General features: G+C 40.9%; 1 protein-coding gene and 1 long non-coding RNA gene across 3 annotated transcripts; one reads left to right on the top strand and one right to left on the bottom strand.

Annotated features, from left to right (window-relative positions):
* The first annotated feature begins 162,217 nt into the window (after positions 1–162,217).
* KCNB2 (potassium voltage-gated channel subfamily B member 2) lies at positions 162,218–556,696 on the top strand. 2 transcript variants are annotated; one of them, XM_067712073.1, is made up of 4 exons: positions 162,218–162,751; positions 165,330–165,404; positions 189,226–189,896; positions 552,880–556,696. In XM_067712073.1, exons 3-4 carry the CDS (start codon positions 189,318–189,320, stop codon positions 555,037–555,039), a joined length of 2,739 nt encoding a protein of 912 aa, XP_067568174.1. In that variant the 5' UTR covers positions 162,218–162,751; positions 165,330–165,404; positions 189,226–189,317; the 3' UTR covers positions 555,040–556,696. The 2 variants fall into 2 exon arrangements, with proteins under 2 accessions (XP_067568174.1, XP_067568173.1); XM_067712072.1 differs by lacking the exon at positions 165,330–165,404.
* On the bottom strand, positions 408,943–446,592 carry LOC137210336 (uncharacterized). The gene is made up of 3 exons (XR_010936467.1): positions 446,447–446,592; positions 413,007–413,064; positions 408,943–409,082 (listed from the first exon to the last, which is right to left on the bottom strand). It is a non-coding gene; the product is annotated as an uncharacterized lncRNA (long non-coding RNA).
* Positions 556,697–576,716: the final 20,020 nt, after the last annotated feature.

Here is a 576,716-nt window from a genome sequence, read left to right as displayed (position 1 = left end):
TTCTTGAACATGTGCCACGATTCAGCTACTGAGGCCAGCATGCTAGCACAAATACTCAGACACAGACATGGCCCTCAAGGAGCTCACAGTCTCTTCATAGAAACAGACAAATGCAAAGAGCTATAAAATGAAGTCATATATGTTATAATAGAGAAAAGTGCAAGACATAGAAATAATATAGGGGAGTAAACTGGAATGGGGGATTGTTTAGGAAAAGGTGTAACAACCATTTTATATTTTCTCATGAAAAACGTCCATCATGAGTGGTGGTATTCCACACAGGATTAGTTGTTAGTTCTCTAAAACTGCTCTGCACCATTATCCAACACAACTGAATTTCACATGGGGACATCTCTGAAATGCAGTTTCAATATATTTTTTAAAATTTAGTGTCTTTTAAACCATCAGTGAGTGGACTGGAGAGGGTCAAGGGCAGGTGTGAAATGACCAGGAATGAGAAAATTCCAGCCATCCAGGCAAGAGAAGATGGCCACTTGCACAGGCCACCTGGTAAGCCAAGTGGACCAAATGTGGGACTGACTGGGTGTGAGGGGTGAGAAAAGGGAAAGGAGACGACGAGGAGGACGTCTTGCACAGGCAGATGAATGGGGCTGGCTTCAATGAAATAAGACAGTCTGGAGAAGGATGGCGCTGTTTCACTCTCCCCCTGTAGGGGATGTCGGGAGGAAGTGAAACAGGAGGAGCGGAGCTCATGAGTGTGTTTTGCATGAGTGTGTTTTGAACATGTGGAATCTGAGGTACACTGAAGACATACCAGGGAAGATGTCAAGTAGACAGTTGGATACAGGGGCCTGAAACTCAAGGAGCTCTAGGCAGGAGAATCAACTGCTGAGTTTTCTGTGTTTCAGTAGGGACTGCAACGGTGGGTACGAGTGAAATCAAATAGGGAAACAGTTTAGAGTAGAAGCAAGCCTAGGTTCATACTGAGATCGACTTTATCATTTTATGACTACACAATGGAAAATTAACCTATGAAGAACTCAGAAACAATTAGCATCCAGTACTCTCAACTCTTAGTATCCTCCCTTTTCCATTATAATGCAATGACCTTGCTTAGTCTTTGACAGTTTGTATGTTCTCTATAATGTACACTCTCCTTGTGTGTGTATATATGTACCTGTGTATATGTACATGTGTGTTCTAGACATATACACACCTGCACACATATGTCAGTGACATGTGACTAGGAAACACAAGTGAAGTATACCTACACCGTAAGAAAAGATCCTTAAGGGTATGGCTGGCCCACCCCCCGATCTGCTCTCACAGTGGTGTGGTATATATTTAACACAGAGACTGTGGACGAGCCACTTGGAAGACAGGACTACATGTCTCCTCCCCATTGATCATTACCAGGCGCCCTTGGGGATAACACGATGAATGAATGTCAAGCTCTATCATTATTTATGTCGATCTTTGTCACATGTACTTACTAACAGCCCTTCACCATATCTGGGTCTGTTGGGATACACGACGGTGGATTTCTGATCGACTTTGTGTAGGAACCAGAGCGGCAGCTTCTTTTCCAGGCTGGTATGAAGTTCCACCTAAAGTGCATTGGGGATTTATTGAAAGGAGTCATTGACAAGCACCTGGAATCCGTACACTGCGGGGAAGCAGTCGTTAGCACAGTGCCCTGGAGACTGACTCCAGTGCCCTGGCCTGTGCAGAGGCAGCCGGGCTGGCCCAGTTTCCTCCACCCTGAGTTCGAGCTCGCTGCTACCTGCCCCTACCTCTCACTTCATTCACTGACAAGACAGGGGCAGCCGTCTGCCATCGGGGCCAGCTGTTTAAAGAAGGGATTCCATTTAAGTCAGCAGACGTTTACTGTTCAGGGACCGTGACCAACACTGGGCATATCAAGAAGAAGAAGACTTAAGCCATACTCTCGGGGCGTCACACTCCACAACGTGCACAACCGTGAGGTGTGGGTGGTACGGATGTGCACCTACGACAGGGCAGAGGGAGGAGTGCTGAAATGGAGGGATACAAAGGTCAGCAGGGAAAGAATGAGAATCTAAGCACATCCAAGAGGACCTGATAAACCTTTCATGCTGTGCTATCAGATACCAAATGGTTTATCCATGACATACCTTGAGGATGATGTCTGGTTTCAGAGATACAAACATTTGTTTAATGTTTTCACCTTGACTTATTACTGAATTTAATTCTCATATTTTCCACTTTTCTTTTTGTTTGCATTTGCCAAATTTATCTTTGATTCTCTTCTTAGAGCCCTTTGTGTCCGTTGTTTAGCTACATTTAATATAATGACCGTATAAGTGAGATTTTTCTTTCTAAGACCATATGCTTTTTTAATATATGGGCATCTAAGTTGTTGATATTCCTAAATGGTGTGATGGTAAGAACTGTCCTGACCACACTGTATAAAACTGCAGCCCCCCTCCCACATAACACACTCCCTGACTTGCTTCCCTGGTATTTTTATAGCACTATCGTCACTTAACATACTTTATGTTAGTTCCAGTTTCAAGAAAAGCTATATTTTCGTATATCTTTTTAACAATTCCAATTAGATGTTTTGAGTAATATAATATATAATTTTCAGGGATTCCTCTTCCCCTGGGTCTTTAGGGCAATATTCCTTCTCCTTGCCATACACATTTTCAGAGGTCACATGCACTGACTCCAGCTCGACTGAGAAGGATTTATTCAACCCTCGTGTTTGCCAACAGATAAAGCACGTGGTGTGTCTTAACCTTGTTCGTTCTCTGTGTAGGAGCTGCCAGACTACCTCTCTCAAATACGGTCCTAGCGAGGCTGGAAGGCAGAGCCCGAAGTCTAATCTTGGTGGGTCCAGGGGGACGCAGCCAGCATAGCTCCTCTGCCTAAGGGAGCATCACACCTCTACTCACTGGTGGGTCTTCCATGTTGAAGGGTAAGTAGCACTCCGTGGGTTTCCTTTTGTAATATGCAGCATGTATTTAAATGTTTGTGGATGTCTACGGCTCCCAGCCTGCTCTGGGAAATGGGGAAACTAGTGTTAAAAACTAACCAAACAGCTCCAAGCCCCTCAAGATACTCACGACTCCTGTACTTGAGGAACTGACACTTCACTTCGTGCATGCGTCTCCCAGCAGCGCTGTCTCAGTGACCTTTCTGGCCTCACTTGTGTTTGAGATGATTTTGTGGGAAGACTAAGTATCCCTGTAGGAACTGCACTGCTGCCCATCCTCTTTTGCCACCGGTTCTGATGTGGGCTTAAGCTTCGGCTGTTAAGTCTGATGTGGAGAGTTGTACATGGATAGAGAGTTGCTTAAAAAAAAACTCAGGGAAGAAAGGAGAACGGCTTCCTGGTTTTCTAGTCAATACTATTATTGACCCAAAACAAGAAACAGATAACATGGGGGTACTTGCTTTGCTTCCTTCCTTGGTGGTCTCTGCGCTGTTTGCTTTCGGGAAGCATATCAAATCTCATATGGCACGGTGCCTTCCAAATCAACGGCACTGACGCTGTACCTTAGCATGCTTCCTCCAGGCAGTTTGCCTAGTGCCCTTGTTCATACTGTTCTTTTTATTTATTTCCCCTGGTATTTTCAGGAGTCATCAGTTATGAAATATGGCTGACATGCCAGCCGAGAGCTTAAACATCCCTTCTCCTCTCCTGTCCACCTACCTGGAGTCCTACACTCCCTCTTTGTTATGGAAATAACCGGTCAGTAGCTCTTCCTTCCTCCAGTCTTTCCCCACTAAACCAAGAGAGGAACAGATCCTCTTAAATGCCACTTTCATTTTGTTCCCATTCTTTGGAAGGGCTGATAATAACTCTCTAGTCACTAACAAAATAACTTGAAGCACTTCATCATTTACTGCCCTTTCTTTCCAAGCTAAGGTTTTTCTTTGTTTGCTGTTTTTGAGTAAAGCCCTCTGTCATCTGGAGCAGCCTTATCATCCTCTAAGGAGCCATCCCTCCAAGCCAGGAGGCCCCATCACACCTCCTTAGCCATTTCCCCTGTTTTGCCTTCGGCCCTTTGCTCCTGCTGGGTGCCCCCTTTCTGGACCGGCCTCGCAGGCCTTCTAAATCCCATCATCTTTCAATGCCCAGCTCACATCCCGATTCTTCCATGCAGCATTTCCTTAGTTATTTTTACACTGATTTTCTGTACCTGACACTCTAACCATTTAATTCATGTTCTTTAATGTTCCAAGCTCTCTGCATGATATACAGCTTAGTCACAGAGTTTAGAGTTGAAGGATGGTTCTAAGTTGACTTTGATAATTTTATACTCTGAATGTTTAGTTCGTGTGCTGATTAGATTGTTTTGCTTAGTAAAGTCAAAGATCACATCCCTTTAATTCCTCTGGGTTCTCATGCTAAGTTGTACTGTGCTTTGTACATCCCATGTACTGGAGTAATTTTTTAAGATAAATATTTACTAACATATAGCTGAATAAGTAACGAGCAGCGTGACCAAGAAAAGTGAAGAGTGAGGAGAAAGTTATATCTTAGCATGATTTTTTTTTTCCTTTTGAACTGGCCTAAGTTCCTAAATATATATATTCAACTGGTCATCAGATAGTTCTGAAACATCAAATATTCCCATTCAGATCTGAAATTGAAAGGCAATGCAATAAGAGCACAGAAATAGCTTTCTGTCCTGTAACAGGAAACTACCTCCCAAGATCCAGTAGCCAAGGATCTATCCAGGAACCTTGACTCTAGGGAATTTTACATCAAATTGTCTAAAAAGACGATTTCTAGGGAGCAAAATGTCACGCATGCAGTTAACACTTCAATATAGCACACGCTGGGAGGACCGTGTAATTCTGTGCCCAGAATATTAAGTGCTCCTTTGAACAGTTTGGCTGTGAGGAGACAGAATGCTTCACACCTGTGATGCTCTTGGTCTGGCCCCTAACTACCTGGTTGGCCACATGCTGACATAAAAAGAGGCTCAGAGAAATTTCCCAATTTCTCTGCTGAGATTGCTGTGGGAAATCTTCTTCACGACGGTTGATTCTCTGACCACAGCAGGGACATCACAGAACGTGCATGACCTGCACGGTGTGGTGCTTCTCAGGACTGAGACAGTACCCATATTCAATAACTGTGTTCTCAGAAACCAGCAGTTATACATTTGAATAATGAGGGTGGTGCTAATTTCAGCAAGTTCTAATTAAATATAACGCCTACCTGCATGGCAGTCCTCTTCAACAATGCAGGCTTCCGGACCTCAGCAATGTCACCAACTGCCAAACCAATACGAAGGACAACACGGCAGTGGATCACTCTTGGTTTAAGGGCTCATCTCAAAATACACTGGTGGTCTCTCTGGCTACAGTCAGGGAGTGGGTATGATGTTCACCAGCAGTGGCCTCAAAACACTGTGCTTGGGCTTCCCTGGTGGCGCAGTGGTTGAGAGTCCGCCTGCCAATGCAGGGGACGCGGGTTCACGCCCCGGTCCGGGAGGATCCCACATGCTGCGGAGCGGCTGGGCCCGTGAGCCATGGCCGCTGAGCCTGCGCGTCCGGAGCCTGTGCTCCGCAACGGGAGAGGCCGCAGCAGTGAGAGGCCCGCGTACCGCAAAAAAAAAAAGAAAGAAAGAAAAAATTCACAGAGCAGTAGTTGAGGCGATATGGACTACACACTAGAACTTCCCTGAACTACTTATTTAAAAATCAATGGGAAAAAATAAGGGAATTTCATTAATATTCACACTAAAATTATTTCTCAATATTCCTTTCAGCTTTACAAATATGTGACCAAATAATACATTTGTGTGAATTTTTTCCAAAGCTATTTCTTAAGCAAATAGCTCATCACATGGACCAAAAGCAAAATGTTCTACAAGACAGTAGCTTTTCATAGAACCCACTGGAAAATGACTACTTTCTGAAAATGTGAAAACCTCCCCCAAACAAATGATCCAAGTTCTTGCTTTAATTCTGCCCTTGACTGGGACTGGTCACATTTGATACATGATAATATATGTGTCCCAAACCCTAATTTGTTATTTTAAAGATAACCGGAATGTTTCTATTAAAATTAAAAGCTATCATGAAATAAAATGAAGTCTTAAAGTACTTAATGTATTTTCAAATAGCTAATAAAAAATTGAGCATATTAGAATTCATTCAGTAAATATCAGGTTGAAATAAAACAAACTCTCCTACAATTCTGAACATTGGATTTTGCTCTGTTATCACAGAATAGTACCTAAGAAATCACTCTTCAGTGATAGTCCCTTAAATAGAGATGTGTCACTTTTCAACCACAAAATTCTGTATAACCTATATACAGCTTTAGCTAATACAGGTTTTAACAGTGTGTTTCCAACCATTTCCAAATTTACGCATAGTCAGTAATAGATTTAAAATGAGCTTCTCACAGAAAGAGGCTCTTTCTCAGTGTCTCACCCTATCAAAGGAAGTGTTTACCTAAATCCATTTGGAAGTATTGGAGCACTTGAATTTGACATGTTCTTCCAGTGACAATAAAGGGGTTCTATCGTCTACCCGACAGTGCCAGAAAGAGCAATTTATGTGTCTGCTCAGTGATGTGCCGTCAACACAAACCCAATTATACACTCTTGACAGCAAAGACTGGGTTCAGAGGCTCACAAGGCGCTGCTGAGTTCATAATGACAACAGAGCATCTAAATATTTTATACAAGCTCATCAGGTGTGCTAAGCAGTCTGAATTCAGTTCATGACTTTTAAAAATTTTTTATTTATTTTATTTTTTGCCGCACTGGGTCTTTGTTGCTGCGTGCGGGCTTTCTCTAGTTGCGGTGAGTGGGGGCTACTCTTCGTTGCGGTGCGTGGGCTTCTCATTGCGGTGGCTTCTCTTGTTGAGGAGCACGGGCTCTAGGCGTGCGGGCTCAGTAGTTGTGGCACGCGGGCTCAGTAGTTGTGGCTCGCGGGCTCTAGAGCGCAGGCTCAGTAGTTGTGGTGCACGGGCTTAGCTGCTCCGCGGCATGTGGGATCTTCCTGGACCAGGGCTCGAACCTGTGTTCCCTGCATTGGCAGGCGGATTCTTAACCACCACGCCAGCAGGGAAGCCCTCATGATATGTTAAGCTAGGCTTTGAAGAGATTTCTTTAAAGAAAGTTCTGAAAGTAATTCAAGGATGTCACATAGACAGGTTATCTATCCAGTCAATATAGTTTTCTACTGTCATGAGGTCACTTCAGATTCTTTCGGATTCTGAACTATATGACTAGATACAGAACATAACAGACTAGATCACGTTTACAGAAGCTAATTCTGAGCCCTTTAAATTGGAGATATCAAATACATCTGTTTTAGGTTGCTTTAATGAAATACGTATGATGGGTAACAGGGCAAAAAGGAGGGAAACTATATATTACAATGAGAGATTTTGACAAATGAGAGATTATAAGTATGAGAAATTATAACAAGTGAAAGACCAAATGCTAAAGTGTTAACTCCCTTGAAAGAAAGTCATTGGAAAAGCTTACAGGCATCAGTCAGATGGCTCATTTTCCACATTTCTAATCCTGTCAGGTTTCTGCCATCCTTCGATTTTGTCAGTATTCCTGAGATAGTGTGTGTGCTGGGGAAAATATGATAATTCCTTCTTAATGAGGAAATCCTTAGAGTTCAGAACTCTTCAGAGTGTTATATGTATTGATTTGTAACTAGTCTCACAGCTGAGATTTCTACAGGATGATCTGGAGTTAAGTAATAAAATAATATATATAAATCCCTCAATCTACAAGCTCGACTGTGGTTTCTAAAAGCCTTAAATAACATAAATGTCTCGACTGGACTTAGGCAAGAAAACTAAATAAAGACAAACAAAAACATGATGAAAAATAAGTTTGAGACTTTGTGTTGCAGAATTCCTTCACTAATATCTCCAGAAAACAAAACCCACATCGGTAAGCAAAGAAAGTATTTCCAGCATGATTTTGAAAACTTAAAAATTTCTTCCTGTCCCTTAATATTAATTCCAAAGACACTCTCCTAGCTTTTGATATTCATTTGTAACCTCAGTTCTTTTTTTTTTTTTTTGGCGGTACGCGGGCCTTTCACTGCTGTGGCCTCTCCCGTTGCGGAGCACAGGCTCCGGACGCGCAGGCTCAGCGGCCATGGCTCACGGGCCCAGCCGCTCCGCGGCATGTGGGATCTTCCCGGACCGGGGCACAAACCCATGACCCGGACTCTCAACCACTGCGCCACCAGGGAAGCCTCCTCAGTTCTTTTTATTAAACCAAAAGACCATAGTTAATAGTTAATAGACTAACATTAGTTAATAGTCTATTAACCATAGTTAATAGACTAACATTAAGGCGGAGGACAGTGTTTAATCTGGACGTGCAAATAGACTCACCTTGGGAGGCCTGTGTTTGTTGCTTTATGGGATTTACTACACATGCCTTGCTCACACATGATTAAAAACACTGTCAATTCATGTAACCTATTTAGAGGGCAATGTGGCGATTTCTACCAAAATTAAAGCTGTACATAACTCTTGATCTTACTAGGACTTTAACATACTCACTAAGGTACTGTCGACAGACAGAGGAAGCCACTTCTACACTCACTGACGCTCAACCACATGTATAATAGCGAAACAAAACGAACACCACCTAAGTATACACGTGCAGGACTGGTAAAATGAATCATGACACATTCATACAAGGGAATATTATAAAGCTGCTGTAAAGCGTGAGGTACATCTCCAGGTGCTGATTTTAAAAGTATTCCAAAATATATTTCATGAGTAAATCAAAGTGCAAATTTCTGTGGCTTCATACTTTGTAAATAAAAAAAGATATATCAACGTGTGTGTATCTGTATGAGCCATTTTTCCCTCCTGGAAAGTACGTAAGGAAATGTTAACATGGTTCCACCGTGTAGAGAGATTTGTGCTGGGGGTTAGAGAGAAATTTTAATTCTATTTTAACGTTTAAAAAGAGATTCTTCCTCCTGCTGACAACGTGAGGAAATCCAGGGCCGAGCGTTCTGAGTGTCCACAGCCTCCGCCCTCGGATCGCGCCATCAGGCGGCAGGGGACGCTGGTGCCGCCTTTTGGGCAGAGCGCCCGGGAATCGCAAAAGAAACAGAAGCCCCATCCTAGCCCTTGGGACCTCCGAAAGACCACCTACCCAGTTTCGAAGTGTCTCCTCCCCCAAAGCCCCTTCCGACTGCCCCACCCCTGGAGGAGCCCGCGGGCCCTGCCATTCCCTGCAGCACTTCACTGGTAAGTGCTGGTTTCTCTGTTTCACTCCACGAGACAAGCATATGCTTCTGAACCCCCAAACACCTCGTGAATAGCTAGCTCTCCAACTGCCAAATACAGCCATCTAGCTGTTTGGTTCTAAATAAAATCCATAAAAAGGTCAAGCGGAACAGCACACGCTCAAAAATTGTCCTGATTTTAGGCAATTGCCTGATTCTGCCGAATGCTAAGGATACTTTGGGGCTAGGTCTCCCCAGACTGCAGCTGCCCATCACGATTAAGAGCAGGGTGAACAAGCAAACAGAAAGGACAAAGCAGGCACCGGGCGGGCGCCTTTTAATAACTCGGTCCATCACCCCACCCCCCGCCCCCTTCCTGAGAAGGTCCTGTCTTGAAAGGCACGCACACCCCGAAGCAGGCAGCCCTTACCTCGCCCGGTCCTCCCATCCCGGGGCTGCGGGCTAGGAAACTTCGAGTCGAGGAGGGCAAAGTTATGAAGAGCCGACCCCCGCCCGGACTTCGCGTCCCGACCGCCGACGGCCCGGGTACCTTAAAGTCCTTGGAGTCGTCCACGTGGTCCTCCACGCCCAGGTAGACGACGCCCCGGGGCTCCTTCTTCGCACCTGGGCGCAGTATCTTCCTCAGGCTGCGCCTCACTGACCACACCCCGGACGCCCCTGCGGCAGCTGCTCCCCACGGGCGCGGGCACCTGGGGCGAGAAAGCGCGGGAGCGGTGAGCGGGCGCCGGGCGCGGAGGCGGCCGTGGGGTCGCGCGCGGGCGCGCGCGCCGCCGGGTCCGAGTACGGGTCCCGACCCGGGTAAGCGCCCGAGCTCTGAGCTCTTCTGTGCCCGGCGGTCCCCGGGAGCAAAGAGGTTTTCTTTGCGTGAGGCCGAGAGAACTTCTGGCAGGCGTCGTCCGGCTCAGGCTGCTTGTAGGGCGGGAAGCAGGAGCGGTGCAGGGAGGGGTGGGGACGCGGACATCGTGTCCACGCGCGGCCACCGGGCGGCTGCGCCACCTGTGTCCTGGGACTCGCAGCTTTGGGCGGACAGCGCGACTTGCCCGTCCAGACTGCAGCTGCGGAGCGCACCCTTGAGTCCCCTGAGTCTAGGGGTCAGGTCAGGATGGGTCGCGCGAATATGGAATCTTTTATGATAAAAACCCTAAGAGCCCCCGTCCTGTCGCGCAGTCAGAGAGAAAGAAAGGCGCCGGCCACGGGAACGAGGGAGAGAATGGGTACGCTGGAAAGATTTTTATTAAAGAAAAATTTTTTTCCAGCTAAAAGCCACTGGGCCTCAGTTTCCCGTGTCCGCATCATTGTAGAAGGCTCTTGGATTTGGAGATAAGGTTTTTAGAAAAACTTATCTTTCCAAAAGAAAAGGGGAGTGATTAAATCTTAGCAGCGGGTCGAGAGATTAGATGAAGTCCCTTTGAACCTCTGGTCCCATTTCCTGTGCATAACAATACTAATCCCCTCAGGGATTGGTGTTTCAGCAGGGCTAATAAAATGACTGTTAGATTAAACAAAGAGTCGTGACTGGCGTCTGCTTGTTTACCCTCGGCTCTGTTTGAAAGGCTTGTCTTCGTGGGCCAGTGCTGAGTTTATTAATCAACAGCATTAGTGTAATTGTGGAGTGGAAGGCGTCTTCTCGCTGAGAGGCGTCTCTCTCTGAGAGTGGCTAGTTCCACATCTACCTACAGATAATAGAGCCTCTGTGTTGCCACTATGTTTCTGCCACAAGGTTAGAAAGCTTAAAAAACTTCATTCTGATGCGTATAAAATGGATGACTAATAAGAACCTGCTGTATAAAAAAATAAATAAAATTAAATTAAAAAAAAACATTCAGAAGCTGATTACTCTGCATAGGCTGGAATTTAGCTGTGACAGTCTTTTGACAGTCTGTGTGCTCTTTTAAGGTTCCGGATTGTCCTAGTAACCTGTAATCTCCAGCATCTGACCCAAGAACCTCTGGATCCACGACCTGGCAGAGATCAGGCACTAAAGAAAGGTTTGTGGACTGCCTGCTCTATGGGTTACACTGGACTGAACTTAAGGGCAGGTGAAGTAGCATGATGATATTGTAGAACGATGGAAAGGTTCTCCCCAAATCTTCAGTAGTGATGGCAGGTTGCCATCAGTTCTACCCTTTGAATGGAATTCCTTGGAAGGGTAATATTGAAGAAGTTGTCACTGGTCATTGACCTGTGAATGTGGACTTTTGAAAGACTGGTGAAGGATAGAGCATTCAACTTCACCACCTGCACAGTTTTCCCATCAGCATCTGTGTTCAGGGAGTACAGAACTGGGGTCAGCTGCATACCTTAGTGTCATTTAGTTGAAGGTGGTAATGTATTGGGGAAAACCAATAAAGAAAAGAATCAGGAACGGGGAAAGAGAATAACCTTGAGTCACTGCTGTCTGCCTGACATTTTACATACATGAAGCCCTCATTTTTAAAAGGAAATGCCTTATAGGGATATTGACTTTTTATTTGTGATAATATAGTCAGTTACGTTGATCAATTGCTTTTCTCCTTACTCTTAGCTGAAAGGGATCACTAAGACAGAAAGAGAATTCAGAGGAGGGTGTTTCAGGGTCATTTTGGAAGCTGGGCAGAGGGTATGTTGTGGTGGTAAGCGTCAGCCGGCTGAGCTGACCTTAGAGACGGATGTGGGCCCAGGGAACTCCAGCATCAGTGGAGGTGCTGGCAGCAGGGTCACAGGAGGCTAACACTCCCCCTTTCCCGCCCTGCCGCCTCCTCCCACAGCGTGCTCCCCTCTCCCTCCTGCACCGCGCTGCCCATCGTAGGCAAGTCTTCCAGCTTCTGGGACAGACCCCTCTGATGCCAGGGGAAGAACTATAGTAGCCTGGCCCTTACTCCACCTGCCCGCTCTCCATCCTTAACCCTGTGCCCAGCTCTCAGCTCTTGCTGTCTGTTTGGAAGCCCAGTGCCCGCAGATTCCCTACTCCAGCACCTAGAAGACCTTCCTGGATTATGGCCTTAATGTTGGTCCTGAACCCTGGCTCTTGAGAGAGACCCGGGAGAAGAGGAGTCCCTCTTCTACTGAGAAACACATCGAAATGTTGGACACTGGGGACTTGAGTGGCAATGCAGTGCGAGAGGGACCTGGAGACATCCCAGGGGAGATTCTGGCTCCCACGGAGCTGGGAACAGGAGCTGGATCCTCTCAGGAACAGAGCTGCCTGGAGTACTGAGACCTGGAGAGGAAGCCACGCCAGCATTCAGAGCAAAAAGCAGGGGTTCAAACCCTGGGGGTGTGGGAGCAGAGGTGGGGTTCCGGAGCTGCATGGGAGACTGGAGTCAGCTCAGTGTGCATTGTCTGAAGACTTCATCCACGTCCCAGCCACCGAGCTGAGCCAATGGCCACCAGCAGCTTTAGACTGAAAGCAGGAAGCTAGAGCAAGCGGGGGAGCTTAGAGCCCGTACAGAGTAACTCAGAAAGGTGACAGCACTTGTCCAGGGCCACACAGCTGGAGGAGGCAGAGCCAGGGCGAGATCCAGTCCTCTGAACTCCAGGGAACGCCTTTTCTGTTAAAACCTCCACCTCACCTGCGACATCCAGGTCCATTCTGACCTTGGGTTGAAAGGGACGCTGAAATCGCCCCAGGCAACCATACAGGAAAATAAAATGGGATTCCAGAGGTATTTGAGCTACGTATTAACAACAACAACAAAAAAAAGTCACTGGCTTTAGCTGCCAGCTCAGCATCTCTGCATTCTTGCGTCTGTGCCCCATTTTTATCCCCCAAATCATGGCCCCCATCATAGAGGACAAATTCTTTTAATTTGTCCTCTAGTGTTTAAACACTGAAAAATAACGATGGCTGGTGGTAAAGATCTGCTTTTTTTCCCCCGGCTTTCTGCTTGTGAAAACAAAGAGATTGTAATATTATTTAATTTTTCCTTTTATCTTTGGCCGGACTTGTCCATTTCAGACACCTTTTAGGCAGTGTCCTCTCAAGACCTCTCATTCCCATCAGTGTTTCTTAATAATAGTTAAATTATTTCCTACCCAACAGTAGTATCGTTTTCTCAGGCAGGGCTTCCTTTTTAAAGATTCTACAAATCGTGGTTTTAAAATGCATAATGTAGACAGGAACAAGATGGTATCTAGCCATTTACAATTAAGATCTCGTTCCCTTTGAAGTTTAATTACTGCTGTTTGGTAATGAAATGTAATATTTTTACACCAATTTTAATTTCAAAATAGGGATGATCAGTAGAAAAAATAAACTTTTGTAGAAATTTCCAGAAGGTAATTTTTATTATCAAATTACATTTTGATGTTACACAGGACTTTAAGAAAATGAAAAATGATAATAAAGAGGATTTTATTTAAATTCTCAGGGGAAAATATAGTTGTATACATATATCATCTCAGTAACTTTTTACAAAACAATCTCGATGATCAAAAATTACCTTTAGGCATTTTTTCTTACATTTAAAAATTGTTTCTGTTTATTTGTTCACAAATTAATTACAAAAATATTTATTTTTTTAAAAAGATCATTAATCCAAATATATTATTTGTAGAACCTATAACTGAAGGTAAAACTGTTTGGTTACCTTACCTTAAGTGCCTTAACTCAATAATATAATGAAAAGGGGTCCAACAAACCCACTAAGGAACAGAAAAGTTGTCTTGCATCTTTTTAAAAACTTTTCATAAAATTCACTCATGCTAAGTGTACAGCTTGATGGTTTTTAGTCCATTTACACACTTTTACAACTATTTCCACAATCCAGTTTTATACTACTTCCATCAATTCAAAATATTTCCATGTGCCCTAAAAGCAGTCAGTCTTCTCTCCCACCCTCCGCCCTAAACAACCTTTGATCTGTTTTCTGTCTTTATTGTTTGGCCTTTTCTAGAAATTTAAGATACATGGAGTCATACCCTGTATAGTCTTTGGTATCTGGCTTCCTTTGCTTAGCATAATGCACTTTGAGAATAATCCATGTTGGAGTGTGTATTAATAGTTTCTTCCTTTTTGTTGCTGTTGTATGAATTCACAGCCGTCCATATCCACGCATTCAGCATCCCTGGATCCAACCAATCCCAGATTTCTAGTTTTTCCCTATCGTAAATAATGCAGCTATGAACTTTTTCATACACATCTTCTTGTGGACACATATTTTCATTTCTCTTGGTTAAATACTTAGTTGCTGAGTCATATGGTAAGCATGTATTTAGCTTTGTACAAAACCTCCAAACTGTTTTCAAAAGTGGTTGCACCATTTTACATGCCCGGCAACACTGTATGAGATGTCTGCTGAGCTCAGCGTGTGTCCAATCTAAATAAGAATATGAAGCTCTAAGTCACCCTGGAAGTAGGAGGAACTCAGGGATTTTGTCATATCAACCTCCAAGATCCTTCTCTTCCAGTCCATAGGGTGGTTAACTGGGTTCCTAGGGCTGGACGGAATCTAAATTTTAACCCTGGCACAGTCTCAAGGGTTTGATCTTGACCTGACATATACAGTTGAAACGCATAGTAGTCCTAAAAAGAGACACTTCTCTCTAAGTATAAAAGAAAACGCTGCCACACTTATGCAATTCTGGTTGCTTTTTCGTTACTGAAATATAAACTGTTCTTTCATGTTCCCTTTCTCTTGGACTTGAGAAATTGACACAAATATCATGCGAATAAAATGATTACTTTTGGTCCTACGAAGAGCTTGATTTCAACTTGAAACCATCACATAACTATATGCTATTGAAAAGAGGTAAGAGTAAGCACTTAATTTAAAAGGATTTGATAGTTTTAAAACTTTTCAGTGGAGGGGATTAGCTGCCATTCTTTCACACGTTGCTTGATCAGTGTGACAGATTCTGCTAGTTGCCTCTCAAATACATCCTCCCCCTCTTGCTTTGTAATTAGACCCCAGTATTAACTTGGCGCAGATAAATGACACATTCCATGCCTCCCCGGCAGCAAGGGACGGCCATGTTACTAAGTTTTGGCAAAGGAATCAAATACAGAAGTGTCATGTGCCATTTTGAGGAAATTTCTTTAATAAGACAGGTCATACTCTTCTTCACTTCTCTTCTTCCTTCCTTCTGTTTTGAATGTGGATTTTATATGATGGCCAGAGCTCGAGAATCCATCGTGTGCCATGAGGATGAGGATTGGTAGAGCAAATAACAGAAAGAAGGCTGGACCTTGGATGATTATGTAGCTACTAAAGCAGCTGTGCTACAGATGTCTGAATTTCTTTTTCATAAAAGAAAAATTGACTTTCTTCTTGCTCAAGCCATTGTTCGTTTGTTTAATCATATGGATTAAATGTAATCCTAAATCATGCAATAATTTAATAATCAATGGTATCTTTAAGAGCTTACTCTGTACAGCAAAGGAAACCATCAACAAAATGAAAAGACAACTCTCAGCATGGGAGAAAATATTTGCAAACAGTGTGGCCAACAAGGGATTAATCTCCAAAATATACAAACAGCTCATGCAGCTCTATGTCAAAAAACCAAACAACCCAATCATAAAATGGGCAGAAGATCTAAATAGACATTTCTCCGAAGAAGATTATGGCAATGGCCAAAAAGCACATGAAAAGATGCTCAATATCACTAATTATCAGAGAAATGCAAATCAAAACTGCAATGAGGTATCATCTCACACTGGTCAGAATGGCCATCGTCAAAGAGTCTACAAACAATAAATGCTGGAGAGGGTGTGGAGAGAAGGGAACCCTCCTGCACTGTTGGTGAGAATGTTAACTGGTACAGCCACTATACAGAACAGTATGGAGGTTCCTTAAAAAACTAAAAATAGAACTACCATATGATCCAGCACTCCCACTCCTGGGCATATATCCAGAGCCAACCATAATCTGAAAGGATACGGGCACCCCAATGTTCCTTGCAGCACTATTTACAATAGCCAAGACATGGAAGCCACCTAAATGTCCATTGAGATGTGAATGGATAAAAAAGATGTGCTACATATATACAATGGAATATTACTCAGCCATAAAAAAATGAAATAATGCCATTTGCAGCCACATGGATGGACCTAGAGATTATCATGCTAAATAAAGTAAGTCAGAAAGAGAAAGACAAATATCATACTATATCACTTACATGCGGAATTTAAAATATGACACAAATGAACTTATTTACGAAACAGAAACAGACTCAGAGACATAGGAAACAAACTTATGGTCACCAAAGGGGTATCGTAGCGGGGAGGGATAAATCAGGAGCTTGGGATGAACACACACACACTACTATATATAAGATAGATAATCAACAAGAACCTACTGTATAGCACAGGGAACTCCACCTAATATTCTGTGATAACCTATATGAAAAAAGGATCTAAAAAAGAGTGAATATATGTATATGTATAACTGAAGCACTTTGCCGTACACTTGAAACTAACTCAACATTGTAAATCAACTGTAATCCAGTAAAATTAAAATATTTTTAAAAAAGAACTTACTGAGGGCTTCCCTGGTGGCGCAGTGGTTGAGAGTCCGCCTGCCGATGCAGGGGACACGGGTTCGTGCCCTGGTCCGGGAAGATCCCACATGCCACAGAGCGGCTGGGCCCGTGAACCATGGCCGCTGGGCCTGCGCATCCGGAGCCCGTGCTCCGCAACGGGAGGGGCCACAACAGTGAGAGGCCCGCGTACCGCAAAAAAAAAAAAAAAAAAAAAAAAGAACGTACTGAAAATATTATATTTGGTAAAAGCAACTGTACTCTACAAATTGGGAATTTATACCTTTTTTCTCTAGTATTGAGAGGTCTACCTCACGCACTCTTTCCCTTGGTAAGAAAACAGCTGATCTTACTGGTGAGTTTAGGGAAAGAACACAGCATTCACTGGTCTTTTTTTCAGGAGAGGCTGCTCCCAGCTCCTCCAGTGGTCAGTGGTTGGCTCCGCCCATAGCAGCAGAACATTATAGTCACTGAGGGAAAGTCAACCTTGTGAGGAAATTATTCAGCGGCCTAATACAGCCTTGTATTTCCCATCTAGCTTTATCAATATGTAAACTGCTGTTTTTCATCTCCACTATTTTGTTTCTCAGTTGGCTTTGATTTGGGGCAGGGGGGCTGGCACATATACAGGAATGCTTATTTATCTCCCTCAAACCCCAAGAATAAAGGTCAGTAGGAGGATGAGGACTTGCCCATCAGGTTTTGCTAAGATATTTTAGTAGTTCAACTTTTATGAATGATATCATGCAGCAAAGATAACATAACTGCTCTTGGATTACTTCTGGGAGATAACTGACAAAAAGAAAATTCGTATTTGAAATTCTTTCTTCATTTTTAAGTAAACTCTGTTCCATCAGTGTTTATATAATTTCTTTTTTTTTCTGTTCTGGAAAATATTTGCCAGATTTTAGAAGGATGCCTTTATAGAAACATTGCTTCGTTCCGGAATCATACAGACACAGGTTACAGGAAAGGAATTACAAAGTTTGAACTCATCTAGACCCTATTGTGGAAGAACCACAACCTGGCAAAATAATTGTTTGCATAAATATCCTGCAAGCCACAATATGGGGTCTTTACTACATAACTGTAGACAACTTGGATTTCAAAACATTTTACCACATTCTCTTTTCAGGATACAAAGTTGAAACCATTGGCTCTTTCACTAAAAATGGAAAAAAAATGATAAATTTATCAAAGTCCATACTTGAAGCTTTTTATTATATTTAAGGGCCATTATCCTATTAAAAGAAAATTTCTTACAAATGGTCATTTAATTTAATCAAACGTCATTATTATAAAATTGAAAAATGTGTATAATTTTTTCCTTCAAGTTTGAGATACTGCATATTAATGACTTTCCAGATATTGAATCTTCCCTGTTTTCTTCAAATAAGTCATTTATGATCAAGGCATATTATTTAAAATATATGGTTGCATTTATTAGCCAATATTCTATGTGGGATTTCCATATGTACATTCTTAATTGAAATATGTCTTTCGTTTTGGTTTTAGTTTGGGGGCTAAGAATAGGTTTTTGGTTCAAGTATTATGTTTGCTTTGTTAAGCTGAATTGTGAACCATACCACTTGCTATGTTCTGAAACAATTTAATGGTACATAAATTTTCTTTGAAATATGTAAATAATTCACTTGTAAAAATCTAAAGTATTGTATGTAGACTGATAAGTGTTTAAATTTGATCCTTGGCGATTAGTCCACTCATATTAAATACTTCATACTGAAGCAATTTGGTATTGCATACCATTGGGCCTGGTACTTTGTAATAGTAGTAACTTTCTTTATGTATTTATCATGTTCTCTTTGTTTTACCATTTGTTTCGCCTCTAGTTAGATTTTCCAAAGTTTGTTTACTCTTTCTCCCAAAGAACCATATTTCATTATTTTCTAAATATTCGGCTCCTAGATTAATTAATCCCATAATTTTCCATTACAGTACTTCTTCTGAAATAACTATAAATGTCTGTATTTATATAAGTAGCAGATGTTTAAAGAAAGTTTTCTATAATGTGTAAAAGACACAGTATTTTATGTAATATTGTTTCTGTTTGGAGTCTCTAATGAATCATTAAACTCTCAAACCTCCTCTTTACTATAAAGCAATTCTCAGTCTGAAAGGGAAGAGAGACATACAAACAAAAAACTATAACACAGACACAGATAACAGATAATTAGCATATTCGCTAATAAGTATGTTCCAGAGAGATACAGAGGGGATTACAGAAACTCAGATCTGAGTTCAGTTATCCATCTAGGACTGGGGGAGTCAGGGAAACACTCTTGGAGGAAAGTGATATTTGAGCTTGGTGCTAAAGAATGTGTAGGAAATTCAAGCAAAGCTGGGAAAGGGGAAGGGTTAAGGCATTCCAGGGAGAGAAGAGGAAAGGAACAAAAGCATAGAAATGAGAAAAGGCATCGTGTGTGCTGGGAACCATTGCCTGCCATTGGGGCCTGCTAGTGAGAGATAAGGTCAGGCAGAGAGGAAGCCCTCCGATGCCCTGCTCAGGAGTTGAACTCTATCCTAAGTGACAAAGGTTTAACCACAAAGGAGATTTGAAGTTGGGCAAATTTCCCTTCGGGCTGTATGGAGGATGTATTTGAGAGACAAGAGAATGGGAAACAGATGAGGTAGAGTGGAAGAGTGATTGAGAGACGAGAAAGTAGAGATTAGAATTTTTTGAAAAATTTGTATTGGGGTATAGTTGATTTACAATGTTGTGTACAGCAAAGTGAATCAGTTATACATATATCTACTCTTTTATTTTTATTAGGTTCTTTTCCCATATAGGCCATTACAGAGTACTGAGTAGAGATCCCTGTGCTACACAGCAGGTTCTAGAGATTAGAAAGTATTGATCGTGGCTTCAAGAAGTTTGGGGATTATAAGGAGAGAAGCAAATTGGATGGTGGCTGGTGGGAGCAAAGGTCAAAAAAAGGTTTGGAGGATTTTGTTTTTTAGGAATGGAAATATATTTCTCTTCTTACATGCTGAGGAGAAGGAACTGATGGAAAAGGGGAGTTAGAAAAGAAAGAGTTGTTCTTCCCAGATGGCCTCTTCTAGAGTGGAAAGTGGTCCATCCTCTTATCTCCTGTTTCTACGGTGCTTATTCATCCGTGCCCCTACCCCGTGCTCAAGCCTTTGGAGCTGGTGCTGTATGTAAGCTTTCTGTATGTTATGTTTAAAATCAGTCACTCCCACGATGAAAGCAGATTTCTTCTGAAGCCATAGATATTTAGATTGTGCTTCTGGCTTGGTGTCATAAAGAGAAATGGTTAGTTAAGGCTGATCACAAATGAGTCTGTTTCAATCGGAGTCATAAAGAGCATGCTCGCTTTAGCTGCAGCACTGCTGTCACCTGCTGGACGCCTTCAGAACAACAGCTTTTCAGCGCTCTTCCACTTGTTTTCCTTCTGTACTTCTTGAGCAGCAAGACCCATTATTTAAAGTCACACGCGCACACTCACAAAAATACAATTAGACATTTATAGTTCCCTGTTTGTTAATCAGGCGGTAACTATCTACGGGCAGTGCACCACACAGCCGCATGCTTGGGTCATCCAGACCAGCCAGCATCCTCAACTTGGGCAGCATCTGCTGGGTAATGGTTTGATTATTAAAAGAAGTATCAATGCCATAGCAAAGAAGCTATTTAGTGAATTCCTAACTTCATCCTCTAAGCCATTACCATAATAGATATTAATTTCATTTGAATTGTTATTACTAATGTTTGCTTCTCAGAAGCTAGCATTACTACTCTCCAATACAGAGGATAATTTATAAAGAAACACAAATTGAAGAAGATATTTTTAATTTTTAACCTACTTCCCCCACCCCCAGTGGAATAGTATGTGGGGGCTCTCTGACCTCTCACTTTATAATTTTGAACAATTTAAACAGTTAGGTCATTGGTTTGAATTAGAGATAGTGAAAGATTTTTCTTTTTCTAAAAGCAAAGTAGCCTTGATACACAAAAGGCATTTACTGTTTTATGTCATTTAGCAGATTTTGAGAATGGAAATGCCAGCTTCAACTGCTTAGACTTGGTTCAGTTTTCCTAATCACCCAAATGATGGCAGCATATCCAAATTTTATTGAATTGGAACACAAAAGGGAAAAGAATTCACCTCCACTTGTTCAGTACTGCTAAATACTACTTTTCTAAACTTAGCTCCATGTAATTTCAGTCTTCAAAGGTTTGTAATCTTAATACTATAATGTTTTATATTGTGAACAAAGGACTACATAATCACCATAACCGCATCTGCAATTTTCCTGCTAGTAAATGGCATTTTGATTAGCACATGGCTCCTTCCTTGGGCATTAAGAGACCACGTAGTCATTTCTAGATCAGTACCATCCAGTAGAACTTTCTACCATGGCGGTAATGTTATATATGCTGTCCAAAACAGTAGCCACTGGCCACATGTGGTTAATGAGCCCTTCAATGTTCTAGTGCAATTAGAGCTACTAGCATGTAGCACTAATACTAAGTGTGGTAGTGCTGCTGAGGGACTCCTTTTTTTTTTTTTTTTTTTTGCGGTACGCGGGCCTCTCACTGCTGTGGCCTCTCCCGTTGCGGAGCACAGGCTCCGGACGCACAGGCTCAGCGGCCATGGCTCACGGGCCCAGCCGCTCTGCGGCATGTGGGATCCTCCCGAACCGGGGCACGAACCCGCGTCCCCTGCATCGGCAGGCGGACTCTCAACCACTGCGACACCAGGGAAGCCCAGGGACTCCATTTTTAATTTGATTTACTTTGAATTAATTTAATCAGAGAGAGCCAGCTGTGGTAGTAGTTACCATACTGGAGAATACAGTTCTAGTTCTAGATGATACAAATAACTTGGTCAATGGGTCAAAATTTTTCTCCTAACATCCAACTGATCAATGTTACTTTGTAGATTAAAGCTTGCTCAGCTATTTTAAGTGCATTTACTCAGAAAATGTTGTCTCAGAATTAAACCTTTTTTGTTGCCATATTTTTTTTTAATCCAAGTATAGTTGATTCACAATGTTGTGTTAGTTTCAGGGGTACAGCACAGTGATTCAGTTGTACAGAGATATTCTTTTTCAGATTCTTTAGGTTATTACAAATTCTATAGGTTATTACAAAATATTGAGTATAGTTCCCTGTGCTATACAGTAGGTCCTTGTTAGTTATCTGTTCTATATATAGCAGTGTATATATATTAATCCCAAATTCCTAATTTATCCCTCCCCCCTGCTTCCCCTTTGGTAACCATAAGTTTGTTTTCTATGTCTGCGAGTCTATTTCTGTTTTGTAAATAATTCATTTGTATCATTTTTTTAGACTCCACATATAAGCGTTATCATATGGTACTTATCTTTCTCTGTCTGACTCACTTCACTTAGTATGATCATCTCTAGGTCCATCCGTGTTGCTGCAAATGGCATTATTTCATTCTTTTTTATGTCTGAGTAATATTTCATTGTAAACATGTACCACATCTTCTTTATCCATTCATCTGTGGATATTTAGGTTGCTTCCATGTCTTGGCTATTGTAAATAGTGCTGCAATGAACACTGGGGTGCATGTACCTTTTCAAATTAGAGTTGTCTCCAGATATATGCCCAGGAATCCCTCTGGGTCTTTCTAAAGCTCACCACTGGCACCCCCAACCCATGCCTTCCTACCTCTTTATACTGATGATTCTTTGTTGCTTTTGTTGCTCTTTGGTCGTCCCATCCATTTGCTGCTTTTGCCCATTGACCTCTGTGTTCTACACATCCTCCCCGAATTATCCCATTCACCTCATGGCTTTAATTCCCATTTCTCTGCTGTTGATTTTTTAATCTGTAGCAGTAGCCCTGACCTGGCTATGGCCCTTAGCACATATCCAGCTGCCTAGTGGATATCTCCACTTGGGGGCCTCCAACAAAATACTCAAAACTGACTTTGTGTTCTTCTAAGTGGGCTCTTTGAACAGGCTATATTACAGCCAATTAGTTTCCACGGCAGGTACGGAGCTCCTTCACTGTCTCCCGTGTAATCCATCACCACATTCTATTAATTTTAGCTCCTGATAATTCTCAAATCCATCTCCTTTTTCTCCATCTTTGTGATTACTGCCCTGTTCAATCTTTCATCATCTGTCTCCCAGGGCAGCAGCCTTCTCAATGGTTTCCTTACTTTGTCTGCCTCAAATCCTTTCTCCACACAGCCATGTCTTTTTAAAGACAGCTTCTCCATTTAACACCCTCCGATGGCTCCTGAGTCGCCTAAGGATCAAGTCCAAGCCTCTTGCACTGTGTCTTGCAGTGTTTCCATGACCTGCTCCACCAACTAACCAGCCCTGACCCTTAGCCGTCTGGCCTCATGCTTTGTCCTGCCATGATTGCAACTGCTTGTAACTCCCTGGAAACCTCAGTGCATTTCTTTTCTTTCTTTTTGAACCTCTAAGGGTTTATTCATTCGGCTCTCACCCTTGGAACTTTTGTCTGCCGTCCGCATCCCAAGGCACATGCCCCATTTCCTGGCTATTTTCTCCCTATTCAGGCGCAACTCAGACAGCCTTTCCTCTAAGAAGCCTTCTTTCAATTCCCAGGCTAGACAACATCACCCTACTCGGGCTTTTTGCATGTCTTATTTTTGCAATTATAGTGTTGGTTTTCTCACTCAGCTACTTGAAAGCAAGGATTTTCTCTTATCCAATGATTGCACCCAGTAGATGGTCAAAATTTTTATTCAACTTTTAAATGAAACTCATGATCCCATTGTAAGAACTGGTTCTCTCATCATAGTAAGTGTGTAGGAAGTGGAGGGTGAGGTTTTTTTTTTTTTTTTTTTGCGGTACGCGGGCCTCTCACTGTTGTGGCCTCTCCCGTTGCGGAGCACAGGCTCCGGACGCGCAGGCTCAGCGGCCATGGCTCACGGGCCCAGCCGCTCCACGGCACGTGGGATCTTCCCGGACCGGGTCACGAACCCGCGTCCCCTGCATCGGCAGGCGGACTCTCAACCACTGCGCCACCAGGGAAGCCATCGAAAAGATCAGTTTACATTTTTAACCCTACTTGAGTAGAAACTAAGATTTCACATACATACTTTTAATGATCAAATCTTCAAACCTAAAATTGAGTTCTTTTTATACATCATGGTAGGAAGGATATGTATGTGTAGATGTAGGATAAAATTAGAACAAAATTATATACTTTTAGGTAACAGAACCTAGAGATGAATAAAAACAATAGGACGGGCAGATAGTCTCTTGAACTGACACCACTGTATGAGGGTATTAAGGTCCCATAGGAACAGTCAGCAAAGGCACTAGCTTTAAGAAAGGCTATCAGTAAGCAACTGAGCAACTTATTCATTCTTTGGATGTCAGCTAAACTCTTCCCAAGCCACCCCGGTGTTTGCTTAATGGTCCCACTTACAAACACTTATGGGGCAGAGATGGAGGATACGCAGAGGCTCGAGAACAGGGGTCCCCCGCACCAGAGCTGGTTCCCCCACCACTGTTGACTGCCCAGCTTGCTAGTAGCAGAGACCAATACCAATGTCACCTGACGGCTGATTACCATAGACCCCTTCTACCTTACAGGGAAAAATTACATGCCCTCACTAGAGTAGATGCTTATTCCGGATATAGGTTTGCCTTTTTGCCTACTATACTTGTCCTGACACCTTCACGTGTGGTACCTTATTTACCTTCCCGTTCTCCCATATAGCGTGGCTTCGAACAAAGAAACTCATTTTATGGAAAGAGAAGAGAAGCGATCATACCACAGCCAAATAGTTTATTGTTCTTACCATCTACCTAGGTAGAATTGGCCTATTGAAACCTCAGCTATAGAGCTAATTCTCTGTAAAGTTTCTCTGCAGTGTCCAACAGGATGTGGTGTGTGCATAAAGTCAGCAACAACCATTTGATTCTGTTTCTCCCACAGTCAGAATATGTGAGTCCAGGATCAAGCACGAAAATAGGAAGGGCTTATCTATTATACCTAATAGATCATTCACAAAATTTTTACTTCCCATCATCATACCTTTGAACTCTGGTACATTCCCACAGGAAGTAACAATTATTTCCCAACTGGAAACTAGGATGGCCACTTGGTCATTTGAGTGTCATCATTTTATAGAACAAATAGACAAAGAAGGAGATCACAGTGCTAGCTAATGTTATTGATCCCAAATAGCAAGATGAAATTTCGTTGCCACTATGTAGGGACAGAAAGGGAGGGGTGTGCCTGGAGCCTAGAGGATTCTATGGGATACCCCCTGATATTTCCATGTCAATTAAAGAAGACAGTGGCAACTCAATTAAGGTAGCATTGCTGAGAACGTAGATCCTTTAGGAATGAAAGTTTGGGGTATTTAGGTAAAATATCCTAACCAGCTAAAGTGCTAATTGGATGCAAAGATAATGGGAAAAGGAAATTATAAATGTAAACTGAAGTTATAAATGTAACTTTTCAGACTTTGCTCACCCACCCTGTCTCAGGTTATCTACCCACCTCATCGCTCTTCAGCCACTGGGCCTGCTTTACTTTTCCTCCTAGCCCTTATCTCTCCCTGAAATCATATTCTGTCTATATACTCTTATTTTTTTTACCATCTTTGTGTCACTGGGTGTAAACTCCACGAGGCCAAGGTATCTGTCTTTGTTTACTGCCTTCTATCTCATGCCAAGAACAGTGAGTGCTCAGCGCTTAGTGAGTCTCAGAAAACATTTCTTAAATCAATGCACTGGTTCATATCTTTTCCTTTTTATGTCTTCCATATTTTAATCTCTGCAGTTTTTAGGTTTGACATAGAACAAAACGGCTGACCCTCTCCCAAACAAGAGAGAGTTCTTCCTGCCTGACCGCCTTTCAGCTGGAGACATTTTTCTTCCTGCCTTCGGACTTGCACTTAAACATCAGGTCTTCTTGGGTCCTAAGCCTGCCAGCCTTTGACTGGAACTTCACTTTTGGCTCACCTGGGTCCCCAGCTTGCTAACTGCAGACCCGTGATCATCGTGTGAGGCAATTCTTACAATACATATATACATGTATTATATGTATATATACACATATATATAAGCAAACAAAACCCCAGACATATTCTACTGATTCTGTTTCTCTGGAAAACCCTGACTAATACACAGAGGTTGTCAATTTTTCCTGTAAATGACGCAGAGATAAACATTATGCATGTCAGACTATCTCACAAGCGAATTCCATTGGTCAATTTCCTCAGGAGGATGATTACAGATGGTTTCATTCTAGTTACCACTGCTGTTAGACACAGACAGACCTCAAGGATCCTACAGATCTTGGCTCACTAAGTTCATTCAAAGGTGCAAACAGAGATCAACACCCTCAAGTTAAATGGAATAGCATTTCAGTAGTACTTTGCAAACCAAGTACCTTCTGACCTGCATCCCCATTTGATAGAGACTGTCTCAGTGCAAAGCCTGTCAACGCTAAGGGTCCCTTTCCTCACACACCTTCCTGTTGTGATTACAGTGTGTGTCACCCCATCTTTGAACTGTGTTTTCTAACAATGCGTTCATTTGCTTTGATGAGTTGGTTTCAATAATGAATAAATTTCTCTCTAACGTTTGAAACTACTTAAATCAAGTTTTTTTTTTCTCCCGCTCAGAGATTTCCAGGCAGTGCGTACATTTTAAATTCCAAAACATTTTTGATGATATTTAAAGGAATTTCATTTGTAGGATATTGAGAAACTGACACTTGAAATACAGGAATCAATTTTGTGGGATTTTGTTTTGTTTTCTTATACCTAAGAGGAGTCTAAAATATGTATCTTTTTCTCTGTGCTAATTAGATGTTTATTGGAATATAAGAGAATAAATTATAACTCAGTCTCCTCCAGTTGCACTGTATTTTATTTATACAGTTTTATTGATCGTAAGTCAGAATTTCAGAGACAGAAAGAGAGAAACCCAACAAAGTTGTACGTCAATTAAAAGTTCTTTTTGTTCTGCCTTTGCCACTCTTCTTTGGCATCTCTCTGTACCTATTTTCTTTGGATAATAGAGACTAATCTCAGCCCTTTTTACATCGTCAGTGTCTGCTGGCACAAAGTAAGTGCTAAATAATGATTTTTGATGATCACAATTACTTTTTACTTAAGTGATAGTAGAATTACACGTCAATGCCTTATACAAAGGTAATCAATCAAACACTGGTATGGGTTTGACTTCTGCCAAAATTTATACTCTTTTGAGTAATTCTCCTTGCTTTGTGCCTGGAGATTTTGGTGGCTTTTGTTTGTGTGTTTGCCAAAAAGGCACACTGTCCTCCCTCTCTTAGTTAGATACTTGTATTTTTACACTAATATTTTTATCTCATTGGGAGTTTATTTGTCAGTGTGTGGGCTCATCCTTGTGACTCCCCTGCAGAAAAAGATATGGTAGATCGTTTTCTAAAGGTTTTTGAGACAAACATCTTTATCTCCTCTTTTTAAAATTTTCTTAACTACTTCCATTAGGCTTGAATTGGTATTCCATATAACATACAATCTCCAGGCTCTCAAAGACAGGCCTGTCACGTGTCCTGTTTCTGTCTAAGCTTCATTACGTGAGTGTGGGCACCAGTGGCAGGCAGGGCTCCTCCCTAAAGTTGATTCAGTGGAACCATCAGTTCAAGCAGGTGGGTGTCTTCTGCTTTCACAATTTAGAGAGGAAACATATTATAAAGGAATAGAAAGATCTATTAGGTTGAATAATTAAATGTGAAAGATAACATTTATCATTGTAAAATTTCTGATTAATGTCAAGAGAGTCTTTTGCTAGGTACTGTAACCAATTAAAGATCAAGGAACAAAAATATTTGAGACAGGAAGCTGTTGATTAAAGAAAGATATGAAACTCACAGAAAAAAAAAAATCACAGAGAGAACCAATGTAAAGAAGATACTAACACAATTGTTACCAGTAGCAGGAAAGTCATGCTGAGGACAATGCCAAAATATTTAAAAGTCACCTGGCTAACTTAGACCAGTCAGATGTTAAATCATTCAGACGAAATATCCACTTCAGTATTTTAAATTTCAGGCTGTAGTCTCCCAAGGACAGAACCAGAAATTTCATTGCTAACAATTTTAATATGGACAGGAAAGTGATCAGATGTTGTGCAATACAAAAAGAATTCCTGAAATCACAAAGTGCTTTCTATGAGACAGGTTTTAATGGCATTTCAAAATTTCCCCCAAAAAGCAGTTAAAGATGTTCTTTCAAAACAAGTCAAGCATGTCACAAGAAGAATAAACTCACCCCAAAAGGAATGGCGCTACAGACCGTTTAGTAAATTTTACTTCCTCTGGTCCAGTCATGTGAAGGGTTCTCTCTCCCATCTCATCCACAAGGAAGGCAGAGATTTGGAAGTAGAGTTGGATGTGTGATCTGCTGGCAAGAACCATCTAAAGTGCAAAGGACTTTGAAGATAGAAGGGATGCTGACACCATCCCTCTGACAAGAGATTAGAGCAAAGACTCTCTCTGTCAAACTCAAAGGTATGTTCCTAATTATGCCAGTCAACACACTCTCAAGCATGCAGTGATTAGATAAACATTATTTTTGCTCATTTATAATTCTTGACCCTGTCAGGTGCCAGGTAGTTGGAGACTGTGTATAGAAATCATATGCATTTATGAGTGCTCATTGACCTAATCCTTTAAAAATCAAGCTCGTATTTCTATAGTACATCCACTAGTTCAAACTAAAGCAGTGCAGAAAAGATAAATAAATAAAGATATTAACAAGAATTGCATATGCATCCAAGCATTTATATATTAAACAGTTTTAAGAACCATAAAAATGGTTGAACCTCGGGTTAGAATTATGGGAAAACATAGAAGAAAGACTAATGATGTATTAAAAGAGCTATCCAATGAGCAGCAAGACCAAAATGAACCTGCATGAACTTCTCTGCGTCTTCCCTAGAGAACCCTGAAAAACAAGAAAAATTGGAAATAGGAAGAGTGAAACTAATCATCTAGAATTTCCAGGTAAGAGTAATCATCTAACTGTAATAAATGTGGAAGGATAGAAAAGAGATATCTTGTATAACCATGAGCACAGCAATGCAAGGATAAAACATGCCAAACGATTATAATATCTGTATATATTGATCAAGATTTGTTGGAATGGTTAATGTTTTAAAGGACTTAGTTTTTACTAGTTTTTATTATAATTCAGTATCATAGAGGATTTAATTTTTGGTGTTGGATTATAAAAATTTGATTATGATTATAATATTAGTTATTTGGGGGAATGGTCTTCCTTTTATTTAATGAAATATGATATTCTCCCACTGGATGGCAGCAATGGCTCAAAAACCAGAGGAGTTTTGAGACGAGCACCTTGCAGTGTTGAAAGTCCCACTTAAAGGATAAGTACAAACCAAACATAAGAACAGATAACTACTAAACTGCAATCATCTAGTTCAGTTACTCATGACACAAAGAATATAATTTTATGAAACTATAGTGCAGAGAAATGAGCAATTTTTAAAAAACGGCTTTTGTCTTAACGTTTTATTGGCAATACTGATTATGGTTTCTTACGTTAGAATAAGAAAACCAGTTCAAATGGCATCATACTTACAAATAGATTAACTTCCATCAGACACACAAGTAAGCTCCAAAGAAATGTCAAGGCACTTCTCTTATCCAGAACAAATTTTAAAATTAATAATTTACTTTGAATTATTTTCAAGTAGGAATAATGTCATAACTATCTCAGTGTCCCCTACACCCAAAACATTGGCTGGTACCTATAGATATTCAAAAAAAATTTATTGAACAGAAAGAAAATGAAGATATATCCAATTTTATATGGATATGCAAATGATGTAAAATTCCCTTCCAACCATCCCTGGCTTTCCATCTTTGCAAATGTTGTAAAGGAATGTCAGCATTTATTTATTCACTCTACAGAAGTATTGAGGACTTACCATATATCAGTCACTTGTTAGGTGCTGAGCGTTTAAATATAAATAACACCAGGTTCTTGCCCTCAGGAAATTAATACTCTTATGGAGTAGATACTTGTAAACAAATAATTTTAGAAGCCTCTGGAAATACTTATAGATACACACATATACAAACTGCTGTGCGAGAAGAGAGAAAGGAGCAATACTTTCTAATAATAGATGGGTCTTAAAAGTCTTCAAAAAAGAAACATTGAGGTTTTTTGCAAGCTGTTCACCTAACCATCAAAATATATAAATCTGTCATGGGTCAGCAGCATAAAATATCAGAACCATGGTACCTTCCAGAGAAAATGTAGAATTATAAGTCTTATAGCTCCTGTTAAAATTCAGGCTAATATAAGGGAGATTCAAAGAAGAGATTCTATAGATAAAGAAAATGTGGTACATGTATATATATATATATGCAATGAAATACTACTCAGCCATAAAAAAGAACGAAATAATGCCATTTGCAGCAACATGAATGGAACTAGAGATGAGCATACTAAGTGAAGGTAAGTCAGAAAGAGAAAAACAAATACCATATGGTATCACTTATATGTGGAATCTAAAATATGACACCAATCAACCTATCTGTGAAACACAGTCTCACAGACCTGGAGAACAGACTTGTGGTTGCCAAGGGAGAGGGGGTGGTGGTGGGGGATGGAGTAGCAGGTTGAGGTTAGCAGATGCAAACTATTATATATAGAATGGATAAGCCACAAGGTCCTACTGTATAGCACAGGAAACTGTACTCAATATCCTAAGATAAACCATAATGGAAAAGAATATATATATATATATATATATATTATATATATATATAACTGAGTCACTTTGCTGTAAAGCAGAAATTAACACAGCATTGTAAAACAGCTATACTTCAATTAAAAAACAAAAGAAAAACAAAGCAGAGATTCTAAGTGTATGAAAGACATTATCTATCAACTTATTTAGAAAATAGGACAGGTTTGGGCCAGATACAGAATGTGATTTTGCCTCTCCATGTCCCTCTGAATCTTGGTCAAATACTGCAGGAATAGGGGGCTCCGCATCCGCAAAGCGTCATTAGGAAGAGCCCCACAGAGCCCTTGTGGAAGGTGCTCCTTCTTGGGGTCCCTCTGCTTCTAACCCCTCCTCCGTTCCCCTCCTGCATCCAGGCTTCTACTGAAGAGACCTTGCAGATCAGCATCCCCTCATGACTTGTGCCAGCAGCCAGGAGATGCCTCTAAACTCCCTTTGACGTGGTTTACGTAGAATTGAATGGTAGGGAGAGTTCTGTGGTCTTTACTTCTTCTCAAATTCATTTCCATTTTCTCACACAGCAGATTTCAGTGGCTTGACTTTTGTGAGTACAATTTCCTGTCAGATATTTATTTTGTTTATTTAGTTCTATTTAGTAAATACAGGAAACACTCTCATAGTCATCCCCCAGAACTAGAACCATCAGCTACTAGGAGCTAAAAGTAAGAGGGACTCATAGGCATTTCAACAAATACTGACATTTACACAGAATCTGTCTTCCTTTATTCTAAGAATCCAAAAATAAGGCCCAGGCAATTATTTTTCACATACTTAAGTACACTTCAGCTAAAAATAATGCTATGTTTTAATATCTGTAAGTTAGAATTCTCATCCAAGCAAAAATATTCTGACTCCTTGGGGCTCCATAAACATGGGATGATAAACATCCCTTAGGGAGATTGATCCAATAAAATCGCTCAGCCCCTCAGTGATTTTCCCCTCTCCAATGAAAGTCCTTATTAGGAAACGTAAGAAGAGAACTGACCTAGTTTGGTCTCTGTTAGGTTATGGTTGTCTGATAAGCAATTTCTACACACTCCCTCCTTCAGGCCCAATAACGGTCCTCTTAGGGAGACATTATTATCTCTATTTCCCCTAGGAGAAAATAGATTCAAGGGATTAAATAACATTTCAAAGATCACTTAGCCAGAAACGTGTCAATGCTGGGATTTGAGCCATGGTTGATCTTATTTTAAATGACTACTTCCAGATTTGTGAGATTTAATCTGTTCTTGACACATGTATGGAAGAGTAGACTCTCTTCCTCTAGCCCTGGTTTTGGAGGAAAGGATTGGAGTAATGAGATCATTTTCTACAACGTACAAGATCATGTACATCCAACATCACATTAATAATTAAATATGGTTTAATCGTACATGTGGTTATGTTTGGGTGCAGGTGAGATTCACAATTCAATAGCAACAAAGAGAATGACTTGGTATTTAGATTATAATATCTAGCCTGTACATCATATCTTCTTTACTCTCTTTGAATATATTGAAACAAAACCACTTTAATGTAAAATGGCTTAACAGTGAAGTAATAGAATGTCCTTGGTTTTTGGTGTGTGTTTGGGTCTTCCTGGTGTTCCAACTATATTCTTGGTCAGGAGATTAGAGCTCCTTCCCAAGACCCTATAGGTTGATATTATTGCCTTCTCTTATCTTTTAAGTTACCTGCCAATCAAGAAGATGGACAATGGCCTTTGTTTTTCATATAGGAGGGCAGAACATTCCAGGCCTTTCCTGGCTCAACAACTTCTCTGAGTTGGTCTTGGGGCTTTAGCATCTCTGTCTCACTTGGTGAGGACGTTGTTGTGGCTTAAGGTGACTCTTTGAGATGCAAGAAAGTAACCCTCACCTCCAAGTTCTGACTCCATTTGTATTTCTCAACTCTCTGCTCCTGTCATGGCTCGTCTGATATCTTAATTTTGGTACCAGTTTAGTCCTTTCATAAGACCCAGCCTAAAAGCAGGCACTGTTCTTCATTTTAAATTTGCTCTTATATTTGTGTTAAACTCCTCTGATTTTCTTCCTAGGGAAGCCTACATAAATTTAACTACAAAAGTCCCTTTTGACCTCTATATGTCATTGGTGCTCAAAATATGTTATCAGTAAAATAGTTTTTGCTGCAAGTAATAAACACCTGGATTCCAATGGTGATATCATCAAGGATCCAGGCGCTATCCATCTCTTCTCTGCCATTCTCTGGTTTGGTTCCATCTTTAGGCTGGTAGCAATATAGCTGCAGTGATTCTAGTTTTCTCATTCTGGTACAATATCTAGAAAAGAGGAGACTATCCTTTCCTTGAAGCTCTCTCTTTGGAGCCAGGAAAGTATTCCCTGGAAGCCCCTGCAGACCTCTCCTCATGTCTCATTGGTCATTTGCCCATTCTGGATCCACTCACTGGCAAGAGGTATGGACCTGCCATGACTGGCTTAGGCCAGTTACATGGGTAGAATGAATGTTGGAGAATCAACTACAATATTCATGTGTAGAGAATTTTTTCCAAACATTATAGATAATGGTGATGTTACTGTACTAGTTGGTTGTGGGCTTAGTGTCTTGACACTAGAGTCTATTGAAAACAGAGAAATATTTTATATAGTCTAATGTTACCATTGGTTGCAAAACTGTAAAGTATGTTTAATGCAATGTTCCTGTTGTATTTATAGGTCCTACCACATGCTGGAGCTCTCTCATATAATGCCAAGAAATGTATCCAAGACTAAAATGTGAATGAATTGTATTATCTACTTCATCCTTTTAGGACAAACATGCAGCCTTAAAAATGTAGGCGGATAAGTGATGCTTTCTACTGTTGCCTAGTTGTAGCGGAGGTCCAGGGGCTGAAAAAAATTCACAGGGATCAGTCTGGTTCTGCAGACATGCTAAGAGATTGTGATACTGATTTTACCAGCATTAGTAGATCATCCACCTCCATAACATTAAGAAAGAAATTGAAGGCAACAGTAGATATCTTTGATGAGGTTTATCAGTGCGTGTGTGTTCCCTTCCCTTGCTATGAGGGAGTGGAGAGGGGAGCTTATGCTATGTGAGAGGAGCTGCAGGAGTACGACTCAGGGAGCTTGGCATATGCTTATCAGTATTTGGAGGAGATGGAGACTGGTGCCAGATGGACACCTGAGAAGGTTTAAGAGGAAGCTACTGGCCAACCATTCTGAAGGCAGAGCAAGGGGAGATTAAAACAATAAGACGGAGCGACTTCTCCACTAAGAGCAAGGATGAGATGTGCGTTTCCCACAGTGATCAAAACTCACAGGAGGACGGCAGGCTTGAGACCTCTCAAAGGTGATTGGGTAGTTTTAAACCATAGAGCTATGAAGAAGCAAGGCGAGTGGGATGTGGTGGAAGCCAAAGGAAGAGAGTGGGCAGCAACAGCAAACATTTCTAAGATATTGAGTGACCATTGGATTTATTTATTTTTAAAATTTTATTCATTTATTTTTGGCTGCATTGGGTCTTCATTGCTGCACACGGGCTTTCTCTAGTTGTGGCGAGCGGAGGCTACTCTTTGTTGTGGTGCACGGGCTTCTCATTGCTATGGCTTCTCTTGTTGCAGAGCGCGGGCTCTACGCACACAGGCTTCAGTAACTGTGGCACGCGGGCTCAGTAGTTTTAGAGCACAGGCTCAGTAGTTGTGGCGCACGGGCTCAGTTGCTCCGCGGCATGTGGGATCTTCCCAGACCGGGGCTCAAACCCCTGTCCCCTACATTGGCAAGTGTATTCTTAACCACTGCGCCACCAGGGAAGCCCCACTGGATTTAGTATAAAGCTCATTGGCACCTTTGCTGGTGAGGGAACAAGCCAGGCTATAGCAGGTTGCATTTTCATGGTGATCAATTATAGTTTTGATAGAGAGCAAGGGAGGACATTTTTAATCTGTATGTGTTATTTATTTTATTTATTGCTACATAGCAAATTACCCCCAAAACGTAGCCACTTAAAACAGCGCACATTAATTATTTGACAGTATCCATAGTCCGGGATTGGTTCTCTGCTTTAGGGCTTCTTAGAAGGCAGTAATCAAGGTGTCAGCCAAGAGTGGAATCTCATCTGAATGCTTGACTGGGAAGAAACTCTTCCCAGGTACATGTAGTCATTGGTAGGATTTAGTTCCCCCAGAACTGTTGGACAAAAGGGCCCAGTTCCTAGTTGGCTATTGACAAGAGGATGCCATCAGTTTCTTGCCACAGGGGCAGATCTGGGGGAAAATTCACTTCCAAGATTATTCAGGCTGTTGGAAGGACTTCGTGGTTGCAGGACTGAGGTCTGTGTTCCCTTGCTGGCCATCACTTGGAGGCTGGTCTTCATTCCTAGAAGCTGCCTGGATTCTTCATCATGTGGTCCCCTCCATCTACAAAGCCAGCAATGGCATGGTGAATCCATCTCATGTTTCAGGTCTCTCTTACTTCCTCTTTTACCACTAGCCAGAGAAAGCTCGTTGTTTTTAAGGACTGATGTGATTAGACCCACCCAGATCATCACCATATCTTGAGGTCAGGTGTGCTATGTAACATAACATAATCATGAGAGTCATATCATATTATATTCATAGGTTCTGGGGATTAGAACTCAACGTCTTTGGGGGCCCAGTTTAGAAATTCTGCCACCACAGGCAGTTTGATTCATTAAAGTGTGGGAGCCAAGAAAGCAATACAGACTGCCAGCAAGATGCAAGTCACAATGGTGTGTGAACAGCAGGAGGTGGTGATCATTGGGGCCCATCATAACATGGTCTGCCAGCCACACCATCTAATGTTCTTATTTTCTCTGCAAAGTAGGAGGCTGAGAGTAAGCAGGAGTCACTATGACCAGAAGTTTAGGAAGAGAGGGGAAATTTTCAAATAGTCACAGTGGAGAACGATGAAGCACACAGACTAGGGAAGCGCAGAAGGATTGCTGGACAGTTCCTGATGATGCCTTGAGGTTGGAGGTTAGGAATTTCACTTCCAGTTTTCAAAAATCTCAGTCTAATTTATGTAACATAGATACAAGATGGCATTTATAGACTTCTGAATGATCTGAGAGACTTTGATTAATTCAGTTATAGCAAACAGGCCATTCTTTGCAAGACCATCTGACGGACAGCCATGGCCCCAAGGAGATATTCCACCCAAAGTCCACAGGTTTACACTGTTTATTTTAGGGGAAAATAACCAAAATTTTAGTCAATATGATAGTACAATTAAAATTTGAAATTACCACTAAGAAACGCAAGGCATAATTGGATAAATGTTTAGTGTTAAAACAATTGAGCTGACAACATTGAGTTAGCAACTGCGTTATTAGATCTCAAAGTTTTGTTAGGATTCTCCAGTCTCGCACAATTTGAACAACTGTGCATAGAACAAAGCTATTGAATGAAAATAGCATTCAATAGCTCTTATGTATGTTGCTGGGCGGCAGAATACTCTTCTGAACTTAGACAAGTTACTTAACTTTTCTGAGCCTTAGTTTCTTTATCTGAAAAACTGGAACAATAATATATCTCTCACGGATGAATTATAAGTACTAAATGAGACCACATATGTGATTAGAACAGAGTAAACAATATATATATTGCATTTACTTATTATAAATGTGTTTTATTGCTCAATTTACTCAAAAAAGAATTATTAATCCAAATGTTGTCATGCTAACCTAAATCATTGTAAAACCAAATCGATGCCCAAGGCCATTTCAAGACCCAAAAGGAACTGAAAGCAAATCTTGGAAATTTTTTTCTTGCTGGGAGGGAAATATGAAAACAAATGCAACCCCCTTTTCCATAATAGACACTTTATCTTAATTTTCTACTTGTTCAAAAGGCTGATTTACCATCACTTATTACATTCTGATGTTGGCAAAGAACCCAATTAATTCTCTAATGGAATTGACCTATAAATGTTCATATTTCAAAAGGCTTAGTAAATAAATATTAATCAGAGAATCTCTCAAGAACTATGAATGAAAAACGTGTATGAGTTCAAGAAAGAGATGAATGTAATCAGACTGCTACTCGATTTTGAAATTGGAGAAGAGAGTAAACGGCTAATTTCATGACAAATGGGAATTACTCATTGCCAAAATACAATGGATGGTTTGTTGTAGGCTCAAAAAAAATGTACTATATTAATTGAATTTTAATTATATTGGCCTTTCCTGTGGTCTTTTCTGTTCATATAAAACTTGAACTTTGCAATTCAATTTAACTGAAATTGGGCAGTGAAGTGTATTTTAATTTAATATCTGCTCTTTTGAAATTAAACCATCACTGATAATCATGAAATATGTCATGGACACATGTGCTATTTTTATACCACAAGCCAAATTTACATTTTATATCACAAGCCTCATTCAAACTACTTCAATGGTACACACACAAAATTAAAGGCTGGAGTGATTCTTTGAAATTTCCAATCAGTTTTGACAGCTTGATTCTACTTTTCTCAGGAAGCAACATTTGCTGTAATATAATTCTCACAATTAATTTATTTGGATGAATTAGAACCATCCGATATAACATGGAACTACAAAGACCAACACCGAACTCAAGATCACACACACGCACACACACACACACCCCCCACATACAAACACCTTGACTATGGTACGTACATGTTTAAGGTAATACTCACTCATTAATTCAATGAGAGAACAAAATTGAGCTCCACATCTTGGTGTCAGGCATTGACCTTTGTTTTATAGACAGAGTATTAAACAAGAAATAGTTGCTGACCTTAAAAACCTCACAGATCAGTCAGAGAATGAAACAGGCAACTGCAATGTCCTGTCATAAGTGTTCCAGATAGAAGGTATATAGGCTCATAGAGGAAAGCCAACTCCTATTCTCCTATCCCAGCCAAGAGACGACTTTTAGGAGGAGACAAAAAATATGGCTGACTCCATACATTGGCATAGATGCCCCTAGAAAATCTAGTCAATCCATATGTCCTACTGACTATGGGCTTCTAGTCTTCATATATTTGAATTACAATACATTTCTTTTTCAGACATCTAGTTTGCTCTATGAACATCCAGTTTCACCCATTCTCTTCTCATGTAGCTAAACTGAACAAATGAACAGAAAATATAATTTTTGATGTTTAAATATATCCTGAAAAAACTTAAGATAGGGTAAAGGGGTTAAAAAAATATGGGAAGATAAACTCCAATGACAAAGAAAGAGAGTTAGTTCAGAGAAGAGTTCTCTACAGAGGTGATGATAAGGATGATGGTGGAGATGGTAATGACATGATGACAATAGGGAGGGAGACAAATGAGGTGGCCAAAGCTTAAGCCAAAAGTTGCCGGGCGCTAAATGCAGCTCTGTAATGTCTCCACTACATAGTGCTGATTCCCCAGAACAAGTTGTGTCTTGTAACTGATTTGTTAGATGCTTAAATGAAAGACTGTAAAACTGTGAGAATAGCACCATTAGTACTGTTCCTGGTTCTGTTACATTTTGTTCTTTTCCCAAATTGCTTGTTTACTCTTTTAAAAATCTTATTTATACTTTCTAGGACAGATCACAATGTATTTTAAGTAAGATCATCACCATCACTATTTCTTGTTGAATAGAAAATTTCACAGTTCTCAAGGCAAGTAAACAATAAATTCTCATTTTAATGAAGATTTTGACCTAAAGCAAATTAAACATGTCTAATCTTTTTTCAGCAATCGGATAAGTTCCCAGCAAGAGACCAGTGAAAGAAATACCAAGTAATGATTTTCCTTGACATTAATGTTATTATTTCTTTATCTGGGTAGTTAGTCCTGTTCCTACCCTCACTCCTATCCACGCGCCCCCCCCCCCAAAAAAAAAGCTTTTAATGATGTGAATCCTTTTCACTATAACCCTGATACGTCCAGGCAAAGAGCAGAGCATATATCTGAAGTAAGCAATTCTCTTAATTCAAGAATAATATAATTTTCACTTCTATTGTAAGTCATGTTATACATCAAGATTAAAGAGAAAAACACCATTGCAAACCTACTCAATTCTTCTTCTTAAATCCTTTCTACATCCAATAATTCCAACCATCTTTCTCCTCTTTATTTATACCCAAAATAGACACAATGATAAGGATTTTTCTCTAACCAATAATCATTTTCATGACACTCAAAAATTTATGTTCATTTTAAAAGGTATACTTCCTAGAAGTAAGTTAACTATTTACTGGTCTATACTAATGTTTTTCGGTATTAAAGTTGTGGTGTTATCCTTCTGGATAATGAAGAAAAACATATATAGATGATTGTTTTGACTTTATTGTGCAAAGCCATGGGGTAGACAACGAGCAACCCCAGAAAGTTTTTTGTTTTACATTTGCTTTTATATGTCTAGGTATCTGAAAGTTACAATTAAATGATCAAAATATCGACAAGCAAGGTAGACCATGGGTAGCATGAGATTATTTCAATGATTTTAGTGCAACATATATGAATCTGGCGTATATTGCATAGCTAATGCAAAAGAAAAGATAGGAAATAAAAGTGATGTCCTTCTTAAAATGTGAACTATAAAATATATCGCAATGTATTCCCATTTGTTTATAAACATTGCAAGATAATACCTTCAAATATTAATCTTTTTTCTTTTCTGTACTCCTTAAAAGGTACCTCTTCCATTGACAGTCAGAAGCATGCAAGTGCCTAGGGAAGGCATAGAATATTTTTCACAGTGGACTGAAAAAAGAAAGAGTTGATGTTTATATTTTAAAATAAACTTATATGTTAAATCAATGAGCCCCTATTCTTGAAAAGTCAGAAACCCTGGAAAGTCTACGATCACAATTACAATTTTTCTATCAGGAATTCATTGCCTAAATGGAAAGAGCACTATGAAGCTAATAATGGGATTTGCATGAGAAATGCAGCATAATTTGTGTAAAAACAATGCTTTTTCACAGATAGGGGTTTCCAGCCTTTGGAAATAAGTTGTCCTCACAATACTTTTTTGGCTCATTAAAAAGTATATATGGGGGCTTCCCTGGTGGCACAGTGGTTAAGAATCCACCTGCCAAGGCAGGGGACACGGGTTCGAGCCCTGGTCCAGGAAGATCCCACATGCTGCAGAACAGCTAAGCCCCTGCACCACAACTACTGAGCCTGTGCTCTAGAGCCTGTGAGCCACAACTATTGAAGCCCGTGTGCCACAACTACTGAAGCCCACGTGCTACAACTACTGAAACCCACGCGCCTAGAGCCCATGCTCCACAACAAGAGAAGCCACCGCAATGAGAAGCCAATGCACCACATCGAAGAGTAGCCCCCGCTCGCCACAACTAGAGGAAGCCCGAGCGTAGCAACAAGACCCAATGCAGCCAAAAATAAATAAATAAATTTATTTTTTAAAAAAGACTAGCCTATAGCCCATGACTTTGTTTTCTTTATCTTATTACATCTAAAATCGACAGTTATGATGAAACCAGTTTAAATTATAGGCTTTCAATGAAAGATTCACCAGGGACTCTGTTCCACTCCCTTTATTTTTGTTATCAATTGTATTGTGTCCCTCAAGAAGGTATGTTTAAGTCCTAAAGCCATAGTACCTGTGAATGTGACATTATTTTGAAATACGGCCTTTGCATATTTAATTAAGGTGAGGTCATTAGGGTGGGGCTTAATCCAGTATAACTGGTGTTCTTATAAAAAGAGGGCTATGTGAAAAGGCACAGAGAGGGAAGATGCTATGTGAAGATGGAGTCAGAGATTGCAAGCCAAGGAACACCAGAGATCGCAGGCAACCACCAGAAGCCATGAGGAGGTGTGGAACAGATTCTCCCTCAGGGTACTTGGAAGGAACCAACCCTGTTGACACCTTGATTTGGGATTTCTAGCCTGTAGAACTATGAAATAATGAATTTCTGTTGTTTTTAAGCCACCTGGTTTATGGTACTTTGTTGCAGCAGCCCTAGGAAACTAACAGAGCCTTAGAAATCACTTCGCTGTGCATTCCATTTTCCCCTCATCTTCAGATCTCACGGGGCTCAGATGACAGCAACACACCTTTCTGACTATGTTGCAGTTCATCCCCTTGCTGTTTACTCAATTCTTCCCTGGATCACTTCAGATCATCACCGAGGGAGAAGGATGCCATCGTGTGCCCTTGTCTCTGACTGCATTACATTTATTCTAGGCCATAACACAACCCTTTCTGGTCATTTCCCTTCTTTGAAAAAAGAATGGCTTCCACATGAAGTCTTATATCAATCTTTCATTACTTTATCCTTTTAGATGGCAAGGAGACTTTCAAAATGTCATTATCAACTTCCAAAATTCTTGGTAGTCTATTACAAAAAACAAAGACACCTGTGTCCAAAGAGAGAAAATGGTCCGTTAGATGAACCTTTTACATTTTAATTCTGCCCTTTAACATTGGTTTTTTTAAATTCTGCCCTTTGACATTGGTTTCCTGTGTCAAGAAGTGGGGCAAATCATTTAATGTTTCAGTATCTCAGTTTAATAATGTTGACTTACCTTACAGGGGTTTCCTGAAGATTAAGTAAGGTTGCACTGAAAAACAGTTGAGAATTATAAGGATAAATGTAAAGGTTAAAAAAGAATGACCCTTCTTGACCAGAGAGGAAAGTTCAGGTCTTGATTAATTTACTTTACTCTCCAGCCACACACCATTCTCAAGGGATTCTTCTTACAAAAGAAACCAGACTGCTCATTATATTTGGAGCAATAGAAAGTCACCTTGCAAGGTAGGATTGATATATCTTTTGCTGATTTCAAGTTATTCACATTTCAGTCACTGTATTAACGATAATAGCAGGGTAGAACAACGTTCCTGCTTTCACGCGTTGCATATTCACACTACTTACTTCCACAGTATTTCTTAGAGGAAGAACCACCAGAATTCATCATGATCTTGTCATAATATATTACAGCTCCTAAAGTCATAGACAGACTCTATGTTTATAGTAGCCAAGGTATCTCCTATGGTTGAATTTTGTGGATATTAAATCATTTGGAGAGGAGGGTGGGTCGTTACAATTCATTTGACATTCTCATTTAAATGTCTTTAAATTGTTTACCTTCAAGAGTATATAGATCGGGCTATCAAGATCCTGCCCAGATAATGGAAGCTATAAGCCAAGTTCTTTTGTTATTTTGTTATATGAGTGGTTTCTTCTCTGCTCCTCCATTTTGTGCCCTGGTTGGGTGAACACAGTTGCTTTATTGTATTGAAACTCTGAGATTAATTTTATGTGTTAACTTATTTTATTGGCTAATTTATACAAATGTATTATTGTCAGATTTCTCTTTCAAGGACCTGGGGCCCAGGACACTGAGGAATGGTAAATCTAGCTGGCATTCCATTCTCCCAGTCGTCAAGGAGAGAAGGCTGTAATACTCTTTGCAGGGTTAAGGAAGAACAGAGCAGAACCTAGTTCAGTCATGGGCATGGAATAAATCTCTGGAACACTGATGCCTGGTTACTCCTTTGATTGAGCTTCCGTACTTCCTATTGGCTTAATGTAAAGGCTGTCTCTAGATTCCTGTGCCTTTTTATGGGTTGCCCCTTAGAGAGTGTAGTTTGTTAAGTTCTACATGAGCTGTGTGCTTTGGCCCCTCCCTGTAGGAGAAGAGCAAGTTTGGTCGTCCGTCAGGACTCAGGACCTCTTCTGGAAGCAATCTGACTGGAGGTGCAAGACCAGCCTGTCCCAACCTTGGAGCCACAGATGGACTCCCCACCTCACAACGTCTTCTATCCCCACATCTGAGAACAAGCTCCCTGTGAGACTCTGCTATTTCCTGAAAATATGCCCCTTTCTCTCTTATACTTTCTAAACTTTGCTAACAGAGAATTTGAGGCCTCTTTCAGATCTCTAATCAGTGTGAGTTTATGGTAAACAGCCCCAGAAGTCAATCATTTTAATAGAGAGTGGTTATGCTTTCTCTTCAGTAATGTTCATCTATACGACTTGTTGAACCAGCCTTTTGGATCCAAACACATAAGTGGAATCTCTTCTTCGTTTCTTTAAATTTATGGTCAAAAATTTAAGAGGAGAGATCCAACCACTACCAAACATTAACTAGATTGGGTCTCAAAAGGTAGTGCACTTAAGAATTTTTAGGGGTACTCGTTCAAAATGTAGAGTTCCTGACCTGACCCAGGGAATACTGATAGCAGGTGAACCTTATGCGGGTGTGTGGTAGCTTGCCTCCAAGATGGCTATCCACAAGTGGAATTGCTGGATCATATGGTAGTTCTATTTTTAATTTTTTTGAGGAAACTCCTTACTGTTTTTCATAGTGGCTGCACCAATTTACATTCCCACTGATAGTACATGAGGGTTCCCTTTTCTCCACACTCTCATTAACACTTATTTGTTGCCTTTTTGATAATAGCCATTCTGACACGTGTGAGGTGATATCTCATTGTGGTTTTGATTTGCATTTTCCTGATGATTAGTGATGTTGAGCATCTTTTCATGTGCCTGTTGGCCATCTGTATGTCTTGTTTAGAAAAATGTCTATTCAGGTCCTCTGCACGTTTTTAAAATCAAGTAATTTGTGGTCTTTTTATGTTAATCAAAAAGTGATGTTAATCACCTTTCTTACTTGGTAGTTACTCTGTTTTCTTTTGATGTGTTTGGCTGTTGCTTTATAAATAAATACACTGTTTAAGTATTCATATGCAAAATTAATAACAGAAACCTCAATTAAATAGAGTTAGGAGAGCAGAAGGGGGAGCTCTTATGCCCTACGAAGAGAGCAGAGCCCACCAGGCAGAAGAAAGACTCCTCTTCTTTCCTGGCAAGGACTCAGCCAATGAAAAACCATGGACTCTTCAGCCCTCCCAACTTCTTTTCCCCTCTATAAAAGCGTTCCCCTTCCCTTGGTGAGGGGGAAACTTGCACATGGCTCACCATGGTTGCAGACCCAGAATTGCAATTCTCTGCTGATCCCAAATAAACCCATCTTTACTGAAGAAATATCTGGTAGTCGATTTTTTTTAGGTCCACACATATGACTGTAAGTAGAAAGTAAATCCGTGATACTTAGAAAATGGATAAATCCCATATAGAAAAATAATCAACTTCAATATAAAGTAATTCTGTATCAAATATGTACCCAAAGAATTAATTTTACTAGTACCTGGAACTTCTAAAAGCATTCTTTCCAGAGGCAAAAACATGCTTTGTAAGGCATTCTCTTTGAAGACAGACAAATGCCTATGGTTTTACCAAAGCCCAAAGATGAAAACCAAACCAAACCAAAATGTGTCAGAGAAACATCATTTTAGGTGTAGTATAAGGAATAAAAAGTATCTCATTACTGAATTAAACAGTGACCTTGCTCTCCAGTACTTCTAGTTGTTAGTCCATGAACAATGTGAATAGAAAATGAATAGTGTATAAATTGAGGGAAAAGAGTGGGTAAAAAAGGAAAGCAGATTTACCTCAATATGTATTTTAAATCTTGGCGTCCTTAGATGCGGTAAAGATCTTCTCTGGAGGAAAGTTCACAAGTAATGCTCGGAAAGTCTTCCCAGAACACTTGGCCTTAACTCCCTTCTCTGCTGACATTTGCTGTTATCTGATCTATCCTTTGAAGGTAATTTTTCTTCTTTTTCCCCATGTACATGTGATTTCTTTATCTGTTAGTTTGAACCATATGAAGTTGCTATATTTAGCCATTTTGACCTACAAAAACCAACAATTTCATATATCACAACCTAGTAATTTATCAGGAACAGTGTAACATGTATATTTCTAAACTTATTTCTTTCGATTTAAATTCTTGCAGAAGGGTTGCCTGTAAATTGCATTATAATTTTTAATAAATAAACAAATGTATTTATATTATTTAGGATCCAGTTAACTGACTAGGCAGACTCACTGAATTCACATTCTATTCTAACCAAATTGCCACTAGGGAGAGTGAGAACGTTCTAAATACCCATACAAATGCCTGCATAATGATCTGTTGTTGGTCTATTCCAAGTTTGTTACAGTACATCTTATTTACATGACTTCAGTTAGAAGAAAAGTTATAAGAAGCACACTGAACTTGATAATGATATACTTTCATACAATCTGGATTCTGTAATTTGACATACGTTAAATACTTTTCGGAATGAAAATTTCTTAATAATAATGTTATTATTTGCAACATGATTCTACATGCATATCCTGCCTCATGTATATTAAAAGAACTCTGATTATTCCCAGCTTCTCTGGTTAAAAGGAAATTGAATCTCTGGCTCAGTGGTTCCCAGCCAGGGGTGATTTTACCCTACTCTGTGCCCCCCTCTTCTCTCTCTTCTGTGCCACCCAAGGACATTTGGCAGTGACTGGAGATCTATTTGGGTGTCACTACCGGAATCTGATGCATACGGGTCAGGGGTGCAACTAAACATCCTACCGTGCACAGTGTAGCAAACGCTCCCCTCCCCACAAAAGAGAAACCAAAAAATTTTCCTCCCCAAGTTATCAATACTGCTGAGGTTGAGAAACCCTGCTCTCAGTTTTACTATAGACTGTTCCCTTCACATGTTATTTTTCCTCTGTCTCCATACCTCACTTTAAAAAGTTTAAGCCCACTGGTTTATCCAACCATCGTTTATTTACACCCCTCTAAAAACCATAGTTAAGATACTGTGGGGCATACAAAGATATCCTATAAAATAGGATATCTGGTCTTTTATTTATATCTGAGTGCAAGAACCTACCTTACATCTAACTGGAGAATTACTCGGCTTTCCAAAAAGGATGAGTGACCAATTAAAACATTCCTTTTGGTGATGATACCAGGACATCTTTTGTGCACTCTGTTCATCACTCCGATTCTGTCTACCTTGAGGTGAATGCCATTTTGCACAGTAGAAGTCTGGTTCTGAATTCTCTGGAAGATAAAAATGCAGTTCTATTGTTCAAATTGCATTAAAGGCAGAACTGCGTGGGGATGAGAAGGACAGGAAAATATGACCCTTTGTAATCATAATGTGAGGGAAATGTTGGGCTTAATAACAGGTTACAAAATTGATTTCTTAATCTAAAATGATAAAATCTTCTGAACAGGGGCAAGCTGATAACTCAGATCATGAACTAATAAGGCAATATTTATTCACATTGCTTACCTTGGGATAGATCAAACCAGTAACCCTTTCTTGTCTGCCGTTCATGTTTACTCTTTGACAATAGACAGATCTTCCTCATTTGCACCAAAATGGCAATGAGTCAAATCAAGGAGAGAAAATAACATCAGAATTGTGTAATAAATCCCTAACTGAACAGTCAAATATAGGTGTTGTTTGACTGCATTTGACTAAGAAAATATAGGGACACAGAAAAGCTAAGTATGAACAAAGCAAGGTTACTGTGTTTTTCCATCAATCACGACACACATACACTACGTGTGTGTGTGTGTGTGTGTGTGTGTGTGTGTGTGTGTGTACACACATATATTCTGTATTATCCAGAAACACCCATGTAATGAAGAGGTACCCTGCCTGTCTTTTCTTGAAAAAGCTGATTAAGTGGTTCACAGTAGAGCAGTGTGCTATTTGCTCTTATCCTCAATTTTCCTCATGATTCACCTAGAATATGTCTATCTGTCTTGAAACAGCTAAAATTAACAGAACAATTTAGAAAACCCACTGAGCTGAAGTTGCACAGTGCAGGCTACAAGAAGGGAGGAAGGTGGGTGACTCAGGGGATTCTTAATGGAATTTTAAACCTTTCGTTTTCATGCTCCCTCAATTTATGGATGAGGCGTTGTTCTCTTGGATACTTTCAAAGTGCTTTTTGGTAACTCATTACTTCAAATTGGGAAAGGCAGTTAGCAGGTGTGGTGTTTCAGGAGTCTTTCTGGTGTTTAGAGACTTGCTTTATGGGGAAAACCATCCGTGACTAAGGGGCTGGTGGTACAGCATTTGCTGCCACTCTGCTCACCCTGGGGGACCTGCTCCAGTATTGACAAGCTCCTCGCTGAATCAGCTCCAAGGTCTGAAGGAGGTTCTGAGAATCCACTGAAGGACCCAGTGACTCCTCCATGAGCAGCTTGCACCCCTAGGAGAAGGGAAGTGGCTGGAACATCCCCCGCAGTCACGCAGGAGAATCTTCCAGACTGGGAACTAACCCAGCATAGGGGCCATTATTTGCTCTGAGCTCCCCACCTCCAAACAGCTCTCCAATTTAGATCACAGCATTTGAGTGGTCACAAGATCTGGAATGGTTCAAAGATTTCAAAATCTGCAACAGGGATACTGGGTAGTTTTCCTAAAATAGATAATCATAAGAATTGGTGCAAAGCCTCCCCCAAAGCCCATACTCATCTCAGGGTCTCCTAGTATCTGCCAACTGAAAATTGGTACTTGCCATCTGCCTCTACAAGAATTAAGTCACTAGCTACTGCTGCCACTCACCTTCAACACCCCCTGAAAGGAGTTCAGGCTGGAGATCAGGAATAAGGCACTCTGTGCTCTGGGAAAAACTGGCAGATCAGGCCTTCAGATAGATTTTTTTCAGGAGGAGATTTTATGAGCCCGAATTCTTGCATCTCCTCATATCTAGAAATGCACTAAAATCATTAGCGGTGACATCTATCCGTCGTGACTAGCGGCCAGCTCTGCCAACATGTGTGCTTGACTGCACGTGCCCCCCATTCACTAAAGTCATATATAACACTGCCCTTCCCCCCTGCCTCTTTGGAGCCAGTACCTCAGAGCTCTCTGAAATGCTGTCTCCCTGGCTATAGTCCTCATTTTGCAGCCAATAAAACTTAACTCGCAACTCTCACTTTGTGCATTTTTGTCAGTCGACATATCCCAGAGAAAAGATGATGCTTCCAATTTAGTCTTGTTATTATGGGGGAAAATTCTCCCTTTAATTCATGACCATGGACCTCAAGTGGGCCCAGGAGCCAAAATAAGACCAGGGAAGAGGAGGTTCTGGAGAGATCTACGAGAAGCTATGGCCCCTGTGTAGTCGTCCCCTCTGTAGGATCCACAGCCAATACCTGGTGGTGAGTCTGGGGTCTCTGTTGGACAACAGGGCCACAGTCAGGAAGACGGGCTAGACGCAGTGTAGAGGAGAGGAAAAGCAAGCTGCCCTGATCTATCACCACACCTCAGAGCAACGACTCTGAAGAGAGTAGCCACAGTCTTCCTCGTTCAGTTAACTCTAACCTGAACCAAACAGAGAAGGGAATTTAGGAAAGGAAGCTCCCAGCTTAACCGAGTGAACAATAGAACACTCCAGCAAGAAACAATAGTCAAGCTAGAGAAAGACTGAAAATGAATCATCGGATAAAGCAATGGTGACCACGGCAAGAGCTAATTTGGTGGCAGAACGGGAACGAGAGATTTCTCTAGCCTCGGCTCCTAAGAGATCCGTTGAAAAGATTTTGAGAAGTTTTACTGCAGAGAGCAGCGAAGACATGTGGTAGCAGCTGGGTGAGAAGCCTGGCCAAGGGGAGATTTTTTTTAAGTTGAAAGAATAACAATGTATTTGTATGCTCATGAGACCGATCCAGTAGAGAGTATGCATTTAATGTTGCAAAGTAAGAGAATTGCTGGAGCAATGCATTTGGATACAAAAGAAGAGAAAGAAGCCAGCACAGCAGAGGCATTGACTCTAGAAAAGAGAGGGATTTTGGCCCTGCTCGCAAACTCCACCTCCACTGCCCCCAGCCTGTCCAAGCCATCAGGGTCTCCACCTGGGTGCCTGCAATTGCTCCTAAGTAGTTCCTTGCTTCCGCCCCTTATCGACCTATAAACTATTCTCAGCACAGCATTCAGAGTGATCCATTGATGGATTGATTTTGGCGCGCAGCAAGGCATGCGGGATCTTAGTTCCCCCGCCATGGATGGAACCTGCGCGCCCTGCAGTGGAAGCGCGGCGGAGTCTTAACCACTGGACCGCCAGGTTAGATCAGGCCAGCCCTGAGCTCCAAACCCTGCAATGGACCTCACTTCACCAGGAGAAAAGTTGCAAGGTACCTGGGGAATCTGGCTCTCTATTATGTCTATAATCCTCTCTCTCTCTCTCTCTCTCTTCTCTAAACCTCTTGACTTTTCTTGGAATTCCTAGGAGCCCTCCCCGCCCCCCCTCCCCCCCCCCCCCCCTGCCGCCGCCGCAGGCCTTTGCTCTAGCTCTTGCCCCTGCCTGGGACACTCCTGTCCCAGACATCCCCCTCTCTTCCTTTAAGTTTTTTTTTTGTTTTTTTTTTTGCGGTACGCGGGCCTTTCACCGTTGTGGCCTCTCCCATTGCGGAGCACAGGCTCCGGACGCACAGGCTCAGCGGCCATGGCTCACGGGCCCAGCCGCTCCGCGGCATGTGGGATCTTCCCGGACCGGGGAACGAACTTGTGTCCCCTGCATCGGCAGGCGGACTCTCAACCACTGCGCGACCAGGGAAGCCCTCCTTTAAGTTTTTGTTAACATCTCAATTTCTCCCTGACGACTTAAAATTGCAAACTTTGTCCCACCTTCTTATCCCCTTTTTGCGCTCTCCTTTTTCTTTTTTTCCCACAAATATTTACTACCTTCTAAAGATGATGTAATTGACTGTTTCCTTCTATTTACAGGATGTTGCCTCTCCCCCTGGATAGAGTGTGTTTTCCATGAAAGTCATATTCATTAGTGTATCTCCAGCTCCTAGAACCAGGCCTGGAATATAGCAGCCAAGAGATACTTGTAGGATGAATTAACGGAATTAGCTAACAGAAAAACCCTGGTGAACTCTTCGAAGATTTATGAATGAGAAATCAGAAACTGCCTCTCTGTGCCAGGTAAATATATTCTTCTTTGGAAATCTCATCAGGGTGTGTCTGCTAAGCTGCAACAAATTAATTTGAAAGCAAAAGGAAGTGTATGATATTTTTATCTGCCTCTTTTGCATTCAATGCAAAGCGCATTCATCAAGTACATATTTATAATAACCTTCACAGGTGCTTAGCAGTTACAGATTTATCATTTCATTCAGTTAAACCTCACCAACAACATTGTGAGATGGGCATTATCATCCTCATTTAACTGGTAAAGAAAATGAAAATCAGAAGATTTAAGTGGTTTGCTCAAATTCTTACAAAACTAGTAAATGGGAGGGGGGCAGGTCTTAATTACAGCCTTTCTTTACATTCCATTGGAGATGCTTCTTAGCTTAGCTGTATTACATGGAGAAATATCACACGTAGCACCAAATGTGGTTATTTTAATATTGAAGAAATTTTAAAATTTCATATTGGTAGTTTGAGAGGCCTCATATCAATTTTTAACTAAATATTTGTATCTATATGCATCCATCTATCTTTCTAGCCGTATATATATGTTTATATTTACTGAGTATTTATTGTGCCAGGCATGATGTTAAGAGCTATGCAAATATTATCTCATTTTTATACTGTCCCAAACACAGCAATCAAGGTGTCTCATTTTACAGATGGAAAAACTGAGGCACAGAGAGGTCCACTAAGTTGCCCCAGGTTGACAGGAGGCTGAGCCACACTGTGAATCTGGAAAGTCTAAGAGCACAGTCAATGTCCTAACCATCACAACATACATTTTCCTTCCTCCATTAATGAGAATAAGTTTGATTATCTTAACCAGATAACATTTAGAGTAAAATACTTTCTGAACTCCTTTGCCTCACCCCTGAAGAAAGATGCTTGTTTCTTAAAGTGCCTTTGACTGATGTTCTGTTCTGGGCCTGGTATTGACCAGGACTGCTGTCCCGCATGGAGCTGATGCAACATTTCCACAGCATTGCAATTAGTGAGGCCACCCTGACCCAGCCCCATGTCTGCTGTAAGTGCTCTGTCTTCACACATACCCCTCACTGGCTCTCCAGACTGGCCACCATCAACCCAAATCCTGGAGGCTGAGCCTAGCATACCAGCATGATAGGTTAAAAGATGGATGTTTTCATAAGAACCTTCTTATTCTAAAATATGGTTAACGTGTCTTCATTGGTTAAAACATTTTCTGGAATGAGACGGTGCGAAGAGACCATGCTATAATTTTAGGTTCAGCATGCAGGTATGTTCGTGTGAAGAGACGGGCATCTAGGAAAGCAACCCACATGCCCGTAAGCTCACTTTAGCTACACTCCAGAAATGTCTCCATGCTCTGAACCAGACCAGAATGTCATAGCTTAGGATTTAAGCTTCTGTGGCCCTCAAAGAGCTAGGCAATACTTTTCACTGTTTCTCTTTAGAGAACAGAGGAAAACAATACTCTTATTTTTAAGAGGTCAAAAATGTTACATGGAACCATGTTTCTGGGGGCTTTTCCATCAATTTGTGATATAGGCATTCTGCATTTATCAAAATATATCAATAATAAGAAAGGCAGGTTTCCCTCATTTAACGTAATGAAATTAAGTTGGATAGGACTAACCTAACAATTAGCCTAAAACCAGTACAAACCCATCCCCTAAAGTGATTAACTGCATAGTTTCTTTCTGAATGATGTCTGATTTTTACTAGGCCTACTCCACTAAATTTCCATTAGGCTCATGTTGATATCTTTTAAACGCTGATCATTTATTCATTTAACAAACATTTTATTGAACTTCTATGTGTTAGAAACTGCTCTAGGCATCAGGGAGAAAGACAAATTCGGTCCAGTTCCCACCCTGCCAGCACTCACTGTCTCATTACCAAAGAATTACCTGAATAGGTAGTTATACTCTAACGTGATAACCACAGTGATAGAGATAGTTACACAAGACACTGTGCCTTGTAGGATTGTTTTAAACCAGATCATTTCTTCTGCATCCACAAGCAAATCAGAAGTAGAAACTGCCACGCTATTGCGTGCAAAATTGTTTAGCAAATATACAATGCATACAGCCATGCCAGGGTTATCTCAATAACAGAAAAGTTAAAAATCTAATAGTTATGACTCTAAAAAAGCATCAAATCATGATATACAGGGTAGTGGGCTACTTCATTAGCCTAGCCATACTTGAAAAAATAGCACTTTACAAATGTGCTTTGTTATTTTTTAAATTTCTTTTTTATTAAAATATAGTTGATTTACAATATGTGCTAGTTTCAGTGTACAGCAAAGTGATTCAGCTATACATATATATGTATATATATGTATATATTCTTTTTTCCATTATTTTCCATTACAGTTTATTATAAGATCTTGAATATAGTTCCCTGTGCTATACAGTAGGACCTTGTTGTTTATCCACATTTTACATAGTAGTGTGTACCTGTTAATCCCATACTTCCAATCTATCCCTCTCCTCTCCTTTCTCCTTTTGTAACCGTAAGTTTCTTTTCTATGTCTATGATTCTGTTTCTGTTTTGTAAATAAGTTCATTTGTACTATTTTTTAAATTCCACATATAAGTGATATCATAATATTTGTCTTTCTCTGCCTGACTTCACTTAGTGTGGTAATCTCTAGGTCCATCCATGTTGCTTCAAATGGCATTATTTCATTCTTTTTTATGGCTGAGTAATATTCCATTGTATATATGTACCACATCTTCTTTATCCATTCATCTGTCAATGGATATTTAGGTTGCTTCCATGTCTTGGCTACTGTAAACAGTGCTGCAGTGAACATTGGGGTGCATGTATCTTTTTGAATTATGGTTTTCTCTGGATATATGCCCAGGAGAGGGATTGCTGGTTCATATGGTAGTTCTATTTTTAGTTTTTTAAGGAAACTCCATATTGTTTTCCATAGTGGCTGCACCAGTTTAGTCCCACCAACAGCGTAGGAGGGTTCCCTTTTCTCCCCACCCTCTCCAGCATTTATTATTTGTAGACTTTTTATTCTTAATAACCAAGTTTTAATCAACGTTGCATCTCTGTTTCTTCTGAATCACAATAGATTTTTGTCTTCCTCTTCCTGACTGGCTATATATTTTAAAATTTGTATTTATACTTATTTACTCAGAATGTAGGTTTGTTTCTGTCTGCCTCATTTTTAAGTGCTCAACTATTATACTCATGAATGCCTTTCCCTGTTATTGAATGGCAAAAAGGTCAAATCCTAAAACTGCAGAGTAATGAGCTAATTCTAGTTCTCCTTGCCATGAGCATGGTGCATTGGTATTAGCCGACCAGACCGGGGCCAAGGTGCTACTTAAACCCAGACTGACTAACATCCCTTCTTCTCTCTGTTGGGGGGAGTATGACTTATATCACCAGGAAAATAAATTCTTGTACTTCTCCATTTTACTTACAGAGACTGCTAGGGGAGATGGAAGGGGCGAAATTTCACATCTTGGCAAGGATGGGACCCCATGTAAATTTGCTTGGGGGATCTTCTTGATTTACTCATATCATCTTTAGATGTATATAGTCAGCATATAGGTGTGCATTTCTTCGCATAATCAAGTAGAGACTTGAAATTCCTAATGCTCCTTGGAGGAAAGTTTGTGAGACTGATGTAAAAGGAGAGTAGAGGGGAAAGAAAACAAGCCAGTGGTAGGCAGAAGGCCTGGACAGAAAGACAGCCTCGGGAAATGAACAGTGGTGGGTTCGATAAAGGATTTTAAAGAACAAAGATGCCATTAATATGCACTTTGTAGTTTGGGGCCATGCTGTAACTGCTGCAGAAACCCACAAGCTTTCAATAAAACTCTGCTACATAAAGCAACTTTGTATTTGAGGTTGTATAGGGAACACGAGGTAAAAGGATCCATAATGCACGTTAAGGTCATCTTGGGCCAGAGAAGGGACCAGCTACTTGAAGAGAAACTCAGATTTCAATGGAAAAAGAAAATTAAAGCAAGAATTGACAGGAGAAAGGTGATCCCGAGATTTCCCAGGGTTGATATCCCTGGGTGCATCTGTAAGTGTGTGCACGTGTGCATTCAGGTGTGTTTTAGAAGGTAGTAGAAGATTTCTCATTACATGTGGAATGGAACCTGAAACACTGAAATTTAAAAACTGCAGAATTAAGTTAACCCATAATGCTTAAAGCATCTGGGGATTCCGAGGCGGGTAACACTCGGATTACACAACAAACATGTTTCACATCAAATGGTGGTTCTACCTATAAACCACACTAGAAATGAGAGATATTTACTGTTTGTGCTTGTTTTATAAATTGGGTAGCTCAGACGGTTTAAGCCTGCTAATGAGGCCAAACTCAAGAATTTACATCTCACTCCAGGTATTTCCTATTGTGCAGAGGAAATTCTGTGACCAAGGCGGGGCCCCTCCAGGGTTGTTGATGCAGGGCAGTGCAAAGGCCATCTTCCTCCAGGCCCTTGCACATGCTGCCCCTCCTGCCTGAACTATCTCTCTGCCGCCCCACCCCAGACACAGTTCACTCTCACTCACATTGTCAGGTTTAGCAGGGTTGCTTCTCTGTAAATCTGTTTTTTCTTTTTTGAAGTATAGCTGATTTACAATATTGTATTAGTTTCAGGTGTACAACATAGTGATTCAATAGTTTTATAGATTATACTCCATTTACAGTCACTACAAAATAATGGCTATATTTCCCTGTGCTGTACAATATGTCCTTGCTGCTTATCTATTTTATACATAGTAATTTGTATCTCCCCTCCCCATATCTTGCCCATGCCCCCTTCCCTCTCTCCACTGGTAACCACCTGTTTGTTCTCTATACTTGTGAGTCTTTCTCTGTTTCATTATATACAGTCGTTTTTTTTTTTTTTAGATTCCACATGTAAATGATAACATAGAGTATTTGTCTTTCTCTGTCTGACTTATTTCACTAAGCATAATACTTTCTAGGTCCATCCATGTTGTTGCAAATGGCAGAATTTCATCCTTTTATGGCTGAGTAGTATTCCACTGTATATATTTACCATATCTTCTTTATCCATTCATCTGTAGATGGACACTTAGGTTGCTTCCATATACTGGTTATTGTAAATAAAGCTGCTATGGACGTTGAGGTGCATGTATCTTTGAGCCTGTTGGCCATCTGCGTGTCTTCCTTGGAAAAATGTCAATTCAGGGCTTCTGTGCATTTTTTTGATTGAGTCATTTGTTTTATTGATAGAGTTGTATGAACTGTTTATATATTTTGGATATTAATCGCTTATTGGTCATATCACTTGCAAATATTTTCTCCCTTTCAGTAGGTTGTCTTTTCATTTCGTCAATGGTTTCCTTTGTTGTGCAAAAGCTTTTGAGTTTAATTAGGTCCCATTTGTTTATTTTCGCTTTTGTCTTTTTTGCCTTAGAAGACAGATCAAAAAAATATTGCTATGATTTATGTCAAAGAGTGTTCGTCTATGTTCTCTTCTAGGATTTTTATGGTTTCAGATCTTACATTTAGGTCTTTGATCCATTTTGAGTTTATTTTTGTATATAGTGTGAGGAAATGTTCTAATTTCATTCTTTTACATATAGCTGTCCAGTTTTCCCAGCCCCACTTATTGAAGAGACTTTCTTTTCCCCACTGCTTATTCTTGCCTCCTTGTCATATTAAATGACCATAAGTGTGTAGGTTTATTTCTGGGCTCTCTTTTCTGTTCCATTGATCTATGTGTCTATTTTTGTGCGTCTATTATGCTGTTTTGGTCACTGTAGCTTTGTAGTATTGTCTGAAGTCAGGGAGCATGATACCTCCAGCTTTGTTCTTGTTTCTCAAGATTGCTTTGGCAATTTGGGATCTTTTGTGGTTCCATGTAGATTTTAGGATTATTTGTTCTAGTTCTGTGAAAAATGTCATCGGTATTTTGATAGGCATTGCATTAAATCTGTAGATTGCTTTGGGTACTATGGACATTTAAACAATATTCATTCTTCTAATCCAAGGACACAGGATATCTTTCAATTTCTTTGTATCATCTTCAATTTCCTTCATCAAAGTTTTATCATTTTCAGAGAATAGGTCTTTCACCTCCTTGATTAAGTTTATTCCTAGGTATTTTAATCATTTTGATGCAATTTTAAACAGGATTATTTTCCTGCTCTCTCTTTCTAATAGTTTGTTATTAGTGTATAGAAAAGCAACAGACGTCTGTATTTTAATCTTGTATCCTACAACTTTACTGAATTTATTTACTAGTGCTAATAGTTTTGGGGGAGACTTCAGGGTTCTCTATATAAAGTATCATGTCATCTGCAAAGAGTGACAGGTTTAATTCTTCCCTTCCAATTTGCCTTTTGTTTATTTTTCTTGTCTTATTGTTGTGTCTAGGACATCCAATACTGTGTTAAATAGAAGCGGTGAGAGTGGGCATCCTTGTCTTGTTCCTGATTTTAGAGGAAAGACTTTCAGATTTTCACCATTGAGTATGTTGTTAGCTGTGGATTTGTCATAAATGGCCTTTATTATGTTGAGATATGTTCCCTCTATATGCACTTTGGTGAGGGTTTTTATCATGAATGGATGTTTAATTTTGTCAAAGGCATTTTCTGCATCTATGAGATAATCATGTGATTTTTATCCTTCCTTTTGTTAATGTGGTGTATCACATTGATTGATTTGTGAATATCAAACTATCATTGCATCCTCTCCATAAATCTTTTTATACTCCCCACTCAGGAAGAGTGTCCTCTCCCTCACTTTCCTGCTGTCCTGTTGTGCTCCATTTGGACCTTTTCAGTCACAGCTCATGGAACCTTGTGGAGAAAGTCAGCCACAGTACATGAATAATGCTAGGGTAACTATTAAGGAGTTTTAAGAAGAAAGATGCTTTTGACATTTAATTAATTAAATGTTAATTAATTAACATTCTGTAATAGTGTATTGCATTGCATCATTTCATTTGTATCATATGTCAGGCTCTCTGTATTATAGTGTGAATCATGCCAGGTATAGGGACCTAACCTTCTCATCCTATCCTTGAATCCTAGGTTCTTCCATAACAGGTGGTTACTAACAAATGTGTGTTACACGAATAAATTAATAAATAGGTAGATGGATGAATGGATTGTTGGATGAAAAGATAGATAAATTTCTTGCCCCTTGTCATCTGTACTATTTCCCCAAAAGATGCAAGTCTTTTTCTTGTTGTTGTTGCTGTGGTTATATTTTGCTTTTTTAAAAAGTCACTGGGTGGAGAATAAAATATTTAACTGAGAACTAAGATAAAACTGAAAAGCAACTGCTTAGGACCAACCTTGTCCATAATTATACAATGCAACTTATATAAACATGTCATAGCTGGTATTAAAGAAGAAAAAGAAAGAGATTGTGAAATTCTCCTGCAAAGCAATAGGAAATGACATTTTCTACCCTCCGGAGGATCCTTTTCAAGTCTGAGTGTTAATTACAGCTGCTTCCTTCTGGGCCTACTCAGAACACTGATTCCTCTGCCCCCTCAGTAGTAACCAGTGAATGCTGAGAGCTTTCTATGTGACATTTGGGTACCAGGTTCTGTTTTTTGTATTCCTTAATCAATTCAATTGTTCTATCACATGTGACTGACTCTGATTGTAGTCCAATCAAATCGGCTCTGAAAAATTAGCTTTATTTTTGTAGCATTTCTCGATTGCTAGAAACTCGCTCTAATCTGCTGCTTTAATTCAGTGATTACCACAACCAACCCGATAGTCACTGACTCATTTTTACTTGATGGCTATGGTATACCAGGTACTATACTAGACACCTGCACCTCCATTATTTAAAAGCTAGAAATACTTGGACAGATAAAGTAGAATCTTATTATAGTGAGCTCAAATTATTTACATGTATCATTAAAACATCATATATTAAGGTTATTGGAACTCTAGAAATCACACAAATTGCTATTGTGCAAAGCTCTCTTCTTTGCATGGTACTGGGGTGTGCGAGGGGAGTTGAGGTCTAAGATACAGCTTTTCCTCATTTGCTTCTGTGGTGTATTCCTGTGGCCTCTGCATTTTGATCATTCTTTACCATTTACATTCTTCTTTCAACTGATAAGCAGGTGAACTGATATAAGTCCCTTGAATAAATACTTACATAAGTGGGACTGATTTACTAGGACTTAGTAAAATCATACCTCCTAAGGGCTCTCACAGCTAAATTTTCTTCAGAAACATCATCATTAATGTTGATTATACCACTTCACCCTGGAATCTGTAGCGCATGAAAATTTTGGTTTAATTTTATTTTAAATCTACCTGTTTCCTTATAAGCTATTTAGAGTAAACCAACACAGACCAAGATAGAATAAATAACTGCAGAATATATCCACTTTTCTTTCCAATTGACTTCAAAAGGTCAACTCAAGGTACTAAGTGACACATCCCAGGGCTCAGTTCCCAAAGAGGAAAGCTGGAGGCACTAGATAAAGAGTAGGCAACGTAATTTCTTAGAAGAGTGGCAGTGTCTTCTATAAGAGAAAAACATAACTGCTTCTTGATGCCAGCGGGGGATGGGTTGGGGGAAGGTGGGTGGGAGGGAAAGGCGGTGAAGGGTGAGCAGAATATAGATGTGTGGTCAAAGAGAACTAGAAGAAATAACAGATTTGGACTTTACAAATATCTTTGAGTGGGTTCCACATATGTGCTATTTACAAGCTAAGCCATATTGAAATATGCTGAAAATAAGGGAGATTGACTTAGAGACAGAAAGTATGGGGTAGAGATAAATGGAGAGAATAAAAATGCTAGATTAGATCTTAACTGAGTGAGATGATATGGTACTATCTCTCAATTCATAGATATGTCAGTTAGAAGGCTTTGGTTCTGAAACACAGAAGGCTCAATCCAAACTGGCTAAAACACAGTGGTTATTGGCTTACTCAACTGGAGGTCCAAAGGTAAATTGGGCTTCAAGATAAAGTAACTAAGCAACTTCAGGTTCACTTGGCTGCCGTTTTCTTACTTTTCCTCTCTTCTAGATGTCAGATTCATCCTCAGGCTGGGAATAAGATGGTAGCAGCTGCTCTGGGTCTTCTGCGTACACAGCTTCCCCCATAAAGGGTCAGAGGGTCATTTCTTAAAGTTCTTGAAGAACAGTACCAAAAAAACCCACCATTCCTATAAACCTCTTCTTGAATCTCATTGGCCCATATTGGGTCATATGTCCAGTTATGAACCAATCATAGGCACAAGAGATGATCTTCCCTCTCTCTAGACCAGAAGGTTCATCTCTGAATCTGGGGTTTGGTTAACTTGAGGACCCATTGGGCCGGTATGAGCACCCTACCAACCACCTAATACTGGGCTGTTTTTTCACTGCTGGCAATAATTATATTTGAGAATATTTGAGTAGCATATTTTGCAGTGAAGCTCTCTCCATTTTAAGAAAAAACTTCTCTTACAATGCACTTTATTGTTTTTTATTATGGAAACGATATTACTCTCTTTAGAGAACTGTAAATACAGAAAAGCATAAAGAAGAAAATAAAAGATATGTGCAATTTCTCACCACCATTAAATTCTGAGAATCTCTTGCTACTCTGTTTTCTATGCATATTTGTTTATCCCATATGTTATTGGGTGTTAATGACAGAGCCCATTTCAAATGGATTTAAACAAAAGTGAGAATTTATGTAAAGTACACTGGGCTTAATCCAGGGAACTACAAGTCAGCAGAACCATATGGGAACAAACACTGGAAAGTGAGAAGCAAGTGGGCACCTAGAAAGTAGAGGCTCTATCCTTCTCAAGAAGGCCTGGCCTTCTTGGCTTTGGTGTACAGACAGTCAAATATGGTCCCCTGTAGGTCCCAACTCTACACCTTATTCTTTCTACCATTTATTAAAAACAAGCCTGGGTTCCTAGAAGAGTCAGTCACTTTCCCCAAGCTTGTGCCAAGAGTCCATCCTTTGTCCAATTAACTGAGGGAAGGGAGTGCTCACATAAGACAACATGGCTGCTGAGGGCCCATGTATGTGGGTAGAGGATCATTTGTCAGTGAAAGAGAACCACTGTCCCCTGGACTATGCCCCCAAAGTTTACTACTATACTACCACCCCTACTGCTACTACTGCGACATAAAACATACCTACAAAAACAGGCAAGTGTCACTGAGATCATCCTGAACATGAAATTGTATAACCTGCCTTTAAAAAAACTCCCAAGCATTCTAACATGAACTCTCTCTTACATGACTAAAATTGCTCACAAGACATCATCTTCAGTGGCTGTTTAATATCCCTTCTAATGGATATACCACAACTTAGTTGTACCATGTCTTAGTTGGAGAATAAATGTTTACATTTTTCCCAATTTCCTGTTATCCTAAACAATACTGGAATAGACATTTTACTGGAAGGTGTTTGCCTTCATATTGGTTTACTCCCATAAAATGGGGTCAATAGTGGAAAATATGGGGGCACAAAACTTACTAACACTTGATGTGCATTGCTAAATTGTTTTCCAGAAAGATTGTACTAAATTACATTTCTTGCAGCAATGTCTGAAGGTTCTCATTTTGTAGAGTGTATCTCTGATAATATATCTAATTATCCAGAAAATTCTCTTTAATGAACTGTCATCATATCAGAACAATTTTATAGGTGCTTACAATTTATGTTATGAAAGTAGAATTCGCAAACATTGCCTGCTTCTTACATCCTGCCTAGCAGTTAGGAACTCTGGGTCCCACTCTCTGTCTCCCGAAAGCCTGGGGCCACCACGCATTGCCGACTAGCTGGGTGTTGTCTGTCCAGCCTTAGAACAGGGTGTGGTTGAGAGGAAGTCTCTTCCGTTTTGACATGTGTACCTGGGGAGTGATGATCGGGAATTGAGTCCTCAGTGAATGTCAGGTCAGACTGAGAGTAAATTCTTCCAAACTATCAATCAAGAGGAAGTCAAGGTAGGAAGCCAAAAAGAAGGTGGATACAAGGGCATTGGAAGAAGATTGGAGGCAGGATCTCAAATGGCTGAAGGGACCAGGCAGGTACAAGGGTGGAGCAGATTAGGATGTAAGCTGAAGCTGTCTGGAAAGCCCACGTCTTACTGGAACTGACCACTCCTCAGCCCCAGCAATTACTACCCATGAAGATAGCTTAGAGTTCTGGGATTCAAAATCTTTTTGAAAGAAAACAGAAATATAGAACTCCTAGTTTTGTTTTTTTTTTTTTTTTACATCTTTTTTGGGGTATAATTGCTTTACAATGGTGTGTTAGTTTCTGCTTTATAACAAAGTGAATCAGTTATACATATGTTCCCACATCTCTTCCCTCTTGCGTCTCCCTCCCTCCCACCCTCCCTATCCCACCCCTCGGTCACAAAGCACCGAGTTGATCTCCCTGTGCTATGCGGCTGCTTCCCACTAGCTATCTATTTTACGTTTGGTAGTGTATATATGTCCATGCCTCTCTCTCGCTTTGTCACAGCTTACCCTTCCCCCTCCCCATATCCTCAAGTCCATTCTCTAATAGGTCTGTGTCTTTATTCTTGTCTTACCCCTAGATTCTTCATGACATTTTTTCCCCTTAAATTCCATATATATGTGTTAGCATACGGTATTTGTCTTTCTCTTTCTGACTTATGTCACTCTGTATGACAGTCTCTAGGTCTATCCACCTCATTACAAATAGCTCAATTTCGTTTCTTTCGATTTGCATATATTGAAGAATCCTTGCATTCCTGGAATAAACCCCACTTGATCATGGTGTATGATCTGTTTAGTGTGCTGTTGGATTCTGTTTGCTAGTATTTTGTTGAGGATTTTTGCATCTATGTTCATCAGTGATATTGGCCTGTAGTTTTCTTTCTTTGTGACAGCCTTGTCTAGTTTTGGTATCAGGGTGATGGTGGCCTCGTAGAATGAGTTTGGGAGTGTTCCTCCCTCTGCTATATTTTGGAAGAGTTTGAGAAGGATAGGTGTTAGCTCTTTAAATGTTTGATAGAATTCGCCTGTGAAGCCATCTGGTCCTGGGCTTTTGTTTGTTGGAAGATTTTTAATCACAGTTTCAATTTCAGTGCTTGTGATTGGTCTGTTCATATTTTCTATTTCTTCGTGATTCAGTCTTGGCAGGTTGTGCATTTCTAAGAATTTGTCCATTTCTTCCAGGTTGTCCATTTTATTGGCATAGAGTTGCTTGTAGTAAGCTCTCATGATCTTTTGTATTTCTGCAGTGTCAGTTGTTACTTCTCCTTTTTCATTTCTAAATCCATTGATTTGAGTCTTCTCCCTTTTTTTGTTGATGAGTCTGGCTAATGGTTTATCAATTTTATTTATCTTCTCAAAGAACCAGCTTTTAGTTTTATTGATCTTTGCTATCGTTTCCTTCATTTCTTTTATTTCTGATCTGATTATTATGATTTCTTTCCTTCTGCTAACTTTGGGGTTTTTTTGTTCTTCTTTCTCTAATTGCTTTAGGTGCAAGGTTAGGTTGTTTATTCGAGATGTTTCCTGTTTCGTAAGGTAGGATTGTATTGTTATAAACGTCCCTCTTAGAACTGCTTTTGCTGCATCCCATAGATTTGGGGTTGTCATGTCTCCATTGTCATTTGTTTCTAGGTATTTTTTAATTTCCTCTTTGATTTCTTCAGTGATTACTTTGTTATTAAGTAGTGTATTGTTTAGCCTCCATGTGTTTGTATTTTTTACAGATCTTTTCCTGTAATTGATATCTAGTCTCATAGCGTTGTGGTCGGAAAAGATACTTGATACAATTTCAATTTTCTTAAGTTTACCAAGGCTTGATTTGTGACCCAAGATATGATCTATCCTGGAGAATGTTCCATGAGCACTTGAGAAAAATGTGTATTCTGTTGTTTTTGGATGGAATGTCCTATAAATATCAATTAAGTCCATCTTGTTTCATGTATCATTTAAAGCTTGTGTCTCCTTATTTATTTTCATTTTGTATGATCTGTCCATTGGTGAAAGTGGGGTGTTAAAGTCCCCTACTATGAATGTGTTACTGTTGATTTCCCCTTTTATGGCTGTTAGTATTTGCCTTATGTATTGAGGTGCTCCTATGTTGGGTGCATAAATATTTACAATTGTTATATCTTCTTCTTGGATCGATCCCTTGATCATTATGTAGTGTCCTTCTTTTTCTCTTCTAATAGTCTTTATTTTAAAGTCTATTTTGTCTGATATGAGAATTGCTACTCCAGCTTTCTTTTGGTTTCCATTTGCATGAAATATCTTTTTCCATCCCCTCACTTTCAGTCTGTATGTGTCTCTAGGTCTGAAGTGGGTCTCTTGTAGACAGCAAATATATCGGTCTTGTTTTTGTATCCATTCAGCCAATCTGTGTCTTTTGGTGGGAGCATTTAGTCCATTTACATTTAAGGTAATTATCGATATGTATGTTCCTATTCCCATTTTCTTAATTGTTTTGGGTTCGTTACTGTAGGTCTTTTCGTTCTCTTGTGTTTCTTGCCTAGAGAAGTTCCTTTAGCAGTTGTTGTAAAGCTGGTTTGGTGGTGCTGAACTCTCTCAGGTTTTGCTTGTCTGTAAAGGTTTTAATTTCTCCATCAAATCTGAATGAGATCCTTGCTGGGTAGAGTAATCTTGGTTGCAGGTTTTTCTCCTTCATCACCTTATGTCCTGCCAGTCCTTTCTGGCTTGCAGAGTTTCTGCTGAAAGATCAGCTGTTAACCTTATGGGGATTCCCTTGTGTGTTATTTGTTGTTTTTCCCTTGCTGCTTTTAATATGTTTTCTTTGTATTTAATTTTTGACAGTTTGATTAATATGTGTCTTGGTGTGTTTCTCCTTGGATTTATCCTGTATGGGACTCTCTGTGCTTCCTGGACTTGATTAACTATTTCCTTTCCCATATTAGGGAAGTTTTCAACTATAATCTCTTCAAATATTTTCTCAGTCCCTTTCTTTTTCTCTTCTTCTGGAACCCCTATAATTTGAATGTTGGTGTGTTTGATGTTGTCCCAGAGGTCTCTGAGACTGTCCTCAGTTCTTTTCATTCTTTTTTCTTTATTCTGCTCTGCAGTAGTTATTTCCACTATTTTATCTTCCAGGTCACTTATCCGTTCTTCTGCCTCAGTTATTCTGCTATTGATCCCATCTAGAGTATTTTTAATTTCATTTATTGTGTTGTTCATCATTGTTTGTTTCATCTTTAGTTCTTCTAGGTCCTTGTTAGATGTTTCTTGCATTTTGTCTATTCTATTTCCAAGATTTTGGATCATCTTTACTATCATTATTCTGAATTCTTTTTCTGGTAGACTGCCTATTTCCTCTTCATTTGTTAGGTCTGGTCGGTTTTTATCTTGCTCCTTTATCTGCTGTGTGTTTTTCTGTCTTCTCATTCTGCTTATCTTACTGTGTTTTGGGTCTCCTTTTTGCAGGCTGCAGGTTTGTAGTTCCCATTGTTTTTGGTGTCTGTCCCCAGTGGCTAAGGTTGGTTCAGTGGGTTGTGTAGGCTTCCTGGTGGAGGGGACTAGTGCCTGTGTTCTGGTGGATGAGGTTGGACCTTGTCTTTCTGGTGGGCAGGTCCACGTCTGGTGGTGTGTTTTGGGGTGTTGTGGACTTATTATGATTTTAGGCAGCCTCTCTGCTAATGGGTGGGGTTGTGTTCCTGTCTTGCTAGTTGTTTGGCATAGGATGTCCAGCACTGTAGCTTGCTGGTCATTGAGTGAAGCTGGGTGCTGGGGTTGAGATGGAGATCTCTGGGAGATTTTCACCGTTTGATATTATGTGGAGCTGGGACGTCTCTTGTGGACCAGTGTCCTGAAGTTGGCTCTCCCTCCTCCGAAGCACAGCACTGACTCCTGGCTGCTGCACCAAGAGCCTTTCATCCACACGGCTCAGAATAAAAGGGAGAAAAAGTAGAAGGAAAGAATTAGTAGAAGTAGAAAGAGAGAAAGAAAGAAAGAAAGGAGGGAGGGAGGGAGGGAGGAAGGAGGGAAGGAGGGACGGAAGGAAAAAAAGAAAGGAGATAAAAATAAAATAAAGTAAGATAAAATATAATAAAGTTAATAAAATAAAAAATAATTATTAAGAGAAAAGAAAAAAATTTTTAAAAACAAACCAAAAAAACGGACGGATAGAACCCTAGGACAAATGGTGGAAGCAAACCTGTACAGACAAAATCTCACACAGAAGCATACACATACACAAAAAGAGGAAAAGGGGAAAAAAATCATAAATCTTGCTCTCAAAGCCCACCTCCTCAATTTGGGATGATTCGTTGTCTATTCATGTATTCCACAGATGCAGGTACATCAAGTTGGTTGTGGAGATTTAATCCGCTGCTTCTGAGGCTGCTGGGAGAGATTTCCCTTTCTCTTCTTTGTTCGCACAGCTCCCAGGGGCTCAGCTTTGGATTTGGCCCCGCCTCTGCGTGTAGGTCGCTGGAGGGCGTCTGTTCGTTGCACAGACAGGACGGGGTTAAAGGAGCAGCTGATTCGGGGGCTCTGGCTCACTGAAGCCAGCGGGAGGGAGGGGCACGGAGTGCGGGGCAGGCCTGCGGTGGCAGAGGCCCGCGTGACGTTGCACCAGCCTGAGGTGCGCCGTGCGTTCTTCCGGGGGAGTTCTCCCTGGATCACGGGACCCTGGCGGTGGCGGGCTGCACAGGCTCCCCGGAAGGGGGGTGTGGATAGTGACCTGTGCTCGCACACAGGCTTCTTGGTGGCGGCAGCAGCAGCCTTTGCGTCTCATGCCCGTCTCTGGGGTTCCCGCTTTTAGCCGCGGCTCGCGTCCGTCTCTGGAGCTCCTTTAAGCAGCGCTCTTAATCCCCTCTCCTCGCGCAGCAGGAAACAAAGAGGTAAGAAAAAGTCTCTTGCCTCTTCGGCAGCTCCAGACTTTTCCCCGGACTCCCTCCCGGCTAACCGTGGCGCACTAACCCCCTGCAGGCTGTGTTCACGCCGCCAACCCCAGTCCTCTCCCGGCTCCGACTGAAGCCCGAGCCTCAGCTCCCAGCCCCGCCCGCCCCGGCGGGTGAGCAGACAAGCCTCTCGGGCTGGTGAGTGCCGGTCGGCCCTGATCCTCTGTGCGGGAATCTCTCCGCTTTGCCCTCCGCACCCCTGTTGCTGTGCTCTCCTCCGCGGCTCTGAAGCTTTCCCCCTCCGCCACCCTCAGTCTCCGCCCGCGAAGGGGCTTCCTAGTGTGTGGAGATCTTGCCTCCTTCACAGCTCCCTCCCACTGGTGCAGGTCCAGTCCCTATTCTTTTGTCTCTGTTTATTCCTTTTTTCTTTTGCCCTACCCAGGTACGTGGGGGGGTTTCTTGCCTTTTGGGAGGTCTGAGGTCTTCTGCCAGCCTTCAGTAGGTGTTCTGAAGGAGTTGTTCCACGTGTAGATGTATTTCTGGTGTATCTGTGGGGAGGAAGGTTATCTCCGCGTCTTACTCTTCCGCCATGTTCCCGGAAGCCTCCTAGAGTTCCTAGTTTTTAAACATTGTCTCAATTAAAAAAAAACAAACCATGTGTTGGACAAATGTGTCTAAATATGGACACAGTTTGTGACCTTTGACCTAGAGTAATAACAAAGCTGGACTATAGTCACCTGCTGTGGCCTTTTTTCTTGAAGTATAGTTGATTTACAATGTTGTGTTAATTGCTGCTGCACAGCAAAGTGACTCATTTATGCATATGTATGCATTCTTTTCTATATTCTTTTCCATTATGGTTTATCCCAGGACATTGAATATAGCTGTGCTACACAGTAGGATCTTGTTGTCCATCCATTCTACACGTAATAGTTTGCATCTACTAACCCCAAACTCCCACTCCATCCTTCCCCCATCCCTCCTCCCCCTTGGCAACCACAAGTCTGTTCTCTGTGTCTGTGAGTCTGTTTCTGCTTTGTAGATAGGTTCACTTGTGTCATATTTTAGATTCTACATGTAAGTGATATCATATGATATTTTTCTCTGCCTGACTTACTTCACTTGGTATTATAATCTCTAGTTGCAGCCACGCTACTGCAAATGGCATTATTTTGTCCTCTTTTATGGCTGAGTAGTATTCCATTGTATATATGTACCACATCTTTATCCATTCACCTGTCGATGGACATTTAGTTTTCATAACCACAGATGCAGAATGGCTTGAAACATTTAAAAGTTTCAAGAAGGGGTGATTAAAAGACAGGCAAATATGAAGGTGGTTGGAAGTTCCAAATGGGAAAAGTTCTTGTCCATAAGTAGCAAGACCACTAGAAAGAACAAGTGGAATCTCCATTTTATAACAGAGAAGATAACTTTACCTTGTGAGGCCACATTACTCAGATGGTGAGTAATGTCACATTCCTATGCAAAGGACACATCCTCTGTCAATAGGCCTCTGAAATAATGCACTCAGGTAGTTGGTTTCACTGCCTAGCACCAGCACGCCTGGATTCTGTGACTCTTTTATCATGTACCACTTCAGCATGGAGATGAGTTCCAGATAAGACATCAATTTGTGATGCTCAGGTCTGAAAACAGAGCCAAGGTTTAGTCAACCTTGCCCTTTAGCTTCAATTTCCTTTCAGCATTGCTGGCAGCCAAGTCCCTGAGATTGTCATAAATCTGGTCACAAAAACAAGAGCCTGTGTTTAGGAAAGAAAATTGACTTTGTGTTGGAAATTGGTGGACATGGCTGTTTTGACTGGCTTGCTTTCCTCGGTAAACCTTAGCTATGACGTCTATCATGGCAGCGATAACGTGCATTACGTAGGAAGCCTTTGGATTCATAGCCTTCCAAGGTCTTTCATTGTGAATCAGTTCCCTAAACTGATTCAAGGGCAAGCGGAGCCCTTCTGGCCTTGCCTCTTGCATCGCTCACACCAGTGAATGCTTGCCCTCCGCCTGGCACTCTAGCCAGCTAGGGATGTGCAGCAGTCTGTCCCTGGTGAGGGAGGGATCACGCTGGCAGGTAAACCTACGTTGAACACTCAAGACAGGCGCACGCATTTCAAACTTTATTGCTCTCGGAAGCTAGTAGTGGTTTAGCAGAGCAGTCAACATGCAGGTTTTTCAAATAGACACATAACTGGAGATTCACAAACCAGCTATTGGTGTGGGAGCTACTGCTTGCCTTTTGCAATGTTTCGTGCTGTGTGGGTCTGCATGCTGCGTAAGATGTGCAGTAATCTGACATCATGCCCACGGTCCCGAATTAGATGCCCAGATGAATTCTAAGAAAAACGTTGAAGGGAGGGTGGTTTAGGATGAGGGGTCCTTTTTTATTCTCTAGACATGAAAGATTCCATTACCAAAATCTGCTGCTGGGGCCTTTGTCTCCAAATTCTCAGATGCTCACGACTGGTCATAATTAGAAGAGCTCTCAATGATTATGATACTTAATGAGATATTACAAAGCACAGAAACAGCTGTTATTTATTGAACTCTCACTGTGTTCCAGGGAGAGTGCTTCCTGTGCATTTCCTTATTTAATTTTAATATGAGCCTAGGAAGGGACGTAGCATAATAGTTAAGCACAAAGCTTCTGGAATTAGACTGCTTGGGTTCAGATCCCAGCACACTCCTGTTATTAACCATGTGAGGCTGGACAGTTAACCACCCTGAGCTTCAGTGTCTGTATCTGTAAGTGGCCAAATATTGTATTAATGTCTGTGTCATAGAATTGCTAAAAAGATTAAATAAAATAAATCAGACAATGGTCTTAGCTCAGTGTTTGGCACGTAACAAATGCTCAATAAATGTTAACTAATATATATTGTAATTAGTCTAATGTTGGGAAGCAAGGGTCAGATAATTTAAGAAAATGGGCCAAGATCTCATAGCGACAATTTGACCACATCTATCAGGGGCCAAAGTCCCTGCTTTCAACCCCCCTTGGTATTCATTTCCATGACAGATAAATAGATGTTCTTGAACTATCTTGCCTGCTGTGTGGATAAGTGGACTCAAGGTGTTGAGTAGGGCACTTGATTTACCAAGTCACTGGTCCACCAAAGATGGTCCAGCTGTCTTCGTCCCCAGCCTAGTGTCCCCAGCCACTTTTGTTTGAGAGGCCAACAGCAGTAGCAGTCCTCAAAGTGACCATGCATCTTAAAGTCACAGACCAGGAAGGGCTGGAGCTTTTATTCCAGGTAGGATCCTATCACAGGGGGCTTTCACTGGAGAAAGATTAAGCCTTACCATTTTGGGAAGATCACAGAGAAAACTTTCTTCACACTCACGTAATACAATGCCAGAAAGTTGCTACCACAGAAAAACAGTGCTTCCTGGGATATGTAAGTTCTTTTTAAAATTGTAATTGGTAAACAAATTTATTGTTTACAAAGCACTATCACATATACCATCTCAGATGATCCTAATGACAACATTTTAGATCAAGCACTATTACCATCATGTTAGAATTGGGGAAACCAGCCCTCAGAGTGGTAAAGTCATTTATCCAAAATCCGACAGCTGGTAGGTAGGAAGGCAGGAGTCTAACCACTTCTAACTCCAAAACCTTGTTCCCCTTTTCCTCTTCCCACTGCCTTTTATGTGCATTTAACCTTAAATTCCACCTAGAATTGCAAAGTCTTATAATGTAAAAGGTAGAAAACATTTTAGAACCATGCTGGTTCCAAGGCTTTTATTTCACAGATGAAGAAAACAAGGACCAAAGAGGAAATTGACTCAGTTACAAAGCTAGACACCAGCAAGCACGAGACTGCATTAACTTACTGGGGAACAGCAACCTGTAGTGAACAGCTCAGAGGCTTTTAGTTCAAGTTATGAATTTAGTCACATAGTAACTTTATGTCCTATTCCAAGTTCCTGTTTCTGCTAATTATAAAAAGAAATAACAGTTCTAAAGCACCCACTTATGTGATAGATACTATTTTACACGTGTGGAAAATTGAGTTGCAAAGAAGTTAAGTTACTTTCTCAAAAGCAGAGGTGGAAATGTAAAATAGATAGCTAGTGGGAAGCAGCCGCATAGCACAGGGAGATCAGCTCGGTGCTTTGCGACCACCTAGAGGGGTGGGATAGGGAGGATGGGAGGGAGACGCAAGAGGGAGGAGATATGGGGACATAAGTATATGTATAGCTGATTCACTTTGTTATAAAGCAGAAACTAACACACCATTATACAGCAATTATACTCTAATAAAGCTGTTAAAAAAAAGAGCAGAGGTGGGAGGTGGCAGAGCTGACATTCTGAACCCAGGCATTCAGCTCCGTGAACCATGACCCTAACCATGTGCAGGGCTTCTTCTCCAGACTTGGGTTCTTCCCTTGTATAATTGAGGGTTATAGTACACACCCTGCTGCGTTATAAGATGGTATTTATAAAGACATAGTCCATAATCACCAAATGTCATTTTTTTCTCCTTTATCCTGATTGAACAGGAGCAAAGGGAGATTTTTTTCTACCAAGGACACCACAACCTGTGAGGTGGTCGTGGACTAAATTCACAAACCCACCAAAAGTTAAAGCTCTAAGCCGTGGAACAGACTAACTGTTGAGGTCAATAGTCAAAAGAAAAAGACAAGTACATGAAAGAAAACAAAACAGAGTTTAAGAAAAGAAAGACACAACTGCTAGAATGCTATATAATCCTTTCACTGTACAACAGCCCATCATGGCCCATCAACGAGGTTCTTCCTGACTGTTACAGATCATAAATGCCCCAGGCTCAGACTGCTTTTTCCTCAATTCAGGCTCATTTAACAGGATCCACTTTAGATACTTTATTAATGAAAGTCATGAAAATGAATGAGAATAAGACATATAGCTGCATGAATTGTGTCTCTTCCTTATTAGACTAGTAACTCCTTGACATCAAGGACAATGTCTTATTCATTGTTGTAATCCCAAGGTGTCTTACCTGAATTGTATGTGCAGTGGCCCTGTTCAAGCCCTTACATATGAACAGATGCCCAACAAATATTAAAGACATGAACGACCTCAGGAATATTTCCAAGGATCATGCTTCCTTGCTAATTTATTCTACCCCATACTACTCCTGAAGGCAGAATTGGCAATGGTCTTTAGACTCCGCCTTGCCTTTGCTCCACAAAGAGTGAGTACCTCAGAAAAACAATCTTACTCCTCAGATTTCCTTTTTTAAGACGTCATGTAATATAATACATTTCTGTCATGGGAATATTTCGAAATTAATTAGTTTGATATGTTGGTATGAGCATAGAAAAAAATCTGAATAAATATATACCAAGTTGTTAACAGGTTATCTCTAAGAGAACACGAAACATTTACTTGCTAATTTGATATATTTTTGTAAAACATGATTTTCTTTGACAATGAACATGTACTATTTCAGTAAATGAGGAAAACACTTCAGATTTTTGAAATAATTAGGTTTAATTTGTTTACACTCATTTTATATGAATTCACTGATCTCTTCTTTGATGATATTTAGGAGCTACTTTTTTTTTTTTTTTTGCGGTACGCGGGCCTCTCACTGTTGTGGCCTCTCCCGTTGCGGAGCACAGGCTCCGGACGCGCAGGCTCAGCGGCCATGGCTTACGGGCCCAGCCGCTCCGCGGCATGTGGGATCTTCCCGGACCGGGGTGCGAACCCGCGTCCCCTGCATTGGCAGGCGGACTCTTAACCACTGCGCCACCAGGGAAGCCCTAGGAGCTACTTTTAACTCATCAGCAAAATCTTTATCCATCAAATGGTTTATCTCTGAGGTAACGTGTCAGGCATTTGCACTGATTTGTATTAGATTTTTTTAGAGGATTATATCTTCTGAGCTTCTAGGGATGCATAATATTGAGGGTCTTCAGTTGCACGTGACCCTAATGCATTGGCGATGCCCCAGGAAACTTGAAGAGGAGAGTAACATAGGTTCATAATGGCACAGAGTTGAAAGGCCTTTAGAAGTAATGTAATCCAATCTTCCTTTCCCTGATGGTCTCTCCTGCACCACCCTCTTTGGAAAAATTCCTGGAAGGGGGATCTTGGAGACATGAGGGAGCATTCTCTATGTCTGTGCAGTTGTGTTGAGAAAACATCCCTTATGCATTCAGCTGCAACTTGCCCTGCTGTAGCATCCATCTATCCATCCCCACTCTACCCTCTGGAGCTACAGATAGGGGAATGTGTCCAGCCCCGTGGCTCTCTCCATCTTTAGGACCTGACAAGAGCTGTTTGCTAGTTTGGTGATGTAAGTAGGATAACACTAGTTGGAAGGAGCTGACATGAGAACATTTTGAAGAATAAGTGGGATGGGGCACAAAATGCTTTTCAAAATGAATCTTCATTAGTTTCACACAATCTTAAAACACAAAAGACTTTTTATTTCCTTTACAGGGTCAAGGGAAAAGGTAAACCAGCTTTAGATGAGGGGAAAAAAGTGTTTAGTCTTATTGAGATATATAGTTTCTAAAGGAAAGACCAAAATATTTAGTAGATAACCTAGGTTGTAGTCCACATCCAGGTAGGAAAGCAAAAAAATCTTGGTAGCCTCCACTAATTCTGCTCACAAGTCCAGAGTGTGGGGCCTTTCCTGAGGTGACTACCCTGTGGTGTTCTAACAGCTCTCCGCTCTTGGACGGAGCCTAGAGTTGAATGACCTTGCAGTGCAGAGGACTATGGTAAGAGCACAAAGCACCATCACCCTGTGTCGCATTGCTGTGGGTTTAGTGCCCTCACTGGGCAGTTAGCTTCTCTTGATTCCATTACAACTACTTGGCAGGCTTCTGATCATGAAAATGACTGAACGATGAACTGGAATGGTGGAGAGGTGCTGGGGAACTTTCTGCACAAATCTATCCCAGCCAGAGATTTCTCTCCAGGTTGACTTGAGTCATTAATCAGCATCCTTAGGGCTGAGTTCAGCAAGGACAAGTCTTGTACTATCATCTAAAGTCCATGTTTCTCCTTCTGAGCCACTGGGATATAGTGAAGACTTTGCCAAAAGGTCTTGCCAAGAATCAGGTGTCGGGCCTCCATGGTTCTCCCCAGTGTCACCATTCCAATTCCTTTCATAAGCATATGACCTTTTGACCTTTGCATTGTGTCAGTTCTGAGCTTAGTAACAGAACAAAAATGACTAATAATTCCTCCACTCAGAAAATGGACCAGTCTTTCTGTTCATTTTGTGCTGCATAAGCTCCTTAGCTCTCTCTTGCATGATTTAGACGACAATGGGAATGTTTCCCAGAAAATTTGTTAAAAAGCGGAAAAGTGAAATTCATAAAGATCTAGTAGGAGCTTTTGAAAGAGAAGGAAATACAGTTCCCCATATAGGCTGAGGAGGGGGAATATTATACAAATGACTTTTGAAGAAAAGAGAAGATGGTTGATAAAATAAGGTCTACAGTTGGAGAGATCACCTTGAAGGTGAGAAAGAAATCATGTTCTTCAGACTTAGGAAAGGAAAAAGGGAGCTTTGGATATATGGAAGTGTTAGAGTGGTGTGTTAGTTTTCTCTGCATGCTGTGAAAAATGACCACAAACTTAACGGCTTAAAACAACACAGATTTATTCCCTTATAGTTATGTAGCTGAGAAGTCTGATCCAGGTGTCACTGGGCTAACAGCAAGATGTTGGCGGGGCTGCATTTCTTTCTGAAGGCTTTAGGAGAAAATATGTCTCCTTGCCTTTTCCACCTTCTAGAAGTGCCCACATTCTTTGGCTCGTGGCCCCCTCCCTCCATTTTCAAAGCCACAGCAACCAGTTGAGTTGTTCTCACATCACATCACTCTGACCTTTTTCTGCCTCCTTCTTCCATATTTAAGGACCCTTGTTATTACCTGGACCTCACCTGATAAATCCAGGATAATTTTCCTAAAGTCATTATTCGCAACCTTAACTCCATCTTCAACCTTAACTTCCTCTTGCTGTGTAAAGTAACTTATTCACAGACATGGACATCTTTGGGAGATCATTATTCTGCCTACCACAGACAGGAAACTGAGGAAACTTGTGTAGAGTGACTTGTTTTTAATGAATGAAATTGAAGGTTTAATCATTTTCTCAAAGTGAGAAAAAAAGGAATAAGTCTGGGAATATTTTCATTTTCAAGAAGCTAAAAAAAGCACACACCACCTGCAGCAGCTTTGGCGTGCGTTCACTGTCTACCCTGATATACCAGCATTAACTTTACACCCTAGGATAAAGATCGCTTTGCTTACCTGTGATGGTTTAGTTCCTTATTTATACTTTCTTGTTTAATGTCTGTTTCTCCCTTAGAGTGTAAACAACATGGTATGGGGTGCAGGGGACTATGTCTGTTTTGTTCACAGCTGTATCCCCTGCACCTAGCATCCATAACAGGCTCTAAATGAGCATTTACTGACAAATTTCAATAAATCCTACCAGACAGTCTGACCTTTCCACACTCATAAAATTGAAATGGTTTTACCGGTAATGAAACCCAAAAGCTTCCACAGTCAGCTTGCAGCAGGGTTTCCAAACCATATGGTTTAAAGGCTCTCCTAAGCCCACCAAGCCCATGTTCTACCTCCCACTCACTCCCTTGGTCAGCATATGCTGTTCCACATTAGTCTTGGGGACCTACAGACTTGTTAAGGTGGGGTTTATCTTGGCGTCTGGTGGCTCAATTTCCTGACCAGCATCCAAAGCCCCGATTTCAAAGTCCTTCCTTCTGAAAGCATCCAACAGCTTGCCTCCAAGACAGACAGAGATTTTTTAACAGCTTTACTGAGGTTATAACTGAAATACAAAACACTGCATATCAGTTGTTTAAAGTATATCATACGATGAGTTTTGACATATGTGTACACACTTGATTGGGTAATAAACATACCCATCACCTCCAAAGTCTTCTCCTGTCCCTTTGGTTTTTTTCTGGTTGTTTTTTATTTGTTTTTATTGTGATAAGACACTTAATATGAGACCTACCCCCTTACCATATTTTTAAATGTACGCGACAATATTGCTAACTATAGGCACAATATTCTGCCTGTTGCAGATTTGGTAGTGGTGTCTCAAAGAGTGATGCTTTTCTTCTTCCAGAGTCCATAAATTGAGCCATGAACCACGAGGTGCTCATTGCAGGGTTTCTGGAGCAGCATGGTCCGCAGGCCCTTCTATCTCTCCTCTCTGGTTGAAGTCATTCTTGACGGGTTGAGGTCGCCCTGACTCCAGAGTGGCTCTTGGGAACAATGTTTAATCAACAACAGCCATTACTTCATGTTAAATTCCATCCCCAGTGCTATGTACAATCTGGCCATGACCCTCACAATACAAATTACAGCAAACTTGGATTACATCAGTCTGGGCTACATAGTTCCTTCAGACATGAAGTTGGCTGTCCTGACACATTGAGATCAGGGAACTTTCTAAGGGTTATTTTTCTACTTGGAATGATAGATTTGTGCTGATCTGTCCAGTTCTTTTTGTGCTTATCTAGAAAAATGAGACCGTGGACTTGGGTCAGGAGTGGTCAGTGATGATCCAAAGTCATAAAGGTAAATCAATCTTTTGATTTAACCCTTAATCGTATAAGAAATCTAAAGAATTTAAGTTGTTTAAAATATTAAATACACAGTGTTCATTTAATTTTGCTCATTAGAACTCCAAGGCAACTCCATTCAGAACCCCATGGATTCTGACAAGAGAGTCACAAGAGAGCCTGTGAGTCTTAAAAGGAACAAATTCATCAACCATTGAGGAGAACAATGGTTTAGAATCTCATCTCACTCCCCGCAACAGAGCAAATTCTAAATAGATTGAAGAGCTAAACATAAAATTTAAGAACATAGAAAAATGGAAGCTAATATTCATCAAGCGTTTAGGAGAAGAAATGTGTCTGCTTGTGGACACAACAGGAGGTATTACAAAAGAAAAGATTGAAAGACTTATATCTACATAAAACATTTAAATACCTCTAATTTAAAAATATAATAGAAATGCAGAGTCAAACAGCACATTGGAAGAAAGCATTTGTTATACCAGAAAGGATGATTAATTTTTTCATCTAAAGAGTTAACATTTTTTTTTTTTTTTTGCGGTACGCGGGCCTCTCACTGTTGTGGCCTCTCCCGTTGCGGAGCACAGGCTCCAGACGCGCAGGCTCAGCGGCCATGGCTCATGGGCCCAGCTGCTCCACGGCATGTGGGATCTTCCTGGACCAGGGCACGAACCCGTGTCCCCTGCATCGGCAGGCGGGCTCTCAACCACTGTGCCACCACAGTGCCCGAGGGGTTAACATATTTTGTTTAAAAAAAAAAAAAGTAAGATCTGATAGGAAAGTGAGCAAAAGATGAGAATACCCTTAACTAACAAAGAGAAAACACAACCGGTTGATAAAACTATAGAAAAATGTTCTACCTTGTAGTCATCAATGAACATTAAAAAAATTGAGATACCATTTCCACTCCTTTAGTTATTTACTTATTCAGTATGTGATTCACTCAACCAGTCTTTAGTCAACAAGAACAGGCAAGGTGGTGAGGATTAGTGATTAGACACCAGAGTTCTGCCCTTGGTAACACTTCAGCCCCATGGAGAGAGAAAGGCTCAAACACCAAAAAGAGATGAGAAAAATAGAAGGAGTGGTGAAATATACACGATGTAGGAAATAGTCTTGGAAATATTTCACATTATTAATAGTACCACTGCTGATAAGAATTTGGTGCAAACAGGCCTTCTTATACACTGCAAATAGGAGTCGAAATTGTTACCACTCTTTTTTCCAGACCAGAATGCTCATTTATTAATTTACCTTGAGAAATATCTGGACCTGTCAGGAGGTCCAGATATTATTCTGACTTAGCACATCCTCCCTTTTAGGCCTTGGGTTGTCTAGATTGTTACCACCTTTTGGGGCAGAAATTTGACAAATTATTTTAAGAACTCTAATGCATGAATTCTAAATTCATACTCTTTGATGATCCTGTTATTATTTTTCTGGGCACCGAGTCAAAAGAAAAGATTCTATGTCCAGAAAAAATTTACAGACAAAGATTTTCATAACACCATTAGTGATCATTATGAGCAAAAGATTGGAAGAAACTTAAATAGCCAAATTACAGAGAAATTTTGGTTCCTCATCTTCATGAAATATTATACAGCCATGAAAGATGTTTTTCATGAAAAGTATTCTATCGAGCAAATATTTGAAATCTAAAGCATAGATATACTAAAATTAAAACTGTGGTAAATTAGCCCTAACTAAAAATACTCCTGAAGGAAAGCTTTAGCAGAAGTGGTGCTTGGATCTAGCAATTGTGGTAATATTATTGTTCTTAATAATTCACTTTCTTCATAATTGTAAGAGGGTTATACCTCCCCACGCCCCTGGTTCTGGGCTTAGTTACGTGACTTGCTTTGGCCAGTGAAATGTGAATAGACGTGCATGCCCTCTATCCCAGGAGAAGCTTTAATGCAACTGTACAATTGGAGTCAGCTTTTTGCCCTTCACCCTCTGCCATGAGAACGGCACGTCTGGAATAGAGACTGTTCCCTCAGCCTGCATCTCAAAATGAACAGGTCACCCCGAGACCCCCTACAGTGTGATAGGGAAATGGTATAACTATGAGTAGCTGAAGCTTTGGAATTGTTTGATTCTTCAGCAAAGGCTGATTAATACAGAAACTGTGTATTTATTTTGCCAAACACTGTATTTTCAGAAATTTCTTAGTAAACATTTAATGATTTTCAGCATTTCAAATATAAACAAGTGCCTCTGCCTGAAACCTAAGAACCGCCCTGGAGGGAATGAAAATTGTTATTTTCCAACAAGATGGAGGATCATGTCTGGGTACCATGGGAAATCATCATGACTTGTCCTGAGGATTAAAAAAAAATTTTCAATTAAATTCAATAACTTCTTTTTTCACTCTTAAACTTAGTGCACTTTTTATTTTTCTTGAAAACAAAGGGGAAAGCCATTTGGGACAGAGAAACAGGAACAAATAATGAAGATCCAGATTCAGACACAGTACATATCCTTCTAAAGTGCAATCTTTCCCTTCCTAGCTTGATCTTATTCTTTCCAATTAATGTTCTCCTAACTATTTCAGAATAATAGGAATCAGCTCTGCCACTGCTGTGCTAGCAATGAGTGTAGCGGCTCTGCCTGTTGGCAGGCGTGACAGTAAAGACCCCTAATATTTAAAGTACAGAATGGGCCCCTAATAACTAGCAGCAAATAATATTCAAAATGTTCACTGGAGACAGTATTTTTCTTGTTCCAGCAATGAGAATAAGAATCTATCAGTAAACTCACTATTGCCAATTACATATCTAAAATTGTGTACGGGAGATTTTTATCTTAGGGGAAATAAAGAGATGTCCTTTCATGAAGGACAACCCGAGAGTCATAATTTGGTATTGGATCTAGAAAAGACAATGAGAAGTGGACCACGCGTTCCTTGGCAAGCATAAAAATGTACAATCATTTCATCACGAGTTGATGCTAATGAATATTGGAATGTATGTATTTATTCAACAAAATGTTATTTAGCATCTACTGAATCTCACGCATTCTACAAAGTAGCAGGTGAAGGAGTTAGATTCTGCTTTTCCATACCCTTCAGAGGCTAATATGACCCTAGCCTTCATCAGCCATATAATCCAGTAAAAAGACATTAATTAACTAGAAAAAAAAAATGTTGCTATGGGAAAACAGCAGAATCAACTCAACTAGAGTAAGAAAGAGGCAAGGAAGTCTTCTTAGAGGAAATAAAGACTAAGCCCATTTTCAGAGGATCCATTAGGCGTGATCCAGGACAGTAGGAGGATGGGGACCCTGTGATGGAGAATGGTCCAGGGACAACGAACGGCACATTAGAAACTGAGACAGAAGCTGTGCCTTAGGGGAAATTAGACAGGTTCAGTGTCAGTGAGGGATGATCAAGAGAGAAGCCTGGATGGCTGGCAGGGTCTGGATCACTCTGGGGCTTCACTCCTGTAAAGGGCCTGGGGCCTTGTCATAAAAAGAATGGGATGCCAATCAAAGAATTCCAGGCAGAAACGTTATATGATCGGATTTGTGTCTCAGTGAGTTCACTCCAATTAATATGGTAGTCAGTGGACCATCACAGTAGAGTCTAGAAAAGAAATGATGTATCCAGAAGTGTAGTGAGGGCAGGGAAGATGAAGAGTAGATGGATTCGGGCTTCCCTGGTGGCGCAGTGGTTGAGAGTCCACCTGCCGATCCAGCGAACACGGGTTCGTGCCCCGCTCCGGGAAGATCCCACATGCTGCGGAGCGGCTGGGCCCGTGAGCCATGGCCGCTGAGCCTGTGCGTCCGGAGCCTGTGCTCCGCAACGGGAGAGGCCACAGTGGTGAGAGGCCTGCGTACCGCAAAAAAAAAAAAAAAGAGTAGATGGATTCAAAACATATGTAGGGGGCAGAATCAATTGGAATTATTGGAATCAGCCAGGTCACTCCTCTTGCTTTGTCGTCACACTCCCCATCATCATGTTAAAATTTGGCTTCCTAGATATTTTTCTTTCTGGGAGAAATGAGCCTTGCCCAGCTGACTGTTATATTTAGACAACTAGATTTCTTATTCCTTGTTAATAAGTTATATTTCTAGATAGACACTTCAGATTCTTGGGTGCTTATTTAGTAAATTTGAATCCAGATTCCCAAGTCTGATAAACTCTAGGACTCCACCAAGATAATCTGGCTCTGTAAGACCAAAAGCGTATTCCTCTTACAGGAAATTCACCAAAGTCAGGCCATCCTGTGACTCCTCCTGGTAGGGTACCTCCCTTAAACTTCAGTCTCTTGGAGGCCTCGAGCCATTAATTAGTGCTGGTCCCATATAGTTGAGAGAGTAAGAGTAGCACCAGTAGATAAGCTGAATGTAAGTGAAAACTTTATTAAGGTAGACCAACAAGGAACTGGTGTTCCCGGAAATCTTGAATACTTCCATTCGTGGTTCCGTAACCGTCAAGACTGCTGAGAAGTGTCAGCCACAAGCTGGGTCTAGAGAGGGGAAAGGATCACTAGGGCAGGTGCACAAGCTATCTTAAAAGAGAAGATTTATGCTATCCCAAAGCCTCAATGCAAACGGCTTCGTAAGTATAACTCATCACGCCTCAGTGCATTTACCGTTTTGATTTTGCAGGTAGCAATGTCATTTGAGATAATCAGTAAATAATTGTTCAAGACTTGCTTTCAGTCATGTGCTGTTACATGTATTTCCTCATGACTGGCCGAGTGGCTCAAAATACAAATCCATCTAAATTAGTGACTCCCATTATACTCTTAATGCATTATGAATATTTCCTTCATACTATTTTTATCATGTTCAGTAATATATTTGTCAAATAATTTTCTTTAACATTCATTTATTCCACTAAGCTAGCTTTGCTCACCACCATCTCAGTGTCCAGTACCTACCTGGTAAGCGTTCAATAAATCTATATTGGTTAGTTGGTTGGGTGATTGATTGCATGAGTTAGGAAGTTAGATTACATGACTATAAAAGTCTGTGGTTTTATGATAGCCCATATTTCTTCAGATAAGGATTTCTGTGCAGTCTAGATGATCCTGACGGATTTCATCCTGCTTCCCCACAGTGAGAAATATACTGTGAATAAAGCTAAATCTCTGAGAAGTTCAATAGTTTTCTGCAGATCACACCATCATGGTTCATCAGCTCTGGGGCTGGACTAGCTCCATGGCTTGTTAAGTGTGTGACCATGGACAAGTCCCCTAAAGTCTCTGAGTGCCAGGTTTCTCATTCATCAATTGGGGATAATAGAAGTTCCTACCTTATGGGACTGTTCCAGGTTTTAAAGCCCTTAGGAGAGCGTTTGGCACATAGAAAGTGCTACATGTGTGTGAGTTACTATTATTACATAGTTGAAAATTATCTAGCCTTTCTGATTCCTAGGATCATGAGTCCAACTTTCTATTCAACATGTGTACCGGACACTCTCTGTACTAGCCAGGAGTCTAGGTCTTGAAGATGCAAACGCAGTTTAGACTGAATTGAAGAGCATGAGGTACAGGAAGGACAAATAAGCCAGAGGACAGATATCACCATAAGATTATGATAAATATTGCTGCTGAACTAAACATTCAAGTGCTCCAGGAGTATAGATGGCAAAATAGCCAATCCTGCTTAAGGCCAGATGAAGACTATTTAATGGAAAAGCTGCCATCTCGGTTGGGCCATGAAGGATGAATATGAGTTAGATAGTTATGGGCAGACTCACATTTATGACACCCTCTCTTCTCTAAAGAGAGAAACTTATTTTTTCAAGAACCTCACCAAGACCCCTGATCTTAAGGCAAATAGGTCTCTACCCTAGTCCTGTGGGCTATGTCGGGATTGGTTTAAACCAGTCCTAGTACTCTCTGTCCTTTTAGCCATCAGATGGTTCAGTCTGTCAAATTAGATGCATGGAAAGGCAACCCTTTCTAAGTTAAGGAGACAAAGCCTTAAAATCAGAAGACCACTGTTTGCTTTTCCCTTCCTCCATCTCCTTGGCACATAGATGCAATGCTTGGAAGGAGATGCAGCAGAGGAGAAGGCCAGTGGGCCTCAGAGGAGGGAGCAGGGAGATAGAAGGAGCCCATGTCCCTGATCCTGTGGTTGAATCAGCAGAGCAGCCTGGAACGCCCTGTCTTTAGTCTTGCTGAGGGAGAAAAATACACCCTGATTTGTTGAAACCACTGTGGTCAAGTTTTCTGTTACTTAACAGCTGAAAGCTGTTCCTGACACGAAGCAGAAGTGGGGATGTCTTTCAAACAGAGCAGTGTCTGTGCAGAGGGTCTACTTTGCCTACAGATAGGTCAGCAGCTTAGAATGGTGGATCGTAGAAGGAAGAGAAAAGAGATCGAGACACAGCAGGAAATGAGGCAAGAAGGTAAAGTCCCTGAATGCTCTATGTTTGGATTTGGATTTGTGTTGTATCGATAATTACAAGCCAACAGAGAAATGTAGGCAGTTAAGTGACATGCTCAATATTGCTTATCTAGGAAAATAACCCAGTTGATTGTGTACAACACACTGGAAGCCGGTTAATGGGTATAGTAGTTTAAGAAAGAGGATGAACTAAAACATCAATATGGGGTGAAGGAGAAGAGAGTCAGCCACAGGAGGTCTTCCTGAGGATCATACTTACGGCACCAGCAGGCTCACTTACTGTAGTTGTGGTTCAGAAGCCGGGATACTTACGGAAGGAGTTAAGAAGTGAATTTGGCCTCTGGAGTCGGACTGCCAGTGTGGAGTCACAGCTCCTTCACCTGGCACCTGCGTAAGCTTCCGCAGGACCCTCAACCTCGCAAAGCCACGATGTTCTCACCTGTACAGCGTGCTCAGTAATGCAATTATTTTAGTTTATTTAACAGGCAGTTATATATTAATACCACTTACTATATGCCAGGAACTTCCTAAGTGCATTACAAATATTGCTAGATTTAATCTTCATAACAAACCTATAAGTACTATTACTATCCCTGTTTTATAGTATTGCCTCGTTTATTATACTGTTGTGGGAATTAATTGAAAACAATACTTGGAAAATGCTTAACACAGTAACTGACATGTTGAAAGCCCCCAGTAAGCACTAGCTTCTGCTACTGCTTCTTTTTTTCTATTGAAATTGTTACCGTGAAACTTCTTTTTTTTAAAATGTCTTACCCTTTGCATGGTAAAGAGTAGTACAGAAACATGGCATTTCTTTTATTTCTCTCCTCTGTCTCTCTCTCTGTGAGATGGGATAGTCGGGTTTATTGCAGGATAAATTACGTACAGTAAATTTCACCCTTTAAATGATTGCTGAGTTTAGACAGATGTGTAGGTCTCCATCACCACTTTGGAACACTTTGTCACCTACTTCTACCACCCCAAAAAGTTCCCTCTTGTTTTTCTGCAAATCAGTACTCTCTCCGCAATCTCAGCCCCAGGAACTACCGATCTGATTTCCTTCCCCTTTTTAGTTTTTCCTTTTACCAAGTGTTATATAAATGGAATCATACAGTGTGGATTATCTCGTTCTGACTTTTTTCACTTAGCAGAATGCTTTTGAGGTCGTGATGTGTTATCTGCAGTTCATTCTTTTTATGGCTAGTACTATTTTAATGTATAAATGTACAAGTCCGTTATCAAATAAATCATTTGCAAATATTTTCTCCCAGTCTGTAGCTAATCTTACCCTCTCTTCAGAATGTCTTTCAAAGAGCAGCAATTTTAAATGTTGATAGTTTGTGCTTTTTGTACCTTACGTCTTTTAACTCTAGGTCACAAAGATTTTCTTCTATGTTTTCTTCTAGAAGGTTATGGCTTTATGGTATACATCCATGATTGTGATCAATTTTGAGCTGTATTTTTATAGGCATGAGACATGGGTTAAAATTTATTATTTTGCATATGGATGTCAAATCATTTAAGCGTCATTTCTTTAGTTAGACTATCTTTCCCCTATTGAATTACCTCTGTACCTTTGTTGGAAGTTAATTGTCTGTACACGTGTAAGTTAATTTCTGACCTCTATTCAGTTTCATGGATTTATATGTTTTTCCAGTCTGTCTTAATTAATACTATATAGCTTTAACATAAGTTTCAAAGTCAGGTAGTGGGAGGGTCCTCAACTTTATCTTTTCCCCCAAATTTGGCTACTGTAGGTCTTTTGATTTTCCATGTAAATCTTATAAAGAGCTTGTCAATTTTTAGAAAAGAACATGCTGGTGTTTTGATTGGGATTGTAATGACATATATAAATCTATAGATCAATTAGGGGAGAATTGACTTTTTTTTTTTAAATAGATCTTTATTGGAGCATAACTGCTTCACAATACTGCACCAGCCCCTGTCGCACAACAAAGTATATCAGCCACATGCACACATACATCCCCATATCCCCTCCCTCCCGAGCCTCCCTCCCACCCTCCCGACGCCCCCCCAGGCCATCGCAAAGCACTGAGCCGTCCTCCCCGTGCCATGCAGCTGCCCCCCACCAGCTAAACATTCTACATTTGGTAGTGTATACATGTCGATGCCCCAGCTTCCGCCTCCCCGCCATGTCCTCAGATCCATTCTCTATATCCATGTCTCCATTCCTGCCCTGCCACTAGGTTCATCAGTACCATTTTAGATTCCATATATATGCGTTAGCATACAGTATTTGTTTTTCTCTTTCTGACTTCCTTCACTCTGTATGAGAGGCTCTAGGTCCATCCACCTCACTACAAATAACTCAATTTCATTTCTTTTTATGGCTGAGTAATATTCCCTTGTATATATGTGCCACATCTTCTTTATCCATTCATCTGTCGATGGACACTTAGGTTGCTTCCATGTCCTGGCTATTGTAAATAGTGCTGCGATGAACATTGTGGTAAAAAACTAAAAATAGAACTACCGTATGAGAATTGACATGTAAACAAATTTAAGTTTTCTGGCATGTGAGATGGCATGTTTCTCCAATTATTTAGAACTTATTTAGTTTTACTTAGGAACATTTGTTTTATTAATATTTTATGTCTTACACACTTAACATTGGTAAGTTTCTCCCTAAATAGAAATTAAGCCATTTCCTGGCTTTATGCTACTATAAATGGTATAGATTTTTAATTTTAATTTTTAATTGCTTGTTGCTACTATATAGGCAAACCATTGATTTTAATATTTATCTTCTGTGAATTTGTTAAACTCATTTATTAATTCTAGAGGCACTTTTGTAGATGCTTTGGATTGTTTATATAGATGATCATATCATGTGCAAATGAAGACATGTTTCTTTATTTCTAGTGTGTATCCTTTCATTTATTTCCTCTTGCTTTACTTCACTGACTAGGACCTCCAAAGCAATATGAATAGAAGTTATGAGGATAGATACCCTTGCCTTGTTCCTTGTCTGAGAGGAGAAGCATTCAGACTTCCACCATTAAGTCTGATGTTAGCTGTCAGTTTTCACAGATGAGCTTTATTAGCTTCCAGAAGTTTCCTACTATTTCTGGTTTAGTGAGAACTTTTATGATGAATGACTGTTGAATCTTGTCAAATTATTTTTCTGTGTCTCTGGAGCTGAGCCCATGGTTTGGCTTTTATAGTCAGTTAAAATGGTGAATTATAGAGACCTGGGGATGTTGAAACAACCTCACAATCCTTGGATCAACCCCGGTTGTTAATGGGGCACTATCCTTTTTTTTAGAGGCTGAGGCCAGGGCTTCCTTTCATTATTTTTCTTATTTATTTATTTATTTATTTTTGGCTGTGTTGGGTCTTCGTTTCTGTGCGAGGGCTTTCTCTAGTTGCGGCACGTGGGGGCCACTCTTCATTGCGGCACACGGGCCTCTCACTATCGCGGCCTCTCTTGTTGCGGAGCACAGGTTCCAGTCGCGCAGGCTCAGTAGTTGTGGCTCACAGGCCTAGTTGCTCCGCGGCATGTGGGATCTTCCCAGACCAGGGCTCGCACCCGTGTCCCCTGCATCAGCAGGCAGATTCTCAACCACTGCGCCACCAGGGAAGCCTGGCACTGTCCTTTTTATAGCTAGCAGGATTCAGTCTGCTAGCATTTTGTTAAGGCTTTTTTTTTTTTTTTCATCTGTGTTCTGTTTTCTGGAAGAGTTTGTGTAGCATATGTATTATTTCTTCCTTAAGCATTTGGTAGAATTCACCAGTGAAGCCATCTGGGCCTGAAATTTTCATTATAGGAAGGTTTTTAACTACAAATTCAATTATTTCAGTAGATATAATGCTATTCAGGTTATCTGTTACTGCTTGAGTGAGCTTTGGAAGTTTGTGTCTTTCCAGGAATTTGTGCATTTCATGTATCAAATGTATTGGCATATTTGCTATCCTTTGATGTAAACAGAATCTCTAGTGATGGTCCCTCTTTGTTCCTAATCTAGTGATTTGGTCTCCTCCCTCTTCTTAATCAGTCTGACTAGATGTTTATCAAATGAGTTGCTCTTTTAAAAATAACCAGCTTTTTTTTTTTTTTTTTTTTGTGGTATGCGGGCCTCTCACTGTTGTGGCCTCTCCCGTTGCGGAGCACAGGCTCTGGACGCACAGGCTCAGCGGCCATGGCTCACGGGCCCAGCCGCTCCGCGGCATGTGGGATCTTCCTGGACCGGGGCACAAACCCGTGTCCCCTGCATCGGCAGGCAAACTCTCAACCACTGAGCCACAAGGGAAGCCCTAAAAATAACCAGCTTTTGACTTCATTGCTTTTTATTCATCGTTTTACTGCTTTTTTATTTCACTGATTTTTGCTCTAACATTTTAATATTCTTCCTTCTTGTTTTGTTTATCTTCTAGTTTTGAAGGTGAATGCTTATTCATTAATTTAACACGTTTCTTATTTTCTAGTATAAACTTTTGATGCCATTCATTTCCCTCTAAGCACTGCTTTAGCAGCATCTCAAATTTGATATTATTTTTTTTTCATTTTGATTAAATTCCAACTAATTTCTAAGTATCTTTGGGTTTCTTCTTTGATCCTTGGGTTATTAGAAGTGTGTTTAATTTCAAATACTTTGGAATTTTTTCCAGGTAGCTTTCTGTTCTAATTTAATTTCATTATGGTCAGAAAACAAATATTTTATGATTTCAATCATTTTAATTTGCTGAAGTTTGTTTCATGATCCAGAAATTTGGTAAATGTTCCATGTACATTTTAAAAGAACATGTTTGTTGAGTGGTGAAGTAGTCTATAAATGAGATTGATTGAGAGTGATGTTTAGATTTTCCATATATTTGCTGATTTTTTTTAAACTCTTTTTCTGTCATTTGCTGAGAGCTGTGAAGTCACCAAGCGAATTGTTGGTTTACCTGTTTCTCTTTTCACTCTGAGTTTTTGCTTTATGCCTTTCGAAGTTCTGTTACGAAGTACAAACACATTAAGCTGGTTATGTCTTCTTGATGAATTGATATAGCGTAATGTCTCTTTTCATCCTGGCTATAGCCTGTGTTCTGAAGTCTAGTTTTTCTCATAGTAATAGAGTTACTTCAGCTTTTTCGTGATTGGTTTTTCCTTGCTATGTATATTTTCTATCTTTCTTCTTTTCTAATAGATCTACATGTATCTATTTAAATCGGATTTCCCTGTAGCTCACCTATCATTGAGGCTTGCATTTTGATTCAATTTGATAATCTTTATATTTTAATCAGGATGTTTAGACCACCTAAATTTAGTGTAATGATTAATATGATTGGATTTAAATCCATCCTCTTCACAGTCGTTTTCTGTTTGTCTCATCTATTCTTTGTTCCTTTTTCCCTTTGTTTCCTGCCTTCTTTTGAACTATTTCTTATGCCATTTCATTTTCACTCTGGCTTATTAGTTATACTTTCTTTTTTGGTGGTAGATTTAGGGCAGTGATTCTCAAATAGGGGCAATTTTTCCCTCCAGGGAATATATGGAGGGGAAAAATGTCTGGAGACATTTTTGATTTTCATGACTCAATGGAGGTGTTGCTGGCATGTAGCTGGTAGAGGTCAAGGATTCTGCTAAACACCACAACAAACAATGATCACATCAAAAGTGCCAGTTGTTTGTCTGGGAGGCGCCCTATGACTTCACACTTCTTATTTCTTTTACACAGCCCACAACACTCTCTCACAGCTGAATCTCCTCTCGTCATACTTCACTGAGCATGGACCCCTCCCCTTGCTTCCGCCAGAGCCTCGCAACTCACATTCTGCATCTTCCCCAGTGGATGTTCTTCTCCCATCAAGTCCTGTCCCCCCCACAGCTACTCAGGACCCCATCCATCCTCACCATCTGAAGGGCTTTGCTGCCTCAGTGAAACTCTCTCGCTCTTGGGTCATCAATCAATTCCTCTCTATTAGATCATTCTTATCAGCATACATATAGACTCTAATAGCTCCCTTCTAAAAGCAAACCAACAAATCTCTGTTGACCGCACATCCCCCCTCCAGCAACCACCACATTTCCTGCTCCCTTTCACAACCAAATGTGTTTGAAAGAGGTGTCCATACCCGGGCTCTCCTTATCCCTACCTGCCATTTCTTCTCTCTTCCTCACCATACTCCTCCACTTCCAGTTTCACGTTACATGTCTCTTACGCCATCCCTGATCACCCTGTCAAAAATAAGTTACCCTGTCTTAGTTTCTTTCTCAAACTATTGATCAATTCATTCAGACCACTTATTACTGCACATTTTTTTCTGTGTGTGTTTTTGCCGTGGGCTGTTTGCTCCCTCACCAGAATGTAAACTTTGTGCATACAGAAACCATGTCCAGCTTGTCCACTATTGTACTGTATTATCTATGAACAGCATAGAGCCTGGCATATAGTAGAGGCTTAAAATATTCCAGGAAGACTGACTGACTGACTATACGAATAAATAAATGAGTGGAACAGTGCCATTGAAAACAGGGCATTAGTTGTGATGTTTAGAATACACTCATCGGAGTGTGGCATAGCTATTTTTTAAAATTTGTTTTATTATTCACTGTTTTGATGGAACTTGAAATTTCTTTTATTATAATGCTGAAATGACAAAGTGGCATCAGGTTGTTCCCTTTGAATATTTTCATGGATAATTCAAAGGTGAATATATATATATACATATATATATATATATATATATACATATATATATATACACATATATTTTTTTAAATTCACTGTTTCCCAAGCATAGCTACAAATCCTTCATAAGTTTCTAATGTTCAATCCTAAGAATTTAAAACTAGATGAGTTACAGTGTTCCAGTTCTCTGTGAGGCACATTTTCCCTTTTTTATTCTGTATAGAGTTGCAATCTACAAAAAAGACAAAAAATCTACAAAATCTACAAAAAATATGTGGCATTGTCATTTGAAACTGGCTACAATTGAACTTTATTAAGATCTCCATTTAACCACAAGTTGGTTTTCAATGTCTGTGAATCTGTGTCTGTTTTGTATATATATTCATTTGTATTATTTTTTAGATTCCACGTATAGGTGGTATCATATATTTGTCTTTCTTTGTCTGACTTATTTCACTTAGTGTGATAATCTCTAGGTCCATCCATGTTGCTGCAAATGGCATTATTTCATTCTTTTTTATGGCTGAAAGGAAGATAGAGGAGGGATTAGTTAGGAGTATGGGATAAACAGATACAAACCACTATACATAAAACAGATAAGCAGCAAGGATTTACTGTACAGCACAGAGAACTATATTCAATATCTTATAATAACTTTTAATGGAAAATGATCTGAAAAATGTATATATATACCTGAATCACTTTGCCGTACACCTGAAACTAACACAATATTGTAAATCTGCTACGCTTCAATAAAATTTTTTAAAAAGATTCTCATTTATCATTTCTTGCAGTTTTCAAGGAGCACTACCATAAATTCAAAAGAGCTTTAAACAAGGTTTTACAGAAACTACACCCTTCTTTTTTTTCTATATTTCATTTGCCATTCTTTGTGATAACCACCAGAGTATTTTTATATAAATCAAAACATTCTCCCTTTTAGTCCAACCACTTTTCTGGTTATATGAACGAACAGTGGTGTCACGCACCATTGTTTATGACGTCACAGCACTTTATCATGAAGGCATTTGTGATGCTGTGAGCAAAGTTTAGAGCCTCTGGTCTTTCATTTAGCCTTAACATATCCCAGTGATGGGCTTTTCCCCCTTGGACCTTATCCAAGCTTTGATATTGAAACTATCCTTAGGAATGGGCATTTGTATTCAAAACTATGTGATGTTAGACAGAAGCATTCCAAAAGGAGAAGAAATTTTACAAAAACCTAAAATCACCCAATGCTTCCACTGCTAGAAATATTAGGAAAGCAGAAATTCTCCTTCAAGCTTTCTACTAATCGCTTCTGGACTTCAAGTTGCAGTAGAAACCCCAAAGAAGGCAAACCAAGGGTCACAAATTCTTCTGAAAACACTCAGTTGTTCAGCCATCTCATAAGATTTCAACCAGTCTCAGCTTCAGTATCTGAAAGATGTCTACAAAATTGGGTTCTAGTCATTTTAACAGCTTTGCAGATAGACAAAATCATCAAGGTGAAGGGGAAATTGTTGGAGGCAAAACTCTCTCCTGCTTTTATATTTCAATTCTTTTATTTGAAATGATCTTCCATCCCAGTAGTATTCAGTCAATTATTAATTTCTTCTAGCACCAGGATGTTTGAGAGCAGGGAACTGGGACAGTGTTACCGTTTGATTAGTGGTTTCTGAGAAAACGAAGTTACCAAAAGTGCAATCGAAAAGTGCAGTGTTGCTCATTATTTTGAGACGAAAATGTACCCTGGTTCTAATTTATGACATATATTTTAACTGGGCTTAGTTTTATCTCGTCACTCCAGTGATCTTTGCCTTTGAGAAATATTTTGAATTTTGAATGTCATAATAGCAAACTGTGACTGAAATGTAACAACTTATGTCAAAGGGATGCTTCGTTGTTTCCTCCAAGGACCTTAGAACTAGTGCTTTTAGCAGTGTGAGGATCTTATAAGAAGAGATCTTTGGATTATTTTAAAAAGAATTTTAGAAAGTAATTGCTGACTTTCTCAAGGCGAAATGTTTCCTCTTGTAAGAGTTATGGAAACCTTGAACATCCAATTCTAATGTGGCTTTTTCCCCCTAGAACTCATTAAAGTACTTGATATTTTCAGGGAGGAAGAAATTTTCCTCTAACCTTCTAGGTTCTTCTGGCTGGTGTGAGAATTAAATTGACATGAGACAGATTAACAAGAGGAAATCAAACAAAAATATAATACCATGGTTGCATGGGAGAGACCCTGGAAAACTGAGCAACTGATCAAAAAAGCCAAAGCCTTCACCTTGAATACTGTGTTTGGTTAAAGACAAAGAGGATGTTGGGGGTAGGAGTTTGGGACTTCAGAGGGGAGGAAGGCAATTCACACGGAGATGAAAGAGCAAAGGTTTGGTAAACAAATGTTTGCTGGGCCAGAAGAGACAAAGGGACCCCGAGAGGACTTTGATCTCCAGGCCCTGCTAGTTTCCGACACCACACTTAGCCCATATTCTTCGCAGGTATCTCTGGCAATAGCTCTATTTCAGGAATAGGCCCTCTATCTAAATTCTTTTAGGCAGGTATAGGAAGATCAAAAGTTCTTCCAGAGTCTTTTGGGCCTTGATTGCTTTCTGCTTGAAATAATCCACATGACAAAGAGACACATTTGGGGATGGCAAAATTTGTTCCCCTGTAATATGCATGTGACAAATGACTGGCTTTACTACCCTTTGGAGCTAGTCATTTTTAAACATGGTGAAAATAATCAGTAGAGCCCTAAATATCAAGACGCCCTTTCCATGATGATGGTCATTGTTCAACTACATAAGAACTGACGATTTCAAAAGTATTTTTTACACAATACTTTAACACTATTATTTCAATATTATAGTTAAAGTCCCTGATGCAGGAGAAATATAATTTTGTGTTTGTGAAACCACTAGGTGGCATTTCAGGGAGCTGGGAGGAGCTTTGGTCCTTTATGTCTCAGTGCAGAAAGAATTCAACGAGAGGCAAGGTGATAGACAAGAAGTGATTTATTAGACCAGGACCCTTGCGAGGCTTACAAGTGGGCAGGCGAGCATTGCGCTCCCCTGAGTACTTAATGGGTTACAGTTTTATAATCAAAGGAACAGTGGGGAGGGGGAAAAGACCACCTTCTTCCTCAGTCTTGAGTAGACATCATGCTTCCATCATCAGCTCCTCCTCCAGGTTGGGCATGGTAGTTCTCTTGTCCCTACATGGTCAAGCTGGGACTGTCATGGCAGCATGGAAAAATTATTTCAGGTCTCAGTACAATGAGGGTCTTTCACTTTGACATGTCACCTTTCCATAAATCACTGCTTTTTATGTGTGCAGAGAGCATGTCCTAGGGGTCATTAACTTAATGAGCTCATTGGGCAGAATGTGGGTCTCATGCCACCATAAAACATCTCATGTTTTATTGTTCTGAGTCATTTCTCATGCTTCTGTTGGCATGGTTTTGTTGCTAAGCAAGGCTGCTTGGATTTGTGGTTAAGTAAACCTACTTTCTTGAGTGATCATTAACTTACAGGGGTCTTTCATACTTCTTTTTATTTACTTACAGTCCCCTAGTGGGATTAACTATTTAATTACCTACTTTGTCCCTTTACTCTGTCCCTATCATTTGTGCCTAGTGCTAACAAAATCATATGTGTGTTTTCTAAAGGTAATTGAATCCCGACTGCTTTAAGTTCAACCTCTACTATTGATGTGAAAAACCCATATTAATGGAATTAGTATTGGCTTACTTGCTTTGGAGTCCTTGAAGCCCCATAATTTTTAAATAGGAATACCATCCAAGTTGTCACAAATGGCAAATTTCATTTTTTATGGCTGAGTAATATTCCGTGTGTGTGTGTGTGTGTGTGTGTGTGTACACACCATGTCTTCTTCATCTATTCATCTATCAATGGGCACTTATGAGGCTTCCATCTCTTGGCTATTGTAAATAATACTTCAGTGAACATAGAGGTGCATATATCTTTTTGAATTAGTGTTTTCAGGTTTTTTAAAGACATTTCAGGAGTGGAATTTCTGGATCGTATGGTAGCTCTATTTTTAATTTTTTGAGGACTCTCCATATTGTTTTCCATAGTGTCTACACAAGTTTATATTCCTACCAAAAGTTCACAAGTGTTCCCTTTTCTCCACACCCTCACCAACACTTGTTATTTGTTTTCTTTTTGATAATAGTCATTCTGACAGGTGTGAGATGATATCTCATTGTGGTTTTGATTTGGTCTTCCCTCATGATTTGTGATTTTGAGATCTTTTCATGTGTCTATTGATCATCTGTGCGTCTTCCTTGGAAAAATGTCTATTCAGATCTGCTCATTTTTTAATCAGGTTGCTTGGTTTTTTGATGTTAAGTTTTATTAGCACTTTGCATGTTTTAGATATTAACCCCTATTGAATGTATCATTTGCAAATATCTTCTCCCATCTAGTAGGTCCCTTTTTGTTTTGTTGATAGCTTCCTTCCCCATGCAAAAGCTTTTCAGTTTGATGTAGTCCCATTTGTTTATTTTTGCTTTTGTTTCCCTTGCCTGAAGAGACACTTTCAAAAAAATATTTCTAAGCCTGATGTCAAAGAATGTACTACCTATGTTTTCTTCTAGAAGTTTTATGGTTTTGGGGTCTTACATTCAAGTCTTTAATCCATTTTGAATTTATTTTTGTATATGCGTGAGAAAGTAGTCCAGTTTTCCCAACACTACTTATTGAAGAGGCTATCTCTTCCCCACTGTATATTCTTGCCTCCTTTGTTGTAGATTAATTGCCCATGTAAGTGTACGTTCATTTCTGGGCTCTTTATTCTGTTCCATTGATCTATGCGTCTGTTTTTGTGCCAGTGCCACACTGTTTTGATTACTGTGGCTTTGTAGTATAATTTGAAATGAGGGAGCATGATATCTCCAGGTATGTTCTTCTTTCTCAAGATTGTTTTGGCTATTTGGGGCCTTTTGTGTTTCCATACAAGTTTTAGAATTATTATTTCTGGTTCTGTGGAAAATGCCATTGGTATTTTGAGAGAGATTGTGTTGAATATGTAGATTGCCTTTGGAGATATGGTCATTTCAACAATATTAACTCTTCCAATCAATGAGCATGGTATGTCTTTCTATTTGTTTGTGTCATCTTTCATCAGTGTCTTATAGTTTTCTGAGTACAGGTCTTTTACCTCCTTAGTTAGATTTATTCCTAGGTATTTTATTCTTTCTGATACAATTGTAATGGACTTAGAGGGGGTTATGGTGAGTGAAATGTCAGACAGAGAAAGAAAAATATTGTATGATTTCGCTTATATGTGGAATCTGAAAAAACAAAACAAATTAACAAAGAGAAACAGAGTGGTAGATACAGAGAACAATCAGGTGGTTTCCAGAGGAGGGAGGAGATGGGGGGGGAATAGGTGAAGGAGATAAAGAGGTACAAGCTTCCAGTTGCAAAATAAATGAGCCATGGGTACGAAATGTACAGTGTAGGGAATATGGTCAATAATTATATAATATCTGTGTGATGACAGATTGTAACTAGACTTATCATGGTGATCATTTTGAAATGTATAGAAATAACAAATCACTATGTTGTGTAACAGGAACTAACATAGTGTTATAGGTCAGTTATACTTCAAAAACAAACAAATGAACTCATAGAAAAAGAGACTGAAGCCAGAACCACACACTTAGGCTTGTCGTGAATTCCTGACTATCATAACCGTATGGGATAATAAATATTTATTATTGTTTTAAGCTGCTAGGTTTGGGGTAGATCTTTACACAGCAATAGATACCTAATACAACTGGTTATAATGTGAAACTCCATTTTATCTTAGACGTCAGTTGCTCACAATTTCCCCTATCAACATTCTATTTTGAAGAACTTCACAAGATATGGATTTAATTGATTTTTTCCTCACGATTAGATTTGGGTTAAACATTTTGTCAAGAATAGTACATCAGTGATAACTTATTCCCAGCTATCTTTTATTGCTTATCCATTAGGACTCAGATTAAACATTGCTTCTGCAGGAAAGTCTTTCCCGAGCCTTTGTCCAGCTTTCACATCAGAATTTCTCTTTGTTATACTCTCTCATACAACATGGTTTCTTTCTCAAAGTGCTTTCCCCAATCACACAATCCGAAATGCAAATATTCGGTTAACGTTTACTACCCCCACAGCATGAAAACTCTGCAAGATCAGGGACTACATCTCTATTTTACCCAGTATTAGCCCTGTTCTTGGGAAAGAGTGGATTCTCGAAAAAGAGTTGTTGAATCAGTACATTTATGAATAAAGTCATTGATTTATTATATCTATTTTATCCAGCTATTCACATATGCATGTGAATTTTACCTTGAATCTATTGGATGCCTACTGTATTCTAGGCCTGTGTTAGGCATTTTTTAATAGCTGTAATTCAGTGAAGTATACAATGTTCATTTATTAATTTGTTCATTCAAATTGTTTTTGAATGTCTACAATGTGTTATATTTTGCATTAGGGACTTAGGCTACTGGCTAGTTGGTGCAATTGTGAACCTCAAATCCTTTAAGCAACAAAATAAGCCATAATTTCTTCAATATGTTTTAAAGAACTCAAGGAGGAGCTGTATGTCTATAAAACTGGTAAGAAACAATGATGTTCCAAAAACGTGTGACCTTGATTCATCTGTTAATCTAAGTCCAAAGAGAGACAGAAACTAAGAATTCTACCCTTGTTCTACAAGATTTGGGGGATTTGGAAAGGGTTTCTTTTTTTTTGATTTATGGAAAAAACTGATGTGTTTAGCAAAAATATTTATGAATTTTATGGTAGAAGACTGAACACAGATGGTCAGAATAACAAAAGAGATGAACATGGAGAGTTTAATGGAAGGAATTGAAATTGCTAAGTTGGGAAGTGTTTGTATTTGCTGCCAAATGTAACATAGAAGCAAATGCATCAATGCAGGAACACATGTATCAACTTAACACATGCTTGTTGTGTGGCTACGTCCCACTTGACTGTACTGAGCATCCCCACTCAGTGGAATTGGCTGGAACCTCTTTATTTGTTTATTTTTGGATGTGAAAATCTGTGCCCAGTGCTCAAAACGTCTGGGTATACCAACCATATCAATTACCAAGCAAGAACAAAATACAAAAGAAATAAGAGAGCAAATGACAAAAGACCCAGATCCTCTTCCACTGAGGTGCTGCTTCCAATCAATATGGCAGAACTAAAGATGAACACGAAGGTCAGCCATCTGGCCAAGACTCTGGCCTCAAAGGACATTTCCTGATTTTCTTCTCTCCTTGGGGTCATACAAGCAGTGGGGCAGGTAAGGCAGATCACACAGATTAACAGAAACATTCATTGAGAGGAAAAATGGTTCAAATGAAAGAGGCAAAATGTTTATAACATCTTGAGCACGATTTTACTGTATGGGTGTGTGCATGTTTCTCTTTTTAGACTATAAACACACACCAACCAACCACACACAGATACACACACACTTATATACCATAGCCAAGTTAGTGAGATGACATGCAAAGTAAAAACTGAAAGAAACTACTTCTAAGCTTAGTAAAACTGAAATATTATGTTAAACCTCTTATGTCCTAAATCCTTTTCAGTATAACAAAGATAACAAACTCATCTTAGGAGGCCCACATTTGACCACTGGATATAGTAAAAAAAAAAAAAAAAAAAAAAAAAAGGAAAAAAAATGTGGACATGTAAGGTATAAAGTTGGTGAGTAAAGCCAGATAGAAGCTTAGATTATTCTTGGTTGACACCTTAGAAACACATTTAATTTACCCAAATCTATAAACCAAGGTCAAGAGCCATGAATTTTATAGAATTTTTTTGCTGGATGTGGCTATTTCTCACTCATATGCTGGAGTGGAATAAAAACCTTAAGCTAAAGAAAGTGCATTGAGAAGATTCATCTCCAGAACTACACAGGGACTGCTATGGAAGAGTGGGTGTTAGTCCCTGTTTTTTTGTTTTTCTTTTTTCTGTCTCTTCTCAACCCTGTGGGTAGAACTCAAAGTACAGATGATCCCATTTTTTTAAAAAAGGAAATACCTGGTGTTCTCAAGATATTAAATTCAATAGTGTAATGCATTCCACTTGAAATTTGTGTCTCCTTTTTAATAGATTGCAATCCTGGAATCCTTAGGTCAAAATTCTGCCAAGGAGCAGACAGGTCTAATGCATGGCATTTCCATTATGACAACTAACATATATTATTGTCTTTTAAGGAAATCTACTGAGAATATTATAAGGTTATTTGCATTTTTTCACCTTAGCCTTTGACTCAGGTAATTGGTTAATTATGGGGTATGATGGATGAATTTAGTACAAATTCTCCTCTGATTTCCATACCAAGCCCATAGTGTAATGCTATTTCAGGAGTTTGAGAAGAATGACATCTTGAAACATAAAACAATAATTTCCAGTTGTCATTTAAAAATGATGCGTTCTGCCATCCCTCACTGCCAATCTCCACCATTTAAAAAACATTTACCTATTATGAAGGAAAAATTCAAACATATACAGGCACAATGGGATAGTATAATAAAACCCTCATGTACTTATTTTCCAGCTCCAACAACGATCAACTTTCTACCTTCTTATTTCACCAAATACCTCAACCTACTCCCTACATCCCTAGACTACTATTATTTCGTTCAGAGTTCTTTTTCCACCACTCTGTTTCATTTTTAGCTTGACTACTTGATATCATCTCTGGATGGAGTGGATACACGACTTCTAGTCTTGCAGATAGAAATGTAGGCATTTCTGTAGGTACAGAGGTCAAGGATTTATCATGATCTAGCTTTAACAGACAACTGGTCTGGCAATGCAAATTCTGCCAAAGAGAAGAACAGCAGATAATAATTCTGAAAACAGTCATTGTTTCTTGACCAGTTTCTAGCCTGCCCAGAATTTCTTCTTCTTCTGGGAACACAATTACTTTCTTCTTTGCAGAACCTACTTGTTGTGGTTTGAATGGACCCAGACTGTCCAGAGAACTCAATTCCTGTGGTAATCAGAAGTCATGAGCACATGATATGTGAGCCCTCCTAGGGCAGATGCTCGTATATTTCCTTTGACATTGTGAGCTATGAGGACTGTGTGAACCTGAAGTTAAAAGTCATCTTTCCCATCAGAGAGAGAGAGCCTGAGAATGAAGCAACACAAAAGAAAGAGAGAAAGAGAGCAAGATAGAGATGACAGAGAGAAAAACAGAGAGGCAAAGAGAATCTGGCGAGAACCACACCAGCTGTGCCGGGGGCATTTCTGAACTTTTCAGATACATGAGGCAATAAATTCCCTTTACTGATTGAGTTTAAATTGGTTTTCTGCCACTCAGAACAGAAAGAATCCTAGTACAATAAATGTCTCCTACCACTTTACTGGCCACCAGCCGTAAATACTTCACCACAGGTTCATTCAGCATTCAGCTAGCTACCTGGCAACATGTTTTCCAACCACCCTAGTGGAGGCATGGACCCTGTGCAGGGCCACCTCTGTGAAGAGCTGGAATGGTCTTGAATCAGGAGTGTGAGAACTGCGTGTCCAAAAATGAACTCGGTCTTTCCCTGCAGTCACCTTCCTCCTTCAGTGTTTCCCATCCTATAAATGGCGCCTTCATCAGTTACATAAAATGGAAACTCAAGTCCTATTCTTGCCTCTTTCACACCTTCACACAACCACCACTCATCCATCACTAAGTCTAGTCCACTCTGTCTCTGAAGCACAGCTCAGCTCTGGCCACTTCTTTCTGTATCTGCGGGCTTCACCCCTTGAGCTAGGTCAACTCTCCCTTACACAGCTCTACTCAAGAGTGTTTGCTAAAATACCAGAGTCTGTCACTCTCTTCCTTAAAACCACCACCCTGAAAAGCGCTACAGTGATCTGGTGCCTGACCAGTTCCCTCCAGACCCGAGTTCCATCATGCCCTGCCTCACTCATCCTTCTAGTGCACGGCCCTCTCTGGTTTGGGCCAGGATACCTGTCTTCTAATTACCTCAGCATCCTCAGGCAGACTGCTGTCCTCTCCTTGGAAGGGTCTTTCCCCAGTGTTTACTGGGCAAAATACCACTTATTATCTTGTTCTCAGTTTAATGTCATCTCTATCGACAGGCTTCCCTAACCCATCTACTTAAAGTAGTTTCCTCTGTGTGACCCTTGTATTCATCTTTATTCTTTTATCTTTGGGAATAATACAATTTTAATTTTGTTTATTTCTGTGTTTACTTGTTTGGTTTTTGTCTCTCCCATTGGGCTGTAAGCTCCCTGAAAGCACCATGGCTCCCTTCTTCACCACTGTGTCTCCAGGACCTAGCAGTTCTTAGCACCCAGTGGACACTTAATAAATCATTGTTTAATATATCTTTAGTAAATAGTAACAGCAATAAGTAGCTTTCTAGAAAAGCATATAAATTAAAAAGTTTTAAAAATAAATAATTGTTAAGTATTTAGGAGAATATTGTTAAATATATAGAAATTTAAACAAAAGTTTTTATCAAGATGTCTATACTGGGGAATTCCCTGGCAGTCCAGTGGTTAAGACACCGCACTTCCACTGCAAGGGGCATGGGTTTGATCCCTGGTCAGGGAACTAAGATCCTGCATGACGCGTGGCATGGCCAAAAAAAAAGTCTATAATTAATCTATTATTATGATTATTATTAACCTGTCCTATATGTCAGGTTTCATTGGAGGCAGCTACACACCTGCCATTCACTGGTAGGCACCATTCACTGGTTGCTACTTACATGATGAGTCCATAGAAGTGACTTGTGTCCACACATGGTACTGTGAGAAAGGTTCTCCATCTTTATGCTGAATTAAAACATAAACCCAAGATATCCTGACAAGTTCTGAAATCAGAAATTGGAATAATGGTTGAGACTGTGGTAAAACCAAACTAATTTTTAGTTTTAAAAGTTTACTAATTCAGACACGAATTAACCATGGAAACAAAATTATTTTGTATGTTGTAAACAGCCCTAAACTACATATGCTTGCATAGAAACAAAAGACCAGCAGAAAATCCATCAAAATGTTCACTGTGGTTTCTTTCAATAGTTGAGCTTGAATGTGGTATTATTTCTTGCATCTCTAATTTCTAAATTTCCCACCATGAGCTACAAATTATGTTTAAGATTAAAAATAAATTTTATTCTATAAGATAAATATATAAATAATACTAAAGAAATGAAATGATAATCTTGGAAATCCAACATCCGCATAGTTTGAAGGACACTTTAGAGCAGGAAATATAGTAGAAAATGCATTGACCTGACAACTTCTGAGCTACAACATAATCATGTCTAGTATCATTAGGGTATAATTTCACTTCAGTGTAATAAGAGTTTCTGTGACTAACAGTAACTAAAATGAACAAGGGTTAACATTATTTAGGATTTTATTATGCACTAGGCATGGTGACAAGTCCTCATTGTATATTACCTCATTTAATCCTTTCCACAGTCTTATAGTTTAGGTCAGCAGTTCTCAGTGTGGTCAGGGACTTCTGGGAATCTCGAAGATACCCTCAGGCAGTCTGCAAGTTCAAAACTGATTTTAAAATAATCCAAAGACACGATTTGTCTTGTTCACCAGCTGTTCTATAGGTGAGAAAGTAAGTCCAGAGACTTAAGTAAATTGAGGAAGGTCACACCACGTGGTGTTGAGAAAACCTTTAAAAGTTGTCAGTGTCCTTGTTGGTTTCACTCAACTCAGCCTAACAGATCAACCTCAAAAAGCTGAGATTTTGATAGATTGAGAGAGACCAAGAGAAAGCCATTCCTCCCTTCATGTCTGTGACTTAGAGGTAAGAATTTGACTTTTACTTTCCTAGGTTTGGGCTGAAACTTCAGGGTCGTTGAAGGATGATGAGAGCAGTTCCTTGGCCTTTCCGGGAGGCTCCACCTTACCTTACCTTCTGACTTGTCTATCAATCCCATCCCCATTCTGCATTGCTGAGGTTTTCTTCTCAGAGTTACAGTTTTGGATTTAGAGGTTCCAATATTCTCGATGTGGCACTATTAGCGGGGCATATGGAAACCCTGGATTCACACCTCCCCTCACTGAGACAGCCAAAAATGTGGGGCAGATTCATCTGTGATCATAAAGGCAGTATGCTTAGAATCTGCAATACAAGTGTTTATTATGAGCAGCTAAGCAGATTAGTTCATTGCCACCTTGAAGAACAAAAGAGACATTGACATTTGGAAGGTGAATAGGAAAAATTTGACAAGCAGGTTAAGGCTGTCCCAGGTAAACAAGATGTATGGTCACCTTGGGCATACAGGGAAGCTCTGTATTAACAGGACCCAAAGCAACTGAAGGCACCCTGAGGACCATGGACCCCTGGAGATTAGGACGGAGCACAGGGGTACACCCTGGAGAAAGCCGAAGGTGGCTTCTACTTCCTTGACGTTTTGCCCAGATTTTTTTTGCTCAGCGCACAAGGAAGAATTCCTAGCCCAGGCTATTAGAACCAGGCAAATATTGGAAGAATTCAAATAGAAAAACTGTAATTTCTTCTCTGCCTCCAAGTCTAAGAATTCTAAAGATTGCGACGGTAAGGGATAATACCAGGCAAGAAGCTATTTGAAACTGGGTTAAAAACAAACCAGCCATTGTTGGAAACACAATGTTGGGATAGGCAGTCATGTGTACATGGGCTTTTGACCTCTGCAAGGTCGCTTAAGAATGTGTCCTGGTCTAGAACTTGTCCTTACAAAGAGATAAAGAACTCTCACAGCCTGTGCTGGGCATACCTCTTTGGAAATGGCTTTCCCTGTTCCAGACTTAACATGTATTTCTTTGTCCTGCTTAAGCGTGTGCATCGGATGGCACCTGGCCAACCCCACTGCTGTTCCCAGCAGGAAGGGAGCGAGGTCCTTTACCTGCAGCACAGACCATCTCCCTGTGCCGACTGCAGGGTGAGACCCACTGGCCGTGGAGGACGGACACTCACCCTTGAAGCTGATTCTGCTCTGTCTCTGCTCTATGTGTCAAGCATTGTTCCATCCAGTGCCTGGGTGAGTCGTGTCTTTCTTGGAGACCCCGACATCTGCAAACCATGCAGTGGGTTGACAGCACCTGCTGCTCCTAGAGATAGGCAACAGGTGTCACTTGCTCGACACTTAACGGCATCTCTGGTGCCCTCTCCCCGACCTGCGTGCTCACCCTAGGTCATAGAGCAGAAAGTTCATAGCCAAGACCCAAGTCCCATTAAATCTCAATTCATTACTTTTTCACCAAACCCATCCAAGTTATTGTTTACCTCAAAATATATACTCTGAGATTCCCACCACTAGAAGTTAAATTAAGCACCAAAAGCAAAACAAAAACAGTCCAAAAACCCTTGGATGTATATGTAGTATCGTGGAATAAGATTCCATCCTTCTCCAGTAAATAGGATAAAATTCTGAATGCAGACTGCAGTCTTATTTGGCTACCAATCCCTCTTCTCCCCTCCTCCAGTGCATTAAAGCTTATCTCAATCATTCTGGTAATCAGTTAAGTATTGTAATGGGAAATGAGTTCCAAGTTCAGGTTCAGAGAAAATAGTCTCAGTATATCCAAACTTGTCTCTCACAGAATACAGTCTCATACTGGAGGTTAAGAAGATACAAGGAAGTTACATTTTTTTTACATTATCCTTTTTATAGTTGTCAATGTCAGTTGATAAATAATGACAGCTAATATTAATTGAGCATCGTCCACATACCTGAGGTAACACTGAATGTTTTATAGATGAGTGAGTATGAGTCTCATTCCATATGTTCAAGTATGCAAGAAATAGTTCATAACTTTATTTTAAATAAATCAACTTAAGTTTTATTTTAATGCCCATCCCTCTGGCTGGCAGGGAACTCAATGTCAGTCATTCTCTGGCTTTCTCTCCTACCAAACCCAGAATTATCATACTGTTCTGACACCATACAAAGAACCAAGGACACAGAGAGGAGGCATTTTTGCTCATGGATCATGTATTTTCATAGGTTCCCACTGAAACGTGCATCTTCCCCGCTCACGTGGCTTCTCAGCTCTGGGCATGCGCAGCTGCTTCGCGGCTGCTTTTGGGTCACAAGGAATGGTTGTGAGGTTTCCTGAGGTCTCATCAGCCTGCACCTAGCAAGTAGCCATTCTTCTCTCGGGTTTTGCTGCCTCAGGAGGCGCTGCCAGGAAGCAGCATGAACGTTGCCTGGTTTCAGAAGCCACAGACCTGTCTCTGCTTCTCTCACAGTCACAGGGTATTCGTGTGAGCTGAGAGAAATCCTCCTTCCTCCAAGTTTTTCCGCATCCTTTCCTCATTCACACACTCCTTTCTTCTTCCCTTTGTAAAACCCTCAAGCTCTCTGTGAGATTTGGAAAAAGGAAATCCAGATAGAGTCGCAGGCTACTTCTATCAATAATTTATTCCTTTCCCCACAGCTGCCCAGCAGTCAGAGGAGCCAGCCACTCATGGGAACTGGCAGAAGGAATGAGGAAGAAACGGCAAGGAAGCATGCAGGGAGGAAAAGTTAGCATCTCCTAACATCCAGCCTTCCATCAAATCAGCAGAACCGTGCAGTGAGCCATCTGTTACCATGTGAATTTTATAAACAGGAAAACTGAAATCCAAGTGATTACCCAGGTCACATGACTATTTAATACTATTAAAAACTCTTAAGTAACAGACTGGGAATGTAACTTTAATTGACCCCAATATGTTCAGTCAAACTTGTGTCATTCTTTGTAAATAGGCTATGTCATGGAATGGTAGACTATATCTATTTATAAGTATCTAATTTATCTGGATTATTGTAAGGATCTAATTAGTTTTTTGTTTTTGTTTTGCGGTACGCGGGTCTCTCACTGTTGTGGCCTCTCCCATTGCGGAGCACAGGCTCCGGACGCGCAGGCTCAGCGGCCATGGCTCAGCGGCCATGGCTCACGGGCCCAGCCGCTCCGCGGCGTGTGGGATCTTCCCGGACCGGGGCACAAACCAGCGTCCCCTGCATCGGCAGGCAGACTCTCAACCACTGCGCCACCAGGGAAGCCCCTAGTTTTGTTTTTAATTATGAGAGAGAACCTTTCTCGGTATTGTTTGAAACTGACATACAGATGTGTATATTAAATGCTTGCTCCTTAAAGCATTTTTCCTCACGAACTCCACTAAGATTGTATTAACCCCACCAGTATCAACCCAGGAACAAGTATTTTCCAGGCAGCTTGACAAGTTTTCATACTTGGAGGATCTGAACAAGAATAATCACTCAGTGGGGCATTGCTGGCCACGACCCTCCTACCTACTGGGTTTTGGGCTTTTAGGCATTTTGACAATATGTAGTCTTTAATTGGCCTCTTTGCAAATGCTACTTCTCACTTTTGGCATTAATTGCTAATTAATAACGGCATGGAAATGTCACTGTCAGCATGTGAGCCAACACCTCGACATGGAGGAGTTAGGTAGAAACACAGCGTTTAGATTTGGGATAGGCAAAGGGAAAATATTCATCAGGTTCCAACATCTCTTTTTTAAACTCACACTAAAGTGGTTGGAGAGTCATCTTTCCCAAGACCCGCAGAGCCTTATCTTCCCCAAGAGACTTAGATCAGAAGGTTCTGCATAAGCAAGATGCTGCGTAACTCTTGCCAGACCCTTCCAGGTACCCACCCACTACCCGAAGTGAGGATTTGTTTGACCTGAACTCATTGGTAAACGTGGGATGCTTCAGGTACAAATATAAATACACAAATATCACACACTTGAGTGGTCTCATCACTTCAATTTGCTGCACCTGGGGTAAGATGTGAGCTTGGCCTTGGCAAGGGAGAGAGGCTTCCCCTGGTCCATGAGACTCAGCCGCTGCTCCAGCCCAGGTTCTCAGAGAGCTCTGAATGAGTGATGTGCTGGAGCCCTCTGGAAGGAAGGGACCTCCAAATTCCCCTTTGCTACCGTAACAACTGCAAACGTGTCCTGTGGGAGCTTCATGGAGGACAGGCCTGCAAATATTTCTCCTCACTGACAGCCACTAAATACCAGGATGTACCATCACTGAAAATTCAGAAGGTTAAAAAACGGGGAGAGTTCCTTTCTCCACCACCTTTTCTCCCCCTACTTGAGAGCCTCTGTTAAAGCCAAAAAAAAAGAAAAGAAAAGCTATGCATTAAAACAGAAGGAGAGGGCATAGCATTTTCTGAATATGATAGGAATTCTAAAAATGTTGAGTTGAAGTGGGCCCCCCCCACCCCCGCAAGGTATCAGCAACTGAAGACCTTATCACGTTGCTAAAGGGCAATGTGTATTGGACAGAGAAGAATGTCTCAATTCTCTACTTTGCTTTTTTATAATAAATTTATTTTGGAATAGTTTTACAGAAAAATTGCAAAGGTAATAGAGACAGTTTCCTTCTACCCTTCACTCCGTTTCCCCTAATGGTAGATTTTACATGACCATGGTACCTCTGTCAAAACTGAGAAACCAATGTTGGTTCAAATTTTTAACTAAACTCCAAACTATTTTGATTTCACCAGGTTTTCCACTAATGTCCTTTTTCTGTTCCAGGATCCAGTCTGGGCACAGTTCACATACCGTTGTCCCTCAGTGTGTAGCAAGGATGGGCTCCAGCAACCACGCCCCACGGTGGATCCCCAGATCCACAGATGCTCAAGTCCCCTATATAAAATGGTATAGTAATTGCATATAACCTATGCACATCCTCCCTTATACTTTAATGCATCTCTAGATTACTTATAATACTTAATTCAATGTAAATGTTTTGTGAATAGTTCTAAATGTAGAGTAAATGCTATGTAAATAGTTGCTGGTGTATGGCAAATTCAAATTTAATTTTTAAAAACATATTTTTGATTGATAATTGGTTGATTCCAAGGATGTGGAACCCATGGATTTGGAGGGGCTGACTGTACTTATTTGTTTAATCCTAGTATACTTTGCCTTTTGAAATGGAGATGTAGCTCAGAATATCAAAATACAGAAGAGAATTGAAGTAGTGGTCTATGTAATTCATAAAAGTGAGACTTGAGGGCTTCCCTGGTGGCGCAGTGGTTGAGAGTCCGCCTGCTGATGCAGGGGACACGGGTTCGTGTCCCGGTCCAGGAAGATCCCACGTGCCGTGGAGCAGCTGGGCCCGTGAGCCATGGCCGCTGAGCCTGCGCGTCCGGAGCCTGTGCTCCGCAACGCGAGAGGCCACAACAGTGAGAGGCCCGCGTACCGCAAAAAAAAAAAAGAGTTACTGTCATAAAAATGAGACTTGTAAATGAGAATCCTGTCCCCCCATATAATGCAAATAAATTCAACTCAAGTACTGTTTGAAAAAATAGTTAAAACTCTGTAAAATGCAAAGGATAATCATTTCTACCTCATGAGATTACTCGTGAGAATTTAAATGAGATAACACACAAAAATTTTAGTAAATAGTAAGTCTGGCATAAATACTAGCTGTTATTACTACACATAATAACTAAAGCTGTTAAACTAGAATCCTTTGCAAATTTATATTCTAAAATGATAATTCTCGGGGCTTCCCTGGTGGCACAGTGGTTAAGAATCTGCCTGCCGATGCAGGGGACACGGGTTCAAGCCCTGGTCCAGGAAGATCTCACATGACGCAGAGCAACTAAGCCCGTGCACCACATCTCCTGAGCTCGCGCTCTAGAGCATGTGAGCCACAACTACTGAAGCCCGCGTGCCACAACTACTGAAGCCCGTGAGCTACAACTACTGAAGCCCGCGTGCCTAGAGCCTGTGCTCCGCAACAAGAGAAGCCACTGCAATGAGAAGCCCAGCACCACAACGAAGAGTAGCCCCCACTTGCCACAACTAGAGAAAGCCTGCATGCAGCAACGAAGACCCAATGCAGCCAAAAATAATAAAGTAAAAAACTAAATTTATTTTATAAATAAATAAATTAAATAAAATTATAATTCTCTACTCTGCATAAAAACCTGAGAGCCTTGCTTAGAACAAACTGGAAATGGGCTTTGAGACCAGAACAGTAGGGATGACCACACTGGCTGACAAAGACAGGAAGAAAGTGCTGCCACTGGTGTCATGCTTCTGCAGCTGTACTAGTCTTGGTCGATCCCCCAAAGACCAGGAGGCCTGAGACTTCTGTGAAACCAAAAGAGTATCACTAAACAGAAGTTCAGTAAGTGCAATTCAGGAGTTAGAGGAGCATGTGGGATTTCAGCCCAAGCACAGTTTATTAAAGATAAAAAGTAGAGACTTACTTTTCCAAAATAGAGGGTACTGTCTCCCTCTCAGCAGTGTGCAAATGCAAAGAGCCGAAGATAAAAGAAAGATGAAAATATAATCACAGAAGACAAAAAACAAGAGCAGATAGGACAGAAGGCCTCAAACATCATCATCTCTTCTGTGAATGAGGCTACCAAGGCCCCATAGCCAGCAGAGTCTAAAGATGTTACCATGTCTGAAGGCCAGTGATTCTCAAAGTACAGTCAATGGCCCCTGCTGTGAGGGTCTTGTAACAGGCTGAGAAATTGACAGGAAACGCAATGTAAATCGCTTCTGTAGTTGTTATCAGTTAAATGATATCCCTCACTCCAAGTGTTCATTTTTACATCATTCAAGTCTGAAATAAGGAAACTGAGGTTGCTCTGTTTAAGTCCTGTTTAAAATTTGTGTCTGGTTACCAAAGGCCACCAATAAATTTCATTTTACGTGAAGTTCATTAATGTTATAAGCTCCGTGATACAGCCTAATTCCTTTATTCGCTGGTAATAATATGCTGGTAAAAGGAGGTATAGTCTTATAGTCATTAGATTTGCTGTCCACCCTGAAACCAAGGCCATAGCCCACTAATCAGGTTTGGAAAGCCATTCTCCTCTTAATTTATGAATGAAATGAAAGTACACTAATTATATCCTTGCAATGCTGCCAATGTATGCAAATAATTAAACACTTGGTTCAGGCCTCAGAAGGAAGTTTTAGCAATTCCAGACACATACTAGAAATAATCACTAATACTGGAGTTTTCAAGAGGTGATTTCCCATGTTTTTATGAAGAAAAAAATATGTGAGCAGTGAATATGAATTGTTCTCTCTATATAAACATCTTGCTTTACCCAGTGGTGAAAACTGCTAATTAAGCTTTTTGGTAGAGATCAGATCTAAAACATAAACTTAACCTGATGGAGAGTTGATGGGAAGTATAATTTGACCTCACTAATCATTATATCCAGCTTTTAGGAAGACCTTGTTCCTACCCTGTCCCTAATCTCAAAATTACATACTACTGTCTTTTCTTTTATTGCTCATATTCGGTTTTTTTTTTGCGGTAGGCAGGCCTGTCACTGTTGTGGCCTCTCCCGTTGCGGAGCACAGGCTCCGGACGCGCAGGCTTAGCGGCCATGGCTCACGGGCCCAGCCGCTCCACGGCATGTGGGGTCTTCCCGGACCGGGGCACGAACCCGTGTCCCCTGCCTCGGCAGGCGGACTCTCAACCACTGTGCCACCAGAGAAGCCCTCATGTTGGGTTTTTCTGACTGCTTTGTCTTAGTCGCCTTTGTTTAAAAATTTTTTTCTGTCAGTTGGAATTTAACACTGGCATCAGTATGATTTTTTTCTATAGCATCTCACTTTTAAAAGGTTATTAAGGAAATGAACAATGTATCATACTTATTTCTTGATATCTTTAGTGTTCCATGATACCGAGAGATAATTAATGTCTACTCAATCTTCTATTATGGAATTTGGCTTAAACATATTCACAGGGCTTACTTCACTTTGTTTTCAAACCACTAGTCGATGTTAGCAGATGGCAGGATTTTTCCAACAGTTAGATCCCACTATTGAAAAAATTCACAAAAGCATGAACTTAAATTAAGAAATTATGCTTTAGTCAATGATAATAAAGCAATATTTATACTGACTTAAAGCACACTTTCAACTGTTCCATAAGTAGACATTATGAAGTAAAAGGGAAAAGGAAGAAGACACTGGGGAGTCTGTAGGGGGCAGAGGTCTTTGAGGTTGTTATTAAAGTATTCCTTTCCTTTTTTATCCCTGTTTTTCCACTCACCGCAAAAACATACATTATATAAAATAAATGAGTTACGGGGATGCCATGTACACCATAGAGAATATAGTCAATAACATTGTAATAATTTTGTATGGTGACAGATGGTAACTAGACTTATCATGGTGATCATTTCGTAGTGTTTAAAAATATCAAATCACTATGCTGTACACCTGAAACTAACATATCGTAAGTCAATTATACTTCAATTAAAAAAATTTTTTAAAGGCACACATTATAGTTATTGCTTTTGTCCATCATTCTTCTGGAAGACAGGTATTGGTAGGGCCGGAGTGATAGGACCATGTGTCTACGTGCGGAAGGGAGAAAGGCTGCCCTGGGACATGAGAGGGCCAATAACAAACGAACCATAGCTGTTGCTTTTTCCCTGAGATTCTGTAAATCCTGGAAATTATCTTAGTGGTGACTATTATAGCTGTCAGAAGCATGGAGGCTTTGGCTAGACTGACCGGACTCAAATGCCAGCTTCATCGCTTACAGCTGAATGACTCTGGGCAAGTTACCAAATCTCTCTGTGCCTCAGTTTCCTCCCCTGTAAAATGAGAATTAGAGGTGTGATTATTTTGTGAGGTTGCCATGAAAATTATATATGTGTGTGTGTGTGTGTGTATACACACACACACACATATATATATATATTTGTAAATGCTTTCAAGAGTGCCTGGTATTTAAAAAATGATATGTCTTTATTAAATTACCAAGTACACGAAGTAAAATATTGCTCCTCTCCTGAAAACCTTCTAATTCTTCTCATTTCACTCAGAGTAAAATTCAAAGTCTCTCCAAGGGGTATGTCCTATATGATCTGTCTGTGTGATCCTTTCTTTTTTTTTATGTGATCAATGTTATTTATTGCTTTTTTTTTTTTACATCTTTATTGGAGTATAATTGCTTTACAATGGTGTGCTAGTTTCTGCTTTATAACAAAGGGAATCAGTTATACATATACATATGTTCCCATATCTCTTCCCTCTTGCGTCTCCCTTCCTCCCACCCTCCCTATCCCACCCCTCCAGGCGGTCACAAAGCACCGAGCTGATCTCCCTGTGTGTGACTCTTTCTTGTCTGACATCATTTCCTCCATTCCAGCACTCGGCTAGAAGGCATTTTCTAAACCCTTTTGCATAATATGCAGCTGACTTCTGGCCGTGGCATGTGCCCACGACAATGCACCACCGCGATTTCTAGGTCTGGCTGACAGTTACCAACCATCCCAGTTTTAACACTGAAAGTCCCATACACTGGGAAGCCAGTCATTCCCAGGCGAGCAGGGAGTGTTAATCACCCTACCCGTGGCCTGCAAACCCTCTTGTGATTTTTCATACTGTCTTCTACCACCTGCTGGATATCAATGTCCAGGGTGACCTTGAAAGTCACCTGTTGAAGATGACAGAGCCGTCATTAGCCTGGGCTCCTGAGTGAAGCAGACTTCAGTGAACAAAATAAATTTCTGTTCTGATAAACCATTAAGATTTCATTGCATTAGCTTAACCAATAAACTAATTACCACGCTGGTCATTCTGGCCTCCTTCCTGTTCCCTGAACAAAATAAGCATACGCTGGCTGTCACTCTGCTCAGAACGCTCTTCTTCAGACATCTGGACAGCAATCTCCCTCACCTCCGACCATTCTTCGCCTAACTCTTGTTTTCTGTGCCACTTGCTCGACCTGACCCATTTATTCAAAATAAAAGCATATTACCCCATTCTCCTCCTCTTTTTTTTCCACAGTATCATCACCTTCTAATTTATACTATATCACTTACCCTCATTTCTTATGTTTACTGTTTATTATCTGTCTTGCCTCCTCCTCAGAATATACGTTTCACAAAGGTTGAGAAATTTGTTTTGAGTACTGTATAGAGTCTAAAATGTTTTTGCCTTACACAGAGTAGACAATAAATATTTGCTAAATGAATGAATGAATTCAATTTATTTCATTTTCAGAGTTTATCAAGTTGACAGAAATGCAATTAAACCTTAAAACAGCTCTCCTCCTCAAGAAGTAACACATTTCATGGTTTCAAAACAGCAAATCCTTCCAACCCTTTCCAGAATACGATTATGGATTTGAGAAATTCTACACAGAACAATCCTGTTCCTTACTGTTTCACAGTAACCTTTGCTCCTGGTTTGCACCCAAATTTCTCCAAAACAGAGGATCTAAATTGAACATGTCTAAAATCAGATACTTAAGTCTATCAGTGTCTTGTGCCTTGTAATCACCTTTATTACTAGTTAGACTCTGCAGTACCTCAAACCACGTTCTCTACCTTTTTAATGCTATAGCATTAAAGCTGCAGCATATAGCTTACTATGGGCACTCCCTCTCTTTTTGTTTATCTGTAGTCATATCAGTGCTTGCATGTCTCCGTAATGCCAAATGTTTCAAAGAGTGTTAGAGACTTACTCAATATTTACCCTTATAAATTGTAAACTCTTCTGCAAGTTGGAGGCTTAGAATCCTTGAGAAGGATGAAGGGACAACAGAGTCAATCGCTCTCCTATTGTTCCATTATACAAAAATAAAGAACATATCTGTCATTTTTGGTTCCTTGCTTAGAGAAGGTAGTATTATGTACCAGTCTTTTATGGAAATAATTAAAATGCAAAGATCCACAGGTCACATTTTGTGTCTTCTTTCCAAGACACAGAACACAAAGTATCACCTATTTCTATGGGCACTCTTTTTGGTTCAAGGTTCTAACAAATCAAGACATATATACACTAATATGTATAAAATAGATAACTAATAAGAACCTGCTGTATAAAAAAATAAATAAAATAAAATTCTAAAAAGATAGTATTAAAAAAAAAAGAGGGCTTCCCTGGTGGCACAGTGGTTGAGAGTCCACCTGCCGATGCAGGGGACACGGGTTTGTGCCCCGGTCTGGGAAGATCCCACATGCCATGGAGCGGCTGGGCCCGTGAGCCATGGCCGCTGAGCCTGCGTGTCCGGAGCCTGTGCTCCGCAACGGGAGAGGCCACAGCAGTGAGAGGCCCGCGTACCGCAAAAAAAAAAAAAAAAAAAAAAAAGAGAGAGATTTGGATTTGGCAGGAATAGCATCCCTGAGTGATTGCTTTCATAGTTCACAGAGCTTTTGCATTCAAGGAAATGTTACCACGGAGAAAGTCCTCCATCCACTGATAGGATTGGTATGATTCTAGAAAAGATGAAACAAGCCACCATGGTTAATTTAAGTGTTTAATTATATGCCTCTGAGAACGTTTTCAGAACTGCTGTTATCACTGAAGGGTACATATTAAGAGAAAGTGCCTAATTAGAGATTAGTTTTGAAGGACTAGTTACAGAGGACCTAATCCAAAAGCTTTCAGAATTAATTTTTTATAATTTATTTTGAATTTATTTCCCTGTGAACTTTTTAAATAAACCCCAAAGTTGACTATGTATCAGGCACTGGGCTAGGTGTTGAGATGATATGGTGAACAAGACCCTGCCCCCTCTAAAGGAGCTTGCAGGCCAGTGGCAAGGATGGGATGAGTAAATAGGAGAATGTAAATCAGTGCCATGGCATGAAAGAGGGAAGTACTTACCGAGTACCTTAATCCAGGTTTGGTTTGCCAGAGGAGACTAGTGATGACAGGTAGTTGAGGGGATGGTGAGTCTGGTGTCACAGGGAAATCGCAAGCCGTTCACTGTGATGGGCAGTCGCTGGGGGAGGGAGTGAAGGAAATGTAACCGTGCAGGAGCACATAGGCTTGAGAGGTAGCATTCTGTGCACTGTACAAAGGAGTTGGAACACTATTTGAACATAAGACAAGCCATTAACGGTTGTAAGCAGAAGGGTAACACTATCAAATGTGCCCTTTAGAAAGTTTGCTTCTCTGTAAAAAAGTGGAGGGGTTTTAAAATTTAAAAACAAACAAAATAAAATAAAATAAAAACAAACAAAAGCAGAAACTAGAGGCTAAGGGACCTCTATTGACAGGCTTTCCTTGAAGAGGGTCAATGATGGTTGTGGTCTAAATAGTGGCCAAGACATTGGAGGGAAATAGAATACAAGCTGAATGTGTGGATTGGTGGTGACAGTCAACAAGACTAGAAACATTGGAAGAGTTCACGGAACCGGCTCAGGAGATTTAAAAAATTTGAATTATCGGTAGGAGAACTAAAGAGACAGCCATCCTTTTTGCGCTGGCTTCACATTTCTTAATCTTGTTAAAAGTCCAGTTTGGGGGAAAATGATTTCTCTATTTCAGAGGCTTTCAAATTTTTTGTTACAACCCACAGAAAGAATTATATTTTACATTGTTATGCACATGTACAGAAAATGGAAACAAAAAAATCCACAAAACAGCAGTCACCCTTGTTACATATACTGTACTCTGATATTTTCAATCCTGCTACCATGTTTATGATCTCTTCCCAACATAGTACATTTCATGATCATGAGTATAAAAGTTTAACTTAAGTAATGAGGAATGCTCTGAGGACATTTGCTTCCTTTGAACTCAAGGTTTTATGCAGGAAAATAGGCCGGAAAAAGTTCTGGACTTTGAAATCAACGCTGGATTCACAGCTTACTAATTATTCTGCTTAAGGCAATACCTTCTCCATGAGGACATATGGTAATTCTACGAGCTATGATTTATTAACATTTTCTCCATAGCAGGCATCGTACTAATCTACACCAAAAAAGCAAAACAAAACAACCCGAGGTAAGGATACAATAGTAATACCAAATTGAAGGATTGCTGTCCTGATTAAATGTGATGAGCCCTAGCATAGAATCTGGCACCTAGTAGTTAAAAAAATGAATGAATGAAAAAATATATAATGTGAATCATTTATTAAAACCTTTATGAAACAGGAACTATTTTATTTTTATTATATAGTTTCAAATATTCAAAAGAATACACACACACACGCACACACACGCACAGATGTTTAAAGAATTACACTAGCAAACCATAAACTCATGTACTCGGCAATGAGCTTAAGAAACGATATATTAGTGACACCTCGGAAGCGCCCTGTGTGCTCCTTGCCATCTCATCTTCTTTCTTTCTCCTCAGAAGTAATCACTGCCCTGAATTTTGTGTTCTTCTTTCCCTTACGTTGCTGCATTGTTTTCCCACATTTATATGAATCTTTAAAAATATATTGTTTCCTTTTGCATCATGTTGAAGTTATATCCATGGAATCATTTTGTGTACATTTTTTTCTGTGACTTGCTTTTTTCATCTCAGTATTGAGCTTCTGATATTCATCCAAGAGGATACATATAAAAGGAGCTCATCCACATTTAGTGTTTGATACCTCACAATTTATTTATAAATTGATGGGTTATTTCCAGCTTGTTTTTTTTTATTACAAACAATGGTCCTAAGAGAAATCTTGTACATGCTTCCTGGCACACATATGCATATGTTTCACATATGTGTACACATAACACATATGTTTCTAGAATTGGCAAATATAAAACAGGACTTCCAATTCAATTTGAATTTTAGAGAAAAAATGAATAATTTTTTAACATAATCATGCCCCATGCAAAATTGGGATTTACTAATACTGGGATTTGTCCTATCTCTGGAATTAAATTTAACTAGGTGTCCTGTACTTTTATTCGCTTAATCTTGCAATCCTATGGAATTCTTATTCTTAGGAGTGGAATTGCTAGGCCACAGGGAACACACAAGTTGAATCTTTGGGGTGTTGTCAAATGTTTTCTAAAATAGCTGAAACAATTGGCCACACACACCACCACCAGGAGATTATAGTTCCCATGGCTTTATATCCTCACAGTTATGGAATGAATCATGTCCCCCAAAATTCATATGTTAGAGCCCTAACAACCAATGTAACTGTGTATAGAGATAGCTCCTTTAAGAAAGTAGTTATGGTTAAATGAGGTCATAAGGGTGGGACCCTAGTCCAATAAGATTGACGTCCTTAAAAGAAGAGGAAAAGACATCAGAGCCCTTTTTCTCTCCATACAGAAGAAAGGCCGTGTGAGAACACAGTGAGAAGGCGACAGCCTGAAAGCCAGGAAGAGAGGCCTCACCAGAAATCAACCCTGTTGGCAGCCTGATCTTGGACTTTCCAGACTACAGAACTGTGAGATAATAAATGTTTGTTGTTTAAGCCACTCAATCGATGGTATCTTGTTATGGCAGCCCTAATAGACTAATACCTTCATCAATATCTGGCATACCAGACAACTTTGTGACTCTGGTGGTAGGAAATGGTTTGTCTTTGTAATTTTAATGTATGTTCTTCTGATTACCAACAAAGTTAAGCATCTTTTGATATGTTTATGGGCCACTTCTGTGAAGTACCTACCTATGTCTTTGCCCATTTTCTTTTTGAGTTGTCTTTTTCCTATTAAATTACTGGATATTAGTCCTTAGGTAATTATACATGGTTCAAATATCTTTTTGAAGTTTGTGACTTGACCTTTCCAGTTCTCTATGGTATCTTTTGATGAACAGAAATTATTAATTCTGATGAAACTGATTTATCTTTTCCTTTACGATTTATGCCTATTTCTCTTGCTTAAGAAATCCTTTCCTAACTTGATATCAAACATATTTTCTTCTAGAAATTTAAAACTTTCTGTTTCACATTTTAACGTTTAAATACATCAATGATTGATTTTTGTGTATGGTATGGAGTAGGGATTTGATTCACTTATGTTCTATTGTCCCAGCATAGTTTATCAAATGACGCACTCTTTTGCCACAGGTCTACAATGTCTCTTATCTTATAAATCGAATTTAAATATATGCTCCTATATATCTCTATTTTGTTTTGTTGATCAAACATTCCTTTTCTACTCGACACTAGACAGTTTCTTAATCACTGTAACTTTGTATTAAGTCTTGATAACTGGTAAAGCAAGACCTCCCATCTCATACTTTCTCTTAAGCAGTCTTGGCTCTTCTGTATAAAATTTAGAATCTTCTTGAAAATTTCCCCAAAGAATCCCTGTTTGGATTTTCATTACGTTGGACCTATAGATTTGGGAGGACCTTTATGATTTAGAATCTTCATATCCGTGAACACAACCTAACATGCCATTTATTAAAGTCTTTTTTAAAATGCATTTAAATAATGTTATAAAATTTTATTAAATGTTTGTTCTGCATATATTGAGGTCTCGTATCATCTTTCTCCTTAAGTCTGTTAATAAAATGAATGATATTTGTAGATTGTCTAATATTAAGCCACCCTTGATTCGCTGGAATAAACTAACTTAGTTATGTTGTACATAAACTTAGTACATAAATTTAGTTATGTTGTACATAAACTAATTTAGTTATGTTGTACAATCATTTTTAAACATCACTGGATTTTTCTATTTTTTTACTTAGGATTTTTGCATCTATACTCACGAATGAAATTTTACTATATATTTTTTTTATTCTACTGTTCTTCCCAGGTTTGTGTTACACTAGCCCATAGAATGAGTAGGAAAGTATATTAGTCAGTTTATGTTTTGGTAACAAATAAACCCTAAATTCAAATGGCTTAAATGTCAAATTTTACTTCTTGTTCACTGGTCTGCAGATCAGCTTCAGCAATACTGGGCTAGGCTGTGCCCAGCTGGATTCTACATGTTTTCTCATTCCAGGACCCAAGTTAAAGAGCAGGCACTCCTGGGAATAATCTTCACACAGACAAGCCCAAAGTCAATGGGAAAGCCACATGAAGAGAATGGGGATGTATTATCTTATTCTAGGGAGAGAAGGGAAAGTGAGGAACAATACTACAGTCTACCACAGGGAGTGTTTCCTTTTTCCTGTGTTTTAGAAAACCTTATAAACAATTGAAATGATCTTTTTCTTGAATGTATGGTGGTGCTTATCCTTAAAAGCATCTGAACCTCGTGTTTCCTTTGTTAGAGGAATTTTAACTATTAATTCAGTTTCTTTGGTGGTTGTGTGTATTTTCAGATTCTATTTCTTCTTGAAGTTCTTTAGGTAAGTCACATTTTTCTAGAAATATGTAAATTTCATTTAGCTTTGCAAAATTATTGGAATACATTGTTTTTAATGTTGTTCAGTTGTTTTTTAAAACTCTGCTAGATCCATAGCTACGTATGCTTTGTCATTTCTAATGTTACTTGCCTTCCTTCATATCACTATAGGTTTATCTATTTTATTTTCAAATAAAAAACTTTTTATTATGTTGATTCTTTTGATATTATTTTTGTTTCTCAACACACTGAATTTTTTTTTTTTAATTTTTTTTAAATTTTTTTTGCGGTACGTGGGCCTGTCACTGTTGCGGCCTCTCCCGTTGCGGAGCACAGGCTCCGGATGCGCAGGCTCTGCAACCATGGCTCACGGGCCCAGCCGCTCCGCGGCATGTGGGATCCTCCCGGACCGGGGCACGAACCCGTGTCCCCTGCATCGGCAGGCGGACTCTCAACCACTGTGCCACCAGGGAAGCCCAACACACTGAATTTTTAACCTCATTTTCTAAAAACACTTGAAAGACATCCTACATGTGATGAGAAGCACTAATTTCACCTCTATTCTCTCTGTATAAAAGATGATGCCCAATTACAGACTAGTGTCCTTTCATGAATATTTCAAGGGTTGGTAAATTTGTTAGTAGATTGAATGCAAATATTTATAGTGCAAATTATCTGCAGTATAATCATCTTCCATGCAGCCTATAATAATCTTGACACATTTAGGTAAGTTCTTAGGTTAATTAAAAATTCCCAAATGGCCTTTTCTGAAATAAATAGGTACATGTCACAGAGATGTTTCTGTCTGTGCTTGGAACTTTATGATAGCCATATATGTTGTAACACACATAGAGATATGCTTCTTTTTTTATAGTAAATGTCACTTCTCTCTATTATTTCAGTGCTACACAGTATGACAAAATGCATGAGGCAGGAATATTTATAGAATGCAGGTTTTTGAGGGTAATTACTTTGAGATTTTAAAAACACATCGTTGTCTACATTAATAGTGATTGTGTCCACATCATAGAGAACACTACAAATCATATAGCTATCACTAAAGAAATTATCTTTAAAACATTCAAACGTTTTATGGTTCTCTGCTTATTATTCATATTTTGTACATTTTTAAATGTTACAGCTACTCTATGACTCATTAGTTTGATTTCTTTTCTTCATTATAAAACTTACTTGAGCCATGTGCTATACTATCCTAGCTTGTTCTCATTCTTTTAGATCAAATATTTATATTGAAGGATCTCTTCCTGTTTTTAGTTCCCCAAGTGTATAGTAACTTCAATTAGTATTCTTGAGTTTTATAAAATGTAGAAAATATGAGAGGAATACAAATAAACAGAAGTGTCACAACAGTTAATTTTTTACCTTATACACAGCATGATTTTATTTCTGTTTTGTCTGGCAGAACAGGAAAGATAGGACATGTTATTGTGAGTATTTTATTTTTAAGAAAGTGAAATCAGGGACTTCCCTTGCGGTCCAGCAGTTAAGACTCTGTGCTTCCTCTGCAGAGGGTGCGGGTTCAATCCCTGGTCGGGAAACTAGGATCTCACATGCCACAAGGCAAAAAAATTAAATTAAATTTAATTTAATTTTTTAAAAAAAGTAAAATCAAAGTGAAAGTACACTGTATTTCTCACTTTAACTTACTTTATTGCTAAAATCTAATTATAATCAAGTGATTCATTAAGGATTACCTGATATGTAAATGAGCAATGAAAGTTATTTCAAGTTTTCTTCTATATCTGAAAATAGTTTTCAAAACTCATAAAAGATTTTTCCATTTCTGAAACACGTTGAAAATGACAGAATTCAGATTCACAAAGTTGTTTGATAAAGTTGAGAAAATAATTTTCCCTGCCAAATTAGCACTTTAGTCTCATCAGAAAGGAAATAATAATGAGATGGCAAATATAGACATATAAATTTAGGGTCCCTGGAGATTTTCTTCTTTTACTCAAGGTGAGCCCTCTTTTTCTAATACAAAACATACAAATTAGATTCTTAGGGATGAAGCAATACGATGTAGAGATTTTTTAAAAAATACATTGGATGAGCTAAAAAGAAAATTAGACATTTCAGAAGGAAAGATTGGTGAACTTGAACACATAGCAATAATTCACTTCTGAACCCATTCAAATCTGGTTCTATACTCACTTTTCATGTAGACTTTCTCTCCGGGTCATCTCCTTGGTTGCCACTAGTATCCTCCCTCTGTAGGCTTCTCATCCTTCGTGTAAGTATTCTCAAGGCCCCCTCTCTTCTCCTACTTCCTCACTTCTCCCCTCCTTTCCTCACCCTATATGTTCTCCCTGGACAATCTTATGCATGCTCATGCCTTTAATTATAATCTTGCTGTTTATGACTTCCAAATTAATAGCTGACTCAAATGACTTGCCTGTCTCAGATCCATATGTCCAAAGTCAATGTTTTCTCCACTGGGAATGCTCTCCAACTCAACATGTACAATAAGGGATTTATCTTCCCCAGAAGCATACCTATGACTTACATTCATTATCTCATATAATGGTACCACCATCATCCATTTCCTGAAGCCAGAGACTTGGGAGTTACCCTAAATTTGTCTTTTCCCTTCACTATTGAATGAATCATCAATTTCTATCAGTTCTTCCTTTTATATCAACTCCACTACCACCATTTTCCTACTACTAACATACTGTGGGCCCTCGTCAGTTTTCCCTTATAGGAGAACAACAAGAACTGCCCTATGGTCTTTCTGCTTCAAATTTTACCCACCCCTAGTCATCCCTTCAATTTGCTGCCAGAGAACTTTTTATAGTATACAGTTTGCACCATGTCATGGCCCTAGTTCTAAGTGTTTCAGTGGCTCCTTATCACACCAAAAGATGAGATGAAAATGCCTTACCAATGTCTCGCTGCCAAATCCTCTGCCTATCTGCTTGGCATCATCTCCCACCAGTGCTAGTTGCAGAACACCTCATGTTCTCATGCAGCTCTATGCCCACCCATGAAGGACCCTCTCCCTGGACATACTATCTCCATACCCTGACTTCCTACCTCAATATCCCTGAAAATTCCTACTCATCCTTAACTCTCCTTTCAAAAACTTTCTCCATAAAGCTTTCTAAGATTCTGCCAGTCAGCCTTAAGTGCTTCCTCTCCTATACACGCATGTGCTCTTTGAGTTTCATAAGACTAGGTGCAGAAAGAATTTGGTGCAAATAAAATCATGATAAATCAGAGCATGCTTTCTCACCAATAAGATTGTACAGATTCCCAAAGTAGGAGGGGTGGGAGCAGGAAGGAAATCAGAGGAAAAGGAGTTTAGCTACTGGTTAACCTCTGCCATTTGGATTGGGCTCTGGGAGAGAAGAGGAAAGGGTGTGGGGTGGGAAGTGATAACACAATGTCCAGATAGATTTGTAGGATCTGAGAGTAGAGAAGATCAGAGCATCTCCCTCAGGAAAGGAGTAGAACAATGGGAGAGAAATGGCCATATGGTGTATCTCAGCAGACAGGACCACCCAGGATAGAGCAAAACTAGGATGATGGCACTGTGGGTCTGAGAGCTGCAGGCAGATAGGATCTCAGAAAGCCACATAATGTATTTTCAGGCCTCATGAGTCTTGTGGCAGCAAAATTGATTCCTGTGCACCGATGAAGGGCACAGAAGCAGCAAGAAGAGTCACTAGAACTAGGACCCTGACACACTGGAACCAGAAATAATAGATCATGACTCTCATGGGCAAATTGCTTAGAGCCAATTAAGATTTACCCTTGGAGTTGCTTAGGTGTCCAACCTTTTCCTCATCTCCAACTCCAAAGGTAAATTGTAATTGATAGCCAGTCATGGTAGCCACGCCAAGTGATGGTGATTCCACTGGGGGTTCTAGGGAAAGCTTTGATCACTGCTAGGAGGCCCTGAGAAAGCCGGTCCCTTTCTGTCTCTGAGCATTGTTGTCTCTTGATTATCTCTGCAACCACTGCTGCCATCTTATAGTCACGAGGCAAGACAGCCTGAGAGCAAAGCTAACGTACAGAGGAGGCAGAGAAAAAGATGAAAAAAGAGGTCCTTTATGATATTGAGCCACTGTATCAACCCTGGAAACTATCCTCCAATTAGCTGAGGTAATATGTTTTCCTTTATTACTTAAACCACTTGGAGTGAGAATTTTCTGTTATTTGAAATCAAAGATAATCTACTTATACAATTTTCTTGTACCTCAAAAAACCTAAAACTTACTCTTTAAAAAAACTGCAAGATCCTTCCTCTTTGCTCATTTGTAGGAGTTCCACTATCGATGGTACACCCTTTGTCAGCCATCATATGTAGAAATGGTTCAATGAAGCAACAAATAATGGCTGAAAGGGAGGCCAAGCTGGAGTACCTAGTACATTTTATATAAATACACTCAGCTGGGGGTTGTGCAGACAGCACACATCAGTTGAGAGAGTTTACAGGGTGAAGAACTGAGACTCACTGGTTGAGGGTGTAGAGCTTGGTCTGCAATGCTAGTTTTCACCGTCTGAGTGCACAGGAGAGTAGTCACCACAAGGAGGGGATGTACATGAATGGTTTCTTAGGAAAACCATCTCAGGGAGAGAGATTATACATTTAATTAAGTAATAATTTTATATAACTATAAAATTATATAAAAATCAGTGCTGCCTAGGTAACATCAAACAGGGTACCTAATCAGTATGGTTTTATGGTCTCTGTTCTGCAGAAATTAGAAGCCTAAAGAACAGAAAAGAAAGCAGGCAATGGGAGTTACACAGGCTGCTGTGGGGGCAGGCAGGCCAAGCATCTAAGAGAGGGAAGAAGGAAAGGCTGGAGGAAGAGGGAAGGAAAGTTAAAGTTTGAAGGATCTAGGGTGGTAGTGAGTGCAGTTCAGCTCCATCTAACCATGAAATTGGTTGAGGAGGGAGGCAAGTGAAGCTAGAATGGAGTGACAGTCTGCAATAATTAGGAAAGGTTGAGTAGATACAGTAGGGACAAAGAAGTGGGAGACAGGATGGACCAGAAGTGGTGATTCAGAGTCTGATGTGTAAGAAATGGATCAAAGGGCAAAGGCTAAGATGCAACTAAGATGGCTGAGTGAGCGTGAAGCATGGAGGTCACTGAAGGACAGGGGAGGATGAGGACGAAGTACTGAGCACCACGTGCTAGCCTGTCATCTGTATGGATGGAAAGAGGAAGACCGTTTCAGAAAATAGAATATTCCTTCATTGTTATCCAAATATTCCACATGCAGAGATTAAAATTGCATTTAATGAAAGCATTCAGCATAACGCTAATCATCTCTTATTTTTTGAAAACACAAAGAGATACAGTGCATATTTATTAAGGTGTTTGCCTTAGTCTGTTTCAGAGTGTAGTCACCATTCACACTGGCTTGCTGAGCCATTCCTGAAGGAAAACTTATGGGTTTGCTGAGAAGGCCATTTGATTATCTTGTACACAAGTAACAATACTCATTTTTTAAAATTTCTTTTTCAATAACTGATGTTTTCTGACAGCTTTCTGCTCTGCTTACCAAGAAAGATTGAGATGAAAAAATTAAACAGCTCTGTCTCTAGTTTTCATTGTTTTCTCTCTTCTGCTGACTAGTTCTTTTTTTGTTGTTGTTGTGCATTTGTGTTTGTTTCTGTTTACTTCCTTGCAGGTTGTTATCCAGGCTGAGCCTTTGGATTCCAGAGGAGCTACAGCTTCACCCTCAAGGTGCAGACTTCGCAGCCTCCTGGGCACCATCAGGCACCTCCACTGAAGACCCAGAATGAGACCTTTGGACCGATGTCCTTAGACCACATGTCCTGTACATTCCCTAACTGCTTAGAAGTAAGGTCTTTGTTTCAACACTTTTCTTTGAGAGTTAAGACTTTTATGTAATATGGAATGACGAGAGAACCTGAACTTTGAGATCCAATGGCTCTCGTATTGTTCCTAATTATACTTCTTAGAGAAAGTTACTTGACCTCTCTATGCCTCAATTTCCTGTCTGTAGAAAGGGGGTGACAATACTGTTTCTCATTCACGAGTATTATAAGGATTAGGTAAAAAAACACCTTATGATATCTGATTAAAATGTATGCTCAATGAATGGTAACTTTCTCCTCTAATTTTCTTCAGATAGGTAAAGGTTCAGTTTTCTAAGCAGCAGGAAGACTTCATTTGGGTCTTTGGTTCCGTTTTGTTTGTGTCTATAGCTCACAGGGAATAGAAATTTTCTTTCCAACAGACCTCTAATCCTGGTTTTATGTTTGGTTTAGACTCCCATCACCCAAATTTCCCTCAACTTTTCTTTCTTTTCTTCAAATAAGTCATTAAAGTCACCCTTATGATGACTTATTAAAGTCCCATTAAATGGACATAAGCAGACACAATGCACCATATAGCACAGATTTTCTAATATATCATCAATTGACACTACTTCAAATAACATGCATTTTAATTAATATTAAACTTACAAATAAAAATATTTTTCTTTATTCCTAGATTTTTTTATATGCTATATGAATGATCTCTTTAAAAAGTTTTTCAAGGACTTCCCTGGTGGTCCAGTGGTTAAGACTCTGCGAGGGGAAAAAAAAAGGACTCTGTGCTCCTAATGCAGGGAGCACGGGTTTGATCCCTGGTCGGGGAACTAAGATCCTGCATGGCTCATGGCACAGCCAAAAAAAAGTTTTCCATAAAGTGTTGATGATGCTCTTTTCTCTTTAATCTCATTCCCTTAACAGCAGAGGCATTCCAACTCCTGTCACCAATAATTATCATTAAGTGACAATTGCTGCCTCTTACAGTGGAAAAGAAAAAAAAAACACCACAGGAATAAAAGTCAAGAGACTTTGTTTTAGCCCCAGCTGTGCTATCAACCAGCTGGGAGAAGTTGAACTAGCTCACTAAGTATTCTGTTGCATTCAGTGATTAGAACAGAATTGCTCTTCCCAAATAATCTTGAGCACAACGTTAACATTCTGTTAAGTAAGAAAAAGAGAGAAAAAGAGTGTTTCACACCAGATTCATCAGAGAAACATGTTTCTTAACTGCAGAACTTTTCAGGGTCTTTAGTACACTAATGAATATGATGACTCTTTAGAAAAATGTATATGCTGGATTTCCCAAATTTTTTGAATCTGGAATGACTCTTTCCGGATATTACTGTTGGCAGAAGACAGAAGACAATTTGGGAAACTCTTCATGGGGTAGTTTCTGAAGTCCCTTTCTCTTTCAAAATTCTGACTACTAATTAATTGATGTTAAATAACATCGAACTAGTTCTTGTTATATACCCAACAATGTGGTAGCACTGGAGGTACTGAGATAAAAGATATATTCAGTAAGATAAGATAAGATTCGGTAATCTAATTAAGGAGAGCTATAATACCAGTTGTACAAATCCAAATTGTTTGTTAGTTTTATTCATATCCCCTCCTCACACCCATCTTCAATGATATCAAAAGATCATCTTGAGGCTAAACTAGGAAGTATGTATACAGTGAGGTGGGAGGGTCAGTTAAGCCTCTTTGGTGACAGTGAGAGTTATGTCAGCAGAGGAAACCCTTCTACTCACTCTCACTGGCTCTCCTAGGAGAGATGCTTATCCTCTACCCTTCATTTTAGTCATGCCTAAAGAGAGGGGTTGCTGCAAGGGATTAATATCCCCATATATAAAGAGCTCTCACAAATCAACAAGAAAAATACCAATACCTCATTGGGGAAAAAAAAGATAGAGGACGCATGAATTAAAAATCTACAAAGATAAAGTAAACCTTAAAATATAATATAATAATAATATAATATAATATAATATAATATAGTATAATATAATATACACTCACACAAATTCCAAGCCCTGGAAACAAACAAAAAAAATGACTAGAACAAAATTCTTGTCCTCAAAAACTTGTCAGGTTTAGACAAGCAGTTACAAAACACTATGGTAATGCTAAAATAGAAAGCTCCCAGGGTCCTACTACGGCACAGAGATGTTGTTTCTCTCTGGCCACACCCACAAAACCACCCAGGAGAGGTGATGTCTTAGCTGAGTCTTGAAGGACACAGACCAGGAAATGAGGGAAAGGAATTCAAGCAAAATATTCATTCTTTTCTGTGGTGTTATGTAAAAATCCAAGGATTGCCATTTCCAAGTAGAAATAAAGTCTGTCTTCCTATTTTTTTTGACCTTATTCCTAGCACCTCCCTTTAGATATTTACCTTGTTTATATATAATACAATCAGTTCCTTAATGCACAGCTCTAAGTTTCTTAATTAACGTGTCTTCTAATAAAGGGCCATAGTCAAGCATGTTAAACAGATTGAGGCACACTTGTGAGGTACCACGTCACATCCTTGACCACCTGATTTTAGCCAAGGATTGTTGAACACTTAGTTGTATGCACTCTGCCATATCCCTCTACTTCAGTATTTATAAGCTGTGGAGATCACTCGCCTATGATGCACAGGGACCACCCCAAAATGGGGAGGTGTTAATGTCTCCAATCTCAACCCTTAACCCACGGGGGACAGGAGGTCGTGGAATGCCTCAGTCTTTCTGTCCTGAAGTGCAACGATTCTGAGATGTATTCTGCACAGCTCCTCAGAGGACCACCAGCAAGACTGCATTCCACAAGGTTAATACACTCATCAAGGCACCATTGATTGGCCTTTCATTGATTGGACTTTCTCTCTGTGGTAGGCAGAAGATGTCCACATACTAATCCCCAGATCACATTAATATATTGCCCTATATGGCAAAAGACACCTTGCCAATGTAATTGAGGTTAAGGACCTTGAGATAGGGAGATTATCCTGGATATTCCAGGTGTGCCTAAGCTAAACACAGGCTTTTTTTTTTTTAATTTTTTTAATAAATTAATTTTATTTATTTATTTTTGGTTGTGTTGGATCTTCGTTGTTGCGTGTGGGCTTTCTCCAGTTGCGTTGAGTGGGGGTTACTCTTTGTTGCAGTGTGCGGGCTTCTCATTGCAGTGGCTTCTCTTGTTGCGGAGCACAGGGTCTAGGCGCGCGGGCTTCAGTAGTTGTGGCACGTGGGCTCAGTAGTTGTGGCGCACAGGCTTGGTTGCTCCGTGGCATGTGGGATCTTCCTGGACTAGGGCTTGAACCTGTGTCCCCTGCATTGGCAGGTGGATTCTTAACCACTGAGCCACCAGGGAAGTCCTAATCACAGGCTTTATATGCAGATAATCTTTCCTAACTATGCTCAGAGAGACAGGTGACTATAGAAGAACAGTCATAGAGATGCAATGTTGTTGGCTTTGAATATGGAGGAAGGATCCATGGTCCAAGGAATACAGGCAGCCTCTAGCAGCTGGAAAAGGCAAGGAAACAGGTTCTCCCCTAGAGCATCCCTGCAGAAAGGAATGCACCCCTGCTGACACCTTGATTTTAGCCCAGTGAGACCTCTGTTGGACTCCTAACCTACAAAACTCTAAGATAATGAGTTTGTATTGCTTTAAGCCACTAAGTCTGTGGTCATCTTTGGCCACCCCAGTGTACAAGGGGCCTGTGAACAGAGCACCCCTGATGTTAGAGTCGAAAGCTATTCATGGACCCAAAGCGTGAGCTCTCTCACCACCAATACTGCTGTTGAAGCCTGACCTATCCGCAGCAGAGACCAAGTCTTAGCCCTTCGTATGGTACCGTATCTCCAGGAGAACACCTGATGGCAAGTTAATTGCTGCAGGTCTCTATGATCCTAGAGTTTACATATATAATTCATACCTAGTCCAGAGAGCAGTTTGCCTTCTGGCCACAGTGCTTCTGCCTGCAGTAGAATGACGGCTCTAAGAAAGCTTGGTTCCTGATACAGGATCTCTCACAACACAGGCTCAGACCAAAGAACCCATTTTATGTGGAAAGGGGTACGCTGAATGGCACGTGACCCTGAGATCCACTGTTTCTCCCATTCACCATATCACCATTCAGAAGCACTCAATCTGACAGATCCCTGGGATGGCCTATGAAAGGCTCAGCTAATGCACCAACCTAGGATCACAACCTGTAGTGTTGGTGTCCAGTTTTCCAGGAGGATGCACTGAAGCAAAGGATGATGTATTATGTGGAAGTAGGATCGGTGCATCTCGCCATCATTCCCAGTGTCCCACTTCTGAAAGCTGGGTTTCTCATTTCCACTGAAGGTTGTATGAATTAGAGTATTGTTCAGTAAACAGTCACTGCTTCCAGTCCCCCGACACTCCGTGGGAAGGGTATACTTCTCTGCTGTATTGTTGTTGGACTTGGCAGTGTAATATGCTTGGCCCCTTAGAATATATCTCGCACACTTTGACTTTAGGATCAAAGGACTCTCTTCAGTTGGTAGGATGGCACATGCAATGGCTTGATATGTGCTAGTGCACTTGGCTTTGTCTTCTTGTGCTTCTGCCATCACCATGAGAAGAACATACCCAGCTGGCCTGCAGTTCCCAGAAGAAGACACACACAGAGCAGAACCAATCCAGCCAACCAACAGACTTGCAGCTTAAAGCACAGCTTTTCCAATAGATCTGTGCATATAATACTTGTTTATGATTGGAGACTACTGAGGTTTGAAGTGATGTCTTCTACAATAATAGCTGACTGGGGCTTCCCTGGTGGCGCAGTGGTTAAGAATCCGCCTGCCAATGCACGGGACACGGGTTTGAGCCCTGGTCCGGGAAGATCCCACATGCCGCGGAGCAACTAAGCCCGTGCGCCACAACTACTGAGCCTGCGCTCTAGAGCCCACGCACCACAACTAATGAGCCTGCACACCTAGAGCCCGTGCTCCACAACAAGAGAAGCCACCGCAATGAGAAGCCCGTGCACGGCAACGAAGAGTAGCCCCCGCTCTTAACAACTAGAGAAAGCCCGTGTGCAGCAACAAAGACCCAGCTCAGCCAAAAATAAATTAATCAATTAATTTTAAAAAAATAGCTGACTGACACTGAGGCCCTAGTTCCAAGGGAGGTGGGGCACACTTCCATCAGGGGACACAAGTGACAGTTCCCCTGAACGTAAAGCTGGATTACAACCATCCACTTTGAGATTCTCATGCTGGTAGACCATGGAGTGGAGCCAGGGAGGAGTATACCCGAAACGTGCCAGATTCACCAAAACATCTCCAGGTGCTTCTATATGCATTGTAACAGTAACCAGGCAACTCCCACAACCACAGCTGGTAAAGGCAAGATAACCAAAGGCTCAGAGTCCTCAGGGATTAAAGCCTGTGTTCTTCCACCAGGTGAGTAAACTAGACCAGATGGCCGATGGAGTGAAAAATGAAGAAGTTACAGGGTGGGTGATAGAAAAAGGAGATAATGGAATATAACCATGGCTACTTTGGGTCAACCTCGAAAGGTGGGACTGTAGTTTTTCCAGCTAACCCTTGTGTTCTAAGCCCTTTTTTTATTTTTTATTATTATTATTTTTTTGCGGTACGTGGGCCTTTCACTGTTGTGGCCTCTCCCATTGCGGAGCACAGGCTCCGGACGTGCAGACCCAGCGGCCATGGCTCACGGGCCCAGCCGCTCTGCGGCATGTGGGATCCTCCCGGACCCGGGCACGAACCCGTTTCCCCTGCATCAGCAGGCGGACTCTCAACCACTGCACCACCAGGGAAGCCCTAAGCCCTTTTTTTTAAAAGAAGGATTATGATCTCCTTGAAGAGTCAGTGGTAGCTTGGAATTGAAGTGATGCATGAAAGGATAAAAGGAACTACCTGGTGTGAGGAGTGAATCAAGCAGAAGAAAGAAGGAAAGGAAAGAAGGAAGGAAAGTGTAATGGATTGAATAGTATGCCCCCAAAAGACATGTCCAAATTCCAACCCCTGGTACCTGTGAATATGACCTTATTTGGAAATAGGTTCTTTGCAGATGTAATTAAGTAACTAAGTTAATAATCTCAGGATCCAGACTTAAGTCCACCCTAAATTCAATGACCGGTGTCTTTCTTTATAAGAGAAAAGAGAGGGAGACTTGAGACACAGAGACACTGAGGGAAGAGGCGACGTGAAGACAGAAGAGGCTGGAGTTACACTGTCACAAGCCAAGGAACACCTGGGGTCACCCGAAGCTGGAAGAGACAGAGAAGGATTGTGCTCTAGAGACTTCGGAGGGAGTGTGGCCCTGTGAACCCCTTGATTTCAGACTGCTAACCTCTGGAACAGTGAGAAAAGGAATTCTTGTTGTGTGAAGCCACCAAGCTTGTGGGAATTTATTGCAGCAGCCCTAGGAACCTAAGGTAGGGAGAAAGAAGACAGAAAGCAAGAACTGCCAATACTTGAAAGTAGCTGAATCTTTGATACACCGATTTATAAAATGAGGGAGAGGCAGTGATCACAGTGATTCCTTCTAGCCCCACATATTCATGCGTCTATGAAGATCTTGCACGAAGATGTCATCTACTGTATTTTGAAGGAAGTAAGAGAACTCGAGCAAGCTGGAATTCTGAAGTGCCCCCTTAGCCATGATGCGCAGAGGCTCCCCTGCAGCACAGACTGAGGATACTCACTGGGTAAGTCTTTTCTCCAGAAACACAAATAAGAAAGTTTCCTTTGCATTGTTTTGTGAATTATATGTGGAAAATTGCCCTGGGAGAATTCAGTGAAAACTATTTCATTCAAAATAGTTAACACAATTTTTAAATACATAGAATAAAGAAAATAGATTTTAGTCTCAGTGCAGCAGAAATAGAAGAAAATGGAGAATCCTGATGAATGTAATTCAAGCATAAAATATAGACAGAAACGAACCTAATAAGCAAATGAGCCTCCAGGTCTAACATTAGATTTCAGTTCTACAGGTAGAATAATTTGTGGAAAAAATCTTTTTTACTCACTAATGTCTTTGGTTCTCAATTTTGTTAATCAGTTAGGAAAGCTGGAGGTATAAAATTATTCTACTGGTTCTTAAATAGAGATGTACGGTGAACAAGTTGAGAATTTGCATCATAGGAATACAACTCCAGAGAAAATCATCCAGATGTTCCGGTGCTTTTTGAACATAGATATTCAGGTGTGAGTCATACAAATTCACTTGCTTGTATGTGTAGCAAAAACTACATATTTTTGCTATCCACAGTCACTCCTTGGGGAGCTCATTTAGTTTCCTGGCTTTAAATATCATCTTACTGACAACAACTCCCAAACGTATGCCTCCAGCCCAGACTTTTCCCCTGGACACCAGACTCATACATCCAGCTGCCACTTGACATTCCCACGTATAAACGTCTCAAACTTAGCATGTCCCAAACTCCTGATCTCCTCCTTAAGCAACTGCTCCCTTCTCCATTTCCATTAGTAGCATCCGCATTCTAGTCACCATCTTTCCTCTCGAATCCCACACCCAATCTTTCAAGAAATTCGGTTGTCTCTCCCTTCACAATACATCCAGATTCTGGTCATTTCCACTGCTTCCGCCCTTGGTCAGTTCCATCATCCTGACGTGGATCTTGCAATAGTCTCCTAACTGATACTTCGGCTCTGCCTTTGGCCTCCTGCAATCTGTTTCTCAAATAGCTGCAGGAAAGAGCCTTTTAAGTCTGAAGTTAAGGAACCCTCCTACACTGTTGGTGGGAATGTAAACTGGTGCAGCCACTATGGAGAACAGTATGGAGGTTCCTTAAAAAACTAAAAACAGAACTACCATATGATCCAGCAATCTCACTCCTGGGAATATATCCGGGGAAAACCGTAATTCGAAAGGATACATGCACCCCAATGTTCATTGCAGCACTATTTACAATAGTCAAGATATGCAAGCAACCCAAGTGTCCATTGACAGTTGAATGGATAAAGAAGATGTGGTGTGTGTATATATATATATATATATATATATACACATACACACGTACACAATGGAATACTACTTAGCCATAAAAAAGAATGAAATAATGCCATTTGCAGCAACATGGATGGACCTAGAGATTATCATATTAAGTCAGACAGAGAAAGACAAATATCATATGATATCACTTACATGTGGAATCTAAAAAAAAATGACATAAATGAACTTATTTACAAAACATAAATAGACTCAAGGACATAGAAAACAGACCAATGGTTACCAAAGGGAATAGCGGGGGGTGGGGGAGTTTGGAATAATAATAAGGAGTTTGGGATTAACATAGTCACAATACTATATATAAAATAAACCAATGACAGTGTCTTACTGTATAGCACAGGGAACTATATTCAATATCTTGTAATAACCTATAATGGAAAAGAATCTGAAAAAGAATATATATATATATATATATATATACATATATATATATGTATAACTGAATCACTTTGCTGTACACCTGAAACTAACACAACATTGTAAATTAACTATACTTCAAGTTTTACAAGGTTAAAAAAACTTAAGTTATATCATGTCATTCCTTGGTTCAACACCCTGCGATTTCTTTCCTGGTCACTCAGAGTAAAAAGCACCCAATTACCTACCTCCCTGACCACAGCAGGGAAGGCTCCTCCCAAGGCTTTTGCTACTGTTGTTCTCTCACGTGGAAAGTTCTTCCCCCCCAGTTCCCACATGGCTAGCTGTCTCCACCTCCTGCATGTCTTGGCTCAGATGACACCTTCTCACTGAGACCTTGCTCAACCACCTCTGTTTATCTGGGTCCTTCAAGAAGCAGACACCAAGAAGGGGTTAGATGTGCAAAGATTTTATTAGGGGAAACCCCTCTCAGGGAACTTCCGGTAGACATCTTGGGAAGGCTATGAAAATCAACAGATTGCGATGCAAGTCTGATCCCAGAAAAAGAAGAGATGGAAGTTGGGGTGGAGGTGTCCGAGACTATACCGTCTGCGGGGTTGAGGATTTTGCAGCGTCTTCCAGCAAAACTGAAGGGCTAGATTTTACTAGAAAACAGTGGGCTACCTGTGCAAGCCCACAGGGTCTGGGAAGAGAGGGGTGATGAAGTCAACATCCTCGGGCACATCCGTAAAGATGTCCCCATCCCATGTTTCAGGATCCCCTGACTTTGCAGAGCAGACCTGCATTGGCTGAGCATTCAAACATCCCTGCAACTCTAACAGATCTTCAGCCTGTGTCTGCCCTGCTACTACAGGACATAAAAACCTCTTTATAAGCCATAAGACTGTCGCACTTGTTGACAGCCCCGTTTATTTTCTTCTGTAAAGTGTGAATACAACTTAGCAGTAACTGACTAATTCTAATGTCTTTACAGGCACTGCTCCCCGGATTTATTTTTACAAATGCCTATATATTACACCTGCCACAGCATTCTCATTCCCATCAGGACATGGCTTCAAATCACCCCCAGTGAAATCTTTAGGAATGGAGGTGATATCATGTATCAAGGACTATCGGTGTCCCTCTTACCAACCAGTACAGCATCCTCTCCATCTGCTGCTGGGTGGTGGGGTGAGCCAAGCCCAGATGCCCATCCTACCACTTGTCTGTCTCCACTGATGGTACCACAAAGTCCAGGTGTTCCAAGAGGCAGGCACTAAGATGGGATTCAATGTTCATGGATTGTATTAGGAGAAATTCCTGTGATTCAAGTCTGACCCAAGAGAAAGGGAAAGGAAAAGAAAGTTGGGTGAGAGCATCCTAGAAAGTCATGCACTCTAAGGAAGGTTCTGAAAAGCCCTCAGAGGGTCCTCAAGCCAAAGTCAGCTGTCAGAGGATCCCATGTGTCCCAGGAATGGGCCTTCCTTTGTGCAGCAGCTGGAGACCTTGAACTCTGTGGTGGGTATAATGTCCTCGCAAAGATGTCCATATCCTTGTCCCTAGACCCTGTAAATGTTCCATTGAATATCAAAAAGGGGGTTTTGCCAATGTAATTAAGGATAGAGACCATAAGGTAGGGAGATTATCCTGGATAAGAAACCAATCTAACCACATGGACCCTTAAAGAATTTTCTCCCACTAAAGGCAGAAGAACTGTAGCAGAAGGTTGTCAGAGAAATTCAAAGCATGAGAAGGACTCAGTGTGCTGTTGCAGGAATGCAGGCGGCCTTTAGGAGGTTAAAGAACTCCAGCTGATAGCCAGCAAGGAAATGAGGACTTCAGTCTTACAACCACAGGGAACCAACTCTGCCAAAGACCTGAGTGAGCTGGGAGGCAGATTCTCCTCCAGAGCCCACAGATGAGAATCCAGGTCTGCCTATACCTCGATTTCAGCCCTGTGAGACCCAGACCAAAGGAACCAGCCAAGGCAACCCAAGGCTTCTGACCTACAGAAACCGTGAGACAGTAAGTACGTGCTGTTTTGAGCTGCAGGGTTTGGGGTAACTCGTTATAGCAGCAAAAGAAAACAAATACACACTTCCTATAGCTGGAGGCCTGAGGAACCTTCTCCAGGCCTCCACACCGTCCTATTGAAAGGCAGTCCAACCCTTTGCTCCCTAGCCTTCCCCCTGCCTTATTACACTCACATCACATAGCACAGATCACTTCTAACAATTTATATAGTTCCCTGATTGGTTGGGTTTATTGCCTGTTTCTTTGCACAAGGACAAGTGCCAGGAGCATAAGAAAATGCTTTTTAAAATTCAATTTAAAGTTGAATGAATGAATTCACTAATATTGCCATATTTCCAATAGGTTTGGATGGTGGCAGTATGCAATTAAATCCATGGGACATGGGTCAAGAGGTCTAAGAATAGACGAATGTAAAGCTACAAACAGTAAGTATCAGTGCCACTGACCTGCTCCATGGATTTGGATGGTCACGGGTCACCTGAGCAGCAGCGTGTCCTATGTACATGCTCACAGATTAATTAGTAATTTGCTTCAAGGGACACCTAGCTACAAATCACTCGCCTCATTGATTGTCCAGGACGTGGCTAGACCCTTCCTCCCCCTTAGATATCCTGGAGCCACCCACTTAGTTCAAGAAGGCTGGTAAACCTTTACCTCAGCATTTTTTTTCCTATTTTTTTTTTTTGCGGTACGCGGGCCTCTCACCGTTGTGGCCTCTCCCGTTGCGGAGCACAGGCTCTGGACACGCAGGCCCAGCGGCCATGGCTCACGGGCCCAGCCACTCCGCGGCATGTGGGATCTTCCCGGACCGGGGCACGAACCCGTGTCCCCTGCATCGGCAGGCGGACTCTCAACCACTGCGCCACCAGGGAAGCCCTACCTCAGCATTTTTTTAGCTTACAAATCACACTGACGCCTGTGATCTGGTTATTCCGGTGAGGCCATTCACCTGAGGTCCAGGCAGTATAGTCTCCGATTGAGAGATAAACTGAAGCTCAGAAAGATAGTCATTTGCTCAGTCATGAAAATAATTACAAGCAGAGCCTGCACTCAAACCCATGGTTTTTAGTTTCAAAGTCCATATTCCTCACATTGTGATATGCTGCCTTTTGGCTTGATTGGTGTAAAAACTTATGAATAAGAAGGAAGGCATGTAGAGCCAGAGAAATTGGTTTAAGAGATCTAAGTGTGGGAGAGTGAGAAGATTTTGAGAAGGGGAAAAAAAACATAGGGCATAATACATTTAGAAACAGTACCAAAAAGCTTTATTTTTGAACATGGTTAAAACAGACCACGCACATTAAATATATACATGATCAATGGGGATTCACCCACATATCTTATTAACCTGGATGTGACTCAGGGAAAATTCTAATGAAAATCATGACTCCAGATGCTCTTTTCTCAATGCACTGAGTGCAGAATAAGGAGAGAATCATAAGCATTGCTGAAGTCAGAACATCTTAAATTACCATCTTTCCTCAAGCCCACTGGCCTTCACCTGACTAGGAAGGAACATCAGGTATAGGTGACAATACTTTCCTCATGTCCCGTGCTGTCTTCTAAAACGGAGGCTGCCACGATTGTGCCTGTAACATGCATGGTTTTTGAAAATGGGGAGATAACTACAAAAGTACTGCTTGGTCATTTTAGAAAATTTGAAAAATGGAGAAAAGTATGAAGCGTAGGAAAAATATTGCCCAAAATGTTACCTTCCACAGTCACTGCCTATTAACATTTTAGTATACCTCTGTCCAACTCATTTTTGTGGGTTTTTGCATATTATAAAGAAAATGTTATAAATAAAATGGAAGTACTTTAAATTCTCCCTCTCCAGGTCCATTTTCTTCTCTCCCCAGAGCCAGCTGCTTTCAAAAATGTCATATATCCTTCAAGTTAATATTTTATTTTTTGTTATATACATATTTGTGTTATTCTGTGTTTTTAACTTTTTTGCATAAATGCTACCGTACTGTAGTAAAGTTCTCTTCAACTCAGTTTTCTTCATTCAACCTACTTTTAAAATCTATCCTTATTGTCAAAAGTGAATGCATTGCTCATGGAGTTTTAACAGCTAGATAGTATTTCATTATATGACTAGACCACAATTTATTTATTCTCTCTGAATAACATTTACTTTTCCATTCCTTTCTCTTATATTAAAAAACACTACTATGTATGTAACTATGTCTGGTGACAGATGTTAACTAGACTTACTGTGGTGATCATTTCACCACGTATACAAATATCAAATCATTATGTTGTACATCTGAAAGTGATATAATATTATGTCAATTATATCTCAGTTAAAATTAAAAAAATAAAATCTTTTCACATTAAAAATAATAAATACAATACTTGTCCTAGTTATTGGTCACACGCTTTACTGTTTTCCTCACTGGCTATTATGAATGGTCAATATTTCCTTCAGTCCCCGTAATCAACCTCAATTTCCTTTCTTTCTCTTGTTTCCTTGAGAAAATGGCAGTCACAATGATTAAGGTAACCCTATGGCTCTGTGAAATGTGTATTAGAAATGACCAGCATAAAGTCCTAAGTTTATGCCTGGAAATAAAAGATTCTTCATACTATGGTCTTGTATAGTTACTTCTCCAACCTATTCCATACCTCTGTCCTCCTCATACCTAATGTGACAGACATATTCAATGACTGAAAACATTTTATATGAACATGTTTTCAGACTCTTATGCTTTTGCTCATGCTATTTTTTAAAAATTTTTTATTGTAGTATAGTTGATTTACAATGTGTTAGTTTCAGGTGTACAGCAAAGTCAATCAGTTATACATATACATACGTCAACTCTTTTACATTCTTTTCCCATATAGGTCATTACAGAATACTGAGTAGAGTTCCCTGTGCTATACAGTAGGTCCTTATTAGTTATCTATTTTATCTATAGTAGTGTGTATATGTCAATCTCAGTCTTCCAATTTATCCCTCCCCCTCTCTTATCCTCTGGTAACCATAAGTTTGTTTTCTACATCTGTAATTCTATTTCTGTTTTGTAGATAGGTTCATTTGTACCCTTTTTTTTTTTTAGATTCCATGTGATATCATATGATATTTGTCTTTAATTGCTGCACCCCTTCCCACTCCCATCTCTCCTATATGTACCCCTGAAAAACCTCATATATGATTAAGGAGTCAGCTTTGAAGCATTCCCTAATCCTTTCCTGTAGAATTGGTAGATTAGTTAGGGCAGTACTTGCTGCTTTAATAAATTATCCCCAAATGTCAATGAATTGGTATATCCACGCGGGCCCCTTCTATCTTGAGGCTCAGGTACATAAAACATTTTTTTTTCTATGTTCTAAATTCATTCCCTTTATGCTTTGGAGTTAGTTCTCTTTATTCTAATTTAACAGATGACATTTTCATAGTAACTTGTTATTATTTAAAGCTTTTAGGCCCCATGCTTTTGTATTTTCTAGGTTTAGACCCAATATTTTGGAATGAAGTTGAAATGATTGATGGTAGTTTCTTGAGGATCACTTTTGTTTATAGTTGATGTCGTAAAGAATTCTCAATATTGACAGTATATGACTCTGGTTTTAGAATGCTGATGGATACCTGGGAAAATGGGAAAACTATTTCTGGTGATGATAAACATGAACAGAAGGAACATGTGGGCATAATATCATTATACAGGGATGCAGTTACTTTTATAAAAATAGGACAAGTTATTAAGTATGATAGACCCAAACAGACAAAAGTGAATAAAATTTTAGTGACTGCTCTCTTAACGCCGAAAAAGATAAGAATTCTCCCTTTTCATATAACTTTGGAGGAGATTATACAGTGTTTAGGGTCATATACTCAGAAAGGGTGGGATAATATTATGATGTTTTTTAAAGTATGGTTTAGTCGTTGGGCTAATCTCCAGTAAAAAAAAAATGAAGTGATTTGTTGCATTAGACCAAGAGTTCACAAAACCTAATTATTCCATCATTTCCTCAGGCATAATCTCCATGTCTGTTGTTTTAAAAAGCGAATTCTCAGAGGATGCTATTAGTAACTCACTTCTGCACTGTTTGTCCCACACTGGAAATAGTGCAGGTGTTATAAATGTCACTGTGTTTCCAAAGCATAAACCTCCATTAATCATTTATATTTATGGTTTACCAGGAAATAATGTCACTAGGTGGCAATAGGATATTATTAGGATAAGGTAAATGGGATACTGAGAATTTGTTAAGAACAATGTGCACTTTCACTCCTCTGTGCCTTCGTGTGTGTTGTTCCCTTGGCCCAGGATCCCCTTTATCTCCCTCTCTCTCTCTCTCTCTCTCTTTCTTGAACTTCTTGAATTTCTGCTTGTATTCAAGACCCAGATCAAATATTAGCTCTGTAAAGTTTCTCTGTCTTCCCTGGTATAAAGTTTTCTCTCCTTCCTTTTTGCTGTACAAGTATTTTAATACTTACCAGGCTCTGACTATGCATCTCTCTTTAGTTCTGTGCCTGCTTCTTGTCTGTCTACTATATGACATTTAAACTTTTAAATTCAATCCTGCTCATTTTTGTTTCCCCGATAGCTTGACACACAGTAGGCACTCAATATGCTTACAAAACGTGTTTTTTTTTTCTGAAGGGTCCCTTCACTCCACCCATGCCTTCACCAGTAGCTGTCAATATGGATGCCTCTTTGCAAATGTTTGTACAATCGGATAGAATCCATTTACATATAAGACAAATATTTGATGATCATTTTAATTTTCCTAACACTGTCTAAATGGCACTAATAATAGCAGATAGATAGATGCCTATTGCTGTTACTATGGCCAGTCCATAATGGCACTTAGGAATGAGTAATTGGCTTCAACTTTCTTCAGTAAAAGCCTATAAACTGAAACCACTATACATGGATTCTGGAATTAGACAATTAAGTAAATGGATGGCAGAAGGTGGGAGCCAGGTTTCTCCCTGTTGGAGTGGAACAGACAAGCAAGGGGAGGCTAGAATGATCCATTGATAATAGATTAGAAGAGATATTAGGAGATATCAGTATGAACTCCTGTTTAGCTTACTATAAATACAGATGTATATATAGATAGACTTGTAGATGCAAATAAATATACAGGGTAAGTTATTATGCACATATGTATTTCCTGGCTCTGTTAACTGAGAAGGTCTAGAAATAAACGCTTCAGCAGCAACAAGCACACCTAGTGCTCAGATCTTGATTTCTATACCATTCTTCAATAAAAGGAACCAGGAATCCTTGGAGAAATGGTTGATTATAGAACTGGAGCAGGAAATGTACAGGATGAGCCTGGAGTATCTTACAGTGCCAGAAAGTAAGAAAGTGCTAAAAAACCGACGAGGGGGATGTCAACGGCACAGGCGTCAACTGGAACAGCTCTGCAATGGCCAAAGCTGCAACACTTTAAGCAACAAAATAACGTAGTATTGGATTATAACCTAAAGTGTAAAATAAATATCTATGAGTCCATACTGATATAAATGATAAACAAACAAATAGGGAGAAGCGACAGACCTTCTCTGAAGAAGAACCAATAATTTTTATAGCTACTCCACCCTCCAGAAGGTGGAGCATAGATCCTCAGTCCTTAAGTGTGGGCTGTGCACAGGGACTGCCTTCCAAAGAGTGCAGTAGGGAAAGACGAGGAAAGAGTAGCTCTGCAGTGGAGAAACTTGACAAACACTCCCTCAGTCAAGGATGTTAACCCGTTTGAGGTTAACAGTGACAGTGATGAGTCACATCGATGGTATGTGAGGAGAATGGTGATTTTTGTCGGTGGACCTTCTTTTATCTCTTTTGCTGTCTTCTTCCCCCAGACTCATAACCCCAGACTACTTATGAGAAAAACACCAGAACAATTCCAATAGAGGTAAATGCTACTAAATTCCTGATCAGTATGCCTCAACATTTTCGAGATCATCGAAAATAAGGAAAGTCTGAGAAAATGTCCCAGCCCAGAGGAACCTGACATCTGAAAGGAATGTAGGATCTTGGATGGAATCCTGGAGCACAAAAGGGACATCAGGTAAAAACTAAGGAAACCTGAATAAATTGTGGACTTTGGATAATTAAAAAAACCCCAAAACCTATCAGTATATAGTGTAAAGAGCCCAACCAGAGTGTAGGCTGTAGACTGCAGTATGGTGAACATTTTATGTGTATTAGGTAAATGAGTGTGGAGATGGTCCTTGCTTACATTTATGCTCCTTACCCAAACACACAAAGGGACCCTAATCATATAAACATAAATATTTATACCCATAGATGTCTATATATAGATATAAATACTGTAAGTAAGAGTAGATAGGCAATTATATACAGTTCCAGCTTATTAGTTTGACCTTCTTTTCAGAACTGGAGCCCTTCGTTTTCATTCACCCTCTCTCATTTCCACAGAGTATAAAAGTTTCATTCGGCAAAGTGGTGACGCAACTATAGGGCTATTGGCTTCTGCAGTTTCGTAAAATTGAGAGATAAAGACACACAACACTAAATCACTGTACTTAGAAACTCTCACCAAGTGTAGCTTCTGATAACTTCTCTTGACATCCCCGTGACAAGTGACCATGTGTTCATTCACATATTTCACAGGGAGGCTGGGCACATTGCTTTCCTCAACCCCTGACCACACGCGGCTCACTCCCCATCTACTGAGAGATACAGACAGCTGAACCAGGCAAGTCGGTGCACGGTAACTGCATCCCACAGCAAGGAAGGCGTCCCCAAAGAAGTTCGATTCAGCTGCACTTGAAAGATGAATGGTGTTCAGTTGGGAAGTATGACCACACTTGATCTTGAGAAAATTGAGACGCTTAGAAAAACAATTCATTCTGTGCTTCTACCTGAGGACAGGGGAGGAGCCTAGGAATAGAATTACTCTGCTAGAACAAATGTACGGATACCAAGGGGGAAGGGGACTGGGATGAATTGGGAGATTGGGATTGACATATATACACTATTGATACTATATAAAATAGATAACTAATGAGAACCCACTGTATAGCACAGAGAATCTACTCAGTGCTCTGTGGTGACCTAAATGTGAAGGAAATCCAAAAAAAGAGGGGATATATGTATACGTATAGCTGATTCACTTTATTGTACAGTAGAAACTAACACAACACAGTAAAGCAACTATACTCCAATAAAAAATTTTTAAAAAATGAAAGGAAGGAAGGAAGAAAGGAAGAAAGAAAGAGAACGAAAGAGAAGAAAGAGAGAAAAAGAAAGAAAGAAAGGAAGAAAGGGAGAAAGAAAGAAAGGAAGAAAGAAAGGGGAAAAAAAGAATTACCTTGCTAAAGAAAAATCGAGGCAAAATGGCAAAGTCAGTGAGGGTTGAATTTTTTTATTTTTTTAAATTTGTTTTGAAATATAGTTGATTTACAATGTTGTGTTAGTTTCAGGTATACAGCAAAGTGATTCAATTATACATATATATCTATATCTATTCTTTTTTAGATTATTTCCCATTATAGGTTATTATAAAATATTGAGTATATTTCCCTGTGCTATACAGTAGGGAAATAAGGATTGGTTATCTGTTTTATATGTAGTAGTGTGTATATGTTAATCCCAAACTCCTAATTTATCCCTCCCCACCCTCCCTTTGGTAACCATAAGTTTGTTTTCTATGTCTGTGAGTCTATTTCTGTATTGTAAAAAATGTTTCCTGCTCTTAGGTGAAGAGAGTTTAGGGTCTGGTGTACTTTTTGTTTAACTTTTCAGGAAAAAATATTTTCTAGAATTCTTTTCTAAAAATCCAAGCATCTATGTACAAATTAAGTGCTTTTTTCAAGTTTTAAATAGTTCACCTCTGCTTCATGAGTGGGAAGGGCAGAAACATTTCAGAAGTTTCCAACTGGGTCTCCCCGATCTCGAGGAAGGAAGAGAAATTCCTGACTCTTCTATGGAATCCTGAATATCAGAGCATCCCCTGAGCGCTTCCTTCCCTAAATTTACCATCCTTTTCTCTCACACATCCCCCTTCTGTCGCTTCTAAATAGTATTCCAAACCCTACTCCTCCCTCACCACCAAGACTCCCCCCTTTAGTTTCTGAGTGTTTACTTCTTCCTTCATTCTGGAATTATCTTGTCAGTATCTCATTCCTTGGGATTGGATCTCTACTCTGTCCTAGAGAAAGCCCCCTCTCGACCTTCATTCCAAAGAGGGAAAACATACTGTGTAATATTTTAACTAGAAATAATGGCTCAAATTTGTGGCTTATCACAGAGGAATAAGTTAATGGCAGGAGTGCCCAGGCAAGTAGAAAGAAAGGGTAGCTTTTTGGTGATCCGAAAGGGGAGGTAAGTACTACTGTCAAATTTTTTTTCTGTGGAAAAGGTAGCCTTGGGCCCAGGACCATGTATATAGAAGCTTTAGAACTTAGAATAACTTGGAATGTGTCCCCTGACAACAGAGCTATACTGGAGACATTTAATACCAAGAGTAACCTAAAAGGAGAAAGGAGCTCTACAAGGTGAAAATATATTATGAATAGTGGGGAGGGGGGCGGTGCAGAGGAGCAATCTCTCCAGCTCTGGCTGTTACTGCCAGAAAGCCTAATTCGTACATGTATGTGAACATTTGGTCCTTATTTAATGCACCAGCCAGTGGAAACTACCTGCTGCTCATGTTTCATTGACACCCTAAGATGAAACCTGGGCCACCACACAGTAGCCCCATCACAGAAAGCTGGGGTAAGGGTGATCATCCCAATTCTGCCACCATCTGAAATGGCCTCTGGAGTGGACAACTGACTTCTTTGTCAACCTATATACTCCCAACCTCTATCAAGTCTATGGAGAACACAATAGCTTTGTGAGACTTAAGTAGGAAAGGCACCTGGAAGGAGAATGGATGACGGAATGGGGGAAGGAGTGGGGAGACACAGGGAAGGGAAGAATCGCAGCCTCTACACGTGGCCAGGCTCTTAAAGTCAGTCATCTTTTCATTAACAGTGTCTCTACCATGTGACTTGATAACCTATGTTTAAAAAAAATGTAGTCACATACGTGGAAATAGTTTTCTGAATTAGTTTATTGTAAAATCTGTTCAAGGATAAACTTTTCCCCTATAAATAAAATGCTTACAAAAATATTAGTTTTTAACCTTTGAATTACAGTAACTTCTCAGTGAAGTCTGCCCTTTGGTCCCAATTGGACCCTTCAGGACCATTCAAAGCAAATTTAATCTCTCTTCAAAGTGACGACTTTTAAAATATTTAGAAACAGTTTTTATGTCCCCAACAGACTAGTTATTTCCCTCAGTAGCAACGGTGTGGAATTTGTTTATTGAAATAAAATGTAACTAAGATAATAGCTTACAATAATTGAAAGGTGCTTTTCATTTTTCTTCATGTAAACGTTTTCCCTGGCAACCATTCTGTGTTTGCCTCAGGGACGGGGATGACAGAGGCCACCTCAGGAAGAGCCTGACAGCTGCAGAGAGAGGAAGCTCCCACACCAATCTGGGAATCTTGGAAAGGAGAATGGGGGCTGAGGTAGGAGAAGCTGGTCTGTGAGACACGTGTATCTCTGCCCTACCTTTCTGGGTCAAAGTCGCAGAGTTGAAAGCATTTTAGGTAGAGGGAAACCAAAAGCTGAGGGACGGAATCCACCTAATTGGCTGACACAGTAAAGTGGCAGCATGGAGGGAGTTTGGGGGACACTCCTGACCACACTCAAACCGTGTGTGGGTAGAAGCGGGCTAGGAGTGCACGCACACCCCTCAAGCGTGGAGCCTACCTGGCCAGAGGGTTTGCAGCATGGGGACGGGGAGTCCACATGTAAGTCCACAGGACGACCTGCCCAACCTGAGACCAAAGGCGAGTCATGGCAAAACCTCTGGAGTCTTCAGCCCCAGACAGCGCCAAGCTGGGGCCTAGTCATCAGAGCGAGGACCCCAGGCTCTGACTGGACCCGTGGAACAGAGTGTGAGTTCACAATAAATCCCCAAATTTTAAATCTGACAAATACCAAAAGCATTACAAAATCCAGAAAAAATGGTATAAAATTATTAATTAATTACCCTACCCACTTCTACAATATTTTTTGTCTACATTACTTTTGTCTACATTACTTTTGACAATTACTTTTCATAAACCATCTTCTATAGAGAAAATGGAAAGATAATAAATTCTTTCCTCTGAACATTGATTGCAAATTGTTTTTCTTATTAACAGTGAGACACATAAAACATGTGACTTCACATACAGACACCCCAGTTGTTTGTTGTAATGCTACGGGTTTGTGCTGTGCAAATACAGAAATTCTCATGAATTCTGTTTTGTCCAAATCTCCTAAAAATGTGTAGTGCCTCTGTAATTGTAGTTATACATTGTACATTTATATGAGTATGTTTATAATAGTATGCTATCGGCAGGAAAAAACTTCTACTTTTACCAGGTGGCAATGAGAACCAACTCTTTCACTTAACAATTTTACATGTCGAAAGGTAGGAATCATTTTTAATATAGCTACTGGCCATTTGGTTTTCAGTTCTCTGAAATGTCTGTTCATATCCTTTGGCTATTTTTCTAATTGTTTGTGATTTTTCTTATTGATTTGGATGTATTCTTTATATATGTTAATACTTCTTGCTTTGCAAAACTTTCTCTAATCTGCTGTCAAAGAGATGCACTGTGATAATTTTTAAGTTAAAAATTTTTTTTTCACATTTAGTTCTTCAATCTATCTGAATTTTGTTTTCGCAAAGGTGTGACTTTATCTTTTTGCTGCAAGAAAGTAACATTATACCATTACCAGTACTGAATAGACCATCCTTTCCTCACTGGGTTAAGACGTTATCTGTATCATAAAATAAGTCTCTACATCTATTTAGACGTAGACAACACACACATTATATCATAAGAGTGTTGTATGTAAATTTCTGAAATAGATGGATAGTAAATGCTAGAGAAACCACAATCCTGAAGGAGTACACTATTGTGAATAACTGAATTTTCCAGAGAGCTAGGGGGCAGCACTTTAAGGTTCAAAACTGTTTAAATTATATCAATTTTGAAGGGATATTATTCTAAATGAAATATCCCTATTTTTTATTTATCCTTTGAGTTACAACTCTAACAACTGTTCCTTGTAACATTTCAAACTGCAAGGGGGAGACGCATTTTGGCCCTATGGTAGACCAAACTAATAAAGAAAGCTTCATTATTATAAATTCATAGAAGTAAGGGAAGAAATACAAACAAATTTGAAAAAATACATGACCAAGCTAGAAAGAGAAGGAAAGTCCCCGGTGCTAAAACAAAAGGGAAGATTAAGAGCAGAGCTGTGAACTCACAAGCTGGAGCTGTGGCATCCTGGAGGGATATAGAATCAGTGATAAATTGGAGGGTCCAGGAGCTGGGGTTTTCATCTCTGTGCTAGGGCAGATGTGACTTTGGGGCCCCATATGTTCGGGGTATGTAGAACTGAGATACCTGCAGACAACTGACCTCTGGGAAGGCTGCCTCCTCACAAAAAGGTGAACTTGAAAAACTTTCTCTGCCAATACCTCTGCCCAGGGAAGTGATAAGAAGCTGTGGGTGAAGAAGGAAATTTAAAAGTCTGAGCCGTGTACCAGTGATTCTTACCAAAGGCATGATAAGGGAAGCACCACAACAAAAAAATTAATGTTATCAATGAGTCCTGATATGGGGTAACATCTGGGGCACCAAAGTCACATCCAAGAAAAGTTATTTCAGTGCAACACAATAAGAAAAATAGATTAATATATGAAACAGCTGTCAAGAGACAAGGAGGAAAGAATCAAGAAGGAGAGTGTATAAAGAATGGCAATACTGAGAGATAATGACTGAAACATTTTCAGAATTTGACAGAAATCCTCAGATTAAAGAAAAAACATCTCACCTAGTTAGGATGAACAAAAATAAATTCACACCTGGAGAAATCATAATAAAGTGGGAATGATCAAAAATAATCCAAGTATGAAACTTCAAAATACCTAGTTTAGTTAGGATGAATAAAAATAAATTCACAGCTGGAAAAATCATAGCTAAAATATAAAACATCAAAAACAATAAAAATCACTCAGAGATGAAAGCTAGATTGTCAACAACAACAACAAAATGTATGCTGATAGCTATCTTCTCGATGACCATTATAGAGGGTAAAAACAAGAGGGTATTTTCAAACTACTGAAACAAAAGAGCTGTCATCCTTAAATTTAAAAAGTATTTAAACTCTCATTTAAGAATTAGATTAAAAGATACATTTTTAGGTAAATGTTTTTAAAAATACTAATGGATGTACTTTAGGAATAAGTATATTGATCATGATAGGAGTAGGATATATATGAAGCAGAGAAGAACAAAGGCATTAGAAAACATCTGGATATATCTAAATAAACATTAACTGTAAAAACAAGAGCAAAGACTAATTTGGAGTTAAAGGATTTAAAAAGAAGGTGAAACTAAAATATTTCACAACTATGACAGGAAGACAGGAAGCACAGTAATTCAAGCCCGTGTGTTCTAAGATGCTTCGATTGTTCAAGATAAAGTCAGACCTGTTGATTTTTATTAGCTTTTTAGAATCAAACATGCATGTTAAAAATTTAAGGATAATTACTAAATAAATTAGAAAAGAATCTATAACACTAAACCAGTCGAGAGATAAAAAAGGAGAGGAATAAAGAAAAGTTGATCAATCCAACAGAAAGACTCTATGATCTTACAATTCCACTACTAGCTGCATATCCTAGAGAGACTCTGGCACATGCACAAAAGAAGATATATTAAGTGAAGTAAGTCAGACAGAGAAAGACAAATAGCATCTGATATCACCTATATGTGGAATCTAAAAAATATTGACATTTGATATATCTAAGTGATGGGTAGACAGGTGTCTGCTACAGTTTCTGTACTTTTCCATATATTAAAGTTATTCATCGTAAAATTTAAAAAACTATTCAAATAACTCAGAGGTATAGAAAGCAAAATCAGTCTTCTATTCCTCTCCTCTGACAATTTTATCTTCCCATATTTTTCTGTTGCTTGTGCAAGAATATATACATATACTTTTGAAAATTGTATCATAGTTTACATATTATTCTAGAACTTAATATTTGACTCAGTATATTGTAGACAATTTCTTCCAAGTAAATACACAAAGATTTCTTTGTATTTTTTCACACTATGAATTTATCATAATTTTCTCCACTGATTCCCATATTGATTAGATTTCCAGGAATGTTTTTTTGTTTGTTTGGGGAGAACAACTAAAATTTGCTACTAAAATAATTCTGTAATGAATTGCTGCACTTCTATTTCTGTCAGATAAATTCCCAGAAATGAGATTTCTGGATCAAAAAATATATACATTTTACATTTTAATAACTATCACTAAATTGCTTGCAATAACAGTTATAATTTTTCAGTCCCACCAATCGTGTACAATAATGCCAGTTCCATGTCTCCTGGCCAGCATTAGAAGTTATCGATCTTTTCAATCTTTGGCATTCTAAATTACTGGGTGGGTTTTTGTTTGTTAGTTTATTTCATTTTCCTAACAACTTGTAAACTTGAGCATCTTTCCTATGTTTACTGGACACTTGTGTTTTCTCCACTGGAATTGGCTGTTAATATTATTTGCTCTTGTTAAAAATAATTTGGTATCTTCTATATAACTTGCTCATTTGCTCAGTAAACATTCATGGAGCAGACAGTGAGGGCCTGACAGTGGCAATTAAGATACAGATGGTACCTTCAAGGAACTTGTAGTCTAGTAGAGGGATTCGGGTGATAAAGTGTTACATGCACTGCAAGGAATGTCAGTCCAAACAGAGTACAAGGGAGACACTTTGGAGACCCAGGAAGGATTGGAAAGTTTACTTCAGAATGTGATGCTTCTGCTGCTGTGTCTTGAAAATGAATGAGTATTTGCCAGGCATCTCCCACAGCTGGGAATCTGTGTGAGAGAGAAGAAACGGTGTATTAAACCTCGCGGATGAGTGCTTAAGAGTTGTGACACTGAGATAGGAAATCAGGAGTTGCAGCTTCAGGAAGAGAATGAGGACGAGGAATTCCAAGTGCCTGTGACATATCTGGCTGAAGACATTCAGTGAGTAGTTGAATAAATATGTCTGGAGCGCAGAAGGCTGGTCCGAATTAGAAATCTAGATTTGAGAGTCATCAACATACCGGTAGCGATTTGTCATTAGTTACAGCAATGACATTAGTTACACCAGTTATAGAGCTGGTGAAGCTACACCAGCTCTCTGGGGTTTCTGGTGTGAAGGATGATTTGTCAGCAAACTAAATGGCCTCCAACTGCTATTGTTTAAAGCTCTTATGTCTGCTTTATTGGTTTTTTTTTTAATGTATCTTCCTTTGTTTTTACTAGTCATTCTTGATGGTGTCAAGTATCACCTATTATACTCCATTTTCTGCCTACTTTTGTTTTAACATCTTTATTGGAGTATAGTTACTTTACAGTGGTGTGTTAGTTTCTGCTTCATAACGAAGTGAATCAGCTATACATATACATATATCCCCACTACGTTTTTAAGAAGTTCTGTACATAGAGATTGGCTAACCTCCCCCCAAATTTAGGATTGTGGGTATATATTAATATCAGTGTCTATGAATGTATCTAACTAGAGGTGGATGAGGAGCTGTCTTGGTAAAATACTGAGACATACGGAGGTTTTGTCTTTTAAGAAGTTTGTGGTTTATGCCCTTATTCTGGTGTGTTTTCCAGAATAGATTAAGGGGTCAGATACTTGGGTTCTGGATCAATGAAACTTTGCTATGTTAATAGACTGAGACATAATCTCAGCATCTTTAACTGCCTTCCCTTTACAAATAAGCTATTTATGAATTGAATTTTTAAAGAAACTCATTTAACCAAATGATTTACATTTTAATTTCAGACACACTTTAAGATGAATCTTTCATAGCCCTACTTCTATCACTTCAGCTTGAAGACCATCTTCATCAAGCAGGTCAGGGCTAACAGCGAAATGCAGATGGCACCCTCACTGTTTAAATATGCCCATCACTCAATCCTTAGTAAATTAAGTAATATTTTGTAATCAAATCAGTACTCCAAATTATTCTGATTTAGGAATTCTAACCTGATCTCCTATTTTCTTTTCATTGGGCATTGCCTTTTGTATTTTACTTTATACTATCAAAGCAAGATATGCAGGTGGTTAGAAAATCAAACAGAAGAGCTGATCATGAAGAGTTTGCTGCTCCGTCTTTCCAACACACTAGTTTGCTCTTTAGAGGCAATTCTTTAAAAATGTTTGTTTCGAGTCCCTTTGGGATGTCTCAACAATCTTTTAAATTGCTCATTAGTGTTTGTGGTTTTACAGCTTTTTTAGACAGTGTCTTCTGACTTCCTACTGATAGATGAAGGTTAATCTCATCTGTATCTCCCTACTTCAGGTCCCCATGTTTTACCACTGTTTACACTTTTTCTATTAGATACCTCTGCAGTGTTAAACAGCTTGTTAAACCTCCAGTTGCTATCCCAACAACCATAGCCAATATCTCTTGATCCCCCAATAATGATCAAGACATTGATAACACTGGCTTTCCCTATACCTCTTCAACTCCAACCCATCTCCTAAATTCTTACTTTTTATATTATTGAGGTGGATAACCTTTACATTCTTTCTTAGAATACAATTAAGTCTCTGATTTGTTTATGAGTTATTTTTTAAATTTCTATTGGACTATAGCTGATTTACAATGTTGTGTTAGTTTTTGCTGTACAGCAAGGTGAATCAGTTATACATACATGTATATGTATATTCACTCTTTTTTTAGATTCTCTTCCCATATAGGTCATTACAGAGTATTGAGTAGCGTTCCCTGTGCTGTACAGTAGGTCCTTATTAGTTATCTATTTTATATACAGTAGTGTGTATATGCCAATTGTTTATGGGTTAATTTTTAAATCGAAATTTCACAGCTGTAACTGAGCAAGTGGGTCCTCTGCTTAAGGGAAAGACCAGAGAGAAAAGGATTTTTTGCAGGGCAGCCAAGCAAGGAGACAGGAGGCAAAGCTCAGCTGTCTCCTCCACTGGCTTTTTATTTTTTATTTTTTTTGCGGTACGCGGGGCCTCTCACTGTTGTGGCCTCTCCCGCTGCGGAGCACAGGCTCCGGACGCGCAGGCTCAGCGGCCATGGCTCACGGGCCCAGCCGCTCCGGCATGTGGGATCTTCCCGGACTGGGGCATGAACCCATGTCCCCTGCATCGGCAGGCGGACTCTCAACCACTGCGCCACCAGGGAAGCCCTCCACTGGGTTTTGAGTGCGATATTTATCACAGGAATGGGGACTGGGAGGGTGTTGGACTTGAGAAAAGACTGGGGAAAGTAAAGCGAAGTTTCAAGGGTCCTCTGCACAGGCACGACTGTCTTCATGTCTGTGCAAATTTGGGGGGGTTCCGTGTGTTACATGTGGTGGATTTTTGGCCCATGACGTCTAAAGTTCGCTGATTGGTCATCTAGTCCCTCAGTGATCCTGTGCAATGTTCAGTGCAAGGAGGTTGCCAACAAGCTGCTTCTTCATCTGTGATTTTCCTGCTGTTCTGCAGCTAAGCTCAAAGGTCTTAATTAATCATCTTTTGCCTTATTTTAATCAAGGCAAATGGATATGGGGGTATGTTTCACAACTCAAAGTTTACAGTATTATGAATATGTAAATTCTGTTTACTGCAGAGTCAAGTTGTGGGATTGGATTACATTCCTTCTTCTGTAGATCCCATGTCACTACTGCTGTGCCAGTCAAAGGAAACATCCCTACAGTTAAGTTCAAGTAGGTCCTCCTTTCTCTGCTCTACCATATGTCTCTACTATATTCTTAAGCTTCTCAAAACTCATTCTATCTAATCATATGTCTCTACTATATTCTCAAGCTTCTCAAAACTCATTCTATCTAATCAATTGAATCTCCTTCTAACCCTAAGACCTGAATCGGGAAATCTTGGACCCCTTGCTGAAATCTGAACTGGTTACTCTTTAGGTGTCAAACTACCATTTGGGGATTATATACTATTGTTCTTCTGGTTTGGCACTTGGGTCTCCTAAAGCTTACCTTGTCCTTTTTTTTTTTTTTTTTTTTTGTTTAGTTGGAACATGTCTAAGCAACTATTTAAGAATTGATGAACATCTAACACATATATATGGAATCTAAAAAAAAAAAAAGGTTCTGAAGAACCTAGGGGCAGGACAGGAATAAAGATGCAGACGTAGAGAATGGACTTGAGGACATTGGGAGGGGGAAGGGTAAGCCTGGATGAAGTGAGAGAGTGGCATGGACTTTGGTAGTATACACTACCAAATGTAAAATAGATAGCTAGTGGGAAGCAGCTGAATAGCACAGGGAGATCAGCTCTGTGCTTTGTGACCACCTAGAGGGGTGGGATAGGGAGGGTGGGAGGCAGACACAAGAGCGAGGAGATATGGGGATATATGTATATGTATAGCTGATTCACTTTGTTATACAGCAGAAACTAACACACCCTTGTAAAGCAATTATACTCCAATAAAGATGTTAAAAAAAACCTATTCAATCAAAAAAGATTGAAGCTGAAAAAAATTATAATAATGTTGAAAAAAATAAAGTAAGTTACTTAGAATATTTTTTAAATGGTGAATAGAAAGAAAATATTTTGAGCCCTTGGAGTCTAAAAATCTCTTTAATTTCCCTCACATTTTACTGATAGTTTAGCCAAGTATAGAATTGTAGGTTGAAAATCATTTTTACTTAGAAATCTGAAGACTCTTTGCCAGTGAAAAGTCTGATGACAGCTGCTCCTTGAAAGCTCTTAGGAATTTAGCATGTGTTCTTAAAATAAAACATACCTATTGAGGACCGAAGAAATTCCAAATGGCCTTTTCCCTTATATTTTCAACTACAGACCAAGCTTCAAAATTAAATTATAGACACCTGATCTGTTAAGAAATCTAAGGATTAGTTATGGTATGTAAAAATAATTCATTCTTACAACCTTTAGAGTTCTGCAAATAATTGGCCACACCAATCAAATGATCAGGCTGGGGTCTTCCATACCTATTCTAATAAGGAGTTTGAATCTTATGTGAGCACTTGTTTCTTTTTATGCTATGTTATAACTTGAAAATAGTGAAGTCCTACCCCCTAATCAAGTACTGTTGATCCTAATATAAAAAATAGCATGAAACTAATGATTAACTGTGAAGACAAAAGCACCATTGGGGCTGATTTTATTAAGGGAGACTGCTCAATATCTTTTGATACTAGAATTTTAATTAAAAGTGTTATGTGTTCCAATTTTTCATTTCCTTACCTTCCATGGGAAGATTGCCAAGCCTGAAGGATTAAATACAAAACCAGAAATAATTAAAATATATAATAAAAGCAAGACTTTTAAATAAACTTTTTTCATGTGCTTATGCTCTGAGTTCATTTTAGGTGAAAAGAAAGCTAGTGATATTACCTTAGTTGAGTTGTCTGCTAAATATTCTATGTACATAATTGCCATTACAATCCAAACATTCATAAGCTTATTTCTTTCTACAATTCCACTTCTGTGTTACTTAATGTTACCAAAGAAACATAATCTTTTCTGCAACCAGAAAATCAATGATGAGTGCCCCCTAAGTGATATCAAGAAACATAAACAATGTTACTGATTTTTACTTGTTTCTTAATTCTGTTTACAATTTGTAGGTAATTTCAGATGGCTGATTTCTGAATTCGTACTGAATTATCTATGCCCCTTAAAGCCATAAAGATTTGAGGCCTAATTGCCTTTGCATCCAGCATCCCAGCAGCATAGCCAATCAGGGTACCACTGTCAACTGTTCCCACACCTGAATATAGAAACACAAGGAAACATTTCTACACGGGGACTTCTGCGCTACCATTCCCTTGCTGCTCCTTAGTGCTCAAAGCAAAATGCATGCCTTTGTTTTGCAACATTCTATTGAATTTTCTTCCTACTGGATTTAATTTAACTTGATGTAATGCTATTACTTTTTTCCAGTAGTCGATGTTGTCTTATATATTTAGTAAACAGTCAAATTACGTTATTTTCTTTTATGGAATTTCAGCCTCCTTTTGAAATCTGGCAGCACTGAGACCAGAAAAAGAAGAAAAGGACAAAGAACAGTTGACCGAGCCCATCTTACGGGGATCACTGCCTTTGGTACTGTTACTTTCTTTGTAGCTGTAGCCCTCCTCTAAAATGCGAGTCAACTCCATCATTACCTTACTGTTATCTCCCATTTCACCATAAACGTAGACCTGCATCTTAATTTTTGTGTCTGTGGAGTTACAAGCCATATGGTATATCTCACCAAATCTAACTCTAATAATACTATCATCTATGAAACAGAACATATATGTCATTTTTTATATTTTACATTCATGTGGTACATCACATCTTAGGAATTATGTATTATATATTTAATCTCATTTAATCCTCCAAGAAATACTGTGAGAAGGGGATTATTAATCCTATTTTACAGATGAGAAAACAGGGGCTCAGAGAGGTAAAGGGATTTCCCTAGGGCCACACAGCTATTCATTATCAAGGCCAGGACGCTAGCCCAGCCTTCTGAAACGAAGTCTACACTTTTACAAATATCTAGCACCTATTCAATGTCCCTCTGGTTCTTTCCCACCTATCACAACGGGGGCAAATTCAAAAGAGAGCAACAGTTCACATGACTCTCAGGTCAATGTATTTCAGCATGTCTTATTTCAGATTAAGTGAGGAAAATCGTCCATGGCCTGACAATCCAGGTTTTCCTCCGTCTTGTACCAACCGACATTGTCAACCCATTATTCTCTAATCTCTCATGTGCACTTTTGCTCTAGTGAGACCAAGGAACTTCTTTTCTAAGAAATGTTAAACATTTAAATTGTTACAAAAATTTCTGTTATCAATTAATTTTGACAAAGTCCCCACTGTGAGTAAGCTACTCCGAGGACACACAGGGAAAAGAAGAACCCACATTTTCTGAGTGCCTTCCGTGGTTGATATCTCTATGTATATTAGTTTAATTAGCCTTTAAAGCAAGTTTTCAAACCATATAAAAGTATATCCTTTTCCTTTTTACAAAAAAGGTACCCGAGGCTTAGAGAAGCTAAGTAACTTGCCCACTCTCACGGCAATTTCTTGAGTTTGTTTTGAACTTCATAGATGATTGTAATTTCAAAGCTCACGGTTTTACATTTTGTCTTTACCAAATTTCTCTCAAGTCGCTGATCATCTAATTAGAGAAACAGATGACCTTTGCAGTGCTCTATAAAAAGCAATGGTGAGATATAGCATTAATACATATATTAGACATCCAATATAATATACTGTAGAAAAAAGCATGTCTGTTCTAAATGTGAAATGCTACCATTTTCTAAGATAAATGAGTAGCAGATAATGTGTTATAGCTTAAGAGAGAACAAAACCTCTTCTGCCTAAAGTAGTCAAGGAAGGCTTCAGGGAGTAAGTGAGACTATGATTATTACTTAGGTGGGACTTTTTAGAATTCCGATTGATGGAGAAGGAAGGAAAGAGTATTGCAAGATAAGAATGTGGTGTGGTTGAAAGTATAGAACTGGGAAAAGTCGAGTCTCTTTGAGGGATAGTGACTAGTGTGGATGGTGAGGGTGGAAACATGGGCTGGAGTCAATCATGGAAGAGTCTGAACCTCAGGCTAAGGGGTTGGGGATTTATTCTATAGGTAGAAGGGAATCTTTTTTTCTTTATTATTTTTTTGGCGTCACCACATGGCCTGCGGGATCTTAGTTCCCTGACCAGGGATCAAACCCAGGCCCCTTGCAGGGCAAGCGCAGAGTACTAACCACTGGACCACCAGGGAATTCCAGAAGGGTATCATTTTTAAGTCCAGCTGAGATGGGATGATAGGAGTGTTTGGGGAAGGTGATAGTGGGGAAAGAATTCATACTGGAGGGAATTATGGGAATGAGGTAAAGTATGAAGAAGTTTTGTGTGTGTGTGTGTGTGTGTGTGTGTGTGTGCGCGCACATGCCCGCAAGACTGGGTTAGGAGACTTTATGAAAGAAAAGTCAAAGAGGCTTGGTAAGTAACTGAATGTGGGAAGCAGCAAGCAATGAGTTAAGATGCCTGCCAAAGCTTTCCAGCAGGACGATGGAAAGAACAGAGGTAACTTAGCAGGCCTGGAGATTGAGGGGAGGAACTATTTCAGATGAATTTATTTGAGGCGATGGCAGAATATCCAAGTGGAAGTCTCCAAGAGACAGCCAGAAATGTAACACTAATTGCAATTATCAAGGGTTAGAAAATATGGCTTTGGGAGTCATCTGGATCTCGAGGAAGGTTCTAGAGACAGTGATGGCCACCAAGAGAGAAAAAGGCAGGGACATCAGAGAGAGGCTGTGGTCAGCACTGATTCTAACTTTCCTAATTTTATCATTTCCATGTGACTTTCTAAGGGATAACCCAACTTGTGGTAGAAATTATTATATATCTTTTAGCTACTAAAACTGTCACTCTAGCTGTGATAGATATAAAATTGTTCATAAAGTGTGACAAGAAGGAAATAGGGAAGGAATATCAAATAGGAACGCCAAAAACTTGGCTAAATCTATATATTTCTTAAGGGAAAAAACCAGAAATTGTGTAGAAATTATATAGAAAAAATAGAAATTGTATAGAAATTATTTACTCTGACATTGTCAAGTAGCTTTTCATTTAGACATAAGACATGTTGAATCTTAATTCTCTAAATCATAATTATGGATAAAGCAATAAGTAGTCCAAGTATTTAATAATGTTAATGTTTATTATGTGATATAACTATATATTTTCAATATACAATGAGGCCCAAAGATATATTACATAATGTGCCTTATTATTTAAATGATCAAAGTATCACATTTCTTAGGTGCTCTTTACATTAGCAAGTATTATTAGGATAAAATGTTCTAAAGCACATTTTTTTTTCTTGAGAGAATAAGAAAAGTAGCTCTTTATCGTAAGCAAGTTACACTCTTTAAGTGTCATTTTGTTTTGCTTTGCTCTGTTTTGTTTTCAAGAGGGGCTTACTATAAGTACTTGATACTTTGAGAAGACAATATTTTATAATAACTTTTCATATCTTACAAAAGGGATGTTTCAAAAATAGAGGTTTTGGTTATCTTAACCTCACTCTTCTGTTGTATTTAGTTTGTGACACTAAAGTAATCTCAAAGTTACTTCCATTCATTCCTCAGACATAGGATTTGTAAATCTCTGTTTCCTCATCAGTCACTCTGGTAGTACAATTGTAATGTTCCTCTTCCTGTTTTCTTTTTTAATCATTTACGTTTATCTTTTCCAAATTCTCTCTAATCTGGCCACGTTCTTCTCGTAATAAAATGTACAGATTCGACTGTAATTTTCCAGGTCAAATTGTAACAGTCATCTAAATGTCAACAGTCACATTTTTCAAGTGGGGATCCCAGGAGTAGTTTATATAGCTCTGCAAACCAAACAATAATACTGTCTATAGGCACTCAAATCTCATGCTTCGGGAAATAAATTGGAGTGTCTGTAAAGAAATAGGAAAGTGTTCCTTCCTCAGCATTCACTATTTAACTAATTCAATTTATCCACTCGGCTTTTTCTGTGTAACTTTTCTTTTGCATTAGTTTCCAGTTCTACAACTATTGGTAATTGCCATAGGTGATATAGAAAATTACATAAGCCGATAACCTGGCACTGTATTGAAATTCTCGTTCCTGGGAACTCTCTTGAGCTTGTAGTTCTTAATAGGTAAATTTCATTTTATGTATATATAGAAACACATTCTCCTCCAAACAACAATTTCATGACATCCTATACGGTGCCCTTCAAATTTTCAAATAAACGTTGTGCAAAATGCTGAACTTTAAAGGTTTCTCATTGGAATATAAGTATTAGAAATGTTTTTTTGTTTTGTTTTGTTTTTTTGTCTTTGGCTGTGCCACGGCTTGCGGGATCTTAGCTCCCTGACCAGGGATCGAACCCGTGCCCCCTGTAGTGGAAGCAGGGAGTTCTAACCACTAGACTGCCAGGGGATTCCCAGAAATGTTTTAAATTAATGCAATTCATAGTAGAAAAGATGATGAGGCTTACACTAGATTTCTCTTGTTTCAATTGTTATCAAATGCAGTTGTCATAACATTACACTTAGGAATTTCAAAGCAGTGTAAGAGAATGACATGCTTCTTTTTGTGTGTACTATCATTAGCTAACCCTACCTGGTACCAGTGATGGACACCCCCAGCTAATATCAGGGGCTAGTTTTGGAGGTAAATATATGTCGTGAAAGAGGGAAGAAGAGAAATTCTCTAATTTCTGCAGGTGAGATTTCATCCCCCTACTCAAATTAGCATGAACCACTGGATGTGGTTCTAATTTTTGTTGCTGTTCTCAGGAGAGGTTAGTTTTCTATTGAACTCACTTTCTTATGTGCTGGGAAGGAAATGATAGGATGAGTCATGGCCGACTTAAAGCTCAGGATGATTTGTGTTACTAACATCTCTTTAGTGTTACTAATCTCTCTCAACACAGTGCCATGTGAACTGATCCATTGCTGGGGCAGTATGGGGACTTCCATGATAGCTGGAGGAGAAAGTGCAATTAGATAGCTTTCATGCTAATTAGATTCATTTAACAGGCTGAATTTCCATGTTTGATTCTCCATTCCCATATCTGATTATCTCTATGAGCAATGCAATTAACTAAATCAAATATTAACTATGACAGATTCTAAAATCTGGTTGGGCCTAGTTTAGCTCTGCATAGAGTACAAGTGATGGTGGGGGGATGAGAAAAAAATAGTCTTTTCAAAATTTTCATCTCTGTGTTTTAAATTCCAGTCAAAATCACTTGCTCTTGTTTTCTGAAATACATACCTGTATTTGTTGAAAGAAGTCTTCATGTTTTCAATTGAAAAGGATTAGACTAATAAAAAGAACCAACCACCTAACATGCACATTGACAGTATTTAACTTCAAATAATGTACATAATATATAAAATAATAATATATTATATGAAGTAAAATATTGACTGTCATAATTAGCATATAAATGTAATTCTATAAACTGACACTTTGTTAGTAGTAATTAAACAAAGGTTGGCATTAGTGAAAATAATTGTTTTATTTCTGTATTTTTCAATCTGTGTGCCTTCTGATATGTGTTTTGCAGTTTTGACTAGTTATGCACGTCTAGTCATCTTTAATACTAAATGCTTTTCAATAATTACTGTGTTAAACGCTTGATATAATTTTCCTGAATATACAGTGCTAGCATGCTTTAAAAAAGCTTTGATTTTATATTTATTACCATAATATATTTTATTTAGAACAAAACATTAAAGCACGACTTTAATTACTAGGGAGAAATAATTGTCAGGCTACGGATCCCAGTAATGATCAGTATTTCTACTTGACACTGCAAGGTTTTAAAGGTGCAAGAGTGCTAACAACAGGAAACACCAAGAATTATGGCAGCATTACTTTTTCATCATTCTGAGAATTAGTGGCCCTTTGGGGAGGATGTCTCTGTTGAACGTACTATCAGCTCAGGCTTCATTCTCAGAAGGGAACAAAGGCACTGTCAGAGTATCTGCCACAATTTAAACCCAACTGCTAGGTCCACTTGGCAATTTCTCCGAAAAGACCATGGGTAACTAATTTAATTTTGCTTGCCGTGGCTGTACCTTGGCTTCTGAGAGACAAAGTCCTTGCAAAGCCAGGAAGGACATGTTATATCATTATATCCACTTTTTGCTTATAATAATGTAAAGTCTGGGGCTGAGAAAGATGTCCTTGCATTTGCAAAGAGGGCTCTTTCACTTGTAACTGGTTGTATTTCCTCTACTGTTGGAGATTATCCATTTGCTACTTATCCAAAGCCCAGATTATTCTAAGAGCCTCAGAAGCTTTCTGATCCACTGTGCTGGTGGTATGTTCACAATCTGGAAGTGTTTTGTCCTTCGGCGTGGATTGTGATCCACACAGATACCTCCCTATGTAAGCCTGAAAGCCTTCATCCTAGTGCATGGCAACGTGCCTCATCCCAAATGTACCCAATCTTGACACATCAAATCTCAGACAGATGTTATGGAGACAACTAGTGAGTGGTGTGGGTGATCAGCGTCAAGCTACCTGCTAGAAAAACAAAAGATGCCTGTCCTACCTCCATGCACTTTAAGGACCAGCAACAAATTCTTTCTTTTTCTTTTATCTCCTTTTTCCTTTTTTTTTTTTTTTTTTTGCGGTACGCGGGCCTCTCACTGTTGTGGCCTCTCCCGTTGCGGAGCACAGGCTCCGGACGCGCAGGCTCAGCGGCCATGGCTCACGGGCCCAAGCGCCCCGCGGCACGTGGGATCTTCCCGGACCGGGGCGCGAACCCGTGTCCCCTGCATCGGCAGGCGGACTCTCAACCACTGCGCCACCAGGGAAGCCCTCCTTTTTGTAGATTGTCTTTGGCGACTCCTACATTCATCTTAACCAGATTTCCACCCTAAAAATTGAAAATAATACTTTATACACTATTTCCCACATGAACTTGAAACAACTTCTGAAACAGGAAGAAAGATGTTATCAGAGTGGGGTGAGATAGAGGGAAATAGCCTAAAATTTTAAGGTCACACTATCTTAGGTCAAATTCCGATTCTGACAGCGTGATCTTGGGCAAATAATTTAAATTTTCTCTGGTTCAGTTACTTTCTTTATTAACTGGAATAATAATGATAGTATCTACCTCAAAGAGCCATTATAAGGATTAAATTAGCCAATACCTGTAAAGAATGTAGCCCATTCAGTCCCTGACATGTTGTAATGTCTCTGTAAAATTTACCTGTTCTTACACAGCACAAATACATAACAGAGATGGGGCTCAGATCTGACTAGGAATCCAATCCTTGTTCTACCATGTCCTGGAAAAACATGATTAAATATTTTTTGTGTAGCATATTTTTGGAATTTCCAGTTAACTGGTCCCAGAAATTCTTTACCCCCAACTTCATGGATTCCTAAGAACTAACTAGGTTGCTTAGATACTAATGACGTTGGGAAGTAGCTCCAAAGATTGATTCAAACACTGTACTTATATTCCTGCTACTACATAGCAAAAAAATGTTGTCCTTAAGCGTTTGACATTTTCCAAAAAGTTCATGCTCCCTACAAGACCTGTTAAAAAAAATACAAGTACAGTCATTCTGGAGTTTATCTCTTACTTTAAATCTTCAAAGGACAGCCAAATCTGTCTCAACTAAATTCAAAAGAATCAGTGAAATAGTACTTATCTCCTCAACGATGAACACACAAGGGCTCATTTATTTTTCAAACTTTCGCTGCAATGTGCGAGTGAAGGATTTCAGTGGCTGCTAGGACTCTGTGGGTTGCTCTAAATTGCCCAGTTTTCCTCCCTTTTTATTTAGAAGGGAAAAAGAAGGCAGTTTAGGTGTAAGAATGTGGTAAATTCTAATCACCCTTCAGTGCCTGCTTTCTTGTGTGATGGTGAGCACCACAGCAGTATTTTCTCCATTAAAAAAAAAAAGTGTAGTCCTAATCTATGTGTATATTTGCTTTATAATGGTGCTCATGTTTAAAGAAGATAAATATTCACCCATCTTTTGGTAAAACCAAGTTATACCAAATAAAAGTAAGCCTGCCTTTCAACTGTTAAAGTAACTCCTTTAGCTGGTTAATGTTTATCCTTCCAGAAGACACACACACACACACATATTTACATTTATATTTGTGTATTTTTTTCCTTTAATGGGGTTCTCATCATTCTTAAAGACTCCTCTTTTAAACTAAATTTTGTTTTTGTTTGATTTTACTCATGTGTCATAAACTTCTTTCCATTTAACTTTTTAAATTTAAATCAAATTCTATTTAGCCTTCAAAAAACTTGTAAATTCTTACCTTTCTGCTTTTAACATTTTAAAATATATTCTTTCTCCAGTCTTTACTACTTTATTCTTACTTATATAGGCTCTTTCTGTAAGTCAACTTGCCAATGAAAATTCCAATTTGATAGGTTAAAGTGTAGTCAGTGACGATGTTATTCAGATTATAGTAAATATTTTTCAAACACTTTATTCAACAAAAAATACCAAAAACCTATTTTGCTTGATATCGTGTGTATATACATAAATATACCAATACACCAGCATTATGATGTATGAGGAAACACATGCTTCATCTAAATCGATCTAATGACACACATAAGAGTATTTCAGGTTAAACTTATATTAAAGTGATTTTCTTTACCACGTATTATGAGGAAAGCATTCTGACATTTTAAACAGATATTTCTCTCCTTTACTTTTAATATAATTTCATCAAATCTCATGATAAATCTGAAAAATTGAAATACAAGCAAGAGGAACATTTCCATAAATATCAATAAAGGTTAAAAACAAAAGATGGCTTAAGGAGCAATGTGAAAACGTCTGACTTTTTAGTTAGATCATTTTAATCTTTTCTTCGGAGAATAACTAAAAAAAGACAAAATTATATACACTAAGGCAGTAAAAACCACATGGTGATAATCAACACAAAAGAGTTTTTGCAGCATTCCAGAATTCAAGCTGTGCACATGGAGAACTGAGCTATTCCAAAAAGTTTGTACACTAAGGGTTATTCTCTATAGCCCATTTGAGCTATGAGTAATTTTGTAAGTGGAATTAGATTTTACTTCCAAAGATTGTTTTTCCATATCATTGCAGGCGTACAGACAGGACTCAGGCATGATGGATAATTACTCCTAGCACCCTCCTTCCCATGATGGAGATAGCAGCAGTGTGTTTTACTCAATAGATAATCTGCTCTCTTGATCAATGACCACTTAGTAGGAAAATGTATTCAGATCTCTGAACTATAATGGAAACTTAAGGTAAAAAAAAATGTTTACATTTTTTAAATGTTAACATTTAAAATGTTAAATGGTGGTGCAGTGGTTGAGAGTGGTTGAGAGTCCGCCTGCCGATCCAGCGAACACGGGTTCGTGCCCCGCTCCGGGAAGATCCCACATGCCGCGGAGCGGCTGGGCCCGTGAGCCATGGCCGCTGAGCCTGCGCGTCCGGAGCCTGTGCTCCGCAGCAGGAGAGGCCACAACAGTGAGAGGCCCGCGTACCGCAAAAAAGCAAAAAACCAAAACACTTGTAAAATAATTAAATTCTTATTGAAGGTGATCAGTGATACCGATGTAGGGTTTGTAAAGTAAGGGGGTTTTTCACACCCATAAATTTATGCAAGGTCATACCACCCCTAAAACGAATCTTAAGTAGTCTTTCTAGACAAAATATTTTGTAAATCCCATTCATTTAACAAATATCGAGTTCCTGAGAAAAGTTGCAAAATAAATATTTGTTGGATGAATAGGTATTTTTTGTATGTGTAGCTTTGGGTTATATGTAAAGAACGCAAACAAAGTTATAGGGAATCTACCCTGGAGAAACATTTAAGATGGTTAAGACTTTTACATGGGAAGCACATACATTCTGTAGGAAGCTGAAGGTCATATGTCTTTAAAGACAGAGCTCAGACCGAGCGCTATGGACGTCAAAAGGGAGGGGTCACGGAGGAGGCGGAGTTTAACATGGGCCGTGAAATACTGGAATGATCTGGATCCGAAACTGGGAGAGGAGCGCCCCGGAAGAGACTCCAGCGGCATGCAATGGCATAGAAGTGTTCAGACACTGTTTGGCAGGGAATGGGGAAGCCAGAGAACATTTGTGACCAGGGAATGATAACGTTAGGGTTGTAGCTGGGGAAGAGTTATCTGCCGAAGTCTGTATAGAGGCTGGAAAGACTGGAGGCGTAATAATGGACACCCGGCAGGTCCTTGGAAATTTGGAGCGGAAGCTTGGGAACAGGTCAGGGTTGGGGCTAAAGGTCTGAGGATCTGGGAGTCCTCTTCCTTTTCCTAGTGTTCGTACTTGAGAAGCCTGGAAAACAGCAAAGGTCCGGGATAGGTCCTGGGCGGAGGGCGATGGCGTCGGAAGGGCCAACATCGATACTAAACATCCTGCCCAGTATCTGGCACCTCGAAAAAACCACCCAGCACAAGGTAAGGCCCGTGGCGATGTGGGAAGTCAAAGTGTAGAGAACCCTAGGTGATGGAGCGTCCCGGTGTACATCAGGGCTAAAAGAGAAGCAAGGATTAAGTGAGATACGTTTAAACCTGAGTGTGTTGGACCTTCTTCAGTAGCCATCTTTCTTGGCCTAAAGAAACTCAGAAGGGAGTCCCAACTCTAAATACACTGTCACGGCCTGCATTCTTTTAAAAAGGGTGTTTCAAGCTACTTTGTTAACTGTAACTGTGCAGGCTGTCTCTATCTCGTGCCTGTTGAGGAGCCCATGGGTCGGCAACCCAGAGAGCCCAGTAATGTTATTATTCAAATTCATCCCGTCTTTACCTCGACATGAAGGTAGGGAGAGTTCTGGATGCCCATTCGGTGGCCTCCCCGAGGAGGAACTTGGCACAGTTCGGCACAGTTCTCTAGATGACAGGGAGAGCAGGCCAAAGAAAGGAAGCCAGAGTAGGAATAGCGCCCCCGTGGGAAGCTAGAGTTACGGCTGCCACCGACGAGGCTTTTCCTTCAAACCCAGGACAGCGGGGTTTGAGGGCTGACGACGGCCCCCAAGCGGAGCTGGAGGTGCTCGGAAGAAAGTCAGATCCTCTCTGCTCTCCTAGTTATCCCCGCGCTCTTTCCCCGGGATGATACTCCGGGCCCCATCACTCAGGAGCTGTCTCTCCTCGCCCCAGTTCCCCGGGTCGAGCTGCGGGCCAGGGTCAGGGGCGTGTGGGGCGGGCGGGGGGAGAACCTAGCAACCGAGAGCAGAAGGGCCCAGGGAATCCCGCGAAGCCGCCCGAGCGCATCCCGGTGGGGCGCCCCGGGCTTTCCCCGTCGCCCTGTCCGCGGCGCCCGCGGGGCCGCGGACCCTCCCGCTCCGCAGAGCGGCAGACGCCGAGGGAAGCAGGTGGGTGTGCAGCCGGGCCCGGGCAGCTGGGAGCGGCGGGCGCGCGGGAGGAGTGGGAAGCGCCCGCCAAGGTGTGGGCGGCGCCCTCTCGCCCGCGCCCCGGTGTCCGGGGCGCTCTCCCAGCTCGAGCGTACAGCTCCCGCGCCGCCAGGCCGAGCCCGGGCGTCCCCGGCGGTGCCCGGCCGGCCGCGCAGCCCCGCCAACCCGGCCGCCGCCCACCTCCAGAGCTGCTAGCGCCCAGGAAGAGGAAGAAAAGGAGGCGGCGGCGGCCGTCGCTCCAACCCGCGGGTGCGCGGAGCGCGGGAGGAGGCGGAGCGCGAGGCGGGGTGGCCGCGGGCCGGTGTGCGCGCCCAAGCCGGCGCCCCCGAGCGCCCCGCCTCGCCTCCCGCGCCCAGCCTCTCCCCGGCTCCGCCACAGACACACACCCACCAAGCACCCACCGCCCTCCGCCCCCGCCGGCCGCCGCCGCCGCCGCGCCGCGGGCAACCCGAGCGAGCGGCAACTCCCCGGCTGGCGCGGCTCGCCTTCCCGGCTCCTTCCGCGCTGCGAGCTCAGCCTCGCTCGATTTTTCCTTTTCTATCCCAGCCCTCTCTTGTCTGGGCGGCGGCGGCGGCGGCAGGGGGATGGGGGCCCGCGAGGGGAAGGGGGTGAAGATCGATGAAGATTATTGTTCTTTTTAAGGATGCCTTAGCTTCCTCCCGCCGCCTCTCCTTTGAGCCTTCCTACTACAGACCGTGAACCAGAGTCAGGGATGTAAAGAGAGGGGTGAAAAAAAAAACAACCAAAAAAAAAAAAAAAAAAAAAACCAAAAACGCCAGGAGCTCCAGCCAGCCGGGGAGACCCTCCTCTCCGTGGAGGGGAGGGGGATTTCCAGCGACAGATCATTGGCGAAGGGCACCGTCGCGGGGAGAGGAGCCCCGGAGGGAGCGGGGAATCCCACAGCCCTTTGTGGTGCCCGAGCCCGTGCCGCCTGCAGAGCGGGGTCGGTGGGAGCTAGGTAAGTGGCGGGGGCATTGCTGCTCCCCGAAGGGGTCTTCCTTTAAGAATGAATCATCGCGGGCAGCCTAGCCAGACTTGAGTTGCTAAAGGAATTGCAAACTGCCATATGGCACCGAGTGGACTTACACACAAAGCTGACTTAGCCCTGAGAGGGTTATTAATGCAAGACTCCATCCCCGTGGGGAAGGCGCTCAAGTGTTAGCCCCTGAAAAGCTTCTGAGCAGTCTGCCTGGGAAGGGATGGGAGATGTTATTTCTAGGAGATGAGCTCTTGTTGCCTTCTGTTCATTTGTTGGTAAATGCCACACTCACATGCACACACTTGTGGGACCGGATTCGGGGAGTGTGATGTCTCTGATGTATGAACAGTCCTCAGAACACAGAGACGTGCATGCATTCTGTTCTCCGAGCGGCGCACGGTCTCCGTTCTGTGTAGCACAGGGTTCCTGAGAGAGAGAATGAGTCTCTAAGGAAAGAGCTTCATGGCTGTTTCCAACACACTCTGCTTAGGGGACCTGGGAATACAACTGCCCTGAATGGCACCAAACGACACCGACCATTTGCCTCGTCGTTTGCTTCCAGTGCTTAATGACCATTTTCAAAATAGTATGCTACCATCCATTTTCTCGAATTATGAGCATTTTTGTGTATTCATTCATAAAAATTTTCAGTGTGCAGTATGCAAAGACATGCCATGTATACATCATTTATGACCGCACAAGTGTTATAATAATAGATTACACTGAAAAATTTAAGATGCACAGATGTACACTGGGTTCATTGCATGCAGGTTCAGCATTCCTTCTAATCAAGTTATGCAATAATGTCAGTATTTTAAATAGTATTTCACATTTCTGTTTTTGCATTGATGGGTTTTGGAATTTTGTTGGAAATCTGATTTTTTAAGCTCAGCTCAAAGGAAACGTCAGGATTTGTTATTGTTTTTAAATATGTAGTGTTGTGTGGGACAGAGCATCAGTCCAAAAAGCAAAAGTCGAGATAATCACATTTCATAGAACAAGAGAAAGATAAATTCCAGTCAGAAATCTGAAGTCTAACTTGTCGGTACTGAATAACTTACAGGAAAGATTTTGAAAAAGGGTATCATTAAAAAAATTATGTAGGTATAAAATAAAGTTTTACTTTATTTCACTCTTTAGAGGTGTGTGTGTGTGTGTGTGTGTGTGTGTGAATAAATATAAAGTTGTACAAAGCTTACTTGTCATACATGAATAAGCTCTACGGACATCTGTACTAGAGAGTTCTTGGTTCTTAAATTAATCAGAACTTAAACAGTTCAGTAATTGGGTGCACTGTACATGTGTCTGTGCATTTAATTGCTTCTAGAGGTGGCGTCTTTAACGTAAGGCATAACTACGTGATTACTTACTTGTTTGGCTACAGTTCTGAGAATTTGGAGGACCCAATGTATAAACACCTTTTCCCCCACTGAATGAAAAGTAACTTCCTCACCTAAAAGAGTTAATATGCCTCCACCAAGCAAATACTGTACTCCTCTCCCTCATGCTGTCAGATTCAGACCAGTTGTTTATCACAAATAGAATTGTGTCTAATGTACTCCCTTTTTTTTTTTTCTGGCACAACTCAGACTCTTGGAGAAAGGAGTGAATCACTTGGCAGTTCTCTTTGCATTCTTCCTCCTTTTAACCTGCACCTTGCCCTCTCGTGTTAGTGTTCCCAAATCTCCCTCATATACAAATATACACACAGCTTCCAGAAAATAACTCCATTGCCTGCCACTTTGAGAATGCTAGTTTCTCTCTTTTCTTTTGCTCCTGTGTTTTTCTAAGTAGACTCAATCTGTGCATCTGTCGAAACTGTTTCCAGTCTCACTTGTCTCCACATCCCACAGTTCAGTTTTCCAGGCATACGTGCTTGCTGAATATTCAGATGGGATTAGTGAAAATTATTACCTTAGCCAGTCTTTTCCGTTTGGCTTTTAAAGTTTCCTTGTTGATGCCTTGGAGCAACTGTGAACATGAATTCGCCCTTCAAATTTCCAGTATGGTAGCAACAGTGAGACTGCTAGTGAAACAAAATGACAGGGTAGGCTTTCAGTCACATTCTTGGCAACTTTAAAAGCATATCTGTCCAGGTTTCTTGCATACCTACCTGCGTATCTGTGGAAGCAATTCTTTACGCATTGAACATTTTTTTTCTTGAATTTATATCTGGCATTTTGAAATGGTGTTCAAAGAGAGACTGGTGTATGTGTATGTATGTACATATTAAGTATATATAGACACATAATTAATTAAGGCAGATTCAGGAAGAGGATCATGAAAATTTGTCACAGTCTAGGCATTGAGGAATTATTAGAAGACAGTAATAGTAATAATAACTTTTATTAAAATGTTTAAAAATTAAAGCATTATTATTATAAACATACACATATATACATATGTGTATGTATACATATATGTGTGTGTTATGAAAGTAAACCAAATTTCTGGTAAAAATCGGAAATCTACAAGATAATTTCATTCCGATCTAATGTATTTTTTCTTGATAAATTATAAGGAAGTAATTAGTTCCTTGAAATTTGCTATCCCTTAGAGAGACTAATTCCTAAGAAGCATCATAAGAAGCATCATTAAAGTTGATAGGACATCTCCTCATGAACATTTTAAGGTAACTATATAAGGTTAAGACTTTCCATTTACTTCAGAATGTGATATTACTTGAAGTTTGCTTATATTTGTCAAGTGGATTTTACAAAAAACTCTGATGCCTATTATTTTCATAAGGGCTTCAGAGGAGTGGAGAGTGCACATGCATTATATGTGATATTTTTTAAGGTAAGAGTTTATAGCCTTGTTACTCCCGAAGTGATAAAATAAACTTTATAAAGCAGCACAGCCTTCAGATTTTTAGTCATATACTACAAGTATCTTTGTACTTTGGATCTATAGTCCATTCTTGTTCATTGCTTATTCCCTCCTTGAGCTTCTAAAATATGTATTCCCACCAACTCTTCACCAAAACTCCAGGTTGTGTGGCAGAAGGTCAAGTGTGTAAGGCTCGGTGCTCCTTGGCCTGTGTAAGCCAAATCCTACTGTATTATCTTTAAGGGAAAAGTGCCTGTTCCTGTAGGTTGAATTGTACCTATCTGTGCTGTCTGATTTAATGCCATGTATCCACTCACTAACTTATTCATTAATTCATTTAATACTCATTATGTATAAGAAGAGTGCTTGATTAGAATGTAGCAAACACAAAAGAGATAGAAGACATAGTCCTTGCCCCCCAAGGATTTTTACAGTATAGAGAGTAAAACTTGAATAACTAATTGAAGAATTGTGTATATGGTTCAAAATCAGGGATCTCTTGCATACATATGTGCATTTCACAATTTCATACTTAATAAATAAATTAATTAAGGCAGATTCATGAAAATTTGTCACAGTCTAGGCATTGGGGAATTATTAGAAGACAACAATAATAATAATAACCTTTACTAAAATTTTTAAAAATTTAAATTAAATTAAAGCATTATTATTATAAATAACATTTATATTATTATTTTATTTATGTCAATAAAATAAATTTTTTTTCATTATTATTATTGTAACACATAGTTGAGCCAGCCACTTTTTAGTGTTTTAAAAATGCTAAGTATTTTCATTCTCACAACCACCCTATGAGGCAGCTATCACTAATACTCTGTTATATAGACATAAAAGTTAAATTACAGAGACTTTTCTTGTCTAAAGTCACATAGGAAGTAAATGATACATTCAAGCTTGAACCCAGGCATTCTGGCTTCACTTAACCACTATGATATTAAACATTAAGAAGTGTGATCTCCGACAGAATGAGAAATGATGTTTTCAGCTCCTAGATTTATTTGGAGCTATATCCTCCCATTAAGGGTTACCATAGTTATTATGACAGGGAATGCTTGGAAAAGACCAAAAATAGGGACTTCATTTTAAATAGGAGAAACCCCCAAAACTTTCATTATGAATTTGAAATAAGAAGGTAGTTTAGAGGCTGATTTTTAAAAGATGGGTGGAATTTTATCAGAATGCTAGAACATTAGGAAGTACTGCCTTTACAGTGACCAGAGACTAACACTGGGCAAGGCACATGATCTGACTGGACAATTTCTAATGGTAGTTTATTTTATATTCAGTTTCAGTTTTTTTTAAAAAATGTGAATTATTTTGAATAAAGTATAGTATTATAAATATTTTAAATTTATTTTTTAGAATTAAATATTCACATATTGAAAGGAAGTTATTCGTTTTGCAATATAATTTTCTTTTACCCCTGTCCCCACTTTTTCTTCTGTAAAATGTACCCCCAATATATTGGAAATTGGAATATAGTCACTTAACAGGTTTACTTTATTTGTTTAAATTTTTAAAAATTTATTTATTTTATTTATTTATAAATTTTTAAAAATTAATTAATTTATTTATTTTTGGGCTTTCTCTAGTTGTGGCGAGCGTGGGCTACTCTTTGTTATGGTGCACGGGCTTCTCATTGCGGTGGCTTCTCTTGTTGCGGAGCACAGGCTCTCGGCGCGCGGGCTTTAGTAGTTGTGGAACGTGGGCTCAGCAGTTGTGTCTCACGGGCTCTAGAGTGCAGGCTCATTAGTTGTGGCGCACGGGCTTAGTTGCTTCCAGGCATGTGGCATCTTCCCGGATCAGGGCTTGAACCCATGTCCCCTGCATTGGCAGGCGGATTCTTAACCACTGTGCCACCAGGGAAACCCAACAGGTTTACTTTCTAGTATATTGTCTAGAGTGCATTTATTTTACTAAGTGATAAATAACTATAATAAAACGATGAAAACATAAATCATAAGCTGAGTTTTTCATCAAGAAAAGTTTTTATAAGATTTAAAGTAAAGTTCTTTCGAAATATCAACTGCTTCTGTTTATATGAAAAATACCATCATTAAATTTGGAAGATAGACTGGCCAAGTATTGCCTGCAGGATGCCATCCAATCCAATCTTTAGATACTGCCTCATGATTGATTGACATTTTAATTTCTCTCACAGATGTTAGGTCTCATAGGCCCAGTTGCATTGTATTATAGACAACTCTCAACCTACAGCTGGCTTGGAGCATAAAGGTTGATTTTAAAAGTTTGGGTTTTTTTGAAACTTGTAATACATTTATAGAAACAGTACTTAGATGATGCTTCGGTGTCCAGACCAATCCACAAATACCCTGTGAATCGATAATATACCTGAAGTACAGTACGGTTAGTACTAAAAACACAGCCATTATGTATAGTAATATTCCCGGGGAATAATTTGACTTAAATATTACTTATTTACTGCTGCTTCTATGCAGGGTTCTTTCAGGATACAGAGGTGAACACATTACTGCCTGGCCCAACAAGGAGGAGAGAAAATTGAGTTTGTACGTAACCGACTCTGACATTAGGCAGAATGAAGAAAGCTTTATAATATTGGTACAGGCAAAATGTTGAATAATTGATTCAGAGTTCTATGGAGAGAGCCAGGGACTGCATACCTCTCAGGATTCTCATTTGTTATTTCATCCTTAAGGTATCTACTGAGCTGCTTCTCTGTGTCAAGCCCTAAGCGAGGTGTTGGGGCCACAAATATGAATAAGACATCATACATTCACAGCCTACACATGTAGACACAGAAATCATAACAAAATGCCTTAAAAGCTATCGGTGGAGCAGGATGGCAGTTCAGCTGAGTAGTTGCCTAACAAAAGCATCCCAAGAGTAAAAAAAAAATAGGATTTCTTTGAATTCCTAGATGCATGTAGCTGTGATTCTCTACTCAGTCAGACCCAATGCCCCCTTTTTCTCAAGCAGTGTTTTGTAATATCCCTTTTACTTTCCTGAAATGATATTACAGATAGTGTAACCTGTCTACACATGTAATATTTCAAAAATCAATATAAATTCCCTATCTGTAATAGAAAGAAGAAATAAAAGGAAAGCAGCTTATGAAAATTGCAAGTGTATCAGTATGTGTACGCTCAGGTATACTACAGTAAAAGATGTCCTAAAGCAGTCAGGTGCTTGCTACTTGAAATGCATGAATTTGGACTTAAGAGAAAATATTCAACTGAATATCAATGACACTTTTGTATATTTGGCATTTTGAAATAAGAACAAAGTAAATATGTTCATTGAGTGTGACAGCTACAGTTGCAAACAGATGTGGGTGTGTTGTATTAGTGAGTCAGTTAACATGAGCAGTGTTACAGTGGGTGACGTGACTTTCCAAAATGGTGAGCAAATCCTGGTGAAGTTCCCAGTATGGCAGTTACATTCCTGGAACATTCCTATGTAAAAATATTTTGTGTACAACAAGGTTAGAATCTAGTCACAGATAATAATAAGCAAGTTTTTCATTTACTTACGTGTCTGATGAAAGTGTAAAAATAATGGAGGACACAGAATTTCTAACCACGTTGTAGGGTTTCTTGCATTCCTGTGCCTCGCCTTCCAAATACTTAACGATTTTAGAAGCCTCTGTCAGAAGGACTGGATTAATCCCATTCAGCAGCACTGATTATGGCTATATTCTCCTACAGAAGGAAGCCACTGTAATTCGAATGCATAATTGGGCTATTTTGAAAAATCAGACTTCTCTTAAGTTTTTAGTCAGAAGGGAAGTTTAGAGGCTGACTAAATAATAAACAAAACAAGCAGCAACAAAATTCAACCCCTTAGATTTCTAAGCACTAGAAACAAAGTAATAGTACGTACCATATGCGAAGCTGACTGATCATAACTGTCAGCGTTTTATGTTCTACGTGGGAGTGTCAGACAAGACTTCACAGTGGAAGTGACAGCTAAGCTAATTTTTAAGAGATGAGTCAGCGGCCTCCAGGCTACAAAGGAGGCAGATGGATAACATTCTAGGCAGAGGGAACAGCATTTGCAAAGCAGTGTTGTAAAAAGGGCTTGGCCGTTCATTGGGGCTCAACGTTGGCAGTTGTAGGGAAGTGATGACAGATAAGACTGAAGAACTTGGGGATTAAATGGGAAAGGTGTTGTATGCCTTGCAAAGCCCCTTGGATGTTATCCTGTAGGACAGGCAGTGGAGGTCCACTGCAGTTTTAAATAGAGTGATGTGGTCCACTTTTACTGGGGGCAGTCTCTGAGCTAGCATGAGGAAGAGGGACTATAAGAGGAAAAGAGATAGATGCCTGGGAGACGAGCTGGGAGACTGCTGAGGAATAGAGGTAGGATAGGGTGCAGGACTTAACTTTAAAAGGAATGGTGAAGAAGTGGAGAAGGGTTTGGATACTCTGTAGCAAACAGTTGTAAATAAAGTGTCTCCCAGTCATCCAGCTCCCATCACAGCACACTTGAAGCCTCTTTCTTCTTCAAAGGTCATTGCATTAGTTAAGGTAACTTGAGCTTCTGTAGTAAACCTCCATTTTGCAGTAATTGATAGAGTAGAAGATTATCTTTGGCTCATATGAGAGTCCATTGTGTGTGTTCCATGCGGTGATCTGGGGACCCAGATTCTTTCAATCTACACTAGGGACTTGGAGTTCTTTGCATCTAGCTGGCAGCTGTGGAAGAGAATGAGCACAGAGAAGGCACATCCAAGAGGTGACACACCTTGCTGCCATTCACATTCTGTTAGTGAGATGATCACATCACTCTATCTAAATACATAGAGGGGAATATGTAACCCCTGGCTGGGCAGCAGCTCCCTAGCAACATTCCTGTGTCATGAAAGGGGAAGCACAGATTTTGCTAAACAGCTATTTGTATCGTATTCTGCCTCTGTGGCTACATGTAGGAAAACCTCAGCCCCGGGAGACTACCTGAATCCTTCTTGGTCGCTGCATCCATTTCAACGTCCAGGTTCTGTGGGTAATAATGCTAAACCCCTCCTCCCCAATTAAATCTGTATATGGCCCCTCCTTGTCCAGAAACCTTTATACTTAAAAGGCAGGTTACTGGCCTCCTGTTCTGCAATGGTGGATCGGGTTTAGAATAATTGCATTCAAAATTCGCATTTGGAAGAGGGAAGAATGGGAGGCATCGGGCTTCCCTGGTGGCGCAGTGGTTGAGAGTCCGCCTGCCAATGTAGGGGACGCGGGTTCGTGCCCCGGTCCGGGAGGATCCCACGTGCCGTGGAGCGGCTGGGCCCGTGAGCCATGGCCGCTGAGCCTGCGCGTCTGGAGCCTGTGCTCCGCAATGGGAGAGGCCACAACAGTGAGAGGCCCGCGTACCGCAAAAAAAAAAAAAAAAAAAAAAAGGGAGGCATAAAGCAGTCATTGACCCGTATTATGAAAGAAATCCCATTACACATTGCTAAAGACGTCCTGCTCTGGCAGTAGGGGGGATTCCTCTATTAGACTCTGGTTTTGCTGTCTTGGAAGAACTCCTTTGTTCATTGTTCTCTGTAGCCCTGGTCACCTTCTGGAAGGTTCTTCCTTGTCCATTACTCTCCATGGCCACATTCAAAATGGGTGTTGAGAAGTATATCCTTCTTGGGAGTGATGTTACTTTCCCAGCCACCTTCTTGCTGGTATAAGACTGGATGCCTTGAGGTTGTTTGTTTATTTTTGGCTGTGTTGGGTCTTCATTGCTGCACACGGGCTTTCTCTAGTTGCGGTGAGCGAGGGCTACTCTTAGTTGTGGTGTGCAGGCTTCTCATTGAGGTGGCTTCTCTTGCTGCGGAGCACAGCCTCTAGGCACACGGGCTTCAGTAGTTGTGGCTTGCGGCTCTAGAGTGCAGGCTCAGTAGTTGTGGCGTACAGGCTTAGTTGCTCCGAGGCATGTGGGATCTTCCCCGACCAGGACTTGAACCTGTGTCCCCTGCATTGGCAGGCGGGTTCTCAACCACTGCACCACCAGGGAAGCCCCGAGGTTGTTTTATACTCTCTAGAAATTAGGCTCCTAGTTTCTTTGACAATACAATTCCCTCAAAATCTTCCTAGGTTTCTTATCTATTTGCTGTCAGTTACACCACTGCCTACCATGTAAGTTCTTTCCTATTTATAATTCTTGAACCTCCCTCATTTCTTTGCTCATGGCTCAACCACCTGTGTCTCAAGTGGTTATTTTGGGGTCATCTGAAATAATAGGCTTGGGTGGTTAGGTAACTTCATTAATCAGATCTTTGCTGCAAGGCTGAGTCCCTTTTCTAACTGGGAAGTCTTAATGGACATTTGTTATTCAGAGCCTTTTTCAGTGTCATCCTCACCATTAGAGTTCCTGAAGCAGGGGCTTGTTCCAGCTTTGTAGTCTTATATTTCTAGAGTTTGGCTGTTTGCCCTTATTTCTGTTCTCAAACTAGCCAGTTCTTTCATGAGTTCATCCATTATCTTGGGATACCTTGATATAGGCGGTGAGGGGCAACCATCACATACTAGCATTCTGGCTCTTTCCAACCATTTCCTCTAGAGCTGTAGACCTGCCCTCTAAGTTATCCCAGTTTTGCCAGGGCATAACAGGGTTCCAGGTCTCTGGTCGTTTTTTCCTCGGCAATGGCCAACAGCACATAATCAGATTTTTGTTAAGGCAGCACCCACTTCAAGGTGTCAATTTCAGAATAAGTTAGGTTGATGCTAGCTGCTGTAATGAACTAAACTATTAGTGGCTAAACATAATAAATGTTTATTTCTCACCCGCATAACAGTCAAATGGAGAGAGAGCAACAGTGAGCATTGAAAAGACATCGACTTCTTAAACCTCCCGGCTCATATGTGACAACACTTCTGCTTATAGTCTACTGATGACAACTAGTCAGATGGCTCACCTGGGTGCAGGGAGCGCTGGGAAATGTCATCCCAGCATCCCCAGAACCTCTCAGTGACAACTCTTTCTTACAAAATTGAAACCTAAGTTTAGGTAGACAATTACCTGTTCCCTGCTACCATCATCTTCCTCCAGAATAAACTAGGGGGAAAGGGTTTGAACTGCATTCACTCACTAGTTCATCCACGCTATTGATGGCATCTCCCCCATCTCACTCCTGTCCTGTCTTTGGCTTTTGACCCAGGCTTCTGGGACTGCCACACATTTTCCTTCGTTCTCTAAATCATCCCTGGTATAAGGCTCTTGTAGATTACAGACTCTGGCTGAGTGCTTTGGGATAAAGGATGGTGATTATACCGTAGACAAGAAACTAATTCTAATTGAATGTTAGATGTCACTGCTTTTAGAAATGTATTTACCACTTCTTACCACGGGGGTTTGCTCACCGGCCCGGTTCTCTCTGGGGCCCAGATACCAGCCATTTGCTAGGCCTTCCTCTTGCTCTAGACTCTTCCTCACATCTCTTCATCTAAAATTTTCCCTGTATCCTTTCCCAAGGTGCCAGTGGACTTGGTGTGTAAGTCCACAAGGGGATTTGCCTGGAAGAGCCGAAAAGTCCATGATGATCTTTTCTGAGACAAAGCAGCAGTTCTTTCACTAAGAGGGCTTGTTGCTTTCTCACAGTCCAGTTGGCTCGAAGTTGTAGCCAGTGTTTTAAAAGATATGCACTTAGCAAATTTTTTTTTTTTTTTTTCCGTATGCGGGCCTCTCACTGTTGTGGCCTCTCCCGTTGTGGAGCACAGGCTCCGGACGCACAGGCTCAGCAGCCATGGCTCACGGGCCCGGCTGCTCCGCGGCATGTGGGATCCTCCCAGACCGCGGCACGAACCCGCGTCCCCTACATCAGCAGGCGGACTCTCAACCACTGCGCCACCAGGGAAGCCCCAGCAAATATTTATTAAGCACTTTTCATATGTAAAGCACTCTTTTGGGTCACCAGGTTAAACAAAATTGGTCTTTACCCCTGCTGGGCTTACAGTCTATCTGAAGGCAACCGTAGGAACCCCCAGTTTCCTCTCTAGTGGCCAAGTACAGTGAGTCTGCCCTGGCTCAAACGATCAGTGTTTCCTTATGAGCTATTTGGAAAAGAAAGGTGATCGGCAGAGGCGAGCCTCCTGAAAACAAAAGGGTGAGGGTGGCGCTTCTGGAGTGAGGAACAGCATGTAGGCTGTGGTTTTGCTGAACTAGGGGAGTTGGGCCATTATGTCGCCATTGTTACCCGAGATACTTTTATGCTCTGCTTCTGATCACCTAGTTTATTTCTTGCAGACTCCAGGACTTGAGCTATTTGGTTCTTTTCCCACTCTCTCCTTTTATCTTCTAGCAGTGAGCACTTAGTAATGTCAGGATAGGCTGGTCCTAAAAGGAGATCAACTAGGTAGGCACATGTGGCATCTAGAGTGAGTGGAGACAGATGGCAGATGGCAGTCCAGGTAGGCAGGAGGTTAGACTGAAGGAGCACGGGGGCAAGTCCTGGCCAAATAGGGGGATGCTAGTCTGAGAACAGGGTGTATTTGGAGATTTAGACAGGCAGGGGCAGGTGGGGCAGGCAAGGTTAAGATGATCCAGCCCCATAGGACCAAATGCTATAGTTTGGGGGGACTTAGAGTTGAGGAAGAGGTCTATGTTAAGTAACTAGCGGGGTTCAGACCAGTTTAGGCCTAGGTGTGTGTTAGGAAAGCCACGTGATGGTCACATTATCAACTCAGGGATTCAGGCACAGTGGACCGGGCCCTTTCCTCTACCGTCATCAAACTACCAACACCTCTGTCTCAACTTCCACTAAAGCTTACTACGCAGACTCTTAGCTTCTCTTCTGTCCTCTTAATCCATTTGCCCTTTGCTTTTTTTTTTTTTTTGTAGTGATTTAAAAAAAATTACTATTTTTTTTGGCTGCGTTGGGTCTTCATTGCTGCGTGGGCCGAGAGGGGGCTACTCTTCCTTTCAGTGCGTGGGCTTCTCATTGCGGTGGCTTCTCTTATTGCGGAGCACGGGCTCTAGGCATGCGGGCTTCAGTAGTTGTGTCACGTGGGCTCAGTCGTTGTGGCTCATGGGCTCTAGAGCGCAGGCTCAGTCGTTGTGGTGCATAGGCTTAGTTGCTCCGCGGCATGTAGGATCTTCCTGGACCAGGGCTTGAACCAGTGTCCCCTGCACTGGCAGGCGGATTCTTAGCTACTGCGCCACCAGGGAACTCCCACCCTTTGCTTTTTTGATAAAAGGCAAATCTGATCACATCACTGATCTACCTAAAACGCTTAAACGATTTCCCACTTTTCTTAGGATAAAGGCCTAAATCTTTAATTTGGGGGTTACCATATTCCTCCTTCATTTTCCAAAGCATCACTAGTGTGAAGCTGTTGTTCATAACAGGCTCTGGTCAGCCTGGCCCCTGCCCGCCAGTGTCATCTCAGGCCCACTCGCCCCTCGTTTGCTGCTACAATTTCTGGCTTGCTTTTAGTTCGCCTTAGGTGCCTGGGATTACCTGCCGTGAGGCCTGCACACGTAGTTGTTAGGGATGCTCTCTCCCACTTTCTTAACTCTTACCTGTGTCTCTCATCTCAGGTCAGAAGTCACTTGCTCTAAGAAGTCTTCTCGGGCTCCCAGAATGGGACAGGTCTCTTCATTCTTCTCTTTCCTAGCATTGTTTTCTCCTTTGAAGCACTTACCCCAATTCTCATTTTAAATTGTGGGTAATTACTTGCCAGGTGTCATTTTCCTGTGTGAGAATGATGTCAACTCAGTAAAGGCAGGGACTGTCCTTCTCCTTCACTGCTTTATCCATCACATCTCTGCAACTCCAGGCACATGGCTGATAATCATTGTTTCTTTGTTGATCCAATGATGGATCAACAAATGATGGATGGAGCCAGGACCTGCGTCAGGTTCTAGGTCACAAAACAGCACCAAGAGCACAATTAACCAAGAACTGCTGGCCAGGGTTGAGCAGAGGAGGAACAGAGCAAGTCTGCCTGGTAACGGGACCGCCAAGCCACGGCCCTGCACTATTTTGCTCTTACACAGGCTTCACGTTCTTCTTGACGAGAGCCAGATGGTCCTAGAATCTGGGATGGAGAAGAGTTTGTAAGTGGAGGTCCAGGGGCTACCACTGCTAAGAATGGAGACGGTGGAATGAGATCCACACAGGCAGAACATGGTGCTTCCAGTAGAATTTGTCTCTCATCCCTATTTCAGTACATACTCAGCCTCATAACTTCATGAGAAGGCTGGCTAGACCAGTGATTTCCAGTAGAACTTGATGCAGGGATGGAAATGTTCTATATCTGCACGCTCCAATATGGCAGGCACTGGCCACATAAGCTATTGAACCCTTGAAATTGACTTGTAAGACTGAGAAATTATATTCTAAATTTAAATTTAAATAGCCATCTCTGGCTGGTGGCTACCATATGAGACAGTGCAGGCCTGGAAACTCTAAGTTAGGGAACTCTAAGTTTCAAAAGCAGTATGGTTTAAATTCTAGAAATATCCATTTACAACCAATGTTGGCCTCCAGTTAACCATATATTAACATGTCTGGAGTCCAGTGCCTATTTTCACTTGGATGAGGATCTCCCTGTACCTCCAAGCAAAGAGATTTGAAACGTCCTGTGTCTCGTTTCCAGCCATAGGAATTGTTCTTTAACGAAGGCATTTCTTTCTCTGTGTGAACCGTACAAAATGTAAAATGTTATACAAAGGTAGAACTTTATCTTTGTAAGTATCAGTGTAATATGACCTTAAATGCTTTCTCACACCCACTTTTCCCATCTCGGATTTGTTTTTCTGTTTTTGTTCCCTCCTCTTTTCTCTGCTTCTCCTTCCTCTGTTCTTATTTTCTTTCTAAAATGACTGACACGACACTGTGTCTTTTAGCAAGTTCCTTTTATTTCACATATTGATTTCTTTACTTTTGTGCCTATTTACAAAAGCCGTTTTATCAGTTCAGATCATTAACAAAAACCAGCCAAAGAACAGTTCAGTTCGTGGGAAAAAAAAAAATCTGAAATGATGATAGCTCTTGACAGGCCAATTAATACATTTTTGGAGATTTATCAGATATAATAATTTCAGTATTTAATATGTAAAAAAAGTAAGGTGAAGCATTGTACTGTATATTTGCTTTTCACAGCTATCACCTAGATAACATTATAGTTGCTCTTAATCCTTTGAAAGTCCTCATGGGACTGGAGCTCTTGAATTCTTATTCTGCTTTCCACAAAAGAAAAGCTTTCCAGTAAGCTAATACCAGGATGAGAAAGTGGTGTGTAGAAGGAAAAATTCTGAAACATAACAGTAAAGTAACATTTGAAAAGAGATGGTCCATCTTTAGCCCTTTTCCCTAGTCTGCATAGAACAAATGTGTCTAGGGGCTTTCGTGCTAAATGTCTCCAGTTCATAAAATCACAATTATTAATCAGACTGTCATTAAATATTAATTTACTTTTGAGATAAATGTCATTTTAAATTTGGAATCCTAGTCTTTTCTCATTCTAAGGAGAGCATTTTCATTAGGCTTTATAGAAAGAGTGCACATAGAAAGCTTAGAAGCTCCTAAAAGGCTACTTCTTTAACTTGACTTTTGGTTTCATTCAGGCCCAGCAAAATACTTGGTTTCCAGCATAATAAACATAGTTTGTAATCATACATATATATGAAGCTAAAGTAGAACATTAGAGTAAGGGTTTGGGGCATTTTATGGCATTTGGAACAGATGTAATAGATGCTCAGTAAATATTGTTGAATGAATGAATGAAGTAAATAATGAATTAATTAAATAATTCATCAAATTCATGAATTTATTTAAGACCTCAAAGAGCCTTCAATATTCCAAATGGTGGCTAAGGCTATAGCTCCCATACCATAAATGAAGATTGTATTCCACAAAGCCCCATGAATTCAGACATCTTCATCATTACCGCTCTCTCCCTTTACATCAGTATGTTTAAATCAGGTAGGGAGTTTTAATTAGGTGTCAAATAAATATTTAAGTACACAGTACTACCTGAGCCTACACAACACATGCTAAAAGCACAAATCCAAAATTTTCTGTAATATTCGTTGCAGTAATCGTATGGGTTCCTTGAGAGCGAGGGTGCCTTTACCCAGTTTTGTACCCCCTGCACTCAATATATACTAATAGCCAAGTAACACATTGTTTTGGAAGGAAGGAAGGTAATGAGAAAGGAATCATGGATCTAAGTCAGTATGTGTTATTTACAGCTTACGATCTCTTTCCATTCCGACCATTATTGGCATAGTAGAATTATAGATTTATGTTGTAGTCAGGAATCATTAATAATTAGGTTCAACTCATCAGTATTTATAGGTTTAACTGGGTGTGAAATAGCTAGATGGCTCCTGCTTCACATTTTTTCTCTTCCATCATTCTAATTTTATATTTATTTCTGAAGCCCTGAGGTAGCAAGGTCTAGTGGAAAGAATATGGATTCAGGAACAAGAGACTTGGCTTCTCATCCTGATGCGGATGGGCCCTGGGAAGATCATTAAAACCTACCAGTGTTGCCCTTCCAAAGACTGAATTTTATATGTTTAACATTTAAAAAATATTTTTAAAGCATCTATCTTGACTGTAGATCTCAAATACTACGACTAATAGCATTACTTTTGAAAGCCACACACTAAAATTTATGGTTAGTTTTGAAAATTTAGAACTGCAGAAACAGTTGCCATCTCTATCCAAAAGAAAATTATTCCATTTAATATATTTTATACATGCCACCTGTCTAGGCCAAGGGATAGACATAGTGTTACAGGAATTATTTGAAAAGTTATTTCATTCTTTCCTTCTCTGTCATGCTAAAAAGATTGCTCAATATTGGTCTCATATTTCTATTTATTTATCGTTCTAAGGCATCCAGAATCATGCCATTCAAGGAAAATCCCCAGGGTCTTAGAAGGTTAAGAACATGGGCTTTGAGTTAAGGTATTGCTGGACTGGTATCCTGGAATGAGCACGTACTGGTTATGTCATCTTGAGCAAGGCACTTACCTTTCTGAACCTCAATTTCTTTATCTGTAAATCAAAGATGATAATACCCACCCCAAGGTGATTGACAATTAATGAGAATTCTCATTATGAGAATTAAGCGGAATAAGTACGGTGGCTGCATATAATAATCACTCAATATGTGGAAAGTGATAAAAATGATAATTATTAACCAAAGTCACAAAGCAAATGAGATCATAACTTTGGCTGTCCTTCAGCTACAAGTCCAAGAATATCCCTACCTTCTAGGAAATACAATTTCTACTTATGGACATTTTGATCTTAAGCTGAAACAAAATCCAAGTGGCAAATCTGAAACCCATAGCTATTGCTGTTTTACACTGACTTTCTCTTTTATTATAATCCTGACTACATGAGGCTTGCAGAGGTACAAAAGAATGTTCTGAATATCACCATCACTAAAACCAATATAATTCGTTTTTTTTCTTTAAGAAAAAAAGAATAGAATAACATTAAAGAAGAACTGAAAAAGGGGGGAAAATCCATAATTTCACCATCGTTAACCACACTGCTGCTTTCAGTGAAAACAATGGCTTGCCCTTATTTCTGAATATATTCACCCTTGGCTCAGGTCACTTTCCCTATTATACTGTTGCAACCATAATTTTTATGATTTTTCCACACTGTTTTTCACATTATTTATTTCAAGACTGTATCATCTGGTACAAGTCACATGAACTCAGGGCTTCAGTCAGTCCATCTGTAGTCCCTAATTTTCACATTTTTATTTTAGAAATCGTTGGCGGAATATGATGCGCTGATTTTTTTGTCATCAAATGCTTTGATATTTTCTTATCAATTTGTGCTAAATTATATTATTAGCAGTAAATTTAACATCGTAAGATTCATAGATGCTAGTAGGTCATCTCGTCCATCTGCCTTAACATTCTTACCATTAATTATTTATTATCCTTGTAGCTCCCTAGCATTTCCTACAACAGAGACACATGGTAGATTGGGAAAGTGGGCAGGGGCATGGGGAGGAATATTTATAAAGTGCCACACACAGATGGACGCTTAATAAATGCTGTTTAGTGATCCTCACTGATGACAAGGGCAGATGGAAAACATTATTCATAAGGGATATGGAGATGGATGTTTATAGTTCAGTGAACCTCTTCCCTTTTCTACTTAATGTACAGGGGGAAAAAAAATCAAGCAAATTACTTGTGACACGTTCTCGTTTTTTAAATCAGATCCATTAATGAAGGATACCATTGATTTGTTAGAAATTGGGTTTTTTTTTCATGCTGGAATCTAGAACACATCATTTTGAATATGCACAGTCAGGAAAAGAGGGAAGGGTACCGATGGATGTGGCTACACTGAGGGTCATAAGGTGAGTTTGCGCAGTCGTCTGCTCTGAGTCTAAAGATAAGGTCACCTATACATTGTGGTTTGAATACATCGGGAAAGTTTCTGCCTTTCACCTTAAGTTATTTTCCCAATCCAAATACTGCTCTGCTTGTATCTCCATTACTGTAGGCTCATTCCTTTGATTAACCTTTGCCCCCTTCTTACAGTCTTCACATGACAATATTTTATATCACTTAGAAAGAGAAAAGCTCATCATTGAAGGGTATAAGCTCATCTTTTGAAAAAAGTTTAGACTCTAACTTTGATACTTTCTTTTCTTTTCTTTGTCCTTTTATTAGTAGCAGTTCTATCATAATGGCTTTTCTGGCTCGAATACTTTACCTAGGAGTGAGTATACGCTGAGGAATTGAAAATTCACTTCTGTCAACTTTTAAACTTAAGAAATTGACCAGAGTGAACTTTTTTCTTGTTCTTTATCTATCCGGTGGAATATGTAGATGAGCTGAGGTCACACAGAAATCTCATAGAACCAGGAAATTTCAGAGATAGAAGGTGCCTTGGAGACAGTCTTGTCCATTTCTCAGTAGAGCAGGCGGTCACCTGGTGTCTGCCTGAATATTACCAGGCCCAGGAGTGCCTGGAGGAAGCAAATTCCACTCTGGGGCAGCAGCGATTATTAGAGAGTCTTAACTTGTTTATCACTTGTTCCTTACGTAGCTCCAGAAAATCTAGCTCTTATTTTGAGCCCAGGCCTTATTAAAGTAAGCAAATAAGGGCCGGCAGAACGTCTAAACAAATTGGAAATCACCATAATTAACTGACGTTGGATGATGTTAGCCAGAACATGTGGCCAAGAAAAAGGATAGTAGTGCTTTGAAATTCATTAGTCACTCATTCAAAGACTATCAAAGTCACTCAAAAAGACTATTCTTTCGGGTAGTCCACAAACATTTGGTAAGCACTTGCATCCCAGAGATACAGACGTGGATGAGAGATGTTCATCACTTCTAAGAGCTCACAGCCAAGAAGGTATTTTCACTTAAAGCTCACATGGTACCACCTTCTTCTCTCTCGCAGCTTTTATCAGCTTTGTAGTTAGCTGCTTGTGTATGTTTGTCTGTAGCATGTTTACCTACCTCCACTAGAATATAAGTTCCATGGTGTCACCTCAAGCAGAGTAAAGGCTCATAAATATTTGCTAAATGAATGAATAAGAAAGAATTCTAAGTGAATAGTTGCGATACAATGAGAAAAGCATTAAAATAGAGCAAACTTTTAACCCAGCATGGCAGAAGAGATGAATTCTCCCTGAACAAGATATTTGTTCTTGACCTTGAATAACGAGTAAGAGTTTATCAGATGGAGAATTTGGAAAAGAGCTTTTCATACATGAAAGTCATGTTGGGTTTGGGGAGTGGCAGGTACTATGAGGTCGCTGGAAGGAGAGGAAAATGATGTTAAATAAATGTTAAATAAAATGATTATTGACTTTTTCATTCACATGATATTTATTATGTGTCTGCTGTATGCCAGGCACCTGGGATACAATGATAAATCAAATCCGACTTGATCCTGCCCACAAGGAACTTGGTTTAGTGGAGAGGATAGATATTAATCAAATAATCAAAATACTCATCCCAGCAAACTTAAAACTCCTGTTGTGACCAGTGGTCCAGGTAAAGGTATCTGATTATATATAAGTTCTTAAAATAGGAGGATGACTGTATATTCAAGGAAGTCAGGTGGTATTGACTAAGATGTGATCCTTGAGTTAATATCTGAAGGGGACGGGGGGAGAAAATAGAAGATGTGCAAATTCCCTGTCGCAGAAGACGAATGGCACGTGTAAAGAAATGAAAGCAAAAGTTAGAGACACAGGGAGAGGGAGGAAGGTACTGAACCGCAGAGATAAGTAGAGGACAGACCTTGCAGTCTTTGTATTGTTCTGTGTCTATCCTGAGACTAGAAGCGTAGAAGCGTGTTCTACTAGAGATGGCCCGGATCTACCACTGTTTGGGCTGCAGCGTGCAGAACCGACTGCAGGGGTCCAGAGCCGAAGGAGGTAGTTATCCTAAACACCGGCCCTAGGGAGGCAAAGCCAAGGGAAGAACGATTCTGTGAAGCGCATCTGTCTTCAGAAGAGAACAGTCTAGTTGCCTGACTGCAGTCATTACCCTCTAAAGAAACAAGCTATGTATAGGAGATAACATGCCTCAACTTAGTGTCGTTTGAGTCCAGTGTTTTGACATGGGTGTAGACAAAGAAACAAAAGCTTTTTAAAACTTCCACTAGAAGGTGAAAAGCAAAGAATAATGAGCTGGGGTGTAATGGAAAGAGACTTACGTAGGCATCTGCAGATCTGGGTTCTGGTCCAAGTTCAGCAACTACCAGAGAGAGGTCAGCCAAGTCACGTGGCCTTGTTGGATCTCAGTTTTGAAAGCTGTAAATAGGGAAACTGGACCAGATCATATCCAAGCTCTCTTCTGCCACATACTGTGATTCCTGTCTCCAAACATGGGGGTATCTAAAGCACGGTATACGTTTAAGTCATAGAAACTAACCTCAAATCTGACTCAGTACTGGAGCTTTTAATAAAAGCTCCGTTGCCTACAGTGTGTTTGGTTGTGGAGAAGTAAGGGACCGGAATGTAGTTGAAAAGTGTATTTTTACTATGAAACAGAGGCCCATTGAGAAACATCCCTTGGCAAGAATCTTACTGCTAAACATTCCAGACCAACCATTGCATGATCTAAAATTTAATTTTATTGGAAGAAACCTTAAAAAAAAAGTTCAAATCCTATCCAAGCTTCATGAACATTTTTTTTTACTTGGTTTCATAGAGGCTAAATCTAACTTATGCCACACACCGAGATGGAATATGAAATTGAAGTCAGTCACCCAAATAGAAGGTTGTATCATTCACAGAGAACCCCAGGTAGCGACTGAAGTTTGTGATTTCTTTTATCAGGATATTACAGGGTGGCCCAGCCTCATTTCCCATTCCTTTCAGTGGCGCCAATAGTTTCTCTGTTTGTTGCCTTTTTTATTTTTCTCATCGCCTTTCATCTTTATTTATCCCCTGCACTCCGCTGTGACTCTGGGAAGACTTCTGCAAAAGGAGACATTTAAAAGAACATGTCTTGGGCCCCAACATAAAGGGCACTTTTATTGTCATAATAGAAAATCTTCCACCAGCTGAATGGCTGAATGCTTATATGAAGTCTGAGCCTTTTTTGGTGGGTTTTGAAACAGACTGAAAATTTCAAGCCACAACTATACCTTGTAGTTTATAAAAGGTCTAAGATGCAATATAACATTAGTATTATATTTTTCAGCATAGAGAAGGATTTTTCATGAGCTATGTCTTATAAAAGGCCATTTTTCTAAAGGCAAACCTAGTGTTTTACTCTCTAATTATAGCAAATGTATATATAGGAGCTAATTCTTTAAATAGTTCTGTCTTCTGGTGAAGAAAATTCATATTATGTGTCTAAATAAAATAGTTTATAAATTTGGTTAGTTGGAGACATTGATGATATGGAAAGATGCTCATATTACATAAGCTACTTATTACTTGTCTTTTCTCCTTCATACTGTAACACAGTGCTTCCTTTGACCACTGAAAGCAACGCTTTTAGGATTTTGTTTGAGTGCATCTAAAAAAAGCATCGGGTATACCAAGGATAAAAGTCCTGGATTTTTTTTAAACTAAGGAGTAAATAGTTATGCTAAAATTGAGGAACCTATTGATATTAGCAGCCTTTCATTGAAGAAAAGAAATGCTACTTCCACTTTTCTGAGGACAAGGATAGTGTTTCGGTTATTACTAGAACTTGACATATTAAAAAACAATCAACAGTATAAATTCATTAGTATTTCTGGCCAAGTTCTAAAGTACTTCAGTAGGTTTGTTGCATTTCTTAGGATAGCTGAAGATTTCCAGGACCTTACTTTAAAATTAAATCTGATTTGTTTTTCACTAGTTATAAATTTATTCTTTTTCTTTAGTAAATTCTGGAGGTGCTTTTTAAAATTGAGTGAGTAGTGTTTTTTTTAAGCACTGATTACATTTCAGCTAACCGTTCTGGCGCCTTTCTCTGCAGATAGCTACTGCAAATAATCTTTGCGACTCTCTGAAACAGACGTAGCTGTTCCAAAAACATGCATTTACTACTTAATACCATACATAAAAATATAAGAAAATGCCTTAGAGCTATACATAGAGTGATTTCCACTTAAAGGTCTAGGAGCTGCTTGTTTGCAAGTGTGTGCTCAGCTCGTGCCAGCAACACAGAAAGGAAATGGTAAACATCACTTAGGTCTTTAGAAAGATTTGCTTTTCATCTTCACAGAATCACACGTGGGACTTATCCTGCCTTGCTACACTAAGGAAGTATCAAGTATATGACATAATGGTAGTATTTTTGAGACTACAGTAAAAAAAAAAAAATCCCTCCCCCCCCCCCCCCCGCCAACTCCCCTGCCTCAGACCTGGAGTCTCAAGCAGTAATAATGATGCCATGATCAGAAAGTTGTGTTTTGTCAGGTTGAGCCCTGAACGGGTGGCAGCATAATTCCATGCTGCTGGTGGAGCCTGGTGCAGCTGTGCAAAATGAGAATGTTGTTGTTTCAAGAGTCGCTTTTTTTCTCTAACAGACTGATGAAGGGATGTTTAGTACATTTGCAACTGGTCGACTGACTGTTGCAAGCTTGACTTCGAATTGATTGAACAAGGGGAAATAAACCAGCAAACAGCCCAAAGAAGAAATTCACTGAGATTCTGACCTTGACATAAAAATGTGTGTTCAGCTTATATCTCTTTGTGTATATAAATTCTACACAGTTGTATAACATCTCCACAGTTTAAACATGGAATTATTACATTTTATATTAAACTTATACACTAAATTGAATTACATGATTGATTCTCATGGGATAAAATTATTATGGTAGACAGCATTTCACTTATAAAACTAAACGTGAGAAAACAGCATCATATCCACTTTAATTAGTAAAATTAAAAACAAAAATTTTGCAAGCTCTCAAGAGTGGCAAGACACAGTGAACGGACAGATTCATTGCTAGAAATAAAATTAACATGGCAGAAAAGAACAGATTAAAAATGGAAAGTTAAAAACACTAAATAAAATGAATGAAACTTTTATGATGTTCTGAATGCAGTCTGTTTCAAGCCCTCATAAATATTAAAGGGCTCTTGAAATGAAATATGAAAACCACCTTTTCTTAAGAAACTAGACATGAAAAAATGTCTTCATGGATCTGAGGCACTATGTTATGTTTATTTCTATCTAAAGTTAGGATGGTGATTGGAGAGGAAGGGTGGCAATGGCCACGGAATCATAGCGAGAGGGAAAAAATTAACCAAGTGTCATAGGAAATGAAAGAATTGTAGGCATGGAAATGCCATGGTTTGATGCATGAAGAAACTGAAAGTCCAACCAGAAAAATGAGGGGGATGCAGGAGGGCAGCCCAACTAGACCCAGGGGTCGTGAGCCTGAGAGCAGAACCCCCCTTTTTTTTTTTTTTTTTTCGGTACGTGGGCCTCTCGCTGTTGTGGCCTCTCCCGTTGCGGAGCGCAGGCTCAGCGGCCATGGCTCACGGGCCCAGCCGCTCCGCGGCATGTGGGATCTTCCCGGACCGGGGCACGAACCCGCATCTCCTGCATTGGCAGGCGGACTCTCAACCATTGCGCCACCGGGGAAGCCCAGCAGAACCCCTTTTGCAATCTCATACAACCTCCCATGAAAAGCAACTTGGTTTAGATGTTTTTTGCTTCTTCTGGAGAGAAACATGGTATTTTCAGCTCAGGAGGTTTTCTTATTAAGGATGTAGAAAACTTCACAAAGTATGTACAAGTTTGAAAAGATAGAGTGGTTTTGTGGTTGGTTAAGAGGCCATGAGGATAGAAAGATCTAGGGAATGGGATAGGAAGAGAGGGAGAGGAACCGAAGAGAGATAAGTTGGGGGTGGAGAAATAGAGATGGGAAAATGAGAGAGAAAAAATACAGAGGAAGAGAGAGCAGGAAGAAGGGTGGGCGGACGGGTGGGCAGGTAGACAGAAAGGCTCAGCACGTTTCTAAGGCACTGCTGAGCAGGGCTTGACCTGAATTACAGGCTTACAATTGTGACCACTTGTGTACTATGACTATTCTGAAAGGCTGATTAACTCTGAACACTAGTTACAGCTCTTCAACTGCTTGAGAACTTACACCTTTGAGTCTCTACTCTTCACCAGGTCACAAGCAGAATATTCTGCCCAGGGAGAATAAAAAATTTTTAATCACAGTAACAATAATCAGAGCAGATCATCTTTAAGTCTTTAAGAAAATAAAATCAACAGGTTACGTTCACTCATGCTAAATTTCTCTACCCCTGCTTTGAAGAGAGGGCGTTGAATTTCAGGCTGTCTTTTATTGTGAGGTTTGTAATCAACACTGAATTTCTTATAATAGAAAGTTCTTGATTAGTGAAGAAGATACTTTGAAATTTAAGTCTTATGACCTCTCTTCACTTGACACACATTCTACAAAAAGGGGAATTCACTGCAGGTCATGAGTGTGAAATTATTTGAAATAAATGGTGACCTACTGGTAACTATGACAGAGCATTTATGCTTTTAGTAATGGCTTTTACAAGAAAGGAAGTCACAGTAAGCCCTTGACCGTAAACATGAGATGTTTGTACTGCATTGGAGTTTGCTCTCAGTCTTTCTGGAAAGCCTCTTATATGATACCATAATCAGCTCAAAGACCATCTCGCTTCTTCACATTAGTAAGTCATGATATTCTACAAAGAGTGAATTCATTGTATGTTTATGTGTAGCCAAATTAAAAATGGATTAACTTCCTGCTTATTATTCATATGGGCTGTTCACATAATCTATATGGATGGCTGAGATATCATTGCACCTGAAACCAAGTAATTTGCTGGAGAACAGACACTCAGATTCACCACTCGAATTGCCCATCTCTAATATTTTCAGTTGATTTGCCCGATCCTAATAGTATTACTGTGCCCTCTCTTGCATGCTGTATGTGGGGTGTGTGTATACGTGTGTGTGTGTGTGTGTGTGTGTGTGTGTGTGTTGTCCATTGCCATCTGAATACAAAATTTCGATGTGGGCATCAGTGGCATCAAGGTTACATGCTATTACCCACTATATGTAAGTACAGTGCTCGGTAGAGAAAAACTGGGACCAATGATTCCTGGCCTTATAGGCTTAAAATCCATTAGAGGGGACTGAACGTATGTATAAGGGAAAAGAATTTAAATGCTAGCATTTATTGAATAGACATCAGTATAGCTTTTAATCATAGCTGTTGTGCAGTTGATTGGAAGCTACACTTAAAGGAGGAATGTGAGTTTTCTTATTCTATTCAGATATACCTCCCTGTACTGAGCCCTTCACATAAACTATCTCATTTAATTGTCATAACACTGCCTATAAAGTAGATACTATTATCCTCATTTTGTAGATTAAGAAATTGGGGCTTAGAGAATTTGATACTTGCCCCAATTATTGTATTTCTCCTTTATTGTAAAAATAGTCATTTTTATCATCTGCAATGAGAGAGTGTATGTATACGCTTTAAATATCTCTGTAACTATGTAGTTGAAAGAACTCCCATTTCAAGTATATTTCTTAGCTGTATTTGAAATACTTCTTACATAGTCCAGCTACATTTTTTTCATAAATTTGACTTATTTTCATTTGAGAGAATACTTGGCTTCCAGGTGGAGAAATAAATTTAACTTACAGGAGCGGAGAAACCAAAGACATGCCAAAATTGGTGTGTATCTTAAAAGAGAATTCTAATTATAAGGACCTCTTAAATCTAAAAGCTTTTCCCTTTGGTATAAGCCATTGACTGTGTGAAACATGGTGTTTTACATTGAAAGCGGTATTTGGGATGAATTGCTTGAAGCACCATGGTTTTCTGCAAAAACATTATAGGGGAAGATCAAATAAGAAGATGCTTACTGCTGCAGATCAGAAGAATAGATCAGTAAGAGGGAACATTAGAGCAGTCATGTTTTAAAGAATTAGTACACAGGAGAAAAGAGCTGTGGGTCAAAGAATGTAAACACACACACACATTCTGACATATCTTATGTACACACAAACATATATACACATAACATGTAAACATAGATGCATTTTAGTCAGGTGATCCAAATGACTCCATTTATGCATTTTTCTGGCCACATACATTATCCCCACGAGATCTCTTGTCAGCTGTCTCGTGGAAAACAATTAAAGAACTGACTATTTAACATTTATCGGACCCTCACAATATATAAGCACTGTGCTCAGTGATAAAGATATAACAGAGAAGATTGTCTTTGTCTTCAAGGGCTCCCAGCATCCTTGGCAAAGGTGTTACTGCAGTGGCATGATGAAATAGAAGAGACGTTCACAGAAGTACATGATCATAGAGGAGATGTATTATGGAGGGCTTTTTAGAGGAAGTGATATCTGAGCTGAGTCTTGGAGAGCAAGCCACAGTTAGTCAAAGGGAGATGGGAAAGGTGGAGGCCCTTCCAGGACACAGCGTGAACGAAGGCCAGGAGCTTGAAACAAAACAGTGTATATGGTCTGGGGCTGCTGGAGTATGGTGATGAGGGAGGAATGAGAGGTGAAGGTGGAGAGAGAGGTCAGATCTAGTAGGGCATGGTAAGGTCAAATGTGTTTCTTAGATCATTCTAGTAGCTGTGTGGAGAACGGTTTTTGTGTAGATAAAACCAGAGCTCAGGATCCAGTTTCAGGTGCTATTGTAGAAACGTAGGCAAGAGATGCTGAGGGTTTGAATCAGCATCATGGTTCGGTGGTACCCAGGACTGGGTAATGGGGGTGGAGGACTTCAGCAATGTTTAGGAGGTACAGTTGGTTAAGACCTGGTGCTTATTTGCATGTGGACAGATAGATCAGGATTTCTCAGAGTTTTAGCTTGTGTGTGGAGGTGTGGTCAATTTAATTGAAGGTGTCTGTGTTTTATCTGGGAAGAGCTCATCAGCACAGGGATAGTTTAGGCTAGAGTTTGAGAAAGAGGTCTCTGGTGACAAATTTGGGAGCTGTCAACCTATAGGTGTATAAAATTGATTACACAGCTGCTTCTGCATAGTACGTTGTGTTGTCTTTTCCTCCTTATACCTGAAAGCAAAGATGTACATCTCCATCGAGAGACGGTAATTAATATTATACCTCCAGGTTATGCAAGAACAACAGAGTGAGCCCATAGCATAGGAAATGCTTTAGGAAAAATGCAAGTAACCAAAGGGTTTGTGGTTGCTTTCTTCCAGGTGCATCCGTGGAAATGCCTGCTGCGCAGGGATATTGCTTGAGTTGACCTTCCCGCGGCCCATTCTTTTGAGGACCCTTTGTTCAGTCCAAAATGGCAGAGAAGGCGCCCCCTGGCTTAAACAGGAAGACATCAAGGTCGACACTTTCTCTTCCCCCGGAACCGGTGGACATCATTAGGAGCAAAACGTGCTCCCGCAGAGTGAAAATCAACGTGGGGGGCCTCAACCACGAGGTCCTGTGGAGAACGTTGGACCGGCTGCCCAGGACCCGCCTGGGGAAGCTCCGGGACTGTAACACGCACGAGAGCCTCCTGGAGGTGTGCGATGACTACAACCTGAACGAGAACGAGTATTTCTTCGATCGGCACCCTGGAGCCTTCACTTCCATTTTAAATTTCTACCGGACAGGGAAACTCCACATGATGGAAGAAATGTGCGCTCTCTCTTTCGGCCAAGAGCTTGATTACTGGGGGATCGATGAGATCTACTTAGAATCCTGTTGCCAAGCCAGGTATCATCAAAAGAAGGAGCAGATGAACGAAGAGCTGCGGCGGGAGGCGGAGACCATGCGCGAGCGGGAGGGCGAAGAGTTTGATAACACGTGCTGCCCTGAAAAGAGGAAGAAACTGTGGGACCTGCTGGAGAAGCCCAACTCGTCCGTGGCTGCAAAGGTACGAAAAGCAGAGCGTTGCTCGCTTTCCTGTGCGCCGTCCGAAAAGGTGGTACCTGTATTCTAGAGAGCGTGGTTTTCTTCGTTTAAGATGTTTGGGTAAGAGAACCCAGGATGGCTGTGCAGGGAGACATCCTTTCCAAGGTCTTATGGAGTCGAGTTATTCTTTCTGTTAAGACATACGGTGGCATTACTCTTTCCTAACTGTTATTATTATGTAGGCATAGACTAAGGCAGCAGGCGATGAAGAGTTCGGGTCACCCTGGCGCTGCCTGGGGTTGGTGACTTGGAGGTTGAGGAGAGAGCACAGCTCAGATCCATCAGGCGTGGAGTCTTGCAGAAAGGCCTGGGCTCCATCCCAAAGAGAAGCCAGGTGCTGTCGTTGAAGGTGGAGGAGGTGCCTCCTGGTCTGGTTCTCTGGAGGTGCTGGGGAGACTGGAGAGCGTGGCCCCGTGTAGCACAGTGAGCTTGGGGCTCCCATATGAGGAAGGAGCTACTTACGAAGCAGCGTAGGGATGAATCAATGTCAGCGTGCATCCGTTGACCTCCCCTTGTGAGGTCTACTCTGACAGTGATGTTTCTGTCTGTTGGTGTATAAATGTGTCCACAACGGAGGTATTCCCATATCTCAGAGTTCACAGAGTGTTTGCTGAACACGAAGGTCAATTCATATTTTTCCATTGGGCTGCATACATCTAAATCTCAGAGTAAAATTTTTGGCCACTAATTTCAGTATTTAATTCAACGGCGTGACTCTGTTTATCTACTTTGATTTAGAGCTTTGAGGGTTAGTGCAAACTGATTTTCATCTCATATATTTAGTTCTTTATTTCAGTATGAATTGTAAGAAAAAAGCCAAAAGAGTCATCTGTAACCGTAGAAGCGCAGTATTGATACTTCATGCAGATTAGATGAAAATGGAATATGCAGTAGAGAAGAGAAAAGAGTGTGTTATCCTATAAATTCTTTGGATTACTGTTGTTTTCAATTGTCTTTTCTTATAAACAGTAAAGATTACAGAAGTATAATTGCTTCTCTGTGCTTTTTGACTGGAAATTAAAATTCTCCGTGATAGTCTACACCATCTAAATATTGTAAATAACTGGCTGAATGTAGACGATCATAAAGCCGTCTTCTTGCACCGATGGATATTTCTAGTTTTGCATCTTTTGACCCCTAAAGTCATTTTACTTTCTTGCCAGGATGTGGAACTAAATGGAATAAAATGTTATTTCTGCTGTATGAAATGAGGAAATGCACATTTTGTGGCAAATGAAATACTTCAATTAGGTCTTTTTGTAGTTATGAATAATTTGTTTACTTTTGTTTCATCTGTAGGAAAGAGAGAGATGTGGGATTTGGTTGAGAAAGGTTACTGTTCTTTCCAATGTCAAGTGTTTAAGTTACACATTTGAGTTACTACTAAAAATGTGGTGTGAATTTTGAAGCAGAATGAGATAAACCCTGGATTTAAGGGAGTGTTTTGGGTGTCAGATGAACTCTTTCGAGCTTTTAGGCAACTGAGGAATAAATCATTGTACCACGAGATGTTCCAGAGGGAGGTAACCAAATATGTAAAAATAACAGCTAAATCCAAGAAAATTTGAAAGGTTCATGTGATTTATTTGCTGATAACATTACTAACACATACCTAAAATTAAGTATTGTTATAGAAAAAAATTTCAAACATATACATATTTTTTTCTGAAGAATTTCTGCTAAGGATGGGAAAAGGTCAGTAATCTCATTTCCCAGATGAGGGAGTTAATTTAATCTCTAAATTTTAGACACAGGGCCATGTCTTTTTTTTTTTTTTTTAACACCTCTATTGGAGTATAATTGCTTTACAATGGTGTGTTAGTTTCTGCTGTTTAACAAAGTGAATCAGCTATACGTATACATACATCCCCATATCCCCTCCCTCTTGCGTCTGCCTCCCACCCTCCCTATCCCACCCCTCTAGGTGGTCAGAAAGCATCGAGCTGATCTCCCTGTGCTATGCGGCTGCTTCCCACTAGCTATCTGTTTTACACTTGGTAGCATATATATGTCAATGCCAGTCTCTGAGTTCGTCCCGGCTTACCCTTCCCCCTCCCCACGTCTTCAAGTCCATTCTCTACGTCTGCATCTTTATTCCTGTCCTGCCCCTAGGTTCATCAGAACAATTTTTTTTTTTTAGATTCCATGTATATGCGTTAGCATACGGTATTTGTTTTTCTCTTTCTGACTTACTTCACTCTGTATGACAGACTCTAGGTCCATCCACCTCACTACAAATAGCTCAATTTTGTTTCTTTTTATGGCTGAGTAATATTCCATTGTATATATGTGCCACATCTTCTTTCTCCACTCATCTGTCAGTGGACACTTAGGTTGCTTCCATGTCCTGGCTATTGTAAATAGTGCTGCAATGCAGAGCCATGTCTTTATCTCTAAGAAGATGATGTTGATAATGGCCTATTGTCTGTAATACACCACTATATACCCCTGTACATCAGACAGAGTATTTAAACTTGCTTCAAATTATGTTTGCAAATTATGTATGTACAGATAAGATATCTACCTACAAACGATACCCAGCAGCCAAGGACCTTGGTTTTGGAAACTTTTATGTAGTTATAAATAATAAATTTGGTTCCGTTGGTTCCGAATTATTAATCAAGCTACGGGAATCTCTGCTAACCTAGGCAGATTCTCTACTAAATTTCCATAAAGGATTTGTGTTTGTTTCTTTAAATGTCTACATTTCCCTCTCTGTTTGAATAGGGAAATATTATGCAAATTCTTTACATTTGATTACATGGTAGTTAAGTGAAAGCATTGTTCATTTGCCTGAGGTTTGGAGCCTTTTAAAAACAGCTCTGTGTGATGCCTTCTGTAAACCACTACCTTTCCTGTACTCTTCTCAAGTCATGTAACTTGTTATTTTTCGAGAATAATTATTGGTGTGGGGAGTGCTAATGCTATGTGTGTGTGAAAATGTGTGAATAGTATTTTTACAACTTAGGAAAAGTTCATTTTGTCAAAGCTTCAGTTGGATGGTACTCTAGCCCTCACTATATTATGGGTACATCAGGATCCTGCTTGTGCTATGAAACTCTTGTGTAGGAATGCTTGGAATCTATGTGTTTTTTCTCACTTGCTTGGGAGGTAAGATATCTTTGGAGGAAAGTATCTGTTTACCTTGCCTTTTCAGTTATCGCTTATTCAGTAATAATTGGTAATTCAGTTGAATGTATATAGATTGTTCTTTGTGTGCTATACACATTAGACTAGACGTGTAGAAACATACTCCCTTCTCTCCAGAATTTAAAAAATGCTCTCTTAGCTTAAACAGGGATTTCATATATTTGAAAATACTTGATTTTTTTCTCTTTTGGTTTTTCTGTATTTTATAATTTATAATAGTTCTGTAATAAAATATAAATGTTGTGAGATTACTTGCCAAATCCCTAGCATAGCAGAAAACTTTGACCTTTTCTATCAAATATTCCACAGTATATTAAAATATCTATTCACTGACATGGACTAAATGCTCAGTAATCTATTAAGTAATAATTGTTCAGCCCATGCTAGGGGTATCCACTGTGATATATGAAGTTATCGCAAGGCCAGCTGATCTGTCATACCATCTTTGGGTATGACCCTGACAATAGCAATTCAGCTCTTATAGAACATGCTCCTTGGTGTCATTTCTATTAATTGAACTTTCTAGTATATTAATAACTGAAAAAAAAAACCAAATAGAGTTTAAAAGTGTGATATATTTAAAATGTCTCTGTTTAACAAATTAACATTTTTATACATTCACAGATTACCATGCAATACAATTGTACTTTTCACAAAATGGTAACAGGGCTAAGAGACGCTGGTAGTTTTCTGGGGTGTGGTGTGATCTAGTAATGGGACCCGAGTTTATGTTTGTGGGATGGACTTTGTTTTTCAGTCCTCTGTATCTTGTGACTGTGTATTTTCCCTCACCTGGAGATAATGTACAAAGTGTACATTAGAGGCTGTTTGTGAATGTGGGCCCAGCTAAATGGGCCTGGGGAACGGCTGGGACAAATCTCTAGTTTGCCATGACATGGAATTGCAGGCTCTGGGATGCCTGACATAGGAACATGCAAGGGGAGGAGAACATGCATGGGCTTAACTGGCTGCCAGTTTCCTGTGCAGTTATTTGGAATTAGACTTGATCCGGTACCTCTTCCAGCCCAGGACAATTTAGTCAGCCTCTGAATTGGAAACATTTTCCTCTTTTCTTTAGCCTTTTCCCAAAGGAATTGCAGTAGCTATTCCCCTTTAGATACTGCGTACAGCGACTCGGGTCTAAGAGGTGTTTGAAAGTGTTTATGTAAGGGAGACGTGTTCTACGGCAGGAGGGCTTATCAGCCTCTTGGATGAAAAATGACCAGGAAGAAGCACAGCCAACCTGAGAGCTGAATGGAACTAGACTCAGTACCCTACAGCGCCCTCACTAGGATATCTGAGGAAGGTCAAGAGCAAAGTCAGCGGGTCTTCAGGCAAACCCAGTTAGGAATGGCTGAGCCCAGGAGGCAAACCTCAGTCCGGAAAGTAAGTGGACGTCGTGTGCAGGACAGTGCTGGCCAACAGGCCAACCCCAGGGGTCTGGTCAGGAAACCAGACTGTAAGCAGCCCTTATTTGAAAAGGACAGTATAAGGCGAAATCTGCAGAAGGACCTTCCTGATCATCTGAGCCAGTACAGCTACAGGTACAGAGTGCCACCCAGCAGCCCTGTTGGGCAGGGTCCAGGGTCGATGGGGACCACTACTGATTATCTGCTTCCCTCTCCGATTTCCCCATTTATCCACAGCTGTCACTCATTTAAGGGGTACATTTTTTTCCCATTCTCTTCTTCTCCTCTCTTTCCCCACCCCCCTTTTCTCTCTCCGTCTCTCATCCTCAGGAAAATGGAAAGGATGACTGATTAGAGAATTATTAACTTTTTTCAGTAATGACCCACTAAGGAGAAAAATTAAGCTAAATTTAAATTCTCCCTAAAGAAAGAAACTGCATATGAAGGAATACGAGTTTTGTCAGGTAGGGTGGATCTTGAAGGGCTACACACTATTGAAATACCTAAGATTTTTTTCACCCCCTCCCCACAAGAACCAATTTTCTCCTCTTGGCAATGACACTGAAAACGCATAGCATGGAGGGAAGAGGGTGACCGTGTCTCCTGCATCGGCTCATGGGCTCCAAGGCATCCACATGGCCACCATCACTGGTAAGGTGCAGCACAGCCCTTAGAGCAGGCATGGGAAGGGTCCCAAGACCTCAGTCCTCCTTGGATCAAGAAGGAAGCTGGTGAGGGTGGACGTCTGTCCCTGGAGCTCCAGGTCTCTGAGGAGCCAGAGACCGAAGTCATGAGTTTCCTAGGGGATGGTGCCTATTCATTGGCCTTCGATGGTAGCCTTGAGAACCGTACTCTCTCTTCTGACGGAATTAGAGTGTGGGCCTTTCAAGTCATGGAAACAGTAGAAAGAAAATAAATCCAAATAAGACAAAACTCCTGTGTACTCTTCAAGAGGAAAAGAATGCTTAACATTCTGATTCTGTTTCTAGTATGTGGATAAGTTATTCTCATGCTTTGAATGAAAAAAAGGAAGGTATGAGAACAGAGCCATAAAAGATTTACTTTCAGTCCAAGAACAGAATTTTCACATGTTGTGTGTAAATATATACACACACACATAGTATATATATAGAGAGACATATATACACACATGTATGTAGTATATATATGTCTATATATATATAGTCAAGTGGAACAACTCCGTCCATACAAAACCCTCAGTTTAGCTTTCTGATGACTTTCTTAGTGATTAACGATAACAGTAGCCATCAAAACCATGAACGGGCCCCCCACAAAGTAAACAATGCAGTGTGAGTGCACTCAGAAATCTCCCTACGTTGGGGCCCCTGTGGGGACTGAGCTGTACTCCATTCCTTACCTTGGATTGCCAGTGGCCTAATTAGTGTGCCACTCCTGCTGCTTTTGTGTTGAATGCTTACTGTTTTCTCTTCTTGGCCTTTCCTTTCTGTATCCCCACTGCACAGATTAGGTTTTTGTGCTTTTCCGATAACAGGGAACAAGGGTTCAGAGGCGCTCACAGGAGGTAACTTAACAGAACTTGGCCAGTCTGTGGAGGATTCACTTGGAGATATATTTTTCCTTTTTCAAATAGGAAACCTGCAGATGAACAGGTTGAAAGCCTTGAAGAAATTAGGTATAAGAAAATAAAACAGATAAGATAGAAAATAACATTGGGTTTTGATGAAAATGTCTCAACTATTCCATTGTTTGGTTCCAGTGGTCCTATTTCTAGATCCGTGCTTCTTTGCTTTCCCCAAAGAACTGCCTTGAACATGTACCACTCTCTGCCCTTTTGGCCTCATTTGATCAGGAAGAGAAGGGCGAGAAAAGAGGAAGAAATTGATAAAACGTTTACGTCCCATGTCCTTATACAGAGTGCCAGAAGTCGTGGTTTTGCTGAAAATACCCCAGTTAAAGTTACTAGACTTTTGTCCTCGTCTAATTATTTATAACATCTCCTTTCACTCTTAAAAAGTGCCCCAGTTTGGACAATAAACTATATGATCACCTTGCATGTGAATATTTTGAAAAAAGAAATTACCCACGAATCATGTACTTTTCATTTCCTCTTTGCTTGTTGGTTACATCTGAAGAGGGCCAGTCTTAATCTTCAAGCAATTTTTTCATCTCTTCTGAAAGATCATTGGTTTCTATTAATATTAAAAAAAGACATTCAGATTTCTTTCAAGCTTGATTTTTAAACCTCAGTAAGTAATTATCATTTTCAAAGAAAAAAAAAAACTAGGGACTTCTTTCTACATTATCTAATGTTATCACAAAACAGAGTACATTGGCAGTATTTAAATATTCTGGTTTTGAAAATCCATGTACCCCGCTTTGGTTATTAACAGATTTGTTTTCTTTCAAGTGAGAGACTTTATAAAGTGACGGATGTACTATTTTAGGTAAGCATAAGTATTATGAATGTTTAACACTCTCTGCTTTGGAAGGCTCTAGAAGGGTTTGAATAATGTTTTAGATTAAGTGTTCATGTCTGAGCTTTATCTCCCATTTTAAAAAAAGAAGCAAAACAAATACTTTCCAAATGTGAAGAGTTTATAAGAAAGTTCCCATGGTGCCTTATGCCTTGACCTCAGAGAGCTTGCCCGTACTTTAACTTTTAAGCATTTACGCTGTCTAGTGGAACTTGGCCCTGGAAGTTTCATCTAATAAGTGTATGAAAGTAGTCTGTAACTGCTTTGATTACTCAAGGAGATGGGTAGTCTCTGCCTCATCCGTATGGATTTATATTGTTACTATTTAACTTTTCCCCCAGCATGTTAGGGTGTTCAGGGGAGCTAGCAATTAGTGCTGTGATATGGTACAGATAGAGCAGTTCGTTGCATTGGAACTGAACATGGGAAGATGCTACTTTGAATGTCGTTGATCTTTCCCCTTTTACTAGCATTGCTATATTTGACAAAAATATTTGTCGTATAGAATGAAAAGAAATAATCTCTTTCGAAAGAACTTGTTAATATAAGGTTGTTTATTATGGAATGTCAAATTAGCCAATTTTTATTGAATATTAAGTATTGCATATAAAATATTGAACATTTATTGAATATTAAATATTGCATAAATCGGATCATCGAAAAGAAAAAACATCCATTTATTTTTAACTCCTCTACACTCCCATCTTGTTCCACAAAAGAGGAAGCTCACTAGAAATACATATGCTAAGAATTCAAATAAAATAACAAAAAAAGAATTAAAAGCAAAAAATAGAACTAGAAGAAATATGTTTTAAATTGTCCTAGTAACACTAGGGAATGCTTCATTTTCTGCAAAATGTTTTGCATAATTTTAATTAAAAAATGACAGTCTTAAAATTTAATAATAGAGTTGAAATTCATAAACAAAATTTGTGTTCATGATTAGAAAAATTTGCCTGTTTGTTCTTAGAGAACCTTGTTTAGTGACTCAAGGTAAGACCCATTCTTAACACTGAGACTCTGTCTGTATACTCGTGTGAATTGACCATTCTGACTGATAAGAAAGATATTTTCAAAATAATAAAGTTGATTCTAGATCAATTACTGGAATAAAAATTCCCTTTTGATCAAAATATCATTACATAGGGAAAAATAAACCCAACTGCTAATGTACAATTCATGAATTAACCATAGATTACAATAGATTTTTTTGATTTGGGCATTGATTTAGCATTGGTGGTTTTATTCTTTTTGAAACTAACCCTAGAGTTCCATGACATTCGATAATCTTTAATGTGCCGAGACATAAGTCTGAATTCTGTATAATGTAAGGTTGGTCTGAGGCAACTAGTGACTTTGATAGTGAGCTTAGCTGTCCACTTGGCACTGTTAATCTCTCCCAGTCTTTTTTTCCCTCTGATTGTCATATATACTAACTCTTATTAAGTTCCCATATTTTGTAGAGAAGATCATATGGTATTGCAGAGATTCATACAGGACACCTCCTTCATTTAAAATATCCTATTTAAATATTCTAAGAATGATACGAGCTTTTAAGGCAGCAGTCAGCCTGGAAATTATTCTTGCCCACCGATAGCCTGGGTGGTCATTAAAACCCTTCCTGCCTCTGCAGTGGAGCTGAGAAGGATAAAGGAGTTCCCAGATCATGGTCGCCAGCATGTTCCACGGAGCATGTGGCCATTGGAGACAAACTGTACTTCCTGTATCTGTAACACTGTAGTTGATGATAACTTTATAGTTTACAATCAGAACTTTGAAGAACTTCAGGAGATGGAGACTTCTCTGCAGTTGCTCTATCAGCTTTGATACACAGAAATAACCAATCTAGAATAAAGCAGCTAGACATAGATCAGCTGGGAACAGAGAGCTATAGTGACAGGCAGTGGAAAAGTGGGAGAGGAGGATGTTTGCTCTCATCCCTCTAAAACTTTTCCAGGAGGCACTGAAAGCTAACATCAGAACTCTATCAGACTCTGCACCTGTGTATTATTTATTTGCAGCTGTGTATACATCTATGTTTAAGTTAACTCCTTAGCTAGTGCAGAAAATTAATGGATTTTTTTCCCTCTTAAATAATCCCCTTTAATGTCTTTATAAAACTTCTTTTTAATTTATTTATAATTTATTTTTGACTGCGTTGGGTCTTTGTTGTTGTGCGCAGGCTTTCTCTAGTTGCGGCAAGTGGGGGCTACTCTTCGTTGCGGTGCGCGGGCTTCTCATTGCGGTGGCTTTTCTTGTTGCGGAGCATGGGCTCTAAGCGTGTGGGCTCAGGAATTGTGGCTCGCGGGTTTAGTTGTTCCGCAGCATGTGGGATCTTCCCGGACCAGGGATTGAACCTGTGTCCCCTGCATTGGCAGGCGGATTCTAAACCACTGCGCCACCAGGGAAGTCCCTATAAAACTTTAAATGAAACAACTCTGGATATTACTACAGACTGGTACCTGAAGTAGATAGATCCAGCTGATGTTTGTGGTCAAGTTTCTGTGTCTAGGGTGGGCAAACCAGGTAGTAGCAGCCTTTACCTAGTGGTACCTGAACTAGATCTGTTCTTGAGAGTGTGTGTGTGTGTGTGTGTGTGTGTGTGTGTGTGTGTGTGTGTGAGAGAGAGAGAGAGAGAGAGAGAGAGAGAGAGAGAGAAAGTTACTCATATACACTGCCACCTCTCCATTAGAGCATACTATATAATAAAAAACCACCTGCACAAAAATGCAATGAACTTCAACCTGTATTTGATAACTTAGGGTAGGTGTAACTTGTCATCCAAATAAGACAGCTCATTCAGAATATAAAGTTTTATGATAACCTGATTGGGCATGAAGTCCATGGAAAGTGTCCTAATGGTCCCAGAATAGCAGGAGGAAGTATTTCCATCACTGTCCCAGGTTTTTGTTTCAGGCTGCTAGAGGTCATTGCCACCCTGGATTTCATGCTTTTACTTATGTCTTGTTGAGTCACTCTCAACACAACAAGTGTTGAATGCTACTTTAAATAGCTCCTCAAGCCTGCGCCACAGCAGTGCCAAGGACAGCCAAGTAATCCCAGCGCGGTGCTGAATGGGGTTGCTTGATTGGAGCATCCTTCACTGCAGGCCAGCCTCAGGATATTTGCATATGAATGGAAGATCTTCCGACCTTCTGATCATTGTTTTATTTTGAATTAATGTAAAACCTAGAGTGTGGTTTTGGATATTGATGTGCAGTTTTCTTGTCTGTTGTCATCTAAATTAAATCCACAGCCAAATGTGTCCCTCAAATTAGTTTTTTTTTTAACATTCATATTTTAGTTTATATCTTCAAGTTACCACTGAGACTCTGGCAACATTTTGTAAAGGACTATCTAACTTACACATTGGTATCCAAACAGACTTTGGTTGAATTGGAAAATAAATCAATGCCACTATCTATGAAGTGTAGCAACAGATTTGTGCTATGATAAATTAAATGTATTTCATTAATCCAATGGAAAATTTCACTTTGGGAAACTAGCAGAGACCTGCATAATATCTTTAACGTAAGCATCCTGTTCTACTTCAGTGCAGTTTTTAGTTTAAAGGCAGAAAAATATTGATAGACAGTCTTGTTTTTCAAAAGGTGATAATTTGCTCTGCTGTAGATGGAATGAACTACCTAGGCAATGAAAGAAAATATGAAACAGTAAGCTAGAATCTAGGATAACGTGAATTTGCTCTTACGTATTTGCTATGTAAAAAAGCTAGCACATTTTATTATATTTCTTAAATGAATTCCGCAGGTGTGAAAATTATTGTATAAGTAAAGTAATTGCATTATGCGTAATATTAAAATTCAAAGCAAAGATCTGTTTTAAGCACTGGTATTTATTTTTCAAACTCTTGCTCATGAGCCATTATAAATATTTTCAATTGCATGGCATGTTTACAAAGTGCTAATCACCTACACTTCTTTTTTCAAAGTTTTGTGTGTAGATTATGAATGAGATAGCTTAAAGGGGAGCAAACTGTTTTGATAGGCATATTTTTTGTTTGTTTGTTTTGCGGTACGCGGGCCTCTCACTGTTGTGGCCTCTCCCGTTGTGGAGCAACAGGCTCCGGACGCGCAGGCTCAGCGGCCCATGGCTCACGGGCCCAGCCGCTCCACGGCATGTGGGATCTTCCTGGACCGGGGCACGAACCTGTGTCCCCTGCATCGGCAGGCGGACTCTCAACCACTGCGCCACCAGGGAAGCCTGATAGGCATATTTTAACATTATATCGGGTATGTTTATGTGCTCAAAAAAAAAAAAGAAATGGTATATTACTTTGGGTTCTGCAAAAATTGCTTTGGGTTCTGTGTTTCGCTGTCTTTGTTAAGTTATCCGGCAAATGCCAAAGTGTTGATGAACTTTTCTACCCTGTTGCCTTTCGAGGCATACATTTGAAACTGAGTCCGAAGATCAGATGACAGTCTCTGCCATTTATCAGACACTCTGACCTGGCTGTGGTGGGGTGGCCACGGTGTAATTTTAGTTCAGAGAAACATTCTCCGAGGTGCCATGTTGCCACCAGTGGGTACTTTGAAAATATCCAAATGCCTTTCTTACTGCAGCTCAGCCCACATGAAGAAATGCCTTTATTACTTCCTTCCAGCTCTTATTTCCTCTCTGTCTCAGGAGGCTCACCTTCCTCTCTTCCTCTTTGCTACCTACCTGCTTCTCAGCCCCTTTACCTGGGTCAGCACTTCCACACGAATGCAGAAGAAACCCTGTCCCCCTGCCCGCTCCATGTACAGCCCTGCAGGTCCCCTCCAGAGTCCTGCTCATCAAGGCCTGTTTTGGTGACACCTTATTGAGAAACTCTTGGTTTCCATTTAATTTCCTTGTCTCCGTCTGGATTTCACATTTGTCTTTAGTCTGGCTCTACATCTTTTCATGAGATGATGTCTACGAGATTTCAGTGAAATTGGATGTAGTGAAGAGTCCAGATGAGAGAAGGTAGAGCAACCTAAAAAATCCAGACTTCATTTTGTCTTTAATTTATAAACAGGCATTTGTGTTCCTTTATCCTAAAGCATCAGAGCCTGAGAGTAGGTAGACTTTTTTCTTCTTGACTCTTTAAAAGCAGTGTCTAAATAGTACTTTTTCTTTGTTTGAGAGAATCTGATTCTTCACCCACCCTATGCCCTCTCTTAATCCATGAGCTCTGCCTGTGCAAATGAAGCTGTTTTTTCTTTCCACTCCCTCATAATAGTTGTCACTATCTGCAGAGCTTTCTGTTTTGAGTAGAAATTTAACTCTGGGGAAAGAGAGTGTGGTTAATTGATGCTTTTCACAGATGCTTTTCACAAGGCTGTATTAGCTTCTGTTTTCAAAGTCCTCTGTGAGGTCTAGCTATAACTTCCTAATATCATCAGTGTTCCTGCCACCCTTTTACTCTTGTCTCTTATCCTGAGCCATTTTTTTTTCTAACAATATTGCTACCTTCACAACCTGGAAAAAATGAACCTCATTCCCTGAAGTCCAGAGTCATGACGTGGAGACCACATTTTCTTGTCCCTTCAGTAATTAGGATGACCTTCCTGAAAGGGCAGGAGGGAAAGAGTTTATATTGGGTGTCTGTTGTGTGTCATACACTGAACTTGGGGATTTTTCACGTTGACCGCTTACAGCAGAGGTCGGCAAACGTTTTCTGTAAAGGGCCAGATAGTAAATCTTTTCAGCTTGGGAGGCCATACAGTCTCTGTCACAACTACTCAACTCTTTCTAGTGTGAAAGCAGCCAGACAACATGTAAAGAAATTGGTGTATCTGGGTTCCAGTAAAACTTGACAGTGGGCTGGGTTTGGCCCATGGGCCATGGTTTGCCTACCGCTACTTTATATCAACGCCGTGAAAAGACATCATAATCCCATTATACAGTTAAGAGGGCTGAAACCCAGAAATATCAAATTTGTGTCTCTTGTCCCTCACTAAGTGGCACACTGGGATCTGTATCCATTCCGTAGGAAACCTGGCTTTCCCATAGCTCTTCTTCCTGTCCAGTTGGATTTATCATTCCTTTCTCATCATTGCCCAGTGTTCCTGTCACTGCCCGAGAGTCATTGAAGTCTTTGGTTTATGACCAAAAATCATCTTCCTACTGTACCCCTTGGGTGTCATGCAGGACAACTACCCATCATTCAGTTCCAGCTTAAATTTTCCCCATCTTGAGCTCACTTAGCACAGGGAGGAAACTACCTTTGGAATCTTGAATCCTGATTACAACCATGGAGGCTTCCTTTTCCCACTAAATGTATACTTGGTCCCTACTGCAAGCTCTTTCAGCTTTACTTATCCCATTCTTTTTCTTTTTTAAAAAATTTTTATTTTATTATTTTATTTTACTTTTATTTTATTTTTTCCTATTCCATCGGGACCACTGGATCCACTGCCCTGGTCCAGGCCTTGAACATCTCTTACTTGGATTGTGGCTATGTCACTAACTGGACTTTCTCACTTCATTTTCCTCCCCGTTCTCACCTATTCTTCATGTAGCCAACAGAATTACCTTTAAAAAACATGCCTCTGATTGGGTCAGTTCTGAACTCTAAACCTCAGTGATTTCTCATTGCCTGCACTCCTTAGCGTTGCATTTAAGACTTCCTATCCAACCTTCCTATCCAGCCACATGCCTTACCATACCTTGTGCTCCTGGCAACCATTCCTGAAGACAGGGCTCTAGTCTAAGACAGGTATTTACTGCACTCAACAAGCAGTCCATCCATCCAGGGGGGATACCTTTTTTCTCATTTGCACAGGGTGCCTTGCAAACTGGCTACAGCTACACCTGCACACACTTGGCATGCTCCTGTGGCCACCACTGCTTTCCTCATCTGGAATGCCCTTTGCCCCTTCTCTGTTCTTCTTTGTGTCTCAGCTCAGATGACCCTCTGCTGTGATGTCCATCTGATTCTCCCCTGTGTTTTCCCCTAGCTCTTTCTTTATACTTGAAATCTAGAGATTCTATCTCTGCCTGTCACCTCCTCAGCTAGGTTGTCACACTTGAGGGATCAGACTACAAACCTTCATCTTCAGTTCCTGACACCTAGCACTGTTCCTGGCCACTCCATACCTGCCAGCAAATGGCACTGAAGGGCAGACATGACGGCAAGACCAGATGTTTCATAGTATTTCTATTTCTTTATGAAGATTAAACAACGTAGGTAGAGGTTGAGGATCTCATCCCAGGGATTAGACCTGGATAACGCTGTTTGTTTTAGGCAGTTCAAGGAAGCTGGCTCTATTACCCATTTTAAATGACTTTATGTTTTTGAAATAGGCTGACAGCCATAGATGTGGTTTTTCCATTTTTACTTTGTATAAATTCTCCATCTAGAGTAGCATGTAGGCTGCTCTGTACGCCACCGAGTTTATGCAAAGGGAGGCATCAGGTGCTGCTGCAAGGCACGCTTTCAGAGGCTTTGCTTTGCTAGGGTTGCTCATTTGATCTGAACTGCAGGTTCTGGAAACTCTTAGCCTGTGTGTGAACCAGGGGAGGAGGGCTGGATCTGGCCGCCAAGGGACGGGCAGTCCTTCCGTGCCCTCTAGAAGGTGGATGGATCCTTTCATTGCATTCAATCAGCCTCCCTTTGGAGGACCTTGGGCCCAAGTTGTGTTATCCCATTACTCAGGAAAGTCACGAATGTGGATAATTCCAAGATTTGAGTTAAGACAGATCTCCAATAGGATGTCTTTTTGTAGGACTATGAAGAGAGTCTGAAAAAATAAATTCTTAATGGCATAACGTAAAAAAGGGAGATCAGGCATCTTTGTTTTTACTACAACAGCTAAAAGAATCATAATGGTGTCAACTTAGGGGAGAACTTACTTTTATTTGTAATCCAAAAAGATATTTCCTGGAAACTTGTAGTTTGAGGGTTTTTAAAAATAGAAATGAGGCATTCTTTTTTGTCTCAAAATTGCGTGCTATCAGCATGCCACTTGGTCATCAGGCATGTTCAGATATTATTCTGATATTTCACCGTACTGATGGGATTTTCTAATTTGATTTTTTAGAAAGAGGCTTTTTAAATTCCCTAGTCTCTTAGGAAGTAGTTTTGACATGTTTTAATTTAGTAATTCATAAAACGATTGGTTGAAGAGCTACCTTGTACATAAGAAACTTTTAAGCCTTATATATGTCTTCTAAGAATTTTAATGAGATAGCTGCTAAAAGTAAATTTGTTTTCATTTGTTAACTCCTTTGACTTTATCACATCTCAGTTTTTAAGAGCTTTTAGTAGCATTGTATTATAATTTAATTCTGCAGTTCCACTGCAAAAAGAAACAGTCAAGTTCAAGTATTTTTCCAGTTCTGCTGTTATTTGTGCACTGACCAGGGGAAAAGGCATTTTTGAAGAGATCGTGAGATTATATGGGAGACAAACTTGATAGATATAAAATGATCAGAGAATGTTTTTTATCACCAGGCATTTGGCATTTCAGAGGAAGGATCGAATTTTGTCAGTTTTTAACAGGTAGGGAAAGCTTTGTAAATGAGAGAGAATTAAGTAGGAAGGATAGAAAAATATTTGGAGAAGAGGGAGAAAGCATGAACAAAGGCAAAAAAGAAAGGGATTAAGGTGCCTGATGCAGGCGTGGGACATCAGGAAAGCTGTCAGAAGTAGGAATTGGGGTCGGAAGGGTCAGGCAGGGCCGTGTACTGCTCTGGCTTGAGTGCCCACCTGAGAGTCTGCACCCCGACAGAAGGTCATAGGTGGGTGATGTTTGGGCCTGTACCTGTCAGTGGCTGGTGGGAAGCTGCAGGGTAGGTGGGGTGACCCAGTGATGAGAAGCACAGGCTCAGGAGTAACATGAACTTGGGATGGAGGGCTGACTCTGCCACTTAGCCGACTTGCTGACCTCCCTGAGCCTCAGATTCTCAGCAGAATAGTGACAAGGATACCAATCTGTACCTAATACAGTTATTGTGAAGATTAAATGGGCTAGTTAGCTGAATCCCTGGTCCACAAGCCCACCTAGAACAGATTACATGTGAGTGTTATCATGATTATTACCATTATTACTCAAAAGAATTCATTCTGAACTATCACCAAGAGGAATTTTTTCCCCCCATAAATTTTGGGTATTCTTCTGTTGCACTTCAAGTAATTTTATTAGACTGTGAAGACAGCATCCATGTATAGGGAATAAACTATTTTCATCTCATTTTTATCATCTAACCCTTGAAAAGCAGCAAATTAAATGAATGTTTATTGATTTATCCAAATTTCGTGATCGTGATACATGAGATAAATGGAACCTGGAATGCAAATTAAAATTTAAATCTTAAAAAGCCTGTTTTGGGGAAATGGGTCCTATTAATGGAAACGATGAAAATCAAAGAATGAACTGACCATTCCCAAGTTTGATTACAGCACAGCCTCTGTGTTCATCTCTCTTCCCCCGATGGTTGCCTTCGTGTTTATCACCAACATTAATATAACTGCCCGGAAGTTGAGCAGCTGTAAATAGCTCTGTTCTTGTTCCGAGACAGTGCCTGTGCTTTGGGAGAGGGAAATGATCCGACTACCACTTTGTGCTTTCTGGTTGGGTTCATTGACTCACATCTCTTATCTAAGTATCTGTTAGTAGGGTATGAAATTGAACACAGATCATTGACCTCCTAAAGGCCTGTCATTATGATGCATTACCAGGAATATATTTGATGGAAAATAATTATTTGGCTCAGGAAGAATTGGACTCAAAGTAAATGTTGTCTCAGCCATCAGATTTTTAAAGCTGAACCTCAAAAACTCCCAAGTTTGTCAGAAACGTTATAACTTGGGAGAGGTTAGACGAACACCGTCACTCATGGGAAATAAACGGTTTTTAATTGCTAGTTTTTCACGAAGGGCGACATTTTCTGCGCATATGATTGACACAAGTATTTGGAACAGCATTTGCTCCTTGATGTGTACATTGAAAATAAAATAATAAAAATTCTTTCAAAATCAAAACATCAGATTTTACAATTGAGATTAGCAGTTAAAGAATCGTCTTCTGGATTAAGAACATTTACTACGAGGCCTCATTTTCCCTAAATTATTCAGTGTATCTTACGGAGATATATAACACAACGGGATAATAAATGACTGAATGGATTGTAGGTAGATAGATCGATTGATCAGTCAACTAGATGGAAAGTTAGACTAAATAGAAAGATAGAATAGATAAATAGAAGGAGACTAGATAGATGCTAGATGGATAGAGAAAAGAGAAAAAGGAAATATGGGTAGAAAAATAAAGAGGAAACTGGGGTGACTAGCCTATGAAATATTTATGACACAGGTGCCTATTATAATTGGTGGGGGAGGGCAACAGACTTTGAGCATTCTTAATGCTAAAGCAAACAGGAAAACACATAAAAAGAACAAAATTATGTAAAATCTGGACTTTACAGGCAGGAAAGGGAGGAGGTGTGTATGGTCAGCTGTTCTGATGACCATTATTTTATTGCACAAATATTTACGGAGCAACCACCAGGCTCTGTTCTAGGTGCTGGGGAGCAAACCTCAGACAGAATGGATACAACCTACTGCCACCACTATGATATTTACATTCTAGAGGGAGGGGACAGATAATAAACAAAATAAAGGAATAACTGTACAACATTAAAAAGTGGTCAGTGATATGGGGGGAAATAAAACAAGAAACAAGGTTAAGGAGTGACTGGGGTCTGTCTGGTGGTTTCATTTCAAATTGGCTTTCCAAGGAAGGCTTCACTGTAAAGGTTATTTCTGAGCAAAGTTCTGAAGAAATGAAGGATGCCTGTGGATGTCTGGGGGAGAGGGCTACAGGCAGCAGTGGAAGCATGACTGGCAGAAGTGGTCCTCAGCATGGGGTGATTTTATCCTTCAGGAACCATTTGGCAATGTTAGAAGGAGTTTGTGGTTTTCTACTTTTGGGGGAGGGGTGCTGCTCTCATCTAGTGGCGGAGGACAGGGATACTGCTAAGTATCCTACAGTGCATAGGACAGCCCCCGTGACAAAGAACCATCTAGTCCAAAGTGTCAGTAGTGCCAAGGTTGAGAAACCTGGACTACTGCAAGGGGGATGCAGCGCAGTGAGCCTGGGAGAGCCTTGGAGGAGATGGGGTCAGAGACAGAAAGGGCGTCCAGGTGCTGGAGGGCTTTGTCAGATCGTGCCAGGACTTTCAGCTTGTCCCTGAGGGAGAAGGGGAACCAGGGGCAAGTTCCGAGCAGTGGTGATCTGACTCACAGTGTCATGGGCCCCCCCAGCTCCTGTGCTGAAATTTACAAGGGGGAAGGATGAAGCTGGAGACTCTTATAATAATTCTCTAGAGAGACCAAATCATATTCAATGACAAAACTATGAATGAGTATGTTATTTATTCAACAAAATAGCCTCCAGAATATCTACATTTTGTGTCTTTCATCTTAAAACTGAGGTTTATGAGTACATTATCCTAGCCACCCATTTTTTTTAAACTATGGAGAAAAATTGCTATCAAAATCTAGGTTTCAGCAGATAATAGAATACCTCAGGGGGGAATAAAAACTGCTTTCATGCATAAATCAGTGTAAGGATGCTAGTAAAGGTAGATTTGTCCTCAGCCATCCTTATAATTAATTAACTTCTTTGGTGCTGTCTGAAAAAAGGAACATTTGGGGCTTCCCTGGTGGCGCAGTGGTTGAGAGTCCGCCTGCCGATGCAGGGGACACGGGTTCCTGCCCCGGTCCGGGAAGATCCCACATGCCGTGGAGCGGCTGGGCCCGTGAGCCATGGCCGCTGAGCCTGCGTGTCCAGAGCCTGTACTCCGCAACGGGAGAGGCCACAACAGTGAGAGGCCCACATACCGCCAAAATAAATAAATAAAGGAACATTTGGGAAAAAATAAAACCAGGCACGGATGAATCCAGATACCTTTTTTAGGGGCATCTAAGGAGCCTTGCTTAAAAAAAAAAAAAAAAAAAAAAGTCAATCAGAGAAGATAGACAAATGCAGGTTTAAAAAAAAAAAAAAAAGACAAATCTAGACACAGATAAACATGAGGACCTCCACAAAAGCAGGGAAGTCCCAAGTCAAGGAAGTGCCCTGGACCTTATTTGGCTTCAGTGCCTGGAATGAGGCTCAGAGCTGACATTCCTGAGGGCCTTCTCCCACCTCAGCTCCCCAGGACTCATTCGATTCAAATGGAAGATGCTTTTTTTCCCCTTACCTTTACTATAAATAAATATAATATATATTTATGTTCATGTATATAAATATGTATTTTTTAAATAGTTCATTAATTATAACTAGCAGGAATGATTTATAAGATGTGAAAAAATATATTTATTTGCTTTTATTATTTTTTAACTTTTAATTTATATTGGAGTGTAGTTGATTAACAATGTTGTGCTAATTTCAGGTGTACAGCAAAGTGATTCGATTATACATGTATGTATACACGTATGTATGTATAACTGAATCACATTGCTGTACACCTGAAACTAGCATTGTTAATCAACTATACTCCAATATAAAATAAAAAGTTAAAAAAATGAAAAATAATAGCAAATAAAAAAATAAATATGTATATGTCTATCTTTTAAATTTAGACCAGATTGAGACTATCATATGAGGCTCCACCTACTGACAGTATTATAAGCCACTCCCCACCTCCTGGGGAACATGGACTGTCTCTCGGGAAATCCACAGCAAATATCTATGTAATCTTGATTCACTGAGCAAGTAACACATTGCTGTTCCTGCTGTATGAAAAAGGCATGGTCTTGGGCTTCCCTGGTGGCGCAGTGGTTGGGAGTCCGCCTGCCGATGCAGGGGACGCGGGTTTGTGCCCCGGTCCGGGAAGATCCCACATGCCGCGGAGCGGCTGGGCCCGTGAGCCATGTCCGCTGAGCCTGCGCGTCCGGAGCCTGTGCTCCGCAGCGGGAGAGGCCACAACAGTGAGTGGCCCTGGCACCAACAAAAAAACAAAAACAAAACAAAACAAAAGGCATGGTCTTATACATTTAAAGCATTTAACGTCCTGGAACACACGTCAGTGTTCGCTTTGTGGTTACTTGCTATTGACAATAAATGACCATTGGGAACCCCGGGTTGAAGCTGTTGAAGATACAGAAGGGTTTGCCCCTTTCTCTGAGCCCAACTCTCTTGGCTCCCCTATTCTGGATTAGCAGAAGGAGCGTGTGGTGGTGAAGAGGGGCCTTGCAAGTCATGGCTCTGGGACTGGAGGACAGGCTGGTCCTTCAGGCACGGAAGCACCTCATGCCTTAAATGGTCCTCATCTGGAACGTGAGGGGGTCACAGTCCTGGCTCACAGGTCTTGCTGAGGATTGATTGGCTTAAAACACGTCACATGGCTTTGTAGACTCCCTGGCAAACAGTCAGCACTAAATAAGGGGATTTGTTGCTATTGTTGTCATTAGTACCAGAGTGTAGGCAAAAGGTGCCATCTAGCTTTGTAAACAGCTCTCAAGGAACAGGGAGAAAAGTTGCAAGTAATTCCCTGGGAATTGCTCACCATATTTAAATCAATAAAGTTTTCTTTTAAGAAATCACCATGCATTGAGTTATCTGTTTCTTCTTAATTGAATTTTCTGCGGATGTGTGTTCATATTCCCAGTTAGATCTTAAACTGTATGAGGGCTGCAAGTTCCGTTCCTTATTTCTTTCTTTCTCTCTCTAATACTCTAATTAGTGTTCCAGTGTCAAAGCATTAAGCATATGATCAGTAAATGCTTAGTTTTTGAATGTTTTCTTTAAAAACAAGTCATATCAACAGTGAAAAACTGGAAAAAATTAAGATTTTCTATGTAAACGATTTTGATAGAATATGATTTCTTGTACCTGCCATCGACTGGGTTTTTCTGAGCAGGTTTGGAAAACACCTTATTTATGCCAAATAATGGCAGGGGACATTTGTTTGAATTTGTCATTTGATATTTTTCAAATCCATATTTTCAGAAAAGAAAGGAAACTGACAGTTTGGAAAGGCAGTAGTTTGAAACATTTTAAAGGGTATGGCATTTCTATCTAGTCAGATCTCTTCCAAAAATTAATGGCAAATTCTTGTGTTCTGTCTCACTCTGAGCAGACTTTTATTAACCCGCCAGCATTCCAGAATAGTGACATACTGAGGTTTCTCCATGTGGAGCAGAACTGTCCACACTGCCAGATGCCTCAGGCTTAGCAGAATGAACTCTTACATTTTCGGCCCCTACCTCCTTACTGTAGAAGAGAAAAACTTTTATGAAATTAACTGCTTAGAAATACATCAGACTGGTTTACCAACGCAGAACCCACTCCTGTAGTTCTATTCTACTTGGAAAGACTATCTCTGAGAAATGACAATTGCAGTTTCCATTTGTAGCTGCTCTTTTATTGTTGAGATTAAAATGGATCTCCAGGTGGTACTTACATTAGGATTTCTCTTCTTATACATAAGCTCTAAGGTAATTTAACTAGGTCCTCAAAAAGATAATAAAATGCATCAATTGATATAGGTTTTGAAACAAATGTGTTGAGCGTTCTGTAATTACTGCACTTAGTTTAAAAAAATCTTCGTAGAAAAGAATTAAGTAAAGAATTAAGTGAAGACCCTGATGACATGATCATGCAGAAAGATGGGATATCTGATATCTAGGAAAGAGACAAACATTATTATTGTCCACCGTGATACTTTGCACGTTATCTGATTTTAGCCACACAGTCCTACGAGTTGGGTGCTCTTATACTTACTTTTGAGCATGAAAAACTAAAGCTGAGAGAGGTTAACAAACAAAACCAGGGCATTTCCACACTTCGAGTCCTGCTTTGAGTGACTCCATCACCCGGGCTGTCAAGACAGTATAAATAATCCTTGAATAAAGAAGGAAAACTACAGTCAACAACCCAACCACACCACGTTTATGAAAAGCCTCCTGGATTTCTAGGACTGGGGTCACTTGCAGAGGTCATTTATTTAATTTTCTAGCCATCAGGAAATACCACCCTTATATTCTAAAGACAGGTAACATATATTATCTTCTCAAATTGCCAGGTGCCCTCAATCCTGAGGTTAGCATCCCTGAGTTCTTTATTCAGATATGACTATGAAAGCAAAGATAAAATCTTAAATTTTCTGTTTGATCAAGTACTACAGTGCATGGCTGTCAAGAAAAGGAATAGTTCTTTTTTCCCTGGAATGTGCTCAGTATGTACAGGCTGGGCAATGAAGAAATAACAAATCTTGACTTTGTAACCTTGAAAACAGCTCATCAGCCCAGCTCTAGCACCACGCTTGCTAGATTCACATCATTTTTCACATCGAGTGCCAGTCTGTGTGTATCAGCCTGTCTGCCTCAAGAGACTGAGAGCTTTTTGAAGACACGGATTGTATCTTTTAGTTTATTGTTTCCAGTTCCCACTTCAGTTACAAGAACATGGTAGGTTGTGTGTAAATGGTGGCTCAGGGAAGGAAAGAATGAATGAATGAATTTGTTACATCTAACTATAATTTTGTAGCATTTAATATAAATACTGAAAATGTAAACTTCAAAACAGGCTGAAACTTTATTAAGTCATTTCATATTTGTTAAAATTATTACAGTGCCTTAATTACCTTAGGAAAATAGGGCTAAAGATTACTTTGTATTGAGCATCTGTATATGAGCTAGAGCCAGAGTTAACTTTGTCAGTATGATTCATTTAAAACTGGAAAGAGAATGGATTTGAACATCCATCCACATTCAAGAAAATGGTTAATGTTATGCTCCATGTGCACTGTTTTTGTGGAACATGTTTACAGAAAAGCCATGTTCCTGGTCGTTGGATTAGAACTAAACTGGCACTGTGAAGCTCGGTCACGTCTTTCAAACCTGAAAGTTCTATCTTTCTCGTAAATTTTCTTAACAACCCACTTTAGAGTTCACGATTTTAAATTTCTAAGTTTTCTTCCAGTCCGAGGTTTCCGAGATTCTCTGGGATTCTTCACCTTAAAAGACTCTTGAATATCATTCATGTTTTAACTTGAACCCTGGGACCAATGATAACAGCCAACACTTAATGAGTACTAGTCTCCCCTAGGCACCGTTCTAAGCACTGAACGGATTATGTCACTTCTTCTTCACAACAAGCCTAAGAGATTGGTATATTTTTCACAGCATTTTAATAGGTGAGGGAACTGAGGCACAACCAGATTAAGAAACATGTCCCAAGTCACATAGCTGATAAGTGACCAAGCTGGGCTCTGATTCCAGATTGTGTGGACTGACTCACTATGCACACTGCTCTACTCAGGGGCAGTGCAGAAAAAATGAAGAACGCATAGCATCAAGGAGAGAACACTCAATGCTGGAAAGCGGGGGACAGCTAAACTGAGCAGTCAACCAGGGCCAGCACCCACTGTTTCTTACTTACAGGCTGCAACTGTATTAGGTGACCTCTGAACGCATGAGTGTAGCTTGATACTTCCTCAGACTGTATGGCATGGATGATAGCAAATAAATCCCTTTGATCCACTTAGAAGTATTTATTTGTAATTTTGGTCTGTGAGACTGTCTGTCGTCTGCTTTCAATCAAAGTGTTACCAAACTCAGGTTTGGCTGCTCTTTGCTCAAGAATCCAATACGTGGGTTTCCCTGGTGGCGCAGTGGTTGAGAGTCCACCTGCCGATGCAGGGGACACGGGTTCGGGCCCTGGTCTGGGAAGATCCCACGTGCCGCGGAGCGGCTGGGCCCGTGAGCCATGGCCGCTGAGCCTGCACGTCTGGAGCCTGTGCTCCGCAACAAGAGAGGCCGTGATAGTGAGAGGCCCACGCACCACGATGAAGAGTGGCCCCCGCTCGCCGCAACTAGAAAAAGCCATTGCACAGAAACGAAGACCCAACACAGCCATAAATAAATAAAGTGGAACCCTGTCTACAGTAAACATTAAAATACGAGCTTTAAAAAAAAAAATCCAATACTGAGAGACAAGTGTTGGGGAAAAGGAAAGATAGCGTTATTGAGGAAGCTGGCAATCCTGGGGAGAAGGTGGACTTGTGTCCCAAAGAACCAACTCCCCTTTGCCAGTCAGGGGGCAAGAGCTTTTAAAGGGGCGTTTCAGGGGTGCACATTCATTGGGAGGAGACTGTGTACAGACCAGCAGAGTCAGGTCTGACAATGATCTTGAAATTGGTCTGATCAGTGCCATCTTGATTGTTTTCTGTACAGTTAATCTTCAGTTCCAGGGTCAGTTTGTTCCTGTTTCCTTGAGTTCAGTTCTCAGAATTGTGTAAGAGGGAGCAGCTGATGTCATGTCTACAGTCGGGTCATTATGTGGTTAACTCCTTCCATCTGGTGGGAGTTTCATAATCTGCAAAACATCTCAACAGGTATGGGTCAGAATATTATCTATAGCCCATGAGGAGGAACCAGAAGTCCTTGACTTTGCTTAATGGCTAAACAACGATTATTCTGTCTTGTCTGACTGCTTTCCATTGCTTCTGCATTTTCTCATTTCTCTGATTAATTTTTTTCTTTGGCTAAAGTTCTTCTACAGATAAAAGGCAGACGTGGAGGATATGGGGTAGGGGTGGTCTGTCCTGGGAAGATTGCTCTGTTACGAAAGCGTGGGGTATGATAAGTAAGGGTGATGTGACTTACCGCATGGGAACTGTAGTTAATAATACTGTAGAATTGTATATTTGAAAGTTGCTAAGAGAATAGATCTTTAACATTTTCATCATAAGAAAAACAATTGTGACAATGCATGGTGATAGATGTTATAACTAGTCTTATTGTGGTGATCGTTTCACAATATATACAGATATCGAATCATTATGCTGTACACCCTGAATATAATGTTATGTATCAATTATATCTAAACTTAAAAAAAAAGTCTGTGGTATGAAGACACTTCTAAAATATATACATTCAACTTTTCAACATAGTGCTTTCTTTTCAGTTTAATGTGTAAGTTAGAACAGTGGTTCTCAATTGAGGGGGGGGGATGACACCTCATCCCTAAGGAGATAATGTGTGTGTTTGGGAAGGTTGTCTCAATGATGTGGCACTGTTGACACTTAGTAGATAGGGGCTGAATCTTCAGCCCTCTGCCAGGCACACAGCCATCCCTCATAAGGAAGAACTGATAGAGTTAGAAATTACCTGAACCTAGGACCTAACTGTGGACATATTTTTAATCCCAGTTTTAATGAACAGAGGATTTTTCAGAAATGCAACCGAAGTATAAATCTAAAGATGACTGTACTTTCTTTTCCTCTGAACTTTACAGGAGATGTTCACTGTCTCTGCTGATCTCATCAGCAGTAGCAGCACTCCTCATGGTATCTGAGTCACTAATAACACATACTTGCAGATACTGCGTTCATGGTGATCATACAACTAAGTGCAGGCGTGCTACTATTTCATTGTAGTTGTCCAGCCTGAGTATTTACGTTATGGAAACACAGATTATGTTATTATAAATTAGTTTCCTTTTATCTCTTTTATATTACAGTTTTGTTCTTATAATGATTTTTTAAAAAGAATGAATGTGCAGGTAAATTAAATTATTCATGGATTCCATTTCAATACAGTAAATGAGGCCACAGAAAATGATGTTTCTCAGAGGAGGTGTTGGGAGTGATAGAATTGAGAATCCCTGAGTTAAATTCCATTTGGAGCCATAAACACCCAGACTCATTCATTTTCTTCTTCAAAATTTTATAGCCATTTTAACCGTAGGTAATTTAATCACCTCAGAACTGTCTCCTTTTTAAGTACCATGTGGTATTATTAACATATATATACACCCTCTTCCTGCTTTGTAATTTGTTTGTTTCACTAAGTTCAAAAGCAGTACAAGAATGGAGGTATCTTCCTGAGATGGTTCCCCTTATTCCTCATTTTCAGCTGCTTTTATTTTTCCTTTTTTGTCTTCTCTGAAAGAACACTGGAATCAGAACGAAGCTAATGCCAGTGAGCAAAAGGGCAAAGTTACTTCTTTTAAAAGAAAAGCTCACTTTTCTCCATGGTAACCAGACTATCATATGACACACATACCACGTGGCCCATGAAATATGAACCCTTTCAGAAATACGTTTCTACCAGCACATAATGAGCTTTCATGATCGTGTAGTAAGGACTGGAATGAGGTGACACTTCGGGTTGATTTGGGTCAAATGAGTCCTTTGATACCTTGTAACATTTTTCTTTCACTTTGCAAGAGGTAACACTAGCATTTCATTTTTTAAAAATGCTTAAAGTAAACTGTATGCTATGAACACAAGGCAAATGCGTTCTACCAAGTCCTAGAAATGGCATATTTCCATTTCCTTTGTGGGTAAGGACTGAGAAAAATCCCTGAGATTTCGTCTTCCTTCTATTTCTCAGGCTGTGTATTTGTAGCTGCCTATGTACTCGAATGAAAACAAAAACAAAACTTAAAAGTCACAGCTGAGCTTAGTGTGCCCATAACCACTGCTCATTTTTTTGTTTTGTTTTTTGTTTTTTAATTAATTTTCATTGGAGTGTGGTGGCTTTACAATGTTGTGTTAGCCTCCGCTGCACAACAAAATGAGTCAGCCATACACACACAGATATCCCCTTCCTTTTGGACTTGCCTCCCATTTAGGTCACCACAGTGTATTAGGTAGAGTTCCCTGTGCTATACAGTATGTTCCCATCAGTTGTCTATTTTATACATAGTAATGTATATGTGTCAATCCCAGTCTCCCAGTTCCTCCCACCCCACCCCTTTCCCCCTTGGTATCCATACATTTGTCCTCTACGTCTGTGTCTGTATTTCTGCTTTGCGAATAAGATCATCTATACCATTTTTCTAGATTCCACATATATGCATTATTATACCATATTTGCTTTTCTCTTCTTGACTTATTTCACTATGTATGACACTCTCTAGGTCCATCCACGTCTCTACAAATGACCCAATTTCATTCCTTTTTATGGCTGAGTAATATTCCGCTGTGTATATGTACCGCATCTTCTTTATCCATTCATCTGTCGATGGACATTTGCTTCCATGTCCTGGCTATTGTAAATAGTGCTGCTGTGAACATTGGGGTGCATGTGTTTTTTTGAATTATGGTTTTATCTGGGTGTATGCCCAGTAATGGGATTGCTGGGTCATATGGTAGTTCTATTTTTAGTTTTTTTAGGAACCTCCATACTGTTTTCCATAGTGGCTGTATCAATTTACATTCCCACCAACAGTGTATGAGGGTTCCCTTTTCTCCACACCCTCTCCAGCATTTATTGTTTGTAGATTTTTTGATGATGGCCATTCTGACCGGTGTGAAGTGATACCTCATAGTAGTTTTGGTTTGCATTTCTCTAATAATTAGTGATGTTGATGTGAGCATCTTTTCATGTGTTTGTTGGCCATCTGTATGTCTTCTTTGGAGAAATGTCTGTTTAGGTCTTCCGCCCATTTTTGGATTGGGTTTTTTTTTTTGATATTGAGCTGTATGAGCTGCTTTTATATTTTGGAGATTAATCCTTTGACAAGTGCTTGTTTTGCAAGTATTTTCTCCTATTTTTTTTAAATTATGGTAGTTAAAACCTCTGGTTTTGATTTCAATGTATGATGTTTGACAAAGGACAAATAAAGCAAAGGAAGAGGGAAACCTTTTCTAAATATGCAAATGGGTAAAAATGAAAAAGTTTCATTCACTCAACTTTTAAATATCCTTTTGCCCTTTTCTCTTGGAAGCACCTTTTGTTCAGTGAGCTCTTTGCAATGAACATCTTTGAAAATCTCTTCTAACCATAGTACTTCCGAAGTCTACTTTCCTAATGCTAGGGCACTTTATATCTAGTTCATCTAGTCCTGTAGGCATTCAGAAACTTAGCAGGCCCCTGAAGGCTCTGGGTAGCTTCAGATACAATGAATCACAGAAGCACCGATTTCTACAGCCAGATACTGATCTGTTTCCTTTAGGGCATCCAATGGGATATTAGTGGTTTTGAAGCCAAAAGTTTTCTTTACAAGTATATAAATCAACCTATAATAGATTGATAGCTGGAAATTGATGGGCATGTAGAATAAGCTACTTTCAAAGCTTACTCAGAAATGTAATAGTTATTAAATATGTTACCTACCATGGAAGTGGAAATTATTTATTCTAGTAATCCTAATGGCAAAACCATAGAATCCTGTCATGTTTAGTTAGCAGTGAAAAATCAGGAGTTATATTTCTATTTCTCAATCCAGTTCCTCCTCCTCCTTCTTAAAATTTTTCTGTTTGCATAGATTTGAGTTCATAAGATTTTAAGGAGAAGATGCAAGGAAGATAAGATTCTTATACACAGTAGAAAAAATTCACTGAAGGGCAATCAGACCAGACTATCAGTGTACTGAAGATCAGAGTCATATTTCATTCAATTTGGGATTCCTTGCAGGTAGCATGGGGCTTTAGTAGACACTCAGTAGATACTTGGTGAAATAAAATTATTTGGGTTATTATTATATGTAAAGATTTTCCTGTTATAATGTTAGCCTTTTGAATTATAAGAATAGTTTCACTGAGAATAATCTTACATAAGCTTATGTAACTAAGAACTAGATAATCTCTTAAAATGAATATTTAGCTACATCAAATTATACATCCAAAACTTAAAGCATAAGAAATTTTCATTTTTGCTTTAGAGATTCACATTATTATTGAATTATGCTATGTCCATCTGCTCAAGTACTAGATATATTTAGGCTCTAGTGAGCCAAAAGGAAAGATTCAATGGATTATTCATCTGCCTCATGCTCTGATACATAGAAACCTTCTGATTTGTAAATTTTACCCAAAACTCATCTTCTCTGTTTCACGATAAGGAAATCATGAAATACATACTTGAGAATAACTTTGTGATTTCCTTCTTCACTCTAAAGGAGAGAAAATGGAGTTAATAGTAGAGTGAATACTTGTGTTGATGCTTAATTTGAGAATTACTTTTCTTTTTCTAACACTAATATTGCAAAATGTATATATATGTATATACATATATATAGAGAGAGAGAGAGAGAGAGAGAGAGAGAGAGACAGAGAGAAAGAGAGAGAGAGAGGGTTAGTGGTTCATTTCTAGATGCATGGTATACCTAAAACTGTGGTAATCATTAGGGCTGTTTACAAATATTTCTTTCAAGTGATCCATGGCTATATGACTTGCATTGGCCATTGAAATACGAACATTGAAGTGGGTGTCACTTCTGGACAGACAGAGCTTCAGTGTGCATTTTGCACGTTTCTTCCTTTGTCCTGTCTTGGTGAATCTGGAAGTGTGTATTGAGATGGGTCTTGCATCGTTCAGGGTCTCTCAGTGGCTCTTGAGCAGAACACCCACAAGGTCCATGTTAGTCCTATGCAATGAGAATGACTTTTGTGTATTCAACATCCGAGATTTTGGTGTTTTTGTTTTGGTTTGTTTTTGTTATAGCAGCATAACCTAGCATAACCTAACATACTAAGGCTAAAATACCCATCCAGATTATTTTTGTTTTGCACCCCTGAAAGAAAGTGCAAGTAGCTGGTATGAGCATTTGTAAGAGAATCTGAGAGAATAAAAATAAAGGTTTTTAAAATCTGAGCTACTTTGAAATGTATAGACTTTTATTTTAGGCTTCTTTTGTAAAGTCAGAAGAGAAGACAACATGTAAAAAGTTTTCTTTGATTACATTGAGTATTTGCCATGCTTGTTAGTTGGTGGTTATAATTTAAATTAGAAAATAACAACTACTATATTTAGAATTCATGGTTGTTTGTAGACATCTTGGAAAAGTTTGTATAGTATTTATACTTAGAAAGATATGCTGAGCCCTAAATATCTGTGTAGAGAGAAGTACTTTGACATATGGAAAGAGTTTCACTAAATTCTGTAATTGTGTTCTCAGTGTAAACTGGTTTTGGTTTGGGGGAGTAAAGATGTATTAGATCTGCTTTTTGGCTAAGGAAAAGGCCAAAGAAAGTGGCTCTGAGCTCTTTAGTGACTAAAGGGAAAGATGTTAAAAATTCAATTCAGTGGGAGAAAAGATAGGTAAAGAATTTGTCACTTCTGAGGTGGGTATTGGGAAAACCAGGGTAACTCCTTTGCTTTTTTATTTTTGTTTGAATTCTGGGCAACGCCAGGGAAAGAGTTGAGAACAGATGTGAAGTTGGGATTATACTGTGACAACTTTCTCATCTCAGTGGTGTGAGATGTGGAACCACGGGGGTTAGGGATCACTTAAGGGTCTCAGTGAATTTCCATGAATCCCTTCCTGATCTGGAGCCATAATCTGTTGGCATGGTTGAATTGATTATGTGGCGATCAATTGTGAAGACCATTATTAGGGCATCTAAAATGATTGAATCTGCTGGGCTATGGTTAATTTCATAAATATTGAATGAGCCATAGTCTGCCAAATGGCTTTGCTGTGTTTATTGGACTCACAGGAAGCAAATGGGAACTTGTTCTTTTTTATTTTGTTTTATTTTTTTCAGATTGAAGGGAAAAGAAAACCTCTGTGTTAATTACTAGGTCTCAGTGAAGGTTGTTTTACTTATCTCTACTCAACAGTAATTAATTGAACAAGATATTATACTAGATACCGTAGGCGATAGAAAGATGAATAAAATTAGCCTCAATTTCAAGGAATTTAGAATCTAGCAGGAAATTATAATCTAGTTATATGCCTCATCTTGATATTGCTTATGACTCAGCTCCATTGATATTTATGGGAGCCTTCAAAGAATTTGGAAGTGGAAATAAGAAGATAAAACAGGTTCCTTATTATTAAAAATTTAAGATGTTTTCAATTTGAAAAAAAGTTAATAATCTAACTCTACCACAAGAAGCAAAGCAATTGAGTCCCCCTTATCCCTGCTACCACCATCATTCAAACGTGTGTCCACCACGTTCTCGGGTTCAGATCACCAAATATAATCCGGCAGAAAATATTTTAAACTGCTCTGGCCTGTGATGAATAGTCTTGGAGATATAACTGGAGATATCCGAAGTGACATCTTCGGTAGATTCTAATGGTTATGGAAATAAGGAAGCAGAGTATTTGATTTTTGTGGCTGTAGCCTAGACTTTTCTTTTGGTTAATGATCAAAATTTCTAGACGCATCTGTCAGTAGAAAAGCTATACACGTTGCAGAGAGCTAGATGCTCTCAATATGGTGGTACTTTTCTTTACCTGGGGACTCAGCAATTCTAACTAAGGAAACACAGGTAGTAACAGAGTCCAGAAGACCTCCTTCCCTGCCCTGCAGATTACTTAGGAAAATTCACTCAGCCAATTTACTTACTCTTTTTAAAAAAAATTTAAAAAGTGAAAGCATTTGAAGAAATAGTTATGAATATGATAGCAGACTAGGAGCAGCAAGTGAGGTTAGAATATTTTCCTCAGTGTACTCACAGTAGTCAGAAGTGACGGTTGACGAAAACCTGGGCAACAGAGGAGAAAAATTGTGAAAAACTGATACAAGGACCACAGACTCAGCAACCTGGGACCACTTAGTGGAGGGGAGTCGTTCATAGTTCAACAGCCCCTGAGGGTGCTGCCGTTTTACAGACAGTAATGCAGTCATCCTCTCTCTGTCCCGGGTGAAAACATCAACCTCTTCCCATTAACATCAGCTCTGCACTCCCTCACAGAGCCCTTCGTGTGCTGGCCCTGGCCTGCGCTGCCCACCCTTGCTTCCACCCACTCTGCTCCAGCCCTTGAACTGTTTCACATGATCGTCCTCAAATGGATCATTATCTCTGGGTCTTCTGGTTTCTTCTTCCTGAAATCCTTCTTGTGACTTGCTACTCATGCTTTAATTCTCAAGTCGCTGATCCTCTTAGAGTGAGTTAAGTGGCCCTGCCGTGTTGGGTTCCCATCACATCCTGTATTTCCTGTATCTCACTCTACATTCTAAGGTAATGGTTTGTTTAATGGTCTTGAGCAGGGCTTGGCCAACTGTGGCGCATGGACCAAATTCAGCTCCTGCCTATTTCTGTAAACAAAATGTTATTGGAACTGAGCCATGCTTATTACTGTGGCTCCTTTCACACTATTACGGCACAACTGAGTAGTGGAGACAGATACACAAAAGAAAAAAAATTTACTATCTGGGCTTTTATAGAAAAAGTTTGCTGACTCTTAGTCTCAAGAACGAGCAACCTGTCTACCTTCTTCACCACTGAATCTCTAATACTTGGCACATTGTTTGCACAAAGTAGATGTTCCTAACATTTTGAAGGAATGAGTTAAACATAAATAAGAGGAAAGTGGCCAAGGAAAAATGAAGATAACTATTCGACATCTTTTATGTGCTCCATGCTGTCCTGGGTACTTTACAAGTATGCTCCTGTAACCCTCAGAGCGACGTGATAAGTAGGGGTTATTATACCCAATTTGCAATTGAGACACTGGAGTTAAGGGTTTATAAATGATTTCTGTAAATGATACAAAGCAAGTAAAAATGGATTACCTGGAGACTGACTCAGACTTCCCTTGCAGTGAGGTGCTCTGTCTTAATACGCAGGGACTGTCTAGTACACCGTGGTGGTTAGGAACAGGGTCTGGCACTGGAGTGCCCGATTTCAATCCAGGCTCCACCATTTCAAACTTCCATGACCAGAAGTCACTGAATTGCTCTGGGCCTAATTTTCCACAACTGTAACAAGTTCTTTAACCTCCCTGGCCTTCGTCTCTGCAGCTAATAAATGAGTTGATTTTAGCATCTCATTTGAATGTTGCGAAGTTTAAATGAGATATTATGCATCAGTTGCTTTGAGGTGCTTGGCACATAGGAAGCGTTCAAGACATGTTCATCTTGGTTATTACAGAAAGGTGCGTCAAAATCATTGCTAATAGGTCAGAATTTTCAAGAAATTCCATTCTATTTGTAACTTACGTTTACCTAATTTCAAAGAGGATTTGCAGCGGTATTTTGCCTTGAGTTCTGTATATTCTACAAAGGTAAGAAAGTGGTTCGTGATATAGCTTATTATATCCTATTTTCTGTGTTGAGCTAAAGAAATCATCTGCTGTTGCCGTTGGCATTAACTGTGCCTACTTTTTGGAATTTTCCAAATATCATATACACGGTAGCAAAATGTGATGCCTGGATCAGAGTGTGGTTTACCGCGTAAGGACTTTCTGCCGCAGCTATTGCCTGTGCTCCCGGCCCCGACATTGCAGGAGCACTGCGATGCAGCCAACTTGTTCCCATTTTCACATTGCCTGAAGCTGGCATGTTTTCTTTTTACAAATGACCATATCAAGCTACTACATAAAAAACACAGAAGTCTAGAATCTATTTACAGTTTTGCGGTTGTTCGGTTGGTTTGGTTTTTGGTGTTTGGTTTTAGCTAAAGCATCCGCATGTTATCAGGGCAAAGTAAGGAAGTTTCATAAACATTTTTTTTTTTTTCTGTGATACGCGGGCCTCTCACTGCTGTGGCCTCTCCCGTTGCGGAGCACAGGCTCCGGACGCGCAGGCTCAGTGGCCATGGCTCACGGGCCCAGCCGCTCCACGGCATGTGGGATCTTCCCGGACCGGGGCATGAACCCGTGTCCCCTGCATCGGCAGGCGGACTCTCAACCACTGCGCCACCAGGGAAGCCCCATAAACATTTTTTAAAGACAAAAATCTAATACTTAATGAAAATATCCTCGCCCATGCCATGTAGAAATTGGCTTTGCAGTCTTCAAATCTATCCCAGCTTCTTGAAAGTTAAGCCCTGTAGAGAGTTAGACTGTTTTCTTCATCAGATCATTGTTAGAAAAACTTTATTGGACAGATCAGCTCTAATGATATGGTTAAGATTGTTCTGGCCTCATGTGATGAGTATATTAAGGTCATGAAACCAGGGTTCTAGAATTCACCCCTAACTTTGCCAGCCAGTAGGCCCCAACTCCTAAACACTGAAAAAGAAATAAAGATAATATGTTCTAGTTACAACAAATCCTGTGTTTTGGTCTTAATATTGTATTACTACCTATAAAGAAAGAGTATCAGCATATTCGTTAATTTTCCTTTCTAGGCTTCAGTTGACAATTAAGAGCATTTCATTAAACATTCTCTTAATCATAATTTAATCTCTCAGTAGGAGTTGATGTACTTGAACTTCACCATTTGTGTCAATGACATTGGCCTTATATTTGCCAGCAATGGATTCTCTTTAATCGCACTTTTTTTCACGAAATGATTCTAAAGATAAAACATTGATAGTTAAGTTGTTAACCTATATTCTAGTGGACAGTATGAAAAATACGATGATTAGACCTCTGTTGATTAGCAAAAGGGGAGAACTGTGAGCCATGTGGGTTTGGAAAAGGAGGCAGAATTAGAGGCGTGGACCTTTCAACCAACAGTAATGTAGGAAGCGCTGGTTATAAACATTCTTAGCTTCTTAGATATCTAGATGACAAATTAAGCTTCTCTAGGTTGAAAATCTAACCACTTATGTGTGGAGTTGAAGATTCAACCCTTCACTGACTGCTGTATAGTGATTTGACTCATTATAACTTGACTGATGACTTAACTTCCACTGATACGTGTTTAAGGGCAAATACTCAGGCATGCTACCGAATACAGAAAATATGACTGTTATCCTAGCAAGGCAAATCTTAACTCCTGAAATAGATGCCGAGGTAGTTTCTTGACCTGGACGGTTTCAAATGCCAGGTCAGCACAGGATGCGCTAACACAAAAACAACTTGTTGAGAATATCAGCAAAGCAGTACTTCAACAACCCTAAATGGTGTTGGCAGGCAACTAATGAGGACAAGAAGTCGTGAACTGAAGCCCCGCAGACGTGCACAAATTTGTGGATGTACTTTGACTAGCTTAGGTCCTCAGAACTGCAACTCAAGTTTGGTCAACAATCCAGTAGATGAAGGCTTGTACTTTTCCAGACATGCTCTATTTTTGTTCACTCTGTGTGTGTGGGCAGAAGCCCTGGAAAAGCTTTTTTATCATTCCTGAAATGCAAAATGTTCTATTTAGCTTAGAAGCTCTATTCTTTGCACTAATAACTGATATTAGGCAGCTCCAGCCACTTTCAAAATGATTTAAGAGGAAATGAACCTTGGCATTTAAGTCTCGGTAACTGAGTGGTCTGTCGTGATTGTACCCAACTAAATTTGGGGAAGTGGCCTCAATTTTGTTTTCATTCCTTTCCTTCCTTTGAGTTGCATAACACAGTAAGTAGAATTTTTTCCACTGGTATCCACTACTGAATTACTACTAGAGTATTTGCTGCTCTACTGAATTTTAATCAAAGGATGAATGTACATTTCAAATCATTTTAATTTCTGTCACCCTTCTCAATATTTGTTCACTTAGCTTTACATAACATCTGTGTGAGAGAGTACATGAATCATGCCATCTCATTCCATGGGTGGGTTCCAGTTATCTTTGCCAAACTATCCTAAACAGCAGTGGCTTCACAAACAACCATTTTACTCTGACTCACAACTTCGTGGTTTGGTAATGCAGGCAGGGCATGGCTTGGCAGTTCTTCGTCGTGTCAGGCAACATCAACGGAGGTCAGCTGGTAGAATTCAGCTGGCAGCTGGCTGGTCTTTGTTCACAAGCCTGGCACCTTCGTGGGAGCAGCTGGAAGGCTGGGCTCACACAGGCTCCCTTCCTTTTCCATGTAGTCTTGTGGGGTCTTTCCACATCATCTCTCCAGTAGGATTGTCAGACTTCTCATATGCAATTCCAGTTTCCCAGAGTGAGCCTTCCGAGAAGCCCAGGTAGGAGCTGCAAAGCTTCTAATGACTTAGCCCCAGAACATCATGGAGCCCACCCCAAATCAAGGAAAGCTGGCATGAACATTGCCTTTCTCTAGATGGAAGGAGTGTCAAAGAATTCATGGGCATCTTTAATCCACCATAGATGGGTTAGTCAATTTCATTTCCTCTGTGGTTAAAAGCACACCAAACAAAGCCAGCCTGCTAGTCATCGACCATCAGGCCATATCTCCTATAACCTGATGTATGTCCCATCCTTCTCTTACTCCCTTCAGTCAATCAAATTATCTTCTTGAGTGTTACCTCTGGAATTTAACCTCTGGGCATCTCTTGCATAGTCTCCTAACTAGTATTCCCAAATGATTGTACGAAAGCACGTGTGTTATGTGTCGCTTCTCATTAATGGCTCCAAGTGGCCTGTAAGGCGCAATCCACACGCCTTAGCCTGACGCACAAGGTCCTCCATTATTTGTTCTCATTCTTCTTTTTAACCATAGCATCGGCCCTTCCCTTCCCAACTCTACCCCATCCCTGCACCGCTCACCGTGTCCCAGTGTGCTCTGGCCATGCTGTTTCCCAAACACAACATGCCCCTGCTTGACCGTGTACCTTATTTAGCAGTCCTCTCCTCCTTGAATATTACCCATTACCTCCATACCCCCCTGCTGAAAGTGGACGGCCTATTCATCTTTCAAGGTTCTGTTCAAATGTCGCCTGCCCTGCACTCCCGTAACATGGTACTTGTGTCACCAATGCAGGAGTGGATCATGCTTTCGCTGATGGTCATTTCTTGTGAGTTGGAGAAGTGCCAGAGCACCATGGTTACAAGCATAGACTCTGAGCCAGAGGGACTCCCAGTTTCACAACTTATTAGCTGTACTAGGCTGAACAGTGTCCTCTCAAAATCCACATCCTTTTAGAACCTCAGAATGCGACCTTGTTTAGACATAGGGTCATTGCAGATGTAATTAGTTGAGTTCATACTGGGGTAAGGTGGACCCTTCATCCAATATGACTGGTGTCCTTATAAGAAGAGGAGACACAGAGATAGACATGCAAGGGAAGACAAGATGAAGAGACATAGGGAGAGCCCCACGTGACCACGGAGGCCAAGATTGGAGTAATGTATCTACAAGACAAGGAACACCAAGGATTGTAGCGGCACCAAAGCTAGGAGAAAGACATAGATTTTCCCCTAGAACTCGGTCCCACTGGCACCTTGATTTCAGACTTCCGGCCTCCAGAACGGGGGAGGAGAATAAGTATTCGTTGTCTTAAGCCACCTGGTTTGCGACACTTTGTTACAGCCGCCCTAGGATATGACCTTGAGCAAGTTATGTATCCTCTCTGCGTACCTCAGTTTTCTCATCTTTAAAATGGTCTTAATAATGAATTTTAGTAGAGTTTATGTGTGAAGTAAATGAGTCAAGAGGTAATAACTGCTTAAGACACCACCTGCATCCAGTAAGTGCTTCATTCTCCAATCTATTTTTAATGTGTTTGTGTGTATCTGCCACTAGGATGGAGAGCATGTTCTATTTGGTTTTTATACCTTATTTTGAGAAGAAATTGTGACATGGCAGAAAGAGTCAATGCCAAGAAAAACAAAAACCCTGAATTCAGCTTAACGATGTGGTGTTTAAGAGCCAACATGGGATTTTGAGCCTCAGTCTCCTCATCTGTAAAATGGGACAAATGGTACTGATTTTGCTGGTACCATTTTTGTTTGCTACGATTTTTGGTGTGGGAATAAAAATTACTATATAGGGCTTCCCTGGTGGCGCAGTGGTTGGGAGTCCGCCTGCCGATGCAGGGGACACGGGTTCGTGCCCCGGTCCGGGAAGATCCCATATACCTCGGAGCGGCTGGGCCCGTGAGCCATGGCCGCTGAGCCTGCGCGTCCGGAGCCTGTGCTCCACAACGGGAGAGGCCACAACGGTGAGAGGCCCACGTACCGCAAAAAAAAAAAAAAAATACTATATATCTTACACATATTAGGTCCTCAAATAACGAGAGACCTATATACTTTCCCCAAAATCACCCAGCAAAGAACCATGAGCATTTTAATTGCTTAGAAATGCCTTTCAATTGGATGTATTAATTAATCCCTCGGTACCTGTTTAAGTGAACATTTTTGGCAATTAATTCTGTATTTTTCCTCAGAGTATTGATTTTTAAATAGTAATTTGGTTAAACTACTCTTTTTAAAAAATTTGTTTATTTTATTTATTTATTTTTAGCTGCGTTGGGTCTTTGTTGCTGCGCACAGGCTTTCTCTAGTTGCAGCAGCGGGGGCTACTCTTCCTTGCAGTGTTCGGGCTTCTCATTGCGGTGGCTTCTCTTGTTGCGGAGCACGGGCTCTAGGCACGCAGGCTTCAGTAGTTGCAGCACCCAGGCTCAGTAGTTGTGGCTCGCGGACTTTAGAGCACAGGCTCGGTAGTTGTGGTGCACGGGTTTAGTTGCTCCACGGCATGTGGGATCTTCCCGAACCAGGGGCTGAACCCGTGTCCCCTGCATTGGCAGGCGGATTCTTAACCACTGTGCTGCCAGGGAAGTCCCTATTTTTGTGGTTTTGAATTTTATGTCCTTTCACTTAAACTCCAAAGGTCATCCCCATCAGAGATTAGAGTGCTGAGAAAAGCACGTGATTTTTAAAAAATGTATCTTTCATGATTTTATGAACTAGCCATCAGTCACACCTTTTCCTGTGTTCTGCGAAGGAGGAGAAAATGGTTTTAACGTTCTTGAGAAGCTTTCTGTGACGGCATCTTGATGCCAAGTTGGTTTTCTCTTGTTCTCATGACTTTATCAGCAGTCTTGCTTAGAATATTTCATTTGGTTCCTGTTGTGCTGTCACTTTTGAGACAGCCAATCAGCCTAAGTGAGGTTCACCATGGTGTGTGCCACTCAAATTTGCAATAAGAAAGCATTCACAGCACAAGGCTGGGAGATGAAGTTAATAGAAGGAGGCTGTAAAAAGTCGCATGGGGGAAATGTCAGAAAGAAACGCAGCGCCCCATCGCATGGCCGCCATGCTCGTTAGCAAGCCTGACACAGCACAGCTGGGACATGGCAGGAGTAGTGCCCACAGGGTCATCTCCCTTCTAGGCAGCTGGCTGGTGTCTCAGCTACACTGGAGCTCCACACAAGACATCATTAGGGCTTTTGTGGTGGTGGCAGCTTTTGGTTTTGTTCTTTGGGCCCATTTGTGTCACTATTACAAATCTGAAACATGAAGACTTTTAACTATGGGGAAAACCATCACATGGCCTTAAAGAATTTTCTTAGGAGAAGAAGGGAACAATTATTTCAAGCGAGCCATGTGGTCCTATTAGAACAGCTTTCTAAGTTATTACTGAGGAAAGAAATGTCTTTCACCAGTTAGATGTTATATACATACGTTAAGAGAGATGTATTAAGTGGAGTTATTTTTTAATTCTTTGGAAACTGCTTCAAAAAGATTGTGGGAAAGCCTTTTATGTCACACAAACTAATTTACTTGCAGACCAATTTCATGGGGAAAAAAGTACTCCAAATGAATCTTTTTTCCAATTTCGATTTGTCTCTGTCAAGATGTGTGTCTCAATAAAGTTGCTAATGATGGCAGGTGAGTATAAAATTATAGGTAAAGTGGTAATTAAATGGAATTTAATTTTATAGGAGTATAAAAATCATAAGTTTTAAGACTAGCTTTTCCACAGAAACTACAAAGATGTCATATCCCTAGTATTTCAGAATAACAAGAGGAACACTAAAGTAATAACTGAAAAAAAGACAACTTGAAGAAAATTTTCAAGTGAATCAAAGAGTACCAAAGAAATATAAATTGAAATAATCTACTTTTCAAGTTGTACAATTGCAAAGATTTTTTTAAAAGAAGAGGATTCAGTGCTGGTGGGTATGCAGCAAGACGGGCCCCCTGGAATGGGTTAAAATTGTTATAATTTTCTGGAAAACCATTTGTCAGAATGTTCATATCCATTGACCCTGTAGTTTTATTTCTAGAAATTGGTCCTAAGGAATAATAAGAAATTCACTCAGTATTAAGTGTAAATACTTCTTTCACAGAATTATAAATTGGAAAAAAACTAAAAATAATTATAGAGGAATTACTAGATAGTAGTGACAAATCCATGGATTCTTATGGACTGTTGATGACTATTTAGTGATAACACGAAGAAGCTCATAATCCAACTAAAAGAAACTGCGGAATTGTAGATGAAATACTATTACCATAGCATAAAATTTATAATATTTTAAAAGGTAGGAAAATGCACCCGAATGTTCCGGTTCCTTGTGGATGGCAGGATAATGGCAATTTATTATTTCATTATTAATATTTATCATGCTACTCGTTAATTATTATTTTACAATAAAAAAAATGTGAACCTTAACATTAATTTTTTAGCCTGGAGGCATCTAGAGAGAGGTCCTCAGCTCCATGGCCCCTGTGGCTTTGGCCCTTTATGAGGCTGCGGGTTGGTCAGTTGGCATGAAGGTCTGATAAGCCACGGGGAGGTCATGAATAGACCATCAGGGATGCTCCCCATGAAGAAGAGAGGCCAACGAATAGAAGCGAATATCCACCACGTACCTGCTGCAACCTCAGGTGATGAAGTAACTCTCCCTAAGGTGGAGCAAAAGTTGAGGTGGAAAAGTGTATCTGAGATGACAGTGCAGAGGCACATGAGAAGCAGAAGGAAGGAAAGTGGGCTTCGTGAAGTCGAAAGGACCGTCCTTCTCAAGAATGTTGCAAGGCACTCCAAGGGCCCCTTGTTTCCAAATGCAGCGATTTGGGGAGAGAGATGGAGGGCTGGAATCTGCCTGATGTATTTATTGGAGACTGAGCTAGAGAATTTAATTGTGTTGCTGTTACAGTCACTTGTTCTTCATTACTGCATTCCCAGACTGGTGTGTCCTGGCAAAAATACTGATATGTAAGAATGATGAGGATAAAACACTTAAGTTTCTGTGTCTAACAGCAATATAATATGATTATATATGATTAATATGAGCAATAAAGTATGATTTTTGTGATTTATATTTTACAATATATTTAGAAAATGATCAATTTTTTAAAATCCTTAGAGATAGCTATAGAAAATTCAGCTTCCTTCTGAAGACTGTCACTTCCACATTGGATAATTGGTCTTAGGAAAAGACCTAAGATGCACTTAGGTCTTAGGAGACGATCCGTAGATGCTCTTCCTGTGGGAATGAAAAAACAAGCTTGAATAAAAACAGAAAATACTATAAATAAAATTTAATTTTTCCATTATATTTTGAAGATCACGTATTTATTTATAAAATTAAACTTATGATTATGAAATAAAAGTGACATTTAGACTGGGTCAGTAAATGAAAAGGCAGGAATTTAATGTTCATTTATTCCTTCATTCATCCATATTAAACAAGCATTAATTGAGCATCTACTGTGTGTCAGGCACTGTTCAAAGAGCTAGTGTTTTGGTATAAACCAAGCAGACAAGCTCCTACTCTAATGGAGCTTATGTTCTCATGGGGCTGAGAGACATAAACCTGAAAGTATTTTCAGATAGTGATGAGCTACTCAGGGGTTTTAGAGGAGAATGATGTGGTAGAGACTTCTGGGCAGCTACTCTAAGTCATGTAGTCGAAGCAAGCCCCTGGGAGAAGGAGCCTGCCATGTGCATATTTGCAGCAGGATGGGGTGGCCATTGGTGGTAGAGACATGGGTGCCTGGGATGGGGAGGTAAGAGTGATCAGAGAGGTGGGAAGAGGCCCGGTAACACAGAGCAGTCACCCAAGGACTTGGCTGGACTTGGTTTTGACTGCAGTGGGCAGACATTAGACAGTGTTAAAGTGGGGATGTGATGAAATCTGATTCGTATTTTTAATAAATCACTCTGGCTGCTGGTGGAAAGTGGACTGTAGGAATGCACGAGGAGAAGAAGGGAGGATGTTGGGAGGCTGTGGAATAGGTAAGTGAGCGGTGCTCACGCCTTGGATGAGGGTAGTGGAGCTGGAGACAGAGAAGTAGAGGATGTAAGTTAGAGATGCCTGTCGGTGTCAACAGAAGGAAGGGAGCCCAGGAAATACCCGGAGGGCACGACTAACATTGAGAGGTTGAGCGGACGAGAGAAGACAGCAAAGGAGACCAATAGAAAATGACAATTTGAGTGTTGTTTCTCAGAAGATGAGAGAGAAAAGTGTTTCAAAAAGGAAAGGATGACACGTAAGTCCAGGGGCCAAAGGTAAGATGCCACTGTGCAGATAAATTAGCTCAAAGCCAGGAGCCTGCTCTGAGCTTCACGACCTGGCCCGTCTAACTTCCAGTCATCATATAGATGCCAGCCATCTAAAGATTGTCAGAGAGGGCTTCCCTGGTGGCGCAGTGGTTGAGAGTCAGCCTGCCGATGCAGGGGACACGGGTTCGTGCCCCGGTCCAGGAAGATCCCACATGCCGTGGAGCGGCTGGGCCCGCGAGCCATGGCCGCTGAGCCTGCGCGTCCGGAGCCTGTGCTCCGCAACGGGAGAGGCCACAACAGTGAGAGGCCCGCGTACCGCAAAAAAAAAAAAAAAAAAAAAAAAGATTGTCAGAGGATGGCTATAAGGAGGAGGAGCAAGGTGTACAAACAAGTGATTTTCCTTAACATTCATAAATTGGTAAAATTATATATAACAAGTAATTTTCTGTAATGGAGGTATAACTTTTAGCAAGAAAAACATGGTGGGAAGGAGGTGAATTGTTTCATGGAGTATTAGAATGAAAAGAAATCGCAGAGGTTATGGTCCAAAACCCCTTTCATGTTACAGATGAGGAAACTTGAGTCCCAGAGCGTTTAAGAGAACTTGTGTAAGGTCACATGGCTAGTTGGTGGAAGAGCCAAAGCTATAACCTGGGTCCATGTTTCTTAGGCCAAATAGGTCCTACACACATACACACACACACTCTCTCTCTCTCTCTTTCTCTCTCTCTCTCTGTCTCTCTGTCTCTGTCTCTCTCTCTCCCTCTCACATATGCTCACAAGTGCATACACATATGATCACATGGTATTAGGTGATAGTTATTTGCTTTTAAAGGTGATTTAAAAGAGTAATGCCAAAAAATAACAAGCTCTCCGGGAGCACTTTTAAAAGTTTATTTGATTTATAAAATTTCAGTTAACACTTTTCCAAGAAGTTTCTTTATAAACCATGTTACGTTTTGCCCTCTAAAAAAGCCTTAATTCCTTCTGATTCAAAAATGTAGCATAGGAGTCTGAGATTAACATATACATACTACTGTATATAAAATGGTTAACCACCAAGGACCTACTATATAGCACAGGGAGCTGTACTCAATATTTTGTAATAACCTATAAGGGAAAAGAATCTGAAAAAGAATATATATATGTATACATATATATATATATACACACACATGTACATATACATATAACTGAATCACTTTGCTTTACAAAGTGAAACTAACACAACGTTGTAAATCAACTATACTTCAATTTAAAAAAATGCTAGCATAATAGATCTCGTCATGAGGGTTTGTAATCTTATTCTTTTTTCCCATTAGGTACAAGATTTTCCCTACAATAAATATTATTAGTATTTTCTTCTGCCTTTTTATTTGTGCTTGAACATAAACTAGAGTAGACACAGATAAAATCAGATTTGTAATGTACTACAGAATCTGGTATCAGGCAAAAAGAGCAAGAAACAAATATTTAATATTTTATGCTGCAATGCCTATTAGGCTCAGTTTAGTATAATTTTATTTGCAGTTCTTGGAAAATCTGTAAAATATGTTAGACCATCGAGCATTATGCACAAATGAGCATTTTCCTCCATCATTTTTCAATACAGTCTGCAGTGGAATGAAGCTTTATCATCTAGACATCTTCAGTGTCGTCACATTGCATTCAGGGTACCATTCACTTAGAACTCTGTTATCCAGGGGCTGCAATTTATATGGAGTATATCCACAAGATATGGCCCTGGATATCTTCTTCTTCCTTATGTAAAGGAGCCTGAAAACCTAAAATAGTTTTTTCTTGCCCCTGTTAAAGTACAATAAATTAATAATACCTGAAAAGAATTTGGTGACCTCTCTAACCATAGTGTTATGATAAGACACAGGGAAAAATCTACACATCAGTGAACTGGAAAAGATCAGAGCAGGGAATTGTTGGAGGGAAGAGAAAAGCTGACGACTCTTAAGGCATTTCAAATCACATCTCTTGAAAAGTAGATGCTGTACTGAAATATAATCCCCTCAGCTTCAGGTGTTTATAATAGCCCAGTCTTCCTGCTTAAATCAGTGGGATCTTGTCTTCCAACTGATATGCTGACAAACTGGACTCCAAACCAGGAACAAAGTTTGAAACAAAATCTAGACTTTCACCAGTTTAATTTATGATGCTATGAAAATTTATTGCATATTTTTTTCTTGTGTTTACCAAGCATTATTTTTAAAAGCCTAGAAATGCAATTGATTTGTCTCTTACTGAAAGTTTCAAAACAAATCATGCCTAGCAAAAGAATAGAGATGTGATCTCTTATTGCATATTCAGTAATAATAACACTAATAATAACCAGAAACTATACAGCACTTCCTATATGAAAGGCACCGTTCTAAGCACTTTACAAGTATATTAACTCATTAATCCTCACAACCAACCATATGATGAAAAGTCTATTATTAGCTCATTTTAAAATGAGGGTGAGGAATGACTGGCATTTATACTTACGAAGGCAGTTGCCATGTGGCTGACAGGGTCTTGGTGCTCCAGCCAGGTGTCAGGTCTGTGCCTCTGAGGTGGGAGAGCCGAGTTCAGGACACTGGTCCACCAGAGACCTCCTGGCACCACGTAATATCAGTGAAAGCTCTCCCAGAGATCTCCATCTCAATGCTAAGACCCAGCTCCACTCAACAATCAGCAAGCTACACTGCTGGACACCCTATGCCAAACAACTAGCAAGACAGGAACACAACCCCACCCATTAGCCGAGAGGCTGCCTAAAATCATAATAAGGTCATAGACACCCCAAATCACACCACCAGACGTGGTCCTGCCCACCAGAAAGACAAGATCCAGCCTCATCCACCAGAGCACAGGTGCTCGTCCCCTCCACCAGGAAGCCTACACAACCCTCTGAACCAACCTTAGCCACTTGGGGCAGACACCAGAAACAACGGGAACTACGGACCTGCTGCCTGAGAAAAGGAGAGCCCAAACACAGTAAGTTAAGCAAAATGAGAAGACAGAGAAACACACAGCAGATTAAGGAGGAAGGTAAAAACCCACCAGACCAAACAAATGAAGAGGAAATAGGCAGTCTACCTGAAAAAGAATTCAGAGTAGTAAAGATGATCCAAAATCCTGGAAATAGAATAGAGAAAATACAAGAAATGTTTAACAAGAACCTAGAAGAACTAAACAGCAAACAAAAAATGATGAACAACACAATAAATGAAATTTAAAATTCGCTAGAAGGAATCAATAGCAGAATAACTGAGGCAGAAGAACGGATAAGTGACCTGGAAGATAAAATAGTGGAAATAACTACTGCAGAGCAGAATAAAGAAAAAAGAATGAAAAGAATTGACGACAGTCTCAGAGACCTCTGGAACAACATTAAATGCACCAACATTCAAATCATAGGGGTCCCAGAAGAAGAAGAGAAAAAGAAAGGGACTGAGAAAATATTTGAAGAGATTACAGTTGAAAACTTCCCTAATATGGGAAAGGAAATAGTTAATCAAGGCCAAGAAGCACAAAGAGTCCCATACAGGATAAATCCAAGGAGAAACACGCCAAGACACACGCCAAGTCAAATTATCAAAAAATAAACACAAAGAAAAAACATTAAAAGCAGGAAGGGAAAAACAACAAATAACATACAAGGAAATCCCCATAAGGTTAACAGCTGATCTTTCAGCAGAAATTCTGCAAGCCATAAGGGAGTGGCAAGACATAGTTAAAGTGATGAAAGGGAAAAACCTACAACCAAGATTATTCTACCCAGCAAGGATCTCATTCAGATTTGATGGAGAAATTAAAACCTTTACAGACAAGCAAAAGCTAAGAGAATTCAGCACCACCAAACCAGCAATACAACAAATGCTAAAGGAACTTCTCTAGGCAGGAAACACAAGAGAAGGAAAAGACCTACAACAACAAACCCAAAACAATTAAGAAAATGGTAATAGGAACATACATATCAATAATTACCTTAAATGTAAATGGATTAAATGCTCCATCCAAAAGACATAGACTGGCTGAATGGATACAAAAACAAGACCCGAATATATGCTGTCTATAAGAGACCCACTTCAGACCTAGGGACACATACAGACTGAAAGTGAGGGGATGGAAAAAGATATTCCATGCAAATGGAAATCAAAAGAAAGCTGGAATAGCAATTCCCATATCAGGCAAAATAGACTTTAAAATAAAGACTGTTACAAGAGACAAAGAAAGACACTACATAATGACCAAGGGATCCATCCAAGAAGAAGATATAACAATTGTAAATATTTATGCACCCAACATAGGAGCACCTCAATACATAAGGCAACTGCTAACAGCCATAAAAGGAGAAATCGACAATAACACAATCACAGTGTTGCTATGTGTTAAAGTGGGGACTTTAACGCCCCACTTTCACCAATGGACAGATCATCCAAAATGAAAATCAATAAGGAAACACAAGCTTTAAACGATACATTAAACAAGATGGACTTCATTGATATTTATAGGACATTCCATCCAACAACAACAGAATACACTTTCTTCTCAAGTGCTCATGGAACATTCTCCAGGATAGATCATATCTTGGGTCACAAAGCAAGCCTTGGTAAATTTAAGAAAACTGAAATCGTATCAAGTATCTTTTCCAACCACAATGCTATGAGACTAGATATCAATTACAGGAAAAAATCTGTAAAAAATGCAAACACATGGAGGCTAAACAATACACTACTTAATAACAAAGTAATCACTGAAGAAATCAAAGAGGAAATCAAAAAATACCTAGAAACAAATGACAATGAAAACACGAAAACACAAAACCTATGGGATGCAGCAAAAGCAGTTCTAAGAGGGAAGTTTACAGCAATACAATCCTACCTCAAGAAACAAGAAACATCTCAAACAACCTAACCTTACACCTAAAGCAATTAGAGAAAGAAGAACAAAAGAACGCCAAAGTTAGCAGAAGGAAAGAAATCATAAAAATCAGATCAGAAATAAATGAAAAAGAAATGAAGGAAACAGTAGCAAAGATCAATAAAACTAAAAGCTGGTTCTTTGAGAAGATAAACAAAATTGATAAACCATTATCCAGACTCATCAAGAAAAAAAGGGAGAAGACTCAAATCAATAGAATTAGAAATGAAAAAGGAGGAGTAACAACTGACACTGCAGAAACACAAAGGATCATGAGAGATTACTACAAGCAACTCTGTGCCAATAAAGTGGACAACCTGGAAGAAATGGACAAATTCTTAGAAAAGCACAACGTTCCGAGACTGAACCAGGAAGAAATAGAAAATATAAATAGACCAATAACAAGCACTGAAATTGAGACTGTGATTAATAATCTTCCAACAAACAAAAGTCCAGGACCAGATGGCTTCACAGGCGAGTTCTAGAAAACATTTAGAGAAGAGCTAACACCTATCCTTCTCAAACTGTTCCAAAATATACAGAGGGAGGAACACTTCCACACTCATTCTACAAGACCACCATCACCCTGATACCAGAACCAGACAAAGATGTCACAAAGAAAGAAAACTACAGGCCAATATCACTGATGAACATAAGTGCAAAAATCCTCAACAAAATACTAGCAAACAGAATCCAATAGCACATTAAAAGGATCATCACACACCATGATCAAGTGAGGTTTATCTGAGGAATGCAAGGATTCTACAATATATGCCAGTCAATCAATGTGATACACCAGATTAACAAATTGAAGAATAAAAACCGTATGGTCATCTCAATAGATGCAGAAAAAGCTTTCAACAAAATTCAACACCCATTTACGATAAAAACCCTCCAGAAAGTGGGCAAAGAGGGAACTTACCTCAACTTAATAAAGGCCATATATGACAAACCAACAGGCAACATCGTTCTCAATGCTGAAAAACTGAAACCATTTCCACTAAGATCAGGAGCAAGACAAGGTTTCCAACTCTCACCACTATTATTCAACATAGTTTTGGAAGTTTTAGCCACAGCAATCAGAGAAGAAAAAGAAATAAATGTAATCCAAATGGGAAAGAAGAAGTAAAGCTGTCACTGTTTGCAGATGACATGATCCTATACATAGAGAATCCTAAAGACTCTACCAGAAAACTACTAGAGCCAATCAATGAATTGGTAAAGTAGCAGGGTACAAAATTAATGCACAGAAATCTCTTGCATTCCTATACACTAATGATGAAATGTCTGAAAGAGAAATTAGGAAACACTCCCGTTTACCATTGCTACAAAAAGAATAAAATACCTAGGAATAAACCTACCTAAGGAAACAAAAGACCTGTATGCGGAAAACTATAAGACACTGATGAACGAAATTAAAGATGATACAAACAGATGGAGAGATATACCATGTTCTTAGACTGGAAGAATCAACATTGTGAAAATGACTCTACTACCCAAAGCAATCTACTGAGTCAATGCAATCCCTGTCAAACTAACAATGGCATTTTTCACAGGATTAGAACAAAAAATTTCACAATTTGTTTGGAAACACAAAAGACTCCCGAATAGCCAAAGCACTATTGAGAAAGAAAAACGGGGCTGGAGGAATCCAACTCCCTGACTTCAGACTATACTACAAACTACAGTAATCAAGACAGTATGGTACTGGCACAAAAACAGAAATATAGATCAATGGAACAGGATAGAAAGCCCAGAGATAAACCCACATGCATATGGTCACCTTATATTTGATAAAGAAGGCAAGAATATACAATGGAGAAAAGACAGCCTCTTCAGTAAGTGGTGCTGGGAAAACTGAACAGCTACATGTAAAAGAGTGAAATTAGAACACTCCCTAACACCATACACAAAAATAAACTCAAAATGGATTAAAGACCTAAATGTAAGGACAGACACTATAAAACTCTTAGGGGAAAACATAGGCAGAACACCCTATGACATAAATCATAGCAAGATCCTTTTTGACCCACCTCCTAGAGAAATGGAAATAAAAACAAAAATAAACAAATGGGACCTACTGAAACTTAAAAGCTTTTGCACAGCAAAGGAAACCATAAACAAGACAAAAAGAGAACCCTCAGAATGGGAGAAAATATTTGCAGATGAAGCAACTGACAAAGGATTAATCTCCAGAATTTACAAGCAGCTCATGCAGCTCAATATCAAAAAACAAACAACCCAATCCAAAAATGGGCAGAAGACCTAAAAAGACATTTCTCCAAAGAAGATATACAGATTGCCAACAAACACATGAAAGGATGCTCAACATCGCTAATCATGAGAGAAACGCAAATCAAAACTGCAGTGAGGTATCACCTCACACCAGTCAGAATGGCCATCATCAAAAAATCTACAAACAGTAAATGCTGGAAAGGGTGTGGAGAAAAGGGAACCCTCTTGCACTGTTGGTGGGAATGTAAATTTATAAAGCCACTATGGAGAACATTATGGAGGTTCCTTAAAAAACTAAAAATAGAACTACCGTATGACCCAGCAATCCCACTACTGGGCATATACCCTGAGAAAACCATAATTCAGAAGGAGTCATGTACCACAATGTTCATTGCAGCTCTATTTACCATAGCTAGGACATGGAAGCAACCTAAGTGTCCATCGACAGATGAATGGATAAAGAAGATGTGGCACATATATACAATGGAATATTACTCAGCCATAAAAAGAAACTAAATTGAACTATTTGTAGTGAGGTGGGTGGGTCTAGAGTCTGTCGTACAGAGTGAAGTAAGTCAGAAAGAGAAAAACAAATACCATATGCTAACACATATATATGGAATCTAAAAAAAAAAAGGTTATAAAGAAACTAAGGGCAGGACAGGAATAAAGACGCACATGTAGAGAATGGACTTGACACGGGGAGGGGCAAGGGTAAACTGGGACAAAGTGAGAGAGTGACATGAACTTATATATACTATCAAATGTAAAATAGATAGCTAGTGGGAAGCAGCTGAATAGCACAGGGAGATCAGCTCGGTGCTTTGTGACCACCTAGAAGGGTGGGATAGGGAGGGTGGGAGGGAGACACAAGAGGGAGGAGATATGGGGATATATGTATATGTATAGCTGATTCACTTTGTTATACAGCAGAGACTAACACACCATTGTAAAGCAATTATACTCCAATAAAGATGTTAAAAATAAATAAAATAAGGGTGAAGGATTAAGACATCATTAAATTAAAAATGAAATCATTCCAAAGGAAAATAAAATCAACATTTAGATTGGGTCGATTCAGAAGACACATGGTTTACATAACACAGGATTTTTGTAATTTAAAACATGCCAGAATAAGACTGGCAGCTTGGGTCATGAGGGGATAACAGGGTGACTTAGGCCAAATCCAGTGAGATCAGATTTGTAGGGAAAATAATTTTGTCTCAAATCAGTAATGACAGGCTGACCTTGGGTTTAAGAAATCACCTTTAGAACACTGCTTTCTTCACTGGTACTGATTAATGGTAGATTTGCTCAAAGAATCAAGGTGTGTATGTTGAGATTACTATAAATTCATGTATCTGTCGTTTTATAGGGAGCACGGAGCACTGAATAAACAGAAAAAATTATGTGCTCTAAATCTTAAAAAGGAGACCATATTTCAGTTCTCAGAATGTTGTATTTTCTTATAAATTCCTGACAATTATGCATTTGCTGGATCTTTTTTTTTTTTTTTTTTTTGCGGTACACGGGCCTCTCACTGTTGTGGCCTCTCCCATTGTGGAGCCCAGGCTCCGGACGCGCAGGCTCAGCGGCCATGGCTCACGGGCCCAGCCACTCCACAGCATGCGGGATCCTCCTGGATCGGGGTACGAACCCGCGTCCCCCTCATCGGCAGGCGGACTCTCAACCACTGCGCCACCAGGGGAGCCCCCTGCTGCTGGATCTTAAAACATCATTTTCAGAGTTGATTGCTATTCCAAAATAGATAGCTGTGTTAATTTTGCCAAAACATTTACAAAGGTAGCAAACCTAAAGATACCTCTTAAATATGGATGGGGGGTTACTCTGTTTCCAAATGTTACCGTGGGATTAGAGTTGGAGTCACCACTTTCAAGCTTACAACTCTTGGGTTTTGGGGACCCTGGCAGATTGAAGTCCCATATCTGAATCTGTCAACATCTCGCAGGTTATTTTAGTCACAGATAATGTTTATATTGTGCAGTATATGATCTTTGAATGATCTAGACTTCCTGTTATAAGAAGGGCTCCCTTGCTTGTAAATTACGCATGACTCTTTTGGCAACATGGAGGGAGGTATTGAGGGTTGTGTAGATTTTGCTTTGCCCTGTAGAACACTGGCTCTTTACAGTGGACTGAGGAAGGGACACCTTCTATGGTAATGAACCTTCCACCTTGCAACACATGAAGACCATAGTATCGTTCTCTCAGTTTCAACTTTTTGCTTTATATTTGTCACACATGGGAATAGAAAATATCAGGCCTTAGCTCACTCCAATTGGACTTAATATCCTAGGTGGCCCACTTGCTGCCCAAGTTTGAGAAATCCATTTATTTTTTCAGATCCTCACTTTCCTCATTTTGGGGGCAATTGGATTGTGATAAGGATTAAATGATATTAATTAATTAGCTAGCTAATTATTATATGTGCCTGAAACATGTTTAAAACTCACTAAATGTTAACTATAATTTAAAGTAGAAAAAATAATGCCAGCTCTGGGCTTCCCTGGTGGCGCAGTGGTTGAGAGTCCGCCTGCCGATGCAGGGGACACGGGTTCGTGCCCCGGTCCGGGGAGATCCCACATGCCGCGGAGCGGCTGGGCCCGTGAGCCATGGCTGCTGAGCCTGCGCGTCCGGAGCCTGTGCTCTGCAACGGGAGAGGCCACAACAGTGAGAGGCCCGCGTACCGCAAAAAAAAAAAAAAAGCCAGCTCACCTATTGTTGAATTCAAATGAAATAGGGCATATAAACCCTAAAAGCACTGTACAAATGTCAGGTACTCTCAAATACTAAATCCCCAGCAAAGTCATTATCAGCCTCGTAGTTTACTTAACACTGATCATCAATATATTCTGTGACTTTTCTCAATTCATAACTGTTCCAACAACGCTCGGTATTAACATAGAAAGCCTGACTGTTTGCCTATCCCAACTTAATTTACTGACAGATATAAGTTTACTTACTGTTCTGAGATTGAAGAATTCAGCAGTGCTGGGTTCTGGGTGAAGAGTGATACTTAACCCGCCCACAGGTAGCTCACGATTCGCTCTGCTAACCTTTTGGTATTACAAATGTAAATATGAACAACATCATCTGGAAAACACAAGGAAATAAAATTTTGTTGAAGACTTGCTACTGAATTTTTAGAATAAGATATCGCTTCCAGTTCTTTGTCATTTCAAGCTGATGAAATTTTTGCCCCGATTTCTTCCTCCCTGACGTTTTCCATCTCTTTTAAGCAAATGATTTCATGGAATATAGTATAGGAGTTAGAAACATGTGCCCATGAAAATCTGGTTCTAATTCAGGTCTTCTTAGTAAAACTCAACACATTGAAGCAGACAGTGCCAGGCAGCCATACATCAGGGTCAAAGTCTCGAACAAGATAAGTGGAAGCGGTTGCCTTGGGCTTTGTGGAGGTAGAGTGGATGTCTGAATGCTGCTGCGTGCAATCACTGATTTTTCCCAAGGCAAGGATTATTTTAGTCCTTAGAACTCCTAGGCATTTTCAAGTTTTAACTTACAAAGAATTATTTTTTAATAAAGTGCAGCGTGAGAAAAACTGGCATGTTCTTTTTCAGTAGATTTCAGAGTTAGATTCTCTGAGTTTTAAAAATTTTTTGGAAAATTAAACATGATGGTATTGTTAGGAGATATGATCCCCTGTTGAAATAACATCTGTGAAGTGAATGTCATTTTATTCACACAACCCCCCCCACACACACACAGTTATAGAATAAAAGGCAGCTAGATAACTGTATCAAGAGCTGCTCCATGGTTACATATGGACTCATTTGTTTCTGTCCCACTGTATCATTAAAGTGTTTTCAACACTATGACCAGACACAGTGAATCTGGATTTAGAAAGATAAGCTGAAAATAAAAGTAAAAATAGTGGCTTATGAATAGGCAGTTATCTTCCAGATGAATTCAGTCATAACAAGCAAAAAATGGGCTATCACATTTGGCCTCTGCAAATTCCTAGGAAATCTGCTACTATGCGTATGACGAGTACGAATTTATATTCCTCAAAAAAAAAGCTTTAAATACCTTTCACGCTGTTATCCAGTACACGTTGAATCACTGACAGACCATGATGCTTTGTGTTTACGGTGCTTTGCTATAAAAAATATTTCTAATTAGCCCCATGTCTCTGCAGCATTTGACTTAGAAGAAAAAAATGTAAAAGTAAAATCCCTCTTACGTCGAATCAGTGTTTTGTTCTGTATTAAGATCTGGCCATCTGTGGAGTTTGCCCAACTGGTGAGACATCATGCCTCAGTGTCAGCTGTGCTGCTAGAAGTAAACTTCATCCCACTTTGGCCTGTCCCAGCCATTCTGGGATGTCTGATACCCATATTCACACATCTGATAGAGTCACACTGTAACCCTGATGTTGTTAAACACTGGACTTGTTAGTTGCTATCAGTTGGCATATCAGCAGTTTAATTAGTGGAGGTGCTTTCCTCTACTGGTAAATTCTGAACGTTCCACATTGAAAATTCATCACCAGAATGAAGTAACGCAGTAGAGTGGTTTCTTGAGCTCTTGCAGTTATGCAAATCAGGTTTATCCGTTCTAAATACGCAGCGATTACGGGTTTAAACTCCCACACCGCCACTGAGATAATGACACCAACTCAAAGCATAAATGTGGACGATCTAATTTTAGTTGGGTGGCGTGAATTCTCTTGTAGAAATGCTGCCTGTCTTCCTGCTAGGACAGACGGGGAAACGTACCGAGTCGCACCATTGATGCAAACTGGTTTTTTTCTTTTAAGTGTGTAATGTACAGTCCACATTAAGCATCTCTTCTTTCTCATAACATCACAGCCTCTTCTCCCAGTGCTGTTGATTGCATAAAAATAGTCTTATTAGATATCGATTAAACGCCAAATAGGAAGGAAGCACCTTCTAATTTATTTCTAATGTATTTCTTTATTTTAGCTCCTACCACTGAAGGATTTTTGTTGTAGTTCTGATGGGTCAACACATGGTGTTAAATGTAGCATCAGAGAAGATTTGGGTTCAGTTCAAGCTCTGCCCTAATACTCTGGGAATGTAGGCAAGGTTCGTAACTTTGACACTTGAATCCTTTTGTCGTTAAATGAATACTCCCCATCTGACCTTATTGTTCTTACGATGAAATGAGATCACACAATAAAATACAGGATCGGGCATGGGGTAGATACTGGTACATGATTATTGCAGTTATTTGATATTTGCCTTTGCTTTTTATTCTGGAGAAAGGGTATTTATAAGGGTGTGTGCTCTTGTATGGCTTTTCCAAGGAGAACTGCTTCAGGGTACTTTAAATCTGCCACCTGTGACTAGATACCCAGAGTCTGTCTTCTGCAGGTTCTGTCCTTTCTGAAGTAAGTTATTTCATATCTTGAATAATTTCTTGTCCCTACTGCATCCTGACAGAAAAGTTCAGGGGAGACACTGTTTCCATGGAGACCTGGAGAAATGTTATAATTACTTAGGACCACATCTGGTGGCACATATGCGGCACATATGACCTAGGTGATTGAATGCCGAAATGCTTTTAAGGTACCAAAAATATCAGAGAAACAGGGACTTAGTCAGCTAGGGGTACCATAACAAAACATCATAGACTATGTGGCTCAAACAACAGAAACTTATTTCCTTACAGTTCTGGAGGCTGGAAATATGAGATCAGAGTGCCAGCATGGTTGAGTTCTAGTGAGAGCCCTCTTCCTGGCTTACAAATGTCACCTTCTCACTGAGTCCTCATATGGTAGAGAGGAAGAGAAAGCCAGCTCTTTGGTATCTCCTCTTACAAGGGCACCAATCCCATCACGAGGACCCCACCCTCATGACCTCATCTAAACCTGATTACCTCCCAAAGACTTCATCTCCAAATACCATCACATTGGAGGTTAGAGCTTTTAACATATGAATTTTGGAGGGACACAGTTCAGTCCATAGCAGGGACTACGTATGGCCACTGAGAGGCCCCCATGACCAGGTGATAGATGTGGACAGGGCAGCAGAAGCAGCAGTTCACCACCATGAATATAACCTCTTTCCACATAGCACAAGCTATGAGCTGTCCCTTGGGCTCCATGTTTGGAGTGCCTGGAGAATGTATGGCCAATCCAGGGAACAGGAGCATGGAACTCCTTAGAAGACCTGAAATCTAGCCCCAGGTCTACCTCTTACTAATTATATGCAGTGAGAACATCATTTTTTTCTCTGAACCTCAGTTTCCTTATCTTTTAATGAAAATCTTAAGATCTTCTGCCTCCTTTGAAGGGTGGTTGTGAGAATCAAATAAGATGTTGTATGTGAAAGCACTTAGTAATCTGTGGTCCTGTGTTTTTGTTTTTTAACCTGGCTTTACCTGGCTCTGAAACCATAACTGAGGGGCATGCCAAGCTCAAGATGGAGCACAGAACTCACCTATGCTCTGGAGTTTGGATTTTCAATTGCATGAGAATTACCTAGGATGCTGGTTTATTACAGATTTCAGGACCCCAGTCTACGAATTTCTAACTTACTTGGCCCATGGTAGAGCCTGGAATCTGCATTTTAACAAACATGCAGGGGATGGTTTGGATAGAGCTGGTCCTTGGCCACTTTTTGAAAAATGCTGTTCTGCCCCATAAGAGACTGGACCATTGGGGGTTGGGTATGTTTGGGGGGATTCATGAGAAATAGTAAAGTAGAGAAGAGGTATGTATTATAGACTGGGAACTCTAATTTTAGACACTAAATTTTGGAAAGTTTACAAGAAATTGACTAAGATTTAAAAAAAAGATTCCCTAACCTATAAATCGACTTTTCTTTGCCCACATGAAGCATACCGCTTTTTAAAAGGTAAATGGATAAAATGAACAAATAAAGGAGGAAAGATAAGACAAGCAGATTCACCCTCACTAGAGTCCTTCAGCTCAGAGCTTCAAGTATCATAATTTGCTTTAATAAGTTTATAAAGTCAGTGGACACAAGATAATTTAAGTCACACAGAAAACTATCCTGCACTTCGCCTTGCACTGCAATGCTGGAGGAGACTTGGAGGGGCTTAAATGAATCTGTTAGCTCCCAGGCATCCTTTGTGAGCTTCCAGAATTCCTTCCTCTTTCAGAGTTCTATGTCTCCACACCCTGCACCAGGTTTCAGCTCTGATGTGATTTATGCAGACTAATTCCAAGTAACCAGTGAAACAGTGACTGAATAATTAAGGGTCTGTTGTAAAAAATGCCAGCTAATCAACAGGCGCCATGGTTTATTGTCCATTTTTGTGTTTCCGTTCTACTACTCTATATCCATCAGATGCACCCGTTTCTGCTTCATGTTGGAAGCAAAGTGAGCACCAAATGGAAACGTCGGGGCATGGGAGCTGAACCTGCTGCTCAAAGATGAGAGTCCTTGGAATCTCTCCAGGGTTGGATGGAAGAATGTGTACAACTTGATTTGGGCACAAAAGCCCTGCCTTCCTAAAATGATATTCCCCTGCCGTGGCTGTTTCCCTCTTCCATCTGAAACATACATCAGTGACCGTATAGCTTTGTTTTTAGAATCGGAGATAAGCGTGTTTTCTTTTGAAATCCTGTTCAAATAGCAGAAACTATCATCTAGGAAAGGCTGGAGGGTTAGAACAAAGGTCGATCATGAGGTTACCTGTTAGTTTGTCTGGCAGTGGGTGGACATTTATGATAAGGTTTGATTCGGCAGAAAAGTTGGGGAAGCAAAATGATGTCTACAGAATCAGTCCAAAGTAGGGTACCCAGGTGGCAGGCAGAAGGTGACATGAGGACTTTTTCGAGCTGAGAAACCTGGAGGAAAGGGGAGGATGGGAGAGGACACAGACCAATTTCTGGAACTCACAGATGTTCCCGGAGCTGACCCTGTTGGTCTCAGTCGTGTGGGTTTCATGCCTTCCTCTCACTTCTAAACTCTCCATCTAGTGGTTTTCCCAAACACTGAATTCCCTCACATCCCTCAAAAAATAAAATAAAATAAAATAAACAACCGATTAAAAATAGAGTGATTTTTGGCAAGTGCTGTCTACGGCCTTTTTTTAGAAAACATGCACCATGATACGATCTAAGCTTTTCAGGCTCCTCAGCAAGGCATATGTGGGAGCATGACTTTGGGGCTCACAGTCTAGAACATCAGCAGTGACACTGGGAGACTTGCATCCTGCAGCTGCTCTGCAGCCTCCCACGCCGTGGTTCCTCCACACACAGCTGTTTCTCTGCAGCCTCTTGTGTTGCTGCATCTGTGTGACGGGGAAGCTAAAAATACCTGCCAAGATGGCAGTGGAGACTGAAGTTATCTCTCCAGCCTTGCAAGCTGCACACCGTGTGTAAGAAAATGATCCCAAAGCACTAACATCCCAAATGATTCAAGTTTCTGGAGGACCTCAAAACAGGGGCGTTGGTCCAAGATCACAACAAATAGTGCCCCCAGTGAATTTTGAGGTCTCGTACCCTTAGGATCGGAGAAGCTCTCCTTTTTTTCTCTTGTCAGTGAATTCACCCTAAATATTAACTTGAGTATAGAAATGTTACTGTGTTGTCATGCATCCATCTCATGATAAAACTAGATTTTAATGTAAGATTATTTTAATAAAAATACATTTTTGTGGTTTTGCTGTTGATACTGAGACAAGTAGTAGTGAAAGGACTGACCCATTTTCACTTCAAAACATTACTTTATTATCATCAAATTTTATTTCATCTAAATCTTACCCTTCAAAAAAAGAAGATTTGTTCCACATTTTCATGGTATATAGACACCATCAATTTTAGGCAACAATGAAAATTATCCTCAAAACTGCAACAATAAAAGTGAGATTTAAACAAAATTCAGAACCATTCAGTTGAGTGATGTATTAAAGGATTTGCATATTCATTCATGGGATGTGTTAATACTTACAGTTGTGTGGTCCAATACGGTAATTACTGAACACTTCAAATATAGCTGGTCTGAACTGAAGATGTGCTACAAGTGGAAAGTACACACCAGACTTTGAAGACTTGGTACCAAAAAAAAAGTGGAATATTACCTTGTATGAAAATTTGTATATTGATTGCATATTTTCAGTATATTGTGTTAAATGAAATTACTATTAAAATTGATGTCACTTCATACTATACTACAAAGCTACAGTAATCAAGGCAGTATGGTACTGGCAGAAATATAAAAAAAAAAAACAGAAATATAGATCAATGGAACAGGATAGAAAGCCCAGAGGTAAACCCACGCACCTATGGTCCCCTAATATATGACAAAGGAGGCAAGAATATGCACTGGAGAAAAGACAGCCTCTTCAATAAGTGGTGCTGGGAAAACGGGACAGCTACATGTAAAAGAATGAAATCAGAACACTCCCTAACACCATTCGCAAAAATTAACTCAAAATGGGTTAAAGACCTAAATGTAAGATGGGACACTATAAAACTCTTAGACGAAAACATAGGAAAAACACTCTTTGACATAAACCACAGCAAGACCTTTTCTGACCCACCTGCTAGAGTAATGAAAATAAAAAACAAAAATTAAAAAATGGGACCTAGTTAAACTTAAAAGCTTTTGCACAGCAAAGGAAACCATAAACAAGACGAAAAGAGAACCCTCAGAATGGGAGAAAGTATTTGCAAACGAAGCAGTGGACAAAGGATTAATCTCCAAAATATACAAACAGCTCATGCAGCTCAATATCAAAAAAACAAACAACCCAATCCAAAAATGGGCAGAAGACCTAAATAGACATTTCTTCCAAGAAGACATCCAGATGTCCAAGAGGCACATGAAAAGATGCTCAACATCACTAATTGCTAGAGAAATGCAAATCAAAACTACAATGACGTATCACCTCACACCAGTCAGAATGGCCATCATCAAAAATCTACAAACAATAAATGCTGGAGAGGATGTAGAGAAAAGGGAACCCTCTTGCACTGTTGGTGGGAATGTAAATTGATACAGCCACTATGGAGAACAGTATGGAGGTTCCTTACAAAACTACAAATAGAACTACCATATGACCCAGCAATCCCACTACTGGGCATATACCCTGAGAAAACCATAATTCAGAATGACACATGTACCCCAGTGTTCATTGCAGCACTGTTAACAATAGCCAGGACATGGAAACAACCTAAATGTCCAACGACAGATGAATGGATAAAGAAGATGTGGTACATATATACAATGGAATATTACTCAGCCATAAAAAACAATGTAGTTGGGTGGATGGACCTAGAGTCTGTCATAAATAGTGAAGTAAGTCAGAAAGAGAAAAACAAATATCGTATATTAATGCATATATGTGGAATCTAGAAAAATGATACAGATGAACCTATTTCCAGGGCAGGAATAGAGACGCAGATGTAGAGAATGGACATGTGGACACAGCGGGGGAAGGGGAGGGTGGGACGAATTGGGAGATTAGGACTGATATATATACAATACCATGCGTAAAATAGATAGCTGGTGGGAACCTGCTGTATAGCACAGGGAGTGCAGCTCGGTGCTCTGTGATGACCTAGATGGCTGGGATGGGGGTGGGTGGGAGGGAGGTCCAAGAGGGAGGGGATATATGTATACATAGAGCTGATTCACTTCGTTGTACAGCAGAAAGTAACACAACATTGTAAAGCAATTATACTCCAATAAAAAAAAACTATGGAAAAAATAAATTAAAAATAAAATATAATAAAATTAATGTCACTTGCTTATATTCTTAAACGTGGCACAGACATCTTGAATTACATGTATTTCTATTGGCCTGTGCTGCTTTAGATAACTAAAGTTTTCTGGTTACTCTACTGGGAAAAGAGTTCAGTACAACGTTGCCACGGAAGAGGAGATCTAACAAGTAGCTTAGATGTTCCGCCCACAGAGCTGACCAGTGCCTCTCCAGCAGAAACTGGGAAGGCCCATCTGGAAAGAAACAGGCAGGTTTGTTTTCTGTGCTGATTCCATCCTGAGTCCCCCTTCTGCGATATCAACAATATCAATTAGTGCTAAGTAGAAGGAGTTAGTGGATCTTAAACTTTCTGGAAAGAAAGGGTCTCTCATGAACTAACAATTGCAGTAGCAACAGGCACTTCAGCGCCCTCTTGAACTGGTCTGTGATAAATCCCAGTATCCTTTTCTAACCAAAGCGTTTCTTTTGGAAGCAACTGCTGTCGGAGGTTGTCAGGCCCTCCAATATTATGTTTTAGATATATTAATTCAGTGCATTATGTGTTAGGCCCTTAGATGCAGAAGTGAATATCCGGATTTTTTCATTTTAATTGTGGTAAAATACACATAACATAAAATTTACTATCTTAACCATTTTTTTTAATTGAAGTATAGTTGATTTACAATGTTGGGTTAGTTTCAGGTGTACAGCAAAGTGACACAGCTCTACATAAATATATGTATTCTTTTTCAGATTCTTTTCCATTATAGGTTATTACAAGATACTGAATGCAGTTCCCTGTACAGTAGGACCTTGTTGTTTTAACTGTTTTTAAGTGTATATATTGCAGTAATGTTTAGTACGTTCCAATTATACACCCACTCTCCAGAGCTCTCTTTGGTCTTGCAAAACTGAAACTCTATACCCATTACACAACAACTCCCCATTCCTCCCTATTCCCATGGTATCTGGACTTGAGTCTGTCTGAGGCTTTTGTTTTTCTGAAAAATCTAACCATCTCACTGGTGAATATTCTAGAATAAAAAAGGTTATTACGATGAATATGAGTGATTCTGTACATATGGGTCTCCCTTTTATATTGATGTGAGATACAAGACTGCAAATTTATGTAGATGTATTTTTCAAAAGAATCCCAGTGAAATTACATCTCTTAACTCTTTCTGATCTGAGTTTTTTATTTGCTCCAAATGATTTAAACCCAGCCTGTCAGTAACAACCTCTCATGCATACCAAGGAGCTTCTGCCATCTGCTGGTGTACCTGGAGGACATGGCCAGTCGAGATCCCCAGCATGATCACATCATGCAGTCCACGTCCCAGCCTCCAGCTCTTTCTATTCTAAAAACTAGAAAGATGGTTTGGTGGATCATCAGTTCAGCTAATGGCTCTTCCTGTCATCTCCCAGAAAGTTTTTTTTTTCTTTTTTGTCTTGTTATACCATAATAACAACATTACTTGACTCAGATATTTTCCTTCACTCATTTAAATTAGAGTTTTTAAAAAAAATAAAATAGAAATACCACAGTTTTGATAAAATTTAGACTAAAATCTTCAATTAAGTACAAAATCAAATAAAGATCTATTGAAATCTGTAGCTTACTCTAACCACTTTTTGAAATTCACTTTGCAAGTTTGTTGAAAAGTTGGTTCAATGTTGGAGACTGTATTCATACATCTGATGAGAGTGTTCGTGTAAATCCAGGCATATACGCAGGCAGTGTTTCCTGCTTTTTTGTTGTTTCATTTGCTATGTTTGATTACTTCCAGGTAAGTCTGTCTTGTTTTGCTTTGTTTTGTTTTGTTTTGTTTTGCGGTACGCGGGCCTCTCACCGTTGCGGCCTCTCCCATTGCGGAGCACAGGCTCCAGACGCGCAGGCTCAGCGGCCATGGCTTACGGGCCCAGCCGCTCCGTGGCATGTGGGATCTTCCCGGACCGGGGCACGAACCCGCGTCCCCGGCATCGGCAGGCGGACTCTCAACCACTGCGCCACCAGGGAAGCCCAAGTCTGTCTTTTAAGACATTAATTTGTATTATCTCTAATCTCTTTGAATAAATTATTTTCTCTATTAGTGCATAGTTAATGAATGTCCACAATGTGCCAAGCCCTATGTGAGTGTTAAGAATAAACTGATGAATAGGATATCCTTCTGATCTTCGTGGGACGATGCACAAAGGAATGAAAACACGATTTAGACTTCTCTTAGGGTTTTGTTCTGTTCTGCAAAACAGGAATAAAAATGTTTGCCTGGCTTCAACAGATTATAAACCTTTTTCAAATGCTTTATAAATGATTTCAAAAGGAGAAAACCCCACCACCTCTGTAACTAGTCTTATGCATCGTATCCAGACAGTCTTTCATTATTATCCAAGAATATAGAGGCCAGTTGGAGAACTTCTTGACCTTCCAGTATTAGGAGACATTCAGACATGTTACTAACATAACCTACCATCATACATAACAGTTGAAGCAATGTGAGAGTAATCATGACCTGCTAGAAAGTCTAAGAGTAAATATTACCTTGATGACAAGCGATTGAATAAACATCTTCCCACACAGGCAAAGTGAAATGGGGATGAAAGTCATTTCCTCGTGTCAAGCCTCGAAAAATGATAAATTTATTAAACAGAATACGCAGGCAAATTTTTAAAAAATACGTAGGAATCTAATGAAGAGGGACATGAATAATCTAGATGATTAAATCCTAGTGTGTAGTTTTCTTTATTTTTTTAATTTTATTGAACTATAGTTGATTTATAATGTGTTAATTTCTGCCGTACAGCAAAGTGATTCGGTTATATATATACAGATGTATGTATATATATATATTCCTTTTCATATTCTTTTCCACTGTGGTTTATCACAGGGTATTGAATATAGTTCCCTGTGCTGTACAGTAGGATATGCAGTTTTCTTTAGAAGTTGGTCTACAGTTAATGCCACAAGGACTCTATAAGAATCTGATAAGAGAACCCTAATGTTTAATTGTTCTGTTCCATATCGGAACGTTAAGTCACATGTAATTTGCATGCAGCAGAATCTGATCTGAGGGGGTGCATCTCGGACCCCTATCTGTTGAAGTGCTCAGCGCATCTTACTTGGAGTCAGAGGAACCTATGGGAGAGTCCCATGGCATGGCTCTCAGAGCCCAGGTCCCAGCACTTCTGTACCTGGGATCTGTTCCAGTTCTTCCTAAACTCATCATTGTGGGCTTGTGTGAGACACTGAATCTCCCTGAACTTGAATTTCCCCATCTATAAAACAAGGGTGTGGGCTCAGCATTCTGATTTTACAAAAGTCAGAATGGTGTAAGAAGAAGGAAACTGGAGGTTTGTAAATGGTGTTTTGGGTGTGTCTTCATGGACTGGCTTGTTATTCATGATGCTGTCTCATTGCAGCATTTCTGTTAGGAGTTTTCTTGCAGTCAGCCAGAGTCAGTCGGCATTGAGGTTAACTTTCTCTGGCTTTACTGATCGAGTGAAACAGTTATCCCCAAAGCTGGAGGAAAGAAATACATTCCTTCTACCGACTTAGATCATAGAGCTACCCATCACAGTTCAGGGGCGTTTCTTGTCCTTTACCCTCTGAAGTTGACATGGCTCCAGGAGTGCTCACAGACTCACCTCCAGCTTTGAGGAGGACAGGACGTGAGCGGTGGAAGCCGTCTGTGGGCCTTAGGAAGCAGACACCGAGGAAGGGTTGGGGAGGAGAACTGAGCCATCATTTTACTGAAACAGGGAGGGTGGAGACGGAAGAGGCAGGAAAGTGAAGGCTGGGAAGTACAGTTACTGGTGTGTCCTGATAGAGGACTTTAGAACGCATGCCATTTGGACACGTCTCAGGGGACAATGAAAAACCAAAAAAAGTTTTACAAATGGAAGGTAGGTTGATAAGTTGTTAGGGGAAAGAGGCGTGTCATGACCTTGTGAACAAGTTACAAGGAGTGAGGCTTCCAGCATTCAGGAAGCTTGGACCAGATGACAGAGATTACCCATTCGTAACATTTCACAACATGGCGCCTGCATTTCATTGTTGGTTTGGAAAAAAAAATAAAAGGAAGAATAAAGGAAAATGGCTCTTCGTAATGATGGTTTCTTCTAAGGATTTCAGAATGAATTTCCAATTTTTTTCCCTGTGTTTCATGTTTCTATAAAAGAGTATGCATATTATTAGTTGGATAAGTTTAAATCTGTTTTTCTAACAAATAACACTAAATCTTAGAGCTAGCGTTTCTCTTCCTGGCTGTATTCTAAATGCATTACGTGTAACTAATTCTCACAACCACCACCAGAGGTAGGTCTGTTTCTCTCCCTGTTTGATAGATGAGAAGTCAGGAACCCAGAGCCTCAGGTGTGAAGGGTCACACCCACTCAGGCTGGCCCCAGAGACACGCTACCATTTACATAATGTGTCCTCTCTAACCACTGCTCCCTTGGTCCCCTCACGATCACCCCTTCCTTTCACAGCTGGCCAAATGCTTCAGGGGTTTTTCGTCAGTTCATAAGACTACGTTCATTAGAGAGAGTCGTTAAGCTGGTCGGGAGCTTATCCTATAAATCACTTAGTAGATACAGAACTAAAAACCATGCCTCCTCCTTTTTCTGCCCACTCCACTTTAATGTATATAATCAATCCAGTTTCTTTGATGTTTGTAAAATATTTCAACATGAACTATTTTACAAATGCATACTCATTTCCCAAGTATCTTTATTCTGCCCAATGCATGCTTTGCTTTCTGTACTGGTCTCTCCGTCAAAGCATGTGGAGCTGGATACCCCTGAGGGAGAACTTCTCCAATTATCTGTGTGCTCAGAAAATCTGGGAGGACAGCCTGAAAGAGGAAACACTCATTCAGTGCCTTTTCCTCTACGGCCGCGGCACTTCATCCCTTTGAGCTTGTGGAAGCGCTTTCTTCACCGAAAAAGATAACGGTATGGTTCTGTGCTACATTTACGATCTCTCCCCAAACGTTTTCTAATAAGCCTGAGATGGCTTTTAACAAATTATCTCTGCTCAGAGATGTGTGTTTTAACTAAACAAGGAATTGAAAATCTACAGTTTATAGAATAAAGGACTCAAAATGTAAACTTATCTCATATGATCATCCTAGCTAGGTGCTCACTAGAGACAGTGGCTCTGCATTCATTTATTGGATCAACGTATTAAGAATTGTGACGGACAGGGAATTCCCTGGCAGTACAGTGATTAGGACCCTGTGCTTTCACTGCCGAAGGTGCGGATTTGATCGCTGGTTGGGGGACTAAGATCCTGAAAACTATGTGACCAAAAAAAAGAATTGTGACAGACAGACTCTCAGGGTGTCCCCACGACTCCCATCGCCTGATGTTCACACACTGTGTCATACTCGCCCCTGGAGTGTGGTTGGGCTGTGACTTGCTTCTAATGGGGTGAAAGATGTACAAGATGACACGTATGTGATTTCGTAACATCGCAGCAACCATCTTGCTGGAGTCTCTCTCTCTCTCCTTGCTGCCTTTGAAGAACTGGGCTGCCTCTATGGGAGCCAACATGGCAAGGGGCCGAGGGCAGCCTCCTAGACCCAAGGAAGCTTCCAGCCAACAGCTGGTAAGAAACCACAGCTTCCAGTATCACAGCCGTAAGAATCTGAATTCTGTCAACAAAATCAGATCCTTTTCTATTAGAGCCTTAGGTGAGACCTCAGCACTGACTGACACCTTTATTGTAGCCTTGCGGGAGCCAAGCAGAGGACCTGGTCAAGCTATATCTGGACTCTTGACCCACAGAAACTGGGAGATGCTAAGTGTTTGTTGTTTGGAGTCACTAAGTTTGCGGTAATTCGTTGCATAGAAATAGGAAACTAACAGAAGCACCTACAGGGTTCTAGACACTGTTTTAGGTGTTGGAAATGGAGGAATGGACAAAACAGTCTCTGCCCCAAGGAGGTTGCATTCAAATAATTGGAGAACACATACATGTTAGAACCTTTAAATCACTCGAATTATTTCCGAGTAAAAAGCTCAGTAGCCTCAACTAAATGAGAAAGAAAATCCAAATTTGTTTAAAATCTTTATTTCTGAGGCGGTAGATATTTTACATTTGAAGATTTTGGTTTTAGTCCAAAGGAGAAAAAAAATTATTCTGAACAAATGCTAGCATTGCATTACCAGGTGACACTGTTCGAGGAAAGACCATGAGGATGGATTGGTCAGCTGTGGAGAGAGAAGGAATTGTCTAGACTCCAGCTTCAGGTTCAGACTTGTGCAGTGCCTCATCATTTGGTCACACTGAACTTGTAGTCATTTCAAAAGCAAAATACTTAAAAGCTTAAAGACCAAACCGCCAAAAGTCACCAGAATAGAAAAGCAATTTCAAAATGAGCCGAGCAATTCTATGTCTATAGAAAGACTACTGTCTAAAGGAAAACGTAGAATCATTCTGCACCTTCGGAAGATTGAAGTCACATTTATTCACCTGGCACGTAAATTAGTTCTGGTGTCTGGGCTGGAGAGCTGAGGAGGGCAAGGTCTTGGCTTGAATCTCGACACAAGTAACCTGGCTTTATGTGCAGCTCAGTTCTGCCCAGCGCACAAGCCGTATCCCAACGTGGGTCATCCATCTGGCAGTTCTGTACTGCTAGGCTCTTGGGAACCAGGAGCCTGTGCTTTATCCAGCAAACCACAAAGCTAAGGCCACATTCTATGGAATAGATTTAAGTGCCTTTTTTGTGTGTGTGGTACGTGGGCCTCTCACTGTTGTGGCTTCTCCCGTTGCGGAGCACAGGCTCCAGACGCGCAGGCTCAGCGGCCATGGCTCACGGGCCCAGCCGCTCCGCGGCATGTGGGATCTTCCCGGACCGGGGCACGAACCCGCGTCCCCTGCATCGGCAGGCGGACTCTCAACCACTGCGCCACCAGGGAAGCCCTAAGTATCTTTTAAAATAAGTAAACCATCGCATTCAGCACATACTTGGGCAGCTTATAGGTATAATGTGTCGCATGCAGTTAAACGGCTAACATTTGTATTATGTGTCCAGAGGGTGTCCATAGAGCTAGCTCATATTGAATTTCTTGTTATTAATAACATATATTGAACACTGGCTCTGTCTAGACATTGTGCTGAGCATTTCGATATGTATTTCATTTTCTTTTCTTCTTTTAACTTTTTATTTTATATTGGAGTATAGTAGATTAACAGTGTTGTGTGAGTTTCGGGTTTACAGCAAAGTGATTCAGTTATCCATATACGTGTATCTATTCTTTTTCAAATTTTTTTCCCAATTAGGTTGTTCCATAATATTGAGCAGAGTTCCCATCGTTATCTCCATTGTATGGCTGAAGAAACTGAACCTCAGAGAGCCTAAGGGACATACCCAAGTTCCAGCAGAGAGGAAGTGGTGGGGTCCACATTTTCACCAGGCAGTTTGATTGTAGAGCTGGCACCCTTAGTCGTCATGTGTGCTGCTTCCCTTTCACATGATAAACATGAGGCCAGAAACCATGTTCTTGCATTTGTTCCTCGTAACAACCTTGTGAAGGATGTCTGGGGGCGATGGAATGGGCGTTGAATGCCTCTTCCAAACAACCAGGTTGAGGAGAAGCTGAGATGCAGACGTGCCTCTCCTCCTCACACAGCCAGAATAAATGGGACCACTGGGGACTGTTTATGAAGTGTTTAGAAGAACACTTTACGTCCAGTGGCTCCCCCATCTATTTGATAATGCCCAATATCCAAAAATACCTGCCAGATTCTTTTACCTTGAAGCTTTGATCTCTGTGAAATTGTGCCTAGTCCTTTAACTTTAGTAAGAATCAGTTTAGCTCACTCTTTCATGAAAGCAGAGTTTTATGCAGAAGAGAATACAAAAATGTAAGGATCCCAGGTGCTAAATCTAGAGCAGGAGGTCACTAAGGAATGAAGAAAAAGGGCAGAAGAGATAGAGCCTAATGACTAACCGATATGAAAAACACTTCCTAGAGCTTCTAAATTTGTATTTTTCTGTACATCTCATTGTATTTTCTATCCTAGTAGAAAGTTGTAGAGTGGAAACAGTAGGAAGGACCTGTAGAGGGTCAAAAAACAAAGTATGGTCTTTTCTGGCAGTCCAGAGGTTAAAACTCCTTGCTCCCAATGCACGGGGCACAGGGTCCGACCCCTGGTTGGGGATTAAGATCCTGCATGCATCATGGTATGGCCAAAAAATAAAAGATAAAATTAAAAACTAAGAAAGCAGAAATCAATGACTAAAATTTCTGAATACAGTTGATACATTAGGGGAAAATGTGAGCATTTCTTGTTTTCTTATGCATGATTTTGTCCGTGGTAAGCACTAGATGAATAAGGAAAACCGTACCCAACTGAAAGGAGCTGTGTAGGAACGCCCAAATCACAGACATGCACACACCTCAGACCTCTGCCAGCTACCTCAGTTCCCCACGTGTTCTGAGTGACGCCACCCACATCTGGGCTTCCAACTTTCTCTCCAGTTTCAGCTAACCATCGTTCCACCACTTCACAATAACTCACAAGCTTCAGCCCTTCAAAGCTCACTTCCACAAGCAAACTCCAGGCAGTTTCAAGATAAAGTGTTCTATTTATTGTAGTATTTAGGTATTTCTGCATCGTTTAACATGTGTAAAACTTTGCTACCATTTTTATTAGGTGACTTCTTAAAATGTTTCACTGCTGAATTTTTGAGCATCCATTTTTCTCACCAGCCCCGTGGGTTTTTTTTTTTTTTTTTTTTGCGGTAGGCGGGCCTCTCACTGTTGTGGCCTCTCCCGTTGTGGAGCACAGGCTCCGGACGCGCGGGCTCAGCGGCCATGGCTCACGGGCCCAGCCGCTTCGCGGCATGTGGGATCCCCCCGGACCGGGGCACGAACCCGCGTCCCCTGCATCGGCAGGCAGACTCCCAACCACTGCGCCACCAGGGGAGCCCTCACTCCTGGTTTCTGATGGTTTGCTGGCCGTCTTTGGCTTCTGCCACATCACCCCACTTCTGTCTTCATCTTCACGTGGCGTTCTTCCTGTGTGCATGTCTGTATTCAACTTTCCCCTTTTTATAAGGACACCAGTCATAGTGAATTAGGACCAACCCTAATGACCTCATCTTAACTTGATTACATCTGTAAAGACCGTACTTCCAAACAAGGTCACATTCTGAGGTCCCGGGGGTTAGGACTCCAACATATCTTTTGGCAGGGGGGACATAATTCAACCCATAGCAGCATTGTAATTAAATTGTTAAATCATCAGACATTAATATCAATACATGAACAGATGTTCTTTGTCAGGCTAGAGTTCTAACAAATATTTCATTCCTTTTGAAAAACAGATATTCCTACTGAGTTGCTTTCCATGTTATTCAGAATGGCCTGAAGGAGCTGTCGATCCATCCTGGTCCCTCAACCTTGCGCCAGTACCTCCTTTGTGCGAGTATAGCCTCAATTTTAGTATGGGGTCAGCCAACCCACTGCCTAATTCTGTACGACCTCCAAACCTAGAATGATTTTCACATTCTTAAAGCGTTGAAAAGAGATATCAAAAGAAAAAGAATATTTCATGACGTGAAAATGATACGAAATTCAAATTTCAGTGCCAATAAAGTTTTATCGGAGCATGGCCACTCTCATTAATTTGCATTTTGTCTGTGGCTGCTTTCGCACTCCACTGGCAGAGCTGAGGAGTTGGAAAAGAGACCATTTGGTCCACAAAGCTTAAAATATTTACTATATGCCACTTACACGGAACTTTGCTGACCCTTGCTTCAGGATGCGAATTCTGTGAACTACGCGTCACTTACAGTCCTTTGCTGCCAATCCTGGGTGACACAGCCCAACACGAGGCAGATAACAAGCGTCTCGTGCTGTGAGAGGATGTTTTCATTCATCAGTGATAACGTCATGATTTGGCCTAACCTGTTACTATGAGAAGAAGCATGCGGTTAATTAGGAAGCATTTAACTAGAAAACTGAATCCACGCAGTTAATGGGCATGCTTAATGTTCCATTGACAAAATTAACTGGTAGAGATCAAAGGTATGTTCATTACCACCCCCCCCAAGGCTCCCCCCACTACAGCAGTATTTTGTTAAACATCACCTCCATTGGGACCTAAGACTCCACATTTCTAACCACCTCCCAAGTGATGTAACCCCTGCAAGTCCATAGGCCACACTTTTCGTGGCAGGAGTTTGGATTATGAACAAAATGGATGGATTTCTTTCTATAGAGTTAGTTTCTTTCCCATACTAACTAATTGTGATTTTTAGATTGGATATATTTGTATTACTGGGAAAGGCAGGTAACTCAGTTCCACTTTTCTTTCTTGGCATTGGGGTGTCAGTATAATTTTAATGATGCTCTATTCCCTCAGCAGGGGAAGAACAACTATGAAGAATGCTATTAGTTCTGATCAACTCAAATCTAATTAAAGAGAACAATAAGTTTAGGAGAAAATACATCAATTTAAAATTTGGATCCAAGTAGGTCCTGATGACAGGATTAACATAAGGAAGGTCATTTTTTTCAAAATATTTAGGTACAATTGGAGAATGAGACAATGCGTTTTAATGATTTGTGTTGATTTGGGGTTGGACTAAAATATTACCTTCCGTCTCTCCCTCCTCTACATCTTTCAAGCCACCTGGAGTTCTTAGGGAAGCCCAGAAACATGCTAGCTTTTGTTGTACTGGGGAGCTGATCCAGGCAGTGTGAATCTGAAATCTTAACTTTTGTGTCAGTGACCCCAAGTCTGGTCTGGATGGATAGCACAGGCTCCACACTCAAGCCTACGGATGAAGCCTAATCCCTTCAGATTGCTTTGTGATGCCCCAAGCTCGATGTGAGGCTGGGCGTTCCTGGGGAGGTGACCGCTTGTCTGTGTCTGTTGGCAAGACTGGACTCAAAAAGGCTTCCTCTCCCCTTTGGCAGTAAGCTGCAAATCCTGATTGAAGGTAGGCAGACGCAAACATCCAAGAGGCAGGTATCTGTCACCTTTCATGATCGAAGGATTTGGGAGTGCTTCTAAAGCAATATAATTCAACTTATGTGAGATTCTGGGTCATCACAAGTAGGTGTGGTTACCATCAAAATGAAGGAATTATCTTCCCAGTGACTTTTCAGCCTGTCACTCTGGAGCTGAGTTTGCCTGATGGACAGAAAAGGCCCCAGAGGGACTCCATGTGGTCCTTCTGGGGAATATGGAGCCCAGAATTGAATGAAGAGTGCCCCATCACTGCCGCCGAGATCTCACTGAGTGATGGTGGGGAAGGCTTCTGGTCTTCGGTTTTATTTCCTCACCTCTAGTATGGTCAGGTTTGCCTCTTGCTACTTTTATAGGATGGAGGTCCACTGCAAAGGCTGCTACACACACTGCCATATTTAACTATGCAGAAAGGGGCTAAAACTTCATTTGGGGTATGAAATACAAAGGAGAAAAGTTAGAAGTCTGTGTGAACAAAGCATTCAGAGTAGAGCAGCTCCCGGCTGCCTCCCTTCTGACAGAAAGTATCATAATCTGTGTCTTCTCTATGGCGTCCGTTTCCTCAGAGAGAAACGGTTTGGTTTCTGACAGCTTTCTGCCTACTAGTTGTGTCACTTTGGGCAAGTTCCTTAATTTCCTTGTTGCCTTGGTTTTCTCATCTATAAAATGGGAATGGTAGACATCCATAGGGGTTTTATGAGGATTATAAGTTTACAGATCTGATTGATTAGAACAGTGTCTGGCATATACACGGCTCAGTGAAGGCTAGCTCTCACTGTCGTGAGTTTTCTGATGTTCAGAGAACCTGAGGCAACGGTGGTGAGATGAGAAGACCTGCGTTCAAATCCTGACTCTTGGCTCAAATTTGGGCCTATCCCACAGCGTCTCTGAAATGCCTTCTCTGTAAAACAGGGAACATAGTATCTATCTCTGATGGTTAGTTAAGGTAAAAGGACAATTTATGAAGAGTCTGGCATTGTTACTCTAGAAGAGGTGGTTGAAGTCCAACTCATTATGGAAATATGGACTACTAAAAGGTATCGAATTAACTGAGAGCAAGCAAACTAGGTTTTTACTGAAATTAGCAAACTATTTGCAGACAAACATCCATTATGAACCGTGGAAGGGATGCAGTTTTCCTCTCGTTTGCTCTCATCCTTTCATTTTGATTCAATTAGGTTATAATCATGATAACATTTATTGAATGCTTTATGTACTTTATCTCACCAGTCTTCACCACAGCCAGGCAATGTTATGATAGGGAACCTTTTGATCTCTGTTATACTGTGTATGGGAAATCTTCAGCCCAGAGAGGTTCAGTAACTTGCCTGAGGTCACACAGCTACCAAGAGGCAGAGGCAAGGCTATAACCTAGTTTTCTTTGTCTCCGAAGACAGTGCCCTTTACAACTACGATGCTCTCCCTTCTATAAGTCAAGTCAAATCTCTTGATCCCTCAAGAGCAATCTTTGTCATGATGGTTCAAATTAGAGAACATCAGATCTTCATTTTAGTTCAAAGTTGGGAGAGAAGTCAAAGGAGAAGAAAGAGTAAGGATCCGTAAAAGTCAAGTACTGACCCATTTCTGCCACTGACAAACGCTGACATGCCATAAGGCTGAATCACTGTCTTCCAGGCTTGAAATATCTGCTTCCGCAATCATTTCACTTATAGGAGGGCCTTATGGGCAATATTGGGTTGGAAGGGGAAGTGGGGTTGGTGCCCTTGCCTGGAAGACATACTTGCTAAGCAAGCACGTGGTTTGTATGAAGGTGTTATGCATGTTGCGGTGGTTGATGTGGTTGACAGTGATTCTGGAACTAAAGCCTTCCGGCCACTGTCACTAGGTGGTGGAAATGCCAGGCCTTTGACTCGGTCTCTGCTAACAGTAACCAAAGGTAGGTGAGGATGCAGTGGTCTACTCTGCAGTGTGGCCTGGGGTAACCCCGTGTTTAGTAGCATTACTGGATTAAACCAGGCTGCAAAGAATAGCCCTACTCTAAATAAACTCTGTATTTTATAGTGGCCTGTATCGGGAGAGTTAATCTGGTTTTGCTTGGCGAGATGTACTAAGGGATTTCACAGCTTAGTTCATTGCTTTTGTAAACAACATTTTTCTTCCTCCTTCTGAAGAGATCTGTTTTGTAGGGAAGTTAGAGCTATCAATCCATCCAGAGGGATGCAGTCACGTCACTCTTTTCTACCACATGATCCCTATTAGCTGGTCATGGGCTGGGAGACTGGAGGAAGCAGAGAAGGCTATAGAAGCAGGAAATGTGTGCAGTGTAGCTAGAGCTGCTCACGTAGCAGAGGTGTGCCCCAGTGCTGTGGCTGAGTTCGAGTCATTCTCTCCTTCTTTCTCTGTCTCTCTCCCTCCCTTTCTCTTAACTTCTCTCTCCCTTTTTTTTTTTTAATTGAAGTATAGTTGATGTACAATGTTGTGTTAGTCTCTGGTATGCAAAAAAGTGATTCAGTTTGAGATACATACATATATATATATATATATTTCTTTTTCATTTCCTTTTCTATTATGGTCTTATAGGATATAGAATATAGCTCCCTGTGCTGTATCGATACAATAGGATCTTGTTGTTTATCCATTGTCTTACTTTTCTTTTTAAGTAGCTAGACCTCGGAAGTCTTGGAAGACCTCTCCAAATCCCTCTTCTCTCATCTCCTTAACATGTAAATTCCATTTAACAGTTGAATTGCACTGATAAGCATTTGACTAAAAGATTGGTAAGCCTACAGGTCACCAAAGACTTGCCATCAACCTCATGTGAGAACAGTGAGGAGCCAAAGTAGATTAGGTGCTGCAGAGCCAGATAGGGACCAGATTTGAAGATAATTGTGGGGGGGGGGGATATTTTAAAAAGAAGAAACAGAGGAAGTGAACAAGCTATGGAATGAGGAGTAAATAGAGGTCAAAAACTTGAAGGCCCATGGGTAGGTGTTTCCTTGTTTCTCCTCTTACCAACCCTGAGACTTGGGCCTTTGTGTTCTCATCTGTAAAATGGGATGATAATGATGCCAATCTCATATAGTTGTGAGGATTGAGTGAGGAAATGATGGAAAGCAATTAGCATAGATTAACACTTACATTTGTTCGTTATTGTTAGAATTATCACTCTTTTCCCCACAGAAGTAATTAGAGATTCTGTGAGGGATCATTTAAGATGCTATGGCTTTGAAATGGGTCAAAACCTATTCTTCTGTCATCTCGTCTTTTTTTTCCTTCTGTTTTTATCTTTCACATTACTCTAAAACTAGAGTAAACACCCCAAAGTTTTCCCCTGTAGGTGTATGGAAACTTGCAAAATATTGGTAAACTGCTGTGAAATTATACCTTTTTGCTCTCTAATCCCTAGAATTAAATCCCATGAAGGGCACAGGCCACCAGGCTTCACAAGTGTTGCTAATTCTTTGGCCTCTCTCCAAAATAACCATGCCACAATCTCCTTCACAGCCCCAGAAGGTCCTCTTGGAGAAGCTGAGTTCTTCTTTTAATGACTATTTCTAATGATGCAATTTGCTTGTATAAGGCAAACATGTATATTTTCAAGTCAGCCTTAAAATCTTAACTGCTGTCTAATTTCTGCCTATTAAGTAAAAACACCACACACACACACACACACACGCACACACACACAGGAGCCAGCAGTGCCCCCAAACTCCTGCAAAATCCAATTTCAGTCAATTCTTAGTCTTTTATAGCTGGAAGGAACTCCGAAGCCCTTTGATGCCATTTTCTCCATCTTCTGGTTGAAGGAATTATATTGGAGAGGTTGGATGACCTGCCTGGACACATGGTTATTCTGAAAGGGCTTGGAACTTTTCCTACTACATGACATCATTTCCCACCCCCAAATGGAAAAACTCCAAATGAAAACACCCTTCATGCCTTTAGAGGATGAATGTCGGAAGGAAGTGCTTCCAAGGCCTACTTCAGACGGTACTAAATTCATCACCCAACTTATGTAGATCATCATGTCTTCTTTGAATTCTCATTATTGGCTCCAGGCATGCCTGGTGTGCACAAATGTTCACCTAGACAGCACCTTCTCTCCTTCTTTTTTTTTTTTTTACACCTTGAGGCTTGCGGGATCTTAGTTCCCTGACCAGGGATCGAACCTGTGCCCCTTGCAGTGAAAGCTCAGAGTTCTAACCACAGGACCACCAGGGAATTCACTGCAGCTCCTTCTTTCTACCTCCAGTGACCTCCCCCCCAGAGGGGAGGTAGGAATTGGTCTTTAAAATTTTAGATAATTTCATAGTTAACAAATTCATCATGATGTACAGGAAGCCAGAATTTTCTTTGAGGTTGATGAATGTGACCTTCCCCAGCTTGGTCTTTGTTGCAGAAGAAACTTGGGCCGCACAACTCCAGATTCTGACTCAGGATGACTGTTTATCAACTTGTCCTATGGCCCACGGTGGAAGCACAGAAATATAACAAGCAGGCCCCAAATCTACTGATTAGACCTCCACCAGTTAGGTTACTGCTGACCTGCCCCTTAACCTTCGGGAAGAAAACCATTCCCAGCTCTCATGCAGTCATTTATTTTAAAACTTCTTAATAGTCCACGTTTTCTTTCTTTGGTTTGAGGTTTCTCTCCCCCGCACTGTGAGGGTCGCCTTATGTTAGTATTTGACAAACAGAGCCTCTTTCCCCTGGCCTCTCCTCTCCCTCTCCCCCAGATATTCTGCTCACTAACTCTTTCCAACACAAGGCTGTGCAGAGATGCCGAGAGAAGTGTGTGATTTCATCCAAGTCTGGCTCCTCAGGCTTCACGATCTCTGAGTAGAGCAGTGTGTCTTAGAACCCTGGCTGTTTTCTAGAGTCACCGAGGGAGCATCAGAAACTGAACTTACCGTGGTAAGCATTTCACAATATATGTAAGTCAAGTCATTACACTGTATACCTTAAACTTTCACGGTGCTGTATGTCAATTATATCTCAATAAAACGGAAAGAAAAGGCAAATGCAGGTGTCGAGACCACACCGTGGACCACTTGAAGCATAATTTCACGGAGAGGTCCTGGCATGGGTCTACTTTTACGCTCCCCAGGTTAATCTAGTGTGCAGCCAGGGTTCAGAACTACTCACTTAGGGTTTTCCTATAACAATTAAACTAAACATAGAAATAAGGAATGGAGCTCCTAACAGGTTAGACAGATGGCACAATGTCAGGTGAAAGAGAGCTGATGGCAGGGCTGGACGTGCATGAGTACGTCATGGATTTTTTTTTTGCACTGATTTTTCAAGAGCAGGTGATCACATGTATCCTTGCATGTGTCTAGAGCTGTAGCTTCACGCCCTGACCCATGATAAAGGAGCTCCTATTAGGCAAGACGTGGAGAAATAGAGTAGGGTGTGCTTTGTCCAATGAATGGCGGTCATCAACTCTGATTCTAGGATTTCCTTGCTGGTGTGATACTGACTTTTTTTTGTACATCAGTTTCCTACAACACAGCGACTTCTCCAACAATGGAAACATGTCTGTCTCCAGTGCCAGACACCTAGCAGGAGCGAAAGATGTGCTTGTGGAACCAACGAGTCCGGGAAGAATGAGTAAATGAGCAGCAAAATTGTACCACTGGGCCAGTCCTCCATGTTGCTGGGTTGTATATGGTTGTCAATGATACGGTGTCAGGACATACCATGGAAATGAAGAACCCGAGTCATGCCTTATCAGAGTGAAGTCCTTTAGAAAATCATACCCTGACCCTTCAGAAAGTGCTGCTTTCAGTGGGTATCTGTAGCGGCACTCAGTCCAGGGGGCTAGGAACACTAATGCTGAGGGCCATCAATTAAAAAAAAAAGTCATGAAAACTTTCACTTTTAAGCTCTATGAAATCAGATGCTAGATGAAAAAATAGAAGAAAGCCCATAAAACAACTCGTGATAAAAATGTATTAGGAGCAAGGAATTTAATGACAGTGTATAAACTGTTGGTGTTACATCATCATTGACTTAAATACGGACCAATGGACTTTATGATTTTGGTGAAAAAATTCATCTTCCAAATCCAAGGTCTTTTAAATGATACTGCTATAAGCGAATCAGTTAGTTCAATTTTATATTACAGATGGTGCAAAGCCAGTCTTAAGAAAAGGTATAAAAGCAAAAGAAGTTGGTCTTAAGTGCCCTCCCCAGCCGTAATCTTGGAAACTTACACAGTGGTTGTTTAGTCTGTACATGTTCCTGTATTGGAAAAGGTGGTGTGTGTGACGGGTGGGGAGGCAGGGTTGGGGGCAGATTGGTAAAGGGACAATGAAAATGACAAGAATTTAAAAAATGAAAGCAAAGGTTCAGGAGATCAGGCAACAGCTACCTTGTATCATTACGCCATTGATGAAACTGCCTGAATTTCCCATTTACAGTCTAACAAAATGTTCTTATTTAATTAAAATTTCGATGCATCAAGGTACCATCGTATGGTTTAATTTGGGGATGATTATTTTGATGGTAATGGTTCTGCTGGTGATAATAGACTTAATTGCTCCCTACTGGTAGACGCATTCATTTTTTCACATCCCTCAAAGCCCCATTTCTAAAGCACCTTCCAATGTACTTACTTTCCTGTAACTCCCCAGGTGGGTTAAATCAAGCCCATGTAATTAATTCTTCACTGTCTGCTCAAGAGATATGGATTATATCTTTCTGTGTCAGGAAAAGAAATGGACATTATAGATGTCCTGGGCTGTACCTTCTTTCTTTGCTTAGCTACTGTCATTACTAATGCTTTCAGTCCTTTTAACCTTTGTTTTTATATCATGTTAAATTAGAAACCAATGAAATTGGGTATTTGGGGTTCTCCTTGAGCCATCTGAACACCAAGACAGCTGATGGCTAGCATGCACTGGAACTTGGTGGTCAGGCTGCCTGGACTTGAGGCTTGACACTGCTTCTCACTAGCAGTAGGACTCTGGGCAGGCTACTTAACTAAGACTCAGTTTCCTCATCTGTAAAATGAGCACAATCAGACCTCGCGGGTTAGTCACGAAGGTTAATAAAACAATGTCTTGTAAAGCACTGAACACAAGTGCCTGGGACAGGTGAAGAGCTGGATTGGTATTAAGTACTAAATGTAAGGCCAGCTATTTCATATGAAGCTATGACATGTACCTCCATAAGCCAGAAACACTCAGTGAATTGTCCGCTGCTTATCCATCATATACTCTGAACACAGGACTACATTAAAGCCCAGGATTTGAATGAACATTGAAGTGTAATTAAGTAGGATTTACCTAAGTAAGTAAAGTGGAAGAGTAATCTGTACTGTCCAGTGTCATAGCCTCTAGATACAGCCTCTAGATACAGGGAGCTATGGAGTACTTGAAGTGTGGCTAGTCTGAATTGAGCTGTGCTAGAAATGTAAGACATGCCTGATCTTAGAAACTTTATGCAAAAAAGGAAAGTGTAGTCTCATTCATTTATATTGATTATATCAATATATTGAACTGATAATATTTTGGATGTATTGTGTTAAGTGAAATTTATTATAATCAATTTCACCTATTTCTTTATACCTTTAAAAATATGACAATGAGAACCCTATAAATTACATATATGGTTCACATTCTTTTCTAGTAGACAACACTTCTGGATGGTACAGCCCATCATTAAAAAGGAGACAGTGAGGGCTTCCCTGGTGGCGCAGTGGTTGAGAGTCCGCCTGCTGTTGCAGGGGACACGGCTTCGTGCCCCGGTCGGGGAAGATCCCACATGCCGCGGAGCGGCTGGGCCCGTGAGCCATGGCCGCTGAGCCTGCGCGTCCGGAGCCTGTGCTCCGCAACGGGAGAGGCCACAGCAGTGAGAGGCCACAACAGTGAGAGGCCCGCGTACCGCAAAAAAAAAAAAAAAGGAAACAGTGGAGTAGGCAGTGACTCAAAGAACTTTTAGTCTGGTAAAGGAGACGGTATTGATACACATGAGAAAGGAGCCCATGATACCTTACATGTCCTGGTTCCTAATACCTGGGGGCTTTGAGGTCACCTGCATCTTTTATTCAGTGGGTGTGGGGAGAGGACCTTAAAACAATGGCCGTCACCACCTGGAAACCTACCTAAGCAGCAGAGGAATTTTCCTAACCAGTTTTGAGAACTTAACAGCACCCCTTTGTCTTCCATAAAATCAGATATCAGAATAGCAAAATGGAGGTAAAAGAGCCTGCTGTCGCTGCAATCTTCAGAGCCTCTCTGTGCAGAGAACATTTTTTTTTTTTTTTGCCTGGGTTTGTGTAGTACTTTTGCCAATAGAGTTGAGACATATTTTGGAGTACTTTGTTGAAAAAATATAAGATGTGAAAGAAGCCTGAATATAGAGAACTTGAAACCAGAAGAAAAAAGGCACATTTTAAAGCTTTTAGCCTTGTCAAGAAATAGCTATTTTGACTTTCCCATAGCTGGGAAAGGCTTTTGAGCCTGCCAAGAAAAGGAAACAAAAAATTTCAACCAACCTACCAGAACTTTATTTTCCTTTTTCTATATGCCAGATTTGAAGAGGCTTTTCTGTCTTCTAGTTCAAGAGCATGCTTTCATTGTGTTTCCAGTACCATTCAGGTACCCTTTCCACGCAGAGCCAATAAACAAAAAGTATGTTGACCCTTCAGTTTTGGAAGTAAAGAAGGGAAGGATGGAAGTAAGGATAGAAAGAAGGACAGAATCTTTATGGAGGGCCTTCTATGTGCCAGGCATCGTCATGTTTAATTGAGGAGTGTGATGAGCTAGAACTCTCTGGAATGTAATTCAAGGCATGAAACAAGCAGCTTCCTGGTCATCCCAGGACAAACGTGACAGTATGGCACACCTTAGACCCTGCATCAATCCCTAATCTAGACTGAGACCATTTAGTCTTCATCCTGAGCCTTTTTTCTGCCCATCCTGCATGTCTGACTCACATCTTCCACGGGGAGGAAGATCCCTCCGCAGTGTGTGGATGGTGGCCGTTCGCTCTGCTGAGATGTCTGCCTTTTGATGAGAATGCAGTGCACGTTTTTGACGCTTACTCATCGTTTCCTTCCGAATTTGTATCACTTTTGATCACTGCTAGGTTTTTCCTTTCTAGAAAATACTCTTTAATGCCATGAATCCCTGATGGGAAAACATAAAGGTGCTAGACACTTCCTATCCGGAACTGATTTTTGAAGACCAGTGGACTTCTGCATGAGCAAAGGAAACTACGTCTGATGGACGAATTTCTCTTTGCTCTGAGCAGAGGCCTATCGAGAAAACTTGTTAGGAGAACAACCGTACTCAAAGAAAAGAATAACCCTGCAAAAACATGCAGAAAGGAAGTTTGAATAAACTTTTCTCTCATGTTTCCAGCAATTTGAAATTGGCTGAATTGGGACAACTCAAAGGAAATAACCTTCGTTTTTCAGTAGGTTCTGTTGGTTTGAACATCTGGGGAAAGAATGGCCCTTCATTCATTGAAATGTGTCTGTAGTGAATATAATGGTACCATTATGATCGGCCACCTAAATTTGTGTGTAAAATGCTGTGTTCTTTGAAAGTGGATTTTGTGCTGTACGTGAACCAATTGTTTTCGTACCCTGTAAACAGTAATTCATACCAGAAATTTAATTACCCATGTGCACCGTAACTATGCCAACCACATAAAACCCTGGTTTTTTAAAACCCACACCCCCTTCTCTTCAGATGCGTGCTCTCTGGAATTGAAGTGGTGTTTTTTGTTTTATTTTGTCTTGCTGTGAATTACACGGCTTGATGACATTAACTGGTTACCTACCAGATTTCTATCCTATACCGTTTAGTCATAGTTTGTCCAATCCTGATGGTACAGGTTGAAATCTTTTCAACAAAAGGGAAAGAAACAAGGGATGAAAAATTTATTCATCTTGCAATGTAATATGGTGACACCACGTACCAGACCCCAAACATCATAATACCATTGCTCCTGCAGCATTAGGACAAGCTTTTTTTTGTGTGTGGTACGTGGGCCTCTCACTGTTGTGGCCTCTCCCGCTGCGGAGCACAGGCTCCGGACGCGCAGGCTCAGCGGCCATGGCTCACGGGCCCAGCCGCTCCGCGGCATGTGGGATCTTCCCGGACCGGTGCACGAACCCGTGTCCCCTGCATCAGCAGGCGGACTCTCAACCACTGCGCCACCAGAGAAGTCCTAGGACAAGCTTTGCCAAATTGGAGCTGCCATATTAGAAACCGGATACATTTGTCTGTAGAACATAAACATAGCCTTTGACTAGAATCTTACTAGCAGAACTCTAGTAAGTAGATAGTCACTATGATCTATTAAATGTCATGTAAATGTGTCAAGCATTTGATTGGGTCTCTGTGTTGGCTTACAAGCCAATCAAAATTTGTTGAGTATTTTCCACATGCCAGGAACTCACTGAACTGTTCACTTACGTGATTTCATGGGGTCCTCGCAGAAACCTGTGAGCTTATTCCTCTTGCTTTACAAATAAAGAAACTGATACCTAGAGGAGTTAAATGGCTTGACCAAAAGAAGTGAAAGTGAAGACTCAAATCCAGACCAGCTGACCCCAAGTTCAGTAATAGACTTGTTGGCCTGTCTCATTAGGCGAGCTGAAGGTATTGAGACAGCAATGTCCCAGACTGCAGTAGAGAAAAGCGGACAGTGCCAGGATTTCCTATCTACTCACCTTATTAGAAATTAGAAAAATTCTATATGTGATCTCTGTGAAATATAATTGAGTCACAGCACCAAGTTGGGATCCATAGAGCCTAATCAGTACCACACCTGTACTGACCGCGTCTAATGCGCAGTGATGCAAAATCCTAGAGCCCATCTCCTACCTAAGAGCCACGTCTCACGGAGGCAGGGATTCACCCCCAGCACTTGGCATTTCATGTGCTGGGTATGTATGCCAGATCTCTGCCCCGTGCCACTTTATAGGCACTTTGTCGTAGGGTTTATATCCCATGGTTGGAATATGTCCCATCTGAAGGAGTTGCAAGCTGCTTCTGGACTCTTCATATGAGCAGCGCTGCAAGATGGCAGTAGTGCATCTTATGCTCGCAAGTGCATGGTTTTCTATGTATATATGTATCACATCAATTCTGTCTTAGCGAAGCCTAGTAACAAAGCTGCCATCTTCCTCTACTGCTGAAGGCATCCCCAGGGAAAGTACTATATATAGTTCACTTTGATTCACTTGGCTCAGCTCTTAGTGATATCAGAGCTTCTGGGCTCCTATTTTCAGAGTAACTTATGGGTATCATGTCCATCTGGAGCTTCAGATGGGACACGGGACTGCTCTACATTCTGTCAGCTAAACTGCCTGGTGATCTCTAAATGGAAACAGATTATGTTCTGATGCTTCCAGTTGCCAGCCTTAAGTACTCATGAATTGAACCACACCTACTTGAAGATAAAACTCCAAATGGAAATATCAGCAATTCTCCTGCCTTTATCAATTTTAGATACTGATGCATCAACAATGTCACCTTGATTAGTAGATGACAGAGAGCATTGATGAGTGTTTCCAACTATTGTCATTGGTATTCAATACGTATCCTGTCTCACAGATTACGAATTGTTATGTTAGGCCGCCAGCCACTGAAATGTCAGTTACTGTTACCTTTTTCTCTTCTTTAGCTTTTTCATTAATGTTGACAGCAGAATTTTTCACCTTCATTTTAAAACAGATGAAAGACCTACCAGGTTGAGTTAGGGAGTATTCTTGAGGTGTGAATCAATTGTATTTTTACTATTTTTCTAGGTGTATATAAATTGAAGATAATCTGATATAGATATGTCAGAAATATTTGTATATTCAAATAGCACAATATATTCAAATATATATGTTAAATATATTATATATACATTAATATTGCTGCTTGAATTACATATTGTCTTGCATTTGCATTTTTTGGTTGATATTTAGTGCTTAATGTTTTATAATCCATAGATTGTGGGAAGTCTAATTAAGAGATATATATCTTTCCTAAAGTCCTTATTTCTCATGGGGGAATACCGTGACAGTCCCTCAGAACTGAATTCTTTCAAGAAAGTGAAGAATTGGTTCATAAATCTTCTTGCATCTCTTTGTTTGGACGGTGAGTCAGAAAGCTAATATTTAGACAGAGGTTCTACTTCCAAAAAATTAGATCAAAAAAGTAATCTTTCAGCTGTCCAATTGGCACTCTGTCTTGTCTATTACTCATTCTCCAGTGAACTCCATCTATCCAGGTGATTCAGAATCAGGCAAGCTTCCCACCCTTTGGCACTTCCAGTGAAAGTCCAAACAGGAAGTTCAAGTTATAAACTAAATTATAATTAGTCTAAACTAATTAGAAAGTCCAAACAGGTAGTTCAAGTTATAAACTAAATTATAATTAGACTAAATTATAATTAGTCACCCTTTATTTTTAACACTCGAGAGTAGTTTTATTTATTTTTATATTTTTTGTCTGCGTTGGTTCTTCGTTGCTGCAGGCAGGCTTTCTCTAGTCGCAGCGAGCAGGGTCCACCCTTCATTGTGGCGTGCAGGCTTCTCACTGCGGTGTCTTCTCTTGTTGTGGAGCATGGGCTCTAGGCATGCGGGCTTCAGTAGTTGTGGCACGCGGGCTCAGTAGTTGTGGCACAGGGGCTTAGTTGCTCCGTAGCATGTGGGATCCTCCCGGACCAGGGCTCGAACCCGTGTCCCCTGCATTGGCAGGCGGATTCCCAACCACTGTGCCACCAGGGAAGTCCCTTGAGAGTAGTTTTAATAAAGACCGTCATTAATAAACCTAACTGAAACTTCTGCCTTAAAAAAAAAAAAAGTAATTCTGTATCAGCCTTAAAAGGAAGAAATTCTGACACATGCTACAACATAGATGGACCTCGAGGACGTTATGCTGAGTGAGAAATAAGCCACACAACAAAAAGACAAATATCGTGTGATTTCATTCCACTGAGATGAGGTACCTTGAGTAGGCAAATTCATAAAGACAGAAAGTAGCAGGTGGTTATCGTCGGGGGGGTGGGAAGAAATTTCCCTCAACCCTTCTAAGTTCTTCTGGCTGGTCTAAGAATTAAACTGACATGAGACAGGTTAACAGAAGGAAATCAAACAAAAGTTTAATGACATGTACACGTGAAGAGACCCAGGAAAACTGAGTAACTCCCCAGAATGGCTGAAACTCTTACCTTGAATACCAACAAAAGAGGATGTTGAGGGTAGTGGTTTGGGACTTCAAAGCGGGGGAAGGCAATTCACATGAAGATGGAAAAGCAAATGTTTGGTAAATAAATGTTTGCTGGGCCTGCAGAGCAGTGGGAAACAGAGTGAACTCTGATTTCTAGGTAGGTGTTACCTGGAGTGTCCTTCACCACACCTAGCCCATATTCTTGCAGATATCTCTGGTGGCAGCTCTGTTCTGGGAATAGTCTGCCTAAAACCTCCTGAGTCTTCTGTTTCTTAAAACTAACCAGCCTAAATTAATACTCCTGATAAAAAGACACATTTTGAGGGGGCAAATTTTGCTCCCTTGTAGTACCAAGGGCTGGCGGGAGAGGGAAATGGGAGTTAGTGTTGAATGGGGATGGAGTTTCAGGCTGAGACAGTGCCAACGTACCAGAGATGGCTAGTGGTGATGGTTGTACAACAATGTGAATGTACTTAATGCCACTGAATTGTACACTTAAAAATGGTTAAGGTGGGGCTTCCCTGGTGGCGCAGTGGTTGAGAGTCCGCCTGCTGATGCAGGGGACGCGGGTTCGTGCCCCGGTCTGTGAAGATCCCACATGCCGCGGAGCGGCTGGGCCCGTGAGCCATGGCTGCTGAGCCTGTGCTCCGCAACGGGAGAGGCCACAACAGTGAGAGGCCCGCGTACCGAAAAAAAAAAAAAAAAATGGTTAAGGTTGTAAATTTTATGTTACGTCCATTTCACCACAATTTTTTTTTTAAGTCATTCTGATGTGGTTTCCCTGTAACTTGACAGTGTGATTCTCCAAGTCCTGAGGGAATTGCAGAACGAGGGAGAAAATTTAAGGCGGGGACCAAGCACCCATTTAATAATCTATGGTTTGGGGGACATACCTTTCCTAGCTTTTTAAAATTAGTCCAAGAGTTGGGAAAACGGCATCTTCTTCTATTTAGCACAGCTCTCAGCAATTCCTGATAGAGATTTTGCGATTCTGAGAAAGATCGCAGAGCCACAAAAATAACAATACATTTTTATAAGAAAGCGTTTGAAATCTTCTAGGAAGAGTTATAATGATTCTATTTTCTTGGCTGACGTTCCAAAATAAAAGGAGGTTGAATAACCTCAAGATCACTCAGTAAATACCAGGAAGAGCTAAGAATGGATCCCAGGAGTCCCCTACTCGCCCTGCATCTGAATAAACGTGCTCGCCTTGTCCTTCTCTGCAGCAGGGGGGTTGGCAGGATACGTGAGGGGCTGGCAGCATGAAGAGAATCTTCCATGTCTTAAAATAAAAACCTATGATGACAAAGCAAACTCTGTTACGAATGCCGACTCTGCCTCCTGACCCAGCATTATCTACTGGTGGAGAGGAACGTGAGGAAACAGCTTTCCCTCTACTAGCCATGTTGCCATTTCTGGATGAATTCCTCCTATTTGGATTCTTAATTGTTTGGGTCCTTTGTAACTCTGCTTTTCCTCTTTTTTTTTTTTTTGCGGTACGCGGACTCTCAACCACTACGCCACCAGGGAAGCCCTGCTTTTCCTCTTTTTTAAAAATTGCATTCCTCCTCGAGTTTGTGAGAACGTCTTCAGTGCCGAGGAAATTAAGAGAATTTTAAAAATCAATTCAGTATCAACAAACACACTAGTCTTCAATTTGCTTTAAAAAGCACACACATTTTTTACAGTTCCTTTGGCTACTCACCCAACGATATCTTCAATGACATTTCAATGAAATTATATATTTCAGTGAAAAAGCAAGGGCTTGGTGCTGTCAAACAAAGCTGGACAAGGGTTACAATGGTGAAAACAGATCTTACTTACTAACTGCTGGCCGTAGGGGAAAAAGCCGAGCTCCATTTCGAATTGCGAAATGCATTGAGGTAACTGGGCATTTTAAAGGGAGAATGAGGGAACAAGCTGGGGCTCCAGGAAAGTCAGAGTCAGGATTCTGTTCTCCCACGGGAGACCAAGGTCCCAGCCCTCCTAATGATTACATTTTAAAGGAATCCAGGTCCTGGAGAGAAAGATGCTCTTGAGTTGTAGAAGGTACATCTGCATCTCAAAGGAACCGAGGAAGCATTCACAGCTGTAAGTCCTTTTTAATAAATGCTCTGAGAAAGGGAGGTCAGGGGCTTATCTTCAGGTTGTTGCTAGAAGAAACAGTAAATCCTTTTGATAGCCGTGAGCTTTACCAGGCAGGAAGTTACAAGGGATCTGGGTCATCCAGGGACACCATCTTGAGCCACACTGGGAGAAGCCACACTCCAGTTTGGCCAGGTGTCTTAGTGCAGGAGTTTGAATGGAGTGTTCCTGTCCAAGGGCTTTGTAGTTCACAGCACTCATGATGCTATGTCTCTGCAGAAAAGATGTCATATCTCCATAGAAAAGAATATAGTATCTGGTTCGGAGGCAGCAACAAAAAGCCTGATTTTAAGCTCCACTTTAGTACTTCAGTGTCACATAAGATATGAGAATCATGAGTAAGGTTGACCTGTCCTTTGGTAAACCCTTTGCTGATGGTTGCTTGTGTTTGGGAGAAGATATCAGTGGTTTACTTTCGGATAAAAGGAATAAGGTTCAGCTTTTAAACTGCACAGTAGTATTTTTGCATCAGATGTGTTAGAAATTTCAATAGATTCCTGCTGCATGATGCATGTTTTATAAATATTTTTTCAGATAATAGAACGTCAGAGTTTGAGTAAAATATTAATAGATTAATATTAATGAGTGGGTGTTCGTTAATATATTCAGTTTCCACCTACTTTTAGTTCACAAGCCAGAATTCTCCTGGTTAAGTAGGACATAAGATTTTTTAGTCTAGAGAAATGTGAATGGAATAATGCACATCAGAAAAGGAGAGAGAAATTGCTGATTCAGAAATGACACCTGTCTAAATAGCTTTTATAAGCAGATAGAGGACTGTATTACTCACCAGACCACGTAGTAATACCTAAGAACCGATAGAAAATGTCTTTATAATCGGCATTCACTTCATAAGAAATATGTTTGCTACTAAATTAACTTGACATTGTCTCTCCTATGGAATTTTACATTGTGCAAAGTGTTTTAAATTTATTTTTTTCTTTCTCTGTATACTTTTCTTGTCTTTACAGAAATGTGCATAATACAAAACTATGTCTGCTGTGTTTTTCTCTTAAAGACATTTTTCTTGTCTACTTTTAAAAGAAGGGATTTTCATTATATCTGATAGCCTACGAATATATTTTTCCTATTATCCCTCTGTATTTTACAGAATGGAACAAATTGTGCTTATTTTGACATCTTCCCACTCATAGTTTCCAGAGCTATACCATGCTGGCTTTACGGGTGTGGATTTCTGTTTTTACGTTATTCATCACTGAGAGTCTGTTGCTTGTCTTGTTCTAAACTTTTCTGAGGGAGACACTGGAACACCACCTCTGTTCACTTAAAGGATTTGATATCATTCACTTTGCAACAGGGAGACTGGAAGATGAGTCCTGGGCCCTTTAAAAGCCGTATTTCCCACTAATCATCAATGAGAAGAGACGCTTCAGTGATGGAGATGTGAGGTCAGATGGGTCACGCAGCAGCATACTGCTATGAAAATCTTCCCAAGCCTCTGCCGTGGACTAGATCCCATTAGAATCTCAGCAAACCTCGAAGCACAGTGATCTTTTCTTCCTTGTGGGGATTCTGAACAATTCCAAATATGACATCAAATAAAGTGGTTAATAGAGCCACCTGGAATGCCTCCAGTGGGGCAGATCATTCCATTGCAGCTGAAGGAATGACATCTGCATCTCACTCCACAGGGGGTTCCTCCCATAGTGGTGAGTCTGTTCTTGATCAGTTGACAATGAGAAGGCAGTGAACCTAGAAGCAGAGACTAGGTGAGCGGTCCAGGGTGCTAACCCGTTTCATGTTGCTGTGGATCGTAAATTAGGGAGGAGCAATTAAAAGGAAAAACAATACCTAGAAATCCTTAAACCAAAGCAGTCACTGCTCTTCGGTGGCCTCAGCCTGCAGCAGCTTGAAGCAGGATTTTGCTTCCTGGCCGGAGACTGAGGTCAGGCAGCAGCAGTGAGAGCGCTAATCCTAACCACCAGACCGCCAGGGACCAGTGGCCAGTGACAAGGCTGTGGCCTGTCAGCTATGAAGAAATGAATTTCCACGTAGAGACGGAAAGTAGTGGAGCAAGTTGAAGTGTTTATTAGGAGGAAAAAGAGTACAGTACGTGTGGATAGACACCCGGGCGGGCTCAGAGAGAGAGTCGCGCGCTCATGGCAGTTTGAATCACTTTCATGGGACATTTCTTCCGGGTTTCCTTTGACCAATCTTTGCCTGGTTCTGAGTCTGTATTTGGTATATCTCAGGGTACTCCCCTGTGTGCATGCGCATCTCTTAGCCAAGATGGATTCTAGTGAAGAGGCCTATGGGTAGTGGCATCACTTACTATGAGGTGGCGCCCCCTCCCTTTTGACCTCCAAGGAGCCTTTCTGTGCATGTGTAGTCAAGGAAGTCTCGTTGACTTCTAGAATGAGGAATGTGTGGTCTTTTATCTCTTATCTGGGCTGGGTCCAGCCTCCTCCATCATCCTGCTTTTATGGAGTTCCTGCTGTTATGGAGTTTCTGTCCACAGGGAAGAAACTGTTCAGCCTGGGGCCCATCTATCTCCTGCCTCAGTCACATACATATTTAATTCCTTAAACAAAATGTATTTTTCGTGGGGGAGGAGGAATAGATAGGTGATATCCTGTAGCTATTTTATAACCTCTGCCTGTAAATCACTTTTGTATATAGCCTGCTTTTATTTTCACAAGTCCATTCAGCCAGTGATTCCAGGTTTCTTGGTTACCTTAGACACTTTTCTAAAATCCAAACCAGGGATTTCAATCTGCTGGATGTCTCAGTATTATTCTCTAGCTCCCACTTAGTGGCCGCCTTTTTCTAATAGCTCTCTTCCTGCCCACTTGCTCTTACTTAGAACAAAAAGAGACAGGAAATGACGCTGGAAGAGCTCTGGCTTTGAGTTAGGCACTTTCACTACATTTTCTCATTTAATCTTGACAACAGTCTCCATTTTACTGATGAGGAAACTGAGGTTCAGCGAGTTTATGTAACTTGCTCAAACTCATGTTGACAATCTTTGTTGAGCCTGGGATCTCCACCAGCCAGCTCCTCTGATGCCGCCTGGCATCCTGCATCCCAAGATCTTGTCACCAATTTAGTCAACTCACTGAGTGAGTGTATCTGTGACAGTCTGCTTAAAAAGAGCAGTTTCAGGATTTATAGGGTATTTTTTGCTGCTTATGTTTAAAGGGAAAGCCAACATTTATCCTCCTTTCTAAAGAATTTACCTGTCAATGTCTCTAATCTCTGATGAAAACATAGAAATAAAGATATAGATATAAGGATCCACCACCTCCCCACCAGTAAAAATGACTCAGTCTCCCCAGAGGCACTTTTATGTTTATTCTATGGCAACCAAAGCCTATTTAATAGACTGATACATTTGGGAACTTCAAGAGAGCATTGGTGTCAAAACTGACATTAATTTTCCAAACCCTAGAATTACTGTGTCACAAACCTGTGGGAAGCATTGGAAAAATGCCTTTTCCTGGGCTCTGCAGCATTCATTGAGAACACTCCGGCTATGAGAGTCTAGGGAATGAGGAAAAGACAAAGCATGAGCCTCATGCTTTTCTTTCAGTAGAAACAGGTTCAGATTTTACCCATGAGACAGCTATGCATCGTTTCATTTTCTACAAGCCTTATAAAAATAATTATATTAAAAAGTTTCTATTAATATCCAATTTGACCTACAGTTGATTAAAGTCATTATTTCCATAAGTAAATAATTTCTCAGGGAGGCTGTTTGGGCAAAGGAATAGTAAAGAATTTTCTCTTGGGAATTCTTTCAAAAGATACATTTCAATGAAGATGGTGTTGGATAACAAAGGCAGTGTGAAGTGGAATTATGGATTTGAAGTACTTACCATCCAACACTAAAACAACTCATTAAACCCCTACTGTTAAAGATTACTTGACATTAACATCCACAGAGACTTTCTAACCCCCAAAGTCAATGAAAGCAGCCCTGAGCCACACAAACCAGTGATAAAAGGCTCAGCAGTGACTTGGCTCTAGGCCCAGATGTGGTTCATCCACTATAAATTTTACTAGATAATCATAGTCAATTCCAAGCACCTTTTGAAAAATGCTTTTATTTTTAATTTAGGCGCTGGATCCACATCGAGTCCACCCAATCAACCTTACGCTATTAGAGGGAAATGTAATAATTATTTATTACATTATCTTAAGATATTATAATGCTAGAAAAGAGTTGATCAGAAATTAACCCCTAATTTAGTATAGACAACTTGCTGCTCAAGCTCTCTACTTGGATGTGTAACAGACATCCCAAAGGCAACAGGAAAGAAGTAACCCTTGAGTCCAGGGCTACCCCCACACAAACACACCAGATGGGCATTACCCCTTTGGCCCCATCTCGGTCAATGATATCACCTGGTGATTCAAATCAAAAAAGTAACGTCTCATCCTTGATTCTTCTCTCTCTCACCCCCAACGGCAGCAAGTCCATCAATTCTACCTCCATAATCGACTTTGACCTCTTCTCGGTACCTTCTCACCACTAGCCCAAGGACCTAGCATCATTAGCCCTTGTGCAAATTTTTAAAAGGCATTCCTTTCTCAAGACACAACCATCTGTTGGAATATCGCTGTTCGGTAGCTTTTTTTCTCCAAACAAGAAACATCTTCCCCTGTCTGCCGGAAAGCTACCATAGCAAATATAGGTCCATGATGTTTGCACTGTGAATGGCACCCATGGGGTTGGGCAGCCCTGAGTCAGGCAACCGTCATCTGATGTCTAGGCTACTGCAAGAGCTGTCTAACTATCCTACTTCCTCTCTGGCCCTCCTACTACAGGCATTTTTTCACAGAGCATCTAGAATGATCTTTTTAAAATCAGACATCAAGTCATGTCCCTCCCCTGCTCAGAACCTTCCAGTAGCTTCCACTTACACTCAAGATAAAATTCCAACTCCCTTCCATGGACTACAAATCCTTTCTTCAATCTTTCCTCCAACTTTTCAGCCTGTAAATATTATCAGTAGGTACTGGCAGGGCTTATTAACTGGCGTCTGTTCTGATTGGTGGGTGCCTTTGTCAGGTCAGCCATTAAATATTTTGAATATCTACCCTGATCACCTCTTTTGTCTCTGCCCACTTGGCTCTAGCCACACTGGTTTTGCTGTTCCTGGAACATACCAGGAGTATTTCCACCTGCATCAGTTTCCTAGGGCTGCCTTAACAAATTACCACAAAATGGGTGGCTTAAAATAATAGAAGTTTGTTCTCTCACAGTTGTGGAGGCAAGAAATCTGAAATCAAGATGTCAGCAGAGTTGTGCCTTCGGGAGGTGATGAGGGAGAATTCATTGCATGCCTCTCTCCCAGCTCCTGGTGAATGTTGGCAATCCTGGCATCCCTTGGCTTACAGCTGCATAGCTCCAGTCTCTGTCTTCTCTTGGCCTTTTCCACTCTTCTCTCTGTGTCTGTTTCCCCTTTTCTTCTCTTTAAGGACTTGTCATCGGATTTAGGACCCACCCTAACCCAGGATAATCTCAAGATCCCTTGCTTACTTTCATCTGCAAAGACTTATTCCAAGTAAGGTCATATTCCAAGGTTCCTGGTGGACATACCATTTGGAGAGCCACTATTCAAACCACTATACTACATAACAGCTTTTACATCTGCAGTTTTTTCCTTGAATCTTTTTTCACCTTGTAGACACGGCATTGCTCCTTCACTTTATCTGTTTCTTCTCAAGTAGTAATTTTTCAGAGACTTTCTCTGACTGCCCTATCTAAAAGAGTAACACCCCGCCCCCAACCATTACTCTTCTTTTTTTTTTTTTTTTTTTTTGCGGTACGCGGGCCTCTCACTGTTGTGGCCCCTCCCGCTGCGTAGTACAGGCTCCAGACGCGCAGACTCAGCGGCCATGGCTCACGGGCCCAGCCGCTCGGCGGCATGTGGGATCTTCCCGGACCGGGGCACGAACCCGTGTCCCCTGCATCGGCAGGCGGACTCTCAACCGCTGCGCCACCAGGGAAGCCCGACCATTACTCTTGATTGTCTTGTTCTGCTTTTCTTGTTCTTTGTGGCCCTTTAATACCATCTGCCATTTCATGGTGTATTTTTGTTTGTTTATTTGTTGATTGATGATTGTCCCCATTAGAATATAAGCTTCATGAGGTCACAGACTTTGTCTTCTTCATCTCAGTATTACTTAGGAGTCAGCAAGCTATGTCCCACCAACCACATCTGTGCTACCACCTATTTTTGTAAATAAAGTTTTATTTGAGCACAGTCAAACCCATATGTTTATATATCATCTGTGACCACTTTCGTGCTATAACAGCAAAGGTGAATAGTCCTGACAGAGACTGTATGGCCCACAAAACCTAAAATCTGCACCATCTGGCCCTTTAAAGAAAACTACAAGTGCCTGGCAGATGTGTCCAGCTTATAGTATATGTTTGTTGATTTATATTGTAAAGAGTTATTTCCAAGCAGAGAAGTTTAATTTGGTCTTCGGGTTGACACTCTGAAGAAGAAAATATCTGGGTTCTTTTTTTTCTGTTTCAAACTTAGAATAATTCGTAAATGCTAATTTGGGTGGTTAAAAGAGGAAGGGGGGGGCTTCCCTGGTGGCGCTAGTGGTTGAGAGGCCGCCTGCCGATGCAGGGGACACGGGTTCGTGCCCTGGTCTGGGAAGATCCCACATGCCACGGAGCGGCTGGGCCCGTGAGCCACGGCCGCTGAGCCTGCGCGTCCGGAGCCTGTGCTCCACAACGGGAGAGGCCACAACAGTGAGAGGCCCGCGTACCACAAAAAAAAAAAAAAAAAAAAGAGGAAGGGGGAATTCTATTAAGATAAGATTACAGAATGTACTTCTTAGATCACAAATTATTTTGAAGGGTGTACCATCTTGTTTAATTTTCAAAAGTACCCAATTAGGTCAGCATTATGCTCTCTGTTTCATAAGCAGGTAAAATGAGGCCACCCAGCCAGTAAGAGGCAAAGGCAGCACTCCAGCTGGGCTCTAACTTTAGGTTCAGATTGTTTCCCTTTGCTTCTGTTCCACTGCAAATGTCATCATCCTAAAAAGACAGCAGATTCATTTGCTTCCAGCGGTCTCTATGGACATGTATCCGTCATGAAGCATATCTTAGGCTGCCCAAATCCTAAGTATTATCTTACATTTTAGTGTAAAATATAAAGATGAAAGATTATCAACTACCTCATAAATAATGCTATATATTTTTTGTATTCCCACAACATCTGGAAGAGTGCAAGATAGAAACTAAAGTAAGTAATCGATACTTTAGTAAATGTAATTGGATTCAGTACCCAATACAAAATAAAAAGAAGTGCTGTTTCATGGCCAAATTGACTTAAAATATTTTCTTGAAATCTCAAATGGTCATCCACAGGATGGAGGATAAGGTAATAGGTATATGGGTACACTAAATGGTTAATAATTAGACTCTTTGTGTCATTAACTGCTTTATCAGGTTCTTCAACCATTTGCTTTAATAAATATTAAATGAAGAGGCAGTAAACATCAGAATGGATATGAAAAAGAACAATTAGTGAATAACAATACTAACCTGAAAAACTCTCCTAGAACATGGAGCAGAGAGATAAAACAGGCAAAACTATGACAGAAAAGATAAAAGATATGGAGGACAGGATGAAAAATTCAATGTCTATATAATAGGAGTTTCAGAGGAGAAAAACAAAGGAGACAGAGAACAAACTGTTATCGTATCAAGCAAAGTCTTGAGTATTGAATTAGAAAAGATTCAGGGAATGTGACAAGATTAGTGAATGAAGACGAGGCAGAGCTATTTCCTAGGAAATTTCTAAAGTAAGTAGAGTACCTATAAACCAATAATAGGTTGCCCCAAAAGGAAAGTTACTCAAACGACAAACATAGTTTGACCCTGATAACGTTTAGGCATTATGCTGGTTGGTAGGCTACCTGCAAGATTATTTAAGGGGTTAGAAAGTATTCATAATCATGATTAAGACTTTGAATAGAAGGGTAGAAATGTCATTAGTCATATCACTTTAAAAGACAGGCTCTATATCTCTACCTCGGACTCAGTCCTTTCTTGTTTTTTATTTATACAAGTTGCCAAGCACTCAGTGCTAGATGCTGGTGACACACGGCCGAATAAGGCACGCTCCCCGCACTCAGGGAGTACACAGTCAGGGGGGAGACAAACAGTTTCAGTAGGTGTGGCCTATGAGTGATCAAGGAACGCTTCTCAGTGGAGGAGACTTTCGAGCTGGAAGTCAGGGAGGAAGGGGCATTATAAGCAGAAGTACCTGCGTGTGCCAGAGTACAGAGGCAAACAAGTTTTAATTTAATTCCCATCGTCTTGGTCTTTTTTTCACTTCTTCAACCCTTTGTTTTCAGTTGTGCAACACTGAAACACCAGACGAACTTTTTTTTAGGAGAATTAATATCTTCATACATTGTTTCAATGATCTTCTCCAAACGAAGAAGTGCACAAATTAAGGTAAAAGGTCAAAAAGGATAAAGAAAGAAAAGGGACAGGTGTCTCAATGACAAAGCTCCTTGCACCTTTGAGAGTCAGCTACCGCAGGAGCGTTTTAATATGAAATATTTTGCCTGTGTTATTCATTCAATAAGCCCCAAGGCAGAAACCCTGCTTACTCTATGGCTTATGCAGTGCTGAATTGGCTGTCAGTATTCAAATCATAAATAATAATAACGGCACACAAAAACTTGGAAATGCAAAAGTGGAGGCTTTCATTATAATGTTAACTCATCCAAATTGTGCTCATATATTGTCTTTCAAGTCTGGATAAACTTTCCGGGGTTGTTTAAATATATGAAAAATGTGCAATACAGTCAAGTTGCCATTCTAATGAGAACCTTAGAGTTTCACAATTTGGGCCTTTTCTGAGCATTATGGCTTAAAGCCTTCACATTGTATTAGCAGGAAGTTTCATATTAAGGAATAAAAGCAGACGGTCCTTGGTATTTGTAAATAATTGTCCCCTGTGCAGGCAGGAGCACGTGTACTGTGAAAGCTGTTTTCCGGTAGAGGTCATAGATTTCCTTGATTACCTGGGTACTTTCTCACTGCAACCAACTTAGGATCAACAGCTCACCTTGACATTCTGAGGATGCCCAAGGGGAGTCACATGCCCAAGGGGAGTCACATTGCCTGAGACAGAAAAGCTGATGGTCCATTTCTGTAAGCACACATGTGGGATAGAACCCCCATCCTGTGTGTGATCAACTGGCATCAGGCTCTATTTTATTATGGTAGAAAACTGTTCAGTATGTAATCAAATTCACTTAAGTAAAAGTAAAGTGATTTTAATTCAATTTAATAGATACTTATTGACCACCTCTGATATTCCTATGTTCAAAACATATACTAGGTGCTGTATAAAATACATAGATTGAAACATATTCCCTACCCACAGACAATTAAATTATAATCTATAGGGATAGTGACCCATTAGACAAAGATTAGCATGACAGTGTACAATTAAAGAAGTGCAAAGTACTTTGAGGGTTCATAGGGAGAAATTACAGGGAAAGATCAAAAATAAATTCCCAGAAAGGAAACCACTAAAGATAGGATTTTAAAGACAAACAGGACTTTCTAAACCAAAATTTATTTAGTTAAATACAGTAATTTGAGTCAATTCAGCCCCAGTTATACAGAAATAAATTGAGTTTCAAATGTCTCCATCTGCAAGATTGTTCACGTAAAGCTCTTACTATAGTTCATGTTATGGAGGACTTGTTAATCAGCAACAATTGGCACTTTTATCCTAAATTATTTAGAAGAAAAAGGAAACATTTACTCATGAAATTCACTTTTAAACTACATTTATAAAATATTCTAAGAATTCTCTTTCATTGAGCAATTGTATAATTACTAAACTACAGTAGTGAAACTAAATGAAAGGAAGTTCAAAATTACTTTGGAAGAAAAAAAAGTTTCTGTGTCAATAGAAGAGACTTACTAAGTGATTTTAATGAAAATATTAGACTATCTAAAAATCAAATAAGGTAAAAACCATTTATTAATAAGATTCACATTTATATAATGTATATTTATAAGACATTCTCCTAAGAATGAGAATCGTGTCAAGTTTCCATTTGAACTATTGTATAATATTACATAATAGCAATAAAACCAAAAGAGAAAAAATTCAAAATTATATTAAGAGAAATTTAAAAATCTTGCTGTGTTTCTGGATGATTTTAATGGACTTGTTAACGACAATAAAAATGCTGTAATTATACTACTTACAGATGGAATTACATAGACGTAGCTTACAAGAGTCACACTTGGATAATCTACAATGATAAAACATTATTCGAAGAATTATAATCCCATCAAGCTTCCATTTGAGCCATAATCATTTAATACAATGATTGCAATACAAATTTGCAAGAACATCAAAATTATTTTAGTCTCGGGGGGAGAAAGCATCTTGCTGAGGTTCTGGACCTTCAGAAGGAGGCTTATTAAGGTGGGATCCACTTGGAAGGTGGCTCACTTCTGTTTTCAGGTTGTGTGAAGGGAACACCAAATCCAGAGCTTGGTGCAGGGACATTTCTTGATGCTAGTAGAGGATGTTTTCAGGCCAGGGAAGTCCCTCGGTGGAGAGAGAATTCCTAGACAATTCCTGGGGGGATTTGTCCTCACTTTTAAGAACAGAGGAAGAAGAGGGGATTCTTTTTTGAGAAGCTATGTCCTGGGAACCCTGGGGAGCATCTGACCACTGATGGGACCACAAAATGGAGAACCAGCACTCCAGCCTGTGGCTCCCGTTCAGGTGGGAAGGTTGACTCAAAAGAAGGTACCAAGGGCCAGCACAAGGAGCCCCAGGAGGAGTTCTGGCCTCATTGAGGATTTACTGTATCAGGATGGAGGTGGCCTCATGGAGGGCTTCTCCCCCTAGAGTTCCGGCCCCATTGGGACATCTGGTCCACCCAGGCTGCTGGACCTGAATTCCTGTGCCATCATCATTAGATGTCCATTCTTTCTTGGTGATCTGGCCATCCAGAGGATTCCTTGATGATCTTTGCAAGCTTCTGCCAAATGCCCCATTTCCAATATCAAGGACGTAAGTATACTTTTCAAAATGTTTAACTTCTTCTGCAATAAATTTTGTCCAATGTACACCTCTTCTTAAGTTATTGAGATTTCTCTCAACCAGCGGGGCTCTCAATCTATTACCATGAGCTTTTCTTTCATGAGAAATAAACTGGCTTTGATAAGAGATAGTGATTCATTAGAACTTTTCTAAAAGAATTTTGGCTTGTATTTTATAGATGTCCAGCTCTTCACATGCACGGATGGTCTTGTATCAATTTTGGAAAGATTCATCTGTATTTTTATGAGTTAAATTAGTTCTAAATTGGATATTTGATGAAAATTCATTCATTCCATTTTTTTTAAATGTGGATCAGAAAGGATCTAATGTTTCTGCTAGACTTTTTGCATTTCCCTCTCTAACTGTGTTTTTTCTAACTGCAGGAAAGCTTTCTCTGTATGGAGAGTTCTAACATAATCTTTAAGTTCATTGGTTATTTTATTTCCTTCAGTTAATTGGGTGTACATCTGGTTTCTTTTTTCTTTTTTCTTCTATCTATATGTATTTGACCCAGACATATCAATTGGTTTCCTCAAAACTGCTTTTGATCCCTGTTCTATGAGGTCTCCATTTTCTGATGCTTTCATTATATCCAATTACAAGTTCCCACTATTCGTGCTGCTTCATGAAGAGGACCCAGTCTCTCTTTAGCAGGAGGTCATCCAGAGGCTTAATTTGACTTTTCTGGTCATTTTAACTTGTCCTGTGGGCACTTTACAGTGTTCTCCTATTTTGTTCTATTTAACAAATTTGTTCATGCTTCCTTCCAACCTCAATCTGTTATGAAAGCAACTTATACTTCCTTGAGGAGTAGCATTTTCATCCAAAGCATCTTTTAGTGCTGTATGAAGTTCTTCATTTTTCTGATGTGTTTTGAAGGCTGTTTTAGTGACAGCTACTTGAAATTGGATGTGTGTTGATGCATCTTCTAAACACTGAATCTTTCTCATCATGTCAGGCATCAGTTCAGCTTTCCTAAATATTTAAATTCCTCTTCTCGAAGACCTTTCCTAAAAGTCTCTATTGTAAACCCAAGTAAAGAGCTGGACTTTTCCAGCTCTTCCTTTTCTTTTTCAATGATGCTAAGCCTCTCAAGAATTTGATGTCCTTCTTTCTGTAGGGCAGAGACTCCAGTAACCAGTTCTTTGTTTTGCATAGAGTAGACTTTTAATGATTAAAAACCCTACCCTGACTATTAATACCACCACTTCCGTGGCAATCCGTGGGGCTCTGGCTCTGGTGTAAGGGCCCTGGCAGCACTGCTACTGCCCAGCCCAGCATCTCTGGGCCAGCTCAGAGCATCATGACCCACTGTGGGTCCTCCAAGGCCCCTGAGGCCACTGCTGACTTGGCTCAGCTTCCAGGGCCCTCATGGCCACAGCAGACTACACAGAACACTGGAGAGCATTCCCCCAAGACCGAAACCAGTGCAGGGCAACCAGCACAGACCTCAGCGGAGGAGGGAGAGAAGACGGACAGCTCCCAACATCCTTGCTCCACAAAATACATAGATAGTGATCATTTTGTATAACATTGGAGGATGTGAACCGAGGCTGCTGAAGGACGGGGATGATGGCCCGGGGCTCCAGGCCCCCCAGGCCCTACCTGATTGCCCAAGAACTAAGGGGATCAATGTCACCCTAGAACCCATTCAGTGTCCCCGGTTGGACAGCTTTGCTGTGGAGGATTTGCAGGCCCCTGAGCCCGGCCAGTGCCCCTTGTGCTCCTGAATAAACATTTTATTCTGCACCCCTGGAGACCTCACCCTGTCCCCAGGAGTCACAGAGAACTGTGCTTGTGGCCCCTCCTCGGTCCGTGTCTGTCCTGCTTTGCACAGTGCAGGGAGGGCTGCAGGAGGGCCCCTGGAGGGTTTCTGCTTTCTTCCCGAATTTCACCTTTAAAAACTAAGGAAGAAGTAAGTGGGATTTTCATAGTTGACGCAGTTTAAGAATACGAGCCCAACTGTGAGCAAGGAAGGTACGATTTTCAGACTCTTTCTGCCCAAGGTGAGATGTCTGGTGTGCTATTCTTCAGGGCACGGATATTCAGAGAGACGATCTGGAGGGTACTAGAGGTCTCCCCTAAAGTGGCCGGAGTGCTGGGCCACCTGAGCGCCTCCCCCCTGTGGAGGCTGACCCTGGACATAGGATAAGAGCCAACATTTATGGGACGCTTCTGCAGTCCAGGTGGGGTGCTCATTGCTTCTCATGGGTTAGCTCGTAACACTGTTACGAGTTAGGGGCTCGTGCTTTCAGCTCCTGCAGATGTAGATGGATTAACAAAGGCTTTTAGAGGTCCTGTAACCTGCCCAAGGCTCACGACTAGAAGACACTTGATTCCAATCCAATGTTTAATGGTGCCAGACATGGCATAGTGAAAGTGGGGAAGTATTCCAAGCAACAGTGAGAGATTGCTTTGGTTTAACATGGGATACTGGATGTAGAATCAGAGAATAATGGGAAGGTGATTTGGGAGTGGTCATCATTTGTGGAAGATCTTGAGTAGCAGAGTGAAAAAAAAAAAGCTACTTAATTTTTCAGGCCAGGGTTTTGCAAACAGCTCCACTGAGCCGTAATGCTTGCAAATATGTGTGTGCCATGTTGGACTGGGGGCTGGGGTATGGGTATAAGAGTGAATCAGTTGGTTTCTAGGCTTTTCCCACCCCACCCTACTTAACGCAGAACATTTCCGCTTGAATCTGTTTTATATTTTAGTATGACACTCTTTTTAAGAAAGAATTCTGTTGCTTAAACATAACATTTTAACCAGTGTTTTGAACAACGAAAAGTCACTGGAGGTATTTGAAAGGGAGTAACATGATATGGGGTGAACTGTGGTTAAGGTTAAAATAGTCATAGAAGATGGATTGTAGTAGAGAAAGATGGAAGGTAGGGCAACTGGAAAGGATGATTTTCACACTGGCAAATTAATAGCTTTCATATTTCTGCATTTTTGTTAATTTTATAAACAAAGACCTTAAACATCTTAACGTATTACTTCCAGAAAGCAACTGCAGTGTGTCAGTTTGTCAGTGCAACGTCATTGCCTCCTTATGATTTTCTTTCCATAAATAAATGGACCTCCTCCGTGGTGCTTCCAGTGGGGCCCTGCTTTCAATGAAATTCTCTTTGAATGCAAAAGTTGGGTCATTTTAGCCTTTTGATGAGATCCAGTTTTGTGATCTAGGTTACCGTGAAAAGGGGAATTGATTTTCACTGCAGGCATTATGTGACTCACCTGGGCTTTCCAAGCTGTAAGTTCCCAGGAGATAAGGATGAGGTGTGTCAGCCTCCCTCTTTCCAGCGGCCGCCTGTCCCACCCTGTGTCAGCTTTGCCTCCTGACTCTGCTACTCTGCAGCTTCCTCCCAGATGAAATCTGCCCAGGGGCCTCTGCAGGGCTGGCCCAGGGATCAGGTACAGGTAAAGTGATTGGTGTCTGAGGAAAAGCCCTCGCACATTTCGTGCTAGGGTGGTTCGAGGTCAGACAGGCTTCATTTGTTTCTGTGCTTGAGAATCAAGTGCCATTATCACACCCAGGGATGGCATCTACAAACACCTGTCACTTCTCCCATCCATAACTCTAACCCTTTCCGTCATCTTTGGTTTGATTAATGGCCTCATTGCCGAGGGACAACGCCAGATGCCCCCTGCATCACATAACCTTTTATAGCACAGACAGCACTTCTGGAGAATCTGTTATTTCAAAGCCTAGACTACCTTTTCTGACTTGTAACAGAAAAAGCATCTCTCATTATGACACTCATTCATGTAACAAGTCTTTATTGCATACCTACGACGTGGCAGTCACTGTTTTGGGTCCTGGGAATACGGCAATAAGCAAAACAAAAATTCCTACCCACCTGATACTGCTTTTCAGTGGAGAGAAATAGACAAAATAAATAAGAAAAGCACAGTATGTTAGAAAACGATAACTGCTATGGAAAAAATAACGCAGGGAGACAGTTGTGGACGTGTTGGGGGATTGCCAAGTTTAAGCAGGGTGATCAGGAAAGGCTGTGGACACAAACCAGTGAACACGGGCAGAGGAAACGGCAAAGACAAAAGCCCAAGGCAGCGCCTTCAGCATTCAGTAGGCATCACAGGGGCCAGGGAGGTGGAAGTGCCAAGAACAGAGGAAAAGGGCAAATGAAGAAGCGGGGGGACGACACAGGGGAACAAGTCTGGAAGAACCTTGTAGGACTGACATTCACGCCACACGAGCTGGGACACGACCGGAGGGTACTGACAAAGGGATGTGTTGCCGTGATCTGACCCACTTTTGCATGTGATACTTGAGTTGCTGTGCTGAGAGTTGGATGGAGGGGGATAGGAAGGATCAGGGAGGTCCATGATGTGGCAGCTGTGAGCATCCAAACGAGAGGAACCAGAGTAGTTGCAGGAGAGATAGTAAGATGTGGATAGATGCTGGTGCGGGCTTGACGAGGACGTCTCCAGGCTTTTAACTGCAACAACGGGGAGGATGAAGTTGTCATGAACTGAGATGGGGAAACGGCAGGGGGAGCAGGTTGGAGGAAAGAAGAGAAAACCTGTAAAATACGTATTGCTTGTCCTTCGTATTACCATTAAAAAGTTAAAGTAAATGTATCAAACATATTTATGAAAAACATATCTATGGTATTCCCAAATAGAAATTTTTAAAACAATCAACGTTGTAAATAACATTATAGAGGAAAATCATCAGATTATTAGGGGGGAGATACGTTATTCACTGTTATATCTTCAGAACCTAAGATGCCCTGGCACAGAGAAAGTACTCAACGGATATTCACTAAAGTCAATTAGATTTACCACTGTGGAAACTAACATAGGTAAATTTGTTCTGAAATCATTCCTGGCTTTGTGGGTATTTACAGATCGTAAGACTGAGTTTGTCCTAGGCCGAGACTTAGTTCCATCCAGATTATTATGTTTTACGCAACTAAAAAAAGCAACCATGGCCCCAGTCAGAACAGACTAGTTGCCTCCCATCAAGCTAATCATTAAACACAGTAAAACTTTCCCCTCCTAACCAGCTGCCGAACTGTGAAAAGAAACTGGTTACCACGGTGAGTAAGGAGGGTGGAGTTGCATGTGCTTGGAGAGAAGGGAAGTGGCTCACTGAGTCCAGGTGGAGAGAGTTTAGCATCCCTCCTCCTTTCCTATTTTGCCACAGCTTCGCTACCAGGACTGCTCTCTCTCTTTATTTTTTACGTAAAGTCAGAAAGATGTGTTCCTTTTCCAGATTATTTTTTAGACGTCGTCATCTTTTTTAGACATCTTTTTTTTTTTTTCTTGCGGTACACGGGCCTCTCACTGCTGTGGCCTCTCCCGTTGCGGAGCACAGGCTCCGGATGCGCAGACTCAGCGGCCATGGCTCACGGGCCCAGCCGCTCCGCGGCATGTGGGATCTTCCCGGACCGGGGCACGAACCCGTGTCCCCTGCATCGGCAGGCGGACTCCCAACCACTGCGCCACTAGGGAAGCCCCCTAGACATCTCCTTGAAGATAGACACCTTCAACTTTCTTTTCTCTACAAAGAGAAATGATAATAATACATTTAATACAAAGAAAAGCCATTATGCAGATACAGACTGTGTGCTCTCTTCAGTAGCGCACACCTAATACCATCCCCCCATGCTAGAAAATCACATTTTGGATCCCTTCTTCATACCTCTTTCTGCTGCTTAAAGTAAGGGGAAAAGGCCCTCCTGTTTTATTCCGTATATCATCCACCTAAAGAAAATGTGATTTTGCCCATTCTCTAAAGATTTTAAGAAAATAATAATGGCCAATATCTATAACACTTTGCAAAGCACTTTTGAGTTCATTATCAAGTGTAATTTTCATACTACTACCTTGATTTTCTGGATTAAAAAAAAGCTTAGATTGAATTCTGCGTGAAATGTCAGGGGAGCAATATTTTATGGTGTTATGTTTTATTCAGTGAGTTGTCAGAAATGTGTGCAATTTTATTTATTTATTTTTTTATACAGCAGGTTCTTATTAGTTATCCATTTTATACATATTACTATACACATGTCAATCCCAATCTCCCAATTCATCACACCACCACCACCACCTCCTGCCGCTTTCCCCGCTTGGTGTCCATACGTTTGTTCTCTACATCTGTGTCTCTATTTCTGCCTCGCAAACCGGTTCATCTGTACCATTTTTCTAGGTTCCACACATATGCGTTAATATACGATATTTGTTTTTCTCTTTCTGACTTACTTCACTCCGTATGACAGTCTCTAGATCCACCCACGTCTCTACAAATGACCCAGTTTCGTTCCTTTTTATGGCTGAGTAATATTCCATTGTATATATGTACCACATCTTCTTTATCCATTTGTCTGTCGATGGGCATTTAGCTTGCTTCCATGACCTGGCTATTGTAAATAGTGCTGCAGTGAACACTGGGGTGCATGTATCTTTTTGAATTATGGTTTTCTCAGGGTACATGCCCAGTAGTGGGATTGCTGGGTCGTATGATAGTTCTATTTTTGTTTTTTTAAGGGACCTCCATACTGTTCTCCATAGTGGCTGTATCAATTTACATTTCCACCAAGAGTGAAAGAGGGTTCTCTTTTCTCCACACCCTCTCCAGCATTTGTTGTTTGTAGATTTTCTGATGATGCCCATTCTAACTGGTGTGAGGTGATACCTCATTGTAGTTTTCATGTGCATTTCTCTAATAATTCATGATGTTGAGCAGCTTTTCATGTGCTTCTTGGACATCTGTATGTCTTCTTTGGAGAAATGTCCATTTAGGTCTTCTGCCCATTTTTTGATTGGGTTTTTTGTTTTGTTAATATTGAGCTGCATGAGCTGTTTATATATTTTGGAGATTAATCCTTTGTTGATTCATTTGCAAATACTTTCTCCCATTCTGAGGGTTCTCTTTTCATCTTCTTTATGGTTTCCTTTGCTGTGCAAAAGCTTTTAAGTTTCATTAGGTCCCATTTGTTTATGTTTGTTTTTATTTTCATTAGGAGGTGAATCAAAAAAGATCTTGCTGTGATTTATGTCAAAGAGTGTTCTTCCTATGTTTTCCTCTAAGAGTTTTATAGTGTCTGGTCTTACATTTAGGTCTCTAATCCATTTTGAGTTTATTTTTGTGTATGGTGTTAGGGAGTGTTCTAATTTCATTCTTTTACATGTAGCTGTCCAATTTTCCCAGCACCACTTATTGAAGAGACTGTCTTTTCTCCATTGTATAACCTTGCCTCCTTTGTCATAGATTAGTTGACCATAGGTGTGTGGGTTTATATCTGGGCTTTCTATCCTGCTCCATTGACCTATATGTCTGGTTTTGTGCCAGTACCATATTGTCTTGATTACTGTAGCTTTGTACTATAGTCTGAAGTCAGGGAGTCTGATTCCTCCAGCTCTGTTTCTTTCCCTCAAGACTACTTTAGCTATTCGGGGTCTTTTGTGTTTCCATACAAATTTTAAGATTTTTTGTTCTAGTTCTGTAAAAAAATGCCATTGGTAATTTGATAGCGATTGCATTGAATCTGTAGATTGCTTTGGGTAGTATAGTCATTTTCACAATATTGCTTCTTCCAATCCAAGAACATGGTATGTCTCTCCATCTGTCTGTATCATCTTTAATTTTTTTCATCAGTGTCTTATACTTTTCTGCATACAGGTCTTTTGTCTCCCTAGGTAGGTTTATTCCTAGGTATTTTATTCTTTTTGTTGCAGTGGTAAATGGGAGTGCTTCCTTAATTTCTCTTTCAGATTTTTCCTCATTAATGTATAGGAATGCAAGAGATTTCTGTGCATTAGTTTTGTATCCTGCTACTTTACCAAATTCATTGATTAGCTCTAGTAGTTTTCTGGTGGCATCTTTAGCATTCTCTATGTATAGTATCATGTCATCTACAAACAGTGACAGTTTTACTTCTTTTCCAATTTGTATTCCTTTTATTTCTTTTTCTTTTCTGATTACTGTGGCTAGGACTTCCAAAACTATGTTAAACAATAGTGGTGAGAGTGGACATCCTTGTCTTGTTCCTGATCTTAGAGGAAATGCTTTCAGTTTTTCACCATTGAGAATGATGTTTGCTGTGGGTTTGTCATATATGGCCTTTATTATGTTCAGGTCGGTTCCCTCTATGCCCACTTTCTGGAGAGTTTTTATCATAAATAGGTATTGAATTTTGGCAAAAGCTTTTTCTGCATGTATTGAGATGATCATATGGTTTTTATTCTTAAATTTGTTAATATGGTGTGTCACATTGATTGATTTGTGTATACTGAAGAATCCTTGCATCCCTGGGATAAATCCCACTTGATCATGGTGTATGATCCTTTTAATGTGCTGTTGGATTCTGTTTGCTAGTATTTTGTTGAGGATTTTTGCATATATTCAACAGTGATATTGGTCTCTAATTTTCTTTTTTTGTAGTATCTTTGTCTGGTTTTGATATCAGGGTGATGGTGGCCTCATAGAATGAGTTTAGGAGTGTTCCTTCCTCCGCAATTTTTTGGAAGAGTTTGAGAAGGTTGGGTGTTAGCGCTTCTCTAAATGTTTGATAGAATTCACCTGTGCAGCCACCTGTTCCTGTACTTTTGTTTGTTGGAAGATTTTTAATCACGGTTTCAATTTCATTACTTGTGATTGGTTTGTTCATATTTTCTATTTCTTCCTGGTTCAGTCTTGGAAGGTTATACCTTTCTAAGAATTTGTCCATTTCTTCCAGGTTGTCCATTTTATTGGCATAGAGTTGCTTGTAGTAGTCTCTTAGGATGCTTCGTATTTCTGCGGTGTCTGTTGTAACTTCTCCTCTTTCATTTCTAATTTTATCGATTTGAGTCCTCTCCCTCTTTTTCTTGATGAGTCTGGCTAATGGTTTGTCAATTTTGTTTATCTTCTCAAAGAGCCAGCTTTTAGTTTTATTGATCTTTGCTATTGTTTTCTTTGTTTCTATTTCATTTATCTGTGCTCTGATCTTTATGATTTCTTTTCTTCTACTAACTTTCGGTTCTGTTCGTTCTTCTTTCTCTAGTTCCTTTAGGTGTAAGGTTAGATTGTTTATTTGAGATTTTTCCTGTTTCTTGAGGTAGGCTTGTATAGCTATAAACTTCCCTCTTAGAACTGCTTTTGCTGCATCCCAAAGGTTTTGGATCATCGTGTTTTCATTGTAATTGGTCTCTAGGTATTTTTCGATTTCCTCTTTGATTTCTTCAGTGATCTCTTGGTTATTTAGTAACGTATTGTTTAGCCTCCGTGTGTTTGTGTTTTTTACGGTTTTTTTCCCTGTAATTGATTTCTAATCTCATAGCGTGTGGTCAGAAAAGATGCTTGATATGATTTCAGTTTTCTTAAATTTACTGAGGCTTGACTTGTGACCCAACATGCGATCTATCCTGGAGAATGCTCCATGCACACTTGAGAAGAGAGTGTAATCTGCTCTTTCTGGGTGGAATGTCCTATAAATATCAATTAAATCTATCTGGTCTATTGTGTCATTTAAAGCTTCTGTTTCCTTATTAATTTTCTGTTTGGATGATCTGTCCATTGGTGTGAGGTGTTAAAAGTCCCCCACTATTACTGTGTTACTGTCGATTTCCTCTTTTATAGCTGTTAGCAGTTGCCTTATGTACTGAGGTGCTCCTATGCTGGGTGCGTATATATTTATAAGTGTTAAATCTTCTTCTTCAATTGATCCTTTGATCATTATGTAGTGTCCTTCCTTGTCTCTTGCAACATTCTTTATTTTAAAGTCTATTTTATCTGATATGAGTATTGCTACTCCAGCTTTCTTTTGATTTCTATTTGCATGGAATATCTTTTTCCATCCCCTCACTTTCAGTCTGTATGTGTCCCTAGGTCTGAAGTGGGTCTCTTGTAGACAGCATATATATGGGTCTTGTTTTTGTATCCGTTCAGCAAATCTGCATCTTTTGGTTGGAGCATTTAATCCATTCACATTTAAGGTAATTATCCATATGTATGTTCCTATTACCATTTTCTTAATTGTTTTGGGTTTGTTGTTGTAGGTCCTTTTCTTCTCTCGTATTTCCCACTTAGAGAAGTTCCTTTAGCATTTGTTGTAGAGCTGGTTTGGTGGTGGTGAATTCTCTTAGCTTTTGCTTGTCTTTAAAGCTTTTGATTTCTCCATCGAATCTGAATGAGATCCTTGCTGGGTAGAGTAATCTTGGTTGTAGGTTCTTCCCTTTCACTTTAAATATATATATATATATCACTTTAAATATATCATGCCATTGGCTTCTGGCTTGCAGAGTTTCTGCTGAGAAATCAGCTCTTAACCTTATGGGAGTTCCCTTGTGCGTTATGTGTCATTTTTCCCTTGCTGCTTTCAATAATTTTTTTTGTCTTTAATTTTTGTCAATTTGATTACTATGTGTCTCAGCTATTTCTCCTTGGGTTTATCCTGCCTGGGACCCTCTGCACTTCCTGGACTTGGGTGGCTATTTCCTTTCCCATGTTAGGGAAGTTTTCGAGTATAATCTCTTCAAATATTTTCTCGCGTCCTTTCTCTCTCTCTTCTCCTTCTGGGACCCCTATAATGCTTGTGTTCTTGCGTTTATTGTTGTCCCAGAGGTCTCTTAGTCTGTCTTCATTTCTTTTCATTCTTTTTTCTTTGTTCTGCTCCGTGGCAGTGAATTCCACCATTCTGTCTTCCAGGTCACTTATCCGTTCTTCTGCCTCAGTTATTCTGCTATTGATTCCTTCTAGTGTATTTTTCATTTCAGTTATTGTGTTGTTCATTTCTGTTTGTTTGTTCTTTAATTCTTCCAGGTGTTTGTTCTTTAATTCTTCTAGGTCTTTGTTAAACATTTCTTGCATCTTCTAGATCTTTGCCTACAGTCTTTTTCCAGGGCGCTGGATCATCCTCACTATCATTATTCTGAATTCTTTTTCTGGAAGGTTTCCTATCTCCACTTCATTTAATTGTTTTTCTGGGGTTTTATCTTGTTTCTTCATCTGGTACATAGCCCTCTGCCTTTTCATCTTGTCTATCTTTCTGTGAAAGTGGTTTTTCTTCCACAGGCTGCAGGACTGTAGTTCTTCTTGCTTCTGCTGTCTGCCCTCTCTGTGTGCAATTTTATCTTTTCTTTTGTGACTTTCAAATCACAAGTGGGAAAACTTTTTACTTCACTGATAACTTTTTTTATATGTATTTTTCCTGAGCCTGGAAATTATAACTACTAGAAAGTTTTTTCAGTCCTTGCCTGTTTTGTTGTTTATTTTGTTGTTTTATGGTTTTGTTTTCCTTTCTTACTATGACATTGAAGTAGAATCAAAAAGAACATAGGTGTTGAAGCCAGATGTTTGGATTCTGGTTCTTCCACATAATTGTGTGTGTGTGTGTGTGTGTGTGTGTGTGTGTGTGTTGTGTGTGAGAGAGAGAGACAGACAGAGAGAGAAACTGAGATACCTAAGGCAAGTTATCTGAATTCTCTAAGAAGTCTCGATTTGCTCCTCTAAAAAATGGGACTATCTGAACAACCAGTGGATAAAAGAAGAAATCAAAAGGGAAATAAAAAATTACCTTGAGACAAACGAAAGTGGAAATGTAACATACCAAAATTTATGGGATGCTGCAAAAGCAGTTCTAAGAGGGAAGTTTGTAGCAATAAATGCCTGTTTCAAGAAACAAGAAAAGTCTCAAATAAACAACCTAACTTTACACCTCGGGGAACCAGAAAAAGAAAGGAAGCTCAAAGTTAGTACAGGCATACCTCATTTTGTTGCACTTTACTTTGTTGCACTTTGCAGGTACTGCATTTTTTACAAGTTGAAGGTTTGTGGCCACCCTGCATTGACAGATGATGGTTAGCATTTTTTTAGCAATAAAATATTTTTTAACTAAAGTATATACATTGTTTTTTAAGAAATAATGCTATTGCACACTTGGACTACAGGATAGTGTAAACATAACTTTTATGTTTACTGGGAAAACAAAAAATTCACGTGATTCAGTTTACTATAGTGGTCTGGAACCAAACCCACAATATTTCTGAGGTATGCCTGTAGAAGGAAGGAAATAACAAAGATTAGAGCAGAAATAAATGAAATCAAAACTAAATTAGAGGGGCTTCCCTGGTGGTGCAGTGGTTGAGCGTCCACCTGCCGATGCAGGGGACACGGGTTCGTGCCCCGGTCCAGGAGGAACCCACATGCCACAGAGTGACTGGGCCCATGAGCCATGGCCGCTGAGCCTGTGCGTCCGGAGCCTGTGCTCCCCAACGGGAGAGGCCACGGCAGTGAGAGGCCTGCGTACCGCAAAACAAACAAACAAACAAACAAAAACTAAATTAGAAAATATCAATGAAATTAAGAGCTGGCTCTTTGAAAAGATAAACAAAATTGACAAACTTTTAGCTAGGGTCACCAAGAAAAAAGAGAGAGAAGACTTAAATAAAATCACAAAGAGTTGTTATCATTGCAGCTGATACCACAGAAATACAGAGGATCATAAGAGACTACTATGAATGATTATACACCAACAATTGGACACCCTAGAAGAAATGGATAAATTCCTAGAAACGTACAACCTATCAAGACTGAATCATGATGAAATAGAAAATCTGAACAGACCAATTGCTAGTAAGATCAATAATCAAAAACCTCCCAGGAAACAAAAGTCCAGGACCAGATAGCCTCACTGGTGAATTTTTTTTTTTTGGCTGTGTTGCATCTTTGTGTTGTGCGCGGGCTTTCTCTAGTTGCAGCGAGCGGGGGCTACCCTTCGTTGCAGTGCACAGGCTTCTCTGTGCAGTGGGTTCTCTTGTTGTGGAGCATGGGCTCTAGGCATGCAGGCTTCAGTAGTTGCAGCACGCAGGCTCAGTAGTTGTGTCACGCAGGCCCTAGAGCATGCAGGCTTCAGTAGTTGTGGTGCTTGGGCTCAGTAGCTGTGGCATGCGGGCTCTAGGGTGCATGGGCTTCAGTAGTTGTGGCACATGGGCTTAGTTGCTCTGTGGCATGTGCGATCTTCCCCTGTCCAGGGACCGAACCTGTGTCCCCTGCATTGGCAGGCAGATTCTTAACCACTGTGCCACCAGGTAAGTCCCCTTACTGGTGAGTTTTATGAGACATTCAAAGAAGAATTAATACTAATCCTTCTCAAACTGTTCCAAGAAATAGAACAGAAGGTAACTCTTCCAAACTCATTTTACAAGGCCAGCTTACCCTGATACCGAAACCAGACAAAGACGCTATGAGAAAAGAAAATTAAGGCAATATGCCTGATGAACATAGGTGCAAAAATCCTCAACAAAATACTATCAAACTGAATTCAACAATACATTAAAAGGATCATACACCATGTTCAAAAGGGAATTGTCCCAGGAATGCAGGAATGGTTCAACATCTGCAAATCAGTGTGATACACTACTTAACAAAATGAAGAATAAAAATCATATGATCATCTCAGTGGATGCAGAGAAAGCATTTGATAAAATTCAACATCTGTTTATCATAAAACCCTCAACAAAGTGGGTATAGGAACATACCTCAACATAATAAAGGCCGTATATGACAATTCCACAGCTAACATCATCCTCAATTGTAAAAACCTTTCAACTTTTCCTTTAAGATAGGAGCAAGATAAGGATGTCCACCCTTGCCACTTTTGTTCAACATAGTATTGGAAGTCCTAACCACAATAACTAGGCAAGAAAAAGAAATAAAAGGTATCCAAATCAGAAAGGAAGTAGTAAAATGATCACAATTTGCAGATGAAATGATATATAGAAAATCCTAAAGACTCCATCAAAAACTGGTAGAACTAATAAAAAATTCAGTAAATTTTCAGGATGCGAATCAATACATAAAAATTTGTTACATTTCTATACATTAATAACAAATTATCAGAAAAAGAAATTAAGAAAACAATCCTTTTGATACTTGCATCACAAGGAATAAAATAGAAGAAGCGAAAGGAGGTGAAAGACCTGAAAGCTATAAGACATTGATGGAAGAAATTAAAGAAGGCTCAGGGTTTCCCTCGTGGCGCAGTGGTTGAGAGTCTGCCTGCCGATGCAGGGGACACGGGTTCGTGCCCCGGTCCGGGAAGATCCCACATACCGCGGAGCAGCTGGGCCCGTGAGCCATGGCCGCTGAGCCTGCGCGTCCGGAGCCTGTGCTCCGCAACGGGAGAGGCCACAACAGTGAGAGGCCCATGTACCGCAAAAAAAAAATGTATAACCTGAAACCATAAAACTCTGAGAAGAAAACATATATGATAAGCTCCTTGGCATAGGTCTTGGCAATGATTGTTTTTCAATCTAACACCAAAAGGAAAAATAAACAAGTGGGACTATATCAAACTAAATAACTTCTGCAGAGCAAAGGAAACATTGACAAAATGAAAAGATAACCCCTGAATGGGAGAAAATATTATATTTGCAAATCATATGTCTGATAAGGGGCAAATATCCAAAATATATAAAGAACTCATACAACTCAATAGCATAAACAAAACAAAACAAAACAAAAACAATCTGATTTGAAAAATAGGCAGAAGATCTGAATAGAAATTTTTCCAAAGAAGACATACAGATGGCCAACAGGTACATGAAAAAATGCTCAAGACTGTTAATCATCACAGAAATACAAATCAAAATCACAATGAGATGTCCGTTCATACCTGTTACAATGGTGATTATCAAAAAGTCAAGAAATGAAAAATGTTGGTGAGGATGTGGAGAAAAGGGAAACCTTGTGCACTGTTGGTGGGAATGTAAATTGGTGCAGCCACTATAGAAAGCAGTATAGAGGATCCTAAAAATATTAAAAGTAGAACTACTAGCAATTCCACTTCTAGCTATTTATTCAGAGAACATGCAAACACTAACTTGAAAAGATATGTGCAACCCCATGTGCATTGCAGCATTAATTACAACATCCAAGATATGGAAACGACTTAAGTGCCTACTGACAGGTGAATGGGTAAAGAAATTGTGCCATATAATAGTTTACAATATGCAATATTACTCAGCCGTTAAAAAGAATGAAATCTTGCCATTTGCAATAGCATGGATGGGCCTCAGGGGCATTATTCTTTTTTAAAAATTTATTTATTTATTTATTCATTTTTGGCTGCATTGGGTTTACGTTGCTGTGCGCGGGCTTTCCCTTGTTGCGGTGAGCAGGGGCTACTCTTTGTTGTGGTGCGCGGGCTTCTTATTGCGGTGGCTTCTCTTGTTGCAGAGCACGGGCTCTAGGCGCGTGGGCTTCAGTAATTGTGGCATGCGACCTCAGTAGTTGTGGCTCGCGGTCTCCAGAGCGCAGGCTCAGTAGTTGTGGCACACTGGCTTAGTTGCTCCACGGCATGTGGGATCTTCCCGGACCAGGGCTCAAACCCGTGTCCCTTGCATTGGCAGGTGGATTCTTAACCACTGTGCCACTGGGGAAGCCCGTCAGGGCATTATTCTAAGTGAAATAAGTCAGACAGGGAAAGATTAACATTATAACATTTCTTTTATGTGTGAAATCTAAAACAAAAAGACAAGCTTATGGACACAGAAAACAGATTGGTGGTTGCCAGAGTCAGGGGATGGGGAGGTTGGGAGAAATGGGTGAATTCATTTTGGTTTTTTTTTAATTTTTATGTTTTACTTTAAATAAATTGAATAATTTATCATTTCAAAAAAGAATTAGGTTTAGGTTAATAATTTCCAAAAAACGGGGCGTGTAGTAATAATTACCTCTTAGAGTCTTTGTGAGGACTGGCTAAGTTAGTTCATGGAAAGCATGTAGTGCTGAGCCTGATACATAATAAGCTTCTCTTCATCCTCTTCCTGATCTCTGAGCGTTGTGGGTCGTCCAGGATTGGTTCTGAGCCCTTTCTCTTTTGTTTTGCATACATTCTCTCTAAGAGATTGTATCCATTATTGTGGCTTTAAATATTATCTGTCTGTCTATCTGCTTTCACCTCTCTAATTTATATCTTTGGTCCTCCCAACTTAGATGTCTCACAGGCATCTCACACTTAACCTGTCTAAACCTGAACTCTGGGCCTTTTCTTTCTCCAGTCTTCTCCATTTCAGTGACACCATCATATATGCAGTTATTTAAGACAGAAACCTAATAATTATCTGTGGTTTGTCTTCTCCAACCCTCTTGAAATACAACCCAACACCAAATTCTGCTTCCTCCTTATCTAGTATATATCTCAAATCTGTCATTTCTCTCCAGCTTCGTCAACCTTTCCCACCCCAGCCCAGTCTAAGTCCCCATCGTCGACAGCTGCTTGATTTTCCTACCTCCACCCTTACCCGCTCTAATCCTTTCTCCAAGCAGCAGCCATGGAGATCTTTGGGAAATGTTATTAAAATTAGCAAAGGAAAAAGGTATGTAGGTTGGAGTCTAGGAGACCCCAGTCATGAATTTCCAGTTGTTCTCTCCCCGTGGAGTCATTCGAATAGCACTTAATTCTCCTAGCAATGGTGTACGTGTGTGACAACACATGTGGAATATTGCCAACCAGGGAAGCTCAGGTTAGCTTTGGTGTCCAGGGTTTTTATTGGAAGTCAGTCGCATAGGCATGGAGTACCATGTGGCAGATGTTAGTTACTCAGCCTCCAGCCTCTTTAGAGGTAAGACTGATACCACATGGCCCAAGGACCCCACCATCAATCACATTGTTGACATAGACTATCTGGGGACCACAACCCCAGCTAAACAGTGACACTCTTATTAGGCAGGTAGTTCCAAGGGCTTAGAGGTTAAAGCCAGGAGCTGGTCAAAGGGCAAACTTTTCTTTGTACTGTGACGAGTTTGGACAACCCAGGCTTGCTGAGTTAATCCTTTATTAGACATTGATCATATGAAGTTTCTAAAACAGGCCAAGCCCTTTTCCTCCTTGGGCCTTTGTAGTTGGTACTTCCTCTTCATCCTTCAGGTCCTATTTTATTTTTTTTATTGTTTTATTATTAAAAAAATTTTTTTTGCGGTACGCGGGCCTCTCACTGCTGTGGCCTCTCCCGTTGCGGAGCACAGGCTCCGGACGCGCAGGCTCAGCGGCCATGGCCCACAGGCCCAGCCGCTCCGCGGCATGTGGGATCCTCCCAGACCGGGGCACGAACCCGTGTCCCCTGCATCGGCAGGCGGACTCTCAACCACTGGGCCACCAGGGAAGCCCCCCAGGTCTTATTTTAAATGTCATCTCTCAGAGAGATCTTTCCTGAACACCATACCTAAGTAAGTCCATTCTTTTATTACTCTCCATCACAGAACCATCATCAAATCCTTTGTAATATTTATCTCAAATGATGATTATGTTTGTGTATGTGTGCTTATATTATTGCCTATCTCCTCAACTAGATCTGAAGATCCATAAGGATGGGGACTGTGATTGTCTGGTGCCCAGCGCATTGTCTGAGATGTGATCGTTACTCAAAAGGCATTTTTTGAACGATGGGAGCTGTTATTTTTGTATATTTGTCTCCTTGGTTTTTATTTGTAATTTTAATGAATGTTTTCATTATCTACTCTGTGAGTCAGATGTGTGGATATTCCGGCTGCCATATCTGTAACCTCTCGGGTTGGCTAGGCTGACCTGGCTGGTGAGGCAATTTCCACTTTTCTGCAGGCCCTTCATGTGTGTCTTTGTGAAGCACCTGCGTTGTGAATGAGGGAGAGAGGCAGGACTTGAGGGAAAGCAACTTATTCTTTATAACTTCTTCTTGGAACCACGACACAGCTCAAGATCCATTACAGCCCTTAGATCACACCTCCGTTTGCGTTGGGAATTGCACGTGTATGACATTTACATTTTAACTGAATCAGTACTATTCAGAGATTTTGGTAGAATTAATGTGTCATAGCTTAGTATGTATAACATTTTCTTTTGAATCTCACTAAAATATTTAACTAATAATGGTTACAGAAATAACTGAATAAAAAGATAACTTTCTCAGTTCAAGGAAATCTGACACAGAGAGGAAAGAGATAAATATATCCAAAAGACTGATTCACAGCGATGTGTATAATTTTGGAAATGTCACTATAATAAACAGAAACTTCTCTCAGTTTTGAAGTTTTGAAAAAAATCTGTGGCAGTTTTCAGAAAATTTAGTCTTTCCTAGTTATGTGACATGTACTTCCTCCCAATTTTGAATAGAATTTAAGATAATATAGTACTTTAAAATAAACCACAGCTGTAAAAAACCTTCCATTATCTCATGATTTCACATTTTCTGTTTCAAAGGACGTCAGATCCCATGGCTTGTCATTCTGGGTCCTGGAGAGTTAGGGACCAGCCAATGTTTACAGCTTCCTCTTCTGATCACCTAGATCTACCCCATACTAGCCTTACCATACTACCTGCTGTTCTGTGTCTCAGATATAGTCTGACTGAAGATCGTATGGTTGAGAATATTGACTTAAACACGTGAACAGACATGAATGTGCCTGCTTGCTAACAGTATCATACAAAGAGCATCAGCTGAGCACGATGAGGAGAGCTGGGCTCCGTCCCACCACTGATTAGCTGGACCACTTGACCTGGTTTCCTCATTCATAAGATAAGAGTGAACACGATGATCTCTAAATTGCTTACAGCACTGAAAGCCTAGATTCTATCTTCCTTTGCTGATGGTCTAGAAGACTTCATTCAGTTATCAAGAGATTAGATTGTGCTCAACCAGCTGGGAAGACAGTTCAGCCTGCTGAAAGGTGAATGACCAGTGAAGTGCTTCTAATGGGTGGTCACTGCTCTTAGTGATAAGTCAATTTGAGCTTCTCATGACTGTAGTGATACTGTCAAGGCTAATTACGACGACAAGGATCTCTGTCTTTGCTAAAGCCTGGATTTGGAGTAAATTCATTTCAATAGAAAGTTTGGGGGAAATTTTGAAGACTAGCATTTACTGTAGAATATATAAACTTGGCATATAATTTGACTGGCTTCCTGTTATAAAAAAAGAGAGAGAGATGTAATGGGCAAGATGCTGGGCTTTTCCTCTGGTACCCACAGCCCTCTCTCAGAGCATCTTCACTCTTCAACCTTCCTATTTAGATACTCACTGTTTCTCACCTAGACACTTTAAATAACCTACAGACTTATCTGCCCACCCCCTCTCCCTACATAAAGCAGTTCTGTATAGGGCTATGCAGACTAGTCTTTCTAAAGCGTGGACAAATGCTTTAGAAAGATCAAATCTGCAGAAGTAAGTACAAACTCATCAGCTTGCTATTCAAGGCCATGAACAGTATAGCTCTAACCTGTCTTTCTGGGTTTACCTCCTACCAATTGTCCATGTTAACCCTTTGTTCCAGAAAAATGGAATCACTCCCTGGCCCTAAGTACGCCCAGCCTCACCTAACTGTGCTCCTTCACTGTCCCCATTGATTTTTAAAGTCCTGCAAGCCCTTAAATGTTACTTTTCCCATGAAGACTTTATCCTGCAACCACACATATGTGTGACCTCTCTTTCTCTTAAATTCATCTGTTATTCTGGGTACTTATATTCTGCCTTCCATTACTTTTATCTAAAATAATAAAACTGTGGAATTTCAGAGCTGAATGAAATCTTATAGATCATTCTTATTTGAAAGATATTTTATGCAGCCTGCAGAATTCTAAGCAGGGACGGAGACTGATTTTTCATCTCGCCCATTGATTTTTCACTAGAGTGGTATCACTCACATTCCTATGTTCTTATGGTAGAATTTTGCACATAAGAGATGCACATTTCATATTTGTTGGACACATTGGATGCAGTCATCTCAATGGAGAAAAATAAGTACAGATGTAGAAAATCACAAAAGACTCTTCTTATGCTAATTGATACTGTTACAAGCTAATACGTTGAACACTACAGCCTGCAGAATCTTTCATTCTTCATTAATTCATTCATCCAGGATTAGTGAACAGCTACTTGCGTTGGGCACTGGATTGGGTTCTTACTGTTCTGGAGTACTTACAGATTGGCAAGATACTTGTTATGAGACTTGCGATTGGGCCAAAAGAAAAAGGGGGTCCTGTCCCAGAAACTGTAATAAGAAAAATTCCATCATGGCCTAAGTATATGAAGATGAGTCTGGTAGACTGTTAGCATTAATGGCACCGTCTTTCATTCCTCTCTGTGTACAGATTCTTTGTCAATATCACCTTGCAGTTCCTATCTCCGAAAGGTAGAGTACATTTCACTGCCTCTTGATTCTGAATTTAGCCACGTGGACTTGCCTTAGCCAATGTCATGTTAACAGTTGTATCACAGGCAGAAGCTTGAAAACACACTGGCTTGTCTCTGTCTCCTCTCTTACTTTGTTGCCATGATCACAAGAATACACCTGGACTAGCTTGCTGGAGGATCAGACAGGGCCATGTTCCCCAAGTCTCTTGAGTGTGGCTGTCCAGGATGAGCCAACAATCAGCTGATATCTAGACATGTCAGGAAGCCCAGTTCCCATCAGCTAAGCCGTGGCCAGAACCAGTCCCTGCAGACTCACTGGCTAAATAAATAGTTTTTCCATTCCACTGAGGCTCAGTTGTTGTTCTGTAGCTTTAGTGGGGCAATAGATAACTGATACAGTGAAAGCAAGGGTAGTCCTCAGTCTTATACAAGCACTAGTAAGAAAGTGACAAGTGGTTCACTAGTGGTTTCCTGTTTGCTTACATATCTAAGAGCAGCTGGATCATTGAAAACTCAAAGGTATTCGGGAAAGTTTATTTTGCTGCAAAATTATTGCTTTTAGTTGAGTTAAATGATTTAGAAAAATAATGGAATCTCTCTGTTTAGAACCATAAAAGAGATAATACTCAACTAACTCATTTTCTTCAAACTCATTAGCATAGCCATTTCCACTACAGTGGCAGCAAATTAACATAGACTCTTTCTCCACACCAGCAATTATCAACATGCAAACACATCCTGAATCATGGGTGGTTGAATACAATTTGACAATGGCACATTGCTCCTTGAGAGACAATTTTATGGGTATCATAAGGCTTTGGGCAGTTGTGATCACATAAGATAGTTTTATTTTTTGTCCTAGTGGAAGATCGGTTTATGTTGTCGTTTGTTCTTTTTTTTAAAATTTATTTAATGACAATTGTTTCCAAGGTCTCCAGAGTCTTCTGTTTATTGAAAAGGTTTCTGGCTCAATGCACAGGTACTTTAGGAGTGTAAATCTCAATGTCAAGTGCAAATCTCCTGGCTCTGGGTTACAGTGGGGATCTCATGACCATTAAGAATTCTTCACATCCTTAGGCTTATTATATTATTACAATAATCAATACCGTGTGGCATTGGTAGAGGGATAGACACATAGATCTGTGGAACAGAATAGAACCCACAAGTAGACCCACATAAGTATGTTCAGCTGACTTTTGACAAAGATGCAAAAACAATTCAATGGAAGAAGGAGAGCCTTTTTAACAAATGATGCTGGAGCAATTGGGCATCCATAGGCCAAAAAAAAAAAAGAACCTCGACTTAAACCTCACACCTTAAGCAAAATTAATTCAAGATGGATCACATACTTAAATGTAGAATTATAAAACGTTTATAGACTGATTCACTTTGTTATAAAGCAGAAACTAACACACCATTGTAAAGCAATTATACTGCAATAAAGATGTAAAAAAAAAAATTTGAAAAGAAAATAAAACGTTTATAGAAAATTTTCAGGGTTTAGGACTAGACAAAGAGTTCTTAAACTTGGCACCAAAAGCAAGATCCGTAAAGGGAAACACTGATAAATTGGGCCACACAAAATTAAAAATCTTGCTCTGCGAAAGATCTTGTTAAAAAGGATGAGAAGACAAGCTATAGACAGGGAGAATGTATTTGCAAACCATATATCCACAAAGGAATAGTCTCTCGAATATAAAAAGAATTTTAGAAACTCAACAGTAAAATAACAAACAACCCAATTAGAAAATGGACAAAGACGTGAACAGAAATCTCACCTAAAAGGATATAAGGATGGCAAATAAGCACATGAAAAGAGGTTCAGCATCACTAGCCGTTAGGCAGATGCAAAGTAAAACCACAGTGAGATATCACTACACACCTGTGTAGAATGGCTGAAGTTAAAAACACCAAATCCTGATGAGGCAGTGGAAAAACCAGATCCCTCACGCATTTCAGCCCCTTTGGAAAGCCAGTCGGCAGTTTCTTACATAACTAAATGTGCAGTTACTGTACAATCCAGCAGTGGAACTCTTGGGCATTTGTCCCCAGCATCTGCAGGATAACGCAGACTTTTCATTGGCTGCTTTTTTGTTTTAAATCCAGCATGTCTTTGGTTTGTGATTTAAGGCTTCTACCTATGTTTTAATATTATTTACCAATACATTAAAATCTTTTCCATTAAAAAAAAATGCTTCACATTCTTATAACTCTTCTCATACATACATTCCAATTTAAACATTAGTAGCATTAGCAGAAAAACAAATACTGTGTTTGACAGGGACTGGCACAGGGCATGAATCAATCATGTCTGCGGGATTTGGTATTGCTCTATGTTAACGGGAAGCCATGTTCTTTTGACTCCGTTGATTGGTTTACTGCTGAAGGCCATCCATGACCGAGTAGAGAGTGTACCAGACTCTTGTCCCATTTCCGGTTTTCCCAGTGCCTCTTCTTCTGGCAAGGGAAGCTGGCAGCCTTCATTTGACACGATTAGGCCCCAGCCTGGCAATAATGCATGCGGGGCTGGTTTAAATGTTGCATTTTAGCAGGTTGGTTAGGGGAGGAAGAAATCATTGCAAGGCAGAAGCATACACATGTACGGACAACCACAGACGAATCACCGTTTGTTCAGTGGCAAATGCACAGACTGGATTCATTCCCTGCCATCAACCTCAAGGGGCCATCTCACAATGTATCAGAAGATCTGCCTGCCACAGAGACCTGCAGATGTTTCATAGGGATCGTCTGGCACCCGAGAGGAGAAGAATGAGAACAGGTGGGGTGTGGCTGAGCTTTAGGTCTCCCTCCTCTATACTATCTAAGCCAAATCATCTTGAAAAGTCACTGAAAGCTTAGTGGAAGTTAGAATGGTTGAACCTGAGCCTGAGACCCTCTTTGATTAGTCAGTGTCATTGCCAGTCCATGTCCGTGTACGTGCTTGGTTTTCCTAGTAACATCATGTTACTTAGTAACATCTGTGAATTTTATAATTGATGGATATCATGCATATTTTTCATTGATTTGATTTCAGGGTGGGATTGTGAGCAGTGTTTGCTTTGGCTTCCTGTTATTTTATTATCATGTCTGTAATAAAGTAATTCATTTAAAAGTGAAAACAATATGGAAAATAACAAGCGTTGACGATGAAGACATGGAGACATGTACACTGTTGGTGGGAATGTAGACACCACAGAGGTACAGCTTCTGGGGGAAATGGTATGGCAGTTCCCCCAAAAGTTAAACATAGAACTACCATATGACCCAGCAATTCTACCTCTGGGTAGATACGCAAAAGAATTGAAAGCATGGACTCAAACGTATATTTGTATGCCAGTGTTCATAGCAGCACTGTTCGCAGTAGCGTTCTTCATAGCCTTTTGGCGAAAATAATCCAAATGTCCATTGACGAATGGATAAACAAAAGGTGGTATATACATATAATAGAATATTATTCACCTTTAAAAAGTCATGAAATTCTGATGCGTGCTACAACATGGGTGAACTTTGAAAACATTATGCAAAGTGAAAGAAGCCAGACACAAAAGGACAGATATTGCATGATTCCACTCAGATGAGGTACTTAGAATAGTCAAATTCAGATAGACCAAAAAAATAGAGGAGTGGTTACCAGAGACGTGAGGGAGGGAAGAATGAGGAGTTACTCTTTAATGGGTACAGAGTTGCAGTTTGGGATGATGCAAAAGTTCTGGAGGTAGATGGTGGTGATGGTTGCACAACAAAGGGAATGTACTTAATGCCACAGAACCGTACACCTAAAAATGGTTAAAATAGTATAAATTATATGTTGGGTATGTTCCATTACAATAAAAATATGAAAGAGGAAAAAAAATTATTACTAGTAGCCTAAGTGCATCATTCCCTGGTCATTCTGTGGACATTTTCCCTCAACCTCTTGATTACCCATCTCTACAGAAAGAACTAGCATGATGTGATTGCATAATGATAAGGTCATAGGCTGTAAAGTCAGATGCATGAGTCCAGATCCCAAGCACATCTCGTATAGCTGTGGGGCAAGTTAATTAACCTTTTTTTTACCTTTAATATTTTTTCTGTAAATGGTGATGATAATATCTACCTCGATAGGTTGTCTTAAAGAAGTAAACATCTTAGAGAGCAAAAGTGTCACTGTTTTTTACTAAGCCTTCTGATTTTCCTTCAGTTGGCTTCCTAAACACCACTTACGTAAACAACATTTTAAGTTCTAGGTTTCATCAAAGGTCAAGGACATATCAAGTTCTACTTAGGTTTTGGCAGGGTATAATGGCATTTTGAATCTAATTATTTACCATTTGCAACTTTACTCTCTTGAGGAGGTAATGTACAATAATACTTTACAAATATAGTACTTTTCATTCATCAGCCCCATTAACTTATCAAAGAAGAGTTCAGTGTAAATGAAAAGAAGCTTTTACAAATACCATCGTGGTAAAGATTGTAATTCTCTTTATTAATAAAGTCAATGTGAAGTCATTTGCTTCAATTACTGGTGATAGAAGATACGCCATTTGCCTTTTAGCCCTAGTGTTTGGCACATATTAAGTATTCAATTCATGTTTTGAATGGAAATTTTTTAAAACTAACTTCTGACTCGTAGAGAAGGATATTTGTAGGTTGAAAACTACAAGGATGTAACTATGAAACTGTGCTAGTGCACAAAGGCTATCAGATTGAATAGTTGAAAGAATTGTTAGAAAAGTTTATTTGTTGCTATTGTAGAGTGTTGGATAAAGTCACATCAAATAAGAAAGGATTTTTCCCTTCTATAAAAGGAAAGGATGGTATTCTATGGGTGTGAGAAATCAAACATGCTCCTAAAACAACCCAAAAGTAACTGCTGTGGTTTCACTTTGCTAGAGGTGTTGACTACTATTTGTTCTTTTAGTCATTCCCTTTGCTTACATACAACTAAATGTAGAAATGACTAATGAGGCTGTAATACTGGTCAGCGGATTTTGGAAGAGAACAATATGTAATAAAAAGGATTGTTTTTATCACAAAGCAAGGTAGTATCTGTAGGAACATTGGGGAAAAACTTAATAAAAAGTATGTAAGTATCCTTGCCAAGAATTGTTTTAATCAAAGCTTTTATGTTTATGGGTTTTCTGATGGAAGCAATGAGCACAATCTTTGCTCAACTTGTTTCAAAGCAGTATTGAGGAAAACTGAACAAAATATGCAACAAGAAAAAACAATGCTGTGCCATTCCCCTGGGTATGAACAGGCTGGCAGTGTAATAGATGTTTTCCATTTTGCTTTGTCTAGAGTTCTAGGTAGTTGCAGGCCATATATTACCGTTGGTCCACTCCCACTATTTTCACTGACATTGATGGGAGCCTCATTGCAGAAAGAAGGCAATCTGCAGTCTTATTTTTATTTATGGAATGAGATCATTCTGTCTGGTGTAAGAAGTCCATTGTCCCTCATTACACACTCAAAACAGACAAAAATTCTAGTAGCAGTTATGTGAGTGCATTGGAAAAGAATTAAGCCTCGGGAAAGTGTAACATTGGAAACATTCATTTAGAACAGGGGTGTTTTCAATAACACAACAATAAACATTCCAAACTGGTTGCGCTGTTTTTTTGTTGTTGTTGTTTTTGTTTGTTTTGTTTTGTTTTGCGGTGCGTGGACCTCTCACTGTTGTGGCCCCTCCCGTTGTGGAGCACAGGCTCCGGACGCGCAGGCTCAGTGGCCATGGCTCATGGGCCCAGCCTCTCCCTGGCATGTGGGATCTTCCCGGACCGGGACACGAACCCGTGTCCCCTGCATCGGCAGGCGGACTCTCAACCACTGCGCCACCAGGGAAGCCCGATTGCACTGCTGTTCTCATTGTCTATGTCCTCCACCTCCCCAACCTAGTTTTCACATATGCATGGAAAGTCTTTAGATTTAGCGGTGAAAATTGTGAGGAAATGACAGAATTTCTTTTGCCAAAGTCTCTACTGCAAAATTAAGTGCAGTAATTGCTAAGCATAAAAGACTTGAAAATGGTTCATTTAAATCATAAACGTATTGAGGCCAGTGAGCAATGAGCACTCACCTCAAATCCCATGGATAATAAAATTATTGTACCTCTGTTCTAGGATTTTTAAAATCCACATTAATATTCCTTCTCTCCCCTCACATCCTGGGGAGACTCCACCATATTTTTTCAAGGCTTGAGAAGGGTTTCTGTTTCTGGTCTGTTTTTTCTGCTTCCTGTATAATTGCTCTGTTATCTAATGTTTACACGTCCATTATAGGTAGTATTCTAAACCTTTTCATATTTACACTAGATCATAATTGCTTAATTCCTAAAATCATTATTCCAGTTAGAGCTTTGTTGAATTGTGTAGTTTTTTGGGGGGGTTGGGGGGTTTTTTTGGGTAATGGAATTCATATTTAAATGTAGTAGAACTCATAATTGGATTGGGCAGTATTCAGCAGAGGTTTAGGTTAGTTGGGCAAGCAGGGCTGAACCTTAAGATGTTGACGTTGCCTTTTATTTCACTGCGAAAATAGAATCAAACAGAAGAGAACTTCCACAGACTTCACCACCACAGCTAATCCTCCATCTGTATCTGAATCCACATACATTCTCTGCTTTTTTTTCCTCTAACAAACACCAGCCTTTCCACTTTGCATTGGGTCCTCTTATGGGCTGACTTGTGTCCTTCCAAAATTGATACGTTGAAATCCTAACCCTAGTATTCAGAATGTGCCCTCATTTGGAAATAGGGTCCGTCGTTGCGGATGTAATTAGTTGAGATGAGGCCATGCTGGATAAGGATAGTCCCTTAATCTAATATGAGTGGTGTCCTGATAAAAAGGGAAAATCTGGACACAGACACACAGGCAGAACGTACTGTGAAGATTGGACTTAGCTGCCATCAGCCAAGGAACTAGCAAAGGCTAGAAGAGAGGCCTGGAACAGACCCTCCCTAGCGAGCAGAGGCTGCACGCTCTTGCCAACATCTTAATCCTGGACTTCTCGCCTTGGGAACCATGAGATAATAAATGTCCGTTGTTTAAACCACCCAGTTTGTGTTACTATTTGGCAGCCCCAGGAAGCTGATACAGATCCCGCCCCTCTTCTTACCAAGACACTGTTCTCCCCAGCACTAGGAAATCTTCCCCTCCGTGTGGACCATTCCCATCAACACACAAACATACCGTAAGCCCCCTCCAGCTATGGCCCTGTTTCTTTGCAACCTCTTACAGAAAAATCATTGAAGAAATTGTTTATACTCCCTTTCTCTCCCTCTCCTCCTCCATTCTCCTTGAAACTAACTCCATTCAGGCTTTTCTCAAAACTGCTCTTGACTGCTGCCTTGCCAAGTTCAGTGCATGTATCTTAGTATATAATTTACCTCATCCATCGGCAGCATTCACTTGACCTCCAGGTCACCAATCTCTTTTTCTTCTTCTCCAAATTCACTGGCCACCCTTTCTCAGTCTTTCTTGCTGCTTCATCCAGTTTTGCTGCCCTTAAACATTTGTGTTGCAATTATATCTAAGTAAAGCTGTCGTAAAAACAGACAAACAGGAGAGTACTTCAGATCTCAGTCCCCAGACCTATTAAGATGCTCTGAATCTACATTCCTTCTTAGACGATCTCATTTGGAACCCCTGTCTTTAAATAAAATATCGCTATGCTGAGCCGTCTGAGTTTGTCTCCAGCTTGGACCTCCCTCCTGAACTCAAGGACTGTGTACCCAGTGACTAGGAGGCATCTCTAATAAGCATCTCAAAGTAAACCTGCCTCCTTCAAAGCTGTTCTTCTCCAATCTTACAAACAACAGCTCCGTTCTTCCCGATGTGTGAACTAAACATTTTGGAAGCATCCGTAACTCCTCTTTCTTCTTAGCCCCCATATCCATGATACCAGAAGATCCTGTTGGCTCTACCTTTGTAACAGCCAGAATTCAACCACTTTTCGCCATCTCCACTGCCCGTGCAAGCCACCGTCATCTCTCACCTCATTCATTGCAGGTCTTCTAATTGAAGACATACAATGTTAATAACTGCCCTGTAATCCACCCTCCTATAGTTGTCTGGATGATCCTTTCAAAGCGAAACCTAGGTCATGTCACCGTCTCCAGTGGTCTCCATCTCAGTTCCATGCAAAGTCCCGATCATGACCTATAGAATGTGATTTGCTCTTCACTTACTCTGTTCCAGCTTCTCCAGCCTTGCTTTTTCTTTTCTTTTCTTTCTTTTTTTTTTTTTTCCCAAGCATGCCAAGCATGATCCTGCCTGAAGCCCTTACACTTCCCTCTGCCTTTGATGGCTCTGCTGGCTGGTCTCATGGCTTTCTTCCTCATTCCCTTCAAGTGCAAAAATGTCATCTAACTGGAGATCTTCCCTGACCAAACCCTTGTCATCACTCTATCCATCTTACTTTATTTTTAAAAGAACACTAAAAGCTTCGTGAAGTCAAGGACTTGATTTTGTATCGTGGACCATTTAACAGATCCTGACACACAAATGTATATTGAATGAATTACTGAATGGTCCAGGGTTAGCCTGATAAGGTTACACTGCCGAGTATAGCCTGGTATTGCTGTACTTCACTCAGTGCTCTGATATATCCACCTAGGATCCTGCCATGTGTCCCTGTGTGGATTCTAGATGGTGATACCCTTTGAGGAATGTTTCTCTTTTTATCTATATTTTCTTGATGTCTAGATGAGTGCTCATCACATGATAAATGGTTTTGAATGACTAAGTGTATAGTTAGTTTTTTGGCTTTAGATTTTTAATCCTGAGCTATAATCCTGACCCAAATTGATTCTGCTATAATCTCGTTCTATGACAGATTTGTTTTAAAGGGATTTAGATAGCACATCTTCCAAAATATGATAACTAAATCATGTTCTAGAAGATCCAAGGTACATTGTGAAACCTCAGTTAAATAAGCTAAAACAATAAAAGCAACATCCAACTTTTATGGAACAGCAGAGACAGTGTTCCTATTGGTACACAGACTCACATAAAAACAGTTGTAGGGCTTCCCTGGTGGCGCAGTGGTTGAGAGTCCGCCTGCCGATGCAGGGGACATGGGTTCGTGCCCCGGTCCGGGAGGATCCCACATGCCGTGGAGCGGCTGGGCCCGTGAGCCATGGCCGCTGAGCCTGCGCGTCCGGAGCCTGTGCTTCGCAACGGGAGAGGCCACAACAGTGAGAGGCCCGTGTACCGCAAAAAAAAAAAAAAAAAAGTTCTAAATATTTTTCTTTTAATAGGACATGCCCTGCATGTCTGGCAAGAGCCTTTCATCACATGATAACTAGATTTCACTGGTCTTGGTCCACAATACGTAGCACATGACATCAGTATTTCTCAAGCTTTTCCATTGAAATACTTCTAATATCAGAGGATAGCAACATACACTCCCAGGAGTCTGTCTGTGTAAGCCAAAGGAGTCAGCAGCAAACTCAGAAGTAGTTCATGTTTTATTATTTAAAAAGTATGGAATTTTCCATTCTACTCTATAATAAGCCCACAGAGTTTTTGTTTTGACATAAAATATTATGAAGTATTTTCAGTTCAGTTATTTACATTTTTCTCCAAATCCTCAAAAGTAAATCAAAGATGAACCATGTTTATCCTGTGGCTTTGAGTATTCCCTGGGACCTGACATCAGTTGAAATCCCTGACCTGGCACTTACTACACCATCTCTGGTGAACAGCGGAATTGACCATCCTTGTGAGACGTGACTTTGGAAGCTATTGAGCCAACCCGACTGCCTAGGAAGGCTGCTCTCTGATCGTATGGCTGCTTTGGGTAGCTGATAACTTCCTGTCTGATCCAATCCTCATCTCTAATGGAATGATGCATCACTGTGTAATGGGTCCCGTTTTATTCGTCCTGTTCTATTAAGTCAAGATCAATAATGGAACTAACATCCTGAAAGCTCAAATTATACCCAAGTTTCACTATGGTATCACTCCTTCCTTAGCACAAAACTTAGTTTAATAATATCGAATGCTTAATAAGGTTTTCATTACCTGAATTTCCAGAGCGCTATAACACAGTTTCAGCTCTAAGACATTTAGCGGTTTACCCTGGACTGTATTCCAGGGAATGAAGCCTTACAGGACACCTAGAAGAGCTTACAGACAGAGGGCTGTGGCATGAGGAAAGGTGTGGAGGAATAAACAGGATGGGTTACGGGGTGGAGAACCTCAGGGTAACGGGGCCATGGAAGGTGAAGTCAGAAAGATGAGAGAGGTCAGACAACGGAGGAGGGCCACATCTTACCCTCTCACGCGGCCTTGAATGCCAGAGCCGTGGAAATTGGAATTTATTCGGTAAAAGTAATTATGTAGCCAAGACGGTGGGGCGGCGGGGGCTTTTGGAAGCTCTTGATCCAGGAAGTGACATGAAAGTGAACTTGGTTATGCTGTCCTGGATACTGTGGAGTGGAACAGCCAGTGGAGCAGGACTAAGGCTCTCCCACAGTCCAGGTGTGAGGCACGGAGGCATTACGGGGTAGAAGAGGGTGTGAATTTTGGAGCTGCTTCCTAGCTGTGAGACCTCACGTATAAGGTGAGGACGTGGGCTTCCCTGGTGGCGCAGTGGTTGAGAGTCCGCCTGCCGATGCAGGGGACACGGGTTCGTGCCCCGGTCCGGGAAGATCCCACATGCCGCGGAGCGGCTGGGCCCGTGAGCCATGGCCGCTGAGCCTGCGCGTCCGGAGCCTGTGCTCCGCAACGGGAGAGGCCACAGCAGTGAGAGGCCCGCCTACCGCAAAAAAAAAAAAAAGTGAGGACGTGACCAAGCTCGCAAGATCATTACTGATGACTAATGAGATAAATACAACGTTTAGCAGAGTGTCATGCTGGGCCCTCAGAAGTGCTAGAGGCAGAATGGGGTAGCTTGGGGGTGGAGCCTACTGCCCGGGTTTGAACTCTGGCTTAGTTGCTGTGTGCTGGATGGGGTTTGCCACACAAACCGAAACTTCTCTGAGCCTCACTCCCTCCACATTATGGAGCTCGCCTCAAAAGACAGTTTGTGAACAACAAGGTCCTACTGTAGAGCACAGGGAACTATAGTCAATATCCTGGGATCAGCCATAATGGAAAAGAATATGAAAGAGAATGTATGTATGTGTGTGTATATATATGTGTGTGTGTGTGTGTGTATGTATAACTGACTCACTTTGCTGTACAGCAGAAATTAACACAACATTGTAAATCAGCTATACTTGAATAAAATATATTTTTTTTTTAAAAAAGAAGGCAGATTGTGAAGATTAAATATACTCAGCACCCATTTCTGCTCGTTCTTGTACCCCCTCTGCTCTCCTGGAACAGCCTCCAGACTGGGAGCCAAAAGAAATAAAGGAGCAGATGTGGCAAAGGTGGAGAAGAACTGATAACTGGTTTTAGATTAAGGGTGATGCAAAAAATAAGTCAGCCCTCAAAATGGTTAAATGAAAGAGAATGAGAAATCAGGAAATGGAGCGAGTTTGGTTTGGGGAGGATGAGATATAGTGGATGATGTTGAACTTGCAAGTAACTTTCCACGAGAAATACTAGAAGAGCTTTTTTGTTACGCCAATGCCAAGTTCCAGTGATGAACTTATTATTGGGGCAGCATAATATATTTTCACTCTTTGTTTATCAAATACTGAAGTAGGATGTTATTAATACTTTCACTAAGGGGCTCTCAACCCATAGCTGCCAGTTGTACTTTCTGAGGGGTAATGGAATTTCATAGACCCTCTCATGTGACTGTTTGTAAAGGAAAAAAAAAATATTTCTTTCACTAAATTTTCTAGCTGGAGGGGATCATCTGATTCAACCCCCTCATTCTTTGGCTGGGAGACCCAATCCAGACAGCTGATTTGCTCGAGGACATACAGCTGCTTGGTGGACAAGCCAGATTGGGCCCCTGTCCCCACACTTTACTTGCTTGTTCTTGGGATGACATCTTGCTGCCTTTCATAACTGTCTTGTTTTGTTTTGTTTATCCCCCAGGGTAGCTGTATAGATATTGACTAATAATCTCAGAGTAATCTACATCTCACATAGGATACTCTGTGGCAGTAGATGTTGGGAGAAAGGCCCACGTAGGCTGCAGGCTTTCATAAATCATAAATGAGACTTCTGTTCCCAATCAAGAATGCCATCTTTGATTCTGAAGGAGAGCTGTGTCCTTTAAACAGGAGTTCCAGACAGGACCGCAGTGCCTTCGAGTGATACTTTACTCTTCCATATGGATTGCAGCATTACTGGATGAAGGAACTGATGGCTGCAGAAAGATAGGTCTGCTTTTCCCATGCTGTAATCCCAAGTGAAATGGATTTTTTTTAATTGAAGTATAGTTGACTTACAATGTTGTTTCAGGAGTAGAGCAAAGTGATTCCGTTTTATACATATACATATATATGTATTCTTTTTCAGATTCTTTTCCGTTATGGGTTATTACAAGATATTGAATATAGTTCCCTATGTTATACAGTAGGTCCTTGTTGTTTGTTTATTTTATATATGGTAGTGTGTATCTGTTAAACCCAAACTCTTAATTTATCCCTCCCCCCTTTCCCCTTTGGCAACCATAAGTTTGTTTTCTATGTCTGTGAGTCTGTTTCTGTTTTGTAAATAAGTTCATTTCTATCATTTTTTTAGATTCCACATATAAGTGATATCACATGATATTTGTCTTTCTCTGTCTGACTTACTTCACTTAGTGTGATAATCTCTAGGTCCATCCATGTTGTTGCAAATGACAAGATTTCATTCCTTTTTTATGGCTGAGTAATATTCCATATATATGTACCACGTCTTCTTTATCCATTCCTCTGTCGATGGACACTTGGGTTTCTTCCATGTCTTGGCAACTGTAAATAGTGCTGCTATGAACTTCGGGGTGCATGTATCTTTTCGAATTAGAGTTTTTGTCTTTTCCAGATATATGCCCAGGAGTGGGATCCTGGGTCATATGGTAGTTCTATTTTTAGATTTTTAAGGAACCTCCATACTGTTCTCCATAGTGGCTGCACCAGTTTACATTCCCACCAACAGTGTAGGAGGATCCCCTTTCCAAGTGAAAGGTTTTTTATTTACTTGTAGGGATATGTACCCTGGAGTTCATGAATTTCTCTATGCTCTGACTGAATATATGTAGATACGGATCAGTTAGGCTGAGTTTTCTGCGAGCCTTTGCCTTTCTGGTTACAGCACAGGCAGTTTAGGTCCTGTGCTGCCGCAACCTTGATGAAAAAGTCCAGGGCAATGGTCTCCTTTGCCCAGTGGGTAGAAGCGTGGTTCTTTGGTCTCTCATTGCTCTGCCTCTTTGCTGAATAGAATGCTTGCACCCTTGGCTGTTAAGTCCAGGTTGCAGGCCTTAGATCTGCTTCTGCTGGGGTTGTTACCCTCTCTTCAGTGGGGTCGAGGAGGTCTCCTGTTCATCTCTGCTTTCCAAAAGCATCCAGTGCTTTCTGCACTTTTTCTGCGGGTCTTGGGCGCCTGAATTCAGCCCCTGGAGGTGAAGTCTACCTTCAGCTCATTCTACTGCGCCCTCACTTATCCTGTTGCTATTCATTCATTCTCAGCCTGTCTAAAAGGACATACGTACCCACACTTTGGAAAGTCAGATAATCAGCTTGCTGAGAATGGAGGCTTTCCCGGATGGCAGCTACTTGCCTGTATACATCGAGTATGTTTGCAGGTGCATCTTTTCCCAAAGCATCAACAGGGCTCAGCAGAGTGGAAAGCAGTATTCCTGTTCCACGAAGGAGGGTGACCTGCTGACTGAAGAGGAAACTGAGATGAGAGTGTAGTGACTTAAGATCCATGATCTTTCAATTAGTGCTCTTTTGAAAACTGTCTGAATCTGGGGATTAAGAATTAAATTTTAGGGGACTTCCCTGGTGGTCCAGCGGTTAAGACTTCACCTTCCAATGCAGAGGGTGTGGGTTCGATCCCTGGTCCAGGAAGATACCACATGCCTCGGGGCCAAAAAAACAAAACATGAAACAGAAGCAATATTGTAACAAATTCAATAAAGACTTTAAAAATGGTCCACATCAAAAATAGCTTTTTTAAAAAAAGAATTTTAAAACCTTTAGTTCTGCTCAATTAACTAAGACATTTGACTTTACAGGCTGTAACAAGAAAGTTTCAATTTTCCTACTTTCTAGACGTGCATATTTAGTTTTCCTCAGATAACGTGTTAATATTAACCTGTCTGATTATGTGATTTTTATACGAAACATAGTTCCTTTTTAGAAAATAACTAAGGCTTAGCTTTTCAAATATACTGTGTTGGGTTCAGGCCATGATAAATGTTCTCTGGAGTGTGGCTACCTCACCTTACATACATAGTCTCCTGAAAAGCTCAGCCTGACTTACCGGTTACTGGGCAGTTATAGATCAAGGCGACAGAGTATCGTATACTTTTCTAAATTTTACATAATAAAATATACATAACATATTTTATATTATGTAGTAATACATATAATTATTGTACCGTATGCTCTGAAATTTCAGAATACTACTGACTAGAATTATAAAGAAGGTACTTTACAATATTAATATCATCCTGTTCACACAAGAATTTCTGTAATTTCTAAAGTCAATTCTAGGACGTCCCCGGTGGCTCAGTGGTTAAGAATCCGCCTGCCAATGCAGGGGACACGGGTTACGAGCCCTGGTCCAGGAAGATCCCACATGCCGTGGAGCAGCTAAGCCTGTGCCCCACAACTACAGGGCCCGTGTGCTGCAACTACTGTGGTCCACGCGCCTAGAGCCTGTGCTCTGCAGCAAGAGAAGCTACCACAATGAGAAGCCCACGCACCACAATGAAGAGTGGCCCCCGCTCGCTGTAGCTAGAGAAAGCCTGTGCTCAGCAACGAAGACCCAACACAGCCAAAACTAATAAAAAATTAAAAATAAAATGAAGTCAATTCTAGTAAATCCCAGAAACTAGAAACCATGTCATCTGACTCAGCCTCAGAATCTTTCTCAACACAGCTATCCAAGCAGTCATTGGCACTCAAGCTGAATTCTAATTGTCACCTGGGAAAATTCAAGAAAATACCATCATTGAGATAAGAGTGCATCCAAATACTAGAAGTTATTCTTTTTCCATATTTATTATGTATCCATAACATGTTAAGTGGAAAGAGAATCAAAAGAATCACATGGTCTAGTACCGATGAAATAATACATTGGATCCCTGTGAGCAGCATTTATCCTGACGTAATGAAAAAGTTCTTATTCGTTCCTTCATAATGTCAGGAAATATGAAGTAAATATTAGGGATGTAAAGAGACACAGTAGCTCAAGTACCCTACTATCACCATGGAACAATGTCAGTACCTTTCCATTGCTTTGACACGTTTTTTCCCCTGTTCCCTCTCAAGGGTTTTCATTATTCATGTATGCAAACATTGATTAATTAATTCCATAAATGTTTATTGATTTCTAGGCACTGTGCCAGACCAGTATAGAAAGAAGAATAAAACAATAATATCTGTTTTTCAAGAGCTTTTTCATTTAGGGTGTGTGTGTGTGTGTGTGTTTGGTGCAGTAAGGGGACGGCAGAGGGTATGTTTGCAAGCAACTTAAAAAAATTAGGGCTTCCCTGGTGGCGCAGTGGTTGAGAGTCCGCCTGCCGATGCAGGGGATGCGGGTTCGTGCCCCAGTCCGGGAAGATCCCACGTGCCGCGGAGTGGCTGGGCCCGTGCGCCATGGCTGCTGGGCCTGCGCGTCCGGAGCCTGTGCTCCGCAACGGGAGAGGCCACAACAGTGAGAGGCCCACGTACAGCAAAAAAAAAAAAAAAAAAAAAAATTAGAAGATCAAAATATGAACTAAGTTTTAGGGGAGCTTGGAATGAGGATAATTCCTAGGATCTAGAGAGCAGAGTTAATGGACTGTGTCACCAAGGCACTGCTGCCAAAGGGAATCAGCTCCACCTCTTGTCCGTTTGGGGTCATTCTGCCCAGTGGAATTGTGGGAAGAGCTTCTGATTGGCCTGGCGTAGCTCAGGAGCCCACCCCTTGGGAAGGGAGGGCAGAGCACCTGGATTGACAGGCCTTCCGATGGAGCCCAAGTAGCTCCCAAAGTTCTGCTACCAAAAGAAGAGAACAGACTCTGCACAGGCAGAAAGAGCAGATGCCTGCTGCAGAGGGGACCCCGTGAAAGCCATTTCTCATCCAATGGGAAGCCATATTATTAGAGGTATGGACAGGGTGCTGGGGGAGTACAGCGGGGGAGAGCTTTGAGAGAAGGAGGAAATTCACATATTAGAAAGCAGAAAAAGATGAGGTTGCACAGGTTGGGAGGAGCTGGATCATAAAGGGCTTTCTATGGTGTATTTGTGAGTTTGTCCTTTATCCTGTGAATAATGGCAAGAGATTGAAGGATATTAACATAAAAAAGTTATTTTAGAGATATTCCTTGGCTGGGGAGGCCGTGGACAGATTGGGTGAGAGAAGAGTGAGGTCATCAATTAAGAGAAATGCAGGGCTTCCCTGGTGGCTCAGTGGTTGAGAGTCCGCCTGCCGATGCAGGGGACACGGGTTCGTGCCCCGGTCCGGGATGATCCCACATGCCGCGGAGCGGCTGGGCCCGTGAGCCATGGCCGCTGAGCCTGCGCGTCCGGAGCCTGTGCTCCGTAACGGGAGAGGCCACAGCAGTGAGAGGCCTGTGTACCGCAAAAAAAAAAAAGAAATGCAGCATTGCCTATGAGCAGCATTGGTGGAGTTAAAAGGGGACAGATTGTAGACACGCCTAAAATGTAAAGGATTTGTTGACCGGCTGACCGTGAAGGAGAATTAGAATTCTGAGTGGCTTTGGGGTTTCTGGCTTGAGCCAACGAAGAACGGAAATACAAAAATAAGGTGCTGCACTTTTGATATATTGACTTGATATTTCCCTGGGACTTACAGGTGGCACTAGCCCAAGGGGCAGTGGTGTGAAAGGATTCAGAGACCAGCTGAGAGCTCAGGGGATTTGCCAGTGAGCAGTATGTATAGCTGATAGTGAAGCCCTTGATGCAGGCAAGATTGCCCAGGCAGAGTGTAAAGGGATATGAGGGGCAGGTTAGAATCCTTGGAATTTACAATATTTAAGAGGCAGAAGGAAGAAGAAGGCCGGAGGAAAGAAGGAGCGTCATCTGTCCCTGCCTGACCCTTCCCTACCCTCAAACTGTAAGTAGGTTTGATAAATCTGTAGAGATTCAAATAATCCCTTTTCTCTAAAAAAAAGCATGTTCCTAGCACAGTACATCCTGGTACCATGGGGAGCTCTTGAATATGTGAGCTCTGAAAAGAATATTTGATCAGTGACCAACAGCTGACACCAACCCTCACTAGAAGGTTTAGAATTTAAGAACTGGACCAGCAGAAGTGTATTCGGCGTGTTGGAATTAGAAAGTCCCTGAGTGCATGTCTGAGATGTGTACTTCTACACTGAGATATTCACACCAGTATATGCAAGTTTGCTTTATGAGATGCACACAACAGAATTTTTTTTTTTTTTTTTTGTGGTACGCGAGCCTCTCACTGCTGTGGCCCCTCCTGCTGCGGACCACAGGCTCTGGACGCGCAGGCCCAGCGGCCATGGCTCACGGGCCCGGCCGCTCCGCGGCACGTGGGATCCTCCCGGACCGGGGCACGAACCCGTGTCCCCTGCATCGGCAGGCGGACTCTCAAACACTGCGCCACCAGGGAAGCCCCATCACACAACAGAATTTAAATGTCACCTTTATTGTGTTTTTACCCTATGAATAAACATGCTCATCTTTACTCCTTTACACTCTTAATCCTTCATTTTTAAATAACTTAATGTCAACACAAATTTAGGAGGTTTCCAGGTTATGAAAAAAAAAAAAAGATAATTTCGCTAAGGTCCAGAAAAGCAAGAAACATTTCTCTGAGGTATGACAGGTCTCCATTGCTGTTCTGAAACACAGATGTTGGAGTCAATACATAACATGCCGTTCTTAGAAATCAGAAAAATAATCTCTGACCTAACGCCGACTGGGACAGGCCATACCGATACGTATAGATGTCAGAAAAGAATGACTTGGGCTTGGGGAAACCTCACTCTTACAATCAGCATCCCATGTTCTTACAGTGGTCTTTTTTTTTCCTTACCGTGTTTCTGACAATCTCTTTTCTTTATTCTAAGTTCTAAAAACAGTATGTGCAAAATTCACGTTCATAAAAACTGGGGAAGTTTTAAATGAATTCATTGATAAATATTTATTTGAGCACCTGCTATCTGCCACGTCTTGTCCTTGGAATGGAGGTACCATGTTGAAAGGACCAACATGGCGCCTGTCCTCTCGGCTTGCAGACCATAGGGAAAGACAGACACATGGTATTAAAAATGAGGCATGGTGGGTGTTCTGACATTGGAGGTCCCAGAAGCCATAAGAGCACATAGCTAAATATAGGGGTCAAAAAAGGTAACCCAGGAGAAGGGATGTTCAAGCTGAGACCCGCAGGTGAGTGGCAGAGGGGGTGAGGCAGGGTCAGAAAGAGATGGCAGAGGGAACATCAGTGTGAGAAGGTCCAGATGCCGGAGAGCATGGACCTGGGTACATTTGTGGAAACAGAGAAAGTTCAAAATGCTGGAAGGGCACCACGTTAAGAGGGGGAATTCTCCTGATGTCAGTGCTTTTCGTTTGAGATTTTGTCTATGAGATTACATTTTTCCTATTCGAAATACAAAATTTCTCAACTTACTGCTTTGTCAGGACCTTGACCTTTCACCCAGAAAAATGCTCTGTCCCTTAGATGGAGTTTGTAGTGTGGGCCTGTCGTAGCGTAGCCACTTCCACAAATGTCCTGATACTAGTCTTACAAGCTCTGTCTGGGCTTCTCCAAGCGAACAGTGTGTGATCACTCTTTTTTGGAGATTTCTACCTAAGAAACTTGAAAGAGAATGAGAAGCAAAGCTACAGGGCAGTAAGTTGGTACTGAAAAAAGCAGACAATAAATTATCTTGCCAGCATGGTAAGCGATCTGAAAGCAAACTTGACCTCAAACACATTACCTCAATGAGTGTTCTGTCCTGACCTGTAAGAAATTGTTTCTCATCACTGGGTGATAAGTAATTTTCTAAGGCTGAGAATGACTGTTCACACCATGGTAGAATTACATATCCTGGGTGATTTTTTTTTTTTTTACATCTTTATTGGAGTATAATTGCTTTACAATGGTGTGTTAGTTTCTGCTTTATAACAAAGTGAATCAGTTATACATATACATATGTTTCCATATCTCTTCCCTCTTGCGTCTTCCTCCCTCCCACCCTCCCTATCCCACCCCTCCAGGCGGTCACAAAGCACCGAGCTGATCTCCCTGTGCTATGCGGCTGCTTCCCACTAGCTATCTACCTTACGTTTGGTAGTGTATATATGTCCATGCCACTCTCTCACTGTGCCACAGCTTACCCTTCCCCCTCCCCATATCCTCAAGTCCATTCTCCAGTAGGTCTGTGTCTTTATTCCTTTATTACCCCTAGGTTCTTCATGACATTTTCTTTTTCTTAAATTCCATATATATGTGTTAGCATACGGTATTCGTCTTTCTCTTTCTGACTTACTTCACTCTGTATGACAGACTTTAGGTCTGTCCCGGGTGATTTTGTTTAGAAACAGAACCCTGAGGCCCAGAACTTAGAGATTAAACCCATATCGTGTTTACCCAGATCAATACTTAGAATTAAATGTGTGTCCTAAATAGCCATCATAGAATTGCTTTGCTCTCCAGAACAGTGGTCTTCTTCCAAGTGTGCTGACATAGAATAATGAGGGTGAGATGTCTGCAAGAGTCCTATAGAATTCCCTGGAGAGGACTGATCCCCACAGATGCTCACCTCCTAGCATCAGTTACCTGGGAAGCTTGGTGAGAAGTCACTTGGAAATGCTACTGAGAATAATAAAAAGCATCTCTCTCACTGACGAGAAGCTGAGGATGTCTTCATAACTCTTTGAAATGAAATAATCTGATTCAATTCAGTCTTCGATGTTGATCGTTTTTGACGGTAACATATTGAAATATCTGTTCTTGAAAACAAAGCAATTTTTTAAACTGATTAATACATATAAGTGTTTTTCTGGTATTTTCTCATATCTTTGTGAGCATTTGGAGGGAACAGTATTAGTGTTTTTTCTTGCAGCTCTGTTGTCATCAACCAGTGGAAATTTCCAACAGCCTATGTGACGATAAGAGAAATTTTTCCTCACTTAAGTTTATTTTGTGTGTGTCTTCTACTTAGCCTGTTTTCAGGTTTGACCTGTCATCTCTCTCCCTCAGTGAGTGATGAGAAAACTGTCTGAGGAGATTTATTCTTTGTCATTTGCAGCATGTGAGTCTCTCTGTGAGGGAGAGGCGCAACAGTGGAACTCATTAACAGTTAGATTGCAGCAGTAAAAATACAAAAATAAACCATAGTGTTCAAGTATCGTGCCATTAAAGCTAAGGTCGCAGACTGTATTGTTCCAGGTAGCTAAAGAGTTCGTTGGTTTTTTCAACGAAAATTTTGTTTCAGTAATTACATTTTGACCTCAAGCAGGGATGGTTCTACAATATCACATTCTAGAAGGATGTAACGGCCTTGTTAATGGAGACATCGGTCCACGTTCTTTTAGTTGAATGTCTTTTAAAATAGATGCATGCTGCCTCCAAATCCCGTATCACAGAGGCCCAGAGCTGGTCTGCCCTGGATGCCTGACGGGCAGCTGTTGTTGGGAGCTGGATTTGTCAATGTCAAGGGAAGAGTTGGGCGTTCCTGTGCAGGGCAGCTGGAGAAGCCTTGACCGCAGAGGGCGGGGCAGACCAGAGTCCATGAGAGGAAGTATGGCATACCAGAGGCTGACTGAAGTCCTGATTACTGGAGGAGTCATAGTCTGGAAACCTGGGAGGCAGAGGCCCAGGAGATGGCCGAGAGCACCACTGTGTGTGCAGCTCCCCTAAAAAGTGTATCCCGTCTGTCCTCCACACCGATAACCAAAATGATCTTTCTAAAATACCCATCTGATTTTCGGTCACCAGCTTGAAATTCTTCATGGGTCCTATAACTTTCAGGTTAAAACACCAAAGACCCTTTTTGAGATTTTAGCTGGTCTCAGTAGGCCTTTTTTGAACTGGTGTTAGTCCATCATTCTGGCCTTATTTCCTTTTGGTACCAGGGGTGCACTCATCCCCTTAGCCCCCAGAACCTACAAAACTTCCCCAAGTTCATGATGCTATTTCTTCTGCTGAAATACGCTGTGCTGTTCCTTCTACTGAGGTGTCCCTCCTCCTTGAGCTATCGCGCAGCTGATTCTTATGTAACTTCTTGCATTGACTTGGTTGAAAATTCATCATCCCCCCACCCCACAGTACCCGACACGTGCCTTCCCCATAGCATTCACCACATTTTACTCTAATTGTTCATTACGTTTCTCTCCACTATTCCATACACACCTTGAGGGTGGAGACCAGGGCTCACTGTACTTGGCATTTCAGTGCCTGGCAAAGTGCTTAATAAACATTTAAATAAATATTGAATAAATAAATTAATTAACTACTTTAGATTATAATTACCATAGAAAAAAGGAGGGAATTTAACGTACTCATTCATTAATTTGAGGTACATTATGTTTATAAATAACCTTAACATTTTGAGTGAAGATAAATGTATAGATGGATATAGATAGATAGATAGATAAAGCAGAGATAGATTGTTCTTTAAAAGTTATTTCATTCATATAATTGCTCATCAATAAATATGTATTGAATGACAGCCATGTTATTGAGGTAAAATGTACTACCATAAACTTCACCCATTTTAAGTGTACATGTCAACGATTTTTAGTGTGTTTACAGAGTTGTACAATAATTACCATGTCCTAATTTTAGAACATTTTCATCACTCCCAGAACAAAGCTTGTGCCCATTTGCATTCCCACACCCAGCTCTAGGCAACCATTAATCTACTTTCTGTCTCTGTAGATTTGCCTCTTGGGGACATTTTCATAAATGTAATCATACCTCTGTGACCTTTTGTTTTGGGGTTCTTTCACCTGGCATAAGGTTTTTGAGGCCCGTCCATGCTGTGTAGACTATATCAGTACTTCAGTCCTTCTTATTACCAATATTGCATTCCATTATATGAATAGACCACATTTTGTTCATCTGTTCACTAGTTGATGGACATTGGGGTTGTTTCTCTTTTGGGGAGTCATATGAACTTTGGAATTAAAGAAAAAATTCTTCTGATTGTGAGTCTGGCTTAAACTTTGCACTGCTGCCTATAAAATCTGTCTTTATTTTATATTTGGTGACGAGGCTGGAACCCAGCTTCTTTTATTTCTGACGCTAAAAACGATTACTTTTTCTGAAATTATTTATTCCACTAACAAATCTGCATTAAAGCTTGCTCTAGCCATGAAAAGAAAGTTCAAATTCTTAACAATTTAAAGCTACGTAGTCATAGTTGGTTAGTATAAGAGAGATTTGTCTGAAGCCAACCTGTCATATTTTCTACGCTCATTGATCTTTGAAACATGGGAAGAATTTTATTTCAAGTCACTTGCTCCTATGAACAGTTGCTGTGTGGAAATGGACATGATTTTCATCTTGAATCCGTTGAAAGTGGACTTGTCAAATGCTGTGCAATGAGAGGGACCACATGATTTGCTAATTATTGTTTTCTTCTCTCCCAAGAAGCAAATCGCTGTCATTACCAACTGTCATCAGTTAAATCAACTATCTCGGTGTCTGTAGACCAGCTGAAGATCCCTCCTTTAAGGGAATAAAGCCAAAAATAAGCATTCTCATTTCCCACAAAATCTTTCTGCCTTTTACGTGGTCCCCACGTGTCTGCATCTCTCGTAGCCCTTTGCACTTTCTCTGATTCTCGGTTTGCCTGTTACCCCCATTAGACTTGAACCTTCTTGAGGACAGCAAACAAGTCCTGCTTGGCTAGGGCCGTCATTTCTAGAAGCACCCAATTTCGCATTTTGATAGGACTTTAAGTAATTTACCACAAAAATTGTCTGTGACACATTTTATTTCATTGTGTCTTCAAATGCATAGCTACTGCCTTAAATTCAAACTATAAAAGGACACTATGATTATTTAATTCAGATTCCATGGAGCACCTAGAACCATCTGTTAAGTGTCTTTGAATGCAGCAGGTACAAGAAGAATCTCACAAATCCCCTCACGTTTTAAAATCAGAGAAGAGTGGTCACATTTGCCAAAGCTTCTGGTTCCATCCTCCTGAAAATAAAAACAGCTGGATGCATAGAAGGAGTCTTGAGGGTAGCCAGGTGTGTGTCCTATTTGAAAGATCCATGGCAGACTGCAAAATTGCTACGTCGATAGAGCTGAGTGTCAAGTCTACTCAGTGCCCGTTTTCATATGATGGGCTGGTTCAGCTCCCCCAGGCGACGGGACATTTAATCTGTTTCCCTTTTGAACCAGGTGTTGATATAACTTGACGTTTTAGAAAATAGGCTTTGTCTTCCCCAGCGCCTGTCGCTCCCTGTAAGACTCTAAAGAGAGCTCTGGCAGCAAACATCACTATGTTTTCCCGAGCACCTAACTCTCTCACAGAATAAAAATGAAGCCTCCTAGCTGTGAGGATACCTTTGATCACTTTGCACAAATAACCAGTTGACTTAAATCCTCTCGTAACAGCCAATGCCGAAGTTGCAGTAAAACGAAGAGTCTTACCTACTTGAACTAATGCCATTTGACTGCACTATGGGAAACTCCTTCCAGCTGATAATTGGTTGAAATCTCAGCAGTTAGTAAGCCTTGTAATTATTCCAGTGAACGTAGCTGGTAGTTTTTACTCCTGCCTAAGGAGCTAATCTGTTTGCTGCAATAATGTTCAACTTCTGCAGGCGTCACAGGTTAATGGCACATCATAGTGCAAATACAGCAGCTCAGGAATCTTTTTTTTTTATTTTATTGAGGTATAATTGATTTACAATATTGTGTTACTTTCTGCTGGGCAGCAAAGTGATCCCGTTATACATACATACATATATATATATATATATATTCTTTTTCATATTCTTTTCCATTATGGTTTCATTTGATAGCCTCAAAGTTCTCAAGCCCAGTGATTCTCATGGAGAGCCTGGAAGTTTCTAGATTCTTCAAAGCCAATCATCAGGGAACTTTTATGGCAACATGTATTGTCATGATGTTATCGTCTTCTCATTAATGTTTACAAGCTTGGTTCTATCTCATTTCTATCACTGCTTTTCTCCTTCTGTCGTTTCAATATTTCCACATGAGTTGACGAAAGATCTCTAAGTTCCTAATTTGGCACTACATAGAGTGAGTTGTTTATCAGTGGTCTGTGATGAGATAAATGCAGAAATGGAGGGTAAGCATTTATATATAACAGTTTATACGTGTCTGCTGAATCTAACGATAAAAACTGAGGGTGTGTGTTTTGTACATCTTTGGTTTTTTTTTAAGTTCATTTTTCTATTCGTTGATTTTTATTGTATTTGACAGGAGTATCAATCCGTGAAGGACTGGGGTCGGGGCGGCAGATTCTTTACCACGGGTAGTTTAAGAAACATTATCCCATTCTAGCAGCACCTGGCTTGTGGGAAGAATGGACAGGTCCCCATGTTTCCCACCTAACAATATGATTTGCCATTATTAATATTCGGGAAAGTTAGTGGTAAAGTTCTTCATCTCCAGTGGTTTATAATGTCTTCCATCTGACATCATGCCAACATCCAAGGATGGTATTTTGGGATAAAGATACATGTGGGTCTTGAATTCTAGGCTTGTACCCGCCAAAATGCTCCCCATGCATACATGTCATCCCATCCCACGTACGTAATCTCACAAATTATATAAAACAGCTTTCTGTTTTATTTCTGAAACTATACTCCATAATACTGGGGTTTTTCCTAATTTGGGGTTTATTGGTACTTAATATTGTATCATTCACTGGCTTTTAAAAGATACTGATGTCCTTCCTCATTCGGGATTGTTTTTGTTCAAAAGTAGCGAACTAAGAACGAGCCTAGGTCTTTGCTCAATCTTAAGTCAAATCGTACTGCTGCTGCTGACGTGAGTCACATAAATTTTGTTTTGAAGGCTTTTTGCTAACGGTGAAATTATGCAACTTGCTTCTGATAATGGAAAAATAGAATACTGTGATTATCATAATATTATGATATCATTATCCCTGACAGCCCTCTTTTGGTCACCATAATTAGCTGCCTTGTCTAATTTGAACAAATGAAGAGCAACTGAGTCGCTTTCGCGCTGCCTCCTACCACTGGCGGCTGGCTGATCGCTTGCCAGGGCTGTGGACGGTGTGTGTGTGGATCTGTGTGTACACCGGAACGGTGGGCGGGAGCTGGGAAAGATGCGCTTCTCCCAGCGCTTTTCTTACCCGGATAGGTATCTGTTCTCTGCACAAAGTGAAAACCACTCCTTGTGCCTGGATGTCCTTTCACAGAAGCACTGCTGTAACACCTATCGCTGTGTCTCAGAGCACACCTGCTTATGCCAAGCCTTGTCCTTCCCGTGCCCTTGGACAACGTTCTCTGGGACTTGTTGAGAGACCGTGTCACACAAGGAGCACGAATCCTACTGTCTGTCAACTTGCATGTGCACCCCACAGGCCAGAGAGAGGGCAAGCTCTACGTTCTAAAAAAAGCAACAACTCCCTGTACAAAAATGTCACTCATCCTGCCTCGGATTGGGCCCAGGCTCAGAAATATATACACATTTCATAACATTCCAGAAATATTCTCGGAATGACTGAAAATTTAGCCCGTTTAACCTTATCTCGGAGGAAGCCTGCTCCTGCCAGTAGTCACAGAGTTTCAGTTTGGACTGGATATCCCCAGAGAGGAGAGAAAGGAGAAACAGAGGACAAGGGGAGGGAGAGAGCAAGAATGTCCCTGGTCTGTGTCACCCCTGCATACAGGAAACATCAATTCTGCTCACCTAGAAATCTGGATTTCCCCCAGACATGCTCCTGTGGTTTACAGTCCAATATTGTTTTTCCCTTTGTTGAACAGCAGGAAAACTTGCATTCAGATTCACCATTATTCCAAACATAATGTCAAATGTTTATCCCGAGGATGAAATAGTAGATACATTGGGAAAGAAAATAGAAATGTAGTATTAAATGTGTGCGTTTTTGTGTCATCTCTCGTCCTTAGGAGAGGAAGAGGTATAATTGTAGCATAACTAAATTATGAACTATTAAAGGCTATGGAAGCCCTTGAGGCCTAATTTCATTTTTGTTTGTTCTGCAAAGGTCATTTCTTAAAATATCCTCTTGCAGGCATGCAAAGCCCTTTGCTTTGCATAAGGTGGCCGGAAAGAAGACTGGCTTTTAGGGTCAAATCAGCGAGTTTGCATACGTGACATATTCACATCTGTTCGCTCATAAAGATGTGTGTTTCCTTTTGTCCCTCCTACCATAAGCCCTCTGCAGTGTTCAGAAATATGAGAATTTATATATTGTGTGGACTTGTTCCATTTATGTATTCCTGCGTTTTAAAGAGAAAGCTGCCTTAAGCAATCATTCTAAAGACCAAAAATAAATCCATCATGTAACAGCAGTTTTTAAATAACATTTTTTAATGTGTATGGAAAAATTAGATCAAAGTGTTCTAGACTTCTACATAGACATTAAAAAATAAAGTGTTTTCGGGGCTTCCCTGGCGGCGCAGTGGTTGAGAGTCCGCCTGCCGTCGTGCCCCGGTCCGGGAAGATCCCACATGCGGCGGAGCGGCTGGGCCCGTGAGCCATGGCCGCTGAGCCTGCGCGTTCGGAGCCTGTGCTCCACAACGGGAGAGGCCACAACAGTGAGAAGCCCGCGTACTGCAAAAAAAAAATAATAAGTAAATAAAATAAAGTGTTTTCAAATCTTGTCAGATATAATAAAATATGAAAAATTATATACTAACTCATGAGTATGAGCCATTGGTAAATGTATTTCTTTTTTAGTTTGGTTTGTTTTTTTTAATTATTATTTTTTTGTATTGCTTTAAAAACACTAAGTATAAAAAAATAAAAATACTGAATATAATGTGTTACCTACATTATCAATCTGGCTCAAGCAAAAATTAGTAGTAGTGTCTCCTTTTAATAAAAAGTTTTATGGCATCTGTGTTTCCATCTTTTCTCATTAAAAAGATAAAATACAAGCTTTTTAATCACAATAAATATTTCATTTGTTCAACTTACTAAACTCTGTGTTTCTGGCTTGTAAGTGATATTTTTCCCCTGAAAACAAGGACACCAAAATTTTTGTCCCAGTTGAGTCATGAACTTAACTATATAAAGCTGAATAGTTAACTTTATGAGCCCGTATTTCCTCATCCATAATATAAGGTTAATAATGTACCCTGTTTAAAGGGAACTTCTGAGGAGTAAATGATACACACTGTTAAGGCAATGACACCACGCTTGGCATAAAGTAAGCACCCAACATAAGCAAGTTGTTATTGTTAGTTAGTTGTAAAGAACTTCCAACCTCTCTTCTGTCTCCACTATTTCTCTCCTCCAATTCTGAGAAGGAAATGAAATAAAAATTCAGATTTTAATGAAAGTAGAATATTTAATGATGTCTCTTCGACCTGAAAACTTCACCCTGTTAGCACTAGAAATAGTTGACTTCAATACAATAAAATATGTGCTTCAAAAAAGAGGAACCAGCTATTCAAGTAAATATGGTATTTCCTTAGAGAGTGATGAATTTTCCCATCTGCACATGATTATGAGGCTATAGTAAGTGTTTCCAAAGATGACAGGTTTTAAAAGTTAATCAAGTTATCAAACCAATGAGCATTTAAAAAAATAAGAGCCGTCTTCATCAGTATTGGATGTCGCCTTTAATTCATCCATGCAAAGATCTTATGTTCAGAGGAAAAGGTTCCTCTAAGCAACAGAGGCAGAGCCACCAACAAATTAAACAAGAACGTTACCAAATACTCTTTTCTTTTCTGGTATAATTTTTCTATTCTTGAGTAATTCAACTCATCTGATATATTTCCTAGAACTGATTTTTGACGCACCCGTAGGTCCATAACGCCTGAACGCATCCCTGCCAGAGCTTCGGTCATTGTGTAACACAGACAGCCAAATCATTCCAACAAATTTCTTTGTCCTAATTGCTCAATACTTTCTGTCTGTTTTGTATTTTCCAAGACCTCTTGCAAATTAAGTATTAGCTGTACAAGGTGACACATCAAATTAGTGACAAAGATAGAGTATAGATTGGCTGAATCGCGGTCCTAGGCTGTAGCCCGTGAACCACACTGAGAAAGTATTTTTCTAAAGTGATTTAGTAGCTGCCACTTGCAGAGTCATCTGTCGGAGGCGGTGTGGTGTGACCTTGTCAGGGGACTGGGAATAAATCGGATGGTGTTTGATGTTTCCCTCCCTGCTTTCCTTCCTTTATTCTTCCCATCCTTCAGTAAATATTTATTAAGGGCTTTCTCTGTGCTTTGGCAAGAACCCAGGGGCGAATCAGACATGGATCCTGTCCTGAAGGGGTTTATAATCTAGTGGAGAAAGAAAGCAGGAATCACCTGAACCCATATGCTAAGTGACGTGAGAGTTGTCTAAAGTGATGGGATAATTCGCAGGGGAGACATTTCAGTTTTGAGAATTAAGGACAACATGAATCCCTTGGAGGCTGAGAAAAGTTTTAGACCTTTCTCAGAAAAGTATGCTTCCCGTTAAGCATATAATTTCAGAGAGTTTCTGGAACCACTGGAAGTATGTGTGTGGATGTGTGATGTGTGGTGTGGTGTATGTGATATATGTGTATGTGTGTGGTGTGTGATATGTGCATATATATACGTGATGTATGTGTGGTGTGTGTGTGGTATGTGTATATGTATGTGGTGTATGTGTGGTATATGTGTACGTGTGGTGTGTATATTTGTGTGGTACTGCGTATGTGTGTGGTGTGTGTGTGTGGTATGTGTATATGTGTGTGGTGTGTGTATGTGGTGTGGGTTTGTGTGTATGTGTGATGTATGTGTGGTGTATGTATGTGGTATATGTGTACGTGTGGTGTGTGTGTGTAGTATGTGTGTGGTATGTGCGTATGTGTGTATTATGTGTGTATGTGTGTGGTATATGTGTACATGTGGTGTGTGTGTGTATTGTGTAGTATGTGTATATGTATGTGGGGTCGTGTGGTGGAGGCAGGGAGTGCTAGGCTGTAAGATAAGACTCCTTGACTTAGAGAATGAATATTTGACTTGAGCCTTCAAACAGGGGTAGGACTTGGGTGGGAAGGATGTATCAGAAGGAGCCTTGGACGGAGAGAGTAACAGGAGGAAACTGGGAACTGAAAAAGCACAGCCATTGAGGAAACAACGCATTCTGGTCTTGGATTCTGCTTTCTTGTTTGAGAAGCAGTTTTCTGTTTGAATCACCCCTGCTAAACTTTAGGGACCTTCATGAGCCACAGACATGTTAAAAGCTTCTTATTTTGATAAAATCCTTTCTTTTCACCAAGTATCTTTTTTTTCTACTGAGAAGGGTTTATTTTTTTCCTATATATTAGTCCCTCTGAGAAAAGCAAGTAAAATTAGTGGCTTTGTGGTTTTTTTACGTCTTTTCCTGTGTACATCTAAAATGGGATTATCTTCCCAAGAAACTTTGAATGTCACTTTAAATAATTCCAGTCATTCACATGAAAGACTAAAAAGTCTTGATCTGAGCAAATCATTATTTAATCAATGTAAACATTATTGCTGCCTTACTGTTAAAGTTTATTATGCTCTCCTTTGGCATTATTGGGGGTGTTTCAAGGCGTGTATTCAAAATAGACTGGTACAGCAGATAACTAACCAACCAATTCACTTTCCATAGTATGTGAAATATGTCTCTGCTTTTTAGAAAACAATGGGATAAACCCACCTCCTACAACTGCAGAGCAGATTAAGTGAGATAATACTTGTACAGGGCTTGTGAAAGGCTGAGATCATAGTAAGTGCTCAGCACATGTCAGCTATCATCATCATTTATTTTTACTTTTATCTTAGATATTTTCTGTCTTCTCAGTACCTGATTCTCCAGCTAAATACCTTCCACATACTATTCAGCAAAAATTTTACCCAGGAGGTCATCACCCCCTAGAAATAGGGCACTCTTAAAGTCAATCCAATGTCAGAAAATTCAAACTCAACTCTCAAAACAGTTAATTTGGGGAGCAATTAGTGACATATCTCTTTGTCCATTGGGTTGCTATAACAGAATATCATAGAGTCAGTAGTTTATAAACAACAGAAATTTATTTCTTGCAACTCTGGAGGCTGGGAAGTCCAAGATCAAGAGTTGGTGTCTGGTGGTGTCTGGTTGGTGTCTGGTTCATAGATACCCATCTTCTCACTGTGTCCCCACATGGCAGGAGGGATGAAGGAGCTCTCAGAATTTTCTATTATAAGGGCACTTATCCCATTCATGAGGACGTCACCCTCATGACTTAATCACCTCCCAAAGGCCCCATCTCCAAATAGCATCACTTTGGGGATCAGGTTTCAATATATGAATTTGGGGGGCACTCAAACATGCAGTCTATAGAAACATAAAAAGTGATTTTTTAACATGAAGTAACATTCGAAAAAAAACAAAAGTATGGCAAGAGGGAGGAGATATGGGGATATATGTATATGTATAGCTGATTCACTTTGTTATAAAGCAGAAACTAACACACCATTGTGAAGCAATTATACTCCAATAAAGCTGTTAAAAAAAAAAAGTATGTACTACAGGTTCTTTATTTTTTTTAATTATTATTAATTAATTTATTTATTTTTATTTTTGGCTGCATTGGGTCTTCGTTGCTGCATGTGGGCTTTCTCAAGTTGCAGAGAGCAGAGGCTGCTCCTTGTTGCAGTGCGCAGGTTTTCTCATTGCGGTGGCTTCTCGTTGCGGCGCACGGGCTCTAGGAGCACGGGCTTCAGTAGCTGTGGCACGTGGGCTCAGTAGTTGTGGCTCGCGGGCTCTAGAGCACAGGCTCAGTAGTTGTGGCGCACGGGCTTAGTTGCTCCGCGGCATGTGGGATCTTCCTGGACCAGGGATCAGAACCCGTGTCCCCTGCATGGGCAGGCGGATTCTTAACCACTGAGCCACCAGGGAAGTCCCTGCAGTTTCTTTAAATAAGCTCCTCTAAAACTGTAGTTTTCAAAGTGTGATCCTTGCACCAGCAGCATCAGCATCACTTGGCAATTGTTACAGTTGCAGATGCTCAGGCCCAGACCCGAACTACTGTATCTGAAACTCTGGAGTTGGAGCTCAGCAATTTTTTGTTTTTTACAAGCTCCCTAGGTGATTCTGATGCATGTTAAAGTCTGAGAACCCCTGCTCTAACACATTTCAAATTAAAACTAAGCTTTGGACTTCCCTGGTGGTCCAGTGGCTAAGAATCTGCCTTCCAATGCAGGGGATGTGGTGTTCGATCCCTGGCCAGGGAACTAAGATCCCACATGCCGTGGGGCAACTAAGCCCACTTGCCACAACCAGAGAGCCCGTGTGCCGCAACTAAGACCTAACGCAGCCAAAACTAAATAAATATTTTTTAAAAATTTAAAAAAAAAAAAACTAAACTAAACTTCATTGTAGAATACGCACTGTTAGTTGCACATTAAAAATATTATAACCATTTTCCTTATATTCGTTATTTAAGAGATTAACCGGCTGCATAAAAGCAAGCATATCTCATAGCAATGGAAGTCATTTAGAGACCAAGTTATGTATCAGTAACGTCACCCTCCAGCATCCTCACTGCCCTGCATCCAACAGCATGTTGATACTGTATAGATGTATTGTGAGCTGTGATATTTTACATTACACCTGTCCCTTTATGTAGGTTTTTTGAAACTTCCTCCTACTTTTCCTACAATTATCCTAACTTGAGTACAAAATACCTAGCAAAATGCAAAGCATTGGGCAAACTTTCATTGTGACCTTTGTATTGGTGATGAGGTCAAAAGCCCACCCTGGCGTTGTATCACAGTACCCTGGCACTGTATCAAAACATGATCTCCTCCATGGGTACACATAACCAAAACATCAGTTGACTTCCCTGGATTCACATTTCACGAACATACCTGTTTGAGGGCAGAGGAACTTACTCAGGGCTGCTGTCATTTTCCAACGAACTCGATTTCTTGCCCACCCTTCAGCTTGTCATCTTCCAGGGAACTCCCCATTGGGACCAAGACAGATAGGAGTTTCTGAACACAGACAGAAATGTGCATCCTCAGATAACACCAAACAAATGATGCCAGCAATACAGAGTCTATCCCTACCTGTTCCTATAGTCAGTGTCCTAAAATTAGGAACGCGGTCCATATGTGCCCTGGTTGCAGATTTGTCTCAGGGAGAAGTCTGGTTTCATTTTCATTTTTGTTTTCTCCCCCAGAGCCTGGAAAATAGGGAAGGCCATCAATCACTTTGCTGATGGCTGTTCAGAAACCTCAGACTCCCTGAACATCAGAGAGGAGTGGGGGGCTGACCTTGTCAGGCCCTCACTGTCTCAGGCTACCACCCCTGGAGGGAAAGAAATGATGTGAAGAAGTTGAACTATGGTGTGCCATTCATTTAATTTAAAAGCCAGCTTCTGCCAAGAATCTGCTAGAAAAATAGTGAGCTGAACTGTTCAGTGTTGTGCTCTGTTATGGGAGTCCCTGCAGTCTGGTGGACCCAGCCCTGGGTGAGGCAGAGCTGGCGTTACACCTTGGAAGAGGTTTAGGAAGTGGCTGGGAGGGGCTTGGGTCACCAGGTTTAGGGGGTGGCGTGAGGGGTCCTGTGGGTCTGTAGGTTTCCAGTGATCCGTTCCTCAGAGCCACGCTCCCTGCGTTTGGGCCGTCCTTCCTCCCAGTCACCTGACCTCATCTCTGGGCCAGTGGGGAGCATTAAGGCACCACTTCCCTTGCCCGGTTCTACCAAGGAAGCTTTTAGGTTTGCTTCTCATCTTGCTGGGGCAGTAATTGAGTGCTTTTATGTAAATATCAATAACCACTTCATCATAAGGCCAGTGAGAGAAGCACATGGAAATTAAAGGCCTTTTCTTGTCCTGCACATTTTATGCACAGTTCTAAGCTCAGTTCAGTGCCGTTGGAAGGAGAAAGCTTGGCCATCATCTTGTGCAGAAATGCTAGAAGCACTCCCTCCTGTAAGGAGATGAGGGCATGAAGGTCCAGCTCCTGGGAAGCATCCTCTGAGATGGATACTTGCAAGCACTAACTTATTAGGAAGTGACCTGTAGGGGAACAGGGAGAACAGGATTGGGCAGAGGAAGAAGTAGAACTGTGATGTTACCACCACGACCTCAGCTGATCCCACAGCTCACTCTGATGGTTGTCAACAGTTGGGATGAGAGGACTGGCCTTTTCATCTCTAGTGTGATCCCTCCTTGGGTATAGGCTGTCCTTGAGAAAAAAACATGACCTTGGGCAAAACGACTCTCTTCCAGCTTGGACAATCCCTAGAAAAGCTCTCAGCGAAGAGCTACTGGCTACCAATACTTCCAGCCTCTTAGAGGTTGAGGACTTCAGTCCTGAGGTCAGGGTAGGGGGAACCCTGGGCCATGCTCCAGCATTCACTACAAAAAATAGCCAAAGGAAATAAACTAAAATCTGACTGTAATAGGTAGTTAAATGGTTTATGTGGGTAGTTCTTGGGCAAGAGGCATGATATTGCCAGTGTACTCGGGGAGGAAGCACTGATTGAACAGTTTGTTATTCGTGGAGAGTAGATGATGCTTCCAAACATCATCCTATTAATGTCACTCTTAGAAGTAGATTGCCTTTTATTCTATGCTTAAAATTTTTAATGTAGAAGATAAGTTTCCAGAATGAGGCCAAAGACTGATGTCTGCATTTGAATTCTCAGTGTACAGCTGCCAGAGGAAAAGCATCCCACATGTAAACCATCCAGCTTGAAAAATCTATCCTTGGGTAATGTCAATGACCGTGAAAAACAGACCTCTGCTACTAGAGTTAATTGAGAGAGTTCAGGTCCAAATTACTTTATCAGTCATTTAGTCAATGACATTTATTGAGCAAATAACCTTTTATACAAAGGTTGTAGGGCACCACCAAAGTGGAATGCAAATAATGATTACTGACATTTGGCTCATTCTTCATTGTCTGTAGAATATTTTAGCATAATATTATCTCACTTAATGAGCTGTGTTAGTGTCCCCATTTTATAGACGAGGAAGGTGAAGTTCAGAAAACAAGTAAATGGCTGCATTCCACTTCTTTGTTCTCAGTGTTCTTTTCTGTAACATAAGGGTTATGCTAATATTACTTATGGGTTGATTCATTTGCAATGGCAGGTGTTCAGTCAACAGAGACAACAATTTCATGTGGTTCAATCCAATACTACGCAGTGTTACAGTGAGGCTGAGATAATGTGTTTAGACTGCCTTGAAAGTGCTCAATAAATAAATTTTTCAAAAAAAAAAAAAGAAAACAAGTAAATTGCCCAATTTCAAGCAACCGATATTAAGTGCTATTATTAACCCCAAACGTCTGCTAGGAGTCTGCAGTCCAAAAGGAGTTAGTGAAATGACACCGCGATTACAGCTCTCTCTCAGAGAGGGAGTATCAGAGAAAGCGGGTGTGTGTGTGTGTAAAACAGCTAAGCAATCGTGGACTTGGAGTCCATAGGATGACCTCAGCCTTCAGAAGGATTCTTTGACCTGGCACTCCAAAAGTGGAGTAGGCTTCAAGATAAATCAAGGGTTACTCTTTCAAGTGATCTCCCTAAAGATGAGGAATCTAGCAGTGACCCCGGATCTGAAGGTGTGAGAGGTAACAAGTCCAAGTGTGATTTAAATCTTAGTTAGCTCTGGACTCTTTCTTTCTACACCAGTGAATCCCTTTGACATACTTTTTCAATTCCTCAGTCTGTCCTTTACCTAATCATCTGTGAGACTGAAACTCAAGCTGTTTGCCAGTAAAGTGGTTCAGCTGTAGACTTATTATCCCTGGAACCTGTTTTTTTTTTTTAAATGGCCTTTTCTGTTGCACACAACCATATAAGATTGTCTAAGACCCACCTGATTTTCCTCACTAGATTTTATAGGTAGTACCCATCCCCCATTGACCAATCCCATTAAGGAATTCCCACATGGGGTCCAATCCAGTTTCTCTGATAGAATCTAAAGACAGAGTAAAATGCAGTGTTAGAAGGAATTTAAGTTAGGTCTTACTAGTGGACAGCAAGGAAGAAAAGACTAAGAACCTTGGAGACACCATAGCTGTAAAGAAATGAATCTTTCTGGTAAGTCATTCTAGTTTCTGTAAAGATGGACATGACGGATGGGGGTCTCTGATCTGCTGTAACAGTGGGTGTGATGGTAGGTAGCTCAGTAGACACTGAGAACCCCCTAAAACTGAGTTTGTTTGAGGGTGGAGGAAAGTAATCAAGCCAAGCAGGCCAGAGCACCCATGGGTGTCAGTACACAATGTAAGGTCTAGACAGATGTAGAGGAGGGATCTTAAGAGGCATTAGAGTTGTTTTTTCTGGTGTATGGAGGAGCATGGGAATGAGATGTTTGCTACCGGGTCTGCTAACAGCCGATAATGGCAGCCAGGCTGCCTCAGTTGGAGAAGTGGGAGTTCAAAGAGGCTCAGTCTTTAAAGACCTGAGGTTACCCAGGCAGATGCAGACTCAGAGGGACAAGACAGGGATCCAGTTCCAGACTGGGATATACTTTGGGGATTTGGCTAGACAACTGGGGCAGAAAGTCCATCCCTAGAGTTCCGGTCCCCAGTTGGGAAGGGCTAAAAACAGGTGTGGCTAGGGAGGGAGGGATATTAGATAGAGACTCCCAGAGAAGGACCTTCCACAGCCGGGGCAAAACTGAAAGGTAGACGGTCAGATTCACCTAAAGGAAGCTGAGGGAAAACTGGGCTGGTCGGGGGGCAGGGGAATGAGAGGATATGGGACTGGCAGCTAGATGCTGAGGCTCCTGGAAATGGAAAGAGAAGGGTGAGTCTGAGAACTTCTATTTAGAGAATAGGTCACACAGTGGTGTCTGTGTTTCTAGAGGATCCAAAAGAGCATTGATGAGACCTTTCATAGGCATCCAGCCTGAGCTGAGCAGTGAGTGTGTGTCTGGTCAGAATGAGCCTAAGCACCTTCTAAAGACTCTGATCGTTCCCTCCTCTTACCAGCTAAAGTCCCGTTTCCACAATTAAAGATAATATGTAGCACTGATCTGCTAGCTCAAATTGATACTTCGTTATGGATCTGTAGATGGAAGTGCCTCAAGGGTTTTGACTCATTGTGTTGGTTTCAAACCACCAACCACAATTTTTCTTAAAAGAAAAAAATAATATAGTCCACAAGATACCCAAATTGACTATAATGCCTTTTCTTTAAGGTGACTGAAGTCGTCAGGCATCAGGATTACTACTTAATTCCTTAAAGAGATCAATTATCAGTTAGTGTCATGGTGCCAGGTTTCTCCTCACGCAAGTAGGCACAGGGATTCAGAGTTGTGTTTTTTGTTTTCGTTTCTGTTTTTGCTTTTTAACTCTCCCCTGGATCATGTTGTTTGCATCTGTACAGCATGCTGTGATAAACACTCCATGAGTTAAAAAAGTATGCATGACCTGGCTTTTCATTGTCTCATGCATAATGAAAACTAGGGTTATAGTTTTTGCATCATATAAAGCGCCCTTTGAAGGGGAACAAAGTTGCCCCAAGTTTGTTAAAATAACAGTTGGGTCTCGTTGCTTCATAATCATATAATTCTCCAAAATTTTTCAAGAAGTGGTTCTGCTTTGCCATTGCGTTGCCCACGGCTCCAATCTCTGTTCGTGAATCTGTGTGTGTTTAGGGTGTGTGCTAGTCATTGTTCATCTGGTTCTCTGTTGAATCACACTCCCACTGGTGCCGCCTGCTTCCCACGATCAGCTCTAGGGCTTCTTTGTTTAATACCAACTTGGCACCCGTTTCTGCCATCACCTTGGAAATGTTGGTGCTTTCTGATTAGTACTTTATGGACTAAGAAAGGACCTTGAGAGGTCATTTAATCTCAAACCTTGCCTTCCAAGAGCATCAGAACAGAACCATCCCGGAGAGGTAAGAACCTAATTCTCAAAGACATTCAGAGAAAGTAATTTCACAGCTTTCTTTACTATCCGACTCCCATATTTTAAAAGAGAATAACCTTCACAGACAGAAAGCGACTCTTTTTTAAAATCTCTAATTCAGGTTCCTCGTGCTGCAATTTAAATTCTTGGAAGCCCAGGAGGGATGAAGGATGGTTGGTGGATGCCCTTTATATTCTGAATGAGCTTCCTAATTGTCCCTCTATTTCTCTTCTCTTTAGCTACCTGGTCACTGATCTTCAAGCATTGCTTTTTTTGTTTGGCTGGTTGCTTGGTTTTTGTTTTTTAGCTCCGTTTCACAGAACGAGGAGGCATGGTGGGTCGGTGATAGGAGCTAGGGAGTTTCAGAAAACCTGACGCCACGCCTGTGAGCGCAGCTGCATGAGTACATTAGTCGTCACACACACAAAGGTCCCGCCTACATTCCACGCCTCATAGAGAGGTTATCTAGGGCTCAAGAACATCTTCTAAGAAAGATAGGACGTGAATAAGATTTAATATTTTTCCTGTTCAGGGTTAATTTTCTCTCATTTTCTAAATCATCAAGATGTGACCTGGAAAATACACTTTTTCACTTTCAAATAAACTATCAGTCAGGGTGTCAGCCAGCAAGAAACAGACCACACAGCACACTCTAGATAGGGTGATTGGAGGAGAATGTAACAGAGGGACTCTTAGGTGGAACAGGGTGAGGGGAGCCCCCGAAAGTGAGAATAATGGGACTCTGTTCTCACTCCAAGGCCAGAAGTGTTGAGGAAACCAGAACCCAGACACAGAGAGGACGATAGAGAGAGCCCCTGATGGGAACTGGCTCCCTGGGTGAGGGATACAGCCAGACCACTGTGACTCCGTGGCCCACTGCAGCCATTCTTCTGCCAGCGTGCACCATCCCAAAAGGTGGCCAGTCCCCAAAGGAAGCAGGATGGCTTGGGAGCCTGTTGCTGTGATCCATTTCAGTCAGCCCTCCAGGGCCCGGAACAGCAGGGGGAAAGGTGGAGAGTAAGTGAGGTCATCCAGAATGACTTGTTCTGATTTGCCGAGGTCATCCAGAATGACTTCTCCTGGTACAATAAAGAATCGATAGTCGAGTACCGACTGGAAGTTGCCATTGATTTCGGGGAATGCCATCTCCCGGTGCATCATCTTAGAGTTAATGCGTTCTTATCAAGGGCTGGAACAAGCCTCAAATCTCCCTGCAAGCTTCTCTCTACCAGTGTTAATTATTCAGACATTTTACCCTTTCAGAGTGGAAAGAGTGATTACTTCTCAGGCTTTGATTTCAGCACATTCCTGACTGTCCTTTTCTCCCTCCCCTCTGGGGAAGCAAATGCAGACTTGTTTTATATCAGTGACGTGGGCTCATAGGGTCTTTCTGGTTCCAACCTCTGGACTTCACAATGATGTCTTTCTGCCTCTATGTTTCATAAAAATGGAAGCAAAGTGTTTCCGAAAGTCTGACATAGTTTAAAGGATGAGAATCTGGCGTGTGGTTATTCTTATGCCTATCCTATTTTTATTGGCAGGCTTGGTGACATAAGAGATTTTAGAACTCAGACTCTCTCCCAGGATCGCCTTTCTACCTTGTGGACATCAGTAGCCTGACATGTAACTTGGATATATATACCCTGCCAGGTTGTTGTGGAACAGCTAATAGAAAATGGCAGGTGCTGAAAAAAGTGACACTCTATTTACCTTTTGATAATGCTGCCCTCTCCAAGTACTGACTTTATTTACTGCTGCTTTACATATTTTCATCCAGCAGCCACCGGTTTGAGATTAACCTCTCTGGTTAAACGTGTCTACAAGAGCAGAAATGTGAATACTCTTTTTCTCCTACTGAAAGCAAAAAAAAAGAAAAGAAGAAAAATCTCCCTAGTCCGTCTCTATCACTTCAGCTGTAAAACAGAAAAAGGTTTTAATTTTTATTGGCATGAAATAAGGTCAAAAAAGATCCCCCAAACTATTTTTTTTAATTGTTTGGAATTTGGTTAACCTTCTTAAATAAAGAATTCGATTCTTTCAGTCTCTCAGCTGTCTTGTCAAGTATGGCTCTGTTTGACGACAATAGAACTGCTCAATAAGTTACTTTTTACCCAGAATGGTCTCAGAGGTGCCTCTTACGGTCCAGCGGTTGCTCCACGATGGGAAACAGCTACGCTGACCCTGGATGAAGCCATGAAATGGAGCTTTTGACTTTGCCATGCCTTGCCTGTCAGTAACCCAACTAAGGGTTCGTGGCCTTCAGTCTGCCCTTACCTGGCCAGGGAATCTGTCAGAGCACCTGCACATACCCTCCAGACATTTTTATCCTGTGTCTGTCTCAGTGTTCTCTGCACCACAGTAGCTGGCAGATATTTTAGGGCAATAATTAATTAATTTTAATTCATCCCAAATAACTTATTTAAATTTCATAAAGGCCTCTCAGACACACCAGCACATAGGCGTGTTGTGTCCAGTCACATGCCCCAGGATGTGGCTAATACTTTGCACTTCTGCTTTGTTTCTTATATTTATTTCTTTCAGGTTGCGTAACTCCCAAATTAGAAGGCAGTACTTGGAAATGATAAATGACTTATCTAAAGACACAAATAACGAGAGCCAATCACGAACGGACATTGGGAACGTGCCCTTAGTAGTGCGCGGGCTCTGTGTATTTTGAACTATAGGGAAAGAGCACCGTGTACGATTTTGCACTGGCTGTTGTCTGCTCTGGCCCAGAAGTGATACCTGTCACTTCCATTCACAGCTAACTGGCCAGAGCACGTTGCACAGCCCAGCACAACTGCAAGTGGGCCATCCTACCATGAGCCCGGGAGGCAGAGAGCCAGGAATATTTGCGAACGGCTCTGCCTGTGTGTGCCAGGCTCTCAGCGAGGTCCAGGCTCACGTCCTCCCCTTGAGGTCTGTACCTTCACACTGCAGAGTCCTCTACGGAAACCAGCAAATTCAGGAACGTTTCACGAGGTCTCTGGTAAAGAGTGCACAGGAGCGTATAGGAGGGGAAGCCTCAATTATTCATAAAGAATCACAAGAGGCCTTTTAGAGGAGATCGTATTGAAGGTGTAACCTGAAGGACAAGTTGGCACTAGCCAGGAAAAGAAGGATGACCTGCTGTGGTCCTGAGGAGAGGACAGCGTATTATGCAAAGGCCAAACACTGGGTGCTTGAGGGGCTCGTTTAATTAACTTGACTTTTATCCTGATAGGTTATTTATGTATTACTTCATATTATTCTAAATGTGTGCTCAACTGCGCTTTTAATGTGCTTTAATGATGGCTGCTCTCCATAAAAGGAAAAGTAAGTAATTCCCCATATATGTTCACTCTGTAGACTCCTGTACGCAAGTTCAATCCAGAAGGAGAGGGGGAAGGCGGGCAAGGGGAAAAAGAAGGAGAAAAGGAGAAGAAGAGCAGTTCTTTTTAAAGATGTGCCAAGTGCCACATCAACTGTGATGCCTACTCACGGTCTTGCTGGTGGAACAGGTCGTAGTGTTTAACTACTCACCGAGTCCTACTGATGCAGTGGCAGGTTTCTTTCCCTCTTTCATCCTGCAATACTCAATATCGTTTTGTTTTGAAAATGATCCTCATGGTGGCTTAACTCAGAAGGCCAAACACCTCCATGGACGGGTCCTGTGACCTGCGCTGACATTAAGTTGGATCATATGGGTTTCTTCTGTAACAATAACGTAACAATAGCTATCTCTTATTGAATGCTTCTCACATGCCACAGATGGTGGTCAAAGCTTTACACGCATTAGGGTTTATTGTGCTTTAATATTTGGAAGTTTAATAACCACTCAGGAAATTATTCATTATGACAACAAATCTGTAAGGTGAGTATTATTATTGTGGGTGTTTTTCCTTTTTTACAAATAAAAAAAGAGAAGTTCAGAGATGGGAGTAAATTGGCAAGGTCTTAAGCTGAGATCTTTTTTTTCTTTGGCCTTTCAGTAGATTTGAAAACCTCAAATGTTAGGAGAAGGATTATGGCAATAATAATAATATGAGACCCGGGCTTCCATGGTGGCGCAGTGGTTGGGAGTCCGCCTGCCGATGCAGGGGACGTGGGTTCGTGCCCCGGTCCAGGAGGATCCCACATGCCGTGGAGCGGCTGGGCCCGTGAGCCATGGCCGCTGAGCCTGCGCGTCCGGAGCCTGTGCTCCGCAAGGGGAGAGGCCACAAGAGTGAGAGGCCCACGTACCGCAAAAATAATAATAATAATAATAATAATAATAATAATGTGAGACCCAAAATGTATGATAGGCATTGGTGTCCAGTTTCTTGGCTGACATATCTTTTACCTGTGATAATGCCTATTATTAAGAAAGGGATGGAATATTCTCCCTAATCACCGTTTTGGACTCCTTTTGATTATATCTGCTGCAAACCTATGGTGTCAGCCATATGCATAAAGAAGAACCCACCCCCCAGAAATTCCTGACACTCTTGTGGAAACAGTGGAAGCACTAGGAAGGCGTGGCCCTTGCTCTCCTATTCCCTACAATGAAATTGTCTTGGTGACACCAGTCATAAAACCATCCAATTTATTCATCTTTTAAAACACAGAGGTTAATGACATTCCTCTCATCTCAGATCTCTTCTGTTGAAAATATGCTGTTGTATTTTATTACTAAGTACATTTATTTAACAATTAAACACAGGTTTGGTTTATAGAGTGCCTGGGGTTTTCCTATCAAAATATATTTTCTTTGGAAAATATCTGTATTACCCCTTAATTTTCTGTCTGCCTAAGTCATTATAAATGTCCTCCCACAGATTTCACTGTAGTTGAAATGTAGAAAGAAGCTTTGGGGCCTGAGCGTTAAACACTCTCCTCCTTTGCCCCTGCTCAGTCGCATTATACCGGGGAGAAGTCAGGAGTAGGTGGTAGCAGCTGGCAATTGTAGTATCTTAGTGAGGAAGGAAGGGAGGGAGGGAGGGAAGAAGTTGGGATAGAAGGAAGGAAAGAAGGGAAGGAGAGCGAGAGAGGCAAAGAAGGAAAAAAATCAATTCTAATTGCAAAACAGTGAGCCAAAAAGACAAAAGGAAAACCCTGGGGAAATTAAATTTGTTAGAAAATGTAACAGGAAAAAATGGTTAAAGGAAATAGTGGAAAAGATGGCCAGTCTTCTATATTCTGAAGACAACATTCAGAGGCTCTGAAGCATTCAAAATGAAGAATGGGGGCTTCCCAGGTGGCACAGCGGTTGAGAATCTGCCTGCCAATGCAGGGGACACGGGTTCGAGCCCTGGTCTGGGAAGATCCCACATGCCGTGGAGCAACTAGGCCCGTGAGCCACAACTACTGAAGGTGCGCATCTGGAGCCTGTGCTCCGCAACAGGAGAGGCCACGACAGTGAGAGGCCCGTGCACCGCGATGAAGAGTGGCCCCCGCTCGCCGCAACCAGAGAAAGCCCTCACACAGAAACGAAGACCCAACGCAGCCAAATAAATAAATAAAACAAATTTATTAAAAAAAAGAAATGAAGAATGGAATTAAAGAAAAATGGAGTCCAAACTAATGAGTGATCAAGGCTGGGCTCACCCATTTCATCTTCTTGCGTGTTTCACAGTCTGACCTTGAGAAACTGGACCCTAAACCACATTTTCTAAGTATATTTTATGCTACCTTGTTCTACTGAGATGATCTTTCAGTTCCTGAATCTCCAGACACAAGTTAAGTCCTGCTCTTTGAAGGTACACCAATATCTTGGTGCTGGGAAGGAGACACCTTTGCTGCCAAGTTTACTGAGACTGAGCTGGGAGGGGTCAGAGATCAGGAGATAGTTGTCATGGATGGATGACAGTTATACATTCTTTTCTCTCATCCGTTGTGGAGAAAACTTTTCTGGACGTCAGCTCTTGCTATTTTGCTCTAATTCTTCACCTGACAATTGCTTCTCTTAATTTACATCAGAACATCCCCACAGAAGTCTTTCCCAACTTCTTTAAACAAATCTTGAAATCTTCCTTCCAGAAATGCGTCATGGCCAAGCTCATCTCCTTGCAAAACTTTTCCCACCTCCACAGAGCCTCTCCTGATCATGTTTCATGGTTTTCCCTGCTGTGTTCTCATCACCTTCTATCCTTCCCTCTCTTGCAGCCTTCATCACACTGTATTGGACTTACTTATTTACACTATCTCTCTCCCATGCTCAGTCATGGGACCATTCATCTTGGCATCCCCAGGGCCCAGCCCAATGACGAGCATTTGCTTGATAAAAGTTAGTTGAATAAGTGCCTGAACCAAGGTGGGATTGAGACATTCGACAAGAGCATCTCCTCTGTGCCGAGGTACTTAATCTCAATAGTGTATGGTCTGCCCTAGACACTATAAATACATCATCAGCTGATCTAAATACTTTGTATTATAAATGTCTCATAACTTTTCAAGTACTGATATTTATAAGTTTGCTAAAGAATTTTTCTTCTATTTCTGTTAATTCTTGACATCTTGTTTTGTACTATCTAGAGTACAGCTAGTTGAGTGGGACCTTTTGCAGAAGGGAAAGAGAGAGGTGAAGTTCCATTCAGTCTCAAATAAACAAAGGACCCCAAATGTGGACTTTGTTATTATCTCCAAGTGAGGCTTTGCCTGCATTAGAGATACACTGAAATAACTAAACGAGGAGGACAGTCATCTTCCAGATTTACATTTTTTAGCCATTCCTGGTGTGCTTCTATTTTTGTGATCTTTATTTTAGCATTTCTTCATAGGTCTCTCTCAAGCCTAGGCTATGCCTCATCATCTGGGGGTTGCTGTCTTTGCTGGTGAACTCTTCTGATGAGTTATAATGTGAGAAGGAGTTTGATATTGTTTCTTCTCCTTGAAAGTAGAAGTGTCAGGAGGGTAAGCATCTTTTCTTCCAGCCCTATTCCCACTATCTAGCATGAGATTGGCAATTAATAGGCCCTCCATATTGTTATGCCCCTACTACCTAAAAGAAGGTGAGAAGAAGATAACAGATAGGGAAAATGTCAGAGGTGGAAGGAATGGGAGGGCAACGCTGGTGCGATGGTCAGCAAAAGCCATTCAGCGTTGGTGCGGGACTCTACCGTTTACTGTGTGCCTTCAGATACATGAAGCCATGGAACTCAGACCCCCCCCCCCCGCGTCATCATTCTTATTTAACAGATGAAGACACTGAGCCTGCACGAGGTAGAGCCGAGCCTGAACCCGTCCTCTGGCTTGAAGCCTTCTGCACTGCTGGCTCCCGTCCCATACAGCAAACAGGCACCTTGCTCTCTGACACACCTCGGGCAATAGACACTTTAACCAGTGGCGTCTATGGTCCTTCTTAGCTCCAAACCCATATATACAACCCCCTGGATAGATCCTTCCGGATTGCCCAGGCGCAGCCTTTCCAAGGCCAATGCACTCTCATCCTCATGCCTGCTCTATTTCCAGAGTTTGCCATCTTAGTGATCAACATCCTGGTCCTCACAGCGGAGCAAGCAGGAAAGCCCAGGTCCCTCGAAGCACCCCTTACTGAATCTGTGGAATCTATCACCAGATCTGTCGATTTGCCCCCTCACTGCTCCCCAGCTCCGACCCCTTCCCCATCACCGTCACCTGTCCTAGCTAGTCCCACAGCCTGCCGCCCCAGCAGCCCTGCCTTCTCCGTCCGTGGGGCCCCAATTCCGCTCTGCTCTCCACCTTGCAGGCAGAGTGAGCTTCCAGCCTGTCAATCTGATGCTGCCAGCCCCCTTCTTGGACAGCTTCACGCAGTTAAGGCAAATCCCCGTGCGGCCTGCAGGACCTGCTGTCTGTCTCCCTCTCCTGCTGTGCTCTCTGCATCAGCCCCGGGGCCTCCCTTCCACCCCTAGAACGTGCAAGGCCCTCCTAGCCCGGGCCTTTTGCCACGGCTCTGCCTTCTGCTCGGAATTCTCTTCCTACCCTTTTTGCTTGGCCAACAACTATTCATTTTCAGTGAGTCCCTCTTCTGGAGTACTTACTTGTCAGAGTCGCAGCTTGTGGGGGTCATTGAATTGACATCTGTCTCCTGTTAAATTGGTGTCATGCTCAGATCATCAGGAAGCAGTTGTCCACAGCATGGCCTCCACGACACCCTGGAATCCAGCTCCTGGGAAACCCATGGGCTCTGCCTTCCCTTTGGCAGCCGACTCTGCTTTCAGGTGTCAGGCCGTCCTCTGCCTAATGGTTAGGCCCCTGGCACACACTGAACCTCAGATACCAGATGGGATTGTTTCCCCAGTCTCACAATCCAGGGACCCAAAATGCAAAAGGCTCAGGGTCATGGTCACGTTTTCCAATCCAGAGTCAGCTGAACAAGAGTCTTGAGGAGAACCAAGAAATGGTAGGGTTTCCCAAGCCCACGCTAGGACCTTTGGTCATGGAACATTCTGAACCAGCTTTCTCTCCCTGGCAATTATGTAAAGAGGCTAAAAGGCTTGCCTGTGACTTGTCAGACGGTCCCCCATGTGCAGGTATTATCCCCCGGATCTGTTCACTTGGGCAGATTAAAAGTAAATCCTCACCCTCTATCTGATCGTGATTTTTACATCTTGCGCCTGGGAAGTAATACTTGTTTCTTCTTTCCTTTATTCAGGTTCTAAGTACCTTTCCCTTAAGAGTTAGAGTTAGCCTCCTGCCCTTTTATTTGCTCTGCCTTCTTATCATAGTGTAATGGCCGTGTTTCATAATCTGACTTGAGGATGTTGTGTATCACTGTCCTTTTTGTATTTTTATTGTGTACCCACAGTTCCGTAAATTAAATATGAGTGAGTGGTTATAGCCAGGAAAATCAATCTTTAAACGAATTAATATTTCAACGCCAGTTGTGTAGCTATTTCTCCATTTAATGTGTGCCTTGGCTTAGAGATGGAAAACAGTGAATGTATCATTTTGCAAAAACTTAAATCAAATTGAAGATAAAGAAAGCACCAAATATGCCATAAGATTTTGAAAATGAAGGTTGGAGGAGAACGAATGCCTTGATTTGTGAGAGTCCAGATCTTTTAAGACAAACAGTGGCAACTTTATTTGATTTCTTTCCTGCCATTTCACGTCCAGGGTGTGGAAAGTAAAACGTGAGTCACATAACAACCTACGATTGCCAAATAAAATAGAAGATGCCAGATTAAATTTGAATTTCAGATGAATAATGATTTTTAGCATAAGTTTGTCCCAAATATTGCATGAGACATACTTATACTAAAAATTTTATTTGCTGAGTGTCTGAAATTCAGATTAACTAGGCTTCCTTTTTTTTTTTTTTTTTTGCTAAATTTGATAACCCTACTGTATAAGGCAGTTGTAAGAAAGAAAAGCAATCTCCTGAGATAATATAAATGAAAGAATCTAGCATAATACCCAACATGCAGTAAGTATATTACTTTCTCTTCCCTTTATTAAGAAGTCACAGGCTATCGTTCTAAAAAAAAAAAATCTTTATTATTCAGAGAAATGGTTTAGATTTGAGAGCTTTAGCACCAAAGAAATGTTACTTTTTTTTTCTTAACACTGGAGATGTCAAAATCACTTCCACAAAGTTGTTTAAGATTTAGTTTCACTTAACATCTCTAGAAAATCAATCCTTCCCCTTCTCCATTAAAGCAAGCCATATTTTAGATAAGAAAGTTAAACTTTTGTTGCATCAGTGGTTTCCCACCCACGAGATTATTCCAAAATTAAACTGTAGGCAAGAAATATTAAATATTTAAAATTTTTACTTCATCATTGTACCTCTGAACAGGGTATTTGTGGTGAATGCATGTATTTTATCATCTTTCTCCGTCTAATGAAGGATATGTCTATTGTCATTTGGAATAGTTCTAGGCACTGAGCCAGCAAACTGATTGCTAACAATTTTAGAGAAGAACAGTGATGGGAGCAGTTGAAAGTTAAATTCAGTCCAGTAAATTTTCAAAGCTGAATGGACCCGTTGGAAAGTGGGCTCTCTTTTCTGCCAGTAGGACATCATAAGCTTTCTAGGAGGCAGATTGACAATATGTGTAACAAATTATAAAGCTATGCATTCTGCTGAGATGAACTGACTCTGCAGAGGGGAGAGGGAAAATAAGGGTGTCTCAACGCTCCTTGTTAGTTCACTTGACCCATCTCCATCCTTCATCCTTTGGTCCAGACTGTCAACTCCTTGGGAGCAAGAATTATCTAATTTTTTTTGTACTTACAGTAACTTGCACTTAGTAATTATTTGTAAGCTGATCTAAATTTGAATGAACTGAGGATATAATTTGGTTATCCTAAATTAATCTAAGAAAAAAACCTCTAAAAGCACATATCTTTCCATCCAACAATTCTATGAATTTATGCCAAAGAAAGAGATTTTTATATTTACAGAGATATATGTCCAAGGATGTTTATCACAACATTATTATGGTAGAACAAACTGAAGACAACTTAAGTATTGGCTATGGACTGAATTGTGCCTCCCCCAATTTATATGTTGAAGCCCTAACTCCAAATATGATGGTATTTGGAGGTGGGGCCTTTGGGAGATAGTTAGATTTAGATGAGGTCAAGAGAGTGGGGCCCTCCTGATAGGATTAGTGACCTTTTAAGAAGAGACACCAGAGAAGTTGCTTTCTACCTGTCCCTCCCTGCCACGAGGAGGCGATGAGAAGGTGCCTGTCAACAAGCCAGAAAGAGAGTCCTCACCAGAAGTCTACCATACTGGCACCCTGATCTCAAACTTCCAACCCCCAGAACTGTGAGAAAGTAAATTTCTGTTGCTGAGGCCACACACTCTAGACTGTATTTTGTTATGGCAGCCCCCTCAGACTAAAACAATATCCAAGAGTAGGATATTGGTTAAATAAAAGATGCAAAATCCATATATCAATTATTGTGTCATCATAGTCATTCTTTGAAAGACCTGTATGAGAAAATTTTCATTGTATTTAAGTGAAAAATCAGGCTAAAAAACAGTATTAAGTATGGTACTATATTTTTTAAACCAATACACTTACACACATTACACAATATGTACAGATTTTTGAAAAATACAAGTCAGGCACCAAAATGTGAATAAATAATTGGCTCGGAATGATTGAATTATAGGTTACTTTTCTTTCGTTTTTCTTTGTACTTTACCATATTTTACAAGTCCTGGGTTTTGAATATATTTTACTTTAGTAATTAGAAAACTCAATTTAGAGTTTCTGTTTGTTTTTGAGGTTGGTTGGTTGTTTTTTTGTTTGTTTATGAACTGACATCCACCCTGAGGAGTGACATTGAAAATGAAGAGGCAGTCCAGGAGATAGTTTCTCAGACCTGGGAGTCTTTCCCCATGATGGCTGAGAGTCCCCAGCTATAGCCAGCAGCCTCTTGCTGTACCAAGAGACAGAGTTCAAAGCTCCAGTAGCAACATGAACCCCACCTAAATGAAATGCTCTCAGTTACCTCTCTCTATACTTTTTATCTCATCACTCTTTCACTTGCCAATTTTTCTGCTATTTCTGCTCATTGGATGAAAAAACTAGTAAGCTAAAAAGAACCAGGAAATCTTTAACAAGTAGAAACAGAAAGATGTTTTAATGAGCTAAAGAGACCTTTAGAAAATGCAACAAAATGAAGAGAAATGTTTCAGACAGAAAATGAGTTGTTTCAGTGGTATGACTTGGCTACCCTACACCTCGCTTTAGACTGATTTTAAGTCCCTAGTGCACTCACCCATTTCCTTAATCTGTGCACAATTTGAAAATTTGTCTTGCTATCAAATATTTTAGCAATTACACTGCAAACTCAGAAACAGACATATGTGCCTTATCTTCCTTTGGCTGTGCAGTCAGCTCATTAACCAAGACTTTTGCTTCTCTTCTGTGTCTTCTTTTTGTCATATAGCTCATTATAATAGTATATCTGTATAACTGTGCTGCTCTCATAAAATGGAAGTATTTTTATAGCTTACATTCAAAAGCTTCCAGTCTCTTCATTTGTTGGGTAACCTCCAGCCCTTAGCATGGATGAGACCCTTATATCCTGACATCTTATTGGAAATATTGGCAAAGTCATACCTTGTTAGCAAGGTTGGGGTTGAAACCTTCCATGGGACAGTTATCATTGCCCTCTTACATTGTAACAAGCTATGTGGAGTTACCATAAGCCTGGAGAAGTGCCCGAATTACAAAGAAAATGTGTGAAAAGACTGGTGGCACACAAATCCATAACACACTAAGTCACAAGGAAGAATAGGCAAGAGATCATAAGCCATTACTGAAAAACATACAACAGAACTTTGAAGAGGGGTTAGGACTATTACATAAAAAGGAAATCAACATGATTCTTTATGTAGTTATTTTAAAACATAGTCTTATGGAGTGCGTATAAATAATAATCTTAGCAATACCTTCTTTCCATTTCTAGACTTTATTTAAATACCACGATTATTTACCCCAAAATGCAAGGGAAACTAATTTGGGAAGCATGAAAACCAGTTCAAAACTGCAGAAAACAGAACAGTCTGTTTCTTGGGACAGTTGTACATGTCCCTTTACCTGAACCACGTTGTAGCTGAGAAACAGTGCAAAAGAATGGAGGTTAGCTCTCCTCCTCCAATTACAGAGCTTCTGGAAGTGTCTTTGCTATACCCTGTTCTCAGTCTGATTTTGTTCTCCTGATATCTTTGCTCACTTTTTAGATTTGGAGGGAGGAAGTAAACATTAATTCCATGTATTGTTGACTAAATATTTGGGTCAAAAATCTATATGATTTAGAATGTTTTCATTTAGCCTGGTAGTGTGATACTCAGTTGTTCTTCACAGAGAAGCTGATCGAGAAATGTCATAAGTGGCACTGCCCCTGTTCCTGTTAGTACTGCTATATTTTCTGGTCCTGTTTCCTTTGTCTAATTCCCTGCAATACTAATAATGTGCTGTGATTTAAGAGCTGGATGAATGAACAGTCATTCAGGATTAGTATAGAGAAAGACAAACACTTGCTTGAACAAACCCTCAATGAACACCTACATGCGTTGCATTTCAAGCACTGTTCTCTAGAATACAAAGCGGGCAACAGCCCTTGAGGTCTCCATAGTCTGGTGGGAACAGCAGAGTTAGATGGATATCTATGATATAATATATAATGTGATGCATGCTGTCCTGGAGGTGTAAAAGAGTGCTATGGGAAAATTATACCTTAGTTAACACATTAATTAATCTTTTTTTATTTCTTTGCTGTGAGGTAAAGGGGAGGGGAAATATTACAAGAGAAGTTATAGGAAAAAAGTAACATGAAGCAGCACCTGGAAGTATCATGAGGAGTTTGCCAGACAGAGAGGGCAGCATTGCAGAAAGAAGAGCAAACTGTCTATTCATACTTGATGTTATTCTTCAAAAGAATTTTAGGTGAATACCATTCCATTGGTCCATTTTCTGTTTTCAATTTGCAAATGTTACTTGGGGTGTCAGCTCTAGGATTCTAGACATAGAGGAACCTGAAGGTTAACAAACTGACTCAAATGAAAACTAACAAGGAGGCCTTTTCCTGCCCAGCCATGGGTACTCTGTGTGTTTCCTTCCACTGAGAAAGATGCAGTTGCAGTGAACTGCAGTCCTATGAAGTTTTACTTGATACCGGGATATTCTCGAACACCTCCTCCCTTTTCAGAAAGTTTCTCAGAAAGAAAAATGTTTATGACCTACAAAAATAGCTGATAATGTCCAGTGACTCCTAAGAATATTTGGATTTTCATGAGGCTTCAAGAATAAACTTTTAATATGGTCATTTCAGTCTTTGGTAACCAAGGAGAGAGAAATATTTTTGCTAGTTCTGAAGCTGCTGTTGTTGTTACTGACGTTGTTTAATCTAGAGTTTCCTTTTTGATGCCATTAGACATCATCCCACGTAAGAGAGGCCCCCAGTTCTGTCTACTCCAGCCCAAGACCCTGTGCTATACATTAGTAGCAAAATTTTCAGATTCGCCTAGACGGTGGGGGAGGAGTTGAGCTTTCTTAGGGCTGGCTACACCCCAAAGGACACTCATGGATTTGCCTTTGACACATTTCTCCTTCTGACTGTCCTTATTTTTAAGCAGTCGCTACCATTGCAAACTTATTTCAATACACTTTGGAGGTCTAAAATAGCCTTTGATGAAATTTAGATTAATTTGTATTAATTTCAAGGGAAATGTCAATTGAACACTAAAATCATATTAAGAAAGAACAGAATGTATAATGCTTATCTTAATGACTGATTAAATTTTACTTCTTGTAGTTGGCCTTTTTTTAATCCAGCAAAGTCTTACTGAGTGTATAATAAGGCAATAACTCACGAACTAATTCATTTGTCCTGGTTTCTTCACAATCAATGTCAGTTTTTCCCTTCCAATGAACTTGAAGAAAAAAAGCAGTGAGCTTTATATCTGATGTTTTTACTTCCAACACTGAATCTCCAAAGATAAAATGGCAGAGTTAAATCATCTATGTAAAAGACAATATGTGTAGAGAGAAAAAAATGTAGCATATCTTTTTAAAAAAAAACATCAGAATTCAAAGGTATAACCAGGCTCAAGGTTGAACTTCTAAAGACCAGCCAACTTAGTCAATTTCTTAAAAGCTTCTTATCAAGAAATTATTCAGATAACTCTCACCAAAACAAACGGCTTTGGACTATAAATGATTTGGAAATTTCATACCAAAATGTCATTTCATTCTCTTTTACAAAAACAATGGTGCCAGATGTAACTTTCCTGACCAGGAAGCCAGATTTCCTCAGCCACATTCCCTGACCAGGAAACCTACCCCACCACCCCCGACCCCTTGTGTCGTGTGCCATTCTAATTACCACTAGAAAGCAGTGCCCAAAGTGAGATGTGGATTTTTTGTGATCCTGGTACAGTGGTGAGCAGCCCACACTATAAAAACTAGGTCTGTAAGAATAGATTGGATGGAAGGGTGGATAAGAGGGAAAGAAAGAGAAAGTCGGAGGAAAGCATCTTGCATTATATATGTATTGTCCTACATTTTCAGAGAAGGAGATGTTTCCCTTGCAAAAAAAAAGTCATTATGTGTATATGTGCGTGTGTGTGTATATATATATATATATAAAATCTCATTGATGAATTGTTCACTTAAGAGTAGCAAACAATGAAATGCACTGCAGACAAAAATCCATATTGGTCAGAATTTAGTTTTCTTTTTAATGATTCAAAAGACATTTCAGAATCTTACAGTCCTCATTTTGAACATTAATCATCGTTATATGTTAAGCATAGAAGGATCTTCCATTAACATAATAAGTGTTATTATGTTTGTAAAAATATTTCACATAAAGTTTGCCCATTAACCAAGGGTTACTGTGTTTGTAAAAATATTTCACAAACAAGAAGAGAGACACTTTCTATGAAAGGTACCAGTTTAGGAGCTGATTTGAGCAAGGCCACTTGCTCAAGGATGGATATTGTGAGGCAGGGCAGTGTTTCCTCACAAGTGCAGGGCAGTGCTCAGTTTGGGTGTGAACACGTCGTTTAACCTTCCTCAGCTTCTGTTGTCTCTCAGGCAACGTGGGGTGATAAGGTATCCTCTCAGCACAACTGTGAGAAATGAGCTAAGAAGAGGAGAGAAAAACACATCACAAATCAATAGATATTTAATAAAAGATCAGCAGAACTTCTCATAGAAAGTGTTTGAACAGATCATTGATTTTAGAAACTCTGATTCTTTAATGTCATGCCTAGTAAGCTGGATCCCCGCCATGACAATCCCGTCAGTCTGGGGCCACTTTGGTTACTAGGAACCAACTGCCTAAAGACAGCCGTTGCTGAAGTCATGTGGCATCTGGTAGCGCCTGTGAGTTTCTCTAATCCATCTTTGCAGAATGGAAGACGTTTTCACACAGTTGGATTTAAGTTCCCTGCTGATTCTTCTTCCCCTTCAGATGCCAAGAGGATACGCTGGCTGGAAGTCACTGCAGCCACGCTCGCGAAATTGGTTCTGTGTGGTATAGGGTGTTTTGTTCACTTCCCATGGAAGATGTTTTCTTTCATTCTGTTGGGAGTTGCTTCTTTACATGATCCCACAGTTGTCTCTTCTGGGGCAGTTTACTACGTGTCAAGTGTCAGGTCTTTAGTTGGCAGGTGCTACTTCTTAGCTAGAACCCTGTAAGAACACTGCCGTTTCTCCGTCTATCAGCTCAGACTCCAGACTTCCCAAGGGAAGGTGGGGCAGAGCTTGCTTTGTGTCCCAACCTGTGGTCATAGAGCCAGTCTTTACTCTGACCTGACTCCCCTGCTGGGAGGCAGCCACAGGCTTCTGGGAAACACTTGACAACATTGTGGTGGTCACTCTCTACCCTTTGGATGTTTCGACATTAAAGAAATTGTGACTCATAGAACTGAGAGGCCTACTAGAGAGATAGATTTTTTTTTCAAAAGATTTTTGACCACAGGGACTGATTGGCTAACAAAGTACTTAGAACCTCTCACCAGGCCCATGTTTACAGTGAGTATGATGTTGAAGCTGCTGGTGGTGATTCTGTGGACTTGGGGGAAGGAATAGGTTGCAGAAGACTGACTCCCTTCTTTTAACTGGTTTCTCAACCGTGCTGGAGGTTAATATTAAACATAGGCTGTTAAAAATAAGACATGCAGGAGCATTTTGTACCTGCCTAAGGCTGGACTGACCGTCCATCCTGGGAGCTAGGACGGTACTCAGTGTGATGTGCTGTCATAAGAGGCGTCAGCCTGCACTATTCCTGTGACTTCTCTGTCTCCCCAGCTAAAAAGTAGGCACTTTGAGGGCAGTCATTTTATCTTTGTATCTTCAGCCTCCAGCACTGTGCCTGGTGTGTCGAAAGCACTGAAGAGATAATAGAACAGATAAATGCACGAATAAATAAATGAATCTGTAAGAGAGAGATTGGCTGGGGGGAGAAATAGAGAGAAAAAGATGGGAAAAGGAAGACAAGAAAGAAGCGAGGCTCTGCAAATGCTAAGGTTATGGTTATTGAGCGTGGACAGATGTTATACGAAGAACTAAAACTCCATTCATCACCTTTCAGCCATGTATCCTCAGGGTATATTCCAAGTTTTAGTAAAACTGCATCCCTTTATTGCTTTACTTTTCACCTATATTATCTTTTTTTTAAATACAAATCAGCTAGACTCAAGAACAATGGTTTTGGTTTGAGATGTGTGGAAGGAATGTAGGGCTAGTTGGCAACGCCCCCTAAGCGGGCACTAACCTGATATGTCATGAGTTTTCCATTCTTGACCAAACAGGTAGCACAGAATAATGGCTGAAAGCAGGGTTCCAATATCAGAATCTGCTCTACCACTAATTAAGTGTGTGCCCTTGAACTAGTTATTTCTCTGAGCCGTCATTTCCTCATAGGGCTGTGGAAGGACTCAAGAAGCCGTGTATTAAAGCATTTGGTACAGTGCCTGGCACCTTGTACGCGTGTTATAAATGTTAGCACTAAAAAGGCATCCCTTCCCAGGAAGGTGGTTGTTGGAGCAGCGAAGAGGAAAAGAAGGGGGGAAGGGGGGAGGAGGAGGGGGGAGAGGGGGAGGGGGGAGGAGGGGAGGGGAGGAGGGAGAGGAGAGAAGGGGGAGGAGGGGAGGGGGAGGAGGTAGAGGAGGGGAAGGAGGGGGAGGAGGAGAAGGGGAGGAGGGGAGGAGGGGAGGAGGAGAAGGGGGAGGAGGGGAGGGGGAGGAGGAGGAGGAGGGGGAGGGGGGAGGAGGGGGAGGAGAAGTGGGAGAAGGGAGAGGAGGGGGAGGAGTATTCTGAGCCAGCAGCTTCTCAGCTGCAGCTTCTGATGTAGCCCTGCCTTTGGTGTTGATGACTCTAAGGCGCCTGCTAGGAGCACTGAACACACCATAGAAATCATTTAAGGAGCTGGCGGAGGGAGGGAACCAGGGTGGCTGGAGGGGGAAGCCTGACATTGAAGAGAACTAAATCTGTGCACGTGGCTATTTTTGTCGCCCAGCCCCAGTGGGTGTGCGATCGGGAGTCTACTTTTTGATCCAGCTCTTTTTATAGTCTCTGGTTTTGCTTAAAGGCGACTCTTCCTCCATCCTTCCCCAGGCTGCTGAACTGATTTGGAAGATTGCTTATGGAGTATTTATCATCTGCAATCTGGAATAGACAACATTCAGATTAGGAATTAGCTACTCCTTTAAGATGTAAAAGCAGTCTCATTATCAACCCTAGCAGAGATTCAGCCATAAGGGTATTTCATCCACCAGGACTGCAAACACAGCATTACCATTTCAAAAGTGCTTTAGATGGGCAGCAAAGGCTCAGTCTGTATGGGGCAGCTTTGGTGAAAATACAAGCTCACATCAGTACACCACCTTGGCCTATCCTCTTTGTTCTTGTGATGAAACCTTGATTTCAACCATTTCAAAACATTTTCCCATTGTTATCAGACTGGTTCAACTAGAGTCCCTGCTTCCAAAGAGCATTTATATGAAGTTACAAACTGTCTGATGCAAAAGTAGGACGTCTGTGTCATTTGGTGCTTTGAAAATATTTTTTTAAAGAATTGTCTGAACATTTCCTACCTGTTTCCTATACTGAAAAGTTATTTTTAAAAGCCTGGATGTGACCATGACCATTTCAACACTTGAGCCACAGAATCCATAGCGCGATGCCAGTGTGTGTATCCGCGTGTCCCTGGAAGAAGAAAGCTGAATGCGACTCATTGCCATTGCCTCTGAGTCTTCAGTACCAAGCGTCCAGACTGAGCTGATGACCTCTTTGAAGAGGAAATCAGTGCCACTGTGCTGGGGTGTGCTCTAGGGGGTTACGTGGCTGAGTGGTGCATGCGGCATCTCACAGTAACAAGGAAAGACTTTCAGTAGTTTCAGATAAAAGTCAGCCATCTTAGAAAAATATGGACTCTTTTTCTCCCTTATTCTCCCCGCCTAGAGCCAGGCAGGTGGTCCACGCAGGCTTGTGCTAATGAATTAGGCAGCTTGTACTGTACAGAGTGCATTTTCATTACTACGAACAAAGCAGGCTACGGGGGAAATTTGATAGGTGGCTTCCACTCAAAAGACAAAATGCATTTATCTGAAGTCAATTCAGTGGTTTATAATGGACAGCAGGGCCCCATTGTCTTTTTGTCACAATCTTCCTGTGAACACCACCATAATTCACAGTCAAATTATAGTCGCCTTCTACTGCCCCCTCTATTTAAATCGCATACTCCCCAATCGACAGTAGTCACAATTTTAAATAGCGTCCAAGAGTGCAGTTCCGTTTTTTTAACACAATATTTTGAATTTTTACAAATAAGAATTGGTCACCAGGAAGTGACTTTTGGATTCTTTCTCGTGCTTTGCTATAGTTAAGTATTGAGGCTCTCACAAGTACTTTGATTACAAGCAGTTGGAATCACATCACTTCCCAGCAAAACTTACTATTTTACTCATGAAAGTCATTGTGTATCTTACAAAAAAATGGTAATAATTTCTCACTTCCCTCAAGAATCTACACATCAGCCTTGATTCCCAGCCTGGGTAAAGGTATCCAACACTAAAATGATGAAGCTATGACTTAACAAGAGATTGTTGACATCAGTGATTCTCAAACCTTACTGTGTATCAGCGTCATCCAGGGTACTTGGTAAAAACTCAGAGACTGAGGCCCATTTCTTCTTCAGCGAGGCTTGCCTTTGTATTCTTTATGATCTCCCCAGGGGCTGATGAACGCTAGACTAATCCATTTCATTTCTTTAGTTTATTAAGGAAAAGAACAGCCCTGGACTGTCTTCTGGGAGCAGTCATCTCACTGTTTTCCCAGGAATATGCATAGAATATGCATGGTGTAAATACTAGTCGTTTAATAAACTAGATTGCCAATTCCTTAATCTCCTTGTTTGCCCAGATGCCAACGAGATTGTTCTTAATGGATGCCATTAAAATAGATTACAGAAACTGGACAGGACTAACTAAAGTTCAAATTTCACAGAAATGACAGGTTCCCAGTAAATCAGACTGCAAGTTTATAGACAAGTTGTTTGATCATTGCTCCTACTTAGAGAGTACAGATGCTAGAGAAATAATTTCCAAATGTCCACACAGGACCACAGTCCTTAATCTGCAATTCCAAAATCTCAAAAACACTAAAGACTGAAACATTTCCCAAGGTTTGCACATAAACTCCCTTGACAATAAAATTTGGCCTGAATCGATAGCCTTTCCTTATTGTATAATTACACAATTTAGTGTGAATATTGAAACGTTTCTCTGCAGAAATACTACTGATTTGGATTCCCTCCTGGCAATGTTATGCAGTATTCAGTATATACACACTTTTACCTTTCCTTTTTTTTTTTTTTTTTGGCGGTACGCGGGCCTCTCACTGCTGTGGCCTCTCCCGTTGCGGAGCACGGGCTCCGGACGCGCAGGCTCAGCGGCCATGGCTCACGGGCCCAGCCGCTCCGCGGCATGTGGAATCCCCCCGGACCGGGGCACGAACCCGTGTCCCCTCCATCGGCAGGCGGACTGTCAACCACTGCGCCACCAGGGAAGCCCTACCTTTCCATTTTTAAGAAAACAATTTCTGAATCCTGAAATACATCTGGCCTCAAAGTGTTCAGATATGAGCTTGTGGACCCGTATTTTATTATTCAGTGTTGGTGATGGAGGGTGAGGATTTTTCTGCTGCCTTGGCTCAGTCCCAAGAGTTGTTATTGATAAAATTCAACAAGATAAAAATCATCATATTGAAACTTAAAGTGACTAATTCTTTTTATTAAGGAATCATGACAAACGTTAATGCTCATTCTCTACTGAATCATGGATCTCCTTACATTTTTTCTGACAAAATCCCCTACTTGGAAAAAACAAAAAGGAGTTTGGTTTTTAGATGCTTTTCCTACCATCCTTCACCTTCCAGCCCACTCTTTTGATCCCCTCTTCTTCACTGTCTAACCGACAAACTATGGGGAAATACATTCTAAATTAGAGTTTACGACTGAAGTTTTGAGATGGAGGTAAATATGGTGGTCAAAAATGAGCCAAATTATAAAAACAGAAAACAGACCAATGGAGCAGAATCAAGATCCCAGAAATAAACCCAAGCTTATATGGTCAACCAGTATTTGACAAGTGAGCCAATAATACTCAGTGGAGAAAAGGCAGCCTCTTCAATAAATGGTGCTGGGAAAATTAGATATTCACATGTAAAAGAAGGAAACTGGACCCCTGTCTTTCATCATTCACAAAAATTAACTTGAAATGCATTAAAGACTTAAATGTAAGACCTGAAACCATGAAACTCCTGAAAGAAAACATAGGAAAAAGGCTCTTTCACATGTGTCTTGGCAATGATTTTTTGGCTATAACACCTAAAGCACAAATTAGAAAATAAAAAATAAACAAATGAGACGACCTCAAACTAGAAAGCTTCTACACAACAAAAGAAACAATCAACAAAGTGAAAAGACAACCTACAGAATGGGAAAAAAATATTTCTGAACCATATATCTGATAAGGCTTTAATACTAAAAAGATGTAAAGAACACATACAACTCAATAGCAAAAAACCAAATAATCCAAATAAGAAATGGGCAAAGGACCCAAGTAGACATTTTTCCAAAGAAGACATATGCGTGGCCAACAGGTACATGAAAAGATGCTCACATCACTAGTCATTAGGAAAATGCAAATCAGAACCACAGTGAGATATAACTTCAAGCCATCAGCAAGAAGACAAGAGATAGCAAATGCTGATGTGGCTGTGGAGTATAGGGAACCCATGTGCAAGTATAGGGAACCCATGTGCACTGTTGGTGGGATTGTAAATTGGTACGGTCACTAAGGAAAACTGTGGAGGAGTTTCAAAAAATTAAAAGTAGAACTACCATATGATCCAGCAATTCCAATTCTGGGAATATATCCAAAGGAAACAAAAACACTAACTTGAAAAGATATCTGCCCTCCCATGTTTAATGCAGCACCATTTACAGTAGCCAAGACATGGAAACATCCTAAATGTCCATCAACAGATGAATGGATAAAGAAGGTGTGAGATATATAGATAAAGATATATATTTCAGCCATAAAAATAAGGAGAAAACCCTGCCATTTGTGACAACATGGATGGACTTTGAAGGCATTATGCTAAATAAAATAAGTCAGAGAAAGACAAATACTGTATGGTCTCACTTATATGTGGAATCTGAAAAAACAAACAAACAAAAACAAAACTCAGAGGAAAAGAGATAAGATTTGTATTTACCAGAGGTGATGGTGAGGGGAGGCAGAATTGGAGGAAGATGGTCAAAAGGTACAAACTTACAGTTATAAGATTTAAAAGTACTAGGGATGTAATGTACAACATGGTGACTATAGTTAACACTGCTGTATGATATATAGGAAAGTCGTTAAGAGAATAGATCCTAAGAGTTCTCATCACAAGGAGAAAAAAATTTTTTTCCTTTTCTTTTTATTGTATTTTCATGAGTTGATGGATGTTAACAAAACTTTTTGTGGTAATCATTTCACAATCTATTTTAGTCAAACCATTATGCAGTACACCTTAAACTTATACAGAGATGTATGTCAATCATATCTCAATAAAAAAAGAAGAAAGATTAAAAATAAAACGCACAAATGAGCCAAATTACCATACTATACATGGTTATTTCTTTTCTTTTCTGTTTTTGGCTGCATTCAGCCTTCGTTGCTGCGCGCAGGCTTTCTCTAGTTGCGGCGAGCAGGGGCTACTCTTTGTTGAGGTGCGCAGTCTTCTCATTGCGGTGGCTTCACTTGTTGCGGAGCATGGGCTCTAGGGCTCGGGGGCTTCAGTAGTTGTGGCACATGGGCTTCAGTAGTTGTGGCTTGCGGGCTCTAGAGCACAGGCTCAGTACCAGGCTCAGTAGTTGTGGCACACGGGCTTAGTGGCTCCACAATATGTGGGATCTTCCCAGACCAGGGCTTGAACCCGTGTCCCCTGCACTGGCAGGCGTATTCTTAACCACTTCGCCACCAGGGAAGTCCCGAATGGTTAGTTATTTCTGATTAATGTCAGAGATTTCTTTGGGAGAACTCTGCTGCAGTAGACCTCAACTGCATATATACGTATTATAAAATATTCATATATACTTACATTTGTATAATTTACATAGTAAGCCAGTTTCACAATTGTGCAATATTTGAAATGCAGTTGTTATTGTTCTTTTGCTTTTCTATTGTGGTTGTTTGTGTTTGTGTGATTAGACATACAGAAAACCAAAGTTATTTAAAATATACTTTATAATCAGTAAAAAGTATTTTTCTTGGGATATTTAAGCATCATAGACATTTTATGCAAGAATCTAATGATACTTGCAGCTGATTCCTAACATAAGTTTGGGTTATAGTTGAGTTTGCAAGTAATTTCTGAGCTAAATAAACAACAATGTGCTTGCATTCCAAATAAGAACTATTAGTTGTGATTGATAATATATGGATTTTGCCAACTATGTTAAGTAATGAATGCTCCTTATGGGCAAAATCAATTGCCTATTCTGCTTAAAATCTTGGCTTCAATTCAGAGTTACTGTGAGACAAGGTTACACCTTCACAGCTTGTAAACATGCCTACTTAGCCGGTGTTCATTAATGCAAATTAGTTGAAAACAAATATTCTCAATAGCATATTTAAAGAGAATGTAGATCCTTTCTGTGATGTTTTCTAGTAGATAGCCAGATTCCATGTTTAGTTTCAACTATTATAATTACCAACTTCCTGACAGCATGGAAGGTACAGTGACCTTAGCTATGAGTCGTAAATCAGGTCCTCTGCAATAGGATGGGAAGATTGCTAAATTACTTAGTACTAACTAGCAGTTGCACATAGAAATGGAAGTGGGTTTGGAATGACATTTGTGGAGAACTGTCCTGCTGTAGGTTCAAGAACAGACAATAGTCTGGATTCCCTCTCCTCAGAAGAATATACAGATCTTAGTACTTGATTCTTATGTAGCTGTTAACTCATAGCATTTGTTTTTCAGATTCCTTACTTTTGATGACATTTTTACTGCAATTTAGAAGCACCTCTATTGGGTGTCACTAAAAAATGAATGAGGTGAGGGGTTTCCTGTTTTTCAAAATGGCAGCCCCCTACTCACTGCAGACATGCACCAGCGATTTAGAATCAAGAATTTTCAGACTATTTATGCCAAAAATATTTCCCTTTACTCAAATTGACAAACTTTAAACAAATACAATCTTAATAGCTTTCTTTAAAGAGTTCTCAACTTGAGGGGCTCTCAGAGGAGGGGGAACAGGATATCCAGTGTTGCGTATGTAGGGAATCGTGCATTTTCCCCAGAATACAGTCCATGATGTCCATCAACTTCCCAGAAGCTTTATGACCCCTCAAAAAACGGTTAAGAGCCCTCATTTTAGAGGAAATAACTACCTACAGATTCTAAACTACAAACGTGTATCTTACTGTTTTTTATTAAAAGTGTGTACCGGCCCGTGCAACTCGCCCTGAGCTCTGACTGTGGGCAGGGAGTCCTTCTGGGAGTTGATTACCACATCCTCACTTGATTGCTCATTCTACCAGAAGTGACTTGTAAGATTGTTTCCTGATGCTTAAAGAGCAGTTGTCTAAGTTGTCTTCTAATATAGCACCTGCCAGCCCCAAGTCTGTTTCCTCCTTTCTCAGCTCTCCCCAGGGCTTACTTCTCCATTTCAGAGCCAGCCCCTGGCCGTTGGAAACAGGGATGCATTATGGTGAGGTCTCACAAGAAGCCCTGCCTGCCCTCCGCCAATCTCTGGGAGAAACGCAAACCACTCCCAGCTCACCCCTAGCTGTCCTGCTGTGATTGTACACAGCCAGCGTATGGTGATACAGATTAATTGGTTGCTTTGGCATCATTTTGCAACTCAGTAACAGGGCAAACAGAGTCAAGTCTGAGACTCCCTGGCAAAAGAACAACACACTGAACCAAGAATTAAGCTAAAAATAGTTTTATCATATTAGATTACATCAGTGTTGTAACCCGACAAAGAGTGTTTCTTCAATAGGGACATCTAAGAACATGATGGCATAGGACGTGCTTTTCACCTTGATACCACATTTAGAAAGGATATAACTGTAAAGTATTCTTTATGGATAATCATCTCTAGTTTTAATAGTTTAAAAAATATTTACATATTCCAACTATACCACTTATTAAGGTTAAAAGATTCATTTTTCTGTTTTCTTTAAATTTGCCTTTCAAATATGAAGTGATAGGTTCTGGCTTTAGGACATATTGGGATATTTAGTAGATAAGTTTATCTCACCTATCTCCCGAATGGTTTCATAGACATCATCCCATAATTACTCCACCCTATTGGGCTCTGTAATTTTTTTTCTTGTAGTCACACCTTTCAGCTCTCCTGAAGAAGATCTACCTGCCATCTGCCACCACCCTCTCAATGGGATTCATTCAACAAATATTTATTAAGCACCTATTGTATGCCTAGGTTTCACATTAGGCACTAGAGACACAAATGTTAATAAGGTTCAGATCCACATCCTCACTTTAAAAACTAGGATAATAAGGGAATTAAACAAATATACAAGAGATTTCAGTACAGTGTGAAATTGCTATCATATGGTTAAAGACAGAGATACTTGGAAACAAAGGAGGAGCACAAAACTTTTTAGGGTGAGAGAAGAGTTCCCCCAAGAGCAGACTTTTAAATGGATGAGTAGGAATTAAGCAAAAGAGAGTGGGAATGCATTTCATGCAGAGGAAATGGCCTGGAGGTGCAAAAAGAAAGATGATAAATCTAGAAAATTGCATATGATTTGGTAGGGCTGGGGCTTTGGGTTCAGGGAATAAAATGCCAGAAGATGAGGCTGGAAAAATCATCAGGGACCAAATAAAACGGGTTCCCTAAAACTGGTATGGGATTTGGATTTTGTCCTGCAGATAAAAGGGAGCCTTGGGAAAAAAATAGAAAGAATAATCAATCATCAGTTCTATCAGTACCACATAGTTCACCCCTTAATTTTTTCTCCAATGGTTTCATGAGAATTTTATCTCTCCAGATAAACAAAAGAGAGAAACCGCATCAAAGTGTGCCATGTATAATACTATACACAAAACAGACATTCAACAAGAAAATGCTGATGGATTGATTGATCGATGGGAGCAGTACGCTGCTTCTAGACAGCTGTACTTTGGGCCCAGCTTAGTGACTTCATGAGTATCCTTTTGTAAGTACTCATCTTTTGAGGGTTTTATACTCTGCCTGTTTAAAAAACAAACAAACAAGCAAAAAAAAAAAACAACTTTCCCGGTGAACTCGTGTTTTTCATCTTCTCTCATCATTTGTTTGATCTTGATACTCTTTGAGGTTGGATAATATTCAAATGACGATTTAATTTAGATCAAGTTGAAGGCAACCTATTTGTATGACATTTGAAATTGTGTCATGCCAAACAGGTACTATTTTTATTGACACTGACCCAGAAGAGCTTATAGGGTATCATTTTCTGAAACAGGTTCAGAACCAGATTTAAGGTTTGGAGCTATAAGCAGGGACTTAAGTGTTGAATACTAAGGCTCTTGGAATGCCCTAGATCAAGATTCACCTCCCAACCCACTAGCTAATGCCTGAAATTCTTTAATAAGAAATTTAGAGCACTGTCCCCTAATACAAAGTAAATATGGCAGGGAAGGACACCCGATTAAGCCTTAGTAATCATTCAGACCTAATATAAATAATGTTCATAAAAATTTTCTCAAAGAGCAAGTTCTCGCGGCCGGGGCAGGGAGATATGAGAGGACCACGAACCAGTGGCTGCCAAAAGGAAAGGATAGAGCAGAACAATGCTCGGTCGGAGAAACACAAACTTGACCTTTCTCACAATATACTTGGCCAGCCACGCATTCTCCTTTGAGTGCTTCCATAAAAATTACAGCTAAAGAAAATCCCTCAGACTATCTTTAAATCCTATCTTTAGGATTTAGATGGTCCTATCCAGACTATCTTTAAATCTTTAAATCCTAAATACCTAACTTAATTCTCAGAAGATCTTATATTCATCAGTTCTTCCAACTAAGTAAAGCGTTTTGGAATTTATGTGACTAGATGTTTTTGAATCTCGACAGGGAGCATTTGCCGCAAGAGGAAAATGAATTCTAAATTGTTCAATGGGCTATTGCATCCTGCATATTATAACTTTATTCTAGATATTTTAATTGATGTCTTAGATCTCTTACTGCTTTGAATCGATGTATTTTTCTCTTCTCAAGACATGGTCAGTTTTCAGGTCCATTTTCTAACTGTGAGCTGAAATACTCACAGTTTCATTTTGATTATGGAAATGGAAAAATCACCTCAATAAATGAGAACTTTCCTTCCTCTCAAGTAGAGTCTTAGGGATAATAAACTCCCATGGGATCTAGAGGAAAGAAAAAGAGCAGAGATCTTTTTTTGAAAATAGTAAAATGACTATTTAAAATAATTTTGGCAATAAATCTCCCAAATAATGAAATTTGGTGTTATTATTTCTAACACCATGTGTCAACTTCATGTTTTCTATATCTCCCTAAGAGTTCTGGTTGTAACCTGGCATTTTGCACAAGCTGACTCTGATGACATTGGTTTGAGAGGAAGGAGACCAGATTTCACGCTTGCCTTTCCAGCCTTTATTCTGCCACTTTCCAGCAAACACCCGGTTTGTGAGCTACTCTGCCATTTCTAGAACAATGCCACGTGCCGTCATACTTGGGAGCTTTACTTTTTAAAATTTTCTTCTTCCTCTTGTTGCCTGCTAAATCCCTGCTCATCCTTTGATTCTCAATTCAAAAGTCACCTCTTTCTTAACTCCATGGACAGAATCAGTGATGCTGTTGTCTGTGCTTATATTTAAAATTGTGCATGTTTTTGCTACCCTGTTTTTACCTTGCATTGCGATTATGGCTTCAGTTAAGACTGCTTTAGATTTTGCCACAGTTTAAAAGAATACTTGTTCACGATTGATCCTTTTTTTATTAAAGTATAATTGATGGGGCTTCCCTGGTGGCGCAGTGGTTGAGAGTCCGCCTGCCGATGCAGGGGACACAGGTTCGTGCCCCGGTCCAGGAAGATACCACATGCCGCGGAGCGGCTGGGCCCGTGAGCCATGGCCACTGAGCCTACGCGTCCGGAGCCTGTGCTCCGCAACGGGAGAGGCCACAACAGTGAGAGAGGCCCGCGTACCGCAAAAAAAAAAAAAAAAAAAAAAGTATAATTGATTTACAATATTATATTAGTTTCAAGTGTACAACATAGTGATTCAATATTTTTGTAGATCTATTCCACTTTAAGTTATTACAAAATGATGGTCATATTTCTCCGTGCTGTACAATGTATCCTTGTTGCTTATTTATTTTATACATAGCAGTTTGTCACTATTGATCCTTGAATCCCATTCCTTCCTTCTGTGTTCAGGTTTCCTTTTCTGGATGTACATTATTTCAAGTACAGGTCTGTAATAATCATTCTCGCAGTCTCTTTCTGAAAATGTGTTTTGCTCTCACACTTGAAAAATAGTTGGGCTAGGTTAGAGATTATCTTTGCTTAGTGTTCCTAACACTGTAAGGAATAAAGTAAGACTTTGTACCCATGGTTGGTGCAGCCCGGGAATTTTTACTTACCATGGATGACACTTCCCACCCTACCCTAGGACATTCCAGAACCAGGGGCAGAAGTAAGCTGGCCTTTTGCCTCTCTGGCTGGCTGGTTCCCCCTCCCAGCAAGGAGCAACCAGATGACACTGAAGTTGCCTGTCCACAACACAAGTTATAAATGTGTGGCAGTATTCTAGGCAGTTATGGTCCAGGATGCAAACACATGACCGCTCGTTTTTATGTCATTCCTAACTACGACCTGTATCTTCTGTAATATATATTGAACATAATGAGAAACAAAAAAACTGCATCTGTTTATCTTAAGGAATAAATATTCCACGGAGGTTTTGTTTCACTTTCCATACCAATTTCCCTTTAAAAGCACACCCTCTATTTCAAAAAGTTGTATTGGATACCACTTAGAAAGGAATTGCAGCTGGTTAAATTTAGGGTGTTGAACAAATTCCAATCCAAGAATATTCCTTGGCACTGGGCCTATGGCATTTTTATTTGATTCTAAATTGGATAAATTTTAATTCATTTTAAGTTCTTTGCTTTCTCTATTTTTTTCTTCTGAGACAGGCAACTAACCGTTGGTATTTATTCTGCCTTTAACACTACAGCTCAGCTATGATATTTTGTATACATACTATCAAATTCCCTGAAGTTTTACTTATTATTATACAAATATAACTATACTTTAAAACATATCCATCACTTCCATTAAATCTTGATAAAGCTGTGCCCTAAGAATAATCTAGGAAAATAATCGCACCATAAATCTTTTTCCATAAGTTAGTATGGCCCTATATTTCATGGTATAAGATTAGTAAATTTTGAAGCCCTGAATCTTATTTTCCCATACATTTTTTTTCGATTTCCTTATCAGTTTTTTTTTTTTTTTTTTTTTTGCAGTACGCGGGCCTCTCACTGTTGTGGCCTCACCCGTTGCGGAGCACAGGCTCTGGACGCGCAGGCTCAGTGGCCATGGCTCACAGGCCCAGCCACTCCGCGGCATGTGGGATCCTCCCGGACCGGGTCCCGAACCCACGTCCCCTGCATCGGCAGGCGGACTCTCAACCACTGCGCCACCAGGGAAGCTCTTGAACAGCTCTTGGAGAGCACGAGCAGCCACAGAAATGGCTGGAGCTCTCTACTTCACATGTACATGTGACTCAGTTTCCACAGTCCCTTAAGAGAGGAAGTGAATCTTGGACATCTCCTATAGGTCTCACCCCACGTCCCACAGTGAGAGCACCTGGTGAACGCTCTTCATTGAGCCCTCAATTCACTGATAGCCGCTACCTACTACTCTGTGAGCCAGGGATTCGATGTGAACAAGATAGGCAAAGTCCCTGTCATTTCACGCTTCCGTGTGAGGTTTATCAAGTACGGCCAGGAGACCATAGCTCTGGGAGGAAGTGGCATTGGAGCTGAAATGGACCCGCTGGGAAGGAGCCACCATATGAGTCACAAGGAAAGAGCATTCCAGAGAGAAAACAATTGCCAGGGACCTGAAGCAAGAACAGACTCAGAGTGGTTGAGGGGAAAGAAGGGGGACAGTGTGGCTGGAGCCTAATGCACAGTGACAGGGAGTCCTAGAGGTAAGCCAGATCCTGAGTTCCCTTTGGCCATGAGAGCTGGTTGAGTTTTATTCTGTTTGCAGTAGCCTCGTAGGCTGATTCACTTGATCCTACCTACTAGCTTGTCCCTGCACTGCTGCAGATCCTGCCAGCATCACCCAGCTGCTTGGCCCTGTTGGACAGAGTCGGAGGACACTTGGAACACAGGTGAAAAGAAGGCAACACTGGGGCTTCCCTGGTGGCGCAGTGGTTGAGAGTCCGCCTGCCGATGCAGGGGATACGGGTTCGTGCCCCAGTCCGGGAAGATCCCACATGCCGCGGAGTGGCTGGGCCCGTGAGCCGTGGCCGCTGAGCCTGCGCGTCCGGAGCCTGTGCTCCGCAACGGGTGAGGCCACAACAGTGAGAGGCCCGCGTACCGAAAAAAAAAAAGGCAACACTTTGCTACCACAGCTTGTCTCTCACCTTCTGAATTAAATATGCATCCTGGGATCCCTCCCCTCCCCCATCCGGAAAGATCTGGTGCCAACTACCCACCCACCTAGAAAAAGAAACAAGTGAATCCTTGGCAAAATTGGAGTGAAGTGAGCACACATGAAAACTGCGTTAATGAAAATAAATGTATAATGAGGAGTCTCTATCCTCAATATATGTATAGTGTTCATTAGAAGGGAGGGAATGAGAGAGAGGATGAATATGAATATTTGAGGGCATCTGTATTCCTAGATACTTCAGACACCAGCCACAGGTTTGGGGATCCCCAGGGCCACCCTCACTTCTGATCAACTGGCTACAAATTCAGGCTTTTCCACTACCCCTTCAGATTTGATAATTCACCAAAAAGACTCACAGAATTCACTGGAAGCACTGTGCTTACGATTATAGTTTTATTATAGCAAAAGAATACAAATTAGGAGAGACACATAGGGCAAAGTCTGGCAAGATTCCAACCACGAAACTTCTGTTATCCTCAGGGATGAATTACCCAATTAGCATATTGATGTGTGACAATATGTAGAGAATTGCCAACCAGGGAAGCTCACCCAAGCTTCTGTGTTCAGAGTTTTTATTGAGGTTTCATTAAGTAGGTATGACTGATCGAATTATTGGCTGGGAGTTGGCACTCAATTTCCAGCCTCCCAGTCCTCTCCAGGGTTAGATCTGATATCACGTGGCTCAAAGCTTCAACCCTCTAAGGACACGGTCAGTCTTTCTGGTATGACCCATCCTGAGTCACCTCATTAGCATAAACTCTTAAGTATGGTCTGAGGGGCCCATGATGAAAAACAACGACACTCCTATCACACTGGAAATCCTCGGGGTTTAGAAGCTCCCTCCCAAGAACCAGGGACAAAGTCCACTCATATTTTTTCTTACGCAGTGGAACCCCTCAAATCAGACTTGTAATTAATCACCCATTCTGTGTAACAGTCCTTAGTACAATTTGGTACAGCTGCTTGAGTAAGGAAGACACAGTACTCATTGCTTGAATTTTTTAGCCATGGAAAAGCATCATTTTAAAGGGGTTACAGATTCACGTTGCCCACCTCTAGGCCTCACACTCTTTTTTTCCAAGCAGTGTTTCTGTGCGCTTCCTTTTCCTAGCTGACAAGGGTCATGATTCTCTTCTGTCCTCTACTGAGTGCAAGTTGGATATTTGCCTATGCCTGGCAAATGTTACATTGTGCAGATGACAAAAATATCATGGAAAACACTGAGAGAAAGGCAACCCTAGCTCATCCTTTTGTCCAATTGAAAGCGGTCGTAAATAGAACCTCAATGTCCTTAACATTTAGAATCAGAGCTTGATGTCGACTTTTCAAAATTTTTTTTGTGTACTAGCAAAAAGCACCAAAAAACAACAAATGACAACAAAAACTGGGTGACTCAGTGGGAAGATGATGTAAAGAACTTCATGTCTTATTGCATAATGGGTTAGGAGATGTGTGCCCTTACGTATCAGTGTTCCAGATGACCTTGAGCAGTGCACAGAAACCCTGCCTCCCCCATTTCCCAACATGTGGGACAGCTGTGAGGTGTAGCCTCTGAACGATGACACCACTCTGTGAAAGAGCTGCAATATATCTTTCTCTGGTATACTTTGCTAGGCCTACTTTGACCTGAAGAACTCCGTGGAATATTACGGCCACATGACAGCTGACTTCTAGATGGAAAGTCACAACATTGAATCCCCTGAAGGTTTCCAAGCATTGTGTAGACGAACCATCCAAAAAACTGAATTTTCTTCTAGCTAAATTTTATTATCTTGAAGCCTCAGTTTAATGCCCCTCCCTGTCATTCTAGGCCATTCCAAGTAAAGGTTTATTTGATCACAATTCCAGGGGAAATGTGATGTCATCTTAAGGGGTTAGTGGGATGTTTTAAAAGGGTACCTGGAATTTGTTTAAATCAGGTATGGTTAAGACACACAGACATGAAAATAATTGTCATGAAGGAAAAAGTTTTTTATCCTTACAGACCCCAAGAAACAGGAGGCACAACATACCATTCAGGGCCACCTGGGGAAGCACCAGGGTCAGTCAGGAGGCAGAGGGAGTGGAGGAAATATAGGCAGGTGTCTTTATTGTCATTTCCACTGGAAGGACTGGTTGAGGCAGGGTAAGCAGGCTTAGATGAATAGTTTGAATATTTTCAGCAGGCAGTTGGGTTTGGGGGCTATCCTTAGTAGTCGGGCATATGGCCCAGGGGGGATTAGAGCAGAATAGTGGCCCAGAGTGTAAATGTGGGTCATGGAGGTGGTTAGGGTGTGCTCTCTGGATTGGGTAGTTTGCATATGAAAGGTGCACTCCTAGGGGACTTGTTCGCTATCTCTGAGAATGGGCTAATACTGGGAGGGGCACTCTTCCAGGGTCACCAGGGCCCTAATGTCAACACATCAAATACAGAAAGTAGAAAATGTGGTTTATTACATGGGGTTAGGAAGGGGTCTCTTAGTCATAGGTCCTTTAGCATCAAGATTATTTTTTAAATTCTTTCATTTAGCTTTGATATAACTCATGTATTAATAATTATATAAAGTCCTAGAATTAACCCAAATATTTAAATATCTTTAGGGGGAAAAAACAGACCTTATCCTATTTCTCGAACTTTAATGTTTATACAAATCACCTGTTGAGTTACCAGATAAAATACAGAATACCAAGTTAATTTTAATTTCAGATAAACAATAAATAATTTTTATATCAGTTAAGTATGACGCATATTATATTTGAGACATAATTGCCCTAAAAAAAAAATCATTGTTTACCTGAAATTCTAGTTTACCTGGCATCCTGTCTTTTTATTTGCTAAATCTGGCAACCCTGATCACCTGGGGAATCTTGTTAAAATACAGATTCTGATTCAGTAGATCAGGGAGGGGCCTGAGACTGCATTTCTAACCAGCTCACAGGGTTTGCCACTCTCCCTTGAACTACACTCTGAATAGCAGAACTCTATCAGGGACCTTTTGACTAGACTCAGTGTCCCATTACAGATAGTGGCAACCAATACCACTGACCAAAGAAATGGAATTAGTCACCTTAATTTCTACAGTGTAAATGGATTGATTCTCTAAAGGACAGTACTTGATTATTAACATATCTGCCTTCCTGTTTTGCCAAAGAAGCTAATTTATTTCCTGGATAAAGATTACTTAGGTTCTGATTTATAAGTCCTTTGAATTTGCAAATCCAAAGACTTTAGAACCACAATAAAAAAAAAAAATCCAGGGACTTCCCTGGTGGTCCAGTGATTAAGAATCTGCCTTCCAATGCAGGGGACACGGGTTCCATCCCTGGTCGGGGAACTAAGATCCCACATGCCACAGGGCAACTAAGCCCGCATGCCACGACTAGAGAGAAACCACAACAAAAGATCCTGCGTGCTGCAACGAAGATCCCATATGCCGCAACTAAGATCCAGCGCAGCCAAATAAATAATAATTTTTTTTAAATCTATACTTATTTTTAGAAGAATACAAAGATTATTTCTAAAAGCAAAAGAATGATCAGGATGATTGTCAGCCTACTAGAATATTCTCATGCTCAGTGCAAAGCACAAACCTAGATGATATACTTTTTATCTAGGAAGCAATTGAAATTTTGTATTGAGACATTCAACTAAAGCAACTGCAATTTTTCTTCTGTTTAGGAACAATTTGGTACTTCCATCTTCAAAGCTGTTATTTACATATCAGCAGCTTTGTTCAGCTCCCCTGTTCTTCGGTCAAGTGTGAAATTACAATGAAAAGTAGAGAACAGGGTGGCACCCACAGACAGTAAGATCAAAAAAAAGGCAACGAAGGAGTGAAAAAGAATATGAGAACAAATAAACAGTACTGACTAGAAGTCCACACAGATTGTCTCAATTTAAAATGAATTGAATTTGTATGGTCATAATTTTTTTTAACATCCTGGATGTTTATTTTCTCACTCATTTAAGTCTCATCAATTTATAAAATGTTAAGTGGTGGGGTTTTTTTGAATTAAGAAAGATACTGGGGACTTCCCTGGTGGTGCAGTGGAATCCGCCTGCCAATGCCGGGGACACAGGTTAGAGCCCTCGTCCGGGAAGATTCCACATGCCATGGAGCCACTAAGCCTGTGCTCCACAACTGCTGAGCCCGAGTGCCACAACTACTGGAACCCACGCACCGAGCCAGTGCTCTGCAACAAGAGAAGCCACCGCAATGAGATGCCTGTGCACCACAACGAAGAGTAGCCCCCACTTACCACAACTAGAGAAAGCCTGCACGCAGCAACGAAGACCCAACGCAGCCAAAAATAAATAAATGAAATGAACAAATAAATAAAAAGAAAGATACTGAAGTAAGTGTGACCACTAAGATGATTTTAAGTACCTCAACCTTATTCTTTCAGAGAAGCTTCAACAGATGCTTACAGCCTTTCCCTGTGCTGGACGATTGCACACCACATCCACCAGAGGAGCTGACTGTTATTGTTTAGGGTTATAATATCTCATTATGCCATGGTGAATTTCAAGCTATTTTTTTATTTCAAAGATCTACAGACCTTTGAGGGAACGGGTCTTGGGGGAGAGTGAATAGGCTGAAATAAATTAAGTAAACAAAGAATCAAATAAATATTTTTTCCAAACCTACCAAATTTATAGTGTATCAGACTTACTTTGGTTTATTTTAGGAACATGAAGTTTCATGATAATGGTTTATTCTGTTACGTATACTGTACATAGTACTCCTGAACCTACAATCACTCAGGACCGTTTCCAGATCCATTCATAGAGTCTAGTCTGACCTGTGATTTTTCTCTGTAATTTTGTGGAAAAAATGATTTTTTAGCTGGGGAGTATGTGTGTTTTATAGTAAGAAATGATCACTGTATTTTAATGGACTCTCTATATGTAGTATCATTCCCCCCATCCCAGGAAATGAGCCCACAACTGTTTTTTGTTTTTGTTTTTCCACAACTGTTTTTAACTATAAATACTTAGAATGCAACCTATTTTTTGTTTCCTAGAACTATTCAGACAAGGGAAATAACATTTTAGACCTAAAAACCATGATATAGCTTTAAAAGATTTTTCTAACATGTATACTTGGCACATACAAAAAGGTAACATATATGTACATTAAAAAAAACATAATAATAAATTAAAGACCCATGAACCCACCACCCAGTTCCCCTGGGAGCCAAGCTCACCCTAGTCATATAGCTCTTTTCCTGTGGAGGAAATGAACCACCCTGTGCTAAGCACTCTATAATATACGTTATCTCATTTAATCTGTCTAACACTCCTATGCATAGATACTAACATTTCCTTACCATGTTATAAATGAAGAAACTAAAGGGTTAAAAATCTTGTAAAGGGACTTTCCTGGAGGTCCAGTGGTTAAGACTCGGTGCTTCCAATGCAGGAGGCACGAGTTCAATCCCTGGTCAGGGAACTAAGATCCCACATGCTGTGCACCGTGGCCAAAAAAAAGAAAAAAAAAATCTTGTAAAGAATTTCAAGCCCACTACCCAGGTCTAGGCTGCACACAGTGACTTCCTCCTAAAGCCTGCAGTATGATGCAAGGACATTGTCCTTTCAGAAGAGGCTGAGACCACTCTATGGCTTTCAATTACATCATGGCGGAGCGTTCCTTTTGTGGTCAGTGAAATCCCTAAACGAAATTTCTCAGCATTCAAATTCAAGCTAAAAAGTGTGTAACTTTATGCTAGCATGGTTTTCACAAGGTCTTTATTCAGCTAATAAATCAGAGTCTCTAAAGAAATAGCAATTTATTTCTCAAAGGAGTTTGATCCAGGCGTTTTAATACTTTTTGAAAGCTTTATATCCATTGAGCTTCTATGAAAAAGACTCCCTGCTCTTTTTCAGGGGTGTTTGCACTGCATTTTGAATGCAACCTCACCTGCATATGGGTGTATGTAATACTTACCTCAGTTCAACGTTGGTGTGGAAAATGTGTGACTGCCTGTGGACTCAGGTACAGGTATTATGCAAAATAAATAAAGGGAGGATGGACAGGGGACCATTGCCACTGTTTCCTGGGAAAATGGCTTTACAGTGTAAGGTGAAACAAGCTTATCCACATTATTTGAATTTTTTGAACTGCCGCAGCGTCCGTATCCAGACTAATTACAGTCTGGTCTGGACAAGGAATTAACACTTAAAATGTCTATTTTGGTTTTCTATTTTGTGTAATAAATAAATAAATAAAATGTCTATTTGGGGATCTTTCTCAGTAAACTGTGGTTATCTCTTGGGAATTTTCGTCATTATACCTTTGGAGGCATAATGATCACAGGGGCTCAATGAAGTAAAAATAGGAATGGTAGCCCCAGGTTGGCCAGGTCAGGGTCCCCAGCCCCAGTGCTAGGAACAGAGCTGGTTTCAGGGTGGCATTTCTGTCTCCTCCTATGAGATTATAAGCCCATGGAGGACGGAGACTTTCTCCTGGGAGAAAATATTTGCAAATCATCAAACCTGGCTAAGGACTTGTATTCAGAATATATAGAAAGTTCTTAAAACTCAACAGTAAATAAACATAGTCAATTTAAGAAGAGGTAGACTTGAGCGAGCTCGGGTCCCTCGAGCCTACCATCGTAACTACAGTTAAGAAAGTTTGGTTGGGTCAATGATTAAACCCTCTGTTAAGCCCTTTATAACCCAGAGAGGGATCATGGCTCATTCATTACGTAGAACAGCTGCAGGAAGGCCCCAGCTTGAGCAGAAAGCCTGTGTTTAAAAGGCTGTAGTCACTGATTAGTTAGCAGGGAGATGCCCGCAGAGTCGCTGCTTCTAATTTCTGAGGCAAGGTCTGTACCATCGAGAGCCGGAAGAAGTCACCGTGCCCGCGGTGAGGCTGGCAGGCTCTCAGAGGCCAGGTTGGCTTGGGCTAGACTCCAAGGCCTGCCCCTTAGTAGCTGTCTACCTTGGCAAAGTTAATGCTTCTGAACCTCAGCTTCTGGATCCTAAAGTGGAGAAAATACTACCTATGGCACAGAGTTAGTGTGACAGCTAAAGGTGATGATATATGCGAGACCTAGTACATCTTTGCCAGGCTTTAAATGGTAGCAAGAATCATTTCTAAAGCAGTAACCTTATCTGCAGGGAGAGGACTAAAACCTTTGGACCTGCTCTCCATAGACTTCTGCCAAAAAAAGTGCAGAGGAGACCACAGGTGGGGTCAGAAGGGAGCTGATGTCTGCAGAGAACAGCCAGGGGAGGAATGGGGTCAGGAGAGGTTCAGATCACCAAACAATATACCCAGCTCCAGAAGGTTCCTGGGCTAGAATGCATCTCAGAGAGCCTGCACCTCTGATGATGGAGGGAATTACCTGCTGTATTAGTTTCCTAGGGCAGTCGAAACAAAGTACCGTAAACTTTGTGACCTGAAACAACAGAAATTTATTTTTTCACAGTTTTGGTAGCTAATAGACCAAAATCAAGGTGTCAGCAGGGCCATGCTCCTTTGAAACCTGTAGAAGAATCCTTCCTTGCCTCCTCTGGCTTCTGACGGTTTGCCAGCAATCTCTGGCATTCCTTGGCCTATAGAGGCATCACTGCAATCCTCCATCCTCCAATGGCCTTCTCCCTGTGTGTCTTCCCAGCATTTTCCCTCTTTGTGGGTCTGACTCTGTGTCCAGATTTCCTCTTTTTATAAGGACACCAGTTACATTGGATTATAACCCACCTTAATGACCTCATTTCAACTTACAGACCCTATTTCCAAATAAGGGAACATTCTAAGGTAGTGGGTGTTAGGACTTCAACAAGTACTTCTTTTAGGGGGCACGATTCAACCTAAACCACGTGGTTATATGCATTAGAGGTCTTCGTTGTCATTTTGTGCTTACAAGTAAGAGATGGCTGCTTGTTTTATAAAGCAAATGTTCTGGCTTTCTTGAGCCAAGAGAAAGTTCCATCCTTGAGAGCTCAGTGAAAAGGAAAACTGTTCATCCGCCAAGCCCAGCTCTTTACTGACCACCATATCTGCACGTCTGCAGCGTGAGAGTGGGGGAGGAGTATGGAAAGGGCAGCATCTCCATCCCAGAGGCCAGCTGAGGAAACCTGTCCAGAAGTTCAGACTGCCAGAAAATTCTGGATCTTCTCACAATGGACTCAGCCCAGAAGTGGGCAATATAAAGCTTCTGTGCTAGGAAAAGGCTCATCCCATTGTGGGCTGGAGGCGTTCCCTGGGCTGTGTAGTCAGGGCCATGGCCTGAGCACCTGAGAAGCTGACAGCAGCAGCCTTCTAGGAAGCAAGTGTCCTGTGACACTGCACAGGCCAGTGAGTTGCCAAGGTCAATGGCTCCCCCTCACTTCCTGCCGTTGCTGCCTTCCCGCTTTCTGGAACCCTCTACCCCATTCCCAGTTATCCTGCGCCCTGAGTATTACCGTGTGTGATCTCTTACACCAGTTATCCCACCTGCATATAAGCTGGGGGTTTATATCACAGAGCTGATACAAGGACAGTCACGTGGACAGTGGTCGACAGCCATGGCTCTCAACCTTGGCTGCATGTTAGAATCACCTGGGGAGTTTTTAAAAATTTTAATACCTAGACTTTCCCCAAGCAAATTACAACAGAACTTGTTGGAGATAAGATCTCAGCGTCAGTATTTTTCAAAGTTTCCTTTGATTTGAAATGTTTGATTCCAGTGTTTGGCCAAAGTTAAAACCCACTGATTGAATGGGAAGCAGAGTACAGTTCCTTACCTAGCTACGACGTCTGACCCGTCCTGTAAGCTAAGTTAGAGAGTTACTGCAGTAGATCAGGTAAGAGAGGATCCGAGCAGTTCAGGATGGAGAGGTGAGGTAGCCTCAAGCAGTCATGAAAGGGGAAATCAACAGAGCTTGGGGAAATTGATAGGGAGTTAAAAGAGGAAGAAGCCTAGATAAGGCCCAAGTTCTATTAAATCAGTATAAGGAAGGCAGGAGGAGGAAAAAACTGGTTTTGGTTTTGGACGTGTTGAATGTCCTGTGCTTCTGGAGCTCTCCAGGTGGCAGTGTCAGATGCTCAGGAGAGAGGTGAGCCAGAGATAGCATTTGGGAATCATTGGCATAAAATGATACTGAAAGCCTTGGGGGTCAGCGAGATTGTCTTGAGAGAGCAGGTGGAGTGGGGAGAGCAGAGCTCTGGTAAACACAGGTAGGGCAGAAGAAAAGGGGCCAGCAAAGCAGACCAAGGGATTGCAAGGGGAGAAGGAGAGCCAGGAGAGTGTCACAAAAGACAAAGGAGCAGACACTTCCAGGAAGAGAACTAATGCTCAGGTCAGATGATGATGCCGGATCCAGCCTCGTGTTTATTGAATTTGGCAATATGGAGGTCAAGGGTGACTTAGGCCGTTTTAACAGAGCGGCGGGGGTGAGGATGGGGAAACTGACTGCACTGAGGTTGAAGAAGGAAGTAAGGAAACAGAGACACGAGTATAGATGACTTTTCTGAAAAATTGGCTGTGAATGGGGAGAGATACTCAGTGGTGACCGGAGGAGAATGCAGAATTCAGGGAAGTAACCGTGTGTGTGTGTGTGTGTGTGTGTGTGAGTGTGTGTGAGTGTGTGTGTGTGTGTGTGTGTGTGTGTTTATAAGCTATAAGGAAGGAATTAGTACCAAGGAAGAGATTGAAACTCCAAGAAAGAGTTGCATAATAAATACGTCAAGGATCCTGACCAGGAGAGAGGGAATGGTACCTGGAGGTGGTGGAGCTTTGAGCCAGAGGGACACCTTTGTTTTTTATTTTATTTTATTTTATTTATTTATTTATTTTATTTTTGTGAGCCTAGAGAAACAAGGAAGATTTCTCTAAGAAAGGGTAGGGAATAAAACCATTTTCATGTGACCTTTTCCTTGTAGGAGGCCAGGGTTGGTGCAATGGGGGCTGAGGCTGATGTTGGGACACTGACAGCAGAGGAAAAATGAGGCTGCCGGGGACAGAAGGAGCCAAGCAGTGAGTGTGAGCTGCACCCCAAGAGGTTCTGAGTTTCAAAGTCAAGGAAGTCGAGAGTGGTCTTCAGGTTCAAAGGGTACGGGTGGGGCTGAGAGGTCAGGTGCCCTGTGGGATGCGCGTGGTGTGGAGGGAGCAATCAAAGACACAGCAAGGAGAGTCCCGGGAGCTGAAGCTTTCTTAGCCATCCCCTGGGTCAGTCATAACGCTGGGAGACGGCCGCAGCAGAACCGCTCTGTGTCTCTGCTCCGAACAAAGCAGGACTCACGGTGTCTGTTGGGAAAAAGGAAGCAGGAGGCTGGAAGAAAACAGTAAAGTTTTGGAATGTCCACAGAGGAGAGTAGAAAGGGAAGCTGATGGAGGAATAAAAGAGTGGTCCAGTTGACATCAGAGACTAGGCATTTGTAGCAGCGTCAGCCCTTGCGGGTGAGTTACTGCCTGCCTTTGTGCTTGACTCCCCAGGTGTGGTAGCAAACAAGCAGCGCTGTGAGGTCCGTCGTGCTGGGCAGGTGTGGCAGGAGTCCAGGGCCCAGGCAGTCGAGGAGGCTGGGTAAAGCATGAGCCAGCTAAGTGCAGAAACAATGTTTCTAAACAGCGACTTAAATACAGCCATATAATCACAGGGCTGATGAATGACTCATAATATGAAAATTAACCCAAGCCTGGTTTCAGATAGCACTTCTCTACTTTCTAAGAGTAAATCTCCTGGTTCTTTCCACTCAGGAAGATCATCTTGTTCTGTATTCACTACACAAACCTCTCCGTTTCCACCTTTCTCTCGAAAGGAGGATGTTCTGCTCTCTCTTCTCATGGCTGTAGGTTTTCAGGTAGACAGAGAAGCAGCTGCAGTTCCAGAGGTACTTTTGCAGTGATTCAATAGTGATGGAGTTGGCAGTCACTGAAAACTCAGGGCCCACAGTTCCATATGTTTTGAAGGAAGAACGTTGGTTATTTCCCATGGGTGTTCCCCATGGGAGCACATTAATGGAGAAAAAAGCAGAACTTCACAAACTAACCTGGGTTGACATTTATTTAAAATATGCCAAGCGCTGTTTATCTGGAGTATCTTATTACAAGCCCTAGCTCTGCCGGATCATTAAAGGGCAGCTGGAAAACGAGGGTAAAACCATGGCAATATCATCCAGGAAGAACTTTTAGGGTTCTTGTTTAATGAACTTGGTCCCAAATAAGGAAAGTATTATGTTGGGGCCAGGAGGGGGTAGAGTGGGAGCACAGGAGGAGGTTGCTTTCCCTCTTGTTTTCAAAAGAGATGGCAGGATAGAGGAAAGGATATGAATCTTTTTCGTTTTAATAGAAAATTTTTCATTCTTGGCTCATCTATTCTATGACATTATATTGCGTTATAAAACATGGAAATGAAACTCACCCTGAGGAATAAAGAATGCCACCTTCCTGTATTTTTATTGGAAATCAAGACGTACAATATATTAATGAGAATTTATGGGGAAAAAACCCCTGGATAATCTGGGAAGAATCCTGCAAAGGAGCATGCCTCCTGCAGACACTCAATAAATATTAATAGAGGGTCATGAGAATTTAAATTTGCTTCTCTGATCCAATTCTGCTGCTTTCTCCTACCACAGCTCCCTAAAATTAGGCAACCACAGTGTTCAGGGCTTTGAACAGAGCATATATTTCTGAAGTTGTATGGAATTAATTAACCAAACTACAACATGGCTGATCTGGAAAGCGGGGAGCCACGTTGTTTATTAAGAGTGAGCAAATCGTCGTCCCTGTCTTTGGAAGAGGTCAAGTTAGGGAGAGTGTGATGGGGCTTTGCCCCAATTCTAAGTGGCATCATCACAGGCAGGTAGCTCATCAGGCAATGATATTCGGAGAGGATTCACCAGGAGCCTTTTCAGGATAAGCTGGTTGTTCAAAGGCCAGGGGTGATGACTGGAGGGATACCTGGATGAGACCAGCTCAGAGTCAAGGTCTGGGGCAAAGCCATCAGAATTCAGATAAGGTTCCCAACGTGGCAGGCAGAAACAAAGAAATCCATCATGGCCGGGGTGGCGTGTCAGCAATTTGGACAGCCTCTGCCTGAGACAAATGAATTGATGGTCCACGCGGTCGATTCAGATGCACACCTTGACCTCGTCTTGCTTTTTTTCTTCTCTTGGGGCTTTATAAGATCCCCTTTACAAAGATAAAAGCAAGCTGGTGTAAGGAGAAGTCTGGATGCCATGGAAGGTCTGCAGGTTTGGAGCCAGACCAACCAAGGTTGAGTCTCAGCCTGAGTGCTTAAGAACTTCAAGGACTTAAGCAAATGAACTGACCCCTCTCTGCCTCCATCCTGCTAACTAAGAAGTGGGGACAACGATGCCTACCTGTCAGGCTGTTGTGAGCATTAAATGAGGTATGAAAGCATCTAGCACACAAGAGTTTCTGAATAACTATTTCTCTCTTTCCCTTTCATGAGGAAACATTCAGACAACTTAGATGACGTAGGCCTGTAGTGAAATCCCCACTTTTCAGATAGAGCAAGTAAAGCATTCCCTTGCCCAAGGTCTCAGGATGTGGACCTCAAATTTGGTCACTGCAATAGCATCACCTGGGAACTCAGGACCCATCCCAGACGTACTGAATCAGAAACTCATGATTCGAAATCCGAAACCCAGCAGCCTGTGCTTTACCAGGCTTTGCAGCTGATTCTGCTGCACGCTGAAGTTCGAAGACTCTGATATTAGGATAAATCATGTCTGTGGCTCACAGTGTACGGCAGGTGGAGAGCTCACAGGCCCCAGGTAAACAGTTTCTATGGGACACAGTCTCATATTTTCCTTCCCAGATGCACCTGGTGTTGGCAACGCTTTACCTTGAGCTGTGCAGTGTTGGCCTCAGCTAGAGTCCGCGTCAAGATGGTACCTGAGTCCTGGACTTGGGGAGATCAGTGGTTCCCCAGATTCTTTCTACTGTCAGACCATTCATTCCATTACATATCTTCATCAGGTTTGAGAAACAAATGTAGAACTCATCATGTTGCACTGAAGCCAGTTTTTTTTTTTTTTCCCATAAACAGGAATGGAGTTGTTTTCCAGTTTTACTGAAATATCACTGACATCTAGCACTGTATAAGCTTAAGTTGTACAACATAATGATTTGATATATGTCTGTATAGTGAAGTGATTACCACAATAAGACTAGTCAACATCATCACCATACCTTGTTAAAAAAGTTTTTTCTTGTACTGAGAACCTTTAAGAGCTATTCTCTTAGCAACTTGCAAATATACAATACAGTATTGGTAACTCTAGTCATTGCGTTGCACAACATGAAGCCAGTTCTTAATGGGAACCATCACCACCCCCCCTTCCCTTCTTTCTAACTGTGTTTGGTGACAATATCAAACTGGCCACTGGGTAACTTGGGATGCTTTCAACCATTACAAAACCTTAGCGTCTCAAAAATAGTCATGAACTCTCCACAAGAGCAGCCTAGAGAACAAGCTTCCAAGTGACCTTGACAGTTCAGCCTGGGGACCATGAAACGTGGGATCAATCTACATTTCTGACCCCTGCAGCCCACCCCCGATCTCTCCCCTGCACCCAGTCCTGCAGGCCCTGTGTTGGGCGCTGCCTCGCTGGAGGACTGTGAAATGATTCCCCAGCAGATGTCTGTAATGCTTTGGATGAACTGCACACCTGCTGCCTCTCCCTCACTGTCTATTTCCATGAAAGAAAAAAAAGAAATACTGCCTTGAGTTTGTTGAAACACATGCATTCACAAATGAACTTCTTTCAACAATGCCCAAGGATGTTTGGAAAACAAACCCAGCTCTTTCTCTCTTGTACATACAGTGGCCACCAAAGGATAAGCATTGTTCTGTCAAGGTCCAACACTGGCTAGAGTGATTGCTGGAACCTTAAGGGAAGAGAGATTCTGTTTATAATGAGAGGAAAATGGATTAACCAAAACTCTAGCCTTCAGCTGTCAGCACTAGAATACAGTAGGTCATGCAGAGTATGAGGTGGCTTTGACAAGAACATCATCTTGTTTGCTTTAGTCAGTCCTATTTGGAGCAAGCTGATTTAAGCAATGATGTTTCTCTGCAGCAGATGAATACATACCAACAAAATCCATTAGTTATGAAAGTTGTGGCATCGATTTTAGAATAAAATGCTGTTCCAAAAGAAGGAAATCATATTCTGATACCGCCACTGCTGACAGCTGGTACCAGCATCAGGAGAGATCTATTTCAACCAAGAAGTGTGGCCTGCAGGAAGGACAGCAGTTGGAAAGAGGCGATCATGTCCACTTTACCTCCACTTCTCAGTAGAGATTCTGTCCTGAGCCCCAGATTGTCTGTTTGTCTGTTGACAGTGCAGGCAGCACACCTCTAGGTTGAGGGAAAGGCCACCGGTTTGGGCCATTGTATATAGTCTTAAATTCCATTTGCCTGTGTTTCCTCTTAGCTGAGAAAATCCGCAGTAGTAATCACAGAATAATCCTACGGAATTCCCGTTTGCTCTTTATGTAGCACATATTAGGAAAGTACGTTTTGAAATGTATCAAGGAGAAAATGAGCACTAACTACCTAGTTTGTTTTCGGTGCTCTCCTGCTGGACAGAAGAATAGAACAGAATTAGTATCTATTCTGGGGAAATCTATCTCTAAGGTACACTAGAATATATTCCCCAACGAGGAATGACAGGGTAACCCCCCCAGCACAGAGTCAGAACTAACTGTGGCAAATACCCTAAAGGGGAAGACATTTACCCTTTAGCACAATTCAGCTGGCAGTTTTGTTTTGTTTTTTTTTGGCGGTACGCGGGCCTCTCACTGCTGCGGCCTCTCCCATGGCGGAGCACAGGCTCCGGACGCGCAGGCTCAGCGGCCATGGCTCACGGGCCCAGCCGCTCTGCAGCATGTGGGATCTTCCCGGACCGGGACACGAACCCGCGTCCCCTGCATCGGCAGGCGGACTCTCAACCACTGTGCCACCAGGGAAGCCCCTCAACTGGCATTTTTAAGTTTATAAACCTAATGGCTCCCAATTAGGGAATATCCCAAGAATCTATAAAGCAGGAAGAGACTCAGCATAACTCTGTATAACTGAGGGACAGTGTGTGTCTAGTCATCAGCAAACGTTGTTTACACTGTGGGAAATGAGGTCTCAACCCTTCCCTGGTTATTGTCCCTGACAGGCAGCCCAGCTTCTGCCATCAGGAGGGACTCTTACCCGGGATGGTTCATGAACTGTTTGGTCCCATTGGGTGCTAACTGCAGGAAAAAGTACCTGAACTTGTGAAGCCTTCAGATGGAATTATCTGCTTTCCATTTTTATGTTGTGCTGACCATAATTTCTATCCAATATCTCTATCCACCTGGGAAGACAGACAGGTAAGCAAACAACTACAACAATACGGTTAACCAACCCTCTGATAAGAGATACGTACAAGGCAAAATGGAAATATAGTAGCCCAGTTGCTTAATTCTGCCTGGCGTGAAGTTTGAGCTCAGCTTTGAAGTCAGGAAGGCACTCCAGAAAGAAGGTACAGAAATGCGGAGTGGAGGGAAACGATGTTCAGTTGGAATACCACTAGACTGCGTGCTTGAAGTGTGTGTAGAGGGTGGAGAGTAGTTGGAGATGAGATGGAAAGGCAGTCAAATTGTGAAGAGCTCTGCATACCCTCTTGCGGAGTTTGGGCCCCGTTCTGTGGACAAGAGGGAGCTGCTGAAGGGCCTTAAGCAGAGGTGGTTTCGTGAAATCCTGGGAGTTTCCCGAGTCTCCTTTGGGAACCTGGCTTTGGCAAGAGGTGGTCCCAGGTGTGGCATCACTGGCTGAGAATCATAGACCTTTCATTCTCTCCAAACCATGCCTCAGTTGCTTACACTGTCTTTAAATAGGAGATTTTCCACTGGGGGGTTCCGATCACAACTCAAGCTCCCTTCTTTATACTAGAGCACTGGCCCCAATGAAAATGAAAACTTAAGTATGATAAAATAATAACCTCTCCATATATTAACCATATCTCATCAGAGGCCAACCAACTGTCATCAACTTGAAGGTCAATCCCCTTATTAGTTACCCTTAGGATAAAAGGAATAGCCCTTGGGGCTTCCTTGGTGGTGCAGTGGTTGAAAGTCCGCCTGCCGATGCGGGGGACACGGGTTCGTGCCCCGGTCTGGGAAGATCCCACATGCCGCGGAGCGGCTGGGCCCGTGGGCCATGGCCACTGAGCCTGCACGTCTGGAGCCTGTGCTCCGCAACGGGAGAGGCCACAACGGTGAGAGGCCCGCGTACCGCAAAAAAAAAAATAGGAAGAATAAGAATAGCCCTTGAAGCTATAGGAGCATCATGGCTCCAGAAACCCTACAGCTTAATCTTATGGCTACAACTCAAAAATATCCCTTCATCAGCAGTCCTGGGATAACTCAGAAAACAGTAAAAAATATTTTTCTTATACTAATGGAGTTAGGACACAGACACCTACCTGTAACTCTCTACCCCATAAGCCATCTATGTCTTCAAAGACCTTCATGGTATTTAATGATTCCTATTATTAAGACATAGGCTGTGTGAGTTTGTGTGTGTATGTTTTAACAGAAAAGGTGTCTTAAAGGAACAATCTGTAATACGCAGCCTGAGCTCCAAGGAAGGAAATCTAAGTGCTGTTACTTGTTAAGCAGAGCAGGAAAGTGTTCCTAAACACCGTGAGAAATAAACAAAATCTTCAGAATTAGTGGGAAGGAAGGTAGCAGAGCAGTTGAATATTGGAACAGAGTCATTCGACTGAACTTAAACCCTGTGTCTGTCACGTACCAGCTATGTGATCTTGGGCAAGTTACTTCTTGAATTCAGCCCTTTCATCTGTAAAATTGGGGTAAGAGTAGCACCTACCTCGTAAAGCCATTGTGGGGATGACATGGGATAATCTGTCTAAAAGGCTTTGCTAGCCAACGCAAATTAAGTGCTCAATAAATGATCTCTGTTATTATTACAAGGGCCAGAGATATTTCTTGTTTCACTTCAGAAATCAATAAAGATGCCGTAAAAAAAAATTTAAAAATTAAAAATAAAGATGCCGTCCACCGAAAATGATCATGTGTATTCAGCGTGCATAAAAGCTTATGAACTGAGTCCTTGGTCAAACCACACAACGATGCACATTTTCTTTAAACAACGTGCGTTAACTTCTGAGGAAATTGTACTGTTTTTAAATCCGTCCAAATGATATTTTTAAAACATTCCATTGTGATAAGAACTCAGCTACATTTGTTTATGATGATTTGCGTCTTGTTGAAGAAAAAGGCTCCCAGCCATTGGCTGAGAGATGTAACCAGAACTAGCTTTAGCTGAAGACGGTGGTTTCTCCAGAAAAGTCATCTGAGGCTGCAGTTACTACACGGGAGATGGACAGAAGCTGTGTAATTAAGGAAAGGATGCATTACCAAAAAGTTATGATGATAAAAAGGGGGAAGAGGATACGTAATTAACCTTTCCAACAGTTAACATCAGTGGTTACCTAAGCCTCTTTTCGCAGAACTGCTCATTTGAAGAACATCCAGTTTGGCTGTGACGTGTTCTTAAATATTTAATTCACCTGCCTGCAGATAAAGCGATTTCCTCTCTTTATTTTTTGTTGTTGTTGTTGCTGTCGTTGAGTCCTGCTTTTCACCACATCAGCGTTCAAAACTGTATTTTATTAAATGAGTTGATTTTTAAAGGAGCCGATTTTTTCCCTGGATTCTCTAGGTATAAACGAATACCTGATAAATATGAATTACGGGGAGGTCAGCCTAATGTTTTTGTATTATTGAAGTATGAGTGTGAGATGGGGAATTTTAAGTTCTCTGATAGCCAGGTCTCAGTGAGTGTGTGCTAGGACAGGACAGGCAGGGACAGAGCAGGGACAGAGACCAGGAAGACCTAGGGGTTAGGGTTAGGGCAAGTGCAAGCAGAGTGTGGTTGGAAGATTTGGTTTGAGGGCAGTCTAGCCATGGTCAAAAGTCAAGGTGTTCCAGGAACCAGGCAGAACAGACCATTTGATAGAATATTATAAAGAGAAAGCCTAAGCCCTGATATCTGAGAGGTAAGCATGTTTATCCAATCGTTACAGTCTTCAGGAAGGCCTAGGAGCAGAAAATGAAGCAGGTAAGTAGTTGGTGTCAGGAAGATTCCATGGCAGGCCACAGAGTCCCAGCCCAGAGGAGCAGAGTGCAGGATCAGGGCTTCAGTCCTTGAAGGGCTGGGACAAAAGCTAAGACCCCAGTTCCTGCTGAACCAGGCAGAGCGTCAGTCAGGAAGTCAGAGGAGGAACTCAAGGACGTGGGCTAAGAAGAGGAGGCAGGACCAGGCACTGGGATTCAAGGACTGAGCACGCTAAGCTGCAAGGCTGATGCTTTGAGCCACTAAGGTACTGGCTAGAGGACCCTGACCAGACCAGCATTAGCCCAGATCTAGGGCAGGTTGCACCTGTAGGTAAGAGTTAGGGTTTCTCAGCTTTGGCACTATTGATCTTTTGGACCAGGTTCTCCTCTGTTGCAGGAGTTGTGCTGTGCATTGTAGGATGTATAGCAACATCCCTGGCCTCTAGTCATTAACGTCCAGTCATGACAATCAAAAATACCTCCAGCCATTGCTCAATGTTCTGCTCCCTATTGCCGAGGCCTGCCAACTGCTTCTTTGTGCTCACCTATGTGGTGAAAATAGGCTGAGTTTTTGTTAGGGTGGAAGAAAGTATAATCTAATCAACTATAATTAATAGGTTGTCAGAGATCTTCATGAAATTCCAGAGAAAGCCCTGTTGAGGCTGTTGGTTCCTCCTGAGGAGAACATGATCCCGATTTTACCATTTGATTATTCACTCCTTTTATTAGCATATATTACTTTACGGCGGCTCCAGAATTTCTCCATGGAAGGGGTGTATGTTACTTAGATTTTTTTTGATGTCACATGGCTTTCAGAGTACTGATGGAAATTGGGAAGAAAGGCCTAAACCTGCCCAGGCCATTCTCGGCAATATTAAGTCTTATTACTAGGGTATTTTCTGGGATGTTAGGTAAAAATCTTTCAACCTATCAAGGATTTTGAGCTGGTCAGTTTTCTCATTTGTTTTTCTGGAGTTTGTTCATTTTTGTAATTAATTTTGTACCTAAGACCTTTATAAGAACTTTAAAACTATGAAACTATATGCTAAAATATCTTTTTATGCTAACATTTATTGGAAGTATAAACCAAGTCACTCATTCATACCAAGGTTTGAGCTATGGCTGATATGAGATACAATAATCAGTGAGAGATTCAGGAATCTAAAGTGGTAGATTATAAAGCTTCTGAAATTCTTAAAAGGAGTATTATGCAAGTCAAGTTGTTAGTTATACTAAATATTAGTGATAATAACAATAATTTAAAAATTACCAAGGGCTTATTATATGCTACTGTACAAAGGGCTTTTACAGCATTTCTCATGAAATCCTTTATAACCCTATGAGATTACTGCTGTTATTATCCCCATTTTATAGGTAAGGAAACCAAGGCATGAAAAGTAACTGGCCTAAGGTCAGTCACAGGTGCAGTGGGTTGTGAAGTCAGCATTTTAGCCCAGGCAGTCTGACTACAAAGTCTGCACTCATCATGATTATACTATTCTGTCCATTTTTCTTGTATATGAACTAAAGGAGTTGTATATGAACTATTTCTGCAGCCTTACTTTTCACTCTTTCGTTTCACTCTTTTTTTTCATCTTCTGTCATTATAATTATGTATATAAAATAATCATTAATGTATATAGCATCATGACTAAAGCTAGTAATACTGTATGGCATGTTTGAGACTTGCTAAGTGAGTAAATCTTAAAAGTTCTCATCACAAGAAAAAAAAAATATTGTAACTCTGTATGTTGACAGATGTTAACTAGACTTATTATGGCGCTCAATTCACAATATATACAAATATAGAATCATTATATTGTACACCTGAAATTAACATGTTATATGTCCATTATATCTCAATGAAAAAATCATATTGAACATATAAATGAGAAAATTCTCATATCCTACTCTAAATCTGTATTTCCCTGAGTTATACTTGGCAGTGAGGGCAACAGCAAACTACAAATATAATAACGTGAGATATTAATAACAATGTCTACTATTAATTCACTCCTGTGCCTCCTATATAAAGACCTGTTGAAATTCTTCATGACTGTGACTCAGGGAATCCCCTCCCCCCTCTGCTGGGCTCTAGAGGTGGAGAGCAACCCAAACCCAGTTTGTCTTGGAAAGAGAAAGGGGAGTAGCCCATTAACAGCTGGCCAAGCGGAAGCATTTAAGCAGCTGAGCTCACCATGTGGGAGAGCAATCAAGACATCAGAGATGCCAGCTCATCCCTAATGCTGTCACCAGCGTAGGGATCACACCTCACTTCCTGCCCTGAGCTCCAGACTACAAGTTCCCTGGGGCAGAGGGGCTCTTCACCTGCCTTCCTTGCCCTCTGTCCCCCTGGGGCAAAGAGGGGACAGGGAAGACAGTCAGCCCTCCCCTTCCTGGTCCCGGCCTTTCACAGCCTCCCTTTCCTCCCTGGAACAGTGTCTGAAAACGCAATCCTCCAGGGACTGGCCCCGGCCAACATCTGGAGGTGGTGGTGGACCCCAAAGAGAAGGAGAGTGTAGGCAATGTCGAAAAACCCTCAAATTCCAATGTTTAGAAGTACTGTGCATCCATGACCTGGCTAAAAGGAACGAAATTGGGTCATTTGTTGAGACATGGATGGACCTAGAGACTGTCATACAGAGTGAAGTAAGTCAGAAAGAGAAAAACAAATATATTAACGCATGTGTGTGGAACCTAGAAAACTGGTACAGGTGAACCGGTTTGCAGGGCAGAAATTGAGACACAGATGTGGAGAACAAACGTATGGACATCGAGGGGGGAAAGAGCAGGGGGAAGTGGTGGTGGTGTGATGAATTGGGCAATTGGGATTGATGTATACACTGATGTGTATAAAATGGATGACTAATAAGAACCTGCTGTATAAAAATAAAATAAAATTTTAAACTCAAAAAAAAAAAAGTACTGTACATACAGAACAAAACCATCTGTGGCCAGATTGTGGCCCCAGGCTGCCAATTTTTGACCTCTGTTAGAACTTCCCACCCTGAGAAGGCTCGAGGGATTCCTTCAGAACAGGAACAGTTTGACCTGACAGGAAACGTTGCTCTCGCTTCAATCACGAGACGTGTGCGTGTACTTTAAACGCATATTCTTTATTCTCCCTTTAAGTAAATAGATATTTGAAAAAGCCAGATGCGTGACTTTACAGCGTGACTCACAGTAAACAATCCGACGGCAATGCCCCTCAGCCTTGAAGCAAAAGCAGGAAACCGTTTTGCCTCCCTGCCTCCCTCCCCCCAGCCTTTTATTAATAAATCTGGAGCGGGGGGGGGTTCGGTTGGGAGGACAGAAAGTAAGTGGCTGTATGAATGAGCTTTTAAAAAATGACCTACAGGTGAAAACAGCCAGGTAGCCTCATCTTACACTACAACATCCCAGGCTGTGCCCTTCTTTAGAAACCATTTAATTATCTCCTATGTTTTCAGAAACACGTTGCTCTTTATTCATCCTCGTGTCCTTATCTACATATGGTTGGTTTGTGTGGGCACTGGGATCTCAGGAGGATGTTATCAACTCCACTGGTGAACAGATTTGGCTTTTGCAACGTAGGACTCCTAGTTCACGGCATCTCATTTGTGTTTCTCTGATTGCCGCTCACAGGATCCTTTACAAACGTCTGCGGTGGGGTGGGAGGAGACTTGGGGGCTGGGCCTGAGGGAGATGAATATAACATGGCCAAGGACGGGTACTGGGCTGATAGTCGTGACATACAGTTCAGAAATCAACATGCATTAGTCCAACTCTGTAAATCAGGTCCAGGTCATGGAATCGGTTAAAGACCTGCAGAGGAAAGCTCATTAGGGAGGGAGGGCGTCTGCTACCTGCCCAGCCCCCCACTCGGTGACCTTGGACCTAATCTCTACATCTTCAGCTGGGAAATGAGAGGGGGTTGAATAACTTCTGAGGTTCCTTCCAGCTTTATCATTCCGCGACTCTCTGATTTGTTATTCTTTGTGTTACCGAACCAAACTTGGGTGCGCGTACCCGCGCACAGTAAAGCCAATCCGCTGACACCAGGTTATGGTGAAGGAAAATGCAGCATTTATTGCAGGGCAGCAAGCAAGGAGCCCAGAGCAGCTAGTGCTCAAAAGACCTAACTCCATGATGGGTTTCAGCAAAGCATCTTTAAAGCTCAGGTGAGGGAGAGGGTCTCAGGGCACGTGCTCAGCTGGTGCACAATTCTCTGGTTGATGGTGAGGTAACAGGGGTTCACATTATCAATCCTTAGGCGCCAGTAGGTCTGGGGTCTACGTGCTCATGGTCATCAAGTAGTTAATTTCTTCCATTTGGTGGTGGTTTTAACATCTCACTAGGGACTTCAGAGAGGAGCTAAAGCAGAAGATATGGGGGAGGGGTCTGCCCTAAGAAGGCCCCATAGGGTCTTGCTCAGTTACATTTGATCTCATGCTGTATGGGCTTTAAATGTAATCGACACCAGAAAATTCACAGGAAATGTAGACTCATCTTAAACCCAAGAAGATAAATTCCTTTATTTAATGAAGTCTACACTGCATCAGTGTTAGTTAATTCAAGTAGCATCTTCTCTCTTCCTCTGTTTGTGGTACACTGTGGTACCAATGACTCAAGTGCCTAGGGGCGAAATAGCGCTACATAAACATTAAGCTCCACAGACTGCTGAATAATATCCTATTTGCTGTCATTTGAGCCTTGCATATTTGCAAGGTGCTACTAAGTCGTGTTATTAATGTGTTTCATGTGGCACTTGGCAAATGAGAGGATGAAACTCTTAGATTGAGGAGGTATGGCAGGGGATGAATATTTCTTGACCCTCTTTGGAATTGGAAATGATGGAGATTATGAGAGAATTGAGCTGAGTCATCCAAGACACCCCCCTGGAGCGGGAAGTCAGCGGCCCATGCCTTCAATGTGTCTTCTTAGAAAAGGCACTGACATTGAGTGTCCCCTGGTTCTCAGTTTATAAAATTGGTCTTATAATAAGTATTGTCCCAGAAACTTCAAGATGATTGGCCAGAGACAACCTGGAAAACTGCCCCCATATAAGCAACCTAAGCCGCCCCTATCATGTGCAGCTCACCCCGAGTTCACCCAAGTGCTCTTCCACACGTACTTTGCTTCTAATAAACACTGTTTCTAGTTCAAAAAAAAAAAAAAGTATTGTCCCAGGTAATTCTTGCCACCATTTTTTAAAGAATTCCTAGAATCCCAGATTTTTAAAAAGTGATAAATGAATATACCTTATGGTTATATTAGAAATACTCTTAAAAATAGTGTATGTGTGTGTGCACACACACGCACACGTGCACACTTGCATGCTTAAAATATCTGCTTTATTCTTCATACTCAGGTTCAGTAGTCACAGTAGAAAAAGAGGACCTAGTATGTATGTAAGCTATTACGTATAGAATGGATAAACAACAAGGTCCTGCTGTATAGCACGGGGAACTATATTCAGTATCCTGAGATACATGACCTTCTGCTTGATTTTAAGACAAAAAAATTATACATGCAGCTCTTCCAAACAGTTGGCTTGTACAGTGTTTTTGGAGTTTATATATCTATTGATTTGTTATTGAGCATGTAATTTGTTACTTCTTCCAAAGAAAACTCCAATGCTGACCTTCTTTGAAGTCTTCTCTTACACTAAAAATCCTGTTATTTGAGACATCTGAAATAAAGTGGGCCTTTCCCCCTCCCCACTATCTTTTCTTTAGCACAGGATATCAGAAGTGCTACTGGTTCATGCTTTGTACTTATAAACTAACATTAGACTAAAAATGTATTGTCTAAAATAGCGTCTGTGAGAGTTAATAGCTCCTGTGGGTGGGCCATATGATAACTCTACCATCACTCTCTGTGTGATATTTATAATTATTAGTGTCTCCTTTCTAGCCAACAGTTATATGGCTTAGTTTTCTAATTATGGGGACAAAGAATGAGTTTTCACACAGAGGTATTATTGTTTTTACTGCCCTGGAAAATGAAGATTTATGAAAAGAAACTAATTTCCATTGGCCTCTGGCTTCCTACCAGTCTTTTAGGTTCAGCTGTTACTTCACCACACTTGAAGGAGGGTAAGAATGCACATCTCTTTGTTTGGGGGATATTCAGTGGTAGCTAGATTCCATGTCTCCTTTCTCTAGAAATCATTCAGATTCAGTATAGTTTAAAATAACAAAGTAAGCTATTCGAATCCCAACCCAACTTTGTAGCCTAATTTCCTACTGGGTCACTTGGAAAGCCAAGTGTAGAGTTTGGCTGTCATCTTCCCTTTTAGACATAGCTGCCAATGCTACCCGCAGAGCAGGTGATGGTTAGGAGCCAGGCAGTACCCAGCAGCCACTTATACGTAGTTGGATCGCTGAGCTCCCTGGTGATTTCCTCTGCCCCAGTCAGCGAGTACAGAAACTGCTGGAAAATCTCCAGCACCCACTTGGCCTGTGGCTCTGTCATAGCCTCACTTACTGCTTTCCATGTGGAAGCCGATCAAGGCTTTGGCTCAGGAGGCTCAGGAAGAGAAAGGTGGGCTTTATCCTCAGCCTGCAAAGCAAAGGGTAATACATTTGCATCACTTCTGTATTCCACAGTCCTCCGTTAAATGAAGGCAGTGGTCTCTATTTGAAAGATACCCTTTGCAAAGAGGACTTCAAATGCATTGAGCACTTACTCTCTTCTGTTTGGAATCACTAGGGTTTAGAGTTTGTTTGTTTTGTTTTTTTAATTTTTACCGTCTTTATTGGAGTATAATTTCTTTACAATGGTGTGTTAGTTTCTGCTGTATAGCAAAGTGAATCAGCTATACATATACATATATCCCCATATCTCCTCCCTCTTGTGTCTCCCCCCCACCCTCCCTATCCCACCCCTCTAGGTGGTCACAAAGCACCGAGCTGATCTCCCTGTGCTATGCAGCTTCCACAATGTTCACTGCAGCTTTGTTTACAACAGCCAGGACATGGAAGCAACCTAAGTGCCCATCGACAGATGAATGGATAAAGAAGATGTGGCACATACATACAATGGCTTTAGAGTTTTTGAGAGTCCTGTAGGTTGGTATAACTATTCCTTCTGTATCGACAAGGAAAATGGTTGCTCAGAAAAGTAAAATCATGTTTCTGAGGTCACAAAGCTGGGAAGTTGTGGCTCTAGGATTTGGATCAGAATCTCTCTCTCTCTCTCTCTTTTTAAACAGTATAGTTACATTTATGCATGCATTCTTTGTGCCATTGATACAACTGTCATATAGGTTACATCTAAATATGCTATAAACTCTACCATACAGTGCTGTAATTTTGCTCTAAACCACCATATGTCTTTGCAAAACATAAAGAAAGGAAAAAAGAAAAAAAAAGATAGCCTTTTCAACTCCCCCTAGTGCTGACCATAGGAACAAAAGATAAAATTCCAGGGCTTCCCTGGTGGCACAGTGGTTGAGAGTCCGCCTGCCGATGCAGGGGACACGGGTTCGTGTCCCGGTCCGGGAAGATCCCACATGCCGCGGAGCGGCTGGGCCCGTGAGCCATGGCCGCTGAGCCTGCGCGTCTGGAGCCTGTGCTCTGCAACGGGAGAGGCCACACACAGGACAGCTTCAACACAGAATGTTCCCGTTTCTCGGGATGAATAGCCGGGCAAGCTGGCATCTTTACTTCAGGCTGAACTAAAACCAGATTCCCTCCTGGCAGGAGTCTCTCCAGCCAGCTGCAAACTGCCTGATGCCCGAGCTCCCCAACGAGGACAAGAAAAAGAAGGTTTCAAAATACATTTGACATGGTGCTCCAATTCTGATCCCATTAATTTTCACGTACCCTTTTCCAGAATTCAGTTCACAGGTTTGGCTTGAAAGTCGTCAGTGAATTTTATGGCTCTTAGAAAATCTTACCGTCTGGCTATAGAGCTCTTCTTTTTCAAAGCAGCTTGACAATTTCAGAATATAAAATTACAGGTAAATGAAGAAAAGGTGCCAGATCAGTACATGTAAAACAGCACTGACTGAATTATATAGAGGGGAACTCAAGCCGAATAGTCTTCTTCTCAGCTCAGCACAATATGGAATCTATGAGAGCTGTATAAAAACGGACTGCGGCTTCCCAGCGACCTGGTATTTCAATATCCTCCACTACTTTTGGGGGTGACGAGTTTAGTCTAAGAATGTTATTGAGATTTATCTAGCACCCTTCTTCCAATTACTGTGCACGATACTTGGGAGAGAGGCTGGACCCACCCATTTATTCTGAGCAGTTACTGTGGACAAAGCTGCTGTGTCACTATAAATCAGAGTCCCTCTGTCTGAAATGTTATCTAATAGTGTCCAGAGCTGTAGGTGGAATCTCGTGGTCGAAACTCAGAGCCAGGAGCCAAATCTTTTGTGCTCCCCTGTCAGCCCAGACATGGTGACTTTATCCTGCAGCATCTGACCGTCTGTATCCTCAGAGGGAATTGAAAATAAGAGGTAAATTTGACCAATAAAGACCAATGTATCTGAAAGCTCCTGATACTGAAATCATTTCATTTTAAATTATAGGGTTAATGTATGTTTCCCATCTCAATTTGCATTATTTCTCTTCTCTTTCTTTTATAAAATGACGGCAGACATCATTTAGCTACTGAAAAATGTTAATATTCTCAAGTAGAAAGAGATCTGTAGATTTAAAGCATTCAAGACCAAAGAGCTTCCCAAACGGGACTTCCCTGATGGTCCAGTGGTAAAGAATCCGCCTTCCAATGCAGGGTATGCAGGTTCGATTCCTGGTTAGAGGCCTAAGATCCCACATGCCATGGGGCCACTAAGCCCGTGCATCACAACTACTGAGCTTGTGCGCCTCAACGAGAGAGCCCTCATGCCTCAAGCTACAGAGCCCAAGCGCCCTGGAGCCCACGAGCCCCAACTAGAGAGAGAAAACCCGCACACCACAACTTGAGAGAAACACGAAAAGATCCCGCATGCCTCAATAAAATCCCGTGTGCCGCAACTAAGACCTGACGCAGCCAAAAAAAATAAGGAAAATAAATAAATAAAATAACTCTTAAAAAAAAAAAGAGCTTCCCAAACTTGGGACCAGATTTTCATTCTGTTTCAATGTTTGATTTGTTCAAATTTCAAATCATTAAGAAATTCTCTGCAATTCAAAACTACAGTGAGGTATCACCTCACACCAGTCAGATGGCCATCATTAAACAGTCTACAAATAATAAATGCTGGAGAGGGTGTGGAGAAAAAGGAACCCTCCTTCACTGTTGGTGGGAATGTAAACTCGTGTAGCCACAATGGAGAACAGTGTGGTCCTTAAAAAACTAAAAATAGAACTACCGTATGATCCTGCAATCCCACTCCTGGGCATATATCCAGAGAAAACTCTAATTCAGAAAGATACATGCACCCCAATGTTCATAGAAACACTGTTTACAGTAGCCAAGACATGTAAGCAACCTAAGTGTCCATCGACAGATGAATGGATAAAGAAGATGTGAGAGATATATATATAGATAGATAGATAGATATAGATAAATATACATATACACACACACACATATATATATAATGGAATATTACTCAGCCATAAAAAAGAATGAAATAATACGATTTGTAGCAACAAGGATGGACCTAGAGATTATCATACTGAGTGAAGTAAGTCAGATAAAGACAAATATCATATCATATATGTGGGATCTAAAAAAAATAATACAGATGAACTTATTTACAAAACAGAAACAGACTCACAGACATAGAAAACAAACTCACAGTTACCAAAGGGGATAGCAGGGGGTGGGGCAGGTTAATTTAGGAGTTGGGGATTAACATACACACTACTGTATATAAAATAGATAAACAACAAGGACCTACTGTATAGCACAGGGAACTCTACTCAATATTTTATAATAACCTATAGTGGAAAAGAATCTGAAAAAGAATATATATATACGTATAACTGAATCACTTTGCTGTACACTTGAAGCTAACACAGCATTGTAAATTAACTGCACTTCAATTTAAAAAAAAAGAAATTCTCTTTTTATTCCCCATCAGACTAAAATTTCTTGGTGATTAGCATCGTGTCTAAATCACATTAGAAAAGTCCCTTTCCAAACAGTATGTTGGTATAAGATGTCAAGAAATTTTTGATTGTACTTGCTCTCCATGTGTCAACTCATCATGTGTTACTAAGAATTCCAGGGCGATCCATTTAATTATTCGGATTTGATTGAAGATGAGACAGTGTGCAAGGAATGCCTTGTTGTTTCATTTTGGTTATCTAAACCTCTGAGAAGACCCCAAGCCAGGAGGGCTTTGCTATGACCCCATGCTATTATGAGATGGCCATCCTTGTAAGTCATCCATCCTAAGTGGCTCTTCTCATCCACTCTTTCTGGATAACTCCCGAGTAAGACCTACTTCACTCAAGTAATTTTCTCAATATTTGTCTTGCTGGCTGGGGGTGAAGTTCAAGTTGAAGGTCAGCTTCATATTGAAAATATTCTGCTGACCATGGCAGAGTGTTTGAAGAGAGTATTTGGCTATTCACTGAAATTTTTCTCCCTCTGGGTCTTTTTTATTTTACTGCTGTACATTTGACCTTACTACAAGTTTTAGTTTGAGAATCCTTCAAGCAATTGTTATCATCATAACACAAGAAAGAGAATGATTTTACTATGCATAAGAATGGTCATGAGGATTCCCTGGTGGCACAGTGGTTGGGAGTCTGCCTGCCCATGCGGGGACATGGGTTCGTGCCCCAGTCTGGGAGGATCCCACATGCCGCGGAGCGGCTGGGCCCGTAAGCCATGGCCGCTGAGCCTGCGCGTCCGGAGCCTGTGCTCCGCAATGGGAGAGGCCACAACAGTGAGAGGCCTGCGTACCGAAAAAAAAAAGAATGGTCATGGATTCAGAGCTAATTATAGTTGTAAGAAACTTTGACATTTACCTTCTGCAGCACCGTCTGATGTGTGCATCTCCTGTACAACATAGATACGTCTGACTGATAATGTCCGGCATCATGTCTTACAGAACTCTTTCCTGCAATAGCTCAAAGGTTTTATGGGGATCTGTTTGTTCCAACTTTACAAAATAGTCAGGTCACCATTATTTCTATCCTCCTACAATGGATCCCAGCTTCTGCTTTCCACCCCTTCCCCCATAATTTATTCCCCACACAGCAACCATTGTGACCTTTTTAGACCATAAATCACTCCCCTCTTTACAGTGACTTCCTATGAAATCCAACTCTGTACCCTAGACGGCAGGGCCCTGCAAAACTGACCTTGGGCTCCCTCTCCAAACCCCTCTTCTCTCCTCTTCTCACTGTTCTTCAGACAAATCGCTCATCTCTCAGGTCCTTGAATAGTCAACTTTATTCCTACCTCAAAGCCCTCTGCTGGGAAGTCTCTTTCAAAGTTATCCAAGGAAATCCTTTGGTCTTTGTGGTTCAATGTTACCTCCTCAAAGAGGCTCTTGCTGCCCCACTATCTAAAGATGCCCACCCATGCCACATCCCCTAACTTTCTGTCCCATTCGTCTTTTTTGTTTTCTTTACAGGATCGATCACTACCAGAAGTTACTCCTTTGCTCCCACTCCTTAGGTGTAGGCTCCTAAGAGCAGGGACCTGTGTCTTGTTCACTGCTGTTAAGTCATGCACAGAGCAGTTTGGTCAAATGAGAAGTTACGGTCCAAGATTTTTATAAAACTTGCTTCCAGTCACACTATGAGTAGGAACAAACTCCTGTTTCTATGAATATACTATAATATTTCTGATTCCGTGACCTTGCTTATATGCTGTCCTTTCCCTGGAAGGTTGTCAGTCTTACGCATAAGTTCTAGCATCCTTTAAAACCAGTCCAGCTGCCCACCATTTTGGAAGCCTGCCGTTACCGCCTCAGGCTGGGTTATGCAACCAGTGCTAAGTACTCCTGTCGTCTCTACCATTGTTCTTAGCACGTTATTTTATAATTATTGATTTCGTGGCCAGGCAGTTCCAGGAGACCAGGATCTACTACAGGGAAGGGACTATTTAATTCATCTTAAATTTCCCAGCCCAGGGCATGCCATTAAGCACATGCGCAGTTCAGGTTTACTGAAGGAGACCAGAACCTTAAACTTCTGATTGTGGTTGACTGTATAGTCAAAATACATTGTGTGTTCTGCAGATGGAAGCCATCAATATTTTAGTCCACATTTTATCCCTTACAATTATTTAGTTAGACCTTCAGAGTTTAAAAAAAAAAACCCTCTATAATCCAAGGTCACTCGATTTAAACTGTTTTCAACACCAGGGGAATGTGGCTTGCAGTGATAATTTTCAAAATAATCTGAGGATTGCTAGGGATAATTTAAATGCACAGATAATCCCCAAACCTTACTGTAGAAATTAATTACTCCAAACATTTCATCAAAGGAGCTAACCAATGAGGAACTATATTGATACGAGTTTAAACTTCCTTACATTTCTCTTCCTAACAAAAATACGTGGGAGAAAGGGAGGGAAAAGGGGAATTATAAACAGCCCACATGCTGGATAATGAGCTCCTGAATAATTGAGAACTGCCTAAATTTGTGTTAGTCATTTTTTGCTGTTCCCTAGGACTGTCAAGTCCGTCCTGGGGTGATGAGAGGCACTGAGGAAATAATAAAATGTGCCGTGCTCCTTTTTCTCCATTCTCAGGGAAGAAAATAACATTAATCCGGTTAACAATTCAGATAAAACCAGAAAGAAAATTGGCTCGGGTTTCACCGTGTTCCTTAATTGGAAAAAGTTTTATGCCCTAAGGGAAGACAATAGCATTTAATCAGGTATTTTTCTGACATTCTGTTTTACGTGATTAGAGATACCTGCCATGAATAATAAGTCATTTGTTTTGTTGGAGTATTTCCAAAATTTCTGGTATATTGTCTTCTCAGGTAAAGTAACTTTGTCTCCTTAACCTATTTTCCTCTGGCAATGATTTAAACAGCTCACGGAACTTAATGTAGAAGATGTGATTCCTTCTTTCAGTAACTATTGAGCGCCTACTGTGTGTCAGCCATGGCATTGAGTGCCAGATGAGAAACATCGTGGGGTTTATGTTTAATGAGACCTTTCCCCATAACCAGCATATTGAAAAGGGCAATGCCATTTTTAAATGAATAAGTATTTCCATATCGAAATGTGGCTGGCAGACACAAAAAGGTCGCTTGTTTTCTGCAAAAATAGAGTTGTTCGTAATTAATTCTGAAGGGGGGAAGAAACCCTGAAAACAAACGAAAGAGCAAGGAGGCTTTATTCACACCTTTACAGTTAGCACGCTTATGTTGATCTGTTTATAGAATCATAACTTATACTAGATTTTCATGTCAACTATGGTAAGCACAGAAATACTATTATAGTCTGATTTGACATAGCTGTATTGTTTGAAATATATACACTCATCTCTGATGATACACAGGGCATGACATTTACCAAAATAAATCGTGTGTTATACAGATGGAAACCATTTATATATATATACACACACACACATATATATTCATTTCATTACTAATAATGACTTATACATTTCATTACTAATAATTATTTAGTTAGAACTATAGAGTTTAAAAAAATCATTTTGCTCATGAATCCCTGTAATCCTTAAGGTGTTTTATGACAAATCTATTATTAGATACAATTTTAGAAGACTAAGATATAATGCATTGCTTATGAAAGGTTCTTCAGTGAGTGAGACCCTCTCAGGAAGAATACGCACATTTCAGAATCTCCCCAAAACCTTACTCTTATCCCCCTTGCCTGTGTAATCAGTGTTCAAACAACCATCCTAAAGCTCTGTGTAAGGCCAGACTGGCTGCAACATGAGATTTTTCTGGAACTGCAGGACTTTGCATGGGTCATATCTCCTTTGGCCATACGACTAGATAAACTCAGCCGTGGCTCAGCTCAGAAGCTGTGAATTAGCACCAAGTGTGGCTCTCTCCACATTTCCTGTGTTGGATTCTTTGGGCCGATTGTTTTATGTAATCAAACAATTCAGTTGGGCTTCCTCAGGGCCAGCATAACTTCAGGATATCTTCTGAGGGCCTAGATTTGCTTCATTCAGAGTATCTTAAACTGATTATGTATATCCTAAAATAAAAACTATCTTTAAGGAACTGGAATAAAAATGGGAGAGAATAACAATCATTTGAGAAAAAGACTCTTAAAGCAGAACAGGCATCTCTTTTCCCATTTTTCTTTCACTATGAGCACATCTCCTAGGGCTCAGGGATGTAGTGTTTTATATAAATTCACAAGTGGAAGTGATAGTAGACCATTGCCTAAAGCTTATATTTTCTTGCTGCACGCTAGTACTTTCCACACTGATCATCTGCTAACGATAAACAAACCCATTCCATTTATGAAGTACTCATCATTTTTGCCTCTAATCATAGTTAGAAAATGAGTCTTACTTTCACTGACCTGTGAAGTAAACCATGAAATAAGCGCTTTGCCCCAAAACAGAAAGTCACTCCATGAAAACACTGAGATTAAAACCTAGAATATGAAGTTTAAATAAATATAGTGCCATTTTTCAAAAATGCCAAGGGGGGTGGGGGAATGCATATCACTCCAGCAGAAGCTCTCCATCTACTCGATTTAACCGAGTAGCAGGTTAACCACCTTGATAACTAGGCAGATAATTCACCTGTTAGAAGGCTTCCATTCTCTTCTAACAGCCTGACTGGTCCCAGAGCATACTGACAACTCAGGGCTAAGAGGATGCCCACTCACCTCCTCTTCCCTTGAGACCCTGGGTTCCATTACTAAGAGTCTGTTGTATTTGCTTCCCAACCTATTTATGCCATTTGAGGTTATTGTACTTATGCAACTTAATTCAACAGTATGTACATCTGTAAAATACAAGTACAATAAAAATGGGTTGCTGGGGACTTCCCTGGTGGCACAGTGGTTAACAATCTGCCTGCCAATGCAGGGGACCCAGGTTTGAGCCCTGGTCCGGGAAGATCCCACATGCCGTGGAGCAACTAAGCCCGTGTGCCACAACTACTGAGCCCGAGTGCCACAACTACTGCTGCCCACGTGCCTAGAGCCTGTGCTCCACAACAAAGAGAAGCCACCACGATGAGAAGCCCGCGCACCACAACGAAGAGTAGCCCCCGCTCGCCACAACTAGAGAAAGCCCGCATGCAGCAACGAAGACCTAACGCAGCCAAAAATAAATAAATAGATAGATAGATAGATTTATTTTTTAAAAAGGTGGGTTGCTGCTTTTATGAAAACTAAAGTGAGTATTTAGAGAGATTCAGTAAGGGTGTGTGGCTTAAAAAAAAAACAACTTTTGAATTAGGTGTGGGTATGGCAACTTTAAAAGATTGGGAAGAGGAGGAATATAAAAATCGAGACAGATCTTCACACAAATTGCTCAGCATGGGTCTTTCACTCCATTTGAAAGAACAAAAACAAGATTGTCAATGTCGCATTTCAGAGTATGGTCTATGGAAGAAAGATAATGCAGAATTCCAAGAGTCCGTATCAAAGAAACGATCAGGGCCTTGCTTTGTCTTCCTCCCAACCCAGTAAAATATTGGCAAATGAATGTACATTTTACATTAAAGTGGCATTTTAAATTATGTATTGTATTTTCTTACTAATTTTCTCACTTTAATTTTTTTTATTAACCACTAACTACTATTCTTGCTCATGTCAGATAACATGGTGGTTGAGTACATAGGCTCTGAAGACAGACGTCCTGAATTCCAGATCTGACACTTCTTGTTGTCTGTGTCTTTGGGCAAGTTGCTTAACTATTCTGATCTTCCCTGTCCTCGTTTGTAAAATGATGATAATAATAGTATCCACTTCTTAAGTTTGTCAGGAGGATTTGGGAGATAATGCATATTAAGGACTTGGCAGAGTTAGTGTCTAGTAGCACAGTAAGCCCTTAACCAACAATATCAATTTATACATCTTTATTATTATAGCAAAAATTGTAAGCCAGGTGTTAGTCAGCTCAGCTGCCATAACAGAATACCACAGACTGGGTAACCTAAACAACAGAAATTTATTGTCTCAGAGTTCTCTGGAGGCTGGAAGTCCAAGATCAAGGTGTCAGCAGGGCTGGTTTCCGATGAGACCTCTCTTTCCTCGGCTTACGGATGGCGCCTTCTGACTGTGTCCTCACCTGGCCTTTTCTCTGTGTGTGCGTAGAGAGAGAGAGCTCTTATGTTCTTCCCCTTCTTAGAAGGACGTCAGTCATATAGGATTAGGACCCCAGCCTTATGACCTCATTTAACCTTAACTACCATGTCTCCAAATATTATCACACTGGGGGTTAGGGATTTAAGATATGAATTTGGGGGCACACAATTCAGTCTATAGCACCAGGTATATTTGTACCCTACTTAAAATGAATGGAACTTAGAAGTAGCTTTGGGATGCAGAAATGACCCATCATGTAGAATGAACCCCCAAAGAGAGAATATGTTTCAGTCCATAGTGATACAGATTCAGGAGAGAATCTTAGTTCCTTCTTAGTTCCATGCCTAAATCTACTGATCCACTGTATGAAACTGCAGTTGTTCACTTCTTTTTTCTCTAGATCCACGTATAAGATTGAATTATAAATGAGCCCCTCATCTACTTGCTTCAAGAGGATCTATTAAAGACTAATAGATGCTAATTAGACTAACAGACTAATGACATTGCTCTCAATAGCTAGTCGGAGATTTCTTGATAAGATAAATGTCAAGCAGCAAAAACAGACTTGTTCTTCTTAAAATTACATTCATTTGTTCTTCCATTCATTCATTAAAAAGGCAGTCAAAAATTACAAAATTCCAGCCATAAGTAAGTACTAGGGATATAATGTACAACGTGATAAATACAATTACATTGCTGTATGTTATATATGAAAGTTAAGAGAGTAAATCCTAAGTGTTCTCATCACAAGGAAAAAAAAATTGTCTATTTCTTGAATTTTGTATCAGTATGAGATGATCGATGTTCACTAAACTTATTGTGGTCATCATTTCATGATATCTGTAAGTCAAATTATTATGCTATACACCTTAAACGTATACAGTGCTTTATGTCAATTATACTTCAGTAAAACTGGAGGGAAAAAAAAATTCATTGATTATCTTCTATGTGCAAACACTAAGAGTTCAGAGCAAATAGTTCCTAGAGCATAAACTTAAAGTAGCTCACAGACCTTTGGAAAAGACAGACATGTAAATAAGTAATTATAATAAACCAGAAACACAGTACACAGTTTTTGTTGTAAGATTAACTGCCATGAAAATATAATAATAAATATCATTTATTGGGTGCTTACTATGATATTCCAGTTTCCACACCAAGTGTTTTATATTCATTATCTCATCTAATATTTATAAAAATATTGAGTTAAGTACTGTTATTGTCAACATTTCATAGGTTTAGAGAGATTAGGTGTCTTGTCCAGTGGCTCATAGTTGTGGAGTATTAGCGCTCACAGGAGAACTCACCTGTGTCTAATTCCAGAGGACATTTCCATAACCACAGTCTGTGCTGCCTCTTTGCTCTGGGAGCACAAAGGAGGATATAAATCCCTCTGAGACAGGGAATACTGAATAGAAGAGGTTAGTCCTGAGCTGAATCTTGAAGGATAAATAGAAATTGTCCAGTTGGAGGAGGAGGAGGAAGCAGGAAATGTAGGAAGACTGAGTGAGAGACGTGAAGAAACACAGCTTACTCAGGAATGGAGAGCAGGACATTTATCAGGGAATGGCCCTTTGTGAGATCACTATGAGGACAAATGCTCAAGGACCTAGGAAGTCATGCTCTATCCTAAAGACAGCAAGGGACCCTGGAGATTTTTGAGCAGGAAGGTAATGCAAAATGAGATATGCTTTCCATTTTGTTAGGTAACTCTCATGAAGATATGTATGCTGGGCTGGTATAGCAGAGAGTTGCGGCATTTAGAGAAAAGAAGACCGGTTTACTACTACACTGGTCGAAGCAAGAGGTAGTATGGATCTAAACTTAGGAAGTAGGAGGAGAACTGGAATGTAGAAAGATATAGTTAAGAAATAGACTTGCCTGTAGTTTGTGGTTAATCAGATATGAGTCGAGTGATAAGACTGACTCCCAGGTTCCTAGCTCAAAGAATGGGGTGCAAATCTGTACTCTGAGGCAAGAGAAGGAAAACAGGAGGAAGCATGGGATCAGGGGGAATGATGGAGTTCCACTGAGGATGACTTCCTTTGAGTTGCTTGCGGGATAACTGAGTGAATGTCACCTGCAGACAAACAGAAATGGAGTCTGGAGCTCTAAGGAAGATGTCAGGGCTGGAAGTGGGGATTTAGGAAGCTATCATCACATCCGTAGGTGACAGTTCAAGTCAAGGGAGCGGCTCAAGGAAAGAGAATCCACCCAGCTCAGCTCCCAGAGGAACCCAGAGTTGATGAAGACCCTGGGGAGGTCAGGAAAGCTGGAGAACCAGGAGAGAGGAGCATTCTGGAAGCCAGTAGAATTCAAGAGGGTAACAGGAGTCAATGCCACAGAGGTTAAATAAGGAGGATCTCTTAAATATCCATTGAAGTTGATAATTAGGAGGTCACTGGTGACATTGCTGCAGTGGCTTCGGTGGAATGTGAGGACAAATGCCAAAAATGGTGGTGAGTAATGGAAGATGAGGAAATGGAAATATAAAGAATATATTTTCAAGAACTTGGGCACTGGGGGAAGGACAGTTCGGTGACAGTAGCCAGCAGGGAGGCAGGTTCAAGGGAGCTCTGGTGGGTTCTCCTGGTTACATCTAATGTTTCCAATAATATCCTAACTGTTAAGGATCAAACAGAATCTTAACTTTAAAGGCCTTTTACAAATTCCATGTAGACATTCTTTGCAAGTTTTTGCTTCCTTTGCTAGTGATAAATAAAATTTGTTTGCACTTGAAATTCATATATAAGATTTTCCTATGCTTACTGTATGTCCAGCTGATATAAAAGCCTTCATAAAAATATCTGTCCTAAGGAGTATCAAATTTAGCATGCTTTTATTACGCTTTTTCTGTCAATGTCAATTCAGATGTCTTACAAATATGTTAATGATCAGAATAAAGAAAACAGCCTACTGCACGTTCCCATGAATAAACAAAGACCAAGTAGAGGAAGAGAGAGTAACCAAATGACTCCTCCCAAAGATTTGCATGTTTGGGGCATTGAGAGGCGGAGATCACCAAAATCTGACTGAAATGTTCAGAGTAGTTAATAGGAGGCAAGATGCTGGAGACTCGATATGGAACCAAACAGGACCCTATGGGGCCTAGAACAGACCCCTCCCCATATCCTGTGCTTCAGTCCCTCTCTAAAGTACCTAGATAACAGTATCTGATGTGCATTTCCTGAGTTGTTTTACAGATACTAAAACCCCCACCAAATGGAAGACATTAACTACTTGATGACCGTGAGCAGGTAGCCCCCAGACCTACTGGAGCCTAAGGGTTGATGATGTTAAACCCTGTGACACCACCCTCTTACCTCACCATCAGCCAATCAGAATTGCACACATACTGGGGCTCCCCTCCCTCACCTTGCCTTCAAAAATGCTTTGCTGCAGTAATTAACACAACATTGTAAATCCATTATGCTTCAATCAAAAATAATAATAAAAATAAATAAATAAAAATGCTTTGCTGAAACCCATCAGGGAGTTCAGGTGTTTTGAGCACGAGCTGCCCTGGACTCCTTGCTTGGCACCCTGCAGTAAACCCTGCACTTCCCTTCATCACCACCCCATGTCAGTAGATTGGCTTTATTGTGCACGGGCAAGCAGGCCCAAGTTTGGTTTGGTAAGAGTTAGAGGCCCTTTCTTCTAAGTTTCAGACAGGAGAGGTCTGGAGTTCTAAGAAACAGGGGTGAACATTTTCGCGTAGCATGTTCATCCTCAGGGTGGCTCTCAGTGGGCTGCTGAAGAGCTATAAGGAGCACCTCGGTCCAGGCTTCACTTACTCCTTCGTGGAAGACCATGGACTGCATGGGAAGGCCATCCTCAGTGGGAAAGGACACCCCTCTTCTTCATGAAATGCTGACTGATAATCATTTCAGAGCAGCCAACACATTCACGGATCTCTCACCTCCAATTTTCCTGGCTTGTTTACCTGTGCAGGAGGTACCTGGGTGATCCACCCTCCCCTGCAAAGTGAGGACAAGGAAAGACTTAGAGTAAGATATTGAGATAACACCTTTTAGGGCTAAAAGTGAAATTTGTCCTAGCAAAACTCAATCGATAACAATAGATGTTTCAAACACTTCTTTTGCACTTACTGTGTGCCATGCCCCATCCTACCAATGCGTGTATCTGCAATTCAGAGAGAGAAAAGAAAGAGAAAGAAAAAATCACCACGCGTGCCCAGCACTTTACACACACTACCCATGTTGACTCATGCTTACTGTAATAGTCCAATGAGGAAGTGTTATCATTCCTTTTTGTAGCAAAAGTCAGTGAGACTGGAACTTCCCTGGTGGCACAGTGGTTAAGAATCCGCCTGCCAAAGCAGGGGACATGGGTTCGATCCCTGGTCCAGGAAGATCCCACATGCCGCGGAGCAGCTAATCCCCTGCGCCACAACTACTAAGCCTGCGCTCTAGAGTCCGCGAGCCACAACTACTGAAGCCCGCGTGCCTAGAGGCCATACTCTCCAACAAGAGAAGCCACCCCAATGAGAAGCCTGCACACCAAAACAAAGAGTAGCCCCCGCTCGCCGCAACTAGAGAAAGCCCGCGCACAGTAAAGAAGACCCGTAGCAGCCAGAAATAAATAAATAAATAAATATTTTATTTTTTAAAAAAAAGTCAATGAGGCTAAGAAAAGCCCAGTAACTAGTCCAGGGTCACAGAGCTGGTAAATTGCAGAGTGTCACACTCAGCTCTTGCCTGAAGCCTGGTCTCTGTGTTGCCCCAGGCTGCCTTCTTGCGGCCAAAAACTTGAGCTAACAAAACCCCTCTGTCCCTCTCATAAATTGCACATTCCACATTTCTGTGGCTTAATCAGCACTTTAAAAGTATTTTTTCCTCCAAAAAAAATCTACGCTTTTTTTTTTATGACCACTAATAGCGCTTGTGACTTTGTAAAGTAAGATGATAAAGTGAAAATCAATGTGTCTCAAGGTAAAAAGTAAACATCCCTACTGTCGGCAAAGGATTTCTCTTGTTGGAGATATGTTCTACCTGTATTAGCATATTTAATAAGTTTTCGCTCTCTCCCCAGGCCAAATTGTGTTGACTGTCAGTGTCTATTAAACCTTCCTAACAGCAGAATCACTTGGGGGAAGCCTCAGGAAAAAAAAAAAAGCTTAAAAATGCCAGAGCCCCATAGTCAGAACTTCCATTTCAATTATCCTCTTGCAGAGTCCAGGAATATTTATACTTTTTTAATTCCCCAGAAGGTTCTAACGTGCAGCCAAGGTTAGAAATCCCTGAGCTCCACCATGTGATGACCCCGTGATACACTAGAAGGTAAATCTTGTGTTTACAAGACAGACAAGAATCCTCAGTTAAATGTTCTGCCTTGATCTTCTGTATATCATCAGCCAGATGGTGGAAGATAGCCTGGTGATGGATCAATAACACTTATCAATAAAACTCTAGGTCGCAGGATGTGTTTGATCCTTACTGATTAAATATCTTAAAATTTAAGCAGTTAGAACATTGAGAAAAAAGAACATCTTCCTTCATCCCTTCCTCACACCAAACAATGATGCTTCCATCCAGAGACTGCCGACACAATTTGAAACAGTTAAAATTTAGCTCAGCAACTAAAGTGCCCCAGATTTTCCAGGGAAGTACCAGTTTCAAATATTCTTCCCTACGTTCTCGTAATTACACTGATACCACATTGAGTTGTGCATTTAGCAAGTATTTGTTGGCAGCCTATCATATTTTAAGTACTGAGGTTAGTTCCTGCTTTTTATCAAACTTACAATCTAGAGGGATGAACAGAAATGAAGGAATAAGCAGACTAGAAACAACGACTAGGACTTAAAAACAGGGAGTGTGATAGAGACCAGTGGGTGGTTACCTGTGAGTTAGTGATTAGGGGAAGCTTCTCTGAGGAGGTGACAATTGAACTATGAATGACAAGAAGGAGCCAGTCTTATGAGAATCTGGGGAGAGAGCGTGTCCCCAAGGCAGGAATGGGCTTGGTACACTGGAGCCCCCTGGAGCTAGAGCATCAAGATATGGACATAGAGGTGGGCATGAGAACTAAAATATTGCCTTCCGTATCAGTAAGCAAAGGATGTTGCAGCCGTCAAGCCCCATCACATTACAGCCGCCCGGACAGTGAGCCCTGAGGGAACTCAGGATGGAGACAAACGGGCTGTCCACTGCCAAGCCCACCTAGCAGTCAGCCGCTGCAGCCATCCCCGACAGTGCACCCTGAGGAGACTCAGGATGAGAAAACACAGGATACTGGCCCCAGAGAGCTGAGGTGCACATCAAAGGAGTGATTTCAGTGAGCCCGGACTCTTGCATCTTCCCATAGAAAAGTGCTAAACTCCTTAACTTGTGTTATCTGGTTTTCTTTTATTAACAGTAATCTTTTGATGTTCTGACTACCTGGTCTTTTGTCGCAAAAACTCCATATATCCTGGCTCCCCACTTGCCTCTTCAGAGCGCTTCCTCAGAGTGATCTGACAGTCCTGTCTCCTGGACTTGAAGTCCTCAGAAAGTCCACCGAATAAAACATAACTCTCAACTTTTAGGTTAAGCACCCCCTACATGGAAACTGTTTAAAGTCATGAAGACTGTTTGGGAGTGTCCGGAGAGAAAACAGCCAAAGTATTGATAGAAAGTGTTTCAAGAAGAAAGGAATGGCCAGTTGGTTTAAATGGTGCTGAGGGTCTGATAGAGAGGTAATACTGGAAAAATCTTTGCCTGATTTGGGGGTTGGGAAGTGTAGTCAGTGAAGGTAACACTGTTGATGACATCAAGAGTCTTGCCACAACTTAATAGATACTTTTTGAAAAATAGATCTAGACTGAAAATATATAGGTGAAGATGTTAAAGGTGTGTGTGTGTGTGTGTAATGCAGCATCATTACAAGATAAGTAAGATTTAGAGTTTTAATACCAACACAGGTGAAACAGCGTATGGATCACATTTCTTTCTAAAGTACAGCAAGTGGATACATTCCAAAGTAGACTAATAGTGACTCAGTAAATTTTACATATTGTCTACTTCCCTCTTCCTTTAAAAATTCAGTAGGACCTAAGAGAGTTGATAGGTAAGAAGCAACAGTTACAGGGGAGGCTAGACATTTCAATCAATTAAGCAACCTACTTTGGAACTAGAGAAGCAGATTCACAAAAAGCCCCCTCAGATAAGTAATCTGAATTTCAGTTTTCTACCGCTAGTCTGAGATTTCCGTTGAAAATTGTGTCGTGTGAGTGGAACACTAAGATACTTTTAAGAGCAGCTTTAATTTGCTTAAAGGAGAGTGCAAGGCATGATATGATCTCTGTTGCCACAAACGACCAGCTGTTTCAATGACTACAGAAAACCAGACACAGATTACTGTTACCTTGAATTTAGACATTATCTATCAGAGATTTTCATTTCCCAAAGCAAACAAACCAAAAAACTAGAACTAGAATTTCACCCCTCAGATGTCCTAAAGTGTTCCATATTAAGGCGAACCGTGAAAAATTGAGAGGGTGCAGAATCCCTGAAGATGACTCTAAACACATGCCCAGTAGAGTCAAAAACATTTGGGCAACGATTATTCATGTTCATAATAAAGAACCAGCATATTTCTGTTCCTCTTCCTACAGTAAGTGAGCAAGAGGCTCTCTCACAGATGCTTATAATGATGCATCAATAATGAAGTTAGGGGCTTCCCTGGTGGCGCAGTGGTTGAGAGTCCGCCTGCCGATGCTAGAGGACATGGGTTCGTGCCCCGGTCCGGGAAGATCCCACATGCCGCGGAGCGGCTGGGCCCGTGAGCCATGGCCGCTGAGCCTGCGCGTCCGGAGCCTGTGCTCCGCAACGGGAGAGGCCACAACAGTGAGAGAGGCCCGCGTACCGCAAAAATAATAATAATAATAATAATAATAATAATGAAGTTAGCTCCTATAATTTTAAAGTGCATGAAAAAAGGTGAGTCTTTTGTTCCCAGTGACTGAAAAATGAATATGTAGCCCTAAGAAGTTGTTGTTCAACTCGCAGTATAGCGTGTAACACCCAGGAAAAATTATACCCCAAAAGTAAAGCTCCCTCCTTGTGGTCATAAATAGATCATAATAGTCACCCTTTTAAGAGGCTCCATCTGGCCTGCCTCACACTGAGCACCACATTTATGACCCATGATCTTTTATATCACCAGGAAATATTTACTGAGGGAAATATTTGTTCAGGTTTGTTTGTCGTGGGGTCACCACCTGTTTGGAGCCATTGGGATAATCAGTGTTTGAACTATTACAGATTCAGCTAACAGTTCTTAGATATGCCTGGGTTTTCATCGCAAAATGAAAGATGATCTTAGGTCTAAAAGGATAGAGAGCTAAATGCATTTGCTCCTATTTATTGAGGCAAACAGCTGGCTGATGTTAATTGTACAGCTAGAAATTTGGTAACTTTCCATAGAAATAGAAAACAAATTCGTTACTTCGTCACTATTCCTGTGACTTTAGGACAGTTTCAGAAAACTGATTCATGTCAAAGTTGGAAGTAATGATGGTTTTCAGCTTCTCACTGGTGCTACGGGAGAATTTATAAATATGCAGGGCATTTATTGAGATAATAAGGTTGGGGTTTATGTACCTTTTCCATCTAATCAGATTTTCTCTAACTTACTAAAATTTACAAAATCCAAATATCCTATTAAACTCTCCTGGAAATGAATACCAGGGAAACAGTTTTCGATCTGTTGCACAGAATAAATAAGCCAAACAGGGATATTTTAGATCTGATTGTGGCTGAAGTAATTAAATGAGAACTTTAGTTTGTCACGAAATGCTTGTCAACCGCCTCCTGAAAAGTATGCTTCTGCGTGCATGTGACTTACATAGAGAATTCCAATTGCACTTTGCAAGCGTCCAGATAGTTATAATCTGACAATTCCTGAGCAGAGAGCTTGCTAGATATTCTTGGAACTGTTTTTACGTGAATGAAGTGGTCAGTTGGGATCAAGTATGTGAACGTCTCTATGAGCTACAAATAGTTCTATTTATTGTGCACAGAATGACCTCTCTAGTTCATAATGTTGGCATGGTATGATATATAATATATGAGATGATGAGATAATAAGAACTTCACATCCTTTTGTGCTCCTCATTTCACAATTCAGGTGACGCTGGCGATGACATTTGTCATCTCTGAAGGAGAATCCTTGCTTACCTGAATTTTTAAGGAGTATTGTTCAAAGTGTCTTAAAAGATATTTGAAGGTTCTATCAATGCAGTCTCCACAAAGACTTCTGAAAAAGTACCTATACTGTAGTATGAATCTTCCTATTTTATCATCTCAGAAACCAGAAGTTCTGGTTCCATTCCTTTCTAATAAACATAACACTGACAATAAATTATCCCCAAAGCTATGAATGCAAGAAAAATGTACCTCGTTTACAAAGGGGTGTCAGCAGCAGATCGCTCCAGGCTCTGTGTGCTCAGAGGAGGCCCCTCTGGTGGTTCCTGCCTAGACCAAGGAGTTTAGCTTTTAACTTCTCTAATTTGATCCGTTTATTCTTCTACTAATATTTTTAATTTTATCACCAAGAACATGTGCTACAAATGGGAATAGCTCAATAAAGTGAGATGAGGTTTGTGGGATTCTACATGCAGCATCTGCCAGGTTCAGACCACGTTCTCATCCATCTAGGATAACTCTCGCTGACAAAGTGTAGCTCTGCGAAATCAATTACCCCGCGTCGCTCACGGTAACATGGTATGAACTAGATGATGATTATGCCAACTGCAGTGGGTCCATGACAGCTCCCAAGGGCTTGTCTGTAATGCTACTGGGATGTACCCCATGGATATCTTTTGGGGAGTTGGGGAGGAAGAGGTGGACAAACAGCTAAAAGAAGGCTCTCATTCTCTTCCAGTTTTTTTGAACTGTTACTAATGGTCAAAACTTTCAAAATTTTATATCTGTGTCAAACCATTTTTTAGACCCCTTTGTCATCTGCAATATTCTTTCTTTGTCCTTCTTCACCCATCTTTTCCCTTCGTAACATGCATACACTGAACCCTTTCCTTCAAAGTATTTTCATCAGGAGGTCGTATGGTGGGTCAAGGTTGGAAAACATACAGCGATTCTGCATTTGACCTTGATCCTGAGAGACAACTTACATCTTTTGCATCTTTATAAGTTTGAAGAAAATAGCCCTAGGCTTGGAATTCTGCAGGCTTAGCCCAAATGTGTGATCCCACGTGCCGCTGAGCAACTAAGCCCGTGCGCCACAACTACTGAGCCCATGTGCCACAACTACTGAAGCCTGCACGCCTAGAGCCCTTGCTCCGCAACAAGAGAAGCCACTGCAATGAGAAGCCTGCGCACCGCAATGAAAAGTAGCCCCCGCTCGCTGCAACTACAGAAAGCCTGCACGCAGCAACGAAGACCCAATGCAGCCAAAAATTAATTAATTTTAAAAAAATAATAAAGAGAGTGATTCTTTTTTTTTTTTTTTTTTTTTTTTGCGGTACGCGGGCCTCTCACCGCTGTGGCCTCTCCCATTGCGGAGCACAGGCTCCGGACATGCAGGCTCAGCGGCCATGGCTCACGGGCCCAGCCACTCCGGCATGTGGGATCTTCCCGGACCAGGGCACGAACCCGTGTCCCCTGCATCGGCAGGCGGACTCTCAACCACTGAGCCACCAGGGAAGCCCAAGAGAGTCATTCTTGAAAAGAAAAGAAAGAAAGCAGTCCAATTTATTCAGTGGAAAATATAACATGCTACATTTCTATATTTTATTCAACTATAATTCATGAATGTTTACAGAGTTCAGTCTTTAACTATGAGACATTATGTCTCTTGGCCCATAATTTTTGGTTATTAAATAGGTTTGAATCAAAGATTCCTGAGATAGCTTGTTTATTCCTATGTATGTTTGTATCCCCAGTGAGGTCAGTAGCCCACTTGAGTCTGTGGCCCTAACTCCCTAAGGCTCCATATTTGAGAAAATACAGTTATTACCTTAGAACTCCATAAAAGGTCTAATACCTCATTTGTCTGTTGGGAGTCAATAAAAATAAGTTTTGGGACTTTCCTGGCAGTCCAGTGGTTAAGACTCCATGCTCCCAATGCAGGGGGCCCGGGTTCGATACCAGGTCAGGGAACTAAGATCCCTCATGCCGTATAGTGTGGCCAAACCAAAAAATAACTAAATAAATAAGTTTTGCCAATGACACAATCTCTACTCCCTTTTCATAGATTTTTTTTGTCCCCAACTCCCCAAGGGCAAGGATGCAGTTGGCTGCAGTTGTGTTTATTATTATAAAAGATAGAATTTCAGGTTCTCCTTCTCAAGTGACACTTCGTAGAGCGATGTTGCTTTTACTGATGATAAAAATGGCCCCTAATGTTCTGGTGTTTGGCTTCCAATAGTAAGGATGGCATCTGAGCATTAAAACTTCCTTGCAAGTTCAGAGTCTTCCTGAAAGAAGGAAACTTTTATTCCAACTGAGGTTGGTGCAAGAAGCTCTTTGTATAGTTTTCCTCATATTACATTCATTCTGTCTCCTATGTGAGATGATTCACCAGTGGCTCGAAACACGAAAGGGAAATCCTAACTTGAATCCTGTGTTTCCCCTTAGGGAAAACAGTGCAAGCCAAATCCCTGTTAGACCTGGAGAGGATGGCACTGATGCTAAGTCGTTCTAGAGTCCTGTGTTTCAAAGATGCCATTACTTGTCTGAAATAGAAGTGTTATATAGCATATTGGGTCATCACAAACCCCCTTTTTTAGATGTTTGTCCCAAAAACGTAGGATATCTTTATTGACAGCAGTGTCCCTTTTTCCTAAGTTTGTAAAAAAAATAGAATATATTCACTGATCTCCCCTGAACCCTATTTTGGGGAGCCCCTTTGGGAAAATGGATATTGTACCAACTATAGTTTGGGGTTTAGACCTAAACTTTGAAAGAAAAAGTGGTTTGTATTCAGGCTTGGAGCAGCAGTAGAAGTTTTCCAGATGGACCCATTGAGGGCTATGAGACTGAACCAAAAAGCAGCAACATGGCCTCATTTCCCGTTGTACACATTTGCTAAAAGAAATGCAGAATCATTTAAGCCACTTCCTCCAGGCTCTACGGAGGGAAAAACTTAACATTTAAAGGAAAACTTGAGTAACTGATTTCCTTATTAAATCTCTGTAAAAGATGAGGTTATTATTAGTCCTGTTAGCCTGCCCAGATCTCAATTTGGATAATTACATCCCTCCTACCTAATTTATCCCTGTAATTTTAATTGGTTTCAGAATTCGACTACATTTCTCTTCAATCGTTGTGTCGTGTTGTTATTTGGTATCAAACAGCTGTTACGTTCTACCACAGAGCTGAATATTTTTCAGCAACTGATGCAATGATTTCTGTCCTAGAGGGGCAACTAAGGCAATTTGCAAGGGCTTTGAGATGACACATAATCCCTAAATGCATAGATGTGTGGCGTTAATTATTGATAGCAATGGTTACACTCTAGAGTCACTGTTCTTAAAACAACACAGAGCATCACCTTTGGTCTGCAAAGACACATATGCAGAGAAAAATCCCTGTTTCTATAGGTTTTGTCTCTGGGTTGACATGCACTCCTAAGTATTAATGATCTTTCTTCTGCCTTGCTAAGATCATACTGGTTTTAATTAAATACATACTGCAGATACGTATTTAATTAATACGTACTAAGAACAGATGTTCATTTTGTTTTTTAATCAACTTAGAGGAAGTTGGTTAGGTCATTTACATGTGTAACAACGTGCTATGTAGCCATTCTCCCTTCGATCACTTGTTTGTTTATATCCGACTGGAGATGACAAAGATTGAAAGTCTGCAACTAAAAGCTATTCTGAAGTCTGACATCAGTGTGTTCGTGAATTCGGTCGTCCTCTTAGGGACCCACGTTATTGCCAGTGCTGTTGTCAAGAGCCATGTTTGACCCCCCTAATGGAGACGGGCAATTTCTGCTGTCCATTATGGTTTTCACTTTTGGTTAGCTTTCAGCCTCAGGGTGAGTAATAATGACCTAATTCGTAGACATGTAAGCAGCTCCCTTCTCTTTTTCACATTTCTCTTTCCTTTTTTGATGAATGGGGTAGCACATCTGAAATATCTTCTGAGAACTGATGCGCACTAAGATTGATTTCTACCCAAAAGTCCTTCAGTTTTATCACCCAAATCTTTACAAAGTCACGGGACCTGGGAAAACGTGGTCACCGCCAAGATACGCATGCTCACTGCTGACAACTGTAGCTCTGTGTCAGTGGCCTTGACCTGTGGAAATAAACAAGGCAGAGACCTTTTTGTTCACTTTAGGGGACATATGACAAGCAAGGACCGCACAGAGTAGTCAGAGCCAGTGGTTACTGACCTGGGCTGGGAGTGCTGAGAACCAGCCAGCTCCATTGTCTCTGTTTGTCTTTCATGGACAGTCTACCCCCATCGCATTTTCTGTATTGCCCGCTACTCTCACACCTGACCTGCATCAGATGCCCATGTTTTGTTTTATGACTGTAGCATCTCGTCAGCATTCTTCCCAACTTCCCTAATGGCTGAAAAATCCCAGAAGCATGGCAGCCACTCTAAATAATTAGGAACTACGTACCCAAGGTAACACCCTATCCGGACCACTAACATCACAGCTCTATAAATGGGACATAATAATACTGTCTCCTCTCTGTAATCCTGTGACCTCACAGGTCTAGCAGATGAGGAGCAATGTTGAATGCCTGTAGACAGTGACACCGGAATTGAGTGTCTTCCAGATAGTTGTGGCGTAAGGACAGGTGGACACAATGCTGAGAGAAATGTGAATGAAAGCCCAGTACTGGGGGTTGGTGGGCATGTCTGGCAAAGGCAGAGAGAAGCAGGAAGCATGAATGAGGAGTTACAAACTGCGCTCCTACCAGGCTGCTGTGATAATGGGGTCAGAGGGGCAGAAAAAGCGCAGAGGAGGCAATGAGTAAGCCTGACCTTTAGCAATAGTTTTACCTTTCCATCCCGGGAGGAGAAGGATGCGTGTGCAGGCAGGAAGGCATTTTCGAGAGATAGAACTCTGTGCAAAGGCATGTGAGACTACCAAATGTGAAATAGATAGTTAGTGGGAAGCAGCTGCATAGCACAGGGAGGTCAGCTCGGTGCTTTGTGACCACCTAGAGGGGTGGGATAGGGAGGGTGGGAGGGAGACGCAAGAGGGAGGGGATATGGGGATATATGTATACGTATAACTGATTCACTTTGTTATACAGCAGAAACTAACACACCATTGTAAAGCAATTATACTCCAATAAAGATGTTTAAAAAAAAAAAGGCATGTGAGAGTGGTGTGTTCCAGGAGGAAAACAAAAAAACGCACAGTGGTTCAATACGGCCATAGTGAGCGGAGATGAGTGGACATAGCAGGGTGTGGGGCAGGTCCGGAAAGGAAGTAGAGTCTAGTTGTGATAACTACTTTGGGGCCATATATGGAGTCTCACTCATCCCCAAGGCATTGGGGAGCCTTCAGAGGACTTTAGATAGAGGAAGGGTGATGTGATCCCGTTTCTGTTAGCAGAACTGTAGCATGTATATATATAGATAGATAGATAGATAGATAGATAGATAGATAGATATAGAAGTGGAGAGATTATAGGGAGGCGAAAAACAAGTTTTAGGGAGCTTCCTTAGTGATCCAGGGCAATTGCTAACAAGAGCAAGTATACCTGTCTTCCTCCCTTCTTTTTTTTTTGCAAAACCTGATTATGACTGCATATCCTTCTCTTTACTCACTGCTGTGATGGAATACGGAACCTAGAAAATCAAGTCTCTTTTGAGTTATAAAGTACCACCAGCCTATAGAAACTGCTGATGGTCACGTGGAAATAGGATTGCAATGGGGAAGATGTAAGTGCCTAGGGACAGCAAAAATAAAATCAGATTGATTCTTCTGCTGATGAAGATTAATATTAGTATTTGATTGTACTTACATCAAGGGTTTTAATCAATATTGTGCTTCCTTTTCTACTTCCTTGCTGTCCACACGGCCCACTTCCCCAGAGGTTTAGCTAAATTAACTACTAATTAAGCAATAACATTTGCAGATGACTTGTAAGGCTTTGCTATATTATTAACAAAACGAAAGGAATGGCAATCGATTTGGAAAGTTCATTCACTCAATGAACAAAGACTGTCTGAACATCTGTTATCTGTATTTGTTAGATACTATGCTAACCATTGGCAATACCAAGATGCAACGTAGTGTCCCTGCTTCTTGGAGCTGGAGCAGTGGCATGGGAGGGGTACCTAAGGATCTGATCAAGTGCGGGTATTGAAAAGAAAGTACTGGATCCCCCCCAAAAAAGAAAGGAAAAGAAAAAGAAAGTACTGGATCCCAAGGCTTCACGGAGTAGTGGATCTTTTCGCTCCTTAGAATAAATGTTACAGTGAGAATATCACTTCAAATCAGATTAAAGATGAGACATGACAGTGACTAGGTTGGTGGGCACTGGTGCCAAACTGCCTGGGTTCACATCCCAGTTCCACCACTTACAAGCTCAGCTTCTTCACTGGTAAATGTGGATCCTCACATCATAAGGGTAACTGTGAGGTTCATGTGGGTTAATATCTATGAAGTGCTCAGATCAGTGCTTCCTGCATTGTAGCTCCTCCATCATTGTTATTTATTATTGTTGTTAGGATCAAAAGCCAGGCTGCTTACAATAGCAAAGTGGAAAAGCAAAATAAAGTTCAACAGATCAGATATATTAAGGAAGAGATGTCTTCTCCAGATATCTGTCCTCTCTCTACAGAGGTGAACTTTCTCCCTTTGGCCATGGTTCTAACGAGAGAGTTAGCATCTCGGAAATCAGACAACCATGAGAAAGAGACTATTGTCCTTGCTTTCCAAGGATGACATGGTGGGGTGTGCAACTCCTAAGGGAATTATAGGATGGAATTTCAGAACATTATCTTAGAGTACAAATCTTCCTGCATACAGCTATGTTTTTAAGAGTTATTCCTGCCGCAAATAAAGATCTTGGGAAATTGATAGAAAACAATATATATTGTTAGCCCAATCTATTGACCCAGTGGTGTTCTAAATTAGCCCTTGTTACCCCTCATTTACCAGATTGATTTCACGCTCCTCTCAACCTGAAACCCATTTTCAGTCTGGTTCTTTCAATAATGTAACCATACTTTCTTTCAAAGTATGGAACCCTACCAACATCATCAGTTCCTGGAGTTTACAAACCATTTCACAGAATGCTTTCTCTTCAGTCCGCATGCATGAAGCCTGCAGTGGTAAGCTTTGTGCAAAAGAGGACTGATCATTAGAACCTTTTATAAACGTGGTCCTTCTCTATGAGCGGTCAAGGTGAGGCAGGAAGGGCACTGGGCTGGATGAGGAAAAGTGACCTGGCTCTAGTCCTGGCTCTGACCTTGGAAAAAAACCCCACAACCTGTGGGGCTTCAATTTCTTCATTTGTTAAACAGTGGAGGTAGACTATGGGAACTCTATGGTGTTACTCCCTTTCAGGCTCCCAGCGAATGAAAAGTGACGAATGTTTTAATGAGAGATATAATGAAGTGAAATGTAAGATGACCTCATTCATACATCCAGCAAGTATTTCTTGAAAGCTTAGTATGGACCTGTACCAGGTACAGGGCTCGGGGCATGGTGGTAGCAAGGGCTACCCCTTACGGAGTGTATATTCTAAAGGGGGAGACAGACAATAAAGAAATTAGCAAAATAATTTCAGATTGTTAGAAGGACTCAGGGAAATAACTGAGTAAGGACAGAACGAATAGCAGAAGGGGGCTCACGGGTCTAGAGAGAGTGGTCGCCTGGCCAAGGATCTTCCCCCTCCCCCTGCCTGCCCCCCAGCCTTCCCCTCCACCCCGCCGTCTCATGGATACTTTTGTAATCATGACCCACGATGAAGAGTCTGCCACAAAGGAAAAGGAAGAGAGGTTTCCAAGAGAGGACTCAGCCCACTGCAAAGACCCCCCCAAGGAACAAAGATATTTGAGATTTTTAACACAACCCACCAGGCCTAAGTATGCACCCACTAACAGTCAGTGGGAGATTTATAGCTGTTTGTGACAGCTACAGAGATATGGTTTCGCAGCATGCAGATGGTGTCCGTTAAGTCCTCTATCTCAAAACGTGCCCGCTCCCTAAAGAGCTCTTGAAGTGAAGCATACGACCCATATACTGTGTGCAAGCCAACGCGAGCAGGCTGATTTCTGGAATCCAGGGTGGTTGTGAGAATCACATGGTATACTCTTCAGTGAGTAAGCCCTCGTAAACTCACACTGTAGGTGTGAGTTACCATTATGCTTCCTGCTAAGAGAGACGTTACAGACGGCATCTGCGAGCACCGTCCACTTCCAGACGTTTGGCTCGGTTCTGAGGGCAAGCTCTGTTCTTCCTGCTTCTGTCTTCCTCTGCAGATATCAAACTAACCTTGCTTGGGAGTCACAGCATCACGAAGGTGAGGTCTGCCCTTTCATGGCTCCTACAGACATTGGTGTTTGACTTGCCAACTGAGTCCCGGGAAACTGCTTAGCATCACAAATCAGAAAACACCGTCTCGATGGCATCTGGGCGGCCACTCCTCTATCACACAAATGTGAGACAAGAATAAATGTATGTTTCAGTTTGGGTCACATGTTTCTCCAGGAAATAATAAATGAAGAAAAAAAAAAACTAGGTTCAAAATAAGCCCAAAGAAAGTGAGTGTCTTTCTAAATCTTCTATTGAGTTAGTAAGGGACTTGGGGAGAAATAAGAAACCAGAGAGAAGGAAACAGAAAGGCAAACCCAGCTAGTAAAGCAGAGATGCTGTTAAAAGGACTGAAAACTTGCTAATACATCCTACCATGGCAATTTTCCTGATACTAACCTTGCCAGGAGTTTCAATGCAAGTTAAACAAGAGCTAAGCACCTTCATGTGGCAGTGCTTCTGGGTTTAGCCAAATACAGCCTTCCATTTGAACTCACTAAATCTTACACACCCGGGATCACTTCTGCTCTGAAACATAGTCTTCTAATACGAGCTCCAATACCATGTAATCGAATGAATTCTGTCTGCAATTCCCTGCACATCACTGATATATTTCAGAATATATACTTTGATCAGAAGTACCTACATCTGTGTAATAATTATTTCATAGTATTTTTTGACATTTCATAATGTTCCTAAATAAAAATCTTTAGATGACGACAAACGTTTGCACTACTAAACGATCCATTTCGTGTCACAGTTTTAAAAGACACCTGGTTTGCTCCTACACTTTTGGTGGGAATGTAAATTGGTGCAACCACTGTGGAGAACAGTATGGAGGTTCCTTAAAAAACTAAAAATAGAACTACCATATGATCCAGCAATCCCATTCCTGGGCATATATCTGGAAAAGACGAAAACTCTAATTCAAAAAGATGCATGCACCCCAGTGTTCATAGCAGCACTATTCACATTAGGCAAGACATGGAAACAACCTAAATGTCCATCAACAGATGAATGTATAAAGAAGATGTGGTATATATATATACAGTGGAATATTACTCAGCCATAAAAAAGAATGAAATAATGCCATTTGCAGCAACGTGGATGGACCTACAGATTATCATACTAAGTGAAGTAAGTCAGACAAAGACAAATATCATATGATATCACTTATATGTGGAATCTAAAAAAATGATACAAATGAACTTATTTACAGAAGAGAAGTAGGCTCACAGACATAGAAAACAAACTTATGGTTACAAAAGGGAAAAGGGTAGGGGGGAGTAAATTGGAAATTTAGGTTTAACAGATACACACTACTATGTATAAAATAGATAAACAACAAGGATTTACTGTATAGCACAGGAACTGTATTCAATGTCTTGTAATAACCTATAATGGAAAAGAATCTGAATCACTTTCCCGTACACCTGAAACTTTGTAAATCAACTATACTTCAATTAAAAATTAAATAAATAAAGTATACAGGAGAATGTGAGGAAAACAACCACCTGGTATGGTACCTGGCATGGAGTGGGCAACTCAGTGTTTCTTGAATGAAAACTGTTAAGTAGAGTCTTTATCTCTAAGAAGCGTCATCATAACCTAGTCCCCACGCTAACCTTGAATGTGATGCAGAATTCATATGCTTTGCTTGCGAATTGGAAAAAAGTTCTGGAGGATGTTTGCAGTTAGAAAATATTAGTCACAACACATTTTTAGTGTGTTTGGAAGAAAATTTTTAATACCATTGAGGATTAGATCATTTAATGGGAAAATAAACAGGGATCCCATGTACTTGACGTATTTCTCGACCACACCCTCAAGCCAGTTCTTCAACTCGGTAATGCTTACTTATCCTCCAGGCCCAAAGTCATGTCCTAAGGGAACTTTCTGGATGCTAAATCTGTATCCGATCTCTTTTTTTTTTTTTTTTTTTTTGCGGTACGCGGGCCTCTCACTGTTGTGGCCTCTCCCGTTGCGGAGCACAGGCTCCGGACGCGCAGGCTCAGCGGCCATGGCTCACGGGCCCAGCCGCTCCGCGGCATGTGGGATCTTCCCAGACCGGGGCACGAACCCGCGTCCCCTGCATCGGCAAGCGGACTCCCAACCACTGCGCCACCAGGGAAGCCCCTCAATCTCTTTTTACACACTCACAGCACCAAGTACGGCAGCCTCAAAATACTAACCTTGCTGAGGGTCCTACTCAGAACATCTCAAAGGTGAGGCCTCTTTCACTGTTCACACAATTATAATTCTACATCTGTTTGGCTCATTACTTGATTGACGCCTATTTTCCACATTAGACTATAAGGTGCTTGAGGACAGTATCATGAAACATAATATTTCTTGAACAAACATTGTACGAAGTGTTTTTTGTGTCCAGTTCTTTTGTGGCCCATTAGTCATTTCAAGCAATCAGAAAAGCAGCCTTTACATCTCGTAAATTACGAGCCAGAATTTGAATGCATGATGGTTAGGGATGATACTCTGTTCCATGTGAAGATAAAGTCCAAACATCAGATATTCTTTCTCTTTTCCAAGACTTTTTTTTTCTTTTCCGTGATGGTTTATTACAGGATATTGAACATAGTTCCCTGTGCCATTCAGTAGGAGCTTGTTGTTTATCCATTCTATATATAATAGTTTGCATCTGCTAATCCCAAACTCACACTCCATCCCTCCCCCACCCCCCTCCCCCTTGGCAACCATAGGTCTAAGACAAACATTTTAACCAATATCCCTAACCAGTTTCTCCTCCAGTATATAAAAATTTGTTGTCCTTACTCCTATATATCTTATTTTCACTCAAAGGTATATGTGAACTTAAAAATTATAATTAAATTAAAATTAAAATGAACAAAAAGAGAACATTGAACTTGGGGTAGTTACAGCTCCTCTCCCTGGCAGCTCCATGCAGCAAGGTACCATTACTCTGGGGAACTGAAAGGAAGGAAGGTTGATTAGCTCTGGGACGTTGGTCTCTGAGATAGAGGAAGACTTCCCTTTCAATGTTATTAGAGAAATACTTTTTTCAAAATGAATTCATAGTACAAATTTTGCCCCCAAATATGTCCTCTATCACTTCTCTGACAAGGACAATCAGTATACAAGAAGGTCTCTTCCTGAAGAAGCCTAAAAGATCCCAAATGCTCTAGATTCTCCAGTATATTTGGGGCTGACCGATGGCTGACATCAGACCTTCCACCATAAAATTTAGAAACAGATGCCATTCTTAAATTGTAATCTTTCTTCTTTTTAAAGAAATAAAGGAATACCATTATATAAGAATTAGGAAAGTGTTTTTTCAGTTATCTATTGCCACAATGATGCTGCATAATAAATAAGCACAATACATTGGTGGCCTACAATAATAAGCATTTTTTATTAAAGTATAGTTGATTTACAGTGTTGTGTTAGTTTCAGGTGTACAACAAAGTAAATCAGTTATACATATATATTTTTTTCAGTTTCTTTTCCCTTATAGGCTATTACAAAATATTGAATATAGTTCTCTGTTCTATACAGTAAGTCCTCGTTGGTTATCTATATTTTATATATAGTAGTGTGTATATGTTAATCCCAAAGTCTTAATTTATCCCTCCCCCCACTTGCCCTTTGGTAACTATATGTCTGTGCATATATTTCTTTTCTATGTCTGTGGATCTATTTCTGTTTCGTATATAAGTTCATTTGTATTATTTTTCTTTTTTTTAGATACCACGTATAGATGATATCATATGATATTTGTCTTTATCTGGCTTACTTCACTTAGTATGATAATCTCTACGTCCATCCATTGCTGCTGCAAATGGCACTATTTTATTCTTTTTTATGGCTGAGTAATATTCATATATATATATACCACATCTTCTTTATACATTCAGCTGTTGGTGGACGTTTAGCTTGATTCCATGTCTTGGCTATTGTAAATAGTGCTGCAGTGAACACTGGGGTGCGTGTATCTTTTTGAATTACGGTTTTCTCCGGATATATGCCCAGGAGTGGGTTTGCAGGATCATATGGTAGCTCCAGACTTTTTTTTTTTTTTCCTTGCTCACAAAAAAAAGCAAGCAGGAGAGAAATAATTGCCTAATGACTTTTCCAAGGGTAATTAACCTTTGCTTCTTATTATTTTTCTATACATCTTTTACTGTCTGGTTTATCTTGGTATCCATTATTCTAACTACAATTACCTCACTCTTTTAATTATTGTCAATGGGACCAGAACATTAAAGTTCCATTGGCTTAGTATCCCTCTCACCTTGACTCCTACTTGGATGCTTTTTACCCATGGAGCCAAGCTCCCCACTAGCCTGAAGTCTAGGTGGATGCGAGGTGGGTACCTCATTTGCACCTGAGATGCTATGGGGGAGGAGGAATACGCCAATTGGGAAGATGCCAATCAGAAGTTAGAACAGGTCATCAAACAGTCTGAAGAAACTTAGCAGAGAAGGTTTAGCACCAAGGAGACCGAGGTGAGAAAGCAGGTGAGACAGAGAAGGCTGAAGGTTTAGGAACAGGATGCCCATATAACTTCTCATTCATTTTATGCTGAGAATGAAAGGAGACACTTAAATAATTACACCAGAACAGGAGCCGTAAACCTGGACTGTCCCTGGCCAGGACACATGGTTGCCATCAGAGGGAAAGGAATCTAGAGCAATCCTTCAGACTCCGCTATGGTGGAGACTTTATCACTCTGTCCTCCTTTGTCCATATGTCCATTGCTGACCAACTCCTCTCTGATGGACACGTCAGTTCCTTCTCTTGCTTAGTTAAAGAAGTATCTTTAATCAGTCATGGTCAAGTCTTGTCTTTGCATCACTTGTCTTTAAGGTGACACGCCTGAATATCCCTGATGAGACCAGTTTTGTGTTAATTTTATAGTATGGCTAGTAGAGGAGAACAGACCTACATCCTTTATTCCCAAGGTTTTGAAGACTATCCTCCAATACCATTATTCCCAATTTTTTCTGCATTTATTAGAAGGACTTGCATTTAAAAAAAAAAGCACACCATTGTAAAGCAATTATACTCCAATAAAGATGTTAAAAATAAATAAATAAGTAAATTAATTAAAATACTTCACGGGAGGAAAAAAATTGGTATTATTTTTCAAAGTTTTGGAACCTCACATCAAGCAATTTTGGTGCTTGGAAGAGGGAAAGCATGGGTGCCCCGTTAAACATCCCAATCTAGGACTTCCCTGGTGGCGCAGTGGTTAAGGGTCCGCCTGCGGATGCGGGGGACATGGGTTCGTGCCCCGGTCCAGGAGGATCCCACATGCAGCGGAGCGGCTGGGCCCGTGGGCCATGGCCGCTGAGCCTGTGCATCCGGAGCCTGTGCTTCGCAACGGGAGAGGCCACAACAGTGAGAGGCCCGCGAACCGCAAAAGAAAAAAAAAAAAAAGAAAAGAAAAGAAACATCCCAATCTAAAGCCCGCCTGTCTCTGGGTGGATATTCTTAAGTATTTAAAATGTGATAGAATGGGTCAGAAAGGCATAGCATCAGCTGTGGAAATGGTGGTATGTAAATTATGGCTCAATTTGCTGTATAACTGTCGTATTTGTCAGGCTAGAGCATAAAAGCAAAGAGAAATGGTGAGCATCGTCGTCTCATGAAAAGAGGCCTGTCCCAATTATATTTATGTTATCTATTATCTTATCTTTCCAAACATTTCTTTTTCTACTAACATCTTACGTAACGAAATAAGCTTCAGTTATCTAGAACAGGTAAGGAAAGATTTCCATCTGTTTTCTTTTTTGTGTTTAGTTTAGTTTTGTTTTTTTTAACCTTCCTGATTTTGAGTCAGAATTTAAATTGGCTTTCCCCATTCCAAGTTTATAAAGGTATTTTGTCCTTTTCTTCTAGACCTGTTATGGTTTCATTTATTTTCAACACTTAAATCTTTGGCCCATCTGGAATTTATCCTGTCATAAGTGGATCCAGCTCTCCTTTTTCATATGGCTGACCCCTTACCCCAATAACGTGATGTTTATCATATACAAAGACCTATAAGTGACGGGGTCTATTCTTCTTAATCTTCTTCCATTGGTCTATCTATCTATTCATGTGCTTATATCCCATTGATTCAATTATGAAGGCCTCATAGTGTGTTGTAACATCTGGTAGGGTTAGTCCCATTTAATCTCTCTTCTTTCTCAGAATTTTCTTGGCTCTCCTTGTTTATTTGCTTTTCCATATAGACTTTAGAATCAGCTAGTTTCGTTTCTTTAAACTCATTGATATTTTTATTAGGATTATGTTAACTTCATAAACTCCATTAGGAGGAATGACAGCTTTCTGTTGCCACGTATTCTGATTCCAAATATATGAGATTTTTTTCCATCTATTAAGTTTTATTTTGTGTCCTTCAGAAATGTCTTAAAGTTTTCATCTAACTTTCCACATTTCCTGTTAAGTTTTATCTTTGGGAGTACTATTCCAAATGGGGTCTTTTCTTTCATTATGTCTTCTAACTTGTATTTATATACTAAGACTGTTGATTTCTGGGGTTCCCTGGTGGCGCAGTGGTTGAGAGCCCGCCTGCCGCTGCAGGGGACACGGGTTCGTGCCCCGGTCCGAAAAGATCCCACATGCCGCGGAGCGGCTGGGCCTGTGAGCCATGGCCGCTGGGCCTGCGCGTCCGGAGCCTGTGCTCCTCAACGGGAGAGGCCACAACAGTGAGAGGCCCGCATACCGCAAAAAAAAAAAAAAAAAAGTTCCTGGACCTAGACAATTACCTTTTCTGTGTCTACAGAGATGATCATGTTTTCCTTAAATCTGTAAATGTGATAAATGATATGAATACATTCCCTAATACCAATCTTTGTATATCCAGAATAATCTCTCCTGAGTCATGAAGTTTTACTGTTTTAATGTGTTACCAGGTCCTAACTGCTCCTATTTGATAAAGGATTCTTCCATTTATATGCATGAGTTCCGTTGATTTCTAGTTTTCTTCTGTGTGCAGTGCTTGCCAGATTTCGGTATGCATGTTGTACAGACTCATCCCGTAAAGAATTGGGGAGGGTTCTTTATGTTTCTGTGTCTTGGAGAAGTATAAATTGCATGGGAACTAGATGATCTTTAATGATACGGTAAAATTCCCAGCAGGCTTGTTGGATTGCCTACTACACATCAAACGCTGTGCTTGGTCATTGCAGATACAGGGATGAATGAACGATGGTCCCAGCCTTCAAGGAACTGGGATGTGATAAGCATGTCAGTAATATATTACAAAACGGGATTATTAGTTTCTATAATAAAAGTATAAAGAATGATTTGTTAAAAAAAACAGTGAACTATGCTCTGTCAATGATGGGGTTACTCATGAGAATGGCAGGCACAAGCCTAACCAATGCGATTTCAGGAGCCCTAACCCCCTAAACTCGCCTCCAGCTGCTGAAGTTCCTTCAGTAGGTGACTAAAGACTTCTGATTTCACATTATTTCATGTTGTGAGTCTTGAAATGCAGCTGCCCCTGGGAGCGGTGGAACACCCTTTTTGTTTACACTCAGAAAGAAATGATTGATGGACATCTGTTCCTGACGGTAATTTTATTTTTTTTTAACTTTTTTATTTTATATTGGAGTAGAGTTGATTAACAACGTTGTGTTAGTTTCAGGTGTACAGCAAAGTGATTCAGTTATACATATACATGTATCTATTCCTTTTCAAACCCTTTTGACTTCCCTGCTGTCCAGTGGTTAGGACTCTGCGCTTTCGCTACTGGGGTCCGGGTTTGATCCCTGGTTGGGGAACTAAGATCCCACATGCCACGTGGCCAAGAAAACAAACAAACAAACAAAAACAAAACAACAACAAAAAACTATAATACCACCTGATGGTAATTGTAGTACAGAAAAAGAAACAGTAAAGATTGTAAGTTCATGGTAGTGAGACCAGTGAGGAGGTCCCAAAAGGGAAAAAAAAGATTGTCAACAGTAAACTTGGGCTTCCCTGGTGGTGCAGTGGTTCAGAATCTGCCTGCCAATGCAGGCGACCTGGGTTCGAGCCCTGGTCCAGAAAGATCCCACATGCTGCAGAGTAACTAAGCCGGTGTGCCACAACTACTGAGCCTGCACTCTAGAGCCCACGAGCCACAACTACTGAGCACATGTGCCACAACTACTAAGCCCACGTGCCACAACTACTGAAGCCTACCTGCCTACAGCCTGTGCTCCGCACCAAGAGAAGCCACGGCAATGAGAAGCCTGTGCACCACAACGAAGAGTAGCCCCCGCTCACCGCAACCAGAGAAAGCCCGTGCGCAGCAACAAAGACCCAACGCAACCAAAACTAAAATAAATTAATTTTTAGAAAAACAACAAGTAAACTTTGTCAATTTTACTCCTTTGTCTGCGTATCTACCTGTAATGCAGTCAGTGAAGAGATTAGCTTGTTTCTTCACCAGTGTCTGTCTGCCTCTCTCTCTCACATTCTCTCACTCACTCTCACCTTTCTCTCTCTCCCATTCTTTCCCTCTCCTTGTAAATTTAGTAGAAGAATTATACAGAAAAGTACACCCACACCAGAAAACGGATACCTTGATTAATTTTCACAAACTAAACACACTCATGTAACCCTCAGCCCCCTCAACTGCCCTCCAGTGAGTACTCTCCTATTTTTTACCTTGAAGTAAATAAAATCATGTAATGTATGCTTTTTTTAATGTATTTGGTTTCTTTTGTTCAATATTATGTTTGTGAAATTCAGCCATGTTCCTATATGTTAATTCAGTTCTCAGTGCAGTGTAGTATTACATGTATGCATACACCACAATTTATTTATCTGTTCTTACATGGGTAGTTTTCAGTTTGGAGCTATAATGGATTCTCATACTGCCATAAGCATTCTTGTCCATGATTTTTCCTCATCTTCCTATTGGGTCTATACCTAGGAGTGGAATTCCTATGTCATAGGCTAGGCAGATGTTCGTCTTTTATAGGTACCGCCAACCAGTTTTCCAAAGTGGTTATGCTCATTTACAATCCCCCCAGCCGTGTACAGAGTTCCATTTGCTCTGTATCTTCATCAATACCTGCTAATGCCTATCATTATCATTTTAGCCATTCTGTGCAAGCCACACATGAAAGTTAGTTTCAGTGCTTAGTAAAGCTTTGGCTAATTTTGATGAAAGGACTCACTGTTTTTTTTTTCAATAAAAGGAATGGAAAGTTTTTAAGTAGTCAAAGATTTCATTCGTTCAGAGGAAAAACATCATCCTACTGAGGGCAATTTTCATTTCAGTCAATACTGGGCAAAGTCCAAACATTATCACGATGCACTTTTTAGGTGTAACAATGTTTTCCAATTGTAACGTTGCTGCTTTATTCTGTACACCATAGTTCTAATAAATGACGTCTCTCAGGGTGTGGAATAATAATTGTTCCACATAAATAATGCAAAGTAATGAGCCAAAGAATAGTTTGTGAATTACAGAGAAAACTGTGGGTTGAACTGTAGTAATGACTGAAAAATTAAAGAAGTCAATCAGAAAGTCAATAAAGAGGACTTAAGCAGAGCAGAGAAAGGAAACAGAGTTTTTTATTGAGGTTGAATACTTGAATACAGTTTTTTTAATAAAAAAAAACTTTTTTAAAAAGATAATGTAATGCAATGTAAAAGATAATAAGAGAAAATAGAAAATAAGAAAGATACATTTGTCACAATTAAATGACTCAAAGTTAGATCACCGTAAGTAGGACAAATTTTAGGATGTTTTATAGAGAGAAGAAAACATAATCAGCCATGCTTGAGACCAAGAAGGGAAGCTGGGATAAGATGGATCCTTCTAAAATGAAAATAGATTTCCTTAAAGAGGAAAGATTGGACAGATTTCTGCAGAATGTGATGAATAGTAATGCTCCTTACCGTGAGAAGTTAGTGAAGATAAGCTCCTTGGATTTAAGCTAGATCCCTGAACCCGGGTCCTCTGCAAATTGCACAGCTGCCAATGCATCAGCCTGGTTTTATTTTAACAACATTTACAATTTCCCTTTCTGTTGAAGCAAGGCTGAGGGACCATCTGAACAGATAATGAAATAACTGTGAAAGTTCAGAGCATGCTGAACAAAACAAAATATGTTTTGCCTGATTTATGCAAACTAAACATATCGTCAAGGTTTTGAAGCAGTTAGTCCAAAATCTGCACAAAATGCAGCATTTTTCTCAAGTAGCCTGGCAGCAGATGAATTAAATGGAAATGTGCCTCTGAAACAGTTCGATCAGATTGTATAGATGTGCTGAACATTTTGGTAGTTTCGTGATCTGAATTCATGAAAAATGTCTTTTCCTTAAGGACTACCCTATCAAGTTCACCCTAAAACCACAACTCTTGCCCCTTATTAATGGAGTTCTTCCATTACAGATTCTAGAAGCACCTTTATTTTTGAAACCTCTGCTAAAAAGGAAGTGAAATTAAATACATTGTTTACTCCTTTCCCCGTGAAAAAACAAACCAGATCGATAGTGGGCCTCTATGACTTGCTTTCACACAGAGAAGGTCCAGGACTTTGTATGTCTGAGGAGGGCTTTTCCACCCTCTGACCATGGCTGCAGTGAAGAGGTCAATGAATTCTGCAAATATCCAAAGTTGGAGAATTCTTTTTGTTTTTTTAATTGGAGTATAGTTGATTTACAAGGTTGTGTTAGTTTCAGGTGTACAGCAAAGTTAATCAGTTATACATATATCCACTCTTTTTTAGATTATTTTCCCATATAGGCCATTACAGAATATTGAGTAGAGTTCCCTGTGCTATACAGGAGTCCTTATTAGTTACCTATTTTATGTATAGTAGTGTGTATATGTCAATCCCAATCTCCCAATTTATCCCTCCCCCCAGCCTTTCCACCCAGTAACCATCAGTTTGCTTTCTGCATCTGTGATTCTATTTCTGTTTTGTAAATAAGTTCATTTGTACCCTTTTTTTAGATTCCACATATAAGTGATATCATATGATATGTGTCTTTCTGTGTCTGACTTACTTCGTTTAGTACAACAGTCTCTAGGTCCATCCATGTAGCTGCAAATGGCATTATTTCATTCTTTTTTAAGGCTGACTAATATTCCATTGTACGTACGTACCACATCTTCTTTATCCATTCCTCTGTCAATGGACATTTAGGTTGCTTCCATGTCCTGGCTATTGTAAATAGTGCTACAGTGAACATTGGGGTTGCATGTATCTTTTCAAATTATGGTTTTCTCCGGATATATGCCCAGTAGTGGGATTGCTGGATCATATGGTAATTCTATTTTTAGTTTTTTAAGGAACCTCCATACTGTTCTCCATAGTGGCTGTATCAATTTACATTCCCACCAGCAGTGCAAGAGGGTTCCCTTTTCTCCACATCCTCTCCAGCATTTATTGTTTGTAGATTTTTTGATGATGGCCATTCTGACCAGAGTGCGAAGTTGGAGAATTCTTAAACCCAACTGTCATACATCCTAGTGTGTTAGATACTGAAGGAGGTTGCAACCTGCAGAAAAATAATCTTCCAAGGGGAAGAAAAAAACCCACTGTGCCCGGAGAAGACTTGAAAGGATTTTGAATGAATAAAAGTTTCTGCTGTGATGAGTTCTCAATGGTTTTATATTTCTGAAGGAGCAAATTGTGATTCATAGAGCAAAACCTCGGTTAGGGCTATGACAAGTGGTACTTAAAATAGCCTTGCTCTCTCCTTCTCTCCCAGCACTTCCGCCTCATCCAGCAGGTTTATTCAAGGCCTAGCCTATAGACACTGGAAAACAAGCGATGCATACTGTAACTGACATCTTAAAAAGACATGGCAGAACTTCCCAAATAGTCACTGATTTTTCTATAATGCCTTTGGAGGAAGCAGAGTAACCCAGCTTTTGACTCAATAATATCTCGGATTTTGGTGTGAAGAGTTTCTGCTCTTATGAAAAGGGAAATGTCATCATTTCTCTACTTCTTTGGCGGTGTCTGATGAGATTTCTACGTCCCTTGCTTTTCACCTTTCCTCATTGGACTCTGCAATAGTCAGTCTCCACCTATCGCATTAACATTCTTTTCAGTAACTTTCCCAACAAAAACCCAAGGAATTGGACTTCCCTGGTGGTGCAGTGGTTAAGAATCGCCTGCCAATTCAGGAGACACGTGTTCGAGCCCTGGTCCGGGAAGATCCCACATGCCGCGGAGCAACTAAGCCCGTGGGCCACAGCTACTGAGCCTGTGCTCTGGAGCCTGTGAGCCACAACTACTGAAGCCCGCAAGCCACAACTGCTGAAGCCCACACACCCTAGAACCCGTGCTCGGCAACAAGAGAAGCCACCGCAATGAGAAGCCCGCACACCGCAACGAAGACCCAGCGCAACCCATAAATTAATTAATTAATTTTTTTTTAACCCAAGGAATTATTTCTCTTAGACCTAATGGGTGACTTACCAAACCTTCTCCACCCCTTGTCGGCCTTCTTGCTGGATTGACTATTAGCAACAGTGCCAGTTAGTTTTTTTTGTTTGGTTGGTTTTTTTTTTTGCTGAGAACAAATGCTTTTATTCACTCATTCATTCAATAAACGTCCACTGAATGTTAACTATGAATAAGCAAAAAGACTCTTTCTTAGCAAAAAGACTAAGTAGGCTTTTACCTCAGGGGTCAGTCTGGCCAACAGTATGTTGTGGAACTGTTAAAACATTAGCATTAAGAACTTTATTCAGCGTAGCCCAGACACATTCTACTAAGAGCTAGCACATGTATTAGTACCTCTGGTCTTCACAACGTCCCTGCAAGTAGGTGTCATCACGCTCCTTTTTCAGACGAGACACGAGAGGTAACTTCCCCACGGCCACAGAGCTAGAGTGGCCGGCTGGGACCCACACCACACACCGCTGCAGCCCGACACAGCTGTCTAAGAACTGGGGGGATAAGGCACTGCCCAGGCAACAGGAAGATTCGTTTTTGAGAACATCCTTCTCTGAGGAATGACCACCTCTTCAGTAGCGAGGTCAGCGCAGTGGAGAAGGGCAGTTGGGGGAGGACAGCCGGGTCCACTCTACACACTTCACATCATCCTCAGTGCCCAGGGTGCACCCATGGCCCTCAGCAAACTCAGGCGAGTGTCCTGTCGCGGGGCAGACTCCCCGACTATGGGGCCTGTGCTGGGTCTGAAGCCTTGTCCAGCCAGTCAGTTTTATTGGGGATTCCTTGGTGATGGATAAAAAGTGAAGATGATTAGAATGCCTTGCAACTCTCTCCTTATAGAATATGTCCATTTTCTCATCACAATACTGCTGGACATGTTTTTATGCACATTCTCTATCATGTTTTTAAATCTAATTTAGTAAAAAAAAAATTCATAGATTATATCAAATTCTGTGCCAATAAAATGTTTCATAGACATCTTCATGGATGTCTCCTCTGTCATCAAATGGGAAATTTGAGTAGGGGAGGACGGATTGACTAACTATTGTTATTTTACAAATGAACAAATGTGTGGAAGGACAGATATGATATACAGCTTTACCCAATGGAGTTAATGGCCCATAATTTAATGCCAGATTCATACCTCCGAGTTTCACGCTTAGAATGTGCTGCTATTCTAACTCCAAGTGGGAACAATTCTTGCAGCCATTCTCTTTGTAGGCAAAGCAAATGTATGATCCTCTAACAAAAATGAAAAAAAGAAGTAATATCATGGCCTACCACTGTAGTATGGAACAAAAATATTATATAACTTCTTTACTAATGCCAAGATTTTTTTTCTGACAGTCAAATAACTTGCTAAATTTAAATCTCTTACTCCTACTAAAATGCATCAAGACTCATTTCAAGTCCAATATTCTTTGTACCTTAGGAGAGAATTTGATTTGGAAAAATTATACAACGGACAGCATATAAAACCAATACAATCCTTGTTCCACTCCTGATTTGCTCTGTGACTTTGAAAATGTCAGTTTAACTTCCTGGGGCTCACCTGGGAAATGCAGAGTCATACCTCCTTCACACATCGCCTTTTTTTTTTTTTTTTTTTTTTATGGGACCTCTATTAAATCTAGGCCTTAAAGTTTCACTATTTCCTAATTTGAGTCAGGGTCTTTTTTTTTTAACATCTTAATTGGAGTATAATTGCTTTACAATGGTCTGTTAGTTTCAGCTTTATAACAAAGTGAATCAGCTATACATATACATATATCCCCATATCTCCTCCCTCTTGCGTCTCCCTCCCACCCTCCCTATCCCACCCCTCTAGGTGGTCACAAAGCACCGAGCTGATCTCCCTGTGCTACGCGGCTGCTTCCCACTAGCTATCTATTTTACATTTGATAGTGTATATAAGTCCGTGCCACTCTCTCACTTCGTCCCAGCTTACCCTTCCCCTTCCCTGTGTCCTCAAGTCCATTCTCTACATCTGTGTCTTTATTCCTGTCCTGCCCCTAGGTTCTTCAGAACCTTTTTTTTTTTTTTTTAGATTCCCTATATATGTGTTAGCATACGGTATTTGTTTTTCTCTTTCTGACTTACTTCACTCTGTATGACAGTCTCTAGGTCCATCCACCTCACTACAAATAACTCAATTTCGTTTCTTTTTATGTCGGAGTAATATTCCATTGTACATATGTGCCTCATCTTCTTTATCCATTCATCTGTTGATAGACACTTAGGTTGCTTCCATGTCCTGGCTATTGTAAATAGTGCTGCAATGAACATTGTGGTACATGACTCTTTATGGTGTTCTCAGGGCATATGCCCAGTAGTGGGATTGCTGGGTCATATGGTAATTCTATTTTTATTTTTTTAAGGAACCTCCATACTGTTCTCCATAGTGGCTGTATCAATTTACATTCCCATCAACGGTGCAAGAGGGTTCCCTTTTCTCCACACCCTCTCCAGCATTTGTTGTTTGTAGATTTTTTGGTGATGGCCGTTCTGACTGATGTGAGGTGATACCGCATACATATCGCTATTGTAAGGACAAAGTGATATGAACTGGCACAGTGCTGAGCCAGGTGGGTGGGAAAATCTTTTAGGTAATTATGATGTAAGTTTTTCAATTAACTGATATTGAGTGAATATATTTTATGATGATATTTTAGAAATGCTTTATCTTCTAAATCTGATGCTAATCTTTAGGCTGTACATTTCCCTTCAGTAGCCTAACATAAAATTCTTCCTCTTCTGTCCCTCCTGATACACTCCTTGGTACACCTACCATGTACCAAGAGACACTGTGTTTGTTCAGTGTCTTTGCTCTCATTCATCACATTTGATTAATCAAATCTTTCCAGTCCTTTTATTCACAGCTCCCCTCCTCTCCATCTTATCTTCTAGTGTAGACCCTCCCAACCTGACACCTAAACAACTGCAGGTTCGAATCCAGGCTCCACTACTTACCAGCAGTGTGAAACCCTTCTTCTGGGTCTCAGATTCCCCAGTGATAGAATGGAGAGTAAAACCCGGGACAGAGAAAGTAAAACTCACCCTGGTAACAATCAGGCTGCGATAACAGACAAAGTCAGAGACGAAGTCAACACAAAACAATGATTCTTCCAAGGTCAGCCACCAGATGTCTTACCACTTTCTTTTTGAATGGTTACTGCTTTCTTTTTTTATTTTTATTTTTTGCGGTATGCGGGCCTCTCACTGTTGTGGCCTCTCCCGTTGCGGAGCACAGGCTCCGGACGCGCAGGCTCAGCGGCCATGGCTCACGGGCCCAGCTGCTCCACGGCATGTGGGATCCTCCCGGACCGGGTCCCGAACCCACGTCCCCTGCATCGGCAGGCGGACTCTCAACCACTGCGCCACCAGGGAAGCCCTGCTCTTCTTTTTATCATCATCATCATCATCATCATCATTATCATCATAGCACCCGTTTCACTGAGGTCTGCCACCAATCACTTCCCTCGCAAGTCACCCTGCATGGGGCTTCAAATTACTGTCATCTATTTATACTGTTATTTGAATTTTTCAGTGGTTCTCCATTGCTATCAAATAAAGTCCAAACTCAGTCTCATATCCAACCCCTGCTATATTGACACCAATGACCTGTGTCTTCTACCAAAAAGCTTCTACTCCACCTGGCTGGTTTTTTCTCCTGGTTCCCAAAGCAGCGCTTACATGTGGCCTGTGCTCTTCTACTCAAGACAGATTCCCATCTTGTAATGGCCCTCTGACTTCCTTTCCAACTCTCCAAATACTGCCCATCTTTTTTCATCCTACTGCAAAGCCCTCCTCCCCCAGAAGGTATCCTCCTTAAGCTCTCACCCCCTCTTATCCAGACAAAGCCTTGTTTATTTCATTCAACTTGCATAAAATCATATACTTCTTTGTATGGTTACTTTTCTCACAAATACATTTCTATCAGTTTGTAAGCCTTCAGCAAATACTGGATCATATCTCTCTTTTTATTACAAATAATTTTTGTCATAAGTAAATGATATCTTTTGAATAAACAGCTTCACAAATCAACTCTTCCATTTCCCTAAGAAGTATATTTATTCCATGAACTCCTTTCCAACTAATTTACACAGTGAATTTCTCTAAATATGTGGGATTTCCAGGGTAGGCTCCTCAAACATGTTCAAGGTGGGATTTTCAATTCCAGACTTCAAAAAAAGGCATAATTTGCACATAATTACATTGCCTTTATCTGTCTCTCTGTTGCAAAATTGCATCTAGAAATGCTTGCCTGTATCTGAGCTATGACTTTTTTTGCTCTGTGGTAGTTTGAACTTTTCAGTTCTCTTACTTTGTGAAATAGCATCATAGTGAATTTCTAATTATTTATACCTCTAATTCTGCCCCCTTGAATTAAAGTAATACTATTTTCTTTACCTCTTGAAGTTTTCTAAACTGTTCAACTTATCCTCTCTAAATTTATTACCCTACTTTTGATTCCCTCTGTCAGATCAGTTTATAATCATCTTCCATTTCACTCATTCTGACTTATTCAGACAGAACCATCCTATTTTGCTAAAGTTTATTGGTTTTGCTAGTTTCTTCTCAACATGATCTCCTTCCTTTGAGACGCTCTTGCTACAAAGTCCAGGGCATGTTTCTATTCTTATTCATCGTTTTCATACAAGCCAAATATATTTTTTTTCTAATATCCTTGAAAAGAAGAAGTGTCACCTACTAAGGTTTTATTATAGTATTCCTTAGCATGTTCTAGCACTTTTCTTAGAGATTTAAATACCCCTACCCACTGAATCAGGATTATATTTTCTTCCTCAAATTTCATTTCTCAAAAGACAATATTCTCTAACAGACAAAACAAAGAAGTTAGTGGCTTTGTCCTATTATGACTTGCCTTTAACCATGAATATTCACTGAACCCTCCTGTTCACATTCTCATCTGGTACCGAGAACCATCATCCTGGCCCCTATGTACTCACGAGGGATGTTGTCAGGATTGTTGCGTTTGCCCGTGAAGCCTCCTGATCTACTCTTAAAAAGTACTAAATAAATGTGTAGTAGTTATTTATTTATTTTTTTTTTTTTTGCGGTACGCGGGCCTCTCACTGCTCTGGCCTCTCCCGTTGCGGAGCACAGGCTCCGGACGCGCAGGCTCAGCGGCCATGGCTCACGGGCCCAGCCACTCCGCGGCATGTGGGATCCTCCCGGACTGGGGCACGAACCCGTGTCCCCTGCATCGGCAGGCGGACTCTCAACCACCGCGCCACCAGGGAAGCCCCAGTAGTTATTATTAATATGACTAATGACTAGTCCTGTTATTACTCTGTTCGTATTCTAACACAGGACTGAAGAAGACCCGCACAACACTGGGAGGGGGTGGGGAGACAACAAATTCAGGTGCAAAGACCTAAGTTCAAATCCTGGCTCCAACCCCTTATAGCCAGATGACCTTGGATGACACTAAACCGCTCTGAACCTCAGTTTCTACTGTAGATAATAGCAACTATTTAATACAGCTGTTGACGTTTTACACGAAAGTGAAATACCAGAATTTATTAAAGAATTTGAAGCTAATGATCTCATCCCAAGAAGTTTCTACACTCCACTTAACTGATTCCTCAGTTAACACACACACACACACACACACACACACACACACACACACACACACACACACACACACACACACACACACACACACACACACCCTGAGCCCCACAGTGTACAGAATTGGGAAAACTAGACAACGATTAATAAAATGTAGTCCCATTAAATTCACCTTCTATAAGCAGTCATTGATCCTTCTTTACAACAAACGTGAAAGGAAGAAAAAGCGAGAGAGAGAGAGAGAGAGAGAGAGAGAAAGGAAACCACGCAGTCATCCTTTCCTCTTGCTTCTTCCTTAGCCCCTCCCCCCGTCCAATCAATTGCCAAGTCCAGTGACTAAGGTGCTTTTCACCACCTAAATATATCTCACACTCACCCCCTTTCCTGCATCTTCATCCCACTCCCCCCACCAACATCTCATCCTAGGCTACCGCCAGCCTGCCAACACCATTTTTGCCCCTCTCCAATCTATTTGCTAATCTGATCATGTCACCATCCTCCTTGAAACTGTCTGGTGACTTCTAGGTCACTGTAAAGGGCCATTCTTCAGGGAATAGCAGTGTGTACCTGTAGCTGCTGCCCTGTCTCAGTTAACAAGACTGATACTTTGGCCTTGCCGGCACTTGTCATATCCTGTACTGTTTGCTGGTTAGTTGTGCATTTGTCTTATGTTCCGTCTTTGCTGGTAAGTTCCTTGGTGGGGAGGCCCAGTGCCACACACATGCCAAGTGCGTGGTATCTGTGTGTTGAATGATGTGACGATCTAGTTGCAAAGACAAGCCACAGAGGTGAAAGAGTAGAGAACAAGTCTGAAGCAATATCTTCAGATTCTGTGCTATCGGCAGCATACTTAAGTGTTGTGTGAGGCCTTCTTATCTTGCTTGGAAAGAAGCAAGTGCGGTCAGATGTCTTGCTTACTTCCCTCCACCTCTACCATCCTAGTCCAAGCACCACCATTTATCATTTGGACAATTCAATCTCTCTTACTACCCTACCCTCTACCTTCTACCCAGTTCAATCTTCAGTAGCAGCCACGGTGATATTTTTGAGTGACTATAAATCAGATTATGTCACTTCAATGTTTGAAACTTTTGAATGATTTTCTATTAAACTTAGAATAAAATCCAAGCTTAGTATATGGTCCTCTGGATTCAGACACCTTCTTCGTTCTCTGACCTCTAGCTCTTCTGTGTGACTGGGATGGTCTTTGCCAGGATCCTCCCAAGACCTAGCTCCTTCATGTCATTCACAGCTCAGTTTAAATGCTGCCACCACATCACCCAAAGCTGTGGGATATTTATTTATGTGGAATGGTCTGTCTCCCACTGTGTCCCTCACCAGCTCACTGGGGTATGGTACCCTATCCATCTAGTCCACCACTGATCTCCCAGAGCCTAGACCAGTACCTGGCTCCCAAAAAAATGCAGGTGGGGAGGTTGGGATTAACATATACACACTACTATATATAAAATAGATAATCAATAAGGACCTACTGTATAGCACAGGGAACTCTACTCAATACCCTGTAATAACCTCTATGGAAAAAGAATCCGAAAAAGAATAAATATATGTATATGTATGACTAAACCACTGCTGTACACCTGAAACTAACGCAGTATTGTAAATCAACTATACTCCAATATTAAGTAAAAATTTTAAAAGCAGGTGCGGGATATTTGTTCACTTCCCAAGCACTCCCTCATATCCGAAGCCAGTCATTTTGCAAATCCTTCATCTCCGCTTTCATGAACATGCTCTCTGCCTCATAAGGCATCTCTGTAACTTAGGAACCTCTCTAATACCCTCTGTTTGCTCAACATTTATGATCCAGCAGATAGCCCGAAAGAGAAAGCCACCATGAGTCACGCTGTGCAATTTCGAGTACCTTGGGAGAGGTGACATTTTTCACAGTGTCAGCTGCAGTACTTTCCAAGTGCTTCCCTGTTGCCATGGAAGAGGCTTTATGAAGCAAATCCAGCCAAAGAGAAGCAGGTTCTCCACGGCTCCTGAAGTCTGTGCACAGACACCATCCCCCAGACGGGCCCAGCAAAGGACTTGCTCGTGGCAGGGCCCCAGTCAAGGCTGATCTGAGTTAAATGGACTTGGGACTTTGATGCCTATCGTACACACTCTGCTTCCAAGTCCCTGTCAAATGCCAGTTTCCAGGTTTGCAGATAAAAGTTGCATGATAATCTTTACTGGAACCTAAATTCTCTAAACATTGACAATGACAATGACAACACCTGTCATTTTTTTTCTACCCATAATAATCCTTATAGCTCACATTTATTCAGCACTTGCTTTCATTGTCTCACTTAATTCTAAAAACCATCAAGGTGGCAGATACTATAATTAGTTCCATTGTACCAAGTAAGAAATCGAGCCTCAAAGAAATTAAGTAAATGATCACAGGTGACACAGAGAACACACACGTAAGACCAACCTCAACCCAGATGCTGCCCTGGGGACCACTGGCTTCACTTTCCCCTCTAGGGGGGTTTCCAAGAAGCCTGCGTGGGTCCTTCAAGGACTGTGCAGGAGCCCCCGTCTTGTAGCTGGCAGTGGTTGATGATCAAAAGGCAGCTATATTTTTGTCTCCTGCTGTCCCTTTGAACTCTATGCACTGTGAGTAATATTCCTCTTCTCCACAGACCCCATAATTTTTCTGCTCACTCAGAGGTAGCCACTTCATGTGGCTGTCTTCATTGAGACATGAGAGAGTAGGGTCTAAGGTACTAGTTGGCACTCAGAAGTTGCTTGAATCTGCTCTCTGGGCTTAGCTTGCTTTCAGCCACCTTGGCCCCGCCCCTTTCCTGTGTCCACTCCCCACCGGTCAAGGAGAGAGACAAGGGAATAAGACAGTTCTTACTTGAACTAGCGCCCCTGAAAGCCGGCTCCATGCTTCCTGGCCTGACAGATGTTTAAAAGCTGACTCTCTTGCACCTCTGTGTCCATGACTCTCTGGAGGACCCCTGCTGGATTCTCCTGCCCTATTCCCTGGCCCTCCCACCCCGGCCCGCTGGTCACTCCCTGGGCTCTGCCATCACCCTGTGTAGTGCCTGAAGACCATCGCTGCTGGGGTCCTCCTGCCCCCGAGACAGGACTGGTGGGTGGTATCTAAGAAAATCCAGCAGCCCTCTCTCCTGCTTGGACCACAGGCTCACTCATGTCCCTTGTCCCCCAAACTCTGCAAGTACTCATCTCAAAGCAGCAGTTTTATGGTCCTGAGACCAAAGCAGTGAGTCTTCTCTGGATATGCTGATTCATGGTGTCCCGGTTGTGGCATGTCCCACAGCTGTCGGCCCCCCACTAGACTGGCAGTGTAAGAGACTGCAGCTTTCGGGATGGGGGAAGTGGGTGGGGACCCAGGGCAAGCGTGAATCTAAAGGGCCTGCCCACAGCCCCCTTTCTCTCTCTTCTACACTCTGATTTCTTTTCTTTTCTTTTTTTTTTTCATTCTCATAAGATACACATAACATGAAATTTGCCATTTTAACTATTTTTAGGTGTACAGGTCTATGGCCTTACATATATTCACATTGCTGTGCGAGCATCACTGCCATCCATCTCCAGAACTTTTCAGCTTCCCCAACTCAAACTCTGTACCTGCTAAACACTGACTCCCCATTCCCACCTCCGCACAGTCCCTGGCAGCCACCGTCTGCTTCCTGTCTCTTTGAATTTAACTATGCTAGGAACCTCATGTGAGCGCAGTCCTACGATAGTTGTCCTTTTGCGACTGACTTATTTCACTTAGCAAAATATCTTCAAGGTTTATCCATATTGTAGCATGTGTCCAAATTTCCTTTTTTTAAAGCTGAATAGTATTCCATTTCACATTTTCTTTACCCATTCATCCATCAGTAGACCTTTGGGTTGCTCCCATCTCTTGGCTATTGTGAATAATGCTTCTATGAACATGAGGGTACAAATGTCTAAGTCCCTGCTTTCACTTCCTTGGGTATACACTCAGAAGTGTAATTGCTGGATCATATGGTAATTCTATTTGTAATTTTTTAAGGAATCACCATACCATTTTCCACTGTGGCCGCATCATTTCACATTCCCACCAACAATGGACAGCATTTCAATTTCTCCACAATCTCCCCAACACTTGTTATTTTCTGGTTTTGTTTTTGTTTTTTTATAATAGCAACCATTATGAGTGTAAAGCAGTATCTCATTGTGGTTTGTGTGTGTGTGTGTGTGTGTGGTACACGGGCCTCTCACTGTTGTAGCCTCTCCCGTTGCGGAGCACAGGCTCCGGATGCGCAGGCTCAGCAGCCATGGCTCACGGGCCCAGCCGCTCCGCGGCATGTGAGATCTTCCCAGACCAGGGTACGAACCCGCGTCCCCTAGCATCGGCAGGCGGACTCTCAACCACTGCGCCACCAGGGAAGCCCTCATTGTGGTTTTGATTTGCATTTCCTTAATGACTAGTGAGGTTTTCGTGTGCATGGACCATTTGTACATCTTTTTTGTAGGAATGTCTATTCAAATCCTCTGCCCGTTTTTAATCAGGTTTCTGTTGTTGTTGTTGAATTGTAGAGGTTCTTTATATATTCAGGATATCAATTCCTTATCTGATATATGATTTGAAAATATTTTCTCCCGTTCCATGGACTGTCTTTTCACTCTGTTGGTGGTGTCCTTTGATACACAAAAGTTTTTAATTTTGAGGTAGTACAACTGATCTATTTTTTCTGTTGCCAAAGCTTTTGGTGTCATATCCAAGAATTCATCCAGTGTCACAAAGCTTTTCCCCTGTTTTCTTCTATTGGTTTTATAGTTTTAGGTCTTGATCTACTTTGAGGTAATTTTTGTATATGGTGTAATGTATCTAACTCCCTTTTCAAGGTTCTGATTTGCTGTGGGTCTTAGCATCACAGATTTTTCTCTAGAAATCTCATATGCAAATTTTTCTTACACTTACTTTGTATCCAGTATTTATCACGCTGGTACTTCAGTCAAAGCTGAGTCAGGAAGAGTCTAATTCTAACAGCTGTATGATAGGAATAGCAGAAGTAGAAACTGCAAATTATCGACTCTTCCCCAGTTGGATTCCATGTAGCTCAAATCCAACTAGAGCAGAAGGTCCACACGTTGGAGTTTCCCACCCTAACAAAAGCAAAAACGGAGTAAAATTTTTGATATCTGTGAACAGTAAGGAAAGGCAAGAGGAGTATTCCACTTATAGAAGAGAAGACTGAGGGGTGATAAGAATAGTTTTCAAACATATGACAAGGGTTGCAGACAGCGGTTCCCTTACTTCACCGAGGAAAGAATAAAAGGAAATAAGTTTAAATTGTAGCATGAGGGATTATTTTAGATATATCCTGAGAATGTGTATCTAGGTTACCAAGGATGGTAAATCTCTCTGTCTTTAGAGATTTTTCTTTTTAAAGGATATAGAAGACTTAATTGGGGTGGGGGGTGAAATAAATGATTCAAAGTTTCTTCCCTGCTGAGAAATGATATTGCAGGAAAAAACCCATGTTTTGAAAGGAATCAGTTTCTTATCTGACTAGTCAGTAATTTTGAACACTAAATTAAAAGCCAGAGTGCTCTCAGCTATAACTTCCACATATGTTGCTGCCTATTCCCTTTATACAATTTCTGTGTCATTTACGATAGCTAAATGTATGCAACAGTAATAGCTACGTGGAATCTTTATGTTACTTTTGCTTTTTCCTTCTCTGCTGTATTTGTTTTATATTTGAATGTTGCAAAGAAAGGATCAAACAGCATTAAATATTTCTTTGCTATTATGGTCACCTATGGGTTGCCACTGTTATGAAAGGAAACTGGCTCGAATATCTGTAACATCAGATAATTCAAGAATCAGTTTGGTTTTGGAATATAGCATCTGACTTAGCAGGGAAAGATTGACCTTTTTTTTTTTTTTTTTTTTTTTTTTTGCCGTACGCGGGCCTCTCCCATTGCGGAGCACAGGCTCCGGAAGCGCAGGCCGAGCGGCCATGGCTCACGGGCCCAGCCGCTCCGCGGCACGTGGGATCTTCCCGAACCGGGGCATGAACCCGTGTCCCCTGCATCGACAGCCGGACTCTCAACCACTGCGCCACCAGGGAGGCCCTGACCTTCTTCTGATAGGTGAAGGGAAGGGAAGCTGGCTGTTAGTAAATTTAGTTTGCATCCTTTGCTCAGGAGGAGAAGGAAGAGGAGAAAAGTAACTTGGATGTATCTTGGGAAGTCAACTGGACATGAGATTCTTTTCCATAGTTAATCCATTAAATAATCAATGTGTGAGCTGACCTAATAACATTAGCAATCCCAGTTCTTTTTTTTTTTCCTAGTGAATTCAAGTCACTTTCAGCTAGGTTACACTTGGAATGTTTACCTTCCCACAGAGTTATTATTACTTCCTTACTAATGCAGAAAGTGAACCTCTCAGATGTTGCAGTTATAGTTGGCTTTTCCCCTGAAGCTCATCTCTGGCTCTAACCTCTGCTTGCCTGTCTGGCCTCATCTCATCCCATTTCCCACCCTGTCTCAGCCCCACCCTCTTTTCCAGAAGTAAGTCCTCTACGCCAGCCACGTTGCACTACGTATCTCCTTTGTGCCTTCTCAGATGGCCATTCCTGCCCTGAACATGTAGTGATTGTACCCTTCAAGACTCTTCCAAGCCTTCCTGCTTCTCACACTTAACCCAGACTGAGTGGCATTTTTTTCACGGTACCCAGGGTTTCCCCCATCACGGAACTCTATATTTGTAGCTGTCCATGTACGTGTCACTCCGAACATTATCTCCACTCTCTCTGAGCTGCTCAGTGGAAGGGCTGTGACATGAAACCCTTGCATCTGGCATATAAATGTGTGCAGTGATTAAATGAATAAATTATTATCCCAATAGTAACTAGCAATTCATTTAAACAAGTACTGATAGCTGTTGGATTCGTGGGGCCCAGGGGGTTGTTTTGGTTTGGTTTGTGCTACACCATGTGCCATGTGGGATCTTAGTTCCCTGCCCAGGAATGGAACCCGCGTCCCCTGCATTGGAAGCACAGAGTCTTAACCACTGGACCACCAGGGAAGTTCCGGATTTTTGTTTTACTTCAGGAAACCAGATCTACCCTTGAAAATACAGCGTAAAGATTGTTTAAACCTATATACTCGGCCATGATGAAAAATTCTAACCAAACATTTCCTTAGCCATGACCTTAAAAGAAATGAGTAAATTAAGGACAAATGAGAAAAACACCTCTCTCAGTTGCTACACGAGCACCCAAGAGTTGTAAAGAGATCCTAACCGCCAACTTTTTATTCATTCACTTAATCATTCAGCAAACATTTGTGAATGCCTCCATAACCTCCTAGGTTATGGTTCCAAATGCTGGAGGTACAAGTCTCAGAAAGGCCTCATTTCTTCCCTAGGAAAGTTCACTTTATGTTCTGTGCATTCAAATTCCAATGAATATTATTCTTTCTTCAACAAAATATCGTTTTAATTGTAACCACATAGAAAAAGAAAAAGGTGGACATGAGGAGTATAGTATGACATATGTGAGGGGAGAACAAGGTCAAAAAACACAGGTTCATTTCTAACCGATTTTCTCATGTGGACTCAGCTCAAATACTGATGGTTGAAAAAATATAATCAAATCGCGTTCACAACCTTAAATTATTATAGTGTCTTGTTAAATAACGCGATGTGAACATGTGGGAAAATAACCTAGTTTTTACAGTATTTCAGTGCAGTTTTCTATTTGGTCTAATATCCTGAGTGCTCGGGTTGTTACAGTAATAAATATCCTAGAAGTACTTATGCATATTTTCATCAGTAAGAAATGGATTACTGTCCATGCTTGGAGGCCATTTATCACATGGCCCAAGCAGAGAAGTTGGAAAGAGTTCCTGGATTTTTTTCTAACATGCATAGTTGATTAGAGCAGGTCTCCCCATCTCAGGATTTCGTTTGAGAAAGGACAGATTTGCGCCTGCAGGGTTTCAGTGTTTATCCAATCTTAAAACCCTGGACATGTTACAAAACAGCACATGGGCTTCCATCTGTTTGCTCTTTCTATGGATCTATTTTTTGGAAGGATTGAAAAGATTTATTATGCTAAAAATATATTCTATTCTATAGTTTCCAAGCCAAGCTAAGATCATAAATTTTCCAAATCCTCTAAGGATGACGATGCTATATTCACCCGTTCTTTAATACTTTAAACCTAGAAAGTCCCTAGTACTACTTAAGCAAAAGTCCCAAAGTAAAACATAAACTAGCAATAATGCTGGTGCCTTTTCTTTTCTAGCACTGAGAGAAAGCTTAACATTTTAGATAGTTTGAAAATATCCCTTATGTTTCTTATTTCTGCCTTTTTCGTATCACTATGATATTATTAAACATAAATGCATGGAGGCTGTGCGTGCACACATTCATTATCTCCAGGTTGATGTTACAATTTTCTGTCTGACTGTAACCTCTGAGGTCCCTCCAGGCCTCCCATGATTCACTGTAATTTCATTTGCTTCGTCATGGCTGTGCCCAGGAAAAATTCTGCATATCTGCCCCCAAAGACTAAATTGTGTCTGCTGAAAAGTGAAGAGTCAAGTCAGTCATTTATTTTGGATAATACTGCCCAGAAGTATTCCCCACATTTTAAATATGTTGGAGGCCTGAATTATTATTACGAAGACAGTCTTACATTATTTATGTACATGGAGATGCTCACCAAATACGTTAATATTTAACCAAATTCAGTAATTATCCAGCTCTCCACATTACTTTGGAAAACCAGCCTAGACTACAGAAAGGACTTCGTTAGTAAACGGTGGATAGACTGGGCCCAGTTGAAATCTTCAAAATAAATAGAAATCTACTAACATTGCAGGGTTGTGTTCTGCGCTGCAGTGCTAAAACAGCCTCTGTGTAAAGGGTATACCGAATGAATAATAATGAGAGCGAATTATTATTTGCACAGTTCTTCAAAGAAATTTGTGAAAAATGTTTTCTCCTAAATTCTCACCACAACTCTATAAGGAAAATCTTGTTTTTACCACTTCACAGATGGTGAAAGTAAGAATTAGCGAAATGAGGTGACTTGCCTCAGGTCACGTTAGTACTAAGTGATGGGTCAGAACTACAACCCAGGTTCAGTGCTTCTAAATCGCACATTCTTTCTACCACGTACAGTTCCAATATTAGCTTTTAATATACTGTTCTCTTTGGCTTTGTAAACCTTTTTCCAAGCTTTGATGATTTAAAATAAAGAAAATAAAAATAATGTATCTGTTTGAAATTTAAATGTCCAAATGATTCTTTTTATCTGACTGGCCTTTGTAACCTTTGATGTAGGTGTACATCCTTATATGAATTCTGAGAGACAAAAAGTGAGAAATCGTGTCAGGAATTCTTATTCTTTGTAGGGATAAAAGGGTAGTAGGAGGGCTTCCCTGATGGCGCAGTGGTTGAGAGTCCGCACGCCGATGCAGGGGACACAGGTTCATGCCCCGGTCCGGGAAGATCCCACATGCGGCGGAGCGGCTGGGCCCGTGAGCCATGGCCGCTGAGCCTGCATGTCCGGAGCCTGTGCTCCTCAATGGGAGAGGCCACAACAGTGAGAGGCCCGTGTACTGCAAAAAAAAAAAAAAAAAAAAAAAGGGTAGTAGGAAAAGAAAGAGAGATGGGGAAAAAAAAACCCTGTTGCCAAAAAACAACAACAAAAACTAGTTATTCCATAAATGGTCACCAGAAATTGCTACTGCTTGTCAACTGAGAATATCCAGTGTTCTTCAAGATTGTATCTCTTCTGCTCTTCAGTAGTTCTTCTGCTTTTAGTGTAACACACCCACTTCATCGTCGTCTTCTTGCCTTCATATGATGTACTCCCCCTCATGTTGCTGTAACAGTAGAAATTCTTAGAGCTGAAAAATGTCTTCATAGCTATTTGCCAAAAAAGAAGGGAAAGAGGAAGGGCAGGAGTCCTCATTTTCCTGTTCAGAAGGTAACCAAAAACATAGGTTATCCCCATGTGTGGAAATATGCCCACCCACAGGTGTTCATCAAGATGCCATTCAAAACCCATCCTAGTGCAAATTCACTGTGGAATAAAAGGGTCTCTGGGACATTATCTACTAAATAGACCAAGGCGGCCAACGCCTTGCCCATGTAAGAGCTATTTAAATTCTCGTTACTATCCATTCCACCCATTCCAGGTGTATCTTCTTCCATGTTTCATTTATTCTCCTAAATCCAGGGGCATAGTAACTTTGCATTTTAGTATCTGCTTATTATCCTTCATGGGTTATGAATTGCTTTTCAGTCCTATGTACTCGGGCAAGCATCTGGCCCGTTGGCAGGTAGGCACACATGCCTCTGTCCTCCCATGGGTCACAGCACAGCTGAGAATCAGCACCTGGTCCCCCAGCTCATGCTTCAGACACCATTTTAATCTCACCAAGGCAACATCTTTAATGTCTTTGTGATGCTGGGTGAAGGAAAGCAATGAAAATTTGAGTGAAAGCAATGAGACTCAGGGCCTAAGAGTCTAATCTTCATTTGGAAAGGGGTGGAGATTGAGATATTCTGCAACTTCAAGTAAGATCCCTAGGCTTACCCAAGCTTTAGCTCAAATCTTGAGCCATTTAGGTTTGAATTTCAAGCAGTTTCTGTTTTGCTCTCCTTATATTATCAATGCCATAAAATAAGCGTCAATTTAAAAAAGATGCTTAATCTTCTTCTGCTTTAATAGCTCATTGTATTGGGAATGCTCCATAGCCCCTTAGTAGTCATGCTGACTGAGGTACATGGCAAGTCAGATCCCCGGGTTATGAGACACTGTTGTATGGTCTTGCCCTTACATCCCCACAGCGTGAGCTGTATACTCACCAGGAGTCAAAAAGGACTTTATCACTCACAACAGTAGCAGTAGCCAAGGCATTTTCTTGTACTTGTTCCCCTAGGCCCAGTTCTTTCATAGCAGCACAGAGAAGGCCAGGTGACACCTGGATTGCATTACAGGAGATGAACCCTAGGTTTAAGGATCCAAACTCTTTAATAATGAACGGTAAGCAAACTTACCTTTGCTTTGAAGGGACGTACTATCTTCCTAGGCTATTTGCTATCCAAGCGTCTTTGGGGAAATGGTCCAGAACAAGGGGAATTATCCTTCTGCTTATCGACGTGGAGAAACTCCAGAGACCCTTGGAGAATTGTTTCCCTAAAGCGGGTAGAGGAGAAGTTAGTAGAAGGAGAAATATTGATTATCTTAAAAGATAAATACGTAATGGTAAAGTTCTAGAAGGCGTTGGAAGAACTAGAACCAAGAGCATTGAAGGAATTGTTGGTTTTAGAAAGGAGAAGAGATTGTTTCTAACTAGAATAAGAGAGAGCAAGGAAAGTATAGGTATATTAAGGGAATTCCCTGGCGGTCCAGTGGTTCGGACTCTGCGCTCTCACTGCCAAGGGCCCAGGTTCAATCCCTGGTCAGGGAACTAAGATCCCACACGCCTCACAGCGCGGCCAAAAAAAAAAAAGAACAGGTACATTATGGTAAAAAATTAAAGAAGACAGGTGGAAAGCTGCGGGAACTTTGATCAGAATATGGTTTTCTTTGGGGGGAAGGAAGAGATGAGGACAAAGTGAAGATCTACCTGGATGGTTTGGAGGTGGGAGGAGGGGTAGGTGAGATGGAGAAGATATGAAAGTTTCATAAGTTTTAGACAGCTACTGTGGGGCATGTGACATGCTGTCAACAAAGGATGGATAAAGGGAAGTAGTGAGGGTCCAGCTGCAGAGAAATAGATTGTGTCACCCCTTCGTGGGGCAGATTAGAACAGTTTCTGTCTTTGACCTGTATCCCTCAGCTCTATGAAAGCTGAAACAGGAGAAGCAAATGGTAGAAGCTATTTAGGGTGGGAGATAGCAGAAGGTCTAGGGGGTGAGGAATTCTCAGTTACTAACATGTTTGATTGTAGGGCTCAGAACTGAGGAGAAAAGTAAAGCTAAAAGGAGGCTGATGGACCAGCCTGGGGGTGGGAGGTGAGGGAAATTTATCATTAATTTAAAAATATTGTTGAAGGCAAGGAGCTGTCCAACAGAAATGTGGAAGGTTGGAAGTGTTGTGGTTGCCGAGAAAGAGTGTGAACTTTGGCAGCAGAGCTATTCTAAATGAAAAGGGGACTTGGGAGTGGCTTGTTGAAGTGGAGCTCAGATGAAACCCTCTGGGGAGGACGTTAAGGAACTGTGCAGTCAGGAGGAGAATCAACTGAGTTAAAATAAAGGCAGTAAAAGACTGTGTAGACAGCAAAGGGATCCACCGCCTCTTCCCCTGCCCCTGAAGTTTGTATCTTTTCTTAGACTTTCACTTGGCCCTTGTATTCTGTCACATCAGCACATGTGGTTTTGCCCAAGGGGTCTCAAGAATACACTTGATAGAGATCAGATACTTTTTTTACACAAAAGCATTTTTCTCCCCACTGGGTTATTTGTTGTTGCGTTTTAGGGGTTCTTTTTTGGGGGGAGGGTGGTATTCTTTTTCTTTAACTGAAGTATAGTTGCTGTACAATATTATATAAGTTACAGGTACACAATAGAATGGTTCACAATTTTTAAAGTTTATACTCCATTTATAGTTATTATAAAAATTGGCTGTATTCCTCATGTTGTACAATATATTCTTGTAGCTTATTTTATACCTAATAGTTTGTACCTCTTACTTCTCTACTCCTATATTGCTCCTCCCCCTTTCCCTCTCCCCTCTGGTAACCACTATTTTGTTCTCTATATCTGTGGGTCTGCTTCTTATTTATTATATTCACTAGTTTGTTGTATTTTTTAGATTCAACATATAAGTGATATCATACAGTATTTATCCTTCTCTGCTTACTTCACTTAGTAGAATGCCCTCCAAGTCCATTCATGTTGCTTCAAACGACAAAATTTCAGTCTTTTTTATGGCTGAGTAGTATTCCATTGTATGTATACACCACATCTTCTTTATCCATTCATCTGTTTATGGACACTTAGGTTGCTTCCATATCTTGGCAATTGTAAATAATGCTGCTATGAACATTGGGGTGCATGCACTGGGTTTTTTAAGTAATACTTAACTGAGAAGACATATTTGTGGCTTTGTGAGGCATTCAATTTTCTATATAAACTAGTTATTTCTAATTATCTATCTGTGTATCTGTGTGAGACATCTTTTAACCTGTCCAGAATCATGTATGTTAAATTTTAAACTTTGCATCTCTAAGTGGCAAAAATATCTCATGATAATGATAAGGAAATATTGGGAGAAGAGACATCCCATCCTGCAGATTACGTACTATGAGATGGCTCTAGAATTTTGATTGGAGAAATGTTTGGAAAAACATTGCTACTGGAAAGAGAAGCAGTTCATAGGAGAAAACAGCATGTGATGAAGTAGATAGGGCACGTATTTGGATGAGACCCAAAGAGAAATGAGGACCAGCCTCAACTTGACCTCCTGGGAGACACTTTTCTGAAGGACTCATTATCAACTGATGAGAAGTCACAGCATAAGTTGAAGACATTGACGTGGAATGGAATCAAACCAAAATTCCTTTTGCTGGAAGCTCTCAGACACGAACTCCAAGCCAGTCCTGGAGCAGTCTTCCCAGGAGCTGTGACTTTCCTGAGGCATCTTCAGTCCACTCTTTGGCCAGGAAGAGTAGAGTGAGCTGGGTATCCAGAATACGGGTGGATATGAAGGATGCACCCAACCTAGTCAGGCCTTACTATAAAAGCAATGAGGTGAGGTGCCCCAGGGATATTCCAGGGAAATAATTACTATGACTATTGTGGAAAAAAATTAATCACCATCTCTGAATATAATTTAGGGAGTCAGAAATATATATAGCATCACCTTCTTGTTTCTGTCACTCTGCATTGAGCCCTGCAAGCAGAGCAAGTGATTCCTCCAAATCGTGCAAGTGCTGAATAGAAAATGGGCAGGACAGAGCGGGTCGGGCTAGTCTTCAAGTGACTGTTCCTCTAGTGAGGCTCATCCCTCATGTTCCGAGAACAATTGTACATTTGAAGAGTAACTCAGAGGTCCCGCGTCACTGGGGGGAAAGATTAAGTGAAGGAAGTATGAGTACAGGGCAGAGGCTAACCAAGCAAATGCTAACCAGAGCCACTTCGTTCAAAATATTTCAGATCATAAATGCGCTACTAAGACTTCACATTAATGCTGAGTGCAATGGGGTTTTCAAATGTTTTAATTTAGAAATATTTTATTCTAGGAAGAAATAATATACCTCACCATCCTCAAGATTCAACTAAACCCAGGTATGGTTTCATGGGTTGTGGTAGCTTTGCCTTGTCAGGAAGGAGAAAGCAATAGAAAAAAACAATGGTAAAAGGCTAGGCATAAACTCCAAGATGCTGAAAGAAAGATGAATGGTGCCCACGGCAGAGAGTTCTGAGAATCATGTTTTCTTTATTACAACTCTGGCAGGATAATCTATAAACTAATGGCCTCTGTCTTTGACGGCATCGAGAGTTATGAGAACTAGACTTGACGGTACTTAGAGTACTTCAGAATAAACACCTGCACTTGTTCTGAAGTTTTCCATGCAAAGAGTTCCCAGATGTGTGACTTCCAAGGGCCCTGGAGGTGTAAGCAAGCTAGAAAGTACAGATGACAACTAGGAAGTACAAATCACACATGGCCCAAGTAGAAATTTCACAAGTATCAGATTAAGGAGGTTGGTATAGTCAGCCAAACTAGATAAATCAGATGAAGAACTACCCCTGACCTGACCTTCGCAAATTCATTTCTAGAAAATATTCCTTTATTCACACACTCATTTACTCCTTCAGCAATCTAGTTACTATATTCCAAAGACAGTATGCAAACTATAAACATAAACAGAGCTCCGTGTACAAGGAGCCGTGTCTGGCTTTCCCAGGGTATGTCAGCCTTGGGCTGGCTGCCTTTTCCTTTGGCTCTTCATAACAATTCATATTTAATATCCTTTATTAATTTGGAGTATAGCAGCAAAATTCTCAATCGCGATATTCTGCTCAAAGAATACTCTAGATTTTAAGTTAAAACGTCAACACCAGATCTATTCCACTTCCGTTCTCCTGCCATTGTTTGTCTTCTCTTGAATTTGCCAGGTGCCTGTGAAAGAGGTAACAGAAACTAGTGTTCAGAAAAATTCACCATAGGGAGATTATTCAAAATTGTCACATTGCAATTATAATTTTGCTTTTTTAAAAAAAAACTGGCTACAGTTTACAAAGTAAATTTATTTTAAAACAAGCCCATTTTCACTTATAATAAATGAAATAACAATGACAGTGAAAAAGCTGGATGTTTCTTAGGAAAAAAATTCAAAAATGGAGGTATTTTGCAAGAGCAATGGCACACCTGTTACCGTGGCCCTGCAGCAGACAGATGCTTGTCGCAAGTGATAGTGTCAACCCAAGTTAACTCTTTCTTCTGGGAATTTTCATTGCTTGCTAGAAATTTTACAAGCTAGGGTGTCCTTTTCACAAATAGCTACCCTATGCCAAGGAATCTGAAAGCTACTCTGTTGCCCGTTTATCACCTTTTTCTACTTTCACTGCCCAAAACATTATCAACTACTCTCTCCCTCTGTACTTCATATTCAAGATGGACCTCAATAAAATATCCACTGTAGGCACTACCATTCAAGGTTGGAACATGGTGGCTTTTAACTCTATGAAAAGGAGTTTGAGCCCAGCTTTATCCGTTCGATGTATTTAGAATCGTACATACATGGTACTCTTGGAACCAGAGAGCTCTTTACTGTTAAGTGGCCTCCTAGGCCATCTCTCGAGAACACCACCCTATAGCTGCCCTTTCCTCACCATCAAAAGAGCCTCCTGAGGTGTATGGGTCTTTCTCAGAGCAGCCACATCCTTTATGTTACCTGGTGCTTCTGGGCAACTAGCCCCCCCAGAGGTACCTCCTTCCACTAGGGGTTCTTGTTCCTCTGCTCACTGACTGAAAAACCATGATTTTTAGACAATGAAAGACTTTAAAGTTTAAAATGTATTATCTCGCTAGCTAGTTAATAAAATGTTGTTGAGCTAATTAAGAGCATGGCAAGATCTACTAATCCCATAGCAGTTAATCCCATAGCAATCCCACAGTAAGGGGAAATGTTATAGACCTTGAGAAACAAATACTTTCAGGCACTTGAAAACATTTGCTCTGCTAAGTTCAAAGCTTTTTTTTTTTTCAATGTATTTATGAAAGAAGTAATGTACCAAGAACCAACCAAGACTATAAAATGTTTTATTAGCAAAGTCTGGGTCTGGATTAACATTTAAACAACACAGCTGTATTTCTTTAGAATTATTTATGGGTTTTGATTTATACATCATACTGGTTTTCCTTCTTTAAATTATATTAATTAGGTTTTATGGTATTAATGTTATCTTGAGGAAATATACTTTTTCAGCATATGAGTTAATACAAGTTAATGAGTATTAACTAATTACTTCAGAGTAAATGTTGTAGGTATTATTGCTATTTATAGTATGGTAATTTCACCTTAAAATTTCTGGATCTAAATTGTAATATATATTATAAGTCTACGTAGACAGTAAAGTGGATAATAGTATATAAAATGAATAAAATTTCATACATAATTTTTCATAATTTCATCATTTTTCTAAGATTTTAGTCAAAGAAAAAAATCTTTGATTCATATGAAAGTTCCAAATTTTTGAAGCCAACATGAATTTGGGATGTTGAATAAACAAGACAATTCTCCCCCAAACTTTATTATTTTTTTTGCTTAAAAGATTGTGATTTTTTTAAAATTTTTTTTGCTTAAAAGATTGTGATTTTTAAAAAATTTTCTAAGTAATTTTCTAAGTAATCAAACTTATTTTCAGCATTAGCCTAAAATTTTTTTAATTTTTATTAAAAAAGTAACCTAACATTATAAACTATTCAAGACAACAAATTTAAACAAAATATTTTTTACATATATTTATCTGTTTTCGCATATATAAAAAAATATTTATGTATAATCTATTATATATTATGTAATATATAAAACAATGTAATATAAATATATAACTATAATTTGTATATTTATAGATGTAATTTTATATATAAAAATATATTGGGGCTTCCCTGGTGGCGCAGTGGTTGAGAGTCTGCCGGCCGATGCAGGGAACACGGGTTCGTGCCCCGGTCTGGGAAGATCCCACATGCCGCGGAGCGGCTGGGCCCGTGAGCTATGGCCGCTGAGCCTGCGCATCCGGAGCCTGTGCTCCGCAACGGGAGAGGCCACAGCAGTGAGAGGGGCCCGCGTACCACACACACACACACACACACACACACACACACACACACAAAATATATATATATATATAGTGTATATGCTATATATTTATATGTATAAAACCATATTATCTAGATAATAATAGTAAAAAATGACCTTTTACAATAAAATGCTCATCATCCAGATACAATTATTTTCCATTTTGCATAATTCCACGTACTCTTCTTATTACTTATATATTTCCTAGGTGAATCATGATTTACATAATATTTTTATTCTATCTTCTCTAGATTTATACTAAATATTTTCCATATTTATACATAGTCATTTCATTTTTTAAATTAAATGATTTAATATCATCTAAATGGCAGAAAACAGGTTTACAAGAGTTGTCTCTCCTGTTTTTTAGAAAATCTCGGATTCCACCTCCATTCAACAAACATCTTTTGAACACCAACTGTGTGCCTTGCTATGTAATTTGTGAGGCATTACTCTAGAAAAGTGAATAAGACACCATCTATGCCTTTGAGGAAATTATAACCTAATAAGGAAAAGGCAAAAACATACCCCCAAAATGTCCAATAATTCCTACAGGTGCTATTTAATAAAATGTTCATATTATTTTGTCCAGAGAAGGCTAGGAAAGGTAAGAAGTGATCCTCGAGCTGAGTTTGGAAAGGCTCCAGCATTAAAATTTGAAATGTTTTCATGATCTGGATTAGAATTCCCCTCCAGAAACAACATGAAAATCAGCTCTCTCAGGAAGAGATTGGAGTTAGAAGCAACCTTCAATGTTCTCTTGCGATGGCCACGCACTCCCCATGCCTCCTCCCCCTCACCCCGCCCCCCGCCCTGCGCCCTTTACAACACTGCCCCCAAGTGGCCTTTCAGCCTCCGCTTGAACATGGGACCTCCCTGGATGCCAACCTTGCAGGCATCTTTCAGCCTCATGGCTAGGATTGTGCGGTGCTTCTGCAAACAAGTTGCTTTACAGTTTCCAGCCCTTGATTGCTATTTTAACTGTTTAGTTTCTTAGGTATATATTAACACGTTCATAAACTCAGTATTCTTGCATCAAGATTCTGTATTTCTTTTTGCATTTATACAACCAATGAAGGGTGGGAGATCACTTTAAATATGTAAAATATGAAATTTTGATTTCATTTGATAGAATCATTGATGCTCCCAACCTAGGAGTCCCTGGTTTTCTCAGAAGTCACTAGGATTTCCCTGTGCTCAAACTGAAGAAAATGCAGAATAAAAGTGATCGTCCAAATAGGGCAAAGCACAAAACAACAAACAACATGTTTGCCGCAGTAGCCTTGGATATTCCAGACAAATAGTTGTTTGAGGGCATCAGTGGATGAATGTTTTCCCCATGAAGCCCAGCCAGTCCTCTCAATTCTCCAACTCACTATAAATAGACTGACCTTCCCTGATATTTACTTCAGCAGGAGAGCTAGGGTAGAACAGAGGTCCCTGTGGAAAGCAAATTAGATTCCCTCTCCCTTAACACTCATTCTTATCATATATCACGAGGCAGGACTGCCCCATTGCTTAAAGCATCCCCCTTTCCATTTATTTCACGTGTGTGTTTCTTCCTGCATTACACTGTATCTGGCATGAATCCTAAATGCTGCTGCTGCTGGGGATGTTTTATCAATAAAAACTGGTCATACACTCAAGCCCTTAACTAGGAGGTTTATCTGTTTTCCAAATACAAAAGGGATTGGAGCTTTTGGCTCCGACAATCCCAGCCCTTACTGGCTACTTGATTTATCAACCTCGGTTTCCTTATCAGTCAAGTGGGGATTACAGTACATACTTCAGAGCAGTGCTTTTCAAACTCCGTGCTGAAGGACCAGTTTCTAATATTTTTCTTCTCTCCTTTCTTTGTAGTTTCCAATTTGTTATGGACCAATACTTTTGTAAAAATAAATAATTAATTAAAAATAAATTAGGATAAAGATCATGCTGTTGGCTGTTGTGGCAGTGTCAAATTGCTGTAAAAAAAATTGTAAATGCTTACTCTCAATTTCTGTACTGTACTTATCTTGTCACAGATTAGTGACAATTTGCAGATGGGCACGGGTCCACGGACCATACTTCGAGTAGCATTGCCTTAAAGGACTGATATGTGATTTACTATGTAAAGCACCTAAAACAAAGCAAGACATTACACAAAATCAGTCGAAATGATGCTACTTTCATTTACTTTCTCTAAAAGTTTGTTATTCAGATCATTTGTTAGTTGATTCATCTACCTATTCATTCAACAATTATTTGTTGAAAACTTATGAAGACTTGGCCACTGTGTTAAATGCTGAGCATATGGTATTGAAAAAGAACCCCATTTCTACCCTCCAAGGGCTGAAAATGTTTTCACCAAAATATCCAAAAAATTTGAGATTAAGAACCTAAAATTATAAAATCATTGCACCTTTCTTATTTTTATGCCTAATGTTCTTTTTTTACTTTTCAGTATTTTCATCATCTTTGGTATTATTTAATGTACATCCATGACACACACACATGCACACACATTATTTATTTTAGGGCCCAGATAATTGTGAATTATTCTTTTGCTTAGCCTCAAAAAAGAGAATTTTCCCTCACCAGTCTTATAATTCTTTACTTTATAATATGTTAATCACAATTCCTTTTGGTTTCATTGGGATTAATTCTATTAACCTTCTTTATAATTCTAAGCATGAATATTATATGACTATAAAATCCATTTTTCCTGAATACAAGCTCTCTTACTTACTCAGTGTGTCAATCATCATTTAAAATAGATTATGTAAACCGGCATTCTGCTTACTTTTTAAAATCCCCTCTGCATTGAAAATTTTTTTAGACATTTCGAGTGAGAAAGTTAAACCTCTTTATTGCTTTGGAGAAGAGCTATCCAAAAATACTTTTTAAAAACAGGAGCTCTACTATTATCCATTTTTCAATAGTTCTTCAGTAGCACAAGACATCTTTGTCTTTCTATCACCACCACAGTGCAACATGAGGCATGGGGGGCAGTCTTCCAAAAACTGAGACTTTGCGACAAATAATAAAGGCTGGAGAGGATATGGAGAAAGGGGACCCTCCTACACTGTTGGTGGAAATGTAAATTGGTGCAGCCATTATGGAAAACAGTATGGAGGTTCCTTAACAAACTAAAAATAGAGCTGCCGCATGATAACAGCAATCCCACTCCTGGGCATATATCCCAGCAAAACCAATATAATTCAAAAAGATACATGCATCCTTATGTTCATAGCAGCACTATTTACAGTAGCCAAGACATGGAAACAACCTAAATGCTAAATGTCCATCAACAGATGAATGGATAAAGAAGAAAGTGATATATATGTGTGTGTGTGTGTGTGTGTGTGTGTGTGTATACACAACACACACAATGGAATATTACTCAGCCATAAAAAAGAATGAAATAATGCCATTTGCAGCAACATGGATGGACCTAGAGATTATCATACTAAGTGAAGTAAGTCAGACAGAGAAAGACAAATATCATATGATATCACTTATATGTGGAATCTAAAGAAATGATAGAAATGAACTTATTGACAAAACAGAAATAGACTCACAGACATAGAAAACAAACTTATGGTTACCAAAAGGGAAGGGGGAGTAGGGACAAATTAGGAATTGGGGATTAACAGATATACACTACTGTATATAAAATTGATAAACAACAAGGACCTACTGTATAGCACAGGGAACTCTACTCAATACCTTATAATAACCTATAATGGAAAAGAATCTGAAAAAGAACATATATATGTATATATATAACTGAATCACGTTGCTGTGCACCTGAAACTAACACAACGTTGTAAATCAAATATACTTCAATTTTAAAAATATGCTTTTAAAGAAGAAAAGAAACCTGAGACTTGGAATCTGCAGCCTAACATCCAACAATTCTGTGTGTTCAAAATCAAATCAAATCACCGAGGTACAGTGACTTCTAGTTGTGTTCAATATCCAGCACTTCGTCAAACAGAATCCTGTGCCTCTTGAGGACAGGGACCATACATAGTCTGTCTCTGTATCCCAACATCTAGTACCGTTGTGACACCTAGTAGACACCAAACGTTTGTTAAGTAAATGTTAAATACAATGCTAGCAATTTTTCAGATATGGTTGTGTATCTACCTAATTTTGCTGTACATATTAAGATTGTTTTTGCCATTTAGATTTAATAAATTGCAAAAATTGCTGTGTACCCAGAGGAGCCAGCTGAGTAATTTCTGGTGCAAAACTCAGATTCTGCTTTATAGAAAAGAAATTATTTGATGGAGACTTTTATGGTATACAGTAGTCTCCACACAGTGCTATAAATCTCAAACTCCAGTTAATGTGTGAGTGCCAGAGGAGAAATTTTAATGGAATGGCTTTATAACCCTGTATGAATGAGATGCAGAAAGTTAACACATGGCATGAATTGGGAGAGGCTAATTATTCAAATCACTTCTCATTTTGTGTGTGTGTGTGTAATTAAAATATAAAGCAGGACTTCTGTATGAGTATCAGTCTTAAAGTTTCCTTCTTTTACAGTCATTTGATCTTGTACAGTCATTTGATTGGGAATCTAGCAGTGTGGATTTGTGGCAGTGTCTAATTCTGTGTCCCATACAGCTCCTCTCATCGTTCTCCAGCATATGTCTACAATGAATAACTCTCCACTGTGACTGGCAGTACCAAACCCATGGCTCTCAGACACAGATGCTAAAGTACATCCCGTAAAAAGTTGATGATCACCAAACTTGATTATCTTACCAGAAGCTAAAACTAACGCAGCAAAGCCTATGAAACACATGAACATACAAATCCTTTCTATGGAATGAGGTAGAACATCTCCAAAAGTGAACTACAGAAAATTCCACCTCTCCTCATTTCTACTAACATCTAAACATAGGACATTCTCAGCATTACTGCATTACATCTTCTTGTACTTAGGGACCTCCTCCTGTGTGCTTAACCCTGAGACCTGGGCATGACGGGGTTACAGTGGAGTCTAGTTAACATAGATAAGATGTACCGTCTGGAAAAATTAGTGACAGGACAATAAATTATAGTGTCCCCACTATACTATTTAGCACTTTATTACATTTTCACATTCACTTTGCACTATTCTTATAATTTGAAGTTTAAATGAATTTTGATGTTGGAGAATTTGAAACAACCTTAAATCTCTGTAAAGAATTGGACACGGATACCAGAGCTAGATCTTTCCTCTAAAAACTAAACTTGGTGTACCTCTCAACCGAACTTCCATCACTTTCTAGTAAAGGGCACGAACCCTTCCAGAGCAGAAAGTCTGCTCCCCCCAGGGCTCCCACAGAGCATCTTTGTACTAAGGTTCCACAGCTCTGAAATGTCAGATGGCTTCACGCGAGGGAACTTTCTCTACCTGCACGGATATTGACCACTTGAAATGTGGCTCGTTCACACTGAGATGTACTGTAAGTGTAAAATACACACCAGATTTTGAAGATTTAGTGAAAAAAAGAGAATTTTAAATATCTCTTTAATAAATTTTATGTTGATTACATGTTTAAATGATAATATTTTAGAAATACTGGGTTAAATAAAATATATTATTGAAATTGATTTCACCTGTATCTTTTTAATATTTTTAACGTGACTACTACAAATTTTAAAATTATGCCTGTGGCTCACATTATATTTCAACGGGACAGTGCTGCTTTAGACAACGTAAGTTAATATGAAATTTATTCCAGATGATTTTTACTTTCTCAGAATCTCTGCATTGTTGGAATCTTGTCAGGAAAACCATGAGAAAAAGTATTAATTCTGTCAGCAAAGCTTAATGCTTACCATGCATCTTAAAATCCTACAAGTTTCTTTCTGGAATGAAAGGGACTTCCCTAGCGGTCCAGTGGTTAAGACTTCGCCTTCCAACGCAGGGGGTGCGGGTTCGATTCCTTGTCGGTGAGCTAAGATCCCACGTGCCTTGCAGCCAAAAAACCAAAGCATAAAACAGAAGCAATATTGTAACAAATTCAATAGACTTTAAAAAAAATGGTCCACATCAAAAAAAATCTTTAAAAAAACAAACAAATAACTGAATGAAGGAACCATATCTTATGTTTCTGCTGAGGTTCCCTAGAATGGCACTCAAAAATATTAACTGATTTACACTAATTAAAAAGGCTGACAGTTCTTACAGATTTAACTTAAGCAAACAGTTTTTTAAATACTTTTGAAGGAGATTTTCTTCCCAGATATGACTTTTAGAACAAATACAATCCTCTTTTCATTATCACACCATGCTTTTCGTGACCATTTCTACTACTTTTCTACTAATCAAAAAAGAGATTTATATTATTTGTCAGAATATTACATGTTCCATTATATTTCTTGCTTTGTTTACACTCATGCTGCTATGATACAAACTACAGTTGAAATATTGCAGACCCTACAGTTCCATTACATTAATCTTAGATTTATAGCCAAACGTATTATTAAATATTTATGTGGGATGCAAAAACAATCAATAGCTATATATTTTTTTTCAATAGCCATTTTCTACAGCGGAAAATCTACCACTGAATAGGTTCAGTGTAAACATTCTCAGCACAGGATAGTGGAGATGCTCCAATAGAATTTGATGGTTAATTTCTCAGTCTTATTTCTCTATGGAAAAGTATTCTATAAATGAATTCCCAACAACAGTGAGCAAGTATTAACAAATTATTGAGTCACGCATGGTTTTAGAAGTTTGGTCATTTGTAATTTATAAAGTCAAGACTTTTGTTGTTGTCAGGTCACTTTTTAGGTTCAAAGGGATCATTTACTCCTGGGTTTCACATACATAAAATTCAGAAAATAAGTCTATGATTTAATTGCTTTCTCATTAACACAATGTAGTCAATAGCACCAAAACACTGACTGACTATTTGGCGAGTGTTTGCACTAGCATATGGTTAATACATCCACCACCTCTGCATATAGCAATAAGCTTTTTTTTTTTTCTTTTGTAAAGTGAAATCATTGGTGTCTATTCAATTCTATTGAAATGAGCCCTAAATTTGGAATCAGTAGGTTTGGATGCAACATAGCAGAGTTGATACTTATTGTCTGTGTTATCTCAGGCAACCCGCTTATAATAGACACTGTTTATTCCTCAACAAAAGCCCCTTTACTGGGTCAGTACACCCATGCTCAACTGCTCTGAGTGTTGGCTGCTGGCAGAGCAGAGCTGCCCCCTGTTCACAAAAGGCCAAGAGGAGCTGCCTTGCCCAAGAGTTACACATCCTGCCTCATCTCCACCAGGGCAGCCTGCACAGGGTAGAAAAGGCCACCTCCCTTCCTTAAGGTGGGACCAGTTCTATGATGCAGCATACTTCAGAGCTCCCTGCGGGGTCAGGGCTGCAGCTGGTTGCCCGCTGATACCAAGTTCTCAAGTAGTTTTTTTCCCTTGCTCCACCCTGCTTTCCTCACTCGCCTTCTCCTGATAGCACTCTTCCAGTATATCAGTGAACAAGGATCCCCATCTCAGGCTCTGCCTCTCAGGAACCTGAGCTAAAATACCATCTAACCTCTGAACCTCAGTTCTCTTATCTGTAAAATGAAAAGTAATAGCTGACCCATGGGAATGTGAGATAGTGATAATATCTGGAGATAGTTTAAGGACTGTTATCACTGGATAAAACTCAGGAATGAAGCTATGCTTCATTAGCTCCACATGTAGCAAGATGCCAAGCACTGTTCTAAGAACCTGGTGAGCAGAAACATAAAGAATGTCCGCTCTCTTCATGCCTGCAATGTAGACAGTGAGACCAACTAAACCAGAGAATGAGTCCATGTAACTGTGACAGATGCCGTGAAGAGAGTGGACATGGGCAAACTGGAGTTTTCAGAGGAAGCTTCCCAAAGGAGGGATCATTAAACTGACACTGGAGGAGAAGCAGGAGGAAGTAGAGGAAGGAAGAATATTCCAAGCAGAGAGATTAGCATGTGCAAAGCCACTGTGGCAGGAGGGAACAAGGTCCATAAGTAGGGCTAGAGGGCCTGAGATGATGACAAGCATTAAGTCTAAGAGCAATAACCCAGAAAGGTTAAGAGCAGAATTGAAAAAAAGGAAGAAGGTCACTCAACTAGGAGTCATCTCCAGCCAATGAAAATGTATTTTGTGTCCACTCACATGCAAGGAGTTATGCCCCCCGCCCCTTTCGGTGCAGGAAGCCTTCCCAGTAGGGACTTACCAATACCTCTCAACTCCATCGCACTAGTCCCTCAAGAGCAGTGCCTTTCAGAGGTCCCTCTAGTACCTTGCAGAGGTCACCTTTGGTCCATCTTGAACTGCTCCCACACCAAGGCAACTAAAAGCAGTTAAAGCCTTATCATACAGCTACATTTGTTAGGACTAAAATCTGTTCTCCACCATAGCTTCCTAGGTAATATGGCAGACGGGAGAGAAGATGGCAGAGTAGAAAGACCTAGGTAATATGCCTGGCATTGCAGTTTGGTTTTGCATACAGAGCTCTTCAAGACTGGACTATCTCTCCACCTCCATGACTCATTTCTCCCTGAATCATTACATTTCAGCACCTCCAGACGCTTTTGGTTTCACCAGAATTGTCATCAAAATTGGCACACACCATGATGTTTCAGGCTTCTAGCCCTTCCTCTCCATCAGCACTCAGCTTAGACAACCCCTCCCCAAGGAAGCCTTTCCTAGCCTCTCACTGCCCCATCCTGTACCAGTAATCTGCCCCTCTTCCATGTCCCAATATCATCTTTCCATATTCTTTGTTGAATTTTCCATGATTTTAAAATTACACAGTTATATATCCGTAGCTCCCCACTAGATTAGATTAGAAGTTCCACAAAAGCAAATCCATGATCAGTTTTGTCTCTGTATCTCTAGGGACTAGCATAAGTAGTTATTGGACACAGCTAAGCAGGCAGTGGGTCAGTTTGCTCTCCAGACCCGTTGAATCAACTGTCCAGGAATCTAGACCAGCACTGTCAAACGGAAATATAATAATGCAAACCACATTTTCAATTTTCTAGTAGCCACAACCAAAAAATAAAAATAAACTGGAGAAATTAACATTAATAATATATTTTCTTTAGCCCAATATATCCAACAAATTATCATTTCAATGTGTAAACAATATAAAAATTATTCATATTTTCTGTTATCTTTTTTGTATACTCAGTGTCTGAAATCTAGTGTCTACTTTACACTCACAGCAGATCCCAATTTGGACTCATCACATTTGAAGTCTTCAGTAGCCACACGTGGCTAGTGGCCACCACATTGGACGGTGCAGATCTAGACAGCATCCAGGTAAGGCCAGCAACAACCACAAGAACACTGAGAACAAGTTGAACAGAGCTGATGTAGACCTCATTGAAAAGAGCCTGAAGGAGTCAACTGTCTGAGAATTTAGAGCTTTGAATGATCTGATTTGGCTTTCTGTGCTGATGGGACAAAATGTTTCCATCAGTTGCTACATAATATCTGGAGATAGTTTAAGCGCTGTTATCACTTGAAAAAACTCAGGAATTCCTCTATGCTTCATAAATCACTTTTCTTGGTTCTAAAACTACAGATGATATGAGATAGCTGGGTGCAGTTACAAAGCACTGTGCAATGCAACAATTTTTTTAAATTCTGAAGATAGTATTCCTACTTCAGTGGGGAGAGGGGAAGCCAACAACTGGAATATTTTGCTAGTAACAACATTTCTTCCCTTGTTCCCAGAATCAACGTTATAGCTTATCTCGTTATAGCTTATCTCGCTTGATCAACTTATTAATATCACAGAGGGGCTGAGATTCAACAAAGGAGCCTGCCCCCCTCCTCCACCAGAGAAACGTATGGAAACACAGAAGTAAACTATATGGATAGAAAGACTCTGAGTCTCTGTAATATGCCTATTCATCTGTTGCACCTAGTTCAAGGAATGACATGTATTTATTGAGAAATAGAATCTTTTTTCATTCATTTTTTTACTCATTTGTTCAATAAGTACTTAGTGAGCACTTATTATGTGCAGACCTTGTGCTGGGCCCTGGGACTGTGCAATCATTGCCTTCAAGGAGCATACAGCCTCCAGGGGAAGTCAGAAATTGAACAAGTCTGTGATATGCATGGTGAAATGTGCGAGAGCTTTTAGATACAGGATGGAACCTGATCCAGGGGGTCAGAGAGGGCCTTCCAGAGGAAAGGTTATTTAGAGGAGACCTGAAGGAAGAGTGGGGGTTGGCCAGTTGAGTAGAAAAGGGCAGAACAGTCCAGGCAAAGTCCAGGCTTGTGGAAGACTCAAATTTAAGAGAGCGTATGGTGGTCTTGGCTTCCAGAAGCTAGAGTTTCCAGGAACTAGAAGAAGTCCATTACGAGTGGAGGGTAGAACTTAAAGGCTAGAATGACAGTTAATGAGGCTTGAGTAGGAGGCCAGGGTTCAGCTCACAAAGAGACAAAAATGTTAAAATGGCAGGTGCTAGAGATGGTTGGTTGCAGTCAGTTCACATGACTGGAACCAGGGAAGGCATGGCAGGGTGTCTGCCTGGAGATGGAGGTGGGTATGTGAAATGGAAAACACAGGGCAAAATGACAGGCAGTAAATAGACGAAAGGGTAAAGAAGAATGAAGGTTTTTTTTTTTTTAATTAGAGGATTTCATTAATCACAGTGAAAAAACAGACTGGGTTTGACCCAATTATCAAAGTGCAGTAACCTTGGAAGGGAGACTCATTTATTGAGGAACAGGATTTTCAGGCCCTGTGCATATAGAAACTTATTTAATTCTCCCAACAGTGTGTTTTGCAATAAAGAAACTGAAGTTCAGAGTTGTTTTGGAACTTGCCCAAGGTTATATGCTAGTAAGTGGTATGCAAGGGATATAAACTCAGGTCTGTTAAGCCACAGTGCCCAGTCTTTCCACCAGGCCCATCAAAAAAGAGAATCTTAGCTGATCTTTAAAGAGTAACCTTTAGAGTTCAAATGTGGTTCAGTCTCTGACATTTAAAGTTATATTGGAGAAGTTGTTAAACCTTATCTGTTTGGCCTTAGTGTTAAAACTGAGAATTTTACTAGTTTCATTACCTTTCTACATGCATAAGTAGTCATAATATACATACAGTGCTTTTGAACTAGCAGAAAGAATGGTGACATATAAATCCACATGTCGATTGTTACATTTCAAAATCACATAGTTCCCATTTTTAAAAATTAGAACATGTTTTAAAATATGTTAAAAAGATTCACTAGGGCTTCCCTGGTGGCGCAGTGGTTGAGAGTCCGCCTGCCGATGCAGGGGACATGGGTTCGTGCCCCGGTCCGGGAAGATCCCACACGCCGCGGAGCAGCTGCGCCCATGAGCCATGGCCGCTGAGCCTGCGCGTCCGGAGCCTGTGCTCCGCAACGGGAGAGGCCACAGCAGTGAGAGGCCCACGTACCACACACACACAAAAAACTACATTGAGGTATCACCTCACACCGGTCAGAATGACCATCATCGAAAAGTCTAACTCTTTACTTTCTGATATGCAATTAGCCATTTTTTTACTGAAATTGTTAGATTATTTTCCATAACTGCATTTTTAAAGTGTTAAGGCACAGACAGTGAACAGGAATATTCCCACTTCGTAGAGCTAAACTGGCAGCACAAATTTGCTTTTCTCCAGAGCTTAACACTGTGCTCATAGCCCTTTAGTAAAATGAAGCTTATCAAGAAAAGCTTTGGAAACAAGGTGGGCAGTATATGAGGTTTCAAGATAGTTGTCACTGTATTTCTCTAAGGCTCCCCCACTGGAACCTACTGTGATTACCAGTGGCCTTGCAAAGTGCCTACAGAATGGGACCTCCTGGGAATCTAGCTTTCATTGTGGCTTCTCCTCCTCCTGAGTGCATATCGTCTTACACCGGTATGAGCTGCTCTTCTCCCTGGTAACTTTCCCTGAATAAATGCACCTCTCCAAAGGGAATAATGTTCTCTGTTTTCTGCACCCTTTATCTCATGTAAATTACTCTTGGCTTCAAGAATGGCACTTTTAATCTTGTTTTCCTCCATCACAGATATAGGATTACACACACGCTAAACAATTGTTCCTGCAAAATGTCCTCTTAGATGGGCCCTAAAACCTTTGGTTTTCACGATAATGCCTCCAATTTTTAAAGCATGAGTCTCCTAAGGAAAGAGAAAAATCTCAGCGTGAATCCAAGACACAAAAGCATTTGGTCTTGGTCTTACCAGGTCTCCATAGAGAAGAAAGAGGGTAGAGTGGTTTGCTATGGTTATTGCCATTTTATAGAGGAGGAAACATCAAAAGGAGCTGATCTGAGACTGATCAAGGGATAGCAAACAAAGTTGCAAATTCTAGTGTGGGATACTATGCAGTGCTGTTTTCTTATAAGTTTTCAATGTTCTGATGCCTTTTTAAAATAACAGCTTTATTGAGACATAATTCACATTCCATACAATTTGCCCATTTAAAACGTACAGTTGAGTGTTTTTAGTATTGTCAAAGCTGTGCGTTCATCATCACAATCAATTGTAGAACATTTTCATTACCCGTAAAAGAAATTCTGTATCCCTTAGCCGTCACCCTTCTATCTCTCCATCTCCCTTGCCAGCCCTAGGCAACCACTAATCTACTTTCTATCTCTATAGATTGGCCTATTCTGGGCATTTCATATAAATGAAGTCATATGGGTACAATACATAGTCTTTTGAGACTGGCCTCTTTCACATAGCATAACGATTTCAAGATCCAGTCATAATGTAGCATGTATCAGTATTTTATTGCTTTTCATTGCCAAATACTATTCCATTGTATGGATCTACCACATTGTATTCATGTATTCATCAACCAATGGACATTTGGGTTGTTTCCACCTTTTGGTTATTGAGAATAATGCTGCAATGAGCATTTATGTACAAGTTTTTCTGTACATATGTTTTCATTCCTCTGAAGTATATACCTAGAAGTGAAATTGCTGGGTCATATGATAACTCCATGTTTAACCTTTCGAGGAACTGTCAGGCTGTTTTCCAATGAGGCTGCACCATTTTACATTTCCAGTCGCAGTATGTGAGGATTCCAATTTCTCCACGTTCTCACCGATACTTTTCTGTCTTTTTGATACTAGCCATCTTGGTGGATGTGAAGTGATATCTTGTGGTTTTGATTGGCATTTCCCTGATGGCTAATGAGGTTGAGCATCTTTTCATGTGCTTATTAGCCATTTGTATTGATGCTCTTTTTAAATCTATTTCTCGGCCGGGTTTTAAAAGTATCACCACTTAGGGCTTCCCTGGTGGCGCAGTGGTTGGGAGTCCGCCTGCCAATGCAGGAGACACGGGTTCGTGCCCCGGTCCGGGAAGATCCCACATGCCGCGGAGCGGCTGGGCCCGTGAGCCATGGCTGCTGAGCCTGCGCGTCCGGAGCCTGTGCTCCGCAACGGGAGAGGCCACAACAGTGAGAGGCCCGCGTACCGCAAAAAAAAAAGTAACACCACTTAAATGCCAGGTAATGACCAGAGTCCTTCAAGTAAAGGATTGACTCTTGTTTGTATTTGCCTCTATAAAGCTGTCGTTCCCTGTACCTGGAGAAGCAGTGTCCCATAGCAAGCAGGCCCTTTACTGGTGTCTGAGGAAATATGTTTTAAAAGAAGACATTGTTCCTACCCCGAAGGTATTAAGGAAATTAAAAGACAAAGTCCATTTCCTTGCCCTCTGCTTAATCCAGCCTTAGTCACAAGAACAGATGAGTATCTTTCTAAAAAGCGTGATAAACCAATATGATTCTTGAAGGAAAGATTTCCTAATTATCTGGCAAATGGTCAAGTTCACACCAGCAAGACAATTAATTCACTTTTGCCCAAATCCAAATAGCTTAAATAATCAATGGGAAAGTATTTGAAGTTAGGGCTTGGAAATTACCAAAAAGGAAAAAAGAACACATATAGCTCCATTAAATTTGATGTCAGTAGTTGGTGAAATTACAAGGTTTAAGTGTTAGAAACCTGGAAAGGACCTAAGCTTCTCATTTCACAAATGGAAAAATACAGACTTAGACACTGAGGCACTGACTCAGATCCATACATGATACTGGAGGAGGTAGAACCAGAACACACGTGTCAGGTCCCCCTCACCCTCATTCAGTATATTTTCCATAATACCAGACTGTTTCTCTAAGATCCCTTATGAATGATTTTAAATGTATATTAGGAAAAAAATATTAAAGACCTGGGTTTGTGGAAATGAACTAAGAATCAAGTGTCCTGGAAGAGAGAAGCCATTTCCTGTATGACTCAAATTTGAGGAAATTGACTTGACTGAATGCATTCAGTTGTATAGAGCTGCCCCTCAGCCAGTGGTTCTCAAACTGCAGGTCTCAACTCAAATGGGGTCATGAAATCAGTGTGTGTGTGTGTGTGTGTGTGTGTGTGTACTGGCTTAAACAGTAAAAATAAAGTTCACTTCCTCCTGCACTGTTGATGGGAATGTAAATTGGTACAGCCACTGTGGAGAACAGTATGGAGTCTCTTCAAAAAACTAAAAAGAGAGTTACCATATGATCCAGCAATCCCACTCCTGGGCATATATCTGGAAAAAACTATCATTAGAAAAGATACGTACATGCACCCCTATGTTCATTGCAGCGTTATTCACAATAGCCAAGACATGGAAGCAACCTAAATGTCCATCTACAAATGAATGGATAAAGAAGATGTGGTATATATATACAAATGGAATACTACTCGGTCATAAAAAAGAATGAAATAATGCCATTTGCAGCAACATAGATGCAACTAGAGATTATCATCCTAAATGAAGTCAGAAAGCTAAAGATAAATACTATATTATATCACTTATATGTGGAATCTAATGTATGACACAAATGGACTTATTTACAAAACAGAAACAGACTCATAGACGTAGAAAACAAACTTATGGCTACCAAAGGGGTAAGGGGGAGGAGAGGGATAAATTAGGAGTTTGGGATTTGCAGATACAAACTACTACATATAAAATAAACAACAAGGTCTTACTGTATAGCACAGGAACCTATATTCAATATCTTGTAATAAACCATAATGGAAAAGAATATGAAAATATATATATAACTGAATCCCTTTTCTGTACACCTGAAACTAACACAACATTGTAAATCAACTCTACTTCAATAAAAAATAAATTAAAAAAATTTTTTTTTTAATTCCCTTAGGGCTTCCCTGGTGGCACAGTGGTTGAGAGTCCGCCTGCCAATGCAGGGGACGTGGGTTCGTACCCCGGTCCGGGAAGATCCCACATGCCGCGGAGCGGCTGGGCCCGTGAGCCATGGCCGCTGAGCCTGTGCGTCTGGAGCCTGTGCTCCGCAATGGGAGAGGCCACAGCAGTGAGAGGCCTGCGTACCGCAAAAAAAAAAAAAAAAAGTAGTTCCCTTAAGCAGAGGCGGGGAAGGATGTAGCCACACACATGCAGGACCTTCAGGTACCAAAAGGCCACATACCACAGACATCTCTCTGCCAAAGTGTGAGAAATTTACCTCATTTCCTCCGTCTGTAACTTTGATTAAGCTATTATTGACATAACAACAAACACTTATTGAGCATTTGCTATGTATTTGCAAATAGCAATTGAGCAAATTGCTATTTGCTATGAGTGCTTTACACCTATTAACTCCTTCATCCTACATACAGCCTGCGGGTACACAGGTGGCTACTAACTTGTTCAAGATCACACCACTGGTGAGTAGCAGAGGTGGGGTTTGACCCCAGATAGACTAGTTCCAAAGCCTGCCTTATCAACTACTGAACCATACTGCCTCCAGAGCTGGTTAGGGAGCATTTACTATGTGCCTATTGACATGAATTAACTGATTCAGTTTCTTATTCCAGGAATCTAGTGGGACTCCTTTTCGATGGTACTTTATTGGGCACTGGCAGCTCTAAAACTTCTCTCTATATGGCTTTGGGAGTGGACATTTGGTGGGAGGATGGGACCCTCGAGAATACTTCTTGAAGCTCTGCATAGAAAGAACAGTTTTCAGTCTAGTTTTATGTTTATTTGGGGAGGCTTCACAGGTAGGCTGATGGAGATGGGGGTCATGCCATTGCTGGTGTCCAGGTCTAGCATATGGGGTGCCCGTGCAGAGCAGGTTGGAGAGGAGGGGCAGGAAATGGAGGACACAGCAGTGAAGAGTCCCTGGCAGCCCAGATCAACCGGTAAGTATGAAAGAGACAGGAGGAAGAACGAGGGCCAGAAACAAATGTTGCCCCCTTCAAAACCAAACCTAGGGAATTCCCTGGCGGTCCAGTTGTTAGGACTCTGCGCTTCCACTGCTGAGAGCCCGGATTCAATCCCTGGTTGGGGAACTAAGATTCCCCCGCAAACAAAACAAACCCAGAGGCAAAGCTCACTGGGCATGCAGGGCCAGCCAGCTATAACCTACTCTAGATTTGTCTTATTAGGGGAGAAATAATTAATTACATGGAAAGAGGTTTACAGAGGCTGGAGTCCATGTTTGACTTTAAAAAAAAACCTACTACAATGCCAAAATTTAAAGACTAAAACAAAAATCTGCTTGTGCAAACATCTGAGACAGTATTGTGTCCACTGAGCAGATGCAAGCTCTGCTTTCTTGCACAAGCATAATTCTGCTGCCAGAGAGAGTTGTCCCTGGAGCCATGTGGCCAAAGGCACACCGGCTAGAATGGTACCAGCAGAGTCCAGACAAAATCTGCAAATAGAATTCCTTGTAGGCTGCTGTCATTCCGGTGTCCAGGCCAATACTCTCTTTCTGGAAGGATAAGAGGGGTGAGGTTGCTTAGCAAATCCCTTCTTTACCAAATCAGGGAAACAGCTTACTGTCCCTGCTACCAGCTTTATGACGGGAATGTGCCGAAAAGCTCAGGAGGGCTCCAGACTGGTTTTGTTCCCGACTTAATTCCGGCTGTTATCTCAAAGCCTTTGTTCGTGCCATCCTTCTTTCCAGAAGTGCCTTCCCTGCTTTAATCCAGCAGTAGGTGTCTCTTATTTCTTTTAAAACTTGGTTTAAAATTTCTTCCTTCTCCGAGAAGTCTTCTGTGATTATAATGTTCTCCCCACCCCATATCATTGTGAGCTCAGTCCACCCAGTACTTGGATAAAATTTTTATCACTATTTTAAAACACATTTATACAATAGAAAACAATACTGAATGTGTTAGAAGATACTTGAAAATTTGTGGTCTTTAAGAACATTCTAGAGAGTCCTTTGGAACTGGTTCCCACCTAACCAAAAAATTATGCATTCAGTTAATAAAAGTTTGAGAGAATTTTTTTTTTTTTTTTTTTTTTTTTTTTTGGCGGTACGCGGGCCTCTCACTGTCGTGGCCTCTCCCGTTGCGGAGCACAGGCTCCGGACGCGCAGGCTCAGCGGCCATGGCTCACGGGCCCGGCCGCTCCGCGGCATGTGGGATCCTCCCGGACCGGGGCACGAACCCAGGTTCCCTGCATCGGCAGGCGGACTCTCAACCACTGCGCCACCAGGGAAGCCCCAGAATTTTTTATTTGTATCATCATATATCTTGCCTATTGTAGGTTCTCAGTGCATGTTGTTGCATGTGTTAATTGCTTGATCGTCTTTCAAACTGTAATTACTGTTTGTTTTTTTGTTGGTGGTCGTAAGCTTGTTTTGTTTTATTTGCTTAATCATTCTCAGGTAAGGTAACCAATGGCCAATATAAGAATTTTTATGTATCCTAACATATAGTTATTACTCTATGATATTAGCTTATCCATATTGCCTATAATTACACCCCGGTTGTTGTCTTTTGTGTATGTGTGTGTATAGTATATTATAAACTACTCCAAATCAAGGACTCTGTCTTCTTAGTTTTCAATAACATGAAAGTACCTCACAAATACATACAGATACATACAAATACATACTGCAGCTGCTCACAAATAAGTATGTTAGTAAGTGAATTGTCCAGTTTAGAAGAATCCACACATTGAACTCATCTCAAAAGACTAGAAAGACACAGGAGGGTTTTTCCTCTATGTGCATTCATTTGTTCTCAAAATAGTACGATCCATAACGAGGAGAGTGACTTTTCTTCCTTTTCAGCTTAAGTGCTTGTCTTGTCTGAGCAGAGGCCGTTTATAAATGTTGAGCTCCTATGCATTGGCTGATGTCCCCAGTGGAAACAAATCAAAATGATCAAATTCACAAAATGTGATTTTTCTGTATATTTCTGACCTCAAAGCCATTATGTCATTGTTATAATGCAATTTGGGTAAAAATAAGAATTTGATCAGAGCCATGCAATTTAAAGCCAAGAAATGCATACTAGCTCGTCTTGCAGCCTTTCAGAGGTAGTGACAGCACCACTCCCCAGAGATGGGTCTTGAGAGATGAAAGCTCTCCAGGCGAGCCCGATAGCTCACAAGCAAATGCATTGAGACTTGGCTTTTAGAGCCAAGGTTGGCTTTGCATAGCAGAATGTGGGTGGGCGCTCTGTCTGGTTTTGACACTGACCCTTCCTACGTCAGGACTGGACTGGGTGCTCCCTAACAAAGGGAAAATCCCAATTTGCTTGACCTGAAAAACAAAGCAAATCAAAGACTAATTCTCGAAAGTTCATTACATAGTCTTATTAAAATAAACGTTCTGCTTAAATCTTTCTGTTAATTAAGGTGACGTCCTAATGTCCCGTGAATGCTCTGTAAATTGGGGATAGTTTATGCCTACTGTGGCCAAAGACTGTCTTTATCAGAGTTGTTACCAAGTTAAAATGCTTGGTTGGGATTTTATTTCATTGAGAAACACTAGAAATTTGAAACTCAAAAAGCTTTGTGGGGCTTCCCTGGTGGTGCAGTGGTTGAGAGTCCGCCTGCCGATGCAGGGGACACGGCTTCGTGCCCCGGTCCGGGAGGATCCCACGTGCCGCGGAGCGGCTGGGCCCGTGAGCCGTGGCCGCTGAGCCTGCGCGTCCGGAGCCTAAAATTTTGTGAAATGGCCACCATTTTTAATTTCTTCAAGTCTAAAGACAAGCCGAATTGAATTTTTTCTTTAATTAGTTAAACAAATCATTAGTTTTCAAGTATAAACAGAGATGTTAAAAAGAAATAAAAGTCGTGAACTTGCCAGTATTTTTGCCAGCTGTGGCCATTAGTTAAAAGTGGCTTTTAACTGTACAATTTCTTTCTTAATATATTTACAAGAAACCGAAGACCTTTAAAATTTTTAATTGCTGTTAAATGTTTAAAACATGAAACTTTCTAAAATATTGACATTAAAGAGACTTTATGATTTTTAAGATGCTGTTTTTATTGAGAATCTTTTCCTCTTCTAAGTCTAGGCCACTAAATTTAACACTAAAGTTATAAAAGACAGCAGTTTCCACAGTTTTCTCATCTATAAAAAGGGGATTCCATAATAGCTGGTACTCAGTAAGTGAAAGATGTTATATTTATTATTATTATAAGCAGTCAAATCACCATTCTTTTTTAGTGGGGTGTAGTTGATTTACAACATTATATAAGTTTCAAGTGTACAGAATAGTGATTCACAATTTTTAAAGGTTATAGTCCGTTCATAGTTATTATAAAAGTTGGCTATATTCCCTATGTTGTACAATATATCCTTGTAGCTTATTTGTTTTATACATAGTAGTTTGTACCTCTTAATCACCTACCCCTATCTTACCCCTGCCCCCTCCCCTCTCCCCACAGGTAACGACTGGTCTGTTCTCTCTATCTGTGAGTTTGTTTCTTTTTTGTTACATTCACTGGTCTGTTTCATTTTTTAGATTCCACATTTAGGTGATATCATACAGTATTTGTCTATTCCATTAAGCATAATACCCTCCAAGTCCATCCATGTTCTTGCAAATGGCAAAATTTCATTCTTTTTTATGGCAAATCACCATCCCTGCTTACTTTCTCTCCAGTTTGTGAGATTGTATTATATTCTGTAGAGTTAAATTTTTATCTCTGAAACCCACACAAACGATCTCTTATTATGTGCTCATGGGGGTTCTAGTAGCTTTACATGTAACTGTGGTATCTTCCCAATAACCCACAAAGGTCAGTATATAAGCCTCACTTATCCTAAGAGAGAACGAAGGTTCAGAGAGATTAAGCCACCCACCCAGAGTCACAAGATAATGTTTTTTGCACTCTTCCAAGTACCTTTTTTTTAAATTGCAGCATTTATTCTCAGCATTATTGCAGCATTATTCTCTCAAAAAAGAAAAAAAAACATACAGTAACTCAAATTAAGCCAATTCAGTGTTGCCTGGTAGGGAAGATATGATTTAATTAACAAATTCTAATGGTTTATGAGCAGCATGTCATTTGTTTCTATGTAAGCAGCACTCCTGCAGGGCTTGTCAGTGCTGAAAACAATTTGTCCTTTAAGTATTTTAAACATTCCCTCTGCAGTCTGGTTTGCACTATTAGTTTTACAATATTAAGAAAGTGTTTTACCAAGCAAAAATAAGCCAACCCAGCTTGTTCCTGTCAAAATGATCATAAATTCTGAATTAGTGGAATTTTTATCGGGTTGTTATATATTTTAATGGATTTCACAATTCATATCAGATTATTATGCAAAAACCCAAGTCAGTTAATGCATCCAAAAAAAAAATAAGTCAGGCTTTGTATCAGCTTCCCTATCAGCATAGCATCCTTTAAGCTGTCATCCCACCTGGGCACTCACCATCATGTCATCATTAGTGGTCCATATTCTAAGAGCTGGGATTCTAAGCTTCTAGGATTAGCAGATGCAAACTATTATATATGGGATGGATAAACAAAAAGGTCCTACTGTATAGCACAAGGAACTATATTCAATATCCTGTGGTAAACTATAATGGAAAAGAATATATATATGTATAACTGAGTCACTTTGCAATACAGCAGAAATTAAACACATCGTAAATCAACTATACTTCAATAAAATTTAAAAATGTGTATTCTAAGAGTTGGCATTTTACGCAGAGGACATTTCATTCACTGGAGGGGTAAAGGTCCCCTACATGGACCCCTGGCCTCTGAGATGGTGACAGAGCCCACATGGCAGCCTCTCAACTTGTGAAAGTCTGACCAACTGTGGTGAGTGTGCAAAAAGCACATAACCGTTTTTTGCACACTCAATCCAGGTGGAAAAGTAAGGAAACATCACTGTTTTCTAAAACCCAATTCCATCCTGCCTCCCAGTTGCCTCAACTTATCCCTGATCCTCGTTCAAATCAACTGTAGCTCCTGTGCAGAAACGCAAGGTGATGGGTAAGATTATGGGAATCAGAACCTAAATAATACAGAAGTCACTCAACAGATTGGTTCTCTTCATCAGGTGGAAGAGTACAGTGTCTACCCACTGTCCACCCAGAGGACCAATGTCTGCCCTCTCATGCTGCTTATCAAGAAAAACATGTGCTAAGTAGATCTATGAAAATACGAAACTGGTATTTTGTTGCGAAGTCCATCTTTTATATCTTGAAAGTGGGCTATTTATTCTGAAAATATATCTTCTCTTTCTCTCTCCTGGTTCATTAAAAAAAAAAAAAACAGAAACAAAAACAAAAGGAAAAAACCCTGTGTGAGTTCCTTGAGTAGCCACCTTCTGCCTGCTGTTGAGGAGGTATAAATAATTGATGGAGCTTCCATTAGGATCAACCTGAGTGTCTATTACCTACAGTGTCAGAGGAACGTAAGCATCGAGCTAATGATCCAAGATAGAGATAGGGAAGGTTTCTGTTGCTTTCAGTGAATGCAGATGTGTCCTGACATGTAATTGCCAATACAGATATGGAAATGAACCGAAAGACGGAAGATGACTGTAATAGTATTCTATATATAGTATGTGGTGTGGAGCCGTTCCCAGCACTTCCTCTTCTCTCATTGCCCAACTTGATTACCCATCTGATGTTTCTTTAAGAGCATTTGTAAAGGAATAGGAATTGCTGCTGGCCAGGCTCTCTTAGAGCAGCCCTGCTTAATTAAGTCTCTCAGAAGGGATTCTGTTTGGTTTAATGAAATGGGTGTGAGAAGGAATCAGAACCAGCGTTAAATACTTAGGAAATGTGTGTGTCCTGCTGACACATGCTGACACATTTTCAAATCAAAATCTCTAATAATAAACTCATCAGCTCCCCCAACCTCGGACCTGGCCGAGTTCTCCTCCCACATGGCCCACCCTTGCCTTCTCTTCTCCACCCGTGGCCACTCTCCTGGCAAAGGCCTTCAGAGTCTCTTCCCAGAATTATGACAGCCGGCCCCTGGCTGACCTCTGCGGCCCACTCACTTCATCTTGCTATAGGCAGAGTTAGAGCCTTACAACTATCTCAGCTCGTGTCCCCTCCACTCAGGAATCTGTGAGGGCCCCTCACCATTCCTGCCCTCATTCCCCATCTCTGCAGCCGACAGTTACCCACTGCTTGGCCCCCAAAGGATAGGGCCTCTATCCCCTTAGCCATGCATCAGATAAGCCTCTGCTCACTATAGGAATGCTCTGCTCCAAGGCATCCAATTCCCAGGCCAGGGCTTCAGCTCCCTTTCGACTCTGCCTGATTCTTCTCAACCCTTCAGGAAGACTGGCGTTCTCCCTTCAACTTCAAGGGCATATTTTATTGCATAGATTTTGTAAGAAAATATATGTTGAGTGCCTATAGCATAGTGCTTAGCACTCACTAAATTAATTCAGTGTAATTATTTACTAGAATAATAATAAATGTTCTAATTAATAATAATGATCATGATGATGATTATGATTGTCATTATTAAATCCCTTAGAATAGTCCTTGGCATGTAATAATTGCTTAATAAATGTTAGGCTTGGGCTTCCCTGGTGGCACAGTGGTTGAGGGTCCGCCTGCCAATGCAGGGGACGCGGGTTCGTGCCCTGGTCCGGGAAGATCCCACATGCCGCGGAGCGGCTGGGCCCGTGGGCTGTGGCCGCTGGCCCTGCGCGTCCGGAGCCTGTCCTCCACAGCGGGAGAGGCCGCAGCGGTGAGGGGCCCACGTACCGCAAAGAAAAAAAAAATGTTAGTCTTCTCCCCTCTTTAAGTTGCTTACGTTATATTATATATATATATATATATATATATATATATATATATATATATTTTTTTTTTTTTTTTTTTTTTTGGCCACGCAGTGCACGGCATGTAGCATCTTAGTTCCCTGACCAGGGATCAAACCCGTGCCTCCTGCAGTGGAAGCACGGATTCTTAACCGTTGGACGGCCAGGGAAATCCCTATTTACATTATTTATAAGCAACTCCCCAAATTATAAATGGTTCTCCTTTTTAAAAGCTATTGACACTCAGAGTTAACAACACACTAAACTCTTTTACGCATTTGTGTGGAATCCTCGTCTTCCTGCTCTTCAGCTCACTGCCTCTGATTTATCCTCTGGTCTCCTCTGAAGTGTCACCTCCTCAGCACAAACATCTGTGACCACCCTCCTGTCTTCGCTAACTTCACTTTGTCCCGTTTCTTTATGGTGCTCAACTTGTAATGTTTGTTTGTAAGTTTGTGTGTTACCGTCTTCCTCTCAGCCTATACTATCGTGTCCATGAAGGCAGGGGCTGTGATGTTTTATTCACCACCAGATCTTCAGCTCCTGGAACAAAACCTGTCCCATTGTGGTCACTCAATAAATATTGATTCAATTAATTGTCAATTTCAACCGAAACCAAATTTGCAGAATTGACATTTACATTCTGATGGTGAAAATGAGGACTGCCAAGAGTGGTCAGTATGAGCATTATGACCTTAAAGAAAAAAAACAAAATTCTCATTGTGAAACTTGTACCGTGTTGCTCCTGGAATACATTCCCATTGCTCCTCCCATGCATGGCTTGACAAGCCATCATTCTCAGGTCCAGGTACAACCAAGAGCGTTCTACTGGAAAACAACCATCATCTGATCCAAGCATTGAAGGGCTCCACGTTCAGTAGAGTCTCCTGTACGAAAACTCAGTGAAGCCAAGCTTCAAAGATGGGAAACTTACCTTTAAGTATGTTTGCACAGATTTATTTCTACTTCAATTTCAATTACCCAGTTTAAATTTCTACTGAACACCATTGCGTATCAAGTGCAATATAGCCATACACAGATCACATTCTCCAGGCCAGAGGTACTTGACTTGGAGAGTTAAAAAGCTTAAAAGGAAGGCTCATAATGTTCTTATCATTACAGTCGCTCTGTTAGAGCACATTTCACACAGAACAAGCCTCTTTGGAATATACCTTTGTCCAGACAACACTCTTGGACCTCTCAGGATCCACTTGCAGGGACATTCAGAGAAGTAGGTGTGTTTCCTACAAGCAAGCAGAACCGCCTCTATGACACGCTCCACTCTATGAATTATTTTGTAAAAGAAAAGCAAAATTCTCATCTCATTTATTTTTTAATGATTTAAAGAAGGTAGGAAAGTATTATTTTTTATAAGGGTGGGAATCCCAATGAAATCAATTGCAGGCTTTGAAATTGACTCAGGTCAAGGGTCATCTTCTTGACCCCCACTGTATGCTTGGTGCCTTTTTCTGTGCTCTCATCACCTCCTCCATATACCTGCAGTGCACACTCTCACAAAAGATGTGCTCCTTGAGGATAAGTTCTCTGTCTTTCTGCTCTGAATTCCAAGGAATTTCTATATCCCAAACTATGTCCGGCACCCTGCCTGGCACAGAGTAAGAGGTTACAAACTAATAATGAACGAATGAATGAATGAATGAGTCCGTGACTTGGAAATCTGTTAATCAATTGCTCACGCCTCTTCATTTTCCTCTATTTTAGAAATCATTCTATCTACACAAGTGATACCTGATGAATCTATCACTGAATACCATATTGTGAAGCATATGGCCTAATCTGAGATGTCAGGTAACTCTAGATGTGACTATTTACTCAGTTTATAGGAAACCATTCTTACCTTTGTTCTGGGCAGTAAGTACTTTGTGAGCAATTCTTTAAGCTTCTGGCCACGGATTTTCTTCTTGATAATAAATAATGGCTCTTGTTTCAACTTAAATTAGTCAGATGAGTCTGTGATCTAAAAAGAGAGCTTTATAGAAAGCAGCCCACGGTATAATAGGCCACATTTCTCATGAACATAACTACTGAGCTGGGATACATTTTTTTGCTCCTGCTTGTTCGGGTTTCAAAAAGGCGAACCCAAGAAATCCACTCACATTTAAAGTGAGCTATTAGCCTGCGATAGACACGGTGTGCCCTGAACCATCGATCCAGTGACAAAATTCCCATTTCAACGCCTCTTTCTCTTTTGTGTCAAATGAAGAGGACATCACTACTGTTGTTTTCTAGACTGCAGCAGAGGAGCAATGGGCATTAGCTCTGGGTATATTCCAACATTACTTGGCTGTTATCTTCTTTGCATCTTTTGTCTCACAAGGATGGCAAAAGGATTCACAGGAAAAAGTCTGTTCAGTTCTTTGAAATGGATAACATGAACATGGCAGATATCCACGTCATTGATCAATGAAATAATAATCTACAGTCTACTTGGTTTGGGATTTATTCTAGTGTTTTCAGTTTAATTATTGCACATTCATGTGTTCCAGTTCTAATAAGGACGTTGTTATTAAAAGAGACCCTTTGAAGCTTAACTGTCTATTTTAAGGGAACATTAAAAAAAATACTACCTTAGTTGTCTGAGTTACCGCCCAGACGGGAAGATGTAAAATGCATTGTTGAATTGATCTGGTGAGAAGAGTAAAAGCCCTCAAGATAGAGCTGGTGGAGTATCAGGAGAAGAGCATGTTTGTACCAAAGGTGCACATCCGTGTCCCCGGAAGGCTGCATCCACGCCCTGGAAGATTGAAGTGGGGTTCTTCCCTATATCCCAATATCACACCACCCATCACCAACCACACCACTGTTCAGTGGGATAGTGTGCCTTTCTTCCTCCAAAGTCCTCATTTATCAAAGTCAGAACTAAGCAAGTGCCAAGAATTGGGGGGTTGGGAGGGATGTAGTACAGGGTAGAAGAAATTGCACACCCAAGAAAGTGACCCTCCAGCCCAAGCCAGCATCACTGCCATTGGGAGGAAAAGCATCCCACTCAGGAAGCAGCTGGAGGGAGAACTGGGGTGTGGTTCAGTTGCCCCCCACCCCGCCCCGTGCATGATGACAGCAGCAGGTTTAAACGGCCTTAAGAGGCAGGGAGCAGTGGGTCTGTGCCTCCAAGCCGCCAAGGGGGCTTGGGGGGAGAAAATCAGACAGCAGGAAAACTCACAGACTCTCTTGGAGTAATCTACATCAGGAAGGGGACATGGTCATAGGGCTGCATTTTGAGGGCCCCTTGCTCCATTAAAAACATTTTTTAAATTATATGTTATGACTGCATTAGAATATAATCCAAGCTTGGGACTTCCCTGGTGGTGCAGTGGTTAAGACTCCGCACTTATACTGCAGGGGGCACGGGTTCGATCCCTGGTCCCGGAACTAAGATCCCACACGCTGCATGGCACGACCAAAATAAATAAGTAAAATTGGATTTAAAAAAATATATAATCCAGGCTCAATCATTATTATATATTAGTTGTGATATTCATGTCTTCTTCTGATTTTAAGTGAACTTAAAATGAAAACATTGGGAATTCCCTGGCGGTCCAGTGGTTAGACTCAGCGCTTTCACTGCTGTGGGCCCAGGTTCAATCCCTGGTTGGGGGACTAAGATTTTACAAGCTGGGGGGCATGGCCAAAAAAGAAAAGAAAGAAAGAAAACATTTAGTAGGGCCCTAAAAGTATCATGCTCCTGGGCACAGTGGGCACTGTGTCTAAAGGACAAGGTTGCCAAGTCAGGGAGAACTTGAACCTTCCTCATACCATATTCTCTCTGAAGGAAACAAGGTGGGACAGAATGGGAAAGTGTAGGGTAATGGCTCAAGTATCACTTCTGCCTCCTGTAAGCTGCATGACCTTGTGCAAATTAATTTTTCTGAGTCTTGGCTTCCTCATAAATTGTAATTATGAGGATTTAAAGGACACGTATACAACATACTTTGCCTACTGCCTGTTTTAAACCACTAAGTAAGTGATAGCTATTAATAGTGACAGCAAGTGTGTGATATATAGGAAAGCACTTAAATAGAATCAAAATGGGTAGCTTCTAGGTTTTTTTTTTTTTTAACACATTAGCTGTGTGACCTTAAGCCAGGCACTTAACCTTTCTGAGTCTTAGTTTCATCATCTGTAATAATATCCACCCTGCCAAGCTCACAGGATTGCTGAAAGAACAAATAAGATAATGGATGTAGAAGCATGTGTATTAGAGTTAAAAGCATTACATACAGGAATTAAGGTTATTACCAAAGAAGTAGAAAATTATGTAGAGGGAAGTGCCCAGTGTCTGGCACACAAAAACTATTCAGTAGATGTTTATTAAATGAATGCCTCACAAAGATTTCAACATTCGAAACACTAAGATCTCCACTGCTGTACTTGATGGTGAAAATCAGTGCAAAGGCAGCTCAAGACAAAAATAACGCATACTTTATATGAGAAGGAGATTGGAACTAATAACCCTTAACTATAACTTTCACCAACATGTAAGATTGCAGGCTTCTGGAAGGTACACATTACTTGTATTTTTGTATCTTCCACATTTCCCATCCCAGGGTTGATAGAAAATAGGCACTCAGCAAATGCTTGAAAATTGAATTGAACTGAATTTACCCAATAGGTCTTGCTCTTATAGCCAATCTTAATCTCTCTTCATACTGAAATATTCTCAATTCCATTCTTTCCCCCAAGTTCTTCCTTTGCTATTTGTGTAAGACTCTCAAATTAAGGACTTTCAATACGTATTGCTTGACTGAATAAATTAATGTTTCCCACTGTAATTTTCTTTTAAATTTGTGTTGCTAACCATACAACCAACAGATGCTTGAGAAAATATACTTTTTTATTATGGGAGATACAATAGAATAGTTTAAATTCATATGGTATCTTAATCGATCAGACTTCAGAATTCCACTCATGATTCTTGGATGGATGAATCACCCTACAAGCCCATTGTACCTTGGAGAAGAATCATGACCAAATCTAGGAGTTTCTCAGGGATGGGACCAGTCCTGCATGCTCTTTTCCCAGCTTTGGAGAATGGCCCTTCAGTGTTCAAAAACTATGTGCTCAAGTGTAAAGAGCTCTCCCGCCAGCTTGTCAGCATCACACAGCCTATTGAATCTTTGAAGCTGTGACCACTTGCCTGTTACGAGAGAGTGTCTTTAGAGAATTAGTGTGTGGTGCATTTTGTGAAAATTGCTCCTTTTGGCGGCATCTGAGAATAAATTGACATCTCAGTGGTGCAGCTGTGATGATAATTGACTGAAGTTCTCAGCAGAAAGGGCACTGACCATCTTTCTCCAGCCAATAGTTCTGTCGGAAAATCCCCATTCCAAACACCTCCCCATCAGCCTTTAAAAGGTAGATCTCTGTCACTGGCTTTCTTTGATGTGCATCTTTTGCAGTTTTATCCTTTCCTCCATCAGTTCTAATGTGGTGTGGTTGCTGGGATTGCCCCTAGGTAGGTGTTTGGATGTTAATCAGCTTCCATTTGGGGGGGAAAAAATGAAAGGAAGTCTTCCGATTTCATTTATAATTTGTGGGAGGTTTCTGTGACTCCTGTCTGTCCTGAAAATGATGGACGGTCACTTGTAAACTATCTCGAGTGGTACCTAATAGTTCATGACAGCAAGCTATTCTACCTGGGACAGAGAACAGCTTTTCAAAACAGAAACGTTTACCTTTGCATGAAAAAAATTGCACAAAGTAGAAATGGGGTCTTCATCCTGGGCCAAACCTTATCTCATTAGGATAAAGCAATTCAACTATTAAGGTGGAAAGAAAGTCCTGGCACAGAATCTTCTGAAATATGCAAGGGGGTTAACTTACCTGCTGACCACAACTTTTACATTTCTCTGTGTGGGCCAGCCCTGTCGAGCATCTTTCTGAAGGGTCACGTCTCCTCCACATATAGACCGTGTCTGCACATTATTTTTGAATCCCCAGCGCCTCCCCAGGCCCATAGCAGGAGCTCAGTAAGTGTTCTTTGGCTGGGTGAGTCACATAGGCTCGGCTGTGTACCCTGAATTGGCAACCCCACACTTGGCCCAACACAAGGTCAAGTTCTACCCTCTTCCTAGACAGCCCCCCAGCCACGTCCACGTCCCACCAGACCCCAAGATGGGTCTCAGGGATGACTTTTATCTTCAAAACTCTCATAGGTTCAAATCCACACTTGAAAGGGATCAAAATGGCCAGCACTTCCGTGTAGATGTTTCCTCTTCCCCGACAGACCGGGGAACAGGACACCAGGCAGCTTCATTTATTCATGACCGCCAGACACGAATGCAAGGGACCGTCCCCCCCCCCACCCCCGCTCTGTAGCAGAACCAATAAAAAGGCACTAGTTTTAGAGTCAATGTGACTTTGAAACCTGGCTCTGACGTAGGCCATGCAGCTTTTGATTTAAAAAAACAAAAACCAACCTTGCTCAATTTTGTTTTCTCGTAATTGGAATACTAAATTCAAGTGCCCCCAGCTCTACCCCTGGGATTAGGTGAGATACACGAAAGAGCCTGGTGCAGGGTAGCTTCTCAGCGAGTGTTGCTGGCTCTCCCCAAGGGCCTCTGGCAGGGTCAAGCCCACCAACAATCGAACAGGAGCCTATGATCATCAGTGATGAGTGCATGGCAAAGAGAAAAAGGCATAATCGGGGGCTCAGTGTTTGTGTGACAGCCACAGAGAGCGGGATCGTGATGCAGGTCCATGATCCTACACTACATAGTGGGGATGCCTCCCCACAGAGCCTTTCCATTTAGCACAGAGGGAAATCCACATCTTCCCCTGTAAGTCACTCTGGCGATAGTGCTAGGGATGCAGTCCGAGGTACCCACCCAGGTGGTACATCTTAGCTGAGTTCCCTTACATCCCCTCCTTCGCTCACCTAATCCACCACAGCCTCCAAGCAAACACACAACTGAGGCCAGAGCCTCTTCTCTGACAGATTCAAACTTCTCCCCTAGAATAGCATTTCCAGAAACTCCTGTTTTCTGATAGCAGATAACGTGTTGCTTCTAGTTTTGACAGATTTGGTATTCCGTGCACTATACCTAGTGATGTAGCCTTTTCCTTATTTCCAGAAGAAGCATCAATAGGCAAGTGGGAACTGTCCTACTCATGCTCATTCATATCTTCAATTTAAAATAAATCAGGGTTATTTGCTCTTTTCCCTGTTGGAGATTGTCTTTAACTTTTTTCCCCTTGGTTTGTGTAGTTTGTGTGATTCTCATTTAAAAAAAAAAAAATAGGGCTTCCCTGGTGGCGCAGTGGTTGGGAGTCCACCTGCCGATGCAGGGGACACGGGTTCGTGCCCCGGTCTGGGAAGATCCCACATGCCGCAGAGCGGCTGGGCCCGTGAGCCATGGCCGCTGAGCCTGTGCGTCCGGAGCCTGTGCTCCGCAATGGGAGAGGCCACACAGTGAGAGGCCCACGTACAGCAAAAAAAAAGTATATATATATATATATATATATATATATCTCTTCACCACGGCCCAAAATTATTTAGGAAGAATCTTAGGCAATGTGGCTTTGCCCAGAGTCATCAGGATTAGTTGGAGACATTCCACAGTTGTTGAAGATATCTTAACGTGAAGCTGAAGGCTCCATTCTGTTCCAGCCACTGATGCACACAGACGTGCCAAAGGCGCAGCCTGTGTGAGGTGGTCCTGAGCAGAACTTGCCCCCTGGGACAGCCAGATGCACTGTCAGAGTCCAGTTTCCACCCAGGTCTGTGTCTAACGCTTCTCCCCACCCACTGCGCGTGAATAGCAGGCAGGGCCAGCTTTGGGAGGGCAACCCAGCCCCCGCCCTTCCAAAGATTGTCATCTCCAACATGGAATGCATGGATGCAGAGACCTAGAGGAAGAAAGTTGTTCAGAGGCAGAGCCACGACACGACCAGCTGAGCAGATGAAATGTTTACATTGGAGACGAGGCTCTTATTCGACTTCTGGAAACAAACAACATCTGTCGCAGTCCTTCGGGGCCCAGAGGCCCTCATCACCTCCATGTCAGAAACAGGAGGGGGCAGACCCGACCGTGACACCATCTGTGCGCCGGGGACTCGGGCCAAAAGGCCTGGCACACGTGGGCTTCATTTCAGTCCGTCCAGTCTGCAACGAGGAAATGTCTTGGAACGGATAAGCAGAATTTTCCTCCTCTCTTTCACTTACGTAACCTGCCACAAGCCCCAAGCAAACACACCACTGATAAGTTGCAGCTTTCGTGAGTCCACGGAGCTTCCTTCTACAGAGACCCTCTGATCTGAAGCTCACCTCCTCCAGAGCTGCCCTCTGAGAACAGTGACGGATGGCGCTGCTGTTTTCTCCACAGAGGAACACGCCTGTCCTCCTTGGGCCCTTGCTGTGTCATCAGCCACAGCCCAGCCAGGGACCTGCCCCAACAAGGCTCGGATGACAGATAACCATCCTGGGCAAGGAGAGGACAAGCGCATCTTCCAAGTGAAAACAGGGAAGCTGCATCCTCCCCCGCCTATCCACCCCCGCTTAGCCCTGACCCTCCCTTGCACCTCGTGTAGCCCATGAACAAGCACCATCGTCATCACCTGGGAGCTCCATAGCTCTGCAGCATCTCAGACTCACCCACACACACACACACACACACACACACACACACAGAATCGGAATCTGCATTTTAACAAGATCCCCGGATGATTCCTACGCACAGTCAAATCCAAGAAGCCCCACTCCGAGTCTTCTGTTCACGATCAGATGTGTGATTGTTTTATATTAGCTTCAAGTGGAAGGAAATGTCTGCTTCTTCCAAATCTTAGAATAAAAAGTAATGAAGACACTGAAACATCTGTAGACTGAAAAGCACAACTACACAGAAGTTCGTTGTTAACGCTCGCGATACTATGCGGAGCTCCGGCTACCTGTGCCCTGCCCCCGGCTCAGAGAGGTTCTGGAGAAAAGAGCCTGTGTTTGTTAAGTAGAAACACCCAGACCATGGAGTGGAATGTTTGCTGTGATGCCCGTCCACCCTCCGAGCAAGGGCAGGCCCTGGCCCTCACTTCTTCCTTCCGCCAGAAAAGAGCCAGTGAAAACCACTTGGTACTTCCCTGTCACTCAAAGGCCATTAATTTTTTACAAGAGGAAAAGTACTTTTTCCAAAAATAAAACCCAGAGTTATCATTTCAGTAAGCTGGGGAAGTATACATTCCTTTTTATAGCTGCAAATGAGAGCAGTTCCACAACAATTCTAAATTTCTTCTTCTGATGTTACAGTCTTCTCTCCTTAGCAGGAAGAAAAAGAAAACATAGGAAAGCACTCAGGTGTCCTTTAGACACTCAGGCACACCTGTGCCCGACAGCGCTCTCATCAGATCCCTCCACGGCGGGGACGATTTCTCCCATGTAACCGTGCAGCACTGCCTTTACGTCTCTAGTCCTCGGTTTCCCCTTTTGCACTAAGCTGTTATAAAAGCTCAGATGCCTTCAGGGGCCACCCATGGAATGAAAGTGAGTGAGGGGCTGAGGAGGGACTTGCAGCAAAGGGAGAAGGTGACATGAGGACGTGGGTCAACGCTGGGTGACCATCTTTTAAAAAACAAAAAATCCATTTCTGGCTTCCTTTGAATTGGAAAATCTGAAGACACCCTCGTTTCCCTGTGGCAGCAATCAGCTAAATATATAGCCGCATCCCACCCTCTCCGCTCCCCACCAGAGTCTCCCGCTGCCCAGGCCTCACTCCTGATTCACTCCTGATTATGACTCACCTGCGCCCAGAAGGCATTTCCGTTTCCAGCCCCTTTTTACAGCCTGATGCGAAGCTGGGTTCCCAGTCGCAGGGCTGGTGTGTGAGAGGCAGATGGCTGAGAACATGGCTGGTGGGAGGGTCCACTTGATTTGGTTTACAAAGCACTAAAAATGTTTCTTTATCTCAGAACATCAGATGAAAGAAAGAAAGAAGAAGGAATGCACTGAGAAGAAAATTAAACCACTGTGTGGTGAAACGACATAGCGATTAAACGGGGTGCCAGCCGCCAACTAGCATCTAATGGCAGTTTAACTAGCAGGTTCCTCTTGCTGTCAGTCTTCCTTTGGGCCTCTCCCTGGCTCCAGCCTCCCCTCAGGAACTTTCTGCCGTCCGTGCTGTGTACCATCTGGGGGCAGACCCTTTACATCCTCACGGATCCAGTTGCAAGGATGCTCTCAGCCTCTCAGTTTACTCACTGCCCCCTGTTGCTGCCTTCCACTTTAATTATCTAAAAGCAACTCATTGGTTGCTGTTCCTTTGTTTTAATTTTTATTATTAATTATTTCAGATCTGTAGAAAAGAACCAAGGACAGCATAACCTACCTGCTTCCCAACTTTTTTTTTGAAACCTATACATTGCTACCCGGCTCCAGATCGTTTTTTCCTAAGGAGTAAAATGGTACAGGTATCCCCCTGTGATCACTTTCTCTTCTCTCAGTTCCCAGAGATTACCCGCAGCCTAAATTATCTTTCTCTCACATTATTTAAAATAACTGTTTAGATTTAACCATCGGATACAGGTTCCTTTTTAAGTGCTTTGTAGCGTTCCACTGGAAGATATGGTATGACCGATTTTAATCTCTTCTTCTCTTTTTTTTTTTTGCGGTGCACGGGCCTTTCACCGTTGTGGCCTCTCCCGTTGCGGAGCACAGGCTCCGGACACGCAGGCTCAGCGGCCATGGCTCACGGGCCCAGCCGCTCCGCGGCATGTGGGATCTTCCCGGACTGGGGCACGAACCCCTGTCCCCTGCATCGGCAGGCGGACTCTCAACCACTGCGCCACCAGGGAAGCCCAATCTCTTCTTGATGGACATATAAATTGTTCCCAACTCTTTGTTATTACCAACAATGCTGCAGTGAATGCTCCTATAGCTGTCTTCACACACACGTGTACAAGTCTCTTTAGATGCCTGGAAGCACAAAGCAGCACTTCTTTACCTTTATTTTCTCACTAAATCCTTCTCCAAAATATTGTCTAGCTGTTTAGAAGCCATGTAAGAGGGCTTCCTTTCCTTTCACTTTTCTACTACTTGGCATCATCAAGGCTCTTAATTTGGGCCAATCTGAGGGTGAAATGACATCTTGTCATTGTGTAAACTTTTATTTTTCTGATTACTAGGGAGGTCGAGCATCTTCTCATGTGTTTAGGGACCATAGGAATTTCCCATTCTGTGAATTGTCTGTTCACTGATTTTACACTTTTTTTTTTCCTATCAGGTTGGCCTCTTTGTATTGACTTGTAGGCCTGCTTTTCTAATTCCAGTAACAAATTTTTGAAGGTTCTGTGCCTCACAAATGTCTCCTCCCAGTGCTTTTTTTTCTTTTTTTCCTAATATGGGGTCTTTTGTTTACAGAGGTTTTGAATTATTTTAGTAAGAGAAAAACAGTTTATTAACATGTGCAGTGAACATACATGTGGGAAAAATTCAGTGAGGAGTAACTCAAAGGGGTGGTTAGAACTTGAGGCTTGTGCCGTGTCTTAACAAAGAACAGTATATTTGTAGAGAAATGACAAGACAAAGGAAAAGAGGTTTAGGTTTTTAGGGACAGGAAACTGGAAAGGTAAGTGCATGGGGGGAAACTAATGGAAGATAAGGGTTATTTTAGTAAGGTTTGTTACGTAGATTCCTCTTACTTCTCTGGGCTGATAAGAATCTAGAGTTGTCTCCCATGATTAAGAATCTAACAGTTGTCAGAGGTTTTGAATTTTAATGTAGTCCAGTTTGTTAATATTTTCCTTTAATGGCTTATGCTTCTTATGTCTTAATTAAGAAATTTTTTCCTGGGACTTCCCTGGTGGTCCAATGGTTAAGAATTTGCCTTCCAATGCAAGGGACGCAGGTTTCACCCCTGGTTGGGGAGCTAAGATCCCACATGCCACGGGGCAACTAAAACCACGTGCTGCAACTACTGAGCCTGCACACTCTGGAGCCTGTGCACCACAACTAGAGAGAAGCACGTGTGTGCCACAACGAAGATCCCACATGCCACAAATAAGACCCGACACAGCCAAATAATTAATTAATCAAGTTGGTCACACATATTTGGTTTAAAAAAAATTTTTTTTCCTACCTTGAGATCATAAATACATTTTCCTCTGTTATTTTCTAAAAGTTTTAAAGTTTTACCCTCCACATTTTTTTTTAACTTTTATTTATCTTTGGCTGCGTTAGGTCTTCGTTGCTGCGCACAGGCTTTCTCTAGCTGTGGTGAGCAGGGGCTACTCTTCGTTGTGGCACATGGGCTTCTCATTGTGGTGGCTTATCTTGTGGAGTAGGGGCTCTAGGCGCATGGGCTTCAGTAGTTGTGGTGAGGAGGCTCAGTAGTTGTGCTCTTGGGCTCTAGAGCACAGGCTCAATAGTAGTAGCGCACGGGCTTAGTTGCTCCACGGCATATGGGATCTTCACGTACCAGGGCTCGAACCCATGTCCCCTGCATTGGCAAGAGGATTCTTAACCACTGCCCCACCAGCGAAGTCCTTACTCTCCACATTTAAATCACTGATCCTACCAGAATTTGTGTACATTAGGAAATAGGAATCTATTAATTTTCCACTTTTATTGAAGACTTTATTTTTTCCATACCAATCTGCAATATCATCTCTGTCATATATTTATTTTTATATATATTTGGGGCTGTTTCTGGGCTCTCTATTCTGTTTTATTGGTCCTTTTCAATCTATCCCACATTGCTATTACATGCCTTAGTTACCAAGAAAGGCTTCATAACACTGGCAACTCCAACTATTTTTTGTATTTCAGACTTATCTTAGCTCTTCTTTTTCTTTTTTTGAAATAATAGTTGACATACAATATTATGTTAGTTTCAGGTGTATAAGATAGTGATTCAACCTTTAAATACATTACAAAATGATCACCACTATAAGTATAGTAACCATCTGTCCCCATACAAAGTTATTACAATGTCGTTGACCATATCTCTTATGCTACATATTTCATCCCCATAGCTCTTCTTTTTTTTTTAAATTTATTTATTTTTAGTTGCATTTGTCTTCGTCGCTGCATGCGGGCTTCTCACTGTGGTGGCTTCTCTTGTGGCGGAGCACAGGCTCTAGGCGTGCAGGCTTCAGCAGTTGTGGCTCACAGGCTCCAGAGCACAGGCTCAGTAGTTGTGGCACACAGGCTCAGTTGCTCTGTGGCATGTGGGATCTTCCCGGACCAGGGCTCGAACCCGTTTCCCCTGTATTGGCAGGCAGATTCTTAACCACTGCAGCACCAGGGAAGCCCCCCATAGCTCTTCTTAATCTTTGGCTCTTCTGTGAGAATTTTAAGATCAGCTTATGGTATTTCATGAGACTCTCTATTGGGATTTTGATTGGCATTGCATTGCTCTAGATTAATTTGGAATGTTGTTTTAAAGAGATATTTTATAAGGTTAAGGAAGTTTCTTTTTATTTATAGTTTGGTAAGAATTCTTCATCCTAAATGAGTGTTGAATGCTATCAAATGTTTTTCAGTGTCTACTGATAGGATCATATGTTTTATGACATAATCTCTTTAATCTGTTTATTGTATTTCATTAATATTTCATGAATAGATTTTAAATATTAAACTATGTTTGCATTCCTTTTTTTCTTAAGCTTTGGGCCCATCAGTTCCATGGTCCCTTTTTTCTAATTGAAGTATAGTTGATTTACAATGTTGTGTTAATTTCCACTGCACAACAAAATGACTCAGCCTTACATATACATACATTCTTTTTTCTACTCTTTTCCATTATGACTTATCCCAGTATATTGAACATATTTCCCTGTGCTATACAGTAGGACCTTGTTGCTTATCCATTCTATATGTAATGGATATGTAGTTTGCATCTACTATGTAGTTTGCATCTATATGTAGTTTGCATCTACTAATCCCAATTCCTAGTCCATTCCTTCCCCACCCCACCCCCGGCAACCACAACTCTGCTATGTCTGTGAGTCTGTTTCTGTTTCACAGATAGGTTCATTTGTGTCATATTTTAGATTCCACATATAAGTGATATCATATGTATTTGTCTTTTGACTTACTTCACTTACTATGATAATCTCGAATTGCATCCATGTTGCTGCAAATGGCATTATTTTGTTCTTTTTTTATGGCTGAGTATTCCACTGTGTGTGTATGTATATAGATATATATGTCTCACATCTTCTTTATCCATTCAACTGTTGATAGACATTTAGGTTGTTTTCATGTCTTGGCTATTGTGAACAGTGCTGCTATGAACATAGGGTTTCATGTATCTTTTTGAATTAGAGTTTTGTCCAGATATATGCTCTGCCCAGGAGTGGGGTTGCTGGATCATATGGCAACTCTATTTTTAGTTTTCTGAGGAATCTCCATACTGTTCTCCATAGTCGTGGCACCAACTTCCATTCCCACCAAGAGTATAGGAGGGTTCCCTTTTCTCCACACCCTCTCCAGCATTTGTTATTTCTAGACTTTTTAATGACGGCCGTTCTGACCAGTGTGAGGTGGTACCTCACCGTAATTTTGACTTGCATTTCTCTAATAATTAGCAATGTTGAGCATCTTTTCATGTGCCTATGGGCCACCTGTATGCCGCCTTTGGAGAAATGTCTATTTAGGTCTTCTGCCCATTTTTCGACTGGGTTATTTGTTTTCTTGTTGTTGAGTTGTATTAGCTGTTTGTATATTTTGGAAATTAAACCCTTGTTGGTTGCATTGTTTGCAAATATTTTCTCCCATTCTGTAGGTTGTCCTTTCATTTTGTTTATGGTTTCCTTTGCTGTGCAAAAGCTTGTAAGTTTGATTAGGTCCCATTCGTTTATTTTTGTTTTTATTTCCATTGTCTTGGGAGACTGACCTAAGAAAATATTGGATGATTTATGTTAGAGGATGTTTTGCCTATGGTCTCTTCTAGGCGTTTTATGGTGTCATGTCTTACATTTAAGTCTTTTCTTTTCTTTATTTATTTTATTTACCTATTTTTGGCTGCGTTGGGTCTTTGTTGCTGCACACAGGCTTTCTCTAGTTGTGGTGAGTGGGGGCTACTGTTCATTGCAGTGCACAGGTTTCTCATTGCAGTGGCTTCTCTTGTTGCGGAGCATGGGCTCTAGGCATGTGGGCTTCAGTAGTTGTGGCGTGCAGGCTCTAGAGCGCAGCCTCAGTAGTTGTGGTGCACAGGCTTAGTTGCTCCGCGGCATGTGGGATCTTCCCAGACCAGCGCTCGAACCCGTGTCCCCTGCATTGGCAGGCGGATTCTTAACCACTCTACCACCAGGGAAGCCCCATTTAAGTCTTTATATGCTGGCATTCCTTGAATAAATTCTCCTTAGTCATACGTACTGCTGAACTAATTTGCTAATATTTTATTTAAGAATTTTTCATTCATACTCATTAGTGAGATTAGTCTATAATTTTCATGTACTTTCTATTCACTTTTATTTGTTAGCCAAATGAGTTGGGTAGCTTTCTCTTTTCCTGTTCTTTAAAATGGTTTGTATAATAAAGAGATTATTTGTTCCTTGAAGATTTGTTAAGCATCACATATAAAACCATTCGGGCTTTGTGTCTTTTGGGCAAAGTTAGGCTTCTGTTTACTGATTTCAATCTCTTTAATGGTTGTTATTGTATGCAGACTCTCAACTTCTCCTTGAGTCATTTTGGTATTTCATCGTTTTTTTAGGAAATTATCCAGTATCTTAGTATTCAATATTGTTGACATAAACATGTTCATCATACTACTTTATTTTTTTAATTTCTACAGTATCAGTAGTTACATCCCCCTTATGATTTCAATATTTTTCTATTACTATTTCTACTCCTCTATCTCTGTCTCTTCCATCCTTTCTTTCTCCTGCCTTTTTTACTTTTTCATTTACACATGTCATCACAAAGCTCAACTCTGAATAGTAATTTCTTCTGCTACAATTTTGAAATTATAATTGAATTCTGAGATGGTAAGTAGGCCTATTTCTAAATATGCATGATTTTAGGTAGAATGTGCTGCCAGAAAGATTGTCTCCTGGTATTTTAATCTCCTATTTTCCCTGGTATTTTTCTAATTCTGACTAAGGACATCAATGTTGCAACTTGGAGTACAATCAAACCGCATCTCCCAAACCTAGGGCTTCTAAACTAGCTGTTTTGCAAGAAAAAAATTTTTTTTATCCTTCCCTGCCTTCATATCCCACAAATTATCTTTCTCTATATCAGAAATAATTTTAATTGCTAAATTTCATATAGCTTAAAATATTGTTTAGATTAAACTTATTAAGAGAAAAATGTGTTCCTTTTTAGGTATTTGTTCATATATTCTTGTGCTTAACTACAAAGAAAGCCCATGAGCTTCTTCACCTGCCTTCTAATCTTCATACCCTGCCCTTCTGTGCCTCACCCCTCTCCGCCAGCTGTGCATTGTCACCTCGTAGAATCTGGGGACTTGTTGCACCTCAAAGTCTCTGACACTTTTCTGTTATCCTAAAGGCTGTTCTATCTTAGTCTCTCTGTCTCTTTCCCAGATACCACAAAGAAGAGTAAATCAAACAGAAAGCGGTTGGGGAGTGGGGCACAGCGTTCCTGTGACAACCTTCTGGCTCTTGGCCAAAAGTTCTACTTTAAAAAAAATCTCCGGGCTTCCCTGGTGGCGCAGTGGTTGAGAGTCCGCCTGCCGACGCAGCGAACACGGGTTCGTGCCCCGGTCCGGGAAGATCCCACATGCCGCGGAGCGGCTGGGCCCGTGAGCCATGGCCGCTGAGCCTGCGCGTCCGGAGCCTGTGCTCCGCCACGGGAGAGGCCACAGCAGTGAGAGGCCCGCGTACCGCAAAAAAAAAAAAAAAAAAATCTCCTCTTGGGACTTCCCTCGTGGTCCAGTGGTTAAGACTCCACACTTCCACTGCCGGGCCCAGGTTCAATCCCTGGTCATGGAACTAAGATCTTGCATGCCACATGGCATGGCCGCAAAAACAAAACAAAAAAATTATCCTCTTTCTTTCCTAGACTCTGTGCCTCCCCCGAGAGTTAGACATAAAGCATATGTCTCTCTGGGAAGCATAAAACCCCACCAGCTACTTGGCTCAGAAAGAGATCCTTTTCCTAAAGCAGGTTCCTTCAGGAAGGGAGCAGAGCTGCCTGCACCTCTGAGCTCATTTGACTTGTACCCACAAAGCCTAGACCTGCCCCAGCCCCAGTAGGGTAATTGCCCTTGACACTTCCCCTGGCAATGACGTTCCCCAACTGTCTCAGCAAGTTTCAAATAGCCCCAAACTCTGTCAGCCGAACAAAACGGCAGCAGGTTTCAACAGATAATTAGCTTTCGTCACGGCGGCGGCTGGCACATTGTGAACATTCGGTAAATATTAATCAATAGCTATCCGGTGGCACTGAAGAGAGACAGAAGAATAATCTCATGGCTTAACCAAGGTCACACGAAACAGATGCCGGGCCCTCATTTTCCAGGGATGGCACGCGTTCCACCAGGTAGAGCTGCTTAGGTGGGAGAATCTGCCCCATGCCAAAAGCATTTTGCTTCTCCAGGCAAAGCTCTCCAGGACGAAGGACATGTTCTGCTTATGGGCGATCTGTATCAGTGAAAGGGGATTATTAAGGATGCCCTAAGCCAGCCTCATAAGAATCTTCTATAACTATTTTCTGAGCCATCAGGTAAGGGAACAGAGGCAGATCCTGACTGTGGATTTTAAAATGAAACCACATTAGCAAATACCTCGTTCCCCGGAATGACCTGTTTGTCTAATGCAAATACAATCCAGCATCACATCCTACACGGTTTTCTATATCCACAAATTGGTCATGGTGGTGGTAGATCTTGACTACTTAGTGAACAACCTTCCAAGATCTAAAAAAAGTGGAAAATATTGTTGAAAAATACAGAGAGAGAAAACTTTACCAAATGACGTCATAAGTTTAGTAGAGAAAACTTTACCAAATGACGTAAGTTTAGTGTGTTTGCACGGGTGAGGGCCTGGCCTGGCTCCTGACTTTCTTGGATGGTCCCATTTCAAACAGTCACCCTTTGTTGAGCATATCAGAAGATGGGCCCAATGTCTAGCCAAGAACAGGAAAAGGGCTTCTGATCAAGAGACACTCTCTGAACCGAGTGGATTTGCCCTGCCCCCTGCATATAGGCGGAGCTAAAGTCTCCTGGTAAAAGGCTTCCTTCCAGGGCAAACTCTTGCTCCAGGGATATTTCCAGCTCTACTTTCCTAAATGCTTTCCTCTCTGACTTAACTGATCATCCCTCTTGGATCTTACTCCCCTCTGCCCACAGACAGGACCCAACTCAATCCTACCCCAACTCCCCTCACTCAGTGAAGTCCAGCTCTGAAACCCAGACCTAGACCAGGGCCCTGGACTTCTTCTCTCCTTCTTCAACCTGTGCCCTGGTTCCCGGAAGTGAGCTATTTGGAGGATGCACCCAACAAACAGAGTCTGCCTCACCCCACCTGTGTATCTCATATCCCCAGATTTTACGCTCCTTCAGAGAAGAGCCTTTACACTTTAATCAGGTGTTTTCCACATGACAGGCTCCTAATAAAGATTTCTTGATTGATTTCCAGTCAGTTAATTTTTTAACTTACCTATAATCACAGTCATGATTATAAAAGGTTGTGGTTTTTTTTAAACAGTGACTGAAACTTTGCTTTTGATACAAAAAAATTCCTGGAGAACCAAGACTGAAGTCATTCCTTAAGGCTTTGACTCAAACTGACTATCGCTTTTAACACAGCTATACATGTAAGAAAAAGTAAGAAAAGTAAGAAAAAATTAATGTAAGAAAAAATTCCACGGATGTAAAGGTAAATTATACTTAGCACCTTGCTCTCTCTTAAGCCTCAGACTTGCAAAACAACAAAATTAAGCTCCTAGTTCCTCAGCAATAGAGGCTCCTATTATGATTCCCCAGTAAGATCACGAACATAAACTGCTGCTGCCTCTCAACAGAGGGAAACATAAGCCGGTCTCTCTCCTTCATAATTATTTTATTTAGAAGGCATAGAAGAGACATATAGAAAAATAACAGTGTGAAGAGTACAGGGAGAACTCATTTCTTGGAGCAGGTTTTAAATGAATTAGAAATGTATTTTCTCCATCTGCTGCTGCTACTGCTCTTATGAAATTTGGGATTCACAAATTGCAGTTTGTATAACACTAACTCTGGAACTCAGAAAATCTACTCAGGATCTGTAACCTGAGGGAAATGTTCTGGATTACTTCTGAAAGCTCCACAGCACAATAAGGGACATACGCTCTGTAAGGCTTCCCTGACATCTGACAGGTAGTACCACATTCTTGTCAGGGGAGAGGGAGGATGTTAGCACCATAGCACCAGGTACTGTACCATAGTTCATGTTTGAAAATCCTTCACGACACTTCGATGTGACTACTCCCAGCATCCCTTAATGGAGAGATTCTCATTATCCAGTTAAAAAGACACACTCACTGAGCCTAAAAACACAGGATCACAGGACAACAGAAGATAAAAAAGAAATTTAAAGGTACATTCTCACCACAGCCTCTCTCAAGGAAAACAGACATCTCCCTAATCAAAAAGAAATAAATAAAAACACATGAGCAATAAATAAAATGAAGTGATAAAAGCAAAACTCAGCACCTAAACAAATCCCATTGTTTTTCGTCTTCATTCTTCATTAGGCTTGGAAAGGAGAGGGAAAGAGGGATGGAAAACAAGTTCTCTAATCTTCTCTCAAAAAGTCTGATTCAGCTTCTACAGTTCTAGAACATTCTCTGTAACAGAGTAACCACAGGTGGCCAATCTGCCTAAATACAAATACCTAAGTCATTTCATTCATTCTCCCAACAGTGCCAGGCACTGGGACCACAGGGATGAAAACACAAGGCACTGAAGGAGCTTCAAGTCTAGTGGGGAGTCAAAGACACTGGCAGTCACAATAGACATGTCCATGCTTTAACAGAAGAAGGTATAAAGTGTGGCAGGGCAGAGACAGAACTCAGAACCTGTAAGTCTCAGCCCACGAATCTAATGCTCTTCATACCTGTGAACCTCAGGTTCCCTCCCCAGTTCCATTACACCCTGAAAACCACCTACCACATCTGTTTCCACAAGTCACCACAGGAATCACAGCCCCAAACTTGTGCAGGTAATAGTGGATGTGTATGAACTTTGAGTACCTACTCTGTACAGGGGGCATTATTTTATTTAATCCTGACCACTAACGCATTTTCCAGATGAGATCACTGAGACCCAGAGAAGTTACATGGGGCCAATATCATATAGTAAGACTCAAAGGAGCCACCTCTGACCTCAAAGTCCATGTTCTTTCCATTACATTTCACTGCTTCCACTGCTTTGCCCATAAATAATTATCAACAACCATGCTGAGGTAGCCCTGTTTCTGTGTACGTAAGTTTAGTCTCTTTAGTACAGATTGCAATCTGTTGGCAGAAAATTAACTTTCAACAATGGCGACTCATTACATGCATCTTAGGATTGGATTACACTGGAGACTCCTCAGGAATCCCAAGCATAGCTCTCCTACCATGAGACTCTTGGCACAAACCCCATTGTCCTCAGGGCCAATGCAGTTGTGCAGGGGGAGACGGAATCCATACAGCACATAGTTCAACAGGAGCAGTGACCAGAATTGTCACCTCCCTTAATTCTGATCATGTCAGGCTAAAGTATCTTACATAAATGCTATTGAAATGGGACACCAATTTCCTGCATTGATACAAAAATCTTAGTGGTTATAAAACCATGCTGCTTACGTATTTTTTTAATTAATTTATGTATTTGTTTAATTTTGGCTGTGTTGTGTCTTCATGGCTGCACTCAGGCTTTCCCTAGTTGCGGCGAGTGGGGCCTACTCGTCACGGTGTGCGGGCTTCTCATTGCGGTGGCTTCTCTTGTTGCGGAGCACGGGTTCTAGGTGCACAGACTTCAGTAGTTGTGGCACACAGGCTCAGTCGTTGTGGCTCGCGGGCTCTAGAGTGCAGGCTAAGTAGTTGTGGCACATGGGCTTAATTGCCCCACGGCGTGTGGGATCTTCCCGGACGAGGGCTCAAACCTGTGTCCACTGCATGGGCAGGCAGATTCTTAACCACTGCACCACCAGGGAAGTCCCTATGTATTTTTAATATAAAATAAGTTTTGTTTTCTTGGAACTGTGAAGATTGTGACCAGATGTCACCATGAAGCAGCGATGTCGGATTTAAGGCATAGAGCTGGAGATGATACTGTTTACGTTTGCAGGATAGTTGTACCATATATGTGCAGGATGGGAACAGGGAAGTTGTCAAGATCCTGGATAAAGTTCCATCGCTGTCTTAAAAATTATCATGCATGCTTATGTAGCAAGAGTTGGAAAGGAGGAAGATTAATAACAAAAGGATATGCTAATAGAATTATTAATGGATGGGGTTCATAGGAGGCAATTCCCAGAAATGGCAACTATCGGGACTTCCCTGGTGGCACAGTGGATAAGCCTCCACACTCCCAATGCAGGGGGTCTGGGTTTGAGCCCTTGTCAGGGAACTAGATCCCACATGCATGCCGCAACTAAGAGTTCGCATGCCATAACTAAGGAGCCCACCTTCCACAACTAAGACCCAGTGCAACCAAATAAATAAATATTTAAGAAAAGAAATGGCACCTATGCAGCTTAGACTGTAGACGACCCAGCTCCTTTCCAAGATGTGCATCAAGAAAACCAAGGCTAAAAATTCAGGTAAACTGGGTTCTTATAAATCCATTTTAGCACCTCCATATAACACCTAAAAGGCAGAGAAGCACTTGGATGAATAAACGACCAATTGAATGCATGATTTCATTAACCATTCATTCATGGTTCATAAACCTGTATTCTGGAACATTTTCTGAGATTTAACTAAAGATGGCCATGGTCCAGACAGAGGAGGTGACACGTCAGCCTCATCTGAAGGAATGCTCAGGCCAAAAGCACCTAGGGATATTTTCCTCTTAAAGAACCAGTAGCACTCAGGATTAACAGATCACATTCACTATCAACCATTATTCCTTAGTGTGAATAATTTAATCAGATGTTACCCTTGTAATTAATGACTAATCCAATGGGAGTTTTGATTGGCTCTGAGTAGAGAAGAGAGAACTGGGGAGGCTGGCAGCTGGATCTGAAGGTGTGATCCCAGGTCCAAGAAGCCAGAGCAGCTTGAAAGAGGAGGTGGGTTAAAAGATGGGGGGAAAACCAAAGCCATCATTTCCACACCCTCAGCTTTGCTCCATTCCACTCTGAGTGCCCCTTGAAAACACCAGTGGGAGAGGAACTTTGCAGTTGCTCCCTAAGCTTTATTAGGTTTCCATCCTAAACTTCTCTCTCACTGGGGATTATTCAGTATCGATATTTTCCCACCATTGGGCTCTCACTACATGATTCCTGGAATGCAGGACACTCACTGCTCTTCCCTAGTCTGAAAGGAAAGAGAAGGTTGACTGAGTATATGCAAGGGGCTTCCAGGAGCAATGACTACAGGGCAGAGCCCCCCATCATCGGGAATGGCAGCAAAAGTAAGAAGCTTCCAGCAGGGTCACCACCCATGGAAAGTCAAAAATGACCTCTTCAGCAAACTAAAAGGCCTTGCCACAAATGTCTAAGCCTACTTGATCCTTGTCTGTCCGTCTTTCTTTCTCTCTTTCTTTCATCCTTTCTTTTTTTTTTTTCTTCCATAGGAAAACTGGATTTTCTCAGTTAATCTGGAGTCACATACTAGGTACCTGGCACATGTCACGTGTTTCACATAAATCACCTTACTGAACCCCCAACAGCCTGAAAAGTTGGCAGATCAGCCCTGTGTTTTGTTTTTTTGGTTTTGTTTTTTTTTTTTTTTTTTTTGCGGTACGCGGGCTTCTCACTCTTGTGGCCTCTCCCGGTGCGGAGCACAGGCTCCGGACACGCAGGCTCAGCGGCCATGGCTCACGGGCCCAGCCGCGCCGCGGCATGTGGGATCTTCCCAGACCGGGGCACGAACCCGCGTCCCCTGCATCAGCAAGTGGGCTCTCAACCACTGCGCCACCAGGGAAGCCCAGCCCTATTTTATTAGATGAGGAAACTGAGGTTCCTAAAGGTCACATAGCTTGCCCAAGGTTTATGTCACTGCGAAGTGGCTGAGGCAGGATGTGAACCCATGTACAAGACTCCCCAGCCTATGCCCTTTTCCCTCTCCTGCACCTCCTTGTAACCTAATTCTATATCTCACTCAATTCTTATTTAATTTTTTTTTTCTAAATCCCCTATGAAAATTGTTGCCTGTGAAAATTTGTCTACCATCTGATAGCTCTGGACACAAAGCCATTAGGTTATAAATTAAATTACTGTTCAAACAAGTATGTAAAATAATCTTTAAAGGCAGCAATATGCTTAAGGAAATGGCCATGATAACATTTCGCTTCTGAAACTCTGAGCTTTGCAGTGCCAGCTGATCAACCCTCGGGAATCTTTAATGATTTTGTCTTGGACTCCTGCACAGCCAGAAAATTTGGTTTGACCTTAGGAAGATGCATGTGGGTGATTTTGATCCAAGGACTGATAAAAGAAAGGAGGTTTATGCAAGTTGACAAAAAACAAGATGGCCGTGGCTCAGTGTGATTTGCTATTTATGAAGAGATTGTTTCCTTTTGTGACAGATTTATCTGCCCTGACATTTATGCTGCTTATTAAAAAAAAATTCATACTCATCAGTTCGCTATCTGGACACGATAAATACATTTTGCGTCCCAAGTCCTATTACACTAAGTTTATTTTCCATTCCAGCATGGGGCAGAAAATATATCTTTGATTTTGTTCTTTCCAACTCTGTTGATTGCATTATCATGTGATTTTTATGCATTTCATACTTTTAGATACTTTACTTGCACTTCTAGGATTTATACCTATTTTTATTTATTTATTTATTTTATTGATTTTACTTTTGGCTGCGTTGGGTCTTCGTTGCTGCAGGCAGGCTTTCTGTAGTTGCGGCGAGCAGCGGCTACTCTTCGTTGTGGTGCCAGGACGTCTCACTGTGGTGGCTTCTCTTATTGCGGAGCACAAACGCTAGGCACGCGGGCTTCAGTAGTTGGGACATGCGGGCTCGGTAGTTGTGGCTCGCAGGCTCTAGAGCACAGGCTCAGTAGTTGTGGCGCACGGGCTTAGTTGCTCTGCGGCATGTGGGATCTTCCCAGACCAGGGCTCAAACCCATGTCCCCTGCATTGGCAGGCGCATTCCTAACCACTGAGCCACCAGGAAGTAGGACTTCTACCTATTTTAGCATATAAAGTCCACAATATTAGTCAACACAATTCAGACCTAAAATTTAATCATAATACCTTTCACAAAATAACAATAGCTCTAAATGAGCTGTGCAAAATGGTTTTATATATGTATCACCTTATTCAATCTTTGTGTTTATTGCTGATCAAAATCAGTTGAAACTAGCAAGTCATCATATCGTTACCTCACCTTTTTTTTTGGCCACCTAGCAGATAATACAGGAAAAAAGGTTTAGGTGATATCTACACAACACCAAAATGTGTAGCCAGTTTCTTTTTTTGATCCAGATGTCTGTTGTTATACAAACTTAAAAGCCAAATAGTTTGTAGTGGTTACCAGAGGGCAGAGGGAAGGGGGAGGGGCAAGTGAGGTGTATGGTATTAAGAGATACAAACTACTATGTACAAAAGAGATAAGCAACAAGGATATACCTACAGCACAGGGAATTACAGCCATTATCTTGTAATAACTTCTAATAAAGCATAATCTATAAAAATACTGAATCAGTATGCTGTACACCTGAAACTAGTATAATATTGTAAATAAACTATATTTCAATTTAAAAAAAAGAAACACACCTTAAATTTTTTTCAGGGACTTCCCTGGTGGTGCAGTGGTTAAGAACTCACCTGCCAATGCAGGGGAGTTTGAGCCCTGGTCCGGGAAGATCCCACATGCCACGGAGCAACTAAGCCTATGCGCCACAACTACAGAACCTGCACTCTAGAGCCCACAAGCCACAACTACTGAGCCCATGTGCCGCAACTACTGAAGCCCGCAGGCCTAGAGCCCATGCACCGCAACGAGAGAAGCCACCGCAATGAGAAGCCTGCGCAGCAATGAAAACCCAATGCAGCCATAAAATAAATAAATTAAATAATAAATTTTTTTTTAAAGATTTTTTTTCAAAAATGCCAAATAGTTTGATTGAATTGATTTGCCACGTGGACATTGAAATGTTCACAGAGAACAGAGTAAGTTCCATGATACTATAAAATCAATTTTGAACCCAGGGGTGTGCCAATCCAAGTGATAACATTAATAAAGTCATGTATCAGTCCAGTTGTCCATTCTTTCATGCTACCTTCCATTATTGAGCCCCTGCCCTCTGCCAGGTACTGTTCTGGCCACAGAGGAGACAGCAGTAAGCCAGGTGGCACTTTGCTTGCTCTCTTGAGCTAATTATCTAATTAATAAATCTCAGAGAATAAGTGCTATGCCAGGAATTGAAATTAGAGGTGGAGGTAGGTAGATGATGGAAGTCTCCCTATGGAGATAACATTTCACCTGAGATCTGAGTGACAAGAAGGAACCAGTGATGCAACAACCTGCAGGGCAAGCATCACAGGTGTAGAGACAAGCAAAGATGCTAAGAGGTGAAGGAGTTTAGCAAGAGGTGTGTGGTCGAGGTGGAGAGCGGAGGAGATGAGGTCATAGAGAGGAAGAAGGGCAAGGTCACCGCGGGTCTCTACAGGCCAGGGGAAGGAGTTTGCATTTTATTCTAAATGAGAGAGGAAGACATTGGAGGGCGTCAAGAGGAAGGGTCTGATCTTATTTACGTTTTTAATGTTTGAGACACTTAAGTGACTATGCACTAATTCTTAGAATACAGAACAAATGAGTTGCCTGTTGATTAGATCAAATTACATGACATCACGTCACCTCCTCCCTTCACTTTTCCCCTTGCAGCGTGACCACAAAGAAGCCATATTTTGACACCTTCATCAGTCTTTTCAAAGACCTCTCTCATGGCAGCAGCATCCTTGTCAATTCATGTTGTTTTAGATGTTCACTGATCTAAACCCCATTTGCCAATAGCCTTACGTGTGATTCAAGCAGGTCTCCATCACTGTCTGTAAGTTCATGAAATCCTGCCTCCTTCTCAAGAATTTTAATTTGACTTTACAACAGGTTTGCATTGTGTCTTTTAGAGCATCTGAACACTCGGGACACAGGCATAATGGTATGGATAGAGCCTAAAGTTAAGGGAGGGACATTTAAGAAGCACTGTACATATTCAGGGGAGCATTTTCATGTTTTGTTTCCTTAGATCTCTTAGCTGCAAGGGCTGAGATAATAAATATTCCTAAAATGCACTGGACCCTGTCCCTCAGGCCCCTAGAAAGTGGTTGGGAAAATGGACCAACAGTCAGGAAAGAATCAGTGAACAGAATAATACTTACTAGCCTTCTATGATGTGATAGGCAGACCAATGGCCCTCCAAAGACATCTGTATCCTAATCCCCAGAATATGTCAACGTGTTACATTATGTGAGGAAAGGGAATTACGGTTGCAAATGGAATTAAGGTTGCTAATCAGTTGACCTTAAAATAGGGAGATTACCCTGAATTATCTAGGCAGGCCCCATGTAATCACAAGGTCCTTAAAAGTGGAAGAAGTCAAAAGAAAGTCATAGAAAGATGTGACAATTAAAGAAAGGTGTAGAGAGATGCAATGCTGCTGGTTTTGAGGATGGAGGAGGGATCCATCAGGACCTAAGGAATGCCAGTGGCCTTGAGAAGCTGGAAAGAGCAAGGAAATAGATTGTCCCTTATTGTCCCTCCTAAAAGGGACACAGCCCTGTCAACACACTTTGATTTTAGCCCAGTCAGACCCATGTCTAATTACTGAACTACAGAACCGTCAGATATCAATTTGTGTTTTTTAAGTTGGTGGTAAATTGTTACAGCAGCAATAGAAAATTAATACAGGGACTTCCCTGGTGGCACAGTGGTTAGGAATGCGCCTGCCAATGCAGGAGACACAGGTTTGAGCCCTGGTCCAGGAAGATCCCACATGCCGCGGAGCAACTAAGCCCGTGCGCCACAACTACTGAGCCTGCACTCTGGAGCCTGCGAGCCACAACTACTGATCCCGCGCACCGCAACAACTGAAGCCCACGCACCTAGAGCCCGTGCTCCACAGCAAGAGAAGCCACCGCAATGAAGAGCCTGTGCACCACAACAGAGTAGCCCCCTCCCGCCGCAACTAGAGAAAGCCCGCGTGTGCAACAAAGACCCAACGCAGCCAAAACTAAATAAATAAATATTTTTTTAAAAACAGAAAAGAAAATTAATACAGTCGAATAAAGCTCCATGTTGTAGAATAAGTTAGGGAGCACAAGAGGTGAAGATGAGAAAGATAAATACAGAGTCACAGGCTAAGGGGTTCATAGAGGGGGCGAATCTTTGTCCTGAAAACCTATGATAGAAAACCTTTTGCAGAAGGTAAGACAAAGCAAAGCTTTTAACATCTTTGGAGCCAACACTCATGAACAGCAGCCTGCCCAAATTAGTACAGGGTACAGAGTGTTTATGAATGATTTCTGGATACATTTAAAAATATTTGGGCTAATTAATATAGATGCTGATTAGGGGATAGATTCTGTTCCTAATTTTAAAAGTCTATGTTTCATAACCATTTAATTGTCATTGATAGCTCATCAAATTAGCAGGGCATAATATCCTTGAGCTTTTATTTTTTTCCAAGTTTCCAAAATCAGTTTCTGTAAACTTCCTTGGCTCTGTGAGAGGAGTTATGATGAAGCATCAGCTGACTTGTTTTGCTGAATGTTCCAGACTAAGAGAAAGTTAGCTCAGGAACTTCTCTTCAGTGGATATTGATATTTAATAAGCTTGACTCTGATGACAAGTTTCATCCAGTCCCTCTTCCAGAAAGTCAACACTGCCCCTGGTTGTCTGTTACATAAGCCAGTTTGGGAAGGATACCATCACCTGAGTTCTTTGCTGTGGGAATTGCTGTGTGTGCAGCATTTGTCTCTAAATTTTCTCCTTCCTTAGGACAGATGCAACGTGTATCTTTCACCTCTGTGTCCACCCCACCCCCTGCAAGCACGGTATCTTTCACAAAGCCAACATTAAATGATATTTCATGAATGAAGTAAGTGAAGCGCTCTAGTTATAGCCCAGACGGTGAGCTAAGTCGCCTTTTCAGGTTTATAATTATGTATGAATCCCCGTACTTGCATATGAAGCTTCTGCATTTCTACATTTGTGCAGATATGTGTGTCTGTAAATATACAAAGGTCATCCTAATACATCCAGTGTTGTCAGCCCCAAATATCAGATTGCTGAGCACTAAATTATGAGATCAAACACACTAACGCCAATGACCCAGAAAATATTTCAGAAGAAAGCACTGTGTCAAAGAGTCAGAAATTCTCTTTCTTGTGGTACTTTTTCAAAATGACTGATTTGGACACAGTATCTTAGTTGAGGGTCTTCTAGATCTAGTCTCTGTCACTAGAAAGAAAAAGTCGATATGAGTCACTCAGAGAAACTCAGCTTGATACAGACCTCAAGACAGAAAATTTCTTTTCCCTTTTGTTGTTAATATCTATTTATCCCTAATGGGCATTTTTAAATCGTTTTTTGTTGTTCTGGACTGCCTTATGGAAAATACAGACTACGATTGTGCCTACGAATGCATAGATTTAAGTAACATTAGTGCATTATCTAAATTCTAGACAATTCCAGACTGAACTTTTTCATTATGTCATTACAATATAGGAAATTGCCTTGGTCTTTCCTATCTGTGCCCCTATACTGTGACAGAGACCACATCTCATTAAGTTTATATAATTCCTTATACCTAGAGTACAGTGGCCTTCAAAATTTTTGTTGAATTTCACTCTGTAGATAATGGAAAACTAATAAAACAATGCAAAATCAAGTGAAAATAAGAAAATTATCTAATTCATTTTACTGTTTGATGTAATAATAATAAAACTGGATGATTGGGCTTCCCTGGTGGTGCGGTGGTAGAGAATCTGCCTTCCAATGCAGGGGACACGGGTTCGAGCCCTGGTCTGGGAAGATCCCACATGCCGTGGAGCAACTAGGCCCATGAGCCACAACTACTGAGCCTGCACGTCTGGAGCTTGTGCTCCGCAGCAAGAGAGGCCGCGACAGGGAGAGGCCCGCGCACCACGATGAAGAGTGAGTGGCCCCCGCTCGCCGCAACTAGAGAAAGCCCTCGCACAGAAACGAAGACCCAGCACGGCCAAAAATAAATTAATTAATTAATTTAAAAAGAAAAAAACTGAGCTAAAGCTCAAGCCCTCTTTTAAAAAAAAACTGGATGATTAAGGCCTCCAGATGCTAACTTATCCAGTTTAGCAGGTTAATAGAGAATGTAAGAAATTATCTGAACATCAAATTTAGAAAAACAACTTTTGCCACTGTCAAGATCTTTGAAGTATAAATCATCTTCAGCTTGAATTAGCCACAGACTATTCCAATCCTCTGTCTTTGTTTTGCATGTGTAATCAGATCAAGATTAAGTGTTTTATTTAAGAACCTATTTAAAAGACAGTGGTGGCTAATCATTTAAAATTAGCTCCTTGACTGCCACTGCAAGCCATGCACAACCAAAGCTGGGGCTTGATCCTCATTACGCAGAGTGATTGTCCACTTGTCCCAAATTCATTAACTCAAAACCCTGTCTCTAGCACTCCCTCTCATTGGGGCGGTCTTGCTCTCACCCCTGAAAGCATTATTGCTTGGGGAGGAAAGATGGCTGTTTTAAATGAATCCAAAATACGGATATCTATATAAAATCCCATAAGTAGAAGAAATTCTCACCCTAAGACTATGTTCTTTATTTATAATTTTGACTTCTCAGATGCACCCTATTCTCAGATATTGGAGGACTTGGTGTGCCTTGGAGGAGACTGTAACAGACCCTGGGGGGAAGATAGAGGTGCCCTGGGCAGTTACAAAGCCTATATTGCACTTCAGAGGCAGTCACCTCTGATAGCTCTAGATTTTTAAGGATTGCTTAGCTTTTCTAAAAGCAGCCTTTGGACTCTAGGAACTGTCTTATCTGTCTTCCGTCTCATACTTCAAATTCTGTCTTTTTAAATGGGGATTTATTTCTCTATGGAATTCAAGAGGATTTGCATGTCTAACAAGAACGAACCTCTTTGGAAGGAATTGAGGAGGGTTCTTTGAAACCACTGAGGTATCTGACAGATTACAACTATAGACAGAAAACACCATTGACATTGAAAAGCTGACCACTTTTTTTTTTTTCTGGAATAGTTATTTCCTGGACTGCATTGTGGAAGCCAAAGCAACATTAGCTTAAACTGTACTTACCAAATATATTGAAATTAAGCCAGGGCTCTTATCAAAACCAAGCCAGTATTTTCCCTCGCTTTTTCACATTCCTTTCCAAGTTTGCTGAGCTTCCTAGACATTTATTTTAAAAGGTTGTTTCTTCGTGGGCTCATGAACTTTACTTTTACTTTACTTCACTTTTCAGACAACTTTACAAAAACTGTTTAAATTCAACACATATTCAGTAACTATCTCCTGAATATTTACTATAGACTCAGGACTACGCCAAGCCAATCGAATTCTAAGGGCTTTTCTCAGATGTAGCAAAGAGCTTGGCTTCTGATACGTTTATTCTAGACTTTCTTTAATTTAAGGACTTCTCCAAGTGAAAGCCTGTCAGCTTACTTTATCTTTTTTGCTCCAGAAAAGTGATTTGCCCAACTGAAGGGCAATTGCTTTAGCTGAGGACCTTTATGCTTAAGTACCAGAAACGACGAAGCATAGATTCCATTTTTAAGTAGTAACTGTAGTAGTCCTGAATGCCTGTAAGTTGCTTTTGAAACCATCATTTATTTCATTGTTTTGGCCCTTGGAATCACGCTAGTCTGGAAGCAGTAGGCCAGAGAGGGTTGTGGGAATCCAGCCTGCCAAGCAAGGATAGAGACCTAGAATCTGGTGGGAAAGGCACAGACACCTGCTCCAGAGGATAGCGCTGGTGACGCAGAGAGTAAGATGCAGCAGACTATCCCAGGAGAATGACCGTCTCAGGTGCATTTTAGCAAGTGACTGGCAAGAAACAGTAGCAGGGTTTCAAAACAAGAGGCAGAACTCTGCCCTGGGGACACACAGGCAATAGTCAATATATAAGAGTCAGACAGCTACACATTGTTATTTCTGAAAATATAAGCAAATATGTACATAGATTCCTATTCTCAGCACTCTTTTTTTACAAAATTTTAGTTTCTTTTCCATTGTGGTTTATCCCAGGTTATTGAATATAGTTCTCTGTGTTATACCGTAGGAGCTTGTTGTTTATCCATTCTATATATAAAAGCTTACATCTGCTAACCCCAAACTCCCACTCCATCCCTCCCCCAACACCCTCCCCTTTGGCAATCACCAGTCTGTTCTCTATGTCCATGGTTCTGTTTCTGTTTCATAGGTAGGTTCATTTGTGTCAAATTTTAGATTCCACATATAAGTAATATCGTATGTATTTGTCTTTCTGACTTACTTCACTTAGTATGATAATCACTAGTTGCAACCATGTTGCTGCAAATGGCATTATTTCATTCTTTTTCATGGCTGACTCATATTGCATTGTATATATGTACCACATCTTCTTTATCCATTCACCTCTCAATTCCTCACCACGTTTTTTACACCGAAAGTAACTTTTTTCTACACTTTGCTTTTTTCACTGAGTGAATTCTGAAGATCACACCCTCGTAGCCCCCATTTCTCTTTTATAGCTACACTGTGCTCCATTGTGGATGTGCCTTGGTTCAAGGTACTGAAGAACATTTGGGCCGTTTCCAGTCTTTTCTTCTTACAGTATTAGAATAAATAGCTTTGTGCATAGGTCCCTTTGTGTTTTTGCCATTTTATCTTTCAGATAGATTCCTAGAAGTGGGTTTGCTGATTCAAGGTATATGTACTTTTGCTGGGTGCTGCTATATTCCATTCCATAGAGGCTGTGCCATTTTGCATTCCCATCAGCAGTGAAAATCAAGAGTAGATGATGTTATGTTGGAGAAACAGGGTAGGAATGTGAGATACTTCAAATCCGGTGCTTCCGTTTTCTGTTGAAATTGAGAACAGGGTCATCAGTGAATCAAGACAGAGGTAAGTGTGTAGTTGGCATCTCAAGAGGAGCGGGGAAGCGTTGGAGTAGCTGAAGCGAGAAACAAGGTAGGATAGAACTAATCAGCAGTTTTGAAGGCTCAGCCTAGACTCTGGTCTTTGAGCTTCTCCTCGCATCAGTCAGCATAGTAGAGCAAATTTCTTCAGCAATGGTTCATGCACCAAGTACAGGATTTTAAGAATGCAAGTAGAAGGGCTTCCCTGGTGGCGCAGTGGTTGGGAATCTGCCTACCGATGCAGGGGACACGGGTTCGAGCCCTCGTCCAGGAGGATCCCACATGCTGCGGAGCAACTAAGCCCACGAGCCACAACTACTGAGCCCACGTGCCGCAACTACTGAAGCCTATGCACCTAGAGCCTGTGCTCCACAATGGGAGAAGCCACCGCAATGAGAAGCCCACTCACCACAACAAAGAGTAGCCCTGCTCACCACAACTGAAGGGGGCCCACGCGCAGCAATGAAGACCCAACACAGCCAAAAATAAATAAATTAAATAAATAAATTTTTTTAAAATGCAAGTGGTTGACTTAATCTATGTCAGGGTTGGGGTCGTATAGACAGGGCATCCATGGCAGTGAAGGTATTGTCAAGAGAATGGATTCTAGGCTGGATGAAGAAGGAAATGAAGCTAATAAGGGTCTAATGAGGAAGGAGTTAAGGGACCAAAGTCCATGATGAAGAGTCAAGATGGGTGTTGTAGAAGGAGAGGAATGAGAAAGCCAGATGAACATGAAGCTTGGATCAGAGTGTGCAATTTTAGAGTTTGAGATTTCAGATTTGGAGCAGTGCCAGGTGATAGCAAGGTCCTGGGGGCCATGGGAGTCAACAGATAAATTGGAAGGGAATTGAAGTTCAGAAGGTTGAGAAGCTTAGAGGCAAAGGCATTAGAAAGACATTGGAGTCCCCTGGGATAGGGCTAGAGTTGACCAAATTGTTTGATTACTGAAGGAAATATCTACTGTTATTTCATTCTGATAGAGCCTATTTCCTAAGAGTTCATAAAAGAATTTTTAAGTGAACAAAAGAATGAAAAACCCAGCTGCTGTAGAAAAGACGTATCAGCTTTTAGGAGATAATATGGTTTAGAGATATTAGTGATATCTACCACCAGTATTTGGGATAGTATTACTGACTTCTTCTGTGATTTTGTCTCTGATGGCTGACTAGTAAGGGACATTGGCATATATCTTTCCTTGTGTCTTATTTGTCTCTATATGTGAAGAAATATATAGTAAAAAAGATGTATAAAGGAAAAATTGGGAACTCAGAGTTTTGCAAGGTCCCAGTATTGTTGCTAGTCATCTGTGACCTTTGGCAAGCCTCCTTTTTCTTCATAAGAAATGGTTTTGGGTAATCTCTTCATTTACTTCTAACTCTAAAATTCAGGTGTCTATGACTGTGAAAGTTGAAGTAAGTCAGAAAGTAAAAATTCCAGTTGTATTCATACATCTAGTCTGAAATTATTTTGGTTTCAAATTGTTTTGAAGACAAATATTGAAACTCTTGAATTGACCTTTTAAAACTACTTAAGGGAAATCATGCCAGTTTCTTGACACAAAATAAGATTCAAAATGATAGAAACACCTCTCAAATATTCCATGACCTTAAACCAAAGGTTATCTCTGAAAAGATCTTCCCCATGAAAGCTAGACATCTAAGAAGTCAGATCTTGCGGTCTTGATCAGGTCAATAACATATAGGTTTCCCTTTCTACCTATTTTAGGTTTAAGAATGAAAAACATATTTCTTTATACAACAAAAACTAACTTTTCTGTAGGTCTTGGATGGATGAGACACAGCTCTTTGCCCTTGAGATAATTACACGCTAATAGGGGAGATAAAACCATGTGGCGATATAAACAAATAACCACAGTCCAAAGTAGGCCAAATCCCATAAGAGTAGTAGAAGTAAAAATAGATCCCCAGGTTATTTTTTAAAGGTGTTGAGAAGTAGAGCGTAATTGAAATATTCCCATTTCTCATTTCTTATCTTTAGACCATCTTTTTTCCATTTTCATCTCTTTCTATTTTTATCTAAATGATTTGCTTTTGTATACAGAAGTTGGCTATATTGCCAATTATTTTTATTCAAATGCTGTGCTTACAGGTAAGTATAGCATTACTAAGATGCACAACTACAATGCTATTTTTAAGTGTACATAGAGAATTTTAGACTCTTTGCGATTCAGTTAACCAAAGTGGATTGTCCACTTTCTGTATAATGTTAATCTCTCCCCATTTTTCGATCTTGGACATTTCAAAGTTCTTTCACAATTAGACAAGAGAAAGAAACTGAGATACAAATTAAATTAGCTTAGCTGGATGCCTCTAAGTAGCTTTGGTGTTTAAAAAAAAAAAACCTTCTTTATTGGTGCTCCCATAGCACTTTATGTGAACTTGTACTTGAAAATGCATTGCACTGTATGGTAATCCTTTGCTCAAATGCCCGCCCTCACCTCTCACCCTTTACCTGCTTCTTCTCTCCTCCATCCTTTCCTTCCTCCCTTCTTCTCTTTCACCAGAATAGAACATCTAGGGGACAGGAACCTGCCCTATTCACTTTTGTATTCCTTGTACCTTGTACAGAGATAAACACTGGACGGCTGGCTGGATGGATGATGGGTGGATGGATGGATGGGTGGGTGGATGGATAGGAGGCAACTATAACTGAACTCTTCCACAAGATCTGGAGAACCACACAGGATTGTCTTTTAACCATGAAACCACCTGCCAAGTATCGACCTCACTTTCAATGAGTTTCTGACTCCTGTTCTATCAAATGGTTTATTTAAATGGCCTAAGAACCAATGTCTCTAAAAGTTTCTCAAAACCTCTCCTAAGTTAAGCCTGGCCTCTGAAAATGAAGATACTGGAATATTTTTTGGTTTTTTGCGGTACACAGGCCTCTCACTGTTGTGGCCTCTCCCGCTGCGGAGCACAGGCTCCGGACGCGCAGGCCCAGCGGCCACGGCTCACGGGCCCAGCCGCTCCGCGGCATGTGGGATCTTTTCGGACCGGGGCACGAACCCGTGTCCCCTGCATCGGCAAGCAGACTCTCAACCACTGCACCACCAGGGAAGCCCTGGACTATTTTAAAACTCACTGCAGACTGATGCAATGCACTCTTCCAGCCTTATGGAGGGGTCTCTCTCCTCCTTTTGCTCCCTCCAGGCTGGCCATCTAGAAGGTTCCCAATTAACAGGATCTTGCAGTTCTCTGCTTCGCTTTAGCCATTCAGATGGGATTTAAAGAAAGACACTGGAAGCGTAACTGCAGAAAATAGAAATAAAACTCAGAGCCTTAGGGAAATATTTATGTGCTAAAATTATAAGCAGATTAGAAAGTTAGGTGAATTTTAATGATGTGGGGCATTTTTATAAGGAAGAAGACTCTCAGCAAAAGAAGAGTGATGACACCTCTGCAAAGGGCAGGTGGCCGCAGTCCTCCGCTGTGAGTATGTGACTCTGATTGCCCAAAAGCACAGGCATTGCAATGCCACTGATTGGTCACCAGGAAGTAGAACATTTCAACTGCTCTGCATATGAGACATGCTTGCTTCTAACAAAAGGGCCTTCAGTCAGACACCTAAAGTCTGTGGCAGCACCCCACTTTAACACGGAACCCACCAAGAACTTTGGGAAGGCTGATTATTCAACTCAGTCCAGAACTCGTGCAGAACGCTGTACTCACCAAAAGCCACCAGACCATCGGGAATTCATATAAGTTATTTGAGATGAAAATCCAGGGTGCAGAATCCCTCAGGGCCACTGCCCACAGGAGGGAAAATGCAGGGTCAAATCCACAGGATTCACCCTCAACGAGACCTTTCTCATCCATCATTGGAAGCAAGCCACTATTCAATTTTCTCTCTTCTTCCCCTTGATACTTCTGTCAAGTTGTCAAGCGGTACTGGAGCTGCCATTTTCACTTTCATATGAATATCTTAGGCTTCATTTCTGCATATAAGTAAAACTGTTCACTGTATTTAAAGAAGGTTTAGGGGAGAAAAAAATACAAAGCAAAATGAGAACCTGGCATTGTGCCTTTTGCTCTTTCTTCTCCACTAAAGAACATTCATTTCTGATGCCTTAATTTCTTAAGTCTTTTACCGTTTTTACCCTAAGCCTCCTATTTTAAGAAACCGATGAATCTTTTGCTTTTTTATTCCCCTATAGATCTTAAGACTCTAGCTAGTATCTAAAACATTTCCAGGGACTTCCCTAGTGGAACAGTGGTTAAGAATCTGCCTGTCAATACAGGGGACATGGGTTCGAGCCCTGGTCCGGGAAGATCCCACATGCCGCGGAGCAACTAAGCCCGGGCACCACAACTAATGAGCCTGCACTCTAGAGCTCACGAGCCACAACTACTGAGCCCGCGTGCCACAACTACTGAAGCCCACGTGCCTAGAGCCCGTGCTTCGCAACAAGAGAAGCCACCGCAATGAGAAGCCCACACACCGCAACGAAGAGTAGCCCCCGCTCACCGCAAGTAGAGAAAGTCCACGCACAGCAGCGAAGACCCAATGCAGCCAAAAATAAATTAAATAAATATTTTTTTAATAGAATAAAATAAAACATTTCCAGGAAGAGATTTGGATCATCTCCATTAGTCCTAAGGTTAGGTAAAATTAAACATGATAATTTATAATTTAGAAAAAGTATTTGTTTCAGTTTCTTTACAACTAAAATATTCAGTAGCTTCGAAAGAGTTTAAAAGATACTCTGTAGAATTCAAACTACATAATGAAAGAAAGCTGCTTCCGTGATTTTATGTAAAAAATCATTTCCTCTCTTAGAGTAGAAGCTGGTTTGCAAATTAACGAGGTGGAGACAAAATAGTGAATTGCATTGTAAGTGAGTGACTCACAATGTTTTGACTTTTTAAAATATATCTTTCCTGACAGCAAAGACTGCCTTGTCATTTGATTGCTTTCTAATTAATGTTAAATTTTCCATTATAAATATCACACTTTTGCACCAGAACTACCAGTCCTGACCTCATATTACCTGTCCTTGAAGGACGCACTGGGCAATTTTAACTGTGGGCGTCTGTGATTACAAAGATGTATCTCTTCATATTCTAACCCCGAGATGTGGTACAATCAGTGCCACCATAAGAATGCTTCCATTAATAGCAGAGAAACAAATCAATGTTTGTTTGCTTGCAAGTAAAATTAGGTACTTGCTGATAAGTACGTGTTCCTTGCTACTTTTATTTACAAAGAATTTAACCAACCATGAAGTATCCTCAACAAATAAATCCAAGGTACGGTACTCATAAACTATTGAAAATTCTATTTTTTAAAAGAGAAAACTGTATGTTATGCAAAGTGGAAGGTGGATTGAGTAGATAAAGTGAATCCAAGACACAAAATATGTCCAACAGAGCAGACCCTGCTTGAAGTCCCTGCCTAGAGGCTTCGTACAAACTTAAAAGAAAAATTTGACCTGGAGGAATACTGCGACCCATTTGGATTCTCTGAACACACACAAAAAATATGTTTGCAAATAGAAAATCAAAGCTGTATTTAAAAGGCTTCAAAGTCAGACTATGCCAGAGGTGGGTCCTGAAAGCATCAGTGTCTCTCTGCCTATGTGCTACCATTTTTAGTAATTTAGATTCGCAGTAGCCCAGGGTGGCCTCCCTACTGTCTGTGAACCCAATGGACAAATTTTAAAATTAGCCTTGGTATCCACTGAATGCTCTGTGATAAGATTTACATCTGGAACTAATCAGTTCTTACATTTAACTTCCAATTCATTTCTTCCTTGCTATTGGAGTTGAGGTAGAGAATTCATTTTTTCCCAACCTCCTAAGACGCTGGTGCTAGTACATCTGTCTACAGAACTGTCTTTCTCCACTTGAATTGAGACTATGTTCAATCTCTTCTTCTGGCATGTCCTGCTCTAAGTTGACTTTTCCGTAGGTGTTTTTCCCCACCATTCCTGATTCATTCAGCAAATATTTATTGAGCGCCTCTCCTCTGCCATGCACTGAAGGAGAGCTTTGAACAGTGAAGGAATATAAACTTTTCATTCTACCCCTACTTATCTCCTCCATATCCTTTATGTGAACCATCACTTCCTCAGGAAAGCATCCCTGACCTACAGTCTAGGTCAGTCTTCTTTGTTGTAGAGCACCTTAGCCTTTCCTTTACAGAATGTATTTGTTTCGTAAATAAACTCATTTACTGGTTATTTTACCAATGCCTGTCTCCCCTACTTAAAAACAGGAACCATGTCTGCTTTTGCTCACCGCTTTATCCCAGTGCCTGGCACACAGCAATGCTCCGTTAATTGGTGAATTGATTGGTAGGTGGTGAACAGATGAACTGATGAATGAAGCGTGGTTTCTTCCCTCCAAGGGCTCGTAGCCTCTTACAGAGAAGTAAGCATAGCTCAGTGTGGAAAAATAGGTTTGGGGCAAAATGATAAACAGCTTTGCTAAGGTGTTTCAACATTATCTTGTAGGCAATGAGAAGCCAACAAAAATGTCAAAACAATTAAGATAGTGTTTCAGGAGCCTTCCTGAGGTGGCAGGATGGGAAAGGGGGAGTAGGGAGGCAGGAAGATCAGGGAGGGGTCATGGAGGGTGAGGTTTACACAAAGGCAGAAGCCGCAGAACAGTAGAAGTGGAGGGGCTGAATCACAGTATCCAGACATCCCTCTGCTTTCTTAGGAGATCGATAACCTTTGCAAGGCATACCCTCCAGAGGATGGTTCCCCGCCTATAGAGAGAGTAGGGCCTGGCTCGTAGAAACTCTCTGACTCAGGGGACCCACGCAGCAAAAATATCCTTGAGCCAGGGGCTGATCCAAACTTGGACTTGACACACATGACAATATCAGCAGAACACCAATTTGCTACGTTTCTTCCTGGCCATGTCTCAGACAGTTTCAGGAAGGTTGAAACTCCAGGTTAAGTCAGACAGTTAGTCAACCAATATTTATTTAGCGTGGGCCGTATATCAGGAAGTGGGGATAGAAGGATTAGAAAGATGGGCATGAATGCGGCCACGGCCCTTGCAAAGTTTAGGGACAGATGAGCAAAACAGCAAATGAGCACATGCAGCTCAGTGCAGTAAGCATCCCGATAGGAAAGGCACAGGGAGCAGCAACCTGGTCCCAAGGGACACGTGGTCCCAGAGGACATGTGAGCTAAGCTGGGAACCAACTGAGGCCAAGAGTTAATCGGTAGAGGGCTTCCCTGGTGGCGCAGTGGTTGAGAATCCGCCTGCCGATGCAGGGGACACGGGTTCGAGCCCTGGGCCGGGAAGATCCCACATGCCACGGAGCAACTAAGCCCGTGCACCACAACTACTGAGCCTGCACTCTAGAGCCCGCGAGCCACAACTACTGACCCCGAGTGCCACAACTACTGACCCCGAGTGCCACAGCTACTGAAGCCCACGTGCCTAGAGCCCGTGCTCAGCAACAAGAGAAGACCGCGCACCACAACGAAGACCCAACACAGCCTAAAATAAAAATAAATTTATATTAAAAAAAAAGAGTTAATCAGTAGAGAAGTAGTAGAAGAACATACCAGGCAAAGGGCCCAGCATGCGCTTAGACTCATAAACAAGACAGAACATGGCATGTGAGAGGCAGTGAGAGGGGTTCTCGAGCACGGGATGGGGAGGCAAGTGGGCGAGGAGACAAAAGGGGCAGGAGGTGACAGAGAGCCTGTTGAGTTAACCGGGGACAAGATCACCCAGTGACTTGTGATCCACATCAGGAATTGAGCTCATGGTGAGGGTGATGGGAGATGGGCTTTGCATTTTGGAAAGCTGATTGGTTCCAGGGTGGCCAACACACTCAGGAGGAGCAGGGCATGGGGAGAAAAGACGGTTCCAAGGCTGAGGCGTTCATCTGGGCCAGATGATGGTGGCCTGCACTCGGGGAGCAGCGGAAGGGATGGAGAGTGACGAATAGGTGTGAGAAATATTTCAGAGGTTGATTTGTCAGGCTACGGGACTGATCGGTGAAGAGGGAAGGAGAGAGGAGGTGTCCAGAATGCTGGCATCACTGTGCGACAGTGGGGCCTTTCACTGCACAGAGAGCGCAGAAGAGGAATATTTAGGCGACAGAGGAGAGATGGTGAATTCGGTCTGAGGTATGTTGGTAAAAAAGTACCCATGGGGCAAGCCGGGGGAAGTACTCAGTGGTTCGTTGGGTCAACAGATCTGGAACTAAGCACAGAAATTTCCACAGTCTTTGTGCTGCTCTGACTGATCGTCGTTCCCATGTTGGCATATTTCACAGCAACCTGGGCTTTTGAGTCAGAGGAGAACTTGGTTCAAGTCACTTATGAGCTGTGTGAGCTTGGACATTGCATTACTAAACCTATTTCTTCATCACAAACTGGGATCGTGATATTACCTACTTCAAAGGACAGAGAAAGAAATGAGATAGTGCTTAGCCTCAATAAATCCTTAGTGGTGGGTGTTAGCACTTAGCCTCAATAAATCCTTACTGGTGGTGGTCGTGTAGCAGGATGGAAATGTAGATTTGAGCACCGCCAGTGTATAGATGGTATTGGGAACCACTGGAAGAAATGATGAAGGGAAAGAAGAGTGTATGAAAGACCATCAGCATTGAAAGGATATGTAAAGGACATACACAGCGGAGATTGGGAAGTAGCCAGGTGGGTAAAAGGAAAATGCAGAGCGCGCCAGAACATCATGGAAGCCAAGGGAAGAGGTACCCAGAGGAAGAGGGTCCGTAGACTAAAATCCTACCAGTGGGTCAAGAAAGGTAAGGGCTGTAGAGTGACATGGAATTCTGAGACAAGTAGGATCACTGACCCCTGAGACAGCAGTTTCAGGAAAAGGGCGGAGACAAGCAAGATTAAGGCAGATTGAGAGAAGTCGCTAGATATGGATCACTCTTCACTATGCAAACACTTTTTTGAAAAAGAAAAAAAAAAAAACAGCACAGGGCAGGGGCATAAGAGAAAGTTAAAAATGTTTTCTGACTGTAGAAATGCTTTTGCGTCAGTGCACTGGTTCAGTGTGTTACAAAAAGACCTTCAGGGCCCGGATGTGGACGCCCCATTCTAGCTTTTTGTCGTGCACTGACAGCCACTGGCAAAGGAAAGGAAAAAGAATCATTCTAAAGTCTCTTCCTATAGAGCAGCCTTCTTGAATACACCATCCAAGCATAATGTGTTTATTCTGTTCTCAAGGCTCTTTTGAAAAGGAATTAAAATCTCTACAGCATCAGTAGCAATTTTCTGCAGTGCATGCATATTCACACGGAGAATTCATTTTCCCATTGAGAGCATTAGGAGGTCTCTGTTGAGCAGACGCTCTGACAAGAGCCTGCATCTTTAGGCTCCACGTCAGGGTCTTCTAAGACCGGCCTTGCCTTCCCAGCAACACTAACAGAGAGAACGTACAGATTCGGGATGTGCTTATCCTTGTGTGGACATTGTACGGGATCTGTATTAGGACCTTTAGCCTCAAACCAAACAAGCTTTATTTCCTCCAAACACATGTACACACACACCAGCACACACTCACAGACACACACACAGTCATACACAGGCACACACCATTCAAAGCCTTTCACCTGGAAATAGCATTTAACAGCCAAGGGAACTGAGGCACCAAAGGATTCATTTTTAGATAAACATCACTGATCGAACCAGAGCCAGACCCCTTCTCATTAGCCAGCGCTGCTTCTTAGCCAGGGTTTTCGTCATCTCCAATTTTCAGCATCACCTCAATGGCGTGACTTGCAGCAGGTGATTGTTACTGTACAATCTCAAGTTTGCAAACCACTGCACTAATGCCTTCTTTACCAGGACAGTCTCTGGAGCCAGACTGGCTAGATTCAAATCCTGCTTCTGCCACTTACCAGCTATGGGCGATTCACTTAATCTCTCTGTGCCTCCATTTCCCACTTTGCATAATAAGGACAACAGAATCAGCTGGCAGTGTAGTAGGGAGGACGACACGAATGAACATATGTCAGCTGTTTAGCACTGTGCTTGGCCCTTAACCACTTGGTCTTTCCTTTTCCCTTCTGTAAACTAAGGATGATAATTGTACCTACTTTCAAATATGTTTGAGACACTGATATGAGCTGATGCATATAAATGCTCAGTTGTCACTTTTAAACATCTCCCTCCATTTAATTTATGTCCCCATCAAATCTTGCCTGGAAAATCAGGCTAGTTGGTGGACTAGTTCATCAGAATTTTTGTGGGTCTTCATGGTGGGTCATTTTCCCATTGATTTAGTCCCTTAATTTATCTCACTTTCCCCACTTTTCATGTTGTGTTTGTAACAACTCAAGGCATGAAACCCAACTTCACATGGAAAGGATCGTTGTGGGTTGTGGTGGATGGGAGATGGTTTGTGGCTCTCCTCTTGTATGAAAATACATGAGGTGATCCAAACAACTAAATTGAGGGAAAACCTCCACTATATTTAGAGTTTCATCGCTCCAACATCCATAGGCTTTGAGAGACAAGTCACAAAGAAGGTGGACACATGCCCTACAGTGACCTTACTTATTAACTCAGTTCAAAGTGGGAACTAGCTTTCATTTTTCATATAAATTTATTTTTATTTTTCACTTTTCATATCCTGCATATGTTTATTTTTATATATTTTTCATATCCTGTATCTATAAAAGATACATATATCCTGTATATGTAAAAGATATTTATACAACCTATCACATGCCATGCAGTGTTCTACCCACTTTAGATATGGTATTTATGCTTTATAACAACTTTGTCATGTGGTGCTAATGTTATCATTACCCCCTTTTTATATGTGAGGAAACTGAAGCACAAAATGAATAAGTAGCTCAAGGAAGATCAATCCAGTAATAGCACAGCCAGCAGTTGGACCCAGATAGTCTGGAGTGTCAATGTTGCCCATCTCTCAGTAATTAACACCTGAGATAACTGCAGAGGATGCTCAAACCCAGGTTTCATTTTATAGGCAAGGGAATAAATGTTTAGGAGAAAGAGTCTGACCTTTTGAGCAGTCTCACGTACCTAGAAACTTAGTTATTGCTCTTTCGCTCAGAAATGCACCACTGATTCAAGTGAGATAAAGCTTAGCAGCAAAGCTAATTTAAGTACCAAAGTGTGGTACTTCTTCTCTTTAAAGTATACGATTTCTAAAGCAAAGATACTTTTTATGTAACATCTGTATTTCCAGGAGAAAGCTAGGTGAGTTTGGGAGCGAGCATGATGGAATAGAGACACCTACTGGTGAGAAGGAGCCTCACTTCACAGATTTCTATCAGTTACTTTAAGAATGACTGATTCTCACCATTATTTGAAACAGATTGGATATGGACAGGATATTATATTTTTAAAGGAAAAAAATCAGATGTCTCCAACTATTTATATAACAAGTCAAGCACAGGATCTCCACTCTCCCTTATAGGAATACCAAGCTATTGATATATTTTAGGATCTTGCATCAATCAGCTCTGAGGCAAACACCAGTCTGGGTGCAAAATCCCCGGGGCCCTTCATTACTCTCATTTCAAGTCAGAAGACCTTAACTGAACACTTGCATTCCAAGGAGAGGTGAGAGAGAGGCTCCTCCCACAAAGCATTCCCTTCTCAGAAGCCAGGAGCCAAGATGCCTTGAGGCATCTAGACAGGTGCTTTCCATCCAGTCTGCAGCTCCCAGGAATCAGACCTGGTCTGATCAGATCAGATATTCTTGTCGTTTCTGGGTCACTCAGATGTTACTTTGATTCCCCAGAGATGACATTCTCCCATCAAAAATGTCATGAATGTGTAATCATTTGAATTCTCTCCCATACCACGTCAGTTGGTTGCGGTTGGAATTGTACATTGAAAAGTGGACTTTTCTAAGTTTTTTCTAGGAGAAAGAGTTCAGAAAGGAGAAATGGGGAAAAAACAGATGATAGAAAATGACATTTAGGAGAGGAGAACACTTTGTAGGGAGATGACAATATCACCCTTTGGCTTTGGTTTCGTTAGTTAAAACACTTAGGATTCTGATTAAACTTTCTAAACTTCCTAGCCATAACCATGTATAATTGAAAAGTCTTGATGGCTTTAGAAGAAATCATTCTTAGTTGGGTTGTTGGGATGCAATAGTTTCTTTTGTTTGGTTTTAGTTTTGATGTGGAATGTGGAGTCAAAGTAAGAGAATGTGCCTTCCTGAAAGTGCAATTGAATGATACAAAAGTGATCAAGGCATTCAGTGATCCAAACAGGATAGCTTCATCTATGGGGTTGGATGAGAAAATTTAAAACAAGTTCAGGAGAGACATGCACACTGGCATTGAGAATATAGCCAACTATTGAGATGTAACACTGAATATTAAAATAAATTTATGAATACTACCAATTAAATTTTATTTATTAAGCACCAAAGTGTAAGCATTGTGTTTGGAGCTCTAAAGAAAACAGATCTCAGTCAGATCTGTCCTGACCCTTGAAGAGTTGTAATCCAGAAGGAGAGATGAGACAAATGACAAATCTCTGAGACAGTAGGGGGAAGCCACTGGAAGAGTGAAACAGATAATGGCAACAAAAGCATGCTCCACTCCTTGAACTCCCTCTTCCCCCACATCTATTTCACCCCCAGAAAGAAAATGGGCAAGACAGGAGGTAATTGAAACAATTAGAAGGTTAATGCAGTTGTTTAGGAATAAAAAGTTGAAGGGTTGAATTAACAGAGGCTTGGGGGGAGAAGAAATGGATGGGGGAAAAAAAGATGTTAAAGGATGAATGAATAGAATTTAGGGACTTGGATGTAGAGCTTTGGGGAGAAGAGTTATACATAAACATAGATCTATACATAGAATATTAGAGCTGGGGGGGGTACTTTAATTCCAGGTTAGAAAAATGAAATAAAGGCAGCACTAACAGAAACAGAAAAATCAAGAGGGATTTGCTGCAGGAAGGTGGGACAGAGGGTGACATCTGAGTTTCCTTTTCCAACTATCTGTAAGGCTAAAGGGACCGATGGATATGTAGGTGGAAATATCGCCTAGGAGGTTGGAAACTGGTCTCATGAAATGATTTCTGAATCAGGAGATCCATGGAGAGCGTCCATGAGATTCTGTGAACCCCCTGAAACCCTATACAAAGAAATGATACTAATTTGTTTAATATTAAGGGTTAATTTGATATCATCTTTACTCCTATGTGCTTTTGTAGGTTAGTTTAATATAAAAGACTCTTGGTTATAAAGGAAGTTTCTAGACATAAAGGACAGTAAATCATTAAGTTAAGAGGGAAAACATTTTCTTGTGAGAATTTTTCGATGAGTACTAAAGTTGAGGAATGATTTAACTGTTTCGAGAGTGAATAAATCAAAATAAAATACACCCATCTGCAGCTAAGAGAAAGCAAGAATCAAAGGGTTGAATTTAGCACCAAATATACTTTCAGTGGAATGAGGGGGAGTGTATACTACAATCAGTTGGCTAAAAGTCAACGTGAAATACGTGAAATATCACCCTTATTATAATGTTCACAATAAAAAAAAGCCATAAAACAGACAGTATAAATTAGAGGGAATTTATTTATACTGTCCTCAAATGAGCATATGGTCATTTTCTTGAAAATAAAGAGTAAATTCCAAAGTTAAAGGTCTGAGACCTAGTCAATAAATCAAATCTATTTAAAATGTCCTTAACTGGCAATGATATGCCACATATTTGGGTTTTAGTTCAAGCATAATTTTTATCCTGGGGACTCCCCTGGTGGCACAGTGGTTAAGAATCCGCCTGCCAGTGCAGGGGACACGGGTTGGAGTCGTGGTCTGGGAAGATCCCACATGCTGCGAAGCAACTAAGCCCATGCACCACAGCTACAGAAGCCCGCGTGCCTAGAGCCCGTGCTCCGCAACAAGAGAAGCCACCGCAATGAGAAGCCCGCACACGGCAACGAAGAGTAGCCCCGCTCGCTGCAACTAGAGAAAGCCTGCAGGCAGCAACGAAGACCCAATGCAGCCAAAAATTAATTAATTAATTATTTTTAATAAGACTTTTTATTCTGCCAATGGGGTTGAGATTAGGCGAGAGAAAAGATATTATATACCGTTTATTTAAGCAGTAAATTTTTAAAAGAATGATGGTTCCTTGTACCAAAACATATTCCTCCAGTAATATCAGCCTTATAATTAGGCATAGTAGGTGAATGTTTTGTGGTATAATTTAAAAGTTTCCACAAATCAAAAATATCTCCATTGCCTGAGATTCTGCTGATATATTCATTTGGGTCAGGATATAATCCGACTCTCATGGTGATTTCAGGTTGGTAGAACAGGAGTCAGAGGTAAAGACAGGTAGACAGATGTTTCCATGGAGAATGAAAACGACAGGGCAAGGAACGGGCAGCAGCAGCATGTGCTATGTTGGAGAGCCCTGAGCAGCCCCAAAGAGGCTGAGAACTTGGCCTTGCTAGGAAAGGGAGGGGAAGGCACCAGCATGAAAGGTGCAGAGGGGAGAAGGGGAAGCAGGCTGAAGAGTAACCAGGATAAATATAACTTGCCCACAACGTCTCCCAGGCTGGCCTGGATGCCACTATGCAGTTGAGCAATTACATTTTCATTTTCAACCTACCTGGTTATGATTTTGCAGAGAGCAAATTAGTTCTTTTCAGTCTATTTCTACTGTGAATTTTGATGTTCTCTGTGTATCTGCCAAATATGTGGTACCTGACAATCTCCCAACCATATCATTAGGATGAAAACTTTAAAGCAAAAAGACCAAGCAGCATAAAAGTTGTGCCTCTTGCAGCAGTGCTAGGTCATCGTCTGCCTGTGCTTTGTTTCTGCCTAGACTTTCAGAAGCAAACACTATTTATGCAATGAGAGGACGCGGCTGTGGGAATGACATCATGGAGTTTTTCTTATTATGATCACTGTGTTAACTCTTTTATTTATACAAAAGGCTTAGAATTTGTTTTCTTCCGCTTAATGCCTTAGGAAATAAGACTTAGAAACTCTAAGGGCCACAGATGGCATTTGTTGGATTTGTATTTGTGTAAATAAAAATTTGATGAGAATGACACACATATTCAGTGGGCATTCTTTGGGTTGACTACATAGACCTGGACAAAATCCTAGAAAATGCTTTTCATTTTGTTAAATATTTTTTATTTTTGGTTGCGTTGGGTCTTCGTTGCTGCACGCAGGCTTTCTCTAGTTGCATCAAACAGGGGCTACTCTTCGTTGCGGTGCGCAGGCTTCTCATTGCGGTGGCTTCTCTTGTTGCGGAGCAAGGGCTCTAGGCGTGCCGGCTTCAGTAGTTGTGGCATGCAGGCTCAGTAGTTGTGGCTCGCGGGCTTAGTTACTCCGTGGCCTGTGAGATCTTCCTGGACCAGGGATCGAACCCGTGCTTAACCACTGCACCACCAGGGAAGTTCCAAAAATGCTTTTTAAGGAATTCTAAACCAATGTGTAAATAATGTGACAAAATGAATTTTGTATATTTTATCATATTATCGAAATGATCCAAAACCATAAAATAGTACTCTGATATGAGAAAGCTGATGATTCCACCTCTCCTGCTGCCCAAACCTTTCAGCCTCCTAGAGGCCAGTTAATGTAGTACAGCTGGCCGATGACAGCCAGGGCTCATTAGGTTGCAGTTGGATGTGCTATCTTAGTATAATGTGTTTAGTCATGCTCTGCCTGTTTTGAGAGGTCCAATATTAGTTTCTTGGCATATACAAACCTGGCCTGACAATTAGGAGACCTAGAAGCCTAAAAGACAAAGCTGTGCTCAATAATCAACTCTGCAAACAACAGCTGTGGCCACAAATAAAATAGCCTTTTATTTGTAAGTAGTGTGGAAAGGGCTTTCGGTCACCCATATCCTCAAACACAGCTAGCAATATTTAGCATCGTCTCCAAAGGAGAGATACAGCTGTTTATGTACAGAAATGCATGTATCTGTATGTATGCATGTGTTCCACCATAGAATTAAGGTACTTCTATGAAAAATGGTCACCTCTTCACATATTTATGCATCTTCAGCACTACATGGGAGAACAGCTCCACCTGACTCGTTGTCCAGTTGGGGTTCCCCTAGCCCTGTCCACTAAGTAGTCTTCTTTCAGGAGGGGCCACCTAAGGTGTATCCAAAAAACCCCAAGGCTCCAGAAACCCCATTTTGAAAACTGAAGCAGTGATTTTCACTCTGGAGATGAAGAAAGATTTTGTTTTAGAAGATGTAGCTTTTAAACTAGGCCTGATTCAAAATAGTTGTATACCACATAGAGCATAGACTTCCGAACAGATGCTCCTTCCTGCCGTTAGAAGGAAAGGGACGTGTGGTAGCCTTCAGACCTGACCTTCCACCTCTCTTTCCATCTGGTATATGTTTTACAGGCTACAAGAAATAAGGCATGGCCTTATAAGGCAAGGCTGTGACAGGGTGACCATGTGTAAGTCAACAACTGACAAACTTCTACCTAAAAAGTAAGAAATTCAATCATGAGAATGTTTAGGCTTTATATGAAACTTATCTGAACATTTATCACTTAAATATAGTCAGTGTATTTTTATATGTAGACAAAATATCTTGGTGGTTGAATTTTGCCTTGCTAGCCAGGAATCACTAGAGACCTAAATCTTCATCTATGAAAACTATTTGTGGAACAGATTTAATAATATTAGCCACCATTAAATAAGTACCTACTAGGTGCTAAATATATTTAGGCTCTAATCCTGACCTTATCAGCTCTATTACCTGAAGAGTAGATGCCTCATAGCTGAGTGACATAACTGGGATTTGAGTCCAAAACGTGACCTATAAGCTAAGGCTGTAGTTTAAAATGATGGAATCAGGGGCTTCCCTGGTGGCACAGTGGTTGAGAGTCCGCCTGCCAATGCAGGGGATGCGGGTTCGTGCCCCAGTTTGGGAAGATCCCACATGCCGCGGAGCGGCTGGGCCCGTGAGCCATGGCCGCTGAGCCTGCGCGTCCGGAGCCTGTGCTCCGCGGCGGGAGAGGCCACAACAGTGAGAGGCCCGCATACCGCAAAAAAAAAAAAAAAAAAAAAAAAATGATGGAATCAGTTACTTTAAAATTAACTATGTAAGTCATATATAACTCTCATGTGATAAATAAACATTTACCTAATCAAAAATTGGGTCTTGGGCTTCCCTGGTGGCGCAGTGGTTGAGAGTACGTCTGCTGATGCAGGGGTTCGTGCCCCGGTCCAGGAAGATCCCACATGCCACGGAGCGGCGGGGCCCGTGAGCCTGCGCGTCCGGAGCCTGTGCTCCGCAACGGGAGAGGTCACAACAGTGAGAGGCCCGCGTATCGCAAAAAAAAAAAAAAAATTGGGTCTTTTACTTTGAGACAAATCACACAATTGAAAAACCACATGATATTTAGAAACCGATATCAATCAATGGGCTATCAATAATGTTAACTTCTATTAAATCTCAAATTATTTAATGAAGAGGTTAATAAAAAATGTCCTAAACTGGCAGTAATTACCAGGCATAATTCAATCTATGGCATTTCCTTATAACAAAGATTTCTAACCTTATAAACCTTATAACAAAGATTTGCTAAATATATTTGCTGAGAAATATCATAAAATAAACCACTTGAATCCATTCAAAACCCAAATAGAAACAGAAGTGCAAAAAGTAATAAATAAAAGGTCAGAAATCTAAATGTCAGGACTAAGAAAGGGTCAATATGAAAATAACACAGAAGCTGTATATAGGTATATAAGTTGTCAAAGGCACGTTGAAGGACTTAAAGGTCTATCCTTTTGGGGAGACTGTGAAAGGTAACCTACCTTCTCTCCCATTGACAGAAATTATCCACATCTCAGCCTAGGAAATAGTAGGATCATGTTACCTTTATAGGGATCATCAGAGTAAAATAATAATTATAATTTAATAATAACTATTATTATTGTTATTACTTGGGGGTAGGAATTATGACCCAGTATACACACACACACACACATAAATCAACATTTTACAAAACATTACTTACGCTTCCTGATATTTTCTGTTCTATCCTCACCTATTCTATTTCACTTTGTGTGTGTGTGTGTGTGTGTGTGTGTGTGGCCGCACCATGCGGCATGAGGGATCTTAGTTCCCTGACCAGGGATCCAACCCGTGCCTCCTGCAGTGGAAGCATGGAGTCTTAACCACTGGACCACCAGGGAAGTCCCCACCATTTCACTTTTTTTACGGCTGATTCTGACTGTCAGAATTTCTGACCCATCAAGGAGTTGGGACGCACAGTTTGAAAAATGCTGTTCTAGGGAGCTGTTCATAGGTAGCTGCCACCCTGATCTGGTGGGATCTGCTTACTAGGGGCTTGAATAACAGAGAGACAGGGATATACAGTACACTTACCGGTGGTTTATCTAAACAATAGCATGAGAATTCCCCAGCACTTTTAACTTATAAACCACCACTAGAGGAAGTGTTTAAAATTGGGCTTTTTGCACAGGGAACTCTACTCAGTACTCTGTAATGACCTATATGAGAAAAGAATCTAAAAGAGAGTGGATATATGTATATGTATAACTGATTCACTGTGCTGTACAGCGGAAAGTAACACAACATTGTAAAGCAACTATACTCCAATTAAAATTTTTTTAATAACATTTATTTATGGGCTTTTTTGCTATTGCTCCACCTCCATTTATAGCTACAGGTCCATTTCTCTTACCTCCTTTATAGCAAAGTTCTTCAAAAACTAACAACAAATGCTGTCTTTTTTTATGCCCTGAATTTTAATCAGCATCTGAAGAGTTTTTTTGAGAAGGCTGCTTTTTCTCTAAATTATCATAGCCTGGGTAGCACAGGTGCTAATGATCACAGTAGGAAAGTGTCTTAGTGTACATGACTCCTACAGAAACCATCAAAAAAATTGTTTTTTATATATATATATATATATATATTTTTTTTTTTTTTTTTTTTTGCGCGGTTCGCAGGCCTCTCACTGTTGTGGCCTCTCCTGCTGCAGAGCACAGGCTGCAGACGCGCAGGCCCAGCAGCCATGGCTCACGGGCCCAGCCGCTCCGCGGCATGTGGGATCTTCCCGGACCGGGGCACGAACCCGTGTCCCCTGCATCGGCAGGAGGACTCTCAACCACTGCGCCACCAAGGAATCCCAATTGTTTTATATTTTACTAGAATTTGAGACGTATAACACTGGAGCAGGGACATATGTAATATATATATATATATATATATATATATATATATACACACACACACACATAAAACATACATAATATATTACATAAAAGAAAAGTATAAATTAGTGCTAAGAGCAATGTGGCTAGCGATTACATAATCCCTATCATTCTTTTTTTTAATATGTTTCAGATGTACAGCATTATAATTCAACACCTATATACGCCAAAAAGATGATCACCAGCACAATTCTAGTTTCCATCCATCTAAAATTTGGTTTTTTTAATTTCCTCACATCAGAGAAATTTCTTGTTGCTACCTTGACCATTTTAATACGGTATCCTATAGTGTGTCCTTATTTATCTTTTTCCTACATCCCTCTGGGGCGAGTGACCTTTACAGCTCTGGACCCACATGTTCTAACTGGTACTGGGCTGCTATTTAGAATACAGGTGTCAATTACCTACTTAACAAATTGTAGCTGTTTACTTCCAACAGTAAATACAACTTTGTTTCTCCCAGTTAAGAACTGTTTTTCCTGCTGACTAGGGTTCCAAACCCCTATGACGTTCCCTCTCCTTTGCAAATAACATTAAATTCACTTTCGAAGGGAATCTATGTTATGGCTCCTTGAGTGTTCTCAACTCTGCCTCTCATTAAAGACCGGACCCTTTCATTGAATAATACAACCAAACTGTATTAATTTCCTAGGGCTTCTGTAACAAACTACCACAAACTGGGTGACCAAAAACAACAAGTTTATTCTCTCCTAGTTCTGGAGGCTAGAAGTCTGAAATCAAGGTGTCTGAAGGTGCTAAAGAGGAATCCTTCCTTGCCTCTCCCTAGCTTTTGATGGCTGCTATCAGTTCTTGGAATTCATTGCCTTATAGCTGCACCACTCAATCTCCGCCTCTGTTGTCACATGGCCATCTTCCCTCTGTGTGTGTCTCTCTGGATTTCTTCTAAGGACACCAGCTATTGGATTGAGGGTCCACCCTAGTTGAATATGACCCCATCTTAACTAATTACATTTGCAAAGACTGTTTCCAAATAAGCTCGTATTCTGAGGTCCTGGGTATACATGAACTTTCAGGGGACACTATCAACCCGGTATGCTGACTTTTCCAAAGGACTAGATGTTTATCTCTATCAAACTTACCAGTCAGCAACATCTACAGACAGGGGCTAAATGGCAATTTCATAGGAAGGAATGTGCTAACTTCAAACAAGAAATTGTAAGAATAGAGTTCTTCTACCTCTAACATTATATACTAGTTAATAATTCTGCCCCAAACTCTACAGTCCATGTTTTTTTAAATGCACTTAGATCATAAAAATGTTGGCATTTCTATAGAACGCTATAACTTCCAAAACACTTTCACGTGCATTATGTAATTTCCTCATCACTACAGCCTAGTAATGTAAATGAACTTGTCATGATTAGCCGCAGTCTATACTTGGAGAAATTAAGGCTCCATGTCTTGACTCAGGTCGTGCAGTTAATTTTGTAATGCAGACCCAGGAGGAAGGTCACGTGACCTGACTCTTCACCCAGCATTCTTTCTACTGCCAGGTATGTGAAAGTGTTGAAAGTAGTGACTGGGAGAGCAAGGAAGTCTGGGTGAAGAGGTCTGGGTGGGAGTAGAGACCACTTCCCCATCATCTGTGAAGCTTTTTTCTAGCTAACTACATCCACGACCCTAGAATCTCTGAACAGTGCTGAAAATCCCCACAAGGCCTAACAACACACCCCTGCTTCCAAAACTGAGATCCACTGGTTAAAAATCTACAGAAGAGCCTCCTAAGCTGATTTTTTTTTAATTTAATTGTATGGATTTGTGTCTGAGGTCAGAGCTTCTCAAACTTAAATGTGCATATGAATCACTTGGGAATCTTGTGAAAATAAGTTCTGATTCAGTGGGCCTTTTGGATGGAGCCTGAGATTCTGCATCTCCAGTAATCTCCAAGGTGATGCTGCTGATTCGTGGACCACATTTTGATTGATAAGCTCTGAAGTAGCCTTCATGATAGAACCCGGGAAGGACTCTATACAGATAACAGAATGAGTCTATGTGATTGTAGAAAATGTCCACATCCGACAGCTATAAACAGCAGGACCTCTCTGCCCAATTAAACACCTCCTTAATCCCTAATAAGAACAGATGTGCTTGAGCCCATTTAAATCATGGGTCTCCAATGGTTGCTGTCAAAACAAGCCAAACAGAAATCCATTCAAGGCCCTTGTTTGTGATGCTTGGCTTCAGGCCGTGAAGAACACCTGTCATCCATGCAACAGAAGCGTCCATGAGCTGCTGCTGCCCACTGGCCCAGGGACAGCACAGCAGCCTGCCCCCAGGAGCAGGTATCAGGTGAACCCCGCAAGTTCTCTGCAGTCACAGCTGGATTTGGCTCCCATCTAACCTTCCCCTTGGAAGAGCCGCTTCATTTCAGCATGACCCTCGTAAGTCTTCTGTTTTCTGGCATTCCATAATGTCGTCTTAATGATGTTGACCCCAAAACTACTTTCTAGAAGACGTTTGCTGCAGAGATTCATTAAAAGGAAAAATAATGATGGCATTACAGCTTTTGTTGTTTTCTTTCTTTGAAGCTGCTGTGACAGTCTTTAGATATGGGGCTAATGGTGGAAATAAATCCTTGCAGTTCCCTGTTAATGGTGATTGATGAGGCCGACTAGGTGTCCAAGGAACACAGCCAGTTTTTAATGGCACGTTAATTCTGTAAATGTAGAAGACTTCCTTGCAGAAATTGGAAGTTGGAGTGGGTGAGAAATAATTCAACAAATGAGCATGCTTCTTTTTTTTTCTAATAAAGTGAATGGTTTTTTATAAATTTATTTATTTTATTTTTGGCTGCATTGGGTCTTTGTTGCTGTGCGTGGGCTTTCTCTAGTTGCGGCGAGCGGGGGCTACTCTTCATTGTGGTGGAAGGGCTTCTCATTGCGGTGGCGTCTCTTGTTGCGGAGCATGGGCTCTAGGCACGCGGGCTCAGTAGTTGTGGCACGTGGGCTCAGTAGTTGTGGCTCACGGGCTCTAGAGCACAGGCTCGGTAGTTGTGGCGCACGGGCTTAGTTGCTCCGCGGCATGTGGGATCTTCCCGGACCAGGGCTCGAACCCGTGTGCCCTGCATTGGCAGGTGGATTCTTAACCACTGAGCCACCAGGAAAGCCCCCGTAAATGGGTTCTTAAACTAGTTTTTGTCCTGTGTGATTTCAGAATGTACACTTAGGGTAAAATTTTATAAAAGAAAATAGTTCTGGCAAATAATATAGTGTGTGTCTCATAATGTTTTCATGTACCAAGAAACTGGTGTTTAAGAGAAAATTTTGTCTGTTTCTAGTTCAAAACCTAAAGTTCTGGGCTTCCCTGGTGGCGCAGTGGTTGGGAGTCCGCCTGCCGATGCAGGGGACACGGGTTCGTGCCCCGGTCCGGGAGGATCCCACATGCCGCAGAGTGGCTGGGCCCGTGAGCCGTGGCCGCTGAGCCTGCGTGTCCGGAGCCTGTGCTCCGCAACGGGAGAGGCCACACAGTGAGAGGCCCGCGTACCAAAAAAAAAAAACAAAACAGAACAAAAAAAAAAACCTAAAGTTCTTATTGGAATTCTTTAATATGAGGAAATATCATTTTCAAAGACAAATTATGATTTATTTAAGTCAAGGATCACTCAGAGTTTCTACCTGTGTAAGATAATAATGGAGATCTGTCAAGGCTACTCAGTCTCCCTGATAAACTTAGTCATAAACATGGCAGAGTCCTAGAGTTCCCAACTGCACAGCAAGTAAGGTTGAAATTCCAGCTTATAGAGTGGTCCCTCGGCATCTGCGGGGGATTGGTTCCAGGACACCCACGGATACCAAAATCCATGAATGCGCCAGTCCCTTATATAAAATGGTGTAGTACAGCCGCCCCTCCCTATCTGGGGATGCAGGACCCGTGGATACAGAGGGCCGACTGTGAATATTTTTATAATCTCTTCCCTTCTTGCCCTTTCCTACTGTCCTTGCAATGGAAACTTCTCTTCTTGTCTTCATTTGCACCCCTACCCCTATCTGTCCCACACATCCTAGTTTGTGCTCTTCTAAATGCACATCTGAACATGTCATTCCCTTGCTTAAAATGTCTATGGCTTCTCCTCCTGACAGCAGTGTCCTCAAGCTTTAGCGAGCATCAGAATGACCTGGAGGGCTTGTGAAAACACAGGTAGCTGGGCCTCTGTCCAGAGCTTCTGATTCGATATATATGGAATGAGGCCTGCGAATTTGCATTTCTCACAAGTTACTACATAATGTTGATGCTTCTGGTCCAGGGACCACACTTTGAGGAAAACCCACCAAACTGTCCATTAATGCATCCAACAGCCTTCAGGATTGGTCCATTGCCTCACTTCCCAGAAGCGCCCCACCCCCGCTCAGCTCTGTTCCTCCGCCTGCATCAGTCACACCAGACTCCTTGGGTCCCAGAAACCAGGACTGTCGCAAGCTTGTGAAAGCTGTTTACTGCACAGATGACAGAGGCATCGTTCACATTCTAATCTCTTTATTGGTGCCCTCTGGAGGAGACCAGTGCACAGCCTGTACCCTTATATGCAGCAGCCCTGAACTCACCAGGGACTCCTATGGAGGACCCCAGTCAAACAAAATTACTTGGAACTTTCTGAGCAAACCACATAGTCTGGGCTTTGAAGCTTCACTTATCCTGAGAGGTCAGCCTATCGTGCCCATTAACCCCTTTTCTGTGTGGAAACTTCTATCCATCCTTTAAGGCCTCCCTCACAAAAAGACGATTTATGATTAGAATTGTCCTGAGAGCAAGGAAACATTTTTCCAATAGGAAAAAGAAGGATGATAGAGCTGTAAATACTCCACTGTTCAAAATACCCTGTGTTCAAAATCTGTTTTTTCTCCCTCAGGTTTTCATGAATTATCTTTTCAAAGAACTAGAAAATTGAAGGAGAATAAGAAGGAGAAGAGAGAGGGAAGCTTCTTTTCATTTTCTTATTTTGTTTTAGGTCTTCACACATGTAAGATATTTGTTTATATAGGCACGGTATTTTAACAAATTATACTTGTAAATGAATATTAAATGCAACACTTGTAAGTTTACGCTTTTATGAAGTTTTTTGGTGACTTTCCTCTGATGCTTTACTTTTGGTTACATGGAACAGTGATTGTGTGTGTGTGTGTCTTTTTCATATTCTTTTTTATTGAAGTATAGTTGTATGTATGTACTTTTTAATAGTTAACCTACACTATTAATTCTTCTCAGTGGCTTAACATTTATTGCACAAACCTGAATCCACCCATATCTATACAAGGAACTATCACTTTATTCACTGGTTGGATTAACTGAGGCGCCAAGTCATACTCAGCAAAAAGAAAAGTGATATAAAATGAATACAACACTTTTTTTAAGAAAATGTACCCTTCTGTGAAGGTGAAGCTGAAAGTTACTATGCAGTCAAAAGCAGGCTTCTCAAAGAATAAGGTAAAAAAATTTTTTTAAAAGCAATCTGCTCAACATAATGAAAAAAACCAGAAAGGATTAATAAAATGACAGAGCTTAAACTAGGAAATGATTATTTTGCTGAAGTTGTAAAGTTGGTCTGTTATCACAAAATGGGATATTTGTAATATGAATTTCTGTCGTTAAAAAAGTCTATTGCTGGTTAAAGCTTTTTGGCCGACTTTGGACCATGTGGAAGCAAGAGAAAATGACTAGGAACCTATCTTATTATTCTTGGGTAATTAGAAAATACTTGGTTTCTTCAAGGTCTATTTTCCTTTCCTCCAGTCCCTTTTTATGGTTATTCATTTATTTAAAACAGATTTGCGAAGTGTCTGCTCTGTTTCTACCTATAGAAAATAGGTAGTCATTCCCTTCCACAATTCAAAAATCCTGTTTGAGAAACAAAACTATCTTCTGTGAAACTGTCAAATGATTAGTTAAGAAGGTTGTAAGGTTTTATGGGTGTAACAGATCAAAACTCTGGCCAACTGAAGCTAATACAGGGTGGGGGAGAGAGCTTATTGGAAGGAACAGTTCCAAGGCAGAAATTGAGGGGCTTTGTCTGTCGCTCCTTCTTCTGGGACACTGCTATTAATGTGACTCCATCCAAGCAACTCCTAATCTCCAAGCCTCTCAGTTCAAACTTCAGATTTGCAAGAGGAAGAGAAGCCAATGGGGCCAGCCTGGAGCAAGGATTGCCCCCTGGATCAACATTCCAAGGAGGTAAGGTTGCCAGATCAAATACAGAATGCCTAGTGAATTTCTTATAAACAGCAAATACTTTGTTGTCGCATACAAAAATCTGATTCAGACTTAACTGGGCATCCTGTATCTTTATTTCCTAAATCTGGCAACCTTGCAAGGAGGCAGCTCTGTGAGCGCAGGCAAGGCTGCAAAGGGAGACCACGTGAGTAAATGCAAGAAGTGTGCGCGACCCCTTCCGTGCATTTGGTAACCCAAGAAATAGAGGCTTCAGGCATTCAGAGGAGAGACGCCAGTGTCATCTGGAGTGCAAGGGAGGGCTTCCTGGAGAAGTGGCAGGATTGGGGCAGATAGAGGACAATGGGGGAGGCAGTGCCTGATGGGATGAAAAGGAATGACATGCCCAGGAAGCAGTGAGGGGCCCAGCCTGGCTGGAAGGGGGAATTCAAGCCAGGTCAACCACCAGGCATGAGTAAAAAGGAATGGAAAGATGAAACCAGCTGAAAAACACATGAAAGCATAACGGTCTTTACAAGGGTCTCAAAATGTGAATCACTTACTGATTCCCCACCCACATTGAGGATGAGTCCCACTGGCACATAATTAACAAACCCCTTATGTGGTTTTCGAGAGTAATATTTGTTGACCTTCATTTTCCACTTGCTCACCTTCCCTGAGTTCACTCAGCTCAGGTAAGTGGAAGAGGCGGCATCTTAGGAGGTTGGCAGCTGTTAAGAAAAGTCCAACTTAGGGAATTCTTCTTGATTCATTTTGTACCAAGTAATAAAACTGTCTTTCCTTATGGCCCTCCAACTTATGCCATGCACATGAATACACTCTCTCTGTAGGATGTCAAAAGGACCACCATCTAGGCATTGGAGTCACACAAAGAATGAGGAACTTCTTACAGCTCAACAGGAATAGATGTATGATTTGGGAAGTTCTCGAATAATTATAACAATTAACATTTGGGGGGAATTCCCTGGCAGTCCAGTGGTTAAGACACTACGCACCCACTGCAGGGGGCACGGGTTCGAGCCCTTGTAGGGGAACTAAGATCCCGCATGCCATGTGGCGTGGCCAAATAGATAAATGAATAAATAAGTTTAAATAATTAACATTTTTTAGCACTCTACAGCTTGCAAAGTGCTATCATGTATTTTATCTTATTTGTTCTCGTATTAGAATTCTTCAGAGAAGTAGAACCAATAGAATATATATATATATACTCAGATTTTTCCATAACATCTTACAGAAAATCCGAACAAACTTTTTGGCCAACCCTATATATGTAAATGCATATATAGGGGTGTGTGTATTTATATAGAGATATAGACAGACAGATAGACATCAAGGAGCTGGCCTCACACAACTGTGAGGACTGGCAAGTCTGAAATCCACAGGGCAAGACAGCAGGCTGAAAATTCAAGTTAAGAGTTGATGTTTCAATCTTGAGTTCAAAATCCACACAGCAGGACTTCCCTGGTGGCGCAGTAGTTAAGAATCCGACTGCCAATGCAGGGGACACGGATTCAATCCCTGAATCCGTGGATCCCACTTGCTGTGGAGCAACTAAGCCCACGCGCCATAATAACTGAGCCTGCGCTCTAGAGCCCACGAGCCACGACTACTCGCACCTAGAGCTCGCGCACCTAGAGCCTGTGCTCTGCAACAAGAGAAGCCACCACGATGAGAAGCCCGCACACCGCAACAGAGAGTAGCCCCCGCTCGCTGCAACTAGAGAAAGCCTGCGCGCAGCAACGAAGACCCAATGCAGCCAAAAAAATAAATTAATTAATTAAAATTTTAAAAATAAATAAATAAAAGCAATGGCTTTAAAAAAAAAACCCAAATCTTGAAAAAAAAAATAAAAAATTCCACAGAGCAGGCCAGGCAGACTGGAAACTCAGGCAAGGTTTCTGTGTGACAGTCTCGAGGCAGAATTGCTGCTTCTTTGGAAAACTTGTCGTCATCTTAAGACCTTCAACTGATTGGACGAGGCCCACCCACGTGATGGAGGATAATCTGCTTTACTCAAAGTCTACTGATTTAAACATTAATCACACCTAAAAAATACCTTCACAAGTTCCAGACTGCTGTTGCATGCAACAACTGGGCACCACAGCCTAGCCAAGTTGGCACATAAAATTAGCCAGCACAGTCCTCAAAACAATGCTCTGTAGGTAAGCAAAACAAGTCTTTATTTTCCACATTTTCTATATGGGAATAATAAGCCCTAGAAAAAAGCTAGTTGTGGTGCCCAAGTCCTCAAAACTAACAGAATAATCAGACGCAGGATTCAAACTCAGACTTGTCAACTCTAAGTCCCTTACTATTGCCTCCCCTCCACCCACCAGGCGCAGTAGAATCCCTCAATCTTTTGTTTCTTCATCTATAAAGTAAGACATGGCATACTTCAAGATTTCATCTAACTTGATTGTTCTATGATTTTTTTTTTTTTTTACATTCTAGGTATCAAGTTAAATGAAATCCTGTTCAAAGGATATACTCCACTAATTCTCTTTCTTGTGTCCTTCCCCCAAAATCTGTTATTCACACACTAAAGGGAAGAGTCTGAACATTGATGGTGTGCATTCTTGGAGTTAGGCTGAGCAGTCTAAAGAAAAGAGCCATAGTTCCTGCCCTTCAGGGGCCAATAGAGGCAGTAATGTCTGTGTTGCACCAAGCTTGGCCCATCTTCATTTTTACTCTCTGGCTCCTGAAGACTTTGTAAGAACAAATTACCTACAAAGAGGTTGTCTAATCACTGGAGTGGGCGTAAGATTAAAGGTGTCTCTATCTCACTGTTGCTCCTTTCTTTGCAGAGTTACTATGAATGAGATTAAAGTTCCCTTCACCAGCCTTCTACCTAATGACTTGCTTCCCCAAATCTAATCTTTTAAAATAAGAAATGTATCATGGATAGTGAAACGCAGCTTATTTCAGGAGATACCAAGAAAATATTCCAACAGTATCTTTATTCATAAGACAGCCAAAAACTCTCCTCTCAAAAAATTGGTTTCAGATCTGAGAATAAAAACCAAAAGAAAAATTCGATAGTATGCAGAACTGGATTGCTTCTCACATCCCACCCCATCCCAAATGAAAAGCATCATACAGGCTTCCAGCTGACATCTGCTTGTGTGTCGATGACTAAGTCTTTTGAAACCCCTCATTCAGCAGTCCACAGATGGGGGGTGGGGGATTGAATTTCTGGGCTCCTGTTATCCATGGGTCCAAAATAATTAAAAATCAACTGACCCTTTCAGTGATGCTCATTCTTTGCATGAGTCATGTGGTGCTAACCCATAAGGGATTCATGCTTGTATATGCAAATCATCAGAGAACTTCAGCACAGAATCTCATTCGTCCTGGGAGGGCAAGGGGATATTTGTGAGAAGAAAGGACTGATCGTCAACCAAGGGCCCCCAGCCTTAGAGGAGAGCATCATGGTTTCAAGGAATATGAGATATTAGGACTGCAAACAGTCCTAGATTATTCTTCCTTTGGTGCAAATCACAGGATTTATTTTCTGGTTTGCTGAGTCCAGTAGTCTTCTGGGAAACAGCTAGAAATAGAAGATAGGTAGATGAAAGTCATGATATTTTTACCTACTTCTCACTTCTTCCCTCAACAAATGGTTTGGTCTTTGGCTTACAGGCTCAGAACTGTCATTGTGCTCTGTCCTTTTCCTGAAAATAGAAGAAGTTTCATGTTTCTAATAATGCTCATCACAGACCTTCTTCCTGCCGACTTAAATAAGTTGATTCTCTCCTGAAAATTCTTATAATCACGTTTCCCCATGTTGTTTCCTATTGCTGACCAGGTTTTGTTTTTTTTAATGTACTATATTCCACTAAGAAGATAACACAGGAGTGCTATATAGTTAAGAGCTTATAACTCACTCAGTTTCACCTCTCAGCACATACTTGTCAAAGAAGGAAGGAGAGTTTGGGGGAGATGAGAGAGAGAAAGTATCTGCACTGACCTCAGTGCAAGGCACCCAAGTTCCCATGTGTTTTGGGGGAGTACTGAGGGTTGGTGAATACAAAACAGATTATCACTCAGGAGGCCCAAGCTTGAAAACTTTCTGCATATTTTAAGACTCAAGGCAGGTCAGATTCACCCGAAGCAACCTCAGTCTACCTCTTTCTTTTTTAATTGTGATATAATTGACATAGAACATTGATTTAATTTTAGGTGTACCGCATAATGATTTGATATCTGTCTATATTATGAAATGATTACCACAATGAGTTTAGTTAACATCCATCACTTCACATAGTAACAAAATGTTTTTCCTGGGATGCGACTTTTAAGATCTACTCTCTTCTACTCTATTAACCCATTGCTGTACATCCCCGGGACTCAATTTATTTTATTGTTGGAAGTTCATACCCTTTGACCAACCTCACCCATTCCGCCCACACACCCAGCCAACCTCAGTCCAGTTCTTAAATATTGGCAAACTAGATGGTTCAGTCCTAAGGCAGATAAGCTACAGTTATCTGGGTTTGGCATGCAAACCACTGGCGAGGGGAAACAATGTGCTTGAAAGTCTTTAAACTATGAACACGAAATAGGTCTCCAGTTGTATTTAAATGGGGGAGAAGCGGTTTGTGTTCATTATTCCCTCCCAACGCTGACCAAAGGCTTTTTCCAGACGCAACTCCAGCACGTATAGTACTTTCCATTTTACAGATGCTTCATGTGCTTGACCTAGTCTGGTCCTTAACAAGCCTCTCAGGCAGGTGAGGCAACTGGAAGGCACCTCATTTTGCAGATGAGGGCACTGATGTTTGCAGAGGAACCTGGCTTGTCCGCGTGGCCACGGAGGTAGGGCCATGGGTTTTATTTATTTTTTAACATCTTTATTGGAGTATAATTGCTTTACAATGGTAGGTTAGTTTCTGCTGTATAACAAAGTGAATCAGCTATACGTATACATATATCCCCATATCTCCTCCCTCATGCGTCTCCCTCCTACCCTCCCTATCCCACCCCTCTAGGTGGTCACAAAGCACCGAGCTGATCTCCCTGTGCTGTGGCTGCTTCCCATTAGCTATCTATTTTACATTTGGTAGTATATATAAGTCCATGCCACTCTCTCACTTCGTCCCAGCATACCCTTCCCTCTCCCCATGTCCTCAAGTCCATTCTCTATGTCTGCGTCTTTATTCCTGTCCTGCCCCTAGTTCTTCAGAACCATTTTTTTTTAGATTCCAAATATATGTGTTAGCATATGGTATTTGTCTTTCTCTTTCTGACTTAGTTCACTCTGTATGACAGACTCTATGTCCACCCACCTCACTACAAATAACTCAATTTTGTTTCTTTTTATGGCTGAGTAATATTCCATTGTATATATGTGCCACATCTTCTTTATCCATTCATCTGTCGATGGACACTTTCATGTCCTGGCTATTGTAAATAGAGCTGCAATGAACATTGTGGTACATGACTCTTTTTGAATTATGATTTTCTCAGGGTATATGCCCAGTAGTGGGATTGCTGGGTCATATGGTAGTTCTATTTTTAGTTTTTTAAGAAACCTCCAAACTGTTCTCCATAGTGGCTGTACCAATTTACATTCCCACCAACAGTGCAAAAAGCTTCCCTTTTCTCCACACCCTCTCCAGCATTTATTGTTTGTAGATTTTTTGATGACGGCCATTCTGACCGGTGTGAGGTGATACCTCGTTGTAGTTTTGATTTGCATTTCTCTAATGGTTAGTGATGTTGAGCATCCTTTCATGTGTTTGTTGGCAATCTGTATATCTTCTTTGGAGAAATGTCTATTTAGGTCATCTGCCCATTTTTGCATTGGGTTGTTTATTTTTTGGAAATTGAGCTGCATGAGCTGCTTGTAAATTTGGGGGATTAAATATTTTCTCCCATTCTGAGGGCTCTCTTTTCGTCTTGTTTGTGTTTTCCTTTGCTGTGCAAAAGCTTTTAAGTTTCATTAGGTCCCATTGGTTTATTTTTGTTTTTATTTCCATTTCTCTAGGAGGTGGGTCAAAAAGGATCTTGCTGTGATTTATGTCATAGAGTGTTCTGCCTACGTTTTCAGTTTATTGGTTTATTTTTGTTTTGAGGTGCAGGTCCTGTCCCTATTCTTTTGTCTCTGTTTTTTCTTTTTTCTTTTACCCTGCCCAGGTATGTGGGGAGTTTCTTGCCTTTTGGGAGGTCTGAGGTCTTCTGCCAGCATTCAGTAGCTGTTCTGTAGGAGTTGTTCCACGTGTAGATGTATTTCTGATGTATTTGTGGGGAGGAAGGTGATCTCCACGTCTTACTCCTCCGCCATCTTGAAGGTCTCATCAGGCCATGAAACAATTCCTTGTCCTGTGTTCTTTCCACCACAAAACACCCACTATCTTCAAAAGATATAAAATCAACAAGTTGGTAAATAGGGGCAAATTTCCACCTGCCTTACTTCTCTCACAAACAGAAATCGATGCAACCAACTTTTGGGACCCAGTAACGCCAGTGCCAGGAGCCCTGTTCTTACCTCTGTGTAATCCTCTGAAAGTCTGTGTCTAAGTGAAGAATTAAATCATTATCCAGGCAATGCAAAAGGGAAGAAAAGTGTTATCCAGAAAGAATGTCTATTTCCAGTAACTAAATGCTTGGAACATACAGAGTATGATGTTTTACAAAACCTTCACATTTGAATCTTTTATTTCTTAAGCAACAAAATTATATGTTGGCAATTCAACCAAAACGATGGGCTCAACTGTGACTTGTCCTTGGTTTGGTTTGCAGACGTGAATGGAATTAGCGCAATGTTTTAGTTGAGAAAGAGACTCGCCACATGTTAGAGGTGAAAGGAATCTTGGAAATGATGTAATCCAAATTCCAAGGGGGTTGACGGATATCACCCAGGTAATTGTTTGGAATTTCCATTTCATTTGCGATATACAAACATAAGTCTATTTGCTGGAGCCGAAAGAGCCAGCTCTGGAGGCTGGTTATTAGAGGTGACAGGATTAAAAACCTAACTTGTGCATCGTTATAATAAATGAAGCAATACGTAAATGCCATAAGGGTTTGCTGTACCAAAGTAAATATCCATGTTTAGAGGTGTTTCCTGTAGCTTAGAGCAAAATTTCACATTTGTTCTATTTATTGTGTTAAAAAAAAAAAAAAAACTCTACCATAAAACAATAACCTTGCATTTGGCTTATTGCATCACACATCATCCTTGGTATATATTGAATAATTTGTCTAAGGTGCTGTCTTTCTTGGAGAATTCCAAGTTTCACAAGATATTTAAAATAAACCATTCCTTTACATTGATAGCAAATGGGTTTTGACAGATTGAACATGAGACAGAGAATAATGCACTGCAATACCTTATAGTTTAACATGAATGTGGGGTTGCTAAGGGCTTGAGTGATTGGATATTTTTTCTTGAGTAATTCCTTTTCTTCAAGAATGTCCTTCAAATCATGCTGTGCCCGTGCTAAATTTTCAGGTGTTAAAAGTAGCCACATTCATTAAGTTGCCATCAACCAGACCATAGACTAAGTCAGAACTATACAATGTTCATTATTTCCCAAAGTTACATACGAAAGTAAAATGACCTACAATCTCGGTCAGATTGTGGAGTCATGGAAAACCTGAAGGTCCACCTTGGATCGTCCACTTTGTTCTTTGTCTAAAAGGTTGGAAGATAGTAGAATGGTTTCATTCGTATTTCTGCTTTTCTCTTGCTCTTGCCCTAAATAAAATGCATCCAAAACAGGCAGGTGAACAGATAAGAAGATATGGAAAATCTAGAATATAGATTATCAGCACAAGAATGCTGGCAGCAATCCCAGTACTTAAAATGCCCAAAGGTATATCAGGAACAGTGTGACCGTCTAGAAAATACAGAGGAACCTAGTTCCTTATGGTAAGAACATAAGAGTAAACGGAATCTGACCAATGCTTCCTAAAAATATTTAAGTGACAGAATATTGTAAATGTCCCCCTTCCATTGGCCCCCGAGGGTAAAGCTTTGAGGTGAGCATTCCCAACGTGTCCTTAATAAACCCTCTGAATCCATTATCCATGGGTTTATCTAAAACTTCTTGAGGGAATTTCTAACTTTAGCCTTCACAGTCTCTGGAGTAGATGAAGAGAACCTTTATTCTACTGTCATTCATTGATCCACATTTTTAAAGGAACTCCTGAAGTATACTCAGGTAAAAAGTACTTAGTTTTGCTTAAGAAAAAATTATAAAACACTAGTAATTCAGTACTGTTCTTTTTTTTTTTTTTAATTTATTTATTTATTTTTGGCTGTGTTGGGTCTTCGTTTCTGTGCGAGGGCCTTCCCCAGCCGTGGCAAGCAGGGGCCACTCTTCATCGCGGTGCGCGGTCCTCTCACTATCGCGGCCTCTCTTGTTGCAGAGCACAGGCCCCAGACACGCAGGCTCAGCAGTTGTGGCTCACGGGCCCAGCTGCTCCGCGGCATGTGGGATCCTCACAGACCAGGGCTCGAACCCGTGTCCCCTGCATTAGCAGGCAGACCCTCAACCACTGCGCCACCAGGGAAGCCCCTCAGTACCGTTCTTTAAGTTAAGAAAACTTAAATCTTTACTTCATTTCTGCAGTGCATTCTGGAACAAACTATGGTTTTCACTCTAAAGTGATTTAAGAGGAAAGATGGGAGCTGGAAGAAACAGGAAGAAAAAACAATGAAAGGTATAAATGAGGCATAAGAGGAGAAAAGAGCAAGGGTAAAGAGAATAACCCAGAAGTAGAGAAACTTAGAAGGATAAAGAGGAGAGAAGTTCAGAAGTCCTGATGTCAGTTATAGATAATTTTTTTCACAGTCTCATGTTTACTGGGATGTGTGGCCTCAGGATGTTTAACCATTGTCTACTGAATGCTGAATTTCTAACTTAAACAGTGTCAGGATACTTTTCTCAGAGCTACAGATAATAACAGTGATACCTCTTGAGGTCATTGGCAAAGGTCAGATGAAACCAAGCCAGACCTAACCTAGGTAAGAGAGGTTTCCTACTTCACCAAGAATCATGTGTTCCAGACGCACAATCTGTACTAAACAAAGAAGTGCTTTATTCTGTTGCCCTCAAACCTTCATCTTCATGCTTTGCCTTATCAATCTAGAACACTGGGTTACAGTGAGGAAACCCCTGCTTAAGCTGTCTATACCCTGCATGGTTTTACAGATTTCCCACATACCTGTTCTTAGTCTTCGTCTTTCCAGACTGAAGTCCTGTTCATTTCAGCCTCTAACACTATGAGTAATTTTCATTTATTTAGTGATGTCTGTGTGCCGGGTAATCTTCACAACAGCCATGAAATAACTACGATCATTGTCTTCATTCAACAGATCTGTAAACTGAGACATAGAGAGGTTAAGTAACTTGCCCAAAGTCACACAGTAAGCGATAAACCCAAGCTCAGAGGTCAGGATGACTGACTCCAAAATTCAGTCACTGATCCTCTTTTTACTTCTTATTGAGCGCTTCCTCTCTCCTTCCACATCTGATATGGTGCGGCCCTGCCTCTGCCCCACGGGGATCCCTGAACCGAGATCACCATGGACAATCTTCAAGTTCTTTGTTCTGAAACCTTTCTCAACTGAATGAAGTTAGCTCACAACCCTCCTCTCCCGCCAGAGGCTGGCCAGAGGCCACATAGCCCAGGGTGGGGGCTCCCTCACTTCAGTGCTTACCACACAAATCGCACGTGTTCTATGGAAACATTGTTGTACTGAGGCCATATTATCTCTCCACGCATAGGTCTGCATTCGCGTTTTTAGTTGTAGAATAAAACTTCTGGCAATCATGAATTTTTTCTAGCTAATATACCATGTATGGCAATTCATGTAAGGAAACATAAACCAGGTGGTTAAGAGAGAAAAATTACAAATAACTAAGAGAGGAGAGATGACGATTCCCCGAAAACTCTTCCAAAGGCGCCTAAGAACAATGGGCGGGGGGGGGGGGAGGTGGGGAGAATGGATTTTTTCAAATGGCTTAGACCCTAGAATTAAAAAGTATATTACATTAGGCTTCTTTTTATTATTGTTAATTTTTACTGAGAGTAGAGTTGCTTTACAATGTTGTGTTATCGTCTGCTGTACAGCAAAGTGAATCAGCTGTACGTATATGTATATCCTCTCTTTCTTGGATTTCCTTCTCATTTAAGTTACCACAGAGCATTGAGCAGAGTTCCTTGTGCTGTGTAGAACATTCTCATTAGTTATCTGTTTTATACACATTAGGCTTCTAAGTGAAATGAACTCATAAAAAGTGGACGTATTTGTATTAGTTGGAGAATTTGGGGTTGTAAAGTCACCTTCTTGGAATACCTTTGAGCAAGACATATCCTTTAAAGAATGGTGAACGCATATGTCTCTTAGCTGCCTAAGCAACTAAGAGGCCTTGCTGACCTGACTTTCTTTTCTTTTCCAGATCTTGGCTATCGTGTCCATCTTGTTCATCGTACTCTCCACCATTGCGCTGTCTCTCAACACGCTACCAGAGCTGCAGGAGATGGATGAATTTGGACAGCCCAATGACAACCCCCAGTTAGCCCACGTGGAGGCCGTGTGTATCGCCTGGTTTACCATGGAGTACCTTTTACGGTTCCTGTCCTCACCAAATAAATGGAAGTTCTTTAAGGGCCCACTGAACGTTATCGACTTGCTGGCCATCTTGCCGTATTACGTCACCATTTTCCTCACGGAGTCCAACAAGAGCGTGCTGCAGTTCCAGAACGTGAGGCGCGTGGTCCAGATCTTCCGAATCATGCGTATCCTCAGGATCCTGAAACTCGCCAGACACTCGACGGGCCTGCAGTCCCTGGGTTTCACCCTCAGGCGGAGTTACAATGAACTGGGCTTGTTGATACTGTTCTTGGCCATGGGGATAATGATATTCTCCAGCCTGGTGTTTTTTGCCGAGAAGGACGAAGATGCTACCAAGTTCACCAGCATCCCGGCCTCATTTTGGTGGGCCACCATCACCATGACCACCGTCGGCTACGGTGACATCTACCCGAAAACATTATTAGGAAAGATCGTGGGAGGCCTCTGCTGTATTGCAGGCGTTCTGGTGATTGCCCTTCCTATCCCAATCATCGTGAACAACTTCTCTGAGTTTTACAAGGAGCAGAAACGCCAGGAGAAGGCCATTAAAAGGAGAGAGGCTCTCGAGCGGGCCAAGAGGAATGGAAGCATCGTTTCTATGAACTTAAAAGATGCCTTTGCTCGCAGTATGGAACTGATAGACGTGGCTGTGGAGAAGACCGGAGAGTCGGCCAATACGAAAGACTCCACGGGGGATAACCGCCTCTCTCCAAGCCGGTGGAAGTGGGCCCGGAAGGCTCTGTCAGAGACAAGCTCCAACAAGTCTTACGAGAATAAGTACCAGGAGGTCAGCCAAAAAGACTCCCACGAGCAGCTGAACAACACTTCTTCCTCCAGCCCACAGCATCTGAGCGCCCAGAAACTGGAGATGCTGTACAACGAGATCACCAAGACGCAGCCTCACTCCCACCCGAATCCCGAGCGCCAGCAGCAGCCCGAGAGGCCGTCTGCGTACGAAGAAGAGATAGAGATGGAGGAGGTGATCTGCCCGCAGGAGCAGCTGGCCGTGGCGCAGGCCGAGGGCATCGTGGACATGAAGAGCACATCCAGCATCGACAGCTTCACGAGCTGCGCCACCGACTTCACGGAGACCGAGAGGTCGCCCCTGCCGCCGCCCTCCGCTTGCCACCTGCAGATGAAGTTCCCACCCGACCTCGCCCGGATAGAAGAGCACCAAAGAGCCAGGGCCCCCCCATTCCTCACCCTAACCCGAGAGAAGATGCCCGCGGCCAGGGACGCCAGCCCAGAATACGCTCCAATCGACGTAACTGTGAACCTCGACTCCAGTGGGTCCCAGGGTGGGCCCCACGGCCCCTCGCAGTTGGACAGTGCCGCCGAGAGCCCGAGGAGCTCGCTGAAAGGCAGCAACCCACTCAAGTCCGGATCGCTCAAGGTGAACTTCAAGGACAACAGAGGCGGGGCCCCGCAGACCCCACCCAGCACGGCCAGGCCGCTGCCGGTCACCGCGGCGGACTTCCCACTCACCGCCCCGCAGCTCATCAGCACCATCCTCTTAGAAGAAACCCCCTCCCAGGGAGACAGACCCTTGCTGGGCGCCGAGGTTCCGGCACATTGTCAGGGACCCTCCAAAGGGCTGACGCCTCGGTTTCCCAAGCAGAAACTCTTTCCTTTCTCATCCAGAGAGAGGAGGAGCTTCACGGAAATAGACACGGGCGAAGACGATGATTTCTTAGAGCTCCAAGGGACCACGAGGCAGGACAAGCAGGCGGACTCCAACCCGAACTGCTTTGCAGATAAGCCTAGTGACGGAAGAGACCCTTTACGAGAAGAGGCCTCTGTGGGCGCTTCCTCTCCACAGGACACAAGTCACAACTGTAGGCAAGACATTTACCATGCTGTGGCGGAAGTTAAAAAGGACACCAGTCAAGAAGGGTGCAAGATGGAAAACCACTTGTTTGCCCCAGAAATTCATTCCAACCCAGGAGACACAGGTTACTGTCCCACACGTGAAACCAGCATGTGACTAGTTACAAAGGCAATAATAAAAACAAAAACAAACAAACAAAAAACTTGTTTCTTAAAAATGCGGTTAATAATGCCTGTGAACTAAAAAGTGGGAAGCCCCTCTCCCCAAAACAGTGCATAAAATGTTATTTTTGCATGGCATGAACAGTTTAGTTTAAGTACTGTTTAAATAAAGCATCAAGACTGCATTTTGTAACAAACAAACAAAAATGACTGAAGAACAGTGAACAAATAAAGAGAGCTCTATTACGAACCGGTATTCTGCAATGTCTGACATTTTTGATCCTTTCATTTCAAATTGTAGACAGAGTTTCGACTTTGAGCTTTTCCGTTACAATGAATTTTAGAATTTGCACATGAAAGGATGAAATGTCATTGCATGAGTTCGTAATTGCCAGGCAAGGTGCTTTGAGCTTGTGAAATGGGTAACTTTGTAAATAACGGGGCTTGGGATGCAAAAGTGTCAAGAACAGATGGAAAGAAGTTTCTGAGACACAGGCACCTCCTTCACAGCTACTGCCTGGAGGAGCTGTACAGACTTCTTGTTGCAAAATTGCAACCTTTTCTTAAAGCATCCCACATATCTTGCTTTGGGTTATAAAGCTCTTATAAGTACATCTGTTTAAAGGAATACAGTATTTTTATTGACTTGTGATATAACTCATAGGGTACATTTTTCTTTTTTGCTTCTGCTTAGTTGTGGCATTTATGGTTTTATTTATAGATCATGGAAATAGGCAAGATGTAATGACCAGATATCCAAAAACTTGGAATTGCAGTTTGAAATTTTGCCAGTCAATTATATATCACTAATATCATGGGGAAAAGTATGTATCATGCCACAACCTATTACAGAAATGCATTTTTTAAAAACCTGAACATACTTAAAAGGTGATATTATACAACTAAACTTTTTTTTAATGTCCCTCCACTTTTGGAAAGCAGTTCTTTAAAAAAAAAAAGAAGAAGAAGAAGGGGACTTCCCTGGTGGCACAGTGATTAAGGATCCGTCTGCCAATATGGGGAACATGGGTTCAACCCCTGGTCCCAGAAGATCCCACATGCCGCAGAGCAACTAAACCCATGCACCACGACTACTGAGCCCGGGCGCCTAGAGCCCGTGCTCTGCAAGAAGAGAAGCCACCACAACGAGAAGCCCGCGCACCGCAACGAAGAGTAGACCCCGCTCCCCGCAACTAGAGAAAGCCCGCGCGCAGCAACAAAGACCCAACGCAGCCAAAAATCAATAAAATAAATAAAATTTTTAAAAAATGTATGTTGACCATCTAAAGACGACTGTATTTTCCACTTGAATCCAACATAACCTTTTCTGTCTAAAGATCTAAAGATAGAATGTAGACATGCCAAAATGGGAATTCCAAAAAGTGACTTTTGGCAAACTAAAAGCAGCGTTGTTTAAGTAAGACTGCCACCCCGCCCACCTGTACCCCGTAGATAGAGTTGGGTTTGGAAATGAGTTAACATATAAAGAACCCTGGCCTGGGACTTCCCTGGCAGTCCAGTGGTTAAGACTCCACGCTTCCACTGCAGGGGACACAGGGTTCCATCCCTGTTGGGGAGCTAAGATCCCGCATGCCACATGGTGCGCCAAAAAAAAAAAAAAAAAAGAACCCTGGCCTGATAATGGGTCACCCATTATTTCCCAGTGAGGGGAGAAAACACTGCCACCTGGGGAAGGCCACAAACGCCAGTAGCACCATCCAGTGATTGCAGCATCTAGAAACACCCCGTGTTTCCAACGCCCCCAAGAGATGGAGGATTATCCTAGTTGAAAGCAATACTTCCAGCATTTCGACTGAGAACAGTGAAATCCAGAGGCGTTAGGATATGGCTAGTGACTGTCCCGTTAGTGAAGACTGTGTAAAACCCAGGTCATTTGGATCAAATTTGCCTCACAGGAAATCAAGGCTCTAGCTCGATATGCAACTACCTGATGGGTGATCCTGGATGAGCCTTGAAATCCTCTCTTAGTTTCAGTTTTACCCCAATAAAAATCAAGACAAATTATTTCTAAGGTACCTTAAGACTGCAAATTAATATGATTCCTTGATCTCTCAGGAATGTGCAAGTTTGCCTCCACGTAATGCATTTTGTACGTGTTTGTGGGTGTGGATGTATAGTTCCGAGAAATAGGAAAATTCTGGGCCCAATTTAAAGCACAACTTTTTGTTTAAGGAAAAAAAATTCTAAATTTTATTCTATTTTTAAAAGAAAAAAAAAAACACCAGAAAAAGGACAACCCAAATATTTAGAACCTAACTTAAGACTTTAAGGAATAACATGTCTTTATTAACAAAATCTGGTCATTATGTCTCAGATAAGAAAACAAGTTTTGACCTTAGCTGAAATCCAAGCAGCCCTACTGCTAAAAATAATTTTAAGCATTTCTTTTTCACTGTGCTTATTAGAATTTCCTGATGGTTTTTATGTTTGTTTCAGAGCACAACCTTTAAGAGTTTATGGTCATTAATCATTGATATTTACATCACTCATACTTATCTCAGTGTCTGAAACTAAATGTTGCTCAGTTTTTGTAAATCTAGAGTGTCTGAATTTTCTATATATAATTTTTCAAGTAAACAGATATATCTGCTGTTAGACAAATAGCAAATAAGTCATGAAAATTATTTTCTTTACATAGTCTCATGAAGCAGTTATTTTGTAATGTCTCTGTACTGATGAATCTGAAGTTTTTAAAAGTTATCTGGTAGTTTACTAACGCCGACCTTTCTCATGTCCAGTAGGCCTTTCACTGACAATCCTGCTCCAGAATGCTTAATGTTAGAAGTCTTTCCTAGATAAGGAATTCTAGACATTCTCCCCAAAGGCCTTCTCCCTAAAAGCTTTTCCCCTTTAATATTTTTCTTAAGTTTTAAAGAATTTTCAAGAACCTCCTATGGAAAGTTTAACCTTCAATTCTTCTCAGCCGCCCTGAGCCAAAAGTCTTCAGCTAGGAAAAAATAAAATAAAATCTCCTCTAAAAAAAACTTTGGGTCTTCCCTGGTGGCCCAGTGGTTGAGAGTCCGCCTGCCGATGCAGGAGACACGGGTTCGTGCCCCGGTCCGGGAAGATCCCACATGCCGCGGAGCGGCTGGGCCCGTGAGCCATGGCCGCTGAGCCTGTGCGTCCGGAGCCTGTGCTCCGCAGCAGGAGAGGCCACAACAGTGAGAGGCCCGTGTACCACAAAAAAAAAAAAAAAACTTTAACTTTGTTGTTTCACAGGGAAGCACCTAGGGTTCCCAAAATGCACTTGTGCAGTGCTTCCTTAACCTTTTCAATGAACTGCACCTAATGCAGAGAATGAACATATTTGCCTGAACTGGTCTGGGAATAGACCAAGCACAGAGTTCTTGCAAAGTCTTATGTTTTCCATTAAAAAGTCATGAAAGGGGCTTCCCTGGTGGCGCAGTGGTTGAGAGTCCGCCTGCCGATGCAGGGGACACGGGTTCGTGCCCCGGTCCGGGAAGATCCCACATGCCGCGGAGCGGCTGGGCCCGTGAGCCATGGCCTCTGGGCCTGCGCGTCCGGAGCCTGTGCTCCACAACGGGAGAGGCCATGGCAGTGAGAGGCCCGCGTACCGCAAAAAAAAAAAAGTCATGAAAATGCTGCATTTTACTTCGTAACATATGTTTCAATATCAAAGAAATCATGTTTTCTCTTACTTACTGACTAGTAAAATGGATACTCTTTTAACTTCAAATACCTCTTTCGTACCCCCTGGAAAACACATCCCCAGTTTGAGAAGCACTGCCTAAGTGGTGGGGACATGGGCTGTTTCCCTGAGGGGCCCTGGAGGTTTCTGCTGCTGGGAGAGCTTGCTCATTGTCACCTGGCTCAGTGACCAGGGACAAATGTCGACAAGGAAAGACTGTTTGAATGAACTCAAAATAACACAGTCCCAGGCACTGTTAATTCAGTTCTGCTGGCTATCCTAACGGGTGTAAATTGCCACAAGATTGTTTTAGCTTAAAGCTTGAGATCGATCACAAGAGGATAGAAATGGGTGCACGGATATATGTCTTGAGTTGGGCCACAAATACAGGAGTGACACCCTGAATGCCTAGTGTTCACCTAATTAGTCTCTAAACATTTTCACTAGAAATTTCTCCACTCCGGCACAGCCAACAGGTTTGAAGCAAGCATTTAGATCAAGCATTATCCTGATATGAACTAGATTTGGTAACAAGAATAGTGCCAAGCATCTGTTCCCATTAATTTCTTGTCAAAACAGTCTCACTGTCACGTAGACATGAGGAAAGTCAACAATTCAACTATTTTCTCTTGGAATTTGAATAGAAAAAAAAAAAAGCCTTATGTATGTAGAGTATTTTAAGAGTTTTTGGTCATGCTTAATACTCAGCCTTCTGAATCAGGTATTATTTATCAATAAAAGACCAGCGAGGTTAGGAATCTTGTTCAAGTTCACACTGGTCACTGGTGAATAGTAGAACAAGACCTCGTCCACATCCTCTGGCTTCAAGTCCAGCATTCCAATAAACAACAGGAAAATATGTTTAGTTAAGGAGGTTTTTTCTATCAATATTTAAAATTACGTAAATAAAAGCAGAGGTGCATTTATCGTCATGCAGTTTTCTTAAAGCAGCAGTGGATCATGCCAAATGTTAATGACTTGAGATAAATGACATTGACCATCTTTAGCACATATGTTTGCCCATTCGGGATTCTGGTTATAAGGTACACATTCCTGGGTCAAAGAGAAGAATTTATTACTCATGATGTAACGTGAATATACATTAGACAGAGGGCTGAAGGAAGCCACTAGATTTTCTACAAAAAAAAGAACTTCAGAGCTATTAATACTTCAAAGTTCAAAAATACTGTCTAACAGATTTTGATTGGCATTTCACTATTCATTCATTCAGTAAATACTAGGTGAGCGCCCCTGTATTCTACAGAAGGCATCGTGCTTGGTGTTAGCGTACAGCTCCCAGCCTCCTGGAGCTTATTACTGCCTTGCCCATTTAAAACCAGGCTGAGAAAAAAAAATTTTTTAATAATAAATAAAAATTTTAAAAATAAATAAAACCAGGCTGAGGATCATTTGGGTTACTGGAAAGTGTCTCTTCTGAGTACGCAAAAATTATTCAATTATCAAACCGGGGAAGCATATGACAGGAACAAGTGAAATACCTTTCCAAAGAACTGTTTTCCTAAGAAATAGATGGATGATATAAATGGAAGACTGGTACATAATTATTTTTGAATCACAGTTTAGATTTACATTTGAGATAAAAAATTGTTAATCTGATTGAGTAAAGTTATGGGTTGTCTTTCCTTATTATCTGATAAATTGAAAAATAATTTTTTAGTTAGATATATTGCTTTTCAAAATAGCTAATAATAGTCTATCACCAATAACTAGAGCAAAATTTGATGCCAGTTTAAAAAAATCTCTAACAAATTTTATATTTTAATAGTGTGTTGATGGTTATTGGGTGAAAAACAAAACACTTTAATGTTTTTTCTTACTTCTTATTGACTATAGGCAACATGTTAGCAATGTATCACTATTCTGTTTAGTCTTCTGAATTTCTAAATGAAAGATGTTTAAAATTCAGTAATTAGGGGCTTCCCTGGCTGTCCAGTGGTTAAGACTCTGCACTTACACTTGTTGGGGAACTAAGATCCCGCATGCCGTGCAGTGGGGCCAAAAAAATTTTTTTTAGTAAATAAATAAAATTCAGTAATCAAAAGTTGCTTAACTTGACTCAAGGAATTTATTCACTTAGGTCCATGTGAATTTGAAAATATATTGAGTACTTTTCCACTGCCACTGTCATCATCCAAACAGAACTAAAAAAAGAAAAAGGAGACGCTACAAAATCTGAGTAAAAAAATGCAAACGTTCAAAGGCCCATGCCCTAATGAGAAAGAGGAAAGGTCTCAATTCCAAAAACTTGGTGAACAGTCTATATTATTGAAGTTACCACTCATTGGAATATAATGCTATTCTTTAGTGGCTCCAATTACCATTTCTTCTACTTGATGTCTTAAAACAGGCCGATTTAATTTCATAGATCTTATTTACCATTGCCATTAATGCATAATCTCTTCCTTATTAAGTCTGAAAGGGTTGTAGCCTATAAATATACATATAAATAAAGGAAGGTGAGGGATTATCTTCAGTAATAAGACAACCCAAGGCCAGCAAAAGATACAAATACCACCAAAACAAAGGAAGAAAGACTAAGAAATATGTCGGTAAACTAAATGTGTTTTTGAGCAGAGAAATTTATATTTGGTACATGTGTATATATGTATATATATATATATATATATATATATACATAAAAGAATATATATATATTCTTGTATATAATTTAGACTAAATACTTATTAACATGAAATTTGCAATTGAGACCATACTTTCAACTTTAATCTCTCTACTGAAGAAATAATTTCTTATTAGCTAACAGATGCTTCCATATTTCTGGGATAAAATATTTCATTCAACAAACATGTATTTTCTACCCTATGCCAGAAATTAATTTACGCACAGTTCATTCCCTCAGTTTTACAGTCTAGCAGAGATTTCATATTTAAAGAGATTATATTCCCAAGTGAAATCCAGTTCCACAGGGTGAGCTGGAAATAGTATGGCAATATGTTTGAGTTTGTTGCCTGAGAATTTCTGTTATCCACTTTTATTTTCTCTCAGACTCAAGTTATTTATTTTCATTCCTTAATCTAGAATCTGAATGACCACCGCATAAGCTTTCTAAACATCCATGCATAAAATTATAGTAGCTGTCTGAAAGCTAGTGACAATTTCTTTCATTATAGATATTGCCCACTTCAGCCAAAGGACATACGACTCTGGCAAAAATGATGTTGAAAATAATTGTTTTATACTCCCGTAACTGTTCTGTTTGATTTTTTTTAAATCCTAGCCTGTATGCTGTGGGAGAAGCCATCACTACCTGCTGGTGAGGAAAGCTTAATGCCAATCTGAGCAATATAGTTTATCTCCCATCCGCTGTGGGTAATGCTGGCAAGGGATGTAGCTGAATAGCGTTTCTTTTACATATTTTTGCTCCATTTCAACCTAAAAAGACTTCAGATTGAATACCAAACTATACAGACTTTCAAAATCAAGACTCAGGGAGATAGACACAAAATAGTGGCAACAGAGGCAAATAACACAGATTCTGGAAGGATGTCAGGAGCCCGCCATCCTGCTTTTTTAGTCTCTATGTTGAGTGCCCTCTAGTGGTCAGTTTGAGAGAAAGTGAAATTCTATTTGCCAAGAAAGGATGTGGTAAGGAGGATTTGAAAGAAAGTTCTCTACCGTTTTCCACCTTCTATCACCCGTGCATATAGTCAAAATCATAACTATGTCACAGATATTTTTTTTCAGTGATCATTTCTTGGTTTTCTTTTTCTTATTCCAAAATCTGATAAAATTGTTGCTGCCCTCTGCACAGCACTTTCAAGAGTCCTACTTGCTGCCTCCAAATCAAAACAAAATCACCAGATTAGCTAAATATTTAGCAGTGTCCTAGGCTGCTCTCTGGATACACAGTAGTAAATGCTACTTTGACCTTTCTGCCAGTAGTGAAGAGATAAAGAGAACTCAAAGTGCTGACTTTTTTTTAAGAAAAACAAACCTGTGAAGACAAATCTACAGTCTCCATTCTCCTTGAAGATTACAAGTAGAACGTAAAATATCCCTGAATTGACCCTGGTGAGAAAAACAGGTGGTTTCTAAACTTCCAAACCATATCTGAGGGTACTGGTCAGAAATTCTATTACGGCCACTTCTGTCATCTTTAAACCAAGATGCTCCTAACATTTTTTTGCAGCATATGGGTCAGGCTATGATTTTAACCTGCAGATTATACTCACATCATAATGTTTCATTGAAATTAGGAGGATTTTTGTAAAAAAAAAAAAAACAAACAGATACACAGAAGGTAATCTGTTCTAATATTACCCAAATTACTTATCCAGCGAAATGTTATCACCACAATTAACAAATATGTATATACTATGAAAATCTCACTAAAGAATTTGCAAACTTTTCCTATTTTTTTCAAAGCCAAAGAAACAAAAAAAGGAAAGAAAAACCTGCAATTTACAAAACACTGGATTTGTCATACAATAGCCAAGTTTCAAACTTATGCAATTTTAAAGAGGTATAATATTAAACCATTAAAAATTCAACAGTGAATGTATAAAAAAGGTTTATTAAGCAAATGTAAGGTACCATTAGCACACTGAAGCATTTTTAATAACCTTTCATTTAACTGCATAATGACTATGTCTGCTCTTAGCACCTTGCTTTCAATCCGAAAACTTTTCTGTTTCACATTGTTTCTTGTGTGCCACCTCGCTTGCTTTGTTTTGTTTGAAGAAGCGAGGGTAAGTGGGAGAATGGGCTTAAAGGGGAAAGTTATTGGACAATTTACTAATATTATGTTCTGTGCCCTGGGGTGCAGAGTGGAAACCATTTGTGGAAGTGACTTGATCTTTTCACTCCCTTCCACCTTCTTTTCAAGTTTCATCCTCCTGGTTTGGAAACAGATTCTTTTGATCAAATCTCAGATGGTATCATCCAGATTCTTCATTTCTCTCCTGTCTGCAGTACCCAGTAGCAGTCCTTCCCTAGGATCTGCTTGGATATACAGGACTTCAGTGTCATGTCAAGGGCAGGATCAAATGAGCCATTAGCAATAGCAACTTGGAGCCCAAAGTCAAGATCAGAAACCTTAGAGAAGCCTGAGGACAAAGGAACTCTCTGCACCATGTCATAATATGATTTGATCAACAAAGCAACGACACGATGTTTTCTCCTACTGTTAACAAAAGAACAATAATTTTTAAAGTCTCTATTAATTTCTTGAACTTCAAAGGTAAATAACTAGGTTGATGAGAAAAGTGGTACCCAACTCACTAAGTTATCACAAGATATTCTAAATGCAAACTTTCACTAAAATTTTGTGTGTAACCAATTAGTGTGTGTTTTCAGGGCAGTATACAAAAAGGAAAATACCAATATTACCCTTTTCATCATTTTCAATGGTAACAAACATTTTGATCAGGGAAAACTGATATTACTGTGTTAGTTTTTATATGGTTCTTGGCCAAAACCGTAATGGTGATTTAAACAAAAATTTAGCAAAAGATTATTAGGGGTGGACCAAAGGCCATAATGAAAAATAGTACTTTACTGTGCATCCAATGAGAAATAAGTCATATTTGGATTAAGATTTTTTAAAGTTTTTTATGTAAAAATATCTTTAGATGGTCATTTGAAATTAGTATTTCTCACCTTACTATAGATGAGCTTTTTAAAGACTATTATAAATTAAATGAGGTAGTATATAGTAAAGCACCTAGCACAGTACCTGCAGACAAATAGGAGGATTTTGATTTAAATATTCCAAAAGAAAGCAGCATTCAACTCACATTTCTGTGCTAATTACTTAGTCTTCTAAAATTCTTCTGTGGCTTCCTAAACCGTCAAAATCTTAAATGTGTGTCTGCGTGTAAATGTAGGTTTTTACTCACTGTTACCTTAAAATAGACAGCATTTTATTTGCTAAATTATATATATATATATATATATATATATATATATATATATATATAGTATATATATATATGCCATGTGGCTTTAAAGACAGATTGACATTATTTGGATAACGTCCAAATTATTTGGATAAATAACATGCTTTGAACACTGATGTAATGCAATTTTTGTTTTTACCTCACAGCCTTAGATTTTTAATGTTTAATAGACAAACGTCAGTTTCTTCTAGAGAAAAATCAGTTTCCTATAATTACTAAGACTTCAGAGATATTATACATTTGAAGAGCCTTTACACCATCCTTATTAGCACAAAATTAAATACTTAGTCATTACGTCAATATTAACATACTGCTCCATTTTTTTTGCTTTAAATACATGTAGACCTAAGGATATATTTCACAAAGTAATTCATAACTGAATTTTGTTCCAGGTTTACAGTAATTGGCTGTTTGCCAGATTAAACTCTAAAATGAGAGCAAAAGCTTTCAGTATTAAAAGATTCTTCATTAAATTTTGGTTTTGGAATCTGGAGTAGGGACCGTCATCATTTGTTTTATTTATTTTCTTATGTTCAAATCTTATTGACCAATAAAGGTAACAGAGGAGGAGCGTCATTTTCTATTTCAAGTTATTTAAAATGCCAAGTCACAAAAATTTACCTAGAGCCCTTATTTCCTACGGGTGATGACCAAGGACTATATATAATGCAGCACACCTAGTCCTTACACTGATTAAATGTAACTACTCCAACCAAATCAGGGTGGTCACTGTGTAACCAGGGGATGCAACCAACTCGAACGTTAAAGACAGACTTACTTTGGATAAATCTTCCACTGACTCTGCAAAGGAATTTCCAAGATATGCTAAAATTTCACCTTCGGAGTATCCAGTATTCATCATTGGTAAACTCAAAATAAGACTTTGGTTTTCACAAAGTTTTGTTTGCTTGGTTGGTTGGTTTTTGGTTTTCTTTTTGGTTTTTGCCTAGTAATTTTATGAAAGCTTTAGTATAACACATTACTTAGTTTGGAGTTTCAGTCAATGTATTATGATGCTTAAAAAAAGAATTCCTGTTCTAAAGCATAATTGCATGACAGTTTAGATCTCATTACTATTTAGTTATAGCTTAATGAATACTGTATTCCTACCTGTTTTCTCAAGAAATAAAGTTCCAAGCTTATTAAATGGTATTCAGATAAAGCATTATGCTGCCCAACCAGCTCACTAAATGTATTTATTACCTGTCTCTACGTAGCTTATGTAAAAACTCAGTGTCGACTGTTCATGTCTGATGCTTTTAAAAGCTACCAGCGTGATTGTCTCATCTTATTATGTCAGCACACTGTGTTACGGTATCACGTATGTAAACCATGGTACAAAAGTAACTGTATACTGCTTGCTCAACAGCTAGCCCAAAAACAGTTCTGAGGCAGTGCAATAACGCCTTTAGTTAAAACAGCTCACTATTTGAATCGTTTCGATCTGTGCATTCCTTACCGTAAATACTGAAGTCGTGTTTTTTAACTGTCTTTCCAGGCTCATAATAAAAATCTCTACATCATATCTACGTAGTCTAAATATGTCGAGTAATTTAGTTTTAAAAAGTGTTGTCTGTTAATAAACTAAAGAAAAATAGCTGCTGATTTTTCCAGATAAGTGCTTAAGTTATTTCCCATTGCCAATGTAGACCTGCCTTAAGTGGTTTCTTTCACCACAATTTTGTGTAAATAAAAGGAGGAGAGTGTGGTGAAGGCTGACCTGTCTGACATTAGCTCTTTTCACTAGTCAAAGGATACCCGTTCCTCAGAAGTGATGTCTGATTGTCAAGTATACATTATTTTCATTTTTGTCTTCAAAAGCTAAAGTTGGATATCTACAAAATTAACACATATAGACTTTCAAAGACTGTTTTTTGGGGGAAGTGGGTCTAAGAGGGAGGAAGAGGTGGTAAGGAGATGGATGAAGGGAGAGAGAAGGGGAAAGAAAAAAAGAAAACCTAATAGAGAAAGGCAAATCTTCAGATGAGTTAAATAGGGGAAACTGAAGTTTATAATGCACATTGTTTTGAAAAGTTGATTGGCTTTTGGGAAGGTTATAGCGTGTGTGTGTGTGTGTGTGTATGTGTGTGTGCGTGTGGACATGAGTGTGTTTGGAATCAGGAGGGAAGCCTGAACTATCTTCTGGTTTTGTGGTTAACTAGAGTCATATATCATTAAAAACTAATGTGTCTAACTCCCCAAACTCATTAATTCAATGTTTAATGTTAGAATTATCTTCTGGTTAAACTCAGGACAACTCTGTGAATATTCACAAAGTAATTTTATGAAAACTCATGGTGAAACTATAAAACTATCAGTAATTAATGCACATAAAAAGCCTTGCTGGGAGGGCTTCCCTGGTGGTGCAGTGGTTAAGAGTCCACCTGCCGATGCAGGGGAGGCGGGTTCGTACCCCCGTCCGGGAAGATCCCACGTGCCGCAGAGCGGCTGGGCCCCTGAGCCATGGCTGTTGAGCCTGCGTGTCCGGAGCCCGTGCTCCACAATGGGAGAGGCCACAACAGTGAGAGGCCCGCGTACCGCAAAAAAAGCCTTGCTGGGAATAATCGTGGGTGATTTCCCTATAAAACAGGTTGATAAACAACCTGATTCTTTTTTTCTCAAGTTGTAGAGATTTTAATAGTTTCTATTAAGTCCCTAAAATCTCCCAGATTAAAAACACTCAAAACTATTTTTAAAACCTAAGGAATATTGAGTGTCAGAAATTCAAAGCTAAGTAATAGTTCTTAAAATTGCTGTATACGTTAAATAATACAATTTCATATTTCTAAGTTACATATGGTATTAGATTTATAGGGACTGTCGCATGAAGCATCATTCTCTTTTATTAACTTTAATGTTTTAGAGGGTTTTCATACTATCTATGAATGCTCTGAATGCCACAGGGGAAAAGAAGCACAATCAGTATTTTATTTTTGAAGATTTCTCAGTTGGGTTATCCTGTCCCGTCCACACACATAATAGCATTAGCATTTCATCTTATACTATATTGAAATATTTTTAATATAAACTCTCACTAGAAGCCAGAGCTTATGTATGCATAGGTGGTAAGTCTTGTCTAGTCTCATTCATCTGCCTCAACGTACTTTATTTCATTCTATTTGCAAACAGAATGCTTTGATTTCTGTTTTGTAAAGAGGATACGATGTAGCATACTCGTGTTTGTTCAGCGGTCCGTCGGCACCATTAATACAATGCCTTTCTCTCCCATTTAATGGTGTTTGTATCCGTGTCCCCATGTCTGCTGCATTTTAACTCCATAAAAAGAAAGTGTGATTTTGTATTAGTAGTTTTGCTGATCAATTCAATATTTCTGCATCAGTCAGCATCCTTATATGCATGTAGTAGTCTGTACAATTGTTCCACATCAAAATACTTGTTTACTTTGTGTCAAAATGTCTATAAAATTGCTGGCATTGTTCTCCATTCCAGTCTGGTAGAGTAAGCAAGATAGAAAATAAATGTGTAAATGAATCATCTGTGTCATTTCAGTTCTCTGCATGAAGCCACCCAACAATCTATGGTTTCTTGACATCTCATTACTGACTATTGAGACAAGAAAGTGTAGGATAAAACTGCTAAGGCTGGGAAAAAAAAAAAGTTGGATCCATTGCCATTGCGTACTCTCCTTTTTAAATGAATCCTTTAGACAGCCTACAGATACATCACTCAGTTTTTATTTTTTTAAAACTTCAATGTGCACCACCTTACCAAAACTCGGGGGTGAGATCATCAAAGAATTTTGAGATAGTCCCCCGCTGCCATTCCTAAAACCAATTCAGGAGAGTCCTTGTCGAATAAATCAAGTCTTAACTCCTGACCCCAGGGCCAGCTTCATGGATGCTGTGTGGCCTATGCAGTTACACAGAGGTGCAGGTACTTAGAAGAACCCTGCATTTAATCTATTGCCCTGCTGTCACCATCTTGAAATCCTGAATAATTTTTGAATGAAGAATCCAGTATTTTCATTTGTCGTTAGACTCCATAAATTATATAGCCAGTCCTGCCTGACCAGGGAGGCAAACGATAAGGCTGCCAGTTGAGTCAGGCTCTCCAAGGCAAGAGGTGAACAGATAATGAGGAGAGAGGCTTATTTATTTAATTATCTCTTACATAGCACTTACCAGGTGCCAAGTCCTATACATATATCTACTCATTTAATCCTCATAATACTAGTACTATTAACATCCCCATTTTACAGAAGAAGAAATTGAGGCACAGAGAAGTTAAGTAGCTTGCCGACCGTCACACAGCTAGTAAAGCCGGGATTTGAACCCAGGCAGCTCGGCTGCAGAGTTTGGATGCCTGACCATTTAGGCCAATGCCAGCTCCTGTTTTGCAATGCTGCCTTTCCATCGAAGAAAATTTCCTCATTTTGTTTGTTAATAGAGTGTGGGGGACATGCATTACAGTCCTTACCTGAAAGACCTTTCCTTAATAGTCTAAAAGTTTCAAGGATGATACCTCCTGAGAAACTGCAAGTCTCCACAGCAACATTTCCCTGCTCTTAATGCCAAGGACGCTTGCCTGAGTTAAATTATTAAAATGTTGCCAGCGTATTTGTGACCCAACACAGCTATGGCTACAGAGTGCCTAGTCTCTGTACACCTAAATCCTGCCCTGAAGACAGAGGGGAAAGGAATGACAAGGAGAACCGGCTGGACTTGGGCTCGATGACACTTTCCTCCATTTGCTCCCTCCCTAACGCAGATACCACCACCATCTTCCTAAAGCAAGAGGGCCCCATCCTGGTTGTCATTTCATTTAAAAGAGGAAGAAGGGCTTCCCTGGTGGCGCAGTGGTTGAGAGTCCGCCTGCCGATGCAGGGGACGCGGGTTCGTGCCCCGGTCTGGGAAGATGCCACATGCCGCGGAGCGGCTGGGCCCGTGAGTCGTGGCCGCGGAGCCTGTGCGGCCGGCCGGAGCCTGTGCTCCGCAACGGAAGAGACCACAGCAGTGAGAGACCCGCGTACCGCAAAAAAAAAAAAAAAAAAGAGGAAGAAGCACATAAAAGATGCATTTTTATGGACATCAGAGGTTGGGGCTGGTGCTATAGAGAAATTCAGTGCTGGATTCTGAGAATTAGACAAGAAGCAACGTGTTCACCAATCAATCTGCAAGAGTCCTTCCCTCTGGGCTAAAGTTCAAGGTCCAAAGCTGTGGATAAGGAAACAGGGCTCCCCCAAAGCCTGCTGTACCCACACTCCTCCAGGCTTACCTGTGCCACCCAGGAGCGGTCCTTCCAATCAAAAGGTCCATAGGCTTCTCTGGTCATCCCAGACGGTCGGCAGCCCCCAGGGTAAGGGCCATCTAGCCAGGGAAGGAAATATAAATCTTCTCCCACATAAGTTTCTCCACCTCATCCACCACACTCCATTTCCCAAATTCTACTTTTCTGAAAGTTCAGGAGACACAAGACTAAGAGAGAAAATAATGAGGAGTAGTCAGGGGAAGAGCCACCCATTCCTAGAATTCCATCTATCTCGCAAGAACTGAAAGAGAAGCAGCCTTCATCTCCTTCCCCTTGTTGACCTCGTTGAATGCTCAATTCTCACCCCTTTGCTATGGTCCCTTCTTTCTGCTCCAGTGCACCCTGTTCAAGCTCCACCCTCAGCCTTAGAAAAATAAATCCTGCAGTGCACGATTTGGGCCACAAAAATGATGGAGGTGGGAGGGGGCATAATAGCATGGCATCTACTCTGAGCCAACTAAAAAAGATTTTTTTCCCCCTTCTCCATCTTTTCCCGTGTTCAACCTCATGGAAGCAGATGGGTTTAACAGTGTGACTCAGGCGGCTGCAGAATAGCAGAGACAGCGCTGGGGCCAAAACTGAGCACGTTCCCTACTCCAGCTCCAGGGTTTTCACTTCTCAACCCTTATGCCTCCTCTGGAAGTTTTCTAAGATTATAAAGCTCCCTGGAAAGAACTTTAGAGCTCGAATTGCAAAGTGGGCAACAACCCTAATCAGGGCCAAATTGTATGTGGAAGCCTCTGATTCCATTGGCTGAAACGCTGTGACACCTCACCTGACTCTGAATTTTGTCATGCCTCACATGCAGATGAAACCAGCGAGACGCCAGGAAGCATCGGCACAAAGTTTGAAATATCGGAACTCATCACAATGCTCAAGGTTGTAACAAGGCACAGGGTTTAATTCTGATCTCTGTAACTCACAGATAACCTTCAGAGCAGAGACACCATGACCACTCTGGCCAAAGTAAAAAAAAAAAAAAAGGGAGAGATGAAAGAGGGCTAAAAAATACGGGGGAAGAATCTGAAAAAGAATGGATATATGTATAACTGAATCACTTTGCTGTACTCCTGAAACTAATACAATGTTGTAAATCAACTATACTCCAATAAAAAATAAAAGTTAAAAAAAAAAAGAAAGAGGCCTGACCTGAGAAACAGCACTATGTATAAGGAAAAAAAACTTTTTTTAATTATACCACCACACTGGAAGACAGGAATAACACCCACGTGATAACGTAAATATTCTGTTGAGTGATTTTTATCATAGTCAATATTCAAGTGTTCAATACATATGGTGTCTTTCTGTGCTAGGCACTGTGCTAAGTACTAATAAGAGGGGGTCCCTGCCCCCAAAGAGCTTGCAGACATCATCAGGGTGGGTGACAAACAGCTGGCACCAATGTAGCCATTCCTTCCAACCCCCTGCCCTCCCCCATGTCAACAATTAATCATGCATTCCTTTCCAGTGAGCCAGGATAGAACACCCAAGTCAACCACCACCAGGCAGAGCAGATAAGCCCCAAATTACCTCATGCTCCTTTATCACCAGACAGACAAAGACCCTGATGTCTCATTCTAAAGTGATGATCATGATAACTGTTATCATGGCAGCAAACATGTTTGGAGAGCCTATTGTGTGCCATGCCCTGTTCTAGAACTTTCTATGCACTGCCTCCTTCGATTTCATTTCCCTAAAGTGGTTGCTTAACAGAAATTTTATGTGGTCATCACTGAAGACTCATTTAAAAGAAATAGGAATAAACTCCAGTATGAGGAAATTGGATGTCCTTCAGACGAATTTTCCACAAGTGATCGATGTTTCACATTAGCGATAACGAGAGAGCTGGTGAGATCTGCTTCCCAGGATGTCTTCAGAATTAGGATAGATTCTCACACGGCTCTAACGAGAAGTGCAAACCTGTCTGAATGAAGAAAGACAAACCAGATGACCTTTCGGTGCTCTTTTCATTTCCAAGATTCTATCATTTGTGGTGCCCCAGAATCAAATTTATTTTTTTGCTAAAGTCTGTGGTAAATTGTATTCATCAAATTGTCTCCACATCCACTTAGCATAGATGACAAATTGGCAAAGGGAGGGGGAGGCAAGCAATTTGCAAAAACATATTTTTAAACTTCTATTAATCACGTATCTACAAATCTTGTTTGGAGAATTACTCTCAAAAATACCTCAAGGCGGGCTTCCCTGGTGGAACAGTAGTTGAGAATCCACCTGCCAATGCAGGGGACATGGGTTCAAGCCCTGGTCCGGGAAGATCTCACATGCCACGGAGAAACTAAGCCCGTGTGCCACAACTACTGAGCCTACGCTCTAGAGCCCACGTGCCACAACTACCAAAGCCCGCGCTCCTAGAGCACGTGCTCCACAACAAGAGAAACCACCACAATGAGAAGCCCGCGCACCGCAATGAAGAGTAGCAACTAGAGAAAGCCCACGCACAGCAACGAAGACCCAATGCAGCCAAAAATAAATAAATAAAATAAACAAATTTATTAAAAAAAAAAAAAACCTCAAGGCAAGTGCTAGACATGATGCAAAGGTAAACTCCTGGAAACTCACACAAAGGAATCACTGTAACATGTGTGAATAAATTAATTTGTGGCAAAATGCCTTATTTTAGGACAAGTGTAATTTCATGAACATTTACTAATTGTAGAAACCAGCTAATTTCAAAATTCCAATGTTTTAAAAAAGAAAAACAATGAATAACATTAGTAAAATCAATGAATAACAATGAATGACAAGAAGCTAGAAAAGCAGTTTACAAATTATCAAGATCATTATCAAATCAAGAAATACAGCAGGAAAAAAGATATAGAGTTTTCTGCCTTTTCACTGATAGAATTTTCAGTCTTTATTTCTTCCTTTTTCCTTTTGCACGGCATTTTGGAAAAATCACCAGGGGGACTTCCTTGGTGGAGCAGTGGTTCAGAATCTGCCTGCTGATTCAGGGGACATGGGTTCGAGCCCTGGTCCAGGAAGATCCCACATGCCGCGGAGCAACTAAGCCCGTGCACTGCAACTACTGAGCCTGCGCTCTAGAGCCTGAGAGCAACAACTACTGAGCCCATGCGCCACAACTACTGAAGCCCACACACCTAGAGCCTGTGCTCCACAACAAGAGAAGCCACTGCAATGAGAAGCCCACGCACCACAATGAAGAGTAGCCCCCGCTCACCACAACTAGAGAAAGCCCACACGCAGCAACAAAGACCCAACGCAGCCAAAAATAATTAAAAAACCAAAAAAAAGGTGATTGTAATGATATGTCTTGGTCAAGGGTACACAGCTGAGGTTTCAAGTCGTGGTATGGTATTTCCAGTTACTGGTTTAATTGTGCCTGTAGATCGTTTTCACCCAAGTCATTATAAATAAATTTAATTTAAAAAAAAAGAAAGAAACTGAGCTTTGGAAGCAAGAATACTATTTTAATAATTTAGATAAGGAATGAGGGTCTGAAATACGACCCAACAAGACTCAAAAGGAATGAAAAGAATAAATGGTACTTTAGAGAATTGCATTTCATATGCATTGTGTGCTGTTGTTTCCATTTGGACACTCTGTATCACAAAAAAGGAAAAAAGTTCACATTAGCTTAAAGAATAAAAGGAATCTATTGGTTCAGAATTTGAAAATTCCAGTGCCAGTAATAACTTCAAGTGTGGCCTGTGCCGTGACTCAGGCCATGTGACCACAGCCCAGAAGCTCTGCATCCTGCTGCTCTGCCATCGGTGGGGACAGCTTCATCCCTCATCACCTCACCAAGGTCTAGCAACTCTAGGCTCTCCCCTCATCACTAAATTAGAGCTGCCTCAGTTTCAGGCTTCATGTCCTTGAATAACTTTGTGACTCTCTTTAGGAAAAGTAAGAAAAGCAGGGCTTCCCTGGTGGCGCAGTGGTTGAGAGTCCGCCTGCCAATGCAGGGGACACGGGTTCGTGCCCCGGTCCGGGAGGATCCCACATGCCGCGGAGCGGCTGGGCCCGTTGAGCCATGGCCGCTGAGCCTGCGCGTCTGGAGCCTGTGCTCCGCAACAGGAGAGGCCACAACAGTGAGAGGTCCGCGTACCGCAAAAAAAAAAAAAAAAAAGATAAGAAAAGAAAAATTACGTGCAAAAGAGAATACTTTTTGATTGCAAAAGGAAATCACAACAAACTACAAATGTTAAAAGCTGACAAATACCAAAATATTACAAAATTAGCAGCATACTTTATTATTGGTTAACTGCCTGATACACGCCTAGGATATCTTCTTTCTACACTTTCGGCTACATAATCTTTGAACATCTCTGCATGTGATGATTTTGTAATATTTTCTTTCTTTTTTTTTGGCTGCACCCATGGTCTATGGGATCCCAGTTCCCCAACCAGGGATTGAACCCAGGCCCTCAGCAGTGAGAGTGCGGAGCCCTAACCACTGGACCGCCAGGGAATACCTGTAATATTTTCTGTGGAGAATATAGAAATTAATTTAGTCCTTCTCCTATTGGGATCAATTTTTAAAATTTGTTATTATTATTTCCAGCTTATAAAAGACTTTTTTTTCCGTACCATTTCACAACTTCTTTCTGGAAATGCCCCTTTTGCAAATTCCTCCATAGTTTCTTGCGTAGGTAGCACTTCCTATCCCACAGAAAGCACAGTCCTTTGACCCTGCTAGTCACGGGCTCCATTGGGCAGTACTGAAGCAGCTAGTCCTCGGCCACCCCAGCTTTGGTTCACACACCCAAGCAGAGAGTAGAGCAACCTCTTGGTCAGCAACTTCTTCCTGGTGTCATAGTTAGGGTCTGCGTGTGCAGCAAGTTCTACCATGACCTGCGTGAATGTGGTTATTACCAGCCCCATGACTACCACCAGTGCTGCAGTAATGTTATGAAACACCCCCAAAATCGTAGCGGCTAAAATTACAAGCATTTATGTTTTTTCACTCATGCGGCCACAGAGGAATTGGGGTGGCTATGACTCAGGCAATGATTCTAGGTTTAGACTGATTCCACATCTATCTCATTCTGGGGCTGAGTGAATAATCAGGGCTCATTATTCTCATGGTGGATGGCAGAAGTGAAAGGGGGCTAGCCAAACCATGCAAGTGCACTTAGAGCCTCAGGTAGGACAAGCCATACATTAAATTTGTTGTATCATCGGTGAAGGTAGTCGTATGACCAAGCCAAAAATCATCTGAGAAAGAAGATATATTCTGTCCAAGGAAAAATCATGGCAAACACAAGGAGGCAGAGAAGAATCATGAACCACAAACGCCATCTACCAGACTCTTCCCTCTTGGGCACAAATGATTCATTCTTATCCGGCAGGGAAAATCTCCTCACTCTCTACCAAGACACTCCAAACTCTGATCCAGTCATTGCATCAGGTCCATAATCTCATGCTATTCATCAGGTCCAGCTGCAGCTCTACTTGATCTGGAGACTATGAACTAAAAAGCAAGTTACGTGCCCTTGCACATCCATCGTAGAGTAGCAGAATGGGGATAGGATAACTGCAATAAACACTGCCATTCAGAAAACGGAAGAATGATAGGCATAGAGCAAATGCTGATCCAAAGACATTTTGAAATCCTTTGGGACAATTTTTGCAAGTTCTGTACTGTAGAGATAGGATATACTATTTGATTAGGTTCTGGTCTTCCGCCCTGGGAATACCTCTCTACAGCTCTCCGGTCTCCTCTTTTCCATGAACGTTATTCTACATTTCAAATAAAATCAGTTTTTTTTAGGGAGAATTTTGGATCTCTCTTTCCTTTGGCCTTCCTCCTCCCTGGGGCAAACTCTCTGAGCCACTGCTCTGGGCACTGGTGAGCTGGTAGCCTCTGGTCTTCTTGGCTTACCTATCCCGGTGTGGCATCTCTGCCCTCCAAGTGTCCTGGGGTGAGGGCTGCCTCACTTGCGGTACAGCCTCCATCCCATGGGTAGGGGCTAGGTGAAGGAACCCCAGACTTCTCAGCCATACTCACCCAGAATTTAGCCTCTTCGACTCAAGTTGAAGATGAGAAATGCTGGTATCATGCCCCTTCTACTGAGATATGGTTTCCCTTGACTGGGAGCTCAGGAGAGAGGGAGTCCTACACTCTTGGCTGGAGTGGAGCTTCAAGCTGAACCGGCAGGGGAGGGAGGGAGGAAACATGTAATGGTTGACACATCAGAGACTGCCCTTATTCTTAGCAAGTTTCAGTACATTTTCCTGAATAAATGTTTCTTCATTGACTGTATGGACAATTTCCAGAAACTTGAAGTGGTTATTTTAAAATAGTTTCCACCAGCTTTCCTTGAATGGGTCTGTGGAACTGCTTATACTGTCATCCCAGAAACAGCCCCCAAGAATCATTTTACATCTTGAACAATCACAGACTCCTTTAGGCTAATGATACGTATAGCAGCAGAGCTCTCTCTAAATTTTGTCGTGTGTGTGTGTGTGTGTGTGTGTGTGTGTGTGTGTTTTAGTGTATTCAATTCCAGTCAGCTCTAAGAATATTCTTTGAAAGATGCATCTCTCCATAATTTCAGGTACTTTGGGCATATCTAGCTTTCACAGGACCATGCCCTTGGTCTTATTTCTAGAACCATTTTTTGTCCCGCCAAAAAGACTTTTCAAAAATCTTAACAGAGGGTATGGTGGCCACACTTTAATGTGGTTATTGCACTGACATGGAGTCTTGTAAGCCTTTCTAATTCAAAGAATTTTTCCATTTTATCTTTTATTCCTTGGAGATTAAAAGAATTTCCATTTTTCAACTTTGCATATTTCAGAATTTCTGGGTTC

This window comes from Pseudorca crassidens, chromosome 17 (assembly GCF_039906515.1).
Source record: "Pseudorca crassidens isolate mPseCra1 chromosome 17, mPseCra1.hap1, whole genome shotgun sequence".
Lineage (NCBI taxonomy): Eukaryota > Metazoa > Chordata > Mammalia > Artiodactyla > Delphinidae > Pseudorca > Pseudorca crassidens.
This window is presented reverse-complemented; position numbering and strand designations above follow the sequence as displayed.

Excerpts from the sequence above, each read along its gene's own strand:
- KCNB2 (XM_067712072.1), top strand. The coding sequence starts at position 189,318 with ATGGCAGAGAAGGCGCCCCCTGGCTTAAACAGGAAGACATCAAGGTCG. Across the intron at positions 189,897-552,879 it reads ACTCGTCCGTGGCTGCAAAG|ATCTTGGCTATCGTGTCCAT; the intron begins GTACGAAAAGCA and ends TTTCTTTTCCAG.